Source organism: Agelaius phoeniceus, chromosome 7 (assembly GCF_051311805.1).
Source record: "Agelaius phoeniceus isolate bAgePho1 chromosome 7, bAgePho1.hap1, whole genome shotgun sequence".
Taxonomy (NCBI): Eukaryota; Metazoa; Chordata; class Aves; order Passeriformes; family Icteridae; genus Agelaius; species Agelaius phoeniceus.
The window spans coordinates 37,531,713-38,108,428 of record NC_135271.1 but is presented as its reverse complement, the minus strand read 5'-3'; the positions used below and the strand labels follow the sequence as shown (position 1 = coordinate 38,108,428).

General features: G+C 38.6%; 1 protein-coding gene and 1 long non-coding RNA gene across 2 annotated transcripts in view; one reads left to right on the top strand and one right to left on the bottom strand.

Moving 5' to 3' along the window:
* The first annotated feature begins 155,350 nt into the window (after positions 1-155,350).
* CNTNAP5 (contactin associated protein family member 5) lies at positions 155,351-567,679 on the top strand. The gene is made up of 25 exons (XM_077181609.1): positions 155,351-155,439; positions 295,004-295,524; positions 364,766-364,876; positions 371,122-371,315; positions 416,258-416,405; positions 423,288-423,491; positions 425,443-425,627; positions 429,142-429,285; positions 439,360-439,624; positions 441,953-442,102; positions 443,219-443,390; positions 457,419-457,525; positions 470,607-470,726; positions 481,649-481,849; positions 508,912-509,068; positions 517,829-517,956; positions 518,135-518,305; positions 520,379-520,597; positions 526,410-526,649; positions 527,965-528,189; positions 542,894-543,024; positions 544,502-544,586; positions 554,144-554,362; positions 558,529-558,600; positions 559,595-567,679. The coding sequence occupies exons 2-25, from the start codon at positions 295,446-295,448 to the stop codon at positions 559,789-559,791; spliced, it is 3,924 nt and encodes a 1,307-aa protein (XP_077037724.1). The 5' UTR covers positions 155,351-155,439; positions 295,004-295,445; the 3' UTR covers positions 559,792-567,679.
* An 8,582-nt stretch (positions 567,680-576,261) lies between these two features.
* LOC143694529 (uncharacterized) overlaps positions 576,262-576,716 on the bottom strand; it is a 7,183-nt gene continuing 6,728 nt past the window's right edge. The window contains exon 3 of the long non-coding RNA XR_013183088.1: positions 576,262-576,497. This is a non-coding gene — a long non-coding RNA (uncharacterized LOC143694529). The remainder of the gene's footprint in view (positions 576,498-576,716) is intronic.

Here is a 576,716-nt window from a genome sequence, read left to right as displayed (position 1 = left end):
TTTTTGTAGAATTCACAACCTTGTCTATGCACAAGTGATGTATAAGAGACTCAAACCTGAATGAATCATGTCAAAGCAGTACAAAATCTACCATTAAGTGCATTTGACCAACTTTAAATTTCCCTTCAACTGATTTAGCTGGTTGACCTCTGTAAACTTAGCCAAGCAACTACAAGAAATGAATTGGCTGAAGTCCATCATATTAAACCATCACAGCTTTTCTCGCACAGTTAACTCTTAAAAATAAAATTTCAGCCAAAAAAAAGGAACTTCTTTTTTTGCAGAGACTGCAACTCATGAATATGACAAAATCATAGAATCATATAATAGTTTAGGCTGGAAAAGACCTTTAAGATGATTGTGTCCAACTGTTAACCAGCACTGTCAAGTCCACCACTAAACCATGTCCTTAAGTGTGACAAACATCTTTCAAATACCTCCAGGGAAGGTGATACAACCACTTCTCAGTGCAGCCTTTTCCAATGCTTGACAACCCTCTCAGTAAAAAACTTTTTCCTTCTATCTAATGTCTGGGGTGTATTTCTATCCTTATATCAGTTTTTTTTTTTTTTAACAAGGAATACCCCTTAGAGGCTCAAACGGAGAATAGGTTCTTTGGATGTTCAACTCTTCTTGCCCCCATTGATTGGATCACAGAGCTTTCCAGAGTCCCTGAAAGTCCAGGTGCTTTGTGATGGGCTGTTGGAACCTTGCCAAGGGAAACTGGCTCAACTTCTGTCCTTCCTTCCTGCAGCAATTAAACACCCTGAATCAAAGCTTCTCTTGGGATGCTGCCATGGATTCACAATAGAGTCAAAATCCCAGAAGCATTGGAATAAAAAAGAGGGAAATGGCTTCTAGCTTGTGCTCAGGACACGTATGCTCAAAACATTAATGACTGGGAGATGAAACACTGACTGTGCTCTGAAGAGCAACAATTATATTACATTAGACAGTCAAAGAATAATGGAAAAATAATAATCAGAAGATCTATTGCACCAGGATGAAATGCATATGTCCCACTCTGAACTAAAACCAAACAATGCTAAAAAAACTGATTTATGTAGGTTTAAGAGGTGAACTTTGAGTTCTGTCTTTTATAGGTAAAGGATGGGGGTGCCAAAGGCCAAAGTTCTGATGAGATTTTTGGGAAAGAGGAACAGAAGTGCAGCATAGGAAGCAAAGATGATGTACCCAATTATTTGTTCCAGGTCCAACTCCAAACATTTCATATAGTTGCACTACACTGAGAACCATTGATACCTTCCTAAAGCACTTCCCAACTAAGTTTTCTGAGCCTTCAAGTAGTTGCTTGAACTAGCATCTTGGAAAACATATTTCAGTTTATTTTGATGGGGGAATGTTTTCCTTCAGTCATAAATATCCCAATAATCTTTTGTGAATGGCTGAGGTTATTGAAATCTCCAGCACTGCCGCAATATATTCCTTCCTCTAACAGACAGCCTTGTTTTCTGAAGCCGTATTGGAAAATAAAAATCTTATACAAAATATACTTGAGATCATTTAACTTTCTATCTTCTTTGATAATCCACTTTATTAATTTTAATAATCTCCTTGTAGGCTCAAAGATTGTAGGGCTGAGATTAAAATGTAGTGCATATGAATCTGGGTTCATAAAAGAAACTAAATCTCTTCTTGCTTATAAGGTTGCTGTTACTTGATTCAGCCAATGCAGCTGAAATATGGGATAAGAGTAAACTACCTGCTAACTGATTTTTATTCTTCTGTGTCTACACAAATCAAGTAGAGATGGTTTAACTTCTATCTAAATTAGGATTGATAAACCTGACACATATCTGCAAAGAGTCCTTTCTAGAGATATTAAACCTGCAGCCCATATCAGTATTTTTGTAGCACTATCAATCAATGTGATCAGTGACAAAGATTAGCAGTGAGCTGATATCCATGGCAATTTTTCCTTTCTCTGTTTCAGCAGAGGTGGGCCCAGTATTGCAAATACAGATATGACTGATTGTAAAGGTATTGGCCTTTACTGGCAGTTGCCTTTTGAAAACAGCAAAAAATGAAACCCCCCAAGTAAAGTACTTATCCTTTGATAACTGTAGCCTTGATTGAAGCCAGTTGAACTGTAGCCATAGATACTTGTAGTGAAAAACCTGTGTATTCCTTGGCTTTTATCAATAGCTGAGAGAGACAAACAAATGAGAACTGCCTTATTTCTTACTTTGCAACTTAAGAGGAAAGTTATCAAACTTAGCTTCCAATAAAGAATACATTCCTGTGAAACTGAATATGATTGGCGTCTTTTTGTAATTTTAAATAATGCCCTCTAATGCTTTATTTCAATTCTTAAAATGCTTTCATTTTAAGACTGTTATTTCTGATAGAAGGAAAAAGAAAAGGAAAAGGAAAAGGAAAAGGAAAAGGAAAAGGAAAAAAAGGAAAAGGACCAAAAAGTCAGAAATGCAGAGTAGAGTACCACTCTGCTCTAGGGCCAAAGTCACCCTCATAAGATTCTACCCTCCGACAGGCAAGGAATAAAGATGAAGGCACCTTTTGAGATCAGCTTATTTGGAAAGATCAAAGAGAAGACAAAGGTACAGCTATATCCACATCCTTATCTTTGATGTTGTGCTTTCAGAATAACTTTAAATATTCCAGTTAAAAATTGGTTTGTACGAAGACAGTTCTGCCCTGTTCCTCTCAGCAATTTTAACCACTTCTAGTTCTAATGAGGTAGATCCAAAACCCTGATGGGTGAGAGAAGTGTTCATGTACAGAGTGAAGAGTTCTTCCATCTTGCTTTGAAGATGGAAGACACAAACTGGGTGTCCAAGAGCAAATAGCTAATCCCTGATAATGCTGCAAATCCATACTCAAACTACTGACTAAATGTTGCAGTTCTGAGACATCTTGTGTTTCTAGAAATGAAAGGCCTTATAATCACTGTAGTGATTATTTATTTCAGTAGCCAAAACATAGGAATATGGTACATCCTCATGTGATATATGTACATTAAGTTACATATGCAGTAAATAAAGCTAAAGCATAGAAAAAAAATTAACTGTTGAATTTTATTCCTCTATCTCTGAAAGGCATCACTATCTGAGATGTTATAGAATTGTAAAAAAATACTATTACACATGTTCAAGTGTGTCTCCAGTTTAAAAATACCACAAAACAACAAAAAAAAACTAGAAGAAAAAAAAAAGTCTGGTTTTGCTGTTGCTCTTTTAGATTTTTTTTAGAAGGCTTGGACTTTGGTGAAGAACTTTGGGTAATTATGCCAATTTGAAGTGTCCTTACAACCCAGACAGTGGCAAGATGCAGAAGATATGATTTGTAAAGGCTCAGAGCAATGAAAAGCAGTAAAATCTGTGCATCTGCTTCATGGTTAAATAGAGCAAAAGATTTGCAGAAACATGAATAAGGACAGACACATAAATCCTAGACATATACAAGACAGGACTTATTTGAATTTATCATGAAAAATATTTGGCATGTTGTATTTTTGGCCTATTGTAAAGATACAACAGCTACAAATAAATTATACTTTTCACTTTCATAAGGTCATTAGAGACTGACTAAGATTAGTGAAGGTGTAGGATGTTACATTACTGCTAAGCAGGGACATTCTGACCCTGGTCCAAAATTGTTCCTCAAAGACCATTCTTCATATCCCATTGAATACATATTTGTTCTTGTGAATGGCTCCTACTTTTGGGGTCTTCTCAAAGTGGATGTTATGACATTTACTCCTATACATATAGGAATAAATATCTATAAAGTGTTTGAACACATTAAGTCCCATGGCCGTAAGAAAATTGGTCAAAGCTGCTACAGAGAAATACATGGAGAACTTCACAGCATTAGCTAAAGACAAACATTGTCTGGATAATCACAAATCACAGTATGACATAACCAAATAAACTGAAGGAATGCATGACCTCATACAGTGAGATTTTCCAGCTGCAGTCAAGTTTCCATGGTAATTCATATGTCTAAGCCAAAATATTCAGAATTTAATTTCTGCTTGTCTTTATGTTAAGAATTTTCCCCAAACTTTAGTTCCTTTAGGTCATAACTGAAATATTAATTAGTCTGTAATGTAGACTTGAGGGACTTCTAAAAAAATGCAGAATAGAGATAGATTCAGGATAGTATAATTACAGTTTTCCACTATACTTGGTGAGCAGAGAAAGTTCAAGATTAGTTTTTCTTGTTGTATTGAAAGTATTTGAAAGTAAATGTCAGACACATCATGCTAAAATAGGATATTTTTCCTACACAAACACAGACAGTGCACTAATGAGCTGACTCTTCCATCAAATTTGGAACATGCAGGAGTTGACCAGGGAGCATGTCAAGAAAGCTTCTGTAGTACATTATCTGACTAGTAAATAACCGGAAAAGTAGGTCAGTGGTGCTTAAGACTCCTGCAAACTGGTGAATTTTCACTGAAAAGTATTGTTTAAGTGGCATAAAAAAACCCCTGGAACTTGCAAATTAGTAGGATATCATGCAAAAACTCTTTTTAAGGAAATTAGATAAGTTGGACAAATACATTGAGGCATGCTCAATTAATGAGTGAGAAACTTTTCAGATAGGTTTAGAAAAATTAAGAGCCAAAACCAAGACTCAGAAATGTTTGTTAAGAAGTTAATTAGTACTCACTTTGCCCTCTCCCCACCAGAAAATCTGATGTGTAATGCACAACCACCGATGGCTCACTGTTCATCCTCCAATGCCTTTTTGCTGATATATTTATTAGGTGGGTGACTGTCTTCCAACAGTAGTGCTTAATGACAAAACTTGAACTCCATTTGTGACTTTAGCACAGGCTAATGACGGTCAGGCACGGAGTGGCTCACAAAGTGCTGGGAGCAGAACTCACTACATGAAATGCCCATTACATCTCCTAACTGAGCTGCAATTATTGTCCAGGTGTAAAAAAAGAGGCAAAAGGGCATTTCCATGTCTATTGTCCTCAAGGAGTATACCAGAGAGAAAACTGCTCTCCTTTGTGCACAGTGCTCAGAATTATCAGTCTCTGCAGTGCTGGCAACATCCCAACTTCCATTTGCCTTGAATCCTGGCTAGGCTCTGTGTGGCACCATAACACTCCTGAGTCAATAAATATTAATTCATATTCAAACTACATCAGTACAAGGCCATAGCAGTGTCTGTGTGTCTAGTATTTAAGTAAGGGCAGTTTTTCAGTGGTTCCAAATATGTTGATTTGAGACAGTCTGGACAAAGTTGTATCTCATTCTTCAGCATGATGTAGCTAAACCATGAGATTACATATATAAAGTGTGACGCAATAAACCTTTACAGTTACATTGCAAGAGATGATGGAAGGTTCCTCTTTTTATGGAATGAAAACCCAGAGGTAATGCAAATAAGCACAGGGAACATTTACAACACTGGACAGTGATTTATCACCTGGTTTTCATTCATTGTACAAAATGTGAATCTAAGTCTGTACAAAAAAAGGGACACAAAATGATCATAGACTATTTGCCCTGACACTGATGAAGTCTGTAACTAATTGTTAACCCCACCTTTAAACCAAATGAACTTCTGTGATGAATTAAGGTTTGAGCCACTTCAAACCAAAGATTTTTCATTCCTCATCCCACAACTAAGCCATGAAAACACCTAATTTCTGCTGCTGGTTCAGGCTCTAGGTTCAGAAAGTCTTTGCTATAGGTATTTTTCCCTTTTTATGCTGCCCAAGTCAGAGCATAACTGTAATAATGGAATTCCTTTTCAGAAAGAGAACATTTAGTAAAAACTTTCTGTATCAAATAATTGGGTTCACCAACTGTGAAGTTAGGTCAGATGAAAAAAAACATATAAAGATCTTGTATTCCCTACAATGAGAATGATTCCTGTTATTGTACGAGTACTTCTAGACTTTTATTCAGAGACAAGTCACAAATTCAGGATGCTAAATAGGATGCGGCTGAGCAACTTGGTCTTCATTTTCCTTGAGATGTGAAAAAAATAGAAGAAACCATACACATTGCAATTTATGGAGCAATAAATGGACTGAATAGCGAAATAAACATCAGTAGAGAACATAAAAATGCCATGAAACATTTCCACCAAAATGGTTGAAGTCTCGCTTCTCTGACAAATCCACCAAGAGACATTTTCATTCCTCTCTATTTCTGTAAAACTAAGGATAGTCTGAACAAAGGGAAAAGAGATCATTAAGAGATTAAAAACAAAAGAAGTTTTAACTTCACACATTACATGTCTTACAGTGATGCTATTAGGGAAATTAATGAAACCCATTTTCTTTACTCTGGGGCTCTGGAAAAGTCATTAGATTGGAATGAATATATAACACTACATCAATCTAATTTCAAGAGAGGGAATCGGCAAACCAATGAGCAGATGCAGCTTCAAAAAATTCACCTTAATGGCAGTAATGTAAGTTTCATGAGTTACAGTAGAAAACAAATTAAAAACAACACAAAGAGACAATGATGCAATGGAGCACAAACACAACAATTAGGTGCCTCTGTCGATTCAGAATCATCTTGACAATTAACAATGTCACTTTACTAATCTCAGTATTTGGCTCATCCTATTTATTTGAATGATACCCTCCCAGTGCACTCTTCCTCAGACACAGATTGAAAGCATCTTCCCTTATATAGCAATGCATTTGGTGACTTTGAAATTTCACTAAGGAGGCAATTTTACAGAATATTAATTCGGGGGAGTGGAAAAAGGATTTCTTGTAGGGTTTTAAAAATGTAATTACTTTAAAATTGTACCTGCTTTAGAACACTTGAAACCTTAGCATACACTATCCCTCTTTTTAATGATGCCTTTTTGTTCTTTTAATTAAGCTTTATTACTTGTATTTGCTTTAAGAGTCACTGTGATACCAAATGAAAAAATAAAATTGATGTATTAATACAAGAACCAGAAACAAATACTGGAGATCTCTGTGAAACCAAGCAAATAAGAGAAACTGAAGATAGAGAACATGCTCAGGCATTGCAACATAGGTAACTAAAGCTCCTGCTTGTTTCTGTAGTTTCACAAAGACCTTTGCTGATTTATAGAGGTTTTACATACCTCCTGCCTACACTGACACTTGAAAAAGCTCACATTCTTCCTATAGAGGTTGCCCTTGGACAAATATTGCATGATGAAGAAAATGTTCTAGAATTTCCATGCACACCAGTGGAACACATTACTCCCTGGTTCTAACAGTGATTTATAGTGCCATTTGCAAGCAGCTGCAAACATATACTATATGGTCTGCAAAGTAGCCTGTAGGAACCCATAAACAGGGTACTCCTACCTCAAATCTGTGCTTGAAATAGTCCTACACTTTGCACAGGCTTCTGACTTAGCCTTTGGAACTGACTTTTGACCAGGTGGCCAATTAAAGCGAAGCCAAATCCATATTCTCACTGTGCAGTCACAAGCTTTCAGACATGGGTTTCAGACCAAGGTCTAGTACAGCATCCTACCCTGCCAACTTCTACTTCCTTTGGAAGAATTAAATGAGCTAAATTCCCATCTCTTGAAGTCAAATTCTGCCCTTTCATTCAAAACCTTAAAGAGATAAATGCTCAGCTCTCTAGTTTAACTCCTTAGTCCTTGACAGGAGTCAAACAGGCAATTTGCATGGACAGCATGTTCTCAGTACTAATGTCTAATTCTTTGTGTGCATACCTGCACAGAAGCACAAACACCCTTGATTCCTTTCTTACTTTATCACAGTTCATTTTGTATTATTTCTCTTCTTTGTGGTGAAGAATGGTCCATTTTCCAATGAAAAGTCAAATACAGTCTGTCTAAAGCAGCCAAGCGCTCACTAAGAATATCAAACACAAAGTCAGTGGTTCACTGGAGTCTGCTGCATGGAAATCTTCCTTGCAGAAACAACTTTTGCTGGTAGTGAGCAGCAGTGAAAAATATCCAGTGCAAAGGATAGAGGTACACTGCTGATGTCATATCAACACTGGCAGGCACTAAGATCTGTTGGCAGCTGGTAAACCTTAAGTGTAATGCTTGGATCTTCACAATGTGTGTGAAGGAGGACAGAGCTTGCATGCTGGCCAAAATAATCACTGGTGCAGGGACTGTATCTGATGCTGTCTAACAAGTGCCCTTCTTGAAAAATAAAAGACTCTGTGACCCAGCACCTCTGTGACAAATATTATATTCCAAACAATTCTCATCCATCTGCACTTAAGATTTAGTGTGACAACTGACTGACTTGCCATAAGAAACAGGCTTGGAAGCAGTATGCATTGCATCTTTTCACAAAAATACTGTATTTTCTGAAGTGGTACTATCACTCCACTAAATTTAATGAACAGCAAAAATGACAGAGAAGATTTACAAGCTTATTGCTTTATTGCAACTGCAACAATGTTTTTGTAATCAACTAAACAACTATACTATAAAACTATTTTATGTTTTTCCTGGTAGAAAGTTATACAATATTTTATAAATGTCAAGAGAGGTAGGAAAAAACAAGTGAGGGGGAAAACCTGGAGGAAGTCAGGTCTATTTATTTATTTCTGTCTCTTGGCAGCTCTGTTCAAGAGACAGTGATGATATTTGTGAATAAATGGCATGACTTCAGAAACTAATAAGTGCCTCCAAGAGAATGAATTTAAGAGGCTTGAGCAATTTGGTGCTAAATAGGAGTTATTGTAATTGTGAAAGAAAAAAACATCTGGGCTGCACTTTAACACATAGACTAGGGAGGCAAAAAAGTTTACATTTTTAATAAAGGCTCTCAAAGCAGCTTAGGTAGGTACTTAAGCAGATTCTGACTTGCACAATGGTGCTCTCTTACTCTTTCCCCAGCAGAAGTTTGTCTGGAATGTCACTGTTGCCAGTGAAATGAAGAAAGCAGAGTTGTGGCAGTAATTATTTGCTGCACAAGGCACTGACGATTCCTTGCTAGCAGTAAGCAAGGGGGCACTGGAGGAACTGTGACTCACTGAGGTGCCTTTGCTGTTCTGAATGTTCTGAATGTCCTGAATGCGCCAGCACAGTGTTTTAAATGTGACTCAAACATAAATATTTTGTTTCCCTTCTGCTGAATTGAGGGTGTGGTTACACACCACTGTTTACTGATGCCACTTCAGACTTTTGACAGAATATGCTTTACTGCTGTGCCCCCCTGTCCTGTGCATCCCCTTTTCCATCCTTCATGGTGGAAACAGTGATCCTACACTGATGTGACACCTGGCAGTAGGAGTGAGCTGCTGACAGGAAATGGAGGAGCAGAACTATTCTTTTAACAGCCTCTTGGTACAGAGTTTGCTGTAATGTGAAACTGGATCCTCAGCCAGAGTACTTTCCTTTGGGATTATGCTCCAGCTCTAGCAATTAAAGTCAGAGTGATGCAGGCAGGTAGAATCTGATAGAGTGTGATATCTGATGCAACAGGTTCACCCCATATGAGTACTTTTAAACAAACTTGAACAATCAGTGTGAAAGGTATCAGTTTGCATAACTGTTGCGTTTTTGCAGTTACTTTTAGGGGACTGAAAACTGAATTTACTGTGTCAACAAACCATGGTGTTAGGCACTATGTCTCTTGAGACTCCTTGTCAGCTGGTGGACCTTATGCATATTCCATTGCCCAAAGCACAACCTTAGATCCTCTTGAGTGTTAGAAGAGAAAGAAATAGCATAAGCAGAAATGTCTAACATTTGGGTAGCAGAAAGCTTTTGCAACAGCCACCACTCTCAGTATTAATCTATTCTTAGCATTAGTCTTCACATAATAGCTACATATCAGACATATCCATAACAGCTACACTAATGCAGCTCTGAGGCATTACATTACTAATTAACACCTTTATTTCACCTTTTAAAATAAAGGCACTATTGTTTCAGTCTCTACAAGAGACTCATTTTTGAGAAAAGTTGGCTATTCCAGTGTACTTAAGTAATGTTTTGCTTCATCTTCTACAGTAATTGTGTTTTGTCCTTTACAGTAGACTCAGTTAATTTTTTTTTCTTCATGCAGAAAAATACCTGGTTTATTATTACTTCATTTTCCTTACAGTTTAAAGGTAGTCTTTCAACCATGATACATAGTACTTGCCCTTTCTTTAACCCTTGACCTGGTTGATTTTGGCTGTATCTTATCACAACACTGTGAATATTTCTGAAGAGTTTATCTTGAGAAGGTTTGTCATAAATTTGCTATTTACCTAAGCTCATTTATAGTGGACAAAAAGTATGCATTCACCCAGAAAGATGCAGAATTTCACTGATGCTTTTCAAGCATGTTTTATTCAGCTAGGCATGAGCTAGGCAGGACTTAGCTTAAGCACCTTTCATTGTGGACCAATTTTCTCTGGATTAGCTACTTGTAAGAAGTGCAAACACTGGCAGTTACTACAGAACAGGTGACAACTTTCTATATAGCCTTTTTTTTCCCTATGTAACTGTTTCTTAATATTTTTTTTTAATTAATCTCATCTATGTTTCCAACAGACTTCTACTTATTCATCAATTTATCCCTGCCAATGAACACAAACACATATCTTTCCAAAGCACTGGATAGAACATGCCTTACGAAGCCCTTCTATTTCTCCTCCTATTCTGTATTTTAATGGTCTGAACATGAGAGGATCTGAGAAAACACCTGTATGAAAGATTCCACTCTTCTTGCATTGCTGAAGATATACCTTGGGAGAAAGTTTCCTACAGATGAAAGTGATTCAGGACCTAATATTTTGGTCTTTACAGTCTGGCCCTTAGATTTTGCTTTCAGTAATGAAAGTTACCCCAAATTCTGAGATGGCCAGCAGAAATGGGGTGGTGAGTTGGGCCATTTCTTTGGCTACAGATTTTTCTTCACTCACCTTTACCTGCCCTGGGATTTCTGGAAAGAAGCACTAAACTACAGGCAATTAGTAATTAAAGTTACTAAATCTGAACATTTGTAAACATGACAGAAGGAAACTTGAATGCTTTCATCTTGTTAGCTTAAAATTAAGTGCTTAAGAATAGAGAGGCCTGTGTTTTCTGAAAATCAGATTTTGCAGTTCAAAAATCAAATCCTTTTTTTTCCTTTTCCCTGAAGATGGACTTGTTCAGACAAGTGGAGACACTGTGGAGAAAAGCCTTCCTAATATTCAGATGAAACCTAGCAGGGAGGTGGGACTATATCTTTCTCCTTGCTTTGCACACTTCCAGGAACCCTCTGAACTGTAAAACCTCTCTGTGCCTGCCCATCAAAGTGTGTTGCCTTGCTACAATCTCTGTCTCTTCCTTTACCTTGCAGTGAGCCCTCAGCCACAGGAAGTTTTGAAAGAGCCTGTGAGCAGCCTGTGAGAAAAAAAAAAGAGGAAAAAAAAAAGGAGTATGATTTATGAATTTCAAAGAGAATTGCAGTTATTATCTCTTTAGGCCAAAATAACAATGTTAATGTCTGAGATCCCAAGAGCAGCAGACTGACCTGAAACTGCCAGCCTCATTCTCACGTTCAATTACACACAACCTTATTTTCCTTACTTCCAGAGAAGGGACTATTCAGTATGCAGATGCATGAAGAGCATAACACAGTATGAATAGACATGGGCTTAGACTCTGCTGTTTGTACTCATGATGATTAATATTGTACTAGAGCTGCGTGAAAAATGGATTTTTTTGTTTGTCAGCCAACAAAGTAAACAAATGGAGAGAAATTGAGGACTGAATAAATATTCAGTTCCAGCCTTTTTTTCCCCTCCATTTTATTTATCTTTAAAAGAAAAATTTGTTTGAAGAAAGAATTCATAAAGAAACACATTAAAGTATTCTGTGTGGAAAAAGACAAGAAATGGAAAATACTTTCTTCTCTTGTGAACTCAGTTTTCTCAGGCAGTCTGTATGTTGAAATCAGTTGACACATGATTTAAACTGCAATTATCCTACGATTTTTGGTGCCTTTTCATTGTTCAGCAGCCTGCCTTTCCCAGAGGCTCTCCTGGGACAGCTGCTCCCCTGTTGCTGCCTGCAAAGGTCTCCCAGCCCCCCTGGTCCAAGCTCTTGGGCATCCTGGTCCAGCTGGTGAAGCACCTGCTCCAGGCAGAGCCAATCAGCCAGCAGCCCCTGCCCCAGCAGTCTTGTGCTGCAATGGGCACTGAGTGCACCAACAGCCCCTTCTGGTTTAATTCTTCCTTAAAAGTAACTCACTGTTACAGTCAGTGTGTGACATCAGCCACTGACCCTGCCAGTACCTGTCTCAGCATCCTCTCTGCTACACCATGTTCCCAAATGCTTCTGAGCTACGTAAGGTGGCAGTCTAAAGTCCTTTTTACCCAGAATCTAAGTGCTTCTAGGTGTGACAGGTGTGTGTAGAGATATACTTGCTTCAAATGTAGCATTGTTAACCTTTTGAAAAAACAAAGAAATGAGCAAAGTGCTTCTTATCTCCAATCCACAAAACTTCCAGCTTTTGGATTCCCAGAGATTGGTTCCAATTATTTTACAAGCTTGCTTAAAGAAAACTTAGCTCATTGGCAAAATATGAATTAAAAAAAAAACATAAGGAAAGATTAAAAATAGAAACAAAGTTGATAATAAAGGCTGCTCTGACAAGATTGGTAATGAATATAGGTGAATAGGTTTCTGGACCCCTGTCATCTTTCCTCCTTGCTTCATTTCACAGCTCAGTGCACTACATCTTCTCATTTCACTGGTGTGAGGTGGCCATTTAAGGGTCATTTTGAACACAGTGTGCAGTTCTGGTTATACCACAATTAACGGAACACCTGCTCTAAACAACTGTGCTAATATGCTAGACACATCCTATGAGCATTCTATACAGCTCTCATGCTTCTAGCTGCCAGTAGGTAGCCTGCTGATTGTAAATTTGTCTTTGCTGGACAATATAAGGGACAATGAGTTGCTGTTTACCTTGAGAGCAACCTGCTTACAACTCCAAACAACACTGTAGGTTGCCAGGGACTCAAGTGTCTGTTTTGGGACAGAGGGAAGGACCATCTTTAGCTCAGGAAAGAAACACTGGCAATTTGGTCAGCTGTAAAACATAATCTGTACTAATTGGCACACTACCATCACTCAAAAAGCAGTATTTTGCACTGAGGGAAAATATTGTGTCCTCAAGAATTCTGCTTAGTGAAAGACATCACAAGAACCAACAATGATATAAATAGTGAGAAATGGCTGGTGAAATCATTGCAGAAGGGCTATTATCTCATCTAGCTCACCGCTTTTTATTCTCTACAAGATTTGATCCCATTGGCACAAGCATATAGGATGTACCTTGTAACTTCTCCCGTGCTGTTTTGTGTAGCTTTCCTGAAGCAAATGGGAAAGAATGGGAGCAATGGTTTTCTATGCATGAGATGTTAAGCTTTGCACTTTTTTAATTCCTTTCTCATAATTTTTTATCTCACAGTGTTCACAGGTTTGGCCTTCTCATGTTTATATCTTCTGTTACTTTTGGGGTTGCTTTCTATGCCATCTCCCTGAACTGAATCACTGAGTTGGTGCTCCTTGTCACCGGGGATAAAATCTTCATTATTGCAAAACTAATTTTGTTCTACAATCTTAAAAATTTCATAGCTGGATACATACATAAACACATAAACACCAGGTACCACTCTTGCTGCTAATTAATAAGGTCGCATTGCAAATACAGACAAGCAAATATAGGCACAGCTGATGACACAGGATCACAGGGCTCTCTTAGGACCTCCTCCAGCCACCTGCTTCTTGACACAAAATATCCTCCCTTTATTTCTGAACACTCCAGTGAAGGAAACTATTGGCAAACAGTTCTGCTTTTGTCGCCTTCAGGATTCAGATGTTCTTATTGTTTTTTACTTGCCTGCCACCTTTCTAATCTGCTTCGCAGTGAAATATCACTTCTTCTTGATAAGCTTGATAATTCTACAGGGTGTGGAAATACAGCACATGGTTGGTGATTACTGGAGATATCAGATAATGAGAGATCTGCTGATCTGGTTTATTTCTACACATTCACCTTCATTCACGTGACAGGACACTCGCTCCAGCTTACACTAAGAAAAAGGAAAGAGGAGGTACTCCAGGTTTGCTAAAAATCAGTGGTTTATTTACTAGAGAGACAAAGGAAACTGAGAGTGTCTTTGTGGGAAGCTGGCCCTGAACATTTGCACTTCTTCCTGTTGCTGTTCCCCTGCCCAGATGTGAGATGCAATGGAAGGTCTTGAAGGATCCTCTTCATCGCCCTGGCACATGTTGAGCACCATGGTTGCTTGCCCTGTATGCTTTCCGTCTTTGCATATTTTTCTCTTTGACACAGGCAGAGGGATTTATCAAATACATTATCCCTAAAGCAGACTGCCATTTTTTTCTCTTTGAGGAGTAACCAATCCCACTCAATTTCTGCAAGCAGAAAATATTCTTCTGAAACTTTGCATCTTGCTGATGAGATAGCTGCTCTCTCCATCACAATCCTCACCAAGAGCTTGGTTCTGTCTTCACAGTCTGCTTATCCTTGCAGAACAGGTTTGACAAAAAGTTACAGCCCCTACCATCAGTTGAGGGCTTGATACAAAGTACAACAATCTCAAATGTTCAAAAGATATTGCCATTCTAAGTAAAAAAGTGCAAAATTTTAATATGGGATTACATACTGAACGTGCAACAAGCCTTCTTTATTAAAAAAATATACCACATACAACTAATGGTGGCAATAATGGCAAGTTGTCTTCTATAACAACCAGGTTTAATTGTTCATTCTGACATGCTCCAGCACTCTATTAAACACAGATTACTCAGGACTGAATAAATGAATACAAAATAAACTGGTCCACTGCTCTGCAGATATCAGTGGAAGTAATGAATTTCATCATTTCATGAAAATGCATAAAGGGCCAGGGAAGGTCAAGAGCTTGTTATAGTTTCACATTGACCATTTCTACTCCAGTTTCTTGAGTATAATATATCCTGGAAATGCCTTATTTCTTGCATTCTTGCATGAGAGGTCATTCTGGGTTTCTTTCCTAAATAAGAATTTTGTATAATTCAGCCAGCGGGTTGTTTTCTTTCAAATGTTTTAAAATTCTAGAGCCCGTATTTTTTGCTACGACACTTATCAAGTGATTTTTTGTTGTTGCTCCTTAGGGTAGTGATTGATTTTCCTAAGAACACACAGCAGGAGACATACATCCACAAGCAGAGGGAGGGGGCATGGATTGTCTAACATTTGCATTGTTTTTCTAATTTACTGTTCTTGCAGCACCTTTAGATCTCTAGTAGAAGATCCTATTTTGTTAGATAGCATGTAGTGACAGTAAGAGTGCCAGCAAGACAAAACCATTGCACTATTGCTTTCAGAATGTACATATAAAAATTGCATTGAAAAATTATCAAGGATTTCTGGTTGTGCTTTAACAGATTTAGTTAGTTTATAAGAGAATGTCTAACAAAACAAACCCACCAACAAAAAAGGATACTGTGCATGTTATTGCCTTATGTCCTAATAAACCCTGCACAGCAATTAAATGGGTAATGTTCTGTGAAAACACACAGTATACAAATGATTCACATGAATGGTGTGCGTTTTACTAAAGCCATCAACCTTCTTGCTCAGTCCAAGGGACAAACTCGCATTTCCTGTAGTAGCCCAAATCTGTGATGGAACAGATATAGTGTCCTTTTCCCTTTGCTCATGTTTTAACATTTCTGGAGGCCTATGAATTTGAAGGTGATTAAATTCCTGGAAAGTGGAAAAGTAAAACTGCTGCTAATGGCACTAATGTTACCCAATGAAATATCTGCCCTTTAATGCATTTAGGAAAGTATTAAGAACTCTAGAATACGCCATGTAAAGTTTTTGTGAAATTGGAAGCAGGTCTCTCAGATAACCATTTACAGATGTGTGTCAAATAAAATCAAGGGCTCAAACAGTTGGCTTGCCTGGGAATATGACTGTAAATTATGACTCAAAATGATTTTTCAAACTGTACATATAGGAATTGATCCAAGGCCTCTTGAAATCATCAAAGCCTGTTACTGGCTATGAAGACTCAATACCAACTCAAAACCTACTTATCTGGGAAAATCTCTGTCCTTTTCTGTTTTATTTTTACCATTTATATTTCAAGAGCATACCAAGGCCCTACACTGAAAACCTACACTCCCTAATTCAGCTTCCCAATGTGCATCCAGAGTCAGTGCCAGAGAACTGGGCACAGATTAGTTTGACTCTCTGAAGATTTGATTCATCAAATGTTCTCTGTTTCTGTGGGAGAGCACCCAGCAAGATTTGCCAGCATGAGCAGGGATGTTCACTCTGCCCTACTGCAAGAGATCATCTCTTTCTCTAAGGAAACACAAGGATAGACATTTCCATAGCACAGATACCTCCTAAAGACATAGCCAGATGCATTTCAGGGTCCATGGCTCTCCAGATGGAGAAGGCAGCATCAAAGCCCAACAAACAGAGCACAGGTTACCAAAGTTATGTCAAAATGTGTTTGGATAAAAGAGATGATCACAGAGCCACAGCAGGTAACTCTCAAGTCTCTCAGGCCTCAATCACTTCCTAGCATTAGGGTTTAGGAGAAGGACTGAAGGAAGATTATATAGCACCTGTCTAAAACAAGAGGTCTTAGAAACTTCTGAAGCATCTGGCTGCTGATGGACCACGTAATACACAGCTTTGTGTCCTGATGGCAGTTCCAGTGCTGTGACAGGGAAGACGAGTCAGATGTGAAGCTGAAATTCACTTATGGTAGGCTTCATGCCACTGGACTTAATGAAGACACCACTGACTTGTTTACTTTCCCTGCTAAATCTTTTACAATGCCTCCAGGGATGGCAGTGAGTATACAAAGCCTTTCTTCAGGAAGTTATGTTCTGGATGCAAATTTATGATAATTGTAATTGTTCATATAAGTTGCCTCTTCTGCATCTGCCACTAACCACTATAAGCACCCTAGTTACTACTGGTAACTGCTGGATCTGCAGGTTATCCCAGGACCCTGACACTGCTCCAAACTCTTTCTATAGTCCTCTCTCTTCCATAAAACTGTTTATTTCACCCTTAACTGGTGAAACAAGAGGAAACTCAAAACTGGATTTCTTCTATGAACAACATGCACAAAGCTGTACAGTGGAAAAAAAATCAGTAAGTGATTAAAAGCATTCCTATAGTTTGGCATCCTTAATCTAAGGATTCAAGTTATGTCTTTCTTCCCTCATACAGTATATAATGTAATTTTTTAATAATTATAATCTCCCATTGTGTAATTTTAAAGTGATTAATTACTTCATCCATACACAGTGGGCACACAAGCTCCAGTCATTAGCAGCACCATGTGTTCAGTTCATGCCACAAATCTTTAAATAGTATTTTGGTCTGCACATAATGTCAGTGTTGTCTGTGGTGTCTTGTACAGGTATTTGGCAGTCCTTGATGGAAGACAGGCATTCTGCTCATTAATTTTCTAGCTGTTTATCAGTCATACTGTCAAGTCCCCATTATTTCAATTGTATGACTACAATAATTAGTGTCCTTAGACCACCTTAGCCTTGCTCCAGGCTATGTGCTGACGTCTGCTGGGTTTAAAGTTTATTCCAAATGATTGTATGTTTGTCTCCCAGGTGTTGTATTTTTAATCCTTATGGGGGTTTTCTACCCACTTCAAACAAGCTCACAAAAAGTAACATGCTCAGAGGAGCAGAGCTTCCAACTGAGGAAGCTAATTAGGAATTATCTGACATTATTATATTCAGATTCAGTATCTGGGTGGCCTGGTAGCCATGAAAAAAATCACAGGGTACCTGGATGCTTAGAATGTCAATTTGCTAAAGGTGTCTCACTGACACTCAGAATATATCTCTTCATTTTTCACAATGTCACACCAGCATTCTCAAACTGAGTATGTGTGTATCACAAAACTTATTTTCCACCCCTGCAAAATACACACCAAGACACTGAAAGCAAACCGCGATTATATCAGATTAAATCAGAAAACTCCTATCTTATGTTAAAGATCAAGTTTAAGGTTGTCATAACCTGAACTCTGACTAAAAACTTCGGGCTGCATCCCTGCACAGCACCGAGAACACGAGAGCAGGCTGAATTCCCATCCATTGCAAATTCTACATTTTGGAAATTTCCAGGTAGGATCTCCTCCGTGGGAACAGCAAGATCGGGCAATTGCGTGAGGTATCTCCGGAGCTGCTCCAAACACCTCCTGCCCGAGCAGCACCTGCCCCCGCTCCCGGCTCTGCTTTGTCAGGTGCACCCCAGCGTTTCCCGCAGCCCCTGCCCGCGAGGTGCCCGCGGGGTCCCGCTCTCCTGAGCTTCAGCCGGAGCCACGGACCCGGCCTCTCATCCCGCCCCGGCGCCGGCCCCGGGAGCACAGAGCGCGGGCACCGCGCAGCGCCGCCCCACCGCAGCTCCGCCATCGAGGCTCCGGCCGGTGTGCGAAGGAGCTGTGGGTTACCGGGGCGGGGATTCGGAGGAAAGCCCCACCGACATCCCGACATTCCCGACATACCGACATTCCCGACACCCCGACATTCCCGACATCCCAGACGCCCCGCGCGCTCTGGGAAGAGTCCCAGAGGGCCCCTCACGGGGGAGGCAGCGCGCGAGAGGCCCGCGTGCGCTCGGGCCGGGCCCAGAGCCCAGAGCCCGAGAGTCCAGTGCCCAGAGATCAGATCCCAGTGCCCAGTGCCCAGTGCCCAGTATCCAGAGCTCAGTGCCCAGTGCCCAGTATCCAGTGCCCTGTATCCAGAGCCCAGTGTCCAGTGTCCAGTATCCAGTGCCCAGTATCCAGAGCCCAGTGTCCAGTGTCCAGTATCCAGTGCCCAGTATCCAGAGCCCAGTGTCCGGCACCCAGTGTCCAGTATCCAGTGCCCAGTATCCAGAGCCCAGTGTCCGGCACCCAGTGTCCAGTATCCAGTGCCCAGTATCCAGAGCCCAGTGTCCAGTGTCCAGTATCCAGTGCCCAGTATCCAGAGCCCAGTGTCCGGTGCCCAGTGTCCAGTGTCCAGTATCCAGTGCCCAGTGTCTGGTGCCCAGTGCCCAGAGCCCAGTATCTGGTGCCCAGTGTCCGGTGCCCAGTGTCTGAGGGAGCCGCCGGAGCTGGCAGGAACAGGCCGCGAGCGGCTGTGGGAGACCTGAGGAAGAAGAAAGTACCTTGGAGTCCTCAGCCGCCACATCTGACCAGTTAAACCCAGTGTGTGATCCCGTCCTCCCAGCACGGAGGCACAGGGAGGCCGGTGCTGCGGTAGGTAGGTGTGCCTGCTCTGCATGGAGCAAAAACTTGGAATTTTTCCAGGCATAGCCTTTCCAGTGACACTGAGAAGTGGGAAGGCAGGTGGCTCACCCCCAACCTGTCACGAGAGCAAGCCCATGCCTGCCTTTCCTTATCAACATTTCTCAAAAGTGTTCATAAGGAGCCCCTGGGCCGGGGCTGCACAGGCTCCCCAGGACAGCTTATTCCACATTACATTTGGTATTTTTACTTTGGAATTATTTTTAGGCCTCACTAGTTCTGAAATAAACTTTGCTGATCCACTGCTGAGCACAAGGTGATACTAATGACCTAAAGTATTTTTGCTTTCCTAGCTAGTGTTTGTTTTAAATGATCTCTTATTATCACTGGGAAAAAAAAAGCCACCAAACCAAAAAAGCACCCCCCCCCCCCCAAACCAACAACAACACAAAAGCAAAACAAACAAACAACAAAAAAACCCCCAAAAAGTAAGATTTACAAAAATCAACCTCCTGAAATTAAAGGTTATAAATTTGATTAAAAACATAGGCAGGAGTGAATTAAGGTCCTTTTGCAGAAGAGGTGGAGTACAAAATAGCAGTGGGAGGCTTAATCTCATAAAAGCTCCTATCCAGCTCAAGACTAGCACTTGAAATGTTTCTGGAAGCTGCCTGAGTGTGTGCTGTGGGTGTTTTCCATTGTCAGTGAGTGATAAACCAGAAAAACATTGATATGAAGTGGATTACTACTATAAGTATGGCCAGTGCACTCTTCAGTTTAATTTTCCTTTATAATCAAAAGGTAAAAAGCAGCCATAAAAAATAAAACACAAAAAACCCCAACCAAAAACCAACCACAAAACCAAACCAATATTAGTACCACCATTGCAGAGTTTAAAATCCTTGAGATGTCACTTGACTGTCCATTGCAAGACAGAAAACATCTAAAAGTTCTGCCAGCTGATTTAACTGGCTTGTTAAAAAGCAGAAAATACGGAGGGAGACTCCTTTCCTCAATCTCTTCACTTTCAGTTTCTTCGAGTGCCAAACAAAATAATTTCTGTATAAACAAGTTCCAAAAAAATCTATTTGATTTAGGTTTTCAACTGAACACCAGAAGTTACTGGTGTAAATGTATAGTGGTAAAAAAGCAACGAGGATGACTTTCATATAGTATCAAGGCAGATTCATGAGCATCTTCAGTGTGTCATTCTAAATATGGCACATGAGGAGGCAGGAGAGCAAAAAGAGATGAGAATCTTATTTGATTCTGGCTGGGAAATTAACACCTCAAACCTCTTTATGAGCCTACACTCTATAAACAATAAACTTGGTGATTAAAATTATCTCTGATTTTGTTTATCCTCAAATACAGGAACTCCACTTATTTACATATAGATTCATTTTGCAACCTAATTATGCTTATCTAAATTCTACCAAATAAGTGCACGAGTTGATTGCTTGTGTTTTAACCCTAGTTAACAAGGCTTTGTCTAATTGCATACTTGGATTATTTGCATAAAGCATTGAAATCTGAATGGTGTTCTCCCCCAGGTAATCATTTTGTACACAAAACTTGTCAGAGCACTGGTATTACTTTGTTCTTGAGAAAACAATTTTGAAAAAGCTTTATTATCTGCAGCAAAATTAAAATGTATTTGAAATATATGAAAAAGATTTGTAAGATCAGCTGTAATTGATCAGAAATTGAAAATAGTGTGCAATATCAATCCAACTTTTTTTCACTGTAGTTCAATAGTGCTTTGTGAGTACTATTGCTAGCAGTACTATTCAAGGGATAAAATTCTGTGTGGGACATGAGAGGTTTTCATGCTGTAATATCAAGTGGAGCTGTGAAGCTGTGTGAAGGCAGACATTATAAGCACAATCTACATAAGAAAGTATTCAAGAAAGCCTTCATAGTTAGTCCCTTTGCACAAAAGTAATGACAGTATTCATGTGTTACTGATTAACATACTGACATGGCAGGCAAAGATTTACCAGAAGAAAGGAGAGTGAAATAAGTACTGTTTTAATTCTCATTAGAACGCAGGAATCCTGCTTTACCCAGGGGGTGTCACCTTGTCCTACAGCCTGATTTTATTTCTGCTGCAATTAAAAGCAAAGCTGCCATTAATATTGATATTGTAGGGTGGTGAACTAGTGAAGTCGGTGCTCTAAACAAGTATTTAAAAAGTGTGGGTTCAAATGGAAACTGTTTCTTTATATTGTTCCTTGCTTTTGAAATACAGCAGCGTACCCAGGTGAAAGCAGCCTGAATTCTGTGAGAGCAAGGCAAGAAGTAAAATTACTTGGCAACAAAAAATGCAGGAGAAACCAGAGGTTTCAGCCCCACAAATTGTTAATGTGATTTGAGTAAAATAGATTCCAAAGCTGTGCTGAGGCTGTTAAAAACTATGCTTTGCAAAATCAAGCTCAACCAACAGTGAACTAGAGAAAACAATTTTAAGGTTTATATGGTAGTGGTTTTATTTTATGTAGCACTGGAGGGAAAAACATCTGGAATTCTGTGTCATGTATTATGACGGTTTTTACAGTGTGGAAGCACATAGAACAATCAGGAGAAACTACAAAGCATGGCTACAAAAATGGTGCACACAAAAGAAAATGAGATATGTGAGCTAACACACAGAGAACTAAACTAATATATGGCTGGGAGAAGAGGAGCCTTAGGGGGGACATGATCAATGTCTATAAATACCTTCTACAGTCTATAAACACTTCCAAGGTAACCATAAAAATAAAGGATAGAATTATAAAGCCTTAGAAGGTGGCAAGACAAGGATCAATGAAATAAAGCTAGAGAGGGAAGAAGTTAAATGTAAAGGTAAAATGTTGGGAAATAGATGAACCCCAAATAGGCCTGGTAATTAGAAGCTGTCCCTCCTCATAGTCCAGAGCAGGATTTAAGTCATTGCCATTAAAATTTTATTATAAATGCACCTCTGAATTTCAGGATGACTGAAAATAGAGTGGGCTTTTTGGAACCACTGTCTAGACAAAGAATTAAAATCACAGGTTTATTTTTAAATGTAATGATATGTTGCTTTTAAACACATAAATCCACCATAGAGTGCATGTAGTATCGTAACAGACGCACACCTGAAAATTATCTTTAAGGCCCTTTCAAGATAGCAGCATTTGCCTCCCTGCCCAAATGTATCTGAGGGGCAGCATCATACTCACTCTCACCTCTTCTTGTTTGTACTTTTCATCTCTGCTAGACAGGCTGTATCCATATTCTGTAAAGATAAAGGCTACAAAGAATTTGAGAGAAGTCCTGATCCTATTAAAGTCAGTAGCAAAACTCTGGCTACAGTAGGTCCAGGGTTTCACTTGATTGTGTTTCTCTGGATTAATTTCATTATAATATTTGCCTCTTTAGGACATGAGGTGGTAGAAACCTGGAGGAAAGCTTCTGCACTGCCTTATGGTGGAAAAGGATGAGATGTCTGGCTCAATCCTCAGCAAGAGTAAGTGAAATACAGACAAGAAACTTCTTCCCCTATCTTTCCACAAGATGAGGGTACATGAACCAAGTCTATGATAGTAAAATAGATTTATTTCATATGTAATCAAGGTCCTCCCACTTTTTATTTGCTGAGGTAACTTAATGGTGTCTTTCAGAAGCTGGCACTTGTCTATTCTTCTTTCATGAGCTGAGACTCAGGAATACATGCAAAAGCGGCTTTGCACTAGGTTGTGCTGGATTGCACAGTTTGACAGTCACATATGTTGGTTTCTGACTTGTGCTTAGAGCCTACATCAATTCACAGGTGAAAGCTGCTAATTATCTCAACAAGAAGCAAACAATGGTAAAGTGCTAAAATAATAACTGGTGGAGTTACTGAACACGTGCATTTCCCAGTGACTTCAATCGGAGATACTGCTGCACTTGCAGTGTTAAAATATTAACATTAAATATGGCATGTCTCAAATTGGTGAGACAAATTAATGCACTATTTTCAGTGAGTTGATCTTAATCTACTTCTCAAATTCTCTGAACCAGTATCTGGCAGAAGTATAAGCTCTCTCTCTGAACCAGGATCTGGCAGAAGAATAAACTCTCTAACTCCCAAGCACTACAGGCTCACCTGCTTTCTCTTGATAAGCAAATGACAGCTGCAAAACTGCTGTTACTTGAAAGTGAGTTGGAAGGAAATTTGAAAAAGAGAATTAGCAATCTCCAGTGCTATGAATAGTAGAAGTTAGAGTAAGATTAAACATGAAAGAAAAATAGGAAAGGAGGAAAACATAGAGATATATCATATATATCATTTATTGGGCAATTATTTTTTTTAATTCTGTGCTGTGATAAAAAGAATGGTTCTGCTTTGACTAAACCTTTTTGTTCTTTTCTCAAAATACATATCAGAATGCAAATACTTATTTGTTCATCGCTCTTGCAACCTTCAATATTTTCAAAACATTCCTTTTTGAAACTAAATGTTAATTATAACGCTTTGTGATTCTGACTGGAAAACTTCAGCTTAGATAGTCAAACACTGGAAACTGCTTGTACCTGCAGCTCCTTCCCAGTCAAAATCCAAGTGCTGTATTGATCACAACTGAGCAAGGTCAGTGGCCACTTACTCTCACATTTTGCATCTAGTAACTGTCAGTCACAGAGGATTACAGGAGAGAACAGATTATCAGAATGCATTCAGAGTAATTCCAAAGTTTTCTGTTTTGCTGGTTAAGTGCTAACAAAATAATGGTACAGTAAATTATGGAAGTCTGTATTTAGCAGTGAATTAGGAAAAAACTGTCTCTTCTGAGAGAGGTTCTGTCTATGCCTCGGATTTGGGACAGCTGGAAGTCACCTATTCCAGATTACTTTTTTAGGCTCCTTCATGATCAGACCAAAAAGATGTAATTCAGAAGCCAAAGACTGTAATCACAAACACCAACATAATCAGAGGAGAATTGCTTAACCCAGTCCTGCTTCTGTTTTGGATGTGTTCTTAACTGTAGGGAATTCTTAAATTATCAGGACTAGTAGTCTTAAGGTGAGAGTTTTTAAAGCATTCCATTCTTAGAAGCACAATGAAAAGGAAGGGTGATACTGGTTAAGGTAACAGCTTGATGTTTAGTGCACTCTCCCAGCATGTGCCAATATTGACATTTTTTGAAGAGTTAGCAACAAATAAAATAAAACAGTTCTATGCTAAAGAATGACAGGAACATCAGGCTTCCATGTGTGGAGGCCGGTGACTTAGTGAAACTTGGAAATACATATTAAAAACTACTCAATTAGCAAAGTGTAACCCCTAAAAAGGATTTGCTTATGGGACAAACTTGTCCCGTGTTTAGATACAGGTGTGTATTAAGGCCATAAGTTCACACAGTTTATTTCATAAAGGTATTTTGTATCTGGATGTTTTTCTGCTTGGGTTTTTGTCAAAAAATTAGTGGCACCACTGGACAACAATTGGAAAAGCATGGCAGTAACAATGTGATGGTGACTTCTTTAAATTGAGAGATCAAATGGAGCAGTACTGTTGTATCAAACCACATACTTTTGAAAGATTCAGTTGTGAAATTATTAAGTCCATCTTGAATGAAAGGTTCATGAACCTGGGTAAGATGTAACCTTGTAATGAAATCAGAAACTGGAATCAGTTGTCATGGTTTCCAGTGTTATAGCAACATTTCCATAGAGCTGCAGAGATAAAACTATTGAATATAGAAATTTAAATTACGTTCTTAAACAGTGACACTTATAAAAGGGACGCACTAAGTATAACCCTGGGGAAATGTCCTGATAAAAATTATTTCTGCCATAGGATTCAGTGACTCATGTTTTAATGTGAATGTTTAAGTTTTTTTTATGTTAGTAAATTTCAAAAACCCTATTGATATTATAAGTCAAAATTGTAAGAAAATTTTATTCTTTGTACACATGGCCATATATCAGTCTTTTTAAAAAACAAACTAATGATGTTGTGTGCACCTTGTCGAGCTATGAATTTTTTTTTTTTTTTTTGCTGCCTCTTTTCAGATTTCTTTCTTAGAAGGCTGAAGATAAGCAAGCTGACAGTCACATCAGCTTTGCTGAGCCAGGCTCTCTTCTTGATCTGGGATTAGTATTTTAAGGAAATCTTTTTGCTTTTATCAGTTTTGAGGTGTCTTCCACTTTTATCTAAATTAGTTAATGCCAAGCTAGATAACTAATGCCACCTCAAAATTATATAATGCACTCTATCAGAGAGACATGGGAAACTCACATCTTCAGAAGTAAATATTAAGGCCACCTATCCAAGTCCACAGATCTTAAGAAAGTAAATATTTATATCCATTTGACCTAAACAGCCCTTCTGCAATAAATGGGCGATCTTTTGAAGCGTTTCAATAACCTTGTCTCTTAAAGTGGTTGGATCACTTCAGAATTCCTCTGGAGATCCTTTCCATTCTATTTTTCTCTGTTTTATAGCTATGATTAGAACATAATTAGAAGTTTTGAGAATTCCTTATATTTACAAGTAAGTAGATGCTTGCAAAGATTCAGAATTTATACAATCCCAGTACTGACCAATACTTATAAAAGTATGTCCATTTACATGCTCTCTATTCCTTCATGAGGCTGATAAATTAAAATGTGCTGAAAGCTACGCAAGAGTTCTATACTTAGGGAAGAATGTGGTCTGACTTGTAATTGTTCTTTGCACTTCTGTAATCAGTACCAGGAATAAAACACAGCACTGAGAGGAAAACACAATTGCCTTGAACATGTTATGCCACTTTTACCCTCACTGTGGGAAAGCACAAGTCTAATATCTACAGATCTAATATCTCTTATTAATCCCAGAAGGATACTTTGGTTCAAAACAAATCTGAGCTTGTGACATGAAAGCAAAACTGATGCAGAAAGTAAGAGAATGGCTTTAAATGAAAATACCAAACTTGTGGTAAACCTCCCACAAAACAAAACAAAAAATAAAACTCCCAAAATGTACGTAAATCAGGGACAAATTTGAAAATTGGTGTGCAGGAGCAAAGTTTTTTCCAAATCATTTGGGGAGGCTATTCTCTGTCCTGTCTAGACCCCTAATTGCTGAGAAAGGTCAGGAACAGTCAGCTGTGAAAATCAGTAATCTGGAAATCTTGGCATCCCAGGGGCTATGGAGACTTATCTGTCTGCAGAGACATACATCTTGCATAGAGTTGGTCTAGGTTTCCTAAGAGTTGAAATCTCTCACCTCTCAAGCCCACAGCCCTTATATAAAGAATCCTTCAGGAGCCAGCAGTGGCTAAGGCCACCTATAGGTCACAGGAATCTAAAAACACAAGCAGCCTCACAACTCATAGAGGAAAATATCTGGAGACATGGGCAAGCATCCCTGAGTCTCCATGAGCTAAACAAGCATCTTAGTTTTTGACTCAGATCAGATTTTTCCAGCACAGTTATTGTTCTGTCAACCAGCTCCTGAAATTCATTTGTATGATGCAAATCTGGTAGCAAAGCAGATCATAGATCCTTGATGTTGCTCCGAGTAAGCTGAAATATCTTGAATTATACAATATCATGCAGAGACATTTTTTTGGGTTGCTGAAGCAATTGAGACATACCATGTTGGCATTGAGTGTAAGCTAAATAAGTCTGTCTCTGAAGAGCTTAATCTTAGTAGTCTACTCAGTGAGGAGGTTATTTTTGCTTTTCAAGCCTGGGTTATCTTGAAGCTGGACTTTCTCTCCACAATGGAAATGAATATTTTAAGAATTTGTTCCTCAATCTGGTTGATTCCAAATGTGGAGTTAAATCTATTTGAGCAAAGCTACTGTCGTGTTTCTCATGGTTCAGTAGCTAGCATCTAATGAAGTCACACAAGACCCAGTCTGATTCCAGAAGAGCTGAAATTGCAAAGTCTAAATTTTCTTAGGTCTTTGTGTATGACTTCTCTTTATCATCAAACTTTTATGATACCTGCAGTGTTTGTAGACTGAGATAGGTTGTGCTTTTTCCCACTTAACTGTGAAATCCCAAAGCATTTTTTCTCATATTACTGTAACAGTAGCTTGATGCTAAATGTGTTTGCTTCTAGTAAAAAAGAGTGGGACATTCACTTATAATTTTAATACTTATTTGGATTGGCACCTCCTTCTCCCAGGAAAAATTAACAAGGTCTCCCTTAGCACGAAACAAACACAGTGTCAGCATCTGCATTTGAATTTGCTGAGAAGTTCTTCTGAGTGTTAGATTTAACATTATGTCTGGTTACTGCAGAGGAGTGTGCCTAAGGATACTTTCCATAATTTCTCAACTGTGTGTCTCAGCAAGATCTCATTCCGAATACATTTTTCAATAAGTTACAAACTTCCACAAAGATTTACATTGGGCCTACTGGGTTGTGAAAAGTGTCTTTCTGGTTTTTACCTTTGATGTTCTGATTTGCCAGATGCAAGGTACAGCTGGTGCCTGAAGTTTTCAGTTAAACAGGTAACTAACCAAAGTACAGTTTGGTGTAGACTGACTGAAAGATGATTCTCACATTCAATAGCTAGGGTTATCTAAAACCCTAGGTTTTAATTTCTGAAGCATGTAGAGCTTTTCTATTTCAAAACAAATGAAAACTTATAGTTAAAAAAAAAAAACAACAACAACAAAAAACAAAACTAAAACAGCCCTCAAATAGTGAGTTGTAAATTTTCCAGCATATAATTATATTTAAATTAACAAAATGTTCTGAACATAAGACTAACGTTTTGAATCAGAAAATCACAAGGCATCTTGGAAATGTAATTAAAAAAAATATTTATATTTTTTATATTTTTGGCAGAAAATGTGTGGCTTTTTCTACATCCTGATTCAGCCTAAAATTTTTTCTAGTATTATTCCAAGCTTCCCAGGACTAGCAATAAGTTAGCCATTATCAGATCACTTTTAGTCTTCTTTTACCACGTGTATCAATGAGACTGTTGTCAGAATCTGTCTCCAGATCAATTGTGTCACTCTTAGTACTGAATGAAATAGGTTTACATTTACTTTACTCTGTACACCAATTAAGTTAGGAGATATCCAAGTGTAAAAGTGGACCTTCAAAGTTTTATCTGCCCTGACTGAGTGTTTAAAATTGATATAGATGAGAATAAATCCAGGACTAGAAATGCAAGCATGATTAACATGTTTGTTAGAACCTAGGGTAGATAACCTATGTATGAATATGGGGGGAAAATAGGTTTTATGTGATGTCACCAGCTTTGGAAGCTGAGGCTCTATTTCATAGGAGTGAAACATGGCTGCACTAGACAGAAGGAATATGTTATTGCATTTCTATGGCTCTGAGTTGCTTTTCTAATTTCTGCTGTGAATTTTGCTTATTCAGATTATTTCTTGAACTTTTCATAATGAGAGTAGAAGGGAAAAAAAGGACCATTATTTTGCTGCGCTTCCTATTACCAAAATTGCAATTAACAAGAGAGATTTTCTGCCTTTTAAGCTTTTTCATTAGTTGTTGGGGCGGGGGAGCGAAGTACAACAAATCCTTCTTCCAGTTCTGGCAATAAAGCCAGGCATTTTTTCTTTTTGTAGTTTGTCATCCAAAGAGCATGTTTCTCCTCCTAAGATCATATATACCACCATCATTCCTTCCACAAGGGGAGTTACAAGTTTTACATCTACCTATTAGGGTCCATGTTAAGATTTGAGAAGGTACCAAGGCTTCAGCAAAATTATCTTTTGCAAGCAGAAGTCATTAATGTCTTGGTAAAAGGATTTTCTCTGTCTGTGTGTACATGCACGTGTATTTATGGATATGCATTTACTATGAATAAAATATAAAGTGAAACCCCAACTGTAAAAGACTGAATTGCATCATTTAGAATATTGAAGAACTGAGAGAATAAGAAAAACCCACAAATGCAAAGACACCAAATATGTTTTAAACGTCATTTTAGCTGCAGCATATATATAACAAGAATTACTAAAATTCAGCAAAATGACAGCTGCTTATTTGCAGCAAATGGCATTTGACTCCTCCCCTGAAAACACCATCAGCCTTTTTAAGAGCTTTTAGTAAGTAGCCGTACATAATCCTAATAATATTTCACCTTTCCTTTCTTCTCTGTTCAGTCCCATCTCATTACTCTCTTATTATGTGTTACTGAACATTTGTTTGTAAGGTTATAGTAAGGAGGTGCCATGTATCTTCTGCCTATTTTGGGGGGGTAAATGAAGGCTGCTTTTACTGCCTAGGGTTAGAGTTAGGGTTCTGCCTAGGGTTAGGTTTCTGAAAACCTGCAAAGCCCAGAGCTCCAAGCACACTGCACCGGCAAAAGTCATGCCAAGGTGAACACAGAACTGCCACAACATGGCTTCCTCCACAGCTTCTTCCTTTCAACCAGCCTTAGCCCATTAGAAATTGAAAGTGGTAAAAGCTATTAGCCATGAAAATTTTTCTAACTGCCCCTGAGAAGATGAAATGTCTGAATTCTTCAGGCTGAAGTAAAGTTTTTTGAAACTATGCAATGCAGGCCTGGATTTATAGAAGCATTCCTACACAAAGATTGGACCAGCTAGATCAGAGTCTGGTTAGGGCTATCTGAAAGCTAGCCTTGTTATGCTAAAGTCTGAATTCTGTGTAAATTTGGAATAATAGAAACGCAGACCTGGAGAGACACACCTTGAGAAATTATGTTGTTTGTGCTTCCCCATTTAGTCAAGCATTTCCGCCACTGGAGATAAATGGAAGGAGACTGTTTCCTTAGATATCCTATGTTGCAATACTTTATTCCTACTTTTTCCTTTTATTATCGGAGAAAGATGCTCATGATTTAACATTTAATTTGATTATCTGACTGATATGCATGGATATATCTGAGAGTAGAATTCAGTCCCCTAAACTTCTTAACTCAAACTCCAAGTAAAAAGCAAAAGCTAAGTGTAAAAGTGAATAATAGTAACCAGTGATCTTTGGTTCTTTGTGATTTGGCAGTGTAGCTTTATACCAAAACTGAAGGTTACAGTTTGTCATGTTTCCCATTGAGTGAAATATTTCTCGATTATTTCAAGAGTGGAAGAAAGGAGTGCCACACTCAGGCCAGTTGTGTACTTCCAAATATCTCAATTTGACTTCTGGATTTAAAATAAGGTAGAAATTAATAACTTTGACTAAACAATTCAGTGACTGTCTAAACCTTTCAGCACTGAAACATTTCTGAAGGATTTTACATTTGCAAGAGGGGAAAATAGCATAGAATTAGAGAATTCTGACTACAGGACTCCTGATGGACAAATCATAAAATTGGATTGGCCATTGCATTTTGCTCAGAAAGAAACAATTTAGTTACTTCAGATATTTCTTCAAGTCTTTATTAGGCTCTTTATTATGGTTGTTGATTACTAATGATTCCCACAGCAACTTGATAGACTTGGTTTCATCAGAACAAAACCAGTACCCTTTCCCTGGGAAAGTTAATTTAAAATGTATTTTCTAACTTTTTTTTTTTATTTTATTTTTTATGCTTTGTGGTCTAGGTAGCACTTGTAGCAATTTACTATTGATTTTTATTCAGTAACATTTCAGCTTGTAGCATTACTGTAGAATCTTTTCTCATACCATTCAATTGCAATCTCTGTTCCTGTATTTCTTCAGCATCTAAAGTGAAACATTCCTTCAAAGCCATTATAATCTGTCTAGAAACATTGAAAGAAATGCCATTTCTGTGCAAGGAGTTGCAATTAAATGATCATCCCTCGTCTAGAGTTATACAATAGGAGAGAGAGAAAAGCCAAGGAATAAACCACATGTGATGCATTTTCTCGCATTTTCTCACATTTTCATGAGAAAGAGCAGAAAGAGTATGGGCTAGTAGACAGAAAAAATTTAAACCAAGGCCTCTTTTTCTGGGTAAAATTTTGGCCAACTCAGATAATCTTTGTGCCATAGAATTTTCCTCTATAACTTAGGAGTCTATGGCACACAAGTTAGTCCTCATAGATGCTTCTTGCAGGCAATTGAAACAAGTGGTTCCAAAAAGCAGTTTGGGTCAGGCTGCACCTGGGAGATGCCCCATCCCTCAGAGTTTATGAAGACAGAATGCAAGTTCCAGATTGCCTGATTTAGGTGGGTAATGCTAATTTCTTGAGTTTGGATAAATTGACTGAGCTTCTATATATCTGTGCTATATAGTCTTTCTAAAGGGCTTTATCTTGAGAAGTATCCTGAACATTGCAAGCAAGCAAGAGTTTGGGCTTTAACTCTGAATTATGGGAGTTTTGATATTCATGCCATTATCTTGTATCCTGTCTATGTGTTGTGGGAGATGGGATCTCAGATTGTGTAGTCTGTAGTATGATGTCCATGAATCTTGAGCTATTTATGTCTGGATATACGTAAAACTCTGTGTCCTGAATTATCAAACTGTGGCTTACAGTAATCTTGACAGTGTTTCATTCTCAGAAGTTCAAAAGAAGAATGAGCTTAAACAAAAATCACACTTCTGAATATATGCTTTTCCTTCATTGGTTCTAGCAGGTCTTCCCAAAATTAAGAAGTTGTCAATTTTTATGTAAACTAGAGTCAATTACAATTCAGTTTGCAGAAGTCAAAATGTCTCCATTGTCTTCAGAAGGAAGTTTAGAATTGGTGCTAAAGAGATTTGTTTTCAGCCTCAAAGAAATCAGCCTCTTAGCACTTGGTCTCGTTTCATTTACCATGGTCTAGAAAGATCTAATTCCTTCCTTCCTGGGAGAACAATGTAGTACCCTCCTCAGTGGCAGAGGGTCAAAAAGTTAACAACATGTGTAAGTGATGCAGAAACTGTTCTAAATCCTGTCAGTTTAGATGATATATGATTATAAATTTACCTTGAGGGATGTTCAGTGTAGGCATGTTCTCTGCAAACTAAGCTGGAGAGAGAACCTTTGATCTTAGACTTAAAATTATTCCTAAATTATACATCCAGGTGAAAATAAGGGAAACAGGTAGAACACAAAAGCATGACTGTTGCTCCTTTAATGAACATATTTCCAGTCCTCTGGACACACAGCCTGTTCTCAGACTACGTGTGCAGCACATGCAAAGAATGATGGCTGCTGCTTCTTGTTGCAAACCACACACAAGTAGGTGTCTGTCTTGGAAATGCAGCACAGAAAGGCAGCACTCCTCTAGGCAATGAGAGCTCTCTCTGACAGAATGGAAGAGAAAGTTAAAACAATTCCCAAGGGAACAGAGAGGTCAGCAATATAGCAGAGCAATGCTACAATTTAAAGCTCTAGCCCCTCTGGGCAAGTGAGCTGTATGAGCCATTCAGTGTTACATTAGGTAAAGATCAAGATAACCTATGTTTCATGGCATGTAAGGACTTGGGGAAAAAAAATCATGTCTATTCATGTCTATTATTCTCCCTGCTATGCACTTTTCCTTCTGTTCCATAATGAGACAAAGAAGGAGTCCTTGAAGTTTTTCATTGTTAATGCATGACATTCTAAATCAACTGTATCTTGTGCCATATCTGTCTGGAACCTGTACAAGTCCACAAAGAGTTATAAAATGCTTTGAAAAATGAGAGACAGATGACTGATTGACTGGTGGTTGTTTTGACAGTTCCTATTAGACTATATTAACACAGATCATGATTTTCCCTGTCAGATTGGTACTATCCTGTGGAAAGGGAAAGCAAATGATCAAGAAAACGCTTGCATTCTATTTGAAAAAAATCTGAGTATTAGGTGCAGCGTGAGGGAATGCAACTTAAGAATGCAACTTAAAACACTCTCTCAGGAATTTTTACTCACTTGTTGGGAACTTGGACTTTTCAGACAGGCAGGTGATTTTTCCCTCCTGACATGAGGAGGTCTGAAAACTCAGAAAGACCTTGGTGAAATGAGAATGCTTCAGACAAAGATGAGCCTTTAGAATCTTTATCCACAGCATGTGAAACAAAGCTAACAATAGAGGGAAAACAGCTGAGGATGGCAACTGCTGAAAGTAAAGAACTGAGATAGGGCAGAGGATTTGTGCTGCGTTATAAATATCTTTGATTGGGTGCTATCAGATATATGAAGTGGTGACATTATTAAGCATCAGAATTCCTGTTTTGGAGGAACATATTCTGTTACAAAAAGAACCTATTTCTCTCACAAAGGAATCATTATCAGAAAAAAACATTGAGGTTTCCTTCCTAGGGCTGTGCTTTCTTCAGGAAGCTCAACAGTTTGGTGTTTTGTACCAGAAGGGCAGAACTGCACCAGAGATGTGCTGGGCAGCTGCTTCACCCCATCGCTGTGTGATTCCTGTCTGAACATCTTTCACCAAACTGCAAAACCAAATGAAAAACATTCAGGGTCTGGAAAGATCTTTTGCACTCTTTTTTATTACACTCATCAGCATTTCCCCTCTATGTAAGAATCATCATAGATGGTAATCATTATTAATAATAGCAGTAGTACTAGTAATGAAAGACATCCATCATCATAAAACTTAAAAAAATATTATGGTTCTACAAACTAATAGTTTATTATTGTATGTACTTTGGCTTTGGAAAGGACTTTCACCTTATAGCGCTCTTTTCACTGTATATCAAATAATCAAAATGGGAACAATCAAAGACAACTCATTGAATACTGTTTTATACAAGATCCTGTTTTAATTGATGGAAAGTCCTTTGGGGGCTTACTCTTTATTTATGCACACAGTACTGAGATTTTGGTTCTGTCTCTGCCTAGAATTTTACTGCCAAAATTAGACATACACTGTAGATCAGGTTAATAATTCTAAACAGATCAGTGTCTTGTCTGGCTAGAGAGAGAGCTCAAAGTGATGAGATCAGATATAACTACATACCAGAAATATCTAATTTCTTTTGAAGTAAATGCCATCCTTATTGCCTATTTGGTAAAATTAAAAGATAGAATAACCACTATATGCAAATGAAAAAGGATGATTCACTGAGTAATTTTGCTTCATATAAACTTGGTAGCCTTAATTGACTTCACCTTTAGAATGTCTTTCATAAAGAATGGAAGACAGCACACCCATTGGTAACATAGATTAGGATGCTTTCCAAATAGCTTCAGAGTGAAAGCCAGTGAGGTGCTGCACAGTTTGGTCAAAGGAAGATGTGATGATACAGATACTGGACCTCCAATTTATTTACTGTCATCTGTGGGTATTTGCTGGGGCAAGAGATAAAGTGGGGAAGGGATTTGTTCCAAGTTAAAAAAGAAGTCCATATACATGATTATGGCAATTATATGTGTTAAATCTAAATTTCATTCCTACATAATTATGGTGTATATAGAGAGAGAAAGGATTCACTGTGAGTTTTGAGAACAACTATGTCACGAGCAATGAGAAAATATTGACAGGCAAAATGTCAGTGCTTTTTTTAAAGCAGAAGTACAATCTTATGGGATGATGGAAATTTAGCAGATGTACTATGTTAGTGACTAGAACATCTGATACTGTGACATGAGCTCCTGCTTGAAAGATTAATTTCAAATTGGCTTTGATGGGAACATTTGTGCAGACACTGTTAAAAGTTGAAATAGTGGAAAAAGAAAGTAAATTAAAATGGCAAAGTTCAAATTAGTGTCTAGGAAATAGTGAAGTTGTTAATGTGAATGGTGGTCTGATCTGGGAAGAAAAAAAGTATTAAAAAGTACATTGGTCATCTCCAGAATAATCACTCTGGAGCTAGAACACAAAGGAACTTTGCAGGATTGTGTTGTAAAAAAATCAGACTTTATTTTAAGTCAGTCCAAGCATAATTCATATGTAGAAGTAGTAAATATGTCTGAAAATTTGTTTTCCACAACAGTGCTACACATTTCCTTCTTACATAAAAGAAATCACAGTGAAGCATTATGCAGAAAAACATTTGCTCAGAGGGAGTGTGACTTTCAAGACTTGACTTGTTCCCAAGCCTTCTCTTCTTCTCTGATATAGGTAGACACCATATCTCTATTAAAGATGCAAAAACTGACGTGATCTGTAAAATATAATGTTACTAAAGGTTCATTCAGCTGTAACCCAGAACAAAACTGCAGTTTCTCCTTTACCACACTAAGGCTTTCTTACCATCTGGCCAATATTACCCATTTTTACTTTTCTACAGAAGCAGCATTTTTTTTCTCTACAGCATTCATTCTTCCTCAGTGGCTGGCAAAGCTCTACAACCACCCTTCTTTGTCATAGAAGTTCCAGGTTGCCTCAGCTGTGCAAGCTGTTGACATTTAGAACAGTCATGCTCAGTAGGCTTTATCTGAGGATTTCAAACCAACTAAACAATGAACTGAACCTGACTTTTCTTGTGTGTGTGTGTGCCTGTGTGTGTCTGTGTGTTGTAGTTTAACCCCAGTCATTAGCTGAGCCCCAGACAGCCACTTGCTCACTGCCCCTAGTGGGATGGGGGAAGAGAGTTAGAAGAGTAATATGGAAAAAAATCCTGGGTTGAGATAAAGGCAGTTTAATGGGAGCAACAGCTGCACATGCAAGCAAATCAAACCAAGGAATTAATTCATCTCTTCCCATGGGCAGGCAGGGGTTCAGCCATCGCCAGGACAGCCAGGCTCCATCACACAACAGTGACTTGGGAAGAAAAACACCATCATACTGAATGTCCCTCCTTCCTTCTCCTCCCCCAGCTTTGTATGCTGAGCATGACACTACATGGAATATCCCTGTGGTCAGCTGGGGTCAGCTCATCCCAACCTTTTATGTCCCTCAAGCCAATTTGCTGGTGGGGTGGTGTGAGGAGCAGAAAAGGCCTTGAGTCTGTGCAAGCACTACTCAGCAATAACTGGAACACCTCTGTATTATTAACACAGGTTCCAGCCCAAATCCAAAACACGCCCCATGTTGTACAGAAAATTATCTCAGCCAAAACCAGCATGCTGTGGTAAATGAAGAATGGGGAAATTCAGTAATTTGAGCAAAGCTACATAATCAATATGGGAAGCAGTATTAAGATTAATTGTTCTTGAGTTCATTGCTCTGTTCCCTAAGAAACACCCTCTCCCTTGATCTGATACTCAGAAAGCCTGCTTTAACTGTGCTTCGACTTATTCTCCTTCATTTTACCTTTTGCTGTATTTCTTTGCTTCTTTATTCTCATAACTCTGATGCAGTGTGTGCCTTGAGGAATCCTGGGAGAGAGGGAGACACACTTGTCTCTGATGGTATATGACATTGCAGCCTTCCAAACTTCAGGCTGTTATAGAAAGCATACATTTCTGCAAATGTAAACAAACAGGTTTATGGCTATCATTTTGGTTTCTGACTTGTTCACTGCCATCATCTTTGTTGACTGTGGGTATGTGCATTTCTGTCACTAAGAGTTATTTTCTCCAGATGGATGCAGATAAACTTTTTTAAAGTAACTTCTGTAACTGTTGACAGGTGTATGCTGCTGCAAACCACCTTTGCCTAACAAAAGTCCTGACAGCTAAGAGCCCAAGTGAGAAATGCTTTGCATCCATGGATTTCCACTAGTGGGTGTTTAATCATCCTTCTTTTTCTCTTGATTTTATGTTTTATGGTGATAAAAGCAGAAAAACATAGAAACAAAGATATCTGAGCTTTCAGTGAGACTAAAGAGCTTCACAGCTCCTTTCTTTATAGAAAGAGCAATCTCTGCACTTAAGTCTCAGCTGCTGAGTCTATTTTCTCAGTTTTTTCTAAATGAGGAATTCTAGTCAAGACTTCAGTGCCTGATTCTGATTAATACTCTTGTATACTGGTATCTAATTTAAAGCTGAATAGTGTAAAAAGACATTAGTATAACTATGAGTTAAGTTCAGTGGAATTATGTCAGTGTATTGATGCTTGTGATAAGAAACTCAGACCCTTAGATCTTTCAGCTGTAACTGGAAAGTGAAGGGAGTGTCAAGATATGATTCATTGGAGAGCACATTGTAAAAACTTCAGTGCATCAGGGCAGATATTCAACTAGCTCTTTATTGCTTTGCAAATACTTTGTAAGCTCACAGATGCCTACCCTTTTTAGGAGATAATGACCATTCTGGGAAGTATGTAGTCAACCTAAATTATACACTTGAGGATGAGGGCATGGGATTGAAGACTCCTGTACTTTGGAGCATCCCCAGGAACACCTCTTTTTTTTTGCTGGTAGACCCTAGAACTGTCTTTAATACACATTAGAATATTTCATGCCTCAGTGGTGTTTAGAGAGTCTGATAACTAGATGCCATTTCACAGAAAGGTACCAGAAAGGCTGGCAGAGACAGGCAAATCTGCCTTCTGATAAACATTGAATACAGCTGTTATCTATTTAGTCTTAATTCTTATTTTTATTTTACCTGAAAGAAATGTTAATGTTCTCTGCAGAAGGCCCCAACTTGTTTATGAGGTTTGTTAGATGCTAATGTACATGGACTTATTTTATTTTATGGCGTGTGTTGGGTGGGATGTCCTATAGAACACAGTTCTCTAATGTCTATAACTTGGGAAACTGCTCAAATTAAAACTTTGATTGATATTAATAAATATTTAATTGTTAAGATACAGATCCAGTCTCTTCTTTCCTTGCTCACAAATCTGACATTGCACATGTATCTCGGATGGATAGTCTGCAGCAGGGCCTGCAGTGCCCTCATTCATGCAGTGTTCAGTTGGCTGAATAGCACTAAAATTTTTACTTTTTTTGCCCATCCCTAAAGAATGTCCCTGTACTGTGTCAAGCATAAAAAAATCATCTGTGTCTCTGGCTTTTATTGCTATCCTTATCTTAAAACAGAGATAACTGTCATGAAGATTTTTAAAGAGTATAAAAATGATCAGCTATACTTTAGATATTAATAATAATGCAAAAGGGAATCTACTGGTGAGAAAAACTGTAAGCAAGGAAAGTAAATTAGATTTTAAACTGATAACAAAGGTATTTGATGAGAGTAAAAAAGAAAAATGCACTGTATTGAGCAGCAAGAACAATAATGGAATAGGATGTCAGGGAAATACGAATTGCAGCTGTGCATAGTGACAGTCAACAGGGACAAGCAGAGATTTATTTAAAAGATATTTCCTGACAAAGACAAATAGGTCTTAGTTATTTATTTAAAACATTTCTCTCTGGGATAGCCTTAGGAGATACACAATCTCATTTCCCAGTGGGCCCTGAGGAGGGTGTAGGAGGGGAGTTGATGAACATCCATGTTTCATAGAAATTCATGTTGTGTTTCTGCAGAAATTTCAGAATTTCTATGTGTGTTCTTTTGGAAAAGTTAAGTCAGTGTTACCAGACTATTGGTGTGACAATACAGATATTCCTTGGAAAAGTAACACCAGCTTTATCACAGACTGCTTTGCTGGAGAAGCTCAGTTCAATCACAGAGGGAACACTTGAAACAGGGGAGGTGAAGCACTGTCCCCATAGATAATTAATTCTGCATCATCTCTTCTCATACTATCAATATCAGACTGCTGAATTAGATCAACTTTCACAGACATTCTGACATGTGCCCAGGGTGAGTAGATGAGCACCACACCATCGTTTTATTCAGGCAAGAGCCATGAACGAAATGTTTTTAGCTGTGAATGAACCAGTTTCTGTCATGGAGATCTCATGAGGCTAGAAAGATTCACAGAGATTTTATTTGCCCTGACCACAGTTTTTCTTCAAACAAACAAACAAACAAACAAACAAAAAAGCTGTAGGATTTCTGAATGGGGATGGAACAAAAGGGTATTTTTGTCGTCTAGTGCAGTGCACCTTAGGCTAGCTTTTAAGAAATGGGGAAAATGGATGTCATGTCCTTGTTCCCAAGAATAGGGCCTCTCTGCATACCTTTTTTTCCTGCAGTTTGCTTGGAGTATTGGGCTTTTTGTTTTTCAGAACCCTAACCCTAAGTGTAACTGTCAGCTCAGGCATAACCCTAACCCCAGGTGAGGGAGTAAAATTGCATGGGGTTAAGGCTGGTGTCAAGCAGAAATTGTGGTAGGAAGCTCTGTATTTGCAGTTCTGTGTTCCCCTTGGCATGCCTTTTGTGTGTGCCGTGTTCTTGGAGCTCTTGGCTTTGTGATTTTCAAAACACTAGCCCTTAACCTAATCCTTGCCTTATACCTGATTGTATATTTCCATTAAAAAATTGTTAGTATTTTTGCTTTGTGTCCTACAGGACAGTCAGTGTATAATGCTACCCTATCCGCTACCCTAAGCCCAATGCTAACCCTATCCCTAAACCAACCTTACCCTTACCTGTTCCTAACCCTTGCCCTCAGTCTCACCTTAAACCTTACCCTAACCCAAACCCTTACCTGAACACTAATCCCAACCCATAACCATAACCCTTACCCTTACCCTTACCCTAAGCCTAACCCTAGCCATAACTTTAACCATAATACTAACCCCTAAACCTAACCCTTAACCCTAACTCTAAGCCTAACCTTAACCCTAAATCTTACTTAGAACCCTCACCCTAACCCTTACCCAAATCCTATCCCTGACCCTGGCCCTAAGCTGTTTTACCTACTGATATGCCTTACACTTACTTCAGGTAATAATTTTTTACTACTCATGGTTCTCTTTTTGAACTGGGTACTGATGCGTTCAGTTCTGTAGCATCGATACTTGTGTGGGGCATGGAAATTTCAGGAACGTGAAGGCATTTGAGGTTTAGGAATGTTCTACTAATATTTAGTGGTCTAAGTGACTGCTTTGTTCGCATGGAAAGAAGAAAAATATATGCAAAAGGCAACCACATGTATCTATTTCATGCCTTCTGATGAGAAGACTGGAAATTTGATAGTGTCTGCCAGTCTGTGCTCCTACCAGCTCCAACTGTTTCAAGATTACCAAAGCCCTCTTGAAAATATTTATTCAGGGAGTCAGATTTTGACAGTAAAGATTAGAAATGGAAGAAAGAAAAGTAAATTTGTAATTCCCAATGTGCCTGAATCATAAACTGCTTATTTTCCCGTCTTTTTGTTGTTATCCACATTCCACACTAGCAGACAGAATTGCCAGACAATCTGAATTTCTCAACTACTTCACTTGTGAAGTAGGACTGAGTGGGAAAAGAACGGAAAGGAAGAAAAATGGTGTAGCTGATTTCTATTCTATCTTTTCACTAGAAAGGACCTAGAAAACTGTTTTTCACTGTCAAACCTCTAGTCCTGCCATTGAACCCCAGAAAGTAAGATCCTCTCTGGACCCTCTACTGCAAGAATTTTGTCTTTTCTTTAGCAAGTCTGCCTATTTTGACAAAGAACAAGGGAAATGAAATTATTTGGAACACAGCAAAAAGCTTTGCAGAAGTAGTAATTTTGCAACTTATTCTTTAATTTTATATAGTAGGGACTTTTTATGTTTCCACATATTCATTTAAAAAAAACTGTCTGGGCCTTTTTAATTCTACTCGTCATTATTTCCTTTGCTATTTTTCTTGTGACCTCACAGCTTTGATATTTTATGTAGATATAATCTGCAACACAAAGTCTTATTTAAACTTCAATAGAGTTTGAAAGGCAGACTTTATTATCCACAACCTTGATTTGATCCTTAAGTACAAGAGAAGTAGTTATTTAGTTTGAAAATGTAGCTGGAGGCTTCTCATTTTCAGAGCACAATTTTCATATTTTCCTTGGGCATGAAACGTGTTACTGGGAGGGCTCTTATCCCACATAACTGAAGTAGTCCTCAACACCTGCCTGTATTGATTACCTTATCTCCAACTGGATGATCATCTTCATAGGCTCCCTTAACATGTGTCAGTGAAAATTTTTAAGGTGAGCTTCTGTGTTCTTACCAGTTATTTCCTACCTATTTTCTAAATGTCTTTTTGTTTTGACTTAGGTCAGTGTTTGCAAAGGTCATTTCCCTCTTAGTGAAGTGCAGTATATTGAATGAATTATTACTGTGTTTTGAGGGATTGAGTAATGCTTTTTTAGGCCAATTTTCATCTTGATTTTGGGTTAGTGTTGGAAGTATTTTTTTTGGTGTGTTTTGCAAGCATGTAAATGAGATGGGCATCATTGTTCATTTGCACCTAAGCCTTTACTTCATTCCTCCTTGCTTTGTGACATGGGGCAGCTTGAATTACCAATCAGCTTGTTTAAGGATTTTCAGATTCCATGGTAAAGAGATGAGACAATTGAGAATTGGCAGTTATAACCAAAGGAAGCCTGAGACTAGAGACATATTATAGTAGTCTGCTTCTTCTGGATTGCATCTTAGAATAAAAATGATTATTTTTCTATCTTCTTGTTTTAAATGAAAGAAGTAAGCTGAGTAGTGAAAACACAATTAATTTGGGTTTTTTTTTTTTTCAAAAAACCTTAAAAAAGTGGAAACCAAAAGACAGATGATTAAGGCTGTAGTCTAAGAAATAACTAAAAAAACTCATCATTGTGGTTTAGGCTAGAAAATGTGAAGAATTATCTCTATCTATTACCTGTAGCTGGATCAGCAGGTGTGGAGAACAGTGCCAATATTTGTAACTGTGCAATGTTTAACCACTGAATCAGTGTGGACAATTTAATGACTTTGGAATTATATATTTTATGTTTAGTTTTTTCCTGAATTTAAACTGGCTGCTGTGTTCTATGTAAAATGTACCAGGATATTCTTACAGAAAATTTATTCTGAAAAAAAAATCAGCTTTTATATGAGAATCCAAAAACTCGCCAACTCTTGTCTGTGCTTCAGACAGCATTCTTATCAGTCATGTTCCATCATATCTGGTTCCTGACTGGATGGTATTATGATTGTGTCACATCCTGTGTCATTTCTAAATGGATAATTCAATGATTTACATCAGAAACATGTCACTAGAGATTTTAATGTGGGGAGAAGATTTCAGGTTTTCAATAGAAAAAAAAAAGAAGTATGTTACTTATAACCATTTAGTATAATACAATTTTCTCTTTCACCTGTAAAGTAAAGAAAATATCCTCTTATTTCTCTCAGACTTGTTTATATATTGGTGACTGAAAGCTTGGCATTTTCACACCCTGTGTTTTTGTTTTCATGTTCATACATTTGGGATTTGTATAGAAGTATTTTAGAATCCTAAAAAAAAAAAAAAGGCTCGTGGAAGAGTTGCTGAAGCCTCCTCAAGGCAAAAGGAACCACTTGTGACAGACATATGTCTAATCTGCTTTTACAGCACTGATGATGAAGGTCTCTTCACCTGTCTAAAGCAATTTATTCAAGTTTTGGCTGTTCTTTTGGTTGCAGACTATTTCCTGGTATTTATCTGTCAGATATTACCACATATATGTGAAGATGACAATATTTTGAAGTAATGTTGCAAAGCACTGGCACACTGTGGGCAGGAGTGATGCACATTTACTGTACCACAAATAATGTGATCTAGCACAGGCTGTGAGGGAGTGATGCCCTGTATTTTAGTCAGTCTAGTGATTCATACAGCAATTAACCAAAAATGACTGATGACTTGAGTATGCTTGTTATGAAAAATTAAACCATGGTCCTCTCAATCAAGCTGAATTGGTTGGGAATTTAGATCCCACTTCACTTTTCAAGAAGTCTTGAACAAAAGCCTCTTCATGTCTTACCAGCAACTAAATACAGTCCTGATGGCCATGATTTCAGCTTGATGTGTACAGCAAGTCAAGTCTGTATTCTGCACGATGCATTCCAGTTACTGTTTAACTCCTGCTGAAGTGAGCCTAGGCCTGTAAGGCACTGGTGGCTGAGTGAAGTTCACTTAGAGACATGGGTCTCATTTCTCTGACAAATATTATGAATATAGGAGGAGTCGGTAGTAAGATTGAGTTTCATTCCCACCAAAGTGATGCTTACCTGTTTTTCTTATTTTGAGACCTGCTTTTCCTTATTTTGCAATGAGCCTGGGAAAACAGTTCAGTAGAAGAGCATTCTGGTTTTCTATCAGAAAATGTCAGGGTGGATTATACGGAGGGCTTTTCTGCCACTTGGTTTCAGAGATGCTCTGCTGGCATTGGTGCCTCAAAACACTCAGACTGTTTACAGTCTGCCCTTACAAGCACTGGAAGGAGTTCTCTCTTGAGACATCAGTGAACTAAGTTGGCTTAGTTGGCTGACTACCCTACGTAGTTTAGGGCTCTTGAAGTGATGATAACTTTTAGTGAAGGAAGTGATTTTTATCAGTCTGGATTCATAAGCCCTGAACAACTAGAAAGTCCATAGGTCAGGTCTGAGAGGTGTGTAAAATGATGTAGTATATTGTATTCCTGCAATCTGACTACATTTTGATTACTTCATCAAAACCTTTCCAGCACCTAGAATGACAGAAACACCTGGTTGGTTTTTTCCCCTGAACATGGACTGATCAAGCATGTTTCAAAGTCCTGGTTAGTGAAAATAAATAAGTAAATTAAAATAGTAAGAAATGTAATCGAAACATAGATATGCATCTTTGGAAGCTTTCATCTCTGAAATCCTGCAGAAAAACACTTTCTATACATATGATGTGTTATTCTATCTCTTGGTGAAAACAGAAGGAAGGCATGTGTTTCTTTCCTATACTAAAAGATCATCTCAAAGCAATAGATTTCACTGCAGAATAGAAAATGTTAAAAAGAATGAGTATGTATTTAATTACACAGATATTTGAAGTAATTAGGTATTATCTTTCCTAGAGGCTCAATGTGTTTATTTAGTGTTTTTCTGTATCTCTGATGCAATGTTATCCTCAATAATAAATATATTTACCCATCATGTTTTATCAAATAATAAATTAAACTATATTAGCAGTAAGATGTAATTGTATTACAGATTGTGCCCATGTGTGTCTCATACCAGCGTTGGAACACAAGGTACCTGTCTCACCCCGTTCTCAGCTCAAGGACTTCCTGAATGCCAACAAACTGGAGTCTCATGAGCTAATATTTTGTGGATAGACAAGAAATGAATAGTACTGAAAGAAAATTTTATTTTGTCTGTTGATTATGGTGTTCTTGCACTGAGAAAAAAGTCAAAATACAGAGAGAATGTCTTGTTGCTTATGACCTTTTTTGTAGCATGGGTAAATGACTCACACCAGAGTTGTTGTAACTCTTAGCGAATATATGTGAGCTGTCAGTATCACTAAGTAAAAAAAAAAAAATCAACAGCTATCTGGGGAAGAATGTAAGAGAATTTTATGATTTGCTCTGTAACCTAAGTGAAATTCTTTTTAAAAGGAATTTAATACTTTAAATCATTGTCTTAAATGTGGGTGAAGTTCCAAATCAATTCTTTAACAGACTGTCAGAACTATCAGCAACAACCTGATTATATATGGAGTTTTCACTCTGTTTCCTGTGACACCTGCTTCAGCTGATAAGACTGAAGGGACTTCTTCCATGCTTACATGAAGGTCAGGGGTAATGTCTGCATTTTCAATAATCCAGAATGAAAAGAGTTTTCATACTTCTGTGTTCCAGAAGTGCCCTGTTATTAAGTGAGCGGAAGAGCCTTCATAAGTGAAACAGATAAACTCTGAGCTGACTGAGAGCTTGTATTTTGTTTGAGATTCATATAGCTGAAGAAGGTCACAAGACTTTTGAATAGACTCCAGACTATCAAATTAAATTAATTTCTTCTAAATTCCTGAGAGACCTCACATGTTTTCTTGAAGAGAATTAAGAACACTCCTTTCATGGCAGCAAAAGCAAAAGTTGAGAGAACAGTCAATGTTCTTTGGAATACAATTTGTTTATTAAATCCTCTGTAATGAGAGAAAAGTAACATTTCTGAATTTGTGTTAGGACTGTATAAAGACAGAATTATCCATGGAGACTTCATTATCTTCTACCTCATATTACAATAATGACATTCACAACATTCCACTGCACAGTTGCACTCTGCTTCTCAAGTGGCGTTTGTAAAAACTAACACTGTATCTAGAGTCTTGTTTCTTTGCTTTTATCCAGTTATAAGAATGCCTAAGAAAAGCATTAACTATTCAAATCAGAGGTCTGGCTAACATTGTGTCCAGTGACAGTGGACCTTAGAAGCTGCTAGAGGCATTGGTGAGAGCAGGGGGGATGTGTGGATGTGTGTGACATCTCCCCGCAGGGGCCCCGTGTGTGTTTGGTGGTTGTGTGTTCCAAACCTGCCGTGCAGGACAGCACAACCCTGCTGTGCAGTCTGTCAGGCTTCAAGGGGGCTTCCTTTTCATGGCACTGCCTGAGCCCCAGATTGCAAATACATGTGGGAGAGTCCTTATTTCCCTAACTGGAGAACTGCTTTCTTATCTTCAGTACAAATCCTCAATTTAACCAATTACCAGAGGCAATTGCAGTCTTTTTAAGGCAGAAGATTGGAATATGATGCTGATAAAAAAGTGAGAAGACCAAAGATGGGAAAGAAGGAAGTTGAGAAGCCTGAGTAGCACAGGGCCATTTGTAAGAATTTTGCCCATATACAGGAAATGGTTATATGATCAAGTAGTAGGATTTCCATGCAGGGTCATTTTCAAAAAGAGTAGATTGCCAAATGCTCTAAATAAAACAATGAAATTATTAGATCTCCATTACTTTGGATAAGCACAATTTAAATAGAGATCTCTCAAAAAATATTATGTTTGTAATTACAGTAGAGAATTTGTTTCACATGGTCATCCTTTTCCCCAGAGTGTCACTTGCAAAATTTATGAACAACGATTTGCATGTTTGTTGCTAACGTGGTTTTGATTTTACTGCTAAAAAACAAATTAGCCTCCACCAGGCCAAAGCTGTCTGAATATTTGGATTAATTTGGTACTCCATCTTGTCTGAAATAATGGTATTTAGTAATTCTACCAGCTGGCCAGCAAAATTAGAATGAATATGGATTTTGCTATACACTGCAAATAGCAATATAATCAGCAGGACTAACTGAAAATAACATGACTCTTCTTTTTTTTTTTTTAACTTTCAAATTTCACAGAATATTTAGATTAGCAATTTTTTAAAAACCCAATATTTGCTAAAATGTGATTTCATGAGACATGAGACAAAATATAAAATCTAGAGTTTACTGCATTATAAAGTAACTGAGATTAAAATAATCAAGAGTTCTGCACAGTTAACAGCATAGATTTATTTAAATGATGGGTAATTTTCTGTTGTTTTAAGTGGATACTGGTTTTGGCCTCAAAAAGAAGGGCATTTATGGGACATCAAGAAAGCAAAATGACTGACTACAGAGCTATCAAAGAAGCAAGATCCTGTATGTGTATACCTACAATGTGTGTACTCACACGTGTATGATGTTTTGCTGAACTTCTGATTGCCTACATTGACAGTAGCCCAACCCATTCCAGTTCTGATGGTCATTTGGCCTGAGGGCCACAGCTGAGAAATCTCTTCTGCCAGCAGTAGGCAGCTGACCATCAGTGCTGACAGATGTAGCCTCAGCTGTGACAGCAGGAAATGGAGTGATTTCTGTACAGACAAGTGCCAAGGTCCTTAGGGATTTAGTGTGTGGCTCAGCAGATGCATTATTTTGTTCTTTATTTTAAGGACCTAAACACTCTTCATTTATTTAACACCATGCCTAAATTCTATGATGGAGGAAGGACTTTGAGAAGACCTGACACATGTAGTGGAAGATGGTGCTCTATTGCTTAGAAACTGTGGTACATTTGCTTAACTAGTGAGACTTTGTAAGAATGAAACCCCTGTTGGTATAAAGTCTGGACACAGTTCAGGGCTTAGCCTGTGCTAGGACTGCAGGAATGAGACCATCCTGTGGGGGCAGAGAGGAAGGTGAGTAGCCATGTAAAACCTGCCTTTGTTATCAGTTGGCCCTCATGGTTAGAGATCTGTGCCCAAGCCCACTTCATTTAGTATTCAAATGTCATCAGCAGAGCTTTTCAGTACTGTGAAGAGAGATTTTTACTTTTTTTTTCGTCCTGGGTAATCAAATCTACTTTACCTCTTGTTGACTTTCATAGTTATCATAAAAATGGGTATATGGTGAAAAGCCAGACCTTGGCCACCTTGGCCACCTTAGAGAACTGAGGCTGTGACTGTGTTGCTATGTAAGAGTGAGATGAGGATACAAACTGCATCATTCAGCTTTGGTTCCCTTCAGGCAAGAGATGGAGAAGCAGCAGAGGAGCCAAAAACTGTATCAGAAAGGGAGCTCACAGTTAAACAGATGAGGCTAAGGCTTGAAGTTGGTTAGCTGCCCTATTCTGTGGTGTAGACATTTTCTAAGAGCACTCTGCCTTAGTCAGAGTGATTTGGAGCATTGGCTTGTAAGCCATGCAGCTGAAAGTATGGAGAGTACCTGGATGACAAAGCTGAGGAAAAGGTTGTTTCCTGACTGCATTTTTTTTTCCAGAGGAGTTTCCTTAACTTAAGAGTGTTTCATTGAAATAAAGCTGTTTACTGGGAGCTTTTTAAAATGACAAAAATGTTTTGTCAGGATGTTTTCATCTAACTTGTTTGCTGACACTGACTGTGCTTGTTCAGCAGCCTGTGAAGTTACATGATGTATGAAGATGTTGGATCATAGCAGCCCCTGTCATGTTCCTTAAATAGATCCCAGAGCTGTATTCTATGAAGAGTCTTTTATTCCAGTCCATATATAATTAACCAGTGTTACTTTGTTTTGTTTTAACTAAGGGAAAACTAAATTTACAGGGGAAATTTTTACTTCTAGGTTCATGCTGGTTTTTGCTTTTCCTCAGTTGTGAGCTGGCAGATATCTCTGAGAAGTTGTGGTCCCTGTGCACTCATAAGTAATTTGGGTATTTTTCTACCTTTTCTTTCTTGTTACAGCCCAGGCATAAAATGATCTTCTTAAGCCTTCGTAAGGAATATAAAAAGGAAAAAAAAGTTTTAAAAATTTCTAGGAAATAATACTGAATCCTTCTATATTTAGCAAGCAAAGGAAACAAATCAACAAAAATTAATTGCACTTCTAAAAGAATTAAAAGTAAGTTTGGGTTTTTTTTTTTGTGAAAAAGTGAAGCTTGACCATTCAGAGTCAGAAGGAATCACATGAATTTGATCTTCCAGCACTGCTTGTTTTGCCAGCCCCTGAAACAGATAAAGAATGAGGACAAAAGAAAAGAAAAATAGGGAAAAAACCATAGAGTAAATGTAAACCCACAGTAATTAACCAACCACTTGGGATTAGTCCTAGTTTTGTTCTCATTACTAGTTTGAGCCTGTGTGATTTTTTCAAACTTCCCTTACCTGCTGGGAGAGAATACCCTCTCATGTGTCTCATATGTCTCATATATAAATACATCTAAAAGTCTTTTGGTGAGCTGGAAATCAGGAAGAAGTTAGGAAAACTATTTGAAGGTTCTTCAGAATGATGTAGAGAACTGATAGGTGTGATTTTTCTGCAAGATTATGGATTCTGTAGAAATGCTCTTGTGCTTTGAGCTTTACCTTTCTTTTTTTTTTTTTTTTTGACTCTGGAGGACAGCAAATAATTTTCCAGAAAACAGATGAGTTGAAGTGTATACAGTGGTGGTGAGTGCTCAGCTAGTAATGCAGTCCCTTTTCTATCTAAAAAGATATGTAAAATGTACTGGAAACATGGTACAGATTATATAATATATAATCCCTAAACTCCATCATAGTATCTTAAAACAAGCCAGTTGTTTCTACTGTCTTATGAGGATTCATTCATAATATAGTGATCTTTGACTGTTTTTCTACAAAAGTATAGTTGCTTTTATTTACTTATTTAATTTCTCCAGTACATGTTCCTGTCCTCAATGAAATTGGGTTGACAGGAAGTAGTTTTCTTTTTCAAGACACAAAAAAGTGGTTTTTTGCCAGAACATGCGCTGATTAATTTGTTTCGTTAATACTAATTCTATTTATTTTATTTTTAGTCAATATTTTGACAGGAAAATTGCATTGACATAGAGCTAAGTGAACTAGCAAACAGAAGACCTGGACTTCTCTCTAATTTAAGCAAGTAATGTGATTACGGTTAATTCAGTTCAGCCAGGTCTTTTCTATGCTGATACTTCCCATCATGAACAGAGTGTACCTGTTTTTATGGTTATCTGAAGCTTTCTGATTTTAATTTATTTTAATAAGAAGCCTAGGTAAGCATTTGGATTTAAACTTCTCAGGGTGATCCCATTGATTTTAAAACCTGTTAATTGCCAGTACTTAGATTTCTTAGAGCTGCATTATTGGGAGCAGTTCAGAGGTTGCTGTCAATGCCAAACAAAGTTGCTGTCCATAGCCTATAGGTTATAGATCAGATTAACCATCTTTTTATTATATTCCTCTGATAAAGTGTCTGCCTGAAGGGCAAAGGAAGATAAAACAGGGAAGGAATATATGCACTCAGATTTCAGTGAAGGATTCCTATTAATAAAAGTTTTAATTTTTAAAGTGTATCATCATGTAAATCCTTATGTAGTAATCTACAAGCTTTTGGCAATTCAGACACTGCACAAATTAAAATAGTTACCGTTGATGATTTTAACTTGAGGCAAGGGAGTTAAAGGTTAAAATAACACTGAATTCATAACTGCAATTGGATATGGAGTGAAATTTGGATTTGTCTGACTGGGAATATGGGAATTACTTTTTTTTAAAAATAATGGCTAATTTAAAAGAAAAATGGAAGCAAGTTTCAATTTCTTAAATTATATTTTCATGGAAAATTAAAAAGCAAATAAAAAAGGAGGAAATTTTGTGGAAAATATTAAGCCTGAATTTCTTCTGCCAAATGATCATTGCAAAAAGCCATTTTAGGTTTGGAAAATGTAGGAGGAATAAGGGGGTTAGTGAAAAGAGTGGGAGAAAAAAATCCCTCTATTGCTCAGTAAAAAACAGGATTTGTATTCCAGTGTGAAAATAACATACCTTTCAGTAACTGGTTGTAATTCTAAATACTGCTTAAATGACTTCTGTGGCCTTGTTCCAAGTACATTAGTTTAGCCTAAAAGTCACCAATGTTTCTGGGAATGTGGCTTCATTTTAGTATAATTGGATTATTCTAAGGAAATGTGGGAAACTACATGAGAAATTGCTTATGAATTTCCATGTAAAATTACAGCTCTCTAATAACATAACCAAGTATTCAATTTATCTGAGCAAGATTTTTAGTGTCTTTCTTTTAGAAAGAAATATTTCTGGGTGCGTGTGTATACATGCATAATCCTTAGAGCACAGGGAAGATGTGTCTCCTTGTTCTCACTGACATGTGTGCATTTCCTGACTGCCAGCCTCAGGCTCAATCAGTGTATTGTGAATTGATCAAATTAAAAAGATGGCTTTGCTTTGCTTTGTCATTTCTATTTTTCCATTTAGGAAATGAAGGAAGAGACAGTCAGTGATGGGTTTGTTGTTCAGTGAGATGTAATGAAGAAAGCAATAGAATTCAGAAAATACCTTGAAGTTCAGACCTGGTAGCCATGCTCCAGCAAACTGCTTTAAATGTCAATTTAACTCACAAACAGAGAGCAAGTTCTTTTGGTCCTTAAACTCAAAGCTTTGTAACTGTGTTATACAACTAAATGTATAACAGGGTTCCTTTAAAGAAGAGAGTGAGAAGCTTATATTGTCAAAATGTGTCCATTAACCTAATCTAGAACACCAAAATCCCTGTTCTATCAAATTGTAACAAGAGTAATTTTATAAACAAGAATCCTCTTTTAAAAAATTTAGTTATATATCTGATTCCTCTTTGGTGTATCAGGTACCTCTGTCAGAGAAAACATGTTAGTTGGATTTCTATTTACATTCATTTTGGCAATTACTGTACTTTCTTATCTATGTGTATGCATTTCATTCTCCCTTGTCTTACAAATACATATGTATATTTTAAAATATGTGGACAAAACTTAGTTTTCAAGATGTGGATTCTGTATAGAACTAAGTTCGAGAAATAGAACAGTTACACTTTTTTTCAGATTGCTTTCTTTTTATGTCTCTAATGTGCTAGTAGAACACTGGGACATTTGTGTTCCATTCTCTGTGACCATATCTTTGAAATTAAATAAATAGCTTCTTCAATTACAAGCAGATTTTATACAAGTAAATACTTAAAAGCAGTAGTAATCTCTACATGGAAGAAGCTTCCATTGGAAAAATGTTCATCTGCCAAATCCCTGAAATTCTGGCTGCCCCTATGACACAGGAAGGAAAAAAAAGGTAGAAACCCAAAGATATATATATATTACCATAATGTAGACTTTGAAAAGAGTAATTCTTTACTGTTGTATCAATTGGGTCAGTGGGAATCGGTAATGAATATGAGAACATCTGGTAAACTTAATTAATTGTTAAAACTAGTTCATTTTGGTTGCTGTTGAACTGATTGATATGACTTTTTTTTCCCACTAAAATACCCTTTCACATGGATTCCATTCCCATGGTGCATTAAGCCCGGAGCTACCTAGACATCCTGCTTTTTCTCTTGAGGGAAAATAGACTTAAAAAAGGACTCAGATGGCCATGTAAAACATAAATATCTCTAATGAACTGAATGAGACATGTTGGAAGGTCTATATTTATCTGTAGTATTTAAATTTTAATCTATTTGTTCAAAATTAAGACTTTTCTATGAAAAAAAATCTTGCTAAATCAAATGTTTACTTATGGCACAGTTTTCGTGCATAAAGTATTTTTTTGAACAAAGCTCTTGAGGATGAAGGGTTGCAGCTTTCATCAAAACAAGAAAATATCAGACAGACACAAGTAACATTCTTGAAAGCTTGAAGAATGCAGGTGCTAATTATACTCTACTTAATGCATAGGAAAGAGCCTAAAAATCCATTAACAGACAGAGAACTTCATTTTCACCTACAATCTTCTCTGAAAGGAAACTATGAGCAAAGAGAGCTGCTAAGAGGTCTCCTGGGATCAAATGTTTGATGGTTTATTGATCTCATTCAATGCTTTTAGAATCATTAAAAGTCACCTTTCCTTTGTCATTCAGTCCTACTAGGGAGTAAATTGAACATTATATTCATGTAGGTCATTGAGTACTTTTTACAGTAGTTTATTCAAGCAAATGGAAGAACGTGCTCCTCCTAACTGACTGGCAAGATTAGGATATCAGAGAAGAAAAATTGTTAAAGAGAAACAAAGCACCAATTTGCTTTGTAATAGGCTGCTCTTGAAGAGCAAAAGATTGAATTACTTAAGTGAGATGTCTAAAGGGGCTGTGGATATCATATTTGCGTCTTTGTGAAAGTCCTTGTCTAAAAGAAATAATTACAGTATATATCATAATATTTTTCCTGTGTTAGGGGCTCAGGAAGCAAAAAAAGAAAACAACCAACCCCTCATTCTTTCATCATCCCTAGGCAAATAACTTTTAAAATCATGTTCAGTGTAAGGCAGTAAACAAAGAGAGTATGTGACCGTGTTCACAGGGGTTCTCGGATGAGGGAAGAGATGAGAATGTTGACTCCATGATCAGAAGGCTTGATTTATTAGTTTATGATATATATATATATATTACATTATAACTATACTAAAAAGAAAAAGAAGGACAGGTAGCTAAGCTAAGAATAGAAAAGAAAAGAATGATAACAAAGGCAGCTCTCTTAGACTCTGTCCAAGATAGCCCGGTCCTTGATTGGCCATTAATTATAAACATCCAAGATGGGCCAGTCACAGGTGGACCTGTTGCATTCCACAGCAGCAGACAACCATTGTTTACATTCTGTCTCTGAGGCCTCTCAGCTTCTCAGAAGGAAAAATCCTAAAGAAAGGATTTTTAGTGAAAAGATGTCTGCGACAAGAGTATTCTGAGAAAATTAGAACAAATACTCTCATAAAAAGTCTTTTTCCTAGGAGGAACTCCAGTATGTGTAGTATTCAATACTGATGCTCAGTAAAGACACATGTAGTAAAAAAAGCAACACATCTGGATGCAGGATGTTGAGGCTTTTTTAATGTTTTCTCCCTCCCATGATGCAGGAAAATAAATATTTTGTTGTTTATAAGCATCTTGTAACCAGAAAGAAAAGAGCCTGTTCTAAAAGCCTACAGAAATGATTTCTCTCTTCTCTTTTTATTACCAGGCAGCAAATCAGTGACAACCACATGTCGATGAGCTCTGCTGTTGCACTGAAGTGCAGCACCCACAGCAGGAACCTCTTTTTGTTGCAATCCTAAGCACTTTGCTAAATAGTAATTCATCTGGTTGCCACCAATGGTATCTTTCTCTGTTCTTGCACTCTGATTTCAGGGCCTTTAAGGCAGTGCAGCCCAGTGACTCTCCCTTTATCCGAATGTAAGCAGGGTGCACATTCCATTGTCTGTGTTGCCTGCTGCAGACAGGGTCTTCATCTGCAGTCTTCCAAAAGCTTTTTTCTCTACTTGCCACCTTTTCCAGTGGAAAAGACTCTGGGTTATCTGTGCTGCTAGGTACCACACATGGGTTAGCAAGCTGTTTTATGACACTTCAAATCCATCCTCCCCAGCCCACCAATTAGCAGGAACCATAATTTCTCCTCACAGCTTTATGGCAGTGGATTCAAATGATGGATTCAAATAATGCTTTAGCAGTTCATTTCGTAAGTTTTGGAGACCACCTGGTGTTTTTAAACCTATTTGTCCTCACCTCTGCTTAGGTATGTTTTTAATTTCTGTGGGAATGAGTGATCAGGAAGTGTGTGTTTTGTTTGGCTTGAAAATAGTAACCATGCAAGACTATTTGAAAGGAACTTTTTCTTCTATTCAGTTTTCTGTCAAATATAAACAATTTATAGAAATTTGAAAATATATAGGTACAAATTTAACAGGCCTATATTCAACTTACTTAAAACTCAGAAGTATTTTATAAGAATATAATGTAATATAATAATTTTCATGGAATTCTGTACAGAAATGTTGCTTAGAAGGTACCTCTGCAGATCTACAGTCCAGAATCCTTCTTGAAACTGAATAATTGTGAAGATAAACTCAGCTATGGCTTTCTGTGACTGTCTTGAAAAACTCCAATGATACACAAGGTATAGCTTCTCTCTGTAACCAGTGATGCACCACCCTCCTCTTGAACAAATTAGATGAAAGATTAATTTAAATCTGCATTCCATCTCCAACTAAGGCCTGTATCAGATGTCTAAGCAAATACATTTCCTCATAATACTCTTCCAGCATTAGACAGCAGAAGTCTTATCAAAGTACTCTACAGATGGAGTTTTTTATGTTTTTCTTTATTTCTTTCTTGATTTGGGGTAGAAGGGGAATAATTTTCCCTGCACAAGTACTAAAGGCATATTTTAAATACTCACTTCATTTGACAAAGTCCCTGGCTTTCAGTCACTGTAAACAGAAGAGAAACAGAACAGAGCTATTTCAATAACATTTTAATGAAAAATATAATGTGAAATCTAGATCTATTGCCTCTGTGAAATTCAGAAAGTGGAATAGTGTAGAAAATTTTTTTTTATTGAAGTTTTTTGGTAGCTAAAGAAGGGATAGAAAAAGAAACTGCCATTCTGTCATCCAAGCCTATTGCTTTCCATTTGATATCTGAACTCATTCTACTGGATATTACTGTTCTTGCTTCCAGATTCCTTCACTGACTATACACTGCTCTGAGCCAAATCTCTTGTCAGACTTGTTTCCTCCTTCCACTTTGAAAAAGTAAAAAATATTATTCAGGCTTCCTTTCTTACCCTCTCCAGAGTGGCCTAATCTGTACTTCTACACCTGAGTCTTTCAAATAGGAGTTTAACACTGACTCAAAATCAGTTCATTTACCAGCAATTGAATATCTCATCTAAGTTTCCCAGTATAATTTGTCATATTGACTAAACTGTCCAAACTCAAACTTAGCTCTTGGAATTTACATTACCATTAATGTATTAATTTCTTCAGTTCATATAACCACTGATTTAAATATGTCACTCTGCAAAGTTTGTCATAGTGCGATGTGAAAAAGATAACCAGGCTTTTTCTAAATGTTCTTTCTTTGTACATTGAACAAGTTTCATGGCCTTTTAAACTCCAAATTTCATTATTGGTACTTCAGCAAAAACTAACAAGGTAATGGAAATTTTCTTCTTTGAAGATGGAGCTTACCATCTTCATCTTCTTGTATAGTACTGGAAGTTTTAAGTGTACTATATAGCAAGAGATTAAAACCCACACATCAACAGTGTCTTTAACTTTGCAGGAGATCTCCACTCAGAAAATTGCTTAAATAACAACAAAAAATTATGGCATGCTACTAGTTGAAATAACTCATTTTGCCCCTTTTAGTCAAAAATCCCATATAAATGAAATTTAGTTTCGAAGTTTTTCTTGTCAGCTGTCATTCTGACATCCCCTGCCCTGCAGTTTTAACTGTAGGAGCTATAAGATGACATACCACTTACTATAAGTCCCACTATTATATTGTACAAAGGCCCTGTTAGATGCTAGTGCCACTGGGAAATTGCTACTAGCTTGATGGAGATTATTTTGTTTTACTTCTTTTTATGTCCCTGGCTCTATTCACCCTACTCTCTTCTTTTCCTTGAGGGGATCATGGTGGAGAAATAGCTGGTGTGATAAATTGATCAGCAGGGTACCATAGCAGCATTAAGCTGTCCATCCATCAGGACTGCAGTGCATTTGAGTGAGTAGGTGCTGGTTGGCTGATATTTCAGAACCCTTTCCAAGTGATGGAAAGGCTTTCACCTCTGTATTCCAGCCTCCACCACATTAGAAATCTTTCTAACTTTAAATTGTTTCAGTGTATATAGAAATAGTAAATAATAGGATAAAAGACTTGTTCTCTGAGGGGCATTTCTATGAAGTACAACAAACTCTCTTTATATTGACTGTTAAAAAAATGCCATCAATTTTTATTGTAAAGAAGTCACTGAGGACTAAGAGTAGCAGATGAAAAGATCTCTTCTAGTGATATGTCAGTCCAATTTCTTTGGCTGTCAAGTGTAGAGTGGATTTAAATTCTTGAGTACTAGATTTGTTTTATGGCCTCACTATTCTGTCTACATTGTCTAATGACATGCTGCTAAGAACAGATGCTGAGTTGCAACTTTAGCCATTATAATTGTATAAATCTTAGGGGATGTCCAAAAATCTGCCAGGTGCACTCCAGACCTTTGTGTGGGCATTGGTTGTTGTTTATCTTCCCTGAGAACAGCTGTAGCTCAGGAGAGGTTTATATACATATCTTGTCTTACCAATTTCATTGCCACTCCTTAAACACTCAGAAGTGTGATTTTTGGATGTTAATTTCTGAAGGCTTCTGTGCTTTTGCTGAACACCAGTGTTTAAGAAAGGACTGAAATAAAGCTGAAATCCAAAAGACACTGTATAATAAAGATAGCACATGTCAGTAACAGAACCAGAAAATGAATGAAAAGACTTCCCCCTAAATCAAAGAACACTCTTGCCAGTGCTCACCTTCAAAGTGTCTCATACTTCCAACAAAGGAGGTGAATAGAGGCCTTTTCTGAGCTCATCAGAGAAAATTCTACCAGAAATGGTCCTACTGCTTGTGATGTGTGAAAAATTCAATGATTAAAGCACACGAATGAGGGTCTGCAACTGCTAAGCCAAAGAAGTTGTGCCTGGTTACCTTGCCTGGATAAGGAGGACACACTCTCCGGTGAGAGAAAGTGGGTTCAAAAGAGCATCGTTACTCTTCTCCCTAAACATTCACTTGGGAATTAGAAAATTCAGTCATATAACTGCTACTGGCTGCTGCAGAAACTAGTTTAAGGATTTGTGAGATATTTAACAAGTGTTCTTTGCCTGTTTTAAGTTGTTAATGTAGTTTTTCTTTTACAATCTCCTATCTATTGCTTCTCTAATACAGGCATGACTGTGCATGTGGAAACAAAATAAGTCTTTTGTAAGTCAAAAAATTCATCTTGAAAACTTCCATGGTAGGGTTCTTTGGAGGTTTTTTGTTGGTTTGGTTTTTTTCACTGAGAAATCCATCTGCAATATATGGCTTACAGAAGATGAGGCCAATCCACCCTATGTCCAAAATCAAACTTTCATACAGTAAAGCATCTAACACCTACTGAGGATATAGGTCTGATTGCACCCACTTTCTTGGTAAAAAGGAAAAAATGATATTTTGTAGTTGGAGGTCAGGCAAATGAGATTAAAATATTAATTAAGTATTGTTTTTGCCAGTGGACAATAAATCATCAGGGTGCAGCAAACTTCTTGTATCACAAATGAGCCAACTTGTAGCCATTATTTTAGAAAGAGGTTAATCTGAAATGTATGTGAGGTGAAAAAGTACATGTGTATTTTAATGAAGTCTGTTTTTCTTAAGGAAAAATATTGTCATAATTATCTAATAGTCCTAATCAAGATAAACATGTTTTTTCTCCTATTCTAATGTAATATTCTGTGTTGGATAACATTGCATCTTTGCTTTACACTTAACACAAAATATTCAATAATGACATCAAAGGATCTATCCGTACTGCACAATTTGGTATCACAAATAAGCCTTCATTCATAAATATAGGCTTAGGGCTAATATTCATTCATTTGTAAAGGATTTATTTCAAGCAAACAATGTATCCAGTGGAACAAGCTGAAAAAAGCTTAATGCTGTACAGCTGAAGTCTAATTCATTAGCAGAAAATCAGAGGCGTGTTATTAGTGAATACAAAGGACAAAAAATCAGTGAAGGCTACAGGATAAATAAAAATCTGTTAATCAGATTGTATGGCTGTGTTCTGGTTTGTTGTTAATGAGGCATAATTTTAATCCTCTACCAAATGAAACTCTCCATTTCTTAGCTTACGATGGGCCATGTTTACTTCTGGCACAAAATTCGTCATCTAGTGAGGTGAAAATAAAGGGGAAATTCATCTAAAAACGACTACAATGCTGCACATATAATTGAGGTGATGCTGAAACCCACTAAAAATGGCACAAAAGTCCAAAGCACTGGATACTGGTGAAAGGCCAGTAACTTGGATAAAAAAGGAGATGAAATGGATGTGAATGTGAACAGCAATAAATAGGAATGTCAACCCAACAAGAAACCCCAGCACCTACCTTGTAAATATCTGAGCTACAATTCAGGCTTTCTGTTATGCTCTTTCACATCACTGTGTTAGCACAAAAATGTTCTAAAGGATGACTTTCTGACAAAAGAAGTCTGTTATTACTATGGAGAATTCAAGAATTGCTGAGAATTCAGTGCTGGGTAAAGACCAACAAAAATTTCGAGAGCATCTTTGTAGTCATGTAAATCCTCTCTTGGATTAGGCAATATCAGTCCTGAAATATCCAGAAGTGGTGAAATTGCTTCTCATACCACTTGTGCCATTTGCAACTTTGTAGAACCAAAATCAGTTTTGTAAAAAAAGGTGAATTGTAAATGTCTGTCTGTTTTCTGAGGAGAAAAAAGGGTGATTAAAGATTTCATGCACAGACTGGGTTCCATGCACAGGTTAAATTAACATCTGTAACAAGAAAAAGATAGATGTATTGGATGAACACCGCAGTGAAATGGCAGTCAAATAAATTAACATTAAGCTGCTAATTGTTTCAACACAAAAAGGACATAATTCTCCAAGTAAAGCTTAAAGACAGGAAACAACATGTAAAAAAACCAAGAAAATTTTGATGAACACCATTTTAGTACTGGGTCCTTCCAGTGTGCTCCTTGTCATCCACTGTACTGCTTGCATTGAACACACCCATTAGCTGCACTTGGTCAGGTTCTGCAGCTGTTAATTCTGGAAAGCCTGTCTCCTTTCTGCAGGCCTGCCTCTTTTCCTGCAGGGCTTCAGGCCAGTCAACTTCCATAGAAGGCATCTATTGGACAGGGGGAATAACTTGCTCAAAGCATTTTGCAGACATTGACAAAAGCCAAATTCAGGGATGAATTATAAGGAAGTGTTTAAAATCTAAGTGAGTAATAACCTCTTTGACTTGAGAAAGTGTCTCAGCCATCGGCAGGACCATAGTACCAGTGACAGAGAGATGCTGAGACAGGGAGATCAATATCCACCAGAAGAACTGGAAAATGATATGCAGTTCAGTTTTAGCAAATACAGGGTTTTTGAATGTCAAGGGCTGTGTTAGAGGTAGTCATTGAGGAAGACCAGCTGTTATCTTCTCTGCATCATGGCATGCCTTTCCATGGGGAGCAGTGCAGAGGGAGGCTGCAATACACCTACTGATGTCCTATCTATTGTTTGGATGTTGCGCCTTTGATATAAACCACTTATGTGTTTAATTCATTCAAAAGTTGCAGTGGTTCTGCTTGGCTTTGGCATGCATTCAGGATAATCACTGGCAAAATATTCAGTCTGGACAATGATTCAGTCAGGAAAGTCATCTTTGGCTCTTTTGCAGCTCTTCTGTGTCCCTCACTGGCCTTCTGGTGGAACAAGAAAGGAAATGTCTGATCCAAGTTATGTTTCATATTTATCAGAGTTGAAGAGGACTGATGTCATGTGCAAGCTGTGAGCTACAATTAGAATAAAATGGACAGAGGAAAGTTAGTAGGTTTGTGTTAGTGGCTGACATCCAGAAGGTTGGAACTTTGTAGTAATTTGGGAAGGTATATTAAGGGCATAAGGTACTAAATCCTTTTGACTTTTAATGGAAAAGGTGGCCACTGTATTTCCTGAGTGTACAGCTGTAAGCCATAAAGTACTCCTTAAGGCAGTTATCAGGTTCAGAGGACAGCAAAGTCTTTTTGTCTGTCCGAGTCAAATTGTTACTTTCTCGGTTCTAAGCCTAATGAGATGTCTATGAGCCACTGTATTTCTTAAACAGCATTAATGGTTGAGTAGCCATTTAATATCAGGGTCACCCTACCACAAATAGAACAAAAGGCAAGGTGCCACAGTGCATGATATAAAAATGGCTTTGGACACCTGGACTCTTACCTGACAAAGAAAAGGCACTTAGCCAGTTCTATATATGTTTGCCTGGGAAGATTTTTAGAAAAAAGAAAATATCCACATTATTGGCCACTTTCGCTGTGCAAATTATTACTATTAGTGTTATTCATCTTATGTTTGCAACATTTATTCACAATATATGACTCTGTGTACTTTCAAGGAAAAAATACCTCATGTGGAAAAGCATAAAAAATTGTTTCCCAAGTATGGCTTGCAGCTTTTAGGTATCTATTTCAACCTTTTTTGAGTTCTTATGCAATGCAGTTTGGAGATCTTGTGGGCATTGTAGCAGTTATTGACCAATAAGGCACTAAGACCGGCTTTTCCTAATGACTTTTTGTGGCTTTTTTTTTTAATTTTTAGAGAGGAGTATATGACCCTTATATGACTGGTAGTCACTTGCTGATCAGGTTGACAATGTGTCTTCATTTTCACCTACATCAGCCAGCACAGCTGGGCCAGTCATGAGAGAAGGAAAGATGTACAAGTGTTTTATATAAGGACAAAGCAGGACAATTATATCTATCAAATGAAGGCTGTTATTTCTGGGAAACAGAAATGACAGAAATGACTGTCTGCATGACATATGCTTGCACATACTTTTCTTCGAGGTTTTGTATGCTCACTAATTATTTGCACACAGTTTCTCTGGTGTAGTTTTGAGAACTGAGCCAGATTGGTGTTGCTCACTAGAAAGTTAAAGCAAAATTACCTTGCTGCAGAGTCTTCAAGGCTGATAAACCCAAACACATAAATATGACTTCATGCTCCTCTGATCCTGTCACTTTGTGTGCTGTTTATTGCTTTACCCTTTAAAATACCAGCCACAGGCTGGCAGCAAGCAGACTTCCTCCTTATTTTGGTGACAGAGATTTTCTTTGTCAGACCATTGCTCTGACTAACCATGAGAAGTGCTTTTTCTTCCCCAGTTGTTGGATTGCTTGTGTATCCTTCTAAGGTTTTCTCATTGCTTTACCTGTTTTTATTTAGAGAAAGGTACATCCCTGGAATGTCTGTAGTCCTTGCTGATTCTTGTGTCTGACATCCAAATACACTGTAAACATGTTGCATTTCATTCGGAAAAGGCTCCCAATGTCTAAATGAGCATCCTTCAGGCTATGGGGTAAAAATTCAATCAGTTAGATATATCCATGAGCTGGCATTCCAGCAACACCTCATTTATGCTGAAACTCTAAATAGAGTCCCTCCAGCCATACCCATTCAAACATTACCTTATTTGAAACCATATTCATCACAAATATCCCCTTAAGGCTTTACTGGTCATTGCATTGGTGTACAGTGGGGCTTTTACTTGCTTTAAATTCCTTGACATGAATACCTCCAAACATGTTGTAGTTGGGACTATAATCTGAAAGGTCTGGCATTCTTCTGAGTGTTTTTAGAGTAATTTCTTCTAAGGATTGAAGATGCAATTCAAGGAAAACACAATCTTCTAAAACTCAAGTATATTTAAACCTAGCTAGTCTTACCTTAAAACAAGAACAGACTTTTTGAAGTATTTCTTCCATGGAACATGACAAGAAACTGAATTAAATAGGGTGACTTGGTTCCCCACAGGGCATAGCACAGTAGGGGTTTCTGAGGGGAAAAAATAGTGTTTCTGTGAGGCTTGTACAGTTCCCTGCTGTGTCATTTTAGAAGCACTAATGTACAATTAGAGGAATTTGCAAACTTATCTCCAGTTTCACTTGAAACACCACCTGGTCTCACTTTTCTATAGTCAGGGAGTGTTTCTCCATATTTTATTAGGAGTTGAGCCAATTGGCAGGGAGAAAAAAGGGAGTCATGAGAAGAAAAATCAAGGAGATTGAAATAATTTTGAATGATTTTGTCATGACTTTGAACATCTGATTAAAATTTCCTTCTGTGTGAAATTACATGAATATCACTTCTGTTTATATAAAACTAGGACTTTTTATAATAATTTTCTCCACTATGAACAAATAAAAAGCGGTGTAAGAACTGTTTCTAACTTTATTACCTCTTTTTTGTCCACTCTTACCAATGTTAAAAATGACACTGTGTGAAATGTGTTTGTAAGTTTTTAATTTTAACTAAAATCACAGTTTCTATCAAATGATTGCAGTTTTAAAAGTATCAGCAACCCAGCTTTGGCATAGTTTTCATCAGTTGTTAGACTTCATACAGTTCAAGTGCCTGTATGAGCTGAAAATATCAACAATTAACTGCATTTTCTTCAAAGATGCAAAATGCAGAAAAAGCATTTTTCTTCAAAGTGTTGTCATAGGAAACCTGTTGAGAATATGGGTTATGATAATTACAACCTATTGGTTACCTATTAACTCTTCATAAATCTATTTAATTTGTCATTAATACTAAAATTATGTTGTAATTTACATTGAAAAAAGTTCTGCTTATTGTTAATGGTTTCTCCCTTGCAATAGTTGCTGTTTGCTGTTCTATCCTAAAAAGAATCAATGATTTGAAGTTTGAATTACACAGTTTCTTCAATAATTCCTCCTTTCCTTTAGCCACCTGATAAGCCTGAAGTCAAGACTTAAATTTTAGCCTGACTACACAGCATAATCTTCAGTTCCCAGTACAGTTTCAGAACACTTTGCTGCTTCTATGTGTACCAGAAAGTAATCCACTGTTTTCAGCAATAATTTATCTCTTTCATGTTATCAAGAATAGCTGTGTGTATTCTATCAATAATGAAATCAGACAGAACTCAAAACACAAAAAGAACTTTTCTTGCTTTATTCTGACACTTGTAGTTGAATTTTCCAAAGGTATTCAGTTTGGTGCCTATTCTCTATTAAGAATCTGGATTCTGAATCTCATTTTGACACTCAGCAGATATTAACTATCAATTATTTGTACTTTTAAAAATAATCTTTTTTTTCCTTTTAATTCTTTATTGAGATCTTAAAAAAATCCCAGAGCATGAATAAAATCTTACCAATGACACACACCCCTAATAAATCAAAATGCTAAATCATAAAGCTCAGTGAAATTTGAAAAACTTCAGTAGAAATTGCACTAATGAAATATTTGTAGAAGTACAGACCTGATAAGTAATTGTAGTTGTATTCATATGTATAGATAATTTTTTGTCTTCTTTCACTTTTTATGTTTAAGATCTTTGAAGTTGGGATAACATTTTTGATCATTTTTCATGACATCTTTTCAGATAATTGCAGAAAGAGATAGTAATCCTTACAAGTTGCTCAGAAAAGAGGCAGTTTTAATAAAAATGCATAAATAAATGCTCTTCATTGAAGAAACACCTAACAGTTGACCACATTTGATTTGCAATAAGTATTTAATTAGAAATAAACATATTTTAACTTTCTTACATATCTATTCATGTCTATTTCTGGCATCTGTACATGCTATTTTAGGTGCTATGTTAGAAAAAAACAACCTCCAGATCATGATCTCCTTTTTTTAGTAAATGTATTGTATGCCTATATCTATGTATATGTTCAGGGGTTTTACTCAAGTTTCAGAGTTTCAAACTTGATAGTAGGTCTAGATGGACATGTTCTAGAGAATGTATAGAATGTCAAAAGTATTTTGACCTAAAAAAAGAAAATAATTATTTGTTTGGGAATAATTTTCTATGGCCTAATTCTGAAATGATGTTTTCATAAGACAGAAAATAAACATCACCTTCCTTCTCTTAGAAATATATATATATTCTAAATATTTAGAAATATTCTAAATAATTATAAATATTTGTATATATATATACACAGTTGTGCTGCAAAATAATTCATTCAAAACCAAACAAAACAAAGCAATTTTTGCAAGTTACAGTTCCAAAGCAGAAGGTTATTTATTTCCTAGGAATAAAGTACTCTGGTAACTCTAACTGAGGTGAAATAATTTGGCTACTTTCTAAACTGGTTTGTTTTCAAAATTTTCCATCTTTTTCTATCAAAGTGAAAGGATCAGCATTGCAGTGATAACCTCTGTGCTTTCGTTACCTCTGGGAGATCTTTTTTTGCATAAATAGATGTTCATAGAGGGCTGTGTACCTGGACTCTCTTTAGGGTAAAAATCAGTGTCAATGTACATATATTTTCTTGATGTGTCAAAGTAAACAACTAACAATTAAAGCTTTGGGAACTTTTTTGGTATTTTTGAGAAGTTCAGCCTACAAATGCACAATTGTAGCTGTTAGGTCAGGCCAGACGCTTAAGGGCAGTAGGACTGACCAAAGCGTTGAATGTGTCGGAGGATTTGTGCCAGAACATATCCCTGCTGCCAAGTTTCTAATTTTTATCTTGAATTAAATGCAATAGGTGGACTTGGACTCTAATTTTGCTTTAAATGACATTTTTATCCAAGCTAACATTGATTTACCCCAAATGTGGATTGGCTCATCATATAGTTTGTTTTCTTGTCATCTGCTAACAATGCAGGAAACTCTTTTTCTTTCTTCTCACTTCCTAAGGAACGTAACACATTCCGCATTGCAGTCCTCAAAACAAATGTGCTGCCTTTAGCTTAAGGGGAAACTTAACCTTGAAGAAATTTTTTTTTCTTTCTTAAAATTCAGTGTCCTGTAACATTATCTCATCTCTTTAAGTGTTCAGAAAACTTTTCATGCACCTAAAATTTTGCTTTCAATTTTTCTCCTAAACTTGTAGTTCAGATGTAAAATGCAATGAAACAATTTTTTTTCCTGTGATCTTTACTATATTTACATGACTTAGAAGTGACAAATTTGTTATTTCCCCCCTTATATCAGTAAGCTTACATGGTGATGTTGTCACATGGTGGAAAAAAAAGGAAGAAAAAGTAAAAAGAAAATAAAGGAAGGTCAGATTCTGAAGTTCTTAGCCAAATCTTTCTTTAGGCAAATATTAAGCTCACTGGGATTTGGTTCAAATTAATTACATTTACTAAATTAATTAGGAATTTATATTTAAACTATCCTTTTCGTCCCATCTCTTTATTCTGGCTCAAATTGTAAAATGCATGGGTTTGTGGTTTGTTTTATACCACACATATCAGAGTAAGTAAACATAAATACTGGTTCCAAAAGCTGACCCAACCCTACAATGCATTTCGATTACCAGTTGTTGTTTAGAGATCATAGCAGTGGCAATATAGTAGCCACGTGGTACTGGACCTTGCAGCAACTGAAAGAATGCAAATGACAAGAAGAAAAAGAATTTAGTGTCAAGAAGAAAAAAGGCCTTCTGTCTTTGGGGATTAGTATTGCTAGTCTTAGTTATTCTCATTTTGGAATTTTTTTCCTATGTTGGACCAATGTCTCAATTTAGAGGATTTGAAGACTAGGAGATAGGAGAGAAAGCACGGCAAGTATTCAAAATGCCTTAAGCTGTATGTGGTAGGAATTTGATAATTTCATTTCCACACACAAATTCTGCAGAGATCAGTCCTAGGCTATGAGTTAGACTCCCTGCTGAGCCACTTCATAGCTCTTGATTAGCAATGGATATTATAGTAATTGGGTCTGTTAATGCCTACCTTCCCTGCGAGGTGTTAGCTAACCTGTTCATTAAAATAATGACCACAGAAGAAAAAAGAGGGAGAGGGAGAGAGAGAGAATGTAAAGATATGCACAGTATTTCAAGACCTTGGAATTATAACTCCTTCCAACACTGTGTTCAGAAACTGTTCAAGAATACTATAACAGCTGCTACTTTACAATTAAGTTGCACTATTAATTTGGTTCAGAAAATATATTTTGGCAAGTGAAAGGACAGAATCGATCACCTTTGTGCAACACTGCAGATTTTTATTACCCATATTCACTCAAGCAACAGCTCTACTTAGAAAACATTAATGTTCAGATGCCAATTGACAAAAGCACAGGGACTTATTAAATCAGAAATATTGTGACAAACTGTAGAATTTTGTGATTTTTCTCTAGGGAGCTAATCCAGTAAAGCATTTAAAAGGCTGCTTAATTTTAAGCATAGAAAGACTCCCCAGAGAAGGTACAAAGCAGATGCTAAAGTGTTTTCCTGGATGGAGCACGCAGTTGGTCAAAATTTGTTCTTCTGTGTAATTTCTTTTTGTTTTGCTTTGTTTTATAGGAAGATATTAAGATTGCATCAAGCTCTTTAGAAGTCCATTATGCATGCTAAGTATTCATAGCATAATATGAAATGTTATCATGTGCAATATAAATATGAGTATTGGAGTATTACATAGAGATCTAATAAAAAGTTCCTGTGCTATGTATGGTGCTCACATAAAGAGAACTACATCACTAGCCTCAGAACACTTTAAAATATACAGCCTTAATCTGTAGTTCTGGGAAGCTGCTAAATCCATTTGATAGAAATGTGTGGATTTTTTTGTCCTGAAAAAAAAAAGTGTGGATTTTTTTGTCCTGAAGTCCTCTGAGTTCAGGGAAACTGTGTGATGTATAAAACTGTCTGAAGGCTGTGCAATACAGGAATATGTCCATGAATAAGGTTAGGGACTTCAGTTAGTATGAAAGAGGTCCCAAACCTCAGAGTTACAGGCTAGCTTCAAGTACCAAAGCTGTGCTGTATGAGATGCAGATTGAAATATTATAAGCATTTCTATTCATACACATGTTCAGAGCTTCCATTTCCATCTATAATCCTACTGTATTTGTTGTCCTATGCAATCTCCAAGTTATTAAAAAGATCAGTTAGTGAAAATGAGCCAAATTTTATTCTATTTGGGGTTTATAATTATGCCTTTTGAATGAAAAATATTATCTTTTCCAAGTCTACAGTCACTATGATACAATTGCTGCTCCTTAACTGTAAGTCTTGTACTCACATTTGTAAGCAGTTTTCCCTGTGAATGTGTGAAAAAATGGAAGCTTTACCTTGAAAGGGAAACTGATTCAAACTGGGGCCTTTCCTACCTTCTTTTGGTTGTCCTTTTTCTCCCTGACTGCAGAGATAAGATGAAAACTGCCTTTCACAAATTCTCATTGTTCCTCATGTTCAAAGGCTTCTGTACCACTTTGCTCAGTATTTTCATCACCACATCAAATAAGATCTCTGAAATATCTTATTTTCCTGCACATTTTTTGTTTAAATGAATGAGAGGATGACACAGTGGCAATATTTGGCATCTAAACATATTTGAAAGGAAAAAAGTAATAATCCATCTGGCTCTGTGTTGAATATTCTTCCTTTGCTGTTTTCAATGAATATAGACCTTTCTTTTATTGACCAATTAGTAATTGTAGAGAAGCTGTTCAAAACAGCTGCAGGAAAAATTACAGGATTTTAAAGGAATTTGATTGATTGCATGTTAGTGCTGTAACTGCTCCTATGGCAGAAACGCTCTTGGCCAACATTCAGAGAATTGAATTAGGAGAAACAGAATATGCAGTTATCACACCTGAACTAGAGAATCACCATGTACACAGTGCAGTGCAGAGCCAAGCAGTGATCCCAGTTTATCCAAACCTAATTTGTGGACACTCATATAGAATTACTATGCACAGGTACACCCTTGAAGCGGTGCAACTGTTCAGCAATGTATTTTTGATGAGAGTTTATGATTTGCGCTCCAGAATTACTGGGAATACGTGTAAGCAGCCAGCAGCTTGTCTGAACATTGCAGGTTTAGAACATTGCCTCTTTGTGAAGCAAACTGGCAGTGGATTCAGAAAGGCATGCTGACCTTGAGCCCAAAGAAATTCCTGCAGGTGGTCAACAGTGCCCGTTCCTAGTTAATTCCAGCTTGAATAATTTACTATCAAGTGAGACAAAGTGTGTCTTGGCATGAGGCAGCCCATCAAAGCCCCACTGCTGCTGTAGTGGAGGAGATCAGATCAGTTTGAATTTTCTCTTCATCTCACTGTCATGACTTTTCAAATATCATGGAGAGTGGCTTGGCAACTACAACAACCAGTTGCCTCAGGACTCTGGAATATCAGGAACCAAATATTTAGAGAAACAAAGCAGTCACATTCCTACTGTTTGCATTTCAGAGCAATGGGAAGCCTGGTACTGCTTTCTTTCACTTCTGTAAGCAGAAGTTGTTATAGATGAAGATGTGATTCTCCCTTTGTGAGTAGTGTGAGGTGTCATGATTTCCAGTAACACATCTATTCAAGTCTGGGGATTTAGTCTCTCTCACTTGTTCTGCACCTGATATTTTTTCCTATATAACTAACTCCTAAACCTAAAAATACTGTCCCAAGCACCTCTCTTCTTAAACTTCATATTTATCCTGTTCCTTGCACAGTTCTGAAGGTTCAGATCATTTGAACCTCACAGAATAAATAACAATTTCCTGATGATTTTGCTACAGTGTCAACTCTCTTTCTTCCTTTTTTCCTTCCAGTGGGTTACATATTTAATACATCACAGTATGGCCAAGGATAATCTGAAAATAAATTGGCTACATCGCAGTGATATGGAGTTGTTTAGGAGACTTCTCCAGTTTTGAGATATTCTTCTGTTAGAGAATACTGACTGTGAGAAAACTTCAGCCAACTACTTAGGCAAAAGTAGATTGCACTTAAAACTGCTAGGCAGCAGAACCCCAAGTATTCTGTCACTAGGTTCCAAATTTAGGAGTTGTTTAAAATCACCCTCCTGGGCTTTGGATTTCCAATCTAGTCCCAAGGCAAAAGATCTTAGTGTGAGAGTATGAGAGGTATGAGAAGTATTCTGGAATTGTTAACAGCACTAAACAGCCAGACCTTGGTTTCTGTTATATGGAATATGCAGAGGATGTTCAGCTGTGTGAACAGAAAAAATGAATCCACTTCATGAAAGGAATGATTTCACACTTTTAAAGCATCAAATTTTGAATGATTGCTGGCCAATACTGAAAATGCATATTTTTTGATTTTGCACATTTTGATTTTTCACATTTTTCAGTCATTACCAAAGATGGCATAAGATTAAAGAATTCTCAGATGTGTGTGCACAAACACACATGCAGGCATCCTCTTGTCCAGCACGCTGAAATATTCAACAGACTTCACTGTATTATTTATCCACTGTATTTTGTGTAGTGTAGCCTAGAATGAAGAAATAGGATCAGTAGATCTATTGATCATGCAGAGAATGACATGCTTTTATACTTCGTGTTTGTAATCCCCTGGGTTCCTTTTTCACTCAGATACTGGGATGAAGAGCAAGGTACAAATAAGATGGCAGCCTTTTAAACTCATGGGTGTTGTTGCATCCAGGGAGCTGTTAACTCCTGTAAGATTGCTTCAAACAGGCAAACAGCACCAAGCAGGGCACTTTGTTGATGCTGTAGGCTCCTCTTTAGTCCTTCTACAGAAGGGTCCCTCTAAGGAGCTGTAGCTGCCCAAGCTACGTTGTTCAAGGGGGTTCAAAGTGACCCTACTGTCACAAACCTGAGGGGCTTTCCCAGTTGTTATTAAGTGTTTCCAAGCTTATTTTAGGACTAAACTAGGTGTTTCCTTAAGATGTCGAAAGCGTTTATTAGATGTCTTTTCAAAGTGTTAAGTCAGTTTTTTTGCACTTAAGAGTTCTTTCTGATAGTTCAGCTTAATCCTTCATCAAAGCTCTATGCTTCTCCACATTTCCAAAATCAGCTCCAGTATCATGGACTATGACTATTTATCAGGCATAAAAATTGACATTATAAGCTGACCTCTATCACTATTTAGAAAGGCTCTTGAACTAGAAATACTCGATAGAAAGACATGAGACTTTGGTGGCAGGATCTAGTAGGTGGGGTTTTTTCAGTTTTAAAGAAAAGAAATACAAAGGTAAACTTTCTGTAAGCCTAAAGATCATGTGGTGAAATATTCCCATTCGAGTTAAAATGAGAGGCCTTAGATTCACAAGATAAACTAGTTTGCATATTCTGCTGCTGGAACTGCAAGCAAACTACTTGGAAAAATGATCATTCAAATAAAGTTACTGTTTCTCCTGAAACAGAGGCATGATTGTCTCTTTTGTACAAGTGGACAAAATTATGGGTTCCATGGACTTCTGCTCAGCACTTATCCGTATGCTTTATTCATCAAGAGAATTTTAGTACCAAAAAAAGGCATATAGATGGGGTATAGGTTTTAGTCCATCAGCTGTAAAATGATGGCATTTTTCAGTGCATCAACTATGAGAACCACTGCTAGGATGGATTTAAACTGGTTGCAATTGTTGAAGGAGCACTGGAATTTTCCTTCCTACAATAGCAGTATTTTGCTAAGAAATACCCTGCTTGCTGGCTGGTCACGCACAGGACAGATTGGGAGTTGGCAGCCGTTCTCCTGGGTAGGCATTGATGTGCAGAAAGCATTTAGCAGGTGTGAGGAGGAAGAGCCACATGACATACACTGCTGTTCATATTTTTCTTTCCCTTCTTTTGAAAATGAAAATTCAACCTAATGAGTATACTGATGCCTTGGTAAAAAAATAAGATCTGGGTTTTTTTTTTTGAGGATAATCTTTTCCAGGCAGTCCTGTCTTAGCAGATTTTCCCTTGTCTTTATGTTCCAGAAGTCAGACTGACATAATAGGATGTGGCTTATTTTTAAAGGCAATAGCTACCGTCTCAAGTGTAGAAAAGGCTGTGACAAGTCTTTAAATTCAGCTTTATAGGAAAGAAATTTCAAGCTTATTGGACAGTACCGAAAAGTCAAACTTCCCAGCACTGCTTTAGTAGAGCTGTTCATGAGAAGTTAGCACATCTTAGTTCTGTGCAAGGCTCAGCTTACTTCCTTTCTTCCCTTATCTCAGGCTCCTGAAATAATTTGTATTATGAGTAATACAAATTATTGCTTCAGTAAACTTTCCATAACTGCTATAATTATTCGTGGCTGCTTTGTTCCCAACTCTGTGAATTCACTGCTAAGCATTTGTAATACAAACATCCAGACTTATTTGTATTTCCATCCTAATTTTCACTGTCAAAATACCAGACCCTAATTCAACTGAATTTGTCTAGTGCTCCATTAAGCCTGTTTTTGCACTTGCTTTTAGCATAATAAGTTCACTGAACATCAGCTCCTGTAGTCACAAGACAGTAGCACTTCAGCCACTAGAGGATATTGGAAAGGAGGAATTAAGGGCTAGGTGTCCTGGAAAGAAAGATTTCCACTGTAAATCTGTAATCCAGGATTAGGCTTCCAGGTTTGAGATCCAGATAAATTTTGACCTATTAACACATAATGTAAAGGTATCTTGAATGCTAATGTACAATTTGGACAAAAATTCATTTTTACCCTTGCATTCCAGCAGTGTTACTTGTTTTGTGATACAAACACCAAACCCCAACACAGCTTTGTTTCTAAATGCTCTCTGTACAGTCTCCAGTTCTGGTATTTGCGCTTGCAGAAGACTCATGGAAAAGATCACTGAAAATAATTCAAGGAAGCAGAGAAAAATTTGTTGAGGCAGTTGAGGGGCAATTTAAATTACATGGGAGAGTTATTTAAATGATAGGAAAACATCTGGTAGCAGACAGTAAAGAAAGAATATCAGTTTTAATCAGAAAGGATAATCAGACCTAGTACTGAAAAGTGAAAACTACACAAAGTCAACATTGACAAGAAGCAGTTTTCTGGGACTAAGTGTAAATTAAATGTTTGTTGGGTAAGATTTCAGGCTTGCAATCATTCATGCTTTTAAAATAAGAAGAGATTTTTTTATATACTGTTCATTCAAGGTAATGCATTGTCACCTCTTTGAACATATTTCTGTGGTGAGTAAAAGAAGTACTGATTTTTTCAGGAATGGTATCCTTTCTGTCCTTAGAAAGCATAAATACATTTCACTTCCCCCTCAGTAATGGGAGCAGGTGGCAGGGGATTTGGAGAGGGCAGCTTGGAGAAACCCAATTGAATTGCCTGTTTTTCCCTCAGCACAATTATCAGTATTAAGAACATTTTAAGATGGCTTTGGCTTCCCTTTCTGCTTTCTCCTCTAGAAAAGACCAGAAAGCTTTTCGTCCCATATTTTTCATAAGGAAGGCATTCTGTTGTTAGTTTGTTGGTTTTTCATTTCCGTGTTCTCTGAAGCAAGGAGCATGTGTCTGATGGGAATAGTTCCATGATACTTGCAACACTAATCTGTTCTGTGTGGATAGCATGCAAATATTAATTACATTAAATAATCACAGGTCTTAAAAATTAAAGCAAGGGGGTTCAGTACTGGGGCATCTGGGTAAAATGACCTCTGAAATACTCCAATAACTTTGTGCCACTTTCTAAGTGATGGGATGAAATAGACTTTCTGGTCTTGGTGTGTGAAGAAATGAGTCATTTCTTGTTTCAATCTAAAGGTGCACTTTGTTTAATTTGCATTTTAAAGGCTTACTTGTTGATTATACCATGCTTTTGAAGCAGCATGGAAAATTGAGTTTGTAGCAAGCAACTGATTGGCAATGTGATATGATTCTGCTGTTTGCACATCACTTAAAGGGTTCAGAGCTTCAAAATCACTTTAAGATGTGAAGCTGTAAAAATTGATTTTGTCATGTTTTAAACTAAGAGAAGAATAACACTGCTTTTTAACAAGCATCTTCAATGTGCTCAAAGATGGGTTTATCTGTATTCTGTCTTATGACTTGCAAACAAGAGAGTTTTGCAGAAGAATTAGGTTGGCAGGGAAAGACAAGACAAAAAGCTTTAAGCAATTAAGGTTGGGCAGGATGAGAGCTGGATCAGATTTTTATCAACTGTGACTACAGGAATAATAAAGGAATTCATGCTCTCCTTGAAACAGGTGAAGAAACTGGAAAGCCAAAACAGTTGGGAAAATGATGGAAAGGAGTGGTTTCTATGAAAAACTGTAGACATTTCCTGTTTTGTTTTTCAGATAAATATGTCAAATTTACAGTGTGTCAACTTTGAAATAGCTTCAATTCTGTATTTTAAAGAGACTTAGGTAACAAAAAAAGATTTTTTCATTTTTATAAATAAATGTATATACCACATCTGAAGTCATAATTAGCAGCAAATTCTGTAATCATTAGTTTCTCTAAGACAACTTATTTGACCAAGATTTTCCTACTGTTTTACTTTGCTTCTCCTGAGACATATTATTCCCTTTTGTTTGTATTTCAGTAGCTCTGAGACTCAGACTGAGGTTGTCTGTGCTGTTATTTTTATGCAAATACAGTAAGAAACACATTGGATCCAAAGAAATTATATTGAAAAAGCTGAAAATATGTAGATTTAGAAAAAAGAATCCAAAAAGTGGACTTTTTTTACTACTATAATAAAAAATCAGGAGGTTTTTCAAAAATGTCTTAGTACATGAGTAAAAAAAAGATGATTTTTTTTCCTTTTGTGTACTAAAGATCATCCCTTCTTACATCCTTCCTTTCACCCAGAGCCCCAAATCAATTAAACATCAGCTAACTACCTTAGGTCAATTAAAGACCCCCAGCCTCATTTCCTGCAAATTAAGTCCTTCTAAAAGCTCAAAGATGCTGTGAAAAATATCCCATAATTTAACTATCATACACATCCATTTTCACAGACTCTGTAAGAATATGAGCATTTCATGCTTGTAAACAGCCCCTACATTTTCTCTGAAGACCTGACTGAAAAAGTGCAGACCTTCCAGTCAGTTACACACAGCTGAAACCCCACTCAAGCTTACACTTCTCCACTCAAGTTCTCTGTTAATTATGCTGATGAACAGTAACTCATCAATGCCAGGAGAGGTAGAGCAGTGTAGGAATGGACAGAGGTACACTTGTGCAGGGAGGCATGAACATCCAGGAAGCAGAGAAACATGAGAGCATTGCTATTTCTGTGAGGATAAAGATTTTATTTTCACCCAGACCTATTCTTTGAGACTTTTCCTTATTAGTAGTCTCCTTTTCCATAAGAAGTCATATCTGACAGCCCTCTCTACAATCTGAAAGATGCAGGAATCTATGTAAAATGGAAATAGCCTTCATGAAGCCTTGAATGTCTTTCCAGCAGCTTCCTGCTGGTCACAAGAGCTTGGATTATCTGGCTCCCTGAAGCCATGTCCAAAGATTACAAGTCTATCTTGCAATATTTGACAAAAGCATTCTTGCAGGAAATGTCTCAGCAGATTTCTGGGTCTGATTTATAGGATAAAGCAGCTATAGACCAGCAGGGGTGTATTCTTTATTCCTGGCAGTTGCAATAATCTGGGTCAGCATGTCTGTTTGGAACAACTCATCATCCATAGAGTTATAGAGTCAGGAGTTTTGTGTGTAAAAGAGCCATGCAATGCCCCAAGGATTATTGAAATCATGTAGCACAGTAGGAAAGGGGTATGGGAAGTTGGAACTCTTCAGTGTGGTAGAAATAAGAAGAGATGAACTATGGTGAAAGGTATCCCATGATCATTAAAAATCCTCTGCTTTTCACCACAGGTGGGAAAACTAACCTTAATATTCTGGCCAAATTCCAGCTTGAGTAACTGCAATGAATTCAGTTTTAATTCCTTTTGCAGTTTCAGAAGATTCATTATAGTTGTTTTCACTCATGTAGTAATGATGGAGAGACAGGTTATATGTATATAACAGCAAAGCTGTCCTACCTTATCCTTTTTCTGTGCTTCAGTCCTTATGAGGTGGGCACTCTCCTAGCAGTGGAGAGTCACTGCTAGGAAAGAGTGGCCTCCTGTGCCTTCTAATGTGAGCTGGATGGGATCTAATGATCACATGGGGAAAATTCTTCTTGCAAAGACAATGGCTCAGAAAAAAGATACTTTCACATGTAATTTAAGATGATTGCAATGCAATGAAATCCAGGATATTTACACAGTCAGATGTGTGATTTAGGTTCCCAGTGCCAAATGCAATGAGGAATCATATATATCTGACAAATTATGGCATAGTGCTCATGCTCTGAAAGATACATGTCTTCTTCCCTCTCCTTTTGATGAGTTTTTCTGGGATTATCTCTTTGCAATCCCTTTAGATGACTTGTCATGTCATCTAGTCCAGTTTTGAAGTTCACACACTTGTTTCTTGGGTTATGGATTCAGCCATGTGAAGAGTGAGAGATGAAAATATCCATAAGACCCTTTTCTGCATGTTCTGAATATGATACAGAATTCCCATCCAGATGGAGAAAATCTAAGCAGTAGAGACCTAGTATTTTCAACATCTAAGAAATGGGTTTATAAAACATCTCAATATTCTTTAAAGTTAATCTTAAAAGACAAAAGTTGTAGCTACTCTTCCAAACCCTACTTGCAGAAGGAGAGCCAGATAAGAGCTGATAGTATTGTCCCCAGTTCAAAAGTCCCTACTGGCTATGTCTTAGTATTTCTAAACACAAAATTATACCTCTTTAGAATCTCAAAACATTACTCATTCTGTCCTATTTTTATTCCCATCCTTCATTTTCACAATAACATGCAATGAAAAACTCGCTTTTTAATTAATGAAGCAAAAAGAGAAAAAAAATATTGCTGTGGTAAGGGAAGATTAGATTTTGCTTTTTTATTTAATTGATAATCCTGAAGGTACTGAATTGAATTAATAGTAATTCCATAACTTTACATTTTCTAGAACTATTCTAATTTAGACCAAAAGACAATCTTGAATAATTTATAACACATGTATTTAAACAACATAAAAGTATAGTAAACAGTGTATTTAAGAGGTGATATGAAAGAGTTTTTGCAGGTCCTACCCTTCAGCTTTGCAGAATGGTTTCAAGTACTTGGAGTTCTGCCTTATATGATTTTTTAAAATCTATTTTATGTATGGGAGCCTAGCAATATTTTAATAGGAGAGATATTATTGCATTTTATTCAACATAACATACACCAAACAGCAAATAACTGAAAGAAATGAAACTTTACACCCCCTTACTCCTTGTTCTGAGTCTGTTGCAATATGATCCATAATGGTTAGTGAAACGTAATACTGCATTCATGATTGGTAAACTCATAGAATACACAGTTTTCAAAATAGGTCTGAAATGCATTCAACATCACCAAGGATATTATTTAGTGATGCGCATTCTCTTTTGCTTTGTGATGATTTTAATTAACTGCTCTTATACATCTGTGTTCTTCATGTGCTCCTTAGGAGTAATGAACCCAATGTTATTATTACTTACACACATAAAAGTAATTCAGATTTTCCACAGAATTTATCATCTGGGAAATACATTCCTGTACCTGGACTTTTGGGTGTCTTTTTTAAAAAAAACCTGGGTTTGGCTGCAGTCCAGGATGCTGACTAAAGTAAGAAATCCCATTTGTCCTATTTCCCATCCCATTGCCCTATAGTTCTGCCTATTTTTGCAAGACCATTCAAGTTCCAGGATTTTGCTGCTTGGAAAGAAAACATTTGTGGACCTTTAGGTTAAAGTCTTGTGGAATACAGGGGGAGAAGGGTTACATCTATCAGAATTACCTAGGATTGCTTCTCAGGGCTTGAATTCTCAGTGGCTCTCAGTGGCATTTGTTGATTTAATCAGCAAATATACAGGTTGAAAATTTCAGCTGAGTTCCTTCAGTCACTTAGTGGAAGGAACTGCTTGCTTCCTCTCTATAGAATTTTAGAGGTTTATGAATTGATCAGGGTTTTTTACCTCTTGCCAAGATGGGAAGAGCTTGTACATCCTTGAGGTAAGAAATAACAACCAGCAGTTCTCAGGGGTATAACAATTTCTTGTCCTTCCAAAATTCATCCGTCTCTTTTTGTCTCTTTTGGCAGCATAGTACAATCTAATTTCAGCTCCCTCTACAAAACAATTTGCTGTTTCATTATTCTGTTACTTACAGTAGATATGTAGCTCCATTCATATACAGCATGTGAGAGATTTCTAAATGATATTGTCATTATCTCTGTTATTATTGACAGAATTTGGAGGCTGTCAGAAAACTGTCACATCCTATGGAATCAAACTACTCTAAATAAATAAGGAACAGAACCTGCTTAGGAATGGTTAAATACTGGTCATCAGCAACAGTAGCTAAGGAAAAGAAATAGTGTCAGATCTCCTTGCTGTCTCAGCCATTTCTGACCACATTAAAAGGTTATTTATTTCCAGAAGGAAGAGGAAGACACTTCTGCCGATTCGTAAGTCCTCTACTATCTGAAAATGCCTTGCCCACCAAATTGTACTGAGGTTTGTAAAAATTATGTAGGCAACTGTAGACAGGCTAACCAACTACAAGTGGGTACACATCAAGTTATTCTGGCATCAGAGGTCTGTATAATTACTTGACTTCCTCGAGGTTCTCATCTTTGCCAGTCAAATGCTTTCCTGGAATTTCTCTAGGTAGCAGTAGCTGCTGTCATTGACCCTCATAAATTTGCTTCTTTTCATGTCTCTCTCTAGAGAGTTTTACAAGTGGATGTGTGCATGTATGTATTTGTAAATGTCCAGAGAGCGTGGACACACCATACACATGAATTTTACATGCTACATAAAAGTGCTTCAGAAAGGGACACATTATTGTGAGAACAGATTTTTCTGTGGTAGAATTTTTATGCATTTGCTGATGCATATCATTCCAGTCTGGATAGAACCTTTTTCTTAAGTGCTTTATCATGATAGTCAGAGACCCATATCTACTGGGCTTTTCCAGAGTAGTTCAGAGTTATACAGTGAGAGGACAAATTACAACTCGTAGTTTTTTTGATTGACTGGAGGAACCTATTGCACAGGTAAACAGAACTAAGAAACTTTTGCCACCAGAGGTCCATACAGCTTTTGCTACAAAAATTGCTCTTAAATTTCTCTTCTATATAATACAATCCTAGAAACTGAAAAGAAATAGAAAAGAAATAGGCAGCATGGCCTGATGTACCATAACACAATGTAAGAAACTCATCTTTGGAAAGATCAGATTTTCATAATACAGAAATTTATCATCAATGGTGACATGGAAAAGATAGTAATACTGTCTATCAGTTCTAAATCTGGGCTAAGCCTCTGCTGGAGTTTAAATCCAATGTTCCAGGTATATCAGTGATGTGACATCACTATGTAACATGGTGTTCTAACATCAACAGAAATTGTTAAAAAGGTGTTGTTTTGCATCTGTTGTCAACTGACTCAAAGTGAAAATGTACAGCTATCTGAGACCATACACTCAAGCCCTCTGTTTTAAACCTGAAAGCCAACTATTTGTGCTGCTGAAAATCTTTCTGGAATATGAATCTGTTGATCCTGAGGTCTGCATGTCAAGAAAATGTGTATTTGCACTGAAGTAGTTTATTTCTGGGTGATTTTTAAAATTAATTGAGGTAAAGAAAATTTAAGAAATCTTACTGAATTCTAGAAGGATTCTAGCAAGAGGTAATGTTGTTTAGAGAGCAGCAATTTAATCAGAATTTAATATTCCACTCTAAAATGTCTTTATGATGATTTAATTTGCATGAATATCTCTCTGCAGACAATCTCTTAAACATATATATGGCTCATAGCACCCATGACATCTGAGCACTGTGCACTTCCTCTGTGATATGGTGAAATGCTATTGTTACAATTTTCGGAGTAACAAGGCACAGAGGATCCTATTTGCAAAGAAATTGGTACACTCAGTGAGGACAATAGGGTGTCGTTATAGCTCTTTCCAAAACAGTATTTTCTGTCCAACTATTTCAAATGTTTGTCCCATCCTTACTCACTCCAGACTCACATACTTTTCCAGGACCCTGTCTTATTTTCAGTATTATATGTGCATCCTATGCTGAGATTTCTCTACACTGCTCCTGACAAATGCAAATCTGAACCCACTGTTGAGGCCGAGATTGCCCTTCCTTGAAAATATAAAAAAGTAGAGTGTGTGTTTTATGAGGCCGTCTCAGCCCACGCTCTGGATATAACTGGAAGCTTAGAGACTTTTAGTGACATAATTTGGGTTCAAGCCACCAAAATGGTCCAACATGGTGATAACTATGCCTACTATGGTTTTATCCATCACCAAATGTCCTGACATCAGCTCTTTTAGGTCCTGATTTTAACATGCTGAGTTACCTGGGATCTTCATTAACCTTACCTATAGCCTTATTAATAGAAAGAACTAGTTATTGCCTTCTTCATGACTACCTCCAGTCTTCACCTCATTGCACTCAAATCATACAAGAAGCATGAGTTCCAGGGAGGTAGGAGAGAAATACCTTTCCACTTGAGAACGAGAATTTTCATCTACTATATAAAGATGGTTTTGACAATTAAGACAATAATAAAAGCTAAAAGCAAAGCAATGGAAGCAGACACTCAAAATTATTTTTTCCTTTTAACAAACTCCTTTTTCACAAAACTGCTCATACCTCCATGCACAGAACTATCTTTACAGAAAATTCTATAATCAGTCTATAAATTATGTTAGACTGAAAATCATACTTTTCCTGAAAACTATAAATGTGACAATTATGACATATAAATTGATGTTTGATTTCCTGCTTACCTTCTGTACTTGAAACTAATGATTGTGAATCATAATTTTCTTTAAAAAAAAAGCTGCTATTAGGTTTCAGGAACAAGCAAGTCATCCCTTATGTAAGTGTTTTGCAGCTAAAAACATAGAAACTTCATGGCATTGGAAGTTGGCATTGGAAGTTCAACGTTATTGGCTTCTATTTATTGAGTCCTTCCAAATCGTCTTTTCCACATCAGGAAACAACAGATTATGCTTTGTTTGAAGGCTTGGGTGTTTCACCTCCCCATCTCAAAGGCAGAAAGCAGAAATGCCTGTTAGCAGCCCAGTTGACAACACAGACCATTAGATAGAGCTATAAATGGTAAAAGATAATTAACAAGAGATGGTTTAGAAAAATTCATTTCAGACAAGTCTATGCAGTGACATTTTTAACTGGTAGACATTAAGATAAAATCAACTACATGTATTAGCTATAGAATTAGTCATTAACATTTAAATGTAGCCAGGAGGCAGAAAGGAGATGTCCTGCTGGCAACAGCCACAGGGCGTATGTACAATTCTCAAGAGTGAAAGCTGTTAATTGACAAGTAAGAAAGGCAGACTAAGGGACCTGGTAGGTGAAAATTATCTCTAGCAGATATTTGTATACATGCTGATATACCAGACAGTTCTTTGCAGTAACATAAGATCTGCTTTAGCTGTATGGTTAAGCTTTTTATAGACAGCGGCATCATGCCATTTGGGCTGTTGGGATCACCCAGACAGTGTGCAGGTGGGAAACTTTTCCTTTAGAAATTACACAGGGAAGCAAAAAGGAATTCCTACATACCTTCACATTCCGAGCTTTCATCTCCTGTTTTTTTCTTGTCCAGGCCTCCTTTGGGAGTATCTTCCTCATTTACTTCCCCATGATACTGCTATTGTAAAAAAGTTATGCCAGCTTCTGCATTCCTACACTTCAAGCATCCAAAGAGTTGCAAAAGGACTGCAGAACACTATATTGCATGAAAAATTCTTTTTTTAAATACGAATTTAATAAAAAAATGAGCCACTAAATCCTCTCGTCTTGACAGTACAGTTTCTAGGCTGACACTTTGCATTCCTTTGGTGTAACAAGGCTGGAATTCCATACAAAGGGGTGTTGACATCTTTGAAAGAGAAACACTATATCAGCAAATAGCATTTGTGGTAGAAACAAGGCCATGTGCCTGAAACAGTAAGGGGTCTGCTTTTGGCAAACTTCTCCAAAGCATGAGACACACATTAATTCTATCTTCTGTCAAGAGATGTTTTTTCAGATTAGCAGCTAGTGTCTGGGGCTTATTCTGATTTCAGTTAATTCAGAATGTAATTAGTTCGTTAAGTTTTTAGACAGAAGGATAATACAGCCATGAAATTAGACTGATGTGTAATTTTCTGATGAGAAATTGATCACTGAATCTGAAGCCAAAAATTACTTTTTGTGGCCTGCTAAAGCTGGTGTCTACAGTGGTTGACTCATACTAAAAGGGTGGAACAAATGGAGTAGAAAAAGTGAAATGTAAATCAAATGATTAATTTAAAACATGTTGTTAATATTTATTTTGTAGATCTACACAGAAAACTGACAGACATCTGAAATAACATTTCATTTTTACCATATAGATCTAAACACATCCATCAGTGAATTCTCTCTCTTTTGTTTTTATCACACCTTTCATACCTATTAATTCTGAGGTTTGCCAGATGAAGCCAGTGTGAACATTCAGTTGATAACTGGTTATCACAGTTAATATAGAAGCAAAGAAAGTTGGTTTGCAGATAGGCTTCTGTGAATGACAGAGTGAATATAATTGTAGAAGGGTAAATAGTATTAACTGAGCTTTTGAGCAAAATCTGTCCCTACTGAGAAGGAAAGGGCATCACCATTTGCTAATATAAAAACTAACTAGTTTGGTCTTGGAAAGTATAAGTAATCATTTATCAAGCCTTCTCAACTTCCTAGAATTAGACAGTACACTTTTTGTTTGGTGGTTTTTGTTTATTTCTCGAGGCCCTCTATGTGTGTGTACACGTATAAACCAACACATTCTTATACACAGATATATAGATACAGATATATATTGGATTTTATTTTTTCCCCTTACAATCTGGAAATCAACTTATTTGCTAAAGGTCCCAGAATATGCAGAAAAACTTGATTTTATTGGATCTCTCTTCAATTATTTTAATGGTAATATGGTGGGGGTGGCTGGATATGTCTTTCTGTTTCCCTTTCTGTTCACTCTCAAATCCAGTGCATAGCAGAAACAAAAATTTGAAATATGAGCTGTTGTTATTACTTTTTTTTTAATTGTGACAAGAATTTTTATATATTCCTTTTTTGTTTCTGAGTTGCAGCTAACAGGCCTCATTTTTAGTGCCTGCCAAGTGAGTCAGCAACACAACTCTGCATTTCCAACTAAGGTCATAAAGAATAAAACCCCTCTGTAAATCCTTTAAATATTTTGTGAAGCATTTGCTAATACATATGATTTTTTGACTGCTTTAAAATATTTTTTATGTAATCAACATAAATTCATGGCATTTATTTGAGCTTTGATTATGGAATACCTTGTTCACAATGTTTTTCCAATTCACCAGCTTACTCATTACTGATTATGTTTCCAAAGCAGTAAGAGATGTACACCGAGGTGAAATGACTTTCCCCAGGTGAGAAGAACATTGTTTGGGATGCTTGGGAGTAGAACTCAATTCTCCTTGCTTCATTTTCTATATTTTTTTTCCCCTGAAAACCATTGCTTTGTGTATGAAATAGTTTGGAAAATGAGGCTGTTTTCTTGTCAGCCTGATTTCTTGATGTATGTGTAGTAAACCCTCAGTCTGCTAGAATTACAGCAGATGATAAAAGGAAAGTGTAATTAAATGAACAATATACACAGAAAGCTAGACTAATTATTCTGTGTTCTCTGGAAATGGTTGAACAGAGGAAAAGAATACAAGATGTAGATAAGATATTTTTTCATAAGCAGGAGGCAGGTTTATTAGTTTAGAGAATAGCATGAGGTAAACACTATTCAAAACCAATTCTTTATTGCCTATTTTTTCAGTATGCCTTTAGCCACCTTCCAAGATTGTTATAATAAAGCTGAGGTTTAATTCAGTGGAGTCATAAGGATCTCTTGTGTTCAAGTGGGCTCCCACAGCAGAAATGACAGCAAATACACTCTAGAATAAGTGTGTTTATGCACATCACTGAGATGGGTGACCAGGTCTCAACTGATGCAAATCATCCCATTTCTGAGGGCATCAGTAGAGTTAGACCCACTTACAATACCTGCTGGTTTGGCGTATGGTGCACAGTCTCTGGATTATACAGGCTCTGTCCCTGCTCACAAAATGCACTGGAGGTACAAAGATCGATTTTAAATAATGAATCAGCTCTTGGATCACTAGAAAATAGATGTGTGTACTTTTCAGTCTAGACTCTAGTTTCAATCATCTACTTTACAGGACATAATCTCTGTTATCCTGACAAGGCCCACTTGTCATCTTTTTTGACATCGTTCAGAAGTTGTTGTGGTAGTTTAGAGATGTTAAGAGCAGCAAACTCTTCAGAGTGTGTCATAAGAGGTCACATATGGATTGCATTGGCTTTCAGATAAAAGTGGCTATGGTGAATTAATGATGTCTTGGTAAAAGGATGGGATTGCAGTGTATCATTCATGTGAGGAAAATCCATGTTCAGAAAAATATGAATTAAAGGTGTTTCTATTCTAAATAGGCCAATGATTTAGAACATTTTCTTCTTTACTAGGTAAAATGAAACTGGGTTTTGCCTTCATTTAAGATTATTCATTTAAGACCCCTTTGCCTACATTTAAGGCTTAGTTGTCCTATGGAGCATTTAATTAGGTCATCTTGATATAGAACTATACATCTTCAGATAGTCAAAAATAGTCAAAAACTCTGCTCATCGCCAAAATATTTAGTAGATATATCTAAGAAAAATAGTATCTCTATACTAACGCTCTGGAGGGTTAATGTTGGATTGTAGTGTATATGGTAGTAATTCTAAAATTTTTATGGCTTGTGCTGGCACTCTGCTGCCCCATCAAAATAAGAGTCCTATTGTTCCAGGTAGAGAGGAATTAATTACTTAAACTGATGAGACAAATAATTTCCTTCTCTTTGTTGCCTCTGACCAGCAAGCTGGACTTACCCTACAAAATATAAAGCAAGAAAAAACCCTCAACTTACTTGTAGAACAGTTTTTTTTCCTCATTCTGTTTCTGCAGATAAATTAATAAAGTCTTACTTCAGAGCTACAGCACAATGCAGATACTTTCAAGTTTGGAATATGTTGGTCAACAACACTTTACACCAAACTAAGTGCATGGTAAATCAAAAATAAAATGGATTTTTTTACTGGAAAATGGAAAATAGTGGAAAAAAGTTGCTCTGCCCTTTTCAAAATATCTTGTAACAAAAATTACAAAATACATGGTTCTATTCTTTATGTCTGTGGCTCTGTATGTTTAAAAGTTTTGTTCAGAAATTTCCTAGAAATTTTCTATGAACGTATTTTAAGACATTATATTATCTTAATAACATTTTCCAATGAAAACCTTCTTCATTAGGAAGTGTCCAAATACTTCTACTATTTTGTTTTACTGCTCTGTTTTCCAAATGGAGTACTTCAAATACAAGAGATATTTAATAGACAAACAAAGTAATTATACATACTATGATCTGTCTATATGAAAAAGGTCTCAGGTTCTCATTACTTTTTAGGAGTAAGTTATTTTTACATATGCTTTGCAGTTGAGCGTTTAGGCAGGACCAAACATTCTACAGCAATAAAATAGGAGAAAAATGCTATTTCTGAACTAGTATGATGTGAAACCCTTGGGTATGGGACTTTTTTACATTGCTTAAGTAGTTTCATATCCTATCCTATCCATTATTCAAAACATGACTTCCTTAATGACATGTTCATAAAATACACTAATAAATATATAGCATGGACGACATATCATGTTAAAACTCTTATTTCCCAAGAAGGTCCAAAACTACACTAAAGACTGATCAGGTTTTAGGGGATCCATATAATTAAAATAAAAACTACCAACATTCTGTCCCATGAAGATTTAATTTTTTTCTCCCCTTGGAATTTTTTTTTTTTATATATACATATATATAAAAAAAAAAAATTATATATACATATTATCAGTCACTACAATTGGGACTGTCCTTGTGTGGTTCCCTTTATTTTCTCATTATTAAGTACCTGTTGCTGATTGTGCTTTGTAAGTTGAGCAATGAAACTCTGCTCTAGAAGAGAGCCTGGATGTTCTTTGCATACCCAGTTTTCCTTAGCATGGGTGTGGAAGACTGGAAGAAAATTGCTACAGGAAGCAGCTTCAGCAGCAAAGTATTGGCTCAGTGATAGAAAAGCAAAATGTTTAAAGGTCCTTAAAAAATCCTTTGGAAGAATATTGTGATCATGGACTTCAGCACTTGACATATACTGCAGAAGGATAAGTGCCAGCATCAATTTTAGAAATGGTCCTTGGGAGCAAAAGACATTATGATTTTAGATTATGTCATTTATATTTCATAACTATTGAAAATATATTCTTCATTGCACTTTGGGACAAGTCCAGTTCAGAGATTTTTTTAAATTTATTCAGTTATTATTACCCTAACGAGACTCGGTGCATGCTTAATTTCTTTTAAATGTGTAACAGGCAGGTTTAATGTGGAGTAGAAATTCTTTTAAGACCCCTGGAATTCTGTTCAGTCCTGACTTTTGTTTTCTTTCTTTTTTAACTGTGAATGTGTACTGAAAACAGGTTTCTGCCATTGTGATGGTGTTCACAGGGGTTTTCAGGTGAGGGAAGAGACAAGAATGTTGACTCCATGTTCAGAAGGCTTGATTTATTATTTTATGATATACATTACATTAAAACTACACTAAAAAGAATAGAAGGGAAAGTTTCATCTTAGAAGGCTAGCTAAGCTAAGAATAGAAAGGAATGAATAATAAAGGTTTGTGTCTCGGACAGAGAGTCTAAGCTAACTGGGCTGTGGTTGGCCATTAATTGTAAACATCCAAGATGGGCCAATCACAGATGCCCCTGTTGCATTCCACAGCAGCAGATAACCATTGTTTACATTTTGTTGCTGAAGCCTTTCAGCTTCTCAGCAGGAAAGAATCCTAATGAAAGGATTTTCATGAAAAGATGTCTGCAACATGCCATAGTTGAGTTATATTGAAGTCAGACAGGATGGCAAATTGAGAAACTTGACTGAGGCATGTGTTAATTCAAGTTTAAAATATATATGCAGTGCCACTTGCAGTTAATTTCTACCAATTTGCAGATAAAGTATGCTTTGAGACTGAAGGTGAAACTTCTGATCTAATTCATTGAAATTCCCCAAGATTCATTCACATCTTCTGTATTTTCCCAGCTGCTTGCATGCTGCCACCATGCATACTAAGTTGTGCTGTTGCATTTCTGTTCTCAGGCAGAGGCTCAGAACTTCTATGTCTGGGCCCTGTGAGAACAAAACCAACAGAAAGAAATGAATTTTCTAGCTAGTCTTGTTCAGTGTGAGCATTTGAGTGTTCTGTCATGTTATTCTACCAGTTCCAAATCCCTATTTTATAAAAAAATCTTTGGGCAAGATCTGCTTCCCTGCGCTGCTGTTTAGTCTGGCAGCTCAGACCATGAGCTGCCTGACTTGTTATGAGCTCAGCCCAAGCCTTGATTTCCCAAAGCACTGGTCTAGTTGTGGCCTAGGCCTTTTTTTTTCCTACCATAGTGTCCATAACCATGTTTTTGGCAAATGTGGTGCCTGCTGTAACTGCTTAACTGTGCTATGCATAACACAAGAGGAATCTCTGTTCTAAAGAGAGCACTCTCTGTTTTAAAGAGAGCACAGATCCTGAAACACAAGACAGTCAAGGTACTGACACACCTAAATATCTTTCAAAACAGGGTCTTAAAATATTTCCACTGATAGTCCAAGAGAAGTTCTTAATTCCTAAGATACTTTTGTAATTTCAAGTGGACAATTTCACTACTGCTTATTAAATCTTGGCTTCGGCCAAAGGCTTCATAAAAATAAAGGTATCAAGGTAATCATGGAAATTCTGTTTCTTTGCAATTTATGAACATGGCTTTCAAACTTCTGCATCAAGTAGACACCTTGGAAAATATAATAAGCCTATTATTTAGCAAATAGGTAAGGGATTGACCACTCATGTCCCTTTACTTCTAACACAGCCCTATAATGGATTGTCTTATCACCAAAGCAGAAGAAGCTGGGGTGTTACTTTTGAACACTGTGACATGATGAGCCAGTTCACTGGATAAAGTTTCCATCTCATAACTCATGAAATAATATTTGTCCTGGGAGAAAAGAACACTACCAAAGCACAGAAACCACTTTAGTGCTAGTATGTTTGTTTCAGCTTAGAAGAATTCTTGCCTATTCTTTGCACATATTTTTCAGGAGAAGTTAGGCTTCAATGCTGTTATTTTTCCAGCTATAACTAATTTTTCATTGTTCAGATAGTTAAACCTTCAGAGCTTCAGCAGAGCTGCAACTAACAGGTATCTTGGGATGCTGTGAATCCAAATGTTGACATTTTGTAGCAAAGCTTGTTAGAGCATTTGCCAGGAAACCGAATTCTGTAGCACTTTAAACTAGCTGACTGCTCTTAAACACCTTTGGCAGTTTTATTATTCCTTGCAAACATTTTCAGAGTTGGATGGGAATCCTAGTGCAGTGGCCAGACAATCTGTCCACAAAACACCCTTGCTCTGAAGATGCTGGATGGTTGTTTTCACTCTCCATTTGCTAACAGTCAAGTGCATGGGTGGCTGGGTGGATTTCTCGGTGCCAGTGAAAGTGGTTGGGGGCCACATAGCTTGAAGTGAAGGAAATAATCTGGATCACAATATGGCAGCATTTTGTTCTTCCATGGCTTTTTTAATTTCAGAATATTAACATAATTAATAGGCTAATCTGAACTACTTTCAGAGGACAAATTCTTAGTACTTTGAACAGGCAGGAATTCATTCCTGTCATACTAATATCCATATCTACAATGGTCCCTGTCACAATGACATCTCTGCAAACCACTAACAAATTCAGAATCCCAGCGTGTTCAAAATTAATATGTTTGATAAAGACAAAAATATGCTTTTATGATAAGAAGGCATTTTAAGGAGTTTTTATCAGTTCAAAGTGATCAGAAAATAATTTGCACCTTGGGGGAGTATGTGGTATCTTGATGCATATTTTCATTTTTTCTTATATAGAAAACTTTAATTATCAAAGTGTTCAGGAATAAGCAGAAAACTGAGACACATGGGAGCTCTCATTGTTTTGGGAGCTCATTCAGCTGACATAAATTGTTTCTATTTTAAATGTGAAATTTTGACAAAGAAAATTATGCCCTTTCTTACAACCCCCCCAGAAGTGCCACCTAGTGACAAAATACTTGATTTAATTAACGTATTATAATACATTATTTCTATCAGTGAACTGTTTTATTCTGAAATTTGAGGGTCTTAATTTTGTTTTGAAAAATTCAAATTTCATCTAAGGTTTTGTATCATATACTTCCATGTTTACTAGGAAAAATCTCAGAAAGATTTCAATGGAATATTTACAAGAAATGGAAGAATCATCCTAAAAAAGAGACAGGCAAATGAGATACAGGAGAGAAGTACTAAAAACACAGACCTTCCACACTCAGAATTTATTTGTTACTTCATTGACTTCAGAAGAAATCTGCTCACAAGTGTTAACTCTTTCATTTATTCAACACTTCCATTATTTCAACAGTTAAATTCATAGAAATTAATTCAGTCCTGTTTGTTGTTTTAGCCTAACTTAGGAATGAAGGACCTTTGGAGGTCTTTTATGCCCATCTCCTCCTCAAGCAGGGCCAAATCACCTTGCTCAAGGATCAAGGTTCTTTGTTCTTTTCTCCAAACATAACCTCTGTAGTATTCACTTCTTCATAGGTAAATCTCCTTAGCATTCAGCTTCGAAGTCAGAAATGGAAGTTTACAAGAACTGCTTTTGCATCTTTAATTCTACATATTTTGGCTGATTTTCATAAAAAATATTAGAAAATAAAGAAGGCAACAACAAGAGAATGCACAAAAACAATTAAAATAAAGATTTAGAGAAAATAACAAAGGAATCAAACTTACTGAAGATGTCTTTCATGTCTTTTTGTTTGTGGTTTTTTTTGTTTTTTGGTTTTTTTTTTTTTTGTTTGTTTTTTTTGGTTTTGTTTTGTTTTTTTTTTTTTTGTTTGTTTTTTAATAAGAGTGACTTTTTATTGAATCTTGAGTGTAGAGTGTATCCAATCTAGTGATAAGAAAAATGTGTAATGAGCATACTTGGAAATGAGAAGCATGTCCTCCCAGGCTGGTAATCATCCATAGTCAGTTGGAACAGAAATATTTGCATGCTATGGTTAATGAGCCATTATTTTCTTATTTTTGAGCTAATGGGAGTCCACAGATGTTCTGAGTGTTAGAAATTAATTTATTAACATCTTGTAGTACAAATTCCCTTTCTGACTATATAGAGCACATTTACATGTTGATTATTCCTAAAACCTTTTGTCTCTGACTATAGTTTCTAATAAAAATTTGGATTATGTTGTTCATTGGTCTGAAATCCCGTGAAGACTGGAGTGGATTATTTTACTCATTGTTCTGGACTCACCTGAAGTGGATTATGCAGTTCGCTGGACTGGAAGCCTTGCACTGGGTTACTGAATCTTATTATTCTCTGAGCTCTAGGCAGATCCTTGGAATGTCTGCCAGAGGAACCTTCTTTTCTTTGTTCAATAAATTCAATCTTTAGTCATTTCTAAGCAGTTAAGAGAAGTTCTGTTTAATCTGGGCAACAATAGGTCCACCCATTTGTCAGTAAAAATCCTCTGATGAAAGTGGGAAGTGCATTAGAGCTTGCTAATAATTTTAATTGAGGTGAAAAATCCAATCAGTTATTCCGAGGCTGGAGTTCTCCAATTAAGTCTTTCTTTCATCTGACTGTGCACCTGGTTAGACTAAACATATCTCTGTGACATTTAAACACCCTAAGAATGTGGTGATTATTTGCACTCCAGTAGAACCTAAAGGACCTATTGTGCCAGACTTTGCACGGAAGAAGACTGATCTGTAATCCCTCTCTATCCCCAAGAACATACAAGAAGAATTTGATGACTGAGAAGATGTGACAGAAAGAATTGACTAAAGACTGTTTTTCCTTGAAGTAATCATTAAACTTCCAGATTACACTCTGTTAGAAGATATACTGTATTTAATTATATTTCAGCTGGGATTTTTATGCAATCCTGTAAGTAATTTGACCCACCAGTTCAACTTTAAACTAGAGTAAACAAGTTGAGGTTGTGTCATGGTTTAGTCCCAGCTGTTAACTGATCCCCACATTTTTTCACTTCCTGCCCATGGGATGGGAAAGAAATGGGAGAATAAAAGTGAGTAAATTGATCAGCTGAGATAAAGCATAATAGGTAAAGCAAAGACAAACAAACAAATCCCGAGCAAGGAATTCATCCACCACTTCCCAAGGGCAGGCAGGGGTTCAGCCACACATAACAGCGGCTTGGGAAAACAAATACTGTCTCTCCAAATGTTCCTTCTTTGTCCCCCAGCTCCATATGCTGAGATTGATGCCATATGGGATGGATATCCCTGGGGTCACTTCAGATCAGCTGTCCTGGCTCTGTCCCCTCCCAGCTCCTTGAGCACGTCCCAGCCATTTCACTGGTGGGTGGTGCAGAAAAGGCCTTGACCATGTATGTGCTGCTCAGCAATAATGGAAACACTGTGAATTATGAGCACTGCTTGCAGCACAAATCCAAACCACGGCCCCAAAGCAGCTACTATGAAGAAACTATTCCAGCCAGAACCAGAACAGGTAGAGTAGTCTCTGAGGTGAGAAGAAGAAGAAAAAACTCATCTTTCAGCAACAAAATGTAACAATAAAGGATTACAGAGATATACTGGAGAGTTGATCTTAAAGGAGTGATCATTGACATGAAAGGGATGAGGGTAATTCTGTAAGTCTCTAGGATACTGGCAGAAATAATTTTATGAAATACAGGGATTTGTGTCTAACAGACGTGATTTTTTTCTAACTGGAATGCTGCTCGGAAGACATCACTTGGTTATCATGAAGAGCTTTAGAATTAATTAAACACAGTCTGTTTTCTCTTACCACAATATTGTAGAGAAACTTCTGGAGACAGAGTTCCATTATCCATATGACAGATTTATATATTCCTTGGTAATATAGTAAAATAATGTGAACAAAAAACCCCACCTTGTACTGATATCCGTTTCTCAACATATCATTGTATCCAAAGATCCGCCGAAATGGAGGAACCTATAAGTCAGCTTAGTTTTGGTTTTGCAGAGCCTGCTATGAGTACAGGTGAACATATCTAAATTCTAATTTTTGTGTAGACTAGTAGATAGCTGGATTTATACAAGTCCTTGAGACCTGTTAAAATTACCTGTACTTCTAAGTATTTCAGGAATTAAAATCAGTCTCTGAAATCTTTAAGAGAATTCAGGAAGGATTGATGGAAGCTGAAAGGGCAAGAGTTAGGGAAATACCTGAAGAAAGAGGAAAAAGGGAGTAACAGTAGTAGAAAGACAGAGCTGAAAGAGAGAGCACCCAGCTTTCTGCAATTCCAAGCAGGCAAAGCTGGTGCAGCCATGCATGGTTTGGGAATCAGCTGCCGAGTCTCAGTGACCTGAAGGTCTGGGACCAGTTTGTAGCTTCACACCTGCTCTGAATTGATTGCAACCAATGGGATGTTGTGAGGCTTCTTTGTGATACCTTTGTCACTACTCAGTTGGCTGCAAAACCAGTACTGTGCTAGTCATACACATAGAAAGAGTTGTTGTCCACAACCACAGACAAAATAATTCACATGTTTAATAGACATCTATTTTAAAAATTCCAAGACCTACAGTTGGGGTTGACTGATAAGACCTAGGACCTAGAAGACACCAATACCCTTTCATTGTGGAAATTGGAATATTGACAGGATAACTGGCAGTGCTTTTTTTAGGTATTGACATTGCTGCCATAAATTCTTCTTATGTACCTTCCAGAGATGAAAACCTGTTCAAGAACTATATCACCCTTGCCTAAATACAGTAAAATGTGTTGCATGTGAAGTTTGCAATAGAAGTAGGAAAGAAAATAAGGAAACTGTATGTTAGGCTACAGTAGCCTGAAGGTTTGCTGAGGAGATGTGTTACAGCCTTACAAGGAGGAGCTCTGCAGGGATTATTGCTACTCTGGTTGAACACAGGAGTTTTCCTACTGCCTGTCAATGAACTTCAGGACAAAGTCCATCCAACAGAGCCTAAGTTTAACACAGAATTTCCTTGTTTTTCTCTTCCCACCTCAGCCCCCAGGTTTTCTTGCCTACAACATCAGTTACTCAAAGCTGAAGCCAAAATGTCAGCTAGGCTGGAGATTGAACAGAAAGGACTCAGGACCTTGGATATAGTTACATTACCTCAGATTTAGAATTTAAATTCTAAGGTACTTGGTTTTCCTCTCAGTTTTGAAGATGGCGAAGGGCCTGGATGAGAAGCCATATGAGGAGAGGACGAGGTCACTTGGTCTGTTCAGCCTGGAGAGGAGGAGACTGAAGGGAGACCTCACTGCAGTTACAACTTGCTCACAAATGGAGGCAGAGGGGCAGGCACTGATCTCCTCTCTCTGGTTACCAGTGACAGGAACTGAGTGAATGGCCTGACGTTTTGCCAGGGGAGGGTTACGTTGGATATTAGGAAAAGGTGCTCCACCCAGAGCGTGGCTGGGGACTGGAACAGGCTTCTCAGGGAAGTGGTCACAGCACCAAGCCTGATGGAATTTAAGAAGTGTTTGCACAATGCTCTTTGGCACATGATGTGACTTTTAGAGATGGTGCTGTGCAGGGCCAGGAGTTGGACTCGTTTATCCTTATGCCCCCCTTTCCACTAGGCATATTCTCTGATTCTGTGTTTTTGTGATTCTGTGAAAACATTCACAAAATGTTAGCATTAGCAGAAACCCTTATAAATGCGTGAGTTTGAGAAGAGTAAAACAATTTTCCCCAGGTAGCTGAGAAGTTCCTGCTGTTAGGAAGGTGATCCTGAGAGAAGCATAATTTTAAACTAGAATTTTCCATGCCTGGTGCAGTGTGTTGTCTCTCTCTCTCTGCTTTCTTGGTACTCACCCTTTTCATGACCAGCTGTTTACATGTTACTGTCAACTATTATCTGCAGCTAAACAAATGTCTTTGGATACATGTGGTGTCTGCAGTGATCATGAAGACATTTTCCATGGGCCACCAAACTCCTTGGTGAAGGAATTCCTTTTTACTTTTTAATCTTCTAAATCCTTTTTAATCTTCTAAATCCTAAATAATAGTAGTATAGGAATAGGAAAAAAGAACAATATTAATACAAAATTCAGTTTGTAAGCTTTATGTAACAAATAATAAAATGTCATTAGTTTCTATAAAATATAGATAATTTTAACTTAATAAAACAAAATGTCAAACAGCAAATCCATTTTGATGAAGATGATTTAATTACCACAATGAAAGTTAACAATGACTTTGGGAATGCTGTTGATGGGATTTCATTTAATTTAGTAAAAACAGAGCAGCACAAACTAGTATTATATTTAAATACACAGTGTTTTTGAAGGCTTGATTTCTGAAAGAATTGGAAGGATTTAGGAGGAAGAAAGTGAATGAAAACAGGAAGCGTGATAGAAACCTTGATGGGCAAAAAATGGTGATTCTGCAGTCTGTGAAGAGCTATCACTATTCAATTTGAAGGAAGAAATTATAAACAAAGCACAAGAGAGCATAAAACAAAAGAGAAGGAGAATGTATTTTTATCTTAAGGAAGAGAGCACCATTTTTAACTTAAAAAGCAGAGGAATGATTAGTGAATCTAGAAATGTTCCAGAAATATTAGTATCTAACAATGTTGAGAATAAGCAGGAAAAAATGTATCAGGGATAAAGCAAATTCCTGGTAGAGCTTTACAATTTAGGTACCATATGTCATTATGCTCAGTATACAAACTCGGGCCAAGGGCATCAGTCAGTTCACTGTGAGAGATAATTTTTCATTTGCACCACTTTTTAAATATGGGGTTTATTTCTCCCTCTTTTTGATCTTTTCCTTTTCATTGCAGTTGACTATTAGTGGTTTTAATATTTATTTTATTATTTAATTTTGTTTACTTTCAATTATTAAAATAACACAACCCAAGAGTTTTCTCACTTTTGCTTTTTAATGCTCTCCCCCATCCCACTGAGGAGGAGTGAGTGAGCTGCTCTGTGGGGCTGAATTGCCAGCTGAAGTTAAACCATGACAGCCTTGAAGGTACATAAACTCATATGTCCTCTAGAAAATCTTAAATCCTCACCTTGTATGTACCAGAAAGTGGAAAAAAAAGTGTGTCAGTATGAGGTCTTTCTGTCATGTGAAGGTGTTAATGAACCCTTTAGAAAGACTCTCTGTCTTAATTTTTCATGAACTTCATTAATACCAAATTTTCTATAGCAAGCATACTGAAACCTAATCAATAGACTTGCTCATGGAAACATCTTGTCTATGGCTATCATTCTTAAAGTAAATCAATAACAGGCAAATTCCCAACGTAAGCAAGAAAGAATTGAAGAATTTTTATTCTGAAATATGATACTGTGAGTTAGCAGCTCACAGCAAGAAACTCAGTAAAAATTATATAAAGCACACTAATACAAATTGTCAGAGCATACCTTATTGCAAAAGTTGCCATGTAAATGGAAATAAGTTCCTCTAATTAAATATAAACCCTTTACAGCTGTGAAGCTATAAATTTTTATCTATACTAGTAGCAGCTGTTAAATTTAATCTAAGTTGAAGTAGATTTTTCTCCCCCTCCTACATGAAGACTTACATGGAATTAGAAAATTCTTTTTAACTTCCACATGAGCACTACCTCTCAGAAATCAGTGTGCTCTTCCCAGCAGAAATGTTTATCAGTCTTAAGCTCATTAAATAGTCTCTTTCATCCTTCCCTTTCTTTTCTGTGCAAATGGTTTTATTTTTAGTGAGAGAGGGGAGAAGCACAACCTTTTTGCCTTCTTATATCTGATGATCTTATAAAAATAAAATCAGGTTTTTGTGTTGTGCTGACCAGCTGTGTTTGAGGCTCCAGGGAGCTGATTCATAGTTAGGGTAACTACACTTCTAGACTCAAGTTTGAACCTCATGAGAGAGGTTTTTTTAAGAGGTTAGGTATATATTTATCAATTAGAAATAAATGAAAAATAAAAACAAACTAAAAAAGGTCCAAGAAAGATTGTAAGTGGGGGAAATAATTTTCTCAACATCAAAACTCTCCATGTGATTAATCTCTTACATTAATCTACTTTGGATTTACACTGCAAAACCAAATGGGACAGAGCCCTGTGGGCTGGTCCAAGGGCAGGACAGACTCATAAAGACACTGTTGCCAAAGCTCAGGCCTTCTGTGTAAAAAGCATAAAGAAAATCTCAGTGCACAGTAGGATAACTGGCCAGCACTCCTCCACAGTTCTAGCCTACTTTACAAATCCTTGAATATCCCTTTAGCAGGCTCATAAAGCAATTTTATTCACAGTCTTGGGTAGTCTGGGTTTTGTTTTTGTTGGTTTGTTTGTCTGGTTTTAATTTCTGCCCTCTGAGAGAATCAGTTTTCTACCAGTAAGAACTGTGAGAAAGAAATAATTCACAAAGACATTCAGAATTCACACTGAGGCCTGTTTAATCCAAAATCAGATAAGTTTCATATTTATGGTGATGATGAGGAGGAACCTATCAATGCAGTTAATCCGGTTGTGATTAAGTCCTCTCAACTTCAGTATTTTATTCAAGCTTGATCTACAGTGTGTTCTGAGAGTTCATGCTATATAGATCCAGATCTGGCTGATATAAGCCTCTGAGGTGCTGGTCTACCCTGGACGTTTTTCATACAATCCTGTTACATGTTCTCTGAGAAACAGCATTTTAGCTGTTTAGACCTGGTCTTTTTGGATACTAAATATTTTGTAGCATTCTTGAAGGAATATAAAACCCAACACAGAAGTACTGGACACTTGCTCAATGAGAAAATAGCACTGTTGTGCCAATTGTAAATGCTGAGGTTTCCAGCTGGATCTTTCCTACCAAAAATGGAATTACACTGTAACACTTGAGCTACCATAGAGTAATCTAGACCTTTTTTGGGAAGTGGGAATTCCTGGAGTGGTGTGGAATCCCTTGGTACAGACAGCAGTGCAAATCTGTCAGTGTTTGTTGACATTCCAGAGTGTGAGGGCTGCTGCTGCTGACACAAATTAGCTGGATGTTTATAAACAAGCAGAAGCAAAAGGAAATATCACTGCAGTGGGAGAAGCCCACAGGGAAGATAAGGTGTGAGTGCATTAAGGTACAGGCCTTTGCTGTTAAAGAATGTCTTTATTCAGTCCTTGGTGAAGGCACAACTTGCATAACCTCATCCTTTACCTATTCCCAAACTGCAAATTAAATCCTTTTTGCTGTAAGGCTGTAAAGCAGAGCTGGAGCTGGACTTTTATTGTGCTTATGTGCAGCACTTAGAATTCTTAATAACCCAATCCTAAGTGAAGTGTCCAAGCACTATGAATAATAATCAAACCATAACAGCAGGAGGTACCTAATGAACAGAATTAATGTATCTCTTGTTCCAATTTACTGAGATTAGTAAACTTGTTATAATCCTAGTGATAAATACCTGGCACTGATATCTTCACTGTTGGCATTGTTGGAGGATCTTTTGATTACTTTTTTTCAATGCTGGTTTGTTTTTTTTTTTTCCCCAAATGTGTTGCTAGACATTATATTTATGCCAAAAATCAGGTTCTTGTGTACCATTCCTGACTTATCTGTCATGAAATTAGCTTGGCAGCTTCACAAGCATTTTCATCAGTACCAACACTTGAAAGAGTACAACAGACAAGTGTTGCTTTTGCAGTAATTCAAGGGATGTTAGCCTCCATTAGAGGCTTTTATTCAGACTGGGTATCCCTATAGGCAGGGCAAACTGATCTGTTTTGTTTGATGGTAAAGGACCTTATGATTTTTTTTTAAAATATAGCAACGCTCTGCTTAAAAGCCACAGAACATAAACTGTTCTTTTTAATAGCTCATGTTCAAGGCACTGTTTTCTGCTGTGTTGCTGGAGAACAGAAGTGAATGCAAAGAGGATATTTATCTAATCCCCAAATTTAGAACACCAGACAGTAAGATATACTCTTAAAATCCCAGTTTTCTCTGCCAGACTTATTATTTTGTGTGTGGCTTGATGTAACTTTCCAGAATTTTTCTATTCATTAATACAAATAATACAGGTGTTCTTTTCAGTGCTTCTTCTGGGTTTCAGATACTGCAGTGAGAATGTTTCCTCCAAAAGTGTAATTTTTCAGTTAAAAAGATGACAATGAACAAGTGTATTCCAGTAAACAGTATTAGACAGATGGCATAAATTATTAACTTGAAAAATTTACATCTTTTTTTCTACTTTCAAGTGCGCACCTTGACAAAGCACTTCTTTCAGAACACTGCACAATCTCAGCTACTTAGAAACATTTCATGTGTCAGATCTCCCTAGGTTTAAAAAACATGATTTTGAGTGGAGTGGGATCATAATGGCACTAAGATGCTTTAAGGGATACTTTATGGGGAGGAAAGTGGGGGAACCTACCTTCAGTTTTTCTATCAAAAGGCAGACAAGAAAGAGCGAGGCCTTTGGAGGGGCAAAATAAATGTACAAGAGGCAAAGGAAGGTAAATCCTGATTTGTTAACAGGAAAAACAAATCACTAAGAGGATTGCCAAGCATGGAAAGAAGGTCCAGAGAAGCGTGGAATTTCCATTCTTGGAAATTTCTGATAGTTCTCTAGAAAAACCTATAGATCCAGTCTTAGTTTTTGTTAGCTCTTCTTTGAACAGGGCACTGGACCAGACAAGTTACAGAGCTCCTTTCCAGCTTGCTTTATTCTGTAAGCACAAACAGGAAAGTCTAGAAACAGTTGATTTTTTTTGTTTGGCTTTTTTTGGTAATTTCTTTGGTTTTGTTTTCCTTCCTTTCCCCTGTGCCTGCAGGGAGATGCCCAAGGGCAGTGTGTGCAGGCAGGGCTTTCCAGCACGTAGGTGTTCTCTCTTCCTCCACACACACGCTCTCCTCAGGTCCTGATTCATGGTGGACAATTTAAATTGGCAGATCTACTGACATGGCTCCTACTGTTCAGCCTACACTTCTGCACTCAGGTAGGCTGCTCCTCTGCACTTTCCAGCCCTGTGCTTTAAGGCCAGCCGGTGCCTTAGACCAACAAAATGGACAGTTGTGTGATTCATCAGCTGGTTCTCAGGGTGCTCACTTGTCCTTGAGATGGGGCTGCAGGAGGATTACTTCACCTTGAAGCAGTAAGATCCATGGACTTTCAATATCACTTTGTGCACTGCAAGGCTCATTTACTGCATCATAACTTCCTATGGGGATCAAGGCTAATATTTTCTACTTTCAAAAGCAAAATTTAAAGCTGTGTGTTAGTCTTTGCTCATAGGAGATACAGTATTTTAAAGTTACACAAAGAAAAAAGAATTATCTGTATTATCAATGCAGTCACTCTGAATTCACCTATGAATAGCTATCCAATGAATCTTTACAAAACAATTTGCTCATCAGAATTTCATAGTGTAGTGCTACTTCTAAATATTTATCTCAACATAGACTGAATTTCTCAATAAATTCTATCCTGAAATCTACTAGTAAACATAACCTTCCCATGGGAATTTTCCATCTGGATTTTGTCCCAGGTCTCCAAGACAGAGATGAACAAAAAGATTTTTGCATACTTTCATCAGAAAAATACAATTTACATTAATTATGTAAGTTTTCTCAGAAAAGACAGAAACCATTTACATTTAGTAACAGGATCAGAAACCATTTCCAAAAAGTTCTACAAATATTTTGTGTTCATCACTGAACTGGAAGAAGCTTGTAGGGTTGTTAACAAAGAGACAAAGGACTACAATAAAAATATAGTTTGATGAACTTATTTTTAGTTCCAGTGGCAGGAGTCTATGCTTGGGTTAATTCAGGATCTGTTCATGGTTCCCCAGAAAGTTGTATAATTTGTGTGGCAATTGCATTTTCTCTTTGTCCCAGACTGAAGATTTTTGATAAAAAGAGGGCTTAAAACACATGTATTTGAATAGGATATGGGGAAATTTAGAAGAGGATTTTAAGGTGTTTTTAATTGTATGGAAAGGAATCACTGCATAATGAATGAGGCTTCTTATTCATAATCTAAACAATTGCTGCATTAGTTTTATAACTGTTGCACAAAGTTTTATATGCTTAGATTGGCGATTTCAAAAAGCAAAACTCCACTGCAGCTCATAAAACGGTTTCTGTACAAATGAAGAATCACGGTAGAATTCAAAATTAATTCCAATTCAAAGATCCATAAATTCCCATTAGCTAGAGCTGGTCATTATTGCTGATACCTGAGGGCAAAGCAGCCTTAAGCCAGGAATTAGTACACCTACACTGACATAAGGCAGATCCAGGAATGATGGATATTCCAGACCTACAGCTGTGCTGTTTCTGGACCAGATGCTATATATTTTGGGCCAATATCAGCAAGGTCTGCAACAAAAATAAAGATATCAACACAGTTCATTCTTTGAAAAGTCTCTGCCTCTATCAGTATCTTCATTGTTTGGGCTAGAATGTTAGGCCAGATCCACTATGTAAAATGGATTTTACCTTCAGTTGCCATTGAGTTGGCCAATTCTAGTTACTTAGCCATGAAAGGGCAAGCCTTGGTTCACTGGCAGAAATAGAACAGATGGCAGTTCTGACACAGGCTTCAGAAAAGAGAGAAAATTACCCAGAGTGTGATGGAGCTTGTGGCATGCTTGGTTACATTGGGCTTTCAGGATCAGGGCAGAGAATTTAACATGACTTCAAGGAATCAGCTTGTTCTAAGCACATACACACACACACACACACACACACACACACACACACACACACACACACACACTTTGACTGGGGTTATTTAGATTATTTAAAAACCTGTATGGTGGAATCTTGGTGATTACACTGGGGCTGGGATGATTCCTGTACCATTCACTCACGTTAGCAGAGATTTATTTCACCATCCTTGGTGCAGCAAAATATCAGTGCCTGTTGATGAAATGCTTGCTGTGGAATCTGTGGGCTTAGTTGTCGGATAGTTTTCTGATTAAAAAAAAAAATCATATTGATGAAAGATGCTAGAGAGCAAATTAATGTTTTTTACACTTGATTAACTGCTTAATATTCCTAATGTGCTCAAAGTACTGAAAACACTTGGAGGGTAAACACAGAGACAACTCAGGACCTGAAAGTAAAAGTCAGTGAGGCCAGATTTTAATTAAATTTAAATTAAAAAGAGACAGGAAATTAAAGTATCTATCACATTTAAAAAATTAAAACATGTTCAGCTGCTAAAAAAACACAGCTCCATTTAAAACTAACAGTGTAGCTTTAAAGAATCTATAGGGAATTTATTGTTACAGTGAAGGGGTTTTTGTTATCCTCTGGGGCAAAAAATCATTTGGTTCTTTTGCTGTTAAAAAAATCAGGAACCATATAAACATGTAGCTTAAAATCTAAAGTAATTAAAAAAGTTAAATTCTTATGAGATTCCATAACTTTACTCAAGTAACCTCTCTATATATGCAGGCCAGAAACTCAAAGTAAAGTTTTGCTACGTTTGAAATCTAAGCATTGCTGGTGATACTATATTGCATGTTCCTTGGGCAGAAGGGCATTATAATCCACACTTGTGTGATCTGTGGATCCATCAGCTGGATCCTGAATACTACTTTGGAAGGTGGCTAACAAGAAAAAAAGAAAAACAGGTGCATAAAAACAATCCATTTTTTTTTGTCAGTCCTGTGTAGAGAATCAATATGTTTTGTGCCATTTTATTTACAAATACTTATTACTTTGTACTTCATTTTTAAGATAGAGTATTTTCAATCTTTAGAGTTAACTGAAGTACTTTAGATATTTGCTCATGAATTTCAGGTTAAATTGAAATTGAAACATTTTTTTTAAAAGAAAAATTTGTGAGTTGTGAAGACTGAATATTACCCAATATAAAAATGCCTCCCATTAAAATCCATTTGCCTCAAATCTTTGATATGATACTTATATCAAGATTCCTGTATATTTATGTTGCAAATTTTAAAAGATAATTAATATGGACATTCTTAGTTCATTGAATTGGGTGAAAGAATAGTCCTGCAAAAAGACTGCATTCCCTATTAAGGAGAGTGAAATAAAATGATGCAACTTCCTGTGTGTATCACAAAATGTTTCTGTTCAGAGGACTGACTCTACTGAAGATTTAACTGATGTCCATACAGTTGGAGTTCCTATGCTGAGCCAGGCTGATCCCCTTGTATCACTTTGCTATTGCTCCAAGGAAAATAACAATGCCTGTTGTAGACTTATATGGGGGATATAGGTGTGGATAAAAGAATTCATTTATGTGAGGTGCTTAGGTTCATGATGGAATATAGTACAATCAACTCAACCAACTAAATTTGAAAGCAGCCTCAGTAACTTTATGAGTTGATTAATTTTGTTTCCTTGAACCCAAGGTCTACTGGATTTTATTGTTCCAGTGTTCACTTGAGTTCATATCATCTTGAAATGTATAAGGAGATGGTGCATTTGTCCTATCAAAAATATATGCTTAAATTCCAATTAATAAGCACGTAAATAAGCAAATGAGTCTTATATGTATTACAGGAAGAGTGAAAAGTGGACAGGAAGCTCAGGAGAATGGCAAATTATATATATTGCACATTGAAATTTCCACCTGTTGGGTATTTTTGTTGTTGTTTTGGTTTTTTGTTTTTGTGTTATTCTTTTTGTTTTTTCAATCCTGATTTTTGTTTTAAAACAAAACCAGTTTTGTACTGAGCCAATCAAATTAGCTATCCAGGAATTACTTTCCAACTTCATGATAAAATCATCTTCATTACAGACAGTCACTGCCTTCCTCCTGCTGGCAGTCATAACACACTGTGGCAATATCACTATTGTTATGGTTGAAGAAACACGAGGCTGCTTTCAAGGACATAAAACGAAAATAATGGCCCCCTAGGCTGAGGTTTCTCACACTTGTTTTTTACCCTAAGGTGATGTCTTTTTTTTTTTTTTTTGAAAGCTTCATAAAATCCAAGTTGGGCATTTTATTAGCTATCCAAGCTTGGAACACAGAAGAAAGTATTTTTCCCAACTTACATCAGCAAAACAAACAAAAAAAAATTAAATGCATTTTATGTGTTTGAATGTGCATATGTATGCTTTTCCTTTGAAATTCTAAAGATACACCAAAAGTGCTTTCAAGAACATCAGAACATCAGAATATTTACATAAAAATCTTCTGATTATCTCTAGCAAAGAATATTAAAAACACTTCTATTCCTCTTTCTACATATGCTATCAAAATCCAGAGAAACATCTGAATACATTTTGCAGGATAGAAAGAAAAACTAAAGGGATTTACCTCTAAAACTCACTCTTCTCATTTTTGTTACATTTCTCTTTCAAGTAGCTCTGAGCAGTTCATCTTTGTAACCCCAGACTTTCCGCTTGCTTCCAATTTGCCATATCCCATGTGTCACTGCATTTCTTGTTGCCAGATATCATCAGATTTGTAGCAGAAGCTTGAGAAGGTATTTTTATTCAGATTCCAGCTTCTGGATTCAAATGACTTTTATTACTAAGCTCGGTTTTAATTTGGACTGAATTTCTAGTCCTTATTAGTGCCTTGAAAATACAGCTTTCCATAACAAACTAAATATAAGAAAGGTTTTTATTCATCTATTGACAACTTGAAAATTCCCTCAGACTGTTCATGATTATATCTTCACCTTCAACTGCTAAATTTTTCATTTTCATGACAGGATCTTTAATCTCAGAGGTTTTGGTCATGACTTTATTGTTTAAAAACATCAGTTTGGGTGGGCTTACATAAACTGAGATATTCATTGTAAGGATGCTATTCATCCATAACACAGCCTGTAAAAACCCTGATTTGTGCTCTACTCTTTTGTCCTCTTACTGCTGCTTGACCATTTTAACATTCAGCAAAACTGAACTGTAGAATTCCAAAGCCCTCATCTTGCAGTTTACTGGAAATGAGAACCAGAACGTATCTTAAGAGAGACTGCTGGACAGAACACAACTTCCTGAGAATGTCAAATGCCAGAAGAAGCATCCAAACTTCAGTTATGCAAGACAATATGTCTTGCAAGAATACTTGGTTTTAATGAAAAAAAAAAAATTGTTTACTTTGTTTAACATTTTCTGGAGAAATATAATCCTCTCCTGCCTTGATCTAATTAAAAGCACTTTTAAAAATATAATCTGATGTTTCTGCTCTTGGTAGTCCAATACATGAAAAATAAAAACAAAACAACATTGACTTTTCACAGAACTGTAAAATGCTTTCCCTACAAGATACTCTGACATTGGCTTATATAGTGTATTCAATAAGTCTTAGCACACAGAATTCAGTGTCTGTAGAGATGTGACTTGCAAAAATACTACTCTGTAGAGCACTTAAAAGATGGCTTTGTACTTAAGGTTAACTGGGGAAATAATGTGACATTTACAAGGGTAATGCTGGGCTGTATCTCAGTTGTGTTTGTCTTACCTTTTTTTCTTTTACAACCAGGTATTTGCATGACATTTTTCTTTAAAGAGGAAAAACACAAGAAGGAAATTGTGTTTGCACTTTATGCTGATTGCCATATTATCCTTTAGGAGGAAAACAATGGCACGCAATTATGAGAGTAGTTATTCCACAGACTTCACACAAATCATGGAAGTTAAAATTTGGGTTTTTAAGGAAGGGACTCTGAGTAGATGAAATTAAAAGCATTGTAACCTTCTTAAGCTGACTGCTTTTCTTTCAATCCAGAATTAATGTAAAGAAGTCCACTTGGCAAACCAGACTGAGCCCATTACTGACTGCACGCTCACTGTAGTGTAGGCATTTAAGCAGAGGAAACATTTTTATTAATTATTCTGGGGAAGGACTTGTAAGCAGCTGGGAAAAGAGGACAGAGAAAGAATAGATTAGAGATCATAGCAAATCCCTATGAGCCAGAATTTCAGCCTGTGTAAATCAAACTCTCTTGGGGTGGGCAGGGCTCTGCTGTTTTTAAACTGAGGATCTTTCCCTCACCAGCAGTCTGAAATTCCAGTAGCATGCAAGAGGTCAAATGAAGTTACCCTTCCACTGACCTGTGCAGGGCTTAAGCCTTATAACACTTGTTACAGTGAATACTTTTCTCATGATTAAGGAAATATGGAAACAGTCTGAGAATATACAAAATTGTGTCTATTTCTTTAAAGAGAATAGTTATTGATGATGACTTTCTTGCTGAAAACTGTGGCACAGTTGTTTATGGACTGACTATCGATGTCAGTCAAGCGTTGTGTTGAATGTCACCCACTTCTCAGAGAATAAACTGATCAATTTGCTCTTGTTGGCAAAATGGAAAATCACCATGTTTGTGTTAAAGGCAGTGGAAAAACAAGAGAGTTGGAAGAAGCAAAATTCTTCTTAGCTTTTAACATGACCAAAAGACATTGATAAGATGTAGCATAGCCAAATAGTTGGAACTCCAGCTCTAGAACTGTTGTATGTCTGCTTTCTTCCTGATCAGTCCTGCAGTGTCCTTCTCACTTTCCCCCATCTGCATAAACACTGCCAGCCAGATTCTCTTCTGCATTGCTTCAGTTTTCCACCAACAGGGTTTTGAAGATAAACCTGGAGTAATGTAATGATTAATCACCCCAGAACCAGCAATGAGCCCCCAAACTGCACAGCACCAAGTGAGTGTGAGTAGCATTGCCTTTCCTTATGCCTGGTTTTGCCGTTAGTTTACAACACTTCTGTTCAGTCTTCATCTCTTTGGAGATGGTGTGCTTTGTGGGAAAACCTGTTGGGAGGCAAAGCGTCCTGCTGAAGACTAAATGAATTTTTGAACTCTTATTTCTGTGCAACTTTGCCAGTAACTTGGTTGCACAGGTTCCTACAGGGACCTAATTATTGTTTTCTCTGAGTAACTTTCTGGTTTACCTAGCAAAGTCATGACTACATTCACCTGTCAGGTATCCTCATTAGTGGGATTTTTTGAGTTCTTCTAAATCTGATCTTTAGTGCAGCTAGATATTTATGATCAAGTGGTTTTAATGGAGAGATTGTACTACATAAAAAGATGGATTTATGGCAGATTTACTATCTGTTTGCCAATGGCACCCTTACCCAGTAAGACTATAATGTTCTTATAACAGGAATTCAGCTGTCATCCATTTTTGGAGAGAAAAACTGCAAATCTTTGCAATCTTTTTAATCCTCAGTAAAGGGAAATCTGGAGAGAAAATATTGGTTAGCTGAGAGTCTTTTTCTCAAAATATCTTCTCTTCTTCCCTTAGGAAAAAGTACAGTCTAATTATCCAAGCAGTGGGTGAGAAACACTGATAGAAAATGTTAAATAGTGCCATTTCATATGTTTTTGGCAGTTCTTATTCCATAGGAGTGATATCTTTTACAAAATGCTGTGTGGCCATTTAGAAACAGCTCAGGACAATCTGAGAAGAGTTTTAGTGACACGAACTCCATCCCAAAATAATTACAAGAGAGACTGAGGTCTATTTTTGAATGTTAAATTAACAAAATGCCTCAAAGGTTGTTGTCTATTTCTGGTTACTCGTTCCTTCTGCACACAGTAAATCTAAGGAAAAAAATTAAAAAGAGATGATAACATAAAACATGAATTCTGCTAAACCATTTGGTCTATATCTCTGAGAACCTCCTATACTAAAAAGGAGAGTGGCTAGTTCTGTCATTATTACTTCAATACTATATAGTAGGATAAATAAAATGTCCCTGCTCCCCAATCCTTTGCACACTTTTTGTGCAGCTGAATGACACGTAATTGTATTTCAAAATCAACTTGCACTTCCCAGCATCATTAAACTTAAGTGAACAGAAGTTGCTGTCTTGAATACTCTTCAGAATAAGAAGGCCTGTAAAATGTATTTTTTTGCCATCTTTAGAGACTTTTCAGACTACAGTTGTTTATGTGTGTCTCTGCAAACCATGCAAGAAACATTTTCTTTGATAAAGTAATAATCTAAGCACCACTGGAGGTCAGCTAAAGGATTATTTGTGACATTATTTGGCTTGGATTCAACCTCTAATGGTCTGTGCCAGGCATTTTAATGTAACATTTATGTTGGGCAGTATAACAAATCTTACATTGCTCCCAACCCTACTCTCCATGTTGAAAGCCATAGCAGATCAAAACTTTAAGACTTAAAAGAATCCCTCTTCTGGCTTATGTTTGCAGCTCCCCATTTTGCCTGACTTACCATTATTGAAAATTTCTCTCCAGTCTCCATTCACATTGATCTGGGCAGCTGCTGAAGGAGTGACAGACAAGTTTGGAACAGCAGATCACATAAGTAAGAAAAAAGAGCAAATCAGCATGAAAGTTTCCAGAGGACAGCACTGGTGAGGAACAGGCTGGTGAAGCTGAGCACAGAGAATAGGTCAGCTGTGCAGTAGATGTTCATGATTCTGTTTCCTCTACAACATTTTTGGGTAGTGACTAATGAGGCCTTGGATCTGGAATGTAAAACTGGACTTTTATTATTTCAACAGGTGAAATAGCATACATTTGAAAAGAAAGTATGGTGTGAGACGTTTGTCAGGCCTCTCACAACCTACAGTTATTGTGAATTTGAATCCAAGGGTCCTGTCCCACCCACAGGCCCCAGTCTCTCTCAGGGCTACTCTTCCTCACAGTGCAACCTACTTGATTCAGTACAAAAGAGATACAAGAACACTGCCTAGGAACAAGATTTTTTTTTTTCAGTATTGCAATATTTCCCTTCACAAAATCATGAAGTGCCACAAAATTCCTGTGGAAAGAAGCAAACTAAAGCAGCACTCTTCTTCATATGACCCTTGGCTGGTAAAGCAATGATCTCTATCAAAAAAAAGAAGAAGGGAAAGGAAGGGACTAAGATTTGGTGTGAAAGAACTCTCATCCAAACTATGCTTCTCAATGTTGAATAAATGATGTTGGGTGATTGACAATGCTGAGTCATGATTCATTGATCCATGGAGGCATTGATCACTTTCTGAAGCAAGATATTCTCTTCCTATAACATCTTTTTTTTCTTGCAAGGTCTTTCATTTATGCACTGATCAAAAACAACTTTTGTTTCCTTGTCAGAACAGAGAAGCTGCTTCAGAGATGATCTGTTTCTTACTTTATTTCTAGTGTTCTCTCCTGCTATCTACAATAGCCATTCTCAACTACACTATCAACTCTGTAACAAAATCACAAAATCACATATGTAATCACATAACAAAAAATCACATACGTCAATCTGTGGAAGATTCAAGTTCACATTGGCACGTAGGGTGAAGCTTTCCCTTTCTCTTTTCTTTACATGACAATAACCTCAAATAAAAAGAGTGCATTGCCTACATCTACTAAGTTGTAGTAGCTACAGTATGTAGCATACAGGTGTTAGCATGTAAAAAGTTTGAGCAACATTTGATTTAATTTCTTTTCTGTGACAGCTTATAAAGTGGAACAATATTGGTCTAACAAGTTTGTTCTTTTATGGATCAAGTCAAATGATACACAGAACTTTTATTTTTTTTTTTTGCTTTTTAGCTAAATGCATCTAGTTATGTAACACCCAGAATACTGGAATGGGAATACTAATGATAATAAGCAGACAGCACTCTATCCAAATCAAATGGACTTCAAGATGACTCATTTTCCTTTAGAATAACAAATTGACTTGTCAAGAATAAACAGAAGTAACCATAACCATAAATAAAACACCTGCTGTTTCTTTTTCACAGATGTAGTTGCATATGGGCAGAGATACTTAAATATAAAGTAGTTGAAATATTATATGGAAAATTAATCATTCTGTGGTTTCAAAAAACTAAACAGAACTAATAAAAGAAATAAGGAGGCACTTAAATCTGTACCCACTAGCACAGTTCCAATGCATCTTCTACCACTAGTACCCATGTTACTGTTCTCCTAAGGATTTTTATAAAATATTTTCCTTAAGCTTCAAGTTGTCACAACAGTTCACAAATCATTAACACTGCTTGCTCAGTTTCACTACACTTTACAACAGTGTCAGATATCTGTTTAATTTCAAAGAACACATTTTCTATAATTCTAACTTAAAAGATGGCTTCTCTCATCTTTTCACATTTAGATATTAAAATTTTGGCTTCTCTTTTTAACCTAGCACGATTACAATCTGGATAAACAATGATGACATTTGTGGATTCATCAGTTCCCTACAGAAATATATGGATTCTATTTAGTTCATAATGAACCAGTAATTTATATATATATCAGCATTCTGTAGATGGAATTATGATTCATTTAAAAGCCAAAAGTTTAGACCCTCTGATTTTAGCTTTCTTTTCTGTCATCCTATGGCATGTGGCTCCTGAAACTTTTACATCTGAAGGCAAAATTCTGTTTCTCCCAAATCAAGTGGAATTTTATAACTTGAATGAAATTTCATCATGTATCCCATTTGCCACTCATAAAAAGGATGTGTAAACTTCTTCCTAGCAGTCATTTGTTTTTATTTTTTTCATAGGTAAATATACAGTACATACGATAAGATGCCCCAGTGACTTCTGTTTCTGCTAGGGTAAGTTAATGAAATAACTTCAGAATAATCCTTAGAGACTAGAAAAACATGGTGCTTTTTCATAAAACTTCTAACCTTTTGAAAAAAAGGCTTTTATAATTGCTATTATTACTAATCCTGATGGGTTGCAGAGAGTTATTATTATAAAATAAGATTTCATGTAGCATATCTTAATTAATAAATATTTAGCTATAAGGTATATTTTACACATAATTTGGCAAGTATCACTTCTATACCATATCAAAATTGTAATTTTCCCATTCTCTGCTCCTAAGGGATGTGGCTACTATAAAATACAGAGAAGAGTGAGTGATATATTCTTTCAAGGGTATAAAAACCAAAGAACCAAGTAGCAAGAGAGAGGGGGAAACTGAAAGTTATCTAAATTGTAAGGAGAGAAACTCTCAACATCAGAATTCAATGGGAATGTGACAGGTCAGTCTTGAAGTGTTTACAAATCCTTTTCAGGAATTCTTCAGTCAACTTCATAGTCCTAATCCCTTACTCACTATAGTACCTGAAAAGTGGATCTAAGAGAGAGTGGGAATCTGTGTGTATTTGCTTTCTGGGCAGCTTTTGTCTCTGTTTCCTTTCCTCAGCTCCTGTGCCTTTCCATGCCATCCCCCATGAGACTGAAGTGGCAGCAGATGCTGCTGCAAGGGTGAGAGCAGTGTGGTGAAAGAATGCTGTCCATTTATAGGAATTTGCATAGATTGACTGACATGATTCCCCTGGTGTTTGCCACCCACTGAGTCTATTGTTGGAGGCACAAGGTTATTTACTGGCAGCATTTTCTGCTGATTTCTTTTTTTGTGTGTCACAGAAAATTACCATGTTGCTTTCAGAGCTGTCTGTCAGAGATTACTCTTTTCCCTCTATGTATGTTTTTTCCCATATATTTTATTATGTAAAGGATCTCATTTGCACTTGAAAACAAGGTCTGTCTGCAAAAGTGTTTGTGATGACTGGGATGAAGAGTGTGAATGAGTGGAAAAACATAGAAGACACAGTGTTTGTGGCTTATAGTTTGTGTGTACTGACTTCCATGAGTGATTGTATGGCCCAGTGAAGTGCAGGCAGCTGAAGTCCTGCTACTGAGTGCTACATATCCCTAGTGCTTCTCTCTCTTCAAATTGTCTTCTCAAAAATCTGCTTTGGAGCAGATGATGAAGTGTGGCTAAACATGGTTATAGACATAGATATCTGGCTTTATTCAGATAAATAAGGGTCCCAGAGATTTCAGGAAGCCTTGGGGTTCTTGCACTGATTTTTATTTCTCTTGGTATTGGTCCAGAGTGTAGTTAACTCAATCAGAAGTATTATTTACTCCTCCAAATTACTTTGCAAACACTAAACCCCACTCAGGCCTGTAATAATACTGTACTAAATCATTTGCAGCATGATTCAGAGATCTTCTATGTCTGTGGAATTTGCCTCATTAACTTCAATGGACTTTGCTGATAGTGCACGCAAAGAAATTGTTATGTTAAAGAGAACAACAATAGCAAAGTAAAGCCTGGATTAACTGGATGTGTTGATATAATTCTACTTAAATATTTTACCCCTGATATTTCACCTGCAGTTTATGATGGCTGAGTGCTAACTGAAATTAGAAAAGCAAAAGTATGCCAGCGTGCTTAGCAGAAGTGTTTGGTTGTGTGTAGCAACTCTTCCCCCTTTGAATAAATTGAGAAGCAACTGGAAGGTTTAGCTGTAAATAAAGAATATTGTCATTGCAATATTAGAACAACTACCTTTTGCACATTCTGTAAGCAGAGAATGGTTCCAAAAAACTCACAGGAAAAGATACTGAATGTTAATTTGCTTTTAAGTTAAAGAGCCCAGCTTCAGCTACTGTTCCTAGACTGCTTTGAAGACAAGGAGATGGTTGGCAGCATCAGTTTTATGTTTATCAGTGTGAAGAGGCTGATCTTCACTGGAAGGTTTGTTTGGCTCCTTCCATGAGGTCCATATGCAGCACTGAAAACTGCTATTGCACTTTGTGATGGATTTAAACTCATTTAAACTATTTAAACTCATTGTACTGGTGAAGATGAGACAAACTCTTTATCTCCACAGTTAAGGCTGGAGAGGTTTGCTTAGAATATAAGTCATGGGAATTTACTCCATCCTTTTTCCATTTCAGATAAGGAATTTGGAATTATTCCTTTGTCTTTCAAGGCCTGTTCATATAAGGTAGATCAGACGCCATTTTCATTGTGAGAATAGTAAAGTTTTTTAACAGAATATATCTGAGGTATTGCCCAGCTGTAGTACCTGATGTGTATTACCTGTAGTACCTGTAGCAGCTAGAACAAATAAAACAAAATAAAAATCCACAGAAGAAAGCCTCTAAAAAGTATATCCAGATGAAGTTTCTGCTGGAGTCACAATGACAACCTTTAGGGAGGACAACACAACACTCAAACCTAATCAATTTCCCTGCTTGCATCTCAGAAGTGCTCCTTCATGGCTTTTATTCAATGGAGTACATAATTCTCCTTGTTTATGTTCTCAAAGGTCATCTGCCCTTGATAGAGTTATTTCAGCTTTATACCTGTACGAGAACAATGTCAAGCCCAGTGAACCAATGTTTGCTCAATTAGAGCCAAGAAAATCTCTATGCAGTCACAAATCAAATACCCAAGTCCTTCCCAGCTCTGCTAATGGTTATGTAGTGCTGCTCACACACAGATAAATCCTGGAGATTCCAGGCGGGAGTTACTCATTCATGATAGTATCTATACACATAAATATGCAAATCTATATCTCTGAATATATGCATAGTGAGGTACTTATATGCATGTGTGTATGTGAAAATGCATATCTGTATATGACACTTTCGTTTACAAGACATTTTTTTTAAAGTATTCTCAAATACAAGAACTGTGTAAAAGAAAACAGTCATGTAAGGCAGGTCTGGACACCACTGCACTGTTTGGTACCTGAATGCATGTGAAGATAAACATATCAATGTCTGCAATTTCACATGCAAATAGCTCTGCAAGGGTGATTACCTGGTCTACAGGTGCAGTAGGCAAACTGGTAGAGCAATACCAAAAGTTGTTCAATTAATTGGCTGTGATGCAGGCCCAGCAATCATATGTGCCAAGTGATGATGATAGAAACCAAGTCAGACCAAAAATCTGTGCACTCAAGTTTGTAATTGCACAGATATCTCTGAAGTCCTTTCACTTTAATTTCTCAAAAAGAATATCATTGTAAAAAATGAGCAACACATTGGGGTTTTGTTTATTCATTCAAATAAAAAAAGATGCCATTTTGTTTGACTTGACTTTTCTGATAAAATATCAAAAACTAGTTCCTGGGAGAAATATATCCAAGTGTGTAGTGGGTCACAGTAGAGATGTTAAACTCTGGTTTTAGTGTATAGAAGACTTAGAAAATCCAGCTATTACCATGACTGGCTGCACTAGCCTCATCTTTAGCTTCAGGGCTTCTTAAATATTTGCTAGCTAGCAGCTGCTTATTATGGCCAGGGTTTTTCTTCAAAAAATTAATAAGGATTCATACAAACCTCCCAAAACACATCTTAAAATGTCAAGTCCCAGAAGAGGATTTCATAAAACTGCAGTGTCCTGTTACAGTCAGAATGATAGCCATTAGTTCAGCTCTGAATATCAGGAGACATTTAGCCAAGTGCACTCACTGGCTGTGACTCTGGTTTGACATAGACCCATTTTTCTACAGATTGACAGTTAAAAACTATGTTCTTTACAGTCTGTAAACTGTGATTTCATACCCAGCAGAGATTTGAAAAACTACTGCTAATGCAGATTTATAATAATGAGCTCTTTGAGTGAATACCCCCATTAGCTGCCCTATTTTCAAGACTTCTAACAATATTAAAAGTTGTCTTTTTTATTATTATGTTTTATTAACACTATTTTTTTCCCTTTGCATTTTTGTCATTACTGTTTTAAACAGGAAACCTCATAATTATCTTGGCTACTCAGTCCCTTCTACTTCTGATGATTTCTTTATCCATCATTATAGTGTGATCTCACTAATGATTGTTTTTCATACCTCTGTGGTGTAATTAATGTAATATTGCAGGCTGAAAAAGATCATTTTCAAAAAGCCTCTTAACTTTTATATGTTCATTTGCAGCTATTGAATAATGTGCTTATACTTTGAAACACAGGAGCTGCCATAAGAGAGCACTGTAGTGGTCCATCTACTGTGATATCCCATCTCAGAGCACAGCCAATCACATATATTCCAAAAGAAAATATAATTTCCCCATTGGCTGAAACAGTAAAAATAACTGAATAGCACTGCCTTACCCATGGGGGAAGTTTGTTGCAATTGCATTTAACTGTTGTAGCATATCATCCACATCATTCACTCCCAGTACAAAGCCCTGCTAAATTCAGTGATGTCTGGGGCATTTTAGAGATCCAGGGAGGTGAAGGGGGAAGATTAATACATCTCATTAAAACAATTGTATGCCTCTGCAGTCAGTCAGAACATAACATCCAGAGAGCTGCCTGAACTTGCACTCTTCTGTCTTTGCTTTGAATTATTCCAATTTTACATGGTGTCATGCCTACTCTCTGACCTGCCCAAGTACTCCTCTTCCTAATAGAAATCTGGACTGTCTATATCCCATGATGTTCTGCACATCTCTCCATAAATTCCCCAGTTACGCTGAGATCTCTGCACTGTATTTTGTTTCCTGTCCTGCTCTGTCTCTGTGGGTGATGCAGGATACATAATGAAAACAATTACCTTGCTCTGACTTCCCAGGTATTTGTGGTAGGTTTTAAATGCCAGTCTGCTAATTCGAATGGGAATGGAGAAGCAGAACAGTGAAATGTGGTTGTGTCTCCAACCTTGCATCTCCATGAATATAGATGCCTTATCTACAGGTGTTAGAAAATTCTCCTTCTGGAGATGCTTCACAGTACAGAGCTCTGTATGGCATAAACTTCACTTAAGTTTGAAAAGTGTTTTTCTGACAATTCATTGAATAATATTCATCTAGAATATATACACCTTGACAGGATTCCTTCCAGGCTGTCAAGAGTAAGCTATGGACCACCTGCATTATCCGGTCAGCTCAGAGAGTAAAGCACTGAATGGATTTCAGACTCTCAAGGTTTAATATTGTTACTTAAGTGAGGACAGACTTTCACAACCCCTTCCCATTACAAATCTTCCAGATGCCTAGAAAATTTTCCTTCAAGTTCCCAGATCAATTAGCAGAACTCCTAATTTTTCTGTTGATATTAATGTGGCTCTAATTTTGTGGCAGCTGGTGGGAGAGTTAAGCCATTTCAGTATCATCTTAAACCTAAAGTGTGTCTGCAGAGTGACATTTTCCAAATAAGTGACATACGACCAGCACACAAAGAGTTTTATTAAAACCATTCCTAGCCTCACACCATCTGTTTGGAAGGAAGACAAAATTCATTGAGCAAAGTGACCCAATCAAACAAACTGATGTGCATAATGTTAGTATGAAAACAAAGCAAAGACAGAATGACAAATTCTGTGCTGTATTCTTTTCCTCTGTTTTGGTGGGAAATCCACCTTTGATTTTGGAATTCTGGGGTATGGATTCAAAGGTGGAGGCAAGGTATTCGGATCAAAATGCCAGCCCAGAGGATGCTTGTTTTCATTATTCATTTGGGGCTGATTTAGCACAGCTCTGATCTGAGAAAGAGAAGGTCCAGTGGGTCAAGTCTCAGAAGGCAGTCAGATCTCTACTGCCTTATTAGACAGGGTGCCTTTTCCATCATATGTGTCATTTTTTCTGTTTACTCAAGGCTGTAAAACAAGTTCCCAGTCAACATTAAAATCCTTGTAATTAAGATAATATTTTTGCAAATACTCTTCGTTCCCTAGTCAAATATTCAGAAATCTTTCCAACTAGCAGAGGCTTCCTGGTCTACTGCAAATGACTCACCCAGGCAGTCTATTCTTGCTGGTTTCCTAAGTAAACTTTGGAGTGTAGATTCTTTCTTAGAATTAGCTCCAGTAAATTTTCATTAGAAATTTCTGTGAGTGGAGAGAAATCCTAGAAAAGTAAAGGGTTATTCAGCTTTCTCTTTCCTCTATTAGAAAGCTTTGCAGTGATATTTTGATCACAAATTGCAGCTTTCCTCTGAGACTTGAGCCAGCTTTGGTCCCATCTAACAACCTGACTTGTAATAAACTCCAGTATTTCAGAGAAGTTGTGTAGGGACTTGCTTCCTGACATAATTTCTGGGTTAAAAGTAGCAAGATGGAAAAAACCCCGAGATTACTCATATTGAGTCCTACAGCCCAAACATCTGTCACAGTCTTTCATTCAGAAGTTGAGGAAATTATTGCTTTGGTTGCTCATTTAAACTCCATGTGCATGATGACTTACAAAATGCACCAAAATAAGATTTCAATTATAGTGGCTAGAAAACTGATCAGATGTTAACTTCATATGGAAATGCTTTAGATGTGCCTGAAAACCAAGAGTTTTTACTCTACACTGGAGATCCCTACAGTATTTAGGAAATTTAGCTCACCATCTGCACATGGGACAGGGAAACATAATCATCCCTTTAGAAATAGACAAGGCTTAGGGAAGGTAACACATTTTCATGAAGTAATTTATATTGGAGGTATCTTGCCAGAGTGCTTATTTGAAAAGCTCAAGTTGTCTACATGTAGAATTTGCCTTGGGAATTTGATCAATTCTTCTTTCATCACACTTAATTTCCATAGAAACAAAGGTAGAATTAGTTCTGGTAATCAGCTACGAGCAAGGCAGATCAGGCCTTTGGACTTATTTGATTTCAGGTTAGGGAAATCCCTTTTTGTTTAATATTTGTGACCTTCCTCAGTGAGTCTTGGAAACCAAGTGTGAAATAGGCACTCTCCTGTAAGTAAAGCCCAGTATGACCTACTCTTTGTTCCCTCCTGCAAATCCTTGCTGGAGGACAGAGCCAGAGGAAGAGGCCTGCCAAGGGTACCTAGAGATGCCCTCCTCCTGTAGCTGGAGCTAGCTTTTTCTGGATCATCTTCTTTTCTGAGAAATGATGGCTTGACAGATGGAAGGACTTCATGACTTCTGCAAACAAGGACAAAAGCAACAGCAGCAATTATCAGGAGGAGAAAGTGAAATACCTCCAAAGTGCTTTTACTTCTGCTGCTGTAAATGTGGAGCATGATATATGTGGTAATTTGTGCTTTGTTTTTCCAGCTATTTCATTATACATTTACTGTTTTCAGACATACACAGTAGCCAAGTACTCTGGAATGTTTAAAACGAGAAGTGATGCACTCTCCTTCCCCAGCTCACTCAGCTGAAAAGACCAAATTCCTTGACTGTGTAAGGGCAAAATGATAGATATGATGGATTGCACACAATTCAAGATGTGAACAGTGAAGCAAAACACCTGCTCAGAAATATATCTCTGGGATGAATTCCTGCAGAAATTAGCTATGTTTCAGGGGTGGAGAGGTATTCACATGCATTTACTGCAGTTGAAGTTGGCAAAGAAACATTTTCTATTTCTTTAACATGTGAATTGCAGAAATGGATTTTCTAAATGAAAGATTTCCACTACTAAATCCTTTTAAGTGTGTTCTAGTTTCCACAAGACAGCTTGGAAATTGCTCCAAGGCAACAGACACTTATTTCAATGTGTAATATTCAGTGAACCTTTCAAAATATCCTTAATAATAAAACCCCCAAGTGTGGACATCAGACTAATATAGGTGATTTATTGATTACATTTTCTCTGAAATATGAACTGGACTGGTTAACTCAGTACCCCTGCAAACCTGAGAAATGCAAAGTATAGAGGGGCGATTAGAGAATCTGAAGAGAAACACCTGCCTCAGCAAATTAACAGATGTTTGAATCCTCTTCTGTAAGCAAGTGGCAGAAGTAATGATTTAAATCCCTGGTCTATGTGTGCTTCTGCAGCACAAGAGGAGAATAGCCACAATTTTGGTGGTGAGAAAGAAGTCCACCTTATCAAGAGTGGTAATTCATCTATGCAATACCTCTGCCTAACACATCTGTGATCATGACTTACCTCCCCTGTTTTTAGTGGGGTTACTGGAGGTGAATATTAGCCTGTGGGATATGAGCTAGACTCATGACTTTGCCTCTTTTTTTATCCAAAAACAGGGAAAAAAATCAAGATGGTTTATTGGCTCTGAGGTTGATCTTGGAAAAGAGGTGAGGTGTAAGTTCAGTTCAATTCATACAGAACTGAAAGGGAGTCTAAATTTGTCTGAATACTGTCAAATTGTTTTTTCTGACAATTGTGAAAAACTAAAATACAGTGGACAGGACTATTGAATTTAGAGAAGAGAATGCACTTAGTGTCTATGACTTTAAAGTTGAATCATAGAGTGGGCTTTTATCTTTCTATTGATTAGAGACAGGGGAAATAGTTCTACGTTTGGAAAGGAATTGAAAATGAAATCAGTGGATCTGTGAAGAAGTTTTTAGTAACTAAAGAAAATGGGGAAAAATTTGAATTCAGTGAGTGAGAGACACAACATTAATTCGATTTTTAAATAAATATCCTGTGGCTTATCTGCCCAGCTATGATTGTAACCAAACAAAACAGAAGACTGCAATGTGCAGTTCTCCCCTTTATGCTTGCAAGAAATTAACAAAAGCCCTCCAAAACAGCCCTCTAGAAGAATGACAGAAGCCAGTGGTTGCACGTTACTATTTTGTGAGATGGTTTATTGAAGGTGATCAAGGTTCTGTGCAGAAATTGTTTTAGGACAGTTTGAACACACTGGATGTTTTACCTTTTCAGAAGCATGGAGGATCAACTACCTTGAACATGTTCCTAAGCCACGCACACTGAAGTTCTAAACTTGACCTTCATGCTCAGTTTTTGGGCACTTGATGAGTCTTTCTGGGCTCCTGTCCCTTCTTCTACACAATTTAATACATTTCAAAAGGATGCTTGTGGGATTGGGCAGGCAATGTGTTCTTGTGCAGTTTTCTATCTCAGTGCTACAATTTAATATTTTGAGCCTAAAGTACAGATACACAAGTATATTACCAAAATATCAATTTCCTTGATACATAAATGAATATTACACAGCTTCCAAAAACACAGAAAAACTAAATTTATTCCAACACCCTCTGCAATGCAAAACAGATTAAATATAACTTCATCTTCTACATATTTCTTCTATATGGAATTCTTATTTTTGCAAATACTGCTGTAGGCATGCATGTTACTATCCTGTGTGCACCCACCATTATATTTGATGGTGTAGTGATAACTGAGAGTAAACTGTATTGACAGACCTTTCTTGAATATAATGACTCCAAAATAGTAATCCTGAAGCAATTAATAGTGTAACTTTAATTTTGAGGCACTTCATCATTCAGAAAACAATCAATCTTGTGGCATGGAGCCAACTTTCATGCAGCCTACCAGAGGAGTAATAGGTTGGAATAAGGAGTCATTTATATTGCTTTAACATCAAGAGAATGGTTTCAATGGGAACAGTGGCCTCAATGTAAAGACCAAGTTTAATCATTGTACACTTAGACCAAGACAGTTCCTACAAGCAGCAGTGTCCAAGACAGAAAGTTATATCCATGTGCCTTTATTTAATCAGGTGTCACATTCACAACCATGACTACTGGGAATTAAAGTTACTGTAAAACCAACAATTAAAGTTACTGTAAAACCAGCAAGAATTTCCCACCATCCTTACTAATTGTGCTGCAGCAGGAGGAAGACAGAGCCTTTCTCAATATTCAAGTCATAAAGGACCACATTACCAGAAAGTATCCCTTATAAAAATAATGAGCAGGAGATAGCAAGGTTTCTTTTTCCCCCTCTTTAAAGACACCTTTTTCACACTCCCTTAGGACAGTAACAATCAATATATGATATAATGCGACAAAGATGACTGGGGTGACATACAGAGATTGAGTTTAAAATCTCTGCTGACAGAAGGGAAGTGCCAATAAAGCTGCAACTCTGGATATGAGGAGATCAGAATTCAGGCTCTTCAGGGATTTGGTGAGGTCCTCAGAGGAAATGTCACTTGGTCTGCTCAGTCTGGAGAAGAGGAGATTGTGGGGAGAGCTCATCTCAGTTGCAACTTCCTCACGAGGGGAAGAGAAGGGGCAGACACTGATCTCTGCTCTGTGGTGACAGTGACAGCACCCAAGGGAGCAGGCTGAAGTTGTGTCAGGGGATGTTTAGCTTGGATGTTGGAAAAAGTTTCTTCACTGAAAGGGTGGCTTGACACTGGAATAGGATCCCCAGGGAAGGGATCACAGCACCAAGCCTTGACCACAGAGGTCAAGAAGTGTTTGGAAAATGCTCTCAGGCACATGGTGTGACTCTTGGAATGTCTTGTGCGGGGCCAGGAGTGGGACTCAATGATCCCTGTGGGTCTCTTCCAACTTAGCATATTCTCTGATTCTGTGATTGTGTGATAGTGTGCAATGCTGTCTGGTTGATAAGGAGCTGTATGTCTTTTCTAGGTAAAGGATGTTGATCCCTAAGGTTGTGGCAGAGGATGTTTTTCATGATCTTATTTTTTTCCAATGCATTTCAACACTTTTTTGCTTAAAAAATCACGTTTGTCAGGTGAAATTAATGTTATCAGCTCCATAAAATAGCTTGCAGGTGCTGGTGTTTTGGAAGTAGCAGTAATATGGCAGGCTAGATCAAACCAGAAAAATGTTTTGGATTACTTTTTTTTAGGTCTGAATGATGCTTTTTCACAGATCTCCTTGTTATTCATGTTTCACTCAACCCTCAGGTCAAGACTTCTATAATTTAATTTCATTTTGAATATTTCAGCTTTAATATGTACTTAGAAAGCCTTCATGAAAGGTGCATTATGTAACTGCTCTTGGAGATAAATGCTCATTTCCCTCACTGAAGTCCTGAAAGCTTGTAAGGTGGTTGCATGTCACAGCTGTTTTTTCTAGCAGAGGGCAATATGTCTTTCTGAAAGCAGAATCTTTTGAGTAGCAGCTAATACATATTGCTAGATACTGCTGCTAATAGAATGCATAGTATTAGCTCAAAGTAGCAATAAATACATTAGAAGAAAATAATTAATGATTATTAATCATGGTTACAAGCAACCTAACAAATAGTTGTCCTCGATAATTGCTGGTTTCAGAAAATGTCTGCTAACCATTCATTATTTTTCATTTTGATGGGTGTAATCTCCCCTACCACCCCCTAATATAATGTATGACTCAGCCCAATCTTTGAAAAATTGTCTGAGGATAGCAGCATTACACTTCATTGAGCATTTTTTCCTTTGTAAAAGGGATTATGAGTATTTTACCAAAAGAAGTACTGCAAAGCTTCCTTACAGTTCAATGTGGTATTAGGCTGTTTTAGAATCAATACTATAGAACAGAGCATATACACACACAGTCTGTAAAATATTCAAATTCATGCTGGAGTTACTGTGAAGTAAATAATATTTATCATATTCTTTTATAATCCTGTCCTATAAGATATTGCTAGAGAGTAGCTTTCTTTGCCCCATTTACTAGATGAGTGTAATAGCTGAAGTCCAGTCACTTTTGGTGCTAGACTTAAATGAGATTCTTAGAGTTATTCACATGTATTAACACATCTCCTGTATCTGAAGACAGAGATTTATTCTCTAATTAAAGTAAAAATTAGTTCTTTTTTTTTTAATTGACTTCTGCAGTGGCAAGATAAAGTCCCATGATCATGTATATGTAGTAAAGTAGAAGACATTCTTACTCATAAATATTTCCAGACCCCAGCACAATCAATAGGGTGATACAGTAATTGGTAAAAATCTTTCTAAGGCAGTCATTTTTCCTGGATTTTTTTCCTCTTTCACCCACCATGAACATCAAGCTATGATACCTAATCTCTGCAAGAAAAAAGATGTTATTAAATGTAGCTAAAATTTGGCAAATTATGCAGAAAAAAAAAAGTTTTATTCTAGGTTTCAGGGTAGCTTAGTTTTTCCAGGGTTTTAAAACAATTTTTCATTTCACAAAATAGTCAATTGACTTTTATTATCAAGCTATATATTTTTATGTTTTCCTAAAAAAGGCCCCCAAAACCCCCCAGTCAACTCCCTCCCCTGTCCCCCCCAAACACTTTTTATTTGTTTTGGTTTATACATACTTTCATTATATGGCTAAATGGAAAAGCAGAACTGTGTAAGAATCAGCTTTTCTGCAAGATTCTCAGCCTATAAATGAACCAAAATCTCTACAAAAAGTCCCTTTTCAAAAATTGATTTTTCACTCTCACTCACCCTTTTACTTTTGTAGTCCTACATTAGTTTCTAATTAAACAAGTTCAGAAGGTTTTTTCTCCAAACAGTGCCCTGCAGGAATGAGAAATACATTTCAGTAGTGAGAACAGTTCTTTTCATTCTTAACTTTTGTCATATCTACTGAAATCTACTTGGCCAAAGTTTAAAGCCATGAAGAAATGCTGGCAGCACTGGAAGAAGATGATTTTGTAATAAAGGATTCATATAATAGAGCTGAACTCAGCAAGCAAAATCATCACACAAAGCATTAATACCAGAAAAACTATACTTAAACTGTGTTTCTTTATTAATATCTGCCAGAATGTAATACATGGTTAAATGTCTCCATTGCCTATTTTTTCCCTTGTAGTGATGACCAAAAAAAATAAAAAAAAGAAATATTTGCAATAATTTTAGAATGGAGAGTAATGCACATCACTCTTTCATGTACAGTTAAGAGGGAATCAGGAGCATCTCCAAGATGTTAAATTAAGCTGGGAGGGGGGATGTGCAAGTAGCAACTCCAATTCCTGATATAAAGAAAAATTTCTGGACTACTGAGATTCCAGCAGTATGAATAAGAGTCTGCAGAAAATGGGAGGTGTGTTTTCCCTCCAACTCAACTCCCCGTTCTCCAGTAATTTTCTGACATTTTGTCTGCTCTTTTGGTTTTTTGAAACAGAATCTGAAAACCAAATTGATGGAATCCTATCTTGGTTTACTCAAGTGCTCTGTGCTTAGCAGTACAGGAAGGAGAGTCTGTGTCCAGCTAAAGAAGTGTTAACTGTCCCCATCCTGTGGTGACAAGTACCTTCATTATTGAGTGAAGATATGTGCCTGTACAGTTGGTTTTCTTGTTCTTTGCATGATGAGATGGCTAATCCTGGACAAAAGTCTGAGTCCTATTTGGTCAGCACGAGTTCATTTCTTTACCTCCTGGAGTCCTACCAGCATTCTAACTAACTACTCATACAGCTTTCACAGGCTCTAACCAGTGGCAACTACTTTAACAGAATCTAAAGGAAGAAACTGTTTTTTTCCCCAATGGATGTGCACTCGTGAGAATGTTGGAAATACTGAATGGTTATTTAGGTTTTGCATTAAACATAATAAAGGTCCATGGTTCCAAAGAATATCTTCAGCTGGAAAAGATTTTTGGGTAGGGTTATTTAAAAAAAAATAGAAGAAAAAGAATAAACACAGCACATTGTGAAGTCCTAGAAAGGCTGTTAGAGTAACATTAGTTCACTGAGAACGACAGTTCAGTGGGAGGACATGAGCTCTGAGGTTCAGGAGTGGCACAGGTTTTGTCCATGAAATCCTATGGAGTCTTGGGGAAAAAACAGCTGAAAATCTCAAATATTTCTGACCTTACATATCTGAAGGGTTGACTACTTTTCTGGCTTGAAAGATCCCAACTCCTTCCTCATTGCCTTTCAAAGAGTGTGGTCCCTTTCCTCATGCTTTTGCTTGTCCCTTTCATATCCTTGACATCTCATCCCAGAATGGTCAGGATCATTCCAGAAACATTGCCAGCTGCAATGGTTTGTCATCAATTAACCTCCAAAAGGTCAGATAATTCAGATGAAGAATAGGTGACGTTTTCAGCTAGGCACTTTAAACAAAGTAATGACTTTTTCATTCTGAAACATGAGATAATTTTCTATTAATTTGCTTTTAATGCAGTTTTTTTTTTCTACAAATGAACATGAAAATTTTAAAATGAAGATTAGAGGCAAAAATAAATAAAACAAACTATAGTATTGTCCATTGATTTAGTGTTGTGCACCAGAAGGCAAAGGGAGTTTGATTTGAGAGCAAATATAAAATGAAGAGAAAATAAAGGAACAATCTCACAAATATGGCATATGATTCTGCCTCAGCAATTTTATTTTTTAATTAGGACAAGTTTTAATTACTTTTTAGCAATCTTGCAGTGTACACAAGCACAGCAATTCCTTTTAACATTCAGTATCCTAGAGACAAGCAGGTTAAGGTCTGAACCATAACAAATGATGCCTTACTCTGTACCCTGTTCCTTCACCCTCTAAAACATATTACTGGCTCAGTTCAATTCAATGCCAAATCTCAGCATGGGGCTTCTAGTAGTTTATTTTTTCTGTGACTAAGCTCTCCATCCAGGTTACATAAAGTCTCACGTCTTCTAGGATTTCCACTATCCATAAAGCTCTAGTAAAAGAAAATGACGAAATGCTTCATCCAAATGTCTCAGTACCATATCTGGAAATCTTTAATTTCCTCCTTTGAGAAGAGAAGTAAGCTGCAGAACTTTGTTTTTTCTTTACAACGAAAGCTGCTAGAAGTCCATAGATAAATGAAACCTAAATAGTCTTCATAATTTATGGGGCTTGAATTTTTACTCTATTACGTGTGTCCTTGAACATCCCTACACTTTTTAAAAGCTCCCCTGTTCTTGCTGACTTTTAAGAAGGAAAGTTCCTAAAATAAAAACACCCCAAAATCCAAGGGCTAGCTAAACAAAAATGTTCCACTCCCCTTTTCCCCCCCATGATGGTAACATGAACATCTTCTCTTTTAAGATGGAGCTTATATAAATGTCATTACAGCCATGAAAGAAATTACAAGAAAATCAAAGCAGCTGAGTATGCAGCATCTTTTTGGAATCCTAAATGGTGGGGTAATTCAAGCCTATCTCTGTGAAAAATTAAATCTTTCAGTGAAATGTAGAGAAAGGAAACCCTGATCTGGGGTTATAACAAGGAAGATGTTTGCTGTAAAAGAGAAGGAAAGCCAAACCATGCTGGCAATAAAGGCAGAAATTTGTTTGCACAGATTTCTCCTTCTGTAGGCTGACAGTCTAAGATGACAGTGGTTGCTGTAGGAAACTTTTGTAGTAATATGAGTATCTATTTAGCATGAAAGAAATAAATTCAAGGAATTTGGTTAACATGGGCAGAGAAGAACCACAATGTAACAGCAGGAAAAATGCCTTGAGATTAATGTTGGTACCCACAGGTGAATAATCAAGACAGTAGGAGGAAAGAGCTGACAGAAAAAGCAAGCCATATGGGTTGACACTTTGTCATACATTTATAGGCACGTCAATCTCATTAGTCACATGTTCTTTTGAACATGCCAAATGAAAAATGCAATTGAACATTTTGCTTTCAGTTATTTTTGAGTAAGTCCAAAGCCTGTCTCAGATATCCCATGGAATTACTGCAGATTTACTCCCAGAGAAATGGCAGCACAATTTGCTTCATTTGTTCATGAAGAGATATACAAGCACCTGTCACCTCTTGCTTTCTCTGGCAACCTCAGCAATGAGGAAAGTGCTGCCACTGGATAATGGAGAAAGCTTCAGAGTAAATCTCCTTCATTACCAACTACTGGGAAAGCGTTCTTCAATTATTCACTAAGTCTAAAGGGATAGAACAATTGTGGAAGGCTATTTTTATCCTATTGGAGAAAAGCTGTTTTCTTGGGGAAAACACAAAATGAAATAAAAGCTGAGTACTGACCGCATTTCCCCACCTATGTCCTGTAAAAGGCACTGTAAAATTGGGCAGAGGAGTGAACACTGTGTAACCCCGGGCCTGGCCTCCTTTTTAGCAGCAGACTTTTCCAACACTGATCAACAGGAAGAGAGAGTCATTTTCAGATCTGGGAACAGCAGTCACTGCTGCTGTTGGGATTCTGGAAGGGTAAAGATCACAAAATTATGGAACAGTTGAGATGGGAAGGGACACCTGTTGGTCATCGTGAGCAACCCCCCACTGCTGTTATCTAGAGCTGGTGTCCCAGGACCATGTCCAGGCATGTTTTAATATCACCAAGGACAGAGATTCCTCTGGGAAATCTGTGCCAGTGACCAGTCACTTCTACAGTAAAAATGTGTTTTCTTGTGTGACATGTGACTCAGGGACTGCACTGGTTGAGGAAATGTTACACATTGTCAAGGAGAACAATACTTTCTGGGCAGGAGTTCCAAGAGTTTGGTTTCACTCCATTGCTTTGGAACAGTTTATGGGACATTGAGGATGTCCCTTGCACTCTCTATCTTTTCTCTAATTTGGGATATTAATTCTTTTCACTTATCCTTTGTTCATTTTTACTGAGTCACTGGGCTCAGGGTAACAGGTGCCAGGATGTGGATGCACGAGCACAGCGGATCTCTCTGGTTATAGGCACCAAAGCTATAACAAGAATTAATAAACCTTCCCTTTTCATACAGCATGTAGATGTCTCCTGAGGACCCTCTAATCATTAAGACTCACACAAGCTCAGGAACACTCTTCTGTGTTCCTCTAGAAACATTTTAAATGGGAATCTGAAGAGTGTTGTTTGATGAGGTAATGTGACACGTAGAGATTAGAAGAAAAAACTTTCCAATTGGAACTTGGGTAGTAAAAACACAGAACAGATATGCAGGACTTTTTGCTAGCTAAAGCATAAGATTTATTAGGAATTGGAAGAGAGATGATATTAGCTCTGAAGCTGGGTGAGAATAGGGGAATGTAGGCCTGATCCTGTCAAGGACAAAGCTAATTTTTTCTGATGGGGATGGCCAATGAGAAAGTAGCCAGTAGAGATGGAAAAAACTGTGGGGAGTTGAAGAAAATAAGAAATTATAACTGCCTGATTTAGGGGACTCTTAGAGGTCATTTGCTTCTCCAGTGGTCTGGATGTTTAGGAGTGTATCTTGAATAGGTGTGCTCTAGGCCCTCTAATTCTCCCTTCCTCATTTGTGTAGCTATCCTCTGCCTACCTCCTTTCCTCACCTGTAGTCGTAACACCTAGCTATGACTATGTATGGGTTACATATTATCAAGATGTAAATTATTGTTTTAAGGTGGCGTGAAGGGGTTGAGAACAACATGGGTCATTTGTTTTAAAATTTCATTTTAATTAAGTTATTCTTATCTTGAATTCCCATACCATCCAATTACCTGTGCAAATTTTAATGTGGTCTGTAAATGTAAGCTTCTTCCTCCTTATTATTATTAAAAACAGTTATTAGTTTCATAAAACTTAGCACATAATTAGCAAAAAAAGTATCACAGCCCTGCTGGCTCATCAGCTTCTGCATTGGGTTTATTATAGAATTAAAAAATAAAGTTCTAAGCATTTACCAAATATCTAGTAATAGTGCTTGTCAGTGATACCCATTTTTTGGGAGAAAACATACTGCTACTTTTGAGAACACTTGTAATGAATGTTTTCCTCATTAGCAACAGGATTTGGTAAAACTTGCTACTTTTGATCTTGAGCAGTTCACAGGAGACTCTTAGCCTTGTTTCCCAGGGATGTGGAGCTCAAATGCTCGCTGTGTCTGTTTAATCTGTTGGAAGGAAAAGAGCATCTATCTGTATCCTGTATGAGTAGGAAATGGCTCCATCATCTCAAGTGGTTTTAGACACTATGGCATTCACATCTAATGTGGATTGTCTGTGCCTGAGCTGCAGAAAAAAGCTTTGGTTGGAGCCTGGACATTCAAAGGCTAAGTCCCTGCCACAGGGAAGGTGGGCCATTTGTGGGCTCAGTGGTTTGTCTGGCACTTGTCTAACTTATTTTGGATATTTTGGAGAGCTCAAGATGCTTCTTCCAGAAGTGGACAGCTGTGCATAATCTATCTTGTCCCAGCTTTGGAGAACATCTGAAAGTGTTTGGGAGACCAAGACTGCAGAAGAACAAGATTGCAAGGCAGTTCTGCCATAGTGCTAAAGCTTTTTATGTCAAAGATGGTCTACGAGACACAAATTCTAGGTCAAAACAATCTTTGGTGGCTTCAGTGTTCAAATACTACTTGTTTCCTTCCAAATTTGCTTTAGCAAAATGAACAAATGGTCACCTTTCCTACTATATTTGTGATTCCTTGTGAGCCTGCAGGCACGCCTGTACCCATTTAGTAAATCATAGAGAATTTACATTACCTTCTGCTGAGGGGCAAAACATCCACAACTAATGGAGACAAAGATCAAACAGACAATAACCAGATAGTAATAAATGTGCATGTTTCATAGCCATGCTTCCACTCAAGGAGTGCTAGTAAACCCATGGTCTTAGACTCATGAGTTTGAGTCCCAAATACCTCCAAAGAGCTAAGAGGAAAGGTTCCTGTGAGTCTGAACATGAAGATTAAAGATTCTTTTGTAACACACTCCAAGAATTTGGAATGTTAGAGTTCCAGGACTCATTGAACCCCCATTTAATTTCATGATCATTTCATATCCCAGAGTTCACTGTCTTTGGAATTGGGCCTTGTACCTTTTATGCACTTCAGGACTGAGTATCAATTGAGGCTACTATGGATCTGCACAGCCTTAGATCTACTTAACAGCCTTCCCTTTGAGAATTTAGAGTCCGTTGTATCAAGGGAATGACTAGACTTCTAAAAACATCTTGTGTGTTTCCATTTGCGAAAGAAATTAAACTTTTGAAAAGCACATCAATGGAATTTTAAATGTCTATAGGCAGGTCTAACTTACAGTTTACAATGCACAGAATATAACGTAATAGATGCTAAAATTTTCAGACACTGACTGTGTCACAGCCTGGCTCTTTCAAACAACACTATTAAGGTAGTGGGACTTTCAGTTTTTTCCAGGAAACATTCCTTTCATCTCAGTTGAAAGCCTTTTCCTATCATTTTCTCTTAATAATCTTCAATAGAGGACTATGTATCTCCTGCCATGTTTTTTTCTGGACTTCTCCCCAGCATATCTATACTACAAGCAGTCCAGGAACAATTTCAACATAAAAAGCTCACATAGCCCTGTAGAGTTTATCCAAACCCTCAGGCTTTCAGGAACCATTAGTGCCCATCTAAGCACCAGCCACTTGTCAGATGTTAGAACTATTCAGCAAAATCAGTGCCATGATTCAGCCTAGCCTGACTCTTGTCCTGGACCTTGTCACTCCCAGCTTCCTCTCTAATCATTTGGAGAGAGGGAAATGGTCTCCCTTATTAGTTGCCTCATTATTTTAATGCAGCCCAGAGTTCTTTTCACAGTGACCCAACATTCCTTTTCTTACTTCAGCATCTTTACCACAAGGCTTTATATTGATTTGCTGTCATAAGCTTTCTTTTTTGAGCATCTCAGTCTCATAGTTAGTTCTCAAGCTCACTCAGTATGGCTTTAGAGGCTCCAGGTTGTTTATTGATGTGTATGTTGAGGCTTTCTTCCCTCCTGCCTAGTATCTGATCAAAGCAATCAATAAATGAGTGCTGTTATTATATTTCCAAACTCTTTGAGGATCTGTTACAGAGAAGGCATTGCCTGCTTAATTGACGAAAGCAAAGCTAAAAAGAGCCTCTTTGGTGGCACATATAGACACCTGAGAAGTAGAAAAAGGAAGGGACATCAATTTTCCCTCATGAGACCTTGAAGTATGACTTGAAAGGCTTCTGCTCTGTCTCTCACTGGCAACCTTTTAACTTAGAGACCTCTGACTTACCTGCATCTATAGCTGTACCACTATACTCCAGGTTGGTAGGGTAAGCAAAATACAGTATCCTCCTTTTTTTTTTTTTTCAAAACTCTTTAATTGGCAAGAAAAATTTTGAGATTACTCATCTAACTATATGTTCTGTGAAAAGAGCTGAAATACTTGCAAAAATTACACAATTTAATAGCCACACATAGCTAAATTAGTGCTTAATATTACAGGAATTAGGAGTTCAAAAGACCATGATTTGCATAATTTATAATTGCAACAGCCAGCTTATAATATATTTTCTTGTGTCATGCTTGACTTCTTAGGCTTTCAGAAGACCTTGATCACTCTGAAAATAATCCCACCAAAGCTTTCTCTTTATAAACCTATGGATTTTAGATCAACTCTGAAGTGTAATTAGCTTGGGAAAAAGCCCACCCACCTGACTGACAGTTCTTAGCTGGCACAGCAGAAAGTCATTATATACAACTTTTGATTCCTTTATTGTATCTGTGACATTACTTAGGGCCTCAGAGCTGGACTCAACTCTCAGTCTTCCAGCTTTGATTTCCCATCTCAGCTTGGCAAGTGCTTTGCCAGGTATACTGTTTAGACATTTTGTAGGTACAGGGCAAGTCCCTCCTAACCTAACTTTATTGACCCCAGTGCCTTTACCTCTGGTGCGAAATTGCCTCTGAGCAGAATGGGCAGGTTGAGAGGATTTCATTAGCATGTCCCTGGGTTATGGATGTTGCCCAGACCTACCTTCTCAATATTTTATTAAAAATTGAACTTCCTGTGACAGTGATCTCTCAGGAATGCTAAACTTTAAGCCTGTGACAGTTCAAATCTATAGGGCTGCTCATGGGCATTAGTGTTTCTATGGGATCATGGCCTCTGGGGGTGCATTGGCAGGGGTACCTGATGGAGATTAATAGCAAGGGGCCCAAGAGGCCAAATAATTTTCCTCACGGTGTATGGGAAGCAATATTGTAGCTTATTTTTCTTTGTATGAAATAGTATGAAATGCTATTGAATAAAAAAACTTGTTCTGCCAAAGCTCCAAATGGCTGTCAGAAAAGTAGTGTTACATTTATTTTTAGGCTGTTTTCCTAAGGAAATATGGCTTCTTTGATCATACTGTATGCATGAGTGTGTGTGAAACAATATGTGTATAACTGCTTAAATGTCTGATTTTGTCCCTCTTCCACCATAACATTGAGCTGACGGGGCAATTTCAACCACATTCTTGACAGTAGTACGGAGGTCTCAAGGAAGTTATTTTCTACAGTGTGAAAATAGAGAGGCAGGTAAAAAACAAGAGACCCATTTACTTTCCTCCCGTGAGAGAGGCTGTAGCAAGAGCTGGTTGCTTATTAGACATCTGAGAGGGCACATTGTTCAAAGTGATGGCATAAATCCATATGAAGGCACCTTCCTTTCTTTCTGCTGGTCAAAAATCGACTGATTTTATTCACAGATATTGCTCTTTCCTGCTTCCAACACCCATATGATATTCTGGAGTCTTTTCCTGTGCTGCTTTAAAAGGTCACACTTCTTTTACAGCAACTTGTATCAAAGGGTTGAAAAGTCCCTGGAGAGGATATTAAAATGAGAAATATCAAATTTGACTTGGCCATGAAGAAAAGGACTCTATATACATCCGTTCCCCCTTCAAACTTTACTGCACTTAGAATATTTTCTCTTTAGAGAAACAGAACCTCCATCCTGTAGACAAAGTAATCTGGCTCTGCCTGATTTAGGTTCTTGACAAGCTCCAAAGTTGGAAATTTTAATGATCCAAGGACCTGTTTTTATGTGGCCAAGGGATTAATTTCTTTTTTTTTTAATTTGGGAGAGTAGTTTATAATTTACACCTCTTACCATTGTGTTTGCTACACAGCTGGAAAGATTTCCCTTTTAAATATACGAATTTGAGAGTAAGTGGATCTTCCTCTTGCACTGAAAGACACTGTTCCCCAGCCAGGTGGAACTGGTAGTGCAAAATGCTACAGTCAAAATTAAAACAGGCCTCCAGTGGGTTCCTGTAGGATATGAAATTATCAAAATATGTACTCAGAAAGGCACTAGAGCACACAGCTTAAATACCTTTGTTGGATTCTCAATGATATTTAAGCATTTTGAGATCTGTGTGCTCTTTACTACATTTTAACTGTGGAATACCCCCAAGGGTGGTCTTTACAGGGCTGAACTTATTAACTTCTACACACAATGGTGAGCCTTGCCAGCAGCAGAGTGGATATCCCATGCCTTTTAATGTAGCCAGCTAAAGCAGGATTTATGAAAAGAAACAGGCTGAACCTCTTAAATCCAAACTACTACCTGAGAACTGAGGATATAAAATGAAAGTATCAACCCCCAAATGCTTTGTTCTACCGTACACTATTTTTCTCCAGAGGCTGAATGGGAGAAGGTAAAAATAGAGATAATTCAAATAAGAAAATGAGATATCCCTCTTCATGAAAAAGCTAATATAAAATGTAATTTCTGCCCCAAAAGAGATTGTTATTTTGACACTTGGTCCTGAGTCAGGAAAAAATAAAACTGAAATATCAAAATTTTTCATAGGGATAAAAAGTTATATGAAAAAATGGAGTTTGGAAATGTCAAACTGGCTTGGTTCATGTCATGCTGATACCACACTGTGCTCTAGTCTGTAGGAGCAGTAGCTCCACATCACTGAAAGATACTTTCCTTAAGGTTTTCCTCTTATCTCAAATTCCTCTGCAAGGAACTTCAGTCTTTCATTTGGTTAAAATACAGTGCGATCTTGTGTGCCCAGCTGTGACTGATCAATGACTCAGATCCTAATATTCTCTTGATTTCCAGATTCACAGGGGAACGTATCATTTTTCTGAAATAATCTTTGCCCCAGGGAAAATGTTCATGCAGGTATCAGAGAAGGCATGGAATAAACAGAATTTTCTAAACTGATCGTATTTAGCTTGTACAAACAGTCAGAGTGATGCCAGGCTGCCTGTGTGGCCAAACAGTGGAAATATGATTCCTTTGTGATGGATCATGGGGGCATTTACACCCTCCAGCTGGGCTGTAATACCTTTCTCTTGAGATATTTCTTAATGAGGAAGATTCATCACTTCTGTGTGACCCAGAGTGTGCTGAAAAACACAACCCCTGCATGTTTGCTTGAACTTTCAGGGTGTTTTTCTTCATTTTGATTTGCAGTGCTCTGCAAACATTTCTTGTAAACACCTACATCAATGAGACTCCTTAGAAAAACCCAAACAGACAAACAAATAAATAAGGCAAATAAAGTATGTAAAAGAATGAATTTCACTCCGATCACCAGAAATGCTTAGGAAAAACAAAACTTCTGTTCAAGGCCTCCTCTATGATGCACAGGGAATTACCACATTTCTTATATTGGCAACTGACTTTTCAGAAATTCAAACTGGTTCACATCCTTTACAAATGGCCAGCACTGTACCAAGTGCCCATGATTGTTGCTTATGCACCATGCCTTCTCTGGAAACAAATGTGGGGCTTTTTTTTATGTCTGTACACTGCAAGAATTCTGACACTGGCAAGACAATCAATTTATTCAGCATTCAGAAGACAGTAATTTATTCTATCCTACACTTGCAGGTGAAAAGGGTTTTTACATTCAGGAGATTGTTGGAAAATAATGGCAATGGTTGCTCTTAAAAATAAGAAAATAAAAATTATTGTATAAAGTCAATAATAAAGAAAAAGGCTAATTTTGTATACTAAAAAGTTTTTCCAAAATAAAAAGTTTACCTGAACTGCTTCTCCTGACCTCTGTGTAAGATGCATAACTGGTGACCTTAAATTAAATTTACTTTCAGAACAGCTTAGTCAAATATGCAGAAATAAGACTTTCCATGACTTGGCTAAAAATCAACATATATGCATTTTTTATACAACACCTCTTATTTTGTGCATTGTATTGTTTGAAGGAGCTCTATCTAGACCCTAAGGAGACATGCCTAAGGATGTCTTAGCATTAAGTTCTTATTTAATATGCTATGATAGTTTATTATTAGCAGGTGCACAGAAATACAATGGCAAGATATTTTGGGCACTTCAAATAATTGAAAATAAGTTTGAGAATGCGGTCTTAATCTTTCTCACCTACCAATTAACTTAATTTGGAGTCACGATCTTTTTAATTTATTGTATTTTAAAGCATTATGGCAGTAATTATTTGTTCTGTGGACCTTCTCAGGTAATTGCAATGTAAGAATCAAAACTTATTTTCATACTGCTTGTTGAAATATCTTAGGCCAAGAGCTTGGTGTAAGTCTTGGTCTATATATTTCTCCAGAAACATCTTGAAAAACTAGCTAATGAATGAGGGCAAAATCCCAGAGGAGTCTGTGTATTTCCCACACTCTTGCAGGGCAGTTGAATGACTGCAAATGCAAAATGAGCGCTGAGTTTTAAAAGAAACATAATCTGGATGGGAGCAGGTACAAAAACAAGTCAGAAATTACTATCTAGACAGGTTTCTTAGTGATGTCAAAGTCAGCATAAGTTTCTCATGGATTTACCTTTCTGGTGTGATGGTTGTTGTTAACTTATTTATTAGGGCTTATTTCTAATTCAATATAGACTGTCTTTATCTTCCATTGAAGTAAATGCCCCATCCCAGACTGGCAAATTTTAACTTCACCTGTCCTCCTGCTTTGTATTTTCATGGTTAGGTCTGTACTCCTGCTTTTGTTTCTTTGGGGAAATAATCCTTTTAGATTTTCTTTCCAATTAACATGTTATTTTTATTTCATTCATCCAGTCATGGGTCATTTCTTTATATTGCATTATCTGATTGAGTTCACTGCTCAATTTCCTGCCTTCTCTCTCTATCTCTCTCTCTCAAAAAGAATTCTTATCTCATTGTGGTTGAAATTCTGAGGAAAAAGACAAACAAAACCCCATCACCTATTCTTAGGGAAATAGAAATATATCATTTGATTGAGGTCATTAGATCATTTGGAGATTTTTTGTTTTCTGTTGAGATGGGAAAAAATTATTTTTATTAATTTAAAAGTCTCTAAAAAACCAAGTTTTCAAGTGTCAAATTCTTCACTGCATTGCCATCTTTCCCCCAAGAAAGGGAAAAATGCTTTTCCTATACTTTGTGCTAAATATTAAACAAGGTATTACAAGCAATTGAACTCTTTTCACATTTTTAAGGGCAGCCTTCAGTGGGGCCACTCAGTGTTTTTGTGGGAGTTCGTGTGCTATCTGCCATCTTTCTGAGCCAAAAGTCATGAGTGCAAGCAGGTCAGTATTTCCTGGGATTTGTCCAGTTCCATAGAGTCCAGGAAAAGATTGAAACTGCCAGGCTCTGAGGCACTGATGCCTCTTTAAACTCCACTAGGCAGGGATCTTTTGGCCATCAGGGCGCACATTCAGCTGAACAGGACAAGTCTGTGTGGCAGATTCATAGCTGGTATAAGTACATATCATATTTCTAGTGGCAGTTAATTTCTTCTTGCCACATATAAGCAAAATCATTATTATTTCCTTCTTTCAGGATGAAGAAGATGAAAAATATATATCTATCACTGTGAATTTACAAGTCCTGATTCATAAATCGTCCCTATGCTGAAGGTACTTCTTTTTTTAGTCCTATCTCTATCTTAATTTTAGCAAGGAAGAGGAGCTAGTATTACTAAGGGTTACATTGCCAGCAGTATTTGTGCTCCTTTATAGGAAGAAAAATTTACTTTCATTTGGCTTTTTGTCTTCACAAAATTTCAGTCTTTGGCACCTTAAGTGCCAAAGTCAGTTAATTTCTTACACATAATACCTGAATATTTGGCTTGGCTTGGACATAACTGCCTTAAAAATCAGGAAGAGGGCTTCTAGTCTGAGAACAACTGGTAATTTATCTCTATTTTCAAATCTTTCTATAGAAAAAAAACCAGAAATTAAAATATTCATGCAAGGTGGATTTGCTACTCTGATCATTCCTCCAATAGCTTGATTAATCCTAATAAAAAATGCCTAAAGAGGAGATTTTGGTAGCAGAGTTAGTTAAATTAATGATTCCTGATCTGTTAACATTCAATTCTAATTTACATTTAATAATTATATTATTATCAAAAACCCCACCCAAACCCAAACGTCTCTGTGCCTTGAAAGATGATCCTGAAGCTGCATTGTTTTGCATCTTGCAATCAGACTTGCATTCCTGTTTGTCCAAGAGTGCACTGAGGTAGTGGGACATTGCAAGAGGTTTCCACTTAGCTGAGCACTGCCCAGTCACAGACTCTGCCCTGTAACTGTTTGATTAAATTCAATTATTTTGAGCCCTCTTTGAGAGATGCCGTGGCTGGTCACAGGAGCCCTTGCAGTCTGGAGCACATCTGGATTGAAATCCCCATTCTGTGTGACTCAGAACAAAAATTTACAGGTAGATATTTACTGTCAAAGCTGAGTGTTCTTGTCAGCACCTGTAAAAAGCCAAATACTCCTGGGTGTATTTTGAACATGTGTGTAACAAGAAAACTGCTTGCAGACAGGGTCAAGATATTCATCACTTCTCTAAAAACACCTATGAGGACCTGTTTCAATTAAAAAAGGGTGTTTTTTTTTAGCCAAAAATTTGCTTCTCATCTTTTCATTCAAGCCTGAGATTTTGAAATTCCTGCTGATTTGATGAGGCAACTTCAGTGACAAATGGAACGAATCCAGGTTCTGCTAATTCTGTTACCATCTTCCTATCTGACAGCCATTTATTAGAGTTTGCATTTAATTTTAGCCAGCTCATGTGCTCTGCCTGGCAATGCTCTGGTGTTGTATAATACCAGGGAGAATAAGGAAGCACTTGTGCAGTCATTCTGTTCAAGACAGCTGGAGCATAAGGCAGCTCTGCCATTTTTGTGAGGAAGGTTTAGAGGTCACCAATTCAGCCCTGGATGTCAGTGATGAAAGGGCATTTCCCTGTTGCCGTTCATTCAGACAAAGGCATTCATTCTATTTTTAATTAATTAATACTCCTTGTAATTAGTCATTGTTAATTTTTTCTGTTAATGGATTACCAATCATTATGAGTGAGAGAGTTGCTGAAATCTTAAAAATTTTAAATTATTTTTTGTGGGAAAAGGAGGCTGTATTTGAGTACAAGCTATTTTTGTCTTTTCTGGTAAAAACAATGGACTTTTCTCAGTGACAAAGTGACACCCAGAGCAGAGGGACCTACACAGGATTTCAGCAGCATTTACCTTCAAATTCCTGCTTAAACCTCTCATTTATGACAGAATTACAGTAGCTCAGCTGCTGCTCTGCTCCTTTCTGGCCAGTGCTCCTGAGACCAGCTGTATATGCTTGGTTTGGCCTCTCTTCCTTATATTTCAAACCCTCTGGAATGGGGAAAGTCTTGCAATGCGTAGGGGTTTTGTAATCTGTAACACCACAGGCTTTAATTCAAGCCTAAGAACAAAGATTATGGCTTTGTCTAAGTTACAGGACCTGGGAGTGCTTCCTGGTGCTCCTGGGACTGGGTGAATATTTTGATGCATCCAAGCTCTTTCTTTTGCCAATGTTTGAGGAATGCAATGCCCATATGGGAGGGAAAAGCAATTAGTTTGCAATGGCATGTTGTGGTCTAGATGATCAAAGAATTGGCATACTGAATATGTTGGAGGTTGTATATAATTAGAATACCTTATAGAAAGGTGATCACTATTATTAATTATAATGATACAGTTGGAAATAAGTATTATTAAGCATGCAGTGAAACATAACCTTTCAACAAAAGAACGATTTTTATATAATGATGAAAACTAAAGAAAAACAGCATTCATTTTCTGATAAATTATATTATTTGATTTCATAAAAATTGCCTATATAAGAAACATAATAATTTGAGTTTTAAAATGGAGAGCCATGTTAAAAATAATATATCTGGGTATTACACAACACCATGGCAAATAAACAGCATTTTAAAGAGACATAGCAAGAAAATAATACATTTAAAAACTGCAAGCACTGACTGCGTATGAAAGTGCAAGTTATCACTTTCAGCTGCATGGATTTCATCCAAAGCCCACTGTAATGAATGGAAAGACTTTGCTTGGTTCTGAGTTAGGTGATGTGGCTTGAAACACTAGATCATTGATTTCAATTAAAAATGTGTGTCTACTGTACTCCTCATATTCTTCAACAGGGAAAAAATAAAATCAACCAACTGGAGAGAAAAATGTATTTTTGTTTTGAACTCGTCGCTTAATTTCCCATGAGCATTACCTGATCATTTTCATGTTTGTGTCAGGCCTGATACTTTCATTAATAAAAGGCAGAAGAGTGTTAAGCAGTTTCCAGAATATACAGGATGACAAGCACATCCTTTCCATGATCCATGCCCCTCTTGTGCTATAGTTTCAAAACAAACACAGTGCAAGCATCTTCCAACTCAAAGAGGAAGCATCTAACAAGTGCCTTTTGTCCTAACATGCTGGATCACCTTGTGCAGGCTCTGAAATTGTTGTCTTAACCCTGCAGTGTTATCCTTGCAACCTCCTAACATCTGAACCTACAACCCAGAGATTGTATCTCCTCACCTTCTCTCTCTCTGCATGTCAGGGCTCTGTATCTTTTCTGCCCTGACTACTGTCCTACAGGAAATGGACACAAATCTGCTTGTAGGTACACAGTTTGTGGTAATTGGGAGTGAGGCTGAGGCAGAGCCTCATCCCTAATGGGCTACAGCTGTGAGAAGCAGGTGAGCAGCATTAAAGGTAATGAGCCATGGAGTGCCCAGGGGCACTGACCAACCACCAAAGGGAGCAGAGGGCACACAGGTGCAGTGCATCAACATGGGGGTATAAAAGGTTGGGCTAAAGAACAAGAAGGGCAAATACCTGAAGCCTTCTGAAGTGGTGTAGTGTTACTCTGCATGGGTTGAAGCCTTCTGAAATTTGTGGCAGTCTAAATTGTGATGTGTGCTGAGCGTTCTCACAATTTATTCCTGCTGTGGCAGGTCTGATGAAATGTCTGTGGGGAGTATTCCTGAGCTTTGAGCTGAGGTGAGTGGTCCTTTGATAAGGTCTTAGACTTTCCTGCTGGAAATGCTAGAGTAGGGCCTTGTTCTTTTTCCTGTATCTTGGCTAAGGAAGAAAGTGGGAAGGGGGTGGGATAGTTTCCCTGCCTAGCCAGGGAACAGCTGGTAGTTTCCCTAGCCAGCAGCAAGCTATAAAGCCCTGGCTAAACTGGAGTGCTTCTAGAAAAGGGCAGAAACAGAATTTAATCAACTGAAAGAAATGGCTGAGGTGCTCAGGATAATAAATGCTTCAGGGTAGAAAGGCACATCTTAAATTTTAGGCTAGATATTAGAAACAAAATAGGGAAGTGGGAGAAAGGATGTTTGCAATCCATCTCACTGCTTCCTGCTTGTGTATCTATAAAAACCCTATTAAAACTTTCCAGTAGCCACAAGGTGCATCTAAGAAAAACTTTTTGTGTGGACTTGTCTCAGCTTTTGAGAAACTACTAGATAGCTCTACTTTACAGTGTGAATTCACTGCTGGGGAGGAAAACTTATCACGCCTCTCTCTTTTTCCTATTGCACAAATACACTCCCTCTAAAACAGGATAGCTTCTGTTTTAATTTCTGATCAGATTTCCCATTTACACAACAGCTGTGCACTTTTTTCACATTTCCAGCAGTACTGGCAGTGAGACAGTGGCCAGTAGTCTGAGGCCCATTGACAGCAAGACTTACAAGAGCCTTACACAAAGGTCATGGCAGTTGAGCTGCAGTGGCTACAACATGGTCTCCGTGGGCTAGGGGCTGTATTTGTCCTTCCCTTCCTCCTGCAACAGCTCCTGCTGCATCACTCAAGGTGTTGAGCAAATCACAATTTTAGGAATTACTTTCCTATGTCTCCAGAACTGTTCCCTGGGCTTTGTACAGTGATGTGAACTCCTGACAGAAGTCAGAGAAGCGAAGGAAAGGAGTTAACCTTGAACCTCTCCTGAATGTCTTACTCATTCTCTAAGTATACAATTTTCTGCTTCCCTTCCCAAAGGTTCTTCGTTTACAGTTGCATAATTGATAGCTCAACCCTCTGTCCCCTCAGACCATTTTAAAATCCAATATAAATAACACCTCAGAAACAACCTCCTGTGGCCTTCTACTCTTGGCATCAGAAACCGGTGTGAGTGGCTTTTGCTTTACTTACTATATGGGAATGTTTTATGAACTCTTCTTAAAATCTCTGGCTATCCATTTAAGTGTAGCTTCCAGTTCCCCAGACATAGGATTCCTTTCAGCACTTCATGCTCTCTTTAAGAGTTTGTTTTCTGTGAGATGCATAGTGAGTAATTCTACAGGGGGAAATGGCATGAGCAATTTTGGGGATTTTTGCTTGTTTGGCTGTCTGATTATCTTTTAAAAATAGTTTGTTTGAGGGTGATGGGAATGTGCTGTTGTGTCCAAAGACAGTTAAAAATGATCCATGGGAGTTCAGTTGCTGAGACTCTTATCTGGATTTTTTTCATACTTTACAACACTTGGGGCTGTAGTGGAACACTACAAAGAAAGAACACTTTTAACAAAATATGGACAACTTATACAGACACTACAAAGTAATAAATATTTCTATTAAAAGAGGTAAGACTGTACATGGAATAGGCTTACTCAACATCTATGAAAGGGCCTGCAGATCAGAGGGGAGAGGTACTTGTCCCTGTGGGTTACTGTGAAAAGAAACAATGGTAGCTCAATAGATCTTGAGACACTGTGCAAGAAGATAGATATATTAACAGACACTTCACCTTAGGAGGCTGAGGCACTGCAAAGGTCCTCAAAAGAGAACATGATCTTCTGTAGAGCAAGCTGTTTAGCACAGTGGGACAGCTGCAGTAGCCTGTGTGCTTGTGAAGGATGACTTAAGGAAGGAGAATATCCACCTTTTTCACTTGCTTCAGTTTGCTGGAGGGTGCTGCCCCTTTCCTCCCTGACCCACAATGCTCTGCCATGCTTGTTTGTGCCATTCCGGCAGCTTCAACAAAAAAAACCAAAAAAAACACCAAACACCAAAACCCAACAAACAAATATTTTCACTGCTTGGAAGGCTTCCTGCTTTTAGTCAATTTTCCTCCCCTGCTGTTGCTGCTGCTTTCCCCCCCTCTGTGCTGTGTGGTACAGAAGTGAAACCATTGATGAATTGAAGCAGGTCAGAATGTAGGTATCAGTACTTTGCAGTGTCTTGAGCAGCATCTGATAGCTTGTCCTGGGTCTCATCAGGGAATTTGTAAAAGCTTTCTTGCAGGCCTCTTCACACCACAGTCATGGTGGTTACTTAGCTTTTTGGTGACCTCTTGAAATTAATGGCAAATGAATTCATTAGGGTCCTATGGGCAGAGGCAGAGCAGTGATTTCTGTATTCCCAATGAAGCCCTTTTAATACCACAACACAAGCTGTCTGAGCTGCTGTTAAGTTAGATACACTGCAAAGCTCTGAATCTGAGCCTCAACTTCATCTTTGTGCCATATTCTGCTGCTTTGGAAAGATGCTTTATATTTCTTCTTGTGCATTTTCTGTATTCAAATATGTTGTGACTTTCAAAGTCAGATTTTCCCCTTCTTCCCTGTTTCCATGAATCATTTGAGATACTTGGGAATCTGTGCACAACAGGATCCACATTTTCAAGAGTTATATCTAGGAGTTTAACCTTTCAAATCCATTCTACAATCTTTTCTAACTGGAAAATACTGCTTTCAAACCAGGCTGAAAACCAGCCTTATTTATCAGGATTACTTATCAGTGTACAAATAGTAATGTGTTTTCAGCTTGCATAAAATGTGGAAAGGAGAGGGTAAAACTGCCAGAGCCTTCAATACTGCACTGTCATTTTGGGAATGAAGAGAAGAGGGAAAAGATTGCTCTAACATGATATATGCTGGATCTAGGCAAAATTTACTGTTTGTTACACACCACACAAGTCATATAAGGAAATAAAAGACACTACATACAGTTTTCTTTGATCTGCCATACAGAACACACATTCTTACTGTCATGTGTGTTCCAAGGGGAAAAAAAAAATCAGTGAAGATCTGGAAAACACCAGAAAAGGAAAAGATAAAAGCTGGGACTATGTATGGTTTTTCTGTTCTTTTCAGTGAGAACTCTTCTATGTCTTCTTACAATGTATGCAGAGAAGAAATTCAAAAGTTAAATAACTGCTTTTAATGATTAAGATATTTTTTTAGGGGAAAAATTTGAGTCTTTGTGATATCCAGATTCTGAATTAGCTATAATAGGTGTCCAGATAATGAATCTTCTATGTCTGTACCTTAGACCAATGAAAGCAGTAGTCTCCATGTGGTATGGGGTTCTGACAATGTGAGCTTACAGATTCCTGTAAGTACTGGATATTGTACAGCTGACAGGCTGCCAAACTTCCCTATGAGAGCAGAGCTCCCTCAGCTTCTCAGCTCTCTGTTGTGAGAGCAGTGCACAGGCACTGGCACCAGTCAGTTCTGTATCTGGCATGAGGCTGACCACATGCAATTGTTAAAATCTGTTTATCATCCATTTAGATGCAAGACTATTGGTTGGTGGCCAAAGCCAGGAAGCAGATTAGGAAGATTATCCTTTCTTTCTCCTTCCCCCACTTCCACTTTTTTTTCCCCCTGATTGTTTTGGATTGTTTTTTTAGTTTAAATGCTAAGAGACTACCTTGTCTGTATCCTGTGGAGAAGATGTAGGAAATGGAACTGTGCTGCTCCTGAAAGTGCTAGTAGACCAAAGAATCCTTTGGAGAAATAGGGATATTTTGGGATTATTCTTTTCAAGGCAGGTAATTCTTTCCCTTAATAAAGTCTCTGATAATGTTTTCTGAAGTTATAAATAAAATCTTCAGGTGTCATGCATTCTTGAGACAGCCAGCTGTGAACTCATAATTCTTAATGACCTTTTACTCCCTTCCCTACATCTGATTCATCATAGTAGAACTTTGTGAGGCCCTTTCCTTAATACAATGGGAAATATGAAGATCTTCTCTTTTGCTTTAGCTATTGATCATTCAGATCCAAAAAAAGGAAAGTGACAAAGGCCCTTGGCCAAGCAAACATCCTGGGAAACACCTAGGAAAGTCAGCAAACCCCAGATACTATAGTGTGTACAGTATGCATCATGCTAGTGATCAACTCCCTTAGGGAGCAAAAAAAAATCTCAAAACCAAGGAGAAGAAAAAAAAGGTTAAAATCTCATTAAAATTGAATAATGCTTTATTAAAAAAAACCCAAAAAAACACCAAATACCAGTTTTTCTCTCAAAAATATTATTGGAAAATCAAAATTTTCCTCCTAGCTCTAATCCCAGAGGAGTTATCAGATGAGCTTCTATTGGTTTTGCTGAATGATCTTTGTGGTTCTTTTTGATAATCAATTTTTTACAGACTAGTCCTTATCACCATCATTTTAATGTCAAAAGAAGATGACCTCTATGAAGCGAAGACATCATTTAAGAACTGCAGCTAATTAACAAGAGGGATAGGAAAGACACCAATAACTGAAATTCGGTATAATGATTTGCATCTTTATTCCTAAGCTAATTGTGCTCATGATTAGAATGTTTCTGGACAGAAAGTGAGTACTTCAGAAGGCAGGAGTCTGACTGGGGGGATGCATTGTCATTCATTCCCAGCAATTCAGGCTATGCTTAGCAGAACAGAGTGCTTCTGAGGAAAGGAGTCAGGTGCTTGAAAAGGAAAAAATTATATGTTGTTGTCAAGACTTTTGCTTTTGGCTCTCCTTCTGCAATTCCAGTACCTTGCTTTCTACCCACTTTTCTTGTAGCTGGGAAGTGAGCTATGGCATTTTCATTAGGTGCTAATACAGCTTCCTTAAAACTTCTACCCAAAAAGTCTTTGACTGGCAAGCTCAGTTGCTTGTAAGAATTGCTTCTTCACCCATTTAAGTGAAAATGATCTGAATTTTCTGAAGCACTTTAAACAGCTGGTCCTTGCTAGCCTCAGCTCCTTTTGCCTGAGACAAGAGAATTCACGTGAGGGGTTCAGCAGGCAGAGATATGGAGAGCTAAAAAGCTGTGCAGCACATCTGGGGAGGGTTGGGTCAGTCATTTGTTCAGCTGCTAGACAGACAGTGTGAAAGGGTGTGTGAACAGACTTGCAACAGCATCCCTTGGGTGCAGCTTTCTTTGGGAATGGGCTATGGGTTTTTTTGGGAAGGGGATTGAAGAGCCCTGCTCCAGTAGTCTTGAATGGGCAGTCCTGTATTATCCTGCATGGTTCTCCAAGCGATGTGAAGCAGATGCCTCTGTTAATAGGACAAAGCCATTTTACATGCACCTTGTGAGAGCACCTTTTCTTTTAGTACTTTGGTTTCCAAGTTGTGGTCCTTCATTCCAAAGGTGCTGCTGGAAATTTAATTGTGAACTACTTCTGCTTTCTCAAGAGTTCTCTTTGGTGGTGTGATTTATTGAGGACTATGTAGTACAACCTATCAAATATATACACTGAAATTTTTAGAAATATTGCCGTTTTTTCCTTCACAATACTTTTCTGAGGACACATCAGAAGTGCTAAAAATCCATCAGATTTCATGATTTTGACTTCTAGGTATTGTAAGCAGAAGTATAACAAACACTTATTCATGTTACTTATAGTGAGAAACAAAAGTTGTAATTCTGTTTACCAACAGCATGTTAATTGCATACTGTTGATGTATTTGTAAGGTCTTGCTTAATCAGGGTTAGTTAATCCTAAATTACATACAATCAAGACATTATTAAATTGCTTAAGGTTTAGCTTCCCATCTCCTTCATTTACATAAAGTGAGCAGAATAATGTTTAGTCATTCTGCAGCATCTGATCTGAAGGAGGAGAAATTCAGCTGGTACTGTGCCTCTTAAAGTTTTACTGTCATATTCAAGTTTATTAATGTTTAGCCTTCTTAGGGAACATTAATATGGAGTCATAAGATAATTCTCTTAATTTGTGTTAACAAATTAATCACTAAATATGCTTTAATGAAGGATCTACAGAGAATGTATGTGAAAGCTTGCTAGTGGTGTGAGATTTGTATGACAGAGATACAGACTCTGAGCAAATGAGTGCCATGTTACAATTTCTCTGCATGCCTGTCTGCCTGGTATACCATGGGTGAGCATCTGCAGGTTTTCTTCAGAGATTTATCTGAATTTTAGTCAGGCTTTCAATGCTTTCACACACACCCCCCCCCACACATGTACATTATTAATTTCCCGAACAATTTGTGTGACATGGCACACAGGGCTCTGTGATTGGGTTCCATGGCAGCCAGCAGCTGAAGATGCCCCACACTCAGTTAGCTGGGTGTTGTAACAAATAAGCAGTACTTATGAGAGGGAGAGTTAAAATTTCCTATGCTATTAACTACAGCTCATTCATACATAGACTATTGTCAAAAATCAATGAAACTAGTATCACACAGAAGCTGTATATTGATAGTAATTTTCCTCTGAAATATGGCTATATTTTATAACCCTTTCATTTTAGGCAGCCAGCTCTTTGGCTGGTGTAATTCAATACAGTTTCAGTGAAACTGCAGGGTGATGGATATATATTTATACATACACACATGTAGGCACACTGGCATTTCCATATGTTTTCAACTTGGACTAGATTTTTCCTGTAAAACTTCTGTGAAGTGCAGTAGAGCAGAATTTCTGAAGGGATAATTTGTATTGTTCCTGGTCATATTGTATAATATACAGCCACTACTGTTTTTCTCAGCAGCATCTCCCAAGATTTTAATAATTTTGCTCAAAGCTGTCTTTTCTCTGAGAGGAGAATTTTGCACCCAATTGGCTCCTTAAGAATTATAGCTGACTGGCAAAAGGTTTGGTAAAATGTCAGTGTGATCTTCATAAACTTTCCATCATTCACCTTTTCCCTCTTTTATTGCTTTTTCACTTCTCACTAGTCTTTTCCCAATTCAAAGCCCCTTGTTTTTCTCTTGGTAACTGGGGTTTTCCAGCCAACACCCAATCCACTTAACAGATGGCTGGCAGTCAGAAACCAGATGTGTAGTGAGCCCTTGTCCAACATTATGACTTTGGCTTAGTTGCATTCATGGCTTTTCTAGGCAATGCCCCAGATTTCAAGAACCCTGCCTTCATCCTCTCTTGGCTTTCTGTGTGCTGTCCCAGAGGGGCTGATGAAACAGGCTCTTGGGGACTGATACAGCTTATGCAGAAAGACTTCTATTTGAGAAAAGGGCAGTATCTGACAAACTCATCTCAAGAGGAGTCAGGTTTCTTTTTAAGGAGGCAATAACAGTATTCAGGAAGCTTGAATGGTATAGCCTTCACCAAACTTTTGCTGGAACATGCCCATGACCTTGACTGCCTGCTATACGGGTTATAATAAATGATGTGCAGTCAGTTTCAGGAAATTTCTTGCTTCTCAAAGCTAACTAGATAAAGCCCTCCTCATGTTTCCCTGCTCTGTCTGATGACTGTAAATATACAGTAAAATGAAAACAGCTGTTGATGTATAAGAGCAAGTTCATGTAATATAGAACAGTTTGCACACCCTTGACCAGGGGAATTTTAAAAATATTTTTTGGCAAAAAAGTAAAAGCTCATTTTTATATTGAGTATCACAGATGCCATGATAATTTAAATAATTTATTGCAAATAGCCTAATATATATTTGCAGATATCTTTAAGAAGTCTTAGATGGTTACTTAGGAACTGTATTTGTGAGAACTGCCCAATTTTGCATCAATATACAATTTACCTGTCCTTTGTCTTTGTTACAAGGTGTCCTCTATAAAATGAAATTTAATTCATCTCTTTTCATGTCTAAATGCCTCATAGTTGTCATATAACTGTGAAGGATGATCCTGCCTTTGGTCAAAACTGAATAATGGAGTCTCTAAAAACTCAAGGATGGAAACCTTGGAAGTCTGGGTCTGAGTTTGGAACAGCAAGATCTGAAACCTGTCAACCACTATAGTGGTTATTGCAAGCTAATGAACACTCAGTATCATAGAGGACAGCAGCTAACTGTTGCACTAAATCAAATGCAAAAGGAAGCTGAAAGAAAAGTAATTTCTTTCATAGAATAAATCAGAGCAGCTCCATTCCATTACAGCAATATCACTCTAAAAGAAGTAAATCCAGCCTGGTGAATGGAAAATCTCTGTGTTCCTGGCTTCTGACCAGTCCCCATCCTGGCCAGTAACTCACTGACTCCCAGGCAGAGCTGTCATGCTTACCTAGCAGAGTGAAAGGCACTGATAAGCTGAAACTGCTGGATTTTGTAAACTGGTTCATCAATGCACAGATGGTTCACTAGAATAAAATATCTACTTTACATCTGTGGTAATGATTTGAGGAAATTCTTTTTTTCTGTGACCAGAGGAACTGGTTATGGTGTGCTGTACTTTTCTCCCTTGCCCCATCTTCCATTTCACCATGCCCTGACAGCACTCCACTGCTTTATTTTATTACCATTCCTAACAGTTCTATTCCTGTCCCACAAGCAGCATACTCACCTCAAACTTCCAAATGCTGCACTGTTAATTTATGGCATTCTGTGATATGACACATCCCCTTTAGCTGCACAGGAGAACAGGGTAGATGAGAGCAGTTGACAGCAGCCCAAGGAGCAGTCTGGGAGAGTTTAATGGATGTACAAGAGAAAACTGCATTTTTCCAGCTTTCAGGATTCAAACTCTGCTCATCAGCAGTTAAACCTTTGTGACAAAGCTGAACAAGATGCCCTCCTATGAATCTTAATGGATTGCATTTGCTCCACAGCAGTGTTTATAGTGAGCATGATTTTATACATGATTTGTTAATTAAGCAAATTAGTGTTAACAGCTTTCTCAAAACCCCATTACCTTTGTATCAATTGACTTTTTACAAATTAACATGACTCATTTAAAAAGCATGAAAAATGAGAAAAAAGACTAAGAATATAAGGATGAAGACTGAAGTCACTATTTCTGGATGTGGAAACAGTTTTTTATATGAAATTTTCATTGACATTACACAACAAAATGAAAAAAATATTGAGAGAGTGAAAAGTACAGTTGACTGTGTCAACTTTCACTCCGCTTTCAGTTGGCTTTAAAATCACAAGAAAATTCAGTGTAAAGCCAATCCTGACTGAGAGCGAAGATTGAAGAACTCCTACCAAAAACTAAAAATTAAAAAAACAAACCAAAATGACCACCAGCACCAAAAGGTCAGCACACAAACAATGATTATGAATTCTAATAAGAAAGGAAAATTGGGCTGGGTGAAACCCAGAGCAGCCTGACCTGGCTTGGAGCTTGGCCCTGCTTTGAGCAGAGCAGGTGGAGCAGATGCTTTCCATAGGTCCCTTGTAACCATATTTTATGAATCTAAGTATCTTTTTTCCCACTGGTGAGGGCTAACCTTGGGAATGTGTATATAAAGGGAAATGGGATTTTTTTTCCATCGCTTCTGTACAGTAAGGGAGGATTCAGTCCTCAGGCAGCAAAGGGGGGAGCAAGCCAACTCTCTGGTTTCAGCTGGGGGAAAGGAAGGAAAGAATTGGGATGTTTTGCCTCATGACACTGCATTTGTAGACCAGGAGCCAGAGACCCCTCTGTGTCAGCTGCTGAGCACATTCATAATGTGAGGAGAGCTCTGCCTTGAAGAGTTTACAATTTAAGTATGAACCAGAAATGACAGGAGCAATATCTGTATCATTCAGGTAACTAAAGTGAATTAACTTCAGGTTAACCAGGAAGTCAAGAGACCTGAGTTCAGTTGTCAAAATCTATGTCCATCATTCCAAACATGAGACCATTTTTCCACTTCACATTTCATCAATCACATGTGTAAGTAATACCAGAAAGAACATAGCTCTTCTGTACTTTTTCAGTACATTTCACTTTTCCATTTGACCTTGTGTTCATTCAGTTTTCCACATCATTTTCTGTAATTATTCATACAACATCCTGTTTTTAGTCTGGGTATCTCAGGAATTTATAGAGGAGGGAAGAACACGCATATAATAGAAAATATGTCCTTGTTAAAAATTTGCTTGGAGACTCTGGAGCCAGAGCACATCCCGAAACTGCTTTTAACTTTGACTTTTCACTGATAATGGGTCTCTATGCATATGTGGGAAGAAGTGTAGAATTTCAGTCTGCTCTGTGTGTTTATTTCTCATTTTATTTTTACAATATATATCAGAGACCATCTATGGTATTCAGCTGTTCTGTATGTATTTGCTGACCCACTTTTCCTTACAATAGAAATGGCTGACAGCTGAAGCTTTTCTGTATCTTTGAAAAGTCAAAGAGTTAATGTCTGATTGGATATTGTATGTGTTATAAACACCTATAGGACCTTTTACTTTCAGATTTCAGAAGCAAGTATTAACCTTTTAACAGCAGGTCAGTCCCATTTGGACATACTTTTAGCAAAGAATCTAACACAATGTTGCTACTAAGTAGCCTAGTCCTCTCTGGGTTGACTAAAGACAATTGAATATTAAACAAATGAATAAGTGAAATATAAGTGTTTCTGACTTTGCCAATCTCAGCTACAGATGGCTGTAATTCCCCTTCCTATTCCTAGATGCCATCATTATGGTAGTACTCATGATTCTGTCTTTATCTGAAATAAAAGAAGGAATAAAAGCCACCTGTCATTTTTGTTTGACAGTTTTGGTGAAACACACCACTGCACTTCCTCCTTGTGTATTCCCAACCAGAGAAGTGTTTGTTTGCTTAGCATTAATCCCTCTGTAACCTGAAGAAGTGGAGAGAATCAGCTCACACTGGGTATTGTGTTGCTGCAAGGTGATTGAGTTGAGGATCTAACCTGTCTCGTTTAAAGCAACATCCAGTGTATTCACACAACTGCAGGCTGCAGTATAGGCTTATCCTGAGTAAAGCCCTAGGAAAGATTTAAAGATTTTCTTCATATCTTGTGTCTTGGGAGTTATAAAATGAAAAGAAAAAGGTGGGGGGGGGATCCAGGGGGAAGATGTGTTTCTGGGAATTGCAGCCAGCAGTTTGTCAGTGAAGTTTTATTTTGTTATTCATATCTCTTCATTTCAAATTGTAAATCATGCTCTGAGGCAACAGGCCTTGAAAGGACTTGGTTATAGTGCTTGCTTCTTTTCCCTTCATTGATGAAGCAGCCCCTCCAGTTTAAATACTAACCCCTGATCATGCAAATCCTGGCAGATCAAAAGGACAGTAGAACTGAAATACATGCTGATGCCTCCTGCCAGATTTTAATGGCATTAGCTGTTGTGAAAAGATCTTCCAGAAAAGCCATCACCACATGTGACCACAGCAGAGTGACCCCAGGTTTTCAGCAGTGTAGCTGAAAGCATTTTGTCCTGCTATGGGTATCACCCATATGTGCTAAAATCCTAGTCATTTGCATGCCTCTTAGGTTGAATAGGTCCCAAATAGGATTTTTTGTTGTTGTTTCTAATTGCCTACTTGATTTCATGTGGAGCATGTTTCATGAATCCTTCTAGGTACTTGTGACCATTTCTAGGCATCTATATACTTTAAAAAATATTTCTTATCAGTCTTGCTAGAGTTCAAGAGCTTATTTCCCTTTCCCCCCTATTTCTCTCCCATCTCAAATACCTGAGGAATTAAGGTAGGAAGTCCTTGACAAGTTATTGCTACTTTTGTTGTTAACAACTAACACAGCTGTCTACAGGGTTTCAAGGAGAATTAGAGGAATTCAGATTTTTGTGAGCCCCAGCAAAAAAGTGTAGATGTTGTTCCAAGATTACCCTTTGGTCTTCAGTCTCATATTAAGACATGTAGTGGTCTTGGCACATAGATTTAAGATGTTGGCTGAACAGCCTTCCAAACAGAGGATGCCATAGCTTTATTGTGCTGCATAGGTAAATATAACAGGGTCCCTTGCTCTACTTTTCATAATGTTTTGACTTTTCTCTGCTGGCAGTAAGGAGATTTGGGTTCCATGCTAGAGGTTATGAAAGATATCTTATGTCACCATGGAAAGCTATTTAGGACACATTTTTAAAGTTCTAATTTTTTTAGATGCCTCCTTCCATGGCAGAAAATGAAGCCAATAAACTGAGTCTGGTAAAAGGGAACAAAGTTATAGAACTATTTTGAAGGCCTTGACCTTAAGCTCCCTGTTCTATAGGTTTTCCAAATATGATATTTCAGTTTTTCCCAGATCTGATCTGCAAATAATATAGCTGGCATTCAGAAGGAAGTTGGGCCATAGATGAAACTATAGATCTGTGTTTGGAAATGCAAGACTGGAATACATCTCACTGCTTTGCTTTTGCTGTAATATTTTTGGTCTTATTGCTAATGCATTTCTGTCTACTGAGTTCTAAATTATTTCACCAACATCCTGTGCTAGTTTTTAGGGGTCAGCAAAACTTTACAGCCACGTTAATGAGTAAATGCTCGTAACAAAACTGAACTGAATCCAATATCAGAGATAATCAGCAGGAATATTTAGTCCCAAGACTTTGCCAGGACTACAAGAGATGAAGTGTGGTCAACAACAGCTGCCTTTTGCCCCTACCCTAAATCCTGACCTTTTTTATATGTACAAAGCTTTACTATTCAGATGTATTTATCTGACTTCAGAACTTATTTTAAAAAAGGTGTTATTTTAAATTAATTGAATCGTGGTCTGAGCATTCCCTCATTGAGTATACAACTTGCTTCAGACTTCTGGGTTTCCAACTTAGTTGCCTCATTTAAGAGTTTAAAGCTGGATGAAGTTGTTTCCACCTGCACATTCTCAGGACATTTGCAATAGGGTACATATATTGAGGTTCTGTATTGAACTTCCTGTGAGACGATATGATGGACATCATGTATCATCAATTAATGGAAAAAGGTCTGAACATTACTTTTCAATGGGTATAATTATTTTTAGGCGGACTTAGGAAATGAATGAGAGGCTGACCCAGAATATGTTGGTGTTTAAAGGCAGTAATACTAGAAGCTGTATGATCATGTCAAATGCAAACATCTTATGAATATTCCATTTTTTCTCTTCTTCTACCTGATTATTTTCAGTGATTCTCTCTTCTGACAAAGAAATATTTGTTCTACACAGCATTTGAAAGAGAGCCAGGAAAGAAAAAGAAATACTGTAATTGACTTTTATTGTCAGTGGAAAAAACAGGTATCATTATAAAGACTTCAAAGAGATTTTTGGGAGAAAAAATACCAACTGCTGTCAGTGATATGTCAGTAGGAACACTGTTTTACTTCAGAGTATGCCTTAGTTGGCTGCAGGAAGGTTAATATTTTCAAATACTTTAGATTTGCAATAACCAAAACTGTGGAGTTTTCACAATACTTAGGGAGTAAAACCAAACCAGTGTAGTGGGTTTTTTTTTGTGTGTGTGTTTGTTTTGTTTTGTTTTTGGTTTTGGTTTTTTTTTACTTATGAAAGCCCTTTTTTAATTATAGTGAGAGAGGACCCCAGAAAACACACCCTGTCAGACCTATACCTGTGCTGGCTCTGTACCATCCTAGGGTAGAAGTTTCTATGAAGAGTTTTTTAAACACAATATCCTTGTGTGATAGCTTTGTATATACAGTATATATTTTTAAAAATTCAGTATTATGCTGCTAATGAGACCAGAAAGGAAGAGATCTAAAGACAACGAGTGCTAAGTGGTCACAGATATAATCTAATAGCAAATCTATAAAAACATGGATCTCCAATGCAAGCAAAATTAAACTTCAAGTTATTTTATTAACTTTTCCTATATATGGATGCCGGAAACATTTTTTCTTTATTATTGGTTTTAATAGTTTTATACACTTGATCTAAAGGGTGACTCCCCCACCAACCCCTCTCATTCCCATTCTACTTCAATGGCCCAAGTGTTAGTAGATGATCATCTCCAGGGGAAGCAGGCATGAGTAAAGGAAATGAACAATGGTGTAATTTCAGAAATAGCATTGAGGTACTAGCTGTAAACCACCAAAGATGATTGCATCTTTGCACCCTGGGATGGAATTTATTTGCATCGACATTTCCTGATCTGTAAATGGATACATTTTTAGCCTTGACTGTTTTTACACCTCTTTGTGGTCCAATTTCATATACAATCAAGATGTTAATGTAATATTTTTGTCCTAGGTAATTTTCTTATCTATTTTTGATGGGGTTACCATAGACTATGGCATATTTTACATCTGAATATCAAATTTCAACTGTGTTTTGCAATGCACTAGCAAAAGCTCAGCCAGTAGGCAGAGGTGAAAGATTGATTCCCTCTATTCAGTGCTTGCTAGACCATATCTGAAGGATAATGTCCAGTTTGGGTCTTCCCAGTATAGGAAGGATGCTGATTAACTGGAGGGACCTCAGAGGTGAATCATCAATGTGGGTGACTGCCTGGATATGCTAGAAGAGGTTTTTGTTCAGCCTGGAAAGGAAAATTAATTGGAATGTTTCCAAAAACCTAAAGAAATGAGGGTTGCACTGTATTGGTTTTCCCTCACTACACAAGAGATTAAAAAAAAAAAAGGTAACAAAACCACCAAAACATTTTCAGCAAAGAATAAAAGGGGAAAAAAGTTAAATTTTATTCTAGAATTTTCACAAGGTTTTTCCTTGTCTTTAATAAAAATCCTGGTATCTGATACATTAGCTGCAATGTGTCCTAGCACCTTTCCACCCCAAGCTTAGAGCTCTAACTTTTCATGCTACATATAGATGACACCTAGACCAAGTTTAAATCTTTTTTTCTTCCCAGAAAAGACAAGGAATAACAGATGGTTCCAATTAAAAAACTGCAGGAGAATATATTTTTTTTTAACCAAGCAATCTGGGTCATGAGCAAATACATTTTTTTTTCTTCCAGCTTCATCTTGAAATTGCAAAGAATTTTGAAAAAAGTCATAACTGGAGATCTGTAAGATAAGAAATGTAATTAAGCCTAGTAGGAGTCAAGCTGCTTTTAAATACCTTTTAGCAGATGGAATAATGGAAGGAAACCTTAGGCAATACCAGATATACTTTGGAAAACTGAGGAATTGTATGCATTCCTCAGTGATTGCTGTATTCCACTGTTATGCCCAATAGTTTGGATAATCTGATACAAAATGCAACCATTTTGAAATTTGTCCTTATAGATTGTCCCATATAAAGACCTGGGAGAAGCTACTGTTTTTCTATTCCTAGGCAGAACATGAGAATCATCAGTACACATCACAAAGTACAAGCACACCAAAATAAGTATTGCTTTCCCAGTCCCCATACTGCTCACAGAAATAGTACTAAGATTTATTTTATTACCCAGTGTAACACTCTCTCAAAGGAGCATCATCATGGTTGAGGGCTGGTTGTGCAGGCGACAGAGGATTCCTGGTGCTCTTGCTGAAGTCATCTCAGTTATGAAAGAGGCAGAAATCAGTGGCAAGAGGCCTGGGTTCAAGTCTGATTTTTTTATGCAATTCCTTGATTCAACTATTGAATAGTCGGGACACCTTGGCTAATTAGTACCTATTTCTTCAGTTAAAGGGGCGGTATTGGTTTGTACAGATGACAGAAATGGCTTTCTGCTATCACATGAGAAAACTGCTTTTTAACTCCAAAGTGCTAAGAATTATCTTGGTATCTAAAATGCCAGGCTTGCACCTGGGATCAAACCAGAATAGCAATCAATCCCATGTATAAAGCATTTACTATCGTCTACTCTTAATGAGAAACAATCCACTTGACACTGGAAAATAAATACATAGATAAAAGTAGTTATTTAAATTATGAATAGCACCAGCAATTTAAAAGTGGTGCTTTATGTAATTAATGTTTAGCAACTAATAAATTTCTTTACCAGTAATTAAACACTAATTAAATAATTTCCTCAGGAATGTGTTTACTAATGGTTTTTCTGGATATTCATTTTCCTTTTAAATGTTTCATGACTGTTGTTGAGTAATTAATGTTCACTAATTAATTTTGAAATAAGAGTCCTGACCCTTCAGCAGTCTAGGAATGGAAATCCCTTAGCTGATGTGTATTCATTTAAAGCTATTCATAGTAAGACCAAAATATAGCATAGCTTAGAGGGGACAAAATACCAGTGCCTTACAGTTCTGAAACCTCTGGATTCTTAGTGAGGTGTGAGTTCCCAGAGGCAGGGCTGCAGGGATTTATTTGGGTGTTGGATCTGTGCTTGTGCTGTGAGTGACTTGGGGATGAGCTGCTGTTCCAGTGTGGCATCCATCCAGCTGCCTTTAAGTTACTGCAGTTCACAGCTTAAATGAAGTGGCTGAAAGATTATAGTGTTTCTGAGTTGAATTTTTCCATATTGTCCAAGCTCAATGGAAGCTTTTCTCTCTCTCCTCCCTAGACTGTTGTGGACTGGGAGCTTCCCTAAGACTTGGGAGTCTGTCAGCGCAAAGGAGCGCTCCTGGCACCTGCAGCTGCAGACAGACCCTGGCGCAAGGTAGGGCTTCTCAAGCAGCCTTGGAGGATGAATGCACAGACTTTGCAGTGCCCAGCAGCAGCTGCATTTAAAAGGTACCTCTGCTTTGTAAAACACCATGAATCGAGAGTCAGTTTATGTGGTGCCACTTCCTAAAAAGCGCAGCAAGGCTCACTCACCTAGATATTGCTGTAAGGTTTGGAAAATGAAGCTACTTCCAATTAATTATTTCAGACTTAAACTATTTTTGAAAGAACAAGTATTTTGAAAAGTATTATGAAAGAACCAGCTGAAGCTCCAATTTCACAGGGTCCAATCTCATTTTCATTAACAGTGGCTTTCGAAAGGTCAAAAAGATCTGTCTGAGTCAGTCAATATTACAAGATCACAAGTAGCAAAATGAATGAGTTATAATGCTTGAATGCACATGATCTGTCTGTGCTCAGTAGTAATTGACTTCAGTGACACTTTGTGGGCATTAAGTAAGAGTATGTTCTTAGACCATGGTTGTTCTCAGGGGCAAAGCATTCTCTGTGTGTCTGGAGCAGTCAGGAACTAATGAACTACTGAAACCACCATAAATCTTGAAGAAATAGTAAGAAAATATAGAATAATGATTCCTTCCTACCATTCAATTGAAAAACATGGGTTGGCTTCATTATGGCCCCATGATATTCACAGGCAAAATAAAGGAAGAAAATAATCTGAACCTAGTTAGAAAGGTAGGCACAATTCTGCTTTTATTCATGCTGAGGTAAATCTGGAGCCACTCATGTACAGCCTGAAGGTGGCCTTTATTTTTAATTGCTGTATTTTAGTGCTATTTATTCAGCACAAAAGGGGAAGGCGTCAACCTGGGAAGCAGAGGTGGTGATATCTGCAAGCTAATACCATACTATGAAGAATGTGTCTTTGTAAGAGTGAAGAAAATACTAATGACTTAGTTGGAAAAATAATTAAAGGATATTGTTGACATTTTTGTCAATTGCAAACATATATTTTACTTGCTTTCAGTTTATGAAACAATGACTAATTTCAGCTATTAATTGCTGTGATGGAGAACTGTGTATTTGAAGTTGACATACCCCTTAATTTTACATTATGCTTCATGAACCTAGTAATTTTAAATTAGTATCATTTAATTCTGAGGACAATGAATGAAATAAAGGAGACCTGGGAAGTTATGATGCAATATAGAGGAGTTTCTTCCCCTCCAATCAAGCCTATATTATTTTTCTTCTGGTGTTTTATAATATCTTATTCCTCAAAAGTCACTGTGAGGCCATTCCTACAAAAGGCTGCAAAATGCTCAAATTGCCAGTTGGGAAGTGCAGCTCTGCTTTCTGATCCTGCCTTAGCTTTGAGTCATCAGTGGGTGACTGCAGCACGCTGTGCATGTTGGCTGTGCTGCTGCAGGGAGGGGGTGGCAGCTCTGTCACAGCAGTGCTGCTTCTCCCCCAAAGCCTCTCTGGCATTCCCAGGGCAGGATGGGCGAGTCCTCTCGGTCCTACACAGGAGGAACTCTGCAGAAATGAGGGAGTGTAGCATAAATAAGGTCCCAGCAGCACCAGGTGCCCTTTGCTGGGGGAACGGGACCAGGATGTGACTCTACCACAGCAAACGGAATAGCAAAAGCTCACCAGGTGAAACAGGCAGAGGGCAACCAGAGAAATGGAAATTAAGTGATAGATCAAGTGGCAGCAAAGGCTAGCAACACATACTGGATTAAAAACATAGGTTTCCCACGTCTGAGGTGAATCTGGTAAACCTAAGATTATCTGTTTATCTAGCCCTCCTCTAATTTGACCCCAGTGGGATTCTGTGTGGGAACAAGGAGAGAAGCAGGGAAATGAAACAGCAGCTGGTGATCAGAGAAAAATGCTTAATGTTATTTGTGCCATTTGTGGAAGCCTGTGCAACCAGCACTGAAAATCCTGTGACAGGTTTGCCCAGTAAAGTAACACAAATGACATATGTTTTTTTAACTGTGGGTATTTTTCAAGGAGCTCCTCCTTCCCAAAATCCAGAAATGACTGTAACTGTGGATATCCATGAAATTCATGTTAGAGTGACTAGTAAAAGTGAAGGAGCTTTTATGCATTCAGAAGAAGAGCTGCACAATACAGAGCTGAGATCTTGCTGCTGGAGTTAGGCTGTCTCCATAACTGAGAGCAAAGTGTGTACATTGAACAGGCTGCCCTGTGCTTTCCAGGTATGTGCATTTACTCCTTTGGGTGATTTATATGTAAATTAAACTTAAAGCCATAAAGAGAGACTGGGTGGAGAGACTGCAAAGTGTTGGGCACAGCATATTCTGGAAGATCGTGCACTTAGAAGGGGCACTTTGCGTCAAGTGTTATTTTGCCGGTGTTAGCCTGCCCTCTAGGTGCTAGATTTCTCTTTGAGATATATTGCACAGGTGGCATGTATAGACTGTTCTCTGTGTGTGTCTGTTTCTAGGACACAACATTTGTTTAAAGTCAAATTCTCTACCTAGAATTGGTCTTACAAAACCAAGCTGCTTTCTGATGTGTTTCTTGTCACAGGTGTCTTTGGGGAAGTGTCAGTGTAAGTGCTTTCTAGGCAGCCTGAGAAGTATGGGGAAATTGCAGCAAGAATAAAATCATGGTAGTAGTAATAATAATAATAGTAGTGAAACAATAATGCACAGACAAAATTAACTTCTTGTAATTCCAAAATAATATTTTTTACCATCTTTACCTTTAAAAACCATAACTTTTCATCTCCATCTGCTTCGTGGATACATAAGATAAGATCAGTCTTTAAATCTGAGAACCAACAGAAGGTCAGTTGTCAAGGGAGTTATCGAGCCAAGAGGTATGAAACTTGATGAGCCAAATATAATTTGGCACTATTATTTCAAAAAGACTTGAATTCTGTGCATCAACCAAATGCCATAAAGAGTTAGCTGAGCAGGGAGAGAAATACTTTTTGGTTCTTCCTATGTCATGATTAAATAAGACATGATATGCTTGTATGATATTCCTGTTTTTCTGTAATGGATTCAGATTCATGGCATTACAGAGGTGGCTCAAGATGATCAGTTAACCAAATTTATTCAAGTATTGCTTTGGATAAAGAAAGGATAGTCCTGGGATTAAGTGGAAGTTTATGACACCAAGAAATTTCTCTTGGATCCATTTTCTGCTATTGTACTTCTTAGCTGATGTGTCCATTTAGTTGACTTGTGTCTCAGTTTCTCCATTTGTAGTAGCACTGTCAGTTTTTTTGAATGGGTACATGAGCTCTGTTTGAAGTTCTAGTGGTACTGCTTTTTACAGCCTGATGTTCTGTAGGGCTTCTCCAGTTCATATGTGGATGTACTGCCCTGGTAGAAAAGAAGGAAAAAAAAAACCATTCTGCTGTGGCCAGGTCTGCTCTGAGCCCAACTTTCTCTGCATCCAAAATGAGTTAATCAGTTTGTTGATATTTATGTTTTGGAACAAAACTGGAAAAAAAGGATGAAGTTAATGAGGACAGATAGTAATGAGGGATGAAAACTTTGCCTCTCTTGGGTTTTACACAGAGGGCACTGTGTTGTTGATGGATGTGCATAAGGAGAGTAGCAAAGGAAAACAGAATCAAATTATTTGGGGAAGAAATGGGGTAAATTGAAATGACTTTGCTTTCACAGACTGTACTGCAACTCCTAGCCTTTAAATTTGTCCTTTGACCTTGAACTTTGAGTGCATGTTTTTCTGGTATAATAGAGAATCTTAGTTCTGCAGTAGAGGGAAAGAAAATAACTCTTAGCTGATTACTATTTGTTACCAAGCACTAGCAAAGGATTTCCAGCATTTGAGAGCTGGGCACTGCGTCCATCTGAAGTACATTTAATGACACAGCCTCTGGTTTATTAATGGATGAATACTTCTGTGCAGCCTTTCTTGCTGGAGAAATGTCATCATCATGCTTCAGCTTTGCCTGTTGCTTGGTAATTAGGCTGCTTTTCTGTCAAGGAAGACATGTGAATTTGAATCCTTGTTAGGAAGGGAGCTGATTAGCTCTAGCTCTTACTTTTACAATTCTTATTCTGCCTAAGTGGATGAGTTTAGGAGAAATCATTGAAATGGGGAAGGTACCAATGCCAGCTTATCTGGCAAAGTCTTATACAGAGCTCAACGTGTGTCCTGGGTGTATTCATCAGATGTACAGCTTTTGGCAGGGGAACCATGTGTCTAGTGTTCCTGAGGATCTGGGCTTCCAGGTCATACTCTGTTATGATGAAAACAGCCCTGTTCCAGGTCAGCAGTAGAAATCTGAATGCACAAGAGGTCTAAAATTGGTCACTGTGTAGTCCACAGATGACTGGAGGGAGCAGTAGAAGCTGAAATCAGGGATCCAGGGCTGTGGTTCTGGAGTTGGAAGCACATGCTCCAGTGTGCTGAAGTACATTCACAGATGCAGCCATCAGCCTTTTTACCATTAAAATGTATCAAAGCAGCAGCATTAGAATAATATCTTCTCAAGTCATTTAAGTATAATACGGGTTTCAGGAGAGTGGTTTTCCTATCAGCTGTCAAACTTGCTGGGAATATTCAATCTGACCTGTAATCAGAGGTTTTTTGTGTGAGTAACAGGCCCTTACAAATCAAGTGCTAATTATCTGAGGGATGAATGAGTCCTAACAGAGTGAAAAATGGATATGTCTGTCAGTGATACTCCAGTACATGTCAACTTGAAGTTCATCAGATTCCCAACTTACTGTATTCCCTGCTGCCAAATTACAGTCTCCTTAGGTGCAGGTGTTGGACTTGCATTGGGTTTGACACTGTCACTATGAGATCTTTGTATTTTAAATGTTGCTTTAGGCTTAAAAGAAGAAATATGTTAGCACAAGTCTCCACAGCTTGGCAGACAGCTCTGGATTCCCTTTGTCAGACAGATTTTCTGAAGCACCCAGCTTTGAAAAAAGGTGTCTTCTCAGAGGCACACTGAGCTGAGCCCCAGGATCCTTATTCTGTGTCAGATTTCTACATTGCAGTGTCTCATGAGTCATGCAGGTGATTGAGTGCCCCCTGACATGAAACACAATGGGCTTTGTGCAATGTCGGATTTCCATTTGCTGTGAGTAATAAACCATTAAGTGTGCTATGTAATGATAATAGAGGTAATTTTTTTTTTAAATAAACTTGTTAATTTTGCCAAGTTACCATTTATCATTAAACAACCACCAAGAGTCCCTAGGATTTCTATTCCTTGCAGCTTAAGTTTATTTTTTTCGCTCTTGGCCATTTTTAACTACAGTGAAATTTTAACAGGCTCTCTTGAGGTCCACAAGAGTATGTAAAGTTCAGCTGCTCCCTGGTGTCCAATTCGAGGATCCCTAGAATAATTCTGTTTGGTAAGCGACGCAGTAATTCTCATTCCCTAATTGCCCCTGTTCCCTCATCATGTGTCTTGAGGGAAGAGTAATCCTTGATGAATGATAAATTTCCCTTCATGGAGTTTTACTGCATGGTTTAAGGTCCCTCTCAGAGAACTTGTTGATTATAAATCACATGCAATTTCTGTCAAAGCTTGGGAATCACAAGTTAATGATAATTTCTTGAGTTTTTAAAAAAGAAGCAAGAAGTTTGTAACAGAACTCTGCAAGAAGAAATCAGCTGTGTTGTTGATGTCTCCTGTAGCTTAAGACATCATTGTTAGCTGTCCTTTTCTGAGATGAGAGAGCTTTTGGATGCTGATAATTTATGGTGTCAGAGAGACAGGATCAAGCATGCCATAATTTTCAGTCTTTAAAATAGCTTTGACAGTTCCATGGGATATATACCCTTTACAAAACAAAGAAAACAATTTCACTTTGATCAATAACAAATGCCATAGGAGGAGATTATTCCTTTCAGAAAATCAGCTTCCTCTGAGGGAAAAAAAAAAAAAAAGCTGTAAAAGACTTGTGATATTTTCATGCAGAACATGAATTTTCCTGTTCTGGTTAATTAAGAAAATGTCATTGAAGTTGAAACTGTCATAGCTATGAAAGAATGCTTGGCTTCACACCTTGAGAAAGGAAGAAATGCACTTTTAGATTCAGTGGTAACTCAATAAATAATAGGTCTTGCTTTATCAGTGCTTAGATATGGAAACAAACAGCAAGAAAATAGTAACTTAGATATTTGAAAACCAAACATATCTAAACAAAGCTATTTTTTGAAGAGAATATGCTCATGATATGGAAAACTGGGAGCTGATTGTGCAACTCTTAATGCAACAGGGCCATGATCTTTTTTATTTAAATTTGTGGAAAGATTGCTGTTTTATGTGGTGTGTACCTGCATTATGATAGCAGATATATACACAGATTCATTCTATGTAAAATATACCTTAATAAAATTGAACATTTTGCAGTCATTAAAAAATATATTCCTGGTCAGGTTGTAGCCCAACACCCAACATTCAGGAAAAATAATCAAATCAGCATAGTGTTCATTAAATATATGCAATATAATTTCTGGTTAATATCAACAATAAATTGATGTCCATTTAGGAAAAGGGGACTCACCAACCTTCTTGAAGCAATTCTATACAAATTCAGTACAGTTGAAGAAAAAATTAAAATGGCAACTCTGTATTTGCCTCTTACAGCACAAAATCTCAGAAGTCTGAAAAATTAATGAAATGCTTATCATTTTTTAGACATATTTACCAATTTTACCAAAAGTTGTGTAATGAAAAAAGGTAATTAAAAGCAAAATAAATTTAATTTCTGATGTTGCTTTTGATTATTTCATAAGTGACTGGCATGAACTTAGAGAATATAAATATGAGCTTCTGCTAGCCTGCAGATGTCCAGGTTCTCCTTGTAACTCTGATCTGCTGACTGATTTATTCCTCCCCTTCTCTCTTTGGTGAGAGTCTGGGTTCATTCAAACAGAATAATTTCAAAGTGATTAAGCTCCATTTCCAGTGATGCAGGTAGACTTTCACCATTTTCTGCTTGGTTAGATTACATTACCTTGGAGCAACTGGGTAGAGAATAAGGTTGTACAACCACTTTACTACCAGTAGTATTTTAGTGATGAAAGTAAAAACATGGCTGGAAAAAGGAATACTGCAATTATTCATCTAAGGGCAGTGTCACCAGTTTTGATGAGCTCGAGCTTTTTTACTTAATATTAATCTCTTCAGGACAGTATTAATAGCTGAGTTGCACTAATACAAGCTGGATAGGAACCAGTTGCTGAACTAGAACTCTGCTTTGTAGCATGTGAGACACTGGAAGGGAGGGTGGCAGGGGGAAATTTAGTACCTGGGGGGTCTAAATAATGCTTTTGAATATGGTCACTTTAAGAGAAAACTTTATTTAACAAAGAGAATATTTTTTCAGTAAATGTTAATATATGTGGTTTGTTGAGTGATTCTAAAAATACTAAGTTTATTAAGTTTTCCAAACATGTTTTTAGAACCTTTAGCCTCCCATCTCATGCCCAAGGAAATTATATTATTCTGCTTCAGTTGCTGCTGAATTCTTGGTTTACTTCAGGTCTGCTCACTGTTTTCCACCCCTCACCTCTCCCACATTTAAAAGCCAGACCTTTAGCAGTGGGCAGGATGACAGAATTTCATATAGGCTGGGAAATATTTTCAGCTCCACTAAAACAAGTCCCATGTAGCCACTCACCTCATCTCCTGGGATTTTGAAAAACACCTCAGCAGATGTTGCTAATCTCCAAAGGCTTCCTTTAGCTGCAAAGTTCCCCTCTCTCTCTTGTCTTGGCAAACATCTGCCTCCTGGCATATCCTGTTCCTTTTAGGAGAGATCCAGCTGCAAATTTCCCTGACACATGGGAGTTCTCTGCTCATTAGTGCAACTACAGCAATAACAGCAAAATCCACTAACTTTACACATAGGACATACCTAGATTGTATCATCATTCAAGGCAGGCAGCATCCATCTACAGACTGAAGTTCCTTCATGATGGAATTATTTTTTCCAGGAGTGCCAAAGACAGAATTTTTGGGAGTAGGAGCCTGCTAAAGCACAGCACCCATTTACAGGGCCATTTGCCTGTGCTCAACAGCATAAATCTGAGAGTATGGCTCTCATGGGAGTCAGCTGTTGGGTTTGCAGCTTGCTCAGAAAACATGGGGGTTTTTATCTATGTTGCAACACATCTTTCTGTTTACAGGGCATCTCATACTGCAGATAGTATACATTAGAAATTAATGAAGGCTGAGTTAAAATTACCAAAACAGCACTTTGTATTTATAAATACTTATGTTCATTATGAACGTGTTATTTGTACATATAATCTCCTCCAGCTGAGGGAATATGGATATTTCTGAACTTTTTTTTCCCATGGGGATTGCTGGTTTTAAGTTTTTTGCCACCTTCTTCTCTCCTACAAAAAATATTTCCTTTTTTTAAGCAAGTCCATGCTTTATGAGTGTAAGGATAATGCTCATGGACAACCTTGTATGATCCATGGGAACAAGGATCTAGAGACAGCTTGAAGGGAACAGCCAGGGCTAAAAGGTAAGAGTCAACCAGCAGGTGGATCAGCACTTGTGGGACTAAAATAGCTCAGAGCCATGGAGGTGAAGGAGGAGTTAAACTGAAAGATTTTATAAAGCCCACTTTTTCCAATCACTAATCATGACAATGGTCAGATTCCTTTCCCCAGCTGTAAGGACAGAGCACCAAATGCATAGTCATAAAATTATTTATTTTTAATAATTTGAGACTTGAGTTTAGCTAACAGGATAGAGAACTGGAGCAAGAAATAAGTATCCCAAGAGCCCAACACCAGACCTGGCACCTGCCCCTTTCTGCTGACTGTGCATTGATGCCCTCTGTGAATTGCCCCTCATCCCTAGGTTTATGACTTGGATGTAAATTTCTTGCTGTGGGTGATCTCATCCCTGGCCAGACAATGTGAATCCTTCCCAAACAATGTGGAAGAAGGTCTGTCAGAATGTAAGCAGTAGCTTGTCCTGCCACTGTTCTACCCTGCTGTAGGCCATGCCTTCTAAACAGAAGGATGTCCTGTGGATTACTGTGGGCAAGGTAACACTGGGCCTTTAGGTGGTCCCCTTGTGCCTCTCAGAAAAGGAATAAAAGTACCCCTTATGCTCAGCTGCCTAGGACCTCACTCAAAAAATGAACCTTTCTCACACTCCCCTCAAATTTTAGGCATGAGAATGATCATATATACATAGCTGAAAAGAAAATCTGCTTAAATTCCTGTTGTTGGCATCTGCGTTGTTAGCACTTCTTCTCTGTATCCTTTAAAAGTAGTTTTGTTAGAATACTGTCACACCTTTGCCCTGCTGCTAATCAATGCTTTGCATAGCACAGCTAGTAAATAATCATAGTACTTAAATTTTTTTTAAAAAGGTTTGCTCTGATTTTACTCAGTTTTCTTACTGAATGATGGATTTATTTTCTCTGTCATGCTTTTGGGAAGAGGGCTTAGATTTGTATTTTTTATTTTTCAGAAGAAAACATTAGTCCAATGATGGCTAAGGAAAATTTTTTCCCAAGATTCTGCTTCATAGACAAGTGACTGCTTTGAGATTTCCTACTTTTCAAATGAAACAAATTGTAGTTATTTCTGGATGTTTAAAGAGTCATGTTGAATGTGTCTTCAGGCTTGTGCATAACAATTTTATGGTACACATAGGTAAAAATCTGTAGTAAAAATGGAAGTTTTCTCATAGCTATGCATGTCTTTCACTATGCTGCTGAGTTCCTGAGCCCCAGCCATAGGGAGCAAACAAAGAGCTCCTTAGATGGTGTTTGATCTCCAGAATGAACTGCAGCAATCTGAGCACTGGCCTGAATTAAGCAGTTGTCAGCAACTCTGTACATGATGGCTAACACCATCCTGCTCACTGGTCCTCAGTCCCTTTTTGTAGTCAAAGACACCAGCTGTGACTCAGCTATTGAGAAAGCTGTCCTAATCCATGGACATGCAACATGGAATGAGCTTTCATTAGAAGAACAAAAACATGTTTTAGTCTTCAGTTGAGTATATTAAGTGTTGCAGGAAAAATAAAGCTAAGGTTTGACTTCCAAAGCCAGAAAAAGATATTTCCTTGTGTTCTTTTCTGTTGCCTAGAAAGGTGATCTGCTTAATTCTGATGAGCCATAAGACAAATGTCAGTCATTAAAAATAACAGTAATAAAAGAAAAGAAACCAAAGCACAAACCTGATATTCTTCTAAAATTTTCTTAGAGGTTTTCCTGTTTTGTTTTTTTTCCCCCCCCCTCCATAAACTACAAATGGAGACATGGATATTTATAGTACAAAGTACAGATACATATTTTCATATATGAAGGAATTCAAACATCTAAACCAACTTTAGGTTTTTAACTCTCATTTTGACAGTTTTGTGTTTCAGCTACATTTTACTTCTAGTGTGAAAGTGTCAGGCATGGAAGAGAAAAGGAAAGCTTATCTCAAAAAAACCTTCTGTGGTATTTATTCGTCTTCTCAAACAGCAACATCCAAAATAAGTGTTTATAATAGTCTTAAGAAAGTGCTACTTAATTCTACAGGTCAGAGCACATAACTTTCTGGGGTGAAATTCTTGAAAGGAGTGTAAGCAGTAATATCAGATCCAGTAATATATAGTTTTGAAGCATGAAAAAAGGTTTCCTGGACTGAAACTTCTTTTGTGTCAAGTGTTAGTGGGTCAGTAAACTTATCTTCCAAACAAACTGAAAGGTTTTCCCACATCCTCTGGGCACTTTGGAAAGATATTAATATTCAGAGCAGTGATTTAAGCCAAAATGTCTGAATAGGGATTAAAGGGAGTGATGTTTACCGGACTTTTTATTATCATGGTTTGACACAGTTTTCTCTTTGGTAGAAGACATGTTTAAAAGGATAATTTAGCATGACCAAAGCCAGTGATGAGCTGTAGAAAATGCAATATCAGATCTTTGCAGCTGGCTGCCTCCTGTGTTGCTGGTGTGATTCTTGGAACATGGGTTGTTCATGCTTTTGAAATCTGCCACCAACAGATCACATGTTTGGAACCCTAGAAGTGTGCAATACACAATTGTATCTCCTGAAAGAGTGGAAAAAAACCTAGAATTTGACAACTTTTTTTAAAAGTACAATGTATGAGAGAGACTGCAATAAGCTGGGATGACATAACTTGTGAGGCTCTGAATAAAAACATGGAAAGTTGTGGGTTTTTTTAATCCAATGGTTTGTATTGGAACCCATTAGACATCTGTTTTTGGTGGCTGCTCTGGATCTATAAAGATGGGCATTACTGACACGAGTATTGCTTAGGCTGCACTTTTCATCGCTGGAGCTATTAATGAAATGCTGGATGCTGATCACTCCAAACATTTGCAGCTTCAAAATTTGTTTGATAACACAAAACTAATGAAGAAGAAAAATCCACAAAACTGGAGTTGTTCCCAAATGTCTGGGGTTTCTTGTTTGGTTTTGGTTTTTGGTTTTTTTTCAGATTAAATCTGAATTTTTAACTTCAGGAAGACACGTAGGCTTGAGAGAAACTTTGATAATGCATGCATGGTTCTGTGAAAACAAAAATTAAATCCTAGTTCAAGTGATTCAAAACATCACTTTAATTCAGTCTGAGGAAAAAGTGTCATTACTTCTGAGCCTGCTTCCTCAACCAGGAGGGTTCGTGTCCTTTGGTTATTGCCAGAACATTCTGGGTCTCTCCTATTTATTCATATTTTTTGTAAACAACTGTGCAATTCATCTTCAAAGTGCCTCTGCTGACATGAAATGTCACTGGTTGGAAACTTCTCTGTCTACTTCTACTGTTATGGCTGCAGAGTCACTCGTGTCATTTTTGAGAACACCATGTAAAGGGCTTCTCACCAGCACTTGGTGTTTCCCTGGTGCCATGTCATTTCACAGCTGGAAGCTGGCAAATGTACTGTAATTTTAACAGGTGGGTAGCTGTGAGACAGACCCTTTGCATTCATGGCTACAGTGTGAATTATAAAATTAAGAGAGACACAGAACTGTCCAGCTGGCTGTCCAGAAAATTTGTCTTTAAAAGCAAAGACTGGCGATACTTTGTAGACCTGCACAATATTTGAACATTTTCTTATTTTTCATGGTGCAAATAATAGAAATTCCATTGGTTTGGTGCTTATTCAATCTCATTCAATTTTATTCAGCAAGAGCTAAAAATGCTTTCATTCATTCCTTAACTTTTACGTCTGGAGTATATGTAGCTTTTCTGCATCCTAATCTTTACACCATTTTTGGTTAGACTTCCTGAATTGCTATAAGTAAAATCTGCTTTTGGCTTAAATTTAAATAACAGGTACAGTCACTAAAGAAATAAGGATAAAGCATTGTCTTAAAGCACAGTGTCAGACCTGTTAATTGCTTGGCTTCAAGGCATATTGATTGACAATATTACTGCTCTGATTTCCAAGTCAACATGCTCCCAAGAGGAGTCTATCATGGAGAGAACAGATTAACCAACAGTACAGGCTGCAGCAAGGGCAGCCTTGTTTTTTGTTTTTTTGTTTTTTTTTTTTTTAACCTCAGGAAACCCTTTTTCAGACTGTGATGAGGTGACTTCGCAGATCTTGTGAGGGAAGAATTTAAAGGTATATCCTAGTTTCCTGCTATGTATCCACAACCCCAGAATGGGCTGATGGGTCAAGGGTTAAAAACCTCCACTGAGCTGCAGGGCAGAGGAGCTCAGACTCCCTGGGATGCAGCTTTTTGCTGCTTCTAGCTTCCCTAGAAGGAATGGAAGTTATCAATAAGAGATATCTTGGAAGAGGTCTATGCATGAGGACAGTCAAAAGGAAAAAGAAAAATTCAGGCTAGCTGTCTCATCACATATCTCAAAGTGAAGATGGAGGTCTGTCAGTGGGTGCCAGATTGAAAAGGAAAAAGAAAGGGAACAGCCCAGTTTCCTGAGCAGGCTGTGACAGGGAGGGAGGCAGGTGACATTTTCATTTAAATGGCTGTTTTCATTGCAAATACCTGTTTCCATGGCTGCTTCATACACCTTTAAAATATTTTTTGACTACTGAACAGACTGGAAATGCTGTTGTTTTCAATTGGAGAAAAATAAGAAAAAAATAATCAAAAACCCCCATATTTCACCTTTGTTATTGCTGTTTTGAATCTTACAGCAAAAGTTAATATGTTCCAAATAAATCTCATGGGTGATAATGAAGTTTGTGAACCAGAGGAAGAGAGCTGAGGTTATCATGGAGCCAATACTCTGCTGATTGTCCAGAAAGTTCTCACTGGGTATTTGAGTCTCATCACAGCCCAGTGGGTTACATCAGCTTAGGGAAATGCTGGTACATCTCTCTTGTGGGCTAGAAGCAGGGGGAAAAAAAAGTATACACAGGGTTTGAGACTGTTGAGCTTTTAAAAACAAATTAGCCCATGTTACTGTTTCAGAGCATGCACTCCATTCTGCTGGGCTGGAAATGCATCCTGATTGCCTGTGAAAAATGAAACTGCACTGCCTGACCTTCACCTAAAGAAAGCAATCTCAGAAATCCATGCCCACATCTGTGCCTTGGCTAATTTTTTTTTACATCTGCGTGTCAGGATGAGGCATCCACAAAGCAGCATTTTCACTCCAGAAATGCTAGAGAAGTTAAGCACTGGGAGAAGTGTTAAGAAAGTATGAGATTTCTGGGGATAATGCTGACATTGGCTAATTGAGAATTTGGAGTGTACTTGTCTCTTTTATAGGCTAAGACACTTCTTTGGGACTCTGCTTCTTTCAAAAAGACACAGGTAATGTGGAAGAACATGTAAATGGCTCCTTGATGAGACAGCCCTTTAATGAAGCAAAATACTCTGGCAGTCCAGTCAACGTCTTTCTACATCAGCTCCCTGTAACTACTGGGAGAAAACAGATTGTGTCAAGAAAGGAAAAGTAGAAAAGAGCACTGGCATAACCAGGGACACAGGCTGGGAAACAGAGGATGAGGCTTATGAGAAAGAGGCTATTGCTAACACCAGCAAGAAGCTTTCCTAGCATGTGAAGCTAAAGCATAATACTGATCTCTTAAGAATTAAGCAGGGGAAAAACTGCTTCTAGTGCAATCAGAATTATTTAAATGCCAGAGGATCCCCTGGTCTTATTCAGTTGCCAAATAAACTATATTTGTTATGAAAATTGCCATGCAGCTTTATGCTTTGAAAAATGACTTTTTAATGAGGTGGTTTAGCCTAGCCAGCTTAAACAGAGGCCTAAAATATATGGCTGTGGCACTATTCAGCAAGAACTCTTCTGTTTCCATATGGGTGGGTATCAGTCATGCTCTGTTTCTGTGACATAGCTGTCTAGGGACAGCAAAACAGAGGTTTGTTTTGCATTTTTTGATATATCAGTTTTATTCCGCCAGATTAATACAGAGAAAATCTAAATTTACCCTTGTAGATATCATGTGAGGCATGCACTCAAACAGAATTGGTAAGAAACTCTTAGGAGCAGAGCAGATATTTCTGTCTTGCTGTATATTTTGCTGTGACCATGGAATCAGCCAAAGCAACTGGTACTTCTTCACTGCAGTCTTCTGTATGCAAATTTATTTCCACAATATCTGCCACACATCCATCCAGTCCTGACACATTTTGTTACAAATCCAGCCTTTGTAACTGCTCTAGACATCATTCTCCTCTGTATGAAGGATAAGTATGGAATAGACTTGCATTCTTTAGTGCTCTTGATCTGACTCCACTCCACAGGACTTCACTTTGGAGACCTCACTGAGCAAATTATACCTTTGATAAATGTCTTACATGAATCTGAGCGATTCAAAAATCAAGATATTTTGCTCTCTTTTAGCAATACCAACTGCACTGCAGGAATGAGAGCTTTGCAATGCTTTGAGTGGGAGGATATACTTTAAACACAGGTCTCTCCAAATGGTATCCTCAACCCTGTGTATCTGGTTCATCACTCTTAAAGGCCTAGTCTGGAGTCTCCTTTCTCTGAGCAGCAGAGGAAGGTCAAAGAAGAAGCTGCCTGTCACAAGCTGTCTGACCAGCAATCCACAAGGTGGTCTGACAGCAGGACCATCGTGTCATTAGCACTCCCATCTCTGCTTACTGGAGAGCTCTTGTCGCTGCTCTGAACAATTCAGTGGGTCACACTGAAAAAAAGAATCAAATCCCACAGTGATGCCTCTTGAGGTGAAAAGAAGAGATGGATAAGCACATGAATTATTTATTCTTATGGCCCTGTGCAGAAGCAGAAGTGTTTTAAAACAGTTTCTTGAGGTTTATTCGCTGCTTTGTACTTCTGGAACCATTAAAAAGTTTTTGCACTGGATAAACCCTGAGTGCTCTAGACACTACCATTGTATGAAAGAATACAATAAACATTGCTGTTGCTATCTTGCATATGTGTGTATATATATATATATATACAGACGTATACATATAAGCATGCCTGTAAATAATGCAGGAATAAATAAAGATAGTGATAAATCCTGATGCATTTGTGTAACACTGTGCAGGCAAGATGAATTGGTCACTCAGATGTTGTCTCACTCCTGAAATGCAGCCACCTCCAGGAAGGATCACAAATGTTGTCACACTGCAAAAAAAAAATTGAGACAGGCAAGTTGAAAATACTAGCTACAACTGCCTCAGTCAGTGCATAAATTTATACTGTTGTAATAAATTTATCCACTAGAGTTTCTTGCTTAGAAAATTCAGAAGCATATCTGATTAAAAAAAGCAAAATCAGTGCATGATTATCCCTCTTTTCCCAATCAATACAATCACCCCAGCAGTGTAGCTTATTCAAAAGCACTCATCATATCTGCTTTGTGTGAAGAAAGACTCTTATCACCTCTTTGTGATTTTATAGCTGTGAGTATTTTTCTAATGCTGCTTCCACTGAGCTGTGGATCAGGGTCGCACATGTGGCCAGAGAAAAACAAGCATAATCTGCTAGGTGTTTGTGAAACTGCAAGCTTTGAAAGACATGCTGCTTAGGTCTTACAGCAATAAAGTGGGCCTTCCTAATAAATCACAGTGTTTGCAAGCTGTGTATAACAGATTCTTGCCTATGAACTTTCTCTTTCCCTTGGATAACTCCCGCTTTCTTGAAACCACTTCATTTACATCTCTCTGAACCTAAAGGCTGTGTTTCTGTCTCCTTTGCTGCTGTCGGGGGACTGTTCTTTCTTCTTTATCTTTCCTTCTTCCTGGGGCTCTGTATTGGTTTTTGTGTGACAGACATAGCAAGGTAAAAAGTACCAACTGGCAGAGCAGGGTAGGAATGCATACCTGCTGTTAAACATGCATCCAGTGCTACTGCCAGGACTAGATTTGCCATCTACTTACACTGTTACATTTCAATTCTTGGTAAACTACTTTTTTCTCAGCTCTTAGTCATTTTTGCATAGTCAGACATGACTGGTGCTTTAGTAAGAGCATCAGCTTTGTGTTGTGGACAGACAGCTGCCTGTAGCTTGAGCCTATTCATGCCTAATGTAAATCAAAACCAATGTTTTTCATCTGACAGCTTAACTAAGGTTCTGTAAGCATTCCCACTCTTCTCTATCATTTGTCTTGGCTGAGAGCAAGTCACTGAAGAGCAAAAATAGTGCATTCCTGCAAACCTGCAGTGAGTGCTGTGGGTGTAATCGAGGGAGCTCAGTAAAGGTGCTGAGCAGCCTGGTCTGATCTCATAGCTGATCCCACTTGGAGCAGGAGGTTGGACTGCAGACCTCCTGACTTCCTCTTTATCCCAAGAGAGCATCACATGATCTTGTCTGTGATCCTGGTCTTATGGTTGTAGGATCCTGTGTGTCTGCACCAGCCAGTGTGGTTTTATCACTGCAATATTCTTAGTCCAGGGTAGAGCAACTTTCAGAAAAATAAGCTATACGAGATATACTTTTGGTAGAGATTAGATGCACTCTAAAGCCTGCTCTGGGCTACCCAGACTGTGCTAGGAGGGCCCCTAAGTCTTGCAAGGACATAGGAGAGAGGTGAGGAATAATGAAGTAACTTGAGCTGCTAGGATTTTTTTCTTCTCGTACTTTGAGTCACCTTACTTGGTTCTCCTAGCTTGAAGGCAGAGCTGTAAGAAATCCTTAGAGAACTACTAGTATCTGAATGATGGAGCCATCATATTCACCTCAAAAGCAGCCTTAGTAAAATGGAACTGAAATTATGTCCCGACTGTCTTATGTCTCAGTTTCCTAAGTAATTTCCCTCTTATTCACTTAACCCACCAACTGTCTGAAATTTCATTAGCTCCATGTCTTACGATCCTAGGATGTCCTGAGGGACTGTTGTGTTAGGGTCACCTGATGGTGGCTTCATCATCTTTGCTAATTTCAACTCAAGAGCCAGGACTGCTCACAAATATACTGTGTGTTAATCAGCAGAGCAAGAATTTTGCTTTCTTGCTTTTTCAGCTGCACACATTTTATCATTGAATTCTGTTGATAGTTAGTTTTGTAAAGTAATGAAATAGCTCAAAAATATTCTCTGTGGTCACTTCTGAACAGCTTACTGCTGCTGAAGCTATATGAAAATAATGCTTCACCATATTTTAATATTAAATTTGTTTGTGACTGTCTCTAGTGTAAACTGAAAATTGCAGCCACCTTACATCTTGAGGATGGCTTAGCCAACCTGAAATCTCAATCCAAGCAAGTAAGTTCAGATTGCATATCATTCTAGTGATATCATTGATTGCTTTCCCTGGGAAAAACAATTCCACACCACAGGTATTGACTAAGTAATTAGGGAGAGCAAAGAGATACAAGAAGTGATTAAAAAAAGTATTTAAAAATAGTTCCATAAAGTATTTTTTATACACACTCAGCACTGAATGGGAGTTTATCCCTGGTTTTAAAAATCCTTCGTTTGTGTTAATGAACATAGGGTTAAAATTAGTTTTCAGTGGAGCAGTTGTGCAGTTCTTCCCATGCAGTCTGTGGTATAAACTGTTTCTTTCAGAGTGGCAGCCAGATACCTTAGCAATCTCATGGAATTACACCAAAAATTACTATTTGTTTTTTATTATGAATTTAATATTGTTGAAACACTTAGTTGACAAGAACATTTCTAACTCTACATGCAGAGAAATCCATTCTCATCAGCCTCTGCTTTGAGAGATCTGTGCACTGTAATACCATCTATTAGAATCTATGTGCTGTATCATTGAACATTATAGATAAACTTACAGATTTTCACCTAATGTTTGGGGGGCCGTAAAGAAGGAATAGAAATACAGAAAATGCTATAATCTCTTTAGTTCCTTTATGCACTTCATTTACTAAAAAACATAAAATGGATAGTAAAATATTTACTACTACTTTGCAGCTCTCAAATGGCAAAAACCAAATTGTCTAGTGTTTCACTTTTGCAGAAAGACAGCTTCAAGCAGGCAGCCACTGAGAGATATAGACTTTTTAACCAGTGCGCTTTGAGGACTAACATAAATTTCTTACTGGTCCATGCATCACTGGTATTGGGACTTCTGGCATTTCTGGTAAGTCCAGAAAAGTCAAAAAATGTGGGTTTTTGCTCAACTCAGGTAAGAGATTAAATGAAATTTTTGAGAGCTGCAAACGACCCAATTGAAGTGATTTAAGAAAAAGTAAACAACAGAAATTATCAGTTAAGCACTTTGATTTTCTGTTGAAGCAGACAGCTCACCTATTGAGATGAACACTGACTGCAGCTCAGATGGGAATGGTAACCTTTAATACTGTGTAACACAAAGTAAGTGTTTTACCAGGAGAGCTCTTGAACCTTACCAGAGTGACATTCTTGAGTGAGGTATGTGTGTTTCGAGTTCCAATCAGAAACATTTCCCAGCCCTGTAGTTCCACAAAAAGAAAGAATCAAATGGATTTTGGCTCATGTTATAATGTAACATAATGGAAACATAAAATTACAGTCATCCATATGAAAAACACTATTGAATAGACCTTAAATTTCATCCTTTTTCTAATTTCACCTCTACCTTGCGTGAACTAGTCAGTCCAGTTTAAGCTGTTTTCATTTCAACTGGATGAAAAGCAAGCCCTGCCTTGATTTTAACATTCACCATTGCAATGCAGGGATAATCCTCTTTCCAGTGTAAATCATAATCTGAACATAGTTAACTCGTGCAATCTGTGTGGATTCTATGGATTTTGTCATCTATTTGATGACACTTGAAAATTACTTAATACAGACTTAAGCACATCCCATTGTTCTACTATTTTGCAAATTGTTTTTGCTATCTCTAGGCAGAAAGTCTTTTCTCTGTGTTTCAGAGGACTTAAAAATTCTATACATCTCATACTATCATATTTCATCTGTATTATATTTTGCCCACCATCTTTTTGCCACTAGGTAATATATTCTTTAGGAAATGTAAATATACACATCCTGACATTTCATGTCTGGGATAATAGTCCAGTATTCTTATTCTGGAATCCAACTCCTTATTCATGGAAGTGTAGAAAAACACAAATAGAAATTAATTTGAAATACAAATATACTTGGAACTGCCTGCAGAATAAAAAAAAGAGAAAGGTTTTATTAATTTAAACATTAATAAGACAAAGAATGGCAAAGAATTTTGTTTTTTTTTCACTGAAGGAGAAAAGTCATCATAAGATGCCCCTCCATCCCATTGTGAATTTGGCTAATTGTTGTACTAATTGTTGAATTGTTGAACCTTTCCTGACCTTCTCCTGGGGAGTGTTGCAGGAGAATTGGCAAACCAAGAAAGCCAAAGCTGAGACTCTCTTGCTGAAGTTGGCTGTTGGAGATTTGTTTGGGTCTTTCAATCCCATATGTGTTCAGCAATGCCTGACATGGCAGAGACTCTGGCAAAAATGGGCATAGAAATATATCAAGATCTACTTTCTATTGATGCAAATGATATATTAAATTCAGGCAACTGCAAAAAGTGTATCATATTGGAAACAGGATCAGTGATGCTTTGTGTTATACTCCCCGTGGAAACAGGATATTTACTTTTAAATTAGTTTCCTATTATCAACCTGTTAAGATATCCAAAGCTTATGAAATAGTATAGCATGGGGCAATTGCTTGAATTGAAAAAAAAGTAAAAAGCCAAATTGCTTATTTATCATTTATCAGCCTCTCTTGGCTGTCAATCTAATTTTCCTGCCTTCACTGATCATATTTTTGCTGTCTGTTTCTTAACAGATTTTGTTTTGATTGCTTCTGTTCAGTTTCTGTCTGTCATCTCAGTGTCTAAGCAGACCATATGTTAGCTTGACCCACTACCAAAAAAACTTCAGTCTGAGTTCACTTGAGAAGTTACTCTTGCTATTATTTGAAGATTTATTAATTTTTCAATGGCATCTGGCTCTTTAACACCTGCCCCAAAATCTGTTTGTGTTTTTTTCACTGCTGGCAAAAAAAAAACAAAAACCAAAAAAACCCAAAAACCCAATAATTTCTACCTTCAAATACATTCAGAAATAACAACTCTTTCAACCTTTCATCTTGCCATAAGATGGATAATTACAAAACAGCGTCTTTGTGCTGCTAAAATGCATTCTATCTGAGATACACAATGGGGAAATAGTATTATTGCCATTTTGTTGCTTCAGAAGTTGAGCCACAAATGAGCAGCCTGATCCAACTGGCCCTAGTAAAAGAATGGTGGTTTGTAATGAAGATTTCTCCCAAGCTTATAATGGATGTTGGTAAACAATTAAACTTTCTGCTTAGTTTTGAGGCTACAGAAGTCACTCAGAGAGGAAGCACATCCAGCTTTTGAACTCTGCCCTCTCTGGCACTCTTAAGACTGGCAGTAGAACTCACTAATTCCTTTCTATCTCCTGCAAAAGCAAGAGAGGAGGTTCTGAAAGAGGTTTGGAGATCCCATTGCTGGCTATTTCTAGCACTGGCCTCGAGTGGAGGGATGAATGACTTTCCAACTGCCAGAACAATGACAGGTCTGCTCACTGCCACTGAAGGGAACGAGTCTGTGACCTGTGAGGTGCAACTTCTCTTCTGCTGCTTTGCAGTGTCCTAAGATTTGAGTTTTTAGTCATTCAGTGCTTTTTTGACAGAGCCCTCAAGGCTTGCATCTGAACCTTGTCTGTGCATGAAAACAAGACCTCTATGGTTTGTGCCCAAATCTGTTTTCTTTGTAATGAATTGTCCATCTTCTGTCTTTCATTCCCTGCTGAAACTCTTCTAAATATTATGTTGCATTGAGCTTAGCCCCTCAAATTGGAGTGATATATGGGAGTCATAAATGCTGGAAAATACCTATGGGAATGCACTGAAGAGAGCCTTGGCAGAGGAGAAAGCTGTGCTAGACACAGGTAGTTATTTTTTGAATAATGCAGAGATGTAACTTGAAAATTCATTCTCCATGTAGTGTTGATCTGGAGATTAATCAGACCATGTATCTCTTTATTGATCAGGGTTCAATAATCATTCCTATATTTTTATTTGACTTTATAATTCTTACCTGTTCCCTTCAACTAGTCAAATGATAAGGAGTGCATTTTCCAAACAGTTGTGTTGTTTGTGTTATCTCTCCACTCACTCAGAACTACAACAGGATGTTTATCTACTAAAAAAAGCCCTGTCTCATTTACTCTGCAGAGCACTCCACTGCCTTCACAGTAACTGTAGCTGCAATTATCATTGTTGGCATCCAGAGACAGTGATTTTTCTATATACACTCCACGCCCTTGTGAAGTTTAATAAATGCAGTCAGCAGTTACATTATCATTTGATAGACTCATCACCTGGTAGTTGCTGCTGAAATATGCAATAAATAAAGGTCCTAGAGGGAAGAAAAAGGATTAGAAAAAATAAGTGTTATATGTTTTTCCAAAGGAATCACATTTTTTTTACCCTATGTGAAGTAATTTAATTGCAGTTTTTCTGTCTTTTTTTTTAATATTTCCTTTCTTCTGCATTTTATGAGAAGTCACCTTCAGGAATTCATTGAAGCAAAATTTAACTCAGAATCTAGCACACAAAGAAAAAACATAATAGGAAGAATTCCCTGAGATTTTGCTGAGGTCTTCACTGGCCATAGCTGGGTAGCATTTGTGGTCTGTAGAGACACAGTAATTCTAAGCATGCATCCAGCAACCTACACTAGCAAGGCTGTAGTGATGCTCCTTTGGTGGGCCTTAAAACCAACCTCTCCACAGTGCTGGAAACAGCCCAGTCAGCTTAAGGCAAAAGTCTCAGCCTTAACAGCAAACAAAACCAGATCCTCTGGAGACAACAAATTCTTCATAGTGGACAAACCCTTTCTGTTGAGATATCAACAGAAAATAATCTTATTTCAGCACAAGGCTGAACATAGGCTGAATTTTACTAATGATGCCAAGTATTGTCCTTAATGGGTTTCTGCTTTTAGCCAGACAGCAAACACTACTAGCAATGTTAGCCTGGTAATAAGTGCTGAGCATAAATTCAAATAGTCTATTCACCACTAGGCAAAAATAAATACCCACCTACACACATGGATATTTTTCCTGGTGCTCCTTTAATTATATTTTTCAAGTAGACAAGTAACAAAGTCATTGAAAGAGTTTAGCTCACTCGTTGTGTTTTAGGTTCTCTGTGGCAGGAAAATACCAGTTCTAATCCCTCCAGAGTCTTAATGAGAAATGGACATAGGCTAGATGGAAAGTGGTGAAAAAAATGTTGATCTCTTTTATTGTGAGCAATTGTAATGGCCCCTGCAAGCAGCAAGAGCACACACATTTAGAAGAAGTATTATGTATAGACATTGCTGTTATTAAAGCCACTAATAATGAGGAAGCATGGAAAATGTTTGTGTAGTTTAATTCAAAATAGTCTTGTCATAGCTGCTTGAACTTTACCCTCTATAACAGATATTATATCTTCTGGAGATTCCTGGGTTCCTTGGCAAGATCTACACAGAATTTTCATCTCTGGAGAAACATGGATAGATGGGTGTCCTTCCTCTCAACCACCTCAACACCGAGAGTGGGGGTGGATATGAATTTGGATTTAATGTGATTTCTGCTCCTTTTGAGACTTTATATTTGTTTTACTTCTTCATGCTGTTAAGCATATCAAATCCTTTTTTCTGCATCATAGTGAGCAATTATGCAGTATTTTGCTCATTGTTTCTTCAGTCACAGGCAGCAGCAGCCTCTGCCTGAGAACAGGGTGCTTGGTTTTGGACCTGGGACGAGTTCTGCTGCAGGTCCTTCAGTTGGACAAGTTGGACTTTGCTTCTTTACTGCTCTGAGAATGAGCTACAACTCTGGCCTTAAGCCAGAAATGATTGCTATAAACTGAATGTTCATTGGCTTGGGAGGATTCAAAGGCCTTGATTAAACCATAAATCCTTGGAAAAATACTATCCCTTTTCCAAACAGCACACTCAGAGATGGCCCCAAGACCATCCTTGTATTTGAGGCTAATAATAAATGAAGCAGTGATTGCCTGGCCCTCTAGTTTGTTCTTATTCTTAAAAGCATTTAGGTACCTGCCCTGGTAATTCTCAATTACCCTTCTTTGTCCCTTCTTATTAAAACAATGCACCAGATGCCAGTAGCTACAAACATGACCCTTAATATAAATCTACCTATAATATTCATATTGATAGATAAGATGTATATGAATATATAAAGATATAAAATAAGAGTAAATATTAAAATGGTGCTGTTATCAAAGCAATTTCCAATCTGTGAACTATGTCTGCTTTCATTTTTCTCTTTAATGAAATAGAAGGTGCAAGGGCTCAGAAAATAAATAAACAATGTGCAAATTCCATGACCCATGGAAAAATAAAATCAGTCTAATTTTAGATAATCTGAACTTAAAATACACTGTAATAATAGTAATAGTAATAATAATAATAGTAATCTAAGTCAAAAATGTTTAAAGCCAGATTTTGACAAAGCAAGTTGTTTCTTCAATTAAATAGCTTTTTTTTTTGCTCCTATGTAATCATGGTACAGCATCTTGTGGTCAGTAAATAGCTGTTAAACATGTTTCTCTTTCAAATGGGGTAGATTGTGTATTTTAAAGGCAACTGGGCTGTTAAGGAGAACCAGTATAATTCTGAACAGTGGTCATACTGAATATTGTCAAAGTCATCAAAAACTCTAGAAAACCCAGTTTTTTTTCTTACACAAGTCTGTTCTTTTTTCTTTTATGAGTTTTGGGTCAAGTCCATTTTCAAACATTGTCTACTGATACCGCCCTGTTCCAGAGAGAAGTGGGCTTGCTGATGAAACAGTAATTTTCTGCCTTTGAACTGAAACTTATACATTATGGATGATCTGATTGAAGATTTTAACATGAAATCCTAGTCAGTTTTATATCAATACTAAAACTGCCATTATACTCAATAGGGTTAAAATTTCTATCTGGATCCTTGAGGGAAATTTGGATCAGATTAGAATGTTAAATCTACTCCATTCTAAAAACAGATAGGAAAAAACCTGAGAAGACACATGCCAGGAAATTCAAAGTTAAGATAACTTTAATGCTTAACTCATCTTGAGAACCTTTAATTTTAGAACTATCCAAGATAAGAAAAAGATGGTGCCTGTTGAGCCTTAACAGGTTTTGTCATTTTGCATTGCAAAGTAACTTAGATCCTCGGATTTATATTATCTGTGAATATCAGTTCCAGGTTTCAAATTCTAAATACTATAGAGCAAGAAAAGCTGCTGAAATATCACCTGTCTTTATGGTGCTGAAACATGCCAGTGATTTTCTGAGATGTCAAAAGCAACTCAAACAATACACCAAATCCTAATCAACAGAAGTCATCAGAGTTATTCTTTTATTGCTGTCTACATCAGCTTGTTTTCATAACACAGGCATTTCACTTTATGCAGGAACAGATGTATTTGTGACTATTTGCACTGAAATATCCAAACATTACAGTAAAGCAGCAATTTACAGTTGGCTGACTATGTCTCATCTTTAGTAGACAATTAGTGAACAATGAAAAACTCATTATCTTCTTATTTCATTACAGCCAGGGAAGCAAACAATTAAATTTGGTGGTTTAAAGGACATACAAACAAACAAAAAGCATCTTCACTTCCCAGAAAGAACAAAGCCCAAATAATTCCATCAAAGCACTTGAGTGAAATTCATCAAAGGAGTTTGTTCCAAAATAGAGTTCACCTTAAATTCTTTAACTTTCATTTTTAGAGAATTATAGAGAAAAAAAACTTATACATTCACCATCATCAAGATACTTATATTATATAGGGAGGTAATACATATGTAAAATACACATGTATTTGTAGCCTATCTAGGAATCTAGGCATCTTTGAACTGCTTTAACATGTAATTCTTTTCTTTTTTCCTTTCACACTTGGTTAGCGTTTGATCTTGACTATACAGGATAGGTCATAGTTTCTGTCTCAGAATCTCTAAATGTTGTTGATATATATTGACCAAATAAATGACCAAATGTTGCCTGAATTTCAAAAACTCACATATACCAAAGTTTTCATATTGCAGAATTTAATGGAGATTAATTTTAGCATGGACATTTAACCAATTTTAACAGTTCTGAAATAAGCAATTTCTCATATTTACTGGTTTTTGCACTCATGTTGCTAAAAAGAAAGAAATATAGAAGTCAGCTCAGTGAAATCTTGACATACCATACCAAGTCAACTCTGTCTTTTCTTCCTATCTCTATCTTTCCAGTAATCATTATGTCCATCTTTCCACTGATAAAAATCACATATCTTATTTTCACAGTATCTAGACATTCATATTTTGCTTGTGAAATACAGCAACTGAGATGATTCACGGCTTCAGAGGTTAATCTCCACCAGCTCTTTATCAAATCTCAGCACCCTGTTTTTCACACTTTCTTATATGTCATAACTAGTGTAACTTGAATTTAGAATCCACATGGTAGACAAGGATTCTCATGCAATTCCATCAAAACTGAATTTCACTAAGCTATCTGTTCTTGTAGTCTGATCTGCTCTTATAGTCCAATGTTCTGGAATGTCATCATTTTTTCCCTTTTCTTTTTCTGTCTCATCTGGAAAAAAAAAAGAAAGAAGAAAATATTGATTATTTTCAGGGGGTTCCTACAGCTCAGAATCTTCTGTAGTACATTGAACAAGATGTCCTGAAGTCCTGATTTGTTGAAGGTTGTTTGATGCCACTGAATCTACTTATATTGAACAGAGACAAAAAGTACAAAGTTTCTGCAGTTTATAGCACTGACCTAGAACTTGACTCTATGACTCAGGATGGTGCAGGGAAAAGGATGATCAAAAGCAGAAGGAGTTGTCAGTTCATTTACTTCATGTTGATGTTCAGAAAGAATCAAGAAGGTTGTAGGAATCCAAGTTCCTTTATTTCTCCCTTCACATCCTAAGTCATTCCTCAGTTTTTTATTTCACCACTTAATATTGACTGGTCCTGCTCCCTTATTGCCCTTCAGCTTTCATGAACATTTTCTTCTAAGATGTTAATTATATTATTTGAGGACACTTGCTTGTGGGTGGACATCTTACTGCTATCTTACTAGGCCAAAGATGATGCAAGATCTTTTAATTACATTTTATTCTTATCCCTCACTTGTCCCTTATTCTCATAAAATCAGCAGCAAAGATTGAATGTTAAATCACATTATGTCATTTGTATTTAATATTCAGCCTGACTAAAAAAAAATTAAAAATCACAACCACATAGGGGTTATAAAGCACTAAGTGCAGATACAGAAAGGTATGAGATGCTAGGGCTGAATCCCACAATAAAAGTTCTTTACTACATAAAAATGAGCATGTCTAGGTGAAGACCTAAGAAACAATCAAGGCAAGCATCTAATTTCATCTACTTTTCCCCAAAGTAATCAGAGGTGAGAACTAGCATTGGGAAGGCATGTCCTTCTGCATATTCCTCAGTATAAATCTTATATTCCACAGGATAAATTTTTCTCTTATATTCCACAGGATAAAAATTCCTAAAATTTATGTGGATATTGAGGGAAGACAATCCTTTCTCTGCCTCAGTTTTAGACACAGAATGGCTGATTAGCTTCAACCGGGTGCCCAAGTTTCTGATCACAATAGACTAGGTGAGGTGAATCCTTACTGGGTGATGAAAGAGCAAGTATAAATTTAGGACGATGCACCGTGACTCTACCCCATCTGGAAAAAAAGCAGATCATTGCACAGGGTAATTTTTTGATAACACCTGTACCAGGTTTACATGGTACTAAGGAGAAATGGGTTAGGTGAACTCCTGAGATCTCTCCCTTATCTCTGGACTCCAGGCTTTATTTTTTTTTTTTTTTCTGGGTGACAAAAAGCTAAGAGCAATTGTTTTGAAGACAGATACAAACATCAGAGCACAAGCTAATGAAAATTGCACTGATTAGAGCTGTTCAAAATCTCTGTTCCATGGGAAAAGTTGATATTCTGACATATGTTTTCTTTGCAAAACAGCATGAGAATGGTCTAAATATCAGCAATTTTTAGGATATTTCTTCAGGAATGCTGCAATGGAGAAAAAAAATTCATTTTGAAATAGCTGTATTTTTAGCATTTCAAAAGAACATTTGAAAAATTTTCTCTTAGTCTCAGGTTCTCACAGTTAACACATATTTTTGTGCACATACATATATATATATATATATATTTAATGTTGACTGTTTCCTTTTAGAAAACAATAATTTCAAAAGTTCCTACATTTTTCCAGAAAACTTCTTTGGTCACTGCATTTGGTCTTTGGTCAGTCATAGTAACAGCACACCATCCCATGTCCTAAAGGACATATGGACTGTCCAGTCCCATGATAGAAAGAGAGATTTCTCAAAACAGAAATCTACAGTAAAAATGTCACACCTTGCTTGTGAAATCCTTCTTCATAGTGACTACATATCACCATCTTTCATTTACTGACATAGGACAGGGAATAATCCAATCAATATCTCACATGAAAACTTGCTAGAAATTATCATTGACAACAAAACAATTGCAAATATCAATTCTATTCCTACTGTGTGCTTCCAGCACTTTCATGGTTCCTTATACTAAAATAAACAGCTTGTTATTTCAATATAGAGGCACAGATATTTTTATCTGCATGGTGCACTCAAAAAAAGCTTTTAAATCTTAAATAGAATCCAGTGTTTAAAAACTCCAATGCAAATAGACAGCATTATTAAGACAATAACGTTTTTTAAATAGTTTAAAACAAGTGTTTCAAGAGTCTTTTTCCTTGTGAGAGGAAGAAGTTTTATAGGTCTGTGTAGTAGCAATAGGTACAAGTTGAGGCTGAAAGATCCCAATATGCAGGTTATAAAATAGTGGCACCTTCTCAGAATTTATTTATTGGCTGTGCCCTGAGACACAAAACCTGTATCTTGTTTTACAAGTGATGTAGCTTTTTGAAATGATCAAGGATATTGTTTCTAGATTTCTATTTAAGGCTCCTCTCTGAAGCTAAATCCTGGTGTGAATATATAAGAAATTGCCAAAGTAAAACTTTGGAAAAACATTTAGGATATTAATAGAAGTTAAGGATCCACTTTCATAGTAAGTATTTTCAGGGTCTGAAATCATTGCATCACTATTATTTTTACTTGCTTGGGTTTAAAGAACACAGAAAGTACTTTTTAAGCTTCCTGGCTTTATGTCTGCCTTGTTTATTTGGAGCCTGTGTTTTTTTGTATATGCAGTTTCTGGCTGTTTTTAATACCTAGGACACCAATGACCCCCTTGGCTCAGGCCACTGGCTGCAAATGCAAAAGAATGTCATTAAAAATACAGCAGGAAATCAATTTGGTGACTTTACATTGCTTCATAATGGACATTTTTGCCTCTAACTGTGGATTATGCCAGGATGTTTCTGCACAAAAGAACATCCTGTGAAACCCAAATTGTAACTGATCCAAAGCCCATAAATGGCAATTTAAAAGTTACTGGTTTTATTGAGATTTCAACTCACACCTCCATGCTTCAACCCTCCCAACTACATTAGTTTGGGATTTCTTTAAGTTGCAAAAGGAAAATCCTATATTTCAAATATGGTCATTTGAAACAAATGGACAACAAAATTTTAGTGTCAGAAAATAGTTCTACATAGCAATAGATGCACGTTTTAAATCACTATAGTGGGTTGCCAATTTATTTAATGCAAAAAGCCATGAGAAGGCATGCTCCTATTGTCTCTCCTTGAACAAAAATATTAACCTGAATTGTGACATTTTAAAGAAAGCCCTATGAAGTAACATCATGTAAACTTTTTCAGATATTTTTATTTCAGAGGAAATACATGTATAACGTCAGAATGGATTTATTGGATACCTGTTTCCCTCATCACACCATTTCAGCCTCCAGCTCTTACTGGAGAATTAAGAGGGCATAAATAGCATAGCAGGAATCTCTGCTGTTGGACAGACCTAAAGAGTTTGCAGCGACTCTCAGTGCCTCAATCATTCAAGGCACTTATTCAAAAGAACAAAAAATTACAACAGATACAATCACAAATTGTTGTGACTTGTGCAAGTGTGTTTTGTCAGGAACCTCTGCTTAATAATGTTCAGATTCTTCACAATATTTGGATGCTAATCAAGAGCACATTGCCAAAATAAATAGGCATTTTCTTGCTTTATCACTCTGATTCTACAGAAAATAAGAATAGTCAAAGCATAAAAACTAATTTCCTGTATTCTTTCCTTGACGTTGATTTGCTAAGGGTTGAATAAGAGTACACTAGACCTCTAAGAAAAGTAATTTTGTTGAAAGAACATGAAGACAGCAAGAAAAATTCCTTCAATAATGGTAGGTAACTTAGGAGAAAACAGAGGCCTGTATATTTTAGGACTGAAAGTCCTTCTGATAGGATTGTGTAGTTGAGCTGGCAGTCACAGGTTGGGACTGTCTTATCCCACTCTACAGCAAATGGTCTGTCAGTGCCCTTCCAGCACTCACATGGATCATGTGCAATGTGAAAACTGTTTTTTTTCCTAACTACACCACTCATCCAAAGTAGCATCCTCCCTGCAGCCAAGCTTAAATAAATCAAGGACTAGATTCTTCTCCCTCATCTACACTGAAGTCATCTGTGGCATGATCTGTGCTTTCCTAAAATCAAAGGAAGTTTTGCTTCAAAGATGAATACACCTTGCCAAGGAAATCCTCTTGAAGTGGAGAACAATACCGCAATTTTATGCAAGGATAATGATTCTTTGTTTAGCTCCAAAAAAATTATTCCTTATAAGATCAATAACAAACAGGATTAATCATAAATGCTTGAAATCCAAGGATCTAGGTTGGAACTCTTTTTCTGGAGGCATTATGTGAGTATTGGAAGGTATGCCTGATGTCTGACAGAGTGTTAGGATGGAGGGCTATCTCAGGTTACTGCATTTTCACCACTGCATGAAAATAAGGTTTTTTTAGGGTTTTGTTGACACAAAGTGTCTTAGCTGTCAGCCCTGCAGACCAAAGCCTGTTCCTCAACAGAGGACATGCTTCACACAGTCTGTGTGGATGAAATATTTCCTCTGCTGCTGGGCCAGCCATGTTAGGAATAGAATTTGCCTGTGGGAGGGGACCCTCAGCCTTGCCCCAGCATCAGCCTCTGCAGAGAATCAAGGCCTTGGTGCAGGAGCTGGGCTGGGGCTTTCCTCTGAGACCAGAGTCGAAAGTCTCTGCTTAGTATTTCTACATGCAGATCTGGGGAGTGATCAATGTGAGAAAGATGGCAGAAAAATCTAAATAAAGTATCTTAGTTAACACCATAGATTGAAAAGGCTAGCCACAAAAATTAATTTCCTTCTTTTTCTGAGTGCATAGAGATAGTACCTCTGAAATACAATATGTAGAAATGCCCAGAAATAACTGTGTTCCTTTGGTTGTTTGCATATAAGCAAGAATTTCAGATTTTATTTTATGTTATTTACTATTTTTTCTCTTGTTTTAACTTTTTAAATATTCATTTTTATATCAAAATAAAAGGATAAAAGAACTGAAGAAGATAACACACAGTAGAAATAGTAATTCTATTTTCTTTATGTTGTAATACATTTTAGTTTTGTCTGTAGCCCTCTAGCTCTCATGTAAGCAGATATTTCTAATCATCTCTGCAATCTGAGTTGTGGTCTGGGAGTCAAACAAACCGAGAGAAATAATAAGAAAGCCACAATCCAGCACCAAGCAAACAAGAGCTGCAGATGTAATTCTCTTACCAATCAGAAGTGCAACCACACAAGCACATATACAGAGAAGCCCTGCCACTCTCTCTGCTGTAAATCCAGAGTTTCTGTGATACAATCCTTATTTGTGATGATAGCCATTTCCCCTTCCCTTGTCTTCTGGCAATTGCATTCCTGCCCTGGGTTGCTGATAGCAGTGGATAGACTGGTTCAGATGAAATTAGAACTGATTTAAATTTTCACCTTAGGCTTGATATGCATTGTTATCCATAGCTGGAAAAATTATGATATTTTCTTTCCTTTTCTGTATTTCCAAGTGGTTCGGAAAAACCCAAACAAACAACAAAACAACAGCAACCAAATAAACAAACAACAACACACCCAAAAAACCCTCCAAAAACCAAACAAAAAATGAAAAACAACAACAAAAAAAACCCCAAACTAACAAAAAAAACCCCAAACCCAAACAAACAAAACTTCAAACCAGCAAACCCTGATCCCTCCCCTCAGAAGGGATCAAGCAAGTAAAAAATGTTGCATTTCCAAGATTTCATGGGTTTAATCTGAAGTATTTTTTACAATAATTTTTTTCAGAATAAAACTCTCTTATTTCTGTTTGGAGGGATGAAATTATTTTTAAATGAATGAATTTGTAAATATTTTTTCTAAACAATAAAATCTTTAGCAGTAAGTTTTCTAGTACCTGATGAGTTTTGCATTAGGTGTTTCTGGAAATCCAAAGACTGTCTCTAGAAGCAAAATGATAGAGAATCCAGCTGTTCCAATATAGGATCTGAAAGCAATACTTTGCAAAACTGCTTATTGTCAGCTGTTACGTACCTATTTTTAGAATTGAACATTGCTACCAAAGGTTGTTCTCATTCCCAACATTCCTCTGCCTGAGGGTATGCTCATTCCACATTCCCAAGGTATGTTTGCAGCTCAGGTAGTTATATTAGCTTTAGATCTAATTTAGCAAGTGCAGGTAGGAAAAAAATGAAAAAAGTGCACAAAGTCTGAAAGTCAGCACTGGGATTCTGGGTACTTTCTTGGCTTGCTACCACCCCACACCCCACTGCTGCATTGTCATGGCCACTGCTGCAAAGTACATGTTGGAACCTTAAGTGTCCTGTTATTGCAACCCTGAGCTGCAGAGTAGGGAGACACACAAGTCTCCCTCCCTGGCAGAGCCTATGACTGACAGTGTTCCTCTATTTCAATCAGAACCAGAGACTTGCAATTGTGGGTAGACTGAATAGCCAAGAAACCCACCCAAAATGTATAATTTCATAATATTTTGAAGCATCAACTTGAACCATAGGGCATAAAAATATCCAAACAACAGCTGAAATGTGAAAAGCTGCAGTTTCTTCCTGAATGAGTTGCACTGATGGACAGATCACATAATGACTTTTCTCTTTAGCTGTGGTTTTAAAGAATGGTTTCTCAAAGTCAAGCAAGGAGAAGTAATCTTGCCTAAGAAGGATGTGAAAATGATATTGGATCCAAGATCCTTTCCCTAAAAATAGCTGTAGAGAGCATCAGCAAGAGAAGAGCTTGAGAGGGAAGGGGAATTTCACATTTGTTCTGCATCCTCCCATTTCCTCTCCTCTTCTGTTAAGTAGATATCCTTTCCTGAACTTGGTGCTTTGAAGCTTATTTTGGGCATTGCTCTGCTTTTGACAGGGAGAGCCAAGCGCCCAGTACTGCCAGGAAGGTTTCCTCCCACACACTATTGACAGATGTTGCTTCCTGTCTTTCCACTGCAAGGTGCACACTATGACCATGGAGCTCATGTTCTGGCTCAGCATTTTTATTATGCTATGGTGCTGGTAAAAGCTCTGTGAGGCACCACTGGAAATGCAGAGATCTCACTGTTCCATTTCTCCCTTCATGTCCCCAGGCCAAAAATGATCAAGCAGGTCAAAATTTTCCTGAAGGCCAGGAGACTTCTCTGAAAGCCACTAGATGACCCAGAGCTAACTCCTGACTCTTCTTTCTCATGCCTTATGGCTCACTATTGTTAATTTAGACCATTGCATTTCAAAAGCATTAGTTAGCTCTTGATTATGTTTCATTCCTGGGGCAGAGCCACAGTTTGTGGTTAGTTGTTAAGACCTAAAAGCTCTGCTCTAATTAGCACTCCAGCTGTGCAGAAGGGTGCTTTCCTAGGCATGGAGGGAGGCAGATGGCTTTTGTGGAAAGAGCTGTGACGTGTTCTTGCAGAGGCAAAAGCTTGTATTAAGTACCTTTTAAAAATGAAGTGTCTCCTTCTCTGCAGATTCCTCCCTCTTTTCATGCACTGCCAGGTGCTCCTCTGTGCTTCAGTGCTGAGTCACGCAGCCTCTGCCTACTCCAGAGTGCCAAGTGTCACCATCTGACAAAATGACGCATCACAGTTGCACTGAAGATGTCTCCAGTTTTTTGGAGAAACATAAGAGATGGGAATTTTATAGCCCAGACTGGTATTTATAATTCTAACTTGACTCCTAAGAAAAGGGAAATGCCTGCCTCCAAAACTCTGGCTTTCCTGTGTGTTACTGGAAATGAGAGCATAGCTGCAGTGGAAAGGAAGGAAGTTTTCTATGTTGTCACTGACTTGGGAAATCTGCATTGTATTTCTCTCTGGAATCAAGCCCCTAATGTTACCCTAGGCAAGTCATTCAGCCTCTCAGTGGGTCCGCTCCATATCTGTGAAATGGTTTCCCAAATATATCCTGTCTTTTTAGTCTGTTTTGGCTATTTGCACTGACAGCCCCTCAGTAGGAAGCCAGGCAATGGCTTATTATTAGCTCAGCACCTAGCCCAGCTGACCATTGTTTCTTGCTTCTATCCAGTCCTGCAGCATAAAGCAATAATTATGTGCCTATTCCAAAGCTGTATTAAAATGGTGTCTTAAAAAATGAGTACTTTAAGTGCTCCTTCAGGATTTAAAGCATACCATTTTGTGGAAATGCATTAAGATGCTGCCCTAAGAGTATCTTTTATTCCTAGAAGACTGCTGTTTTCTTTCACACAGAGAATGAAATGAGCTTAGAGAATGACCCAACTGATCAATAGTTTTTCCAGCCATTGAATCAGTGGATGTTGATTTTGTCTTTTATTTTCTTCTTTCCTTATCCCCCCTCCCTAAAGTCTAACCTGAGTTTGCAAAGAATGATCTCTTTGTACAATTACAACATTCTGGGGAAGTCTTCAGCAAAACATTAAATTCCTCCAAAAAATATGAATGAAATAATTTAATCATTATACTCCTTAACATCAGAGGAGGCGGAACTAATTTCCATATAAGAGAGAGAGCTTATGGCATAATGAGAGCTACAGAGCAAGTCCTTCTGCAGTGGGGCAATAAGGTATGAATAGGTGCTCTTTTATGGGATACAGGAGCATACAGAAGCTGGATGTGCAGCATTTTATGGAAATTAAATATCCTGCTTAGGAGTATGAAAACTAAGTCACTTTTGCTTTAGCTGCGGTGTGATTTCTTATAAGAATTTACATCTTTCTTTACAGGTCACCTGTACTCTTAGCATATCATAATCTGCTTCCTAGTCTCAATTTTGAGAAACACAGGAAGACCTTTTTTTATATTACACGCTTCAAATACTCATCTTATCCATGCTTTGTTGAAGGAAGGGTTAGTAGATAATATTACTGATTTCTGGAACCCTCCATTTAACTGAACAGGAATTTTTCCTTCTTTAGGGCACGTTGTCAGCCTCTGTAAACTAACATGGATTGTGATTACCCTTACTTGGCACTTTGGAGATTTTTGACCTCATAACAATTTTGATTATTTTGTTTATTTTATTTAATTTATTTAGTTTATATTTTTCATCTGATGAAGATTGAAGAGAACTATCAGTGTGAAAACTGGAGTTTTCTTTCCCTCCTCATTCATCCAAACAGTTGTCTCATCTTTTAATATTCTTAGTAAGTAAAAGTCACAAACATTTATAATCATCATCTCCTTCTTCTATATATGTTATTTTACTCCTTGCATGTGCCTTTTCTTTCCATTTGATTACTCTTTTCACTGCATAGGTCATCCATTTGCTTCTTCTCCCCTCCAAACATATTTATTGCTGGGTAGCTCACAGCCCTTTGGGTATACATTAATTTACCTAGGAACACTTTCCATTTCTCCTCTGTGTCCTTTACCTCTGTTGCCTCATTCCATTGATTTCAGTGAATACTTCTTGCATGTCTACACAAATTATCTCTGCTGAAATTCAGTGTCTTTATTTATTATTTTTTTTGTTCTTTTTATGGCCCCTATTACTTATACCATACATTCTCCTCCTTTCATCTACCATCGATTTGTGTTACAGTAAGCTAATCATGAGTTGCCTCCCTCCTACAATTCTTTTTGATCATTTACACACTGCACTTTATATAGGAAAAAAAGAAAAAACAACCTCCAAGAAGCTGCCTACCAGCTACTGGCTCTCTCTCCTTGGTAGTAGGATTGGTTTGAAAAGTTCTTATCAATTTTTAAGGGTAAGCAGTTCTTAAAAAAAAAATATTATATGTTTTCAGAATGCATTTATTTAATTTGGAAAGTTTTGGTTTTCTCCACAGAAAAATAATATTATTTTGGGATAGTTTACAAACACACACAAAATCAGTGTACTATGGGAAATGTAAACAAAGTAATCTCAACATTGTAGGAGAAATAAACCAATTTCCTGACCAATTCACTCCCCTTAGACATAAACTGGCTTCTTCTGAAGACTTCAATGCATCCTTATTTACTGACAATCTTTTTAGTGATATTTGCAGATTTTCAGGTAACATAAAAATAATTTCCAGGGGAAATCCTGAACCGGTGAGACTCTGTTCTGTTAAATAAATGGAGGTTTTTTGCTTGGGGAGCTCTGGCCTGTGGTAATCCTAGCTTTGAATCTTATAATTTTAGGTTAGACTGATTTTGATATTCTGTCTCATCTGATATAAACGTAACCTCTGGCTGTAGAGTAGAAAATAAAAGAATTATCTGTGATGTCTAAAGAGAAAACTCTTAGCTGAAGATTTCTGTATGTTTGTGAAGCTCCTCTATTACTGGAATTATTTCTTCAGATCTGTATGAACTGTCAGGTGATAAGACAAATTACTCTGTCATGGATCCTGTTGCCCATCTTGGTGTCTGGCTATTGACAGGCAGGACATAATTTATCATCAGCAAGGATTGGTGAGGTGAGATGTTTCTAAGGAACTCAATTGATTTCATGCTTGTAGGGTTTACATTATGTAGTAGTTTAGCTTTCTAGCTGTTCTTCCATCCACTAAAAAGGTGTTACTTTGTGCTATCTCTTTGGACCATACCTCTGGACTTGTGTTCCACACTTGTATTTGGTTTACCCAGAGTTATCATGACATTGCAGACCCAGAAGAAATCAAAGCCCGGCTCCTGGGGACTGTGGTGAGGGAGGTCATTCTTGATTCAGAGGGTGCGGAGAAGCACTCAGATCCAAAGAGATGGGCCTCCAGCAAACTCATACAGATAGGAATGGGCAACCCTCTCTCCTGCCTTCTTGAATAAATTAGTCACCTTGTTCATGTCTCTCTGATGCCCCTTTCCAGTTGATTGTTGTTTCTTCCCCTGCTTATCCATGAACACAGCTTGGTTGAATTTTCTCTGCATCCTAGCTGGAGACTTGATCACTTTAGTAGTATTTTCTCTTTGCCAGTTTTTGAGTAGATTCTCACTGCAGCTGTATTTTTCTTCTCTCTCGCTCTTTGCTTGTGCATGGGCTCTCCTAAGGACACTATGTATTCATTATGAGCTACCTGCACTGTAACTCTCAATTCTCTAAAGCCCAAATGTATGACTCAGGCTTCTGAAATAAGTGAGAGAGACCTAGGGCAAGGTACATAGCAGAAATAGCAGTGGGAATGATGTGAGATTATTAGATACATATATTTTTTTTAATTAGAGATGGTCCCAAACCAAATCAGTCATTCCCAATGCACTGAAGTGTTGGGCTAGTCTGATATGAGATCTGGGTATGAACTTTGCAGTTCAGACTCACCTCTAATTTTAATATTTATACAGTTTTCTATAAACTTACCTCTGAAGGTCAGAACTGAGAGCCAGTTATCTAAGCAGTGTAGGACTTTACAGCCATCTTTTGTGGAGCACCAAACAGCTATATGGCAAAAAGGATCACTTTGTTTTATCTAGCTCATTAAACCAATAAGATTTTTTAATGTGAGCCTCCTATTGTGCTACAGTAACACTCTGAGATGCCCTGATGAAGAGGCAGAACCAACTGCCTGCTGACTCCTATAAATCCATGCATTCATTTGTGACTTAATAGTCATAATGAAACTTTAATTTTCTTATTTGTCCTGCCCGTGTTAGCAAAAAAAGGGGAGTGGAAGGGGAGTGATTATAGGGGAGAAAAAGAGCTCAGTGTGAAATGTAAATAGAAAGCAGAGAAAGGTGATCTCAATTTAGACTCTTCATGCCAAAATAGATAATTGGGTGGAATATTGTGTCCCTTCACTTCCCTCAGTTACAAAGGTGGCATCCAGCATCTGGAATAGCTAGGAGTGGTGCACTGCTTGCAACTGTCTGGGCTGCAATAAAAAATTAATCAAGTAGCAGTCTCTTTTCTGCTATACTTCACAGTCCCTGGCAAGGCCGCTTGTCTTCAGTTACTCATTCCTTGAGTGCATTAGGATGTGTCTGGGCTCTGCTGCAATGTGTAGAATAAAAAGTCTTTCTAGGAACTTATTTGCAAATGTCTTGGTTGTCCTGGAGCTGTGTGCTTAGGGACAACTAGAGGAGCAAGCCTATGGTCTGGATGTCAGAAAGGTGTTACAGGATTTTTCACCCAAAATTGCTGCAGGCAGAATTCCAATGCTTGAATGACTGAGTATGACTTTCAGTTTGAAAAAGGAAGGAATGTGGTGGGAAAGCAAACTTCAAAGCCAGAAGCCCAGCTGAATTTGTTTCATTAGGAAATACTGCTTTCAGGCTTTGGTGCCTGTAGGTGACCTTAAACTTGACTCAGGTAATCAATTTAGACCTCACTGGTGGATTGTGCAGTTTCTTTTATTTGGATGTGGTGAACCTACACCCCTTTTTGTCACAAGCTATTCAAAAGATGAACGTGCTGAAGATCTTGAGTCATTATGTCTTCCTATCCATAAATGTAAGAGAAGTGCTTCCAAAAGACACTCTAACCTTCTCTATGCCCTTCTATCAAGATTTTCAAATTATTTTGCAAGTATCACTAGGAAGCAGTGGCATGAAACCGTGATATTTTTATTTAGTTAAAACACCTTTAGCAAAGTGAAGGCTTCAGAACATGGACCATTAATTTTATGTAATATCTCTGACATTTTATGACTTGGTGAGGAGGTTTCAGTTTGCTTTCCCTTTCTGAGTGCAGGTGTATTTAGATTTGTGAACTATTTGTATGTACTCCTGTGTATCTGTGCACACACCTGAAGTGTGTATGAGAGCATCCATGTGCACAAATTTTCACAACACCTGTGAAAATTTCACTACTGAACACTAGAATGTTCAGTAGATTTTAAAAAATATGGTACTTCAAGAAAAAATTCTCATCTTCATTTAATGTCAGTATTTTTCAAATCCCGTTTGTAAAACACCCTCTCTTCTTTGCTTGTACTTCTTAATTCCCCTGTCCACCTAATTCTGTCTTTATAAATTGTACACATGTTTTAATATGCCTACCTTCTGTTGTATTCCCAGGACTCCTGTCTGTGCTTTATAGCAGAGATTGCTATTTGTTCTGTGTTATCTAAGAACTCTGAGGTCTCTGCAGCAGGAGAGAATGCAGTTCTCTTAGAAAGTGCTGCTGGTGTCAGCTGAGATCATCACTGTCTTAGAGAATGAAGAGAAAAAAGTGTGGTAGAAGTGGTTAGTATAACTGAATTTTTTTTTTTTCCATAGCATGTTTAGTGTGTATGGAGGTTCCTGTTAGAGGAAGTGCTACCAGAAAAGAACTTTATTCTGAAGCTTTTTCAGCTGAGCACTGTAATGGTTCTGTTAATTGAAATCCAGTGGGACAGAGGCTATATAATATTTTACTTGACATTTAGGAATAAAATAAGTTTCAAAAGTTTGGATGCAGCGTTTAATGAATTTGTTTAGCTTGCTGCAAACAGAGATTTCCATTTTCCTCTCGTTGTGAATCTGCATGCACATCTGTTATAGATAACACATGCATACTGCTTTTGGTGTTTTATCTTTTGCATGGGTCAGCCAAACTTCTGCATGGTTCTGCAGGTCATATGTACATAAGGTCTGTCTAGGGCTGAAAACCCAGCCCTTTTACTGCAGTGCCTCAAGTCTGTAACTTACAGGGCTTCAGAGGCTTTTTCAGCCAAAGGTGTGTAAGTTCACTGCACACAATTGTAGCAGCTACACCCACAAAAGAATGGAAGGCATGTTTATGATGATTTGCTGTAAATAAACATGGTTTTATTGCTATGTTGCAGTTTTGTAGACAACACAGCAGAATACATTTGTTGCTATTATAAGACTGAAAGCAAGCCACTGTTTTTCTGCTGTATTCTTTTTTTTCCTTCTTTTTTGTGTGCAAAATAGTTGTAAAAACTTGGAAATTCTCGAGCAAGCTCTAAGATGAAGTGGGGTCTTACATACAACAACACAGCAGAAATCATTCCCTTACAATCCTTGCCTTTGTACCACTGTCACACCAGCAGAAGAAATGTATGACTCCTATAGCTGTAAAAAATACAGTTAAATCAGCCAAACTGGCAAGAAATAATTACCTTTTTAACAGTTTGAATGAGGTGAGAAAATCTTAGCATCCCTCAACTCAAACCCTGATATTATCATCCATGGCTTGCTCAATAATTTTTCACAAATGAAAACAGATTGGAGGATTAAGCATTCCAGTCACAACAATTCAATCAGAATAATTTATTTATGAGTCATTTTTCAAAGCACTCAGTATATATTTTCCCATCTCTTTCCTTGCATACCCTTTGAGCCTTCTGATACTGTAAACACTGCATGTATTATCATTTAGTGCCGAGGAATATGAAGTGACTAAATAAAGGACTTGGAAGTATCTTTCATTTTACTTCTCAACAAAAGTTGCACACTATTTGAAATGCATGTTAATTATATGTGCAGAGAATCAGAAGTTGACATGTTCATACAGTGAGAATGTGTGGCCATTTCAGGATGTTTGAATTAATGTCAACTATTGACTTGTGGTTTATTTTAAGTTTATTGCAATGAATATCCATATTAGGCCTCTCAAACCATCATCTATCTTTTTGCCTGTCAAAAACCTCTCCTGATTATCTACCAATCTTTTTGTTGATGTCCTTGGGCGACAAGAACAAATAACGGTATTAAAAAAAAACCCCTTTGATGCCTGAGCTAGTTCTACCCTCTTCAGGCCAAACTCTAGCGTCACTATAAATCCTTCAGGGTGAGATTCCTGCTCTGCCTGCTCTGTGGATCACCTGCCTCCCATGGATGATGAGTGGGTTCTCTCCATTACACTGTCAATTGATTTATTTCTGTTGTAACCACATTCACATCCTCAATTCCTGGTATGTTGTAAACTTTACAAGTCTATCCCTAATCATACAGTTCTGGATCAAACCAATCTTCAGAAACAGGGAAAGGAAGAAGGTGTCTCCCATGAATGGGTTTATGGATATGTCCCTGGAAAGTAACACTAATGGCAGTGATTTCTGTCCTCATCACTCTGTTTTCCTGTTGCCACATATCCTTTTCAGTTGTGCCACAGAAACTTTGTATGGGACTGGGCAGAGAAATTAAAAATGCAAATGATCTGACATAGAATCAAACCATAAAATTGGGATGAGTGTTTCTAATGTGGATAACAGTTTAGACTAGTTCCTTGCCAGCCTCCATAAACATCTATTTACTATGTATACAACAGCATAAAGAATGGGTGCTGCAGGGGTGAGAATAGGTGTGCATAAAGTTGGAGAGGAGGCAGCACAGGATGGGTGTCAAACACTGTCATGAAAAATGTCTTTGGAATCTTGACTGCACATAAAAAAGAAATAAACAGCCCTCTGCAAAAGCCTTTAAAAAGGTGTCACTAAACACACAAAGAAAGGAGGAAACTAGATGAGGAGAAGAAACTTGAACAAGGTGAGGGGCTATGCATCAGAAAAGATATCATAGTGCAAAAGAAACTTTTCAATTGAGGTCTTGTTTTGCTTTCCTTGTTTCTAGACTTCTAAGCTTATGAACTGACTTCTGTATTTATCCCATTTTTAAAGAATATTCAGCATCTCTTCCAAGTTATGTATTTAATTGTAATTCTGAGAACATCAAGAAAGAAGTAGGGTCAATTTCCACCTACTCGCCCATGAATGGAAGCAGTGTCCCATCGTTGCTGTACTGATATGGGGTTCTTCCTCCAGTGCCTTTCCAGAGACCCGTTAAGCATTTTGTTCCTTGTCTCAGTGCAGCATTCTCAAGATTCTGGTCAGGCCTGTCCTTTATATGCTTTGTATTTGTATTGCATATATACAAATACACATGTATGAAATTGTGTATTTAGAGAAAGAGATCTCTCTAAATGAATGGATTTCATAGGAAGTTATGAAACTGGCCCTACTTTAAGCATAGTGGAGTATGTTGATAGGACATCTAGTACTAGATTTAAAACTAAATGAGTTTACTTAGAGAATGATTTTGTTTGAAATATATGTATGTGTATGACACACATTATAAGCACACACACACCTTTATATGTGCATTAGGATTTTAGCTGTTTGAAAATTTGCAGAGTCCAAACTGAACTAGAATCTTGCAATTCAAAGCAGTACAAGGGGATGATACATTCATCTATTCACCTCACAGCTCAGGTCTTCATTAAACACACTCACACAGATTTTAACACCTAGTTATATTAGTCTGAAGAGACAGGTTGCAGTCTAGTGCTTCCTTGTTTAAAAGGTTTCCAATGACTTTTCTGTTCGATTTCTTTGAATGCTTGCTACCTGCCCTCACCCAGCTCTCTTTTAGATCTTCAGCTGATTGATATTTAGCAAGGAGAAATGAATTTTACATTGAGAGCAAGAACTGCTTAAGTTGATAATGACTGCATTGATCATAGCAGCTGAATAACATATTTACAGGTGTTCAGGCATTGATACTTCTTGCCTTTGTATGAAACCATAGTGCTTATGGACAAGTAAGTTTTGAGCTATTGGTTCTTGATTCAGATTTCATTTCCCACGAGCACCAAACTGGCATATCCCTATTCATTGTAACAGATATATTCCATGTTTACCTCTGTGTATAAGGGGCCAATCCATCCTTTGTGATTTTTATGGCTGCCATATATTAATGTATGCTGTATCTAGCTTGTCATTTTCTTTATCCTTTGCTCTCTGGGTTTATGAGTTACATCTCTGCATAAAATGTCATCATACAACATTGTGCTTTAAAAAGCCTGTTACTTATTAAGACTGTGAGCTTATGGTCCTGGAGACATTTTATTTTCCCACCAGGAAAATGAAAATGTCGTTGAGGTCTAACCAGACCCCTGAGCTTTTCAGGCAGGAGAAAATTGTTTTTAGGATTCCCTGCAGGACCCAGTAGCCTTTGTGCACATACTGTGTGTCTGAAGTACAATTTTCCCCTCATTTATCTCCCTCCTCTCTACCTAAAGAAGCAATGACACAATATTGCACCTTAAGGTTCTCAGTTCCTCTGTATTACATTGCTTGTTGAAAGATGTGACACTGGAGCTATGTAATTATCCTGGCAGGAGTCATCTCCACATTTTTAGCTGCTGCTCTAAGTTGCAACCTGAGGCACAGCCCTGAGCAAGGGATGATGCATAAAATGTTCCTTTTTCCCATCCTTAGAGTAACTCAGAGGCAGTTTGGAAACATACCAACATTTTCCCACTCTGCCCTATTTAGATAATATCTGGTTCTCTACAACCACCTGTGTTGGGGTTCAGATCCCTTACAGGACTCTACCACTGACTCTTTTCCCTCTTCATGCTGTAAAAGACTGGAATTACTTTCAAGACTGACTTCACCCACCATCCTCAAGGTTATTCTTCAAATCTCTGATCTCAGGATACCTTGCTTCAAGTTCTGCCATCCTCTGGCAGGAAGGAAACATTTGATTCTTCACTACTGAGCTTTGGACAGACTTCCATGCTCTGGAGGCAGGAAATGGCCAGAGAGGAAACTGTCCCATCCGCAAGATGCTATTCTGAATTTAAATACTACCCTTGCTCCAGCTAAAATAAAAAATATATGAGACTTTCAAAGGTTACTGTGAAAGCTGTAGAGCTTGCAATGCACAATTCTTCTTTGGAACCCTCTCTGTCTTGGGTCAGAAGATGTGACTTAGAGAGGAAAGCTCATGAATTATTTCACTTTACCTGAACCAGTGAGTCTAACCCTAACCCTAAACCCTAACCTAACCCTAACCCTAACCTAACTCTTACCCTAACCCTAATATCTGGCTTTACTTCCTAAAAATAACAGCAAAGAACAATGCTGTAACACAGAGTCAGCATTTACACTTCCCCTGCAAACACAAACAGGGACTGACCTTCTCGGGAGCACCCCCTCACCCAGGATGGGGCACTCTGCCACAGTTTTCATCTGTCTGCATCTGAAAGAATGTCAGGACAAAAGTCAGAGTGCTGCAGGATAACTTAACAGCTCCAGACACCTTGTGTCAATCTACAAATCTCATCTAGAGTCCAACTACACCCTGCATTACAAATTTCCTGCCCTGGGACTTGTTCTGTTACACCTACACCAGGCTATGCAGCAGGGCAGAGCAGCTCTGGGCCAAATACCCAGACACCTGTGACATAGGACATGACAAATGAGGGGACACAACAGGGAGAGAAAGCTCTTGGTGAAAAGAATGCCCTCAAGGACCTCAATGCATGCAGGATGAGATGACCGAGGTGAGACTGACAGTGAGCCTAAATAATGAATTATTTTGCTGTCTCTGAGAGAAGATGCTCAGTGCAGTGACAGATCTCTTGGCAACACCAGCATGCTTGGATCTGTCAGCCAGAGAGGAAGAAGTGCTGCTGTGGTCCTGCCCAATCACTTAGCAGTATTTAAAGCTTTTTCAAAAGCACTAAGAAAGGGATAACTCAGAATTGCTGTATATGCATTGGGGCTTCCTGTTTTTCATGGCTGAAAATGAAATGGAGCCACTGGACACTGGAAGTCAACTGGTCCCCTCTGTACAACTGAGTGGTTCCTCTGAGAACCTCTGCCACAAAAGCTGGCAACATTTCACTTTATCATGGGAATGGAGAAATGACTCACAGGCATCTTTCTTGCTGAGAACCTATCTCATAGTGGGTATTAATTTAAAAAGTAAAAGATGATGAAGACCACCAGAGTTAGAGCTAGTAGAAGTTCAGGGATGAACTTTTATTTTTAATTTAAAAATGAATTTTATAGTCAATTCTCCACAGAAAAGTTTGGTTCTACTTTGTATTTCCTGATTTAATTCAATGAATTATCTCTACATGAATTATATTTTCTGGTTGCTTTTTTGTGTGGGTGTGCAGAAAGATTAAAAATGGTTTAAGAAATTCTTCCTGCTGACATTTCCCACAGATTTTCATGCTATTTTTGAGTAATTCTCATCTGTGCATTTTGTACGTTGCATATATATTTATCAGTAATCGTATTTTTAAACTAAGTACTTTTTTTCCCTTAAGACTGGAATGAACCTAAATTGAAGCTTAAATTCATGTTATTAGTCTTATCCACCAGAGCAGTTAATGAGATGTTTTCTAGCAAAGGTGTGAGAATTTGTTGAGTCATCCTTGCCTTCCAGGTGTCTTTCCAAACCTGAGGCCGGTTTCTTGAGCATCTCCTTGAAATCCAAGAATGCAGAGCTTTCTCCAAGAATCCATCTTGGAGCAAACAGACAGACATAGGTTTCTGGATTATTGCACATGAATTTAGGGTTTATGAAGACCTGGAAACCTAGGTTAAATGAGAACTGCAAACCAATTTTGGATCCTCAGAAAAGCATTAATTCCACTGAACATCTGCAACTCTTGCAGTGTATATATGCTGGTTTTCTGAATAAGCATTTTCAAATTTGTTTATATTTATTCAAAATTAAGTTGAATAATAATTTTAGTAATAATAATAAAACCCTCAGAAACTGAGTGTTTCTTGCTCTCTTGGGATGAATTCGGAGTTTCACTATTGCACACATCATTTAACTGCATTGCAAAATTGGAGGAGCAACAGGAAGATTCAAGATTTTTCTTTCTAATTCATTAGTAGGCAAAATGAGCATTAATAGTTACCAAAAAATTCTCTATTTTCAACTTCTTCCAGACTGAAACAAAGTCAGACTTTAGAACAGAGCCAATTGCTCGTGAAACAGAAAAGACTGGTCAGGTCATTCATGAGAACAATGAACAGTTTAGTAGTTTATATTTTCCAAAGATGAAATTTATTTAGGAACACCTAATGTCTCCACCACATTTCTTTTCCTTTCAAGTTTACCACCTGAAGACACAGAGTTATCTAAGTTCACAAATACTTTATTTCATCTGTATTTAACATAAAATTTAGAAAGAAGTAGGTTTGTTTTGTATTTCTCTTTTGAGGGTATCTGGGTATTGTGTATTACTCTTGAGGTTATCTGTGTATCTGTGTATTACTTAAGCGTAATATCCCAAAAGGACTTTTGCAGCCTCACAACATAGTGCTGCTCCTTGGATTGTTTTCCTTTTTTCTTCATGTGGATTCAGGTGAATCTGAATCATCAGGAGCATTTTACAGATGTCCACATGATATAAACTGTAGTTCCACCCTGCAGTGACAGGGTTTCTAATGGATTTAGATAAACAGATTAGGCTTTCAGCATCAGGGAGCAAATGGATCAGAAGACATTAGCCTAAAACACAATGCAAATATCATTGCTTCATGAAATTCAAAACCTTCAAAATCTACTACAGCCGAAGACAAAATTCCCAAGAGACAAACATAAAGAGATGGATAACATGGCTCAAGAAGAATTTCTAGAATTTCTACTTTCAGACAGAAAGTAGAATTGGTAAATGCTAGTCAAGAGTTTTCTGGAAGCTTTCTTTAAGCAGTGATCCCAACTTTCAACACTGCTGAATAAATAGTGCAGAGAGATGGTGTTGGATTGTGCCCTTGCTGTTGGCTTCATTTTAAAATTCTTATGGGGGACCAGTAATGAAGAATTGGCTCTGGTAATTATGTCACCTATGAATGACAGCTTAAAGACAACACAAAAACTAATTAAAAGATCACATGAAAGCTTTTTTTGGATGCATCTCAAATCAAATGCAAAGAGTATATGTAGTCAATAACAAGGGATTAAAGCAATGTTTGGAATGTGGAAGATGAACTATGAGCAGCTGAAGGAGCATCTTGAAGCAGAAATCCATTCCAGGCAGAGAGAAATAAACTCATTTAAATTACACAGAAATTTATGGGATTGTACACAGAAACTGTTTGAAACTATCTGGCAAAACAACTAAAGCAACAAATAGTTTGGCTTCTGCAGACAACTGAAGGTTTCTTGGAACTATAAAGTAGATATCTTGCCCAATGTGATACAAGAGGAGAAGACAGGAAGATTTAAAAAAAAATCTGAGGAAGAAACTCATAAAAATTTAGAGAACGACTGTGAGCTTTACAGATTGGAAATATAACAGCAAAATTCTAGGGAATATGACATGAAAATCTGACATATGTCATACTCAGGAAGAAAATCTGATACTAATTAAAAATTATCCTCTTAATTTAGATACAGTGTTCAGGTTTTCATCCTGTTTTGAATCAGGCCTGTTTTTTTAGTAAGGAGCTGGCAGAGCTAAGGGAGCTTTTACCCATTTTCCAGCCTTATGAGTTCCAACTGGTGTCCAATGTTCTCCATACTGAGGCCTAGAGCAGCATCCACATAGTTCTAATGTCCTCTTCTTTGGCTGTTAGAACCATGGCTGATTTTACTCCTGCAAATACTGTAAAAATGTGATCATTTTAAATGGAAACATTATCTTTTAATTTCATATTAATTTTGTATCCCAAATCAAATATTAGGAAGATGAAAAATGAGGGGTGTTTCAGTGACCCATAACCTCAGAAAGGAGTCTTGACTAATGATGTAAAAGAGCACTTTAACGTGGTTCAGAGAGGGGAAAGAAGAGGAAATTATCTACTTGAACTGGCAGAGCAATCAAAGACTTTAATAAGGGAAGATAAAGATAACAGGTAAATAGTTCTGAGGTGGGTCAAGTAGACACACAGATAGAGAAATATTTTTAGCATATTGGTGGAAAAATATTAAAACGTTAGAAAGACATTTACATCTGTAGCTAACATAGTTATTATTAATACATTAAAGGAGAAGTGTTCAATAAATATTTGGTTTAGTATCTGGGAAGAAGGGCAAGGTACTTCTAGCAAGTGAAAATAATAAAACAACTCCCAATCCACTAGCAATTAAGAACTTTAAAATAAAGCAAATTTTCTCTATGAGAAAAGTATGTTTTCAAAGATAAAGCTCAGATTAATTCCCTTGGGAATTCCAGAGGGTTTTGTTAAAAATATCCTTATCTAGCCACAAACTTTGATCCCTGAAGCAAAGCTAAAATCCTGGGAGGGAATGAGTAACTGTGGAATGTTAGTCTACTAACAAACCTAAGTAAGCTAAAATAATGGAAAACTGACTCAGTATTCAATTAAAAAATAATTGAGGCCAAGAAATATAATCAACAGCAATGATATTTTATGGAAAATTAATATCAAACAATTTATTTTCTGTGATGACTCTAGAAGTTTAAGGAGTAATCAAAAAAATGAACTATCTTTAACTTTTCTGAAATATTTGATTAAGTACTGCAAAATATCCTGGAAAAAGAAAGTAGAACTGTATCATGTTAAAAGGGCAGATATTGAATTAATTAAGGATTGGCTGATTGAATTGTCTCACTGCTGGAAGTAGCAGTTCACCTGATGTTATTTTTTAATTTTGTCAGTAAGTTGCATGTAATATTATTGCTGCTAAAACTGGGAGCTGAAGTGAAGGATGGCAGATATGATGGAAAATATGAACTGTATTAAAATACATTTTAAAAATCAGAGTTTCACACCTTGTTTCCATAGCCAGAAGCCATTCTGTGGAGACTGTGGAAAGGTAAGCATTTCTGACAGTGCTGAGATAATATGTGCTTTCAGTTTTTAAGCGGGGAAGTGGTAGATATAAGAAGGTTATTTTAAAATTTAAGTATCATACCAAAAAATATCATACCATGCCTATTTCTGGTCATATTTTTAGTTGATTGTTTCAAAACTGGAGCAGATGTAGGAAGTAACGAAATTTTATAGAGATAAGGGAAAATGTCAAACAACTCTGTGGACCTCGACTTAGCATCAGGTTCAGAGTACAGCCTTTCTCCAAAGGGTGCCCAGAATCAATGGGAATGAGTGGATAAAAAGGCAGGATGGTAATTGGAAGGTGTAAAGCAAAATGTACCTTGAGTATTGTGATTGGATATAGAAACTTACTTTTCTTAACCCTGTAAAAATCTGAAGCCCAGGCTTCTGCCATTTCTGTAGGTTCTTCCCCAAAGACTATAGAAAGAAATTGCCACCTTTTGAAGACGATTTGTGAATCTGTCTGATGTTTTAAGTTAGGCTTGCATTATGTTCTTGGCATACTTCATGCTCTGTGAGTCACAGAGAGCCTGGGTAACTAGATGTTTACATTTTAGGAGGTAAAATTACATAGAAAGAATTTCACCTTAGTTCTTCTCTTGAGTATGAGAAACCAGAAGACTAAAGCCTATCGTATGTTCTGGATTTATGCCAAAACTGGCAGAGGAATAATCTGTATTAGTTCTGCATGGAGTTGTAGCCCTGCATGCAGGGCTAAAGAAAAAGATTCCTTTCCAATGAATGCAAAGCTTTTGGACAGGTTAATGTCCAGATGTTTGAGGGGAGGGAACTTGCTGTGAGCATCCAGGGAGCCAAATACGAAACAATACACCTTCCTCATTCACACTCTTCAAACCCTGCACATTCAGGCAAATCTTTGCAGAATTCTCCACTATTCCAGAAATTAAACTATGGTGCCATAAAATGCCTTTGCCATCTGTGAGTGAAAAAGTCATACTGAAGTTTACTTCCCCAATATGTGCCTGTTGCTTACTTTTGTACAGTAGCAATACACTCTGAAATTATGCCAGTTTAATTTAATTACTCCAGCTTATTATTCAGACCAATCTCTGAAGGAAGGCAATTATTTGAAGATACAAATGCAATATTGTAGTAGATGAACCGTCTGTGATGAAAACAGTAAGAACAATATTAATCATATTATGAGATATTACAGTTTCTACATTCTTGGATCAAGAGGAGAGACAAAATTAAATTTATTTCTGTATAAATATGTCATCTTTATTCAATAAGTAGATAGGAAATCTCTGATTTTTAAAATCATCATGGATTGAAATGAAATATTTTTTCCTAAAATGCAAATTTTTGTTTTAACACTGATCAGAAATTGTTTGGAGTCACCTTTTCTGGCAAGTATAAGAGCAACTTCATTGGAACTACCTCAACATTTGTTACTGTTGTATGTACATTCTCTTCAAAGAAAAGTAATATATGTGCATGGTTGTGCGGGATTTTTCTATACCTATTTAATAAAACAATGTGATCCACTGTTATTTATGAATTTATTCTGTTGAGAATGGAACAAATCCTCCCTTTGCAGAAAGAGAAACAGTAGAGATGAAAAGAAAACCAAACCAAGATTTTGAGTGTTCCCTGAGTGCTTCAGATCTGTATACTCCAAGAATATTTATTGATGACTTAGTAAGCTGGAGACAATTCCTGGAAAAGAGGAAGAGAAAATTAAAATTTGAGATCTCACAATTTCATATGTCCAAATGTGCCAATTATGCATTAAAAATTTATAGCACCAATTATTACTTCTTATGAATCAAATTAATACTTGCCTCCTCAGGCAATAAAACATATCAGGTGTTGTCCTTTCTTTTTTCAGACTGATAGGAAATCATGTCTAGATATCAAGGGGTCTTATTTTACCTCCTGATAAGTGTATCTTATATATAATGTGGTAAAGAAGTAAACATAAAATTAGATACAAAAGTCTAGAAGCAAAAAAGAAAAATAATTTCTTTATGTTATTACACTAAGCACTTCATCCACATTAGGCCATGTTAGTGTAGAAGACTGTTCCAGGAGTCCTTTTTAAAAAAACATACTGATTTGTGTCTAATGATTAAAAAAAAATGATAGCCTAGTAAAATTTGGGACTATTGTTTTCAAGTGTATCTTGTATAATACATTGCTCTGTATCTTGGCAATCTGATGCAGCATGATAAATTTGGGTTGTGCATACATTTGTGTTAGTAAAATGTAGAATAAAAAGCATATGCCCCCATCAGTAGGATTCTTTTTGTCAAATACTTGCTGAAGTTAATCAGACTGGAGGAGCAATTTAGATGAAAAACCTACATGTCAGAGTTTTTGAAGGGATAAATAAACTGTCCAAACCAATTTAATGTCTTTATCTCTTGATTGTTGTAAAGATCTGCAAGGCCTTTTTTTCAAAAGCCTTTACAGAATGAGGAATGGATGATAGGGGATTGCTGGTGGCAGGAGCAGCAGTGGGAATGGTTTTACTGCTGCTCTCTGTTGGTGCCATCCTGTGCATTGTACTGGCACACGTGAGGTCAGAACTTGACTGTTGTGGAATCAAGGAGAGGATTAAAGGAATTGTCAAACAGGATATCCCACCTGGAAAGAATAATTATGGTATCTGGTATTTGAGATCATTGTTGATGTTTTTTGTTTCATTACCATGGGTTCATGGCCTTGACATCACAGATAATGTCTGTATGTCTATTTATCTTTGCTTTCCCTCTTTTTTGATTTTTTTTTTCTTTTCTTTTCTTTTTTTCCTTTTTTTTTTTGGGTGGGTTTTTTTGTTACTTCAGTGCTGTTGAAAGTAAAGTAGCAGTTTATTCCTTTTGTTAATATCTTCAGATAATTAGGGGGTTACATTAGACTACTGTGAGTGCCTGTAGTTTTATGTGGTTATGATCAACCTTAGCAAAATGAAAATTGTGCTTGCAGGTGAAACAACATCTAAAAGAAGCCACTGAAAAGAAGAGAGAAGGCAATTTAACTGACTAATTAAGAGCCCAATCTGTGTCTGATGGGACAATACTTACCCCAGAAGCACTTAGCCTTTCTGGGTTTGTCCACTTAAGAGTACATTATGACATATTCAGCATAGAATTATATACTCCAGGGAATTTATTCAGCTGAAGTACCCACATTTCTTATATCTTCAAGGAACATGGCCCTCATTATACCCCTTGAGTATATAATTATCTTGCAACAGCTACACACCTTGGTGCATTTTATGATCTCCTTAAAATGTTATATTTACTTTTTTCTTCTAAAGCCCCAGGAAGATAAAAAGTTAGAAACAGAATGATTAAGGTATCTTGTTGCAAACCTAGGGATTTGAGTTTCAACCCACTAGAACTTATTTGAAGAGCTTTGCTGGCAATGTTTTAAATGAGAATTGGATCTCCTTTCTCAGGGAAATGGTTAACATTGCATCTAATGGGATGATCTGACTTCTTGGATAAGGTCAACCCACAAAAGAAATTGTCTTGCTTCTACCATAATAACCCAGAAAACTACTTGAGGTTCCAGGAGACTTTTAACCTCATGTTACTCAGAGTGAAATCATCAACAAATGTATTATCCAAATTTATCTGATCCCATCATGGCTCTTAAAAGCCAGTGAAGCTTTCTAAGATATTGAGGGGACAGGGGTTGATCAAGTCCTTGCAGGTTTTATTTGCTGCCTTCACATATGGAAAAGAACTTGTATGATCCTCTATTTTTTTTTTGAGAGAGCTGTATTTGTGTTCCCCTATAAAAAGATATTCTTCAGACATTCTTATCCAAAATTTTATTCTGTTTGTAGTATTGTTCACAGGCATTTTTTTCCTAACAACTAACAACTCTGAAGTTTCAGATATTTCTGTGGCTTAAATTAGTGTGTTCTTCAATGTTCTGCTGGGCAGATATGGATTGCTCTGTCAGACATTAAACAAATAAAATTTTCACATGACACAACTCCAGAAAAAAATCCAATAATTTCCATCATTCAACTTTTCTCTATGGGTAAAGCCATATGACCTTAAAACATAAGAACAGAAGAATTTGCTCAGACAAAAGACCCATCTGTGATTGGTACAAGTGAAAGCAATGAAGATACAGTACTAGAGCAAACATTTCTCAGAATATTCTCCTGCTCCCCAAGAATGTTCAGCTTAGCTGTGTTTGAGATTCCTCTATAGGTTTCAGATCCATGAAGGTGGATGTATTTAACAGAACAGATTTCTGCACAGTGCTACCAGTGGGACTTCTCCTTTCCACCCAGTGCTAGTGTTATCTTTTTCTTTTTCTTTTTTCTTCTCAGTTCAGAAGCATCAAACTAGCACAGGAACACTATCACAAGATCTCAGGTAAGTCATTATTTCCTGGCAAGGAGGGCAAAACATGACAAGAGTAAAACTGTGCTCTTGTTTTTGCTCTACATTTGGATTTTTTTTTCTGTTTTGTGTTATTTTCAAAGGAAATATTCATTTCCTCTAGCTGTAAATATATCATGACTTGCATTTAAATGAATGCATTTTTTTTCTGTGCTCATTTGAGAAACTGGAAAACTTCACTATTCACAGCAGAGTTGTACAAATTCCACACTTCTACCACATTAACTACAGAGGCTTCATGGAGTTATTTCAGATTTACAACAGGTGGGCACAGACAATGTGATTCAATCTCCCACAATTATTTTCATGCCATTTGGATTTACTAGCTGCTAAACAGAGGTATCTAGTACACATTTACTTTCTACTATTCATGTGCTACTCTTACCAGCACATTTATGGTCAGTCACAATAGGGTTTTTGTTGTTAAACTGGTTGCCAATTGTGATTTATGAAAGTGAAGTCATTCATATGTAATGGGAGAACATTAAATCGTTCAGGTTTTGTTCAGTGCTTTTAATCTTTTTAAGCAACTCTCATTCTTGTTTTTTCTTACCTTCTGTAAATATTGGGTTTGTGCTGTGTGCTGATTGACAATGAGTGAGCGAGGGGCTGTGTGGGGCTGGGCTGATGGCTGGGATTAAACCAAGACATGTCTTTTGCACTTTGCAATTAATTCCTTTTAATTGCTGTAGGATCTTGTATGCTTTTGTCCTATTTCTAAATCTACCCACGTTTTGTAGCTATTCCATCTTTGCAGTAAGAGGATGAGTTAGTGGAGTTTCTGTGATTGACATGGAGGCTGTGTGTCTATCAGATAGTAGCAGGAATTATTAATTGTCATGATAACCCAGGCAAGGTGATCCATCTCCCAAAGAGATGTGCTCTACCTGTTGCGCTCTGATGTGAGATTAAAAGTAAGCACTGACAGCTCTATGATTTAACCTCCTTTAAAAATTACATTGAGGGACTCATTTTGTATTTTCTTACAAATAATCTGCTGGTTGTTTACTCAATATATCTCTAGCATCTGAAAGCAGTATTATTCCAGGGTCAGTCTCAAGTGTACTACTTTGGTCTGTCCCGTTCACACCAAACTGTAGATCCAAGCCAGAATTTTTACTTCTGCTGGTAGCTGTGGCTAAGGCTGGATGTTTTCCTGAGTCAGGGCCTTACTGCCACATCCTCTTTCAGATTGTCCTGTTTGTTTGTTTCTTATTGTCTTGTCACTTTATATCTTTATTTGTGTTTCACTTTATCATGTCTGTATTGATATATTCTTTCTTGGAATTTCCATCCACTCTATATTTATGTGCAAATGTGCTTTCTCACATCTCATTACCTGCATTTGGTCAAGGTGAAGCCTGTGTTGATCCCTGCTCATTTTTCTAACCTGTTTCTCCCACTGTGTAATTTTCCCTTTCTCAATGGTTTTTGCAAAACATCTCAATTCAGTTGGATCCACAGACTTTAATTAATGTCCTATTTATGTCTTCTTCAAGACCATTAGTAATGCAGTTAAGTAAAAGCAGGCCTAAGACCAGTCTCTTTCTTCCTGCTGAATAGAATGTCTCATCTCAATGCATGATTATTTATTCTTACCTCCTGTTTATGATCCTTTAGCCAGTTCTCAGTCAACATGACATCGTTCCTTTCTGAGCTGTATGTATGGTTGTGATTCAAATTTTAAACAATTCCTGGAAGAAAATAAAACAAAAGCTAATAAAAATATGCATAAACGTTGTTACTGCTTGTTTTATTGCAGGCTTGTGTAAGTGTTATGAAAGAAGTTTATTATCAGTTTTTCTAAGTAGTCTTCTGTATTGGGGTCCTGTCCCTAGAGTTGTTACACTGGATTCATGCCCTTGTAATGAAAGCAGTGGTGAAGCTGGTACAAATAAATCGAACTGCTCCTGGCAAATGTAAAGCAAACCTGAGTCAAGAGCCAAAAGCACAGCTGGTATTATATGTTATAGCTCTACTGAAATTAATAATTTTAAGTCATTATTTTTACATTGGGATAATTCAGCATTGGAATGACCCAGTATGGCATTTGGAAGATTTTCATTTGTGTATCTTTTCATCAGGATGAGGTATGTTATTTGCATACATTTTCTTGACGTGTAGCTCAGCTAAAAACTATAGGTCTAGTGGAACTCATAGAATACCATGTTAAAAGGGGAACTTAAACATATTTGGTCCAATCTTCCTTGGAAAAAGCATGGCATAGACAAGATGTCCCAGCACCCTGTGCAAGCGAATCTTAAAAGTGTCCAAAAGTGACAGGGAATCTGCCGCTTCCCTAGGGAGATTATTCCAATGGCTGACTGTTCTCATAGTGAAAAATTCTCCTCTTGCATCTAATCAGAATCCTCTCAGGAATAATTTGTACCTTCTGCCCCTCACCTTTACCATGTGACTCCTTGTAAAATATTAGTCTACACATTCTTCCTAGCCACCATTTAAGCAGTGGAATATGGTGATATTGTTCTTCTTAAGCTTTTTTTCTCAAGGCTGAATAAACCCAGTTCTCTCATCTTTTTCTCACATGGCAGCTTCCCAGTCCCTTGGTCTTCTTTGTAGCCTTTCCCTGGACCTTCTCCAGCCTATCTAGCCTTACAAATGCCTAAGGGCCTTCAGCTCATACTCTGCAAGTAGTCAGCCAAGATTAACATTGATGATTTTTCTTTTTACCTTGTAAACTGATGAGTTTGATACCAAATAATGTTTTTATGTAAAATCTTCATGAATAGAATACATGCACATAATTAAAGTACGTTTTTCTTACATTCCTGTATTTCTTTTCCAAGATTATTTAGATCGATAAGCAGTACAAGCAGTATAATAAGTAAGCCCACATGGGGAATAATATGAAACAGCCTTTTCTTTGCTAGCTTCTCTCAGTTTTAGGGAATCACATTTCAAAACATTGCTTCAGCCATTGCAGGTTTATTGAAGCAGAACAAAATTTGGGTACCATTTCAGATTTGTTTACAACTGCAAGCACAACAGACTCATTCTCTGTCCCTGGGGCACAGCAATGGAGAAGATTAATACGGTTGTTCTCCCCAAGAAAACCTGACATCAAAAGGCTAAAAACTGACTTTTCTGAGAAAGGTCAAAGTGGAAGAAAATTTAGAGACTTAGCAGAGCAGAGCACCTAAGTCAGTTCATATGAAATCACCTGTTTGACTCTAAACCCAGGTTGTGAGTGCAGTGCTGCACCTGGCCTGCTAAGCCATGAGGGGTGCAGTTGTCCTGTACATGGGTTTTAATGGACTCTTCTTATACTCTTTATCCTAGGATTACAAAAGTAGAGCTTTCTTTTTATTTATACCATTTAGCAGCACAGCTCTACCAAAAATGCCCTCTCAGCTGAATAAAGTAGCCTTTGTCCTGAGATGGAGGAGAACCTGCCTAGGAAAAAGGAGTGCTTTGCTGTGCCTATCACAGCTGTGGGAATACCTCACTTCTTGGACAGTGTAAACTGCAGGTGACAGTGAGAGCCAAGAGGAGTTTGGCCTGCTCAGTTTTCCAAAATCACAGCCAGGCCCAGAAAGAACGTGGTTGTGACTGTCACCATTAATGCCTGCAGCGATTTGTTTGTCCTGAATTTTTAATATTGGGGGTTACTTGTACATTAATTAGAAGTGCAGGTCTGTGCTCAGAACATAGCAAGGGCTGTTTTGAACCCATCAAGTTTTTCCTTCACAGCTTTGCAGCACCCCAGTAATGCTGGGGGTGGGTTTCTTTTTCTCTTTTTTTTTCTTGTAATGTAGGATGAAAAATGATGAGGTAATTTGCCAGCCTTTATGCAACTGGCAGATGGGTTATATTAATATCATAAGAACATATTGTTCCCAATGCCTGCTTAAAAGGAGAAATGCTATATCAGGCCTAGATTCAGCAAAGTTCCAAGGAACGTGCCTGTATTTATTCCTCCTTAGCAAAGTAATAATATGTTACATACATATCTGATTTAATTGAAATAGACATTTTCACTGGTTTACCTCTGGGCTGACACATTAGCAACATATGAGAAAGTCGATATTCTTGTGCCAGTATTTTGGTTCTGATTGTTTAATAACATTCTCTGACCCAGAATGACCAAGTGTTACACACAGCTTTCCTAGAGTAGCTACAACACTGTGTTGATATTTGAGTACATGAAAGATTGTAAATAAGAGCCAGGACTTGTCAGGATGCAGAAGACAATTTCAGTTGCTGAACTGGGATCTAAAGTATGTCTGTAAGAAATCCAATAAGTCTGAATATTTCATATGTTGAGATCCCACCTCACTGGGGACATCATCTTGATTCTGTTGATTATACGTAGTCACTGTATAGATGCCATTTCTGCATACTGTCCCTCCACACTTCACAGTAAGGAGAGGGTTGTAAGTTGTGAAATCTTAAATCCAGAATAGACATTTTGGTATGCAGTTAATGAACAGTCTGACACATAAGTAGCTTTTGCATAACTACTGTATTATATAGGCACCTCTGGTATTTTCTACAGTTATATTCATATATATGGACTAAAAGCTCTAAGATACCCGTAACATGCCTTGGTAGTGTATTGTTACTGCAGACGCTCATTTTTACTGTTCAGAGACACTCAGAATTCTGCAGATGATGAAACTCCTTCTTATTCTCTTGACAGGGATCTGAAGAATATTCCTCCCTCTCTTCAAGCACCTTGCTCCAAACAGAGCGAGCAAGATTTCTTCTTTCATCTAAAAACCAGACTGCCAACAGGGAAAGTACAAAAGGGAATATTCCTGATTAGATTGTATCTTCCTTAGCACTCCTTCCACTTGTGCAGCAGCAACAATACTTCTAAGCTTTGAACAAACTGCATTAAAATTAAAGCCATTTCATTCAAAAACCTGTTCCATTTCAACAGCTCTGGTCAGGACATGGATAATAAAGGGCTGGGGGAAGGGAACGGCCTTTTTTATCTCCTGAGAATGTCTTGGGTAGAAAGTTTTTCTTGTATTGCAAGCTGACAATTAAACAACAAAAAATGTAACACAAACATAAGCACAGGAGTTCTCTCATTTTCTATTTTTTATCCTGAAGAGAGGGATTTAACTGAGATAACAGGCCATTTCCAGGGGATTAACAGCCTGTACCTTTGGCCAATCTGTCTGTTCACAGTCTCTCTCTGCAATCTGTCCAGCTCTGTAATTCTGGCTTGCAAAATGGATTGAAGCAAGTTAAAAAGAAAACAGCTATTGGTCTACTTGGATTCTTCAAATTTATCTGCATAGGACATGTTATTAATATTTTTATTATTATTTATGCATGGAAAGACTTTGGCTTGATTATCTCACATATATTGACATATAACCAAAAAGATGGTGCTTGAAAACTTTGGTGTCGAATCAAAGACCCATTCTGGTTATCTCATAACCATGAGGCTCAAATATACAATGAAATGCTGATTTTAGAAAATGTAGGATTCTTTCCCTCCAAATAAAACAGTTTTAGAAAGGTAGGAACCTATATGCTGTGATTTCATTATTGCTGCCTTTAGGAGACAGCTAACCTTTCAGAGGCTGGGACTGTGGAGAATATATTCATCAGGGAGGGGAAGAACACTGATGGATTTACTAGTATCTCCTTTCTATTTTATCACCAAAACAAATAGCTGTCTTTTTGATATACAATTCCATAGGTTGGCTCATAGAACATGTAGGGTGAAACACTGTCAGGATTGAAATACAATAATTTTTGACTTTAGCAAGGCCAAGATTTTGATCCAGCATAGGTTTCAGTGTTTTAGCTTTTATATTGAAAGGCTGTGTTCTCTCTTCATATGGTTTTGTTGTTTGGGATTTTTTGGTAATAAATCATGACCTCCAGTACCTTTTGAACTTACAATGAGTTTCAACCAAATAGATCAGGCAGAAAGGTCTTTCTCCTAAAACTTCCCAGAAGCTGTCACCTGACTAGAGGACAAATCTTTAAATACTGCTTCTGATTGCAGAAAGCCAGTTCTGTCCTATATCTGTTTCAAAAGAAGCCAGTAAACAAGTACATATTGGACACTGTGGACCACTGTATACAGACTTGCTTGGGTACAGAGAGCTGCACTGGTTGCACTGGAGGGCTGGGTATTGCAGCTGCCAGGAGTGTAGGTTAAAGCTGAAATTCTTTTTGTGCAGGAGCAAGTGTTAGTATATACATGTTCTCACTTTCCCAGCTTGCTCTTAGAACAACTTGTGATGTACAGGTTATTGCAGGTGCCTTGGCAGTGGCTGATGGCACAGTTTGTGTCCTTTCAGAGAGAGAGCCGAGGATGACAAAAGGGGGGCATGGACATACTGAAATACTTTGTATGCTGGTGTCCAAACTGCTAAATAGGTGAGGAAAATGTGTGCTAGCCAGGAGTTGCTGCTGAAAGGAGTGCCTCCCATAGAAAAACACAAAGAGCCCCAATACTACCAAGTTTTACACAGTTGGCCTTAGCACCTTTACTAGTATTTATTCCTCTAAAAATTCAGGATCAGTGAATGCTGTGTATGTTATAGGGTTTGAAGGCTATGGCAGTGAAATTTTGGCACATACTTCCTCTGGTAAATCTAATGTAATCTATGGCCTTCCTTCCAGATTGTTGATTGCTAGAGTGGAGCATATCCTTGTACAGCTTAAATCACTATTCACTTTCTTGGCTGTGGAAAGATGCTAAATACTCACACATACTTTGAAAAGATTAACACTTATTCAGATGTAAGGTGGCAAAAGAGCTGTTGGTTCTTAAAGATTCTGTAGCAGCTCCCACAAATCTGGAAAAGTTCCTCCAGGTAAAAGCACAACCCAATCTACTGTCTTGTTTCTGGGCTTTCTCAGTCAGCTGGGACTAATTAAGATAACTGGGCTATAAAATGGCAGTGAAAAGCATTTCCTGGATCTTCTGGGTAGCTGATTTGCTGGGGTGGATTTTGATGCATTATGAGCGGTGAGAGAAATGGAGCATGTTAATGCTACTGGCCAGGGAGAAGGGGAAGTTGTGGAATTCAGTGCTCTGCTAGAAACTTGCCCTCTTAATGAGGTGATCATAAAATGCCAATTCCCCAAAGCTAAAACATATTTTTGTATAGTATCTTTATTTTTATAAGGCATAGGCATAGCGATTTTTCCACTTTCTCTGACAGCAGGCTGACCAAATACTACTCAAAGGAGTGCTGTGGCTGCACTAGGCTTTCCCCTTTCCTTTAGCTGTACAGTTCTCAATTAGCTTTTAAGTTGCATTATAGATCTGCTAACAGTTGTGCAGTTAAATCATTAATTACCTTCGCAGTCAGCTGGGAACTCAATTTCACTTTGGTTTGCAGTTTGTGCTCCACAGTAGATTACTTAGCAAATCCATAAACATCTTCAGACAGTATAATTTAAAGAAGTTAATGATGAGGAAGTTTAGACAATTTTATCAAAAAATAATTCTTAGTTAGGCATGTGAAATAATGTTTATGAGGGAGAGGGTTTAGCTATGCAAATATCAGCCATGTAAGCAAATGGAATGAAAAATTATGTGAGGTTGTGGGTTTTTTCCCCCAATGAGTAAGAAAATTATTACTGTTTTTATTTTTTTAAATTTCTGTCTAAAAAAATTAAGGGAGAAATAAGGATTCAGTGAATAACTAGATTGGGGATCAAAACATCTGAGATTGCTTCTAGGTCTGTTTCTGACCTGTGTTCTAAGCAAGTCTCTGGGCTTCTGAGTTCTGGTTTATTTTTCACCCTTTATCTATTTAAATTAGAAAATCTTCAGCACAATCTGCTGTCAATATATTTCCACCTACTCCAGTACAGTCCTAATTTCAATTTGCATGCTAAAGAAATACTCTATTGCTACTAATAGATTCACATTCGAATGCAGCAAAGCTTTTAGGTGCATTGTGGGTTTTGTCTTGGGATGGAGACAAAGGTTTCTACTGCAAGCTTTTCAAAGTCTGTTGATTTTCTAATTAATCTAATTACTCCAGCATCTTTCAAGGCTGCCTTAGTCCAAATATGATTTGCTTTGAGTGTGGAGGCCTGGACTTGTTTCTCCAGACAGAAAAGCAAAGCTATCTGCAGAGACTGTTATCACCCTGTCTAAATTGTAAGAATAACAGCAGAGAGAAGCAGAGATATTTTTATAGTGCCTGATGGTCATTTATCCAGGAGCAGGAGTTCCAGAAGGGGTCTGGTATTAAAAGATGTGTTCTAGCATAAGAAGAAATACCCATCAGATAAACATTTTCTGAGATCTGATAAGGCACTGCTACTAGAGGTGTAAAGTATTTTAAATTAAAGTTGTCACTTTGCCATGTGTTCTGAGATTGGGGCAGTCTTACCTTTCCCTTCCAAACAGACTGAAAACCCAATTGAAGGTGCCTCCAAATTATTTTGCTGTGCTAGTGACAGGAATGTAGTTATGGAGCAATTGTTTTTCTCATAAGTTATGAAACTGGAGAGGAGATCCGAGTTCAAAAACTGATGTGGAAAAATAGGAGTTGAATTCCAGTGAATGGAAATGTTCTCCCTCATCCAAGAGAAGATAAGTGAGACTGCTGCAAACTCTGCCCCCATTATTCAAAAGGAAAATAGAAGAACCTGGGCTGAAAACAATGGGAAGAGAAAGAGAAGGACGGGCTGAGCTATATTGAATGGCTCTAGACAAGCTGATAGGGTTTCTGACCATCTCCTTTTATGGATCTGAGGTTTATTCAGATGAAGGCTGAACAGCTAACAGCATAGAGCTTCAAATAGAATGATATAGTATATAAAATTGAATGAAAACACAGAAGCTTAGTAGAGGACTTTGCTTCCTCTAATGTGATGCTATTTTGCATTTGACTCCCCACTGGTCCCTGGGAAAGGCCAGCATGCAAAATGTTCTTTATATTCCTTCATTAATAATTTGCCTCCATTATGTCAAGCTGTCTTGTTCCTCTTGTGCAGTAAGAGGGTAAAAGAGCTCTATTTTGTAATTATAATCATTTAACTAACATGATAAAGAGGAAATGTTTTGTTAGCAGCTCAGAATTTTCTCAGCCTTTTACACTACAGTTTTAGCCATGACCAGACAGTTGACTGATCTATAAACAATTGAGGTGGGTTGACTGTGGCTGGACACCAGGTTCCCCCAAATCTGCTTTATCCCTGCTCTCCTCAGCTGGACAGGGGAGAGGAAATGTAACAAATGTTTGTAAGTTGAGATCAAGGCACGGAAAGATTTACCAGTTACCACAAAACAGACCTGACGTGGGGAAAATTAATTGAATTTGTTGCTAATCAAATCAGAGTAGGATAATGAGAAAAAAATCAAATCTTTAAATACCTTTCCTCCACTCCTGCCTTCTTCCTGGGCACAGCTTCACTCACAATTTTCTCTCCCTCTCCCCCAGCAGGATGGTAGAGAGGGGATGCAGCCAGTTTATCACACCCTGTCTCTGCTGCTCCACCCTCCTCGGGGGCAGGGGTCTCACACTCCAGTGTGGGTCATCCCTGTAGCCCTCCTGCTACCAAAACTTTGCCTTGCAAACCCAATACAATGAGCTATTAGACATGTTTAGAGAGAGCAGCAATACATTTTACAGAAACACCAAGAAAATGCACATTATTTTGCACAATTTTTTCAATTTTTGTTAAATTTAAAAAGCTGACATTTCAGTACAGAATAGTACTGAAAAAAAAGTGAAAAGCTGAAATGGTTTATTAATATTTTGAGGTGTAATCCTTTATCCTCTGTAAATGTTACTTGACAAAAATTGTGTCAGTATCAGTGTTTTGGTGACATCAGTAATCTATGGGATATTATCTGATTTGTTTTTCCTCCTATTTGCAGCTATTTTTTTTCTTTTGTTCTGCTTTTAGGAAAGTTGCTGTGAATTTTAAATATTTGCAAAAATGTTTCTATCGTATCTGGCCAACTAGCTCCAGGAGCATCATTACCCCTTTTCCTAAAGGCTGAAGGGAATTGATGCATGCCAAATTGCAGCCAAAACACAGATGTGGTAGGCACCCCTCTGACTACACCTACCTGAGGATCTGCTGGGAATCCTGTCATCTGCCAAAAAGTCATGCTAAATCTGTATGATCTGTCATATTTTTGACACCACTTTTGACATTTAAGTGCTTTGTACTCAGCCTTGTGCAGTGCCATGTGCTGCATTGTGCTGGCAGAACTGGCCTGTGTGGTGCTTGTGAGATGTGTGGATTTGTGACCTGTGTGGACTCTTGATGTGTGAGGATGGGCTCTCCATGGGCATGTTTCATCTTCTCAGAGAAGAGAGGGAAGCAAACTGCACTTAAAAAAACTTCAAGGAAAGGGAATTTTACGCACCTTCCTGAAATCTTTATTAAAGGGTGTCTTAGCACAGTAGACCAAGTACAAAGGCACCTTTATGTTCCATGTGGCAAATATATCTGAGACACATTAAAGATACTGGCTTTGCCTTTTTCTTGTTGTTTGTTTTGTTTTGTGGTTAGGATTTTTTTTGTTTTGGTTTGGTTTTTGTTTCTTTTTTTTTCCTGGAGATAGGTTAGAGAAATTTAGTATTAAAAGAAAAGCTCAAGAAGGTAAATTCGTTCTGTACTGGATATCTTAAACAAACAAGTCATTCTTTCCCAAGGAGGATTTTCTATCTGAATTGTTCCCTCTTGTTGATGAAGACTATCTGTAGAATTTGGCTCTCCTACAAGTACAACCATGAATAATGCATGTTGACTAGGAAAGAATGGACAGCAAATAACAACAGGAAACAAATATCACACTTTGCAGAACAAATTTCCAGGTGCACAATAATTCCTTCTAAAATCTGTGAACCTCATGGGATTCTCATATATTTTCATGAACACCTGCAAGCAATAAATATCCTGATGCCGCATATTGCAGCTGAATTTGCTGCCTTCATTTGTGTGTGGGAGAAATCATATTCGTATATCTCATCTATCTCCTGTGTCAAGCTCCTCTGCTCTGCTTCGCTGTGCTGCAGTTCAGTGTAAATAGTGGGAGAGTTTGCAGCTACCTCACACACTGAATAGCTTCTTGTGGGGATCCTGTTTGCAGGCAGGTAAAGAATTGCCACAGGACCTGATTAAGTTTGCAGGGAGTACCTGACATATTGTTGATAAGGGCCTGCTAAGGGACCAGTCCTTTCTTCTGTCTGCCATTCAGGCATCCCAGATCAAACTGGTGGGAGGAAGGGTGATATTGGTGGGGCTTTTTCTGTGTTTACCCTGCAGTGAGGATTTATTCCACCAGCTACTGTAATTTCTCACTCTCTGACAATTCTACAAAGTCTTACTTTGAGGTAACATTGACAAGGCAGTGGCTCTAGCAGATAAGACTCAGCAGCAGATAAAAGAGGATATTGGTGCATTTGTGGACAGAACCTCAGCATTGAAAAAATATGAAGGACACCACAAAGGCCTTCACTATGAAAAACTGAAGTAATTTGTGATATATGGTTACTGCATTTGTGACAAGTGCTGTGATTTTTTTTTTCAGTTGAAAACAGTCTTGAACTAAAGAAAAAAAGAAAAAAAAAATTAAAATAGAGTAGCTCAAAATTTGGGCTTGGGAAAGCCAGAGCCGTCCAGAATGGCTGATGTTGGCAACTGAGGGAAGGGTGCCAGGATAATCAGATCAGCATTAATACAACTCAAACAATGGCATTTGACTGATAGGAAGTCACTTTTTTAGTGTTTCCTCATTTTGAACTTCTTTATTGTGTATTCAATTGGGACAATGAGAAGACAACCCTTGACCTGACTCACGTGCAGCAATAGCAATACAAGTAAATAGCAAATATAAGTAAAGCCCATTGGTTTTTTATTTCAAGAATGCTGAAATAAAGTCAAGAGAACTTCAAAGCTTGTGTACCTGCAAGCAATGGATCCATTCCTTGTGGACAGAAAAGCCATGTGAATCCCTGGAGATTTCCACCTCTCTGCAGACTGGTCTAAGAGCTAGAAACATTTTGTACCCTTCAGTGTTCATGTGTTGCAACAGAATTTGGGCACAGCAGCACTATTTCACAGTCTTGAGGAACAGGACAATATATGTTTATAATTTCTTCTGTATTCATGTTATCCTGCCCCTTCATTCCAGAAAAAAAAAGAAAGCTGTTTCACTCAATCCTGCTGGAATTCTCATTGCCCTCACCCCAAGATAGATCAATGCCTCAACTGTCAATGTAAGAAACATTTCTCAAAAGAATTTCTGGGCTTGATAATTTACCTCTGTGCCAATGGGTATTTTTATGAGAAAGTCAGTGGGTCAAAGTGTCCCTTGCGATGGATCCAAACATATTGCTCTGTTTGGGGTTTGTTTAACATACACTTCAATAAAGAATGCATGCACTTTGACAGTGCAGAGACTTTATAATTTATAAATGGAAAACCTGGAGTCCATTAATTAGGCTTCAAACAACTAGAAGGTGAGACAGCCTGTGGCTGTATGTTTTAGAACTAAAGCTTGTTGCTAAAATAAGTTGCATGTTCTGCATATTTTACAGCTAAGAAAGCACTGTGCAAATGGTATAAGGCTAAGGGAGAGAGCACAACTTTTTCTTGTTTTGCAATACTATTCCTTAGCCTGATATCCCAGATGGAGAGAGAAGTTACATATTATTGCAAGAAGAGACAACACACCCAGATGTAAGATAAGTCTTCAAAAAATTGAGCTGTGATTCTGTGATCATGCTTAGCTTTTCACCTATCTGCCTTTTTGAAGCCTAGTCTTGTTGTTTTGTGTAAAAAAGCTTACCAGTACAGACTGTCTCAAATCTGAGCCATGGGGGTGGAGAGGAGAGGGTTTTGTCTGTAGCCCATTCTCTGTGGCCATCAGTCACAGAAAAAACTGGACATGAAGATCTAGTCCTTGGAGACCTTGCTACAGCCTTTCAATATATAAAGGAGGCTTATAAGAAAAATAGAGAAAGACTTTTTAACAGGGTATGCAGTGACAGGACAAGGAGAAAAGGTTTCAAAATTAAACTGGATAGACTTAGATTGGATATAAGGAACAAATTCTTCACTATGTGGGTAGTAAGATACTGGAACATGTTACCCAGAGAAGTCGTGGAGACCCCATCACTGGAATTGTTCAGGTTGGAGGGGACTATAGGCTTCTAAAATAATACATTTAATTTCTCCACATCAGATTTGTTTTGGTAAGCAGTAAGGCTCATGGCAGGGCATTAACACAACCCTGTGTATCCATGCTTGCTGCCCTGGAAATGCACTGAGCTGCTTGGAGGCTAGTAAAACAAATTCAAAAACAAAAAAATAGACTTAGGGTCATGACTGGTCCATAATTGATGAATCCTTTCCCTCAAAGTATATATTCTTCTAATGAGCTTCCTTTAAATGCAGTGGTTGTAATTTTTGGTATTTTTCTATTGAGAAAGCAATAAAATATATGTGGTGACATAAAAAAAATACTTATTTCAGTTGCAGTGCACAATGTTTCTGACTATAAGTTAATGGTTTACATATTAATTCTCTCATCTCTCTGATGGGCAGAAAATTGCTTTAATATAAAAGCAGTTAAATTTGTCATTTCATATCTACATAACTTAGGTTTAAAAATTTATTACAAGCAGTATCAAATTGTTTTATAGCAATTTAGCAGATTTCATGGAAGAAAAATGTGTCAAGTTGGAGGCTGAGGTAAAATTTTTCTCACATCATAATTAATGTACTTTTTAGGTTTATTGTCTAATCAATTATTTTAAAGGAGACTGAAGGAATGTAATAAAAGTAATTCTTGGAAAAGTTAAGCTGGGCTTCTGAGAATGCAGCCAGATCTTGTTCTTAAAACTGAAATAAAAAGATTTAAAATTCACTCTTCTCAGGTAATGGCAACAATTTTGGATCAAAAATTCTCCTACTGTTCCAGCATGTGAGAGATTAAGAAGGGAAATAATTCAACTGTTTTATCAACTCAGATTTCCATTCGAAAACCATACTTCTGTTCCACAAATTCTGCCAGCAACTTACTCAGCAAAATAACACAGCATGGTCTTATGCTGGGGAATTATTTTGTCAACTTGACTGAGGTTGTTCAGAGCCATTCCAGTGAAGGCACGAAGTCTACTCTTAATATTAAGCATTTCTTTGAGTTCATGTCTATCCAGCAGCAGATGATGGTGAAAGGCTTTTGTAACTTAGATCATCCATACAGCATCAGCAATGCTGTCCAAAGGTACTGTAGGTGTACTTGATCTTGAGCAGTGCTTCAAGGACATGAAGCACTGATTTGATTTGGGACTTGAATTCTCTTCAAGTCATCTGGAATTAATCCCATCCAATAATTAATTAATCACTGTTTTTGTTATTATTACTATTATTATTATCATCTATTTTGCTATGCAAAAAATATTACAAATGCCCTGCATTCCTAGGCAATGCACTGGGAAGAATGATAGGTTAATCCCAAGTCTGAGAAAAGGTTTTTGCAGCAATTTCCCAGACTGGGAAAATTATCTGTAGCAGGAAAATGTGACTCTCTCTTTTTCTTCTCCCCACCCCCATTTTAGAAATTGTTCATGGATTTTTTTCTCCAGCTCTGTTCTCTGTAACATCCCCTATAACGAAGTGCACCAGTTACATTGATTTGTGTTCTGCCCGTGTGATTCATGGCATGCCATTGTGGTCATTATAATTGAGTTCCAGAATGAAGATAAGCAAGAAAAAGATAAAGCGATAACCTCCAAAAAGCGAGAGATTAATGAGGGGCCTTAGTCCTGAAGAAGGCAGTGAGTGTGTGTGCTTGGGAAAGTTAGGGCTTGCCAGAAGGGGAAGAAAGTAAATGTCTTTAACTATTACATGTCAGAAACTCCAAAAAGGCTAAAACAGTATACTTTAGGTAAGATCTGGGAAAAAAAGTAAAGTTTCTTCCCTTTTAATTCCCTACTGGCCCACTTTCTGTTTTAAAACATCACCTCCATTACTTTTCTTTTTGACTCCTTTCCTTTCTGCTGCAGGGTAGCAGCTAATCATCAGAACACAGTGAAGAGATGTAACAGAATTTTAAAAAATGTAGACTTGATTTCTAAATGCCTATATCTGTTTCATAAAATATACTCATCAACATAGTAAGTTTATCTTTTTTTAACATTGATGAGGCACCCAGATTTAACTCATATCTGTAGGAGAAGATAACTTTCAGGGGAAAAAAAAAAATCCAATCTGGACTTAAATATACTACTGATTTTTTTTTTCTTTTCATTTTTCGCTATAGGATTCCTCTTCCAGTGAGCTCATTCTTGAATATTTCAATATCCTTCCTGAGTTTCAACTCTAAGTTTTTCATGGGCAATTGCAGCACAGTATGGATACCCTATCCTTTCTCAGCTAATGTTCTGTCTTTTGCTGCAGACCTTGCCTTACCATTTGTCCATGGCACTTCATTGATACCTCATGTTCATTTCAGTGCAACACAAATCTTAAAGAAAAACTGTTCATTTCCATTAATTATTTCAACTTTCGTTAATTCTTTCTTGAGTCTTGTACCAGTATTCTAGTAACTTGCTCAGGATCAATGTGAACCTGATAGACCTGTGATTATGCAAATAATTCCACTTACATTTGTTAAATAGTGGCATCCTACCAGCTTTCTCTAAGCTCCAGGAACTTTCTGAGAAAGAAGCAAAAAGCTCCCCAAAACCCAAAAACCAAACAAATAAAAGAAAACAACAACAAAAGTCTGCAAAGTATGAATGTTTCAAAGGTTCTCAGAATTTTTTCTCTAACTTTTAAAAGATAAATGTTTCCCAAATTACTGTAGAGAATGAGATGTAAAGAGAATAAGCAAAAAATAACAAGGACATAATATGTATAATAAAAAATATTTGATTTGTATTTATTTCTCACTATAAAGATCTTGAAAGTTCTGCTTTCAACTTCCATTAATTAAAATCTGAAAAGATATTGACATTCGCAATGTGAATATAAACTATTTAATTTAAAAATTGACATTAAAATGTAAAGATTTTTCTTTTTCTTTTAATACAGACGTAGAGAACTAGACCTTTTTCTGAAAACCATTTTTGTCTGCTTGGGTGAAGAAAAGCGTAGCTCATTTAGTTGGTGAATAGGAGAATTTAGCAGTTCTGGAAAGTCTGGAAGGAATGCTCTTTCCCTCATCCAATGCCAAATGTACTCTGGGAAACGATATTTGCCTGGCAGAAGAGATGGAGAACATCTGCTACCTCAGCACCCCTAGTCCCCACATTCCTGGGACTAGCAGGTGTGGATACTGGTTGGATGCATGTATCAGAAAGGGAAAGCATCCAGCAAAATATTTGAAAGCAGGAAACTGTTTCCCCACAAAATAAAATGTAAATATTTCAGGACAACAAAATAAAAACCACACTCAGATTTCATCAAAGAGCCACAGAGACCTATTTGTGATACTTATTGACTATTAACATGAGACAATTTATAAGTTTGAGTGAGTTTTTAACTATTGTGGAAATACATTAGCTGGCAACAAGCTGTAATGCAAAGTGTATATGGGGACAGCCTGTCTCAGAGATTGCTAAATGCTTTGTTTTTTATGCCATCTGTGTGCTGCTATCTTTATCTAGCTGAGGATTTTGTTTATACATCTATATTTAGTACATTGAAAAGAAGGGGGAAAGAAAAGATAATTATTTTGTTTTCTTTTTCAAATGAACCTAGGACAACATCCAAAGCCTACCAGAGTAGAAAACCTGGGCTGGAATCAACCTTGGGATGAGATATTTTTGTAAAAACCTGATACTCCTTAAATGATAATACTGACCAAACAATCCTAAGATCCTCTTTTGAATTCCTTTCAAAGGATGGATTCAGGTTCCAGTTGCCCTCAGCATCTGCTGAAGGTTGGCAGATGCAACAAAAGGCCTGTGGGAACTGTGCCCAGGAGTAGTGAGGGCTGCACCCAAGGAGTAGCTATTTTAGGTTGTGAGCAAAGGCATTGGTTCAGATACTGTGCAAGTAAGGTGTGAGAAATGGATGGAGATGAGAAGACTGCAGGGTTGAAAGGTCCTCAGGCAGGGATGGAGATGGAGCTTGAAGCTGGAAAGAGCTGAGTGTACAAATATGGAAGAGTGAGGAAGCATGGACCCTGGCTACCAACATCTCTCTTTGTAGCTTAGTTATGGATATAACTTGACTAAAGAATCTCTAACCTCATAATGCAAATGAGAAAGCAATGACACCTGCCATCTCCTTTCTCTAGGGAAAGGGAGCTAGCACTGGTTTCCAATTAGTCATTTTGTAGCAAAGGAAAACCAAAACACTCGTGCTTTTCTGACCCAGATGTAATACTGTGAGCTATTTTCTGGATAGGCAAAGCCTTTATGTAACTTGGTGATGGACTGTGGGCGTGGGAAGACCTGAGCTCTGAGTTCCTCTGCAAACTTTCTGCTGACATGGGATAAATAATTTCACTTCTCTGTGACTAATTTGTTAGGTGGCATTTGGTAGAGGGAGGAGAAAGGCACCATAAGATTTTGCAAGATGCATAGGTTGAACCAACATAGTTCTTGAGTATGCCCTGCTAATTCTAGAAAAGTTAATATACTAATTTGTATTTACCAAGTGAATTCTTGTCCCCTGGAGTTTAAGATTTTCTTTGTTTATATACTTTAAATCTATGTTTGGTCAGGGTGTTTAATAGGATGGGTGGGCGTTTCTTCTGCTAACTAATTAAAATAAAGACACTTTTGGCTTGAACCAGACAGGAATAACGTTCAACTGGAAGTAAGAAAAAAACTTGATGAGACAAGATTTGTACTGTAAGCCACAGTCACTTGATCAGTGGTAAGCATTTGTTTCCATTGTGTGGGTAACTTGAATGCTTGACAGCACATCTGAGCAGTTAAGTTAGTTCTGCCTTGAGTTAAGCGAAATCTGGTCTGTGCTGGGATTTTCTGAGGATTTCATCAGCAATGCTTTCTTGCAGGCTGTAGTTTTCACCAGTTTTCCACTCTTACGTTTATACCTGGGGGAATATCTCCCAGAAGACCTGGTTTCTTTTTCTTAAAGTATTCTGTGTTTTTTTTCTAGCAGTACTATAAACTACAGGAGAATTTGTCGGTCCTCAATAGAAAGATAACACAGAATGTTAAACAAATGGATTTTTAAAGAGTTTTGGTTCTGATTCCTAGGAAGTTTCTCTATGAGTGTGCTGGTATTAGTAATGATGTATCATTATGATGAGATCCAGGTCTACTTGTGCTGCCAGAACAGCAGAATCCCCTTTAGAGATATTGGATTGCTCAGTTTTAACTCTGCTGATCTTACTGCCTGATACTGGATCATAAAAGACCCCGGAGTCATGGTGACAGTTGGAATAAGGATAAAGAATGTGTCCATATGGTGCTTTTCTATGTTATAGGATGCAATTGTGTAACTTGGCATGGCTTACTTTGTGAACCAAGAATGCTGGAGACAGATATATTGCTGGGAGATAACAAATTTCACATATCCGACACAAGACTGAAGCTCACATCTCTGCTAGAACTGTTTTGATTTTATCTACAAACTTACCCCCATGCCATGCCTCAGAGCTGTCAGTTATCAGTGCTGTATCTGAAAAACAGCTGGAAATTTGGATTTTAGGCCATCACAAAGTAGAATTTTGCCCCTGCTGAGCAGATTGACAGGTAACTTATTTGGTTCTTTATGCACAGATTGTGCCTGTGACCTCCAGCAGCATGGACAGCTGCCTATCTTTTAAAATTACCAGCCTCTCCAGTCTATTTTGTGTGCCTCTGTGTAAAAGAGGATTAGATGAGTAGGAAATGCAATGTATTATTTTTAAGAGATCGTTTGCAGCGTTTAACTGTTAAGCACAGCCAGTCCTATTTCTTGCTTAACAAATCATTCAGACTGATAGAGGTGAGCCAACCTCTATAGACTGAAAAAAACCCCCAAAAAGTGCTTAAAAGTCAGGATTTTCAAACAGCCCCCTTCATAATGAGAGATGAACCAGGATTCTGAACTTGAATCTATGAACTGACTTGTTCACCATATTAGTCACATGCAACAGAAAGGCATCAAAATCACTTCCTGATAAATCATTCATTCCTTATGAATGCATTCCCATCGCTTTATACTGATACATAAATGCATGAGCCCTTAATTTAGTCTGATGTCACTCTCCAGCCTCAGTCCAGGTCTCCCATGGTCCTATAGCTACTGTGAGACAGGGCAAATGCCATCGACCAGGGAAGAAAGAGTGGCACAGTGTATTTCCAGAGCAGGTATAATTACCATTTTGTGTGCCAATTAATATTAGATTAAAAAAAAGACATCCTCCTAAGAAACCTATTTATTATTTAAAAGCCCCCCAGGGTATCTTCTGACATGGATTGGTGCTATAGCAAAGCAGAGGCATGAAAGCAGCTGAAAGCAGACAAACTGTTAAGCAGCATTTAATCCTTTATGCATGTTTTATACATAAACAAATTGGAATGTGTAGATCAATGTCCTCCAGCTGTTTTTCAAACCCCATTCTGCCTTCATTAAAGATTTAGGGAGGAAGTTTCCAAACATAGATATGATGTCGGGAAAAACAGGATAGGATCTTTTTTCTTTTTTTCCCCTGAGCGGTTTTCTTAAAACCACCACTGCCTCTCGCTCAAGTAGCAGTACACTGCAAAGTGTTCCTTTGCCACTGCAGCCTGCACATTAAATCCTCTATACAGTCTTTTAGTGCTGAGTCACGTTAATTAGGCAACAGATATAACTGCCTGATAAAGTGTCCTCAGAGAGGGTCAATTTGGCCACATCAAGTCCACATGGGAGTCATAAAATGCCAGGCTCAGATCAATTCCATGTAAACTCAGCCTATTTTCAATGACGTGGTGCTCTATGGCTCCTTGAACATTTATTCTAACAGCCACAGTGAGAATTCATTGATTTAATCAGGGGAGTTTTTCAATTTACCCCTCCTTGTCATTAAATATCTTAACAAAAAGGGAAAAATTTGTTCTCAAGACTGAGGTGGAGAAGAGCAGGATGAAACGAGGGTTTTGGTGGCCTCCTCAGTGTTTCAGAGATTGGCATTGCAGGGATACTGCCTTTGCAGTTTCTGCTCTTTCCCATAGGTCTTTCCTGTGCTGAAGGCTGCACTCCTCTTCCAGCCTAGTGGTACTTCTGGGCTTCATAGCAGGAGCTGCAATGGCCAGGCCTTTATTTCAGCTAACAGAAGGAGTTTAGTAATAAATAGCTCTTCTGTATCTTTGTACTGTTGTTGTCTTTACTAGCCACATGCTGATTATAAACCCCCAAAGCTGAACCCTCTCCCATTTAATTGCACAAACGTAAAAGGACAAATGTGGTGACTTGTGGAGACCTCCGTGAGGGCATACAACCTTGTTTCCTGGATCCTATGTCCATCAGCATACAGCTCTGCCTTCACTACATCCCATTAACAGCAGCTTGAGTTTTCTGTTTTTACGTGCTAGTTTTGTGTCTGCTGGAAACATTGAGCAGACACACTGAAACCACTGTTAGGAAATGCAGAGATTTGAGCTCTATTCCATGTCATCCCTTCCCTCTGAGATAGAGAGCAGTATCTCTGCCTTACTTCAAACCTGGCATGAATTTCAGAGTCAGATTCTTTACCTGACTACTGTCTGCACTGAGTTTAATGGGCTGCCACAATGCCAGATGTTTTTTTTTTTTTCCTTGCTTTGGTATTACTTGGCTCCCTCGAACATGCAAAAAAGAAAAATACCTCTTCCATGGCAAAAGATGAGCTGGGATTTCCACTCCACGTGCCTTGAATTTAGAATCCTGGAACCTGATTCTAAACAGCACTATAAAGTCAGGGAGTCTTACAGATGTTCAAAGGCTGTAAAATTCACACATGCACACACAAGCACCTAGACCTGCCAACTTGAAGCCCTCTCAGCAGCTGCTGTTAGATGCAGCTCTCATTTACCCTTTACTCCTACACTAGGGTTATTACTATTAAGAATTAATATCCAACTGCTCTATCACAGACCTGTGGGAGCCTCAGTTTTGTAGTGGGTGGATCCTCTGCACAGAAGGCTTGCAGAGCACTGTGAGGTGAGTGGCACCATATAAAAGTAATAGATTATTAGAGCAGGCAGCCTGTATTATGAGTTTCCAGTGCATAAACACTCCAGCCTTCCTAGCTGGAGAAATTAAAATGTAAACACAAGATGCTGCTTTACTACTTTCACATCTGGTGTTGTAACTGGCTTTACTGTGAATATTTTCAAAACAGCCAGATTGTTCAGAACAAAATCACAAATACCACATCTGCTCCTGGAGGTCTCCAGGAGTCTTGCACCCGGATGAAGGCAAAAAAAGAAGAAATTTGGCAGCACTTGATAAATATCAGGAAATACAGGGAAATATAGTCAGATGCACTTGCCTCATTTACATTAGGAAGAGAGTTCCTTTCTAACAACATAGGTTGCATACCAGAAGTCTCCAAAGTAAGAGATTTCATGACCGTTACAGAATTCCATCAATGTTTGAATAGATGCATGAACTATTGCATCTCAATCCTCTAACTCCATCTGAGGTGTAGAAGTAAGGATAAATATTAGCTGAAAATTCTGGGCATGTTTTCTTTCACTACATGCTCCTTCAGAACATCTTTACGGAGGAGAGAAAAGATACTTTATGTGTATGTATATAGATAGATACAAGTAACCATCACTGAAGGGCTTTCCCTGGTCAGAGGTTCCCACTGCCTAAGACAATGTTAGTAAATGAGGAAGTAACCAGAAAAGAATAGATTTGTCAGATTTGTCATTTTTCTTGCACCATTTTCTGCTGACATGAAGCCAACAAGTTGATCTGTCTTCTAAATCATGTGCCAGGTTGGAATTCCTTCTTCCCTTATCTTCGTCTTGCTTCCTGCAAGGACACTACTGTGAGACCAGGTAATTTATAGATGCCTCTTTCCACTCTTTCCTCAGGCCTCTTTGCAATAACCTAAAGATCCAAGACTGAAAACGTAATTTCTCTCAGATCTGCTAGCAGAATTTAATAAACCCAAACCCCAAACAAACAGCTGCCTGTAATTTATTTCCTTATTGTGTGAAATCTTCCCATATTTACAAGTGACAGATCTAGACAGTGCTGCTTGTTGGCAGCACTATTAACCTCTGCCTTGGAGAGTCTTCTCTTCTCCAGGCTGAACAACCCCAATGCTCACAGCCTTTTTTCAAAGGAGAGGTGCTCCACACCTCTGATCACCTTCAAGGCCTTCCTCCAGACTTGCTCCAACACATCCACATCCATCTTGTGTTTGGGACTATGGTTTAGTTGATCCTTAGTGAGAAAAGTGATAATAGAAAAAACTTGGTGTCTTCACAGCACAGTTTGTGGCTGCAAAAAAACTTTATAAACCCTTATGTGTGGGCTGGAATTCTCAGGATCTCTCAGTGCTGGCTGGTGTTAAAATGGTCAACATGCCACCAGCTGCAATTGAATCCAATGGACAAGCACAGAAATCAGAACAATCATGTTAAGAAGGAGTCCTAAATACAAGCTGTGCAATGCAGTCAGCCCACCAGCCCTGCCCTGATGGTGATGTGGCGTCTCTAGAGGACCCCAATCCACCAAAGTGACCCTCAGGCATGATGAATTTAGGCTTTGCTCACGGCTGTGAGCCGTTGCAAATGTGGGCCTGGATGTCAACGCAAGACTACTTTGGATACAGCAAAATTGTAATACTAATTTTACTACAGACTCGGGATTTCATTTTATTTTCACAGGTAATTCCATTTTATTTTCTCTTCTCCAGCTGGACTGGCCGCAAACCTGCCCCTTGTAGTGTCTTGATTTGGCTTTTAGTAAAACTGATGTTTGGAAATGCAAATACATTTGAACTAAAATATAAAGCAAGAGAGGCCAGAACCGAGAAGCTCCATTCTTAGTAATGAGCCAATTTCCTTCTCTTAAAAAACCCTATTACTCCAGCTGTGGATTTGCAGCTTTCTGTGAGTGATAACTTTTGTTATTACATTAATTCCCAGTGTCACAAGAAATATTTTGACAAAAACATCTCTGATTCTTTGTGTGACTGGATGCCTTTTGTTGCATGCCAGAGGTAGTATATAGAAAGTGCAGTTCCCTATTTGACAGGCATTGGTTTGATTGTGCAGGCTGTAAGCTGTCAGCTTGGCATTCGAAAGAAACAGAAAATGCAGACAATGAGTACAAGATACGTTCTCGAGTGTTTGTTACCAAGGTAAATAAATACAAAATGGCCACAGTTTATATAGATATTTATAAATTCACCTGACTTTAAAGCCTAAAAATAATCAATTCCTCAGAATACTCCCCCATCTTTACCCAAAATTGAATTAGCAAGCAAAGAAAAGCTATTTCTCTACAACTGCTGCAGTACTTTACATTTCTCTTGCTTGGGAAGATGATGATTTTTCTAGTGGTATTAGAGTGTCTCTTGTGGCAATTTCAGGTAATTATGATTTAGTATGAACAAACCTGGAGACTGCATGGAGAAAAGACTGGAAAGATTATAAAGTCATTGAGAACAAATTTCTTGTTTTCTATCTTTTTCAGAGAAATAGGACATAATTGTGAGAGACCCTGCAGATAATTTACAGACCTTTTATTTGGGCATCATCTGAGGGTACAGTGTGCATTAATTTAGGAGTGGATAGATAGCTTTGCATTTCAGCCACCATATCCCTACAGGGGATTTTTGGAAGGGAACAGGAAGCTGGTGGTGACATGCAATATCCAGGTGTACATGCAGAACGAGCCATCCACAAAATAAACCTTTCCTGATTAATGATGGATCTGCTGGATTAGGAATTTTCCTAGAAAGTGATCTACTGAAGCAACAGTGACACAAAACCAAAGGGGAAAAACACAAAAAGCCAGAAGACAATTCTGGCAGACTTAAGCAAGAGGTGAGTCTACCTCTCTGTGAGTGTCCCTGTTTAGCCCAGACATTTAATTGTTCCTCTGTAAATAGCATCTGCTTAAACTTCATAGGGTAACTTTCAAGCCTAGTAACTTCAGTTATTAATCCAAAGTTGATCCTTCCCTATAGACACAAAAAAAGTCTCTTTGCAGGCCTGGGGACTGAAAGGAGTTGGAGCCATCACCTGAACTTCCTTCATACTGCAATTGGTCACAGACATCTGACCTCTTTTGGCCACAAAAAGCCTATTGTTATCTCTGATACATGTTCTGATTCTACAATTTCTTTCTGTTTTTTATCTTTTAATTCTAGTCGTTAGTACCGAGATCATTGTTGCTGCATTCTTCTAAGCGACAGCAAGGCATGAAATGAAAATAAAAGTTGTGTAAACTGGATAAAAGTGAGAAAACACCCAGTATTATCACATCCTGCTTGAGCTCTACATTCTTTGTGTACAATCCATTAAGCTGTTCATAGTCTGAAGAGCAGATTTAAGTATAAGACCCTTATAAAGTACATTGTCTGGCAAAACACACCCAAAAATCTGTATTTGATGGATTGTTGTGAGGACTACAGTTCTGCATAAGAGGAAAAACTTAAAACCCAGAACTCAAAAGTCAAGTCTTGCCAGTAGTAGATGAAGCGTCTTTATTCGTTAAGCTCAAGGACAATCTACCTTTTGAATAACTGCTTTCAGAAACAGAAATGAACTAATTTAAATTTAACTGAGTGAACTTAAGGTATTACAAGAGAATGCACAAAAGCCAAATGCAGAGAGATAAGGTCAGCTAAATAAACTAATTTCTATAACAGCTGTAAAGTAATCATTTCAACAAATCACTGTTAAGACCTACTATTTGTGACAGGATAAAAGTAAATGTTTTAAGTTCAATGTGCTATACTATAACACTATACACTTAGTAACTGATGTTTAAACAAGAAAAGCAGGAAAACCCTTTTTTGTGTGTTTTGTGAGTTTTAGAGTTTATAATTAGGGATAGGAAGAGGTGCAATAGAAGTGGTTTGCCCAAAACCAAAGGTAAAAAAAAAAAAGTCAGTGGAAGAATGAGGTCTAAACTCCAGGACTGTATGATTTCCACTTTTGTATTCCTTTTCACAGACCTCTCTGCTTATCTTTTAATAGAAAAGCTATTAAAAAATATTGAAGCAGATAGTCACTCTACCTATCCTTTCAAATCATTCAACTCTACAGACTGTAAACAGTTTAATTTGGAATGCTGGCCTCAGGGAGTACCCATAAAGGATCAGAAATTATCTGTCCCCATAGTATGGGTGCTTTATAGCTAAGGATTGGTCTCACAACATTTCTAAGCTGTAGCTTTTCTTATTCAGGATTCTAAGTGGTGTCACTTGAGTGCCTATATTGATAATCAGTATGTTATTTTGTTTACCTCCAGTACCAGCTTATTTTACTAGATGTCACCTGCTGCTAGACATAAAGTCTAGACAAGTTTTGTGATTGTATCTACCCTTACAGCTGTGGTCCTGGGGCTTCCCTGGGACTGTAGCCAGAGCAACCTTTCTTCTGCATCAGCCCTTGGGGCCATTGATCAGCTCCAACAGCGTATGAATTTCCATTCTGAAAATCATTTTGAAGCCCCAGAATGCAAGGAGGGATGAAAATATCAGAGGAAAGCTTTCAGTTATCCAGCTAGTGCATGAACACCAAATCATTGAATTGTGATGAAACCTGGACTGGCTCTTTCCTCACTCTTCATCTAAGCTTCATCTTCTCCCAGCAAGCTTTCTCTAGCAGGTGCAAGTCATAGCAAAGAGAAAGCAAAGGGAGGTCTTGGCTACTGCTGGACATGTTGAATCACATTCAGCCTGATCCAAAGGGCAGGGGGATTCATTGTGTGCCTCAAAGACTCAGTCCAAGTATGTCAAACAGGCTCCTGTCAGTGGCAAGAGAAAGGCATTACAGAAAGTGAACTGTCACATCTTAAACCAGGTGATCGGCCATCAGTGAAAAGACTCTCCCACCATGTCTCAGATCACTCTCTATCAATCAGTCAGTCAATCAATACAATCAATTAGCAGAAAGTGGCTGCCTCTTAACCAATTGCCTTTAGATGGGGTGAATTCCTACTGAAACATTTGCCACACCACAACAGACTTCAGAATTTGCAAAAGAAAAATAACCAACCAGGACTGCTTAAATGGAATCTCTCTACCCTTGGGAGATGTCAATATCATAAAGCAGGTCCACCCCACTCAGCAGCCAGAAGAAATCCTTGTCTTCAGCTTTCTCTGAAGCCTTTAAGGAGTTCAGCTTAGATCTAACTTTGTTATTTCAGTACATACATAAAGTTCATACCCCATACTCCCTCCTGCCTTGTACCTCATGCAATGACCAAGGTCCCTTCACAGCCCCCAGGCGGAAAGCAGACTGTAACCTGCTTCACTGCTTCCTCTTGAAAACACTTTGAAAAATTTTTCCTTCAAATTTCTATAAAAATGGAGCACACACATTATAGAACATAATTTAAGTGTCAGAATGTTTCTTAGACTAAAGCTCTGCACTGTCCAGCTTCAATCAATCCAGCTAGTCTCTGAAGGAAGTCTGGCACCAGCAAAAAAATATTAAAGATAAATAAATGAGCTGTGACTTGAATGATGGATGATTGCTCTTGCTTTTTATTCTACATATTTAGTGTCATTACCAAACTGGCACAAATTGTATTATGAAATCATCTTGTTCTCTCAATAGTCTCATCAGTTTAAGCTTTTTCCATAAGCCATTTTTTAAGCTAGAGATTACACTTTTTTCTTCTTCTTCTCTCCTCTTTCTTTAGCTATTCTGAAGGATAAACAGGTTTTAAAATTGAATATGTTTTGAAGGCAGAGTTAGGAATTTGCATGTTTATTGGTTTTGTTGTTCTTTGTTCCTATGGTTTTTTTCCACTTCTTCATTATAAATGAATAAGTTGCTTTTATGTAACAAACATGATTTTCTTGCCTGGATAACTTGGCTTTTGCCATGACAGAAGAAGGATTTGCAATCTCAGGGTTCCTTTCCTCTTTCTTTGGTGTTTCTTCAGTTTTCTATCCTGTTGCATATGGAGGTTTTAGTGCTGCTCAACATGGGTAAGAGACTGCTCTTTCACTAAACTACTGAGATAAAGTTAATATGCTTCCCCTTTTTAACTGGTATTCATTTATATTTGATGGGAAGAGGTGGGAGGGAAAGTATTTCATGTTCACTTAGAAATGCTGGCAATAAAAAAAAAAGAAAAAAAAGCCCCAACCAAATGCAACACAACAGGAAAAACAAAGTAACAGGGGAAAAGAACATCATGTCATTCTGTTTCTACTTATTTCCAAATTTACATATTTCTTATTAAAAGGAGAAGAGAAAGTGTCCATGGTAACAGTGCTAACTGTATTTATAAGAGGTTACAGAGAGCACTTGGCCCTGAAGGAGATGAATACTTTGGGAATGAGATTTTCTTTGTGTTGCAGATTCATGATATTTCTAATGCCTTATGACTGTGATCATTTGTTCTGACCCAGTAGCTGAGAAGGTATGGCTAGTTTAGGAATAGTTCCTTAAAACAGCGCTGTGAGGAAATACAGAAACTCAAAATCTTTACCTTCTGACCAATGCAAATTTGGCAAGTGGAATAAATAACTGGTCTCAGCCTCATTATTTCTGGTCAGTCTCCTCAGAACTGTCATCACCTGAGTTCAGTGCTCAGCTACATTTGGGATCAAGGGTCTTTGCTCATCACTGTAAGGAAGGCAGTGGTGCAAGTTATTTCCACAGGCTGCTGGCTTTTTTTTTAATGTGCAGCTGGTTTTATCTGCAGGGGCTGTCTCAAAAGGCACATGAATGGCCCTGTGAGGGAAAAAAAAGAAGAAACATGTTGAAATTAAAAAATACTGAATTCTTTGGCATACCTTGATGATAGAGTGTACCCATTTCCTCTCTTGCACTGCTGTCAGATGTCACATGGGAAGATGCAACATGGTTATCACACAAACTGGTTTGGATCTAAATGGACTTTTGTTTCCAGCTTTCTCTCTGATTTTCTATGAAAACTGAGACAAGTGACTCGGCTCTTTCTGTCATTTTCCTACTTGGACTGTAGGTTAATCAGATCCAGGAATGTCTCTCTTGATTGTATTCTCAGCTGAGATTTCACCTGAAATGTCTGATTCCACCATGACAGGAAAAGTAGGAAGGGGAAAGACACAAGAGTGTTAGAGTACTGAATTATCTTAAGACTGTTCTTGTAACTTTGTTCACAAAATTGTTGCCATGAATCTCTAATGTCAGGACCCAAAATTGAGTACTCTGAAAAGTTCTTAGGTTGTCTTTCTCAGTGCACACTGCATTCTGGGGTTTTTGAATGGCTACATTATCATTTTCTCCATTTGCAGACTTCTCTTCAATAGTCAAACAAGGCTTTTAGCTTAAAACTTCCTCTCCTTCACTGAGATGGATGAAAAATTTTTTTCCTACAAAATGCAAAAGTGTTTGAAGATGTCAGAGTGTTAAACCACACCAGTCTAGTCAGTGATGGTGGAAAGGAAATAAAGGTTTTATTGCTTGATTGTCTACACAAAAGATTTGAAAATAAAGATCCATGACCTTTTAGCTTCAATTGAAATAGCACCCATTTAAAGAATATATTCACATTACATGATTGTGTATTGACAGTGAGTGGAGAATATAAATTAAAATTTAAAATGCAGGGGAAATGGGAAGACAGAACATTATACACACATACGCACACACCCATGCATATATGGAAATATATGTGCCGCATTATGAGTTGTTTCCTTTATTTTTCAGTAACAAAATAATGCATTGTTTCCAAATTATGACCATGAAACAGCCACAAGCTTTTTTTTTTTTTTTTTGTTAATTCTCCCATTCCCTTCCAGAAAGTTTGGCTAATTCTACAAGTAAACTGTACACTGTGAAAGTATTGAAAGTTTGCTCATAGCTGCTGAGAAATTCGTAGAGGGGAAAGTAGGGAGTAGAGACTGAACAAAGAGAATAAGCACAGTTGCTGTGTTTTCAGGATATCTTAAAATGCAACAAATTCAGCCTTGACAAATGTCCAAAAACCTGAAAATACTAATGCTAAGAAAGACATTAGGGTAAAATATTTAAGAGATCATATCAGTCTCACAGTACTCCTTGTCTCAAATTGCTTTGTTTGTGTATGATGTATTTTTTAAGCTTTTGGGGTAGTTTTTTAATTCCTATTTGGGAATTTATGATACATGGGTTAGATAGTGTTATTTTGAGTTCTCTTACTTGTTATTATATAAAAGAGATCTGGAAGAGCAGTATATCTCCTGCTTAGTATTTTTTTATGCCAAAAAAGTAAATTATGACATTTATTGAATTATTAAAATCATGACATTTTTTGAAACTGAATCTTATTTTCTCCAACATTAAGAAACTTTGCCCAGGACCCTCAAAGGAATTTGGACTTCTGACTTCCAATTTCACTGGCAGAGCTGTCAGAGGGGTTTAGCCAGTTCACTTTAAATGAGTAACAGGTTCACATTCTCTTCAGGATATCTAAGATATTAATCAGAATTATTTAGTGGATATGATTTTAGTCTTTGAAATTTTTCATAATAGAAGCCGTTTCAGCTACAGTCCTTTGTCATTATGGATTATATGCATGAATTTCTGAATTTAAATGTTGCTGACCTTGAGACACTGGGGCTAGCTTACTGGTCCTGCAGCAAAAAAAAATTTAAAAAGGAAAAAAATTAGAAAAGAACAGCATTTTTTTTATCATTGTTAAAATTTCACCTTTTTTTTTTTCTAATTTACATGTTTTCTAAGTCAGATCTTTTTGTTTCTATCAAACTACATTATATTTATCAATTCCTGCAAGTGCACTTTTTAAATAATGGATGTTCAGAACAGCAAAGTTTTCCTTCAGATCAAGAACTTCACTATACCTAAAATACATATGTGGGAGGGAAAGCTGGTTGGCTGACTGTATTAATCATATTTCAGAAGTATTACTGAAAACCCTCACAAATCCCTGTTCAGTAATATTGCCTCTGCTCCCTAGGTAGAACTGGAGACAGTTTTCCACATGTTAGCACAGCAGCAGTAATAGTGAAGCTGAAATGGTGTTGCCTTCAGCCTGGGCGGCACGAGGTGCCCGAGATCCTGGGTAAGGATGCAGACTCCTAGACAATGCTGATTTCCATGGACTGTATTTTATTGCTTCTGTTTTTAAGTTCAGTTTGTCCAAGACTAAAATGTCTATTCACGCTTCTCTCTGGTTTTTACATTATAAGCTTGATTTCCACAGGTAGAAAACATCGACTTGCAAACGTGAAGTTCATATCTCATTGCAAGTAATCTTTAATGTCCCATTCCAGCTTTTGTTTTGAAGAAATTTAGTGGTTTAAAACAATAAATTGGTTCTAGAAACTGTTGAAAATTTTGATATGTTCACTTTAGGGTCAAGCAGCACAACCCTGTAGCTGAAAAAGTCAGTGCAGATCAGTTGTCTTCAATGTTCAGGTGATGTCTGCCTCAGTCTTCCCAAATATATCTCTCATGTTTGCTTATTTTTAGCTCCTTCTATCCTAACTTTCTCTTCCTCTGACTTTCATTGCAGTTAAAGAACTAGATGATTACCCAGATGGCTTCACAAGCCTGGTAAAGGTTGGTTGAAGCAGGAAAAAAAGTGCAGTGCTGTGACCTGTTTGGACCAACATAAGAAAAAGAAACATTACAAAATAACTTTTATACAGCTAAAATACAAATAGAACCTACACCATCTCCTGCTTTATCCTATGCAGTTAGGAAACATGAAGGTCACCACAGGAGTGATTCTATAAAATAGAGGCTTTCTGAATGTTATTAGCAAATACCATGATTCGTGCCTTTTCCTTGCTTCTACACTTCAAATAAGTTAACTCATTTCCTGTTTTTTCTACACATTTCATGGAGGAAAAAAGCTAAACCTCTGATTATTCCAATTACATCAAAATCATATTCATACTAGCAAACTAAAGGATTCATGTCCCTCACACAGACCTTGCACCTCACCTTCACCTACAGACTTTTAGAGGCAAAAATGTAACTCTCTCTCCACAGGTGCTCCACAGCTTAAAGTCTTGGGCTATGTCTTGAAACATGACTTCCATGATGGTAACCCTCCTAATCCCTTAATGATGATAGAACACATACAAACTAGTGAGCAAAGAAAATAAAATTCTCTTCATTTCTCATAAGAGGCCAGAAAGAATTACCAGAAAAGGAAAATAGGCTATTACACTGTACATGTGTGGTTGGCTAAGTACAAAGTGAACACGATGGGAAAATTGAGCTGCTTGTTTATCCTGACAACAATGTGTATTTCTGCATTTTGCATCATGGCAATACTGCATAACTTCACTCTGGAATTCTGGAATTTCATGGTGAATCCTGCTTTTCAGCACTTGTGAATGTTTATCATTTAAATAATTTAGAATTTGCAACAAAGGCAAGGAATACCTTGAAGGGAAGGAATTCCACAGATGTGTTCCCTGTTACAGCTTTATAGCTTCACAGGTAGATCCTATATTTGCTAAGAGGAACTGTGAATTTTTTTATGGTGCTTCTAAAAAGTCACCTATTAGAAGAATTGTCCTTGGAAGCTCCCTTTATTTATTTGCCATGCTAGTGCACTATTTGCTCTCCACATTTGGCTTGCATGGGATAACCTGAAACAAGGCAGCCCTGAAGAACTCTGAAGGTGTGAGTGTAGCTGGAAGAGCTTGTGATCTGATGAAACTGAAAGCAGAGGGAACAGAGAGGGTAGAGAAGCAGCACTTGTCATTCATATTCCAGAGCAGAAAATGTTCTCCTCTCAGAGGATGAAAGCCAGTGAACAATGGTTATAAATTAATTAATGCTTCATGGACTCTTAATTTTATATCTTTTGCATTAGGTAGTCATGGAATGAAATGCATAAACAGTACTATTAGAGTAGATAGAGAGCCATATTTCTCAGTTTCCAGGTGAGCGCCTATCACGAGAACACGGAGTCAGGCTCTGCTGCGCTCTTCCCCATTCCCTCCAGTCTTTTTGTGCAATGCAGAACAGGTTTTTACAGGAGAAATTGAAAATGCCAACTCACATTAGCCAGTTGATTAGTAGTTATTGCACTCTCCAGAATAGTGGATTTGCATCTCAAAAAGAAGAGTTAAATCCAGGTCCCCTCCTTTTCAGCTGCTTGGTGTAGCTGCAGAGTACTTAAATGGGTGAATATTGTGTATTCTGCTGTGTAGTGGGTGATCCCAAAAGCATTTGCTGAATTGGGTGTGGTATGTGGAGAAGTGCCCAAGGCATGGACTTCAAAAGGCTGAGGAATTAGATACCCCTTGTGTGAGTCAGATAAAAAACATTTTTTACCTTAGCATATGGAGAAACAGAATTTAAGGCAACCAAAGCATTTCACATCCAAATTTCGATGCCAGCTAAGTGGAAATTTTAAGATTGCTCACCCAGGTACTTTAAATACCACAAAGGTCTTATTTAAATTTCTAAAATTCTGTTGTGTTCAGAACTGTCTATGGTGACATCATAGGTATGGTCTAGAAGCATGACAGGCTGGCTGTAGGAAGGGCTTATGTTGACTGTCAGAGATGGACTATTTTCCATAAACTGCCTGCAATATACAGTAATAGCATACAGTAAAGAAAACAACAACAAGGAAAACACGGGGAAAATAAAAGCTGTAATGCCCAGCAGCCCAAATACTGTTAACAGCAACTTTTATCATAACTGTGTAATGGTCCTGATAATTGGTCCCATCATGTCAGACAGTATACAGAGAGGAGAGTAAAGGTAGTTCCTGCTTAGCAAAGCAGTAATAAATTTGATAGACCTGGAGGAAAATGTCTAAGTACAGCAGCTATGGGACAGTAAAAAGCAATGAACTGAGGTGTCCTGAATCCCAGGGTAGGGCACTGTACATCATTTATGTGTGGAAATACCTGTTGCAGATGGTGACATCAAGATATCAAATCACTATTAGCTCTTCAGAAACAACTGTCAGGAAAGCAGATTCAGTAATGTTGACCCTCCACAGCCTCTGCAGTCGCCAGCTATAGCCCTTGACAGTAGGTTGATCATTGCTTTGAGAGACATAAACTGATCTCTCTCAGGCATCTGTTGTTTTTTCCCCAAAGAAAGGGCCATTTTTGTAGAGTAACACATAATTTGTTTAGCATCACCCATAACATTTTATGATTGCTTTCATAAAACTCCCACTTTTTGGCAGCTTTTCTTACCCCAAAAAATGTGTGAAGGAAGGAAATAGAGCCAAGAGTAGTTGTCCTAGCCATCACCAGAGCACTTGGGTTGGAAGAAAGTCTTTAAATATGGGGACTAACCCAGAAGTGGGTGGAAGATAATTTGTGTAAATTTGCCTTTAACGATTTTATTTACCCTAGCTTATTTAAATCTATTTCTGTTTCTCTCTTTCTGGAGATGTGTGTCTCAACCTATTTTTTCCTCACTATTCTTTTTGTAGTTTTAAGCTATTCTGGGTGTCAAAAGTGGAAAAAACCCACAAAAACTGTCAGAGTTCTGACAGGTGTCCTCTGACAAGTCTTTCTAGGGAGTTCTAAAATGTTCCTTCTCCTAAGCTTGCCCTGTATCTCCTCCCCCACACTATGTAGGACACGATCTGGAAGGAGCCTACACATCACATTCCCTGACTGACAGCCTGAACCATCAGCTTAACCCCGTTTTTATCAGCTGTTCAACCTAGAAAGTACAGCTGGGTTCTGAAGTTGATAAACCTCCCATTTCCCTTCTGATTCTGCTCTGGAGGTGATCCTATCTGGCAGGAGAGCAGCAGCATGTTCAGTCACTCCAGGAGTCAGACAGAGAGTGCCTGTCGGAGATCTCAGATCCCTGCAGCTCTTTGCCTCACAGCAACCTTCTAGTATTTTAGAATTTTCTTTTCTTCCATGTCCCCCAGGGAGGCTAATTTTATGGCTCAGCACAATTCAACTGTCCAGATTATTGTTTTTCCCTTCTGGATACTCAGGCTGAACTTTCCTCTGACACTAACACCATTAGTTACTTGCATGATTAAACTAAGTGAGTGAGCCTGACAGAATGTGAGGTCCTGCAAAAGCCTTCAGTTTTGGAGAGTGTAGGTTTGCAATCTGCATTTGACTTGGAGAATATTTTTTCCAAATAAACACACATGCACTATGGTAATGAATCATTAAAGTTCAAAATATGTTAAAAATATATGTGTATCGAAGTATAAAAGCAACTATTAAGGCAAAAAATATCATTGTGGAAGTGATCTTGCTGCGAATTGGGGATTCCTTGAATAAATATCTTCACATTTGTAGGGTAGACTGTTTTCTGGAATTTCAGTGATGGTTCAAAGGATTTGAAACCCTTTTAGTTTATTTTCTCAAACAGAAACTGTAGTCCCTACTAAAACTGCCATGGCAAAAAGAATATAAGGACAGAAAAATATGCTTTTTTCTGTACTCCACTGTGGAAGTCCCCAACATTTTTTCTTGATAATGTTTCTCTTTTCCTCAGTTCTTCAGTGTCTTATCACCTGCTCTTTAATTGGATGCAGGGAAAACCATAGAAATCTAAAACCTTCCACTAAACCCTGCAAATTAAGGTTGAGTTCTTTTATATCTGTTATTAGGTGCTTTATGAGAATAAAAATAAGCCCAAATAAATAATTTATGCAGTCATGTCTGTGTTTCTAAAATAAAAAAATATTAGTTCTGGAATAAGGGGCTGATCAGTGAACAATCCCACTGACATCTGTCATGAGGATGATCCCCTGCAAGGGGCCATTCCTTGGGGTTCAGTGTGGTTTAGTGTCACAGTTCACTCCTGCATACTCACTCTTTGTCACAGTCTCATAAGGACTCAGTATGAGACAAATGGACCATGTGAGCAATGGAGCTAATCAAGGTTAATAAGCTCAGTTTTATAAATGAGCAAATTTTTGAGACCATGTATAATTTTTTTCTACATTTAGTCATATCATTTTTAAAAAAATGTCAGCACAATGGCTTTAAATATTGCAAATTAAATTTACTACCTAAATGAAGATCATTGATATCACAGACAAGCAGGAATAATTTAGACCTTAATTGGACCTCTAAAGGTAATTAATTTCCCAGTGATGTTTGGTATAAATATTCTCTTCTTAATTTATTGAAATAGAAATCTGAAATGTTCATGCATGCAAGTATGCTCCAGTTATAAATAGAAAAAATTAGGAATGCCCAATACCCTTTTTGTTATTTTTTTCTGCAGTGTCAGCAGACTCTGCCATGAAAGTGGTACAAATACAGCAGTTATACCTTAAAGGTTTTAATAGCTGATACCCTAATCCATAACCATCTATCAGTACATGATGGCATTTGACATAAGAAGTTATATTTGAAAGCAAAATAATTGACTATGTTTATTTAATGGGACATAGTTTATTTATCCAATGGAACCTAAGCCACTCACTGAGCTAAAACCTAAATGATTTGGAATCAAGGACATGATGGATGTGGGTCAGGTTTTTTTCCATGTAATATTTCCTAATGGTCTGAAGGTAGGAAAGGCCAAACTGTGTCCAGTAGGCTTGTATCTGTTGTACAGGAGTCTGCAATTCCACTGGAAAATATTGAGAAATCTGCAAATGAAAAAGGCTTAACACTGTGAGCTGTTAATTATGAAGTTTCCATAGAAACACCATTATTCCCTCTCCTTGAGAAATGAGCTAACATGTATTGTGAACAGGAGAACATGGTTATTGACAACTATCTGGAACTTTCTAGATTATCCTCATATAAAATGAAGTCATGAAAGAAGTTCAATGTGATGGGGCCCATAGCTTTCCCCTTTGCAGCTGTTGCATGGGATTCTTGTTCTTTTCTCTTCTTGTTCTTGTTCTATTAAAGTGGGAGCCCACTGACCTCTTTAAAGAGGTGAGATTTTCAGAAGACTTCAAGATAGCAAGGTAGGAACCACCCAGTTCATGTGTTGGATTTAAAGAAAATAAAGACTAAAATATTATTTGGAACAAAGAAATTTATGTGCTCTGGTGGAATCTAAAGCGCCCTGATGGAGTGGTCAGGATGTACATCCAGTAGCTGTGGTGAACATTTAGGTGGGGCCTCAATTTCAGCATTTCTTCATCCTCTCATATTTAAACTCTCTTCTCCAAAATAGAAATGACATACAATGCAGTCTGTAAACTGATATAATTTTCAATTTTTGGCTCTTCTGTTACACTGTGATGATCTGCTTATCTTCCCTGACTTTACACTAATAGTGGATAGACTTCCCTGGCTCCAGGGGCTGCCCAGCTCCTCACCAGACCTCACTGCTTTGCTCTGGGGAGGAGGCCAACAGCCAATTTAAATCTGAGCTGCTGCTTTTTGCCTTTCCTATTGGGGTTAGCACTGGAGAATTTTTGAGAAGCTGATCAGAATCTTTTATCAAAGATTAAAATGGTCCAAAACAGTGATTAATTTCTTCAGGAAGGATCGACATGCAGAGCAGTAGTGTGAACTCATCTGGGCAGGGGGTGGGTGGTTAGCCAGAGGTAATTCTGAATGTGGGTGCATTGAATTTTGTAAACAGTTGTAAAAATCAAAGTAGTTTTGATAATTAGTAAAAACAGATCATAATTTTTCCCCCAAATCGACATGCTCATAAATTCTGTATGAAAATATGCTAGTTCTAATTTGATTTAAATTTCCTCTGAGAAGAGGATGAGAGCAGCATTTCCCAAAAGCTCTATTCTAGCTCTTTATTTTTTCCTTTCAATTTTCCTTCAGATTTTCACTAAGTGAATAATAAATGTGTTTTCTTCAGAAATTACATGCCTACAAGTGAACTTCTTTGCTTATAAGCTATGTAGGAAACCATTTTTCATATTGTACCTGCATGAATAATATCTAACATTTCACAAAAACTCATTAAATGCTTTTTTCCAAGATAAAACCCAAGCTGTAGAATGTAAGGATTTGACTTAATAGGACAATATGAACGTCCTTAAAACCTCGTTTTTTACATGCTTAAAAAATAAATTATAGGTAAAAAGTAAAAATGCCTAGGAATGATAAAAGGATACTGAGATGACAAGGACTGATTCTTTGAAGGCAGGAAGCAGTAATGTTTTTCTCCTGACATTAGTATTTCATGTTGGCACTATTTTAAATCCTTATTTTTTCAGTGTTACATAGCAATTTGGAGTTATCTGTGAAGCATTAGATTATCAGTCACACTTCTATTAGATATTAAATTAAATCATACTATAAAATGAACTAAATGGCAGTCAAAAGTAAAAGAAAAAAAAAAACAACAACAAAAAATTTTTAAAAAGGCCCAAATCACAAAAAGGAAGTCTAGGTTAAGAATGCATGGGTCTAGAGATAAAAATATCATGTCATTTACATTTAAATAAGCAAATGAACACGGTGTTCTGATCATGTAGAAGCTGTAAAAGGATGAATTTTGGCTATTTCAGGAAAAAGAGCATAAACACCCAGATACCAGTGACTGTCTGCACTGTGTGAGATGTGTCATTCTTCATCACTGGGTCCCTGACAGCAAACCTATCAACCACACCAGCCATCAGGGGGACACAAACCATTTTCTGTCTCTGGGTAGAGCTGCACAGCCTTCACAGCAGTGCAGAGCAGGTGGAGGAGGGAAAGGGAAAGGAAAAGGGATAGGGAAAGGGAAAGGGAAAGGGAAGGGGAAAGGGAAAGGGAAAGGGAAAGGGAAAGGGAAAGGGAAAGGGAAAGGGAAAGGGAAAGGGAAAGGGAAAGGGAATGGGAAAGGGAAGGGGAAAGGGAAGGGGAAAGGGAATGGGAAAGGGAAGGGAAAGGGAAAGGGAAAGGGAAGGGGAAAGGGAAGGGGAAGGGGAAAGGGAAAGGGAAAGGGAAAGGGAAAGGGAAAGGGAAAGGGAAAGGGAAAGGGAAAGGGAAAGGGAAAGGGAAAGGGGAAAGGGAAGGCTCAATGGTAGCCTGGGCTCGTTGGGTGGGATAGCCCTTCTGCACAGCTCAGACAGCCTTGGGGTCTGTAACTCCCATTGTCCTGTCCCCAGAGAGGGGAGGGAGTTGGGTGGGTGCCTGAGAGGCCCCTGCCTCAAAATGTCCTCACTTAGTGCCATGCCCTCCCTTGTGCTCAGCCTCTGAGCACTCAGAGGCTGCACTTCAGGAAGCAGTTCTTGGCCAGGAGTGCCAAGTTTTCTCCTGTGTGAGCATCTCGGGAGCCACTTCAGAGCACGCAGGGCCACACTGGAGTTACAGCGTGAGACTGGATCACATTCTCTCTGCCTTATTTTTGCTGAGAGCCCAAGCAGCAAAGCTGAGAGCCCTCCCTCCCTCACCATCTGACAACTTAATTTAAAATCTTGGCTTGATTGCAAGTCCATGGCAAGATTCCCACTGGATACTAAGTGAAAATGTTGTCACTACTGACTGCAAAATCATTAGATGATGGAGAGAGTTGATCTCTGCCTAACGATGCAGCAATGTAGGTGATGCTCACTGGGAGTGTGAACACACTGGGGACCATTTTCTCTTTCTGGAAATCCTTGGAACATGTGAACCTTTGCAACAGAGCCTGTCACATACCAGAGAAGGCTCCAGTTCCTTATATCTCTTGTGGTGGAAAACAAGGGACCTAGGACTCTTGACTGAGGTGGAAAATTGCTAGGTAAACCCAGTGTTAAACAGCTCCCTATACACTTTGCTCAGCAAGTTTGCTGGCTTCAGGCACAACATTTGTGAGGTGTTTTGCTTATATTTTGCAACAGAGAAAATTTTCTAATCATTAAGGCCTGAAGAACAGAATAGAGAATTCAGATGTCTTTAAATGTGGATGCCAGTTAGCAGGGGCACAGCACTTTGAAGAGGGGACAGGCTGTATAATCTGTTTAACCTGCTCATGTGGCTGGAAAGATTGTCTCACTGATGATGACACAATTGATAAAATTGTTCATTTTTTGCCTATGCTAAAAAATAAACTACAGTAAACAGATATTCAAAATAAAGTGCAAACTTTTCTCAGTGCTAATCCCACTGTGCAATGCAAGATTTTTTTCCATGGCAAGGTAGTGCTCACAGGATTGGCATACAAGTTTTGTTTTCTTTGTCTCATGAACTTGTAGCTATATTTACTTGTCAGCATAGCTGAACAGTTCCTTTGTTAATCTTGTTTAATGATCACAAGGCTCAGGGTAAAAAGGATACCAAGGCAACTCCAACCCTGGCACAAACACAGCCAAGTGCATTTGATTTCAAGTATCACAAAGACTCTAAGACTGGAAACTGTTCATTTAAATTTTGCTGTTTTCTTAGGGAAAGGTCAGAATCTTTATTCAGCAGTGCTTTGGAAAACTCTTCCAATTACATTGGTAGGAAGCAAGGACTATCATTACTTCTAGCCAGCTTGTGCTGCAGAACTAGTCTTTAGAATGACACTTAACTGAAGCAGAAAATGGAACTACAGTCTACCAACTAACCTCTCTGATGCAATCTAGCTGTCTCTTGAGACTTTTTAATTTCCTTCAACAAATCCAGACACAATGATAGCAATGGCAATGAGAACTGCAGCTTGGGAAATCAATATAAATTACTGCAGCAACCAAAGCTCTTGCAGTTGTGACTTGTAGGGTGTCAGGGAACCAAAGAATTGTAACAAAAATACAATGGATAGTAGATACTATTATATTTTACAGAATGTATCATTGCTATAAAGGAATTCTCTTTCCTTCCTATCTTCTTCCACACAGGACTTTGATTTACAAAATATTAGTACAAGATATCAAGTTCAATTATCCATGTTTATATTAACACCTTTTCCAGTTTTTCTGCAGCAAACCATGCCTAACCTCTGGGCTGATGCTTTCAAAATCATACAGTATCTGATTGTATGTTAATGGAATGTGGCTTGGTGTGTTTGATTTAAAGATAAATATGCATCATTAAATACTGAACAGTAAGAACTGTAATGAAAGCACCATATCCATGTAAAATATGGTAGCCTGAGAAGAGAGACTTGTGTTTATCTCTATTAAGTGTAGGGACTAGAAGGGGTTATGCTAATTTATTTACAAGTTGGAAATGCAGAAAGAGATGAATTTAATAAGTATAAAGAGAAAGAAAACACAATTAATTGAATTATTGCAAATAATATACATTATTTGACTTTTAATAAATTTTCATATATTAAGTGTTAAATGTGAAAAGCAGTGGCATTTACAACTCTCTGTGGAGGCTGATGGTTTGCTGATAATGTTACTTTTTCTGTATTATCAAAATGAGTTAATTAAGAATTTCAAGTCTAGTGCTTGACATGACCTATGGATCAAATATATATTTAGCTTCAGGGCTCAGCCATTTGGTTCTAGAAGTGCTCACAAAGTGAAACCTACTGAGCTCAGACAGTTCTAACTGGAAATTCTAATAACACGAGCATAATTCAGATATTCACATGCTCTTCTACCTGGGAAACCATTTGTTCACCTTGTTTGAAACTTGACACAGACTTCTAGTTGATCTTCCCCTGGCATTTACCAGGCTTTGAAATTAGTAAGTTAATATGCCTTCAGTGATAGATTCTGTTTATCATTGCATAAACTGCAATATTAAAAAATTTCCTTCCAAGTTGATGTGGATGAAGTTCTGTTTGACTTCAGAAGAAATTCTGCTGGACTCCCTTTGACTGAGGGAACGTCTCCCCTCACTCAGATTGTATAAAAATGAAGTGGTAAATCCACAGGGCAGGACCTCAGCTGACACAGCCTGACCCCAGTCCTCAGATTCTCTGCAGCTAGAGACAGAGCTCTCCTCTTCTCATGGAATTACTGGGACCAGGGTTATCTATCCACAAAAGAGGCAGAGATTCCCTGCTCAATAAGCCATGTCCTAAAGACATGTGGATGACTGTGTTTAATTCCTCCTGATCTCCAGCCAATGTCAATGTCACCCCCATAACACCAGAGGAGAGAACTTATTGGTTGCTTCACCTGGGACTCTGTAGAAAATCTGTAGAAAATCCCAAGACATTCAAAAGTCCTGAGCATTGATGCCATCCCTTTGTTTCAGTATGATTTGTTTGTTGCCAGTCCACTTGAAAAGTAGGCCTTAACTGAGGGTGCTCAGTTGTGAAAATAATGATCTTTGAAATGAAACCTTTGATGCCTCATTTTATTTCTGAAACTGATTTTAACATCTTTGAACTGTGAGATTACATAAAGTATCTGCCTTTCAATTTTGTTCATAGAAGGTCAAAAATTATGGTGATAGAGGAGTCTTATATTACATTGGACTTCTTCCAATATTAGTTATTTAACTTTGAGTATGCAGAGAGTGTAAATGGATCAATTTCATTATAGTGGTTTGGTTTTCATGTGAATCAAGAAAACATTGTTTAAATTGGGGAAATATCTTAGAATTTAAATTGCCAGCATTCAGATAGCTGAGGATTTAAATGTGGACAACTTATCTTACAAAAGATTGCATAGCAAGGTCTGAATGCCACCAGTTTAGAGAATTCTGAGACCCAGATGCCACACCAGAACTCAACTGAATACTATCTTGACATCCTCTAGTGTTAGGCATCTAAATAAAGTTGTTTGATTAGGATTGAACAATTTGTATTTGAAATAGCCAAAAACCACTAGTTTTAGTAAACTGAAAGCTCTGTTGTTGGATTAGGAAGCATAAACAACTTATTTAGATATCTAAAACAATATAAATTTATAGATGCATCTGTATGAAAACATTCTGCTCCATCAGAAGCAGGCATAGGTTTCGGTTTGAGCTGTTTTGATACAAGTTTCTGTTTTTCACTTGTGAGCTAGAAATTGCCCATAACCTTTCAAAGAGCTTTACATTTCCATTTGTTTACTGAAGAAAAGATCTAGGATCTTTGAGGAGCACCTTGGAATATTTGTTTATACAAAAGTTGCTCCAAAGTGCTCATTATTAAATGCTTACAAAGGTCTCTCAGAATTAAGTAGATATGCCACTAGCAAAAAGACATATTGAATAATAAAAATGCTCAGTAATGCTCAGTATGCCTAGCATAATTTTGTGTAACTCTAAATTTGTTTATAGATTTTGACTTTATAATAGGCTTCAATGTATCTTTATGGTTTGCCAATGCACTCAATGGGAAGGTTCATTCTAATCAAATGGGGTATCAAAAAAATTAGCACGGGGACAAATCAACAAACCCCTGGCATTGTAAACATTGTAAAAAAGACAAATAATTGTGTTGCTAAGTTTCTTCTGCCTTGAAACTAATTCTCCATGGTTCAGCTGTTGGTTCCCAAGCCAGGTAGTGCTTCTAGTTTCTGCTGCAGTGCTGTCCTTCAAGGCAGACAAGGAGTGGGCAGGAAACACGGCCAGCTGAGTCGGCTCTGTGCTGTGCCCATGTCTGGAGTAACTCACCAGGAGACAGGCCACTGAAATGTCTCATGTTATGAGAAATAGCTACAAGGAAGTTCTGGAAAATAAACTCTGCCTTCATCTTTCTTTGTCAAAACCTGTTGAAGGGAAGGCTTTTATAGATAAGGATGGGACATGGCATTTGTGACTGCCTTTACTGGTATCTTTGAACTGACTATCTCTCTTTCCTGTGGGACAGACCATTTAATCCTTTGCAGGCTTTCCTAGGCTATAACAGCATTACAAATTATTTTCAGGAGTTTCTGTTGTCTCATATTTAGCAATATTGCTAAGTGATTGGGATCTGGGCACAGGTGGCTGCCTTTGCCCTTGCCATATGTCCTTGACATGGGAAGCTGTGCTGCTGACACAGTGCCCCAAAAAAGGGACAGTCACCATGCCACTGGGTTAACCATGCTCTGGTGTTGATTGAGGACTTTTGTATTTCCAGAACATGACTGTACTTGGGACATATAAGAAACAGAAATTTTTGTGGAAAAAGTATTATAACTAGCTCTAGGTTAATCATTAATTATAGAGTTATTTGTGAAGTATTTTCCATTTTATATTTATATTATAGATAAATATTTATAATATATTAATAAATACATGTGTATGTATTTTATAATATTTTAATTATATATTTCTTAGAAAAATAATTCCTCAGACTAAAAAGAAAGCCCTTTCAAGTAGTTAGCTCTCTCAAAATGCAAAGAATTGCAGAAAGTCAATATTGCTTGCAAAAATATTAGTTTTAATCAAAACCCATTATCCATTAAGTATTTTCAACAAAAAATATTTACCAGGAATCATAATTAGTTTTCAGTGTTTTCTTTGCACCCTTCCCTGTTTGTTTTATACTTTCATACCATATTCTCTCATTTGAGTGACAGACTTTATTAAATACTGAGAGTGACTATTCACTGTGCAACCAGCCAAGACAGTCAGGCCTGAGGATCTCAAGAGATCCTTCCCAATCTATCTATTCTGTGATTTGGGTACCTTTTCTGAGGGGGAGACCTCAGTCTGTTTTGACAATTTCCCCAACTATTCCATGTAAATGGTTTTGCACAAGGATGATGAAGGAGCAGGGCTTGACAGGCAAGCAGTGCTTGATTTAGGCAAATTTGTAAAGTCTTTTTCTTTTATTCCCTGCTCTAGCACCTCATTTTTCTGAGTTCTCAGCTGATCTTACACAGCTGTAGCCCAAGAGGTGCCAGGTAGCTACATTCATTTAAAATAGCTTCACACAGGATTTATACCCAAGAATTTTGCTGTACCTGATCTTTGGCTTCATGCATTACTGTGTAATTATGATCTCTTGTGCTTCATTAATTAATATTCATTTAAGCAACACAGGCAACAAAAGCACACAAATAGGTTTTAGCTGTCTACAATCCAAGATAGTCCTAAAGGAATAAAGTTATTCTTCAGGGTTCATTTATTTGTTTTTAAAAGTTGACAACTAAATCTCCAGATCAGGAAACACATGCACATTTACTGACATGAGACCAAATTGCATTCCTTGTAGCATTTCAACATCTTGTTTATTTGCAGTGGCAAATTTATCAGCTGAGAATCTGGACAGAAATACTACAAAATTTTATATACAAAAAAGGGAATCAATCTGCTAAAGAGAAAAATGAAAATGAATGTGCTTTTGGAAAGGCTCAATATTTTTCCTTCACAAAATAGAAAAACTAAACATCTAATTTCATTATTTTTTAAGTATTTTGAGGCTACTTGATGTTTATTCAATAGGAGGACTTGCATCATCTCTCCTTTGGTGCATTAAGCGAATTTAGTATTTCACTTTTTGGGGCCAAAAATATGTCACTGGTGTGAGGAATAGCACAAACCCCATAAACTATAGACAAATTGAATTGTATTCTGTCATCTTCATGACCACAATCTCTATGCCTTAAAAAGTTGTAGCTGGCTCTATTTCACCCTGTGCTCAGTATTGATGAAGCAATAAAAGGTAGGTATTAACATCAAAGAACCAATAGTCAAATAATTGTTTAGCTGTGTGGGAGACATCAAGGCTGCAGTCAAAAGTACATAAATTTGAAAACAGCATCCAAGTCCATGGCTGGAATCTGTGGAGAGTTGTCAGAAAGGGCAGGTTAGAACAAAATATCATATAGTGTAAACAATCAGAAACCATTATTCTCTCTCATGATTTATCTACTGTTAAAATTTTGTTCAGTGCTTTACAGGCAGGTCTGAAGACACAATAAGAAATCAAAGAGTGAAGAGACTTGTGCAGTACTTAATAATGCAGACATCACCATCTAAGCAAGCTCAGTGGGAATATATTTTGCTTTTCAGTTTAGGTCATGACACTCACAAACCACTGAAGGTGCACCTAAGCTTGCCAGGCAGGCTGTGAGCAGTGTGTGGTTACTGATCCATGTTAAAGCTAACAGCTTCTGTCTGCTGGGCTGAGCAAGGAAGGTGCCTCTGCTCACACGTGGCTGGGAGCCACAGCAGGTGAAATGCAGGCACATATTCTCCCTATCTGCTGCCTCTGCAGTGAACCAGGGAGCTGAACCTGCATCTTCCACATCCCAAATCATCATCCTGCCTCCAGGGAATACTTCACAGAGTGCCATTCCATAATGGATTGAAAAGCAAGTGTTTGCTCACCCCTGCCTTGCAGGCTTGTCCAAAGCAAGCAAGGACTGTGATTTAGGATAATTCTGCAAAAATGTCATTTTGCTGCATACCTGTTTCTGGGCCAGAATTACAGGCATTGAGTCCAGCAGGCTTAGCCTGGGATTATTAAAAAGAGCTTCTTGGAGGCAGCTGATTTCCCAGCAACTCAAACTTCCTGAAGAAAATCTGGCAACAGTGATTATTCCATCATTAGAAGTCAAAGCAAAGCAGATGAAGATACGTCTCAGAAATCATACTGCCAGGAAAGGGTGATAGGCTGAATGTGGAGCAGAGACTTCCTCTCTGATTCCCTGAGATAAAAGAAAGCAAAGATTTGGAGTCCTGGCATTTCAGAATTACTTCCTTGGGACTACAGTTTGTCTGGGACACTTCAGACAGATTTAACACTCTGGACTAATATGTGGCAAGGTCCACATCACAGCACATAATTTCTCTAGCTACTATGAAACATCACAGGCTGTAGAAAGATGTTAACTTGTAGGGATGTCCCATAATTCATAGAAGGATTCAGCTGTTCTGTCTAAGAGGGTCAATTCCTCTGTCTACAGCCTCATTTACAGTAGCAATTCCAGCTTAGATATGGACACTTAATCTTTTTTTCATTATTATTATTCTTTCTGAACAATAGTAATTTCCAGGTTGAGGACACACCACTCTAATCTCTTCTTTTCTCAAAGGCTGTATAAATTGTTAAGGTTGTATCTTGTTTTGTAGCAGCCTCTACAGCTGATATTTGACTGTTTAAAAACAAAACAGAAAACAAACATACAAACTCCCAAACCAATTCCCCACTTTTTTACATCAGATTTAGCCCTCTATAAAATGGTGTCAAGAGACAAAAAGGGATATATAAATAATTTCCCATTACACATTCAACTGTTCATTGGAGAATAACTAAAGGAAAAAATGCCTACTGTGGGAAAATCTGATAAAGAATATGTACAGTCATACCTTATTTTGATCTTTATAAAAATGTGATTTGTTTTCTTGATTTCTAAGGCCATGGGCAGCTGAATAGACCAGCCTTAGAAAGTCAAGCTATTCCAGTTTGAAAAACCTGCAGACATGTCTTGAATCTCTGAAAAATGAGGTAATCTTACCACAAGAGTAGAAAATTTACATTAAGATTATTTGAGATTGACTTTGACTCTCTTTGGATTCCAAATCTTCCAAGCACTCAGTTCTCTTATCAGGAGAAGTGAATTTAACCACTTCAAAAGAGGAGGTGGGGTAACCTTCCTACTGTGGGAGGGGGGAGGAAGAGGGAGAAGATTCTCATAAGGCTGAGCCTGCTTTTGAGATTGTCTCTATTTCTCCTCTTCCATCTCATTTTATATGTGTGTCTCATCCTCATCCCTGATTCAATGACTGCAATATTGTAGAAATATTGTACCACAAAGTGCAACGTGCCACAGCCTCCCCCATACCTGGCCTGATGGACCTACACTGAATGTTGCAGATGGGAAGTGGGTACAATAAATATGCTGAAAATCTTCTCTTTTTTTGCCATCTCTTTGATGAAACTTTCTGGAGGCTATGGCTACTTACCTGGAGTCAGACAGACTAAGTCTGATCCTTGTGTGTACATCAAGCTGATGGCAGCTTGGTATTCCTGCTGTGAATTTTTCTGGGGCAAAGTTATGTACAAATGAATGCATTAAAGATGCATTTGAAATGCAACAGTCTCTGCAGATTGTGTAGAAGCAATAAGGCTTTAAAGAAGAGAAATGGATCTGGAAATGCCAAGGTTCAACATTTGCAACAGTCCCAGCATGAGCACACGAGGGCTTCTTAATTAAAGGGGGATGAGGGGGGCAGGCAGGCTGCAATCACAGCGTGGGGTCTGCAACTACTCTGAAGATGGCACTTTATGATCATGAAATGTGCTCGTCTCACAATGATGCCTGCCTGCCTGCCTGCTTGGAGAGGTGATTATCAGGCTGGCAGAGGATCACACCAGCAAAACTCCTGAATCTGAATGCCACTCTCAGGTGAAGCCTGCCCTGGTCTCAGGGGGAGCACAGGAGGGTAATGCATTAAAACGTGGCAGCTCTTCTAGTTTGGGTGAAGCAGCTCCCTGACATTGCATTTTGTATCACAGCTTGCCCTGTGCATTTAACTTCAAAAACTTCTGACATGAGAAAGGAACTTAAAGAGAGTAAAACTTTGGGTATAAATAAGATCCATTGTGCCATAAGCAAGCAGCAATAGCACAGAAGCCAGGCTGCCTTTTGAGATTGCATGTGTCACAGTGTGGGACCTGGCAAATGTTTTAGACATCTGTGATGGCTTTCAACTGTTGAGAGAGCAAGACATTCAAACAGAGGCACTGGGGAGGTAACAACTTAATGAAAAAAGAACCCTGTGTGGGACAAGTTGTTGTCCCAGACTCTTGGAAGTTGTGATGATAAAGAAGAGGCTTTAAAAAGTCAGGTCATGTGGAACTTATTTGTTGCTGCTAAAATACACCTTTACAGAGCATATCAAAGCACCTCTCTCCCAAGAGCTGCTCACACCCTTTTGACCACAGAGACTTCCCATCACTGTAATTTGCACATCTGGGAAAACTGTCCTTAGTGATCAGTTCAGTAGAAATATGAGGAGACCAACAGGCAGGCAGATGTGTTGCTGGATCCACTTTCGAGAGTGAGGCTGAAAGACAAATTCCAAGGTTTTTATTTTGCAATCAGAACAGCAGTCCCAATTAGACTGGTTATTACACAAATCACATGCAGAACAACTGTCTGGACCTTTGTAGGACACACTGCAGAAGTAAGAGGTGTAGGTGTATGGAGGGGAGTGTGTTTGTGTGAGTATCTGGGTGTTTATACAGGCTACTAGTTGAAACTGAAAGCTTTGGAATAGCAGGAGGGTGGTTTCTTTTTTTTTTTCCTATTTCATAATTTTGTGTGTTATATAGGCCATTCCAGTATGAAGATATTGTTGTTGCCCAGGTGGTTTGGGGTCCTCCCTGAAACCTGTTGCTGTGGACTGAAACCTCTTTATCCATGAAAGAAGCTATTATTCCCTTCTCTGCTACTCAGGGATCTTGCTCAGAGATGCTGTTTGCAGTCTTTCTTCTCTGTGAAAACACAGTGATTCTTATTAGAAATAACATTAAATCAGTGCAGTGACTCAAATAGTAATTTAAATGGGAAATTGGAAAGTTTGTTCTAAACAATGTGGAGTGAAAAATCTTTCAAAGGAGAGCATAACATTGACTGGTGATGCAAAAGTAGACAGGTGTGGACATAGAGAAAATATTTTGTGCAACTGTTTGGATACATCAAGATATGTGCAGATTGTGTTCAATCTGTCAAAACATATTTTTCCTTTTTCTGATTATTTTTAGAAGAAATTTTTGATGAAAAATGGAATTGTTGCAGGGTCCATGTGTTAATAAAACACTAAAACAGGTGTTTAAACTCTAAGAAACTAGAATCAGTAGACAACTCACCTGTTTAATCCTGAGTACTTAAAGGTATTCATGGAGTAGGGTACCTTGTTATCCAAAGAGCAGAACTTCTAATGTCTTTGTTAATTGGTGTTATCTCATTCATTACAGTTATAATGAGTATTCACAAATAGCAAATCCTCTCTTTCTTATCTCTGTCAAAGCATATGGTCCTAGCAAAGATAACAGTAGCCTAATGCAGATGTCCTCTAAATTCAGGATACTGAGTGGTTACCTCCAAAGGAGCTGAAATGAGCCTTAACAAAACTTAACACTTTAGGTACTTGGTATGGTCATGAGGAACGAATTTTAAAGCCCATCTATTCATCCATCTGTAGATAAACTATGGGTAAGCATATTATGGTTTTAAAGCAAAAGACTTCATGTCCTGAGTAATGCATTTTATTCCAAAAGTCACAGCCTATAACAAGGGGTAGAACTTGTCAGGAATCTTCCAATAAAGTGTTTTTCATTGGAAAATGCCAGTTAGTAAGAAGCAGTATGGTTCATGAGTTTCTGTGGACCTCTTGATGAAATTAATTTTAAAGCAAATCTAAATTTTCAAATATGAGCATTTTTTTGAAACCATTTCCAGATGAAGCAACTAAATTCTTTTACATATCAGCTAAAATACATCTCAGAAAGATAAAAATTATGAGAACTGCAAAATCATAAAACAGTAATATTTCACTTTTGTTTGCTATATTTATATTTATATTTACTCTTTTTTTGTGACATAGACTAAATATGAGATAGAAAAATGTTTTAGATTCTCAAAAATTTTATATATCCAAAAAAAACTATTTTAGGATAAAAAATTTCCACTTTTGTAAGTGACATCCTGGTGTACAGACAAGTCAAAACCCAGATCCCAAAAGATCAGTAGATATGTTTCTCTTGTTGATTTCATTGACACATTAAATGTTTGTCTTTTGCTTGGTCATAGCATCTTCCTCCGTAATAGTTTTATGTGGACCTGAGAGTCTAAATTCCTAATTTAAAGTTCCCTTGATCCTTGCACTTTGAACATTGTTAGTTGTGGTGCTATTTATCAAACATACAATTTTTGAAGTTCCGGCTGAAACTGCTTCCCAAGAGAAGTCTTTTCTTCTTCAGGCCTGACAGTACCATAAATTATTTTAAGATGTTATAACCTTCTGTATTTTCTAGTGAGTTATACTGCTAGTTAAAAAAGGCTCTATGTTTCTGAGGAGCCTCCAATTTGATTGTTTGCTGGGAGCAACATTGAGAAGAGAAAATGCAGCCGTTGGTCTTGAGCTCTGATATTGTCTCATAACAAATGGTCTCAATTAAAGACAATTCAGGGAAGTCCATGGAAATATAGTCAATTATCAAACCCCGAGAAAGAAATGCTTTGAGAACACAATTTGACTTCATTTTGCAAGGTATAAAAAAAAATGCAATACAAATATGGCAGAAAAAACAGTCACACCAGGCAGAAAACAACAAAAAACAATGACTAGAAGACATTTTTTCTGCACTTGAAATTTCTTTCTGCATTTCATTAACAATTTTCAAGCTCCTTACTCAGAGTAAATGCTTGAATGAATGTTCATTTAGTTCTATCTAGTGTGTTTTGTTTCTCTAAAATCTACCCTTAATGCCAGCTGAGTAAGAACTTACAGGCAAGGCAAAGAACCTGAAAAGTTAAACAATTTTACATCATGAAGGGAAACGTCCTCCTGTCAAAACTCTGCTGGTTTTTGAGGCATGGAAATTTATCATCACTGCAATTATTATCATAGCTTCATTCAGCTCCTCCAGAATCATAAGAAAAGGGAGATGATGACATGATAAGAAGCAGTATTTGCTATAGTTATACTCATCCACAATGTAATAGCAGTTGCATAAAAGCTACCTAAAAACCAATGCATGTATTTTGAACAGAAATTAGTGTGTTACATCAGAAGCATTCTTCTAAGTTATTACTATTGTAAGCTGGTTCACTGCTTCCTTCTTATTCACAGTATTTCTGCTTTCAGAATTGCAGGTCCAAAGAGACACAAAGGCTGTGAAGTCTAAAAAATGCATTAATGGTTTGGTGGGGTCTTCTGTAAATGGATTGCAGACCAATGGTACAGCTCAGGCAGAGGAAGTTTTAACATTTCTAACTACTCAGGCTGAGAATAGAAGTAAATAAGTGTAAACACTATTTACATCAAGATACATCTGCTGGAAATGTTTCTATAGAAAAAGGCTCTATGAATCTCCATTAAATTTTACTCCCATTTTCAGTGCTAAGAGAAAAGAGCTTTGTTCAGTGAGAGGGAGGGTGCTTCTAGCCATGAGACACTGGCATAGTCCAGCAAAACTCCTCTTAGCTTCTTCCTTCCTCAGCCAATAACTCCAGCATGTGCTTAACACCCACCCTGTGGGATTGGGACACACAATGACAAGGACCTCTATTGATCAAGGCCAAAATAGCTAGCACTGTATTTAATTGCCTCACTTTAAGGCAGGCTGGTTTAAAAATGTTTTTCTAGTTGCTCCCTGGGCTGCCTGGCATATTTTTGGCTGCTACAAGCCAATAAACAACAAAAGTAACAATCATAATAAATAGTAAATATTTAATATAGTAAGAACAACACTGCTGAGTACATGTTATTTTGAGTGATAGATGTGTATTTATTAGTGATATTAACTAAATAGAGAGTGACTTGCAGTTTCTTTAATAGCCACAGAACTAATCACACAGATTAATAATGTTGCCACGCACAGCAGGAAAACGATTTCTTCTCAGCACTGACTTTCTTTTTGCTAAGAGTTTTCAGCCAAAATATGTGGTGACACAGGAACAAGTTCCCAAGCTTCTGAAAACTGATTTTCAGTTTATACATTCACTTCAGAGACTGAGTGTTCCCATTCAAGTGGGGATCTGGTCCTTCTGCTGAGAAGCCAAGAACTTTACTCAGCCCCCTGCCTGGTGCAGTGGGGATTGCTCATCTGATGCTGGAGAATAGAAGTGGGAATTTCTCCACCCAAATGCATCCTGCAGTATGTGTAAAACACCAGTTTGTGAGAAAGGATGGAATATTTTTCTCTTATTCAAGAGAAACACCTCTTGAATATGAAGGTGATTGAGATTTAGGAAGCACAGCACAGAAGTGCCTTAGCTAATTCTTGATGTAGAAGACAGAAAGGAAATTAGCACAGCAGTGTGCCAAGGCCAATAGAGCCTGTCCTTGGCAAGGAGCACTGCACACTCTCTTTCCTAGCCAGATTATAAAGGAAACAAACTTGCCTATACCAAATTCAAGGGGTGTATTTTGTTGGACAAACTTTTATTTCTGTGCAATCCCTGCAATTGCAGCCGTTTTGACATGAAGATGAGGCAGATTGAATGGATGACTTGGTATCCAGTCAGATTCTGAGCAATAATAGCTTTGGCATGAAACAGTAGTTTGGAAAGCCAGGTTATGCTTTCAAACATCTGTATTTGCTGCATCATTTGCTGGTTCATATAAAGGCCAGTTGAAACTGGACCCAGTGACAAGGTGTTATCCTGTGGGATCAAAGTATCATGTAACACCAAGTACTAACTATGGTTGGACAGCTGGGAAAGAAAGCAAGGTCATGAGCTTGCTATAAGAAAGCTTTACTTTGGAGTGAATAGTTTGCAGTAGCTTGAAATGAGGCAAGCATCCAGCTAAATTGAAGGCAGGCTTTTGTGCATACATTAGGTGCCAGGAGAGTTTTACATACACTCAGAACCTTGCACTGCCTTTTGGGATGAGGAAAACAAAGTGGACTCCCTTTGAAAATGGAAAAAAAATCCCAAACAAACAAACAAAACCCCAAAAAAGAAGCCTCTTGTGCTACAGGTACGTTATGAAGCCACTGCTTTGCAGATAAGCCTTTCTAACAACCATATTGAATAGAAAGGCACACATCAGGCAGCTTTACATTAAAGTAAAATTCCAAAAAACAGTGTAATTAAGCCAGAAAGGACCGGTATGTTTAAAGATGGGATTTCATCAATGATGAAAGATTGCATTATTTCTTTCAGGGAGTTCTATAATAAACCTTATTAAAATTTTTAAAATAAACAAACAAATAAATAAATAAAAAAGTGAGTGATGAATGAATGATAGTATTTTCTATGTATTATTCTAATAAAAAATAATTTTCACTTAAAGCTAGTTCTTATATTTTGAAACATAACAAAATTGGATTTCCATCACATGTAAAAATTCCTTTTTTAAAATTTCTTTTCCCTCACCAAAACCTGCATTTTAAAAACTCCAACAAAAAACCATACCTTTGCCAAAATTTTTATGCTTCCTAACAGAATTTAAGTATCTAAGGAGGGAAAGCAAGCAGACAATACTTGTATTGAAATGAAAAGAAAGAATTTCAGTGGATTCAATATCATTCACTTCTCAGACAAAAAGAAAATAGCCTGTTCTTCAGTTTTAAAAAGAGATTATTTGTCTGAAAGTTTGACCAACAGTAAGAGAGAAATGTAAAATTGCTTCCTGGGCTCCAGAGCATCATTTAAACTGGAGGAAGTCCTAAAGTATCCCTTGATTATCATCATCAACCTCTAATAAAGAACTTCATCAATGTTTTGTCCATCCTAGTGGCAGTGGGCAAAAAAATCAGTGATTCATTGGTAGTATAGGCCCTAATATCCCTCCAGCCCTCTTCACCATTAATTTCCCATTATCTGTTATTCTCTAAGCTCAATAAAGGGCAGCACTGAGCCCCATTAAATGATGATGTTCTGCGGTGAATAGGCAGCAGAAAAGTAGATAAACTAAGAGCCTGACCAAGGCTCATTGCAGTAAATCAGATTTCTTTTATCCCATGGACTGGCTGAAGCCTGTCTGTCCCCTCCTACACTCCCCAATCCCTGCACACCTGGGCTGCTGCCACAGTGCACCAGTGCTTTCTGCCAGAGCTCTGAACCAGCCTCGGAACCAGCGCGCTTCCAAAGGAGCTGCAGCGCCAAGTTGGTTTGCAAGTTGGTTTTTGAGTTGGATACATTTTAAGGAACATGGGAAAAATAGTTGAGAATTTGATTTCTACAGCTCTAGGAAAGTGTTTTGTTCTTTCACATAATTGTGGAAAAGTCTAAGAATAAATCAAAATGCTGTTATTGTGGTGAAGAGAACAGGCCAGTCTGCCTCTATTCACAGGAAGAATGAATTTTAAATTATGCAGGTCAGACACTTAGATTGCTCAAATGTGATATCTTAATTTTTTATTGTCTTTTGGAGGAAGGAAACCTTGTTTCATCCCATTCAAAATCTAAAAGTTGTAATAAGTGCTTTGAATGGAACCACATCATTATTTTTTCATACTCCTGAAGAAAAAGGGAAGAGTAAACAAAGAAACAGGACAGAGTCCTCATAGACCTTCAGAGGGATAGATGTGTGCTAAGTTCAGCCCTGTAAAAAGCTTTAGCATCTTGTCTCAGCTTGCCCTGAGCCAATGAAGAGCACAGATTAATCACTCAGGGAGTGATTGTTCCTAACCAGACACCAGTGCATGTGCTGATTATAAAGTAGGTACAGCAAAACCTGAATTTCTCCTTCTTCTCTCCACTGACTATAGAGGAGTACTAGAAAGCTAGATTGACCTGGGCATTGATTTAGATAGAAAATGTGAAGCTGATGGGATATTAAGTTTTTATTAAAATTATCCCTGTCACAAAAAGTGAATGGCTACCCCCAGGTTTTTAGAATCCTGTAGCAGCTGAGAGGCTGTCAGGGTCATTGCAAAACTGTGGAGGGGGTGTTCTAAGGAGATCTAAGTAATGCTGCAAATCAGCAAACTTCATCATATTTTCTGGAAGTTTATTTAGCCAGAAAAAACCCTAGTCATTCACTGCTCTGTAAGGGAGGATTTCTTTAAGTGATAACTACTGGGAGAAGAGCAAATATCCAGGACATCACTCATGGAATATGTGGGAACACAGAAAAACTCATCAGAGTCTCATATGCTATGTGGAATGAGAAACTAAAAGTCAACAAAGAAACAATAAAGCTCGAAGAACTTGCTCAAGGTTGTCTTACGGGATCTGTGGCACCCAGAGCTACCAACACAACTTTTTCATTTTGCACTGACCAAGCACTGGAACAGGTTGCCCAGAAAGGTGTGGAGTTTCCCTGACTGAAGATGTTCAAGAACTGCCTGGATGCAATCCTGTGCCACGTGCTCTGGGATAATCCTGCCTGAGCAGGGAGGTTGGACCAGATGACCACTGTGCTCCCTCCCAATCTGGCCCATTGGGCATTCCCCTCCATCACTAAATGCTCTGTTAGCAGATAGTGATAGAACTGTGGTAATGTGGGGCTCCACTGCCAGGTCTTCTGGCACTTCATTACCATTTTCTTCCTTGTCTTACTTTGTCTGCTCTTGAGAAAGTTATTATTATCATCATTAGAGTTCTTCATGGATTCATGACCTCTCCCACGAGTCCCTAAAAAAACCAGATGAAGCAGCTGCAGAATTTCCCTAGGTAAGTGAAGAGGAAAATGCCACAGACCTTTCCTGTTTCCTTGAGAACAGACAATGTTTGTTTGGCGCTTTTCTCTTTGCTTGCTTGCTTGCAAAAATAATGAGCCCTTTCCTTGTAAGGTATTTTCCCAGATTATTCAGAGTAGTAGATTCCAAGCCCTAGTTCACATTTGTCCACAGAAACTAATGGATATGTGAAAGTCTATGCAAAGAGAGCTTCTGAGTCCATGGAACTTTTTTGTCCCCATACTGCCTTAGCTCACTGGAATTAACCATGTCTTCTTTTATACAAATTTCATGCTGAGGCAACTCAATTTCAAACTTGAAATTCAAAGTGAGTCAGGACAATCTACTTCAAAGGAGAGTTTTCTGGCTCGCATACATAAGTTAAAGAAATAATAGATCTGTATGCTTTAGAAAGGGTTAAGTAAAGAGATCTTTGTGAAGCAGGATCAATTGCTCTTGGTTTTCAGAGCACAGAAGAGTTTTGAAGGGACAGGTGATAGTTGTGCATTCCACAAGTAGTTCCAGATCAGGCCACACAGATTGCACAAAGCTCCCTGCCAGAGGGGGTTCAGAATAAGCTGTATGCAATCCTCTCATCTGATACTGACCCACTTTTTTGGTTTATTCATATACCCAAGACATTGGTTTGGTTGGGATGGGTAAAGAGAATGGAACTCCTGGTATTCACTTCCTTTCCAGCTTTCCAAAATGTTGATGGGCTCCATAGAAACAAACAGGCACCAGTGATGTTATCAAGAGCTTAAACTAAAAGTTTCTTTAGAGCCTTCCTTCTTTTTTTTTTTTTTTTAATATATTCTCTTACTATTCCACTTATCTGAATGGGAGATTGAACTGCTCTTCATGAAGATGCAAACCTAGAGTAGCTGTGACATGTTAAATAAAATTACTCCATGCCTTTATTTAGGGAAATAGTCTGGCATGATTTCTAAACAGCAAAAGAAATACCTGGAACCTATCCCAGAAAAAAATTAATTTATGGTAACAAATCCATGTTGTTCTCCTGTTTTTCCTGGCATTATAGTGAGGAGGGAGGAGGCAGTTGATATATTTCAGTGCACCTTTTTTTTCCTAAGGGTAATGAGACAATTACATCACAAAACATCACTGTCCCTTGATGAGCACTGATTTAAAAATTTATATAGTAGCAACAATTACTGCAATCAGACTCTGTATGCTCAACACTGCATATATAAACCCCTTAAGAAAGAACTTAGCTGCACAGAGAGATGACTGGAGAAGAAAACAGACCAAGTTGCTGAGTCTGTATAGCAGAGGAATAAGGTAGAGAATACAGAAATTCTGTTTCATAGTCTGCTTCAGATGATAATGTAATTTCCCTGAAATTACAGAAAGATGTGATTTTTGAGAGAACTCTCCTCACAGGTTTTTAAACTGTCCTTCAAATCCGTGCAATTTTCTCTAGTTTTGATTCCAATGTGACTGGCACTGCTTTGGTGTATGTTACTTCTAACTCCATTTCTTATGATGATGTAACAATTGAAAATATACTGTTAAATGTCTGAGTGTTCCCTTGATTTTAATGGGATCTAGATTAAATGATAGTAATAAGCATCCCTTTGTGCACAGCTCTTCCAGAAGAGTTGCAAAAGTGGTACTAAAAAGCCCTCTCTCAAAAACTGTAACTTCAAAGTAAGGTAGGAGGCTCACTGTGGTTTCTTTTTCTTCCAAATGCCCTATTAACTCTATTAAGCTTGAAACTTCAAATCATTCACTGCTTCTGTGACCTGACCAGCCAAAATGCTACTTGTTCTGCTGTCTGGAGGGAGCTGGAAACTGCTTTTTGCCTTTTGCTACAGTTTTTAATTCCACTTCACTGACAAAATTCAGCATAAGGGAGCAGAAACTGAGTTTTCATCTGCTTTGTTCATTCTCAGCAAAATTTGTAGCTAGTTCCCAAAGCCTTTTTGTTTGAACTAGTTCACTAAAACAAAGAAAAAAACTACGTAGATTTTTTTCTTTGGTCTTATTTGTTGTGGAGTTTCTTCAGGGGCTCCTATGGGGAAACAGTTGTGACAGCTTTGATGCAGAAATACAATAATATAGAGATTATATAGCTGATTTTTCAGAACATCATCTTCTTCTCTAGTGATTATAAAATATACAGCTTATCAAAGCACAGAGAATTCCAGAATTCCCCAGTGTTCTTCATAGGAGACTGAAAAAATAAATAATCCAGACTCAAAAAACCAAACCAAACCAAATTAAAAAAAACCCAAAAAAACCCCAAAAACCCCCAAAAATCTTAAGACATTTAGAAGAAACCTGACAAGTTATCATAGAACAACATAGGGAATCTTCATGTTTATATTTCTCTTCCTTATGCACATCTTTGTGCCTGGTATTCATGTCTCTAATATCTTAATTGATCATTTCAGCTATTGAAAACATATGGTTTAATTTGTTCAAGAAATACAACACTCTCCAACAATATCATTAAATATTTCATCCAGTGCTGCAACCTGTGGGTGGTTCAGTTCAGCCCCCTATACCCTTATTTTACCATTGTCATGCTGTTCTTCATGCTGATCACACTCGACAGTCTTTGCTGTGCTGTTTGGGAAGTGATTTCACTTCTTCCTTTCCAATCTCTTCTACAAACTGGTTTAGTTATGGTACCCTCTCACTATTGATGTTTCCATCATAATTTCTATTCCAACATCTCTGCTAAATCAGGAAATAAGTATACAGCTGAGAGCAGTGTAAAACAAAAGTTATATGATCAGCTTTCTGTAAAAAACCCAATGATCTCTTCTCATACTTAGTCTCACCTCTCTTGGCTCTGAAAGTCCATTATGGCTAATGATAGAAAAAGATTGAAATAGCTTAATATTGTTTAGTTTAAAGAGGACCAGAGCTGGAAAAAAATCACAATATAAAGAGATGTGACCCGAGGAAGGTAAATCTGACATTCTTATTTACTTTCCCAGAACAAAGAAATTATTCTGCCCAGATGTAAAATGCATTGGATAAATTACTGCTCCACAGAGCACGCTCTGGGGCTCACTGCCTCGAGATATTGAGGGCAAGACAAAATTGCTGCTTACAGAATTGGCCAGTATAAACATACTGCCATGAAGAAGGAGAAATATGGTGGTGAGCAGAACAGCCAGCAAATGTGGGGGTTCTCCCTTTATTTATTACAAGCCACTCCAGCCCTGGCAGTTCTGTTTACCCACACCATGTTGGAATCTGTAATTATGACCAGATATATTCCCTTTGGGCAGCTCAAATTGCCTAAACCAAGGTGAAATTAAACTGCAGTTTATTGTCCTTGGGATCATTAATTTTCCAAGGAGGTGCAAACAAATATGTAGGGGACTGGTCCTACCAACTAGACCCATCTTGCATTTTACTAAGCTTCTGATGACATTTTAAGAAATGAGGATATCAAGGGACTGGAAAAGCTGAGATCTCTGGATCCATGTCACTGAAACCACCATCAATATTAGCATGCACAGGTGCCCCATTGGTAAAGATTCCTAAAAGGACACAGACCAGCTCATATATTTGCATGCCAAAGGTGCTTCACCAGTTGAGAGGCAGCAGGCAGTGACAAAGCATAGAAACCTTTATATGTCTTCCTAACAATTACAGGACACAGCTGTGAAAACTACTAAGGCCCATGTGCATTATGACCATTAAAGCAATCACAGAAGAAAAAGACTTTGAGAAGGAAATACATAATTCATATACCTCCCCTTTAGATCTGAACTGGAAGAGGAACAGGGAGCAGAGTGATGTGCCCAGAATTCAAATGGAAATATTCAGTGACCTACAACACCACTGAGACACACAAATCCAGGGGGCTGGGTGGGATTGACCCAGGGGTACACAGTGAGCTGACAGAAGTGCTCACTGAGCCACTTTCCATCATTTACCAGCAGTCCTGGATAAATGGGGAAGTTACAGCTGATTCAAAGTCAGAAAATGTGACTTGGGAAAGGCCAGAGGGAGGACACAGGGCACTCCAGGCCTGACTTTGGTGCTGGAGGAGGTCATGGAGCAGATTGTCTTGAGGGCCATCATGTGTCAGGTACGGGACAACCAGGGGATCAGAACCAGACAATGTGGATTTGTGCAAGGCAGGTCCTGCTTGACTGATCTGATCTCTTGTGACAAAGTGACCCACAGAGTGGGTGAGGGGAATGCTTTGGATGTCTGCCTGGACTTTTGCAAAGCCTTTGACACCATTTCCCACAGCATTCTCCTGGAGACGCTGGCTGCTCATGGTTTGGACAGGTGCTCTCTTTGCTGGGTTAAAACTGTCTGGATGGCCAGGCCCAGAGAGGTGGTGAAGGGAGTCAAACCCAATTGGCAGCTGGTCACCAGTGGTGTTCCTGAGAACTCAGTGTGGGGGGCACTGCTGTTTCATGTCTCTATCAGTGATCTGGAGTAGGGGATCCAGTAATCTCAGTAAGTTTGCAGACAACACCAAGCTGGTTGATCTGGTCCATGACTGTCAATCTCTTGGAGGGTAGGAAGGCTCTGCAGATGCATCTGGATAGTCTGGATCAATGGGCCGAGGTCAACAGTGTGAGGTTCAACGTGGTGAAGTTCTGGGTCCTATCCTTGGTCAGTACAGCTCCATGCAATGATACAGGCTGGGGTGGAGTTGCTGGAAAGGTGCCCAGAGGAAAGGGACCTGGGTGTGCTGATTGACAGCAGCTGAACATGAGCCAGTATGGGCCCAAGTGGCCAAGGAGGCCAGTGGCACCTGGCCTGGATCAGCAGTAATGGGGCCAGCAGGACCTGGGCAGTGATTGTCCCCCTGTACTCAGCACTGGTGAGGCTGCACTTTAATCCTGTGTTTAGTGTTGGGCCTCTCACTGGAGAAAGACACTGAGGTGTTGAAGCATGTCCAGAGAAGGGCAATGGAGCTGGGGAAGGATCTGGAGCACAAGTCTGATCAGGAGCAGCTGAGGGAACTGGAGCTGTTTTGCCTGGAGGAAAGGAGGCTCAGAAGAGACCTTATCAATCTCTACAACTACCTGAGTAAAGTAACCAGCAATAGAACAAGAGGAAATTGCCTCAAGTTGTGCCAGAGGAGGCTTAGATTGCATATTAGAAAAAATTTCTTTCCCAAAGATGTTTTCAAGTGTTGGAACAAGCTGCCCAGGGAAGTGGTTGAGTCGCCATCCCTGGAGTGTAGATGTGTAGGTGTGGCACATGGTTTAGTGTTGGGCTTGGCAGTGCTGGGTTAATGGTTGGACTTGATGATCTTAAATGCCTGTTCTAACTTAAATGCATCTGTGATTCTGTGATATTGTTGATATTGTTAATATTTAACATCAGCTTTGAAGATGAAAGAAACACGTGTCTGACACAAATAGCCTTAAATTCCCCCTCAGTCTGCACTCTGCAGAGAGATCTGTGACTTTACTGCAGTAGGTCAGCTTATAATGGGGTACAAGCAGGTGAATTGTTGAACCTTTATTTTTGTGTTAGTCCATAAAGCACTTATAAAACATCTGTGAAATTTATACCCTTGGTCTGCCTTTTCAGTATATCAATCCTAGTTTATGGTAGGATAAAATATCTCTGATCTTCAGAAATGAAAAATAATCATAATCCATGAAAAACTGAGAACTCAATTTTAAATAAACTGCACAGGTAACATCATTTACATTAGAATCTAGTGGTGTTGCTCATTAATACAAATCTCATAATTTTTAGACTATTTCTTTAAGTTTCAGTTTTTCATTTTTGTTCAGAAGCAGGAAAGTACAATATTTACAAGTTTTGATAACAAAGAAGTGAGAGCCAGCACCATTAATGTGCTGGTGAAGATTAAGATGCCCATCTAAAAGGAAGGCACTGAAATCTCATTTGATGATTTTCTTTTCTGAGAGATGTAGATGAGGCATCATATTAACATTCAAAACTTTAAAGGAACAAAAAAATTATAATCTTTTTCTCAGTTAACCTAATTTTAAAAAAAGAGACCAGCAAGATGGAACTTCATCTTACAGTGCTGCAAAGACCCCCAGAACAGATATACATTGTGTGGGCCCAGACTCTGCTCTTCCAGTGTCCCAAAATCACCTGGGTACCAGGAGAAATCTTTAGATCTGCACTGTTTACTCTTAAAGCCATAATCAGGCTATTTGATTTCAAAAATGCCAAGTCACAGGTATTGCAGAGTGCTTTTACTGCAATACCTCTGCTTTCTCACTATATTCATTCACACTGAGACTCAGACTTCCCATCTGCCACATACCAGATGACTGCTCCAATACCTAAAATATGAAATCTCTCCAGAGTTTCTGATTAAATGCAGGGATACTGAAAAAGAACAATAGTGTGGCTAACCTGTAGCTATGCAAATGAAAAGTTTGGACAATCTGCATAGTTTGAGCAAAATCTCACTTATTTCCCTCCTTTCTTCTCTTCCATCTTTCGTCATATTGACATTACCTATTTTAACTCAGGCAGTATCCATTATTGCAGTAATTATCTGAATGTTTAGAGCTCAGATCAGTGAACAGTGCTTTCTTAGTAACAGCCTTTGTCAGGTGCTTAAAAATTACTAACAACATTCAAAAAATGTTCTGTATGCCTGCAGTTTCTCCCAAGGTAGGCAGTGCAAGTTTCAGTTTCAAGTCTGACTGCAAAATGCCTGTCATTTATCTCTACGTCAGAATTCAAAGCAGAACGAACACAGAGACAGAAAAGCCTTGTACTTCAGTGCTTTATTTTTTTCCCTGTATTAGTTACACTTATTAAAGTCTAGAAACTACTGTTGAGTCAGTGGAATAATCAGAGATCAGTATCACCGTAACCAAAAGCACAAAATAATTTGTTATTTTCTATTGACATGGGAAGCACCATGAATATTTACACTGAATAAATACATTGCACTTTGGTAGTGCTACCTTGTAGTTCTAAAGTGCACTATGCATATGTAACTATGCTCAGAATAATAGTTACAAAGAATCACATTCAGTTCTAATGTAGAACATCTCATTATATCAGACTGTTTGGAAAACTGCTTGGAAAAAAAAAGAAATATTGTTGGAGAATTCTGGTTTATTAACTGATGTGCTGTACTTGTTTAAACAAATGCATGTAGGAAGGAAGATTCAAAGACAAAACCTCTCGTGAATTAGTCCAAATTTTTTAATGAGCCTGACCGTTTTATAGTTCTGAATTCTCACGGCTAAGGTTTGCATTCTTTTTTGGTTTTATTCTGAGTCTCTGGCCTCTTCCATTTTATGCAAATATGGATGATTATAAATACAGACACATACACTTGCATAAGGATCCTTAATAAAAAATGGTGAATAAAATCTTTTATGAAGGTCTGTGTGTACAATTTATAACAATACACCAAATGAGAAACAAAAAAATTGGCAGGAGTTCCTTCCTTCATCTGTTTGACAAGAACAAAGGAGATAGCTGATGATTACACACAAAGGAGATTTTAAATGCAGAGTACAATCTCTAAAAGAAATCTTAGAATAACACCTCACTTGTACAGAGGAGACAATTCAAACCCAACTCAAATAATCAGGTGCTCCTTATAAGGAGGGACATGGCAATCTGATGATCTTTTTCCCCCTGATAGATTATCCGACCTCTGCAAAGGATGATCCTTGGATTTTTCTACCAAGTTCAAAAAGTAATTTACTAATTTTGTTTCTGCATCATGTGCTGTTAAACAGTTTATCACCAATGATAATATATGCAGGTCTGACAATACCAACCATGTCACAGCTGAAACTGGGGACTTTTCATGCAAAGCTGCTTTTTTTCAAATTCCAAAATTTCTTAAATAATATGCAAAAGAATACATTGAATTTTTTTTGTGTTCTTTGCAATAGAAATAGAGTAAAGGTGATTATCTGGTGGCCCAAACCTGCCAGGACACATCCAGGTACCATCTTTGTTGACAGGATAGATCCACTATGTGACAACGCCAAAAATTATAAGCAACCCTTTTTCTGCCCAGACTGGGAGAGTGGTGGGAAGAAATGAACACTGATAAGGCAGAGGGGGATGTCTGTAAGCCACAGAGACAGGGCCAGAAGGAGGGGCAGCCAGAGGGGACCTCTGCTTTGCCATCCATTCTGCCTCAGCTCATCTGGGTTGCAGTCCCACCATTGTAGGGCTCCTTCAGTACATGAACCCTCCAAGAGGTTTGAATCTTTGAATGATGCAAAGACAGGCCAAACTTGGCTTCTGATAGACAAATAATAGGATTCTAGGCTCTAGAGCTGACAAATAATAGAATTGGGTGTCAAAGGCCATTCTTCATTCCTATTAGCCTGTCAGATCCAGAAGATGTGCAATTGTCATGGTCTTTTTCCTTTGATCTGTAGGGTGATGCAGAGGTCTCCTCACCTTGGGAATAAAGCTCTATTTTCATCTTTCTAAAGCTGGCAAAGAATGAGCCACAGGCTCAAAGATGAACTTTAGCTTGTCCCAGGACTCAGGTGAGCATTAGGAGATGCTCTTTACTGACATGTTGAGACTGGGAAGAGGAAAGTTGCTGCAGCTTATTGGCTGCTTTGCTTTACTTCAGTTCATGGGAAGAGTGTTGGAAGTGGGACTAGATGACATTTAAAGTCTCCTTCCAATCCAAACCCTTCTATAAAGAGGGTTTTTTGTGTGACTGCATTAACAGTCACAGAAAAATATTTTGTTTCCCAGTGAAATGGTGATGACAGATATTCTTATGAGAAGCTGGAAAACAAGTGTGAGTTTAACAATGTCTTTGCAGATGCTTGTGAGAGCTAGAAACAGCAAGTCTGGGGGGATGGGGGGGCAGGTAAATTTATAGTCTTATGTAAATCTGTTTCAGATAAGGGAGATTTTTCAATGCTTAGTGAAATTCTGTGGAATTCTGCCTACTGCAGGATTTGCTGCCCACATTGCTCCCAGCACTGACTGGTACAAGAACTTCCAGGATCTGCAGTCCAAGGAGGCAGAGTTGAGCTTTCTGGCCTCCTGTGTGATATTGTCCCTCCTTTTGGAGGGACCATTTGAAATTTTTTCTTGTGGAGCATGTGCCATACAAGCTATGCTGAGTACTCCAGTGCCTTGATACATCCTGTTATAAGACACGTCACAAACTCTAGGGCTGGGTAAAAGTCTAAATCACTTCTTTGATTATAGGATGTGTCCAGCCTAAGCTTTTTTTTAAATTTTAATGTGGTCATAAATAAACATGATTTTCCAGATTTTATAGTGATGTTGGAAAGCTTAATAACCTCTAATCTGCAGGGAATGGATTAGCATTCCCTAATCCTCTTCAGATGAAATGAGTGGGGTAAATTCAATCCACTTTCCTTAATGGTTTAATGAGTCTTTTTGGAGCAGATTAAGGAAAGGTCATGGAACCTCAGTGTCCAGTGCAGGGACAGTAGGAAATATTTCATAATGATTTGCAGAATGAGCATTTATTTGACTGATGTGCTGAGCAGGGCCTGAATCCTAAAGAGGATTCAGGACTGCAGTCATTTTCATATTAACGGTTTAAATGGTTTCATTCAAATATTTAAGTGTGAAGGAGTTGTCCCTCTTGTGAAGTTCTTTCCAGTTTTCTCTGCATATCATATTTTTATGAACTGCAAAGAGCTCAACTCATTGTTCCAAATGTGTCCCGATCCCCTCTTTACTTGATAGATATTCAAGCAAGCACTTAGAGTTTTTTTGTCATTCTGTCCTGCTCTCTGGGAGATGTTCCCAAGGAACACACAAAGGTGCTTCATTGTCCCCTGTCAGTTCATCTGTAGAAATATTTTTTTGCATGTCTGATACAAAAAATATCTGCAATAGATAAATTGTGAGACCGTGACTTATCCTTCTGTCAAATATTATTAGATCCTGTTTTGCTGTCCACCTGTTTTCTCTTTTTTTTTTTTTTTTTTTTTTTTTTTGTTCTCTTCTCTCATGAAATTGGAATGAACACTTTTTGGTTCCATATTCTTATACCATGCTCACAAAATCCTGCCTTAAGTCTAAAGTGCATGAAGACTGTGGTAATACCACATAATGATCACAAGTGCATGAAATGCTCCATACCATACATTCTCTGTGCACCTGGGATCTTGCCACGGGAATATCAGAATAACAGTGACACCATTTCACATGCTGCTTGTATTTGATGTTCCAGTTGTTTTTTCATGACAGCTGGACTGTTCAGAAAGCATTTCTGGCAGACAATACTTAAATATTCAATGGTCTCTTGATCCAATTCAAACTTACATTTGCAAATTGCTTTCTTCCTTCTTAATTCCGAATATCAGAGAGAAAATAGCAGGTGTATGCCACCTTAATATTTGCTATGCTACTTCTTTTAAAATATTGGCATTATGATGTATGTGCATTTTTAAATTATACTCCAATTATCTACAGTTAAATTAGGAATCTGTATAGTGCTATAATACCAGCCTGCTGACATACAAAAATTACTTCCTGCAAACATTTGATTTTCAGAGCTGTTTGATACAATTGAAGATTTTCCTAAAATATAAGAAATTGTGATTTTCCTGGTCTTAGGCCTATATATAGAATTGCTCTGTGAAAAGGATGCCAATTAGACTGCTGGGCAGGTACTGCTGAAGATGAAGCTTTGTAGCAGCTCAGAAGGATGTTCCTGCTACATGATTTCTTGTTCAATGCTTGTCTGAGATCTCAGTAAGTCTCATATGTATTTTGGTACCACTGTTTTTCAATCAATGAAACCATTTATATCAAAGGATCTCTCCAAAAGCAGACTTTATGATCTGATTGAGACTGGCATAAGCAATGAAGACAACCTATTTCATTGATGATCTCATGATTTCTGTTGTAATTATAAAAGAATAGTAATGATCAATGAAGCTGCTTTCAAGTGAACATTTCAGTTTCAGTTGCTTGGATTCCTGATTTGTTTTGTTTGGGTTCTTTTTTTTTTTTGTCTTTTCAGTATGCTGTAGGAAATAAAAGGGAAAAATGATATCTCAAAGATTGAACAGAGTTTTAGCAGAATACCTGAGAACATGCACAAATATAAGCTCATAAGTAGTCCGGTTGTGTGAAATTCCTAAAGTTCTCATGTAGTTAAGTATATATTCTTAAATTGGGGTCAAATAAAAGTTTGTAAGGCCTGAAGAACTAGACTAGGTGTCAAAAGTTCATCTAATTTGTCACATGAATAGAGGCAGTTCCTGCAAGCCTGTTCTTTTTCTTCTATACTGATCCTATTCCTACTGAAGTCAAAGTGGGATTTCTTTAGATTAATCCACCATGAGCTGAATGGGGCACTTTCACCCATATGCAGATAAACAGAGACACAGTGATGTTCTCTGTTTAGTTGTGAAGGATGGGTGTAGGAGTTGAAAAAGACATATCCAGTTAAATCCTTTCTAGGAGACTTATATTTTCAAATTCTTGTTCTTGTCTCTATTTGTCTGTTGCATAAGTCAGTGGACACATCAATAAATCAACAGATACATGAACCTCTGATATTCTTAATAAAATGTAAATTGATAAAATAGACAAATAAAGAACAAACTTCAGACATTAATCATTGAGAGACTAATGAGCGGTTTGCAGTTTCTAATTGTAAAATGGAGGAATTATTTTATTGAAAAAATCCTTAAAGACTAAAGAATTTATAGCATGTGTGGTACACACCAGAAAGCTAAGCTTTATCAATCTGATTTCCCAATGACCACCTTGCCACGGTGGTGAATTGATTGCTGACCAAATTACCAGATCAGCACTGCCTTGGCCACATCATGCTTTCAGGCTCAAGCCCAAAATGCAGATAGGTTATGCCTTAACTCCATCCCTTTTGACAGGCAGGGACACACCAGCCATGCCCTGTCAGCATCCCATTCTTGGTGCCACAGACTGTATGGAACTGTTTTGCTGTGCCTGACAGGCAGAGGTTGGACGGTGTCTTCAGACCAACGAATAATCTGCACTGCCAAATCAAGGGTGTGGTCTGTCAGCTGCGGGGTGTTAGGAACTGCATTCCCTTCCCACAACTCCAACCTCCAGGCTGCTTCCCTCTGTTAAAGCATATCGGCGTCTGCCCATTCCTGCAGGTTTTTGTGTTCACGACATAGCACAGGCAGCTGGGACACAGCAAGAGCTTTCAGCACAATGGCACTGTCGCCGGTGACTGCCTTCCCATCTGAGCGGGATAAATGGAAGTACTGGGATGCTCTTCCCAGGGAGGTGACAGAATCACCATCTCTGGATGTGCTTAAGAAAAGACTGGACATGGCACTTGGTGCTATAGTCTAGTTGAGGTGTCAGGGCATAGGTTGGACCCGATGATCTTAGAGGTCTCTTCCAACATCATTATTCTGTGATTCTGTGATCCTGTGCTGGAGCGCTCCCGAGGAGCCGCGCTCAGAAATGCGGCGGCCACCGTGTGGCCACGCTGCAGCTCTGCTGCTGCTGCTGCTGCTGCTCCTGCAGCTCCTGCTGCTTCTGCTGCTGCTGCTGCTCCTGCAGCTCCTGCTGCTTCTGCTGCTGCTGCTGCTCCTGCTGCTCCTGTTGCTGCCGCTGCTGCAGCTCCTGCAGCTCTGCTGCAGCTGCTCCTGTTGCTGCTGCAGCCGCTCCTGCAGCTCTGCTGCTCCTGCTCCTGCAGCTCCTGCTGCTTCTGCTGCTGCTGCTGCTGCTGCTGGCACAGAGGGAGCCCTGCCGAGGCCAGCGGCAGCCACAGACTGCTCATTGGAAAGGTGTACCTGGCACAAGGATGTGCTTCAACAGAATTACTCCCTCCTAACTTGTTTTAAAACAAAGTTTATCACTGGGTTCTGCTGGGACACAGAGACCCAGGTCCTTGCTTGATATAAATCAGTGTAGGAGTCTGTGAATCAATAGAGCTACATCAATATACACCAGCTGTGGGAGCCATTAAATTTGCACCAGCAGAAGATCTGCTCTGAACTGCTGCATTTTTTTTTTCTGCATATAAGCAAGATGAAACTTAACAGAGATCACAGAAGTTTTTCAAGACCTTAGAAATCCAAATTTCTTTATTGATGAGTAGTTATTCTAGAGCTACTTTAAAGTGCAATTTCCCCATGGACTTTGTTGGGATGAGTACTAACAGAACTGATAGAGAAAAGAGGGAGAAATGTGCAAAATCATAGCCACTAGTTCCATGCTTTTCTTTTTTCTGAGGAAAAACTGAAATGTCCAAAGTGCTCCAAAGCTGATCAAATGTAAGGTATAGCTTACTTTTGAGGAGTGACAAAAATAACTAGGACTCAGGCCTCAAAAAAACAAGCACTGGTTGCAGGATCATGAGAAGGTCACAGAAAGTCAGTGACAAATGATTGTTCACTGCTTTATAAAACACAAAATTTGGACAAATCTAATTAAATGCTCAAGTGATGTGCTCCAAACAAAGAGCAGATAGAATTTCACAGGATTGGTGTGCACAGCTCATGCTGCAGGAGGATGTGCATCCCACAAAATACTTTTGACAAATACAGGAACAAAAAAACTACACAAAGACTGTCAAACACTAAGATATTATCTCTGACTCAGGAAGGTTCTGGGATGCAGATTAGATGAAATCAGGAAAGAAACAGTGAGAAAACTTTGGTCTTTTCTGTAGGATACACTGTCTACTCTTCCTCAAGTATCTGTCCCAAGGCCTGCTTGGGCAGTGGGTGCTGAGCTGAATGGAGCACAGTGGGACTGGCTGTGCCTGCCCTGATGGCCCTGCTGCTTATGGTCTCTTGTGACTGATAGCACGTGCATTTGTCACTGCACTGAGTCAGGACTTCACCTGCTTTGAGCCTGACAGGATTTGCCTCTCTGTCAGAAGCACAATACCTAATGAAATGTGTCTGGAGGGTGTTCTGTGGCCCGTGAACATTGGCAAACTCAAATTTCTCTCAATCTGTAGAGAACTCTCCTTAATTCTGAAAATAGTTTTAAAAAAATTTGCTACACTTGAGGTGACAATAATGGTGTAGCTCAATAGGCAAAAAGAATCTGAATCCACAGCACCATTAAAAAAAATAGTTTCATAAAATAACTTAGATTAAGAACAAAAGCAAGCTATAAAAATAGATCATTAATGTTTCATGACTGAGGGACACTACTCACAAGTACTAAATGTAGGAAAGTCAGGAAACAAATAATAATTTCTACATCAATATTTAATCAGAAAATTTATCTTAGTTGTTGTTTCCTCCCATTATTTTTTATTATTTGGGGTCAGTGCTGCTTGTGGAATATCTATTGAATCAACCATTTCTGTGGTAGTGTGGTACTGATGGGTAATGTCATAATGAACAGTGGTTTGAAGGGCAAGTAGGGTTAATTTTCACATATACAATAATTTTTAAAGTGAAAGCAAGAAGAAAAGCCAGATTTGTAGTGTTGACAGTTGTTTAAGGGCTACTTGTTTCATAGTCTCTTATTATGTCTCATTTTGTTAAGGAACCCAGTAGCAACCATAAAACAAGAGTGAGTTGTTTGGGCTTTTTTTTTGCCTTTTGCTACTGAGATACCACAGCTATTTATCTTCTTTCTTGTGAGCATCACAATTTTTAATGGCTTTATGCTAGCAATATTATAAGGAAGAACTTTGAAGCATGTTTTGAAAATAGAAAAGGTCAAAGAGTAAACATTTCCAAAAGTACTGCAGTAATTAGGAGCCTAACTTCCTTCAGCCTTTAATTAAGTTCTTAATTTTATCTTCAGAGTTTTGCCAAGATTACATTAAAAACAATGGTTGAGCAGAGGCTTGAACCAGATCATTGAACTCCTCTATGTCTCATGGGACTCTTGCTAAGCATTTGGGCTCTCCAAAGAATTAGGATTTCCATTACTGGAAACACCAAATACCTGGGCAAAACCTCTTTTAAGTTAGATTGTGTTTTGAATTGGACTTATTTAGCAGTTTCTGTTCTATCAGGAACATCTTCCTCCATTTACCCCTTCTACTTCGGACCTATAAACAAACCATGACCACGTTCAGTTGTGTGCGTGCTTCCCACGTGGGAGAACTGGCACAGCACTGGCCTTTCAGCCTCTCAATATCAGAGCTGGCCTCAGATTTCCCAGCTCTGACTGTGCTGCCCTGGCCACAGCTTGTGGGACTGGCAGAGACCCTCAAAGGAGCAGCAGGCCAGGTCACAAGGAATGCTGCAAGGGAGTGGAGGGACAGTCACATTTTGGTCCACTTGGATTCAGCAGCAGGTTAGGAATCCCCTGAGACATATTTATTTTTGTTAGCTGATATATTGAATTGAAATGAAGGAGTCAGCTCGTTTCCCTGTAAACTTTGAAGCATTTGAAATGTGTTTGTTTTTTTCCCAATAATAAGCAGAGGAATGGACAGTCCTTGGAGTGGGATCCTGCAAGGGAGGTTTTTCTCATCAAGATCTTTTACCGTTGGTATACACATTGCTAAAAGGGAAGTGAAATGTAGTCAAGCCATACAAGTGTAGTTTTTTCACCCAATTCATAAAGTTCCTGCATCTACAGTCACTCCTATCCTATCCTGAACTCAGGCTTCCATGAGACTGAACTGCTGGTAACTACACTGGCTGGTGATATTCATAGAATGATGATGCTGATCATAAAATGAAGGAAATTACATGGTTTTTTTGCAGAAGGGTAATTTATAGGAGAATAAGTGTGTAGAATGAAAAAAAAAAAACATACACCAAAAAACTCCCTTTTCCTTTGCTTTCCTTGATGTCTTTGTTATATGCTAGTTTCAAAAGTGATGAGTTGCCTGAAATGCCAACCCAAGCAAACACTAATTTTGCTGAGTACAGCCATGTGTATTCTAATAAATTATGGCTTGTGCAACTAACAGCTGCTTCTACAGCTCCCCAATTGTGTTTATTTTTTAAACTTAAAAGTCCCTAGTTTTTTTTTCCCCCCAATTTTCTTTTCTTCTGCTTTTGCAGAATAGCAGAGAAAAATGTTCCAGAGAAATTTGACAAGAGCTAACAAAAGGGAAAGGCAGAAAATAAATAAAGGGAGTCAGAAAGATAGCTGACAGCTCACTGCTCCTGTAGGGAAACTTCACTTTTTATGTGTTCATGTACTTTATGGTCACTTGAGCTGAGTGCTGAATTAGTATCTGGACAGGGAAAAAAAAAGATATGCAGCACAAGACATTCTGTTATTCTGCTATGAATGACTACAAAATACTCTCAAGCTTTTTTCATGCATGTTTATCAGGGAAAGAGGCAACAGTTATCCCATAAGTCTTGAGTATTTCTAGTTAGGGAAATTAACACTGTAAGGTGAACCTGCTGTAGCAAGCAGTACTAATGATGCATTAAGCATTCCAACTTGAAGCCTATAGGTGAGAAAGTGCTATAAAAACACTGCTTAGTCAGCTTGGCCATTTGATTAAAAATTAAATTTCTCTAGTAAAACAAGTCCAGAAAGGTTAAAGATTTCTTTAACCAACAGGTGCATGTTTGGACATTATAACTGACACAACATGCACCAGAGTATGCTGAAAAGCCTGTAGTCCTGAAGTACCAGAGAATGAGTGCTCAAAAATGAGAACTGAAATGGAACAATAAAAAATAAGAAGTTTGCACTATAATTCTCAAGACCCTGATCAGCTTTCTGGAACTTTCTGCCTGCATTGACTGCTATCAGATATCACACAGGCACAAAACTTCCTTCCTAAGAGCAAACAGAGCTGACCACCTGGGGTTCCTGATCAGAGCTGTTCTGCCTGATTATTTAAAACCTGAAAAATGCTGCAAGGCACAAAGCTAGCTGGAAACTGGCGGGTGATGACAGAGCCTGTGGTTCCTGCCTCTTCCCATCTCCCCTGCACGTGCCTGAACGCTGTCTGCAGACACCTCCCAGCAAATCTGGGAGCTGAGGGCTCCGCGGAGGGTGCTCAGGAGAGCAGAGGAGCAGCAGCTGCTCTTGGCAGGGAGCGAGGATCCGGAGCGAGGATCCAGCCTGCCTGGCCTTGGAGCGGAGACTGCTCGCCGTGCCCCAGCACTCCAGCCCCTGAGGCTGCTGGGGGCCCCAGGGAGCGGCAGTAGAGCGATCCCAGCCTTTTCCAAGTCAAGCAGCTGTGCTGGTGGCCAGTGAGGAGGGAAAGGGGAGCGGGGATGAGTCCTCTCAAGCGGTGCTGAGGCACATCTCTGCAGCATTAGTCAGCGACAGGCACTCAAGGCAGCCACGGCCCTGCCTGAGTAATGGGATGGTGGCGAAGGCAATTGCAGTGTCCACTGCAGGCAGGCAGTGCTAATGCAGGAGCTTTAGTGCTCTTGGCCACCCCGGGAAAATCTGCATTAGAAAACACACAGAGCACCAGCAGCAGCTGCAGATAGGAACGGAGCCCCATCACAGCAGAGCAGCAATATCCACAGCAGTGGCCAATTGCGGGGTGCAAGGAAAGAGCAAGCATGAAGCAGTAAAATCTATATAGTGCTACCTCCAGGTGATAACACAACCAGACAAGAATGAGAATAGGAGAGGATACCTTAGAAAAATGTCAGAAAAAGGGCTTCATAACAATGTGGGAAGATTATTACCATCCTGCAAATAACAGAAACTATTCACATCAAATTATGGGGGATGGCAAAGAAGATAATAGCAGTTAACTCAACAACTATCTGATAAGTGATCCGTAATAGGATGTTATTAGATGTCCCTGACACACTGTAAATTATGCAATGATAAAGGAGGCTGCTCCAAATCTTTAATTGTGCAATTTACATTTTGTTTTTACAATAGCTATGAACAAAAAATGCAACCAACTCAAATAATCAGCATAAAAAAGGAGAGGATGTCTTCTTTTTCCCCAACTGGCTTTGCAGTATTAAAATAGATTTCCTCCTTTTAAATCAGTATTTCCAGTTAAAGTTACCTTTCAAAAAACTGTTTAAAAAGGTAGTAAAACAGTATTTTCCCACTACTGGAATAACTTTCAGCAAAGAAAAACAAAATCTTTCAAAATTATTTGCATCTCCCATCTACTACTTGTCTCTGTTCAACATAATTAGTTATGTTGTACAAATGTGCAAAGGTACAAATAAACTTCTAATCAGAAAAGGTTTGAGACTGGCCCCAAACAAAGCAAAGCAATTTCTCCAAGTTTCTGAATATCTGCAGTTATAGCAACTAGAAGTGGCATGAGAAGTGCTCATTTTTTGGAAAATTGTGCCTGTCAGGAGTCAAGGGCAGAAACTACAGTGAGCTGCTCTGACCTGTGGGTTCTTGCCTGCTGCTGACTCCTCCCATGGGCACCATCAGGCCCATGACCCCAAAAAGGATTAGCTTGTGCCACCCTCTCCTCTCCAGATGCTGGTTGCACTTACATTACTTCTTCAGTATCTTCTGTAGATATTAAGAGGCTTTTATTGACTTGTCAGAGCATTTCCTGTTAGAAAATCTCACATTACTTCCTTTACACTCACTTTTAAAGAACATTCAGAAATTTCATAAAATTAGTTTGAGGGAAAGAAAATTGTTTTGAAGTGGCAAACTCCTCTGTGCAAAAGCATCCTCAAAAGTTTCCATATTACCATCGTCAATTCAAAACTTTCCAATTTCTGTGTTGATACAAAAAATTAATTTTTAATTTTCCATTTTCCTGCAAATGGAAAGCAATAAAATTCATTACATTTTGTGCAGAAGGAATATTCTGGTTTGATTATTTTTAGAGCAACTCCTGTGTATATTTTAAATAGAAATCTAGAACAGCAAAGATTGTTTTGAATCCTGAATGCAAAAGGAATAGACCTGACACTACAGCTTATTTAGGAGCCCCAGGACAACTCTGTGTTCACAGTGAAGGTGCTCTGTGCCTTGCTCTGGCAGACTTACACCTTCTGTACAATTACTCATAGAACTGTTTTGTTTGTTTGCCTTTTTTTTTTTTTTTTAGTGTTTCATAAAGCACTTCTTTGAGAATAAAGCCTCTTTCTGTGAAGAAGTAGCTTCTCTAGAAGTGCTTAGGTTTTAAACAGGAGAAAGCCAGGGGGTGCTCTGTGTGTGCTCTGAAGAAAGGGCTCCATCAGACATTGCCACCCTCCCTGAGGACAAAGCTTGTACCTATGTATATGCATACACACATCACACGTGGAAAAATACGTTATTTAGGTTTGCAAGAACTGTGATTCTTAATGGAAGTCAATGGAGGACAAGAAGTGCTTGTGAAGTAGCTGTTCACGTTTTTATGCTTGGTCAAAACTGGAGCATCTGAAGCACTCACATGCTGTTTTGAATGGTTGGTTTCCACTCTTCATAGAATCTTTCTGCTTCTTAAAAAAATATCACATCTCTCTATCCTGACTTCCATCACTTTTGTACACTGAATCCCATCATTTGATGGTGAATGAACTGATTATTCCATGCCTACCCCACCAAAATTGCAGCACAAGCTTCCAGAAGTAGAAAAGACCCAGACCAGTTTCCAGCTCTGCCATGCAAACAGGTGAATGCTGATGCCAAAGTGTGATTTTCTATAAAGAAATCAATGGACATAAATATTTAAGCCGAAACATATGAGGTTCTAGGACCCTTTCCATTATACAAGCCATAGATTTTGTGAAGTGACTTTTGGCAAACGAATAACTTCTGTTGGCAGTAAATCCCTTCTGTTATAAAGGCACCAAATACAATCAGAAGACCACAAGTACAGTTCTGTAGGAAGGTTGTTCCAGTGGCTTATTCTAAAGTAGAAGGAAATGTTCTCCCTTCTATTTCCAAGAAATGCTTTTGTTTTAGATTTAAAAAAAAAAAAAGCACTCAGGAAGGCATGAATTTGCCTTACTTTATGACTGTGCAAGCCTTGAAAGGTGTCCATCTAGACTCATTAAAAAGCTTAAATGGTCAGATTGAACACGAGTTCTTCAGTCCTTTTGTGTTTCAAAAATGCTTCTGGTATTTCAAAAGTTTGTTATAAGTCCTATGAGGAGCAGCTGAGGGAAGTGGGATTATTTAGCCTGAAGAAAATGAGGCTCAGGGAGATCTTATCTCTCTCTACAACCACCTGAAAGGAAACTGCACTGAGGTGGATGTTGGTCTCTTCTCTCAAGTAACAAATGATAGAACAAGAGGAAATGGTCTTAAGTTGCACCAGGGGAGGTTTAGATTGGATGCCAGGAAAAATTGCTTCACTGAAACTGTTCTTAAGCATTGGAATAGAGTGCCCAGGGAAGTGGTTGAGTCACCATCCCTGGAGGTATTTAGAAGAGGTGGAGATGTGGCACTTGGTGATATATGGTTTAGTGGTGGGCTTGGTGTACTGGGTTAACAGCTGGACTCAGTGACCTTAAAGGTCTTTTCCAGCCTTAACAATTCTATAAGTCAAAAAAAAAAAAAAAAACAACAAACCAAACAAACCAAGAATTCCTCAGTTTTTTTTCCTTAATAAGAGAAGAATACATTATTTTAAAAAAGGCTGCTGACTCCTCCCTCTTATCCATTCTTTCACTTAGGCTTTGCTTTATGTAGTTATTTTCACCTTTGTTCACACTTATTTTCAACACTGTGACAAATGGCAACATGACATGGAGACAGAGAATTACAATAATTAAAGCTCCATACACAGAAGGTTTGAGCAAGGTGAGATCTGGTACATAAAATGCTGCTGCTTTGTGCTTTTCTCTAATGCCCTGCTGTATCCAGATCACATGAAGGAGAACTTTTGGAATCACTGAGTATCCTCAGGCTCCTCTCTGCCAAGAGCTGTCTTGAGCCCATCCCTGAGGAGTTGTGAGCCTAGAGAGAGGCAGGAGACTTCTCATCCTCACAGCCAGGCTAGGAAATAACCTCCACAAGTGCTGTCCAGTAGCCAAGAAAAGCAGTAGATGATTTTTTTGCTTTTGTTGTGTTAGGGTAGTTTGTGCTATCTGAACTGCTACACAGCCAGGGATCTGCCTCTGCATCTTCAAAGCACTGTGCCAGCATTATATAATTAATTCTCACAAAACTCTTACGAGGATGATGGACTATAAATGAATTGTTCCCTACTAATCATAGAAGAGAGGAGGCTTTAAAGAACTTATGCCTCATCCCTATTGATCTTTCTGTGTGAAACCTGTATTGTCAGTGCAGTATCAGGATCACTGCCTTGCCAAAAAGCTCCAGCCAAGATCTGTGTCCTGTTGTGCCAAGCACAGCCTTGTGCCTTTTGGCCAGCTCCTCCCAAAAGACCTTTCAGCTTACAAAGAACAGAGAGTGTGAGGAGACAATTAGAGACAGAGACAGAGAGTGAAGAAGTGGATACAGCCTTCACCAAGCTGGCTACCAGGAGAGCTGTGGCTCTCCACAGGTACTGCTTTGTAATGAGCCTCTTCCAGGGGTAGTTTCTGTCTAATGTTGCTGATTAAATGCAACAAGGACATCACCAGCAACCCCAGCCTGCACCCTAAGAAAAATAGACTCCCCTGCAGTATTAACATGATAGCCTGAGATAAATCCTGAAGCCTGTAAGTAGTAGTAGAATTGAGTTGTGTATCATCCTTGATAACAGAAAAAAAACCAATAAAGTGTGAAAAGACATTTTAAATATTAAAAAGCAAAATGTTTTTAAAAGACAGAAAAAGATATGAGGAGAAAATGCCTTTGGGCTTTTTTAGTTTTTTTCCCCCCAGATTGCAAATAATTGTTTTATGCAAAATCATAAATCTTATTTCCATGGCTAACAGACTATTGTTATAATCTTAACTAGTCCATTAGAGAATCCCTGCTCAAGCTCCATTTAGGGTTTTTGGTTTTGCATATGGGTTCATCCTATGTACTATCACAGTATCATGCCTACGATTTCAAGCCTTATTAAAATAATCATTTTTATCCAGGATGGAGAGCATTGCTTTCCACTGGAAATGCATGATTATCTCATCCTAACTAAATTGCTCATTCCTCACCAGTAGAAGTTAGACACCTGTCAATGTTTCAGTATTACCTCTAACATTTAGAGACCCCCTGTAATTAGAGAGAATTTTGTTGGTGGTTTATTTTTAAGAAATAATGGGTGGAAATTTCTGTCTTGACTTTTCCATGTGGGATATGAAGTCCATAAAGGAAGGAGGAAATTTATGGTAAAAATGAGATGTATTTCACATTCTAATTTATCCAGCAATAATGTTTAAGGTTTTCTTGTATGACATAAATATGGGTAAACACCTCATACTAATGAGTTTAATTCAGTAGAATTACAGTGGGTCTCAGATCTTTGAAAGAGGTGCTGTGAAAATAATTTTGCCCCTGTAGTAATAAACAAATGTATGCCAGTCTCAATGCACACACCAATGCTGCTCCAAAACAGACTATAAACAGATCCAGGAAAAACATTTAAGAGAAAAGGGGGGTAAAAAAGTTTCCAGTAGAAAATTATGCAGAAGACCTGCAGAGCACAGAATTCTCAAGGTGAGGGTTAAGCTAACAAAAGCCATAGAGAGGGATTTGGTAGTCCAGTCTGACCTCTATAAATGCTATGTTTAACAGGGCTTTCTGATAAGGCTACATGTAATGTTTTACTTTATTTTACTTCTATTTTACCTTTTTCTGTTTTTCTCTTTCATTACTATGCCTGACTCTGCATTTTCACTCAGAGGTATTAGCACTAGGAAAATATTGCTCTGTAGTGTGGGTTTGTCTCTCATTTGCTACAATTTGTCTGTCCCTTTGGATTCCACACAAGTGTGACTCCTCTGACTTCCTGAGAAGCTGCCAGAGGAAGCTTAAGATAGCAAGATAAGATGAGAGGTGCTGTGTTGTCAGTGACAGCCATTTAATACTCAGTTGCAGAAGGGTAAAGCATCCTGCAGCAGTATGAGCCATCTGCATGGAGCACACACCCTGGGACAGCCTCACCCCCTTCTGGAGAGATTTTCCTGGTGGCCAAACAGGAAACCCCACAATGGTTAAAATCACACTTTATGCCTGTACTGACACTGCTGAGTCCCACCCAAAGAGCCTCTGCAAGATGGCAAAAACACTTCATCAAATACAAAGGAGCGATAGCAAATATGCACAGCAAATAGCAAATACATTTCAACACATACAGAGATGAAAGATGGAAGCACTAGGCCAGATGAATCTAATCTGTGGTTGCTTCACTGTCATAAAACAGCCATAAATCAAGAAGACGAGGTTGTAGGAAAATTTTGCATAGAAAAGTTTGAGCATTTTAGCCATTGGCTTCAGCCCTCCAGCTTTATATCAGCAACATTTCCTCCATACAGCAAGATATGTATGCCCTCCATTTTTTAAATCAAGGGCAGACAGTGACAGGTGCAGATAGGTTTGTAAAGATAGAAATAACAGAGCAACATGCAAAGCAATGAAAAAGAGTGAATAGGGAAATTGCTGCTAGTGGGATAAAAGTGTTTCTCCCAAACTGGAGAACAGGAAGCAAAGCTAAAGATAGCAGAGCTCTCACTGGAGCTCTCTAAGCCTTGAGGAGCACTAATGGAAGAGTCAGCAAGCAGAGATAGAAACAATGCAGACAGTACAATGGACTTTCAGGGAAGAAGAAGCAATTAAAGGCAACATCAATTTCAAATGTGAAGAAAACCCAACAAAACCAACAAACCAAAACAAAGCAAAACCAAACCACACCATTGATGGTTTTGAGATCCAAAAAGGTCATAAGGAAGAGTATAATTTGATGGCACATGGCCTGACTAGTCCATGAACTACCTTTGAAAAGAAAAAGGATGTGGATGGAGTGGTGAAAAGAAAGAGAATGAGAAAGAAAGCAGAGAAAACTATCCACACAGGAAGGAACCAGAAGGAATGGAGTAACTCAAGAGAGTTGTTCAGCCATTTCTGTCTAGACAAAGGGACAGCAATAACTTTCAGAAAGACATGACCCCTCCCTGGGATGCAATTTCTGTGACTGCATACCTTCACAACTGCAATTTCAGTCATAATTTCTTTACAAGTGGGAAAATGGCATGGAAGGGAGGCTCTTTACTGCTCCAGGCTTCCTGTGCACCTCAGAAAAAAAAAGCACCATGCTGAAAGCAGAAAAGTAACATTCAAAGTACATAACAAACATGACTGTAACCTACCACTGAGATGCCTTCCTACCTCACCACCCACATGAAAAATGTACTTGCCATTTGAAATTAAATTCCCCTGATAATTGCAGCTTCTCTTCCAACAGACAAAGAATATATCTGTTTGTTCATTAAAAGACTTCTTTAAAAAGTCTCAACAAAGACTTTGTTTTAAATATTGGCACAGTGGGGTGTTTGGACCAAATGTATTCCCTCCCCCCTGAAAAAAGAACTATCCCAGCATGACACAATGACAGAAATGACAGAACAGCAAAGCGTAATGTCAGGGAGATGGAAGGTTTCAAAAGGCAAAATATAAAGGTGCCTCCAGGTTTATCCAAGTCTATTTTTTTCCTTGAGAATTGTAATTACTCAAGAGTACAAGATTTCTTCTTGATTGTCTGCAGGGGGTTTTAAGGGTTTTTTTTCCTTACCCTTCTTGACAGCACCTCCCGCTGACACCAGAGCGACAGTCATTACACCTTCCTGGTAATGTCAATGAAAAACTTACCAAATGCATTTTTACATTGTATAACTCATCTGGACTTGAACAGAGAAATCTGCAGCCAGCAGAAAGCTCAAGGACTTCACAATGATTATGCAATCTCCTGTTCCATTAAAACAACTGTTTATCTTCAGAAAAGTATTTGATAGAGAAAGAAAGCATGTAGCTTAGTCTTTCAGCAGACTGAAAACCAAACAGTAGAGAGCTTAATGAGAATGTTGTATGATGCCCTCTCACCCTAAATCTCTTGCTATCAAAAAGACAAAACTTTGATTTTTCTAAGCGTCTTTCTCACCTCTGCTTTACAGTTTATGCTTCATGATTTGACATCACACATACAGATTATGGAATGCAATACATTGGAGTTCTCTTTAGGGCTAGATAGCGAGATATCACTCTTTGATTTCAAATGTTGGTGTCCCTGCAGCAAGTGATCTATGGAGAGATGGATGCATACAACACTATCCTCCTAACAGGATTATTCCCAGTAAATAACATATCATCTACACTTTAGGAAGAGCTTATGAAAGAGAAAAAAAACAAAACAAAAAAACTCAAAGCAAACAAACAAAAAACCCCCCTGTGAAGATTAGCACAGACTTAAAAATAAATCCATTTGCTCCATGTCCTCTTCATTTTGCTCCATGTCCCCTTCATTTGATGTTATCTTCCCTTGTATCAGTGTAAGACAAGGTAACACAAAGTTCCCGGAGCTAAACACTCCCAATTTCTCCAGGTAGCTTAAAATTATATAAAACCTTATATAAAGCCTATAGAATTTGGGTACTGCATTTCATTTTAGCACTATATGACATCCAGCTGATGTAAGTGAGCATTAAAATTAGGTGGAGCTACATACGGTTCCATTAGGGGATGCTCAACCCAGAAAGTTTAAGCAGTAGTTTTCAAAATAGAAATTCCCAAGGGCAATAGGGCATATTCAGCAGATTTGGGAATTAAACAATTCTCAGAAAAAAAAGAAATCTTAGGTACCAGAAGCATAAATTAGTCATGGGATATCATGTAACAGCCTCAAAATCACAGATTTAACTTCGACCTCGACCTTTCATTTCAATCATCTTTGAGGTGATAAAGAACAAGAAAGATTTCACCTAGGTATAGCCAGGTATCTGATCATTCTTTAAGCATCCCTTTTTCTTCTGAAACTAACCAATAATACAATTATTAAAAAACACATTTTCTAATTCAGAACCAAAATGATTGTTACAAGGTCCATTCTTTAATTTCAAAATACTCAAAATCTTAAAAGCTGTGTTGTAGTTTTGCTAAAATTCCTAATGGGAATTGGTATCAGTTTTTGTGAGATACCTCAATAATACAATGATCTCAAGTGAAGCAGTGTCAGCAGACAACTGTATCCACTTAACAAAATGGATGTATCAGTAATGTTAATCCACAGAATGCATCTCCAGTGACATAGGTTTGTGGTAAATGAATTAACCCTTCATCCTTCTAAGCTCTTGGTGATTATTTCCTTTTTTGATATTGTGACTTTTGCTCACTGCTGTGCTGGCAGTGCTAATTGTTTGTGTAATTCTTGACCTATGGTAATACTGTGATTCTGCAACCTTCACAGTGGGGTCAGAACTACAGCATGTGTTGACATGGATAGGGAGGAAGGTGGCTGTTCCTCAAAGGCTCATGATGTAAATGGACAGAAAAGTGGATTAAAAAAGAATTAAAGTGGAGGATAATGATTATAGCTGGTTGTAGTCACTGCTCAGCCTTTGTCAAGGAGAACCTGGTGGACAGAATAGATCATGTTCATCCCTGATACGACTTCCCTAGATTTTATACTAGGGAGTAATTTCACTCATATCACACATTCATATATCTTTGTCTGACAGCCTTTCAAAGCTTTATTAATCAGTGTTTCATGCAAATAGTAAAAGCATTGAAGATGGAATTATGTGATCATTGTCATAAAGTGAACAATATATCGCATCTTGTTTATCCATCTGTTATAATTGCCCTCTGGGAATTAAGTTGCTTATAATAAATTCAATTACATAAGTGCTACTAACACACGTAGATGTCAATACATACTCCTCATTTCCACGTTTGATTCTTCATATTAGACAATGCTGAAGGTTTTTACAGAGCACAGCTGCATGCTTGTGACCTTCCTGTCACTGTTGAGATTCTCTGCTGCCTGGATCTGCCTGCAATGATCATCTTAACCCCTAAGATGGAGAAACAAAGTCAAATGTCTCTGCTGCATTTTGCTGCCTATTCAGATAGGATTAGAGTTGTATGCTGTTGCCACTGATGGTTATAATTCTCTTGAGTTGTTACAGTTATGAAACTGATTTTCACTCTGGAGAGATAATATGGGATGAATGAATGAATTTGATTCATCGGCAATGAATCCAATTAAGAAAACAAAGAGAACCTGGGATAGCTTTGCCACACTCTTTCTGTGGCTTCATCCTGCCTTTTGACCCTGGATACATCTCTGCAACCCTTGGAAGTGAGTCTGAATCCAGTCTCAAACTTGGCTCATATTCACACTGTGTGGGTGACAGGTTAAAGTCAGGGGTTTAGCTGAACTCCAGGGCACAGTTTACTGCACTTCACCCCTTGGTCTTCAGCCCTGCACACAACCAAGAAAGTTCCCTTCATGCAGGCTCAGTGAAATCTGAAATCTTGCACATTTTCTGGCTGAACCTCAACTAATTCAACACACAACTCGTAAGTGCACAGAAGTTTGGCCTCCTGGGATTCCTCCTCCTTAATGGGAACATGGTGGGACTTGTTTGCTCTAGTTTAAATCCCTAGCATAAAAAAATCTCAGTGGTGAGTTTGATTTTCTTCCTTACCCTGGAATTTATAACACCATCCAATATAACTGCCCTTATAACAAGCAAAAAACAGACCCTGAGAGTCAGAAAAAAATTAAGTAGGACTTCTAATTATGGCTTAGTTTTGATAGTGGTTGCTCAAATCACTTATTCTTTTTGTGATAACTAAAACAAAATACAATGATTACTAGAAAACCCCTGAATATCCACCCTTGCAGTTAGTTACAATATGTTAATATTCTCATGTTGTCAGCAGATCTTTAGCGAGTAGGAGGGATTCATTATCTCCAGTGCAATCTGCAATCCAGACTGGCAGAAAGCAGAGGCTGCTTATACCTCAAGCTGGCTGCAGTCAGAAGTAAGATGAGCGTGTCTGACTCAGGCCTACACATTACTGTATAATCATCTCTCTCTCACAGTGAGTTAAAATCACTTTGCTTGGAAAAGACAGTGGTAGGTCTACATGGAACTGTTTAGTTTTGATGCAAATGCATTCACTTCCTAGAGGAAATAAACATTTTTAGTCAGTAGGTAGGAAATAAATGGATCTCCTAGGGAGGGGTGAGTTTGCCTTGTTTGATTTCGTGTCTTACACAGATTTCCGTGTGTCTGTACATACTTGTACAAATATATGTGTACATATGCATGTGTATATACAGATATACAAGCACACATACACAACATTAATAAATGGGAATTTTCATAGTTTAGGCCAAATTAGCTTTCAGCTCAGCCCTCGGCAAGTAGTTTGTCTAGAAGCAGGTCAGTGATACTGTGACTAAAGAACCTCTATTAATTTCGTTTTCTGTTCCATGTCCTTTAATGTCTGCATCAAAGAAATTACAGCATCAGCCTTTAGAAAGACAGGTATCTGCAAAAACATGGGCCCAAGATTCTGAATATGCTGTGCCTATGCTGAGAAGGAAGCAACACAGGAGTGCTCAGGAGCTGCTCATTCCCACAGGATTGAATTTAGAAATCCTGATGGCTTTTGAGACAAGGTGTATTCATTTCTTCCTCTTTTTCAAGGGAGTCTAAATTACCATCTTGTCTTTCATTATTCTCAGTTGACTCCTTCTGTATGATAATTGCAGCAAGGTTAAAAATGACCTAATGATTGCATTAGCTTCCACACAACTTTCCTCTTTTCACTCCTCTCTGACCTCCATCCACAATGAGAGATTAGTGAAGGACAGGCAGAAAAGTAAAGAGAATGTCTGAATATAGGTTGTCATACCCAGCCCAGCTGTTGCTAATAATAATTTTCTGAGTGCAAGCACTGGATGAGCCATTTGTCACAAGTGATTTATTTGATGAAATTAGCTCTCTTTTTCATTCCTTGCAAACTTTGTCAGTAAAATCATGGAGACATTCAAAGTTGTTTGTTATGTATATAGGCCCAGGTGACTGTTTCTCTCCTAGAGCATGAGGCTATGGATTAGTGGTAGACTGAGGTGCAAATGTTCAATGGAGGCTAATGATTTTGGATGCCTCTCCTTTTAGCTGTCTTTTTTTGAACAGGCAGATCATAGCACCGAGCAGGTAAAGGCCCAAATCATTCTGAAAAAAAATTCCCCTTAAGGGATACCTTGGTTGTTCATGCAGAATTGCTAATTGCTTCTGAAAATCTTTCCCAGTGTCTATTCATTATATGTCATTACTCACATTGGTGACATGGCAGACACTGTAATTCCATGACTGAATGACTGAATCTCTGCAAAATGGAGATTTGATAGCCACCAATGAGTGACAAGCTGTCTTCTTTATGTATGGAAAAAGGCATTCATACAGAAAACATTCCTCCCTTCCAACTCTGTAGTCTGAACTGGGGTGCCTATCAAACACAGATTTTTGCTAAATGCTTCCTCAGCTTCTGTAATTTCTTTTGGTCTTGTTTGCCTTGAAGTTTATAAGTATTGTGAGACAGATGCTGGGCTTTGACCTCAGCTAGGAGACTTATACACCTTATTCCTTAACTGTGTTCCCATTAGCTAGCCAGCTGTACTCCAAGGACTACATCCATCCTGTGACACCTAACTGTCCAGGGACTTTTTAGGGGTTTTTTCATTCTAATTTGTATGGCTTCAGAACAAGGGGGAAAAATTGTGTTAGTTTGTGTAGGAGTTCTCTCATCAGGGCTGATTGGTGGTTGATGAGACCACAGGAATGGGGTTTGCAGTTATGCCAACACCTCATGAAGTCCAACTCTTCACTGGACACTGGTGGAAAGCTGACTCTGGGACAATAACTGCGCCAGGATTTTGCTGCATTTCAGTAAAAAAGCAGTATTGCTCAGGGAGACAATGGTGACTGGCCCGGCTAGAGCTGACCACTGTGTTTAGCAGGGAACCAGCACAGACAGCAGACCATGGCTGTGCCCTCTGTGACTCCTTCCAGCACTGCAAAGCACAATGTCACTGGAATCACACCAGGGAGGAGTGTGTCCCAAATAAGGCCTATTTCAGTCCCTAGGTAATTTGTAGCCATAGTCATTTGTACTATTATTTACTCAGGTTATTGATCTTTTAAGACCGGTAGCTGTATCTGGCCATGATTGACACAAGTGTCTTCATAGGCAGACAAGATAATGTAATGAAAGCAATAATACCAGCAGACAGTGGTAAAATAATGGGGGGGAAGGTGAGGGGGAGGAAGTGGTGATTTCAGTTCTTTGTCTTCCAATAATCGCTGCACAGCTTGGCATCTGATTTCTTTTACCTAATCTCAGCATGCATTTCAAAAATGCTACTGGCCATCAGATTATCCCAGCAGATCATTACATTTTCCTATCCTCCAGACTTAGGTATGCTGTGGATCTATCCAAGGATAATGAGCAGCCTGCTGTTGCACTCACCTGGTCAGGGTCGGTGTGTTTTATGAAAGCTTCCCACATATTCTCTTTAATGAATGAGTCCTTTCTATTTATAGGAGAATACTCAAAGGGAAAAAGAAATAAATGACCTTCAGGGGTTTTTTTTATGTGACCTTTAGGTTTTTTGATGGGAAACATATTCTTCAGATAAATTCTTATTATCAACAGGAAACTGCAATATGTGATCCCAAAGCCATGTACAAATAAGTTTTCATATATGTAATGCTATTCTTTCATTCTGTACAGTCTGGGGTCAGAGATAAAGCTTCCAGCTGCAATTATCCAAACAGCTGGATTGTTTGTATTCATGGGCTAAACTGCTATTGCTTCTAGTGGCAAACTCAACATGGGTTGTAGCAGTACTAATGCTGTTTACTGACTCTAGGAAAGAAAACAAGTTTATCTGATCACAGATAAACTTACCTCCTCAGATAAACATTTAAATAAAAAAGCTTTTTCCTTCAAAACTCAAAAATACATTCCCTAACTTCCCTAGTGGTAGCCAGCTTTTCCTGCTCTTCCTTATGTGTCCATGTCCTTCCTTTGCTTTCCTATTCATTAATTCCCACAAATAGTTCCTTCAGCTCAAATAACAAGGCTCCAGACTGGCAGAATAGACTTGGGGACACTGAGGCTAAAAAACTTAAATGCTCAATTTCAGCAATTTGTGGCTTGCCTTGTAAAGCCAGTGAGGCCCTGATGGGACCAGCTATTGGTGCAATGCTGCTGGTCTTGCTCTTCCCATCACGCAGGGCATGCACTGCCTGTGTCCTGGGCAGCATTAACAGGGGCACCCAGCTGCCTTTGGGGGGCACAGAGTAAGGACCTGATTTCTTTTCCCATGTTAGGTTTTCTCACCAAGAACTCACACAGCTATTCCAGTACAGCCCCAGATGACTAATGATGATTGGCATTGTCCCCAAAATTATGATCACCGTGACTGCAGATTCTGAACACATGCCAGACATTTGGATATTTCTCCTCCTGCCACGTGAACAAGAGGAGGTATTGGTGTGTTCCACTTGTTTAACAAACAGGGAGTGAACATCAAGGGACTGGCAAAAGGGTATAAATGAATTTTATCAAAGAAGAGGCAGACACAGAAAGGAAAGAAATCAGGGTCTTCACTGTTAAGGTCAGTTTTGTTTTCATTGAGGAGAAGAAGATGTGCCACAGTGAATGCAAGTGTTATAAAGGAGTTAAAAACTGGTGAGTTAGAGAGGACTAATAACTATAGGTGTAATAGAGCCTCCACTCATAGCCACATTTGAAACACCTTCAGTGGCAGCCATCACTGTGATTTTGAATAACGTCCAGGTACTCTAAAACTAAATAAACAACTGAGTTTTCCCAAAATCCAGGGTACTCAGATCTGTAATTGATGATGAGCCACAGTTTTTGTCTGAACATCTTTAATAGCAATTAATAAATTTACTCTAATAAAAATCTTGCTGGCAAAAAGCCCTTAAACATGACATTATTTACATAATTTCCTGCAACAAACAGCTGCATAGCCCTCCACTCTGGTCATAACTTCTCAGTTGTAGTGCTCCTGCACCCAAACATTCACAAATCTTAAGGCAATGTCTGGCATTTATGATACAAAGGAGATTATGGAAGAGGTGTGTCTCACAAGGGTGATATGAAAACCAATATTATAACTGGGGTCCAGATTCTGCAGTCAGATCCATATTGGTGACCACTGGGATGCATTGTAGGATGGGGCTCATATTTACTGATAGCTTATAATTAGCCTGCATAATTCATTTCCACATCTGTTTTCCTATAAACAAGCCACTAATTAGTTCTGTGAGTCAGTTAAAAAGTGTACCAATGTGCCAGAGAGCTTAAAGAGACACTGAAAATATTTTAAACTCAGTCAATTTAATTCTTAATTATTTTTTAAAAGGAAAGCATGAAACACCCCTCCCCATTTTTAATTTCCTTCTTTGAATGCCGCTAATTTCAGAATACATAGCTGCAAGGTTGTGAGTGTGTCAAAGACTTGTGTCTCCAGAGAAAACCCCACTTTGGCTTAGGATTTGTGATGTATTCTACTGCTCAGCTTTACTCAAGTGGTAGCTCTGGAAGCACTGATAGCACTTCTAAAATTTGATCACTCACCTGAAAAAGTCAAGTTAATAGCATAATTTTCTTAGTACTCCAACCTCCTGGCCTTTCCAGCAATACTTACTTCCTGGGCCAGTCACCAATTATGATTGGTATGGAGAAGATGAGATGTTTCTGACTAGGATCAGAAAACAGGAATAGGTGTGAGACCCTCTCTCACCCCATCCACTAAGGGAAATGAGCAGAGCTCGCTGCCTTCAAAATTGGGCCAGCTCAGACACCAGGGTGTCTGTGCCCTTGCACAGAGCTCTCCTGGGTGATCAGTTCAGTACCTCCACCAGGACCTGGGTAAGGGAAAGCCTACACTTCATGTGATGACTAGGCCTTGTTCTGACTGCCACCCCTAATTTCCAAAATCTCATTCTGCTCAGACACAAGGGCAGAGCAACTGGGTCAGGTCTTTGCATGAGCAAAGATGAAACCTTGGTGTGTTCAGATGTGTTTGAAGTCAAAAATTAAAGACTTGTAGAGCTCATTAAGCTTTTAAGTTCTTCCTAAGTCTTAGTTTTGTCTGACTAGATCCTTTGTTGACTTTGACTGAAAGCCTTGGTGCTAGGCAAGCTATCCTTCCTGTTTAACCTTGTGTCACTTGTAACAACAGAAACTAAAATAATTAAGTCAATTTTTAAATGGGGACTTCTGCTTTCCAAGCTGGCTACCCCTTTAAAGATAAGAAAGATGTCCTCCTGACACCTCTCTGGTATAGTTAGTGCCTAATAGCTGAGCACAATGTCTTTTCTCCACCCTCCTTGCTTTTTAAAATGAGGTTTACAGCACGCCAGCAATTTAAACTTCTTCTCTCCGTTGGCAGGTCGGGATGGCTTTGGAGAACAGTCTATTTCTTCTGATTATTCCTTGCCACTGTGAGGGATTATAGCTGAGCACCAGCGGCTTTCGAGCACTAGCGGCTTCCCCCTCCCCACCCCCAAAGACGACCCAAACACACTCTCCTTGCAGATTACAGCGGAATCGCTAATGCAATTTTGGCCTGACTTTGATGCAGCACTCTATTGATGCGGGGTGACGCCGCAGCAAAGCAGCAAGGTTAGAGCTCGGCAGTGATTAAGCCGAGGCCCTGGGCTCAGGTGCGCCTTCCCCTCCGTGCGGCTGCGGGCGGAGCGGGCCCGGCTCCGAGCGCTTCTGGCGCACCCTGCCAGGGGAGGGCAGGATGCATGTTCTGCTCTAGTTTCCTGTACACCCCTCGGGAAGATAATCCCGGCCCGTTCAGCTGCTGAGCAGTCGGGTAATCAATCAGTCAGGAAATCTGATTTTTGCAAGCATCACCCTCGCCAGCCGGGAGGGGGGCACAGACCATGGGTGCAGGTCCGGGTCCGCTGTCCCGGGGGCCGCGTTCCTCTTGAGGCCGGGGGCGCTAACGAGAGCTCCTCGTGTCTCTTCTGGAAGCCCTGGGTCCCCCTCTGATCGCCTTCGGGGAGGGCCAGGCAGGGAAGCTCTGGACCAGGCTTGACAGAAGAGCGGATAGAGCATCAGTCCCGCCCGAGGCTCATCCCCCTCCCTGGACGTGAGGCTGAGCCTCGGCAGCGGGGCTGGGGCTCGTCGGGCTCTGTCGGCTCTGTACATGCCAGGATATAATGTATATTTTATGTATGTGTATATAGCAGATGTATTCATAAGCAAACAAACATCTGAGCCGGGGATCTTTAAAATGTTCCAGCTACAGTGCTACCTAAAGGGGAAAAAAAAAAGAGAAAAGGAAGACTTTAATTTATTTTTTTTTCTCTAGGCATCTGATTTACTCCGTGACTCTGATGCTTATCAACAACGCGTAAAGATTGCAGTAAGGATCCTCCCTGGAAGGCGAGGAGGAGCAACTTCCAGGGGGCTGGGAGGAGGTGGAGTGCAGCGCGGCTCTCGCCTATAAGGAGGTGCCCAGCGAGCGGCTGGTGCTTCCCACCCAGCCGCTGCTCGCAAGGTGAATCGCCGCGGCGGCAGTCGGGGCAGCGGGCTCGGCTCGGCTCGGGCACTGCCGCCGGCGTCCGGAGCGGCTCCTCCAAGGGCTGCGAAGAGTCCCCCGGCCGGCCCCGGCTTCCCTTCACCCGGAGTGCTTGGATGCTGTATGGAGTAAATGAGCGGAGGCAGAGCGAGCGCACAGAGGCTGAGAGGCGCTCGGAGACCGGGACCAGGGGAGACAGGCGGGCGGCTGGCTTCCCCCTCCGGGGCTGAAGATGGATTCCCGAGCCCTCGGGGGCTTCACTCTGCTGCTCTTCTTCACTTTATGGCATCTGGGATTAACTGCAACAAATTGTGAGTAACGGGAGTGCAAGGAGTTGCCTGGGCTTGGGTCGGGGGCGGGAGGAAGAGATGGGGAGTAACTCCCGGAAAAACGGGGTTATTGCGCCATGACCTCTGAGAAACTTAGCTCGGCTCCGCTTTGCTAATGGAGCTCAGAAATGCAAAGTTGAGGCCAGGTGGAGGAACTGCTCTCTACCGTCCTGCCGGTGTGGATGTGGGAGTGAGCGGGAGACGCTGGAGCCTGCGAGGAGCCTCTCGGGGTTTTCCGCACGGTTTGTTTTCTTTCCGCTGGCTGCATCTTTTTGCGGGCAGTGACCGCTGTCGCCCTGCCTCGGCTGTGGGCCACCGGCCGGGACGGGGCCGGGGTGGCCCCTCTGCCTGCTAGGGACGGTCGGTCCTTCCCGCAAGGGCCGGGGGATGCCACGATTTTGCGGGCGCAGCCTGGCGGAGCAGCGCCGGTGGCATTGAGCGTCTTCTCCTGGCTCGGCGGTACCGTCGGTTCCCTGGGCGCTTCCCACGGGCGCGGCTGTGTCCCGGGGCGTGGTACTCGCCCTCCCTGCTGCCCCAGCATTTCCCAGCTGGGAAATCGCCGTTCGCTCTTTTTTTTTTCCCCCGGGAGATCCACTCGTAAGTTCGCCACGTATCTCCGCCGGCCCTGCGGGGTCGGTCCCCGCAGGCAGGAGCATCCCTGGCCGGCGGGCTGGCAGCGGCGGCGGCTCCACGGGCGCGCTTGGGCGAACCCGGTGCAGCTGGGTGCCGGCGGTGCGGGAGTCCCGGAGCCCAGAGCAGGCGGCGATGCTCCCCGGGCTGCTCCCCGGGCTGCTCCCCGGGCTGCCGGCGGGGCTGGGGCGGGCTCGGTGCGGCCTCTCCCGCGGCCCGTCGGGCGGAGCGCGGTGGCCGCGAGAGGGCGCTGTTGCCCCGCCGGCGGCGCTGCCCCGGCCGAGCCCCGCGGGCAGCGCTGTCCGTCCGTCCGTCCGTCCGTCCGTCCCCTCCCAACAGCCCGGCCCGGCCTCTTTCTTCTCTTTTCCTATATATGTATTTTCCTCCTCTATCTTCTTTAATTTCCGGCCAATTAAATCACGGTTAATATGTTTTAATATCGCTCGCGAATACTAAATGGCAGGCGATTTAAGGCTGAGGCTTGCCATTACGGATGCGGCCATAAAGTTAATTCCTAACACTTAAAAAGAAACTCCATGTTAATGAGTTTTACTATTTCACGGGTGACAGTTTAATTTCACAGTGCCAATAAACATTTCCATTGAATACGCGCTGCTTCCTAAATATTTAGGAGTCAATCTTAAAGCATGATGATCAATGGTTTTATTATACTGTACAGATTTTACTTATTCATTGAGCAATGAATTAGCATGGAATCAGCTGTAAGTGCTTTCCCAGGAGCTGAGGGAAGGAGCCTGTGAATCTGTAATAGCTGCAAGTTCCCTAGAAACCTCGTTAGATTCACATGTGAAGATCTATGTGTGCTCGCACAGACCTCAATAATTGCACCCAGTATGAAAATTCATCACCTGCTTAAATAAATCATCTCCTTATGTTGGAGCTCAGGGAGGCTGTGCATTCTTCCTCAGTTTTGGGCCAAGAAAGCTCATATGTGGGCTAAAATATTGAAGTTGTAGCCTGAAATATATTCAAGTAGCTGTATGAAAGTGCTATAGCTTTAAAGGGTTACTGAGCTTCCAGGTACCCAGTAACCAAAGGAAATAACAGAATTCCCCATGTGAGAAGCCTCAGTGCAGGCGACTGTCAGAAGCTTCTACTTGAAAGCCCATGTGCAAATGGGAAAGGATGGGCTCTGCACCCTCCTCAATTTGAATACTTTGGCCAAAGGAGTTGCATTCAGATGCCAGTACTGGTATAGTCACAATGACTTCAGCAGGTTTATTTCTGACAGATTTTGTGAACAAGAACAAAACTGGGGACAGTATTTATAGTTGAAAAGGACTATGCTTGGGGCTGGGCGGGAGAGTGCAGCTCATTTAATTTTCTTCATAATATCTAATATGTCTTTAATCTAATTTGTTTTTCCCCTTACTTCTAAATTATAAAACTCTTAAAAATTATTCTTTTCTCACTTATTAATTTGCTGTAAAATTAAAGTCCTGAGTAAGTAAAAATCTTCTCTGCCACTGAGATATTTGATTCTAATTTTCTCTTTGGTAATAGTTTTTAATTAAAGAAAGAATTGGTGAAGAAACTGCTTTGAAACACAGCTACAGGCTAGGGGTCAGTAGACATCATTAGAAGGATCAGAATTGCCAAATGCTAATAAAACATTAGAAATTCCTCCCACTTTGCATTCTGCAATATTTTATTAAATTAGGTAAATAGAGTGGCAATCGGATTTCTCCCCAGGATACTAATTACTAGAAAATGAATAAATGGCCATGTACGTAACACTGAAAATGTGTTGCATATGATGTCTGGGAGAACTGAAACTTCAACATTTATCAGATAGACAAGGAGACACAAAGCCTTGCCTGCTGTATAACAAATTAGTTGCCCTTTAGCAGCATATTCTGTGATCTGAAAACATTAGTAGCTTTGGTAAGTCGAGACTTGTTGAGCCCCATTTTTTCCCCCCCTTTTTCATTTTAAAGTTGGAAGGAGGGAGCAGTAGTAAAAAAATGAAAGGAACTATGAAGTCATGTTTTTCTTAAGCACTTTTCTATATCAGTTCAGGGCTAGTCTGCAGCTGCAGAAAAGATTTGCAGGAGCCATAAGTGATCTTCCACCCAGTTTAGTGTTGTGTATCTTAAAAAATGTCCTCTATTGCTATTTTACACCTTATGCTTCCCTCTGCCTTACTTGTATCTTTCTTGACTGACTTTTCACACATGGCCTGAAAAGATGTAGCAGATTAAAGCACCTCCTGGTCAAGTAGCACCTTTTAACTCCCATTGCGAAAGTTATTCTCAATTATTGCATGTTTCTGTTCCAGAACACAGCTGCCTCTGCCACCTAAAGTATCTCTAACATTTATTATCCCTTTTCACCAGCACTTCTAGCTGATCAGGAGACTTTCAAACCTTTCACTTAAACCCAGTCATAAGTGTCAGTCAAAGCTGCAGAAATTCAGTGTGTAGTAGAATGAGATCTTCAAATTCAATGTGTAGTAGAATGAGATCTTCTACTCTTGCAGAAATGTATGGTCAATATACAGTCCATTATTCTGCAGTAGATTTCCTTGTGGCCTTACAGAACACATCTGGCTTTAATAATTCTGTTCTATTAAAAATAGGCAATGTGTTTGTTTTTTTTATTTTGAAAAAAATACTGAAGTAAATGTAAATTTTTTTTTACATGCAAGTTATATATTCATTTATTTATTTTTGGCAACGAGTGTTCACTCTGGTTCACTCTGATTTCAGCCTTCCTTTCTCTGCAGTGGTGATAGTTGCACAGGAGTCAGCCAAGTGTAAGTGAAAACTTACAGGAGCAAATCTGACTCTGGATATTTGAGGCCATCAGGAGGGTGTGTTTGGGATTTGTGTAACAGCACAAATGAGACCTGTTGGGTCAACTGTGGCAAAGGCAAGAGGTCTCTTGAGCAGTGACCTTTCCATCCGTGTGGTCAGAAATGCTAAGTTTGAAAGCTGTGCTGAATAAGGTAGAGTACTGATGGTTGGTTTGTGCCTCGTGTGCTTGCAGGCTGACTAAAGAGCATCAGACAAATCTCAGGCTTTCCCTCTGCCTCCAGTGCTTAAATGTTCTTAACAAGAGAATGATATTCAGACATGCCTCCCTCCTCTTAGCTTCATAAGGGGGAGGGGGAGAACACAAATGTTAGCTTTTTCATGCCTTCAGATGTATCAATGGAGAAATAGTCCAAAGCAATGAGATTTCCTGAGAGAAGAGCTGTGAATGACCCACAGCTGGTGGGTGCCTCCTTTGCATAGCTGTCAGTATCTAGCTTTCAATCCCTTTGAGTCAATCAGCTCTCACTGGCTGGGAATCAGTCTCAAGATGGTCATTCCATGGACTACAAAGGTCTTTGGATTCTGCATCCACCAGGCAGATGGCTTTACCAGCTACAGGAATCCATCCAGGATTATTATCTCAGCACCCAATACATCATCTGCTTGGACATTTTCTTTTTCTTTTTTTGTTTCCCCCTCTTAATGTCATGCAAGTGCAGCAGGTTTTTCCTTATAAATTAACAGCAAGAACAATTTGTTTTCAAATGTGCTTGGTACATTTGTACAAAGTATAGACTTCAAGTGTAAAATATGGTGGGTAGAACAACCTACTTGTGAAGCTCTCCCTGCACATGGCATGTACAGGCTTCTGCCAGCACTCCAGTCCATGTAGGACTGGTGAAGTGGTTTTTTTAAGTACTGTAATCATTCTTTTACCAATGGGAAACTGAAGTTGTGTATATAAACAAGAGATGAATGTACAATCAATGTGAGAATCTAAGTAGCTAAAATAAAGCCTTAGGGGTCAATTGAGTTGATCCCATCTGGCGTGGTTGTGTCCCATTCTCTGTTAATTCATATTCATATTTGCTATATGTAGTAGTTTCTAAATCCATAACTACTCCTCATTTCCTCTTCCCCTCCTTCTCCTTTCTCTGCTGCTATTTGAAGCAAGTGGAGTTTGGATATCTGAATACTGAAATGAATAGAAAACCAAAGGCAGTGGGAGTATGAGGTAGCATTTATTTATTTTTAGCTCCCAAAATGGATTTTCTGTAGATGTGACAGGTTTCAGTTCTATTGGCAAACTTGAATTACAGTCCTACCTACCCCCTCCTCTGCCTCCTCTGAAAGCAGCACAAGAAGGGGAGAAAGAGAGGACTGAAGGGTGTATGTGCCAGCTCACACGTGCCAGGCTCTCTGCCTGTCTCCTTCCCCTTTGGCTTCCAGCCTCCAGAATCCTACCAAGTGTTCCAGGGCTGTCTGTACAGGGCACCAGGTAACTTGCTGTGCTTCTCCTTTTTTCTTTTTTTTTTACATAATAATAAAAATAAAGAACTCTGCTGTGTTTTTCCACTCTCAGAATTAGGGGAATGATATTCTGGTTCTGTAGCATCTACTTTTTCAGCCTTCTGTGGCCTTACTGATACTAGGAATGTCTCTGTAGGATGTGGTTCCTGGTGGTTCCTGCTGGACTCATCTCTTCTGGGTCTGTGCAAAAGAGAAAAGAACTGGTAGATCTGTATGAACATTTTCCTTCTGTCTTTAAGTGACATGAACTGTTGAGGTTTTTTTTTCTTTTTGCTTTTAACTAAGTTTCCTCTACTCAATCTAAGAGAAAGGGGAAGAGAATAATATAATAATGATATAATAAAGGTTTAAAATCACAGGCAATTTTTGAAGGCTTTGAAAGCATCACTTGGTAAGGCAGGAAGCATAAGCAGACATTTTGTCATGTCTGCAGAGTTAGAGAAAAACAATATTTTAAATTTTCTTGGTACACAGTTCTGGGCTGATATAATTGATTATTAATTTCCTTGTATTAATGTTGTCACTGGTTTTTTAAATTGCCCTGTGCAGGTTCTCTTGGGCTAGTAATGCCATTTGTTCACTAGATGAGTGCAACTGATGTTTTAAATGATGAAAATAATTCAATAGAGAACTTAGAGGGGAAAAAAAGATGGCAAAGCACAGGTTTTCTTATTTTTAATTATCTGCTCCATTAAGCAGTTAAAAAAAATTTGGTAGTTCATAGTGTAGTGATCTAACTGCCCTTCTACACATATATATTTTGATATATGCAGAAAATATTTAATACTTTAGCTGGTATTTTCTCCAAAAATAAAGGAAGATGGCTTAGTAAAAGAGAGGGCATAAAGCCATTTGTAAATGTCATGAAGGATCTTGCTTGGTGTATATTCTAGAGGAGGAATCCCAGTTCTCTAGCTGTGTTTTTCCTTTGCATGATGCTAGCTCTTTCTCTACGTTCTTTCAAACATATGCTGCAACTTGGATAACTTGGTTTATCTCCTGCTGAACTTTGTGCCCAGAGATTATCAGTGCAAGGTCAGAATAAAGCAGTGGAAGTCTGTATGAGTCTGTCAATCTATAATACTGAATGGGCATTAGAGTCCTGGTGCATTCTCTTATGTTGTATTTTGTAACCTGTCAATTAGAGGCCTGCAGAGTTGATCTTTTGGTTTTTTTGAATGTACAGTTGTAGTACTTAAACTGAAAATAAGGTACAGAGCACAAAGTGGCAATGGCAGGTTTTATTTTATCCAGTGTTTCTCTACCATATTAAAGACCTCTCTAACTTTGCATTCTCTAATGCAACACCAGGGATCTCAACCTGTGTAGTCCTTGAATAATCCAATTACCAGGAGTGTGCTGCAGCTATAACAACAGGATGTGATGAATGGACATCTATGTTAAAAAAATTTTTCTTCTGTGGCAGCAGTTGTCTGTGGAAATAATTTTTGTCTACTCTTTTTCAAACACTGTATATGGAGTTTGAGACATTTTTGTGGTTGAGAAGGTTTTAGTGTTAGAAAGAAATGTCAAGAAATTGTTCACATCACAAAAGCAGAACTAGGCCCTTGGTCTCTTCTCTATCAGTGCCAGCCCACCCTTTGCCCTCATTTTGCACATGCCAGATCAGAGAGGAGTCAGGCTTGGGATCAGAGCCCTGTGCTGGTGTGCAGCAGGTAGGAGGAAGCTTCCAGTGAATCCTGAGTTTGAGCCTGCTTGAAACAGGCTTTGGATAAGAGAGCAGCTCAACAATTTGTTGTGTTATAAATGGAGATTATTCAATAACTAAATTTAAAGTAGCATCCAGCACTGCTGTGACTCATGGTCTGGACGGTGTTTCAGCTCTGGGATTGTGCTGGTGTGCTTGTATTGGAACAGGGTAGCCCAGATTCCTGATAGAGACTGGCTTATCCATGAGTAGGATGTAGGTGCTGGAGGTTTGCTGGGAACTCTCTGTGACTCCCTCCTGTCTTAGTCATCATCAAACATGTTACACCAGTGATAAGCTTGTGAAATGCCTTCACTGTTCCCATGCTGGAGAATACAACTCTGAATTTGAGGTTAAGGGGTATTTTTAATGTGCATCACTGTTAGGTGGATTCCTAAGAGCAGTAACAAGAAAAAGCTAACTTAGTAATTGCTCAGTGAATACCATTCAAGACTATAAAAGGCTTTTAGTAGCTGGTGTTAATGTACTCTTTTCCAAACTGTTAATTGCCTGGGATCTGTGATATCTTTATGGCATAAAGAGCATTGAGTTGCAGTGGGACACACGGCATTCCATTCAGCTTGATACTTGAAAATACTCAAAAGATATTCAGCAGCAACCACAGCAGTGGAAGCTGCAAAGAATAACTGGTATCATTCTGAGGAATGTTTCTCTTTTGGCATTGGTAATTGGGGTTCAGCACAGAGCCCCAGCACATGAAACAGAATGGTGTTCAATGCTAACCACCGTGGCACTGCAGCAATTGGACTGGGAAGGAAACAAATGTGTTTTCCTTCTCTCTTTTATTGTGTCTATTGAGAAAGATTGAGTGTTGACCCTTAGGAATTCTGGGGCATAAATTTTTCTTCTAAAACTATTCAGTGCACAGTGTTGCCAATAAAGTAGTAAATAATAATAATAATTTTCAAATGGGTAGAATCCTCTCTTTGTTCCCAGCTGAGCAATAAGGAGCTGATAAATGCTGCCCTGCCTGGATAAGAATTGGCTTGTTCCATTTGCTGCTCTAAATGAATGGTGAAGCGTTGTTCCTCGATGACAATGGTTCTTCACTGATGACAGCTTGTCAGCACTTCAGGAACAGAGACAAATGCCTTGTGATCTATGCCACCAGTGACACACTGTAGTCATTCCCATAACAATTCAGTGTTGTCTTTGTTTGGGCATCACTTGCCCCCATTGAGGATGTAGATACTGGCTGATTGCTCTCTATCCTCCTCCTAGGTCATAAAAGCAACCTGCTGGGCATTAATATATAATTTTCTTCTTTCCCTTCATGCAAATTTGTCAATGGAACAAGAAGGGAAATGACGTGCTCTAACTGGAGAATATGTGTTGTGTCTATAAAATTATACACAAGGAATGGAGCAGGAGAAGGAGTCTGGGGTGTGCAGGCAAAGAGAGGAGGTCACAAAGAATATTCTTCCAGTTTCCTATTACCAGTGGCAGCATCTTAATGCACTTAGTGAAGAGGTCTAAATTAATGGTCCAAGTGAGTCATCAGTGAACCCTTAGTGGGAACACGTTCATTTGTAGTAATCAGGATTGATTTATGAGTAGGACAAAAGGGACCAAATAAGCTATGAAAATGCGTGTTGTAGATGTTTTTTTCCTTGATGAATAATTCATCCTTTTCTAGTATCCATGAAAACAAAAACACTGTGCACATAAAAACCCATTAAAAAGTTAATCCCACAAATGGCTGAACATGTAGAAAATCAGCTTTTGTTTTAAAAGGTAGATTTTCTCAAATCTTCTCTAATTTGATTTGCCAGTGGGGTATAATTTAAGTCAAACAAGTTAGCAGCATTACTTGCTATATAAAGGTCTAAATATTTAATAGATTTTGATAAACGCCTGCCCCCCAGGATAAAGAGCTAAGGAACACTTATTTTCCACAGTGCAGAGGGTAAGCTAAACCAAATAGAAATGGCAAACACAATGGAGAGGGAGCTTCTGTTCTCAGGATATGGTTCTCCTGACCTGGCCTTGGGAGAATTTGCACAAATGCACCTACATAATCCTATAAATAATCCTAAATCTAAGTAATCCTGTACAACTGACCTCAAATGAAAATGGAGGCTTTTTAGTGACTCTAAAGTCTCATGGTCTCCACATGCCAGTGAAAATGCCTACACTGAGCCTCTCTTGGGCAGAGCACATGCTCTGGAACATGCAGGATGCTGTGTATTCACATAATCCTGGTGCCCATCTGCCCATCTCCTCCTGGGTGGGAAGGAGAGATCAGTGCCCTACAGGGACTGGCGCTCCAGAGGAGCTCAGGTGCTCTGTGTGAAGCTACATAGGAAATCTCTGGAAAAACAGAATATGAACTTGCGTGTGTTGGATTCTAAGTGGACTCTTCACCCCTAGGCTGCCCAACCCTTGGTGCACCTCCTATGTCAAGACTAAGCAGAGGATCAGAAAGCTGGGAGAAACCTTACACAGAAAGAACAGTGCCACTGGGTCGCTTCCTAACTGCCCCCAAAAGTTCAGTGGGGTTGGTTTGTGTTGTTTTACTATTTTTTAATTTTGTAGAAAAATAGTTTGCATTTTAATTTTAGAGGAAGAACCTCCTTCAGCAACCCCGAAGAAGATTAAACAGCTATGGCATTTTTCACAGAGACTGTTTGTTTGGAAAAGAAAATGAAAATTTGATGAATTTCAGTCAGATGTAGCTTGCAGCATTCAAATATTTATGGATTATCAAATTCCCTTTTCCCAGCTCTGCTTCTTAAGTACAGAGCTCATCTTATATGTAATATTAATTCTCATTATTCTTAGACAGTTATTCATTGAATTCTTGTGCAGACTCAGTTCATCTAGGACCTGGTCTAAATTTCAAGAAAATTAAGGCAATGACTTGTACTTGAATTTCAGATCATCTTTTTCCTCAGAAGCCTGTTCATCCAGCATGCAGATCCCTTTTATTGTTCTCCTGCAAAGTTTATTTTCCTTAAAATCTGTCTGGCAATGTATGGAATACAAGTTGTGTTTGTACCTGTCAGCAGTGGGAAGAACTATCCTTTTTCCTAATGGTTCCTTTTGAGCTCCTCATCTGAGAGTGAGTTGACCTGTTCTATTGTCATATTCTCTGCTGCCCTTGAATACAACTTACTGAAAATACAGTTGACTAAAGTTGCACATCCTTTTGCACACTTCTTTGCATTTTTTTTATCAGCAATTGTTGTGTTTTCAGAACCCTCCTGTTCTGTTGAGTTGAATACACTCCACTGTAATACATAGGATTATGCTGTGATAACAGCATTTTACAAGCATTACAGAAAACATTGTAGGTGTTCAGAAAAGCTGATAGTCCAAGGGTATTTCTTCCAGGCAAATATGATCTCACAGTGCTAATGTTCCTGGGTCCACAGATGAGAACTTGTTCCTAGAGAACATATAGCTAGCTTTTTCTTGGTAACACTAGGTACATGTGCTTGCTAAATTACTAAAGTTAAACATTTTAACTATAAAATAAGATTTTTTTTTTTTTTGCAAATTATAAACTCTTCCTTTTGAAACCTAAGCTTCATAGCTGGTTCTGTTTCCTGAGGCCTCCTCCAGGGAGACTGCACATGAGTCAAAGCAGTCTACTGCTCCACTAGAAGTTGGGATTACAAACTCCTTCACACGCCCACATTCATAACCAAGTGTTTGCAAAAGCCCAGACTGTTTTTCAGACAAGCAGTGGAGATGTACTTTTCATCTCTGCTTTTACTTAGGAGCTGTGGCTGGCTTTGTCAGACAAGGCCAACCTGTATGAAGGAAGTTGCTTCTTTTCTTGAGACCTCAGCAGAAGAGATAGAGAAAAGACCTGCTCACTAAACACAAATCATTTTTCCACTTAAACTTGTAAGGAGGTGGTGTCAACTGCCATGACTCATCCCATTTCACCACAAATATGTGTTATTTCACTTGCCTTGACAGCCTTGATCCAGACATCCCCAGTTTTGCCATGGGGTCCAGGCATTAATGGCTTCTGTGAATTAAATAAGGAAGTCCTCATTTGAAAACCTTTCTCTGATAGCAAGCAGACAATGAGTCAGAGCTATAAGAGAACAGATTTTCCTCCTACCCTCTCCATCTTGCACTCATCCTAACCTTAGTAGAATCTGATTTATAGAGCCTGGGCATTTTTTCAATTTCATCTAATTAGCAGAGGCGCTGAGGTCAGTATTCTAACACCTGACAGACTTTACCAGGGTACACCACAATTACAAGTGAAATTATCTGTTTTTCTGCTGCACTGAAAAATGTAGCATGTGAAAATTAACATCAGCCTCCTAACTGTTAGGATGAAAGTGTGGGTGTTAGGGAAGAGGCACCTTCTTCAAATTGGAAAGGCCTGGGCTTGATGCTTGACTTTTTGAAAGCTTTCCCAGGCATCATTAGGTGATGCGCTTAATTGATTTGAGCTTGAGTTTACCTGTTCTGTTTCATTAGGGCTAAATGGTCGTGTGTATGCAGACTTTCACCTGCCAACAGGGGTTGGAGAAAGAGGTTCTTATGCTAAGCAGTAAGTTAATATAAGCAATAATGCTTCTTTTAAAATTATCAACTACATCCATAAATAATGGAGTCTCTGAACCGTCATGATTGTGCTGGCCCTCTATAGTGGGGTCAGTACACAGCAACTTTTACAGGGTCAGGGTATAAATCTGCAATTATGAAGTCTTCAGTGGGAGAGCTGTGGGCTCATTGACTGACAACCAGGAAAACAAAACATCTTTTTTGAGCAGTGTGTCCTTCCAGTCATTTCTACATGGCATGCAGGTAGAGCTGACTTGCATCTCCCTACAAGAGCATGTAAGTTTGCACCAAGTTGCTTACCTGGGTACTAAACTAAAATTATGTAATTAAAATGATACATTCATATTAAATTGAAGAATAGTATCAGTTAAATATAATCATAAACTACTGTCCTAAGATAGGCAGAAGACCTGCATAAGAGATGGGCTATCCTTATTATTTCTTACATTAAGGGAAACGATAATCTTAGCTTAGAGGAAATTCAGAGCAAATCTATATAAAGTCATGTTCTAGCTAAGCTTTGTAAATTCAAAGACAGGCACTTTTTTCAGTGCTCAGGCAGGGAGAAAAACAGCTCACAGCTGGAAATGCCTGTTCTTCTCTTCCACGAGATGCACAGAGAAGGGTAATTGATTTAGACTCCTTCAGGACAGGAATGGGTTTTCTGTGTTAGGAAGTGTGAAGCACAAGGTCTTTATCCTAGTGGGGGGATCTCTTTATGCCAGTGGTAACAGCAAAGTCTCTGCTCTGAAGGCTCTGTATGAATGCAAATGTATTTTCTGCTTTTTCGGCAAATTTGTACGTCACTGACTGGTGGCAGTTTTTAATAGCTAGTTTGATGAGAAAATCAAGCCTTTGTACCTTTGTAGTCTGGGACTAGTAAACTAAACCTTCAGCTCTTAAGGAATGAGAAGTTATTTGGAATAATCCTTAACTAAGAAACAGAAAATGCACTAAGCTGATATGGAAGGTAAGAGTTTAGTAGTTCTTAGATATCCATCATCCATATATTTGTATTTTCCATATTTAAAAAATAATGGTGATGGAAAAGCCCTCCCCCTTTCCATGTCTGTAACCTACATTTGAGGTTCTTTCATAAACGTATGAAAGAAGGCAGGGGTAATTCATGATACTCCAAAGCATTACATTAATCAATAAGTCCATATATTTCATCAAGGCCATTCTTGTACGAAGCACAGTACCAAAAAGGGTCTGAGGCTACCAGCTGTATGTTTAAAGCCAAATGCAGCCATGTGATTACCCCACTCCAGTTTTGTCAGAATTATTAAAAACTGCTTCCTTTAGTATTCTTACATGTATGAACAAATAAATCTTGTGCTTGTACTTTGTGTTATGACTAAATAGCACATAACACATTGCCTCCCTTCATCCACTGAAGAGACCAAGAAGATCAGAACAAAGTGAAACAGTCCTGAGTTATGCAAATAAACCAGGCTTAGGGTGAATCTGCCTATATTAAGTCAGAAATCCGATTTTTTTTAATATATTTCAGCTTCCCTGGGGGAAGGAAAAGTTTAATTAAAAAGAGATTCAATGAGAATTCAGAATAATAAGTCATGTCTACTTTTCCTCTGCCAGAGACTTGGAAAAGTGGTAGTTTCTGAAGGAATGTATTGAGGTGTAAATAGGAAAGAAATTGGAGAAATAGGACCACCTCCTACATGAGTTTGGACCTTCCCATCTGCACAAGTACTGTTTTCAATATTCTCCCTCCTGATAGCAAGAGAGTCAAGGGGAGGCTTCTCTTCCCCTGCTTTGTCCTATATTTCTTTTTTCTGGGTAAAGCAATTTCAATTACACTGTCTTGTCAAAGACCCCAGATCTGGCAACATCTGGCTGCTTGGGCATTGTGGTATCACTTCAGGTAGATTAAAAGCTGAGTCCCTCAAATATTGAAATTCTGGCAGAATCAAGTGTGTCAAATCAGCAAGGTAATAGAAAAGACCTCCCTGTAAGCAGACAAGCATTGGTATTTTTGAGGTCAATAAAGGATTTGTCTCAGATGGATGTCTTCTAGAAATGGCTGAATGGTTTTCTAAGGTTGTTGGTCAGTTTTGATGGAATAACAAGTGAAAAAGCACTTCAAGAGCTATTTCCAAGAATCTTTGGGGAAATTATCTTCATTTTTCAGGTCACATTTTCTGTGGCTGATGCTTTTTTTTTTAACATTTAAATACCTACCTTTGTAGTTTGAAAAGTAAATGGCTACAGAATCTCATTAGGACTGCTGAGGTTGTATTTTATAATATAAACATGTTTCAGTTCAGTCCAGAGGATTTCATTCTTAGCTTAACATTTAGAAAAGCAATAACACAGTTAAGCAATGGTAAACTGAACTGAGTACTCTGTGTACTAACTGAAGTCCAGCGTTCCAGTAAACAGGATCAGAAGCCAGAATGGTTCAAATGTAAGAAAAGTATTTATACATCTTAATTGACACTGGATATTAAAAAGTATGTAGAGCTGATAGATGTAAGTTCTCTCTCTTTCCCTTCTTTTAAAGGAATTTAACTTATTTTTATTTATTTTATTGTATCATCTAAATGTTAGTTCCTCCATCTTGAACTCAAATAATGAATGCTCAGCCCTGACAATGAGATATCAAATCCTCAAAAGATGCTGTTCCTAAATTCTGCTGACTGTTTAGTTCACTGAAAATTTGATCCTGAATAATACCTGCAGATCCTTCTACTGACTTCTGTGTGTGCAGTTACCTGTATATGACATTTTAACAGAAAAACTGTAGGTGTGCATGCTGTTAGCTGTTCATATAGAGCAGGATAGTATCTTAGATGTTGCTGCTTTTATACAAACCCATTTTTTTACAATTATTAAAATAAAACAAAAAATGAAGTGTTGTATTGAAGGATTTTCCTGATTAAATCCATTAATTTCATTTTTTTGTGTTTTATTATTGCCTTTTTTGCACTCTTTCTCTTTTGAAACGAGAATAATTTTCTAAGACTGAGTAGCTTCAATATCCTGGTTAATTAGACATTTACAGTTTTTTTGAAGATGAGTCATTTGGAATTTGACTTGTATCCAATCCTTTCCAAGAATTACTCTAATTTGTGACTTGCTATCATTTCTCATTTAATGATGGCTAGTGAGGTTGTGGCTCTGCATTACCAAGAAAAAGACATTGTGATGAGCTAAAGGAATCTCTATGATTGCACTTCTCCTGTTTCACTGTACAGTTCATGCACTGAAATATTTCTGTGGTGTCAGAGGTGGACTCTTTGTACTGATTACATCTGATTTTAAGAATACCAAAGAAGTTGCCTAGAAAGGGACATCATTAGTTACCTTTATACCTTCAAGCTCTCTGCTCAAGAGCCTGCTGCTGTTTCTGATAAGAAGAAAGAGTACATCCAGAAGGACCTTTATGCAGGCAACGTGCTCTGATTTCTGTCTCTGCGTTTAGTCAGTTCTCTCACTAGCTTTCAACTTGTCTTCAGTCACGCTGCAAGTGCTTGACCTCTTCTTTTTCCTTCCTTTTTCTTTTCCTCTTGCTTATTCTGCTCAGCCCTGTGATTCAATGACTAATCTGTGTCTCAAAGTCAAATAAACCAAAGGGTGAGTTGCTTTTACTCCTGTGATCGCTCTAATTCTCACCACTTTTAAGTTCAGGACCCCTGTCCTCCCTGTCCTTCAGCCTTACCACTGCAGACTCCCCTGGCCTTCTGCAGTCCAGCCTGTGTCCAGAGCTTGGTAATTCTTCCTCAAGACTGAATGCATTTTTCTACAACTCTGTGTCATGCTGATAGATACAATCCTGCCTGTCTTCTATTAGAAGTGGTAAATAATGTGGAAAGTGTTGTTTTATGGTGAAAGTGTACATAAAGTAAAAAGAGCAGGGAAACCAAGGGTCCTTTAGTACAATAGTGATAATAATAATATTGAAAAAATGCTAGGAATACTCCTGATTTCTGGAAAATCACCTTCCAAGCAAAGAGACACAACCCTTGCTAGAAGCAGGAAAACAATTTTATCTAAAGCTGCAGATGGGGTTTGCAAATGTTCAGGCTGAATGGCGAGCTCAGAGACAGCAGTCAGCTTTGTCTGCTCCAGCCTAGCACCTCCTCTCTTTATTGCTTGTTAGGCTCTGGAAAGTCCTTTCTTCCAAGCCATAAGGTCTAAACTTTTTTGGAACTTGGCATTCAAACTTCATTCCCATTTCCTTTTCATGCTGTTCTATTTGCACCCAAGTATAAGCGTGTTTATGTATATAAACATTCAGAGGTAATTATCTGTTATGTATAAATATGTATAAGAATATATACAAATATGAACCCAAAAGTAAATAAACACATACATATAGGTTTTATAGCATTTTTCAAATGTTCATGCTCAAAAATGATCAAAAGCCTGTGCAGAGCTATAGAGAGTAATATAATGTGGTTCTTTGGAGATAGGAGAGTTTCTTTACATCTTATCTGCTGCCTCTATATGAAGCAGAGCTTGAGCATTTCTGTAGGATGCATTTAGCATCTCATCTGAAAAATAAATCAGATACTAAATTTTGAATTAATGGGATTAGAATGGTTTAAAAGGTTTTTGCAGTTTAGAGCATAAATATCTATATATATCAAGTCTAGATAAGTCTACAGACTTGTCCTCTCTAAAAACTATATGGTTTTTTAATGCAGAAATAAGAGTTGTAAATTACTGCAGCTAGTTAGCCAGCTGGACAACATCATTAAGAAGAAAGATTTCTTGTGTGGGCTTGAGCAAACTACAGCTTTATACCCCACATTTTGCTGGATCTTCTTGCATCCTCTACAGAAGCAGGGAGAGTGGATTGGTAGTGCTTTAATTTTATTGTTCTCTTCTCAAAAATGCTGAGTCAGTTAAGCCACAGAATACTTATCAGGGGATGTTCTGACATATTAAAGATACTCCATTTATTTAATTGGTATTTTTATTGTTCAATTTATCTTCCAATGAGCTGAAACAAATCCTACCTTTTTTGCATGTAGTTTTTATTATTTCAATTTATGTTCTGTTTTAGAGTGAAGTGGGAGGAGAATAGAATGACCACAACTAACCACCGAAGTTTAAAATTTTCCCAAGATAGGAGGACATGCTTTTTGGTTCTCTGATGTAGCTACCCTGTTTTATAAAACATGCTAGTTTTCTTGGTTTTAAGGTGCAATTGTTTCAGGATAAAAATATTAGATATATTTTATCATATTTATAAAGACAAATGTAAGAATAATTTTTCTGATAATGAAACATAGTTACAAATAGGAATTGCCTAGAATATAATTAAGGTTACCTATTAAGGAAGATAAACAGATAAAAAGTTTGAACAACCACGTTCAAAAATCCACATAACTTTCCTCTTGCATGATGGAAAGCAGAATAGTGTAAATGCAATATGAAGTAAGCAGATTTCCATGAATATTCATAAGCAAATGTGTGCCTACAGCAACACATTGATCCACTCTGTGTCAAAGAACAAGCAGGTGCCCCCAAACAGCCCCGTGGATGCCCAGTGCCAAGGCCCTTCCTGTGCTGTATCCACAGGGATGTTGGTTGTAAATATCCCGTGGCTTGCTGGGCTCATTCTTGTTGGCAAACACGAGGATTAAGGGCAATGATCCACAGTGAACCTCCGGTGTCTCTCGTGCTTGCTTTACTGGCTTTCTACAGTGTCTTATTTTTCATCACTAATCTTATTGACTTGCATTCTCCATAGGGAGCTGCAGCAGACTCCTCTCTGCCAATAAGACAAACCCACTTGTGCTGTTTTGATTTTGGTTGTAGCATCTCTCTCCAGTGGTTTGTGTACATATGTGTCATCCAGAAAAAATACTGGTGCAGGATCAACTGGGGCATACTTCTCAACTGGTACTGCCATAAATCTTTTTGTATGACAGTCATCTTTTACACATGCTTTTTTTAGCATTTTTAATGTGGCCTTGGTCTGATTTTCAGTCCTACATCATGTGTCTTGGTAGATTGACCATGTCAGGGATGACATACAGGTATGATATTTGGGCAGTGATGGCAGCTTTTTTGTTTTATTTTTAAATGTCTGGGAAGTAGAAAATGGCATTGTGGCAGGATTTCCAAAACTTTTTCTCTGTGAAGTCAAGCAGTCCTCACAGAGCAACTGAACTGTTTGCCTTCTGAATTAGAGAAAACAATCAATATTGAAGATGGAATATTTTTTCCCTGTACAATATTTAACTTCTGTTTTCAGCACAGAACTCAGACTTAGACTTTAATATCTCTTTGAGACTTGAGGGATGGGAGTTAACAAATGTTAAAGTGTGTGGAGCTTTAGGAATGGGAGCTATTACTCCATGGTTCTAGTTTGAGTCCGTGACTGTAGCTGATGATACCCAGAGAAGGGTGGGTCTCAAAGCACTATTTATCATGGTAGGAAACTGAGGAGAACGATGAAGTTTACAGTGAAAGTTAAATTTTATTTAAAAAGGAAGTGTGGATTTTTGTAACTCTGAGTCAAGAATTCTCAGAGGCAATCTGAGACACGAAGAAGAAAGAGTTTTAAATCCCCTTTTACCCTTTCATAGGGACATGGACTCCAAAAGCCATTAACAGAGGGAAAGTATGCAGAGAAAAAAACTGCAGGGAAATAATGACCTATGCAGTGTAGAGAATCCCACTGGAGAAATGGGCTAAGAATATTCCAAGTGTTTCTGTATGCAAAGGCTTGACAGTTGGAATTAAAAGTTTTGTTACTCAGAAATGAGTTTGATACATTAATAAAAAGGGGGCATCTCATTTAGTTTTTTTATTAGTTCAAAGAGAAAAACAGTTAGACTTCCTCTTCTACTCTCTTCTATTTCCTTGATTTTTCTCCCTTCCCCTATATAATTTCTTATCTTTGTATTTTTTTTCAGAGCTGGAGTAGTTTAGAAAGAAAATGATTCCTTCCATTTGGAGGGAGAGAAATAAATAAGCAGGAAGGAGAAACTTGATAATTGTTTTTCTCTTCAAAACCTGTTTCCATTTTTTTAACATAAAAATGAAATTTCAATGCAAGTGGGAATGTATGAGTCAAAAAATTGGGGACATGTGTCAGACTTTGTTCTTGCTCTTTTCTTTAACAGTTCTTTCATAGTCTCTGTAATGCATCCCACTAGGAATCCCTGCCATTTAGCCTGCAGTGGACTCAACCCCTTTTTATCAGATGGTGAGTTCAATCCTGTATCACCAAAGGGACTGGAGACTTGTCAGCATCATTTTAGCAGGCTGACTTGATCAGGTGATGCTGTGAAGATTCCTATTGATGCTCTACATTATCTTTCATGTCTTGCAATTTGTGCTATTTGTACAAATTGCTCCCAATGATGGTACTCAAAGCCAAATTTAAACATACTCCTAAACCATGGGAACATAGCACAGAACAAGCCACAAGGAAATCCAAGAAGTATTGGATGTTATTATCATCTCTGGCTCAGAAATACCTCATGAATGGTAAATGCAGTTCAGTTCAGCTAATGTTGAATAATTAGCTCAGAAACAATGATGAAAGAGAGCTGGTCTGATGAAAGAGTTGGTAGCACAGTAAGTGAGTAATAAGTGTGGGAGTGATTAAAGGCACGTCTCCTAAAACTTTGAAGCAACAATTTAGGCTTATAGGAAAGGAGCAGAGTAGGGAAAAGAAATGTGTAGTTGAAGAAAAAGAAGCTGCTGGATAGAAGATGTTTACTTGGACTTCTGCATGGTGAACTGAGGTGATTTCCCTTTACAGATTGGGGAAAAAGACTCAAGTGTGAGCCATAGGTTAATCTCATATTTTACCTCACAAATTTTATTTAAATCAGCCGGGAGAAGGAGACCTGTCAGTCTGATTAATGAAGAGCTAGAAAACCTGCCTTGGTAAGGAGAGTATCATCATCATTAATTGCAGGCTAAGTGGGTATCAAGGTAGCACATAACCCCTCTATTTTAGCATCACCTCTGTCGATCATTTGGTTTGGAAGAGAGTGAGTTCCGGCTCAGTCCTTCCACCTGTGCTCCCAGCCCAATTCATGTACAGCTCCAGTTGTGTCCTTTCTATGACTAAGTGGTGTGGGCAGTCAAATGTTTCCCATTTTCAGTGCCAGCCCTCTCCCACTTCCCAGAGAAGGGAAGCTTCCTTCTCTGTCACACAGAGCCTTTCAGTCTCTTCCCAACACCAAAAACCAGAGACATTCCCAGGTGGGGAATCCTTCCAAAATTCTGCATCCAAAAGCTGAAGCACAGCTTGTTCCATCATACAAAACACCTCCCTCAGGATGGGGATTGGTCTCTCACTGCTTGTACAGCAGGTTGGAAAAGCTGTGGGGAAAGGGGAATAGGCTTCCCACCGGATGGAAAGAAAAAAAAAAGTATTTTTCACGTATATTCACAATAAGATGGCTTCATTCATGCATCCGAATGAAATGGACCCAATACACCCATGACACTTTGTTCTCTGGATACAAGAACAGGTCACAGTTTCATTCTTTCATTCTTTCATTCCCAGAAGGGAGAAAGAAGCAGCTTTTAATCCATAGAAATTCTTGGTAATTTCGTTTGGGGTGAGATGTAGCACCCATTTTAAAAAATAATTTGTTGTTTCTTAGGCAGGCCTAAAAAATATTTGGTCAAAATGAATATTTTTATGAAAGGCCTTTGAGCAGTAAAGAATGTTTGCTATGTTTCTTTCCTTCCTTATACTCTGAACCTGCAGTGTCTTTATGAGAGAATCATTTATGTAAAACCACATTTGCTATATGGTCCGATTACTGCTGCTTCAGCCTTGCTTTCCCTGAGAAATCAGCATTTCCATTTAGTCTTCAGGAAGTCTTTGAGGCTGCAACCTGTCTCAAGTAACATGCTCTTGGCAAGGGTTAATTAGACACAAGCAGAGTAGCACTCAGTTTGTCAGCCCCAGCATGCTCCATAAGGGCAGTTTCTTTAGAAGTTTTAAATTGAGAAGAACACAGCTTTGTGGTAGTGGTGCTCTCCTTCTCCTTCTTTCACTGCAGTCCTTTGTCTTGTAGGTGGATGAACTGCAAACAAAATTCTGTCCACCTAAAATATAATTTGCTCTGCATGGTGCTGAAGGAATAATTTATTGAGCTAACTGAGTATAGCATGTCTTGGCAATTGATCAGATATCCTTGACTGCTTGGATGGGTGTTGGAAAAAAGTTCATTCAGCTTTTGTTGTGGTATAAACCTAAAAATAGTGAATCTCTTAGGTCTTCTCTCTCTGCACAGTCTCTTGTGTAAGCCAAGACACAGAGAAAATGACAATGTTTGGCAAAGAATTTATGCAATCAGTCTTCTGATAAATTTAAGTTTCTTTTTTTTTGACTGATACACTTAACGCTGCTTGCTGCACATGGGATTGCAGGTAGTTATTGAATATTTTTAAAATGTTTTGTGGAAACTTGTGACATTCTTTGATGTGTTATATTTATCAGTGCAATGACAGCGCTTGTGTCAGCGATGCGATGTATTCTAAAATGCACGGCACACAAAAATTATTGATCCTTTCAAGAAGCCCAAATGATTTTTAGCTTTGCCTCAGGCTCCATTAGCAATGTGGAAAATTGAAAAGGGCTCTCAGGAAAACTAGCACAAGATTGAAACTGCAACTGAAGAGCTGTCAAGTGGAGAAGTGCTTATGAATTATAATGAGCATGATCTAAAGATGACATTATCCTTTAGGAGTTTGGTTAAATCTTCCCTCCTGTCATATGACTCACAAATGTCCCTTAGAGCAAACAAAAAAACAAAGTAGGAGTGGTTTTAGGAAATGTATTTAGGGGTGGTGCCCATGAAATACAAAGGAGTTACAGAATGATGGGTGGCAGGGACAGGGTTTGAAGAGCTACAAAGGAAGCTCCAAACTGGCTGTCCCAGGGGTCCAGGGTACTTTCAGAAGGAATTCTCTTATATGCTTACAAAAAAGATTCCTATATATTTTCCCCCCACACTTTATGTATTTTGGAACTTGTCTCCAGAACATCACAAGACTTTTCACATTACACATTTCCATCTATTTATACCCATGTTTACATTTATTTTTAATTCACATTTTTGGTGGAAGGAGAGGCCATTTCTGTCACTATCTGGCACTGGTTGTACTGTGAGCTCTGGGTTGCACCAGCTCTGGGTTGCACCATTCTCAAACAGATTTCACAGGACACATTAAGAGATATGTTAGCATTCCTTGGCAATAATATGATGGAAAATAATCTTTCTGTGAACTGCATGGCTGGAATAAAGGGCCACAGTTGCTCCACAGGCCACTGCTCCCAGGAACTGCCCATAAATACCAGTCAGCAGTATTTCAGGTGAAGGGAAGTATTTTTTTTTTCCTCCAGACTGCAGATAGTTTTTCCATTTATTCAGTACTTTGTCATATAACTTTTACTTCCAAAAGAAAAAAAAAAAAATAATCACAACCCTAAACTCTGGCAAAAGATTTAGGATACAAACTTTAATTTACCTTTATACTTAGAAGGCATGTTCTCACCTTTGACAAAACAAGCAGATTTTTTTCAATTGCTCCCTTGTTAATGGAAGAAATGAGAAATGCAGTGAACAGCAGGTTCAAAAGCATTTCTAGGATCAGAAGAATGATTCCATCAGAGGTGTACTTTGGTGCTACTAATATCACTTTCCTGGAAATCTTCCAGGTTATATCTGTTAAGATTTGCTGCCAAGGAGAGTATTTGGTTTTACTGTTGTCAGCACTGTGCAGACAGTGTGGATGCAGAAAGGTACCTGGGGTTTTTCTCAGCTTCCATGCATTTCAGAGTGTATATATACATGGGAAAATTGCTAGCAGTGGGCTGTGTGGAACAAGAGGGGTCTAGCCTTTTCCAGATTCCAAATCACTATGTAAGCAGCCATTTAGAAAAACCTTAACTTGATAGTTACCATGCAAGCCACTGAGGAAAAATAAATGCAGAAAATGGGGCAGCCTTTACAGCCACTTCTGAATGCATCTCAAGTGCTGATACATCCTTCTAACAAAGTTTATAATGATGTTTCCTCCCCCCATGTAAATGTACACTTCATTCATAGCTAGTACATGAACTCATGAAGGACCTGTGTTTAGACAGCTACAAACTGAATTACGAAGCACAAAATTGACAAAAGCTTGCCCAGAGAGATGATAGTACTAATTAAACTGTGGTGCATTAGAAATACTGCAAATTGGTTTAATTTTACATCATGAAGTATCTCAGTCAAAACAGTGATTAGTGACTGATTAGAGCTGGGGTTCCTGAGAGTTTCTGACTTTGCTTTTATGTGGAAGAGGGCTGGGATCTGACCACAGGTGTTTGCCTGGAAGGGAGACTTGGGAGGAGGGATTTGGTGCTTTTCCCCATGCCATGTTAAGTCATTTGACATTGTTTGCCATATGGAGAGCAAGAAGTGCCCTAAGGAGGGGTCAGGCAGCCTGGAGCAGTTGATGTCAGGTGCCTTTCCCTTCTCTGGAGGACACTGAATGTTATGTCTCTCTCTGCATGTATGGACAGAGCAGCCTTAGGGTGCTCTCTGCACACACAAATATGTGTCATTATCAAAATAAATATTTGTCTGAATTTTACAGTCAATGTCCTAGTAGATATGAATATGAATTGCTTCCTCTTCAGCTTTCTTTGAAGAGTATCTTCAAAGAGAAGACCTTGTGTTTCCATCTCTCTTGTTAGATGTGTGGCTAGCACTATTTGATGTGTTATAATACTGAAGAAATGTGGTTGAGAGCTGGCATTTATCTAACCAAAACTTGGCTACTTTATTTAAGAGATTTTTTTTAGATGGCTGAGATCATATGAATTCAGCTTTTTTTTAAATTTATTTATCATAACTATGTTTAAATTACATGTTCCCACAGACTTGATTACAAGGTATTTGAGATAAAGCCTTTAACTTTGTTGAGAAACTTTCTTAACAGTGCCTGCCTGCACAAAACAGTGTTTTCCCCATCATGTGATTCTTCATCCCCTGATACAGAGTGTATGCCTTCATTCTAAAATGTACCATCTCCTATCCAGAGGGCCACAGGACACCAACTTTCTATTCTAAAAGCTCACCTTTTTACACATGAAATTCCACACAGAATGGTTTGGGTTGGAAGATCATCTAGTTCTAATTTCCCTACCATTGGTAGGGTTACCTTGCACTAGACTTGGTTACTCAAAGCCCCATCCAATCTGGCCTTCAACACTTGCAGGGATGGGGCATCCACAACTCCTCTGGTCAGCCAATTCCAGTGCCTCACCACCCTTCTGGTGAGAAACTGCTTTGTTGTATATAACCTAAAGCCTTTTTCAGTCTGAAGCCATTACCCCTTGTTCTGTCACTCCATGCCCTTGTAAAAAGTCTCTCTCCAGCTCTATTGTAATTCTTTTCAGGTACTGGAAAGTGCTCTAAGGTCTCCCCAGAGCCTTCTCTTCTCCAGGTTGAACAAACTGAGCTTTCTCAGTTTATAGCAGAGGGATTCCAGTCCTCTGATCATCTTTGTGGCCCTCTGGATGCTCTCCAACAGGCCTATGTTATGAAATAATCTGAAGTTCAGGGAAAAAAATGAGGTTGTCTTGCCAGGTTGTATCTTATTGCTTGGGAAGCCTTTATTGGGGTAAATGGATAGTGTGGTGATTATGATTCTGAAACCTTTCCCCAGCAGAAAATTATTTTTTCCTGATTAAAAACTGGTTCTTCTGATACAGGCTTGCTGCTTGGAAAACAATTTTAACCAGCTGTCAGCTGTTACATCATTTAATCTTTCATTTTCAAAGCCATTTTAAAACATGGTCATTGTTAGAACTTTTTCAAACCCCATTCTGCCTGAAAACAATGAACTTTCAAATCTTGTAGAAGGACTATGCATGATTTTCTGATGGTCTGTGAAGTGTGATTTGATAGTGGTATTGAAGGCTGCTTGTTGTCCTGACTCTGCACTTTAGAAGAGGAAAGAGAGGGGGGATGGAACTTCCCTGCAGCACATCTGGGCCAGCTGGAGGAAAAGAAAGAGATGAGCAGCTAGACAACTTGAGAGGGAAGCAGAGTCACACACCTGCAAACATCCCAGGCCACTGGAAGAGCACTTACCAGATACACAGCCATGCCCTAGTGGAATTTAGGATAGTTTGTCTAGGGACCTGAGGCAGACAGTGAAGAAATGTTTGTAACATAAAGACTGCTAATCTTTTAAGTATGTGCTGGACTGACAACAGGCCTAGGGAAATAACCTGCCATTCAGGACACTGGAAACCTGGGGAGACTTGTTAGTCACTATCTCAAGTTTTCTTTACCTTAAAATGTTCTTTAATTTATCTGCTAGGAAAAGGCTTTTTTGTGGTTAGAAGCACATTTAGAATTGTGGAATTACTTTAGTGAGAAGAGGCAGGCACTCCACCAGGTCCACCTCTGGTTCTCATCCTGGTGGGATCCTCTGAGTAGCTTTACTACAGCCATGGAAGAAGACTTTGACCTTGTGTGGGTTTAAAAGTCTCATGGGGCCTACCTATGTCTTTTTACAATGAATTCCTGTGTGTTTCATCCTTGTGTTGAACCTTTTGAATAATCAGGACTGAGCTTCTGGAGATGGGCCCTGCCCTTTTCTATAGGGACTGGCACAGAGGGGACAGAAATGCAAAAGAAGGGCTGGAGGCAGGGGTCTGGCATCTGTTGCACTGATCCCTGGTAATTTCCTTGTGGAAAAGTCCATACTTCATGAAAATCAACTTCACTGGTACCCCAGGGAAACCCTTGTTGTCTTGTCTTCTCTGCCAAGGTGAAGCTTGCTCTTTCTCACTGCAGAAACTACTTCAGGATAAAAACTTTCTTTTAAGCAGCTCTGCCGCTAATGGGTGTTGAACACACATACCCCAGGAATGGTTGGAGAAGTCTAAAGGGGTTTCTCCTGTCAGAATAAATGTTCTTGTATTTTCAAGTACATTCCCCATATCTTTACCTCTGTTCATACCTATTTTTCACACATCTACTTTAGTATTAATGTAAATAATGCAGTATGAATATTCATAATATGAACAGGTGTAGTCAGAGGTACTAGGGATTGTTTCCCTCAGCATTAGAGAAAAGCTGAAGCATTATTAAAATTTAAAGGAGTTTTTAGGTCAGATTTTGGGCTTTATCTAGGAGATGGAGTCATTGCATGTGTTGTGATTCAGTGGAATTCACCCAGCAAACTGTATGGGCAAAAAACCGGGTGGTTCAGATTTCGTGGGTCACTCTGTAAGACAGACTCCTACTTCAAGGTCACTAGACCATGACTGACCTTTCCAGTGGCTTGATTTTCAGATCAAGAAAGCAGAATTTTTTTTGTTTTGACAGGTACTGAATCACACATATTTATGTAGATTTCCAATGCAAATTAAAGGTTCTTGTCACCTTTCTTATTTTCTGGAAAAATCCCTTTGCTCAGGGATCTTCTCCCGGGAAGCTGAGAAGCCTCAGAGAAAAAGGAAAGCAATAATTATCTGATTTTCTTCTCCTATGTTTTGATGCTTTGGAATGTGTTTGGAGATTGTTTACCAACAGGTGATTGTTTCATTGGTTTCATGTGAATTGTTTTGACTTATTGGTCAATCAGGGTCAAGCTGTGTTGAGGCTCTGGAAAGAGTCACTAGTTTTCATTAGTATCTTTTTAGCCTTCTGTAAGTATCCTTTCTGTATTCTTTAGTATAGTTTAATTTAGTATTCTTTATTATAATATAGTATCATAAAATAATAAATTAGCCTTCTAAGAATATGGACTGAAATTCATCATTCCTTCCTTCATCTGGGCACCCTGCAAATACAATAGGTTCTGCCCCAATGTTAACTACTAACAAGGGCTCAAGTTCCACTACTATAGGAACCATCACATTCATAGCCCTGCTCTTAGCCTCTGGTTATGTGGGTGTATGAGAAAAACTATCCTTCAGAATAAATAGAGAAAATGGAATGGCATGAAGATAATGCATAATATTAGTTTATTGAAGTTTAAAATATTTGCTTGAATGATCTTAAAACATGAAGGGAAAAAAGGACCCTTTTTAGTGGACAACAGATACCAGGCTTTGATACAGTTGCTCATGAGACTCTTTTATTCTCCATGTCCTGCATTTCAAAATGTGGTGGGAAAATGAAGGGGGGAAATTTTCATGTTGAATTTTTGCTAATTTGTAAAGGCCAAAGCCTAACTAATGTACATTTCTCACTACAATGCCTTAGCAAGTTCACAGGGCTGTTCCTTCGAAGGCTCATTAGGGACCTAATCCATCTCATACTGCTGTTGTAATGAAAGTAAGAATTACAAGGACAATGAGATTTTCTTCATTTAGGGGAAAGAGGTGCAGAGCTACTAAAAATCTCACCATCCCAATTAAGTTGTGGGGAAAAAATGAGTAGAATCTTCATGGCATTTACATTTATTGAACTTAGGCTGTGGTTAGTAATAATGTTTTCATTAATGCAGAAGTAGTTTGAGAACAATATATAGGAAGCTTTCATTACATGGAAAACTATTGTATTGAATGTATTTATTTGTTAGTTGGCTAGCCATGAAATGAATCTTATAATGATAGCACAGAGACAAAAGCTGACTTTAGACAAGTTCAGCAACATTTTATACAATACATAATTAAAGTCTTCTGTTTGTGTGTGCGTGTAAAAAAAAACACTCCCAAACACTTACCGAGTGAAATATATGAGACATACAGAATGAAAAAAAACCTATCTCCAGTTGGAGAAGTTTAGTGGGTTTAGCCCAAAAAAATGAAATGTTTTCATGCTTTTCTCTCAGTATTATGACATACCAGCAAAGTCCATTGGAATCTAAAATTCCTGCATGAATGTATCAAGCATCTGTGCCTGTATTTGGGTGCTTTGCATGTCTGCTAGTAAGGGCTTTTCAAGAATCCATCTGTGTTCCTCTGGACAAATGGGAGTGATTTATGAAAGAAGCTTTAAAATGTTAAATACATAATTCACACATTACAGGTGGGTGTGAGCTGCCTCTTGATGGAGGTGGGAAGCATACTTAATCTTTATTGCCCATTTGACATATTCATATTACCCTACAGATATTAACTAATCTTTTCTGTAACTCTAAGGTAAATTAATAAATGTTACTAATCCAAATTTTATACAGGGGGAAATGGATGGATTGCCTTGACCCTTGTGAAAAAGAAAGGGGCAGAGCCAGGAATAGAATCTCAGTTATTACTCACAATAACCTTCTATCAGTTTGTTGAGTTTGTCATTGCCATTTTTAAGGTAAACATCTTTGCCAGCTGGTGACATCATCACCTTTCTTTTTTTTATAAGTCCCTATGCTGGATGCTCCCAGTTCAGTTGTGCTACTGGAGGGATTTGAGGGAGTTTTTCCTTTACCACACTGGGAGAACCTGTCTGGAAAGATATATTAAAAATACATAAAGGTTGTATACAAGAAAAAAAAAATACCATAATTACCACACTGGCTAAATGTCATAGGATTGCTTGTCTCTGAGAAGTAGACGTTCACAGATTGTCCTGAGGGAGCTGCTATGAAGCACTGCCCTGGTACTCCTGCACAGGGGAGTCCCATTTGTAAATGGGTCTTTTACATGTGCTCTGCTACAGCCAAGCAATAAAGCCTTTTTCCATGAATATTTAACTTCAGCTTATATTTGAGTACACATTGAACAGATTCACGTTGTTGGGTCATGAGTGCAATTCTTTTCTAGTGAGTTCTTAACAACTTCACGAGTAAATAACAAACCTATTGAGAAATACTATTTTTTCAGTGCTCATCTATCAGGTGTGAAAAGTAGCAATGCACTAAGCATCTGTTTTATTTCCCCTTCCTAGTTTTGTATTTGACACAACATCCCCCATTTGCTTCAGCAGGAACTTGTTTGGTTTTAACTACGTCACAGTGAGTTACTATTAAAGTTCCTAGGGGGAACAGATGGCATTATTTTAAGACTCACAACAGTTCAGTAGAGGTGAGTTTTGTGAAGACAGATTAACTTCTGCTCCATTTATGTCCATCTTTAGGTTCAGAGCAAGCTCACTTATTTGGAAAGTTGTGATGATTTACAAAGTTTAGTGTAAAAAAATTAGTGCAAATGAGACATTCAGTCTGGAGTCAGTATAAGGCAGCCACACCTGGCACCATGAGACTTCTGAGTGGCTTTCAGGATAAGCTGTGTAAGGCTGTTTGATTGAGAAAATCACTGTGTAAATTCCCAATAAATTAACTCCAATCTCAGTGAACAGTGGGATAGGATCTATTCTGCCAGCCCCTAGAGAAGTCCCTCCTTAGAGTGGTTCTGTATTTACTGATATGGAGGCCTTTGAGGGATCTTGCTACCTGTTATTAATAATCTCACATGTTCTGCTTTTGTAATGCCACCAAAGGCAAGGAGAGATCAAACAATGCCAAACATCTCTTTTCTGTTATTCAAGTCTTTTATACCTGTAATTACCTCTCTTCAGTTGTTTCAATGTTTTACAGTAGATGTCTGAAGCAGCTAGAGTGATGTCTGGAATTGACTACAAAATGTTCACTTGAAGTACATTTGTGCGAGGTGTCTCGAATCCCTTCTCATTCTACTCTAGCTGTAAATAGACAAGTGCATTCTAGGCCTTCTGTATTTGCTTTTGGATTTCTACTGTAGATGTGGATCTGCAAACCTGCTTTAACAGGGCACAGAACTATTTGCTTTCTGCTGCCTTTGTTCCCTTCTTATTTTTCTTAGCTCCCTCTTGGTATTCCTCTTCAGCTTATATAATTTTCTGACTTAAATATACTAAAAGGCAGCAAGTTTATTTTACCAACTATCAGTAAGGACATAAACCAGTAGAAAAATGGAAGTACTTAAGAAATACATATCTCCTCATCAGTTGGATAATTATCTATTAGGTGTTTGTGTTTTTAAGACCCCAGAACTCCTGCTGCCTTGTTCAGGGCTGGTTCAGATCAGGGGATCAGCTGTGCTGTTGGAGTGTTCAAAGACACTGAGGGCTTGATCAAACGGGGGGAGATTATCCTTAAGAGTCAGTCTCAGTTTTTTCTCTGTGTTTCCTCCTACACTTGAATCTCACAATGACTACATCCTATGCTTCATTTCAGGGTTTTTTGGGTCACACACATTTCAGGCAAGTGATTTTGAGATAGACAAAGAACTGGCAACAAGTGCATGTGGGTGTGTGCATGTGTGTGGGCGTTGCTTTTCTTCCCTAATCTTATTTCCTCTTTCCTCAGTGCAGTTATTCGAGCTGCATGGCAAGGATTAAATTTATCTTTTTGATATTTTCATGTCCTACAGCAACATAATTAAGATGGTATTGCTATATTCATGGTTTCTTCAGTGGAAAACTCACCATGATCTTGAACAGTATATGTGGGTTGACTTCATTCAGAGAATTGAAATTGGATCCATTTCACGTAACTGCATATGGCAAATAATTCAATGTAAAAATAAACATCTTGTCCATGTAAATACTACTCATTTTAACTGACTCTTTTTTTCCATATTTCTTTAGAGCAATTACTGCCTGTCAGATTGTTGTACATAGATTTCCTGCTGTCTTGGGAAAAAAAAAAAAAAAACCAAAGCACAACATATATTTCTTAGCCTTAGTTTCCACTGCACTTTTAGCAGGGAAGAGTCTCTATGCATTGCAGTAGCAGAGAAGGAGTAGCAATCAAGGGAAAATAAATTCTATAGTTCAGATTCATTAATAAAGTCAGACTGGCAGTACACAGTGCTCATTTGAAAAACGAAAAGTTTTGGAATTTAATAGCGAGTTATTAACGAGTATTTTTCCTTCTTTAAAACAGCAGAGAAATGCACACCAATGAAAATAATTGCAGAGTCCTGTACACTATGAAAATAACTAGTATGAAACAGACACCCAGTGCTTGTCAGTAGGAAATATTGCTGAAAATTCAGAAGTAGGTGCTAAACCAAACAAAGAACCACAACCTTCTGAAATTGTTATGTTGTTCTCTTTTATAGAAGTTTTGCCACTGCCTAACTACTAATGATCTTCCTGGGTTATAAATATAGAAACTATCTTTTGACTCTGCAAGTATCCTGATTCATGGAACAAAGAGAGCCACAGGTGGTCCAGCAGGGCCTGATTTGTGGTTTTAGCTGTGCTCTTGCCATGTCCAATAGGGTAGTCCCTTTTTCCTCCCCTGGTTATTTTTTTTTTTTAGTGATAATCACAACTGAGAATTAATTCAGCATGTCTACATTTTGTCTGTATTTTGATGGAAAAGACCATTTGTGCACTCTTCTTTGAATGCACTGCCTAATAGTTTTGAAAAAATGGATACTTCTTCCTTATTCTGTGTTACATCTCCCAGCAGTGATTTCCTGAGTGAGTGTAAAATAGATTTATTCCACTTGCAATCAGACTTGTCAGTTTAGCTCCAAAACCAGAGAGTTGTTGATAAATTTCAGTGTTGTTCATATTCTATGTATAGTTTTAATAAATATGAATCTGTAGAATCCTGTGTCAGATCAAAGATGGATCTTCTGAAAGAGGCTGATAATCACAAAGTAGGCACAACTTTGTAGCTCTAGGAACATATGGACAAATCTGAGTAGAGACATCTTTGTCCTACTTAGTTATCACTTATAAAATGTCTGAGACACTGTAATTAAAGCCCAGAGGAGAGGAAACAGATCTGGCATAGCAAGGTCTGCAAAATTCAGAGTCCCATAGTGAGTGAGAAACGACCAGGAAGATTATTTTCTGGTTATAAAGAAAGTAATTTACAGGAGTTAAAGGCCATATGATAATTTCCATTATGTCTAGATGATTAGGTACACATTCCAACACATCATGAAATCATCTATCAGTGTCACCAAGAAAGTACATAACATATTTTTGCAGTGAAATTTATAAATTTATAGCTAGTCAGGCAGTGACTTCAATGGAGCTGAAGGAACAAACTCATGTTTGGAATGTGATCATTTTGCTCTGTAAATAAACAAATACCATATTTCACAACTGAAACAGATCACTGCAGGAGTATGAAAATTTCTTCCCCCATGTATATTAATGCATGTGTATTTCAGGAGCATTACTCAGACAATTAGGACACATTCTGGAACTACAACAATCAGCAGCTCTACCTAACAAAGCACATCTGAACAATATTTTGCTAAGAAGTACATGTATGTGTCATGGGGGTAATTACCATAACTAATATATGTAAATCAGGTAAAACCAAAATTCTTACAGCACACATATAGAACCAGCTGGGTGCAGCCAAACTTACTGCAAATAAAATGCATTCAGCCTTTTGCTGCAGCCTTTTGACAGCATCACTACATTTCCTGGCTTTTGTGCTTCTTTGAAATGATTTTTTTTTCCCCTGTTTAATTCTCTTAAAGATTGACTGGTTGTGCTGGGGTTTATATATACATATATATATATATATATATATATATATATATATATAGATATAGATATATATAGTATGTTTACACTATTTTCAGACTGAAACATCCTTGTCTGAGACTTTTTCCAGAGTAAAATAAGATTGCCCAGAAGCTCATCATTATAATTATCTTTCTGCAGGAATACTTAGTGAACCATTTCATTCCAAATGTTTTAGATCTATTAAATACTTATATAGGAGATGCTTTGATGCTTCAAAAATCTGGATTTTTCATAGTTTTAGTGTGCTGGCTCTCTTGCCAAAATCAGGCTTTCTGGCTCAGGTATGTCACACATGATGTATTACTGTCTGCATCCTTTCTCATCCCACCACAGAGCATCACAGAAGAGGAACTTTGAACAGGGACTATGGCTCTGAGAAGAAAAGGGGCAAAAGAAAGAATCTTACAACAACTCAAGTGGTACAGCTTGATTTAGAGAAGAGAAAATAAGGCAGATTTTCTGCTTTCCTCTAAGTTAGATATTGTGTCAGAAAGCTTTGTCTTGTGTCATGTTTATTTGGAAAGGAATAACAACATTTTAGAATTTCAAGAAGGTCCAAAGTTTTCATTTTGCTTTAAAATTTAATAAAGTAAATGGGAAAAAGATGGGACTTTGCTGGACAGCTGGCGTTATGAAAATTAGGTGTATGCTCTGTTTCACTGACTACAATTGAACCACTTGTGTCCTTCACGTTTCAAGTATGCCTAAGTGTGTTTTTGGATTGAATCCAGGGATAAATGTCCTTTCTCAAATCTTGTAAGAGGTAATGCAGAAATAAGAAAAGTCTAGTAAATTTTATTATGACTGCATGGGGAAAAAGGAAGGCAGGAGAGCTATTGTAAAATCTCAATGAGTATCCAGAGACATGGAGACCAAGCAGAAACATTCCTCTGGAATAGGTTTCACACTATTTCATGACCCAGATTTCTGTGCTCTCTTCTTCTGGCACAGGAGCCTCTTGAGGTGTTTGATTCTGTATTAAAGGTTTAAATTTGCTGTTGAGATGTTGGCTTGCAGATAGGACACTGCAAAATAAAGACTGCTTCTCTCTAGTGCTGCATTGTAGTCCAGAGCATGGTATTTTATTTTCAGACACATGCTGGAATCATTTGGAGCACTGTACCTGGTTAGTACTGCCCAGTGCTTGGAGAAGATAGTTTGCTAATAAGTTTACTTCACCTGTACTTTTTCACTTGATTCTTCAAGTGTCTAGGTGTCCAGGACTCCCCATACTGTCCCTAGGAGCTCCTATTTGCATTCCACCCATTTCTGCAGTAGTGGTGCAGTTGGTAATGGAGTACTTAGCTCACAGCCTGAAGGCTGGGAGAAGCCTTAGAGAGAAAGCTGCTGAGATGCAGCAGTGAGACACAGGCTGAGAAACCAGTTAGAACGTGGAGTAATCTGTCCATGTACAGAACAAGAAGAGGCTTGAACCTGTACAAGATCAGGGATATGCTGCTTCTCTTCTGGGTGGGGCACCTGGTGGGAAAGGTGGTGGTTTTAAGAAGCAAGGAGCCCCAGGTTCCAGCAGTCACTGTTTGGAAAGTGTTTCATGTCTCAGTGCAGTCTTGTGGCATCTTGGAAATGCTCCCTTATCCTGGGATGATTTAGACCTGAAGTTTGATATGATGACACAAATAACAGGCATTTTGGTTAAACTATTGTGGTGGGTTTTGGGCTGTTCTTCAGTAGTTGGTTATTTAGTCAGTCTCTGAAGCTTTGAGCTGCTTAGATCTTGCTTCTTTGTGGAGTCACATTATGAAGTTTGTGGAGCTTGTGCAGCTGCTGGGAAGTGTTGGTCTCTGACTAATAACATACAGTAACTGTGGGTCTGGAGGGGATCTGTCAGGGAAATAAAGCTCATCTAACTACAGGTATCTTATTAAGCACATCTTGCATGAATGCTTAGTGCTGTAACTTTTAATGGGATCTGTGTGAAACCCAATCAAGATAGGTGTGTAATAGCTACAGATAAAGACACTGTGGTGCTCAGAAAGCAATGAGGGAGGCTGTTAACTTCTATGTTCTTGTCTTCAGCTTCAAATAGGGTACCAGCCTTAATTTACGAAAGAATAGAAGGTCAAAAGAACTCTAGAATTTTAAAAGCCTTTTTCAGGAGGAGGGAAGGAGAACTGACACTTCTTCTATGGTGTGTAAAGGACAGTATATTTGAAATGAAGTAGTTTGGAAACTGTGGCCCTTATCAAATAGTAGGAAAGATTTTTGACTAAGATTAATCTGTGAAGAGGCCAGGTAACAGAGACAGTTTCACTTGGGTTGGGGAAGCCAAAGCAGGACTGAAGTCACTGTGGGGCTCGACCAAGATGTGCATGAGCAATCCTCTTTATCTCTGCCCTCTTGTTGCTTTTGCTGCTCTTAAGGAAGGCAGCAGCATTTTGAGAGCAGTGCCACCATAGCAGCTCTCAAGGAATGAGGCACAGCTTCAGTAATGTACGTTTCAAGAAACAAATGCATCTGTCCTGCTGCTGTAGCTTTGTCCCATCATTAAAAGATGGTGTTCTTTAATAGTAAATTGGCAGTTGGTGTTTGTGTGCATGTGAATCTCTGGGGGAATCAAGGAGGCTGGATGCTCATCTGGGTCTGTTTTACTCTCAATTCTTTCTTCTTATCTCTCATCTCAAAAAAAAAACCCAGTACAAGCAAAAACCCCTAAACCAAACTCCTGCTTTTCATCCCGAGCTACTGTGTTAGTGACACAGTTACTCAAGGCAATACACACCAAAGCTTAGCTGAGGTGGGGAAGATACACTTGCTTGTTTTGCAAAATAATTCAAAATTCCTAGCTGATCTGAGTTTGAACAGAATGGTACCTCAGTAGACACTGGCAGTGAATTTATGATGGCTACAAAGCAGGGAGTTCACAAGCTGTGACCAAAGCTTTGTTATAGAGCTCTGAGCTTAAGGTTAACATGAGGCAATTTCCCTCTTTGTGCTGCAGGGTTTGTAAATTTATATTGTACCAAATACAGGAAAGTTCTATTTCTTTTTGACGTCGTACTATGCACTTGGAATTCTGACTGTACCTTGATTTTGTCTGCTGCAGTGATTCCATGCTCTTCTTATGAAATGCTTAAATAATAAAATACATTTTTAATATTTAAATTGTCAAGCTGTCTTCATAATTACTTGGGAGCTAGGGGCTTTTTGAATGTTTGCAACAAGTTGGACAAGCAGCAGATACTTCTTTGCCTATGTTATACTTTTCTTTTTTTTTTTTTAATGAATTTTTCAGAGATTGCAGTGCACGTACCAGAGCCCAAAGAGGCTTCAAATGTATAGTGCTGCAAACAAAAACAGCAGGAGCGTGGACTTGCAGAGTATGTGTCACTGGAAAAGATGGGTGTCAAAAATAATGAGGCAAGCTAAGAAGATACTCTGTTTTCTGCCCCAAGAAAAAGGGGAAATTATGCCTATTAGCTAAAGGAATGGGGAGTAGAAATAAAGTGAATTATGGAAGTCTCAGCTGTAATAAAAGTTAGTTAGGCAGTAAGTGAGCTGCATCAGTGGAGAGAGAAGTTTTGCAGTATTTATTAGTAAAAGAGAAGTCACAAAGATTAAAAGATAAATGACTAGTTTAGGGAGGAAGAACATCTGAATTTGTTTGTTACAGTATAATGTCATTAAGCAATGAAAAAAAAGTATTGTCTATAAAACAAGTTGTTTATGACATGAGTTTTTTCCCTTTTTTTTTCTTCCTGTTATTTCAGCTGAAATGTCACAGTGTAATTAGGTTAGTTTTGTTCTGAGAAGTTGAAGCAAGGACTGATTTATGTAGTTGTTGCTGCACTTGGAACCTAAAGTGAGTGCCTGTTAGACCAGTCCTTGCTAGTTAATTTGTGAGTTGAAGGTAGTCCCATCATGGTGGAAATGTAGAAAAATATCTGCCTGGCTGCTATAGCTGTTGAGCTGGGTAAGAGGAAAACCAGGTAGCTGCTAATAACACTTCCTTCCTTAAATTTTCACTCAAATTGTTCTTATGTTAGCAGTGACTTCTTTAGCTTTGGTAGGATTGTTCATTGCTTAATGTTTTTTATTGGTGCCCCAAGGGAAGATACTTCTGAAGGGCCATGTGTGGTGTTCAGGGGAGGAGTTCTGTAGAACCTCAGTGACACAGATCTGTGCCTGGTCATAGAGGTGCCATGACCAGCCCTCATTCTGATTTACATGTGTCTTCAACCTGCTGCAGCTGTGCTTTGATCCCAAAGCATCCACGCAAGGTAACTGGTGGGGAGCTGTGTCTGAGGGTATTGGACCATGGTTGTTGAAGCAGTGGTTGAAAGGAATCCAGACCACAGAGTGAGCAGGTGGACACAGAAATATAGGGAATATATTGAAAGGGATAGAACAGTGGTGTTTCCTGCCTCCAATACAGCTACTCACAAAAGTATTTATTGCTTTTGAATCTGTTGCTTTAAACAGCAAGCAGCCCTTTTAATGCTTGCTTGTCAAGAGAAGCTGTTGGTTATTGTGTGTATTGAGTGCTTGTCCAAAGCAAAAAGTCTGTTTCTTCACCCAAATTAATCCAGGGCACACTGGGAAAGAAAGCCACCAGCTAATCTTCCAAAGTAAAATATAGATGTTATGTGGAGCAGCATCTTTTTTCCTGTTACAGCTGAAGGTGTGTGCTTCTTCTCCCCCTTCTGATCTGGTTGAGGTATAACTTACATTTAATACTTCCAGATTGGGTTACTACAGCAAGCCAGGCCCTCAGCTCAGTGAATTGTTGTGTACATGCTGTTACTGTTTCATATATTTCAAATACTTCAGTCTCAAAGTGCGTTGATGGGACAAGGGATATACAGTAAAGCCTTGCTTCATTTGTGCCTGACAATATCCTATTCCAAGCAAGCTTAAGGACAATCATCAAAAGATCTACAGAGAACACAATCTTTGTGTGACAAAAGGTAAGATGGGATCAAACCCCATCACACTGATACGGAATTATCAGCTTGCAAAATGAAAGGAGATGCAAAGGGGAAAATCACTTGTGAAATCCTCAAAGCACAATAGTCTATAATTCTGAACAGCTGTAGTTAGGGTTTAGATGCTATAGTGTGAGCTGCTCTGAAATACTGAGGATGCAACATAGGACTTGCAAAAAGTATTAAGTGAATTTTGGTATACTCCATGTTTAAACATTTAAAATTAGAGTAACTGACTCTTAACAGTGGGTCTTTATTCCAAAGCATTTAAACATGTCTCACTTCTGTAATGCTTTTCTTCCTTGATGAAGCATGGCTGTCAGTCTTCCTTTGTATTATGCAGGGCAATGCCTCAAGAGCAAACGCAAAATTTTAATATACATAAAAACTGCATTCGCCCTCTACTACAAAGAATAACCCACTCCTTTTTAGTGTGTTGAAGTCTGTCTGGGCTGTCTCAGAAGCTGGTACAAGTGTTACCTTATTGTGTGTGCCTTAAACTTATTTTTAAAGTGCTTTTGAACCAGTTTCAAACTGGAGGCAGTCTCCACAGTGAAGTTATGAGGTTTTGTTTTATGTTTCTTTCATTGAATCTAGAGAAAGGCAAAGTTCTTTTTCTGTTTGATTGATAAATGATTTGCATTATAATTACTAGGGAATTGGCAGTGAGGAGAAAATGTTTCGTTTCCTATGTTGATAAGTTCTGTGAGTGTTGTACCAGTGGCTTGCATATCTTACAAAATTAAATGAAACCTTTTGGAAAACAGTTTTCTTGGTCATATAGCATCATTGAGAAAACAACTTCTGCCCAACATAAAATATTCCAGTATCATGTTTATCATGTATGTTGTTGTTTATGTTCTTCATCTGGAAATAAGCTCCTCTTAAAAAAGGTCTTTTATTGTGGAACTGCCTGTGCATCTTTCCCACCTTCCAGTCCTGGATGATGTCTTTTTGCAGTTTCTTTCCCAAAGGCTGATACTTGTGAAGAGGATACAATATTCAGTCAGGCTGGTGCCTTGGGTCTGTAAGGAAAAAGCTCAGATGATTTTCCTATTTTACTTGCTCCTTATTGCCCTGCCCTTGTCAAAGGAAGTTTAGATGCTCCAAAAGGTGGGAATCACGTAGTGAAGGAAAGCTCAGATTATTTTTGTTGCCAGTTACTTGTGGTGGAGTTGAGTGCCTGCAAGCCTCGAAGGTGGAAACTGTGTTTGAGAGGGAACCAAAAGGACTGGTTCCCTTGAGTTCTATTTTCTGCACAGAGATTTTTAACAGAAAACACTTCTCTCTGAATCATGCTGAAGAAAATCTGCTGTGCTGGACACTCACGTTCTTACATTGACTGTATCAGTACCATTTGTGTTTATGTAATGCAATTGCTCAGTACTTGCAAAAGAAGTCAAGCACGTTTCAAAGGAGCTTAACTTCTCCCTTCTAAAGTAATCAGCTGCTGAAACAAATAATAAACATTCACACAGCCCCTCTTTTTAAAGCCTGTAGGAACCCACATTCTGACACATTCATTCCTGGCACATTTAACTACAGTGTGACCTGTTCATATAATCCTAAATAATTCAAAACAGCCATTATGTTCATTCAGAGCTGGGCCTGGGCACATTACAGTGTGTCTGGGGGAGCTGAGGGTCTCTCAGGAACACAGCTCCTGCTGTCTCTGAATGCCAGCCAGAGCCTTCAGTGGAAGTAGGAGTGGCAGTGGAGGAAAGCCATCTTGTACTGTGTCCACCATGTGCAACCCAGGTGTATTTGGGGTGGTTTTAGGAGTCTTTGGTGGGAGGTTGTCTAGCTGTGCTAAGAGCTCAGCAGCTTTGTGGCTCTGAGGTGGGTAAGTTGGTAGCTTTCTACCTCCTCCTCCTGTAGAAATGTCTCTTCAGTCTGACTCATTGTGTGGAGCCTGCAGCATGGAGAAGAAAGTTGCACATCCCTGTATCAATTTAATGACCTCTTAGCATAACAGAGAAAGGAAGCAATTTTGGGGAGGGAAGGCAAAACAGAGGTGGGTACCATAGGTTTTACTGTAACAGTTTGGAAGCAGTTGACTGCATATGGAAACAATCAGTTACAGGGTTTTTGTTTCTCTTTTTGAGTTAGACCTTTTAATGAAACCTTTGCATGGGTTTGTTTTTTTTTTTTTTTTTTTTGTTTGTTTGCTTAACGTTTTTTGGTTTGGTTTTTTTTTTTTTTCAATTAAAGAGCACCAAAAATTGATATATCAAAATTAAGTCTCTGAAAGATAATGGTATTTTTTTATGCCAGATTTATTATTGCTAATTCAAAATTATTCATGTAAATGAATTTTATATTTTAAATTCTACTTCTCCTGCAAATTCAACTTTCTTTGCCTTAAACTTTGGGCTGAAGTCTTTTTCAGCTTCAGGTTTCCTTTCCAATTAAAACAATTTAGACTGGCATGGGAAAAAAAAAACCAACATAATGAACCTGCTGGGTGTGGGTGCTATATCTGTGGGTGCTATCTTGGAAAGGTGTGTATTTCTGGGAAGGAAGGGCAGAAACATTGAAAACCTGTCCTGAATTTCAGCCTTGGTGGACTGTAATTATTTTTTTCCCCCCCTCTTACTGTTTCTAGTTTTTAGACATGTTAGAACTTAAAATTGAAGGGATATAAGAAAGCATTTAGTCATGTAAAAATGTTTCATTCTTTTTGAAAAATATTTCGATCCTGAAAAACAATAAAAACCTCTTAGATTTTCATATTATATCTGACAGTTAAGTTAGGACAGAAATGCCCATCATTCCTCTTATGTATTTGTGGGGATAGGCTTTTTTTTTTTCCTTTTTTTGGGGTGGGTGTGTGCTGCTAATGATATTTTTGGTATTTTTTTTCAGATGAAACAGGATATGTCATAAGCCCTACTAAAATATCCTCCTAGCATGAAAAGAGGTTTTGTTTTACATTAGTCTGCTGCTTCTCATGTAATCATCTGAAAATGCAGAGGAGAGGGAAGGATTTTTGAAAACTCAGCTACTTAGCCTTCCTGTGATGAAAGAGATCTTAATTTACCACTAAATGACAGAGAGGGGTGTATGGTTGAACATTAAATAAATAAATTTTAAAAAAATTAAAAAAACCTTGTTGATGCCATTTTGCATCTGTGGGCTTGCTGAAAGGGAGGGGCTGAAACATCTGGATTACAGATAAGCAAAATATCAACACTGGCAAGGTTTGCTGCTCCTTTTGTTTTTTCCCAAAGGCCAGGGCCTTGCAGAGCAAGGTTCAGTTCTGGCTGAAAGCACTTTGGTGACACCATGCTGCAAGGGAAAGACTCTTTCTGCATGGCTTTCCTGGGAGATCCTAGCAGAGTTTGGGGTGTTTTGTTTGTTTGGTTTTGTATTGCTTGTTTTGTATTGTTTTAGGTTTTGTTTGGGTTTTTTTTTTCCCATAAACAAAAAGTCATCTTATGCATACAACTACTTCTTTACCTGAACCTTCAGCTTCCAGGTTTTTCAAGAAAGCATGGCTGTTTTGGCCTGTAATTCAGGATAACCTTTCTTGTGTGTGGTTTTTTTCACTCATTCAAAGTCCCTGGAATCTGTAGGAATCATTGAACTGATTGTGCCAGTTTGGTGCCACAGTGCTTTAGTGAGAACCTTCAACACCTGCTCACTTAGGAGCAGCATTTCATTGTATTTCATGCTTTAGGCTTTCCACTGTAGACCCCTGTACTTTGTGGGAACTGTTTGCTGTGGATGGTATTAGCAGTGGAAACAAAAACTGTACTTGGATCATATGAAATGATTGCCTGCCTTTATATCTTTGAACCATCACCTATTAAATGACTGAGGAGAACTGGTTTCAGACCTGTGCAGTAGTATAGAAGAATAACAAATTTGCTGAAAATTTTTATGTGGAATGAAAAGAAAACTTTTATTCAGACCAGTCAATATGGCCCATATTGGGCAGTTGACTTATGCACTCCCAAGTAAAAATACATAAATGGAAGAACACTGGTGCTGTAAATGTTGTCCTTGTGGTAGAAGCACAAAAGATCAAGAAAATGGTAGAATGGGGCCCTCAGAATTTTATTTCAGTGCTCTGAAAAGTAGTTGCCATCATAAATATTTGTACCAAGCAGCTCTGTAATTGGGTCATTATTTACCTATGCCAGGCACAAGTACGAATGAGTGCAACACGTTAGCAGCTGCTGAACTGCACACAGGGCATGGATTACATTGCACGCCCTATTGTTCAGTTTAAAATTAACATGCCATAATCCTCATTAAAACATCATATATGATATTTCATTGTGGTTATTATACAGTTATCATTAAGGCAAATTGTATTACTGAGTTACATTTAATAATGCAGTGCACAGTAACAGTTGCATATATTTCAATTAGAAAGTAGATTATGCCTGTAGGACAATTTAGCATTTTCTTTCAGCTTGCAAGAAATTAAAGAAAAATATTTTTGTTTGTTTCTTTATTTTTAAAAGTTGTGGATTAGCTGATATTTTTATTCTCTTTCATGCATCTTTCCCTTTTTATTCACGGTCTTTTAGCTTTGAGTCTGAATGTCAGGGTGAAGGGGGAAATAATGTCAGCAGGACAATCTCTGCAAGGGAAAAATTAGTCCTGCTCTGACTACCTTTTACCTTTTTCTCTAAGTATAGAGAAAAATTAATTTTCACTGCAGCCAATCACTCTCCTTCTACCAGCTTAAAATTTACCATAGCTCTAAAAATTTAAATTTAATGTGTCATATTCTTATCTTAGTCAGAGGAACCTTGAGCTTCTTTTTGCTGAGGAATTGGCTTGATAACGTCGTCATTCTCCCCTCCTGTGTATCACCTGGGATTTGATTAAGAAAAATTTTCCTCAGTGCTGCTATTCTCAAATGTTGCTGATCTAAAATGTCAGACAGGTTTAATTCTGGTCTGCTGCTGTTTTCAGCATTTTAGCATTCAGAGTCAGCCTGGCACTGTTGTGCCCTTCAATATGAATCTGCCCCCAAACCCCATATGTGAATTGTCTGTAGAATTTGTACATCAGCATGTTACACATGAACAACAGCCACATAAAATAGAATGCATGTACATGCTTATGGGTTCAGGTGCTTCCATTTTCCCCCTGCTATTATGGAAATGCTTTTGTTTTACAGAATAGCTGTAATAAAAGCTGAATTTAATTCCAGTTATGAAGGCTGGAGCAAAGAGTTTGTGGACTTGCAATACATTGAGATGTAAGTGAATGGTAGCTACTTCTAAATATGTTTCTTTGCTGGAAATAGTTTGCTAGCATTGGAATTACAGACCTGTGAGATAGGGGTTCAGTTGTGTAAGTGAGCTGAAGCTGTATTCATACATCTAGTGGGTCACAAATAGCATTTGGTGATAAATACAAGAATGAAAATGTGGAACTATTGCTTCACCCCCATATGCTTTGTGCAGTTGTTCCTGCATAATGAATATATTCACACCCAGGAACTGGTTGAGGTGGGGTCAAGTTAACCTTATTTGCCTGGTGTTGGCTACGTTGCAGTTTAAGGAAAGTTGCAGTATAAGGAAAATTTAGTTTACCTGGGCATCTTCTCTCCTTTTCACAACTGGACCCTTACTTGACTGAGGCATACCTAATAGTTTCACTGAATGTTTTCTACCTCTAATGTGTTGAGAATATGTTCTTTAGGATGATTTGTATCTCTCAGAGAGCCATAAAGGTCTAATGGACAGTGTCAGCATCTCAATATAGAAAGGGATGTTTATGCTCAGTCACACAAAACCCCAGGGGCAGTTTTGAAAAATGCCAGCTGAAGAATCTGACCAGGTACTTCTGCTGTGTTTAACAAGAAGGGTATTTATGTGGAAAAACTAGCCAGCTTAGGTGAAAAGAAAAGGGCTCTTGATAAAACCTCAAATTCTGTAATTGCACACTAAATGTCACATCCTTTAGTTCTTACTCTCTTAATTTATACCGGAGTAACCTAAGTGCAAACTAGGCAGAAAGGAAGGGCCAGTTTGGGTCTCAAAGTTTTGAATTTAGTTGCTGAACAAGAAAATGTACACAAAAGAATTAGTGAGTTTAAAGGATGCAGTCAGTTTTCACTTTGGTATTCAATCAGAGAAAACATATTCCATGGAAGACTAAGAGTCTGTAGAAACTGGCTTTGATAAGCAGGAAATCATGACAGAAAATTTCCAGACAGCTCTAGAAATGTAGAAAGGGGATATTATCTTCCATTTAATAATATTATACCTTAAGGGAATTAGATACAAAGAAGAAAAAAGTGATAATTTCAGTATTATTGTCTTGAAGTGAAAAAATTGTGAAAAAATTAATATTGTGAAAAAACTAATATTTTTGCAGTATCCTCTACTATCTCATTCATTGTTCAGTACTTGTCCTTGTTTGCTTGCTGAACATTAAATAAAAATAAATCCTTCCTAAACATGTCAAGTAAGCCTTTCGGCTGAAGTAATTGGCATGAGGATAAAAATATGCTAGTCTGGGTTCCCAGCAACACAGCTTGGCTTTGAAGGAGATGTGGAAATATATTGATATTTTGCATGGGATTCACACTGTTATTAGGAAGAACAGCATTATCATTTAAAATGAAATAAAAAACACATTCAAAAGAATTAAATATATACTTTACTGTATACTCTTGGTATTTCTATCTTCATTCAGCTTGGATGCTTCAAGGTCCTGGTGGAAACTGGAAATACAATACAGTGCAAGTATTGTACAATGCCATGACATAATGTCATCTTTCTACAGTGTGAGCTGAGACTAGAAACTGCAGACATCTAATTTGTTTACCTCTGCATAACTTATTGTTAAACAGAAGAAATTAAAAGCCTCAAGTCATATTTCTCACTGCAGAAGTGAATTACAATCTGGAAGAAAGTGCAGCCATGTTTCTGTTGATGAATGTCATACATATTTATTAGTCCTCACTTAAAAGATTACTGTAAATCAGTATCATGCATGTAAGTTAGCAGAGAATTTTACTAATATTAAAATATAATATCTCTTGACTTTCAGGTGTGCTTGTGCTTATAATACTTGAAAAATGATAAAGCTTTTTGAAATACCATCCTCTGCAGACCTTGATGGTGAATGACAATAGAAGTTGAGATACCATTTTGAATCTGATAATCTAAGACCAGCTAAGCATAGGAGAAGATTTTCTGTCCTAATTTGTCTGAAGGCAGGAGTGCTTCAATTTCCTTTCACTAAAACCCTCCTAAAACCTGCATGGCTTTTGGAGGATTAACAGAACTTTGATGCATCTATGATGAATTTGATTTTTAGATTTCAACAGCTGGTACCTTACCTCAGAGTGACTTCGTTCATCTTTCCTCCCTGCAGACATGCATATTATAGAATAATCATTTTAAGATCTTCATCCAGGTTAGGTAGATCTTGGCAGAGAAATAAAAATGTAATCTTTTTGTCATTATTGTTCCTGCTTTGATTTTTAAAGAACGCGTGCTTTCAGCTGTTTGGATGAAAATGTTTTCTGCAGCAATTAAGTAGGAAAAAAGGTGATGTAAAAACAAAATTAAATTTCTTGTATCCAAAACTGTCTTTAAAACTAATGTAATCAATTATTATAACTAATAATAGCCTTATTTCTTTTATCCAAACTATGCCTTTAAACCAATTCATAACTTAATGACTTGTACAAAGGAGACTGAAAACAGGGATAATTCAGAGCTGACACTAGTCTGTATCCCATCTTCATGCTGGGAAGCCCCTAAGGAGTTAATTAAGATATCTCTGCAGTTCCTTTACTCAAAAGCTGGATAAAAAGCTACTACTACAGGGTAGTGAAGACACTAAAGTGTTTTCAGGACTAAGTCCTTAAAGCTTGGATCTTAACTGTAGCTGGTGTTGACATGCACAAGCAAAAGCTAATATAATGTGATTTTACTTCAGATTTTTTTTGGAGAAGTGGTGATGGTTTCAGAGGCTGATCAGTGGTGAATGTGGAGGTGAGAATAGAAAATACTTCTACACACTCTAAGGTGAGGAAAGCCCTTGCTGACTGGCAGATACAGAGAGGCCACCCCTCTCAAAACCCCTGTGCTTGCTCATCTTGATGCTAAGCCTCTCTCTGCACATAGCATGTGAATTTCTTTGAGCTTTAACCCTTCTGCAAAGCAATCCCTGTTAGAAACTGTCTTCCTTCTTCTTCAGACAGCTGCACCATCTCCTCAGTGAGGGTTGAAACTGCCTTTCTCTTCTATTCTCTACTGTATTCACTTCATGTTTTCCAACATGAGTGATCCTGTAGAAAAATTCTTGAGGATGATGACCCTTTGTGTCATTCACCCTACAGACTTCATTGCCCAGACTTTCATTTTTCTCTGCTGGAGCCCCTCTGTAGCTAAGGATCCTGGGGCTGTGCCATGAAAGATTTTAGATCCAGGAGGGTTCAACTGGCATTTCACAAATATTTATCCTGGCACTTCTGGGACATTGCCCCTTTTGTTTGTTTAAAAAAGACCAGTAGCTGGTTGGTTATAGCACCTTTAATAGCTCTAAATGTGTTTCTGAATTTACTTACTTGTGTCTAGCAAGGAACCGCCTGGAAGTGCTCTCCAGTGAGCTCGCTCCCTGCCTGCAGCCCCGTGATTGCTCTCATTAGCTGTGGGAAGCTCTACTTCGCCACTCAGTGTTCACTAGGAAAATATTCACTGCTGCTGTGCTGACAGTGATGTGCTGCATCTAGCCTCCTGCTCAGACCTAAAGAGCTGTACAAATCTAAATCAACTGCTTCCTTTTTAAAATTTTTTTGGCTCCTTAACTCTGTGTTCAGTTTTGTCTTAAGCTAAAATAAGCTTTAAAATAATTGAGATCTGTGTTGCTTTTTACCAGAAATATCTGTGGAAGCAAATACATTTTAAGCTGGAGTGAGTTAGAGAGAGGGCACAGTTTCCTACACATGCAAGAACTTTCAATACTGTCGAGAGGCAGCTTCTTTTCTTCTTTTATAAATATAGGTAATACCTGGTGCACAGAGGTAAATCAGCAAAGGCAGCCTGCATTATGACAAGCTGATTTGCCAGGGTACATAGGTGAGTTTGATGGAGATAAACAGTTCTAACTGTTGCTTCAGTGAAGTTTTTTCAGTGAGGAAATTGTTCTCCTATTCAATGCCAGAATAAATTAAAGCTGTGACCAAACAAAAAGCATACTGCAGTTTTCCCCACAGGTATTTTAGGACCAATAGGTCTTGCTCTTTCCTGAAAGAAGAACTATTACAAAAAGATATGGTGCACAGCACTGTAGAAGAATTTTCAGACATAAATGTGGTCTCTTCAGTATAGGACCACAGTAAAAGTGCTGCTTCTGATGAGGTTATCACCCAGTCATGTGATTTGGAGAATAAAATCTTTCAGAAAAATATTAGCTGGGGTAACTGCCCTTTGAAACACCTCTGTTTCTAAAAGTGGGTAGAAAGTAGTAATGAAAGGAGGTTGCAAAGCAAAAGAAAAATATTGTTTCATATATTCTAAGAGTGTTTTTTCCTCTTCCCTCACCCTCTCACATTTAGGGCTGCACAGGAATTTTTTCTATCATATTTCAGTTTAAAATTAAATAGTTTTAAATATTTAAATATTCCCAAAATTATGAACTGACCTTCAAATGAAAGAAAGCTTAGTAAGGATGTAGATTTTCACAGGCTTAGTTGTAGGGAAATGAAGGACAAATTCCCACCTTTGGAGGCTTCTCTTACGGGAGGAGGTCAGATAGGTATGGACAGGATACCTGGGCCTGGTTGTAGGCAGTAAAACTTGCAGTGAGAGCTCAGCTTGTCCTGGGAGCTCCCCAGTAAGAGGGAAAGTAACAGGAAACGTTTGCTGAGTGCATTGGCATGCACTGGTTACTGATGCATGGCTTTTCCTTGGAGTTCATCTCCTGAGCTTGTCCTTGCACGTGAGTCACGTCCTTCAGGGTACAGCCCTCAGCCTCAAGGACCTGACAAAGTTTCACAGGTGAAAAAAGAGGTGTATTTTCCCCTCAAGAGTGATATTCATTGGCACTTCAACACCTTCATGGTTTCCTAATAGTAGCAGATGTAGAGCTTCTATTTCCAGCATTGCTTGAAACACTCTTGGGATGAACCTGAATGATCTGCATTTTGTTCACATTCCCTGAGGCATTGCTCTCCCTGTGCCTACCCAAATGTAAATAGAAAAACTGGGCCTGACATCTCCTCTACAATTATTACCAGTTTTTCCTATCATACTGTAAGTATGATGTACTCTGTGTAGGCAGGACTGTGTTGTGTTTTACTGTGTACAATGCATCATCCCTGCATGAATTGATAATCACAATGGAGTAGCAATAATATGCCTGGTTTTGAGCCACTGATACAAAACAAATGAAAATGAGTCTTATTTGCCTTCAGTTGAGGCTTATTCAAAGAAAATAACTGGTTTCTGCATGGGGGAAAGCTCTTCTTTACTCAGCTGGTATTTGTTCTTAATATACAAGCTAACCATATGCCTGTGCTTCAGGAAGATACAAGATCTTAAAACTCTCCTGCCTTTTACCCTAAGAACTAATTGTTCTCCCTAGCACTTAGAGGGCCTCCAGTAGGTGTTTTAAAGTCCTAAACATGTAGGGAAAATAGTGTATTAAAAATCAAAGTAAGATCTTATGAAAGGGGAAGGTGATGCTTATGAAATGTTTAAGCAAGTCGATTTTTAAAGTGTCTGTACTGTTCAATCATAGATTTCATTCTCTCACATCTGTGAATTTGCAAGCATCCAGTTTAGCACATCCAAGTGGACTCGTTGCAGAGACTAAAGGACACAAGTTGTCAACACCTCATCATGTCCAAGAGGGTACCTATTGATAATGGTGATAAACTGGTTTATGGAGAGGTACTTCATGGTGTTCTGTAGTCTTCAACTCTTACAGTGTGGCCCTTTGTCTCCAAATTTTGTTGACTACAGCTTCCATAAATTATCATCTGGCTTGTTGCCTATTTTCTGTTTTTTGACTAATTTTGACTATGGAGGAGTTCTGCCCTCACTTTGTTTAGTGGGTATATATGATATGCTGCAACCTTCTTCCCATTGTGGCTTTGTCCTTGTGACAGAAGAAGATGATTGTATTCTCCTAGAACTGTTGTCCTGGGAATGGGGTCCTGCACTACCAGTGTAGGCTTTTTTCTTCTGCTTTGTGCTGTTTTGTAGTGCTTCACTCATACACCAACCTCTAGATAATATTTCTGTTACAAAACTGTGTGATCATTTGGCAAAGGACTTGGTACTGCTATGCCCTTTGCTTAGGTTGTATATAGGTAACCTCTTGCTGCAAAGTACCTTTTGAAAACTTGATCCTTCTTTTCATTCAAGCACCCAAAATGCTTATTCCTATCAGAAAAAGAAGAGAAGCCCTTCAAATGAATACAAACCCAGAGGCATTTTTGGCTGAGCATGCAGTGAGTTGTTGCTTCTGAATGTTCTTTTGGGATTGTTATAGCTTCCTATTTGGTAGCATTAAAAAAATCCTTAAATTCAATGTGCAGCATTAAAATGCAAACTGATACAGCAAAATCAGTTACTTTCTTCTCAGTGCTAAGCTATGTTGAACTATATTGGCTGAAAGAGAAGACATTCCAAGAAAATTACCCCAAGAGTTTATTGCTAGTAGTAATGTACAGAATTTCGACTGTAGCTCTGCAGGCAGGAACCTTGTAGGATGGGGGACATCTTCTGTTTTAATTTAGCCCTCATAACATCTTGACCACTGTACTGGTTTCTGTTTGTTTTCACCAGGAGAAATTTTTTGCAATATTCCTTGTTTAAGCCTGTCCATGGCATTTGTCTTAAAAGCCCAGCAGCTGAAATAGCAGAGCAGTTAAAAATAACTGAAGGATTCTTGGTGGGGGAGGGCGGTGGTGGAAATAGGTGCCATGATGTCGGTCAACCCCTTTAAATTGTTTTCATTTAAAATTGGAGGTAGAAATGTGTGGGTTCTATAGGCATTTTGCAGGGCTTGTATAACTCTTGGGGCTATGTGCAATTTTCTGGGAGTGACAGATGATTGATTTTGTGCTAAGAGAAAGTGGATGGTTGCATTTGTGAGTGTTTGAGTTCAAAAGTCCAGAAGTTAGGTGTGTGAAAAAAACTTTATGATGAGGAGTTGCATTTTGGCTGATACAAAGTTAAGCAGAGGATGTATCTAATTATTAATGAGTTCCTGGGCTGTGCTTTTTTTGACTACTTTTTTTAAGTACTTTCTGTTCTCTGTGAAAGGTACTAAAATTTAAAAAAAATACCTTCTGCTACATCTTGCTATTTCTATGTGAAGAAGCATCATATTTCTATTGGATACAGGCAAAAAGAAAGAAATAGGAAAGATTAATGACCTAGAGTATTTGTTGGTTATATTTGTCATCTTTTGCTTTGATGGGTGAATAGGTGTTTGCATCTTGATGATACTGGATCAAAGAGAAAACTAGACTTCTCAGTTGTTTTAAATATTCTAAAATATGTGTGTTTCTTGTTTCTGTTGGTGGGCAATTTATTTTTCCTTCTCATTTTAATGATCTTTTGTTCTCAAAATAGTCAGGTGCTGCTTTTCCTAATTTGCATATTTAATTTACTTTATCAGCCATATTTCTGAGAAAAGTGAGATGAGAGTTGAAGAAAAAATACTGCTTAAGAGAAGCAGGTGATTTATGCATTTCACACGTGAAGAAAATGGGGGGGTTTTGTTTGGTTGGTTGTTTTAATTTTTTTTTTTTTCAAGTAAAATATGGTGGATGTTTCCTTATTTTTATGACTTCTTTGGAAGTCGGGCAATAATCTAGATCTTGTGGCACTTGTGCAGTTATCTGACCTTTTTATTGATCATAAAATTCTCTAAAGTTCAGTCTGATCCATGGAGTGCTGAAAGAAAACTTTCCCTTGTCTCTGGTCTCCACATCTGCAGTTTTCTGATCATTTTTCTGGGCCTCATGGAAGAGTTTCTGAAGGAAGCAGGCTGCTTTGTTGACAGCTCTTGCTCTACCCAAGTCACTCTTCTATTGCTTGCTGTCTGCTCTGTGAGGCTTGCAGAGAACCAGTGGGTTCTCTGGGTTAATAATGTGATAATACTCTGAAAAAATTCTATCCTGTTGTGCTGCAGTCAGAGCAGAGTGTCCAGGTCTCAGGTCATTCATCTTTTAAAAAACACATCCTTCAACTGAAGCTCATTTCTCACTGTTTCCCTCTTTACTTGCCTTTCTAGTGATGCTGGCAAATAGCAGCACTCTCCATGCTTGGTTCCAGACCTCCTCCTTCCAGATTTGCAAGATATTTAAGGGTAAACATTGCTGGCTTTGCTAGGGGAGAACTGACATGGCTCATGGGTGGTTTCAGCTTTGTGTGGCAGCAGCAGCACGGTGGTATTTTGTCTGCATTTTTTTCCCTCCCTAAAGTAGCAACCAAATATGATAGCTTATTTTAATATTGAAAATAATTAGCTTAGCCCATGTCTTTATGTCGCCTTTTCCTGGTTGTTTATGAGCAGTAGTGCAGAGTCTGCAGCGCAGCACAGGTGTATCAGTGTTTGGAGATCTTGACTGATATGGATTGAATGGAAGAGGTGGAATGAGGTTCATAGGGATGTGCCTTTTCTCTTTAATTCAAGGGGCTGAATCATGAACACAAGCCCTTTTTCAATTTTTTTTTTTCCCCCTATTTTATCAGCAAAGCTTTACTTTTGTGCATTTATGTAGCACTGCCGTTCAGAGGCTTGGGGGCATCTTTAAATAACACCTTTGTTAGGGTTCTTATGCAGGAAAAGTGCAGGAAGGAACATTTTCAGAATTGCCTTTAGGGGAGCTAGATATAGTCAGTGCTCACCCTGCAAATGTGCAGAGATGAAAATAATGGTTGGATTATAGTAATTCACAGTTCAGGAAGGAAGCACAAGATTGCACATAAAAAAAAAAAGTAGTTCTGCATGCATTTAAAAAAAATACTACAAATTCTTTGTTGTATCTTTTATTTTTTTGTTACTTGCTCTTCTCTTAAAGAAACCCACCTATACTGATTAAAAAAAAAAGGGCAAATAAAAAATGACAAATTATCAATTTAAAAAAACCTCCAAACCTAAAAACAAAACAACACAAATCTCAAATGACTTTTCCAGTACTTTATACAAAACAGTCTGTTGTGTTTGGTGTAAGAATAACTATGCAGAGTTGTAGAGCTTGAGTTATTCTGGAGTTTAAACAAGGTAACAGACCCTTCAATCCTCAGAAATCCATAGATCTAGATACCGAGCTAGATTGCATAAAGATGCATCAGTAGGAGTTTCTTTCCATACCATGCACAATTAATAGCTAGTTGTGAATAATCCCAAGTATAAATGAATCCTCTGGGATTTCGGTTTGTGTCTTTTTTACTTGGTAATGAAATGAAACCTGCAGTAAAATGCCTGGATTGAAAAAGTTGGTGACAGTATTTGGTGCATCTAGTTCAGCAAATAAGAACTTTCCCTTTGCTGCTGATGAAATCACCTAAAAACCATGAAGAAATGGCTTAAAGGCAAACTTTCTTTGAGTGTTATGTGATGGTTCAGTTTTTAGCAATTCTAGCACAAATGAAGGCATAATGCAGTGGAGGACTAAAAGATGAAGCAGATGAGCTGTGGCTCGGAGCACGTTGTCATGGAGAGAGGTCTCTCTCTGCACTGCAGTGCCTCGTTGCAAAGGCACAGCTGGAGGTCCTGGAAGGGCTTTATGGCAGGGGCTTCTCCAGCCCAGGGGCAGCAAAGGTGGGAAACAAAGAACTTTGCAGCAGTGCACTGTGCAAGGGCTTCCACTGCTGCTTTCCAAGGATGGGGGAGAGTATGAACCAGAAGTAGCAGTGGTGGGACTTTCTTCTCTGAGGAGGCTTGGTGTTGTCTCATAAGCTTCTACGGTGAAACCAGCTGTTCCCAGATCCTTTGGGAAGAAGGGGAGGAAGGAGCTGTTGGGTAAGACACTGAGAGTGTCATCTCTCAGCAGAGAGCATGCTGAGGTGTGGCTGGGCTGCAGAGTGCTTCAGAATAACAGGATGTAAAAGACCTTTGGGTTCCAGTGATTTGGAGGGACCTGTGCTTTAATGCAAAACAACAGGTGAAGACAGTTGACTATAAATTTTAATAGTCATCTAGAACAGAAACAATCACTTTCAAGTGTAAAAGATAAGAAATAATAAGAATGTAGTAATAGTAAAACATAGTCCTGGAGAACCTTTAAGACCAGTTTAAATAATATTGCTTGGAAAGTTGCACAAAAAAAAAAAAACAAACCCACAACTTCACAACTTGTCATGTTTAAAAATCAAAATTAACTTTTAGAATACCAAGTTTTTCCAGATCTGAACTGAAAATAGGTTCCAGTTTGTAGTTTGTTTGAGCTTCAACAGATGATGAAATGAGAAAAATAACATTTCCTTACGTAAACATGTAAATAGCAGGTCCATCACATAGCTGGGTGAAAAGAATAATTCAGACTTCCAGTATAAGGTCTTAAAATGAGAAATAAAGAAAAAATAATAAAAAAATCAATTAATATATTTGTTTAAAATAAGTTATTCAAGTGAAAATTCCTTCTAGAATATCTGTGGGATTTAATGATGCATTATTCAGGTCTCTTCCCCCAAGAGGGGAATGCAGATATGTATATTGACGTTTGTTCAAACAAGAGTTGGATACTTCTAGTTTACTGCAATACTTTTCTATCTTAGTTGTTGGTTGAAGTTTTTTAAATACCCAGTCTGTTAAATTATAGAGAGATATAGGTATACCTTATTTCACATGCCAAGTTAATATAAAAGTATAACAATATATGAGTTTGTTTAAAATAAACATTACTGATACTGCATGTACAAAAAAATTGTGGAATGTATTGAGGAAGAATGGTTAACAGGATTGGAAATGAACTCGTTTTCAAAATAAAACAAGTTCTAAAATTATAAAACTTTTCCTCTTGTACAAATGGCCTATATTTTTACAGGGTATTTGTTGAGCTATGCAATGCCTACTTGGTTAATGGAAAAAATTAAAACCAAAGCTGTTTACTAGGAGTTTAAGAATAATACAAAATATGAAAGCAGGACTTGGAGACCTAGTCGTGTTCGTGTGATCAAAAGGCACTTTTTCTTAGTAGGGTCTCTGCTATTAAGCAAAGTATTATGATAGTAAAAGTTGCCAGAAATCCATTTCAACTACATAAGGTGTGAAAAGCTTGATTATGAATGAGTAAACACACTCTGGTTGGCATGGAAATACAGAAACTAATTTTGGATCAGTCATATTTTCATGCTGCAGTGGCTTGACTTATTAGCTGTTGCTTTCCCATTAGCTCCAAATCCAACCTTCTCCTGCAGTGCTTCCAAAAATACTAAGTTGTACTTGCAGTAAGAATGCAGTAAAAATGTATCTTGTTTGAACACAGGCGACTCACCTTCTGATTTGTATCCATAGCCCATTGAAATGTAAGGTTTTCAGATTACATAACTCAGAGGGCTGGAAAGTAAACAGAACTCCCAAAATACTCTAGATTGTTTTTGTATGCCAAGTTTTCTGAAAAGCTGCTTTTCCTCCAGCTCTGGCTGTGAGTAGTCCTGATCTGTATGATTTTCATGGAGAAGTTTTTTCTGAGAGCAGACTCAAGTGGCACTGATCTGGCTGGTCCTGTGTAGAATCAGAGGCTTGGGCATATGGAGGACACAGTGGAATCTGAGATATGAATTCATCTGGCCACAACTGTGGCTGTACTTTTCCATTGAGGCTGTAAGGCAGGGTTGGGTACAAGCTTGCAGAGGAAAGCAAGCTTTGATGTCTCTACTAATTGGAAAGAAAATTAAATATTTTGGCTTCATAGTGTACTAAAAGATAATTTCTCCTTTACAAGAAATATAAATAGTTGGACATACACTCTCAAGTAGTTATGTCTCAAGAATGCCCAGCTGACCACTTGACAGGTGGAACTAATTCAGCTAATGTTTGAGATGCTGTTAAAGCCTACAAAAGATTTTATTTTCAGGGCATAATTACATGTCTGCCTCGTTTTACTGCATTAACAGTGTAAGTTTCTAAAGGTTGCCAATGACATAAATTACTATGAAGCTGAGAGTCTGCAGTGACAGTGAGTATTTTAAAAAAATGCAGTTTCCAAGAAATGAAAGCCTTTGACCATGTGGAAATGTCATGAGTTTATGGATCTCTTAAACTTAAGTGGTTTTGTTTTTTTTTTAAAAAATTAAATTATTCAAAATATAGAAGTTGTCCACTAAAGGGCATGTGTATCATGCAGTGATGAAGCTTTCCTGATGAAGTTTTATTCTCTTGTACTTCTCAGACCAGAATTGTGAGAACATGCTTTCCTCTAACACTTACTCAATTTGATACCTGGTGGGGAGGCACCGGGCCAGAGGTAGGGGACTTGAAACCAAATAACATGATTCTGTTGAATGACTTGCATATGGCTTAGTGCATCTCTACACAAGGTCTTACTGGAGTCAGTAGAGCTATGTGATAGCACAAGTTGGCTGTTGTGATTATTCTTACAGGATTAATGCTGTAGCTCTGCATGCAAAGTGCTTTGCAGCTACCCACATGTGCCTTGTGCATACCACTTGGTAAGCAGGTCTAGTGATGGGGAAAGGCAATGCTATTTAATACATTTTCCCCCGGTGAATTTCCTTGATTCTACAATCTGTTAATAAAATTAAAAAGAGTATTTTCGTACTAATTGTCATTAAATCTTTCAAATTTCAGAGAAGGGGCTTGGAGTCTTTAGCAGATGGTTGAAAATGAAATGCACTTTGGGGGAAACATAAGCTCTGCCAAATCTGGACCTTGAACAGAACTAGTCAAATAAACGGAAGTGAGACACAGCAGGGATGGTTTGGAATAGGCTTTATTATGGCCAGAGAGCTTCAGGCTGTGAATGACCTAATCAACCTAAGCTCCAGACATACACCTAAATTAGCTTCTACTCTACCAATCCTCACAGTACTCCATTTTTCTTTACTCAAACACCATCCTAACTGATCTGAGCTCTTTTAACTGCACATGATTGTCTTCTTTTCATTGTATTTGTCCTTTTCTACTCTCCTAATGCCTGTATTTTAATTTTCTCCTTTAGTTTTCTCATCCTTTTCCCTGACTCAATTCTGGCAATTTTCATGCAGTTGTTGAGTTTCAAATGACTTGTTGTTCTATGAGAACAAGCAAAAAGAGTAATGGGAGCAAAGCTCCTCAGTGTTGAGGGACTATGGAAGGCTGTTCAGTTCCCACTTAACTGAGAGGATTTCTGTGTGACCTTGTCTCCTGCCTCATTTCCATCTCTGCAGCATGGGGACAAAGTGACATGCCCTGCCAGAGGAAGGGAAGCCATGCCTTATGTCATATCAAGCACCATTCCAAAGGGGTCCCTTGCTGTCTGCATTTGCTACCCTGTGTAGTCCCTACTGCACTTAGGACTGTTGTTTACAGCTGAAATAGCAACCAAGCTTGGTCTTGCTTCTGTTCATTTAACCAGACTTGGCTTGATGTGCTGCGTGCAGCCCACAGCCATTGCCCCGCTCAGGCAGCGGCCGCAGAGCGTGGCCGTGAATGTCGCACGGACGTGGCCTTGTTCTGGAGACACTGGTGCAGGCAGGAAACTGAAATGGAATAACACAACTCTGATCATGCTTCAGTATTAGCCAGGGCAATGACAAAATGCTATAAACATCCTCCAGTTAATAGGTAAATAAAGGCTGCATAGCATCGTGCTGGTCTCCAGTATTTAAAGAATGGTTCAGCGTGAAATTTGAATGGCAACAGCTTGTGTGTCACTGTGGTGTGAACTTAATTAAAAAAATTAGCTTTATTTAAAAAATAATATGCTGTGTATATATATGTTATATACTAGTATATATTATATGTAATAATATACTAAATGTATCTCTTTATAAATCTTTCGCAATTCACACTTTATTCATAAATCATATAGTCTCATGGCCTTTGAATATGGCCTCTGCTTTGTACCAATAGACATGACTTTTCAAAATCTTTTTGTGAAAAGTACCTTTGAGAGTAGGAGAGGCTCTTTAGGGGGTTTGATGTGGGCACATAAATAGTCACTTGAATTTATGAGGCATTATTGCTCTGGAATTAAAGAGAACAGGAATTAACCTAGTGTAGGATGTATTGGTTTCAATCACCTGAGGTGATACTCCTAAATTCTGCTACATTATCATGGTTTTAACATGAATTTAGTGGATCACACAGAGGTATGCAGGGGATCATGTAATTTCCCTTTGTCATTCTGGTTTCAAGTCGCCATAGTTGTAATGATTTACTGGAATTCTAATTCCCTTAACAATTAGTAGGCACACTGGAGCCCACTGGGTTTTATTCAGAGCTCATTGAAGCTAATGGAGGAGAAAAAAATCCCTTTGACCTCATTTGGCATTGGCTCAAGCTCTTTGCAGTTGAAGCTGATGGCTTCATCAAAATCCACTTAACCTTCCAGGGATGAGTGTGTGACAGGGACTGGCCATCAGGTCATTCTGGAGCTTCATGGGTCTGCTGGGAGGGGCTTCTATACTTTTCTTTCATTATTCCCTTTATTTCCAGGTAGGTGAAAGGAGCAATTTCAACAGTAGCAGAAGCCAGTGTGATGTTTTATGTGGTCTGTAATAATATGGTCCAACCTCAGTGCTGTTTGAGTTACCCAGGATTCATACAGTTAATAATAAGTGTAGCAGAGGATATGCCTTAGAATTAGCATTCTGACATGTTTGTTTTCCTTGTTTTTACACTTTGAAACATCCTGAGGTTAAAAAACAAATTATATGTCTCCCTCCTACTCCATTATTTAATCATATCCCTGAATCTTTCCTTGTTTTAGATGTGCCTTTCCAATGAACAAACCTACACAGATAAACACCTAAATATAAGCAACTGTTAGCATGTTGGTTTGGAACTAGTTTCTATTTCAAGAAAAAAGAAAACAAATAGAAATAATACAGTGGAAAAGAAGAAAATCAGTCTTCCTTAATTCTTCCTCAAAAATGTGGTGAATTCCACAAAATCATCTCTTTAATGCTCTGCATTATCGTATAAATACAAATTTATACATGTCATTATCATACTAAAGTTTTTCTTGTGTCCTGAAAAAATAATTTATCTGAAGTTCACCTTATTCCATTCAGTTTAGTAAGATGCAGAAGGAAGGTTTTCATAGAGTTTCTCCAAGTTAAAGCCATTGGGACACCACAAGAACTTTGTTATTCCTGAATACCATGTTTTATTGGATGAAAGGATAGACATTGAATCTACAAACTCAAGCTAGTTTCACTGCCCCTAAGAATTAGGGAGGAGCCTTGCTAAAACAAATGTGAGTCTGAGCCTGGTGTTGGGCAAGCTGTGGTAGGGAACCCTGTGTGATTTCCCTCCCAACCTCAGCCACTCTTTGATTCTGAATTTCATGAGTGATGCTCTTCAGTGGCAAGGAAAGCAGTAAGATCTACTCGTTGACTCCTCTGGGGCAAATCCTCTGTCACCTTTTCATTGGGCTGATGTACTGGGTTATGATGCTGCAAATAACTGCTTGTGAGATAACCATGCTTTGCATTTCTTGTGTTGGAGGCATTGGCCATGGATCTTCTGAAAGTATATTCCTGTCCCTTTGATTAGTGCTAGCAGCAGGGAAAGCTGTTTCCAGAACTGAGGGATATGTTTAAAGCTATGTGTAGGGCTTTGGAATGTGACACCATTAAATGTTAATGTGCATTTTCAAATAAGGAGCCTCAAGGCTAGAGGTAACTCTTTGATCTTTAAAAAGCTTGCCACATAGAAGGGGGAGTTTGAATGTATACTTACATCTGCAAACACTTGCAGGTAATTAGATTTTAGTTTCAGGGCTGCAGGACTTTGCAGAAATTATTTGGATTTCAAAAGGCTCAAAATAAACATCAATTTCTATTTATCTCAAGGGATTGAGAGGGGTATAAAACAAACCTTTAATGGCCTGAGCCACGCTTTATTAATTGCTTTGTTGAAGAGATAAAACCTGTGGGAGTTTGTGTATTAAAATGGGATGTGAACCAGCAGAAATCCAAGCAGGATCTGAATTTGATTTAAAGTGAGTAAGAAAATACACAGCTGAGCTTTCTTCTGTTGTTTAAAAGATTATTACCCTAATATATACAGTGCTTTGTTTTTAAAAAGTGTGTCTGGATTGAGCCATAATTATATGTGAAAGCATTTGAGCTAGTCATTCAGTATTGAAGGAATTGGATCTGTCTAAACAAAATGACGTGCAATTAGGGAGCATGGGGGAGTTGTCTGTTTGCCATATCTGAAAATAAAGTTATCAAATTATTACCCAAATTGTTCTACATCTGACAACTGTATCTAGAAAGGCTTCTTATGGTAACTTTGCAAAGATGGCTCAGGTTTGTATACTGTTTGTGACAGGGGACAGTAAAACATAGGAGTTTGGCTGTTTTGATTTTTTTTCTTTAATTGAGGTGTCTATATTTTTTTTGTTTGCAAAGTTCCGCGCAAGGAGGACTACTGATAGAAAGTGAACATTTTCCTTGTTGGATAAAAAATGGCCTCTTTAGACAAAACAAAAGGTAGCTGACTGCTAGAGTTCTGCTGGTGTTCAAACTGATACATTTATCAATACTTTAAATAAAAACTGCCATCTTGTTGAATTTCATTGTTTTGGTTTTTTAGTTGCTTGATTTTTCACTGTTTTTTAAAGAATTTTCAAGAATTCTGGTTTTGTTTACTCTCATGTGAAAGAAATACTGCACTGCAATCCTTAGTATATTTTATAGCTGTTATTTATTAATTCTGTTATTAATGTATATGAACTTGCTGCAGAACAAGTTCTACATAATCCTCGAGTGGACAGTCCTACTTGTTCTGGGTATGTCCTTTTCCCTTCTTTTTCTCTTACTGTGTATTCACATAGTTTATGAGAGTTTTCTCCTCCACCTTCAGTGTTTTGTGTTAAATCTAGGAGTTACTGTCTGTTTCTGAAAAAATAATGCAGAAAACACTGTATGGGTTCAAATTATCATGACAATTAGCAGATACATTTTGCAGAGGGTTAGGAAATAGCTTCTACTTCAAAGAAAATACAATGACAGAGATGCTGAAGTGGGTTTGAGTTATGGACCAGAATTACAGACATGTAAAGGCTGAGGACTGTGGTCATACAGTGCCAGGAGTCTTGTTCAGAGCATGGGATTAGAGCCTAAGATTGCATAAATTTGTAATGAAGACTGTAGCATTGATATAGTCTCAAATAATGATTCTCAAAATAATCACAGGTAGTTAGAAAAGTTTGTGTATAAACTGTTTTGCTTGTTTGTTATCATGTTAAATCTAAGAGATCTCTATGTTTCTTTTCTCCTGTGGCACTAAAAACGCCACTGTGACTGATAAAGAGAGAACACAGTGCCCTGAGAAATGCCTGGAAGAAAATTTTCATCTTTAAACTGACATCAAAGCTGCATTCACCTTGCTTTAGAAGGGGAATTTTGAACTTTTTTCAATCCTGTCTCTTATCTAAACCATTAACTTGCATAGAGGAGTCTTAAAAATTGGTGTTTCGGGGCTAAATAAGACATTTTTGTTGGAGGTTATTGAGACATGAAATGATTACTTATCATCCCTTGAAATGACATTACATTTAAATGCAATGGTACATGGGCACTTACCGCTACCTTCATCTCTGTTAATCCTTGCTCACAGCCTGCAAATTGAACATTCTCTCAGCCTTATGGGATGCACTGAAATTCTCACAGTTATAATTGGTTTTCAGTGTGCCATCCTGCATGTTGCACAATTTGAAGAGACTCTCTTCCAAACTGAAAACATTTAGTGAACCCCTCCAAACAGAACACATCTAGTGAATTCCATGCTGTGTATTCTTTCCCCTTTAATCAGTTTTATCCATGAGTTCACCAAAGATTCAAAGGGAAAATAAAAATTGAATTCATTTTATCATGATTGATTTGAAAATTCAGGGGACAACCTCTTGGTTATTGATGGCTTTTAAATTGCTCTGCATTGTTAGCTGGGGCATGCCTGTGAAATTCATCAGCATTCCACAATCTGCCTCTGTTGTTTGCTTACAGATAGCAGCTCTAAATTTAGATGTGCACAATATAACCTTACCAGACAAAGTTATAGCATTAAGTTATGGCAGTCTGAAAGTCTTTGCAAGGTCTGCCTGTATAAATGAGCCCTTTCCCATAGAGGTCCATGGGAACCAGAGCAGAAACATCATCTTTAGAAAGGCGAAAGCTGCAGCCTGATTGAGTTTCTCACATGATGGATATTGTCCAACCTCATTGCTCTTCTGAAGCAGTGGTTGGGCTAAAAAGAGAGAGAATGGGAATGAGGCATCACACTCATGCAGATACTCCTGGGTCTTCCTCAAAGGTGGGGGTAAACTGTGTGATTTCAAAGAAACTGGGAGTATGTGAACTGTGGTACTGTGCTGGGGAAGAGAACAAGACAAGAACTTACAAAGAGCCAATTCTTCCTTCTTGCACTAATCTGTGAATTAGTGAAAATTGTGTCACTCCCCAAAAGGAAGTCTATCATGGTAGTTGGACTCTTGTTTTTCTTCTCTAAGGTACCCCAGCTACACTGTGCATCTCTACAAAGGCAGCAGAGTCTCCCCTTCCAGGTCTGATCTTAGGTGTCCATGGTCACAGGTGTGATGGTGATAAACAGTTGGTGTTGGGCTGCTCCACTGAAGTTTGCAGCAGTGCTGCCACAAGCACACTAAATTTTAAGGTGACTCAAAATGTGAGGAATAGCATAAATGTCCATCTGTATGAAAGATTCCTCAGCTTGGAGAGGTGGGAGAAAAGCCTGGAGAAAAGAAGATTCAGGGGAGCCCTCATCACTAACTACAGCTACCTGAAAGGGGGTCACAGCCAGGTGTGGGTCGGTCTCTCTCCCAGGAAACCAGTGACAAGACAAGAGGAAACAGCTTCAGGCTGTGCCAGGGGAAGTTCAGGTTCGACATTAGAAAGAGTTTCTTTACTGACAGGGTGGTTAAGCATTGGAATGTGCTGTCCAAGGAAGTGGTGGAGTCACCATCCCTGGAAGTGTTCAAGAAATGACTGGACATGGCACAGCTCTGGCTTAGTTGATGTGGTGATGTTCAGTCAAAGGTTTGACTCAATGCTCTTGGAGGTCTTTTTCAACCTTAATGATTCTGTGATTCTGTTCTGTGATTCTAAGCAGTCAGGACTATGTTTCTGCCTCATTTGGCTGAACATTAAGTGGTAGAAGATATAATGGCTCTACTTAAATAATTGATACAATTATTTTTCCAAATTTTACTATAAAATGGATATTTTTTTTATTAGTGGTGTTAGTTATCTGAAATGGTCATTTTCTCCCACCTGCAAATAAAGCACTTTTGTTTCCCAAACTGGTTTTCATGTTCTAGTCAGGATAACCTATGTGCTGCTTCTTTTGTGCAGAAGTTTTTCTTATTTCTCTCCTGCTCGTTTGTTTGGGTTTTTCATCAATAAACCTTATTCTCAGTGAAACAGGTATTTACATTCCATTTAAAAAATTGTATTTGCAAAACTTAGAAAAACTGCTTCACCAATGAATTCCTGAACAATTTTAACACTGAGTAACATCAGCAGAAAATCTGCTGTACCCCCTCTGCATTTTAATTTTCTGTAGGTGACTGTCTACAGAACTCAGCCCAGCTGGCTCTGATCATTCTTGTGTTTTTTCTTCTAATAACGATCCTGGCAGCCTTAGGTGCACATACATTAACATTTTTTCCTGCAAATGTAGTGTTGTTTTAACTGTATTGTGGGATCTTCAAGCATATACTATTCTGGTTTTAGAATCCATGGCATAATGGGTGGTGCCCTGAACTCCTTCAGTGATGGCCTCTGGTGAACAGAGCATGCTTGTAGCAGAGTCTGATGCTTTTGAAGGGCATCAAGTTTCTCTTTTTGTGAGTGCTGCTGAAAATCTTGAAATATTAAAAGACAGTCTTGATCTTTGGTGTAAATAAAATTTCAAACTTTGTTTGAAATGCATGAGTAGTAAGTCTCATCCAGGCCAAGGTAAAAAGAATGCTTGTGATAATGTGATGCTGTGTGGCCGGAGAAAAGGGCCTCCATGTTCTTAGATTTTTTTTTTTCTTTTATAATGTAGTAAAAACTGCTCTGTGCTGACAAAGTCACTTGCCTGTGTTTTCCTGTACAGAAAGGTAATCTCAGGATACATTTCCCTACCATGGTGTGAGGGGATTTATACTGTCTCTTCTCTAAAGTGTGTTGAATGTCAAAAGGGCAGACTTCAGGTATAAAAGTCACTTCATCTGTTGTGCCAGCTTTCTGGGTTTCTGCTCTCAGGTCAAAGATCAAAGCACTCTTACATTAACAGGATGTCAGAAATGTGGAAAGGAGAGGCAAATGGGCACAAGAAGCATTTTATTCTGAGGAGAAAGTAGTAAGAATCTCTGGCAACTGCTGCTACACCTGCTGAGAGTAAATCACAGCTTTAGACAATAATGTGCTTTTGCAGGTTGTTCATAGAAATATAAATGTTGGAAGTCTGAGTCAGCAAATCCTTTTGTTGCGGTCCTTTTTTGTTTTCCATATAGAGCAGTTTCAATAATTTTTGAGTGTCAAAACTGATTTCTGTGGTGGATTTGCTGTTCATTGGCAACAGCTTATTCCTGACAATGAGCCTCTGATGTAATGAAACGCATGTGGTATAAGATAAAGTGATGGTACCTTCATTTTTTAGCTGCAGACATGACTCACCTAAATGTCATGGACTATGACAGAGCTGAAATTGGAGAACACTTCTTCCTTTAACTTCAGATCATTCTTCTTTAACTATATTTTGTTAGTAATTGGCTTAGTCTGATGTTCTTTCACCCTCTCAAAACAAGAATTGCTTCTGCATATTAGTTTACTGGAACTGCATTGATGGCTATTTGAAATTCATAGTTTGAGCCCTGTCACTCTGTTACTCAAATGCAATTCTACTTCATTATTGTGAGTGGGAGTTACATGGAGGACATGGTTGTTTCAGTAAAAAAATAAGACCCAGTATTGAATCAGTTATATGAGAGCCCCTTAGTCATTCAAAATTAGACTTGACCACTTTTTGTGAGACAAGGTTATACGTGCACACTGTATCATAAAAGATACTCTATAAATGCACTGATTGAGTAATACTTTTATGTCTTTACAGGCATATGAAGGAACACTTATGTAATTTACAGTTGCTTAGGAAAAGCTCATGATTAGCTTAACTATTGGCATTTATTTGCAGTATAGCATGAAAAGAAAAAGGAACATTGTGTTGTTAAGTACTTTCTCTAGTGTCTTATATCTTGAAAAATATGCCATGCATTTCAGCTAACAGATGGAGTTCACAGCTGTGCATGTACGTGTAGCCAGTCTCTAGGAAAAAAAAAAAGGAAAAAAGAAGGAATTTCTTTTGACAGAAAAACAGGTTGTTTGGGGTTTATTTTATTTTTCTCATGTTTTCAAGCATCATTTACTTAGGTCTTTAAATTGGTAGTAGAACCTAGTTGTACGTGTTAGTTCCTGTGAGAGGCTTTTTGTAGGGACTGTTGATATAGAAATAATCTCCCAATCTTTTCCAAATCTGTAGCCATACTCCATTTTACTGCACTTTTGTGTATGTAATTTTTTTTACCCCTCACAGAATCTCGTCCTTCTCCCATGCACATATATCTCATTGGACTATACCAGTGAAGGTTAATTTCCACAGTAAGTCCAAGCATGTATTTTTTGCCTTTTCAAAGGAGAATTGTACCTACAGAAGGCAGGAGAAAACAGATGAAGTGAAAGGCATCAGTGGTCACTCCTGAGGACTGTTAAGAGGCATGGTACAAAACGCATGGTTTATATCTTTAAAACAAAGTATGCCATTAAGTGGGTAATGCTAAGAGGAATTTTATCTAGCCTATAAATACCAGTGAATCTTTTCAACTTCAAATCCCAGTACGGAGACAATTTACAATTGCAATCAAAATGATGCACACAATTTAACTTCAGTACCATCTGTAAATCTGCTGGTATTTTAATAATGAATAAAATTATATCTTGGCAACAAAAGTCTCACTGAAATAATATACCTTTAATTCCAAGTGAGACCTCTTAAGACTAAGCTACAAGGCCTCTGGTTTACCCTGAAATCTCCTTCATATTTATTAAAAAAATTGACATATCTATATTTAAATAGATATCAGTATGCTAAAGGCCTGTGATTCTGTGAAGCTTTTGTTAAACTCCTTTGAAATTTGGGGATTGTGGTTCAAGCAGGGGTTGGCACAGCTGCCCACAAGCACTCCTGCCCTCACTGCACCTCTTGCATCTGCTTCAGCAGAGATGTAGGAGCAAGGTCTGTTGCAGGAGCTGTTTGGTGATGTGCCCCAGGTTCTTGAAGTAGAGCACCTACAGGAGGCACCTTCCCTTAAAATGCTTTTATTACCATGTGGTAGAGCAGGAGGCATGACAGTTACCCTCTTCTGAATTTGTCTTTTTGCCTCCATCATGGCACTTAACCACACCATTCTCTGGGTTGTAATTCTCTCCTTTTTCATCTTCAATTTCTGTATTTTGCAGAGAGGAGGCAATTTTGGCTCTGTTAATAGTTTGCATGCTCTGTCCTGTCCCCCACCCTTCCCTCAGTTTCATTATTGGGTGACACCAGTCCCATGTTCCTACTCTGAGTGCTGCTTTCATGGTATTTATAATTATTTTGGGATGCTTGTGGTTGCTAATAGAGTAGCTGCAGCATAGATCTGACTCTTACTGTGGCTTGTCAGATACTTTGCATTGATAGTGATATGAGATTGCTGGTGTAAGTACCAGTGTAAGTAATTACTTATTATAATGATAGGAGATTTTGACAAACAATGTATTAGCACACTAAAAAAAAAAACCCTGCAAGCTTTGCAGTAAAGGATTTTCTGCATGTTTGTCCTGGTGAAGGTACAGCAGTAATAAAAGCAGTTAGAGGCTGATGTTTGGAAAATCTGTGGAGCCCAGTGACTGGAGATGTTTGACTGATGGTGTCCTTTTTATCAAAGCTTTTGTTCAGGAAATGTTAGTGACCTTTCTGGATGGCCTTCACAAGTGGAAATCAATGTGTTTTGCCCCACTTGCTCTTCAGGTGAACCAAGGAAACTGGAGCAGGACAGGTTTGTTAACACTTCTCAGTTTGGGCCTGCAATGACCCTGCCTGTTCAGGGATTGATCCTTTTCAGAGGACCTGCTCTAAGAAGCAGTAGTGTGACCATGATGGGTTCCTGGGGTTTATGATTTTCTAAATGTCTTCAGTGCCCACTAATCAGAAGTTTTCTAAATTTGTACCACCTGCTGCTGCTGCTGCTGAAGGCTGTCTCAGCCTTGAAGAAGGTTATAAACTGGATCATGCCAAGCCTACCAACACCAGCGTGAAATGTGTCCTGGAAGAACTAGGAAAGTTAGTCTGAGTCTGATTTCTGTGCAAAGTCTGTTTTGATAATATGTTAACTGTATTTGAGAAACCTGCCGTTCTTCAGGAGCAGTTGAAATACTGCCTCTCTAGGCCTTGGATACATATTTTTTTCAGTTATTTTTTTCATATATGTCACAGATGTTGAAGGCCTTCACAACATACAAAGTTTAATCAGGTATTTGGACAAAAGGCCTTCTCTGAAATTCCAATTTATGTACTATTACCTAAAGTTGGTATTATCTGTCATGTTTCAAAGAAGCCTAAGATTTAGTATCTAAATGTCACTTGAATGATTTTGAACTGATAACATTTATATTTGTGGGATTGTTCAAAGCATTCTGTAAAAAAAATAAAATACATGGGCAAAGAGGGAGAAGATATTTCCTTGTTTTTATTTGGAGGGTAATTAAAGCTACAAGAAAAGAATCAAAACCAATCAATAAAACAACTTCATAGTATGAAAATAAAAAAAAAGATAATAGATTAATTTCTCCTTTTTTTTGTTAATTTTATAATTTTTTCTAAAAATCTTTAGTGAATAAAACCCAGAAAATTCAGGTTGATATATGTAACTCTTTTTCTTAATTCCAGAAGCAAGATTGCTTATGAAAGTTCTAGTAACACTCATAACACTGGAAATGCTGCCAGTAACTATTTGTTTTTCAGAAGTTGGCATGTTCAAGGTCAGCACCCTTTCCTCAAATGCAAATCAACATCTGTATTGTTATGTGGTTTGCATAAAACAGTTGGCTTATAGGTACAATTAGACCCTCTTTTTCATGATTTCTTGGCTAATTATCTTGTCAAGGAAAACATAGGAGAAAACATAGGAGAAAACAACTGAACAACTGGCTAGTAAATGCACTTTTGTGAGTGTCCGGATGTTTTAAATGGTTCTTCAGTGTAGAATTATTCATTGTTAAAACCAATGTTTTTTATATGTGTATAATGCAGTTAACTCCAAGAAGCAAAGTTTCTGTTCTGACAGGCAAACTTCCAAAGCAAATGGATTAATAGATCAGGAACTATAGGTAAGGAGCTGTAAATGTGGGAGCACCTGAAATAATGTTTTTTTTCCTGCCACATCAAGGTGGGGTTATGAAGCCTCTTGAAATGTGTGTGTTGGGATTGTATGGTGGGAATCAGGATACGCTGGTTTTGCTTTTGGTTTTACCATGGGTCTTCTCTGATCTTGCATAAGCACAACATTTTTCATCTCTCTCTTGTCTGCATCCGTCACAAAAAGAAACATGATAATAACCTTCTTTCTTGGAGAGGTTTTTAATCTTGAGAGGTGTGTCTTTGGTGGTTGGTTTGTTGGCTTTTCAGTATTGCCTTCTCATGGAACCAGGGCCAATGGAATGCCCTTGCTGTACATGCACATCCCACCTTTTTGAACTCTGTACCCTATTTCAGCTAAGTTTTACAAAGAAATATCAGTCTCAAATGTGTACACGTTGGGTCTCTGACAAGAGATGTATCAGAGCTGTTCTGCAAATGGTCTGGATTGTTGTGCATGTGCAAGTTGACTGGTGCACCCCTCAAAGCACTTTGCTGTACTCTGGAATTTCATTTAGCGAGTAGAAACTGTGCCATATTCTGCATTGAAGGTGTGTGCATGTAGAGCTCTTGGTTCAGTGCAGAGTTAGTTTTGACTGAGTGAAGGGCAGAAGAGTGACCTTGCATCTTTTCAGAGTATCCATTCAAAAATAATCTTCACTTGGAGGAAATTCCTGCATGTACTCTGAGTCAATCATTACTCTATAATCGTGTATGCTATAATCAATCGTGACTCTCTTATCTGTTGAAAGTTGGGCTGTATTAGTCCTGGTGCTCTCAGAACTATCATCAATTTTTTAATGCTATCCTAAATCCTGAAGCCTTAAACTTACATGTTTTTTATAGTTAGATATTAATTCAGGGAAGGTTTCCTAGCTGTATTTTAGCTGTTTGTTCTTTCTTTTTTTTTTTTTTTTCCATTTATTTTTTAGAACAAAGCAAAATAAGGATCCCGGAATTTAGTGTGGAAATGATGTTGCAGTTCTGTAGCAGTAGATATACAGATGAACATGCATTGGGACAGAAACAGAGGATTTGGAAATTTAGATGAAGCATCTCCTAGTTATAGGAGCTAATTGTCACCTCTCAGCCTGGAGCTTCTAGAGGTCCCAGGGAAAACCTTAAAGGTGTTGCTCTGCAATGGTTTCCTCTTGCTGTGATGCTGAGATACTTGGTGTCCCATAGGTATCCAGTCCTACCTTTGGGGAGCAGTGGTGGACAAATGGGATCACAGGCTGATTGATGTGCTGGGTTCTCTTGTGGCCCAGGAGCAACCGCAGGGAGCTGAAGAGAGCCAGCAATCTACACAGTGTTTAAAGTGAAATCTCTGCATTTGGTTATTTCCAGCCTCATGTTTTAAGTGTTGCTGAATAGTCCTGTAGATCTGTCCACCAGGATTTTAGACTTTCTTTTGAGGGGTTCCCAACCCCTCTGCTGGTTTTATAGAATGAAGAAGTTTGGGTGAATTCAGTGTCCTCATGAACTCACCATTTCCAATCTTTATTTAAATCTCTGTTCAGGTCATGAGTGACAGTGAATTTAAGACCCTCAATTTACAGGTGTTTTGTTTGGGTTTTTTTAAGTCTGAATAGAACAGTTATGGCCTGATCTCATGGTGTACCAGGAGACCTCAAGCCCTCCACTCTTTGAGATTCGAAGGCTGTAAGTCATAGGGAATCTGCTCAGGACCCCGATACTTGTTTTGTTAGCTAATTATCCTCGCGGTTACAACATCAGTGCAGACTTGTCCCTAATTTATCTATCTTGCAGATCTTGCTAGGCCTTTTTGCTCTTGGGAATCAAAGAGATAGAAGGGGTTTTGGATAGAAGTTTGGTTTTTGAGATCCATCATTCAATGCCCTGATATAAATTATATTGATTGCATTGATTTTCCTTCATATAGAGCTGGATTTTGATTGCAAAAGTATCTGGGTTGTTCTAGAGAGTCATTGTAGAAAGGGATGAGAAATATTTTAATGTAATCTGTCTCAATATGAAAAAAGTATTACTCAGGTTTAGAATAATCTAAATTCATTTTCATAACTATCAAGCAAGTTTTGCTTTTATTGTCTTTTGTAGCCTTTCCTTCTCCCCCTCCTCCCAATCCTTGTAAACTGCATATTTACTCTCTGAGTGCAAGAACACTGTGGTGGCCCGAGATCCTGGTGACCTGCAGGCCTTTTCCAGTAATTAGGTCCATGTTTGCTCCATGGGAGATTCAATTAAAAATGAGAGGGGGTTTTTTATTACTATTATTCCCTACTGAAACCCCACATTATGTTTTTGAGTGTTTATGTGACAGCACTGTAATGAGAAAATTTACTTTATTTAATTCTGTCCCTGTTCAAACATTATGGGCTCAAAAATTCCATTTGAGTATTAGCATAGCCCATCTGTCCTGAGAAGCAGTTGTGAAAGAAAGAGGGGAGAAACGTAGAGGCTGCTCACATGGGTGAACAAAACTAATTTGGCCCCGCATGTTTGTGTGAGCTTAGGGAAGAAATGATGGAGGTGTTCAGGTTTTGAGATTTTAGTGCACCCTGAGACACCTGTGAAGCATGGGACACATTTTTACATGTTGAAAAAGCCCCCATGGCATGTTCCTGTGTGTCACTTCCACACAGAAATATGAAGTTGTAATTCCTACATTACATACCTGTTCTGTGGAAAAACTCTACTGAACACACAGCAGAGTGTGTTCTCTAGGGGTGTTCTCTATGGGCTGCCAGGGCATTACTGCACTCTTCCAGTGCCTTTTGCAACAAGAGTCAATGCCCTCTTTTAACTGCAGTGTAGACAATCAAATCTCATTCACTGAAAGCACAACATTTTCCAGTTTTTCAAGCCTTCGATGTCTTAACAGCAGCTCCCATGTGGTTGTTGTCCCACCAGACTGGGACATTCTGGAGGGTTAATTTCAGTTCTCACATGTGAATTCAAGCACAAGTGTGCTGCTGTGTGTCCACTCTCTGTTTACTAAGTAGAAAAAACACCACCTGGAGATAGCACAAGTGGGCATATGTGTTGCTCATATGATGACCTCTGTATGTTTTGTTTTTTTGATTTTCTTTTCAGATAATTGTGATGATGCATTGGTATCTCCCTTACCTTCAGCTGCCCTTACCAGTTCCTCTGAGCTCTTCAGTACTCACAGTCCCAGCTTTGCAAAACTCAACAGACGAGATGGTAAGGTTGAAATATGAAATGCCTAAACTATTTGTTTTAATCACTTTTACAAAGAATATCTTTCTATGCTGTTTGTATGCAGTGCATTCAGAGCCAAGCTGAATGGAGCTGTTTATTTATGCTCCTGAGAGTGTGCTATGTAGGAGCTATTTCCTCCTTTATTATAGAAAGCTTCTATTAATTGTAAAGAACTCCACTTCTCTTGTAGAGATATCAAGGAAGTTCAGACAGTCTTTTTGCTTTGGGTGAGTTCCCATATTTTAAGAGTTTAAAGGTTGCTAGGTTTGAGACCCTATTCTAAAATGTGTTGAAGACAATAGCAACGAGGTATAAAATTCAAGTGGAATTTAATGATTACACAACCCTGCAGAAATAGTGAATGTGAAAAACAACTTTTCTGACATTTGCCGTCAAGAATGTTTGAGGTCCAGGTAATGAGTTCACACACCAGGTGGAACTGGGAATATGAAGCATAGTACCAGAAAGGAGAAGCTGGCAGTATTTAGGGCATCATTTGACATCCTGTTGTAAATTCAGGTTGTCAGCTCTCATCTTCCAAGGTAGAGCTTCTAAAAGTGGAAAGCCCTGTATTATCATATTACATATGAATTTCATTTTAGGAAACACTAGAAAGAATACTACTACAAAAAAGGTTTTAATTGAAAATAAATCAGAATTTTCATTCTTAAACATCCCTGAAGTGTGTTTTAATTAAACACCATTTGATAAATCTATAGAAAGACAGTAAAGGGCTCTCTCTTATATGTTTTGCACCAATGATAAGGAGTTGCTTGGCCATTAAAGAAGTGTCAGGAGCATGGGACTGCTGTTATCAGAATGTTGCCAGGCCCAGCAGTCAGATGATAAGCAGTACAGCAAGCAGCAAAAGCAAAAAGTAGCTGCTAATGAGCAGTAGACTCTAACAAGCAGTAAGGGAAGCAAGCCTCATGGCAAACACAGAAGCTGCTGATTAATAGCTAACCAGCAGTAACAGCTGTAAATGCAATCTAGTACATTCCAATCAAATCTGCAATTATCTTGAACCCTTTGAGGCCCATGTTGGGCACATGTCCTGGACAAACCCCAGCAACTCAGCCCTGCCCGGCCACTCGCTGCCCCTGGTGGGATGGGGCAGAGAATCACAAGAGTAAAAGCGAAGCCATCACTCTGAACATCCCTTTTCCTCCTCCTGCATCCCCCAGCTGTAAGTGATGCATGATGTCCTATGGAATGGGATCTCCCTGTGGTCAGTTGGGGTCAGCTGTCCTTGTTGTGTTCAATCCCAAATTTTGCTTACCCCACCCTCCTCACTAGTGATGGTCTGTGAGGAGCAAAAAAGACCTTGGCCTGTGCGTAAGCGATTCTCTGCAAAAACAGAAACATCTCTGAATTATCAACACTGTTTCCAGCACAATTAGCCCTGTACAGATACTGTGAAGAGAACTGAGTCTACTCTTACCAGAGCAGTGCCTAAGCTTGGGTTGGAGGATCAAGCAGTGGTAGATGGTGGCTGTAGAAACTTTCTTGGACTGATACTTGAATGCAAATAGGAGATATCTTTACAGGAAATAATATTTCTTAACAAGGACTGGTCTGTGGCTTTCTGATAGTGTTGAATGTTTTGATGAGTTGGCTTAGCTTTGCTTGTAATTGATAAGACAGTACTGCAAGGAACAGAGCCTCTGGGTAGAAAGCCAGATGAATATATTTATAAATATAAATGTGAATGCAACAAGTGAAGATGAATTTATAAAGCACAACCCAGTCCTTTATTGACAGAAAGTTCTAATTCATCAAGCTTATTCAGTAATAGATAACAATAAGTAAAAGGCTGTTTAAAAAAAAAAAAGGCCTGCAGTAGTGGAATATGCCATTTAGAAAAACAAACACACAAAGTACCCATGAATAAAGCTTTGTGTGAACAGCTGAAAATACTTAATTAAGATGCTGATAAATCTGTACTGGTAATGCTAAAGAGCTAGTATAATTCTGATAAATAAGATTCTGAGGTATGAAATATATTATTTTCCCACAAGAGGGATTTATCAGCTTCTTTGTATACAGTAAATAAATAATGAAAAATAATAAGAAAATTGCTACAGTATGACTGTATCACCTACGATTTTTCAGTTCCTATTAGCTCTCAGCCTGAGTAGTCAGTATATGCAATTATGTATGAGAAAATAAAGCATATATAGTATAGAAAAGAATTTATTTTATGGCCAGAAAGTGTTTGATCTGGGCATTAAAGTAAAATTCTGCAGCAGGGAAGCACTTAGTTGCAGTGGGAAGTCCAGGAGTTTTTAGTAATATATACTGTATATAAAGCCATTTGAGCTGTTTTTAAGGCAGGTAGGGTGGAAATAATAATTCCCTTTGCTTTGTAATAATGAACTACAAATAAGTATGGGCATCCTGAGCAGCTGTGGGGAACATCAAAAAGCATTGACTGTGTAACACTGGGCTTAAATGCAATTTTTGAAACAACTATGGCAAAATGTACAAACAGTCTGAAAAAGAAACAAAAGTATTTGATCATATTTCTTGGAGTCATATGGGTCTCCAACTGAGAAACCATCAGATCCTTGGTCTCCACATATTTCTAACATTATGATTTGTTGCCATGGAGAATATGAATAATATGTCAGATTCCTGTGGTATTGTTTCTCTGCTGGGGTATTTTCCCCATACCATACCATGTTGAATGCCTCCTTTGAAATGATCCCCAGAAGATGTGAAATGTGTGAGCTGTGAGGAATGATGGTGTAGCACAATATGCAGAATCCTGTTAATGCCAGTGGGAACTGGTGTGCAGAAAGGGGAAATATTGAGGTTCCTGTCTCTCGTTTTCAATGTAACATCTTAACACACCTAAAACATGTGTGCAGACCTGATGGGCATAATCAAAGCCAAATTTTTGTCTGGTTTGTGTTTATGCCACAATTAAAAAAATTGATATAGTCCTCTTCAATATGTTTGTGCCCAATTGCAGGAAAAAGACGTTGGGTTATGCTTGAATCTGTTCAGAGGACTTGATGTCCTGTAAGTTGTGTCTTCAGTAGCCTGTGTTGTTGTCCATTAGAGCCTTCTTGTCCTTTGTCTTGGACCTGTGCTGGCAAACAGTCCACAGGGCAAGCATCAAGGTGGGTAGAGGAGCAAAGGGCTCTAAATAGTTGCTCTGCTTTCGTTGTGCTTTTTTGGTACTTACTAAAAAAAGTACAGGATGGGTTGTTGACACACGATTGGGAACGATGTGCATAAAAGAAGTGTGCAGACACAGACTGTGCTGGACAAAGTGCCAGTATCCCTTGTGCCACCTGCTCTGTATGACAGAGTAAATGTGGAGGAAAAAGAACATTTATTGATTTTTGGCACTCACAGCAGTATTTGGTGAGGATTTGGGATAACCACAGAAGCAAGCAGAAGCTACATGATGCCTTATTAGCAGAATTGAGAGAGGCCCAGTGGGAAAAGCTTCAGTTCAGCCCTCAGTCATGCAGCCAATGCAGCTTTGCTGTTGCTGGGATTTTAGCTGCCATTCTTACCAGCAGCAGTATTACTGTCCACCTGTGGAAATGGTAATGGTGGAGGGTTTGGGAGAGGGGAAACACAGTGGGCTTGCTTCTCCACAGGAAAAAAAAATATATGAAGCAGCTTCTGTTCTGTGAAGGCATGGCCTGTAACTGATCTTTCTTGGAGGACCAGCTTTGGAGAGGTGATGCTACGAGCAGGTGGCAGTGCTGTGTCTGCAGTGCTTGCATCTAAAGAGTGACATTCCCAGCAGATAAATGTGCTTGTCATGTAAAGAGAGATGCAGTTCAGAGATACCATGCAATCTATGATTTTAGGGCTCAAGCTCAGCACAGATCTCCCAAATTTCTGTTCAGTCTGTATCATTTATTTGACTTCGAAATTAGAAGCCTGTGGTGTTGTGCTCAAGCTGGAAAATAGCAGTGCACAGTAAAGCCAAACACTTTTGTTGAAAGCATATCACATTCCTGCCACTTCTAGCAGCAGAAGGGAGAAAGCATAAAGTAGATATTTAGTTATGATGTTTGACATACTGCTGGGAAGCATCTGTGCTAACAGGCTTGGCTTAAGAATTTTTGTATAAACTAGAACATAGAAAGCAAAGTTTTTGTGTTTTTAATGGAAAACTCACCAAATATTTTTGTTATATGTTATTTTCTTTCATCTAGTTGTCATTCTCTATGTTGAATGAAGGAAAGATGAAAATGCCAACTTTCTTTTAATATCTGCTGAAAACATCTAGAGTAGGCTCTTTTGAGTCATGAATGGAACAACTTTGCCAGAACTTCTGAAGCAGATTTTTATATCAGTTCCTGGAATAAAACTGGGAAAAAAAAAAAAAAAAAGGCAGCAACTACTGTGTTCAGTCTATTTTAGATACTGGATATTACAATCCAAAGGAAGCTTGCCCTTGGTTCCTGTGTGCAATAGTCACAATTGTGTGTAGGAGAAATCTGTAGTTTTTTGTCTTTGAATACAGCTCTGTAGTTTGTACCTTAAAGGTAGACAACAAACTTTCTATATGGCACATAAAAAATCAAAATAAAAATTGGTGGTGTGGGAATTAAGCTTGTTAGGACTTTTAAGAGGAAGTATTATATAAGCTATATATAGGTATGGAGTTAGCTATAAAGTAGTTGAAGAAGAAATCAGTGATGAAATTCCTAGTATTCTCATTAAGTGTTTCGTGGTGTACTCATAGGACACAGTATTCTATTTAAGGCAGGTAAAATAATCAGTGATGATGAAGACTTCTGTTGTGATTGAAGAGGGTAAATCATGGCACTAAGAAGCAGTATATGTTGGTTTGGTTGCAAACTTTTCCCTGGAGAGTTCTTGTAGAAGAATGGAGGCTGAGTCATCCAGGGGAGCAGGAACAATACCGGTGAGGAATAGATATGGTTCTGTTTCAGGAGTTCAGATAAATCCTATATTAATAAATTGTCAATAATGACAGTTCTAACACCTACTCTTAGACAAAGGGATTTCAGTTGTGGGTTGGAAAGTACAATACCATCCAGAAAAAAAAAATGTTTGTAGAAGTGCAGAGTTATTGAAATTGAGTTCATTGACAGAAACCACATTTATTAATCTTTCAACTCTATTCACTTCAATAAACTTTTCATGCAGCAACTTTGAGGCAGGTATGTTCAGTTTTATTCCCAATGTGATTGTATTCACTGTAGTCATACTGGAGTGCTTTTCCATACTTCATTAATAATGACAAAACAAAAGAGTGTTGGGTGGCAGAAGCAGTGGCAGCCTCAAAATTTGCTGTCTTGGCTACTTGGTTGATGGCTTGTCTTCTTCATAGCTGCATTGGTTGCTTATTGGTGAGGCTGAATGAAACACCCAGTGTGTGCAGAGAATAAATGTGTGCAAGGAGAAACAAGTTAAAGGAAAATAAACATAGCCTGTAATTTTAGGGTGTAAAAGAAAGCAGGAGACCATAAAATAATATATTCCAGTCTGGAATGGTTTTCTTTTTAATCATAATATTCCATTTATTGTAGTGAGCAAAGTGGTAAAATGCAAGCAGTGGTTGCAGTTCTGTTTCATTGGCTTGGTGTTACCACAAGCCTGTTTAACCAATGAAGGAATTCAAGGGATGGTGCAAATCTTTACTTTTAAAGGACAAGTGTGAATTAGAAGCTCATGTCAGAGACAGACTGCTTTCCAGTGTGAAGGCAGTCCTTTTAGTTGTTCAATCAAATAGTTTCTAGCTTTACAACAAATTATCTGAAATGCATTTATAAGCTGTAATTAAACAATTTTTTCAAATACTTAATAGGGCTCAAATAAAAATAACTAACACTTTGCATTTCTTTCAGAACTCAGCAAAAAGGAAAATATCAAAGCAAACTGCAAGTTACAAATTCACATTCCAGAACTGCAAGGAGGGAATAGATACGATATTTCAGGGGTTTTTTTTTGTGTGTGCCAACCTCACTGATGTTTGTACAGCTGAAAAATAATAAATTTCTTCTAAATGTCTTAGAAATTCAAAGTTCCTTATGAGCTTTAGGTTAATGGAGATAACCTGATGGAAGCATGTCTCGTGTAATGTATTTCCTAATACTAAAGTATGAAAAAACAGCCGCATGCTCAAGTAGACTCCTCTGTGACGACCTGAAATAATTTAACGGTTCTTTATCAAGCATAATTTTTTTTCGTGCTGTTATTGTCATCTAAATTCTCCTCATCCAATCTTTCAGGAGCTGGTGGCTGGTCCCCGCTGCAGTCCAATGAGCAGCAGTGGCTGCAGGTGGATCTGGGAGACAGAGTGGAGATCGTGGCGGTGGCCACGCAGGGCAGGTACGGCAGCTCGGACTGGGTGACCGCCTACGCGCTCATGTTCAGCGACACCGGCCGCAACTGGAAGCAGTACAGACAGGACGACGCCGTCTGGGTAGGTCTGAACTGGCAGTGCCTTTGGGCCCAGAGCTTTCTGGTTCAGGCTCATTTGGGTGTTTGGAGAAGCAGCTCTGGTTTCACATCCGAGGAGTGCTGCAGTGGTGAGAGCAGACCTGAGCGACTCCACGGGGTGTTTGATCTAAATGGGTCATGTCACCGACTGTCTGTGTAATACAAGTTTAGGCCCTCAGGAGTACATTGCTTTTCAGACTATGAGGATGATCAGGACACTTAAAATGACCTGTGTGCTTTTGTGCCTGGTTGGCTCTGATTCAGGCACACCAAGGTAAATGGGGCTAATCACCTCCGTGCTTTCTCCAGGAAAGATGAAAATTAATTCAATGCCTTATACGTGTTTGGCCAGAACAAGAGAGATCATGCTGAGGAAGATGGGTGGTAAATTGCTCCTCAGCTGGAGAAGGCTGGAGATGCAGCATGGGTTGTGGGATGATTTAGGAGACACACTAAAAGTGATCAAGGCTTTTTCTAATACTTTAATGCAGACTTGACCATTGCTGTGTCACAGGTTCAGTGTGTGGCTGTGCCAGGTGCTGTTGGAGGGCTTGGGGGGCAGCAGTGGCACCACAGGTGTGGATGGAAAAGTTTACAAGCTTTTTTTGTTTTTGTACAGAAAATGTCAGTTGCTAGTGAATGGGGAAAAATGGTGGGATTCTCCCCATGCTATGTGGTGTAATTCTGTGCATCAATAGTCCTGGTAGCATGAAAATATGTGGTGTTAAAAGAAACAGATTCTTCATGAAAATAAAGGGGAGTGTGTTACGGGTAACCATGTACACTTATGTTTTGTCTTTGGTTAATAATATGCTTAAAGGCTGTGTCACAAAAGCAGATTTTGCTTCCAGAACATAATGACTGTGAGTGGTGGGAGCTGGGGTACAGCAGGAAGAGGGGAGAAAGGCTGCTTAATTTTTCCCCAAGTGTGTGGTGGCAGTGGAGATGCATATACAGGGAGGTGAACTTCTGTGCATCTTAAATCTGTTGTATCATCACTTTGCTTTATCATGGCTTGATTCAGGGAAAGCTAATGAAATCCTTCTTCCCTTAGAAAAGCAACTTTGGTCCTAAGATGGTCATAAAAGTTGTCAAGTGCTTCACCTGTCACTTAAAATGTTATGTTAGGCTGTCTTTGCTCTGATACTTACATATATGTGTAAAAATATATAAAAAATGTATATGTATTATATATATGTGCGTGTATATATAGGTATATACTGTATGTATATATATTTTATATAGATATATTTAAAAGCTGTGGAATTTGGACTGAATATAGCGTTCATTTAATCTGTCTCTTGACTTCCACCCCTGGGAATCTGAAATACTAAGAAATTTTTACATACTTGGTGTCAGTTAAGTGTTTCTTTGCCTGAAAATATTATGTGGCTTGTTAAAATTTTGTATTAGGACAAATTAATTTTTTTACTACATGTCAAACTTTGCAGTCCTTTTCTTTCTGGAAACACCTTTTCTTTTCTAAATTTTTCTTCTTAAAGGGAAACTTGAAAAGACAACAAATAGAATTTACCACAACAGATCTTAACGCCCTAGGGATTCAATTTATGAGTTTCTTACCTGGCACCTAATATTGCACATGAGAATAAGAACAAGCCTAGCAGGCATTTAACAGTGAATTAGGATTTATGAGCAACTTGGGCTCTCTTGTTTTACTAGAGTGATCAGGCACGAAGTTGATTCAGGGCAGAAACTGACACAACTTCCAAAGCCTCCGCAGACCTGAATCCTTATTTTCTGGAGAGATAATTTTTGTACGTGTTTCTAACAGAAACCACCATAGACTACAGAGCATAAATTTCTATATAATTGAGGAAAAATGAAATAGACTTTGGGTGTGGAAAAGGAAACAAAGGATTTGGATAATTTTCCCATTACCTTAGGTTCTAGGAGTCACACTGACCAAGTGAGCCAGTAATGTAATTCCAGTCCAGAAGAACCATTTGCTCTGTGTTCCCAGAGGGCTTGAAGGGTTTGTTAGGATGCTTCACCAAACTTTCCTGGAGGAAATATCTGATAATGTAACTCCAAAGTGGGCTCATTTGACATTTCATTAGACACTTTAGTCCACCTGAACTGGCAAGTCTCATTAACACTTAGGAGCTTGTATGCCTACCCATGGAATTAATGAAGATCAAGAATTCCTTCTGTACAATTTTTATTCTAACTAAAGAAAAAGTTGAATTTTTTTTCCTGGCACTTTCGGATTTTCTTCACTGAATTAAATTAGGTCTAGAGAGCCATTCAGAGCACAAAGAGGAAAGCCAAAGAGGCTTTCAGAAGCATGTATAGAATTATAATTTAAAATTATGCAGTGTTCCTCTTTTATTGGCAGCTATCCTTTCCTTAGGGTTTTTTCTAACTAAGAAGAAACATAGAAGTGTGCTGTCCAGCTGAATGTTAAAGGTTTTTTCAGACCCTTGGATGAAATGAGGACAAGCACAACATGGTGCTTGTCCTGAGCATCTGGCTCTTGAATAGCTGTAAGGGAAGTTCTGCATTGCACACCCCTAGGAAAGAACCCTTGCCCTTGACTTAAGGTAGTGGACAATTTCACAGGGCTGGGAAAGCTGCCCCCAGGGTAGCCTCCACTGTCACAATCTGTGGCAGTGTACACTGTACCAATCTGTCACAAGCGTGGGAATTCCAGACTTGGGAATCTCTATCTGTGCTGGCTTTGGTTCAGTGGTGTTTTTTGCTCAACAGGAATAAAAACATCCCTCAGTTATCAAGACTGTTTCCAGCATAAACCCAAACCAGATCCCCATACCAATTACACTGGTATGAAGAAAATTAACAGCTAAACACAGCATTTTCCTTTTTTTTTTTTCGGGGTGGGTGGGATGGTCTGTCAAAGAGGGATTTAAGGCAGTAGTTTCCTCTGTCAGGAAGAGGAAACACAGGTGAGGTGGCAAGTTACCAATCCTTAACTTCTACTCAAGCCAAGTCAGATTTGATCTGCATTTTCTCCCAGCCTATGTGCATGATTCAGAGAGAAAGCCATGGTGTGTTCCCAGTTGGTGACACTGCAGGGCTCTCTTGGAGGAGCATGCACTGGCCCAGCCTTTCCCTGCTGCGTATCACGGGGCCATTGACCACAGGTGGTGGGAACAGCAGGAAGGCAGCAGGGCCTTCAATTATCCCTAAGTAAATCTGTCCAGATGAAACTTTTCTTAATGATCCCAAGAATGTCTAATGGTCCCTACTGCAAGTGCTCTGATGCTCTGAGGAGTTGTTGTGGGTATAAGTTTGGTCCACCCATATGGCAGAGATGTTCTGCAGTGCACTGGAGACCTGGGCACATAAATTCTTTATTGGGCTGCCAATAAGACAGATGTTTGCACACCAGCATATATGACATATCACCAGTAAAAGTCCCCCTCTCTTTATAGAGATTACAAGGCTTATTATCCTCCTCTCCCAGCTTGCATACAGCTCCCATCAACTTCCCTGTTAATGAGGACTGCATACACAGATCGCGGGGAGAATCAGAAAACCTTTTAAGTTTTCACTCAGCCTGTGTTTATGATGTTAGTAAATTCTGCAGCTGGAGTTGAAGACAAGACAGATTAGCCATTTAAAACTAATTTTCCAACCCCATTTGTATTTAAATAATCTTGTTACAAAAGGACTCTCTGGTTCAGAGCAAACTAGACTTATAATTATATTTTCAACATGGATAAATCAGCTATGTGTGGACACACTAGCTATTGATTGGGAGACATAAAACATAAATCTTATTGCTTGCAACAAGTAAATGATTTTTCAGTGTTTTTAAGTGTTGAATAATTCAGCATTCGCTTTACCTGCATACACATCGCAGCTTGAGTCAGTCCAAATTGTGTATTTTACTGGGAAAAAAAGTGTGGGTTGTGATATAATGCTATTTCATTTTAGATTGCAATTTTTATGCTATCTATATTGAAAAATACTTTACAAAGCTGAAAAACACAATTATGCAGGAAGGCACAAAGGAAGAGATGAAACAGGCATAGATGCATGCAACAAAAGGAGAAAAGAGATGTTCTTTATACAGAGTTTTGAAAGGAGAAGGAGAGCTTGTGGAATTGGAGATAAAGGCAGACTCCTCTGACAGTGGCAGAGAAGGCTTTTATATTAGAACAATGAATCTGTGCAGAAAGGCAATGAAGAGGGAAAATGGCAGAGATGGCACAGAGATAGTTCACCCTCCATGCAGTCCCATGCACATTGAGCAGGAGTGAGCTGGTTAGCAATGGCCAGCTGGTATCAACTCACTTGGCTGGTGAACGTTCTGATAAAGCTGCTGTCCACTGCGCATGGAAGGCAGAAGGTGGCTCTGGGTGGGACAGGGGCTGTGAGCCCCAACCCCAGAGCTGCATCAGAAGATCTGAAGTGCTCCTCTAGTGTTGGCCCATGACCCCTTGGTCATGCAGGGAATAAAGCAGAGCTCCCCTCCCACAGCAGTGCCCCGGTGGTGTCGTGCTTCTTGCAGGTGTGAGGATGCTGTGTGAGGCCTGGAGGGTTGGCAGGAGGCTGAGGATGCATTAGGAATGTGTAATTTCCAGGGGAGCAGGAAAAGTGTTTTAATAGAGGTGATAAAGATCCCTTGCATTCCCTTTCACTGGGAAACTTCTTACTTGCACGTGTGAGCTTTTGCTGAACCAGAGGCTTTTCTAATGAAGTCTAGAGGAGGGTCACCCTTAATTGGCTTATAAATCTACAGGGGTGCTGTAAACTTTCCCATTCCACCCTAGCTGGATAATGACTCTGGAACTGTTTTGGTGAGTTAATTATTGTGAACATAGTTAGAATATTAATCTTCTTGTCAGATTTATAATTGTGCTAATTTATTCTAAAGCATCTTTTAGCTCCTAGTCCTAACACCCTCCAAGCAAGGCCAGAGCAAATTTCCACATGTAGCAATGAGAAGTCCCACATTGTTTGCTTGGGTTAGAGAATGAGTTTTTGCATGTCTTGTTATAATGCTTCCTCCTATACTAGTATTAAGATATATTTAAACTCCTTTATGCACTGTAATTATTGCCAGTCAAATAAGTGTTAAGCGGTAAGTATCTATGGATTATTTCCTTTTCCACCTTTGCTCTAAGAAAAGAAAAAGAAGAAACAAAAAGCCAATTGCTACTTTCAAGTAGGAATGAAGAAAGCAATTCATTCTTGCTGCAGGGAAGCAAGGTTTTCCAGAAGTTTTCATTGCTATGTTATTACAGATTTTGAAGAGGCTACCATTATCCCTTTGTTGTAATTAGGACTGTTCAGATTTAAGACTGCTTGATTCTGAGATGGTGTTTGGATGTTACTAATTTGCTTCTAATTCTGGTTTTACACACTGAGCTGACGCAAATGTGGCCTCCTGAGTACATTCTCAGGAAATCTGTCTTTCTTGGTATTGCCAGGGCAGTTCTTCTGTTGGGAGGATAATTCAAACTGTCAGTATATCTGTTTTTGTCAAGTGCACTCTGTATGGATTTATGTCTGAATAAAATGGATATACTTAGATTTCAAATAACTCTTTACTGTTGAGATGCTGGAGTTAGCCTTAAGCTAACTGAATTTTGTATGAATTCCATGACCTTACAATGTGCTTTTATTGTTGGTTAACTGTAAAGGAATATTAAGGTGGAGTCTGGATAATTTCATGCTGATATTAACATGTTATCCATCAGCAGTGTCCTCAGGAATTCTCTGTGCATGGCGTTTGGCAGTAATTCACTCTGACCCAGAAAAAATTGCAAGAAACGTGGTTATTGACAGTTTGTGCTGTTGTTACTGACTTCCCAGTCTTATGCCTTTGCAAATTGCCTGAAATGCATCTTTTCTGTAACCATTTCACACAGGAAGGCTGAGAAATGTTCTCTAATTCTTCATTCCTAGATCCTGGATATTCTCAGTTGTCTTGTCTCTGCTAATTTTGTGCTAGCAGCCATAGGGTGTGACTCCATAAGGTTGGCCCTAATGGATTGGAATGGGAAGAGTGGTAGGCATGGCTCTGGTTGGTGATGTCTGGTCCCAAAACATAAGTGTCTTCCAATCATCTCCAGCAGTTTTGTCTGCCACAGCCAGAAAGCTGTTGTTTCCCCTCCAGGCATCTGCTAAGACAGAAAATCTTGTTTGTGGCATGCTAGGATGGTGAATGTGGAAAATAGGGGAAATTTCCTCTTAGATGGTGGAGTTTGGCCAGCAACTCTCGTATATCAGTAGACAAAGTTTCATTATTTTTGTTTGCAAATTATGTTCCATGGCATTTGAAGGCTTAAATAGACACCTTTAAAAATTCTGAATAAATATGGAACAAATAGTTATGTAATCCATATGCCTGCAGAGCTCAGTGAGTTTCTTTGCAGTTTGGTGCATTTTTGGAACAAATGAGTGGCTCTAGCTGTCTGAAAAACCATTTCTTTTGTGGGGAACCAACTAACAAGAGTACTCTTATTTTACTGTTATGTACTGTAAAATAAGACAAATTTCCTGCTGCTAAAAAGTGTGTCACTTCACTTCTACTGATTCACTCTTAGATTAGATTAATCCAAATAAATAAACTGGTTTGAGTTGTAGTGTTCAGGTCTTCAGTGGCTGTTACAAGGTTGTACTGATTTTGCTCTGAGCCCTTTCTAAATGTTGGATTAATCCTGTAGTGAGGAGCTCATGAGCAGAGAAATAGAAACCTATTGCTTGTGGCTAGTGAAAATGGTACATGAGAGAGAGAGGCAAGCAATGAACAAACAATTTCTAACCCCTCCAGGACTGGCAGAGGGGTGTGATCTTATGTAGACACCAGGTTTAGTGATGAGAGACACTTGCAAACTGATTGGGAAGAGGAGAAAGGAGAGGAATGGAGATGAGGGGAGACAGAGACAGATGGAGAGGTAGAGAGCTGTAGTCAGTGACCAGAGCTTCAGTATCTAAGATGGAATAAAGAACAGTTTCATTACATCTGCAGTCAGCAGCAGCAGAAACCAAGAGTCTTTCATTTCTGCTCATCCTCTTCTTTTCTCCTTGGTTAGCAGATTTGTATTCCACCTTGGGTCAATGTACCCAGTGTTTCCTGCTGTTAGACACCCATCAGCTGCAGAGAGGCCCCTACAAATTGTTTCTGAGGTACTTTCTTGAAAAAGTGCTGTTTTCACAGAAACCTTTTTTCAGCTCTAAGATTGGATCTTTGCATAGTAGCGGTGTAGGAATGGGAAGATGGAAAAAACAGATAGGTCCAGATGATTTATGGGGAGGACCCTGATTTATTAAAACTTTAATTTTCTTAGGCTATTTGGTCGTGTGGAAATTCTGCTGCATTGCTCCTTTATGGTCTGATTGGGAGCCTGCTTCTGTCCCTGGGGCCCTTTCCCATCAGGAATCCCCAAACTGTAAGGATAATGAAATGTTCTTCCTTGAATGAACTCAGGTGCCAATGCCTTTTTTTTGCTTTTTTTTTTTCTTAACTGTTGTGTAAGCCAAGGTGACCTTGTTATATATTAAAAAAAAAAGGTCTAGTCACACAATTAGAATTGTCTGATAAGTAATATTTTCTTGCTTTTATGTAAACCAAGAAATTCTGTAGTGACATCATCTTTACAATGCTGGAAAGAGGATTTGCAGAATTCCTTCCTCCCAAACTGCTAGTCATTTCAGCTAATATGGATTTACTTTTTTAGGGTGAGGGGACTGGGACTTTTTATCTTCCATAAAGAACTTTAAAATTATTTGTTTTCGTTTTCATTAAGAAATTAGTTTTATGAGATTTATTATTTTTTAACTGTCCATGCCTGTACTGGGGTATTCCAAGTATGGAAACAGTGTTTCTCTAATGATTATTATAGAAAAAATATAAATATTTAATATATATTTTATTAGATATTTTCCCTAGTTATAAAACAAAGAACAATTAGTGAAAATACTGCTATTTAAAAAAATACTCCATTATTGTTCTTGTTATGAAGGACCTCTTTTAATATATTGCCTTTCCAGATGTGTAGTGCATATTTTACATCTTTCAGTGACTCCCAAATATTAGTGCATGAGAACTTTCAAAACACTTTATAATCATTAATCTTGAAGGTTATTATACCAATTGTATTTTTTACTCTCTAAGCTGTTTCTCAGGGAATAGGGAAAGATAGAAGTCCTTAGAAGATCCCTTGAGGTGCAAATAAGTAAGAACAAAATTTATCTGTGGAATGAATAGAACTGTCCACATTCCTTTGAAATTTAATGTAACTGATTTTTATGTATTTCTGACACTTTTGGGAGCTGCCTACACCTACTCTACAGGAGTTAGTTAACATTTGTGGGGTTAGTAATCAAACATGAAAATAAACTTCAGCAAACCAAAGTAAAGAGTAAATCCTGACATAGCAGTACTTGAAGGACTTTTACCCTTCAGGGAATAAATATTCTTCTATATTGAGAGTTGAGAGTACAAATGGAGTTCTGGAAAATGATGAGAGGTTCCATATATAGACACCTTAACAGCTTGAAGGAGAGATGAGATTTGACTCAAATAAAAACTAGTCAGCTGTTGTGCTCAGAGAAACTAAATGTGAGCCACATTTTAATTTTAAATATGGAGACTCCCATATGAGTGATAACAGTGGACAAATCTTCTCTAGCTGTCTCGAGATGAGGTTTGTTAGACTTTGTGGAAAATTATTAGGGAAAGATTTTGCCTTGGAGTATTTCAAGTTTAGGTTCAGCTTGCAAAAGTTATGATTTCATTTACAATAACTTCCATTTGGAAATTAGACTTACTATTTTAAAATCCATGTCATGGTTGCCTCAGGACAGTCTTTGTCTTGATAGAAAGTCAAGAAAGCATCCAAACTTGTTTTAGTTAATTTAGGATTAAATTCAAAAGATCCAAATCCAAAAGAGATTTACACCTTTTGCTTGGGAACTGTTTAAAGACTAAAGTAATTATGGCAATGACTAGCAATTCTATTCACTCTCCTTCCATAAATCCCCATGGATCCAAGAGGTTCAGGTCCTTTTGGCACTGGCATGATAGCCAATTTTGGCTGATGCTTTCAAATCTTTTCTCTGGGTGCTTTGGGGGAAAACTGAGATTCTTAAGATTACAGGGCAGGAGTTTACTTGTAGTATCAAAAGAAAACTGCAGTCTGCGTTCTGGATCCAGATTTTGTATTTCTATTATACAGTTTGCTGACACGGGGACTTTTTAAACATCTAGAGCGTGTTTTACATCCTCTGTGTCAGACCTGAACCTCTTTTTTCCCCTGGGCACAAATGCTCATGCTGCGCTACAGAGCTGTCCACAGTTACTCATCTCTCCTTGCCGAGTCCTTCAGAGCAAGAGTGTTTGTAGGCCAGTTAGAATTTGTGTGTGCCTGGTGGAAAAATCTTAATGTTAGCAGTATATACATTAATGGTAATACTTGTAAATTCCATATGCTCAGCAGATGCTTTCTCATTTAGGCTTCAGTTAAAAAAAAGTAAATAGGATAAGGAAAGGAAAAATACTGAAAATATGTCTCCTGAGAAGCCTTCTGTAATCTGTTACTCAGTAAATTAATAGAGATTTTAGTCTGGAGATCAGATACTAAGGATCATACTCTTGAAGGATACCTTGCAAATACTGCCTTGCATCACACAGTACTTCAGGGAAAAGACTTTGTCTCCAAGGAAGAGGGCACACATCGGTATTGTTCCCATAAAGCAGTCTCTGGAAAAAAACTATTCTGTAGAGATTTAGGAGAGATTTCCACATCATGGCTTCTACATTGTTTTGCAGTGGAATCATTGTTCAAGCATCTGTCACTTTGTTCATTATGTGTCTTCACAATGGGTAGTTTTCCTTGCTTTTAATTTGTGTTCCAGATGTATGTATTCAGGCTTTTATGTACATCCAATATGTGATCCTTCATAAGCATTCTAATATCTACACTTTCTAACTTCTGCTTATTTCTTGTTACAAATTCACAAGCAGACTACCAAATCCATGACTGATTTATGCTTAAGAAGGTTTGAGATTATTAGACTGAAATGTGCAGCCTTTTCTTGGCTTTCTTTCCTCTGAAAGGGACGTCAAAACTCTTGGTTTTAGTGTTGGGAACGGTTTTGTAATGTCTCAAGCAGAGTTAGATCCCAGAGTTAAAACCCAAGTTTCTTATTACGTCAGTGCAGACAGCTGAAGTGTGCAGCTGAATTTTGTAGAGGGCACTTAGTGTTGACAAATTACACCCAACAAACCATTACAAAGTTCAGTCAGCCAAAGCCAGGGCTATCCCTACAGAAAGATTTCAAAAATTTCAAGTAGTTGTGATTTGTATCGCAGTCACGTAGCTCATGATTGACACATTTGCAGGTAGCAACTCCTTGTTGGCAGCAAATCTCAAGTGTAGGTACTATAGCAAGGAGAAAACATTCTGATGTGCTTTGCTATCTCACTATCTGCAGAACCTGTGGGACTCATGAAAATATGCACAAAAAAAGGGAAAGACAGTCACTCTCTAAGAAACTGACTCTTTGAAATCTGATGGCCATGGAGGTCATGTCTAGTAGCTTCTGGATGTGTTGGCTGAATTCCCTCACAGGAGAAAGGGAGTTTTGAGTACTGCAGGAATGAAAAAAACATCTTCATGCCTTATCCTTAATGTTATTTCCCTTCTTTTTTCTTTTTTTCTTCTCTCATTTTACTTTTTCCCTTAACTACTCTTCTCTCCCACTAGACTGGGCCACAATAGATTGCTTTTGTTTTGGTTGCTTCTCCAGCTGGAGTATGTATTATAGTGAAGAGGATAGCAGAGATTAACCTAGATAGCCTTTATTTATAGAATTCAGACGTATGTTTAATTTCTCAGTGGAAATTATCAAGGGGAAAAGGATCTAAAGACAATTATAGAGATTCTGGAAGTTCTTAATACCTCCTTTTTAGTGGGACATTTCCTGTTGCCTCTACTTAAAGCAAATAGTAGCTGACTTTGAACAGTGCTTTCTAAAATTGTGAGGTTATTCAGGTACAAGTAACTACTCATCTGAATGAAGGTTTTAGCCCATGATCTGGCAAACATATGGGCACTTAACTCATGCATTTACATTTACAGAATGAGCCATGAAGCATAGCAATTTAGAAATGAGGAAATCTGAAATGTTGATTCTACATAACTCTGTAATAAAACTTCCAGTGGTGCCAGGATTTCATCCCACACCTGTAATTAGGTGCTCAGCATAAGATATTGTAGAGCAGGGGCTTTGGAATTACATACTTGCTGAACTTGAAAGTTATTACTTAGTTGTCTTATTTGCTCTGAGGCTTGTTTTTTCTCCTTTTTTTTTTTTTTTCCTCCCTGGAAAACTGTTTCTCTGTCAATTTGTTCATCTTGAGGGGCTTTCTTCTTGACTACCTTTTTGTGTATGGCCAGAGCCATTAGAAGCAAATGCATATCTGCAGTCTGATTTTTAAAGCAGCACATTGCCATGAAATAAGGCCTTTATTTCACTCTGTCCTTCACCTAACTTTGCTTTTTTCTTTCTTTCCTTCTGCCAAGCTGGAGGTCAGCATTTAGTGCTTAGCCTTAGTATTTGAAGGCTTATAATGGTATCAATGTTTATGCACACTGGGTTATGTCCATGGACATTATTTGGATATAGCCCTGTAAAATATGTGGGCTATTCCAGCCTGAGAAATATGTGCATGTGGTTATGCATACATCACTATAAAGGTTAACAGAGATGGTGATCTGCAAGGATTATTCTTATGAAATTAAAGATTCAAAGATATTTAAGGCAGGTTTGAAGAGTTATTGTCAAACATGCAGAGTGGTTGTGTGTATATGTGCAAAAATAAATTCATAGGACAGTGGAGAAGCAAATCTGAGGCACAGAGGGAAGGCAGAGTTTCAGGTGGCATTCATCCAGCCATATCTGCAAGAATGCAACGATGATGATTTATAATTACTGTGACGAAAATAACGATGATTCTGCTGCCACATTTTTACCATAGCCTTGGGAGTATAAGTAATTATGCAATGATCAGTTGATTCTACATATTCACAAATTTAGCTATTTATCATAATTGGTTTAGTCCCTTGGAATTACTCCAGACTTTTACTTCATACAGTTGGTTGTAAAAGGGAAGTGGAAGGAAGCAAATTTCCTTTAGCTGCATACACCAAATCAAAGTCTGATCTACACTAACAGTATCCTCATTATTGATTGCAATACTTGTTTGTTCTTCCAGGTTTAAAAAAAAAAGCAACCAAAAAAAAAAAAGAAAAGGCAAAAAACTAACAATAATTAAACCCTCACACAGAAGCCATCTATATCATCTATATCTCCTTTTTGGAGATACTTCCAGTGGGTATCAAAAATTAGCTGATTCGCACTTCAAAACACACCTTTTCTACATTTTATCTTCATTTTATCTGCTGAATGTTCAGTGGTCAAATTAGATGGAATTAGGGGGATTCAGGCTTTTTGTTTGCTTTCATGCCCACCAAAGCCTTTACCTGGTTGTCTCCATTCTAATATTGTCATTCAAGGAAATAATCTCATTTCATGGCTTTCAAAACCCTTGTTACTTAAGAAACCATTTTATTCTTGACTGTGTTTTTGACAGCTCTGTAGCCAGAAAATATTTTGTCCCAAGCCCTCTACCCTTCACAAAAAAAAAAAAAAACAACCAAAAAACAAAAAAAAAAACAAACCCAAAAAACCCTACCAAAACTACAAATGCCATTGACTTTGAAGTGAAAAGAAAGAGGCATGCTAATGAGTAACTCAGGGTTGTCCAGGTAAACAGCTAAATTCCTGGATATTATCCCAGAATTCCATGTTAAGCTGAGTATCAATTTTGATGCTGTTTGTCTGTAAGATAACAAAGTAACTAGAATCCTCTTGCTGCCTTCTAGGGACCCTTATGCATTCAAGCACAAAGCCTAACACAGCATCAAATGGTCCCAGAGGGTTTATTTGTCTGGGTAGCAGCAGGCAGAGTGATAAACAAAATGTCACAGATGAAGGAGCAGTGCAGGCAGTCCTACATGTCTAGCAGCCATAGACAGTGAGCTGTGGCCTGTCTGTTATCAATTTGTCTTAAATCATGCAATTAGATATCTTTCTTTGTCACATGCTAATCACTGCCTTCCCGGCCCAATTATACCTGCTAGCTTTCAAGCACATGTCTATATAAATGGGGTCACTGTAGTTCAGATTTGGCAAATAGACTGAACTTTTTCCACGTTCTTATAGCCGGTTACAAGCTGAAATTGCAGCATTTATCTCTGTGCAGCCATATACTTCTTGCTACCTTGAATCATTCTTCTAGGTCTTGACATGCCTTGGACCTCCCTCGGGGACAAAAGCACAACTGATCAATACCAAATGCTTCATTTCCTGAGGTATTCCCATGATAAGGTGAGTGGTTGTGGCCCAGAGACACATTCAGGTTCCCTGTGGTTTTCTGATCTTCTGGCCCAGTGAGCCAGAATGAAATGACTCTTCTCTTAGTGGCAAATAATGAGAGAAATGATGGCTCCATGGTGAGCCTTCCTTCGGATGAGATGCAGAGCTGAACCCGAGTCCTTCGCTTCCAAATGAGCACAGGTGTTTCCTTCCCAAGGTGTCTGTTTCTTGTTATCTTGTATTCTTTCCCAGCTATTTCCATTTGTAATGACATCAAGGACACTGCTGGCATTAGGGACCACTGCCTGTTTAGTAGGTCCACCTTCAGGAGGTAGAACATTAGCAGAAGCAGCAGCAAAATATCTGACTTTTGTATACAGAGAAATAGGGCTGCAGGAAACTGGGGAACCTTTGTGTCCAATGGTCAATCTCCTTGGTTAACCAGATGTTTTCCTGAGAGGTTTAGTAGGATCCCAGCGTTAAATTTCAAAGGTTTAAATCTGCTCAAATCCTTTTGTGAGTCTTTAGGTGAATCTAGTTTTATGGTTACATAAATTTTTCGGCAGTGGTAGAGGGGACTCTGTTCCACTGCAAAAGAACTGAAATAATATGGCAGTAGACTTAGGCAGATCAATATCACTCTTCTGTGCAATTTTTAAAAACCAAAGTTGCAGCAGAAAAACCAGTTATTGCAATGCTACTTAATTCATTTAGCAATAGAGTGCATTGATTGATATTGTCATAAATAACAAGCCACTTCATCTGTGCCCCCTCACTGCCCTATCATATTACACGTACAGGCTAAGATGAAAAAACAGCTGCAGCCCTTCTGAGCCTCAGGCTAACAAGCCTTATTGATTGCACTTGTCGTGAGTAATCTAAAGCTAAAAGATAGCAGCCCATAGGATTTGTATCTAAGCATCATAGGCCAGGTTTGAACCCACACCATTTTCTAGGTGGGCAGTGCCCGTGGAAGCTATGCTGATTTCTAGGCAGCTGACATGTTTTACTGGAAACAAATGCAAGCAGAAGAGTCACGTTCTGAGCAGTGATTGGCAAAATCAATCCTAATTAGGCTGCAGATATTCAAGGCCACTTCTAAACCTGAGCCTTTTCTTGATCCCCTTTAATTATGTATTCAGATCAAAATGACACCCTGAGCTATTATCCTGCTTGTTAAACCCACTCGGTCGCTTGCTGTCTGAGCAAACGCATCCACGTTTCGCTAAGCGGCACAAATGGTTGCCTCTGTCAGTCTCTACACTGAGGGAGCTGCAGCTGTGTCCTTCAGCATCTTGGATTTCAGGGCTCACTGCAAAACTTTGGAGTAACTTTGTGCAAGTTGACTTCACACTCAATCAAACTTGAGCTGTCACTTGTTCTTTTTCTCTCTGGGGCTTCAGAGGTACTGCCTTTATAGATGTTAACTCAGAGCATTTAGAAGAATTTGTAGGGGAACAAAAGTCATTTCTTTTGTTTGCTTGTTGTTTTTTATCTCACATGTGAGCTGTCACTCCTTGCCTTGCCCTTCCCAGAAAAAGGAAGAGAAGAACATATTAGGTGTGGTAGCTTAGAGGCTTGATTTTACTAATTAGCAGGGCTGACAGTCAGGGGCAAGAGAGGAGCAAAGGTTGCTTAATCAGTGTGCATTTGGGGGCTAATTCAGTATTGTAGACATGACCTTTCCTGTAAAAATCTGCTGCAGACACAGATTTCTTGGGCCATTGTGGCATGCCGAGGTGTGAGATGGTCAGTGACACTGGGCAAAACACCTGAGCTAGCAAAAAATTCCCTGACCTTGCATATGAGTGAAATAGCTGGTAGAACAGGAAGGTAATAATAAATGTATTAAAACCATATTTATAAAATATTGATTTTCTTTTTTGAGAGGGATGAGCAGAATACTTTGAGGCAAAGTACTGTACTTCTGCAGTTGCTCATTCAGTAAAAAGCTAAACTATGTATGAAAAAGAAAGCTAGAAAATTTGCAAGTGTTAAAATAGGTGCTGTTGTGGGGCACAGTGAAGGTTATCCCAATGAAGGTGTTTGCTTTGCATGGAGATCAGCAGATTTCAGTGTTTATTTAGATCAGTGAGTCATCTTCCCTGCCTTCAGAGACTGGTAGAGTTCCTTCTATAGAACCTCTCTCTCTTTTTTTTTTAATCTTTATTTTCCAATTTTTTTTCTTCAGTGTAGTTTTGCTGCTTATATTATTTAATCCTTCTACCAGCTTTGCTGGATGTAATTTTCTTACATTCTATTTGTTTTAGTGTTTTTATTAACTTTTATAGCACAGGTTTTGTTGCCACTTAGCTACTAAACATTAATGTAGTGCATACAAAAAATATAGTTCACTACTTACTCTGAGAAGTAGCAAAGGGAATACCTTGGTACCATTCCTATAAGAAACACCATGAACTCAAGATTGCAGGAATAAAAACCAAAGGAAAAAAGTCTTGGTTTCATCAACCTTAATTCTCATTGTATACAAATTTTTCTAGAGAACATAATCACATAGCTAGAGAGGAGTTTTTTCATTTTCTCTTGACTTTAGGATCCAGCTGAAAATTCTGGTCCACTACTGTTCTCAAAACAAAAGCTGTAAGTAGGGCTTTCATTTGTGTCTATTATATGTGACCTTGGACTTCATTCTTTGATCCCAAGGGTCATTTCCAGGGTTCATTAGTCCTTGTGTGCTGCAATTTTCTGGTAATGTTGGAGGCAGTTCTGGACCTGCTACCCAGTGGCCAAAACATTAAAGGCCTCTTTGGAAATACATACTGAATAATGCTATTCACATTTTAATATGCTGTAGGTTAGTCAGAATTTGCTTTCTTCAGCTTGAGGTTTAATTGCCCCAGTATCAGTTGGGACACCTAGTGACTTTGTCACCAGTGCTGTCCAGTTTTTTAAGCTGTTCTCATCATGGAAACCAATTTTACTGGAGTGAGGCATCCCCTGGATTGCCTTTAGCTAGGCACTGACAAGTGCTCTCACTGAGCAGCACGTCCAGTGCAGGGGTCTCAGTGAGCAGCTGCAGTGGGAGCTGCAGGTAGAGCTTTGGGGCCAGGAGCCGACAGCCCCCAGACTTTGCTGCCTTAGAGTGTGAGGGTACAAAAACCCAGAGGTTCCTTTGTTCAGAGTCTGCCCTCAGAGACACCAGCTCAAGCTATTTTGTTATTTTGTAATTAGATCAAGATGAAATTATCTCAAGATCTGTTAGGGAAACCTGGTCTGGCTGTGAGTGTTGGGTGCGCAGCTGCGAACGCGGCACGGTCCCAGCCCAGGTGTGAGAGTGGGACTGCCAGAGTGGCTTCTTGGACAGGGAAGGGAATTCCTTAACATCCTGGCCAATGAGGTAGGACTTGCAGGAAGGAGGGAACTGTACACTGGACAGTGCAGTGTTGGCTGGTAAAAGCACCAGGCCTCAAAGGATCCTATTGTCTGCATGGATACCAACAAAATCTTTAAAAGTATGTTGTATCTTGGTATTACTATATTTAATTCTTGGAACTGAGAAAAAAGCTTTATTCAAATTTTTAAATAGATAATATGGTTCTTTAATGAGATTTATGGTTTTGGGCTGCAAACACTGTAGATGAGGCTTTTTGTCTTTTTTTTTTTAAATTGAAAATTAAGGGGAGAAGAAAAAGATTTGTTTGGCTGACAAAATATTAGGGATACCCAGTTGAGAGGATCTGAAGTTATGTGCTGCCACTTAAATTCATTACTGTATTGATTAATATACTTTATCAATTTTCAACATGTAGTCCTGCAGTGCTATGAATAAATTATGAATCCAGAATTACCAATAATTCTTTATTACTCACTTTAGAAAATGAACATGGCAAGATTTACTACTAGTACAAAAATCTCTCTGTCCTATCTTTTTTTGAGCCTTTATATTTTTTTGATTTTTTTTTCTATTCTTTTTCGCCAAAATCATGACCTTCAACTTTCCTGCATCACTGCTGGCTAATCACCAAGTTTCAAATTAATATTCTTCTGTATAAGTGACCACTGCAGCATGACTTCACAAAGTTTGCTTGAATTTTAGCCTGGATTCACGTAAGTCTAGATTTATAATGTATTCTTGCCAGGTGTCCAAGAGGGATGTTTCCTCTTCCCGAGGCTATCAAATACCCTCACAATTAATATTCACATTAGCTGCAATTTTTTTCTTAGTTTTCATGATTCAAGTGGCCTGGAAGCATTAAGAGATATATAATGATGCTCACGATCAGAGCTGGATCTGACCTTTTAATATCCATGACAAAACAGAGGGTAAATAAATCCCTTCAGAAAGAACTTGACATTAATTCCACCTTATCTGCCCAAACCTGTCAAAGGTTACTACTCATCTGGGCTATTAAAATGCTAGTGTTTGCAGACTCAAGAAAATTGCTGTCTCTTGGCAGAACAAGAGCCAGCAAGCCAGAACAACAGTCAGAAAGTATTTTTTTTTTTTCACTCTGTATTAGAAACTTGTTTTTAAGGTCTTTCCTACCAGCTTTCTCCAGATAACATTTATGAAAGTCATGTTTTGCAGTGGTAATTTGATGGTGCACCAAAACTTTATTCAATATAATTAGCTACTTTATCTTTGATGTGCACTTTACAGTGTATCATTAGTTTTTTTCAAAAGTATTGTGTGGCATTTTCAGGAATACTGTCTTTCCCTCCAATTATTTCAAGTAACACAAATTCTTTTGTTTTAAACTGATGTGTAAGAGTTATTACTGTAAAGCTCAGTACACTCTTACTGTCCTTACCCAGTAACAAAGGAACAGGAACCAAACTTGGAGAAATTGGAGCACAAACAGAAACAAGACTTACATGAAGACTTACAGAAAGCTGAAGTCAAATACAGAAACACAATTCAATGTTTATTTGTGGAATAATTTACTCTTGGGTACCACTCCAGTACCAGTCCATGTCTAATCACAGTTTGGCTGGATGGTTGCACAAAGCTTAATTTTCTTTTCTCTTGGCTTTTTGTTAAGGGAATGGAGGGAAACTCTTCTTAAAAATAGGTTAGGCCTTCATGGTTAAAGAAACTGATGTATTTGGTTCTTTTTTAAGAGAGATATGGACTAAGAGATTTCCCAGGGTTTTTCAGCCACCCTAAATGCAGGACTTTGGAGAGATGGTAGAGCACATTTCCCTGTGCACCCTGACCTTTCCCAGCCCAAATATCAGGATGAACCACACCATCTTCCTCCCTGACACCTTCCACGTTGTGCTTGTAGCCACTGGAAATCTGGATGCATTGGCCTGGAGGGGCACAGGCACTTCAAAAAGGACTGGGCATAAATGGAGGGCCAGGGCAGTGGGGCTGCCTCTGAGGCTCATTTGTTCTGCAGTACAGGCAGAGCATCTGGATTTGCATTTTCAGACTCCAGTGGGGATTTCTGTGGAAAGAGTCTATTAGCAGTCATGACTGGTAACTTCAAAGATGCCCTTTCCTTATTGCAGGCTGATGTGTGTGTGGCAAACTATAAAGTCATGCATAACATTTACGATGGTGAAATATACTGCTGGCATGCTACAAGATTTTGATTTGCTCCAGGAACCAGCTCTTGTCTCGCATCAGCATTTTATGTAAATAGGATGATTTTGTTTTTTCCCACAGACAGTAAAAATAAGAATGTAGTTAATGTCCTTGACAAAATATATTAGAAAAGAATTCCACAAATGTATTTTATTTTCCCTGAGGAGAGCAGGTAAAGATGGCAGAACAAGAAGGCTTTGTAAGAAAATTGTCTCATGAACATCAAGTTTTCTTCCTCTTGATACTTTAAGTTAATGCCACACAGGACAAACTGTAATGCTGACCTCATATTCCTGAGCTACATGTGTAATTCAAACACATAAAAGTGCTGAGAAAAATCAGTGATATCATTTGATATCATTCTAAGCACAGCCTAGTGTGTACCGCCTTTATGCTTTCCCTTCTGGTAGTAGCTACTCCAGAGAAATGTGCAACTTTGGTGTTTTCTCTCTCCCACAAAACTCTCCACTCAGCAGATACTTTCTTTTTTTTTTCCGTCATGAAGCAATTGAAGGTTTGCATTGCTTGGGATATGAACATAAAATTTCCATCTATATTTAATCAACCTGGAGGAATGTCCTTGACCAGGACTGGGGTGTCTTCTCAGAGTATGTGTATACTGGCATCTCCTTCATGGAAGTGGCAGTGGGAACATTGCTGGTGTTGTCACCACACTGCATCAAGCAATTCTGTGGTTTGATTATTGTGATACACCTTCTCTGTTTTCAGCTGGTGTTCTCTCTTTGTCTGTAACTCAGGTTAAAATGGAAACTTTATGCCATTTGGAAAAATGGCAGGCAACTCAGGAGGACTACAAGGATGTTGTGAGGTCATGGATGGGAGGTAATTAGAGGGGCCAAATCCCAGATCACAAATCCCTGGACTGGTAATTCTGTTATTCACAGTAGGGAACACTCAGCTGTACATATCAAACTCACAAATCTATTAATAATTGCATTCATCTACACAACTGTATACAAATAGCAAGGCTACAAAGCAAGCAGAAAGTTAAGAAATAGTAGAACTATTTGCCTGGGTCACATGAGTCTGCTTAGTATTTGCATTTTGATCTAGGACTTCAGGGGCTGTGTTTATTTGCTTTTTTCCCCTTCACGGGAATGCCTAGAAGGGAAAAAATGGCTACAATTTTACTAACTCTCATATTAAGTGTGAGATAATTATAATAAGGGGATCTTGCAGAACTCCTGTAATAACCTTTATCTTTATTGCATAGATGGAAGGAAAGGTCAAGATCTGTTCAACTAGTATCTTTGTGTGGCAGACTTAGTGTTAGCTCCATGCTTTATATACATAATATGTCCTCAGAGACTGCAAGGAAAGCAAACAGACCTCATCAATTTCTCTAATGATTCCTCTGAAAGATACTTTTTTTTTTTTTTTATCTTGGTTTGTATTTTTAGCTCACTTTAACAACACCTCTATTACCAGGCTGTCAGAGACCTCGTACATAGAATTTATGTTGGCTTTCATAAAGAAAAATTAGATGCTATCTCAAGGACAGTCTCTACTTTTAATGTCATTAAAGCTAAATGAGTTATTGTTGATATTCACTGAGGAACAGCAAATAGAATTAGATGGAGAAAAATCTTAGTGATAAGATGATGTGCTGGCTGTAACTGTCCACTGCAGAGAAGAGGTAATTTATAAGCATTGCTCTCTTTAATGTATAAGTAACCTGCACTTTATACTGTGTGGTTGGTTCTATTATTCCCAGGGGAGGGATGTAGGCTCTGGAGAAGGGGTGTGGATATTAGTTATAATACTCTATTTCTCAAGCAGCACTAAGTCTAGGGCTGGGCAGTTCAGCCCCCAGGCATCCTCAGCACCCCCAGATGCTGCAGAGGAAAAGGCGCCTGGTCTGGGGCCATTGGCTGCTGGAGCAAAGCACAGCTCATGAAAAGAGGGAAAGATTTTAAGTATATTGCTGGAAGGTGATGTTCATCAGCACAACACTAGGTGATACCTCTGTGTTGGGCTCTGTGTCCTGTTTCACAGGATGGGTCAGGCTGCAAGGGACCACAGTGCTCACCTGGTCCAACCTCCCTGCTCAGGCAGGGCCATCCCAGAGCACGTGGCACAGGACTGTGTCCCAACAGCTCCTGAGTACATCCAGGGAGGGAAACTCCCAGCCTCTCTGATCAGCCTCTCCAGTGCTTGGTCACTGCACAATAGAGAAATTCTTCCTCATTTTCAGGTGGAACTTCATCTGCATCAGTTTCTGCCCAGGAAGTTCCACCTGATTGTTTCTTAGGATGCAACTGGTTATAGTTGAATGCTTTTAAAGTTTAGAATTAAAAGTTTCCTTCCCTATTAGGATAAAGAAGCAAAGGAAGGCCAGTGGTATTTCACACACTGGAAATTTCCTATATCAGCATACTTTGCTCTCGAACAATACAACATTTGCTTTAAATTGGTTCTGTAAGAGTGAGGAAAGAAGCAAAACAGGGTTGAATATTTTCCTGTTTTTACCCAGCTTGCCCAGGCTCATAGGGAAAAGCAGAGAACTCTGTAGATGACAGAGAATTTTGTAAAAGGCTGTTTTCTGTGGTAATCCCACCTTATCTATAGATCTGTGGTACAGATGTCATCAACTTTGTTTCTTGTGCAACTGAGAGCTCTTTATCTGTTAACTCCAAAGCTGGAGTGGAATGAATATGGAGATCCCACAGCATATTCTATGGGCTCAAAGTGTCTGTGGGGAAAAAAAAAAGAGAGATATTGAATTTCCTGGTAGGGAAGAAAGTGCTACATATTTCATTTTATGTCTGTGGTATAAAGACTGAGAAATTCTTTTAAGAAAGATCAAAAGCAGATACATTTATATGTAACATCTTAATGCATAACTGGTTTGTTGGGGTATTGCAGAGAGCTATTGCAAATGAAAAATAAATGTTAAAAGAACATTATTAAGCTATGAAGTTAGAAACCTGAAGGATAGAAAATGTCATTGCAAACTTAATTAGACCCCCTAATGTGTGTGCAGTATGAAGGGCTTTAATTACCTGATCACAAACTATTTTTTGCACAGCATCCTCCATTCCTTTCAGCCTAGAAACCGGATAGTCTTTAATTAATGAGCAACTATTCAATATTTTGTTTTCTCCTCAATATGCCATCTTAAGTTTTACTCACTGTATGCTCTTCAAACCCAGCTCCAGACCCATAATTATTCGTTTCTTGATGGGAAATTCTTGTGAAGTGTACTTCACAAGAAAGTCTATTTTACAAATATTTGTTATTTTAACATGAGATGATGGGTTGTTATGATTTTTTGGAAGTTAATTGTGTCACAAGGAAAATTAATAAATTAATTTGGAATCTTAAAGCAAATAAAACTATTTCATGAGTTTATATGTATTTGAGGAAAAATTTCAATTTACCTAAGCTGGTGAAAAAAATCAGATCCCAGCATTTTAAATAGTTTTTTATCCTCCTTCTCACCCCCACCACAGCATAGGCTGAGAACAAGAATTTGACCTGTTAAAAGACAAAAACAAGTGAGAGCAAGATCATGCCTGGTGCCCAGGAGAGAGAGCTGTTGCCTCCCTTGCTGTGTCATTAAGGCACTGAGCCACTCGCTTTGCACTGGTAGCAAGCTGCATTTAAAATTGTTGCTGTGAATCAGGAAGACCAACCCTGGTGATAGTGAGAGGTAGCTATTGGAATAAAATACCTCCTCTATTCCCAGGAATGGGTACTTGCTCTGCATTTTAAAGTCACTGGGTGTTGTACAGGTGTACTCCTGGCAGCTGGAGCCTGAGCCTTTTGCTGATGAGCAAAGTCGTCCTTGCTCCTTCTTCTTGTCATGTCCATCTGTGTGGTTTTCCTCATACCCTGTCCACAAGGTGGCCTCTCCAAATAATTTAAGGCAAAGCAGTATAAGTAGTTGCCTGAGAGGCAGGAGTGACCTGTCACTGAGACCACTCTCTCACGTCCTGATCAATCTCTTGATAAGAGGATTAGTGGTTTTAAGCAAGTGGAGAGAGGTACCAGCACTAAATGAAGTGAGCCAGCACTTTATCCCTTCAGGCATAGTTCAAAACAAGTTTACAGATTTCTATTTAAATGACCACATTACAGATGTGCATAAGGGTCAATAAGGATTTGAGCTTAAAATTTCTAAAATGTGGTTGAAAGCCTTGCAATCAGTTACTCTGCTTGCTGTCATAGACTATAGTGACTCTTCCTATGAATCAGCATTTTTTGATTAAATGTAAACAGTATTATAGAAAAACTCTCTTCATTGTCATTTTAATTTATCTCCATAAAACTGTTATCTAATAATTGGTAGCTCCATCTCTAGTGCAGGTGAGCTTGAAGTAAATTCTCACAGGCCTTATGAATGGAACTGCTTTTTTTTTCTGGCTTCCTCTCCTCTTCCTCATTTACTGTGACCCCCCCCACCCCTTTCAATTTATGTAAGGATGAAATTATTAGTGGGAACACCTGCTTTATTGAAGAACTGCATCTGAGCAGTGGAGATTTCCAGAAACATTCTCCACTGCTGGCTGAAGCCTGGGTCCTGCAGAAATCATAAATGACCATATAACAGAGAGGAGGGGAGGAGTTCATGGTAGAACCTGCAGAAATGAATGCTGATGTTTTCAAGATTTTTAACACCTGCCTGGCAGCCTTAATATTTTGGCACAGAATGATGTATGAATGGATGTGTAAGTGTAGGTGTGCAAGCATGCTGGTCTCTTAAAGAAACCAATTAAGAGTGGAATAAGCAAAACTGATTGTGTGATTTTCATTGAGTCTTGCATGGCTCAGAGCTGGGATGAGAGGTCCATATTTGCTGCTATTGAATGTCTGTAGCAGGCAGAAGCACCTCGTTTTTCCATGTCTGATCACTTGTAAAAGGCCCTGAAAAACTAAATCTGAGTTTTTTTCAGAAAGACCACTAAAGCAAGGTGAAAATTTTGAATATGAACAGCCACAGTAAAATTAATATTGTCCCTCCTGGTCAGCTCCATGAACTTTGCAATCTTTTGGGTTGGATAAACTATTTGAATAATGGGCAAAGTCTAAAAGGACAGATCCCAACGGGAATATCCTGGAGGTGCCCTTATCCTCCCTAGGATGCCTCCTTACAAACAAATTCTGTTTGCTGGGGAAGGAAATGTTGCGTCTGTGATAAAGAATTTAACATGCAAATTGTTATCAATTCTGCTTCAATCAAAGGAGCACAGAGCAGCTACAAGGAAGAATAATAACAGAATAATTTAACTTAGATCCCCTAAAATGTGACACTCCAGCGTGTGTCAGTAATTTTAACATCTAGTAGGGAGGCAGCATGTCAAAGAGATAAAAGTTTCTCCAGGTTTAAACATGCATATATCCTTTGAAACCAGTAAATTTATTTTATTTAACCCTATGGAAAATTGCTGAAGTCTCTCTTTTCAAGTAAGTAAAGATTCTGTACCTTTTAGTTGAGATGCTGGACTCTGAATTTGTTTGTTTAATTTTTCTAACTGTAAATGTGATGGGATACTGGGATCTCTCATTCTGTATTTATTTAATTTATAGGTGAGAGGCTCCCCCTAAAATGGGCTCCATAAAAATATTATGCAACATCCAAGAGGGTTCTTAGAGGTCTTTCCATCTTCCTCTTTCTCTCTCTCTCTTTCTCTCTCTCTTTCTTTCTGCCTGCATTCTTCTCTTTCCTTTATCAAAATCCATTAATTTCCTTTCACAAGCTGCTTATATTCTACAAGTTTAGTAACTTCACAACTCTATCCATTTTTACCATCAACTGTTTAGCCATTGCAGTTTCTGTATATCTTGAAAACCATTTGTAAATTGAATTATAGAACTTCCTTTCAGCTTTTAGCTCTTTTAAGTGATGTCAAGTTTCTTGACACCTGCAGTTAGTGGTAATAGCTTGGTGGACTCTGGATAATGGTTCTCTAGCAAGAGAGAAAGATAATATGTTTCTACACTTCTATTACTTCATAGGATTTTTTAAAAAGTGTAGAACAAGTTCTTTGCTAACATCAGAGAACTTGTAGAGCAGGTTCTTTGCTAAGATGTGTGCTGCCATGCACCAGGAACATCCATCAAGTGAGATGATTTGTCCTGAAGAGAAGCAGTACGTAGGTGAAAAAGACTGACAAGGTATTATTTACCCCTATTTGACAGATGAGAAGTCAGGACCCAGAGACTGTCTGGATTAAGTGGCAAAAAAATAAATGCCTTGTGAGTCCTGGTGTCCTGTTACTGTTCAGTCCAGGGAGTTGGACCTGGAGAATGTTAAAAATTCCTCGTGGTTTCTGCAGTTAATTTCTGTTGGCATGGGAGTGGGTTGTAGAACCAGGGGAAAAATGGGTCAGCAGTCAGTGTAGCATCTTGAGACAAGGCCAAGGTATCCTCTTAAACAGTGAGCTAAGTAGATGCACTTCAGATATCACCAGAGAGACTGGTTCCACCCTGAGAGCAGCCCAGGTATGTTAAACTACAGACTGGTGAACTTTCTTCCTAGTATTTAACCTAGTATTTAAATAGCTGTAATGGCTAATTCTGAAATACTTCTGTCTGGCTGTGTAATGCATCTTAACCGACAAATGCCAAAGTTAACAGAATCTATTATAAAATGCTTTTTCTCAGTGTCACTGAAAATCATGCTGGGTTTTTTTTTTTTTTTTTTCTTTAAGAAAAAAGAGAAAACGATGTTATATGATAGGAGAATAACATGATGCTTTTGCAAGAAAGACAGGATTTTTTTCAGTTCAGTCAACACTGGGGGTTCATGTGCTTTTCCTCACCTTAGTGGGATCACAGGGAATTGAAATTGTCTGGGGATGCAGCAGCTAAGCTGTCACTTTGTGGCGTTCATTTGGAAGTGCACTACACAGGAATGCTGAATTAGCCCTCCTGCTGTGCAGCCCGGGAGGAGCTGGAGCTGTGATTGCAGTGTCAGAATGAGGAGCAGTTCAATGGCATAGAAGGAATATAATTTCTGTGGGCACCTCAGGATGTGTACAGAACAGGCTGGGCTGTTAGTGGAGATCACTTCTGAGAGGAAATATGATTTCCTGACTGTCTCTAATAATGCTAAATCTAGTTCATATTTTCATATTCATTGCTGAGCATTATACAGACTTGGCAAGTTGTATAATGGACAAAACAGAGTCACTGTACACGAGAACTGAAGCACAAGCAATTGTAAAATCATGTATACCAGGAAGCAGGAAGTTTGTGGGATAGGTGGAATGAGCACACTGCTATCTTGAAAATTTTGGTGCCAGGCTGTAGCCTGAAAGAGTTTTAGGTGCTGTTCAGTGTAAGGTGTTATATTACTGCAATAAATTAGATACATTTTCTTGTACAGTATTTCAAGAGACAGTGGAGGGTGAAAGAGTTGTGGAAAAACTCATACTATATGTCTGCATTTCTGCCCATTGAAGAATTCAAGCTGTCCCATTTTTTAAAAATGTTTGCTGTCCATCCCCTCAACCTACCCTGAGTGCCTTTTAATACAACTATTCACCACTAAAAGCAGTTTCAGCAGTATTGCTTCTTTTCTAAAAATAGACTGCAAGAACATCTTTGTTATCTGCAGTGTGAATTGTTTTAGTAGGAAACTGCTTTGCAACAGTATCATTTCTTAAATTGCATATTGCTTTAACAACCACATCCACCCAAAACATAATGATTGTGACTGAAGAAATACAATTCTGAATCACAAAGTGGAATGCACATGGGGTTTAGATGCAAGTGACACGAGTTTTCATTCTGCATATATATACACAGGAGTTGTGATTACAGCAATATGCATTGTCTTCTGTTTGCAGCAATGCCAAACCAAGACCAGGCTGGATGAGGCTCTGAGTAACCTGGTTTAGTGGAAGCTGTTCCTGCCCATGGCTGTGGGGTTGGAACTAGATAATCTTTAAAATGGACAATCCATTCCAACCCAAACCATTCTATCGTTCCATGAAACCAAAATTCAAGTGTAGATTAAAGTATGTCCCAGTGGAATGAACAGAACTTCAGTGATAAAAGAATGTATTGCTGAAAACCATTTTAGTGGCATTTCTTAATCATGTTCTCAGAAGGTGGAACATATTTCAGCAGCTGTAGTGTGGGTTTGTGAGATCAGATCTGTTTGTCCAGATCAGCATAAACCTTGAGAAGTGAGCTGACTTTGTGCATTCCCAGCAGTGTGCTAGCCACTGTTTGTTGCTGAACAGTGTCCTTCACACCTTCTCAACCCATCTTGCCTTGCAAATCCAAGATTTGGATTGAAAATGGTTGCAAAAGCCTCCTGTGGCAAACAGGCAGAAAGCCAAGGACACAGAGTCTCTGTGAAGGGCTGGTGGAGAATGTTGGGTTAACATGACTGGGACAAGTCAGTGGTGCAGTGGATGCATCAAAAGCCTTGGCAGTGGTTGCTGCAGGCACATCTGAAATGGCTTTTCTAGCCCTGGGTAATACTAGAGTCAGTCATCAGAGGGAGTCTGATGGGCAGAGTTTTCAGTGACCTAAACTAGCATTGCACATAGGAGGATCTCAGTAGGGCAGACTTTTACTCCTCAGCAAAGGTTTTCAACTCCTCAGTGTAGGTTAGGTAAAGTTTTCACAGCTAGGAATTGAGGGGCTTTGATGACAGCTGTACACCACTTCCCACACATGCCCACTCTCCCCCATAAAAGGGGGAAAAAAAGCTCATATTTCCAAGTTGACATTAATTATGTTCTGATGAGTTCATAGTGGGGCAGTTAGTAATGCATTTAAGAAACAAGATACAGTAGCATTATTGCTTACCTATTTCATTTTTTTCTTGTTTTAGTCCATTTCATGCATTTAATATTTAAAACAAAAAGCACAAGAAAACACAGAAAAAACTTGGAAGGCTAACAATCAAAAAAAGAAAAAATCACAGAACCTTTCCACTTACATAATTCAATTAAGCGCATTCTTCCCATGATGCATTGAGGAAATATATTATTACAGACACAAAGCACTTTGTAATGTTGTATTATTAACTCCTTCTGGGGCCAGATGATTTTTTCTGCCAGATTAGAAGGAAGGAGCAATAGGATGTAATGTCAATTAACCTAATTGCTATGGGTCTTTCAACACTAGGGCTTATGTGCATTCCCAGAATGGGGATACAAAAATGTGTGCATTTAGGATTTCCAGATCTTTGGAGAGAGTTTAAAATGCCCTGGATATTACCCTGGTGAGAGCTGTGTGCTCATCTGCCTGAGCAGTAAAAATAGGCTATTTTTATTTAATTGGATGGTGGAAAGCTAGAGATTTCTCACATCAGTCCGATGGCAGATTCAAGATTTTACATATGTCAAAACAAAGCCATCTGGATTTGTTTATATTGCAGTTAGTCTTTTGCAGGAGTCCAAGTGGCTATTTGAGAGCCACTGTAGCATCAGCATAACAAATAAACACAGGTCATGTTACAGCCTTTTCCAGTTTCTTGGATCAGCATGGAGAACCCTTTGCTTACACATCTGCAGGATGAGTGTCTGTTAGCCAAAGTTGCAGAAATGAAGATAGGGTCATAAAAAGTCACATCTAGACATGTGAGTTAAAAAACAAATCATATGAGTTAAAAGACTGAGTCCCAGTTTTAAACATTCTCATTGCCTTGTCTTTTTCTTTAATTCATTCACCTCTCAATCCTGTTGCATTATATGGGCATAAATTTTATTTTTCTGTTTACAAATGCAGGATTTATTCAACAGAAGATTGAGTTTTTTAGGGTGTTTTACATAAATAAAACATTTTACTTCTGAGTTAAAAAAAAACCAAACAAAACCAAGCATTCCTGCTTGAAATAACAGAAATCTGTTTTAATTGATTGAAGGCAATTAACAAGATTGATTGTTCAACCCCCCTTCAATCCAGTTAGGAATGGTTGATTGTGCAAGAGATAAATAAAGATGGTTTGTGAAGTTCCTGGTAGAGCCTTGATAGGAGGCTATGATTTAGCCTCAAATAAATCATGACGGAGCAAAGCTGTCAAATGGTTCTCTCCCTCCTTTAAAGAGACCTCCAGGTCAGCTGGCAAAGCCTTTTCTGTTTGTCATGGGGAACTGCAGTCTCTCAGCTTTATGGTGGTTCAGGCTGGGAATGGTTTAATCAAGCTCACTGAAAGAGAAATTAATACATAAATAATACATAATTAATAGGATCATCAGCACAAGTCAGGTTAGTTTGTAACATTTGTTAGCCAGTGGGTCCAAAACCTTTCAAGTCCATTTCAATTTAATTTTCTTTAATTGTCAGAGCTCACAGGTAGGTTTTCCTGGCCCTGTGTCATTATTTCCTTTGTCTAGAGTGGGGCACAGATCAACTCACACATTGTCCTAAGCACCAGGCATGGAACTTGCTATATGGAGCACATGAAAAGGCTTGAAGCAGTTTGTATTTGGGGTGATCTGATTATGCCTAGGGTTGTTATGGTAAGGAGGGGCAGAGTTTGTGATTTTGGCCCATCTGTGATGAAAACTAATACTAAGGGTCTTTTCTACCTACCTTTATGGTACAAAAGGAAAGAAAGAGGAGTTCATCTCCTTCAAACATTCAGTTCTGTTTTCTTTATAGATCATGGGAGCTCCCATGAACATGAGGAGTGTGTCCTGGCCCTCCTGATTTCTGCCAGCTGCTCTCCCCTGGGCAGAGGAGGCTGGTAGTGTAGCTGTAATGCCTGCAAGCTGGAGTGTTTCCCAGTTTGTCCCTCCCCATCTGTTTGGATTTGGAACTGGAAATAGTGTTTGGATTGAGAACCTTTGGATTTGCTTTGAGGAGCAAATCCCCAAGAGCTGCCAAGAGATGTTCTTCCTGGTGGCTGAGATAAACTCTACATCTTGGAGACCCTGAGAATGAATAAGTGATCGTCCTTGCTGGGGTGCAGCTGAACTTGTGTAAGCCTTGGCAGAACAATGGCATAAAATTAGATGTATTAAAGAAAGGTGCTGCTTTTGTAGCATCAGTTTAGTCAAAATGCAATGATGATGATGATGATGATGATGGATGAATCCTAGCCACCCCACACACCCCCTCTCCCCTTCTGCTCTCTCCAATGGGCAGTGTTTTGGTTTGTCCCAACATAAGAACATGGGGCTGGTATTGCAGGAAGAGTTGTCTGGGTGCTTGCATAATTAAAGTATTCCAGAAATGGGAGAGCTGAGATGATCACAATTGACCTTGTGCACATTGGCTGGCATAAAGGCCTAAAATGCTGCTGGAAACTGGGCCACCTGGGCAAATTGGTTTCCTGAGGTTGCTGACAGCTTTTTGGGGAACCCCCCCTGCCCTCACCCCAGCAGAGACGCCTGCAGGATACATACAGCCCAGAGATAAAGATTTTTCTTTTTTTTTAGTAAGAGCTGTCTGGAAATGCTCAAGTAATAATGTTCAGATCTTTAATTCTGGATGAATTTGAGGCAGAAATATCTGTTTAAAGTAATAAATATATTCTGAGAAGTTAGGATGTCGTTAAAATGAGCACTAACATTTTTTTTTTTTCAGTAGTGTGGATGATACTGAATCAGATGATACTGAATTCAGGTACTGAATCTTCCTAAGTGAGATAGAGCTGGGTGGCTAAGAGGGAGGGGAGGGAAACTGATGGACCAAAATACCAGGTCTGTTTGATTTCCAGATAACTTCACAGTTACAATCCCTGGTTCTGACTAGTCAAATTAAGGATAAACTTTCTCTTTGAAAAATTACCTGTGTCAGTACTGGGTTTTTTTGTTCAAGGAAAAGGATCATTTTTGGTGACATTTTTCAAAGAGAAACTTTGAAATTAAATTAGATTTTTATTGTTTTTCAGAGTTCTCGCGTTCAGTATAGTTATTGGAAAATAAGCCAATGAATAAATAGTTCACAAATAAAATTAGTTAGGTTTTTTGCAGGTTTTTTTTTTCATTTATTCATAGTTTCCTACAAAATGTCACCAGCTTCAAATAAGAAATTTCCCTAATATGTTTCACTGGGGGAAAAGAAATAGATGTTTTTCAACTCTTCTGTCAGCATATGCTTTGAGACACTGAATAATTATGAATCTCAATATACCCCTTTATCTAACAGCTTATATGTTTTATTAGTTTTATGGTTTCTGAGGTTTTGTTTTTTCTTTAGAGGTTTGATGAAGAGATCAGTAAAATTTAGCAATAGATTTGACAATTCATATAGACAGACCTAGAAATTTGACAAGAAAACACATCTAGAAATCCCTAGTAAAACAAAAGCTACTGGGTCCACAGGTTTTCTGAAAATTATGTTGGGTGTTTGGCTTTCATGTTCTAGTAAACATGAATAATAATTCCCCAATCTCCTGCTATGTCTGTTATTCATGATTTTATAGCTCTGTGTTGTATTCTGCTTCAGACATAATTTTTCCGGGCTAAAAAATCCCAGTCTGTTTAATCTTTCAACATTCTGAAGATATTTTATATCATTGGCCTACTTTATGGCTGTTTTCTATATTTTTTTTCCAATTCAACTACATATTTGTCAAATGGAGAGACAAAAGCATCACAATTTTCAAGTTGGGGGTCACATAGCTGTTAATATATAAAGCAATTTCAGTGCTTTCTGGATGGCTGGTTCTCTTCTTTTTCTTGCAATTCCTAAAAACCTCTTTGGGCTTTTGGCCATTTTTGAGTCCAGAACTGATGTTTGCATCCAGCAATTTACAAGGCTTCAGGATTCCTGAATGACAGTAGCAGATTTCCAAGCTATTTCAGATGGGTTGTGTGGTGAGGATGATTTTGTCTGTGTGGTGTGATGCTTTACATTTTCTGATCCTCTTTATTTTCCATTTTACTGCCTGGTCATTCCATATCAATCAGATCCTTTTGCAGCTTTTCAGTCAGTCTTTATTTTCACAAGCCAACAACTTCTGTGTTATCACTGAGTTGTGCTACTTCTCTGTACTCTGTGTTCTCTTGATATGACATTTAGGAAGCCAGAAATAACATATCAGAATAGATCCCCAAAAATGCACATTTTATTTTGTCATATATGAGCTTGGTTTGGTTGATTTTCTTCTTTCAGTGTTTTCAACAAAAGTTGATGGACATGCACGTGCATGGTATCAATTATAGCATCATTATCAATCCATAAACTGATTCCTTTGAAGGGTTATAATAAATTTGTAAGGTCTGTATTTCCTCTTACAAAACAAGATGTCTTTTAGTCATTATATAATGATCTGCTTGCTTGTTTATTCTGATTTTTAAAATAATTTCTCCTAATTTATGGATTTATTTGTAAGGGGATACCACAGTCTGTCTTAAAGCCTCTTTAAACATGCTCCTACACTTGCAACCTTCTGTTTCTCTGCTAATGAAGTACATTTCCTTGATAGGATAGGCATCACAGCCAATAGTTGAGCAATTTTATACTGAATTTCTAAATTGTGGAAGAATATTAACTGATCTTAGTGGATTTTCTCTGTTTATTTTATTTACTAATTAGGTACGTCAATTTAAAATAATTTTCTCACCCATAATTGAAAAAGAACCTAGAGTCAGAAATACCCTAAGCTGTATCCTGTACTCTGCTCTTATGAAAATGTCTTGCAGCATTTTTACCATTTTTTTTCTTACTACATGTTCAGAAAGGTGTTTATTACTGGTTCTTATACATTTTATCAAATTACTTAGAAATTTTAAAGTTCTGTATTATGCTGGTATTCTGTACTTACAGAGCTGATGCTAATTTCCATTTTTATCCTTTAATTGTGACCCCTTTAGAGAAAAGGCTTCCTACTTCAAATAGTTTCTCAGCCTCTGATTTTACCAGATGGTTTTTACTTCTTTCCTTTTAAAGAAATTTGTTTTCAGCCTAAGTGGTTTTGATTTATTTTAAATCTCCAATATGATGACTTTAAAATACTTATATGGTTCTCAAAAGAATTTATCCTGTTGTTACTTTTAATTTCTAACTAGCAAACCCTAGGTTTTATGGTTTTTGTTTCTTGAAGTTAATCTCTGCTTTAAAATAATACTTTAGGTTTGTGTGAAGTTCTGCATTTGTGTGTTGAATTACAATTTTGTATGGACAGTGTTGCAGAGAAGCTCCTCAGTAGCAGTGTATTTATCCTGAGTGCTGGTTAAGTTTGAAGAGCCCATTGTGTCTGTGTGTTGGGTACCTTGCCTGCCAACTCCAGCAATTATGCATTTCTGTTTTCTAAATTTGGAGTTTAAAATGACAGGACAATTACGCTCCCTATTCAGAGGTGACAAAGGCTTCTCTCTGTTTCCTGTAGTCTTGGATCTTTTCATAATGCCTTATCTACCACTGAGTGAAATAACATCACCTGGTCATGTTTTTGGTAACCCAGACCTTCCACTGATGTGGAAGAATTTCAATCCATATGGATCTTGGAGTGGTCAATAGTAACTCATTGTCCCTATTGGTTTCTACGCTTTCTTTAAAACATAGTACCTTTCTTTTTACCAGTGTTTCCCACTGCATCCTTACAAGCTCTGTACCATCCTTACAGGTTCTGTACTGCCTCCTTGGTGTGGCTGCTTTCCACTCATATGTCTGCTGGGTTGTGTTTTCATAACCCAGGTTAGTTACACTTCCAGAGTTAGCACACGTGCCTTTGACACAACCATAGACACCTGTATTGACAGGCTCAGCCTAAAATTCCTGAGGCTGTGCTTTCCTGGTTAGAATGAGTGCATTCTGTCCATTTCTCTCCTGTAATCAAGAGTAATTAACGGACCTTAGCACAGTCCATTCCTCAGGAAATCACATGAACACCAGTATGGGGAGAAACTGGACTCTTGGAAAATGCTAATCTGACACTCTCCAAGGATACCATAAAATAAATTATCAGGGAGCCTGTGGAATTGCTGCATTTTACTTTATTAATAATGTGTTGATTTAGTGGTGTTTTAAGAAACTGCTGTCAAAGCTGTGTGTTCTCCACATGGGTACTGGTTCAGGTGTTCATTAATGCTGTACTGCAGAAACTTGGTGAGTTCAAATGTGCATGAGACTGTAGCATTGATGCAGAAGCACTTGAGGGTATATCAGTGTCTTTCTTTACTAGAAGTTAAATGTCTTTCTTTACTAGAAGTTAAGTTTGTATATTTGCACAGTTCTCTTCTGTTTGCCAGAGAACAAGCTCATCTTTGAAGACTGAACTGTGAATGTACATCCTAGCCCAGCTTATTATTCAGGCCTTACTGTGTGCAAAAGGTTTGAAAGGAAATCATGTAATAGGTTAATTTTCCTCTCTGTGGGTTGCATTGTCTAAAAACACTTGCTTCTTTCTTCCCTTCTTTGCTACTTTTCAAGGTGTAGCTACTCATACTGCTTTCAGGATAAAAAGAAAAATACCCTTAAGCACAATGCCTTCATCTTAATATTTGCAAAAGATGTTAGATGTTCTTATTTCTTATTTCTTGTTCTAAAGACAAGCTCTTTCATGGATCCTATTCATAGAGCCTTTCTTTCACCTATGATCAGGAGATAAAAAGAATAAAAGAGCCCTGTGTGCTGGATTTCACACCTCAGGAGAAGGGCTTGTTAAGGAGCTATTGATTTCCTCTCTCCTCAACTCCCTCCTCTTTTCCCATACTTCCCCCTCACCTCCAACTCCCACCACTTTTGCCATACTTAAATGGGAAATATTGATACCATTGGAGAGGCATCAAAGATTTCTAGTTTTTAAGTGTTCGCCTAGCTATGATTTACGGAAAAACTGTATGGAAGTGAAAGGAAAAAGGGCAGTTTACAAAGAGCAGCATCACATACCTTCCTGTTAGAGAGTGCTGTTAGAGAGAAACAGGTTCTCTAGGATGATCCTCCTTGGGGAAAGGACAAGACTGAAACTGTTACTGAAGGTCCTAGGGATAGTCCAGTGTGATGCATCCCAGTTTGCACATTTACAGGAACATTTATTGCATAGAAACTCCTCTTGTTGAAAGAAATTATTTCCACCTTCCTTCTCTTGTGTTCATCCTCATGGGGGTAATGCATAAACTCATAATCTGTTTTTACAAGCATTGAAACTTCAAACTCACTGAAAAATTCCCATAATCTTCTAATTTTTAAAATAAAATAGTAGAACAGTTTTTATTGATGGTCTGATGTGATCTTGGGCCTGCCAAGTGTATCACAACTCCATATGTCCTACCATAACAACAGTAACAGGTGTTATTTGTATGCCAGAAAAAATTACACTTCAGAGTCACAATTTCAGGCCTCCTCTTTGGATCACTAACAGAAAGTTAATTTTTATTTTTTGTGTTATAGTTTAGAGAACATCATGATCTTCAGAGCCTACTGCTGAGGATTGTTTGGTGTGGTTGGCATAATGAAATGTGTGGTCGAAACTTAATGGGTAGATATGCATTTGGAAGACATTGCACATTTGCCTGCCAAGATGCTGCAAAAGCTCATCTTACTTTATTGCAGGAGGAAGAGATGTGGTTTCTTTAAGTTGCTTTAGTGTCCTCAAGATTAATTTAATGTGGTTCAGTGATGGACCTCAATGTGAAAGTGCAATGACAAGACTCAAATGTAGGATGCTGCAAGCATTACAGTAACAGTTTTGTAGGAGGAAAGTATGTCAATTAAATTCAGCCCTCCTGTGGTAGAGACAAGTCTGTGTAATTCACTGGGCCAAGACTATGGCTGATGTACTTGAGCACAGTTGCACTGCTCTGAGGGGTGGGATTGTGGCTTCATTGCCACCCACAAGGAAGAGCAGTAATGGGTAATAGTCTGAGGGCCGTGCAAGGCTGGAAATTTTCCTGTGATGTCCTTAACCCAGGCCCCAGGAAGGGTGCAGACTTCATAAGAGAAGGATCTGTCCAGTGCATTGGACCCTCTGTTCCCCTGAGAAGGGAGTTGCCTACTACTATAACCTGTCTTTTCTTCCTTATTGCTATGGGGCAGGGGGGAGGAGGATATAACAAGAAATATGTGTGTAGGCACCTGCATTTCAGTGCTTTATTGAACACTGGACAAAATCGAGCCTACCTATTTTTCTTCTTTCACAGGATATTACTTTACTGATTCAAATGCAAACGCTATGAAACTTTATAACAGCGAAATAATGTAAGATAATGAAGCACAGTATTCATCTGAGGTCACTGTTGCATGGAATAACTCAGACCTCTCTGGTGTCATCTTGCTGGATCCGTCTGGCAAATTGCAACCAGAGAGATACTGAGTGTACAGCACCAGCTATTTAAATGTACTTTGATGAAGCTAAACACAGGGAAGGTTCCCAGAGTTCCCCCAACACTGCCAGACATAAATACATTCACTGCATTGTTAATCCCACTAATTTAATGTAAAGCATGAAGGTCTCCCTGAGATTTATGCAGAACAGCTGAAATCTGTGATTAGTGTTGGCAGCAGAAGAGTAGTTTCAGTCTGTTGGCTAAGGTTAATGTAGTCAAGGTACTGGGGAAATATTTATCCTTGTTGTGATTTAGTTTAAAATACTATCTTTATGTAGGATTGCCTTTAAGATAAAGTGCAGGAGGCTGAACAGAAGCAGGAATTAGCTGCCGACTTTTAGCTTAGACTTGTAATTTACAGGTTTAATTTTGCTGCTTGCTTCTTGCTTCTATTATTATTTATTTATGTAGCAGGGATGATATTAACAGCGATAACAGCTTCACCTCCAGGTGCTCCAAAGACAAAACTGATTCTAAAATCTAAAGTAGGGATCCATTCTCCATGAATGCAATGCAGTTTTGTGAGATGCAACTTCACATATGTATGCAAAGGGTGTCTCAGCACAGTAAGGAAATTGCACTTGGTTCATTGCTGGGAAGAAGAAGGGCAACCTGCCCAACTACAGATTGGATCAGGCATTTGGGCTACATCTGTATGAGGAAATGGAAGAAGACAGAGACCATTTTCTCATCCTGAGGTCAAGTGATGTAGCTTGTGTATTATCCATTTGGTAAATTTGCTTTTCTTCAAAAGAAATTACTGTACCCAAGTTGCCTATTGGGAAAGGTCTCTGGCAGATGCAGAATCTCAGACTTTGCCAAGGTACAGTTTGGCAGATTCTGGAAACAGATTGACACTAATTCAAACTGTTTAAAGATCAAACTGTCCTTTTCAGTATAGAAATGTGATGCTGAACAAAGCAAGAAAATAAATTAGAATTTTTGGGGGTAAATCAGTACTGGGGAAAAAATGTGCAAAGGGTTAAAAAGTTCTCCAATATTTTGTTTCATTTTCTTTGGTCTGAATAGAAGTGTTTCACTGCCCTTAAGGGACCCAAGAAACTTCATGTTTCTAATGTCACAATTGTACACGTTTTTTATTTTGATACAGCCCTATTTAGAAAAGAATATTATATAGATTGTCTCAATGGCTATTCTTTATTTTTTTTTAATGTTTCTGCTTGCAAAATATTTTGATGATGCAAAAATGAGGGGTTTTATTAGAAACACTGTGATTAGTTTCTACCAGCTGTCAGGAGAAAGATAATAAGCAGCATCCTTTATATAAATGTAGTTTACTTTGGGCAGTCATCTATCTGATGTTAATGATGTTGTTAACAGCATTTGTTCCTGTGTTTGGAAAGCAGCTAACCAGACAGAAAGGTATGAACACAGTGTAATGGGGTGGATTAGCAGCAAATAACCTTCTCACTTGAGCAGATCATTTAGGGAAGTGATGAATTAGTATGGACCCTGACACACTACTGCATCTCCTCTCCCCTACTTGTGCAGAAACTGCCAGTAGCTCAGAGGTGTCCAAATAATGCTCAGGAGCCCAGGTGGACTCTGCATTTCTGGAGCACAGCAGTCAGCCCCTCAGTAAGTAACAAGTGTAATGCAGTCCCAGTAGGACTCCTGCTTGATCAGGAGTCATTTTAATCCTTGCTGTGTAGGGAAGTTTAACTACCTCTTTGTAGATGAATTTTTTTTTAATTTTCTGTTGGGGGTAGAGGGATGAGATGGAAAGCTGTCACTTCCTCAGATAATATGTGATGGGAGGATAATTTTGACAGGTGCCTCTTCTATTCTTTCCCCCCCTGCTCCTCCCTAATAGCAGCTCTGACAGTGTGCCAGGGGATATTGTTTCTGAGGTTATTGTCTGACAGCGTGCCAGGGGATATTATTTCTGAAGTTCTTGTCAAGAATGGGTGTTTCACAAAGAAAAATGTAGCTGCTGTTGGGAACGAAGAAACATAAGCAGAAAGGAGGTTTCTCTTTATGAAGGTAGGATAGGGTTGAGACTGGCTTGAGTCATAGTATTGGAGCTTCCAGCTCCAAAGCATGAGTCTGGATACAGGCTAATCAGCTCAGAAGGCTGTTAACCAGAAATAACTGTTTACCTTTTGTCTTGAAGACCATGGTGCATTTATAGGAAAAAGACATGAAGTGGAAAGAGATGCTCAGAGGTGACTGATGTGCTAAGTGGACACAACCTGCCCTCCAGCTTTTGGTCCCTGGACCAGGCTGACAGCTGTTTTCTCTTGGGCTCAGGCTGAAACCTGCTGAAATCAGTGGAAAAATCTCCCATTCACTCTCCTAAACAGACGAATTCCTCCCAAGTAAATTTACTTTGTTTCTGCTGAAGGTTTGTAAGAATACTGAAAGAAAATTTAACTTGCCTTTTGAGAAAGAGAGGTGGGAAAAGAAAGTACTTAGGTTTGCCATCCATGTACCAAATGTAGCTCTGTGGTATTGAAAACAGAGCTATGAACTTCAGAGGAGCTGAGCAGTCCTCCTTGTCATCCTTTCCTTCTCCCTATGGTCTGCCCCCCTCTAACAGTAAAATATTTTTTTTAAGGCCAGATGCTGAAAGAGAACAACTCCCAGGGGCCAGATCCTGTTGTGAACTCCTGGCAGCTGCACTGGCCTCACCCTCCAAACGAGGAGGAGCTTTTAGCAGCTCCCGGTCTGGGCACAGGGCGAGGGAGATGACAGCAAAGCAATTTCACTGTGTTGCTTTGTGACAAGATATTAACAGTTCTGGCTTGATGTGTTAGGCAGGACTTTTTCCATTACATAAGCAAAGCAACATTTTTCACCACTGGCATTCACAGGATGCAGAAATGGTGAAATGTGAAAAAATCCCCAAACATTTAGACTTTGAAATTATATTTTAGTTTTTATATCTTTTTGTGTTTTAGGGCTGAGCTGAGGGGAAAGAGGCAAGTTTCTACAATTGCCTGAACTGACAGTTACTTTTTGTTTTGGAGCAGAAACTAAATGTATTTTTTTAATTTTCATTGTTGGATAAATTTGTAGCCACAAACCTGCCTAAGGTGCAGGTAACAAACCCTGATGCAGTATAATTTTTCTGTGAAAAGAAACCCTGTAGCATCCCATTCAAATCAGAGGGTGCTGAGTTTCCATATGGGGTGTTTATTGTGTCCTTGTCATGGTAGCCCTTGGTCTCTTTCCACACATACAAGCAGAGACCTAGGACCCCTGCCATAACTTGGTTTTAGTCACCGGCTTCCTCCAAACCTGAATTTAGTACCCACACCCAATAGCCCCACTGAGTTGCATTCCAGGTAACATAAACTTCAGCAGAACAGAAATCCCATTGCCTTTGGAGAAGATAAAAGTCAGAGTTTGTTTCAGCCTGAAAAATGTGAAAAGTTAGGCAATGCTTTCTCCTTCCTCTTTCAGATTTTCATGTTGTTTCTTCATTGAAAATTATTTCTTTCCTTGAAGTGCATGTACACTCAAGTACTTGGGAGTCATTTCCAGGAAGTTCTGTATCACTCCTAGCCCGTGATCTTTCTCATCTGGCTACGGAAGTTTAAAAGGGAGAATGACATTGTTTTGCTCATAAGTACTGCAGTTCTGGGATTTATGACCATCTTAGCTGCTTTTTGTCTCCCTTTGGTTCCCTCACTAAGCTCTGGATAGCTTGAATCAAGTGCCCCCTTGTCCTTTTTCTTCAGGCACTGGAGACAGCACACTCTGATGTCACAGGTGAAATTTGAAGTGGAGAGCTCTTTTCCGTGCTTGTATTTCTTTTACTGAAGGTAGAAATGTTGGAAATTGCTAACATCTGTGTTGTATGCCCTCTGCACATTTATAATCTGATTATTTCTTTCCCCTCAATTCAGCTCATCAGAGTTACTTGGGCAGAAATGAGAGTTTTCAATATGTCTTAAAATACCTCCTCTAGAAGGCAGTTAACCTCAGGTCTGCCTGCTCACCATACAGGGCTGAGGTTTGTGCAGATGTTGCTGCTTGCATACTCATTTTGAACCCATCCCATTACCTGTCTAATGGAGTGGGAGAGCAGAATGTATTCAGCAGAGCCATGATGGGAAGCACCCTCTGCAAGTATTTAAATAAGTTGCCATTTGGTGTGCAGAGAGTTTGTTCTGGGGGAGGCTGAGATAAAGTCCTGCAGCTGATCTTATCTTTTGGATTAACTGGGCTTTCATGAGCAGACACTTGCACCCAATTTCCACTTGTCTGTTGGGAGGTGGAGACCAGTCTAAGAGGCTGGCCAAAGGATGATCTGAAGCTCATCAGGTTTCACTGGTATGATCTGGCATAGCTCTGAATTAGTACATGAGGTAAAGAAACCAATATGTGTCTTCAGATTTATCAAACAACTGCTGTATTTCACCACAGTTGTGTGACATTCTCCTGAACTGCCCTTGAAAAGCTTTGGGGATCCCTCTGAATGGGAGAGATGTGAAAATAGCCCATTTAGTTGAATCATTGTTTTTCCTGAAGGACTCATCCATGCAAATTCCAGACAACAAGAGCAGTTTTGAGATTTATGCTTCTTTTCAAAGTTTTCTTTTCATTTAAACTGGAATGCCATTTTGTCCTTTTCACTATAATCCATGAACTAGGTAAGCTGAGCTTTGGGAGGAGCACTGTGTCTGCTTGTCTCTGCTATTCCTCCCTACATGCTGACAGCTGCTGCCCAAGAGGCAGCACTGAGCCGGTCGGACCCTGCTCCAAACCACTGCAGCTGCTCTGCCCTCACCTTTTCATGCTGTGGGACCTGCCTTTGCTGGCTTGTAAAAAAAGCCTCATAAAATATTACTGTGGTGCCATGGTCTGTGTCACAGCAGAGCCCCGTGCAGCCAGGCATTGTGGAACAAGCTTGGTCCGAGGGGCAGCCCTGGCCAGCTGTTAACCTGGCAGCCACTGGCACTGGGGAAAAGCTTTTGCCTTCAAGAAGCTGGTGGCAAAACCTGGCACTAATGGAGCTCTTTGATTTATAAGCCCCATAGAATGCCAGAGGCAGAATTTCCCATGTAAATCATCCGTCTGTTGTGTTTAAAGGGCTTGTTAAAAGACACAGATTGAAGGGCTGTGCTCCCTCCCAGAGCAACTGTGTTGCATGGGAAATGCAAGTGCTTTGTTTTCTGCACTTGTTTGTCATTTTGGTCCTGGGAATTAATCCTTATCAACAACAAGTTGTAATAGAGGCCATTTCTCAAGAGGACTTCTGCCATTCTCACCGATAGGTTTACTGTTAATCAATATTTGAACCTCCGGGGCTGTGAAATCTGGGTACTGCATCCTACTTTTATCTCCTTTAATGGATGGATTTTTTTCTGTGTCAGCTGTGGCTCTTAAGTTTTCCAGTGACCGTCCGTGGCAATTGGTATTATTCAATCAATGGTCTACAGCCCACAGGTGGTCCATAAAGCATCAAAAGGTGATGTGTATAGCAGTGGGAGTTGGAAGGGAAAATCAAAGCAATCCTGAAGGCACACACACAGTGATGCCCCGTCAGTAGCAGCAAGCAGGGATGTGCCAGCAGCTCACAGAACCATCTCGTAGGCACAGATCAATGGGTACAGCACTGCCTGTGGATTTTCTTTCTCTAAAAGGGTCATTAGCTCTTTGCTTATTAGAGGAGCTTGAGAAAAAAAGTGCTCTAAGGGCAGTATTGGACCTCTGAATAATTTATTTTTACCAGTGTGGCTCTTTTGTTTTGGGAAGGATGTTTTTACATAGTTGCCCATCAAGTTTGGAGTGAACTAACGGATCTGGAGGCTGGATGTGAATAATTCTGGCTCTTGCTTGAGGTGTTGAGGGAAGATCCCTAGCAGAGATGCCAGTGGGCAGGCAGCGAGATCGACTCGCAGTGGGTGTGGTACAGCTGTGAATCTTTTCCCTGGCAAAACCACAACCTCCTTGATGGCACAGACAGTCTCTAAAGTTTGCTGGACCCCCCCATCTTGTTTCACAGTATTAAGGTGTACTTTTTCTTTTGTCTCTTACTTTTCACCTTCACTTTCACTCTAGTAACAGCTCTTTAAGCTTTTCTTCACAATTTGGAGGACTGGAAACCCTCTGTTCCTTTGTTGTTTATCTTCTTTCTTTTTTATCTTATTAAAGGTGAGACATTTACATAATCACAGGGCTCCAAGAACATGACCCTTTGGAGCAAACAAACAGAAAACAACAATCTCCTTTATGCATCTTATATATCCATGTGTCTTACTAAAAATGTGAGGACTGCCACAGCTATGACTGTGAGGCTTAGTCTCTACAGACAGTTTCATTAGTTTCTTGTTCTGAAAAGAACAAGATTTTTCACTTGAAATATAAGGAAAAAAATCTAGGAAAAACTCTCTGCTGGAATTTGAAATTGGCTCCTATGTGAAAAGCAGTATGAGTAAGATCAGAACATATAGAACTACTGTTTGTTCCACTCCTCAAAACATATCTGCTGTATTTGGTTAACTTTGAATTAACATCAACAAGAATCTCCATTAAAAAAAAAAAAGCTTATTTTATGAGAGGTTAGTTAACTGTCATATCATACTTGTAGAAAACAACATCTTGTGCATAAAAAGTTCAGAGCTAGAGGTATAGGAAAAGCAAAGCTTTGAGGACAACTGGGATAACCAGATTTTTTCCCCTTTTCAGCCTGATAAGCTCCTAATAGAAATAACTTTACAGATCTGTAATGGATTAACCCCAACCATAACCTGAGCCCCACAGAGCTGCTCACTCTCCCTCTGTGGGATGGGGGAGAGAATTGGAAGATTAAACATGAGAAAAGTCATGGGTTGAGATAAAGACAATTTAATGGGTAAAGCAAAAGCCAACCACACTTTTGCAAGCAGAACAATTCTCCACTTCCCATGGGTGGGGAGGTGTTCAGCCATTCTCAGGATAGCCAGGCTCCATCACATGTAACGATGACTTGGGAATACAAACTCCATCACTCTGAACATCCCTCTGTCCTTCCCCAGCTCTGTGTGCTGAGCACAGTGCTGCCAATGGGATGGGATATCCCTGTGGCCAGCCAGGGTTACCCCACCCATGTTCCCGTGCCCCCCAGTCTCCTCGCTGGTGGGATGAGGAGCAGAAGGGTCCTTGACTCTGTGCAAGCACTGCTTGGCAATAACTAAATCATCTCTGTATTATCAATGCTGTCTCCAGCACAAATCCAAAACACAGCCCCATACAAACTACTGTGAAGAAAATTAACTACACTTCAGCCAAAACCAGCATGTGATCACGTGTTTTGAAGGGTGGTTTTTCAAGGAGGTAACTGGGATTGTGAGAGATCATTTCAGTAACGTTGTTCATCTTCAGATGCAGGCAATAACAGCAATGAAATGCTAAGAATGTTTTAGGAAGGGAGATTTATGTGGTCTTTTGCGTTCATGACTGGGTGGAAAATAAGGCGTATTGTATATAGAAGAGAATTTCCCCAAGTTACAGTTTTTAAGGTGAAATGAAATGAAAAGGTATAGTTTCAAAGGATTGTGCCTTAGAGATGTTCCAGAATATTGTTTAATTAATATAGTTCTAATAAAACAAATGAATGCTGAGTTTAGTAAAACAGGAATACACTGAATTTGAGGTTTTACACCATTTATAATAACATTTGGGAAAATGTTGGAATGCTTGCATTTGAGGAAAAAAATTGAGTGGAGATGAACCCCTAATCTCTTTAACACATCCTTCAACCATCAAAATGAATTGTAGGTCTGCTTTAATGGGCTTATTCCAATTTTGCTCACAACTACATTGTGTAGGTGAATGGTGCCAATTTTTGAATGGCAGAAGCAGTTTAAACGGGTACAACTTTTTGTGATGAAATTTTATGCTTACAAAATGCAGGACCTCTTTTACAAATATGGCTCTCCTGTGAGATTATGTTTTTGTGTGTTCTCTCTTTGCTTTTCATGTTTTACAAAACTGTTAGCTTCAAATTTCAATCCTAGCTGAATTACTGAAATGTTCTGAGGATTGCAGGAAGTCTGTGATATTCCTGGGCCAATATTACAGATAAGGGTGTAAAGATGAATTGAAAATGCTTCAGGCAGGAATACAGCCTTGAAGTTTTTCTGAAGGTTTGTCTTTGAAATCCCTCGGTCATTCTTCATCCATGAGAGAATTTCCTCTTGCTAAGTTATAATTCTGACTTGGGCCATTAATTTTGGCTTGCTGTTGCAGGCAATTAATTAAATAGGTAAGGAAAGAAATTAAATTATTATGTTTGCATGCTTTAGCTCTCTTGGGTGCAAACACAGTCAAAATGCTGATTCTCCTGTGTACTTACTCAGGCTTTTATCTCCTCCTGTTCCTTGCTTGAGCTTTCTGTTGGGTATCTGGAAGTCCTGTTCTTCTTCCCAGACTCTCAAGAACTAAAAGTGGCTTGTGTCTATCATTTAGTGCTTCCATGAGTGCACCAAAGGCTAAATCAAGCCCCATCTTTCACTGTGCTGACAGGACTCTGACTGTTTTAGGGGTTGATGGAGTATTACAGTGCACAGGAATAGCCTGGCTTAGGAGAAATTGTGCAGCATCTTCAGCATCATCCCCCACCTGATTTTGTTACTCTGTGTATACATCCCCACTCTGCTGAGGTGACTGAAGTTTCCCTTCATAAAAGATGCAGCACTTAGCAGAAAACTTGGCAATCAATTAAAATAATTTTAATTAATTTTTGAGACTAAGAATCGTGAAGAGGGGTGACAGTTCACAGCCTTTGTTCAGAGCGCTGCGTTCACCTCTTGTTGCTTAATGTCTCACCAAGGTTTTTTGTCTTTCCAGGTTTTCACAGGGAACAGCAATGCTGACAGTGTGGTTCACCACAAACTGCTGCACTCCGTGAAGGCTCGATTCTTGCGCTTCATCCCCCTCAAGTGGAACGTTGGTGGGCGGATAGGACTGAGAGTTGAGGTCTTCGGCTGCTCTTACAGTAAGTGGCTGCATCTTAACCCACATTTTGTCAAAGAGCTTTTACTTGGTGCTGGTGGTGCTGTGGGAAGAGTGCAGTAAAAGTTTTATGAGTTAAAATGTAACATGAAACACATTTCCATTGTTTATTTTTTCTAGTAGTTGTTCTTGCCTTTCTGCCCAGGGATGTGGTGCCCGTCTCACTCAGCTGGTGAGGCCTCCTCAGGGCTGAGCCCACCACAGAGCAATTTGATGCTTCTGGGAGAGCCAGGCAGTCACATGCTGCAAAACCTCCTGCCCACAGAAGGTCACAAGGCTAATTGGGAGCTGTTTAAGGCTATATTTGCCTAAACAGTTCATTTGTGAGTTTAAGGCCAGTTGTGTTTGTGAGTTTAAGGCCTAGTTGTGAAAATAAGGTGCTGTGGATTCTGCAGCTCTGGTTGTGTTTGGAGTTGATGACTTCATAGCTTCAGAGGGCAGAGAACCTGTCTGCTGATTTAATTGCCTTTACACAACAGCTTTCTTTGGCCACTCTTAACACGAGATGGTCTTTGATGATACGGTCTGTAGTGTTTTGGGTTTTGGAGCAGCTGGTAAATATTGCTGGCTTAGGGTGTTTTGGTGACAAATCTTGTCATAGTGCTGCAGATGTATGACCTATGACTGTAGCAGACTGAATGTAAGGCAAAAGGGCTGATGGTGATCCATTGCAGAAAATGGAAGTCCACTCATGAGGAAATACAAGTCCAATATTTGTTTCTCAGGTGACTTTGTGTTCATTTCTGTTACTTGAGATGATGCTGAAAATGGGGGAGATTTTGTTGTGGAGAGTTCAGGGGATTAACAGCATTTCACTGATAAATTTGGGGCGGTGTGGCCCAAGTGACCATTATGTGACACCACTGGACTGGTACATTTCCCCTTTTAGGTAAGGTCCTTATCTGTTCCTCTGTTCCTCCCAAGCACAGATAATGGGCTGTAGCAGAATAAGCATGAAAACTATTTGGGAGACAGCCTAAATTCATCTAAGCTAAATGAAAGAGAAGTTTATTAAACTTTTTGAGTCACATGTTCCCACTGAACAAAGACACAACTCCAGGACTTTCTGAAGCCTTGTCACTGCCCATGGATCTTAGGACTGCTTCCCATGGTTTCACAGGAAGATTCTTATGGTCTCTATGTAGGTCTATTACATCCGTTCAGCTTCTTCTAGATGCTGTTTGTCCACTTGTACAGGCACTGTTGACTGACCTACAACCACCTGGTCTGGATGCACAGACATTAGGGCAAGAGACCTTTTCCAGGTATATTAGGGAACACATAAACTGAAAGCTGAAATTCAGAATCAACTGCCTTTGGTGACATAATTCTGAAACAGCCAGCTAATCTGTTTTCAAGAGCTTTCTTCTTCCAGACCTCTGCAGTGAAGAGTATAGTCCAAACAGTTGTGTAACAAATGGAACTTGAACTTTGGGAAGATTGAAACTTTTGTGGATGTTTTTTCTTTTTTTAATAGTAGTCCATGTGATCTACTACATGAGCACTACTTTCATGTCAGACAGTGGTTGTGTTTTCTGTGATACAAAGAAGATTTCAGAATCACTTGCAGGCTGAGTTGCCTTGTCTTATCATCTAAGTCTTCATCTTTGTCCTGTACCCTGTAGTTGCAGGAAATAAAAGTGCTTGTGCAGAATTAAAGTATGAGATTAAAGCAAGCCAGAAAAGAAATAAAGGGATTCATAAAACTTTTACAGGGTGTTGAAATATTCATTCCGTTTATATAAATGTGCCATTCACATTTCTCTCTGGCAAATTGCATATGCCAAGCAATACCTGTCTACAAGTTATGCTTATATAGTTTTACTTACTTGGCTACTCCTAACCCAGACACAGCAGCACTGTACAAAAGATGTTTGATCATTTTTAAAATGTCATCTTTAGTGGTATACTGACAGAATATCTGCTGCAGATCCTGAGCTGGTGTACAACTACATAAATGCATTTTGTAAAGTTGATAGCAGACAGACTCATCCACTGTGTTCAGCTGTAGTATAAGAAATATTAATAATCTGGAAAAAAATTTTAAAATTGCAAAGCTTAAGTTTCTAGAAACAGGCTGTTGAACAAGCCAGAAAGGAAACTGAAACAGAAGAACAGGTGTATTGAATGTGCACCATCTTCATGCATGTATCTGTATGTACATGAAAGAAGGGATGAGATGCTGAGAGAAGAAACAGCATCAGCTGATATAAATTCATCTGTAAGAGCCATGTAGGGCCTCCCTGCTGCCTTTTTAGGTGAATGTGACAGTCTTGTGGCAGCAGAAGGCTCTATTATCTCATTTTTGGTGTATAACCCTCCTATGAAGTATTCTCTGCTCGAGAGGCCCCAGGAACACAAGCCTGTGCTAACTTTTCCAAGTGCAGCTTTCACTGATGTCTGTTTAGTAGGGGGCACATGGCAGGCATCAGGTCTTGTAGGTCACCTGCCAGGTGACACTCTGCCAGGACACAGCAACAAAACATACTGAGGAATCCTGCTGAGTGCCCTGGATGCCAAAGTGGGTAACAGCCTGTGATGGTGCTGTGCTGCTGCTGAATGGCACTTGCTGTTGTTTATTGCTTCTGCTAGAAATAATTTACTATGAATTTACTCCTCAAGTCTCCCTGTCAAACAAAAGAGCTTTCTTTTTTTTTTTTTTCCTACTTCCCTTTTTCTTTTCACCATCTATTTGGCTGCCAGTTGACATTGTTTCTTTGGAAAAATAAAAACATGTTTTGAACAGAAAAGCTATTTCAGATTATGAGTGTACCTGATCCTATCCCGTACTTATTGAATTTCCTATGAATAAAGGACTCCAAGGCCATCATTCACAGATAGCTTGCTAAATGTTCACTTTCTTTAGAAAGTATTTATTTAAATGAAATTGATTACATTTTTTAAATCCCTGTAAATATCTCATCTGGTATCCTCAAAATAGGATCTTGAAGATAGGAAGGAGATGATGATCTGAAAACATACATTAATGTTTCCTGTTCAGAAAAGGGCTGATGATGAGTTCTGTGGAAAGTTCCATGCAGAAATACGTGTAAGCCCTTGCTATCCCTTTGCAGCAGTGGCTCCAGCAGTGTATTTGTAACAGATAAGCAGAACTGCAGCAGAGGACATGCTCAGACAAATGGCAAACCAATTGCTTTTGATGTTGGAGGTGGCAAGGGGCGACAAGTGTATCTTTATACTTGGGAAAAGTCTTGTTAGCTTAGCACAAGAAAAAAGAAAATTGCTGGCACAATTGCTTTTATAGGATAAGATTGATAGGTGCATTGAAGATGCTGATCATATTCTATAACTGGTTAACAGCCCAAGGTGCATCAGCAGTATTGGGTGTATGTGCAGTTAACAGGCTGGGATACCACAGGAGAAAGATAGGGTGTGATACAGGGTGTCTTGTGAGAGCAGAATTCTTCATTTGCAGTTCAGGGCTCTGATTTCTCATATTTTGCTGTCATTGCTTTGGGGAATATGATCTGATATTGTGCCTTTTTATTAAATTATTTTTTACTGGATTATTTTTCTCTCTGTTTTTTCTCTCTTTTTTTTTCTTTTCTCCCACCTTCCTTCACCTTCTCCTTTGTCTTCCTATGAGATAGAAAATAAGTCATTGCAGAGAACTGCTTAATGTCTGATGGTCCTTGACCAATCGTGTTTGTTATCAAATGCCCAAGGTAAATACCCAAATTCTTGCTTACCAAAATGAAGCTGAGATTTTTGACAGGGATAAACCTTCATGGCAGAACAGTCACCTCTGAAGTAGTCATCCACATGCATCCCTTGGTTTGCATGTCTGAGAGAGAGGTGGGCATGGCTTTAGGGGCATTCAGGCCAGAAAGCTGTGAGTGGCCAGGGCACACATCTGTTCAGACCAGGAGTTGTCCTCTTCCCTTCTGCCAGGAGCTAAAGATTCTGTTCATTGGTGCAAGCTCAAGACTGAAAGTTCCTGTCTCACATGGCAACTGTTCCTAGAGTTATTCTTGGTTTAGAATAACTTTGTTAAGTAAATGTTCACTTTTCCCAAAGTCTCTAGGAGGAAGGGCTTTCTTCTTGAGTATGGCTGTGTATCCTCTCTGCTGCTGGGAGCAGATTGCTGCACGAGCAGGCTCTGTGCTCTCACTGCTGCCAGCCTGTCAACAGCCTTGTTGATGAGGACAGTATAGAGAAGAGCCCAGAATGAATAAAGTCTGTCTTCAGGGAGCATAAGAACACCAGCAGGCAGTGCAGGATGAAATCACATGTTGTGTTTTAGTCTGTTATTGCTACAGATTTTCTGAGACTTGAAACATTTTGGATCCTCATTCTCTTGCTGGAAGAGGGGTATGGACATACATGGACTACAGAAGCACTAAGCAAACACCAAGCAGGTTTTCTGGAGTGGCTGTTTTTAACAGGAACCAACGATTTGTTGTCATGCAAACTGCCACTAATGACTTTTGGCTGCCAGTGTTAGCATTTATTTGACATATTCTCGTTTCATTCAGGGCTATTTATTGGCCAATGTGCTCACAACTGATAATTAGTGGAGCAGAGCTTTTCAGAAACAAGTTTTCCTTTGTGATATGCTCTGTAAATGTCAGCAGTAGAGCTCTTCAAGAAATCACGTTATGCTGTGGCTTAATGGAGGGTTGAGAACAAGAACTGAAGTGTGAATTTAGACTGGCTGGAGCCTTGGATCTTAGGAATAAGATTTAAAAGGGCCACTTTTTGAGCAGCATTGAATCAGAGCGTCCTTGCTCCTGCAGTACCTTTGGTTTTAAGAGCTAGGAGAAAAATCAACTTTAGTTGCAAAATGCTCTGGAAATCAAAGACTGTAAATTCTTTATAAGCTATTTCCTAATTGCTGCCTGTGTTGAAATGAAACCATTTTTATAAGACACTTGTGATTTACTTTAACCAAATTGTAGTATTTAATGTAGTTAGGGGAAATTCACAAGAACTAAACTACCAATTTAATTCCCTTTATAGAAACTGGCAGTCAAGGTGTCAATAGAGAGAAGTCAGCAATTCTGAAGAAGCTGTTTCATAACACCTAATTCAGAAGTTAAAAGCAGATGGCAGGAATACTTTCGTATTTGTGATAATTCCTAAACTAGCAACTGTTCCACAAATGAAGGGAAACAGCCTATTATAATTCTGACATCACAGATAAGAAGCTGGTCTTAGTTTGTTCAAGAGTGAATTTTCCCCAGGACTGAGTTTCTTTGTAGTTTTAGTCTCATAAAAAAATCAGTTGCTTTCTGATTTGGCATTAAGTTGGCTATGGAGTTACAGAATTTTGCATCAAATTGAAATGTTGTGCTCCCTGCAAGTTTGTAAGTGTGCCATCAAACTCCTGTACAAACTGTCATACTGATAGGCAGAAATTTTCATGATAGTTTCCATGGTAACAAATTGTTAACAGCAGTTTTATTTTCTGAGCTCTTAATAGTTGTTAATTGCAGACCTCTTTGATTTTTTCACTAAAAAAAAAAAAAAAGAGAGGAAAAAAAAAGGTTAAAACCCTCTCCCCCAGCTCTTATTATTTTTGGTTTGTAAAAAGGATCAGATGAAACTAGTGTTAATGCTTAAAAGGATAAAAGAGCTCTCAATGGAGTTTAGGTGACTTAAATGACTGACTTGAATCATGATACAGTTGCTGACAGGAAGTCTTGATCATATGAACCTCTCAGAAGCAAATAGAAAACTGATAGCTTTGGTTGATCCTTGAAATGTATGGTTTGCAAAGAGAGTCTACATTCTATCTTCTTGGGCACTAGGAGGGTGTTACTTGTCTTTGTGCCTGTGCCTCAGTAGTTATGTAGTTTAGTAAACCTTTCTTCAAATTCTTCATTTTCTGGTGTTCTTCATTTTTTAATATTTTTCTTAACAACAGAAAATACCAATTGACAAAATTGATACTTTATGAATAAATTGTGTCAAATTGCAGTTGGATAGAAATTGGAATTGAAGTAATGTATGTCAGTCAGATGTTTGTGTACAACATATTAGTTAAAAGTATTTAAAGCTACCTGAAATATTCTGGTTAGAGATACATTTAAAATTTTGTTTAAAAATAAGTTTTGCTTAAAAGACTACTTTATAAAGCAGAGAGAGTACTTCAGGCTGCTGCTGCCAAAGAAAATATTAATTGCAAGTGAGCAACAGAAAGCTTGTTTCCTACCAGAGTGATTGGGATTTTAGAGGCTGGCTGAAGGGGAAAATATGTTTCTAATAGGATTTTCAAAGGTGTATAATCAGTTTAGATGCCCAGTTCCCATGAAATCTCTTCAAAAGCTTTTTGAATTGATATTTGACTATCCCTGCCAGCCTAGTCGATTTGCATGCAGAAACATGGCTGATAAATGCCCATCACAAGCAAACAGCCAGCCCTCGGTGGCTGAGGGGATCCTTATCAGAATGCAGAGGTGCATGCAGGCATGGCTGACATGCAGGAGCAGCTCAACAGACTCTTGTGAAGCTACAAAAGTGGAGTGAGTACTGAAGTGTTCAAAGTAATGAATAACATCCTGAATGCATTTGAGAGGAACAGCAAATGTGGCAAGGGATGTTCTGGAGATCTGAATATGATGGGAGGCACCTGTTCTGTTCTCAAAATTTAAATGAGAGAGAAGTGTTGTGTGAGGAAGGCAAGTGCAGAGGGGTTCTGGTTTTATCCTCGTGTTCCCTTTCTCCAGCAGAGGGAGAGGATGGAAATGGATGAAATGTAGTTGCCCAAATGACCTGTACATCCTGTGGATGTACACTCAGAACAACACCTGACTCCAAACTGTATTTGAAAAGATCCTGAAAAAAATACAATCCCTCTTCTGATGGTGCCCTCCTTGCCATTTTGCCATTTTCTTTCTTCCAGAGTCAGATATTGCAGACTTTGATGGCAGAAGTTCACTTCTCTACAGGTTCAATCAGAAGCTTATGAGCACATTCAAAGATGTAGTTTCCTTGAAGTTCAAGAGCATGCAGGGAGATGGAGTCTTATTCCATGGAGAAGGACAGCGTGGAGACTACATAACCTTGGAACTGCAGAAAGGGAAGCTCTCCTTGCACCTCAACCTGGGTAAGGGTAATTAGGATTATGGTTTTGCATAGAAATCTATTCTTTTTATTAGACAGTATCTGCAGACTCTAGCTGATATCAACAGAATGTTCTGTGTGCCGATGTCATGCAGGACATGGTAGCTGAGCTAAGAGACTTTGGCTTCTCTAACTAGTGTTGAGCAAGGCAGAACTAGAACTGCTCAATATGGCTACTTCTGATTCTTCACATAGCTCCTTTTTCTTTTTTTTTTTTAATTTTGCATGTGTGCGGGATTTTTATATTAATTTTAAGAACAGCATTCTCAGGAAGTGGCCTTTGGACTGCAGGAAAGGCTTATTTTTGGTTTGTGTCTAATTTTTTTCCATTCACTCACTGATTCAGAGCTGAGCTGAGAATAGAGAATTTCAATGATAACATTCTGGTCAAAACATTGTTCACGCTGCTGTATGTTTCCTTCCTGAAAACTCTGAATATTCCTTCTTCAATATCTGTAAGGCCATCACTGTGCAATCATGTTGGATGAGAGCATCAGAGGAAAGGCTGGCTTAATTTTTTCCTGTAGAAGGATGCTTGTTTTTTTCCCTGATGGATACACTGAAGCACTTTGATAATGGTAGAGACTACTCCAGTAGGAATGATCATACCCCCCTCTTCCAGCCTTACTGCAAAATCTTCACTGGCTTCATCTGTGGGTGTCCCATGGTACTGGCCTCAGCAGTCTCTGCTGGCTCATGTTTCTCATATTGAGGGGTTTAAGTTGGGCATTTTTCCCCTTGTGCTTAATTATGTTTGTTTTAAAAATCAGTAACTATTTTCCACAGCTGTTGGACTTCATTTTTACATAAGCTCATTAATTGTTGGAGTCCCCAGGTTGTGCTTTCTTCCTTTCCTTCTTTATTTTTCAGCCAAGTTTGGAAATAATAATGCATCATTTTCTGATTTGGAATTTGGATGTTACTTGAACCAAAATCTGTCCCAAAGCTCTGAATGGGGGAATCTACCCCACTGAATTGTCCTCTTACAAATTTTTTGTGCTAGGATAAGAATATACTACAGTTAATTATATTCTGTAACTTCCAGAGGAGATACTGTTGTGAATGTGTATTTTGAGACGAGTTGGGTTTTTTCTTCAGCTGTAGCCCCAAGTGTACGAAATTTTAGCCATTTCAGGCCCTCTTTTTTGCATTCATATGTCATGACAAGGTTTTTGATGACTTCTCTTGAATCTGCTTGCATCTTGCCTGGTAGTTTTGGAGCATGTGTTCTCTCCATTCCGTGGGAATGTAAAGGAGGATACACATGTAAAGGAGGATACACACTCCATTTCAGTGAGAGGCTCTGAAGTGTTCAGACATGTAGCCGGCTGGAAAACAGAAGAGTGCTTGAAATTACTGGGTTAAAATTGCCAGCCTAAATATTTTTATGATTTGTGATCTATACTTTTGGAGAGCTAGGCCACATTTAAGAATTTTTATGAGCTGAACAAAACACTCTTATTGCTTCACTGACTAGTGCCTTCTTTTTAAACAATTTTCTTGTTAAAATGCAGAAAGCACAGAGTTGACAGTGAAGTGTCAGGATTGGTCTGTTAATGTGATTAGACAGAAGATTTTGGTGTTACCCAAAGGAAGCTCTTAAGCCACCAGGACCAAAAAGGCCTGGCAGAATCAAGGATACAAACAAAGTACTAATGTCCAGCCTGCTGCAATGTGTGAGTGCAGCATCTGTAACACCTCCTGGTTCATCACAAGGATTTCACAGGGAAAAATGTGTGTGTGGTGGGGGGATATACACACATGTGTGTGAATAAGAGACCCAAGGAATCTAAGGCAGTCTTTGAAAAGGATCTGTTTCCAAGAGCCCTGGCTTGCATCCTGGAACTCTGCTCCTTGCTTTCCTCGAGTCCCCATGCTCCAGTTAAGAGTCAGGAGGTAACTCTGGTGTCTTCTGCCTCTCTGTGCCACTCCAGGGGACTCCAACCTGCACTTCAGTAACAGCCACACCTCTGTCACCTTGGGCAGCCTCCTCGATGACCAGCACTGGCACTCAGTTCTCATAGAACGCTTCAACAAGCAAGTGAACTTCACAGTGGACAAGCACACGCAGCACTTCCGAACAAAGGGGGATTCAGATCACTTGGATATTGATTATGAGGTGTGTGAAGCCCTTTAGGTTATAACCTGTGAGTTGAGGTATGAATTGCTATAAAATGAATATGATGATCTTTCCAGCCAAGATCATTATTTAATATTTCCTTCCTAGAGAGCTCCTTTCATACTTTAACAGCATAAACTATGTCAGTATAATTCCATATATGGCAGAAAGTGGCAAATCTCTGTGCAAATAGGCATTGCATTATGTTTGCACTTCAAAGTATGGCAGACTTTGAATAAATGAGAAGTCATAGCCTGGGTTCTAGTCAAATGTTCAGGGAGCAGCTGTGTTATCATCTCCAATATGATTTTAATGGCATCACTGTGCACCATCCCTGCATTGAATTGAGCATGACTGTGGGGATTCCAGCTCTGAGTTGTCCCTCTATCCAGACACCACTTGCTTGAATTACAGCTCTCCACATAGAGATGAACAGGTGAAAATTATTGTATTCCCACCAGGAATGAAAGACCTCCAGTATGCAAGGAAGTTTTAGCGAGGTGGGTATCTATCTCTTCTCCCAGATAGCAAATGACAGGATGAGAGGAAATGGCCTCAAGTTGTGGCAGAGGAGGTTTAGATTGGATAGCAGGAAAATATTCCTTACTGAAAGGGTGGTCACACATCGAAATAGTCTGCCCTGAGAAGTGGTGGAATCATCATCCCTGGGAGAGTTCCAAAGATATATGGAAGTGATACCTGGGGATATGGTCTAGTCATGAACATGAGGGTGCTGGTTGGACTCAGTCTCAGAGGTTTTTTCAATCTTAGTAATTCTGTGATTCTGTGACTCTCACAACCAGCAGCTTGACCCAGTTCCCTTCACATCTGAGCATGTTGCAGAGCATGCTGATCTAGGGAGCCAGAGCAGCTCAGCAAAGGAAACGTCCTGCCTTCCCATAAACCTGAGCCTGGTGTGCTCCCCTGTGATGAGACCAAGGTGTGGCAGAGTGCAGTTTATATCACCCCAGCAGTTCAGTGCCTATGGATGATAGTTGTTTAAAAAGTACCTTAAACCCCTAAATATCATCATATCTCTATGCAAGGCAGCTCCTCATTTGTTGGCCATTGACGCAAATGCGTGCGAATTCCCCTTGTTCCTTTTTATCCCCTTGTGCTTGTCTGCCAAGTCTTCCTTGCCCACAAGGCTCAGGGTCATGCTTGCACAGAGCCATCACCCTGTCTGGGTGTGTTGAGCTGGCATGGTTCACTGCTTCAGAGACCACAAGTTCCCCCTTTGCACTTTGAATTCATTTCTCTGGAAAGGATCATTTTCCGACACACCCAAGGGAAAAAAGCAGACAGCTCAGCAGTGGCAGGTGCCTGCTCTCTCCTCTCATCTTCCAGATGAAATTCCTTTCTTTGCATTTCACAAAGCAGGGTGGAGAGAGTGGTACCTGTCCCCTGCACTGCTCTACCAAATCATAAGCACATTTAGTAGGGTCAGCACTTGGAACAGTGGGATTCTGCAACAGCTTTAGGGTGAACTATTAGGGGACAAAACTGTAACTGCTTTTAAGATGGAGTTGAGAAAACCAAATAACTGAGTCATCAGCTTTTCTAATTTTAAAATAATAAAATTTCTTACCTCTTGCTTGGTGCCAACTAGGGGAAACTCAGGCTCCAATCTAATTTACAGAACATTTTTCCAGATGTTCAAAAATAGGGAACATGATAGAAAAGATCTCCAGGTGTTGTAAATCAGCATCACTACCAACTACTTTGGCACTCAGACCTTGTCCCCTGAGCTTAGTTTTTCAGTGTGTTTTTTCTCCATTTGCACTGAGAGAGTCCTTCAGTCAAATGTAACAGCAATGAAGTCTACTGAAAGTTTATCTCAGCACACTTTAGGGATTAAAGGCCTTATGAGGGCAATAAAATCATTACTTTCATAATTAAAATTATTACCAATCACAAAGGAAACTGTTTTCTCTTAATAATGCTTTGGTGTAATTGATATTGATTTTTCTTCTGGTTTTGAAACCCCAGTACAGAGTCCCTAAGCAGGAGACTTGAAGAATAGAACATGAAAGAAGGAAAGTCTGGCCTCTTAGAAAGAACTAATGATTCTCACTGGAAAAAAACCAAACATTTCTACCAGATAAGCCCTCATGCCAATAACAAACCTGCAAGTGATGTAAAGTAGCAGTCTGTTCACTCTTTATTTCTCTGAAGTGATCAATTAAAACAACTGAGGTGCAAGTTCATTAAGAACTTGTTTTCAAGTAAATGTTTTCAAGGTTACCCAGGGAGGTTTCACTTGCTTATGTATCCCAGCTTGTAAGGTGGAGTGGGAGGAAAATAACCCCCAAATTGCCCTTTATTTTTGTAATAATGAGCTGAGGTAAGGCTTTGGGAATTGTGACAGGGGAATAGGGCTGACCAGGTTCCAGGAGCTGTCAGCCTGTAAGCAGTGCCACACAGCAGTGCATGCTCTTGCTGCAGTGGATGCAGCAGGATTGCAGCACAGGTCCTGATCAAGTGTGGCTGCAGGATCCCCATCTGCATTATATCACTCACCATGCTGCTGGCTGTGATGGGAAAAATGAGTAAAACTTCAGTGGTACTACCAGTAATGCTTTGCCAGAAAGGTCAGTAAAGTTAATTAGAAATGAGCTGTGACATTTGGAAAATGAAGGCAGGATTATCAGAATTTTTTGGGGTTGTGGAGTCTGGTTTTCTTTCTTTTCTTCAGAATCTAAACAATTATGCTGTGTTTGGGCAGCTTAATTTTCGTAGGCTCTTTGTCCTCCCAGGACTTTCAGCCCTCCAGTTGAGTGAGGAGCTGTAACCTGCACAGTGTTAACATCTGCCAGGACTGAGACAACAGCACAGCAGAACTTCTGAGCAAATGTGTAGCCTGCAAAACTCCATTACAAAGCTCAGTCCCAAATGCCACATGGGACAGTTGTAAAGACCAAAGGACAGTGAAACTGCAAGGTGCAAATGGGGTACTTGTGTATGTGATAGTGCCCTTCTCTGGCTGAAACCAGAACTGCTCAACACGTGCCTGGGGGAAAGGAGTGACCGCAGCTCCCAGGCAAACCCAGAGCTCTGAGGGCAGGGAGAGTTTATTCCCCCATCACCCAGAGGTTCCTGAGCACTGTGGGTTGCAATCTGGTGTTACCCTCTGGGCCAGTGGGGCTGTGGGTTGCACACTGTGGGAAGGTTTCCTTGTGTGTGGGTGTTCCTGGGAGGGGAGCTGGTGGCACTAGGATGCTGTGCCAAGGCACTTCAGAGCTGCTCCCAAAGCAGTGAGCTCTCTGTGCCAGAAGTGTTTCTCCAGCAGCAGAAATGCAATGGGAGCTGTGATTTCCCCTAAGAGGTGGTCAGGGCCTGCCTCATGCTCCCAGTGATGTTGTTGGTAGGAATTATTTCTTAAATAATACCCCAAGTGGATGAATGGAGTGGGGCTCTGCTCTCCTGCTTTTGGGGTGATAACACAATGTAATATGATATATATGTACACATACATATATAATCTAAATAACGCTGTTCTTATTCTTTCCAAAAGCTCAGTTTTGGAGGGATTCCTGTCCCAGGGAAGCCAGGAACCTTTCAGAGGAAAAATTTCCATGGGTGCATTGAGAACCTGTACTACAACGGAGTCAATATAATTGACCTGGCCAAAAGACGCAAACCTCAGATCTATACTGTGGTAAGAGGCAGTGCCATGTGCTTTCCTTCTTTGCTTCCATGCTTTCTGTGCTCTCGTGGTGCTGCTGGCTGCATTGAATGAGCAGAGTTCAGATTTGGATGGCTGTGGGCATAATTAGCTTGTTAAAATGATATTGCTGAGGTTAACACCAGCCAGCACTGGCTCCTGTGGAGAGAGTTATTGAGAGACATGTGGAAACCAATGCAATTCTCTGATTTTCCTGGTGTATTAGAATTTGCTTGGGGAAACATTTTAAATTTTTTTTCCAAGATAAAAATGTGTATATTTAATGGCATGATAGAAGTCATAGAGATTTTTTTTCCTGGTTAATTCAGATAAAATCTTACTTTTTGAACTATTCTCTGTCACTGTTGGGAAGTACAGCACTAGCAGAATTCTACTTTGATACTTCAGTTCATATTATAGAGGAGAAAAAATACTCGTGTTATCACTGGAAATAGTTTTCTTTGTGCTGCTCCTTATATTCAATGTATTGGCAGTTCTGAGAGCCATTGACTTTGCACTACTGTCTCTAAATGTGGAATGGTAGGGGTAAAGCAAGAGGAACTACAGTTTTATCCAGCTTGATAGCATAAACCACAAATATAACTTAACACATAGTAATGTCCAAAATTACAGATACATTTAAATATATCACAAAAATAACAAACATTTCATTTTGTAAGAAGAGTGAACTACACTCCCACAGCCTTGACAAACTATATTTAATTCAACTCTGTTCAGCTTTTGTCTTACTCCTACACTGTGCTTTGAGAAATGCCTTTTGGCTAACACTGTGTCTTTGGAGAACATGGAGATGAAACTCCTTCTGGCTCCCATGGCATCTTCTAGTTTGTAGCAATGTGTATGAAAACACAGAACCTAAAACAAAGCAAGCCAGAAGACCAAGGAAGTTCTTTCTGTGCTTTCCCTGCCTAGGGCAAGGCTGAATAGGCAGGGAGCTGGAAAATGGAACGGTGATGGGTGAGAAGTTCCTCACTGTGTTGTTGGCAGTCAAGACTGCCTCCAGGATCCTCCCCTGGGACTGAGAAACTGCTTTAATAATCTTGAGTTTGATTGTTCTGACTGAGGACTCAAAGGCAGAAATCCTATGAGCTGTGTTAAATTGCTCTTCCCCTCAGCTTACTTTCTAATGGGGGAGCAAAGAGCCTTTGTCCGCTTCTTAGGTCATTAAACAGCTGGTTGTTTTGCTGGTTGGGTAATGGGAAGGCCTTACTAAAGGGGAAGAGCAAAATTTTGCAATGCACTTTTTCTCAGAAGGGCATTGTCTGGGTGTAAGTGGCTCCAAGCAGTGAAACTCTGTTATCACTACACTTGGCTCAGACAATGCTAGATGAAAGGTCTAGGAATCCAGCTCCTTCTCTCAGTTTAAGGTAGTGGTGATGTGCCTCCACCCTTCAATCTCTTTCACATAAGTGATGATTTAAATGCCATGGTTTCCAGAGGCAGGCTGCTTACTGCATTTGCCAAGGTTTATGAGCTGCTCTGTGCTGTGTCTGTGACGCTTGGCTATGCAAAGTGTGTTGCCACGCTCAGAGTGCCTCATACTCTTAGATGAACATCCCTCTATTGGAAATGGGCCCTGTAAATATCTTTTCCAACATTCTTTGCATCCCAGCTGTTTCTAGCAACTCTCAGGTACTTCTAGGTTGTTCAGGCTGATCCTGTTTCCCTTTTCTACTCTTCCTCACTCATTAGCAATTAACTTCCTCAAATTAAAATAACTTGTTCTTGTTAAATCTAGTGTTTTGCCTGCCAGAGTTACTCTGCACTAAATGCTTTTACTCAAAGTGCATTGAGGTTTTCAAGCAACAAGCTCCATCCACAGGGAGCTGCAAGCTTCTCTGCTTCATGTCTTTGTAGTCACTAAGGTCATCTGAAGTGGAAATGCAATGAAAGGATCAGCACAGAAGAATGATTAAATGTAACAGGGACTTGGAACTACTCCTTCCAAAAATATGTTACCTATTTATGTCCTCTGTCCACAAGTTGGAGATCACCTGAGATGGTTCTGTGTTGTTAATCTCCAAAATACCTTTGTCTTTTAGCAAAAGATATTTGATGACAAACTGGTTGGTTTGGGATTAGAAAGCCATTAATGCTTAGAGATATCATTTTTTGCCTCCAAAGGCAGGCAGACTTCAACAGTCACTCTCTGTGCCTTTGTGAATGTTGCCACAGTCAGTGAGCCAAACTTAGGGATTTTCATACATAGCAGCTTTGGTTTTTTTCTATTTGTGACATCCTGCACACAAGCAGGAGAATGATACCCCAGCTTTGGAGGTATAGGTTTCCTCTCATGATGTAGTTCCTCACCCATATAAATAATGGTCCCAAATCAGCTGCATTTAAAGTCAGAGGAAGAAACTACAGGTTGTCAATAGCAGAGTGCTGTAGTTTGTACTGTACTCTTGGGTGGTGGCTGTGATTATCATTCTGCCTGTTCTTTTCTGTAACTCATTTGCAGTTTTCAGGCTTGCAATAAATCCCCTTGAGAAGGCATCTCAAGATAATGAGGCAGCCTGTCTCTTTGAACTGGAACTTGCCTTCAGAATTCCATTTTTGTATTGCCTGATACCTAACCTCCCTACATAGCACTGTCTGTTTGGACAGGCAATCTTTCTTCTCTCTGGGGTTTCTTCTGTCCCTGATGGCATGTTTTAGGCTTTGTGGCTTTTTGGGTTTAGGGGTGTTTTTTTGTTTTTTTTGGTTTGGTATTTTTTGGTTTGGCAGGTTTGATTTTTTGTTGGGTTTCTTTTGAGGTTTTCTGTTGGATTGGGGTTTTTTTTTGGGGGGGGGGGGGATGGGGGAAGGTTTGTTGTTTTGTTTGTTTGGGGTTTTCTGTTCATTTTGTTTTCCCTTCCCTTGATCATTGAATGTGGAGCAATGATACGGAATCTTTTATGTGCTTTTCAAGTGATTACTGCAAAAGGTTATGAGAAGTCAAATTTCAGTAATTAACCACTGTCATGGTCCTAGGGTAGACCCTGGGGAAACCTCATAAAATGCTTTAAAATAGTAATATAAAGGCTTGCCCTATTTACAAAATGTCTTCTCAGCACAAGAGAAGTGCAGACTGCTCATTATGAGAAATCATACAGCAGTTACACTTCTTGGGCAATTAAGTAGGGGCAAGAAAATATGCAAGTAAGAGCCACATTTACAAGAAGCAGAAGGGAAAGTTTTCTTCACAGAAGGAAATTTTATCTCTTGATATCTGGATGGAGAAGTCTTCATTGAGGGATTTTGTGCTTGTTAAGAGTATACATAGATGCAAGAAGAGATGGGACAAGTTTTAGGAAAACAAATCCATTGAGAATTGCTAAATGCATCTGGTTGAGGGGGGACATAAGAGAAAACAATAACTATAGCCTCCTGAAAATATAGAATCCATTCCACCATGGATGGGTGGAATCTAGCACCATTAATGCTAGACTCTGGTTGCACCTTTAGCAACTGCTCGAATGTGACCTGTGGCCAGTATCTTAACTTCTTTTTGTGCTTCACTGATTTGTGATGCCAAAATGGAAGTTGTCTAGCTCATGAAAAGAAATGAGGAGATCATGAAAAGATGCTGTGTTTGGTCTTCTCAGTGTTCCACCCTACTTACTCACTGAAATTGAGTAAAACACAATCTCCCTTTCTCTCCCATTACCTCTGGCTAATAGAAATTGGAGTTGCATTTTTGTTTAGCAGAGCAAAGCCTGTGCTGGCTCCAGAGGAGTGCAGGGTACTACTGTAAGGCAGAAGTTGTCAGCTCTCAGGTATGCTTGAATTTCTACGCTGGCCTGCCATGCTGAATGTGAGAGTGACAGCTCAGCACAGCGAGGGATGTGGTGACATGTAAATGTATCACTGTAGTGCCTTGGGGAAATAACCAATTGCCAGCATCAAAGAGCAAGGAAAGATACCTAGTGACAGGAGAATGTAAACTAATAATTCATTCTCTTTATAGAGAATCCAAACATGCTATTTTATTAAGCTGATTTGAGATACCTTCATCCTGAGAAGAATTTACTTGTCTGTGAATGTCTCGTTCTACCAAAGTGCTCTGGCAAGTGTTGATCTATCTGTGAACATCAGGCTGGTGATTTGTGAAGGCCCCTCCTAAGGTTTGGAGAATCACAAGTTAGATTTTTTTCCTATTATTGGTGCTCCAATAAGACTATAGGAATCCTATATAAAAATGTTGGAAGTTTTCAGTGACATTTTTCACAACTTTCTGTGGACCAAGATGAATTTCTAAAAAAATAAATTTTGTTCAATTATTTAATGAAAGTGTTGGGTCACACAATTAAAGAGAGAATGGAATTTGTTATTTTTTAGATAAGGCAGGTGAACTCAGATTCTAGAAATATTTGGTTCTTTTAAAAACAGGTTTTTATATTTTCTTCTATCTTTCTTTGTGGTATCTGGGTCTTCAGAGGAGTCTCCTTTGCATTCTACCTGCAATGTGGAATAGCAAGGAAGTCTATATAAATAGCATTCATTCTAAGGTCCTATTTTATTGTTCCTGAAGGGTATAACAGGATTATTTTGAAAGAAATTAAGTGTGTCACCTCAATTGAGGTCGTGAAATAAAGTCTATTTAAATAACATCTTTCCCATTGATTTCAGTTGGCTTTGTCCACAATTCTAAAGAGTTTCAGCTTGCAAATGTATAATCCAGCACATAGCTGCATTAATAAACTCTCCTTGATATAAAAGTTTCTTTGTGTTAGGATTTTGATAGTTGTGATGGCAACAAATGAAGCAAGTATTTCGGGGAGAGAGACCATATTTTTTAATAATTCTGGATGACATGCAGAAAAAAATGACATGTTTCTGAGCAAACAAGGCTTTTTTGAGAGTCATCAGACTTCAGCAAATTACAGGTTAGAAACAATTGTTCAGGGTTTCATTTATTACATTATCTGGCTAGTCAAATTGAATGAATAGGGCAGTTAGTGCCTGCTGAGCAGAGGAGGATGTTTCAAGGTGGGAGGTGATAAGGCTGTTAGTCCCTGTAGGAGAGGAAGAGAGATGGCTAATTATTGTCATAGGAGCTAGCAGGGGATAAGGAAAATGGGAGAAAATGTAATTTTCTGCAAAGCCAAGGCTTTAGTATATTTTTTAAGGTCTTATTCCTATTGGTAAGGCCTTAGGAACTCTTTGGCACTTGGCATAACAGAAGCTGAGCCCATCACAGTCAGGAGCCTGGATTGTGTGCAGTTCACACCAACCATTTAAGCTGGTGTTGTGCTATGATACACAGATAATTGGAATTTAAAAGAGGAAAATCTATTAAAGGAAACTAATACATAAAAAAAAAGAAAAATGCTGATAGGAATTGCCTTCCATACACCTTTCTTTTTTAAGTTAGATGTGATTCTGTTTTCATAATAATAATGAAGGAAAAAAATCTCATTGCTGCTGCATTTTGTTCTAGGCAATAAAAACTAATAAGCTGTAGATCACTTTACCTTGAAGTGGAGCAAAATTGGACTTGGACTGTAATAATTTGCCAGTTTGATCTAACACATCTATCTTATTCACTTCTAGCAAGGTGAATTTGAGAGGCTGGCTTCATTCCTACTTGTTGCTTAAAGTGAATATTCTCCCTCACCAGGAGGTTGGGTGTGGGTGAGATCTTGGGAGGAGACGTAGCCAGGACAGCTGATCCAAACTGACCAAAGGGATATTCCACACCAAATGAGTCTGCTCAGCAATAAAAGCCAAGAGAAAAAGGAAGGCATTCATTATTGCAGAGCAACTCCTACACATGCTGAAGCCCTGCTTCCTAGGAAGTATCTGGGCATCATCTGCTCATGGAAAGTAAAAATTAAGTCTTTTGTTTTCCTTTGCTTCTGTGTGCAGCCTTTGCTTTATTGAACTGCCTTTCTCTTGACACAAGAGGGTTTTCTTCCTAGCATCCAGACAAAGTCAATACACCACAGAGAGAAAATATTAAGTGGTCGCTATTTTCTGTGTATGTGTGTTTCCTCCTGTGGTCTTTTTTCCCCCTTTTCCTGTCTGAGAAAAACAATGTAGAATGTTTCCAAAATATTTCTGTATTTGCTCTCATCTTTTGTCAGCATCTCTTAACTATTGCACCATGAAATGAAACAGTAATGTACAGTTACTATGGGCATAAAAATGCTAAAATCCTTTGTTCTGCTTCTGACCAGTGACACAGTCAGTTTAGGAGTCTGAGATAAAGAACATTCAGAAAGGTCCAGCCAAGCATCTAATCCCTTTTTCTCTCATGTTGTCACAATGTTTCAGTTTCTTCTAAGTCTTCTCTATTTTTTGTAAAATGTTACTTTCCCTCCATTGGGAATATTATTTTAATGTAAGCAACTTAAATCAATGTGACAAACAATTAACATTTTGTTGGAATTCATGGTACCTGCAGTAAGTGGAGATAGGCCAGTTCTCTATCACGAGATTGATTATCACAGGGCCATATTAGTTTCAATGTAACTTGGACCAGGAAAGCTTTCAGATTTCCATATTGAAATTTTTTTCAGAGAAACAGAAACCCATCTCAGTACAGGAACTTTTGGTCCCCTGCCCTTGGGATGGACTGGTTGCTCACTCAGTGGACCCATCCTAACTGAAGGAACACTGTGCACCTTGGTGCTCCCATATCCTGTTTGAAGACAGTTTGCAGCAGTATTTCAGAAGGCTGGAGCTGGTATCTCACTTTGATTTGCTTTTCATGTAGTGTTCAGCATGGTCTTGAGAAGTACATGAAATATGTGGGTCTCCTGACATTTGTTCTGCTAGAGAGAATTAATTTAAAAACAGGGCTTGAAGGAACCTCCCTCATTCTCAAAATCCAGTTTCTCAGAGTTGAAGTCCAATTTTTCATCTTAGCCTTTTAAAACTGCATCAAAGGTCACCTTTTTCTTCTGTTACTTTCCTTGTAAATTCATCTGCAAACTCAGTCCCTTCACAGCTAGAAGTAGTCCTCCAATTTCCCAGCTGGAGATATTCTTGCCAGGTTACCACATTTGTATCTCAGCCAGGCCTGGGATCTTAGTCCCTTTACCTGTCATATGAAATCATCCTTTCTAATCCTCTGCAGAAAGCAAGATACCCTTTTTATTGGACAGTATCCACAGAGTGATTAATGAGGAAAGTTTAAGTGCCCATTTGATGCTCTAACCTGCAGGTAGAATGAGAGCTCAGAAATACTCATTTATTGTTCTTTCTTTTCAAGCTGTGATCTTGGCCTGGATCCTCTGGTAGGCTAAGTGCTGAGAATTGCAGTGCAGCTGTCAGTTTGAATAATTTCCCAAGTGCATATTATTTTTGATTAGTATTCTCTGAGAGCAAGGAGGATGTATAAGGAACTTGTTACCAATTGCCCTGACTGTGGTGTTGTCTTCTCTTTTCATTGAACAGTACATAATACTACGTGAAGAAGGGCCAGAAATGACTGAAATTGTTCATTAAAGTTATACAGGTTTTATTGAAGTCCCACAGAAGTCACTGGAAAGTTTCCAGTCAGTTTTGGATGAAGTTTATGGCTCAGAGGATCTTCTATGTAATCCACTTTTGTCCTCATCACTTAGCAACTGTGTTCTTCCATTCTCTTTTAATAGGAGAGGCTCTGGTTCTTCTTTAAAATGCTGTAACATGCTGCTGCCTGTTCATTCCGCATCTCACTTGAACAAGAACCACCTCTAAAGCTGTACCCTGCCTGCAGAAATCTGGGCTGCTTCTACTCTTTTCTTAAGACAGCTGTCATGGCAGCCAGTGAAAAAATTGCAAGTATCTTGATTGCATTTTTAGGCTCAGAAGTTTTCTCTTGTAAGAACAATAAGAACTATTTTGTTAAGATTTCAGTGCTTGTTAGAGGAGTTGTTAATCAGTCTGGAGATGGACTCAATGGAATTCTCAAATGCCACGATAGCTAGAGTTTCCAGCAGCTGGGTAGAGCTGAACGTCCCCTTTATTTGCTCTAGGGATTAGACCATTCTTATCCCATTTCCTAGCCAATGAGCTCTTACTTTTCAGTTAAATCGGGTTCAATTATAAAATCAAGTGTCTTCCAGATATCTGGCATATACTCTGGAGAGTTCCAGAACTGCTGCCAATTAATGCAAAATGCTCATGATCAGATGAAGGCTTAGAGGCAGCTGTTTACTTTTCTGACTTAGACCTGCTGGAAAATTTTGATTGAAAATCACACTCACAGAAAATTTAATAATTTTTTTAAAGGGAACCCATCCTACTTCAAAGTAACAGTTGTGTGTCTTTTTTCAGGTTTTCATGTTACTGTCTCTAGGGAGGTAGACAGGTTGGTCAGTGTAAGGGTGTCAACAACTGTTGTTGGTGTGTATTAACTACATAATCTGGCTCTGCTCTGGAATGCTGGTTTAAGTTGTTTCCCTCCTAAATTAATCAGTTGAATTGATTTAAGTTCTTGGGGCATCAGTTGTTTTACTCAACTTTTCTTTTTTTTTTTTCCTTTTATTTTTCACAAATCCTTGCTAGTTTTTAGTCCTGACTGCAATTGCTTATGGCCCTTATGTCATGGAGGTCTCAATTTTTGAATAAGAGTAACAAAAATACCTCCTGAAAAGAACCCCCCCAAAAGGCAGGCACACCTCTTGTCTGTCTTACACAAGCACCTTTAATCCCATTTACACAGAATATTGCAGCACCAGCTTTGTGCATTTCCAGCTCTCTGTTCTTATGGTGTGTAGAACGACACCTGCTCTGCTTCAGTTTAGACAATGGAGAGGCTAAAGTTGAGGTCAGACTTCAGAGCTTGAAGGCTGACCAGGTTAAGCAAGGGAAGAGATGTGTAGCTCCTGTCCATATGTCCCAGCATTGGCATTGCAGTCAGAACTCTTTGCTGATCATGTCTCAGGACAAGACTTCTGGCCTGAATTTTGATTAAAACTGAGGTAGAAATGTAACAATAGCAAAAAAAAAGTTTGTGCCGTCTCTTCGTGCAGCAAATCCCAGCTGGTAGAAGAAACCTTTTAAAGGCTGAGACCAAATTTTCATCCTACTTCCCACCTGAGTAATGTTCAGTGGCGTTCAGATAGGCTTTGGATTATATCTCAAAACACATTGTATTATGATATACCCATGGGTTCCTTTTGCCAAATGTGGTTGGTAGCATTCTGAATCTAACAGGTACTATGCAGATAGCTCCATACAGATAAGTATCTATCAAGGATTGCTTCATCCAGTGATAACTTTGTCTATTTCTGGCACCTTATTTCCTGTTAAAAAAATAAAGACTGGAAAGACGTTTGAAAGTGATAGGGAACAGTTTCATCATCTGTCTGAGATTGCAGGCAGGAATTCCCCAAGCACTGTGCAACTTCCCGCACATCCATCAAGTGCTGTTCATTATAATTATCCAGTTAGAGTGAGGTACAGGCTCTGATGAGAAGTGTTATCATGGAGAAAGCCTTACACTCCAATGCTTTTATCAGATTACAGCTGGTATTTTACAAAGCAGAAAGCAGCCATGTTCAAAGCAGCTGGCTACAACAATTCTCTCCTGGAGTGGCTTTGAAAGACGTGGCTCCTTAAGTGCATCCTGGCTTTATATATTGTTAAGGTTTTATACCATGGCCTGATTAACCTGGTGGGGTAATCTACAGTGGCTGAGTAAACTGATGGAGTAATTTCTTCCATCAGCTACAGTGATAAAAGCTAGTGCAGATTCTGCAGACTGCTTTGAGTAAATGTGCTTCTCTTCTGGACAAATTGCAAATTGATTTGAGGGCTGGGTGACTGAGATATTCAACTAAGGTGTGGCATTGATAAGGACGTTTGGTTACATTTAGATTCTTCTAAATAGTAAGGTTTTGATTTTTGATCCCCAGCATTTGGGATAAAAGTAAAATTTTGAAGTTAGGTATGTTTTCCCAACATGGACAGATACATTTCCTATTGATTTCCAAAGATATGTGTCTGAATAATAATACCTATTTCAGCCTTGAGGGCGATTAGAAATCCAACGAGCTTATTTAACTGAAGATATTTTGAGATGACTGAATAAAAGTCATACTGATTATGTTTTATTTTTTATTTTTTTTGCAGGGAAATGTGACCTTTTCTTGCTCAGAACCACAAATTGTTCCTATCACCTTTGTGAGTGCCAGTAGAAGCTACTTGCTGCTGCCCGGCACTGCTCAAATTGACGGTTTGTCAGTCAGCTTCCAGTTCCGAACGTGGAATAAAGATGGCTTGCTTCTGTTCACCGAGCTGTCTGAAAACTCAGGACATCTCTTGGTTTACCTCCATGGTGGGAGATTGATGCTACTAATTCAAAAGGAGACTGAGAACCCAGTGGAAATCTCTGAAGGTGTTTATTTCTTGTTTACTTTCCCTTGTCTGCTTCTAAAACACAAAGGTTCAGCTCCATGGGATGAAAGGATCAAGCAATAAGGAAACACACAATCTTTCTTTCTCTTTTAAATTTTCTCTTGCTTTCTGGTGGTAAAGCCACTCTGTACAGCTTGATCTAAGCTTGGAAAATTGGCATCCTGAAATCTCCAGACTCAATCTCACTGACAGTTAGCTGAGCCTCTATGTTCTTAAGCAGTCACACTCAATTTTCTTCAGTCAGGTCTCATGAAGCCCTTCCTGTTCCCATCTTCAGACTGTGCTGAAATCAGCTGGGAGCCAGCTCAGCCACGTCATCTTTCCCCAGCAGAAATTAAGGGAGGCTCAGAGCTGATTTTCTTTCTCTGACTGTAGCTTTGGACTCCCCCTTTATGCTAAACTCAGAAGAGTGGCTGACCATTGGCTTCCTCTCCTTATGCTCCCTATTAGGCTTTCTTAGCCACTTGACAAGTTGCTTTGTGTAGTGAAGCTGGTGGGATGCAAGAGGGTAAAATAGGGCTGCCTCTCTGATGTAAAATTTGAGAGAATAATAATAATAATAATTATGATGATAATAACAACAATAATAATATATTTTCTAAAAGAGCAGATGTTTAAAAACATGTAATATTAAAATATTCCCTGTACAGACTAAAAGAGGGCAGATGTATCTATTAAAAGAAGCAGAGATAAAAAACTGACAGAGTTGTCAAAGCAGAGCTGTTCTGTATGCATGTTTCATTCCCCTTTATGATTGAAAATGAGGCAGCTCTGCATCTATCCTTACTCATGTAGATTGCTACAGCCATAGCTTGCTGCAATTGAGCACTGAAAACAGATTCCAGCCTTTATTGCAGTCCTAATGAAATTTTTGACAAAGCTGAGACAATGTCAATATTTGGTTGGGTGCATTTGTTTTTATGTAGTTCTGAAATAATGAACCTGAGTCCAGCCTATCCAAACATGCTAAACTGCCTACTCGTACATGGGAAATGTGCAGGAGGTGTTTGTGCCATGTTCTGCAGATGTCAGGTACTCACAATAAACTTATGCTTGGTCAATAATGGACCTGTTTTCCCCCCAAATGGGATCTATTTCCTCTTGTAATTATTTCAAACCTTAACAACATATTCCACTTCAAACTGCACTTCTAGTTGAAAATCCATTTTTTTGCTGGAAAACCAACCGCTAATTCTATGGTAATTGTGCATGTGTTAACAGCCATTACTGAGTAAATTTCATTTTGAAATTTGTGATGAAATGGTTTTACACACACCTAACACCCACTTTTTTTTTATTTTGTTTTGAACTGTTCTTGCACCTCTTTGTGTTCCTAAGTGCTTGTTTGTTTTCTATGAAAGCAACATTAACAAAAATATTCTGTTAGGGTGGGGAGTAAATACTAGTTGTCTGTGCCTGATCTCAGTGACTTCAGCCTGATGGTAGCATATTTTGAACTGTAATGAGGTTGCTTTTGATCTGCACCTCTGTGTGTGGGTTCAGAAGCTTCCCCACTGATTCCCACGGCTGTCAGAATAGAGGATGTGGAGTTTCTTTGTAGCTCTGTGGTGATATTTCAAGAGCCACACAATGCAGCACTGATTTTCAGAATAAGGAAACAAGACAGGTAATTTCCCACTTCACATGAGTGTCTGGAAGAGAAGGAGACTGCCCAGTATCCCTCAAACTTTAGAGGTTCCTGGCCAGAGCAACAATGCCAGTTCTCAGAACATCCATGTAGAAATCCAACTTCTGTACATCCATTAATAGTACCATGTGCTGCATTGGTGGTGGAGGGTTTTAAGAAACACAAATCCTGATACCTGTTGAAGTCATTCAGGTTTCAGGTTGGAGCCTGAGAGCAGGCTATGAATGTCTCACTGAATCTAATCTTCTGCAACCTCACACATGTGCTTAGTACCAGAAGCTCAGTAGAGATCTCTGCACATTTTTAGACTTTTAGGCATTTACCAACACACTGAAGATAGACATAAAGATTCCCAAAATGGTAACAGTGTGTTACCAGCAAGGTGAAGGATTGGGCTAGTTTGATGAGTGCCTGCAGTAGTACAAGATTAGACTAAAACGTGAGATGACCTACTTAAATACTCTCAAAACTTCCCTTTTCCTGGGCCCTTTCTCTTATGCCAGCTTGTTTCCAGAAGTAATGAGTTCTTTTCAGCTCCAGTTCTCCCCTTTTATAGCTCAGCTGCGTATTTGCGGCCACAGGTTGGAAGCAAGAGGAGATTTGAAGAGCGCAGTTGTCTCCTGCACGTCTTTTCTTCACTTTGTCCACGTTTTTTGCCAGGCACTAATCTCCACGACGGGCTTTGGCATTCTGTTAACATCAATGCCAGAAGGCATCGCATTACCCTGACGCTGGATAGCGACGCTGCCACCGCCAGCCATGCAACCACTGTCTCCAGGATCTACTCTGGGAACAGCTATTATTTTGGAGGTAGGTTGTTGCAGGGAAGTTTTCGTAATGTAGATCCTCAGGTGCTCACCACAGAGCTCTCCCTGGGTGCACCGCTTGCAGCTAAGAGCAAAAGGTAAGGAGTGATTAAATTGCAGTGCATTCAGCACCATGGACAGGTTGAAGGGTGTTGGTCAAGCCTGGCAGAGAGAGCACAAGCAGAACTGCAAGCTGAGCTGTAAAAGTGGACTACTGGTAGTGGTAGTCAATGGGTACCTACATCTATCTGACAATATATGCAAAATCTACAAACTCTATTAACCATGAGTGGTTTTGGTTTTGTGTTTTTTTTTTTTTGTTTCTTTTTTTTTTCCTGGTTAAAAGGCCTTAGAATTATTAATGTTATCAGCATTCCTGTAGAAACCACTGTCCTGATCAGGCTCAGTGACTTTTTGGAGCTTAGGTGGCATGCAGCTCAAATCTTCAAAGGTATTTATGTACAAAGCTCTTGTGGAAAATGAAGATAGGTTTAGCTCAATTTAGAAAAGGGAAAAAAAGTCTTGGAAAATACGATATTCTGCTTTTTGGAGCGGAGTGCAAACATTAATGTCATTAACTGTCTTTTAATCTAATATATTTCTTTGTAGTGCTTACTGTAGTATGGTTCTGATCTTGATGAACCCTGTGGATGCAGCACTAAGTGAGGATGTACGGGAGGTTTGGATCTCAGAGCTGTCTAAATACTGGGGAGGCTCAGATACAAATGGCTTTCTTGCTGCCCACAAGATTTCATCTGCACATTGCTTCAGCAGCAGAATTTAACACATAATGATTTTACATTTTGTACAACTCTTTTGACAACTCATGTTTTAGTTGCTGTGGAGTTTAAAGAGATGAAAAAAAAATCACATTTTGATTTTGCTCAACACAAGTATGTTTCACAAGGTGAAAATCTCATATTGTGATACTTTCAGTGGCTGGCTTCTCTCTTTTTTTCTTTTTTCCCCTAACTAGAGGATTTATAACACAGGAGGTTGCATAGCAAAAGGAATAAAAACATTTGGAATAATAAGCCTCTGAGTTCTTGCATCAGGAAATCCCAGCAGAAATAGTTGAACATTCCAATATTCTTCTCTGCCTCTTCTCTTTTTCCCACAGGGTGCCCTGACAATTTCACCGATTCCCAGTGTTTAAATCCCATTACTGCTTTTCAAGGCTGTATGAGGCTCATCTTTATTGATAACCAGCCCAAGGACCTCATTTTAGTTCAGCAAGGCTCCCTGGGGAATTTCAGTGATTTACACATTGATCTGTGTGGCATCAAAGACAGGTAATTATTATTTCCTCTTTCTTGTATTTGTTCTTTTTTCATCCTAGTGGTTTATAAATACAGGTTGCATTAAGTGAAAATTCTGATTGCCAACATTACAGATATTAGGCATAATAGAGCTACTAATAGAAAATACTGCAACAAAGATAGGAGGACTGGAGGGGAAATGGTTTCAATTACATGAGGCTCTCTTCACATTGACTTATAGGAAATAGAGTATGCAAATTCAATCAAACTATAGATTGGTGAAAGGATTAAGTTTTATGCATAAACAACATTTGATTGCTTTGAAGTTCTAGAGGAAATGAAAGAGAAGGAAAAATTAGTTGATTCATCAGAACATGTCATACCCTTAATATATAAGTTGGTTCTGCTTAAATAAATCATCTACAATTTTTCTTGTTAGCCATTACAGCACGTTCATGATGAGGATATGGTACATCTCGTGTGCAATACTGCCCATTTAGTGGGACAATATAATGATGGAATGTCTGCATCTGCCAGAGAAACATTTCAGTTTAAATAGTGATCCACATCCCTCCTGAGATGAAACCTGACAAGAACCCCAGATTTTCCCATAAACAGCAGAGAGGAAATAAGAAACCAATTTTTTTTAAAGCATTTTATAATCTCTTTTGCTTCTTATGGATTTTTAGTGTCTAAATATTTCTGAATCATTTATGCAAATGTGTACTTTGAAGTTAGTATGTGGAGTAGGAAGTTCTGTGGGGTTTTTTTTGTTTCTGTTTTTGGTGGTTTTTGGGTTGTTTTGTTCTGAAAAGTAGAAATGAAAGTGCTGGAAATTTCATGTGCTTCAAATAGTTAGGGGAGTAATAAAGATATTTTGGAAATGCATTAGGACTGTAAGCATTTAATGTTTTTTCAGACATGTTACTTAGATGAAGTTGCTGGCTGATTTCCATTATTCCTTCCTATAGGAGGGATCAGTCTGCTGGAGATGCAGTCTTTTGATAAGTGGGCAAAACGTTTGTGATGCAAGACCTCTGTGCTCATCTTTGTATGTTCATTTTTGTTCATTTTTTTGGAGAAATTACTGACTTGGCTGATCTTGGCTCTTTCCACATTTAATGATGGCTGAATTCAGGGGAATGTGAATTTCATACTTGGTGTGCCTGAAAAGGTAGATGGAATTCTGTCACTCCAAGATAGAATGGAAAAAGATGCAGCTAATTTTACAAAAGGAAGCAAAATGTCATCTTTTCTTGGAGGAACGGATTATTTGAATGAAGCATTTAAAAGCACTTTGTGTGACTGTATGTAGAAACAAAAGAGAACTCTTCTGGTATGGTGCAGAGGTGCTGTGGGACATCTCCAGTGCCTTCACTGTCACCAAGTCAAGGCTAAGTGCAACTTGGTGGTGCTACTGAAAATATCTTCCTTATCTTTGTTGTCCCAAGGATGACAGGCATTAGTCTGTGCTCATACCATAAAATTATTTAGGGCAATGATCCAAACATAATAAGAGTGGGATTGTTTTACATAATGCCACCTTTCTTGTTAAATATATCAATCACACAGACAAAAAAAAGTTATGTGTGATGTAATGAAGGACCTGAGGGTGCTGACTGACAGAGGCTGGACCAGCCAGAGAGTGCCCAGGTGGCCAGGAAATCCAGTGGCATCCTGGCCCTGTGCTCTTCAACATCTTCATCAATTATTTGGACATAGGACTGGAAGGGATACTGAGCAAGCTCACACATGGTACAAAACTGGGAGGAGCTGTTGACCCCCTGAAAGGCAGAGAGGCCCTGCAGAGAGCCTTGACAAATGAGAGGGCTGGGCAATCACCAACTGTCTGAAGTTCAACAAGGGGAAATGCTTGATTCTGCACCTGGGATGGGGCAGCCCTGGATGTATGGACAGACTGGGGAATGAGATGCTGGAGACCAGAAAGGGAGTCCTGGGGGGATCCTGGCTGATGGCAAATTAAATATGAGTCAGCAGTGCCCTGGCAGCCAGGAGGGACAACCCTGTCCTGGGGGCATCAGGCACAGCATCCCCAGCTGGGCAAGGGAGGGGATTGTCCTGCTCTGCTCTGGGTACACCTGTGGCCACTGCAATGTGAGAAAGATATTAAACTGATAGAGAGCATCCAAAGGGGGCAATGAAGATGGTGAAGGGCCTTGAAGGGAAGCTGTGTGAGGAGCAGCTGAGGGCACTTGGCCTGTTCAGCATGGAGAAAAAGAGACTGTTGGGAGACCTCCCTCAGTTACAACTTCTAGTGAGGGGAAGAGGGAAGCCAGCACTGATCTCTTCTCTGTGGTGACCTGAGGGAATGGCCTGCAGTTACATCAGAGGAGGTTTAGGTTGGAAGTTAGAAAAAAAGTTCTTCACCCAGAGGGTTTTTGGGCACTGGAACAGGCTCCCCAGGGAAGTGGTCACAGCACCAAGGCTGACAGAGCTCAGATTGACTGAGTTCTTTAACCAGAAGAGATTGCTGAGGGGAGGCAGCATAATGGTCTTAGGTGCTCAAAGGCTGCTGCAGCACTGAAGGGAACAATCATCCTTTCTGCCCAGGATGTATAGGAGAGCTGTGTGGCACAGACTGCCTGAGGTGACTGTCAACTCTCTGTCACTGGGAGGCTTTAGGAAAAGATAGATGAGTCTGTGAAAAATAATGAACATGGATGTGGGTGTTCCTGCCTTGGGGTGTGAGCATGGACTGAGTGATCTTCCAGGTTCCTTCCAGCTCTGTTGCATTTGCTGAGGCTGGAACAGCTGTGCCTTGTTCTTGCTTTGGGAGTTCTGAAATGTCAACAATAACAGTGCATAAATGAAAAGAAAAAAAACCAAAAAACAAAACACCAAAAAATCCATGAAAATCATGGGAAAACTCTTTCAGGAATTCAGGTCATGAAGTCTCAGACCTGTGAGAAAGCTTATTTTAGTAGATGTATCTCTTAGACAATCTAAGCCAGTGCTGCAGCTGTGAGTAGGGACTGTGTAGCCCAAAGTTATGTTGGTTTTTTTTTTAATAACCTGATATATATAGATAGGTACAGTTATATATGAAATGGCAGAGAAGGAGCAGCAGATCCTATTCATATATCATGATTTGCTCTTTTTGCTTCTAGAAAACACATGATTCATTTTTACAACTCAGAAGAAAGTTATGTGATTGCAGAATTTATTGCTCTGGGTTTTTTAGGGATATCTTCTTTGCAAATTTCATGATGTCTAGAATAGTGGTTGAACTCCATTATGGTTAGTGATATTATTTTCTTTGACGAAAAATAACCTGATTCCCTTCTACTTGTCCCTCTGTTTTCTTGAGGTTCTCTGACTTCTTGGAGGTGCCTGTCTCCCTTTCAGATGTGGTGTAAATGGTGAGGGTGAGAAGTTTAGAGAAGGCAGGGACTGAGGCACTGGAGAACTACAGAAGCATCTTCCCCCTTATAAATCGAGATACCAGCTCTGTATGGATCCCTTCAGAACCCTCTATTTTAGTTTCCAAAAGATGAAATGCAAATCCAGTTGGATGTATTCATTGACCACCTTCTTGGCCTGACCAGCCCTTTGCAGGAAGTGTGTTCTCTCTGGGCCACTCAGAGCAGGTGCTGTGTGCAGCTCTGACTGCACAGTCTGTAAGTCTGTCATTCAGCCCTCATGGCTGTTTCTAAAACTGACACTCTGTTTCTTGGTGTGCTACAAACTCTTCTCTACAAGGAGAGATGAAATAGGACTCTTCAGCCTGGAGAAGAGAGAGCTGGGCAGGGTTGTGTGATGAGGAGCAGCATGAAGGGGTGAATAATAAACAAGAATGTGCAGTTTCTCACAAGTTCAAATCTTACACCACATCAAATTGGATGTTGTTAGATGCTGTAGAGGTCAAATGTAAAGGGAAAAGGTAGTAAGGCGTTCATGAATTCATAAGCCACAGATGGCTGGAAGCTGGTAAAGGGTTCAGTGGGATGCTTTTGAACTTATTTCATCAGCATTTTTGCTGTGGCACTGTCAGAGTAAGGAAATTGAAGGAGAGGCACTGTTGATCTGAAGCAAGTCTGGAGGGAGGTGATAAACTTAGGACTAGGAAGTCCAAGTCCCTCACTGTTTCTAAAACATTGTTTTCATTGTATGCAGCACTCTATACCTCTGTTGTTCAAAAACAAAATATATAGCATCATAGCTATGCTGATCTCAAAATACATCTGAATCTCAGTGTGCATTTTGCTAAGTACTAATACGTTCTGCACTGTGTTTTCTCTTCCTTTGTGTCAGTGGAAATAGTGGGCGTGTGGGTCTGTCTGTGTGTGGGCCAACAATGGAAGGCATAGCCTGGGGAAAATTCAGTCAGCCTCTCATTTAAAAATAAATGAAATGGGTAGGAAAACAAATATGCAGATGCTGAGAATTTGGCCACAGAGTTGAGAAGCTCTGGGATTTCCCATTCAGCAATTGGCTCGAATGCCAGATTTTGTGACTAGAAATACTAGCTCCAGTCCTGAAGCTGAGTTGGTTTTGCTGTGGTTGGCATCCTGTTCAGAGAATAGATGCAGGAATGTGGGCTCAAGAGATATTGCAGCTCAAGAGTTACCATGGTTATTAGGAAAATGTGCCAGAAAATCATTAAACCTCAGTCCAGAAATGCAGTGGATTCCCAGCCCTTCATCACACGGCACAGATGCTCCCTTTGGGCTGAGCAGGGCTGGCTGCTCTTACCACAGATGGACCCCTTGGAATACAGCAGCATGGGCTGCAGTGTTCCCTGGAGCCTGAAGGCATGGCTTGATTAATCTCATGCACTTCTTGAATGCAGTGGGACAGACTGCTTTGCAGTTTTATAGTGTCAAGAAGAAAATTCCATTTGCAGGAGTTCTTGCACTCTGTGTGTACACAAACAGGTGAGATGTGGTGCGGTTTCCCCTACCACCTCCTGCAAAGTCTATAAGGAAAAGTGCTTAGGAGGCATTGCTATTGGGGTAACTTGTGCTGAAGAGCTGTTGTGAGTAGAGAAGTGGTCTCTTTTTCCTTTGAATTGGCTCTTCATATGGGAGTAGTCTCTTTTGCCCCTGAAGGTGGTGCTGGTCAAATGTTTGCATTCACCAGGCTTTTGAAGGGAGTCCTCTTGGAACACACCCATAATGATGACATTGTTTCCATTCATGTTTTTGACTCCTCATCCCCCATCACAAAGGATGAGGTATTTTTGTTGCCTGGTGACAGAGAAAACTCTCTTAAGAAGTCTGAAATTTCATGATTCTGTCAATCCTGCCAGAACGGAAATCCCTTGAAGTGATGGACTTTATGGTGAGAGTTTCCCTGGACAGAGGTGAGGCTGAAGCAGATGGAGAAGCACGGAGTTGTATGCCCATTATTTTTTTGTCATAAATTCTATACATGATTTGCACTTGAATACATTAGACTGGGTTGTCTTCGGATTAGGAAAGCCTGTTATGTGTTAAGCCTGTCATTATCCATAAAGGAGCTATGAGGGTAGCCAGATCCTGCTTTTCTTTAGGCTCAGGTTCACAAGTTTGCATAGATAATGGATGTGTTGCTCTCCCTGCCTACAGCTGCTGAGGTACTTTAATCTGATTGCTGTAGCTCATGTTGATTTTGCGCTGATGAAGCTCTGCCTGGGTTGTCCTATTTTTACTTGGCTGGCACCTTGCCCTTGCTGTAGCAAACACTGACAGTACTTGTCAAGGACAACACCAGGGACTTCACTTCCCTTAAGTGACCTGGGGGAGAGGGGGAGGGAAAAAATATTCCCGTTGAATTCCCCACCTTAGCAGATGGACGGATGGCACATCTTGCAGGACATCCTGGGAATTCCAGTGATGTGCCACGAGGAGCACAAACCTGACTTCAGATATTTTCTTCTGAATCCTGGCAGGGTCCCATCTCGGTAGCATCAGCAAGCAGACACGGGCACACTGATGCTACTGTCCTCATTAAACCAAGATTCATCTGCATATTCCAATTCTCCCAGCAAATCCAAATGGAGAGAGGGGCATGTGGTATCCATAATAATCACTGTGATGAGATTGGCGTTTACAGTTTTACCTCCTTAGGGAGAAATACATGAGTTGATTCATGAGTTGGCTTCCCTCAACTGCTTCAGTTGTGGAGCACAAATAGTGTGCTTAGTCCCTATTCTTTTAACCATACGCATGTTTTATCTGTGAAAATTCTTCATAGTATTTTCAAAATAAATTAGCTTAAAGTGTTCTTTTTCCTTGCTAAACAGACCTGACCTTTTAAAATCTTCTTTATGCCTATTTCCTTTGTAGATTCTATTATATTTTATTATCAATTTTTACTTCTAAGAAAGGATATTTTTTTTTACTTTTTCTTCCTTTACTTTTAGTGCTGAATTTAACATTGCTTCTTGTGTTGTACTGTCAAAATGGGCCTTTGGGAAATTAATTACTGTTGCAGGTGAAGGGTGTTAGGATAAATCCGATAAAAGCACAGTGGTTTTTTATATTTCTTAACTCTCCTCTTAGATTTAGTTTATGCCTTGCAGCAGAAGCCAAATTTCATATGATCCTTTCACCCCCTAGCTTGGCCATGCAAGTGAAAAAATACTCTGGCTAATTATGGACAATGAATTTTAATTTTTTGGGTTAGAGTCCCAGGCTGGGATTAAGAAAATCAAGCATTTGGTATTGCATTTAACCCCACATAAATATCTGCAGTGCATTGCGAAAGAATAATTAAGAAAACCTCAACCCCCAATTTGGCATCCATCCTTTTCATCCTCTGTAATTTTTCCTATTTTCAGTATTTAGTGCCTTCTCTGCAGAAAGGACAATTATTTTATAGTGCATATTATTTTCTCTTTGCAGGAAATCCTCTTATGTTTTCCCTTCTTGCTTTTATAGCAATGAGTGGGATGTTTTTACATCACATTTCTTGAATATGGATGATGATCAAAGCTGGAATGAGCTGAAGACATAAGAGGGGACGTTGTGTCCTTTTTCAAAATGTTTCTGATTTTGCATAAATCCGAAGTTTGGTTTGAGAATTGCCCAACTATGTCTCCATCCTCAGCCAAACCAAAGTGTTTGGACTGCACACCTTCAGATGCTGGAATACCCAGATCTAGATTTTTTTTCCTTCAAATGCTGCAGGAGAGACTGTCCCGGCTAGCTATAGGGATCTGATGGTCCAGATAAGTAGTTCTTCTGATGTTTTGTCTCACCTTAAATAGGTGACTTCAGTCCTGTGAGTGAAAATTTTCCCCCTATCTTTTATCTCTTTTGCCTGTTTTAGGATTCAGTGAACAAATAGCTCAGGGCTACTGAAGCTTCATGTCTTCTTCTAATTTCTATATTAATTAAGGAAAATGGGAAAAATTTTTCAAAAAGTTTCCCTTTCTTGTACTAGATACTTTGTAAAACACTTTGCTTTGTGCTTGTTCAGCAAACATTAGGATGTTCTTAGAAATGTGTCTTTCTTTTTCATTATATTGCCCTTAGAGAAATTCTAAGTTTTTTTTTTTTAATTCCTCTTTACAACCCAAAGCAGAATGGGGTTTGGGGAATGTAAAATGGATGTGGAAATGGAATGGAGAAGATATCTTAAATCCAAGCTATATTACATGGTGGGAAACGAAAAAGGGAAAAATGTTTCTTAATGACTTAATGCCTTGTAATGATCACTATACAGTGAAGAAAATAGTATTAGAAATAGAGAAGGACATGATGTTCTGGGAGAGTTGAACAGTCTCCTGGGTGGTTCCCTAAAGTATGCACCTATATCACAAATTAGACATGCTAAGTAATGGAACTAAATTACTGGAATTACACCCTTGTAGGCAGCATTTTGAAGTGTGATCTTGGAAATCCTTTCAATACCACACAGGTTTTAAAATGGAAGGACAGGATGCAGAAAAGCAGAGCAAGATTTAAAAAATCCAAACCCACAGGCATCTAAAGCCTGGGTGTTGGAATTAAAATCCCTGTAATTCTGAGGAACATTCCCTCATCTCCTCATATCTATTTTAGTGTTTAAAGCAGCTGAATAATACAGGTAATGGCAGAGCTTCTCTCCAATAGCTCAAGGGCTGATTGACAATGAAGTGTAAAAAACCATGTATCACAGTTTCCTGCTTTTGGACTGGAATATGATCTTCACACTGTCAGATGCTCTTGCTCTGTGATAAACAAGAAAATATTTGTACAAAGGAAATTCCAGAACAAAATAGGCAGTTACAGTGGAAAATGCTATCTCTGAGGAGGGGGCAGTTTTCTAGGCTTTGTGTTTCTTTAATGAGAATGAAGAAGAAAGCTCAGGTTATTTGGATAATGCCATCAATTGGTTTTGCTTGCCCTTCCTTAGTTGTGTTTTCCCTGTCCTTGTTTCATACACGCAATACCAGCTGCAGAAAATGACAATCCAGGCCCATGAAGTGTTCACTAGTCTGTAAAAGTGCTGTGTTTCAGAGCAAAATAAAGACAGATGCTTCAGATTCATCAGTATCATTCAGTAAATCCTGCTGAAGGTAGGTTAAACATTGGTTTGAGCAGGGTGAACACCTTCCTGTAACTGCAGTGCCTTCTACATGGGGAAAGGTGCTGAAATTGGAGAAAGTTAACTTTGTCCCTATGAGTGTAGGGACTTCTTACTAGGGTGAGAGAGGGGATTTGTCCTGAATGAGGCCCCTGTGGAGAAAGAATGCAGTTTGAAAGTAGGTAAGGGGCTAATTTATTAGCTTTTGAAATCCTGCTTGAGTGTGGAATTGAGTTTGGGAGGAACCTGAATAGAGTTCTCTCCCATTGCTCTTCCTTTAGAGTAAAAATCCATGGGATGTGCAATGCCACGGTAAATTAAAGGCCAGATATGGGGATGCAAGCATAATATAATATCGTATCTTTCTTTGTTTGTTTGATTTCTGCAGATGGCTTTTCTGCTTTTGCTTTGTAAAATGATGAATTCTAAATGGAACAGCTGTCTGTACAGGATGGTTTATTTGTTTCCCTTTTTTCTTTTTCAAATTTATTTATATAAAGTCTTTTCTGCTGATGCTAAGCCAAACTGTCAGCACATTTACCTATATTAAAAATGTAGGTGTTCTAACAACAAAGCAATCAAACCTTAAAAAAATGCCTTTTATCTAAGGCACAGATAACAGGCTTTTCCTTCACTAGTGCCAGTCCCAGCACAACCTCTTCCACAGTTCTGGGCTACTCACATGCCTGAGGGCTGTTGGCATCAGTGTTCACATCTTTTAAATGCTGGTCTCACAGTGGTATGCAGGTGCAGGGTCTGAGAACCAAGGTGAACAACAGTGCAAATAATAATATACTTTAAAAGTTCTTTCATCAAGTTTTGCAAATCTCACAATGAAGATAAACCTACCTTTGTTATAAACTATTGAGGGTTTTTGATTTTTGTTTGTTTGTTTGTTTTTGGTTTTTTGCATCAATTCAGTAGGATAGACTAGCTGATTTCCATCATGGAAAAGAGGAATTGTCTGTTCACATTATTCTTGTTCTCTTTGTACTCCAAGTGTTCTCACAACAAAATAAATTTAGGAAAGAAAACATAGATGACTTAAAAAAAAATAAAGAATGTCACAAGACTTTTTGGTCTTGTGTAAGTTTTTGGTCAATTTTCTAGAGTTGAAAGAGGAAAAGAGAATTTGGAATGTGTGGTGATGGGGAAGAAATGTCTGCTGATGAAAACCACAGGTCTGTACTGCTGATTCTTTTGCAGCCCATTGTAATATTGCTTTTGCACACTTTTTCTCTTTTCCTCTGGTTCTGGTAGCTCTTTTTCTTTCTTTAGTTAAGGACACCTAGCCCACTATTTTACCACCAAAAAAACGTCCAGGGCAAAAAAAGAGTGGGATGTGCTTTTGCGATATTTTTGCTGATGCTCTCAGTTCTTCATTAGTTTTCCCCTTGGTAAAGCTCTGAGGTTGTTACATATTGTCTGTCTGGTTGCATTGCTAAATTTCTCTTGGAAACGATTGTCTGGTCTCCCCTTGAAGCCATTTCTTGTATCAAAAATAACCTTTGGCAAGGAGTTTCCCAGATTTACAGCTCAGCACAGCAGGGCTGAAATCCATGTTGTTGCAATTGGCGTCGATCTATTGAGTTTAGTGGAAAGCCACCATTTTACTAAAGCAAAATATAGTCTTATTACAGCAACACCATGAGTTTCATCAGACTTGTATACCCATTATATGAAGTCATCTGTTTTAATGTTAAATTTTGTTAATTATAAATTAAATAGCTGCTGACTGCAAATAGGAAAACATGCTGAAATAAAATGAATTTGATACAATATTTAAGACAATGCTTTATTGAAAGATAGTCTTCCAAAATTTCATGTGTTTTTTTTGTTACAGCATTACTGAGTTTTGGGGACTGAGTGCTTGTCTGAAAATTATGTGTATATACAGTCTTGATATTTAGGGGGTGTGCTCCTTTTTTCTTTCTCTCTGTGATGGTTCCCTTTCCTTCCTCTTTACTTGGGAAGAATCGAGGGTAGTGCTGAATGTACTGTGCTGACTATAACAAAATCTCAGAGGTGCTTATTGAAAGTACACTGGGTTTATTTCCAGTCAAGTGTAACATCAAATGTATAGAGCTCCTTCAGCCTTCCCACTCAAGTAATTTTGCCATTGTTATTTCTTCATCATTCCCATCAAAGGCCCGAATTTCTCCCCCATAATGTCTGTGCAGTTTGTCCTTTGATTTCAAAGGAAGCACACTCACGGTTTTGGAGGTGAATGTTTCATCCAAGGACAGGGAAGGCTTTTGTGCAGGCTCTGCATATTGCTCACTTAGATGGCTAAGGTGTGCATTTTCCAGCTTGGCTCAATGAGGGAAAAATTTATTTGCTTCAGTTATTTTTTTTAATAATAATTTTTCACTGTGATATATAATATATAAATAAATGGGGAAGATCAGAGTACCTGGTCTGTCACAAGCATTCTTAGGCAAATCCATAAATTTTCAAGTGTCTCATTTACATTGCTTGCAAAAATTGAGTTGAGCTGTTTGTTCGCTTCAATTGCAAATAGGTCAGGGGCTGCCTGATGCAAATTTTTGTCTATGAAATGTTCTGTGATACCACTGCATTTTTTGCTGAAAGTGTTTGTTTCTAGTAGAATGCAAACATTAATTTATATTTTAAACTGCATGTGTTTAAATCCTTCAACATGAGGATCTAGGACAGTTCACAAATGCAACAATCTGTGACTTATCCATGCCTTGATTAATTTTAATTGTAGCTATTTCTTAATTTTGAGTTCTCTCACAATTAGGAAAAATTTTGCTTCTAATGAAGACACAACTGCTCAGCTAAAATAGGATTATGGTAATTATTAGAGTTGCAAAGAAATTTGTTTCATAAGCTCTTAGAAGGGTTAGTTATCTGACCAAAAACAAGATCAATGCAGTTGCTGTTAATTAAAGCAAATAGACTAAGGAATAAAAAGATTTAATTCTGAATTTATGAATATCATTAAAAGCTGACATGGTTTGTTTGACTTGCATTTTGTGCATTGTTGGGAGAAGAAAAAGTGTTTGCATTCATAAGACAAGTAGATATAAGAAGTGACCTTCAACTTTGTAAAATCTTTAAAAGGAAACAGTTTCAAGGGAATAAATGTGGCTAAGCCTCTAATACAGGCCTTTGGCAAACCAGAAATGGTTAGTAATTAGCTCTACTGCATTGGGTTAATTAACAAAAGGTAGTTTAAAGTAGGGAAAGATCATATTTGTCCATTACACTGATGATGTAAGTTATGCTAATATGAGCACTATTCTTTTTATCTCTCCAAAGAGCTCTATTAACATCCTATGTTTCTTCTCACCAGCCTCCCTGTGATGTGAATAGAACTGCTGCTGTACAGGTGACATAAAGGAATGTTTATCACTAAATAAGTGCAATTAACGGCTGTGTGCTGAGGGCAAGGGCAGGCACCACCAAAGTACAAATATGACTAAATGTGTTCCCACAGGTGAAATTCACATTTCACATCCCAACCCTCCACAGGGCTGTTGTACTCCTGTGCTTTGCCTCTGGGATGGAGCTGCTGGGGCGCTGCTGGTTCAGGTGGCTGGCAGGGTCCTGCAGGGCACAGAGGGTGCAGGGCACACAACACAGTCCTGTTTGCACCATCCCAGAAGGCTGCTCCTGCACTCTTCAGCATCAACCCAAAGCTTTAAATCTCATTTCAGTGATGGCAGAGAGGCTGGCTGGGCTCTCATTGTACCAGCAGGCTGTTGGACTGATAGATGATTGCCCAGTATACCATTAAAAGACAAAATCTCATCCCCTCTCAGAATTCCTGCCTTATAAAGGTAGGGCAAACCCAGAGGTTTTGTTTCTTTCTTGTTTTAGAAACAAGATGTTCTGCCACAGCAGTGGTAATAGGTTCTTGGAGAGCTGGAAAACTAGGAATGTAATTCTCATCCTCTGTCCTCTTTTTTTATTTGAGCTCAATGATTAATAGAAACCATCACAATGATTTTTATAAGACCAATATATCTTAGAAATGTTTTAAAAGATGTTGCAGATATAAATAACATACTTTCTTCTTGAATTCCTTATTTCTCTCATATTTGAATAATAAGTAATGACTGCAGTAATTGAGCAAGCATTAATAATCTTTCATGTTAATATTTTTATATGACCTTTATAATCTTATGTATAATAGTATAAATAGTGATCAACTGAACCTGTGTTCTGGACTGAATCTTAGACTCACTGATAGAGATGAATAGATGTAAGTTTGTATGAATGAGAACAGAGCATATTGAGGACAAGAGGTTGTTCTGACAGGCCTCTGGGCACATGAACGGGTTCCTTTGGCTTGTCAAGCTTTGGCAGCTCCAAACAGCCTTGGACTCAAGTAAATTGATGAAAACTTGGCTGATGAGGCTCAGAAGGCTGGTGAAGATGGCTGTTAGTGACATGCAGGTTTTCTGCTTCCTTGTGTGGAATGGGTTTTAATTGTAAGTAATTAGAAGAAACAGATTGAAAGCCACTGCTAAGGGCAATATACCTACTTGAATGCAAAAAAGCTTCCTAAGGATAAGATGAACTGCAATAAAACCACATCTTCAGCTAGAAAAAAATCAAGGTAGCATCAGTGATTTCACACTAATACCCTGGAAAGATCTGGGCACTGAAAGAGTTTTGAAGCTCAAATTACAGCAAAGCAAATCCTAATGGAGTTCTGTAGTGTAAAGGATAAATTGATTGCCTGTTTCCTCTCCACCCACCCATCACAATTGAATCAGCAGTACAAACAAGTTACTTATTTTTTAAAAGTCAGACATACTGTGTAAAAGAGATTAATATACTGTAAGAGGGGGAAAAAATGAAAAAAAGACAAATAATAGAACAATCTGTTCCCATTTAAGCTGGTGTAACTCCAATGCACTGCCTACGTTTATACCAGGGGAGTTCAGATCAGAATTCACTCTTTGTCCTGGAGATTGAATTTATCTCCCACAGCTTTTATTTCTGTTCATTTCCTGAGCTGCATGCTGTTGTGCCTCTTTCTTCTTTTAATAATTTGTTTCACAATAATACTTCAGAGGCACACCAACTAAAATGAGGAAGAGAATACAGAACTCATAATTGAAGCATATTTTTCTCTCACTTTAGAGATTTGCATGCTGTTAGTGTTTCCACAAATGTAACTTAGCCTAATTTTGATAACAGTGGTGCCTCTTCAATCAGAGAATGGGGATTCTCCTTCGGAACAAGATTTCAATACCATTTTCACCTGCTGCTTGTCTTGCTCTGGGGTCAGAAAGTTCATGACACTTTAATTGCTAATAATCAGTATGTTTTTATTTACAGTGATCTTTACCTATCTTCTGGATAGCTGAAAATGTTCTTTTCTTTAGTGCTTGGATGTGAATCACAGATTAATAAATAATTCTTTCATTACACAGCGATTTCAGCCCTAGGAAACTCTTGCCTGAATGAGGAGTTGAGACAGTTCTGTTGGTTTTGGTTTTTTTTTTCCCCGCAGCACATTATTTTTTGCAGAAATATTTATCATTAATTACATTTTTTAATGTCTCAATTTAGATGTTTACCCAACTACTGTGAACATGGAGGAAAATGCTCCCAGTCCTGGAGCACCTTTTACTGTGACTGTAACAATACAGGCTACATGGGAGCCACCTGTCACAACTGTAAGTAAACCCACTTAGAAATTTTCATTTGTATTACATCCTTTTGTAATATAAAAATACAAATGCACTTTTCATTTGTATTACATCCTCATTACAATCATAGTGGCCATCAGACGTTTAATAGAATTTAGCTGGGCTGAGCTGGCTGATTTTAATCTGTGTTTGCAGCTTTAAGTCAATTTTAACACCCTGGACTTTGTTTTTAGATCATATGAAAGTCCTTGTAGCAAGAACCCAGTTTCTGGCATTTTATGGTTTTGAAATTTTGCTGAACTATTTTTTTGGCTGCTACTATTAACAAGAATACAGAAACATTCAGTTCCTGAAATCCACAGTAAAAGGAATATTAAGAGGTTTTAAAGGTTAAAAAAACCCCATCAAACAGTAGAGGCACAAAATGCTGCAAATTCTGGTAAAAAATAGAGAAAAGAAAAGCCACAATGAAGCCTCTTAATACAACTGACTAAAAGGAAAAACAGAAAATGAAGGTAAATTTCCAGTTCTAACAAAGGAAATAAAGAGACAAAAATGTGAGTAAGAATAACAATTCCAGGAATACAACTGTAACCACTCTGGAGGCTTGATGAGCACTTGGACCGCAGATAGGACGACATTGGTGAGGTGGATTTTTTTTTTCCCCTGTTTAACTAAAAAGCCAAAGAGAAGAAAAGGTACTTAGTGGTTTGGAGCTGAGAATATTGGCAACCATACTGTCATTTTGGAGACTTTAATGGTTTGGTAGTTAACAGTGAAAGCATTTGTGGGGTATGCAGCTGACAAGAGATTCTGCTGAGAGATCTGTTCATAGATTTGTCACCTGAGCTCTACATTGTGAACACAAAGGAAGCCAAGGGTTTTGTGTGGAAATCACACCAAGCCAGATGAAGAGAGGGAAGAAAAAGGCTGACTTTATAGTTTTAAAAACAGGGTTTACTTTCTGTCCATTGCTTTAGTTGTTCTGAAAGGCATCAGAACTCTTCAAAGCTCATAAGGCCATAGCAGAGTATTTACACCAGCTGATGACTGGTGCAGAGCTAGGTGGTCAAGTCAGGTGGTGAGAAGGGAGGGGCTCCTTGGGGAAGGAAGAGAACTGTCACTGTTGACTGTCAGAGGTGATTAGGGACACTCAGCTCCAGGCTACATCTGTGCTGTCATATTAGCTTGGGGCCTGAGGCTCACCATGTCTGTGCCTGCTCAGTGTGGCTTCTGTCCAGAGGAGACCATCTCATACCACAGAGAGCTGGTTCATGACTAGTTTTCCCCACAGAGACTTCCATGAAGCTAGTGAAGCCTCCTGCTTCTGTCAACTCGTGTCTGCCCTTCAAACACACATACATAGCTGCAGTTCTTTAATGTTCACTGATGTGAAACTACTCTGAAAAGTTTCTCAAGAAGCTCTTGTGTTAAGCTGTGCACACCTGTGAAGTACAGCTCTTCAGCTGCTCAGCTTATTTACAACTGATTTATCAACAGCTAATTTGATTCTAGCTAGATTGTGGAGCCAGCTACCCTGTGAGCCAAGCAGTGCTGATAAACAGCAACATTAGTCTGGAGAAATGCATTCATTTATTTGAAATATGCAATGAAACCAACTCAAAGCCGGTGGGCAAACACAGACTGGTGATACAAAACTTACAGAACAAGAGATATTATCACTTTCAGCTGATAGTGGGTGATGTGCAGGAGTACCTTTTAACAGGTGAATGAAAGGCACAGATTTGATCACAGTAAACTCCAGAAAATCCTCAATGTATAGGAAACTCTCCAATCATATAATTCAGTGTAGTTCTATCAAAGTAAAACATCTAATTTCATATGGTTTGAAATATTACCTCAAGAGATTTTTATTTTTCTAGAACACTGATGCTGACAAGCCTGAAATTGAACCTATACCACTCTGGAGAGGCTATTTCCTTTATTAAACTGCCCTTCAGACCCAAATCCATGCAGGAACATGGGAAAGATTTAGCTGGCAATCTGCTGCAAGCAAAACAGTGAGAATTGTTTCAGTGTTGTCTGGATTTCTTTTTGGTCTGAGTTACATCACCATAGGTTTTACCTCATTTTGGTATGGTGAAATGTGGGTGCCACTGGTCGAAAAGAATAAAAAGACCCATTCTTTGTTGTGCTTTTAGGAAGAACTGCATGGCATGCATCTGCAAGCCAGATTTAATTGGTTTGTGTCTTACCACTTCAGACTGGGAGATCTTACCATTTTAAGAATGAGATCTTGAGAGAAATTGTCCCTAACTCACTGTCAGCAAATATGAAGTATTGAAATACATTTTATGGTTAGTATACAAGCAGTCTTATTTTTAGTTCCGAATATTCACAGACCACACTGGATCCTGCTGTGAACAACTAACAGCTAACAATACAATCTCTTCTCCAAAGAGTTTGCAGTTAAGTTTCTGAGGGTATAGAAACATGCTGGCACAGGTGATGGAATGCTAGAAAGGCTTCATCAGCATTACAGGTAGCAGTTTCAGTCTACCAGGTGCATAATTATTTCTAGGCTTTCTTATACCAAAATAGTCATAAAGTAGAGATTAAAAAGAGGAAGAAATGGAGTGCTTAGTGACATGGGAGAAAGCAATAATGTGCTTGTGTGAAAAATATAAGGCCATGGCCAGAGGAGTTTGACGTTTTTGACAAGGCAAATGTCAGAGTCATGACAGGTAAAGAGGTTGGAAATGTGCCATGAAAAGCAAAGATAAATAGTTTGCATTTGATGCAACATAAGGGAATTAGAGAGTGTCAGAAAAGAACAGTAAGTTGATAGAAGACACAGCTGGGACAGTGTTTGCAAGACTGTGTCAGATATGTGGGACAAAATTGTGTCTGGCATGTCTGAAAATGTGTAGTTGAAATTCAGGAAGTGTGTATGAAGCAAAAGCATCCATCTGAAGATACATGGAAAGATCTACCTGGCTCTAGACATGGCTTTAATATAATCTTACTAGAGGCAGCTACTTGCCTGCAAACCTCAGGTATCCTCCTAAATCCCTTCTGATCCTGAAAGCTTCTAAACTGTCACAGGATGTTTGGCAATCTGCCTGGTCCAGATAAGGGTCCACTACTGAAAAGGGTGTGGTCCTGTCACATTAAAGCCTTATTTTGTGGCAGACAAGTTTCACACTGAAGTGTCATCTGGTCCTGCTTCCATTCTCCTCTTCTCTGAACTTAAATGTAAATGCAAGTAAAATCTTGCTAAAACCTGTATATGTTTTCTGGGTTTCACTAGTATCAGTGTTTTCTAACAGGTAGTTTCCTGCAAAGCTTATTGCCTGATGCATGAGCACATTTCTTTGTGTTAGCCCTCCTTTGCTAGCTGCCACATGGAATGTTATCGATGCCTTCCAAGTCTATTGTTGTGTGGCTTGTTTTGGCCTTGGGGTTTTTTCCCCTTTTTGGATTTACCTCTCCTCATTACATCTTCCAGTGCAATTCACATCTTCTCCCTGGCTAGTCACAGCACTGACAAGCACTTGTGTTTCCATCTCTGTGCTCTCTGTAGCTGTGAAACCCCAATGCATGTTCTCTGCCTTGCTCTCACAAATGCACATGGATGTGCAATTTGATGGTGAATATATAACTGGTGCTACCTCCAGATGCCCATTTCACTGCCCATAGTTTGGGGAAACCAGGAGTCATGGAATAACCCTATTGGTTAAAAGCCAACTGTTGGTGATTTACATTTCATTGTGTGAGACTTTTGCTGCACCTTAGTTTCTCCATCTCTGTTGGAAATAGGATCCAATTTGCAGATGTATTAAAAGGTGTGTGATCTATATCGTCTGCTGAAATTGTGTGGGCTCTTTCTTTTGAAACTTATTGCTACTTGAGCTTATCTGTAGCTGAGACAGTGCTTTGAGGATACAATCGTATTTCAATCTCTAAAATGTATGGTTTTGCTTTTTGCTTTATCTTTTGAACGGGCTTCACATAGCTTGCATTTAGATAGGCTGGAATTGGAGCTCAGCTGAAGCCTTTTAGGGATAGATACCTTCCCAATTTCTCCAGTGTGGTGGGTAGCCTGCTGATCTGTCAGGTATTGGAGTAATCTGATAAAATCCAGATTGAGAGGATCCATTACATGTGTGAACCATAGCAAAACAGATAATAATGTAATGGTTTCCTCCTCTAGATACAAACACTGATGTTAGTACACAGCTTGGGGAAAAGGCCTGGGTGGGATTCAGCTAATCTATCTTTTGCTGTCTTGGTACTGTGACATCCAAGCTAAGATAGTGGTCTGGTCTCTCTCTATATGTAAAAAAGGAGTGTGAGCTGATTTCAGAGCTAAACTACTCTCACTGTGAGCTAGGGTGTCCATGGGAAGTTTATGGACCACCTCTGAAGTCTGTCATCTGTAGAGGGAGGCTGTCCTAGCTTAGACACAGAGTAGGCAACTGAAGGTAGGTCAGAATTATAGGTGGGAAGAGAGGGGGAAGCCTAGGTAAGTGAATTACAGATTTAATTTTTATATATTAATATACATATATAAAAATGAATACAGGTATTAATTGAAAGTGCATAGTTTAAAAGCTGCCTAGTCATTCCTCTGATATTATTAATTCTTGTAATTATCATGTGATAGTAAGAGCAGTAGACCAGTGTAAAATGGCCCTGAGATACAGAATGGTGTAGCTTTATTGCAAGATAATGATTAGTAATCTTATCTTTTAGTGAATTATCCTAGTCCCTTAGAAAGCCTCATCTTGCCCTTATGTATTTCTATTTTTTTTATTGATGATAGTTTTCAGGTAGTTTTTAGTCTTGCACGAATTTTTTAATTCCAAAGAGCGCTGAACATTGATATAAAAGATGTTGAGAAATATAATTGATTAATTCCTCATATTTTGGGGTTGTCACCGGGTCCCAAAGCTTTGCAAGGTGATAATTAACAGAATGGAATTTAAATCTGGGTATTTGCTTTGGTGTGTGATCTATCTCACACATACAGGTATATGTCTTATTGGCCTAGATAATTGCTGGAGGAAAGAGTCATCCAATAATGGAAATGTCATCTAGGCATTGATCTGCCATAAACCTAACATAACTTCAGGCTTTGAAAGTGTATTTTTTAATATTAATATGCTTACTGCATATATCATTTTTTTAATCTGAAAAGCTTAATATAGCTTCAGCCAGATTGTTAGCAGTACTGGAGCTGCATCTTAAAATGCCAGCTGGAGGTTTGGTAATTCTCCTGTGTTCCAAGGTAGGGAGATGTGTACTTTGCTGGATGGGAAAATGAGGTTTTGAGAGTTTCAGTCTGATAGATGCCTACTAGTGAGTTTGGTAGTGCAATTTGCATGTCCTGAGTAGCCAGTTTTCCTGTCTGAAGTTCTTGAGCAGCTTTTTTCCGTGTGTGCTTAAACACACTGGTTTTCTTTGACTAAAGAAAACACATTTAATATTCATATCAAACCTTCAGTACTGCACTTGGTGTTCCTGCATATTTTTGTTCACAATATGCTTTTGGAATATGAATTTTTTTCTTTAATTTGTAATAAGTTACTGTGATATTAATGCTTTCCCTTCAGTGGTGTTCATTTAAAAAAACTTCTTCGTTTTGCCTGACTGAGATTTGCTTATAAATAACACATTGAATGTGGCACTTTGCTCAGGACTTTCCAGCAGAAGGGAGCATGTGGGAAACTCACTCAGTCCTGTGTGAAGCCAGCCATCCTCAGGTGTGACCATCCCCTGAGGGACATGGGGACGTTCCAGCAAGACGGAAATTCCGAGCTTTGCGCAGCATCCTTCGCCTCTTTGGTCACTGCTGGCCTCCCTTGCAAGGGTCTGGGTGTCCCTGGCTGCTCTCCTGCAGCAGCAGCAGGGCTTGGCTGGGCTCCCTGATTGTCACAGCTGCCTGCCAGCCACAGCAGGGCAGTGATAGGGGAGGATGGCCTGACATGGCCTTGGCCAGGGGGAGCCCGAGCTTGGATGGTAGGAGATTGTCTAACAGCCAGGTGAAATGGGAGTATCTCTCCTGAATATCCGTTTAGGAGACCCTGTGCTAAAAGGCATTTAATTCCATTTATGGAAATAACATATTTCCAGATCAGCAAGTACATATTCTAAAAAGGAAGAAATAAGCTGTTTGTCATCCAGGCATGTCACAGCAGAGACTGCATTATTCTGTCAAGAGCAGAGCTGTCACAATCCAGGTTTTGAGAGTACATTTTTCTGGCATTTAACGAGACAATTGTATTTTAGGGGTGAGAATGATGATCATTCCCTGAGTTCATTGCTGCACTAATCCCTCTGTTGTCGAAATAAGAAACCTGCCATTACATATTGCTTTCTTTTTTATTTAGAAAAATCTTTTACTTATTGCTCATTACTCCAAGTTTGTAAGAGCAGATCTGTCAGGCCTAAGGTACATGAGCAGAGATTGAAATAGTCATCTCTGATCTGCCTCCAAGAGCCCTGAGCATTTTGTTGAGAATACTTAATTTGGCCTGCTCAGCATTTGTGTATATCTGTTTTCCCAAGGTCAGTCTGTGGCTGGCTAAATATCCTGGCAGAATCCCCAGCTCTTATTGGCCTCTCCAGTCTAACCAGTACATAAGTTCTCACCTCTGAATGCAATAACAATTGCCATTATAGGGGTTATTATTACTCTTCTTGTCTAATGTGCAAAGAATTACACAATGATTAAATGAGTCTGAAATGATGTTGCTGCAAGTATTCTGTCTACATTTTTTCATGACTTTACAATTTTTAGAGATGATAAAAGCAACTCACTGCTGCTACGTTTTAGCTGAGAAGTGGACAGTGTCAGGACCTCCCAATGAAATAAAGAATTAAAGTTCTTTAGGTCCCTTTAATATATTTTATGTATTATATCACTATAAAATGCTCTCTCCCTCTGAGAAATTGAAAATTATCAGCTACTTTTATTAGATTATGAGAATCTAATCTTGAGGCAGGAATACTACAAGATTCATTTTGGTAATCATAACTAGTACAGCTCAAATTCTGAATCCCTAGCTCACATTTCATGCAATGAAATCAATTTCCAAAGTAATTGGAAATGCAGTCAGAACAAAATATGGGGAATTTTAGGGTTTACTTCTATTTTTTGAGAAAAGTCGTCTTGGTGTCCATTAAATCTGAAAAGGACAGTGTCGTCTGAGGAAAAAAAAAACGAAACAAACAAATTGTTTTTTGTTTGGAAGTTTACATTCTTGGTGGTATCTACATAAATAATGTGCTGCTGGGTGCAGCAGAGAGAGGTTTGCCTTGCCTGGTCCTCCCAACAGCAGAACTGAGCAGTGTCATTGAACCTTTACATTGAGTGCAACAGCAAGCAGGATTTTTAAATATGGGGTAAGAGGTGCATCTTACTGGGTGAATAGCAGGTTCATTTACCCATTAAAGAGAGGGGGCTTTAAATATGTTGCTCCTTGAGAACAGAAGTTCTCAAACAGTTATTTGCAGAAGTTCAAGGCTTTGTACAAAGAATGGCCTTTCCTTTTTTAGTCAAAGTAGGACTGGAGGTGAAAAAACCAAAAAAGTGGCCTGAAAGGGAGCGGAGGTTTCATAAGAACATCAGGGCAAAGGAAACAGAGCTAAGAACTTCGGAACTGAGAGCATCTAAAGGCTCATGTGCTGAGCAGCTCCACAGTGGAACAGGAAGCCTGCGCTTAGCAAAGGCTGCCATGGAGACTGCAAGTGAACTGCTTAGGGCAAAAGTAAGATTGGAAGCCAGATATCAATGTAGCAAGGGACAGTCTGTGAAAAAGTGGACAGAAAAGATTTTATGTCAGAAAAAATGGAAGTTTGACCTTGGAAATGTTTGTGCTTAGCCATGTACTGTTATAGATTTCAGCTATGGCAGGGATAAAATCACCTCTGGTTAAGGAGTGTAATTAGAACAGTTGGATTATCAGGTTCAAGATACTTCAAAGAACTGAACAGTGAAACAATTGCTCATATTTAAAACGTTTCAGGCTTGTGAAACATATTGAATAAAGGCTGAATTTTCAACTGCAGACCCAAACCAAGAGTGACCTCAGTCCTTTCAGACCTGCCTGTGGAGTAACTGAGAGCTCCTGCATGTGCTGTGGCTGACCAGCCATAAGGGTCTTGATGCAGAAATTAGGAAATGAAATTCTGAATGGTTTTTATACAAAAGGTCAAAAAAAGGTTTTATTATAATGATATTCAAATCTGATAATGCTTTTCTGACACTGAAGTCTGAATCATGCATCTATAGCTTGAACCATGACCAATCAAAGTGAATATTTATAGTTTGCTATAATATATATTTTTTTTCTAGGATATTTCTGTGGAGGGTGTAGTGTATGGCTTGAAAAAACATGGGGTGTATACATTTCAGAGCCATAGTTTTGATTTTTAAGCTTGTGAATATTTATATTGCAGAAAATATGAGAAAGCATGTAGAATTAGGTGATGTTGCTCTGACTGGGGATAAAGTGTTTATTATTTGAATGCTGATCAAAATTTGACAAATTATTTCCTAAGCACCTGGGAAGATGAAAAGTGAGAGCTAAAGGAAAAAATAGGCATTATCATCAGTGAGTAAAGCAGTGCTATAAATGAATGTTCTGATGTGATGAGCTGTTGATCTGAAAAGCTAGTTCAGCTTGAGATACCTGAGACTGAAAGAGATACCTGAGGGAGAAATTCGGTGTATTTGTTTTACAGAGAATTATAGGGGGCTGGGAGATGGATATCTTGAACTCTGTCAATGCAGTGCATGCCTGCACACCACCAGCACAGCCCATCCTGGCAGGGAGGCAAGAGCACAGATAGCACTTACTTAGGGAAGCAGCTCTTGCTCTAAAGAATGGGGCTGTCAGGCTGCATCACTTTCTGCAGCCAGCTCTGGGTGGATTTTAAATTTCTTCCTGAAACACAGCAGCAGCCTTTAAAAAAAAATCCTTATAGAGCAAAAATGTCAGCATAGGATCTATCCAATGTTATAACTTACAAGTTATTCTGGAAAAAAAAAAAAAAGCTGTGAAAGACATCCTTTGTGACCAAGTAAAACAGATATTTCTGATATCACGTCCCTTGCTAAATCTGGGACCTTGGAGTCAGGTTGTTTCTTGTTTGGTCTTCGTGGTGTAGCCAGTTACCAGCAACAGCCCTGTGACACCTTTTTCACTGTTTTCTTGCCTTGTGCTGTGCTTCACCCTAATGCTTTTACCAGCCATACCTGCCTGAGAGGTCCAGGCTGGGCTTGAAGCTCAGGGTGTGTGGTGGTGTGGGCTCCTGGGGCTGCTGCCATCACTTTGTGTGCAGCCCTGCCAGGATGCAGCTCTGTGAACCTGCTCCACCCTCTGCCTGCGGGGGCTCAGTGCCGCTGCTGCGGGGCACAGCAGCTCACCCAGAAGGGCCTGAGGAAACACAGCACAGGCTCAAAGCCCTAAACTGTGATGTTCAGTGTTTCTGGCTCTCTGAAACAAATGGTGCTGGAAAGCATGATTTTATCTTCAGCGGCTGGTGTTAATCAAAATTAGCCAAGGAAAGAAACAGACAAAAAATAAACAGCTGGGACGGTTAGAGAAGGAAAGCTGATCTTGTTTCTATGAGACGAAAGACAAGATAAAGGTTTCATTTTTGAAATTATACTTTTTAAAAAGTATTTGAATGTGAAAACAACCTTTGCATGAACAGCCTATCAAGAATGCTATTTTTGTTGTTTCAGTCCCGTTTGGGTGAACATTTTACAGTAGGAAAGCCCATTTGAAGGAAGAAAAGTATAAAGACTATTGAAATACTTAATGGAAAGGAATAAAATCACTAATTTTTATTCTGATTTTTATTTACTTTAAATTTTTAAAATATTGGTAAAAATAATGTTTGAAAATTCATGGTGGGTTCTACTCTGAATTAACTGATAAATACCTCTCCTTTATTAAAAAGGTGCAAATTCTTTTTGCCATTAAAATGTGTGTACCTGTCAACAGTTCCATCGTTACCTTTGGTGCTTGCTTTATGAAAGTGGGGCCTTTTATGCTTAAATGGTTGGTGACTCTTTAATGACAATTACAATAATGGTTTCCCTAATATTCCCAAAATGAATACAACTCCATCTACACCAGAGAAGCCTGACACAAAACAGAGCATAAATGCGAAGGCAGTTTTCAAAGTTGAGGTTCTGGGGTCTTAACAGTGAGAGCTGACTGTTTGTCTGTTTTTTTTTACTTTCATATGATATTTTTGATTGCAAAAAGAGACTAATGACTGCAAAGAGATCTTGTCTTTCATGGATCCGTAAAGATGGCTTCAAGTTGTTGTTACTGTCATAATAGAGCCTTTTTCAGCAAATGGAATTGCATAACTTTGTTCTGAAGCAAGCAAACATCTCAGGCCACAAAGGAGTTGAGCAGAGCTTGGAATGGTTGGTGCGCTCAAAATGTCTGTAGGGGCATCTGCCAGTTACTGAAAAACAAACATAATTTTCTTCTTGATGCATTTTATATAGAAAAAAAACAGCAAAAAAGAGAATTAAAATCAATGGCCCATCTGCTTGCAGTCTAGAAGTGTGCAGTACCAAGTGCTACAGATACAGGCATGTGGAACTTTGTGTGCAGGTACGAAATAAACTGCCCACCAAAACTGCTTTTCACTAATCATGATGGAATATGTTTTATGTGCTAGAGCTCAAGGTTTATGGCCTTTTCCCATTTCTTCTGCTACTTCCCAGTATGTAGTGCTGGATTTCTCATATAACTGAAAGGCAAACATACCAGGATGGATTTCCTTCTGGCAGACATAACTGTAGTTTTATGGAAGCCTGTGTATTCTTTCAGATTTATACCAGTTGAGCACCCTTAGCCTGATTTCTAGCTCTGTATAGCCTTTTTTTCCCCTAAAGTTACAGTGACAAAGGGGCTATCTAAAGGTGAGTAGATCATCTCTGTTTGAATCTACCCACATTATTAAGGGCAGAATCTTCACATCTTTCCTTACTAATTTGAAAAAAATTAGATATGGGCTCCAGCCAAAATGACAGTCAAGAAGGAGAACACTTAGAAAGAACAAGTTGTGATGAAGACTGAGATTTGCTGTGCCAGTTCACTGACAACATACTTGTTTTATGTCTCTACCCCTCGCACCATCCTTTGTCTTCAAAAACACTCAGCAAACAATTCAGAGGAAGCAATTGGCATATTCCCTAATGAGACAAGATGAAGTGTCCTGTAACGATGATGACAGCAAATTTAGAGTGAACTGCAGTTTCAGAACTTTGCAAATTGATCAAACCATGATTCCTTGGTTGCTTACTTAATTGCCTGTTACCATCTCTCTCCTGACCTCCATATGCCCACTGCTTCTGTCAGCACTTCTGCAACTCAGGGACTCTGTCAGCCCCTCAGGTTCTGAACACTGGAAGAATAGGTTCTGGTTTGGGGATTTTATTTAACTTGCATTTAATATGTGTTCTTGGCCAGCTATCACAGTGGGAATTTAGAGATATTCAGGCCTCCTACCATGCTTGAATACATCAGGCTGTGAGGAAAAATCTTTCCTAATTATATTTATTATAGGATGGATGCTAATTAAGGCAGGGTCTCATCAGGTGCTGAGTACCTTAAGCAGCTTCTTAACCCTGGGAAGGATAGTGCTGTGCTTGTTTAGCACTCAGTGATGTTCTGTCTGCTAAAGATGTCTGGTCAGGCAAGAAGTGTGCAAGGGAAAAACGTATTTTGGTGAGTGTACAAAGGATTGAACAATGAGACTTAATCCATAGCCAGTTTGGACCAGAGTCCCCTAGAACTGGGGTTCTTTTTTGTTGGCAGAAGTGAAGAAATGTCCAATATATAAGTGCTGAACTATCTTACAGCATTCTTCAGACAAGGCTACTTCAGGGCTCACCATATATGCCTTTTTGAAAGTTTCATTTGAGAAGTTTCTTTAAGGGAATGAGGGAAAAGGAGGGATGTGAATCCATGTGTGCACACGAGTGAGAGTGAGGAGCTATTCCTGCTGCTGTGAAGCAGTTGCTGTCTTCTGCAGGGATTGTGTTTAGGAGTGGTGAGGAAGTGCTGGCCCTGCCATCAATCTGCAAAGCTCCCTGAGTTCCTTTCACATGAAAAACCCTGGGAACTTTGCAATTGTATTTACAGCCTCAACACAGCAGTCATAAACTGCTACGGAGAATAATTGTGTCAGTATAATCAGATAAGTGTTTAAGCAGGTGGGGAGGAAGAAAATCAACTCTCCTGAAATGAGATTTAGGGTTGTTGTTCAAGGTCCAGGATCATACATGTGACTTTCTGATATTCTGGACTGCTTCTCTGCAGGAGTTTTTTCTTTGCTTCATATGAAGTGACAGTCGTAGCTTTCCTGAAAATACACCTCAAATACAAAGATTGTATTCTTACACTGACCTGTGGGTTTTTCTTCCTTTTCTTGCTCTTGGTGACCTGCTGTACTTGTTTTATTAACCATTTTCATGGGCACTGGTACTCTTAAGAGAAGTATATTGATAAGCAGAGAGAAAGAGTTGGTTGTATAAAATTAGGTCTAAAGCATAAAAATGTAACCTGGGATGGAGACCATGTCTGAGCTTGAACTTTTCTGCTGGGGGACACTGGATTTCATTTGGATAGTAGACTATGGTAGGGTTTTAATGCTTTCTGTTAACCTTATCATGCAGGAAAGGCAAGGACTGGCAAAAATATCTATCATCTGTGTTGACAAGACTTAAGTGCATGCCTAGGTAGTAAATCATGTGTACCTGTGTGTATGTAGATGTGCCTTTGAAATATACATGGTGAATACATGTATCACTCCACAACTAGATAAGTCACATTTGAAAGTTCATATCCCTTCATTTAAGTATTTACATCCTTTAATCCAAAATAAAGCAAGTACCTGTATCTTTAAAGCCAGCATGCATTGATTTAAAGGAATTAGTTAAAGAAATGTGTGATTTAGAGCATGGGTTCCGACCCAGATGCGGTAAAATTTCACATGCTAATCAGCTGTGTGCTAACAGGGTATGTAATGGCAACAATTAATGCAGTACTCATGTATAAAACATGTCTGACTGTTCTGTCTGTGATGCAGTCCCCCTCTCTTTCTTTCAAAGCTGTCTACGAACAGTCCTGCGAGGCTTACCGACACCAAGGGAGGACATCAGGTTTCTTCTACATCGATTCTGATGGAAGTGGACCCCTGGGACCGCTCCGTGTTTTTTGCAATATAACAGGTAATGACCTAACCTTGACTTGGCTGCTTGATCTTGGGTCTAAATTGATTTGAGGTGGTCTTAATAAAATGATAGAGATGTCAATAATTCAGCTCAGTATTATTTAGTCAGTATTGTTAGACATCGATAATGTTACAGCTCAGTGTGGAAGAAGCAGCAAATTTGTAACTGAGGTTTCACTTTGAAATGTTTCCTTAAATAAGATCCATGTAAAAGTGATTTTTACAATAACTTTGAAGGACTTGCCTTGCTAACTGGTATACAACAGTGTCTGCACCTTATAAAGGGCACTTCATAATATCCTAACTTTTGATGAGATGTTTGTTTTTTACAAATGAGGTAGAAACTTAGAATCCAAACTATTCTTTTGTAATTGAATGGTTTCTCTGCTTTATTAGAATACTAGATCTGGGAATTATTATTAAATTCCTCTCACTGAGCTATCTATAAACCCTTCTAGTCTGATGTAGGCAGCAATACATCCCCTCATACAAGTGTGCTGCCTAAGGCATTCCAAGGAGTGGAAACCTTGATTGTCCCTGGTATTTGTACGGAGGAGAATGCATGATGATCTTAGGAGAGGGGACACCAAAGAGATGGCTAGCAGAGCAAGAGCCTGGCAAGATGACCTGTTGGTTGAAGCTTTTTAACCTTACAGTTCCATAGGTTTAAAATAAGAATTGTTTCAAATGAACAGATCTGTCTGGTAAATTCTTTCCTTAAGTGGGTCCTATTTTGTATATAGGATTGTCAAGCCAAGAGTATGAGAAAAGATTACATCGCCCTTGTTGTGGATGGGGATGGATCCCCAAATATAAAAGCAGCTCCCTTTCTGCTTTTTATATTTGAAATGGAGGTGAAATTTCCCACACTGTCTCCTGTTTGGCATTTTTTGCTTCCTGTGGCCAGGTGCAGATGAAGGAATGTTTTATTACCCTTTCTAAATTGCTAATTCTGGCTGAACTACTTTGCCACATATCACTTCCACACTCAGTGCTGAAAACTGAGGACTCGGGATATTCATATTTTATCCTTAATCTCCTTGTACTTAAAGTGGCTCAAATTAAATTTTCATTTTTATTTAATTGGGTAGTGATTATGTTAATTAAATGCACAACAGTTAATTATTAACTATGTTTTTTATTCAAGTGTAACAAATATTTAATAAGATGTGTCTCCTTTGCTGTTGAATCTCCTAAGAATTGAAACAGAGTTTCACCTTTCTGTCTGAATATCCTTCCTTGATCTTCAATATGGGAAATGTGCTCATTTTTATTATTTATCATATAAATATGTGTGATCAAAACATTGTCAGTGCTTTTTATCTCTGCTGAAGAAGTAGGATTTTTGACAAACACCTTGCATTTGCTTTCCTCAAAAAAACCTTATCTGGCAGAAATCCAGAAGGCATATACCTGATTTTCTCTCTATCTGTAATGAACTTGCTGACATTCTCATAACATTGGTTATGAGCAAGGTGGAGGTGGGGAAAACTGGCAGAACCTCCTAGCCTGGAAAACTTATGCTTCTGGGTCAACTGAATGTGGTTTGGGTGCCTTAATCAAAAGAACTTCTTTTCTCTCTGGGAACTTCTCTTATTTTTATTCTCATAAAAATTGTTTACAGTAATCGATTAAGTGCAAAGTAGGAAAAAAAACTACTTTGTGTACACAGAGATGGATTCTCAATTTGTTTCTTTTTTCAGATTATGCTTCTGCTTAGTTTTCTGAAAATGCTCCATACTCAGGGAAAGGTGAAATACAAAATTCTGTGTTGTTACACTAGGTACATAGAAGGAACAGAAAAAATATTATTGTTCTGTGGCATAAATCTGTAACACACCTCCTGTGAATGGAGAAACGTGGATGGCTTCCATGTGTGGGGAGACTAAACAAATTAAGAAGATGGTTGAGGGGAACTGTCACAGGAGAGAGTGGAGATCATGTGTGGCATAGAGAAAACACACAGGAATTTTTTCTTTTCCATCACATATGATCTAAGGGGCACCTAAAAAATTACATGGCAGGATTTGGGAGTTTTTTGTTTGCTTGCTTTTTCCTGATGCAATGAATTCAACTTGAAACCACCACAGGACAGCAAGGAGGCTACAGACAAGAGAGGGAGTACAATCTATCTGGAAAAAGCCCCAGTTTTGTCTGATAGATTCAGAAAGTGCAAGTAAACATGGAGGTTTAGTTGTAGGTTCCCACTCAGGTGGCTGTGAGGCAAAGACCATTGGGAAATGGGAATGAGCTTCAGGAAAACCTTTTGGCTTCCCTGGGTTTCTCTTTACCCTCAGAGGCAGAGGTAGGCTCCTGGGCTAAATAAAGCTTTTATTTTACTCAGGCTGGCAGTTCTTTCTGTATACAGTTCAAGAAGCAGTAACCTCTGTATGCCCAAAATGTGTTCAAGCTGAAGAATTTGGAGGTGGAATGGAAAATTCAGGGCAATGACTCATTTAGTGTTTTTAAAAGTGGAGGTGCAGAGAGCTCATGCCTTCTGGGAATTACAGTGCCTTTAATCTGTGAAGGATGAATTCAAGGAAGAAATCAGACCATCAGAAATAGCCAGCATCATTGCATTTAAAGAAAAGTCGTTTTTTTAATTTTTTAAAAGTTCTTTCTAATTCTAATTTAAGTTCCTTTCTATTTTTTTTTAAAGTTCTTCCTAACAGCATTTTTGCCTGTTTAATTGAAGAGATTCAGATAGGGGTCTGAAATATTGTAGCCATTTATTAACTGGGGCAGATAAACACCAGATTTCTTGTACATTGGTGTCTGGTCATAGGTATCCAGTGTCTGGTGTGGATATGGAAATATCAACATTACAAGTTAGTTTACTGTGTTTATGTTTGCAGTGGTTTCTCTAAAGCCTGTCAAACTTAGAGCCCACTGCTGAATAGAAATTCTGTATAAAGCAGAAAATTGTGATTGTGTGTGTTGAGAGGGAATTTGACAGTTATACAAAGAGGGAGAGAGATAAGGGAAAGGAAATGTTGCAGGGAGAAAAAAAAAAGGAAAAAAGTATTAAAAAATATAAAGTCAGTTTTCAGCATGGCAAGGAATAGTGTCACAGAATATCTGATGAATAGCTGATACTAGAGTGGGTAAATGTACTTATCCACTGTCTGAAGAAGTGGCTGAAAAAGCAAGGTGACAAAAAACTGTTGACGACGTGCTACTATTTAATAGTATGGTATACTATAAGTATAGCATACTTATTGGCCAAGAAGTGAGAAGAGCCTATGAAGCACTTTAAAAGGATCTTACCTTGGGGACTGTTTATTTCTACCAGAGGTAGAATATGTTGTTGAAATAGGAGGTTGTCAGGAACACTAACACGCCTAATCAAAGGCTTAGAAAGATATCTGTACAAAGAGAGGTTAACAGAAAATAATCCAGGACTGTTTAGAATGGGAATACTCAAAGTGGATGGGGCTCACTGACAGAAGCAATGCTCATTTTCATTTTCTTACAATAGGAGAAGAAGGAAGAAGGTTCAATGACAGTGGAAGACAAAACCCTCAAAACGAGATCTAAAAGGAAAATACACCACCTTATTAATATAATGTTGTTTTCACCTTATATACCTGTTGTACACAAAATCACTTCACAGGGAAATTCGTCAGTTGTAAGAAACACTGAGGAATCCACACCAAACATGCATCTGTGTGTGGGGAAATGAACCAAATGTATGTGCCCAAGCCATGATTGGATGCAGTTGGGTGCCATGAAGGGCACCATGAGGATGTGAATGGGTCCATGCAGAGATCATTAAATTGGGGTGGTTGCATTGAGTGCTTTGGGAACACATCTGGCATGTTTCCAGGGCCATCCACATGGGAATGTAAGCTAGCTATGCTCACGCTTCCTGGGTCTCCAGTCATCCATGGGGGTCTATGGCCACACCTTTTTGACATGAAGTGCAGAAAGATTATGTTGTGTCATACTTTGGGATAATGAACAGCCACCAGGGCTGGGAAAGATTTTCCTCGTAGGCTGGTTGTTTGATAATCAGCCCACTTGAATTAATCTTAATTGAAGATTGATAACAGTCAACAGAAAAGATGACTGATAGACCCTCTGAACCTCAGGTCTGTCAGTCTTTCTGTCATTGTGAGGCTTATTTTTTTATGCTGCTTAGAAATCTATTGGTCTGTCTGGAGTACTACTTAAATGCTAATAACCATGTTCTCCAGGACAAAGCCCATAGACATGCAACCTACTTCCATGTGCTGGTTTTGCTGTCCTGGTTGAAAAGTGGAATGAACTTTTCTCATCTCCTTCTGAGTAAATTTTACTGTTGAAATCTGAAAGATTTACTTGCAGTACACTTGATTCATCCTGTACTTCTCTACTGATGCTGTTTTACAGTATTCAGACCCTGGGCTATCAAATCAATAATGCTTAGAAATTGCCATGACTAGATCAGTGGTTCAGTTTATCTTTGCCAGATATTTTTCCTGTCCTCAAATAGTTTTTCTTTCTTTTCTTCCCTTTTTTTCCTCACAGGATTGCAGTTTGGGGAAAGATGCAACCTTATCTCAGGTCTTGCTGCTGGTCCAAGATCTGTTTTTGAAACTGCCCCAGCGAAAAATTCATTAATTAACAAAAATGCATCTCTACTTGTTGCAGATCATTTCTGTTTTGGAGTCTCATCTCAAAGTGAAAATACTGCTAATTTCTCTGGTGTGGGAAAAAGAAAGTTTTATTTTCTCTGTTTAAATCTCAGAAAAAGTAAGGGATTCTAATAAGATGTGAAGTAGATAATCGAAATTATACTTGCAGTTTTTTACAAATTGCGTCCTTTTTTTTTCATTCAGCTAACAATGATTAAGATTTTTATTCTTCCATATAGTACATATCCCCATTGATGTTCCTAAAACAATCAGTTGTATTATTGTCCATGGAATCCATCTTTCCCTTTGTGAATCTCAGCTCATCTGCTTATAGAATTCCTTAATCTATTTTCCATAAGAAAGCATTTCCGTTTTGCTTTGTATAGCAATTACATGGGTGCAGGAGGCACCATGTACTCAGCCCTTTTTGCATTTCTTGTGGGCTTGGGAAATTCTCATGTGAAGAGGAGGGCTGCCCCTGGGCAGGCTGAAGCAAGAACAGATAGGAGGGCATGCCCTTAATTCTGCTTTTAATACCTGCAGCTACAGAATTTTGCAACAACAATTTAAATGGCCAAACTCCCTTTACCCTGTAGCTTACTGTCTGTAGTTATGACTGACTTTTTCACAAGAGAAAACAAAAAATAGAAATTCCTTACAAATTATTTACTACTGTTTAGATTAAAGGCATCCCTCAAACACTAAGGGTCTTTTGGCACATTGTAGTTCTGACAATTGATATGTTTCTCTTTTGAATTTTCATTAAATATTCTTCCAGAACCTGGGGGGAGGAGGGTGCAAGATGTCCCAAAAGAGGTGTCTTGTTGTCATCCATCAGAGACATCTGGCACGGTCATTCTGCTGAGAATTGCTTTGAATGCATTGCAGTGCCCTGGATGGATGTGGCTGAATCAGAACTCAGGAGGAAGCTGATGAGCAGAAAAGAAGCTGCAGAAGCATATATTGCTAGGTCAGCCAGCAGAAAAAAAAAAATAGGTACAAAAATAGTAATGGGATGCTTTCAGAGAAGACTCAGGAAACATTTCTTTGGAGTCAGTGAATTAAACTGCCTGTGATAAGAAATTGCTCTTTTAATATCCTTTGAGGGGAATTTATATTAGAGTAGCTGGGTTGACCTGCCACTGCAGCTTAGAACAGTACAGTGTTTAAGAAGGAAAGTCTTTTCTTTTTTGTGTACTTTTAGTTATAGGTACAGCATTCAGGATAAAATTTGGCATTCATTGTGGAGCACCACGAAACAAATGCATTGTATGAGCTCTGAGAGTTATTTTTTTCTCTCATGTAGCATTTACCGTATGTTTTGCTTGTTGGCAATTTAATCAGTCTGAATAATCTTGTTTTGTGAAAAACCTCCTAAATCACAGAGGAATGATGCCATTTGTATGGGTGGAATATGCTCTACAGGGATATTTCAAGTTGAAGAATAAAAATGAGAATTAGACAATACAGAATTCATTGAAAGCCAGTTTTCCAGCTGCTCTAATTTCCCACAATTTAATTTGTGTGCCGTCAAAAGCAACTTGGAGGTTTCCAGCAAGATGATAGAACTATGGGCTAGGCTAAACAGAGAGTCTAAAATGTGCTTAATGCATTGCAGTCCCATGCTGTAAAAACATCTCCTAGGGCCAAATGCAGACAGCATAATATCCTAGTGAATTGGACCATTAAATAAAACTGTGAAGTCATAAAGCTGTAGCATTACCCTGAAATTAAAGCATTGTCACCTTTGAATTATGGAAATAATTTAACAAGCATTTAGGAAATCTGCTTTTCAGGGCTGCATTAAACTATTCCACATTATACAATAGAAGATGTGGCTGCAGTCTCCTACTTGGTTTTGAATGACTTCCAGCTTGTATTTAGTTTGAAATTTTACCAAGCTGAGAATGCAATAAAAGAGTAGAATGGAGTAATAGAAGATAAAAATTAACAGTAACCTATGCCTGGACAACAGCTTTTTAATTCCCATTACAGATTTGTAAGTGCAAGGAGTGCTCATTAAACGGAGTAAACAGGAAAAAAATGTAGTATGGACAGATGTAAAAACGTAATGATAACTTAGTTTAAATCCATGAGAAGAGAGCTTTATCTGTGTAGTTTAATGGTTTCCAGGTATGGAAATGACTAGAAGGAGGTAGTGGCACTCAGCTTGGTTTGCACCTGTGGTTACAGCGTCGTTGCGTGAAAAAATAATGTAAACAAAACAGAGCAAAGATTAAATAAAAATCCTTGCATTATGAAACAGGAATAAATATCTGAAGCCCCATTTTCAAAAGCTGTGGGCATTACTGGTGTAGAGGTGTGCCTCTAAAGGCAAATGCCAAGGCTGGAGCTCAGGTGCAGACTGCTGTGCCCTGTTTGCTGGAGGGATCTGTGGGCACGTTCAGGTGGCAGCTACGTGTCTCACACAGGCCCTGAACCTGCCTGAAGTGCCAGACCACAGATCATTGTCAGGAGGCTTCAGAGGACCTGCCAGTCAAGTAGGGAGGGTAGGATGCCTTGACCTCACACTGAGGCAGGCAGTGATATTTTGGGAGCAGCCCTAGCTAAACTTGTGCAAGGGAATTTGAGAAAATAGTGTGATTTTCTCCTTGTTGTTGCCAAGTTTGAGGTGGAGAAACTGGGATTTGAATAAACCCCAAGGGCTGATCTGAATGGGGATGGTCTTCAGAAGAAATGTTGAGATTATTTCTGAGTGGTTTTCTGATCTATGGAAGCAGATGCAATGGTCTTGATATTGTCTTGGAATGGTTCAAGGATTTACTGCCCTCTAGCTCTTAGTAACTTCTCTCTCAACCAGTGCAGATGCAGGAGGGAGCACTGTTGGCTCTTCTGCTCTGTCCAAAGCAACCTAAACTTTAAATAATTTTTAGTCTCACTCGCTGCATTTAAACAAAAGAGTGTCCTTTTGAAAGAAGGAAGTTTGTTTTTTGAGGTTTTTTTACTGTGATGTGAATGAAATTCTTGTAGCAGGTTGTGTTTGACTTCATATGCATTTCCTTGCCCCTCTACACCTCACGTGCTGCTTTCTAAAATGGAAGAATACTTACTCTTTCCCTGGGAAGTGGGAAGAAGTGTGACTGAGATGGTGGAAGATTTCTCTTCCTTTTCCACCTCTCACCTTGTTGCCACCAGCTCTATCTGTGTGGTGTTGAGCTGCCCTTGTGATCTCAGGTTTGCTTGCTGGTGGCTCTCGTGTCACTAGATCAACAAGAAAAACAAATTCTTTTTTTTGAGAAGCTGAACTGATGAGCACCTTTACTTCAAAGGTGAAGCACAGAGGGAAACTTTGAAGTGACCACTAAAGCATAGATCTGATCTGTAGAAGTATTAAGCCTAAAAGACTAGGCATGTGCAGATTAAGAAATCTCTGAAATGTAACTTCAACATTCTTCACTTCTGTGTAACTTTTTAAACTCCATTATGATGTACTTGCTAAATCACATTTACTTTGAATACAGAAAGAAACTTGATTTGTTTTTCCTTTCCCTTTGTAAACTAGAGGATGGAAAATAGGTCAACTTACTTCTAAATGATCTTGTGGAGAAAAGCAGGTCTAGGATGTCAAAGTTCAGATCTCGGGACAGCTGTGTGCAGCTATAATGATAACAAGACTGCAGAAAATTAATGAAAAATCATAGAGGACGATAAGAGGAAGACCTGTCACATTTCCTGTCCAGCACTCCTGTTAATGAGTGCTGGCTGCTTACAGTATATTTGCTGATACCTTGTCCAACCTCATTTCAAACATGTCAATTAATTATATTTCCAACAATTTTTTTTTGGGAAGACAGTTTTGTGCTATGCTATTTTTAATCAGCTTTTCCTAATATTCCTTCTTTGGTTCTAAATTGCTAGCTCTTGGTGCTTCTGACTTTTCAGGTACCCACATGGCACCTTTCTTGATGCACAGCCTGGAAAGTACAGCAGTGTCAACCACTGTACAACAAGAGCATTAGGCTGTTCTACTTCCTGAGCAGCACTGTAGCCACTAGTGTGAGCATTGATTTTATTGCATTTTCTTAAAATTATGTTCAGAACTCTCAGTGGGGAGGTGCTTTTTACAGCCCACCTGGAATTTCAGCAGCCAGTATATTTCATCATCTCCTGGTTTTATGTCTCACATTATCAGCAACTCGGTGTTTGTCTTTTTAGTAGATATTTCAGTTAAGGCAGAAGTTCTGTCAGCTTTTGTGATAGGAAAGTTAACTCACCCTCGACTGCTTCTGAAAAATCCACTCTGTTCTTGTCAATATTGCCTTGAGAAAGCAAAAGAAAACAGAGGGACTGGCTGATAAGGATCGCTATTTTAAGATGTACAAGATGTCTGTTACAAAGTCATTGAAGTATATTGTGTTCAAAGCAATATATGTGCAGGACTGTGCAGGGTATTGTGCTGCAGTGTTCACTGTGATTACAACCACTGGGACAAGTATTACAAGCAATAAATTTGTAGTATTTCTTATCATTTTAATCTGACTTTTGTATCACACATTGCAGCAATGTTTCTTTGAGCTCCAACTCCAGAGGTCCACAAGCAGCTCCCTAAAAAGCAGCTCTCCACAGAATTGCAGACCTATGAGCAAACTTTCTGCCTACATCACAGAAATGATGAGAGGGTTGGGAGTGAATGTGTGGTTTGCTCTGTGTAAACTATCCTTACAGTTAATGCAAGTTAATTTCTCTGTCCCTTGCAGCCAGGTCTTGGAACAGACCTCTTTAGATAGTCTCCAGATGGTTGTTGTAACTTGCCTGTCATTTGAATGCCTCCATAATGACAATCCATCAAATCATCTGTGTCTTTGCACAGATAGTCCATTTATACACCTATTAGAATTTTTATACACCTATTAGCATCCTGTTGAAGTAATCTGGGGCATATATGTAGCTCAATGAAAAATATTTTGACTGCAGTGCATTGTAGCGTCCACAGAGCTGCTGGGCTCATCATGCCAGTGTATTGGAAAGATCAGGCTCTGCAAGAACTCAGGCCAGGTAATGTGGTAAAACTATCTGAATCCTAAAATGCACAGTTTTTAAGATCAGCTTAGAAAACATATGATTCATTGTTATCTAGAGTTTCCTTGATGGAGCATAAATAACAAAATAGAAATCTATTGCCTAGATCTCACTTCTTCCTCTATAACTGTCTGCATGTTTCTGCAGGTGAGATTGAAATCTCCTTCTCATCAAATGATTGAAAATTGCTGCCTTAAATTTTTGCCCTGTCAGTATTTTGTATCCTCCCTAGGCAAGCAGGGTCTTTGATAAAGAGGAAATTTGCTGGTTGTGACTTTTACTAATAGTGTTGGGCATGTGCAGGGCTTAGTCCTGTGAATCCTTGTTGAAGAGTTCGTCTTTAACTCTGTATCAGCTCAGCAGATTGGCCTTTTTGCCTTGCCCATTGCTATACCAGAACCAACTGGGAAAAAGCCTTCCTGGAAGCTAATTGCTTCTGAGTGTTGTGCTCTCATTATGCCAACCCCAATGCTGATGGTGAGCTGGGTTGTAGGGTGCAGGTTGTGCTTAAGCCTAGATTCTTCTTTCTGTCACCTACACAATCCCTTGGTCTGCCAGTAAATGCAATGAAGGAAAGGAGAATGGGCTCCCCAGCATGGAAAAGCATCAATATTTAGAGTTAACTACAGATGCCAAGTCATATGGCATTCTGTAGCATCATCCAAGTAGGGCATCACTCAACTTATATGCAGAAAAATCTGAGAACTGAGTGAAATGAGTGATCTGACTTCCAGCTGGGTGGTAAGAACATACTCTCAGTTTAACTTTCTGGCAGGAGATTGTGCTTTCTGCTCATGGTGAGTTTGTGCAAGCTCATCAGCTGCAGTTCTGTGCTTCCATTTGTTGTTACAACAGCATGGCCTGTGCTCTCAGGAAAAAGGTGAATGTTACCCCTATGAACCATATTACTATGTTTTCTCTCTCAGGGACAAAGCCAGTTGAAAGATATCTAATTTTATACAGATATCTGGTATTAGAAGAAGCTGAAGATCTCCTATGCTTCCCAGGAAGCTTGTAGTTTCTGTCTTGCTCAGCAGGCAGTGTAGTGTTTGTTTCAGCTGGTTCAGGGAGAAACATTGTGGGCCACACTGACCTTTCATGAAGACAGATCTGTTGGTGTTCATCACAAAGTGCCCATTTTGGAGCCCAGGGTCCTGCTGATGATCTGTCCAGTAAAATATTACATTTCAGTTGTTTTTTTGTTCCCTGCTTGTTGGAAGTGTTTTGCTGTTAACCTCCCATTCAATCGTTTTTCATTTAACAGAAGATAAGATCTGGACTGAAGTGCAGCACAACATCACGGGGCTGACCAGAGTGCAGGGAGCTGGTCCAGAGAAGCCCTACACCATGTCCCTCAACTACAGCAGCAGTGCAGAGCAGCTGGAGGCTGTGATCAGCAGTGCTGAGAACTGTGAGCAGGAGGTCACCTACCACTGCAGGAAGTCACGGCTCCTCAACACCCCCAGTAAGTGCCACCAGCCCAAACCTTTCCTTCTTTACTCCTATTGGTTGTACAGCAGGTAGAGGCCACGCTGCAGCTAAGGAGGAAAAAAACCCAAACCAATAATAACCCCCAAATAATAGTAGCAATATGGAATAGAGTGAAAAACCTTTTAGTGTTTTGGATTCTACTGTGCAGTGCCTGTGCTCTGGTGCGAGAGGGTCTGAGCTCCACAGAGGATTTTTCACTCTACAAGTTCATGCATGCCCAGACTCTGAAAACTACAATGGGAAGTGCTACCTAGAAATCACAAAAAGTATATTTAGCTGATGGCAAATGGATGTGTTTTTTCATTTACAGTTTTAACCTGTATATTAAAGATAAAAAGCATCCAGATTGCTCCAGACTCATAATGTTATGCAAGGAAGGGGTGAAACCTCTTCTGAGACCACAGCCCTGAATATGATGTTCAAAGTGCTTGGTAATACAGCTCCTGGGGCAAAAACTAACTTTCCTTTTGCAATAGAAGGAATATATTTTTCACTTGTCTTAATGTAACAGAAAAAAGGAAGCATCAGTTTGTGTTTCTCTGCAGCACCAAATTTCCAGTGGCTACTCAGGATGTCTGGCTTCCAGTCAGCTCTGTCTTGATGTTAGGATTTTATGTTTGCTTATCTGGAGAGATGAATGACAATAAGGGCAGACTTCTGAATGACTTCAAAGTCTCCTCTGTTACTTGTAATGACTGTGTTGTCCTGGTGATTATTTGATTATTAGCAGCTCTTAATTTTGTTTGTAGTTTAGAGGAAAGACCATGGAAAGCCTGAAGGGGAGTTTGCAGTAGGAGTTCCTATTGTCTTAAAAACATATTGCCTAATGAGATGTGTCAGAACCCTCCTGGTTCCAGCAAAGTTACTCAAACACTGAATTTTTATGGATCCAGTAATCAGATGCCTTACAGTCAGTTTATTTTTAAAAGCTGTGAATTATGTCTTTTGTTATCATCAGATTTACCAGCCAAGAATTACTTGTATTGCTAATCTTTTTTAAAAGAATGAAATGTTAATATCAGCATCCAGGGTAGAGCACAAAGAAAAAACAAATTGTGGGCATAACTGGGCATAACATAAAGAAGTGGATTTGATGTCTTACAAGTACTTTCAGTGTTGCTGGCTTCTGTATCCCACAACACACTTGATATGGCTAAAAGATAAAACCTCACAGAGGCTATTTTCAGAATGTTGTTTCAAGGATGAATGCCACAATATTAGAGCAGGTCTGCATGTGTTTATTTTTTGCACATTTCTGTGAGGCACTTGGTCATGTGTATGCAGGAATGTACACCATGTGTGGGTTTTGAGATGCCTCCTGTATGTGGGACCTCTCTAAAGCTGGGGGCACTTCCTGAGAACCAAAACTTTTGCTGAAAAAAAAACTAAAGGTAATCTTGTGTAAATTGACAGTGTGTAAAGTGTGCGTCTTCAGGGCTAAAGCTATCAGACAACAGGCTGACAGGCTAAGAGGGCTCCTGACAGGCAGCTCATCCTCTGCTTGGCCAGGAGCAAAGCTGTGGCTGATTCCTCAAGGGAGAGGATGTAGGGATGGTGTCCAGCAGTCTGGCTTGTGCTCTCGCAGCTGGTGCAGTGCCACTGTGGTCCTGACAGCTGACCACACAACTCATTTAGTCTTTTCTGCAGCTCCAGCTGAAAAATAAAAAAAATAAATTGCAATCTAGTGCTGTGCATGTGATAGATGCCATCATTTTTTCCCTCATTTTTTCTTCTTTTAGTATGCTTTTTAATTGCACTTTCAAATTTTCCTTTTTTCATCCTGAGCTTTCTCCATAGTTTAAGGCTTTAAATTTGGCAAGATGTGAAACATGCTCAAAAACAACATTTCAGTTCTTGAAATAACAAGATAAGCGTAATTTTTTCTCAACTGAGTATTAAGTATTTTTGTAGAAAAACATTGTTTTCCCCAAGCTCTGTTAATTGATATTAATTTTGTAGTGAAATGCTGTTCTATTACTAGAGACCAAGTAGTGCTGAACACTATAGGTGTCTCGAAGAGGTCTAAAACTTAAGGAATTTCCACTCCTAAACTTGAAGATGAGCTATAAGTGTGAGTGACCTCAGGGTATTTTGCTGGACTTGTTGCAGAAGGTTCTCACCTGTGTTGTGTTTGCCAGATTTGGGGCCAGAGCAACAGAACAAGGATCAAAAATCTTGGGTTTTGTTTCTTTGTTTGACCTAGCCTGAAGCACTGTGTTCCCTCTGTGTTGTCAGGGTATCTTACTGTGTAATTGCTGTTAGTGTGCAGCACTTCAGATCTGACTGCAGAATTCAATATGCAATGCCCATGCATTAATGACAATACTGCATCTGTAGGCCAGCAGGAAATCTTACCTGACCTAATGCAGCTTGCTGAATGCCTCCACTCAGTATTACCTTTGGACTGAGCCCAGTGGTGAATGCCTGATGGAAGGGCATCTCCCAGAGGTATATCTAATCTTGACAAAGTTATAGAAGTTCTTCTTCCAAAGGGGTAATCCAATCCAAAGAATTTCCAAAGAAATCCAATCCATTGCTGAGCTACCACTCATTCTGGGCTTTGTTTTTTTTGTTTTGTTTTTTTTTTTTTTCTCTTCCCACAAGGGCATGGAACACAAGATTAGGATATGACAGCTGGTAGGACCAACACACCAAATTCTTGTCTTCAGGATCTAAATACTATCATGTTTCACAGAGAAGCAATAATAACATTTCCCTTCCCTTTTGCATCACAGTGCAATGATGTATGTTGTTACATAGCAATTTTGGCTTTCACAGCTTTCACGTGGGGCAAATGGGACAGGCAAGGCATTCTGGGCTGCCTCAGAGAGAAGCCCTGGGAGGCCCCTGGCTTGCTTAAAATTGCTCCAGTTTATATCAAGGAATTTCTGTTTCTTCTTTTGCTGATCCCTCCTGCCCTGAAGACACAGGCTCATCCTCAGCGGGTGTGACTGAGCGTGGTATCCCCCTCGAGTTTCTTGGATTTACATCTGCAATGTGTCAGACATGCAATCTGGTAGTTGGCAGAGGAGTTTACTCATCTCCACCTCCTGCTGTCTGGAACAGCCTTATTGGTTCTCCCTGTCATACTACAGCTTAGCTGCAAGCGTGTCTTTGAAAGCAAAAATTAAATTGCCCTAAACTGTAGTTTTGTACATCTCTGCCATCAGACAGATTTTGAGGAGGTTTGTGAATGTTGCAATAGATGTCTGTTCCTCAAGGCATAGCTGGCTTTCTTAAGAAGGTGGCAAAGGAAACTTGTATGACCAGAAATCACAAGACTCCTGTGACTTTCCCATGCCTAACTAACATAACCAGAGCAAATCTGATAGTGGGCATTTATTAGGAAAGTAATCCACACTCTTAGAAAAAGATTGCAGACTTACCCTTACAAGTAGAGGCCAAGTCAGGATAGCAGAAGAGTAGTGGGGTGGGCAGGAAGCTTGAGCTGCCTCTAAATGTGTTTTCTTGTATTCTGAGAATATGAAAAGAAATGTAGCCCCCCCCAGGGCTTTGATATCCTTTCATCATGGAGCATCTCAGGCAATACCTAAGGAAAGAGCATGTGTACAAGGATAGCCACGTGTGCAGATGCATGTTTAATTAAGCTGGTAACACACAAGATGTTTGAAGGTATGAAAACATTAACTGCACAGTCCCCCAGCTCTTGACTGAATTTGCTCAGTTTTCTAGAAGCAGTGGGTGGACTCAAATGCTTGTCACTTGGGAAGCTTCCTCACATCCACCTTATCAAGGACTTAGCACAGGGATGGCTCTATCAGTGGCAGCATAGCTTGCTTTACAATACTTGGCTGACAGTCTGTCAAGTTCATAGCACATTTGTGTAGGCAGGGACTGAGAAAAGATCAGTCCAAAAAAAAATCAAAGAAATAGAAATGTCTGTAAGTGGTGGGGTTTTCCTGACTGCTTCCTTATTTTTCTCTTTCCAGTAGAATTCCTATACTATGTCACCTTAAGCTTTGATTTCAAGCATTGATCCTAAACGACATCCTTCCTAAACTACACAGCTCTTCCCTGAACCTATGCTCTGTCAAGTCTCACTACTATATGACTTGCACCCAGGTTTCCACCTCCTCTCCTCCTCTTTGGTTCCCAGCCAGTCCCATATTTCAGTGCCAAGCTGCACCAGGTGTGTCCCACAGTGTGACCCCTTATGCCAGGCAGCTGGTTGCCCTCCCTGGTGAATCACTGCATTTGCATTTTGTAACTCTCTATTGGAGGGAAATATGTAGTTCTACCTCACAGCAGGGAACACATCATAATTTCTTAGTTTAGACTTAGATCTGTAGCTGAGACAGGTTGACTTATCTTTATCTATGCCCTGTATGTTGCTAGAGCTTTGTCAGTGCAGGCTCCCTCCTTAGCTCCAGGTGAGGCCAGTGATGTGAGAGCAAATGGTGCTTGGAAATGTCCTGCAGGGCCCTGCCTTCAGCAGTGGCTGCTGGAAAGATGCAGCTTAAGGTGAGCACACAAGTTGATGTCTTTAGCACATCCCTCAATATGTCCCCATCACCCACAGCTGCTCAGATAAGGGCATTAGTATTTATGCTATTGCCAATCCCTTTTAGTATCCACTATGGATCTGTTGTTCATAAACTTGTCTCATCTCTTTTTGAACTTCATTAGGCTGCCTGCCCTGTGGCCTTCTAGGAAAGCAAGTTCCAGGAGTTCCCCACTTGCTATTTTACAGAACTCCATTTTTTTAATGTGTTTTTACCTACTGTTTTTCTCAGTGCACTGAGTTCTTGTATTGCAGGATGCAGTGGAACACAGTTTTGTGCTCATCCAGAGCTTTTATAGTGCTTTTAGTTACTTATCTAGGACTTTCACTAACTCTAGTATTTTTCACCTGAAGTGCCCACAGTTTTTTGAGATATGGTTTGCACCAAGATTTCACCACTTCAGAGTAAATCTTTTTGAAGAAAAGAGTCTGAAGCCTAGGTTCTGTTGGAGTATTTTACATAGATGTATCAGGAGGTGATATAAAATGACCTATAACAAGCAATCATTTACCAATGGGGTTTTGCTCACTAGTGTTTTATGCCTTTTAAAATGTAATTTCCAGTTTATCATTCCAGTGCTTTCAATTGTTAATGCACTACCAGGGGACTATTTGTTCTTGTACAAAATAACTTTAAATTGTTATTGCATTACCAGGAGACTACTTTTCATTGCACAAAATAACATAGAACAGGGCAGTCTGCCCTCAAAAAGTGGCTTATATTGAAGGAGTGGTGGATAGGTGGCAGGTGTGGGTCGTGTGCTGCAATTATTCTTGGGTAAATAGGATCCCTTTTTTGAGAATGATTGACTTTCCATCTGTGTTTCCATCACCATACCTTGTCTCTCCCCCCAAAGTGCCAGTGACAGCTTCTCACAAGCACAATTTTAGACAACTTGTGCTGTATTTGGAGACTTTGGAACAGAGTTCACCATAGTAATGCAATGCAACCCCCTTAATTGTAGGGAGAGATTTAGAGGCCATTTTTAAAGATGCTATGTTGGTTTTTGTGTGCAGCTGATTAAAATGCAGGGGGTCTAAGCAGAATACAAAAACTGTGGCATTGCAGAGGTAACTTGGCATGGAACCTGCACACACCTGTGAGTAGTGGAAATATCATTATCCCAGTTTCTGACCCTTTACTCCCCTTTCCCTCCACTATCCTCCCTAGCTGGCAGGGAGGTTCAGTGTGCTATAGCTGCCAAGCAAGGAATGGCAGCTACTTGCTGCTATTACTTCTCATCCACTCTTGTTGTGTTTCTCTGAGATTGAAATGCAGCCAAGAGGCTAAATAATGGGAAAAACACGGGAATAAATCCTTGCTCAGCCATACACCGGATGGCTTCTAACACAGTGGAAGGAAAGCATGCTCCCTCCTGGAAACCCACTGCAGGAGAGGGCAGGCTTCTGGTGCTGCCTGACATAATTCCAGCAGGGCAGGAGTCTCCTGGGATGGCTCCAGTGAACACTGGAGCACCATTATCTGCATTTGCTTTAGACACAACGTGTCAGTTGAATTTAAAAAAACACTTCTTCAAGGGAGGACTGATGGAGTAGTGAGGAGAGAACTTCTGTGGTTACACTTCTGTTTGCTTCAATCAAATACATCCTTCATATTGCTGCTGTCACTGGATATTTCTGTTGCTTTTTTGTTGTGTGTTTGTTTCAGGTTTTTTCCCTTCCTTGAATGAATTTATTTTTGTAAGTCTGAGGAGCAATTTTGGAATTATACTTTTATTTTATTTTATCAAATTTCATTTCATTTGAGACCTTTTAAAGTTTACATAGAAAATATATTTGCACTCCAAATAGATCTACTGTCTTTTACTGATGGGGAAATTATCTTTTCCAGTATACAGGAAGCTTGACCAGGGATATTAATGAAGGTACATAGGACATTTAAATGAAATGTAAATCTAGACAACAGATTTTGAGCCTGAATTCTGGAATTAATTGCATACACGATTATTGGTGGTTCTATGAGGAAGTTGATGGTGTGAGCTAATGCTGCAAGATGTTTGCTTGACCTCTACAATCTGTTGGTTTGGGACTTTTGATCCCAAAGAACTTCTGGTTTGGAGTAAAGTCAATGATATCTTTTGTTCAAACTGTGAAACCTGTGGGATTGTGTAAGTGGTTATAGCTCAGCAATGCTGAAACATTGAGTTCAGGGAATTCTGCAGTCCAAATAAAAGTTTGGAAATGGATAGTTTTGTGAGGCACACGTGTGCCAGAACCAAATACATCTTAATGATACCTCTGGCTTGAGAGACCCACTTGTATAAACTATTCATACACGCAGTTTGAAGAAGGGAAGAAGGACAGAATTCTTTCAAGCTATTTCAGCCAACATTCCCTTAATCATGAGCAGTAATAGTCTCTTTTTTTTTTTTAATTTGCAGGACTCAGCATATTGTCAACAATAAATAAATAATGGTGATTAGAAACAAACAGCTAATCCGTGGTTTTTTATATTAGTGGGTCACTAGCTATGACAGCAACCTGTCCTCCATTCAAGGAAGAAAGCAGGACTGCTGCCTGAGCAGAAAAGTGTGCCTTCTCCCTCATTAGAGCCACAGCAGGGAGCGTGTTCTCATCACACTTCCATTTGTCTGCTTCTTTCAGCTGTCCTACTTTAAACATCTTGGGCTCCATTAGACTCAGATTGTCTTACTGACATTAAACTAATTTGTCTGTCAAATTGGGGCCAGTGCAGAGAGTAATGTTTTCTGATTTTGCAGAGCAGAAGATGTAAATTACAGCAGTGGAAGAGTTCTCATCTAACCTCTTCCACCAAGATGCCACATGAGTGGCAATAGTAAATGGCAGTAGTAATTTTCATTGGTATTTACATTATTTTTGAGGCTAAAAAAGCATTTGTGGCTGTAATTTCCTAGTTTTATGTTGTTCTTGGTTCATTTGACTCCTGCTTTAGACCTGGGGAAGAAAGTAGGTGCCCAATAAGGCACTTTCAGAAAATCAGATGGGATGGAACCCCTATGCTTAGATTTTGTTGGAATTCATTTGACCTGTCCAGGAAAACAGAGGTATTAGGTACTATACACCAAAAGATCAATAGTGTAACTTAATCATATAAGTAACTAGGAGGAAAGAAAATGCAACTCTATGGTAAAAAAAGAAAGGTTTTTGCTCTGAAAAATTAGGTTACTGCTCAGATTCAGTGTTTGTAAATCTGAACTCCAGGAATTTTACCTCCATTGCAGTTGGAAGGTAACCAGTGGAAAATTTATTTTCATGTTTGAAAGTGTGAACACAGAGACAGGAGAAAAGAATCTACGAGAATCAGGTGAAGGTGGCATTTTGACATTACTTGGTGTTCAAACAAAAAGGGAGCAAAAATCTTCCCTAAGCAAAACACTGAACTAAATACTCTTACATGAGTTATCTGGTGTTAAAAGGGGCATAAAAGTAGCTCTTCTGAGTGTCTCTTACTTCCATTTATAAAAAGAACTCCCCAAAATGTAGAGGATAAGAAAGCATACTTTGAGAAAATGTTTCCAGACACTGGGAAAAAAAGCTATGTACTTCTTCCACTCACAAGAAGCACCTAAAAGCAATTTAGAATAGTTTGCATCCTCCCAACCTGGACTGATCTGGAGAAGAGCAGATCTGCAAGAGACTTGACAAGTAGTTAGAAAGATGTGGTGACCTGAAAGAAAATAACCCCTTTAAAACCTTCTTTAGAGAAGCTTTTTCGTTATCTGCTTGGCCCAAAAGATTGAGAAAAAAAAAAAGAAAAGGCTTTTTGAGCCTGAATCTTTTCCAAGTCCTTTTGACAAGAGAGAGTCTCAGACTGGTTTAGCCAAGGCGTGTATTTCCACTTGATCTGTCTAGGACTCAAAACAACATCAAGAGCCTTCTTCCTTTGCTCTCAAGAGCAGAATTCAGAAGCCCCAGAAGAAAAATTTTTTGGTTTTGTTTTGTTTGGGTTTTTTTTCAATGTTAGCATTTAGAAAGGTTGACCAATTAATCTATGCAGTTCTCCTCTAAAGGTAGCTTTCTTGTTTAGCAGAGAAGAAAATTGAGGCATCAGGCTGCAACTGACTCCAATTTTGCCTGAAACTGGAATGGGCCATTAGGTGGATTTAAATGTACCCATCTAAAACCAATGGCCAAGTTCTTGTAGCCACAAAAAGAACCATACAAGTGTTTCCTTTTAGCTGAACACCTTTGATGTCCTTCACTCCAAGTGTGAGCTTTTGTGCCTTGCCCTTGTGCTACTAGTGGAAGAATGAGCATGTCATTCCTTAGAGACACATTTGCTTTTGTGTCACCATAGTTATAGTGATTTAGCAGGAAGATGTGATCCCATGAATTTATATGGACCTACCAAACTGCAAAGAAGGTAATGGTATATTCAGGTGGGGTATAATGGGATTTTTGTTGTATTCAGCTAGATAAGGGGAGAAAGCTGTGATTTTGCACTGTGACTGGTAAGTAAAAAATGTTGCTATTTCCCCTTTGGTTTTGTGGTTTAGTGTTGAGATTCTGTATGATTTTTTTTTTTTTTTAATATGCACAGAGGAATGAAAATGCATTGCAAACTTCACTTAGGCTAAGTACTAGGAGGATCTTTCCTAGCAGTAATGTCTGTTTTCTGCTTAGGCAGTACATGGAACCTGTAGGAACATATTTCTCAGTCAAATGTTCTTGAAATTTGCCAGTGGGTTGCTGAGTTATTTGAGCAATAGACACAGGTGTGCACAAAAACCCATGAAGAATGTTTCAATATGTCTCATTTCTCTAGAAAACCAGGTAGTGATTAATATCTAAAGCCTACTAGAATCAATAGAGACCCATTCCATGGGTCCTAGTGCTAAAAGGAAATCTTAATTTGAGCTAAAATTAGATGCAGATGTAATTATTTTCTCACCATGCCAGGTACAGAAATGTCTCTCTCCTTCCAGGATAGGAACAAAAGCTCAAACCAAACCAAACATTCATCCTAAACTCAATTGAACATCACTACCCACTGTTCTTTCATAGATCTTTGGACCATTGCTGTTGTGCTAGATTCAGTCCCTGTCCTTCTGTGCCTTTTGTTTATCCAGGATGCTTAGTTCCACATCCAAATCTTCCATTTCCCCAAAAAGTTTAAAGTGACAAGTGTAATTTACAACATGTAATGATTTCAGTATATTAACACAAATAGCACATGAAAAGTGCTCCCAGTATAGACTGCAATCAGTTTTGTTCAGGCTGTCTCATTCAATGGGATCAAAATGATCATAGTAACATTTGTTGGTGGGAAGGAAAAGATAACAGTTCTTGGCTGTTCTTTTTCTCAGTTCTGTGTTACTGTACCTAGTTCAGGTCTGACAGGTTTGTTTTACTGATGACTTCAACCCTATGATGGGCTGTTTTAATAAATGACCAGAGATCTGAAAAATGGTTTTGAAAAAAGAGTAACATCAATTTCATTATATGTTTGTTTTAAATACTGATTTTTCCTTCATCTGATGTTTCAAATGGTCACTAGAGTCCATAAAGTTATGTATTCATACAGATAGAGTTCTCTCTTTTTGGGAAAGTATGTGTTTGTATATTTATGTAGACATGTGTAAATCTCCTTTCCTCCTTTTAGGAGGAAAAAAGAAGAGTGGAATTTGGCTGTAATTAATTTTTTAGGCCACATGGATATTGTCAGGCCTGGTACAAGACAAAGTAATGTTGGTTACTCTTTTCTCCTTTGAGGTAAAGGCTTTCTGTACATTAGCACTTGTTTGCTTCCCATTTGTCACTGTGATTTCAAAATCTCAGATTTTATCTACATGAAACCACATGAAATTTGATCAAAGACTAACACTTTGGGGTGTGGCAGAAGTTTAGGGGCTGTTTCTCAGAGAGAAATCTGTATGACTGAATGTCAAGGTAATAGCAGAGGATGGGATTCTAGGACAAGTTATCTTCTTAAGTAGGCTCTATGTCAGGTCCCTTTGGCTTTTTCTCTGGCAATGCAAAGTCAATTTGATCCATTTGTTTTGCAGCTCTAATATCTGCCATTGAACTGGGAAAGGTTCTCCTGCAATGAGCATTTTTTTAGGCCCTGCTTTGGGGTCGTTTCCCAGAGCCTCCATGTTCAAAGCAGTGGAAGCTTTCTAGGTCACTTCCTTCCCAGTGCACACTTATGGTCTGGATTCATGAAAAGAGATTGTGTTGCATTTTGTTTACTACCTCTGTGAGACATTCTAGGGCCACTAGTCAATCTGTAGAACATTAGAAGTACCTACTTAATAGAGGCAGAATTTTACTGAGTGAATAATTGCATCCTGTTAGTGCTGAAGTAATCACCTTACATACAAGCAATGCCTCCAGAGGGAGGTATGTCCTTTCCAAAATGCCACCCTGGACAGTTCATTTTACGCCCATACAAAGCTCCAGAATCTGTCTGACCATATTGCACTACAGGTTGTCATGTTTTCAGAGGATGAAATTTATGTTCCATGAAATATGCCATTGCCAAAATTAATAGGTAAATGAACAAAGTGAAACAGACCATTAGAACAATTGTAATATCACAGTTGCTGGGTTGTGGCACAAAAGCAGAAACTAATGGGTAAACATAACCATATTATAGCGACAGGAGCCATCAGTGTGCACAACTGTGGTTACACAATGGAAGGCACTCGACCGATGTGAAATATGATCTAGCAGTCAGGCCAGTTGCAGGTAATTTTGCTTGGAACAACACTTCCCTTGGCTGTTTTGTTTTAGCTGATGGAAAATTATAAATATCACCTATTTCACTCCTGTTCTACTGGAATTTCAGTTTCACTTTTATAATTTTCATGATTCTTTTTTTTTATATTGTTCTGGACAGTGGTACTGAGATTTTTGTCTTTGCAGAAATTTTCCAAGGCATGAACAGATTGTTCCTGAATGTTCATGCAAATGGGAATTCAGCCAATGACCTTCAGAGTGAATGTTCACTCTAACACCTTGAAATCTTTGATGCCCTTGCCTTTATTTCTGCTCTAAAGCAGTGCTTTGTAATTTTAAGTGAACACTCAAACAATATCTAATCAGGATAAACAATTCAGAAACTGAACTGTGTTTATATAACATGATTAAAAAGCTTTGAATAGCTAACAGAATCATAACATTCTATTAATGTGCAGCTTGAGAGAAGCTACAGTAACGAATGATTCAACTGAAAAATTACAAAGCTCAAAGATATGCAGGACCAGATCCATTGGATTCAGTATATTTGTACTGATTTAGGCAGGTAAGATGGTGGATTAACTCCTTAATTTTTACATCTTTCATTAAATTCCACTTTAGTATAAAACAAACTAAAAAACAAAGAAGCATTTTAAAAATTGAGATATTTAGAGCAGCTAACAAGTTCATCCATAGCTTGTTAATGCAGTATTTACAATCAGCACCTAAACAGTTCAGCACTGATAGTTTGAAAAAGCTAGCACTCTGTTCTTACAGAGGTTTACCCTGCAATACTGAAGTAGAGAGGGGTGGAGAGGCATCTGTAAGCCTGGTTACTGGAGTGGTGCAATATAAATTAGAATACCATCTCTGGCCATTTGCTGGAGCCAGGAGTGGGATTGATGCAGGAGCTCCTCCAGATCACTGTGCCACTCAAGAGTTTACTCATGCAGGAGGATGGTGTTAGTGACTTGACTAAAACAGATTCAGAGCTGCTTTATTCTGCTAAAGTGGTTCAAAGTAGTTGGAGCACAAGAGAGAGAGTTGGGTGCTCAAGTGTTTAGCTTTCTCTCTCAGAGATTTCACTCCATACATAGGCAAAAAATAATCAGTTACTTTGGTTTTCAATGAGCATCTTTCAAGGGAATATGTAGCAGAGAATTGGGTCCTAATAATGGTCTGCTACAGAGAAGGTTGCAATGGTTCAGAGCCAGCCTGAGCTACAGCCACCATTGCTAATTGCTTCTTCACATGGCAGGCCAACCAGGGGTTTCTCTACACAGCAAAATAAAACTGTGCAAGTGTTATATATGTGTCATACATGTGATTTATAATATGTTTCATCAGCACATAAGTGTTTCCACTGAGCAGCATGTGAACTTACATAACTGCTGTTACCTGGTGCATTACTTGTACTTGTGTTTTGACCTTACACTAGTTCTTACTGAATAGACACCCTTTGCTGCTTTCACCCATGGAAAACACAAAGCCAGCTGAGGTTTAAAATGCACAAGTAAATCTTGAAATTAGAGTCCTCAAAGTCCTGCTTCCATTTATCAAGAGAATGCTGTCTTACTGTTACACCATGCTGCTTAAATGTGAGATATTGCTATGATGAGTGTAACCTATGACAAAAAAAGTGAAAACTTGAATACTCTAAATGCAGAATTAGGTGACTAGTTGAGTGATAATATATTGCCTAACCTAATGAAAAGACATTACCTTTGAATAATGGACCACATCGTAGATTAAATTATCCCAAGGCAAGGTAGTAGGTGCTTCATGCAGACAAGGTCAATTACCTTATCCGGAAGAGCCTGTTTGAAGTGTATTATGAATAATTCACAGACATAGAAATTAGCTTTGAAAAAGTGTCCCAGCTATAATGTGGTGAAAGCATTCAATTTCTTTTTTAATGTATTTAAGATAACACCCAAAGGACAATTATGGCTACTTAACTGTAAGACTACTTAAATGACAAGGAATGACAATTGTGTGGTCAAATTCACATTGATGCATTATGCAAAGGGAAGCATCTCTACCATGGTGCGATGCTGTCGGGATACAAGTAACAGATTTCAAACCTCATACTTTATTTTTAAATGCTGAATGAAATTTGATCAAAGACTGATTAATTTATTAACCTTTCTCAATGGAGAAGGTGCAGTTGTGCTGTACTAGCTTTGTTTACTCTTGTTGTTCAGGCCTTTAAGTTCTTTGACTTTCTGATATGGAAACAAAGGTTCAGAGTGGTTAAATCACTTGTGTGATTTTGGAGAGTCTGACAAATGCAGGGGTAGAACCAGAACATTTTATTTTTCATCATTAATGAGAAGACCAGTCTTCTGCTGTGAGCACTAAATTAGGCTGTTCCCAAGTCAGTATTGTTCCAATCTAGAACTATTTAGCATTAGAGCTAAAATGATGGCAGTAGCCATGGTAGCAGAATGCATACTCACTTGACATATGGTGACCTTAGGTGTGAATTAGAAATGCAATATACCTCTAAGTCTGGGGATTAACATGCCCTCTCAGCATATTTTGATTCCACAGGCTAAACAATAACCTTAGCTTTCTCTCTTTGACTTTGCAATAAGTGGTAACGGCCAGGGGAAATCCCTCAGGGGCTGCAGTTTTCTAAGATGCCTGGCAAGAAGATGGCTAATTCATCAGGTATGTATTTAAGTGCTGAAATGTAATAGTGACATTTCATGGCCTCTGAGTTTACCAGCTTTATTTGCTTGAAAGGGAGTGTTCAGCAGAATTTTAGAGGGTGCTGTGGAATCGTGTATCTAATGAGGCGTACAGCCTTCCCAGTCCTGTTTCCATTCACCTCAATGTCAAGAATCCCATTTAGCTCAGCAGGAGCAGGTCTGGGACCCTGGAACTTTCAATGGATGTTTTGAACAAAGAGGGATAAAAATTTGACACAGAGTCCAATTATAAAACAAGCTGTTAAAATATATGATGAAGTAGGAAACCACCATGAAGAGATAGGAATGGAAACTTCCATTAAGCCAAACAACTGAAAAATGTTGGGTTTCTTTTTTTTGCTTGTAGTTAGGTTTTTTGTATTCTCCATCATCCATCTTTTCTTCAAGGATCAAATCTCTAAAAAAGCTCAAGAATTTCCTTTCCTCTCACTTCACACAGTCATTGGCCTCTATCGCTGTGTTTTCTGTGAGGACTTGATAAAGACTAATCTGAGTCTAAGAGACTTGCAAGCTGATGTTCTTGTTTGCATGCAGGAATGTGAACAGATGTTTACATGGTAGTGTTAAGTAGGACAGCTGTTTGGTCGTCATGCATTCCATTTAAAAGCAAAGCTTTACGGTTAAAATTTTTACTCACAATGTGGAAGAGAAAAGAAATCTAAATTCAGACAAATGCATTTCTTCCTGTGCTAGGGGTAGCTTCCTTTAAACTCATCAGTTTTCTGTATCTCTGAATTCACAGCATCATCCAGATACCTCTTACCTAAACCTCTGGGCAAATGCACCTTACCTTGGCCAGTTGCCTGTGGGTGGAAGAAAATATATGGCACAACATCAACATTGCTAAATGCTCTTTGACAGAGGGAAGAAAAATAGCACTGAGATTAGGGGAGGGAAGTTGTCCCTTTCCTTTGCAGGAGATGGCTTATTGCTGATTGTTTCTGCAGTCTGTTTGTAATGAAGTGTGCATCAGGGTAATATTTGCCTTCGCATTTGTTCTGCTCTTCAGATGGGCGAAAATCATTAAAGTGCGTTACAGCCATAAACAGGTAACTTGTATTTATTAATTTCCTAACATAAATCTGCATAGAAAAACTTCCATTTTGGAGGTGTACATATGCATGAAGCATATCTGTAGAGAGAAGAGGTTGGAGGGAAGGAGCTCTCATATATTTTTAAAAGAAGATTTATATTTTAAATATGAGGCTTGGATCTGATTTGTTCATGACTTCATTTCCCCTGATGCCTGTCCCCCTGGGGCTCCATATTTGAAAAGAAAGCAGGCAAATGATGTAGACACTTAATGGAACTGATTGATCCCTGTTACTTGCATAGTGTTAATACCTGGTCAAAATCCTACACCAGTCTGAGAGAAAAACTTACCTGTCTCAGTTGTGGTGTTTCCACACAAGCCCCACTACCTGACAGAGATGCTTGCATCTTTTCAAGCCAGTAGTTGACAGGATTTGTAGTAAGTTGTACTTGGCTAGAGGAAATTCACTCAACTAAGGATCCTTACTGCTGAAGGAAGCTGGTGATGGATGTGATGGTCTTATGGACTTTTGATTCACAGCATTGATGCAGCCCACAGAAGGCTTTGTCTCATCAGCTGTGATGAAAGGCCTATGGTAGAGAGTCATTTCATATGTAAAGTTCTTGATTCTCACTTCGTGATGCTTGTAGGTAAACTGGCTCCCATGCTGGTTCTTCCTCTCACCATTAAATGCAGAAGACATGTAGGCCTGTTCAGCTTTGGGAAAGAGAGGAAGGACTAGGGCTTCTTGAGGCTGCATGGTTGTCATTCTTCTGCAGCCTCTGCCCATTCCAGTATTCACTGCAGTGCTAAAGTGCAGCTCAGTTCTTCCTTCAGCTCGAGGAGCAGAAAACTGTCTTCAGCCGCATAATAATCTCTGTTAGTAACAGTAGAGCTGCAGAGCAGAGCTGAACAGTTCATATTCTATCCACTACAGTCTGTGCAGGAATGTAAATACACACCCATGTTTGTTATAGCTGTACAGAGAGATACTCAGGAACCTGAGACCAATTAAGCAGCAAAAATAGAAGATCTATTTGAAAGATGTGAACCTGTTGCTAACAGGGTGAAGAAGAAAGAGCTGCAAATTGATAAAGCAGTCCCACAGAGAAGACAGATTGTTGTCATCCTGACCTTTAAGGCTGGTCAGGATATATCAATAGAAGCATCTTCTGAGTACAGTGTTCTATGATTTTTTTTCATTTACAGTCTCTTGTTTTTGCCTTTACGTGCTGGCTTGGAGCCAGTTCATTTCATGGTCTTGCCTATACATATGTTCTGCTACAGCTGCATTTTTCCAAAGTGCCCAATTTCACAGCACTCCAGCCTTCCTTAGGATGACAAATGGTACCCCTGCTGCTCTGACCAACAGAACTGTAATTGCAGCCTGAGACAGGGACAGCTGAGCTGAGGCCATGCTGCAGTTTGGGTATATCCTTAAGTTGAAATCTGACTGCATGTGTTTATCGTAGCTGAGTTTCCGATTCCACCACTTAAGGCATTAACTGCTGACATTAATTGTAACATTGAGGAAAGCACAATTGCTCTGCAGTTGAAAGCAGTGTCAAATCAGCAGTTATTTATTTACAATTGCTCTGTAATAGGTTGTAACACATCAGACTATAAAGAAGTTTAATGAGTTGCAGTAATGCCTCTCAGAGATATTGGAACACAGTTCAACAAGTTACTGGAAGGCTTTTTGTTCACTTTTTTTGGTTTGTTGGTTGGTTTTTTGTTGGTGGTTTTTTTTAATAAAGTTTAAAACCAGACTTTCTGCACTGCTCTTCAGGACTTTCTGATCATAAGAAGTACAACTCAGAGTTGTCTTTTGACAACTAACATGCTTTGAGAACAAAAAATATGCAGTCCAGTTCAACTGGCCCTGTGAGATTTCTGTTCACTAGGGATGTGACAAAAGGGTAGGAGGAGAGGCTCAGAGTGCGGTTTCTACACTGTCCAAGCTGCCTTGCTGGCTCATAATTGGTGTAAGGCTCAGAAATGTGCCTATATTATTCTCTGAACTCTCTTTTGGGTGTTGGTGTCATTTTGTAGTTGTTTACAATGCATTGTCTTGTAGAAGACAATGGATATATTGCATGCTCTTCCCAGGGAATTTTGAGATAAAGAACTTGAGATGTAATATCATTTTCCAAAGGTGTCTTTTCAAAACAGAAATGTCATCCTAATAATATCTGAGAGTACTACTATCAGTTTTAAGAAAATCCTCTAATTTATTTAATTAGGGATTCCAGCTTTAAAGTGATTAGCAATATGTTATTATCTCTTCTAATTTATGTTCTATTAAGACTGTTTTTCTATTTTTACTCCAGTTCAGATATTCAGCATATTTACTGATGATATTTTCTGATTTCTTTAAGATAAATCTGAGCCATGAAATTCAAAAAGGCACACTGTGGAAATGACATTGTCTTAATGACTTTCTGGTCAGACTCACCCCATGTAAATAGATGTTATTCTCTAACTGTCAGCTGTGCTGTATTAACCTGAGAGCTGAAGGACAAGGTGTGTTCTCGTTGCTTCATGAATCAATAGTGCTAATAAAGATTCTCTATACCTGAATCTAGATTTTATTATTCCTAGAAGCTGCCATTGCAAGTGCAATCAGAACAAAATTAATCTGTCTTTTGTGAAGGGTTGTCAAATCTGAAGGCAGTCCATTTGAACCACTAGTGACTGTATTGGTGCAATGTGAGCAGGGGTAAAAAAAGTAATAATAAGGATCCTTTTCTCATTATTAATGCGGGTCGTTAAAACTGCATATACAGGAAACAGTTCTGTCGAGTAAGGTAATTCCATTTTTACTCAGACACTTTTCAAAATAAAGGAGTGGGGAAGAACTGTTATTAGTGCGTGTAGTTTCTCCCAAAGGACCAAGCAAAGATTGCTTTCCACAGCATGTTTTTCTGTAACTCATCCAGTCTCCAAATGTCCCAAATGTCCCCATTTTATCTACTTTCTTTTTCTAGCTGATCTAGTTGCATCTCATTGTGGGCGTAATCCAGCCAACTGTCCATGATTTCTAGCAAGAATTGAATTAATCTTTGATTAATTCAACTCAACTTTACTCCAGCTGGCTTGTGTTCATAAACAAGCTACCTGCTCTGAGTTATACACAGACTGTCAGACCACTGTTAGGCCAGGCTGTTGCCCTGGGGTTTTTTGGGCTCTCTTGGTGAAAGGCTCGGGCTGGTAGGCAGGTGAGAGCACCTGAGCCTGGGAGCTGTGCAGAGCTGGGGACACCATGGTTGCACCAGGTGGAGAACAGGAGGTGCAAAGTTCTACAGTTGAGGTCATTACTCTTCATCCATGCCCAGTCCCAAGGGTTTGAACTGTCATGATGGATAATTCAAGAGTAAATAGAATAAATACAACTTTTTTTTTTTTTAACCCCCTTTAAAAATAGGTTCTTCAGGCCTGTATACCACTTGCTCCATACTTGCTTGACTCAACAGCAACCACAGCGTTTTTCTAAGGAATTCTTACATCCTGAATCTGTTTCAGAACAGCAGGAGGCTGGACTAAACTTCTCCAGAGGTCCTGTCCAGCCTCAGCTGTTCAGTCTTCCTGTGAAGAGCCTGATGCTCAGTGAGTGCAAATCTGCACTGCTACCCTGATTTCACTGGAGCTGGATGCTTCTATGCTGGTTGCTGGATCTCTCCATTATTATTCCTGGAAAATAATAGGAAATTATTAAGCTATGAAGTGTTTCTTCCTGGAAGTCTTTCCTGGGACAGTTGCTTATAATGTAGTTTTACTGTTCTGTAAAAGTTTTCTCACTTCAACATTTCCATGAATAATAGTTGAATATGAAGTTTTCTTGTGGTGAAATGATTGGTTTATGGTTTCATGCACGATTCATAGTCATTGATGCTTCAACTATTCCCCTCTGTCCTCTGCAATCTTATTTCTAGCCTCTGAAAGTGCTTTCATCTATGAAAACTTAAATAGCATTTAAGAACAAAAACTGCTGTGATAAACTACTACTCTCACCTTGCAGTATTTTATAAGGTGCATTAGTTCAATGCTCTCTTTCCTGTGGCCTTTCCCTGTGGCCCTTTCACATCCATTATAAAATGCTTTAAAAAGGAAGCTCTGAAGAGCATATGATGTGTCTAAACATATAAACTCACTCATCTCTTCCATGCTTTCCCCCATTCCATGTGGGCACCTCATCCAGTTAGCTCATAAGATAATGTGGATAAGACTTCAGCAGGACACAGAGGGAGTGGGCTGTGTTACTGTCTGACTATAGAGTGGCTGCAAATGTCACTCCTGTTGTCTTCCTCCGGCCCTAGAGAACCACTGAGGAGTGTTGGTCTGCTGCAGAGAGCCCCAAAATCAAACATGATCATTCAGTGTCCCATTGCACTTTCACAAGACCTGGAATTACATAATCTGGTTTATTTTCTCTTTATTATTAATCTGTTAATTCAGCACTCGCTACTATTTATTCTCACTAACCATTTTTATACTTCTGCAGAAGAACTGATTAGGAATGAAAGATCATTTCCTGGGCACTGTATTGAGCCACCTCACGAGGTGGCATTCCAGTGGAAATGTGTGCAAGGATGCTGGTAATGAGGATGAAAATGAACACAGAAGAGCTGGTTGAGCAGTGTGAGGGCAAGAAATGATGGGCTCATCTTGCTGCCATTATTCCCACTGGGAATAACAGGGAAAAAAATCCAGACATCTGCTGAGCAGGAGCTGCTTCTCTGGCCCAGACAGGGTTACATTGGAGCCCACTGTGGCTTATCCATGGTCATTATTCACTTGCAATTGAATCCAGAGCATTGATGGGTTTCTGGTCCCAGTGCAGAGTAAGGATGTGGCAGGACATGCATCAATGTCATAGGCTTATCTGTTAAGGCAGTGTCAGGCTTGTTTATCTGAATTTACCTGGAGGATTTAGGCTAAACAGAGAAAATGGGAAAAGGGGAATGAGGAAGAGGAAAAGGAATTGAAAGCAAGTGGGACAATTTTGAAGTGAAGGTGAGCTGGACTGCAGAAAATAAAGGAAATGAGATAATTTTTTTGTTTCAGCAGAGTAGAATATCCAGTTCATCTTCAGCAAAACTGCTGAGGATTCAAAGCTGCCATTTCCTGTTTTGTCATTTGTCCCTAAAAGCTATAATCTTCTTTGGATTGTTTATTCGCTGTTGCTTGCCCTTCCCAACCTGCATGCCTTCAGCTGTGCACATAGTTTCTGTTGTTGGCTGGAGTCCCATTTGCATCTTTCAGGAAACTTGTCACTTGGCCAGAAATTTATTGAAAAAACCCAGACTGGGCTGGCACAGGAGAATGCAAGTACTCATAATATTTTCAGCCTTCTTAGGCCTTCAGCTGGGACATTCATGAGGCACAAAATTTTAGTTTGGATGTAGATTTAATGTTCCTCAGCATCTAAAAGCATTTGGGTTTGGAATCCTTATGCTCAGCCTCCAATCTCTCCTTTAAAAGCTTGATGATGATTTTGCTTTTGCTGAGGCACTCTAAGTGTGCAGTGGCATTAGCTCTGTCATTGCAGCCCAGCAGTTCGGCTCATTAGGCTCCTGTTAAATGTAGAAGAAGCAAAGGTCCATGTTTATTTACCTTCTTTCTGCCCATTCTCATCTATGAGAATATCATAACAACTCCAGAAGAACAGAGCACACTGTGGTAACAGCTGCTCTAGAGGGAGAGCAGTTTCTCTACTGAAGAGAAGCAGACAAATGCTGTATGCTATGTGGTTTTTCCTTTTTTTTTTTTAAGCAATTACTTCAGCCTGGGACTCTGTGAAAGCAATGCACCTTGGCAGCAAAGCTGTATAACAAGAAACAAAATGTCAGCAAAGTACTGCCTTTTCCCCCCTTTTCCTAACCACACTTAACAAAATAATTTTAGAATGAGAAGGAAATTTTGTGGTCTTGCCCATTGGGTAGTTCCACTGGCATTAGCAGGACTATTTCCCTTTTGGATAGCTGAGTTGAATAATGACAGAACCTGACCAGAAATTTTAAGCAAATTCAGTGAGATTCTTAGTAATGTTGACTGGCACAGTTGGTACCCAATACAAAGAGTGATTGTCATGGTGCAGTGTTTGACCACCTCTGATTTCCCAAAACAGCCATGTTTGTCATCTCTGAAAACTAGGGCAGTAGTATGTGGGTTATAGTTTTAGGAGAGAAAAAGGACTCTGAAACAGGTATGATTGCCGTGGGGAAGGTTTAAATAAAGAAGGGAAGTATTAGATAGTCATTATGTCTGTACTGAAAAAAGATGAGACAGGCATAAAACAGATGTGTGTCCCCTTGGAAGCAGAGTAGTGTGGTACAAAACCAGCACTGTGACTAGGTGGCTCACCGAGTAAATAATGTTCAAAGGAACCATGTCATTGGGGATTCTCATTTTGTCCTGGTCCAAATTACATATTTTTTCCCAAGGTAACCTGATCTTGACTTAAAGGCAGGGTTGTTTGTGAGGTGCCTGACATCTCGGGGGGTGGGTGTTGCTTCCACATGGCAGGGGCAGGGCCATGAGACCCTTGCTGAGGGCTGTGAACCAAAGAGCAGCATTTTCACTGTTAAATCTCAGCATCCCCTTCAGAGAATGAGCAGCACATTGTGGTTAATGCAGCACAGCCTGAGCTCACCCTGCTTTATCAGTTTATTTTCCCAGTGGTGGGAGTTGTTTAAACTAATACAGATCCTGAGTCATTAATACTGATTAGTGACTTCGCCGAACAAACAACCTCTAAGAAGGTATTAATTATGTGCTTTCAACTAAGTGTGGAATATTTCTCCAATTTTTCCTTTTTTTTGTTCAGAATTATTTTTAATACTTTTTATTTGATTTATCAAAACTGTATTTTTTCCCTATTGAAAGGCCAAATGGGAGGAATTTGATTTTATGTCAATTGAATATTAAAAATTCCAATATAAAAAAGCTGTAAAAATGTTATGATGGGAAAAAAAAATTGATGTGGGCAAACAAAGTCTTGGTAAACTGTTTCAAAAATATTGAGTCAGTTTTCCCTTCTCACTGCCTTGTCCATTTATTCAAGAGCCTTTAAAAAATTATTCTCTAAGATGATAATTTGTACTCTGACTTGGCCTCTGAATTCAGAGGTTGAAATGAGGTTGAAATTGCCTCATAGGTGTGTGTTTATATACAGACATATGAATGAAAAAAATCTGTTAACTGCTTGTTTCACATATTGTTCAATGTATCAGGTGAGCCATTTGCAGGATTTGATATTGTTGAGGTGGTTAGTGTGAACAGATATTTAATAGTTTTGAGTGAGATTTCAAAGAATTGGCTTTGATTGCTCTCTTTAATTCTACAATCAGCATTTTTCTAATTTTTACTACCTCTTGACATGTGAATCTTTCCTTTTAAGAGAAAACAGCATCGATATAAATTAATTTACTTTTTCATCAGTAAAAATTATAGATGTAAAATTTTAAAAATTCAGTTCTGCTTAACTTGGTTTGAATTTTGAGGGCAAAATGAACATGAAAATGGCCAAGACAATGTTGTTTGAGTACAATATGCTTTCAGTGTTTCAAAAGACAAATGCAAATAAATTGACTTGAAGTGGTGGTGAGAAAGACCTTCAACTGAGCTGTTTCAATAACTTGGGTACCCCAAAAACCTTGACTGTCTTAGGGGTAAGTGCTGTGTCAGACTTTAGGTTTATACAGCACAGGAGTTTAACACAGGATCCAATTTATCTTGCTATGTTTCCATAATTAGACTTTTGTTTGTTGCCATAGCAAGAACAAACTGACAAATCATACAGACAAATCCAACAAATATTTTAAATATAATACCTCTAAAAATGCATGGCTTTGTTTTAGCTCAAGCTATATAAACATAAAAGACAGTACTAAGACTTTCTGACTGTATAAAGGCAAGCTGAGTCCACAGAAGTTGCTTGGAGTTTTTACACACAGTGATATGCATATGATGTGTATAAATGCTGTTGGAATATGCTGTTTCTGCCACTCCTTCAGCTTCTGAGTGCCTTTGCAAATAATTTTTGAAAAAATGCCATTTGAGACACAAGCAAACCTAAACCTTTGAAAATAAATTGTATTGCAACAAATGTCAGTGCCTCCTAATACGAAAATGAGAGAACTGTCAGTATGAGGGAGATTTAAGAAGAGAGTTTCTTTTAAGCTGGTAGAAGGACACCAGCTACATATTCAGCCATTCTTGTCCCTGGAAGAGGCAGGTACGCAATGCAGGTGAATTTGATCCCAAGCTGCATCTCCTAAGGATCACTGGAAACCAGTGGCATGTGTCTGTTACGCTCTCCATCGTCCTCAGCCTCTGTGCTGGTGAAGAATGTGGTCAGTGCCAGCCTCTGTGCTGGTGAAGAATGTGGTCAGTGCCAGCCTTGCTGCTGCTGAGGCAGATTCCAGACAAGGAGCTAGCAATGAGCAGCTGAGTTAAGCACACTGCTGGAGCAGATATGGGAAATCTGCTGGAGAACTGACAGCTGAGAGGAGCCTGACCCTCCCTGCCGTGCTGGATGGACACAAACTGAGTTCTTGTCCATGTACTGCACTATTGTATATGTCAGGGTTCCCAGAGTCTTACTTGGCTCTTTGGATGCACACACCCAGCTGTTGAATAGAGAATCCACAGAAGGATATACCCCTTATTCTTTCCTTTCACAAGATCTGTGCCAGTTGTACCTTGTACTGTCTGTGCCTGACAGCACAAAGGAGTACTTGATTTGATACAAAATTTGGTCTGCCTCCTCAGTTATTTAATATTATTCTTTAATTCATTATAATAATATATATTATCATTAAATTATTCATATTGTTACATTATGCTTATGTTATATTTATTGTAATAGTATATTAAATTATGGTAAAAAACAGTGGTGTAAATATCACAGCTGTTTCTAGAGGCTTCCAGACAATGACATTACTGTCATCCTGTCCACTGCAGGAAATACAACCCAAAAATTGCCTTTTGTGAAGATTTTGTTATCAAAATTGAAATCTTCCTAAGGCAGTTTAAGCAGTGCAGAAGGAAATCATTGTAAAGAAACTCATCACTGTTCTACCATTGGTAAATTCATTCACTTGGCACTTGCTTGTTTTGCTTGGTTTGGGTTATTTTTTCACACATATTCCCCTTCAAAACCATAGCATGGAGTTCAAGGACAACATCAAAATTTTTTTCTTACAGAGGATTTTTTTCCATTAATAATAGAAAGAAAAAAAAAAACATTGAAAAGAATACTTTTAATTGTGCAGTAGGCTTTTGACAACATTTTTAACTAAATGATGCGTTGCTAGAAGCAGGGTAAGTGCATAATGAAGAATTAGTAGCACTTCTTATTAATGGACTTTTTGGCATAGAAATATTAAAGTAGAACTCTACTGACTTATGTTACCATAAGGTGATGGGGTCATTTTAAATCCTTGCATAATGTCATTGAATTGGTCTGTGGCTTCACCAGAGAAGGGAAATTAATTCATTTTGAGGTGGTGGAGAATTGATAATGCTTTGAAAAAATTGTAGTAGCATGATTACAGAAGTGAAGATTCTGCAACAAATCTACAGACTTAGAAGAAAGAATTTTAATCAGCACAAGGTGGCCAAGCTCAGCCTCAGTGCAAGACATCCTCCAGCTCTGCCAAGGTATTATGGAAAATACAAGGTATATGGAAAAACTTTCTGGAAAGAACTCAGATTGATTGGCATTGTTTGTGAAGTATTGTTTTACTTCAACATAACAGGTATATGACATACAATATAAGTTTCAGAATTCCTAAACTCTGCAGGTGTTGATGAAGTACCATAGATTTGGAAGAGCTCTGCTGAAAAGCTCTGATTTCTCATGTGTTAAAAACTAAACAGGTGGAAAACAGTTTTGAAGAATCAGGACATAATTTTATTTAATACTAAAATTGATTTCTAGGGGACTCGTTAGTGAAAAAAATTAACTTGTCTTGGGTAAAGGTGGCAGAACTCTGCCTAATAAATAGAATTTTGGAAAATACACTGGTTTTTTATAGCCTGTTCCCTTGACAATCTGAGATTGTTTCTTACAATGTTGACTGCTCGATTTTTTAGCACTGTATTTAATTTAGTTGTACATGACTCAAACTGTGGTGCTTCTACCACTTCCCCAGTCTATAACATAAGTCTGAATATGCATGTGTTTGCTTGGTATTGCTCAATGAAACAAATAACAACAGATCTGAAAAAGATGTCAGGAAATTATTTTTTCTTAATACATGCAAAGGATTGCTTATTTCTCTGTTATGTTTAAGTACATAATGGCTTCCACCAAAGGAAACTGACACAGATTATATTTGATTAATGAACACCATTATTTGCTGTTGACTTGAAGAATTTATCTTTATCTAAATATTTTTTTTCCCAGAATAGGCACTTTTAAAATTAGATTAAGCACTTCTGTATATCTATTTCTACTCCTAGACAAATCACCCTTTTATTCAATTAACATTACTATTCCAAGCTTTACTGAGCAATTTCCCAGTAATATAGTATAGAAGTGTTTCAGTGGCTGCAGCAATCAACTTCTGCAAAAAAATCAGCTGAATAGAAAAGAAAGAAAATATAAATGTGTTGACAATAATATGAGGCCTAAAATGAATGTGTACATTTTTGTAAGATGAATCCTTAGATGTACTTGGCTTGTGTTTTTCTAATGAGTACCTCTGGGTATTGGTCAAATTCGTCATGTCTTAATTGTTGGTATCATGAGAATGTAGTTGCTCTTCCTATTTTTATTTTCCTTTTTTTATGAATTTACAGTTCAGTAGTCTAAGCTTAGAAGAAAAATAAATATGAATTAATTTTGCCAAGTGATTCTAAAACTCATTTTAATTAGTCTCCTACGTTCTACAGTTAACCTTGATTGCATTTCATAATTTAGATTTTCTTGCCTTGTATAATGAGAAATACTCCCCACTAGTAATGTTAGAAAAACAGAAGAATAAATTGATGCATCTTTCTTCATTAGCCATACAGTTTATTTTTCCAAGCTCCTTTGATCAAAAAATCTTGATATGTCAGTTTTGTTAAATTTTGCCATCTACCTGTATGTGTAACTGATTACATTTCTTGATTTAAGGATTAAGGAGTCAATGAAAAAGTTAGCTGAGCTGGAAGACAAAGTCAGTCTTAGAAAATGTTCATCTGTGAATTTCATTATATCAGATTCTGCTTACTCTATCTGACTATTAATACTTAATGCTTGATGCATAATGGATTCTGAAATGTGAACAAAAAAACTGTCTCGCTTTATATAAATACATAAATCTTAAAACTCCTGTAGGCAGAAAATAGCTTCTCAGAGATAAATTGATTCCCAAGCAGGGAAATATTTTTTCCCACTTATGTCCTACCTTTTTTAATATCTTATCTAATTTTACATTTGCAAATTTCATCCATGAACAGCACATTAAAATTTCTAATCTTGCTCCCTAAGAAATCAATAGAAATTTTAGTCTTACTTTTGAGAGGAACTGTGCTAAGTTCATAGTAATATATCAGTCAGTGTGTTATTTTTGTATATTTTTGTTCTTTATATCTGACTCCTAAGGTAAGAAATCCTGATCAAGGGCTAGAGGCTCCTGCAAAAGCAGTTGACACTACAAGAGGTCCTTGTCCAATACTGTGTGGTACAGTTCAATCTGTGTGATGTGAGTTGTGGCAGGAGAATTGTTTTCAGTCTCCTTCAGTGATCACACAAAAACCACTGGACACAGCTGATGCAAACACTGGTGTTGGCTTCCACATTCCAAAGTCTTGGCAGCTGAAAGGTGCTAAGGCTCTCGTGAGGAACTGGCAGGTGAGCCCTAATGGGATTACAACAGAACCGTTGCTTTCTCAACATGTATTCCATAAAATGGAACTTGGTGCAAAGTTTATGGTTTGTTACTTTGCAGGTTGCACTTTTTCTTTGAGTGTTGTCTAACATGTCCACCTCCATTCTCTTTTGCATTCTCGGGAGAATCCAGTTTGCTTATCAAGTTCTCTTTCTCTCTCTTTCTCTTTTCTCTTTCCCGCCCTCTTTTTTCCCTTTCATCCAGATGGAATGCCATTTGCTTGGTGGGTTGGCCGTGCCAGTGAAAAGCACCTTTACTGGGGAGGATCTCTTCCGGGCATTCAGCAGTGTGCCTGTGGATTGGAAGAAAGTTGTCTGGATATGAGATATTTTTGCAACTGTGATGCAGATAGAGAAGAATGGTAATAATTTTAACATGTGTATAGCAGTGTCTGTGTGAAGAGTTAGGGATAGGAGGTAGGGCAAGAAGGCCTAAATCTTTCCTGATTCACAGCTCAGGAAGTTTGAGTGTAATCTGATAAGAATGAAAATGAAACTAGAATTTGGACTTCTGATTTTACCTTAAATTCCTATGTTGAACAAAGATATATGGCTGAAGCAGGTTGCTGGGATGCATGGTCTTCAAAAAAAAAATCTTTTTTGTTGAATGCCAAATTGGGTAATTTTATTTGCTTAAAAGTTTGGTTCTCCTGGAGCATTGCACAAATAAAGGCCCTATGAGCTTGTTTCATAAGTGTACACAGAGCAGAAAATTGAGGCCTAGACAGCAAAATTCAGATACAGCTAAACAAGAAATATGTACTACTAAACAATCTCATATTTTTCTTATGAAACAGTACAATGCACTTTAACCTTCTTTCACCTTGGATATCAAGCTTTTTAAGGTCCACAGGGAGAGCTGTTTGGCTTCTGTAGATTTTGGTTCAGTCTCCATAGGAAGTTTTAGAGTCACAGCATGAAAATTCAAAGCTTTCTTTGGGTTCTGACCTTTGTTGTGTTCTGATGCTGCATGGATCTGGGAAGGCCACCTCACAATCTTCTGTCATTCTCTGCACTTTCAGAGACATTCCAGTCACCAAGAGCTAGTTGGTGAACTTTCCAAATGTGTTTGAGGGAACTGAAATGCTAGATGAGTGTTATTGGAAGTACAGTTTGAAACATTGAATATACATGTGAAAATTCTGCTCACTCAGTCTCCTTTCTAGGCCACTCACTGATAGGATCTGCTGTCCTGTGTCTGAAAAAAAAGATATTTTAACCTTGAGTAGTTCAGAAATTATGAATAATGGAAGTAGACAAGAAATGTCTTGCTGTCATAGGCTGCTGTGTTTGAAACACTGTCTGAATTAGCCCTGTGAAACCTTCACTTAAAATGAGTAGAAAGGAATGGTAAAGGGTCTTAAAACATAAAAAAAAAAAAAAATCAGAAATTACTTGTCACTGTATGTGTTGGGCTTTTTTGGTTGATTGATTTCTAGACAGTGTGATTATTTGCTTGGACCCTTGAAATCCCTGAGGTCACTACTCACTTTCAAAAATTATAGCTTTAAGGAGATTTCTTCAGGAAGATGTTTATGTAAATATTGGCCTATGAATGTCATTTGTATTGAATAACATGGCTGTGCATGTTAATCTGTCTTTTCTTTAATGTTTGGTTATCAGATGGGCTTTTGATGAGGTTTTCACATGAGCATCACGAGCTCTGTTTTTGCTGGTGCTTGGCTCTTTTCATAATTCACGTTCCATTTTTCACTGCTCAAGCAGAGCAGGGTGTTATGCTGGCAGACACTGGGGTTGCATTCTTAGACTGCAGGGCACTGCACCATTAGGTCTTACAAACCAATGCAAGGTGAAAGCTAAATGCAGTTTTATACTATTTCAGCTTAGTCTCCTCAGGAAATGAGACCTAAACAAGTTATGCTGTGAGTGTTTATCTCCATTTCCCCCCACACACCCCCAATGATTTTGAACAAGCAGACGTGTTTCAAACATCTTGGACAGAGAAGGAGAAGTCTCAAAAGTATTACAAATTACACATTCTATGAAAATTTATGCCAGTCTGAGGGGAAAAAATCAATTAATGCCCACAAGAAGGAAGTTAAGGAAGCGTACACTTTTATTAGATTTTGGAAAACCCTCATGGGAGAAAGATGTTGGAAATCATGCATCGTTAACTTGGCAGCTCAGAGAGCTACTTGTTTCTCCTAATTTCATGATAATAACAGAATATGCTTACAAGTTACCTCCAATAAACTGCCTACTGTTTGTTGGTTTGGGGATTCAGTTGCTTAGGTTTTTAATCCATGAGAAAATTTTACTTTGGCAGTATTCTAAGTTGAAGGTTGGCTTTATAAAAGCTAAAAAACCCTGACCTTTATGGAGGGTTTCTAAACATAAGAAATTTCATGCCTCTTGAAGATTGCTTTTGTGTTTCCCTGCTAGAACACTGACCTCCTGATATATAACGAGCATTCGAATCTGAAACCTGCTGAGATCTGAACTGTGACTTTAACCTGCTATACATTATAGTGGAAGGAACAAGACAGCAGTAGATGCATTTATTTGTCTCAGCATGAAATAAAATGGGTGCTGCAGAGTGGAAAACCAGAAAATCATTTTTGCTCCTTTTAGATAAATCATGCTGCTCCAAGGTAGGAACTCTCCAGAATAGCTGAAGCATCCTCCTGAAGAGGAGACAGTCCTAGGATTCTGCTTTGATTTGTTTTCCCTAGACTAAATCTTGAGTGCAGAAGAAGCTACTAATTTCTCAGAGCAGCAAAAGAAATTATAAACAATGGAAAGCAGACCTGCCAAATCCTGTGCCAGATACAGCAATATGGCAGCACACAATATGCACTTCCAGGCATGCTGCCTTTTAAATTATTTCTGAGCAGACACCTGAGCCAGCTGCTATTTTTGGGCTCTTACTTGACATCAAGTTAGCCTCCCTGGCCAGATGAATAGGAATCTATAATTAAGCATTCTAGTTTGGGAAGGCTTTTATATTTTTCATCTTTGTTTTTATTAAACCATTGTACTGATAATTATCTTTTTCCATATGGCTCATCATGCTTCCAAACTCCACAGTAGGATGACAGTGAAATCTGCCACTTCAGAATAGTGGAGCATCTTCATGGTGTTTTCTGGAGAATGGGAGATCTCTGATGAGGAAGCAGAAGCACCTGCAACTGCATCCTTTTTGTTGACCCAAGAAGGGATCTGAAAAAGTGTAAGACATGCCTTGGCTGCCTGCTGCCAAAAAAAGGAAAGATTTCTGACTGCTGTAAGCACTTGCTAGTGGGTGAAAATATTCATAAAAATCCAGTGGCCTTAAAGCTGAAGCTAAACCTAGTTCAGAAAATGTTCTTTCTTTCTGTCTGTTTTTCTGTCTGTCTGTCTTTCTTTCTGTCTTCCTCTGTCTTACTCTGTCTTTCTCTTCCCCCACACTGACAAAAGTTAAAGGTTGGGACAAGCTCTGTACAGATGAGACATATTAGTGATTGTCTTTCAAAATATACACCCTGTTTCAAACAAAAATGCATTCTTGATTGGGGAAGTGTGATAAACTGACCTAAAGAATAAAGCATTACTGAAATACTGACAGGATAGTGTTATCATGAGATCTTTTGGATCTTCAAATACCTTTCCCAGGTTATCTTTCATCTCAAGCAAAATTCTCTTGCCTTGGCAGTTAAGGTCTTACTGCTCACCAAACCTTGGATTTGAGTGGGAGGAAACTCTTTCATTCTGAGGTGAAGCACATGACTGTCCTGAAGTCCTTTTGCTACTTTGGTCTCTCTCTCTGGAATCCGTTTTCCACTTCAAATGCAGACCTAGAGTGAAGCCAGTCATCAAACCAAACCTTGCTGACTGTATTCACCTGGAAACTTTGTGAATTTGGAGAACTATGCTGCTTTTTATTTTGTACAGAAAGAGAGGCATCTCTGGAACTCATTTTGTACAAGAAGCTCAGGCATCTCAGCAAAGTGTGATGGATGGTGTTCCTTCAAACAATTAGCTGATCGGCCATCTTTTATTTCTATTCTGCAGTCTTATTATTCAAACTGGAGGAGTATCCTTCTCTTTTATCTTCCAGAACAATCTTCATTGGGCAACTAAATCTTTGAGTCTTGCCATTTCCAAAGTAAGATGCCTTCACATCTGTATCATGGCTTTGGGGCACTAGAAGAATAAGAAAAACCACAGGATGTGATAAGAAGGGGAACAAAATAGAGGGTGGATATTACAACTGTCAGACCCGCTTTGTCTCCCAGAGGTATAATGAGTACATTGAGCTTTGTTTGAGGAGGAACAAAGCCAAATGGAAGTGAATGAAGCCCTGCTTGGATGAGCTATATTTGTGCTAAGCTATGCCAGAGCCAGGGTGATAAAACTGGAAGGGCAGAGAAACCCTGATGAGCCCAGATTTGACAGGTTTTGTTTGCTCAACCACTATCCCACACTGAATCCTTTCCCTGAGAAGCAGTGCAGGCAACTCCAGAGAACCTGTGAGCTCATAAATAACCCCTGCCAGAGGTGACCTGGCCTGTACAGGGTTGTCTTGGATATCTGCCTCATGACTACATGTGTCAACAACCAGGAAGAGCTGCCTGCAGAGAGCTGACTGTAGCAGGTCCCTGAGATGTCGAAAATCAGTTCATTACACTAATTGCCAAACTCTGTATCTCTAATTCAGCCAAATACAGCCAGTGCATCTTTGCCTTCAACTGTTAGGTATGTCCCCTTGTGCTGGTGTTTTTTTAGTTTATCATGAATGTACATTATTTTACCCAGTAAAGCATTTTTGGTTATATGGCTCATGGGTAAGATAGCAATTAAAATATATTCCTTTGGATTATTAATGATATATCCTGCACAGGCCTCAAAAATTTTCCTGATGGAAGCCTATATCACAGGCCCATTCCTTATGAGTTTCCTGGCCATCTGCTGATGGTAGTATTCTTTTCCCCATATGTATGGTATTCCTGAAAATCTGTGCTGAATATCTGAGCTACTGTGGCTCAGATCCCACCAGAGTTTCCATTAATGTGCAAGAGAAAAATATACCAATAGGGGATCATATGAGAATAAATTATATTTAATAGCACCACTGTTCTACCATCTGTTACAAAAAATATGGAAATGGCTACCTAGAGATTAGCAATTTATGATGGCTCACACTGTTGGAACACCATCGAGCAAGGGTTTGTTGAGCACACTTTTAGTAGTAGCCAGGAAGAAGAAAAATAGTTTCATAAAGTTACCATCCAAATAGTTATTTGTCGTTTACGTGTGAGTCTGCCTTTACTACATCTTGAAAGACCCAGCTGCTGTACTATCACCTTTAGTAGCAAATTATTTTTGTCTTTTTTGAATTGGTCCATACATAGAGCATTTGATTTGATGTGACTTGCTCACAGCTTGTTGAGGAAGACCTTTGGGTAGATGTAGGCATTAATCTTCAGATGTGGATAAACAAATGACGTCCAACTGTATTTAATACCCATAAACAACAAATTTTCAGTGATTTAATTTAAAGGGCATTATTGGATTTGTTTGGTTTGGGTTTTGCTTGTGGAAAGACAAATTGACACTATCCTTTATGCAAAGAGCTCAGAAAAACATCTGTTTGTTGAGTGTTGTTTCCACCCTCAAAACATTCAGATTTTCATCTGGTTTTGTGCCAAATCGAGTGCCAAGTCCAGTAAGCACGAGCTTGACTTCCAAAGTTATTAATTTATTCATGCCATTTCTGGTGAGCAGAGGACTCCTTTCAGGAAAGTGATAAAACCAGCCTTGATTTTTGTGAAATCAGGACTTAACTTACAAGGGGTGTGCTTGGTGGAAGCAGCGACAGAGTGCAATGTGAAATCCACTTAGGAGAAAAAAAGTAGTGGCTAACCTGAGAAGCAGCTGTGGAAAAGGAAATATAATCAGGTTTCAAGTGTGTGAAGGGCTAAATTAAAATACATAAAAGTAAAAAGGAGCTCTGGGAAAAAATACAAAAATATTAACATAACAAGGTTTTACTTTTGTTTAAAAGAGAAAATCATGTATTTGCACATCAGAGTGCAGATGCTTTTTATCAGAAAATAGAAATTTTATTTGAAAAGTGTAGTAGATGAAAAATGATCCCCAAGCCCCCTTCAGGCAAAATTTCAAATGTTTTGTCCAAACCCTGGTATATTTGTATTTTGTAGTGCCACAGCAGTGCCTCCAGGAAGTTATTGTACAGGTACACGAAGCTGTTTTGCTCCTCTCTCAGGAATAATACATTGTATTTGAGAGGCTGCCGTGGTGTAGCACATAGAGAAGAGGAATTGTGGTGCTTTGTGAGAAATGGAGTCTGAAATCAGTTCAATTTAAGGAATACCAGGAATTTGAAACACTCACAATGTCTTCCACTCTCTTTTCTGCTTTTCTTAGCTGAAATCACTTAGGTGTTGATCTTTCACCAAAAACTTGATTTCCTACTATGAAATAATAATAATTAGCTGCAACAATAGGTATGTTGTTCCTCGCACTGACATGTTCTCTGAAGGACAGAATGCTTTTCTGATAGGTTTTATTTCAGTGTCTGCTTGTGTGAAAATACATATCATGATATGAGGGTTTTTTTCCATGTGTGAGAGAACAAAATGCATAAAATGTGCTTTTTGAGTTTGAAGAGAAGCTTGATTGAGTTTTCAAGGCATTAACAAAGAAGTGAGGATTTTTATTAATTCTAGAATATATTTCTCTCTCACACTTGAGCTATGCTACTAAAGTTCACTGTGACACTGGCATATAAGCAGTAAAAATTCAGTAATAAAATTTGATATAAAAGAACTTCATGCAGTACAGCAGAATATCTAATAAGCAATGCAGTTTTCAGAGATGTGGAATAGATATCTTTAAAATGTCACCATTTCATGGTTTTTTGTAGATATTTTGAGTGCTAGCTGTAGAAAGATACTGATTTTTATTTTAATGCTGATCATAGCTAGTAAAAAGACTGCACCATTTTTAAAATTTAAATAAATTTGCAGGAAACCTCCCTAAATATTTTTTCAATTTTTTAAAAAAATTATTTTAAGAAGGAAAACATGACCTTAGTTACTCACATGTATAGTGAATATTTCATGTCCCATTACTATGCATCTTTCTGCCTTTTTTTCATTCATTTTGCCTACTTTTCTTCCCCCATCACTGGAATGCCTTATTTAATTATCTTCCTAAGAAATACTCAAATAATTTCGCTTTTGTCACAGTAGTTTCATAGTCTGTTAAGAGTATTTACCCTAAATTTCAAATATTGATACAATAAGCTATGAGTGTGATACTGAGGAGATTTAGAGACCATGTACCTTTGATTCATACATGATAGTTTTCCTTCTGAGTCTGTACTGAAGGCCTCACTCTGCCTTGTGCCTGGGAATTTCATCTTGCTGCACTTTGTCTGTAATTATTTGCATGTCAGACACCCACTGGAGCAAGAAGAAAATGTTAGCATTGAAGAGGGTACCTCTCCTTTTCCCCTTGGCATTATGAGACAATTAACTATGCTGCATGCAATTATAAGCAATGAAAAATAAATGCAATGTGTGCAGCCTTTATGAAAAAGATCAAAATGCTCCTATTTTTGTCTAACATTAATCAGAGTAGAGCACTTAGCCAAGCAAACATTTGAGGTTGTGTGTCAGAGCACAGCTGCAGTGTTTGTCCTGATTATTGTTTCTTTGCTAGAAGTCTGTGTCTGTTCCTGTATCTGGAACTACACTGAGAAGTTGACATTACAAGGAGGATATGGGCAGGTCTGGTATCCTGCCTGGGGTGTCAGGCTCTGGCAGTGTCAGCACTCAAAACAGTGATACCTGTTTCCTGAGGCATTGTGTCCCACCTGCCTGGAGGAGCAGTGGGTATAAATTTGGGGTTCCTGGCATTTTGGATGGGTTGCCATCCCCATGTGCAGGATGTGGTCTTTCAGCTATGAGCAGACAGGTGAGTTGAGTCCAGACCCTGCTGGGCTGTGCAGAGGTAGAGATCCTTTCTCCAAAACTATTGAGATTTGGTTCCATGAAGGATGCTCTGCCACACTTATGTGCCCAGATGTACAGCAAACCTTGACCTTGAGAAAATCACTGTGGAGATTCATTAGCACACACCTCTCTATTATCAATCAATAGAGAGAGACCTCAGAAGGGCAGTTCTGCTCTGGTAAGATGAGGGTTGGTGTCTGGGGGACTCAGCTGGGCTCATGAAGTGCAGTGGGATGAATGCACATCTGTGTACCCTGCCAGAGCCAAAGCCACTCAGTCGGCTTAAGGACCTACCACGAAACATCGCACTGCATTTTGGGGACAACTTTTTGTCCAGCTGACTCAGAATAAAAACAAAGAAATGATCCTTTAAGAATCAAACTTCCTTTTCCTTTCTAGCAGCCATGTGTAAGTTAGTCACAGCTAAGAACAAGCCCAGCTAACCAAACATGAGAAGTTCGACAATGCAGTAAATCTGCCTTGAGTATTTCAGTTGCTGAACCAAAATATCCCCGGCGTGCAGTGCAAAGGATCGATTCAGTCCAAACTCACTCTGCCAATTCAGCTGGTTTTGCAGTGTGCAGGGTCAGCCTGTCCCAGCCATCTTGAAGCTGGATCAGTAATTGTCTGGCATCCCCTCACTAACAGTGGGCTGGATCAGGCATCACCTGTCCTCTTCCTGCTCCAGTAAAGCAAAAAGCCAGCATAAAACACCCTTATCTGTCTCCAGATGACTTTACAGAAATGCAGACTTGGACTTAGACCTGATCCACAGCAAATATATCCTGCTGAGGAAGCCCTGTAGAGCCTAGTTTACATTAATGCCCATTAGTCAGCATGGTAGTGCTCTTCCTCAGCTTCACAGTAGTTCTGCATAGCTGAAGCAGGTTTACAGCCCATCCCAGCCAGTATCATGTTTCCAAATGGTGTCTTCAGTGGTCAGTATTGCATGTGAACACAGAGCCTACATGGAAGCATTTATCCTACATTTATCTCAAACAGTGTGTACTTGTCATAATTCTTGCAGGTAATTTTGCAGAAGTTCTTTAAGTAAGCATCTTTTAAATATTCTCTTGCATGAGGAATGCTGGGGGGTTTGTCTGTGGTTAATCTGTCTCTTTCTGTTTGTGTATTAAAATCCAGGACAAATGATACTGGCCTCCTTGTTTTCAAAGACCATTTGCCTGTAACTCAGATTGTGATCACTGACACAAACAGATCAAATTCTGAGGCTGCTTGGAAAATCGGCCCTTTGCGTTGCTATGGAGACAGTGAGTACTAGCTCTTCTCAATTTCCATAGGTACAGAATGTTCCTTTTTTGTTGTTGTTGCTGTTGTTGTATTTTTTTACAAAAAGACTGTTTCTCTGATAAAAGGTGGCTTTCCACATGCAGCTTGCAGCTGCTGTCCTGTGCCAATTAACTATAGAGAAGGGGGTTGTGTTTGCAGGGCAGTTCTGGAATGCTGCTTCCTTCAACACAGAGGCCTCCTACCTGCACTTCCCCACGCTCCACGCCGAGGTCAGCGCGGACATCTCCTTCTTCTTCAAAACCACTGCCCTGTCCGGGGTGTTCTTGGAAAACCTTGGCATTAAAGACTTCATACGAATTGAAATAAGCTGTAAGTTTCACTGCTCCGAAATCTCGGTGCCTTTGCCCAATTTGACAGATGCAGAGAACTGGGAAGGACATATTTTCTGCAATTTTTAGATGGCTGGAAGTGCCTGGAGATGATAAGATGGAGACATAAAGACTCTTTTATCAAGACTTACCTACTCCTCCTGTCAGAGTTTCCCTTTATAGACTTGATCATTACACTTAATCTTGCTGTGGCTAGATTTATCTTTCTTAAACAAGAGTATGAATTTATTTTTTCAACACTGATATTTATTTTTAAATATCTTTAGGAAAAAAAAACTACTGGTGCCTATAGGCTGTTTCTAGTTGAAAGTTGAAAAATTTAATTCAACCATTCTGATGGTTATTTTTATTTCCATATCAGTAACATACCCAGTCTGATGTAGCCCTAGTGTTTCAAAGGAACTCAGGGTGTATGGTACAGCTACTAGGTGTGAGTTTATGAAGGACAGGACACTAATTCAATACAAGTTAGTCACAGTTGTAATGGATCTTGAATACTTCAAAATCTATTAAGTGAGTTCAGTGTAACTGCTACTCAGTGTATTAGGAAAATAGCAGGGAATTTAATCAGTGAGATTTTGCCTCACTCCTCTTGTGATGACTTCAAATATTTATTAGTGACAAAAGAGTACAGTGGCTTTGACATTAAATATGACATGTGTATTCCAAATTCTGTCAAGCTGAGGGAAAACAAACTGAGTGCTATGCGTCTGATAATATGCTTATAATAACCCCAAAATAAAATTTAATAAAACAGGGCCCCAAGGCCCTTTGATTCATTAAACCAGTGGTAAATGTCATGGTGGATTATCACAAGGTAATGAGGTGTGATTTACTGTTAATTGCACATCAAGGTCCAATTTGGTTGCACTTCAGGGTGTAGTGCATTTTATTCTCAGGGATACAGAAGTAAAAATGGCATCAAATATAACAAATACTGTAAACTAAGAGGATTGTTCAGTGAAAGCTTCTGGATGTGTTTACATCTGTACTCCTAGAGAAATGAGTTATTTAAAAGTTTGGGAAAAAATCTTTTAGACTTAGGCTTCTCATCAGTAGTTTGTTGTTGTGCTTCTTGCTACCAGATGGAATTTGCAGCCTAAAGGCCTTGTATCAAGGAAGCTCCATGGAGCAGGTGCTTCAAAAGGAAACAACTTCTTAGCAGATGCAGGGGTTCAGAATAGATCTTTGTCTATCCCTATGAGCATTTCCCATCTTAGCTATCTAAGAAGCAGCTTCCAAAACCAGACCTATCCAATTTTTTGGGCTTGAAATAACAAGGTTTTTAGGAATTTTCAGTCCACAACCTTCTGGTTGTGTGATCTGTGGACCTGGTTCTTGGCCATGGTGGTGCATTTAGAATTTTAGGAAGAGGAAAATAATCAGTCGCAAGAATGTTAAAAAGTACTAACCCCTTTCAGGCTTCCAGTAGAGGAAGGTGGACTCCTTTATGTGGCTTTGTTTTTCAACTGTTGTCTTGTTTCTAGGAGCCTTATTATTTCTAGATGTGTGTTACATATACAGCTTTAGTTTAGGATCACCCATTGAGTAGTTTCGCCCATCAATTTTTTTGTGCATCTTGGGTCAGAATTAGGCAAACAAATGCTTCTAGTATTCTCTTGTACCACATGCAGCCAAGTTATGTAATGGTTAATTACCTGCATTTTCAAAGATCTAGTTGGAAAGATCTTCATCCTTGCTCCCATCTTAGCATTATTTGTAGAAAATCTTCTGGGAATATTGTGTGACTTTTGTGCAGCATTTAGCACTTTTACTTCAAAAAGAAAAGTGCCATTTCTAGATCACTGAGATTTTTATTGCAAAAAAGATGGGTACCCACAACCAAGCCTAATCACAGCAGAGATCAAACAGTGAGGCTGCAGGCTGAAATTTATTTATAAGCTGCTGTGTAGGAGATGGGAGGTAAATGATCCTCTACTATTTGCTGACATAAAAGTTAATGGACCCTATATTTATGTAAGATTTCTTGATGTCAAAACCACTATTTAGTTCAGACCTTCACTTCCTCTTAACATCTGTTTATCTCTTGCAGCCCCCAAGGAGATCACCTTCTCCATAGACGTGGGAAATGGCCCCACAGAAGCCACTGTGCAGTCTCCCACAGCCCTCAATGACAACCAGTGGCACTACGTGCGGGCAGAGAGGAACCTCAAGCAAACCTCTCTGCAGGTGGACAACCTCCCCAAGAAGGTCCTGGAGGCCCCTGCTGAGGGACACTTCCGCCTGCAGCTCAACAGCCAGTTATTTGTAGGTAGGGACAATCCAAGGGTTCCTGTAGATAACACTGTTTCATATAGTTTGGTGATGAATGCTCTTATCTCACCATTGAGCGTGCATGTGGTGGCTTGATTTTGCTGCTTCTTCTACTCCTGCACAGGCAACATGAATAACATGAACAACACTCAAAGCACAAACCATAGTTTAGTCTAAGAATACCGTCAAGCTATACTTGATGGTATTCTTGGGGTCAAACTCCTAAAATGTACTTATTGCCAAAGAGTTAACAACCTTTCTTGTTATGCAGCGCTGGCTGTGTAAAATGCTGTAAAAAATGTGACCTCTCTCTTGAGGCACATTGTAAAAGTCAGAAATTTTTCGTATAAGTTTCTGGGGCAAAGCCTGATGACAGTATGGTCTTTAAATTCTATTCCTTCAAGCATGTCCACCAAAACCCTTATTTGGTGAGAGAGTCCATGAGTGAGAGAACTATGAACATAGTCAAAGCAAATAGAGGTGTTTTATCTGAAAGTGATTTTTCAAAGAAGAAAAAAGAAAATTAAAGAGGGAAGAAAAATCTCTGCCTATATTTTGTTTACTTATCACACTTGCAGAAGAAACCTGGATTGGGACTACTTTGTATTTGATAATATGATAATGGGTTACAGAGGGAATTATCTCTTTTCTGTACTCAAATGCTGTCTTTCTGAGTAATCTGCTCAAGTGATGGGGTGGGATGTAACTGTTCTTATGCAGGGCCATTCAGGTAACTCCTGATTCCTTCCTTCAAATGGATTTTTTTACTTAGCTGAAATGCTGTAGCGAACCTCAATCTGTCAATGCATTTTAATAAAGTTTACTTCTGTATTCATACCCTTATACTTAAGTAGCTTTCACGTTATTCATTTGAGCTTTTTATTGTGTATGTGTGCAGTAATTACTGGGCTCTGAACATAAAGAATTAATCTGTTAATAAATAGATGTGACTGCATCAATGTCAGGAGTCCTTCCAACGCAGCTGTTGATTTATACCTAAAATGATCTCTGTTAGACTCAGCTGGAGAGGAGAATACACAGAAAGGAGGCTTAAGACTGTCACAGTGCAAGGTTTCTGTTTTCTGGTATGAAGCATGCTGCTAATCACTTGTTTTTCAAATACTACATTGATCCTAAGAACATGTTCTGTGGGAGGCCAGGCCTGGAGGCAGCAGGCTTGGGCTGCCAGGCACCTTAGAAACATCAGAGAAATTTAGCCAACATATTGTTTGCAGTTAGGAAAATTAGAGATTTTGTGACTGAATAGACTTTGTGATTTTTTGGTTGTTTCTTTCTCAAGGACTAAATATGATGGGTTTATCATGGGTCATCTATTAGATATTTCATATATATATATATATCAACTGTTTACCATCTCTCATCTGAAAAGCAGTATCTGCCTGTAAGCTTGCTCCTCATCCTCAGCAAAATAAACAGGTTACCTGTGTGAATTTCTTGGTGGTTTTCAAGTGACATAACTGATGGATTGTGTAATGAAAATCTATGGTAGTTAAGGGCCTCACCAGAGCAATGTGCCAACAGGAGCCCTTGTGAGCAAAGACAAACACAAAGCCCTGCACCTGCCCAGAACAGCATCAGCATCCCCACAGGCTGGGGATTGAGTGGATGGGGAGCAGATCTGCCAAAAAGGTCCCGTTGGTTTTGGTGGAGAAATGAATTTGTACCCCATCTGAATGTAGCTATGCTTTAAGGAATAAGTTGGAACCTAGTCCCTGATACCAGCAGGGACTTCTGACTGATTGTACTCTGATTGTAGTGTTTACAGAAAACTCTAGGATATGGGTATTTATTTCAGCCAAGAGGTGAAAAGTACTCACTGTGCAATAAATATGTTGCATTCTGTCGTTCATCCATGCTTTTACTGAACCATGAACAAAAGGGACAGAAAAAAAATGAGTTTGGGAGTGCTTTTTCAGGCCTTAACTCTGCCAGATTGAAGGCCAAAATTATCTGTGACTTGCTAAGTTTTCCTGAGAGCTGTCAGAAGTGTTGGAAACCTGGGTTGCCTCCTGATTCTGGCACTATTTCTCCCCGGGTGCTCCAGGGAAAGGTGGCAGAAGTCCAGCAATACACAGATGTGATATAGTTTGTCTCTACTGAAAGTCTCATTTGAATCTTGTAATAAAAAGCTACTGATTTAATACCTCAGCCATGCAGAGAGAGCTTTAACCCATCTGAAAAATAAATGTATAAACACCATTGTAAAAAGGAAAGAAGCAGAAGCGCATAATATTGCTCCCTACTCCCCCTATAATCCACAACATATTTGTCTCTGCAGTATTCTGCATACTGACAGTGATTAAGGGGTTTCCAGCCTTAATGACTGTGTGTGGCAGGCTTTTGAGATAGCTCTGTGTGTCCGTGAAGTGGAAGAGAAAAATGACTTTGGATTGCCACTACACTCAAACAAGCTTGGGTTTTAATGTAGTTAGAAAGGAGTTAGAAAACCATTTCTCACTTTCTTTTAGTGGATCTTGGGTGCTAACTGCTTCCAGCTGCATTATAATCTTGTCAGAGCATGGATATCCTTGCACCTGGCCAGATTTCTTCTGTAAATTTGGAAAAAAAGTACAGTAGAAGGAGCAGACAGACCCCAAACAAATATGCATGCTAAGTAACATCAACTTCACCAAACTGTCCAGTAACAAGCCAATTCAGCAAATGACTTGGTCAGAAGGGGCAGACAAAAACCATTCCTTTCAATGGACAGTCATATTCAGCCCCCATATGTGTGACATGGTTTTGGATAGTGCAGCTCTCCCTATGGTCCTGGAGCAGTTTTGTCATTGTGGTGTGGTCTGAGATGAAGCCCTGTCTTACCTACTGGTGAAGGCATGAGCATAAGACTCCATCATGGGATGGGAAAGACTGTCCTCCCAGACCACTTTGAGGATGGGGTTTGAACTCAGACTGGTAACATCAGAGAAGCAAAATAAAAATCCTGAGAAATTAATCTGATGCACAAAGCTTTAGTCAGAAGTTTTTGTGGTATTTGTTTGGTACATTTAGGAAATTAGCAAAGCTAAGTGTTTGTGTTCCTGGTTTTGTCTTGGGAGGAAGTGAGCAAGGAATGAATCCTTGGGTGAATCTCCTCTCTCTGTTGTAGAGAGTCCAAAGGCAACATAACCCAGAGAAAGTCATCTGAGAAACTTTCTCTGGAGACAGAGAGAAGGAATGATAGGAAAAAAGGAGCTTATTTACTGCTGTTGGTTTTAAAAACATTTGTAGACACCTTGGAATATTTTGGAGGCCGAGAGGAGGAATTAATGCCTAACTCTTTGTGTATCCTGTATGCTTTGTAAGTATTTCAGCTTGAGACCAAAAAATGAGATTTCAAGGTCTTCTGAGGAGCACCATACCAAGTTCTCCTGCTCCTCATTATGATTCCTATACTTCTCTGCCCTTTCCTTTTCTTTGTGTCAGTTACACAAATGCTCCTAACACTTATTTTCAGCCTCCCTAATCCAGCTTCTACTGACAAAAAGTCCATTGTTTTTTTCTAAAACAAATCCTCAACTCATTGCTAGAATGTTAATTATTTAGCCAATTGTGTCACCAAGCTATGCTGTGAGTGTTCAGTTGTGAGCTTCTTGTCCCCTTCTCTCAGACTCTCCCTTCCTTTCCCAAGGGCTCCTCACAAAAATTCAGCTGCATAAACACCTTGCTGGAAACAGTTTGGCTCACTTGACTGTCACCTCTACTGTGAAAAGTACACCCTTAACCTTGATGTTTGTGGTCCTTAGGTTTATCCTAAAATATGTTTTCCTGAATAAAACATTTAGGTCTCATCCATTAAAATCTCTAGTCCATCAGGCTCCTATTAGAGTTGGAAGAATTTACAAAGCCTAATTTGGGGAAGAGTTTTGTGTGTTTGTTTCCAGTTTTTCCTTTGCTTTGCAGGAATATATATGAAGATTAAGTCTAGTTAATTGAAGAAAACTGTCCAAATTAAGCAATAGATTTGCTTAATCAATGCTGTGTGGGTCTAGGTTCATATAGCTGGTCTGAGTTAAGCTCTATAATCTCCAGAAAATATAAGACAAGGAGAGTGAGAAATTTTACATGGCTTTCCAGAGTGCTTTAGAGAGCAATAAGAATATGAGTAGTGCAATAAACATGACATTCATAGAACAGTTAGCAATAGTTTTAATTCATTTTTGGTGTGTTACAGCTGGGATTGGTGTGTGTGCAGAGAGGAGGCAAGGAAACTGTCATTCATCCTTGTAATATTTGTGGTGGCCTCCAATGCAAAAGAAAACAGAGTAACCAGTAGCCTTAAAGGGAGAAATCTCATTTCTACTTACATTGCCTTTACTGAAAAATCTGTATTGTATGTTTTGTTTGGGTCAAAATCTCCAAACAAAAGGACTGTGTGTGCAGTTCAGCAAATGCAGAAAGCCTGATTCTTGTCCTCAGAGGGCATTTAAAATAAGTGAGCTAACATTTGCTCACCTGAAAACAATAGCTGGCTAAAGAGGAACTTGAAAATATTTCTTTCTCTGAGAAAGACATCATAAAATGTGTGTGAAAGAGATGTGTCTCATGCATACTATCTAAAGTTCAATTACTTTACTTCACATCCAGTGAATTTCTGCTATTAGTGTTCCAGAAAGAAAAGTCTGACAGAATGTTGTAGTAGAACACCAGACCTTTTCAGACTGTTACTGCATTCTCTTTAGTTTGCAGAAGTCTTGTTTTAATTAATTTATAGAATAAAAACAAATGCTCTTCTGCTGGGGCTTATCAAGTGATGTAATCTGTTAAATCATACATTATGAAAGAGAGCCAATTTCTACAGAAGAATAATAACTTCTTTCATACTACTTTTTGCAGGAGAATCACCAATAAAGCTAGCTTTTAAGAATCTGCAAATGCTGATAACTCCTGAACCAGAATTAGATTTCCTAGCAGCAATCAAAACTGCAGTATCTTCAAAAGCAAAACATTGGCAACTGCCAAAAATAAAAGGTGTATGATAAGAAAAACGGTCATATTTTCATAGAGAACTTCAACAATCATCATTATTATCATTCTCAGAAATTACCTCTTATGGAAAAGTGCCTTCACTGTAACACTTTTAGCAGTTTCCTTTGACAGATATGATGCTGGTTAGCTCGTGGAGACTGAACTGCCCTCTTGCATACAGCTCTGGTCTCCAGGAAGAAATGCAATTATGTCTAACCATTGTACTAAATAACACATCTGTGAACTGAACTCATGTTTCAGGCCTGCAAGAACCATTGACATGCAACACATCAGGCTGGGCAGTCATGCATAAATTCAGACTCCAGTCATTTCCCTCCAGCCAGCGGGCCTGGTGCTGAGCTTGACTCATCCCTGCTATCTGGGCTCATCAGCATGTGCAACTCTCCTCCTGGTGGGATTAGGGGGTTGTTTGTACTAAGGCAGCAAATAACACCAAAAACCCCAACATTTTCAGTTTGGTTTTCCCACATATTTGGTGATATGCAGACATAAGATAAAGAAGCTAATCTTTCTCCTAAATGAATTGGGATTTCAATGCCAGACAACGCAGTAGATAAGCCAAAAAAGAGAAGAATGACAAAAAGAAAGTGTCATGTACAGCTTTCTAGTTCTTTCATAAAAATAGAGAGACACCTTTAGTTTCCAGGGCTGTCCATCTGTCATCTTTTACCATTGTATGCATTGATATATAGTATTTTTTAAAAATTTGTGGATCTGTATTTGTACCTCAGAATGGGATTGAACTTCATGGCTTTGATTACTGTTCAGACTCATCAATGAATGCATTTTTCTCTCTTTCTCAGGGGGAACAGCTTCCAGACAGAAGGGCTTTTTGGGATGTATTCGATCTCTGCATCTAAATGGACAGAAACTTGACCTCGAGGAGAGAGCTAAAATGACACCTGGTGTAAGACCTGGATGCCCAGGACATTGCAGCAGTTATGGGAACCTGTGCCATAATGGGGGAAGATGTGTGGAAAAGTATAATGGTTACTTCTGTGACTGTACCAACTCGGCCTATGAAGGACCTTTCTGCAAGGAGGGTAGGCAGCAAGCTTTGATCCCAGCTATTTGTGCAATAACTCTGAATTACTGCACCATTTCGCTCACATCAGCTTGGTGTCCCCACATCTCAAGATGTTCTATTATCAGTTGTTCCTTCAGTGTTCTTAAATGGCTGTAACAGGCTCTAACACCTCCTTTTGGTGACTTCTGTGTTGGCCTCAGAAATTAAAATGGTGTTAGTTGTACTAATAGTTTACCACTATATCCCACCATGATTCCTGTATTCCACTGCATGTAATGATCCCCAGACATTAGGAAATAGGGCTGAAATGTTTTATAGCAGGTGTTTGACCATGTCTGAATATTTAGGTTGCTTGTTTTTTAAACCTCATCTTCTTTTGTTCACCTTAAAAAATCCTTGAGGTTTTTCTTCACAAAGTTTTAGAGCATTGATGTGACAAAAAAGAGGTAGTCTTTTTATGTTGGTTTTGTTCTTCCATTCCTGCGACAGCCCATCCAAACGTTAAGAAATTTTTAAAATAAGCATGAAGCATTCACGAGAAAAGTGATTTGCATGGTTCAGTCTTTGGTGAATGTGTCCTCCCTGAACCTTTTTGGTGGCTTATAGAAGATGCTGTCAACACCAGAAAAAGCAGGGCAAATATGGAGCATCTAATTTAGAAAACATGCTTTTTGGAACTAACAAAATCACTACTTAGTAACAGCAAGATGCAGGGTGAATTTTTAATTTCCATGGCTGTCCCCCACCTTACAAATGCAACAGGTTTGCTAAGTGGGCTGCATCATCTGCTGGTGTAAATTGGCTTAGTTGTTTAATGAAAACAGAAGCATGTGTTCTAAGGATCTGAGGGTGCACAGGTAGATGTTTCTCTTTATTTGATGCTCCCAGAGACAGCTTCCCTTACTGGCTGTCTTTGGTCAAAGTATTGCTTTCATAATTAATTTCTTTAAAAAAGGGACTGGAAAGAACAAATTATTTTGGGGGCAAGACAGAGACTATTGCCTTACATGTGACTGTCAGAAGATGGTGGACAAAGCATTTATTTGGCTGACAGACATTTGGGCTCTTGTGGAATTCCATCTTGTGGAATTCTGATTTCAGCACTGAAATAGTTGAGTTTATGTCTCCATACACTGTTTCTCTCTGTGCCAGACAAACAATCTGCAAGGAAAGACATACTGTTACACAAGTGAAGGAAGGGTGATGTCAGCTGGATCAAGGGTGTTTTGCAGTGTTCTCATTCTGAGGCAGCTAGTTCTGGTCCATTCCTGCCTGGGAGATCTGAAAATGCAGTAACTGAAATAATTCCTTTGGTTTATATCTGCTTTCAGAGGTGTCTGCATTGTTTGAAGCTGGCACTTCTGTTACCTATACTTTCCAAGAACCTTACCCTGTCACAAAGAATGCAAGCACCTCAAGCTCTGCCATTTATGTGGATGCTGTTGTGTCCAAGGAGAATATTGCATTCAGCTTTCTCACAGCACACACTCCAAGCCTTCTGCTGTACATCAACACCTACTTCCATGAATATTTGGCTGTGATTCTCTCCAAGAATGGTGAGTAGTCTTGATTTGCTACCCAAGGGAGACCAGTGCAACTCTGTGGAGTTTTTGGGCTGTTGGTTTGTTCGTTTGTTGGTTCATGGCAGTTTTTTTTTTTTTTTGTGGAGGAATAGTATAGAATTCTGCACTGATTTAAGTTCATTTCTGTGTCTTTAACTTTATCAACTTCATGGTGTTCAGTTTGTGAAATGGCCATCACTCTTGTTTATGTCTCTTTATTTGGCATTCAGTGCTACACTTGCCTATTCAGTCTTTGAGTAATCATGTTGTTGGGGCTTAAAATGTGCTTTGACTTCCATTTGGCAGGGTTTTACAATAGTATTTCTTTGTTATTTATTCCATAGTGAGATCCATTAGGCCACCAAGATAAGGGCATTAGAAATACCACGTACAAGAGCACTTGGTGCAGAAATACACTATAATTTTATCCTTTGCATTCTGTTTTGGGCCATGTATTGCTCCTCACTAGATTGTTTCAATGGAATAAAGCCATTTTGTCTAAATATTAAGGCCAGAATATGTCAACGTTTTCTAGGTTAATTGACCAAAACATGAGGTGTAAACCCATTTCCTGTTTAAAGATACTTAATGTGGGTACTTTTTGAAAATGTGTAAAGATTTTAGGGGCATACACCTTTGTCTTCTCAGTAAAACTCGGGCTCCTGAGTCCTTGCAGTGCTTTCAGAAAACTCAATCCAGACAATATCATCCTAGACAAATGGGGAAATCTGAATTTTCCAAGAGTTACCAGGCAGTGGAGCACTGGAAGTGATGAGTAAGCATATTTGTGAGTCAGTATCCTGTGGCAGAACAATAAAGTTAATGTAATGTGGCTGAATATGTAGATTTAACTGAATGACCCAGACCACTCTGAAGCCTTAAAAATTCCAAAATAAGTAAGCTTTCAAGTACTGTCAAATAAAAACACAGAAGATTAAAAAAATAAAAGTTTTATTCTCAACATAGAGTTTGCAATAGTTTCTCTCTTGTTTATGTCATGTGGCCAATATTGAAGCTGGCATGGAATAGTGGATTGGCACCCTAGTCCCTGGGAGAGGCAACTGGAATAGTAACTGCCTGAACAGATCTACTCCAAGGGAAGCTTTGGCAGGGAGGTGGGACTGCTGAGGTGACCCTAACCCTCTCCTGTCCAGTCCCAGATTTCCATCTCTAATTTGCTCCTGTAGACAAGTGTTTATGATTTTCAGATGTATGAATATTCTAGTGTGTAGCTCCAGGGTGATGGAGGTTAGCCCCTGCTGAGGTGAAACCTTGGAATCTGCTTCTCAGTTACACTCAGGTCTCTTGATGTCACTCAGGCAATTGGAAATAGCCCTAAAGTTAATCACAATGTAATATCCATTTAAATCACCTTTATTGCTGCCAGAGTAGTCTGAAATGACCTTAAAAACATGAGTCAATTGACTTCTATTGATGGAATACCCTATAGGCAACCTATAATTGTGGAACTCTAGGAGGGGGTCTCTAATAGTGCTTGGGCTTGGGATCAAGACATGAGGGTGTCCTGTAGCAGCTCAGCAGGAAGAGAGCTTGAGACAATGAAAATGACCTTTCATTTTGTCAGCTGCAAATGTCCCATCAGTTCCCTTTGACTTAGGTGGAAAGAGGCACTCAGCACAGTCAGGCAGTGCAAACCATGGTGCTTTTCTCAGATCTGCACCTCTTTTTATTCACTTGTAATATGGTGGTAACAGTTGTTTAGAGAGTTGTTGAGACACCAGGCTCCAAAATTCTGGACTGTAATATGTAGCAATATATGCAAAGAATGATTAAGATAACTAGCTGACCTTTGTTAACTCCTGAAAGCCTCCTTCAGGATTACTCAGTGCATGCTCCTGTGACATTTTTACAAGACAGTCATTGCAGTCATGTATATTCTCTGCCTTTTGTCCCAAATGGAATAATTCGTTAAATTTCATGTCCTTTTACTTTTTAGTCTTGTTGGAATTGAAATTATTCCAATGAAAATAGTGTTCAGATATGTTACTCTTTCTTCCTCCAAGAGCTTTATGCTTGCCATAAAGTTACTGGACTATGAATATCAATGTCCTTTGTAGCATTAAAAGTGAGTGTGATTCCTTCTCTCTTACTGGCTCCCTTTCAAGGAATCTTGCTGAGTCTGACAGTGTACAGTAGGACATAAGCAGGTCCCTGCTGGATAGCTGGTTGGTTAAATAAAGGTTAGGCTCCTGGAGAAATGGGAATGGGCATTCTCACTTAGGAGGTGAGCAAACTATGGAGCAATACTCCTTACCATAATCACAAGTCACTTTCCACTTGTTAAAAAAAAATGTAGGAACAGTCTACGTATAATTTAATACTTCACCTTTTGTAACTATTTTTGAAGCTACTACTCATGTTATTCTGTTATTCTCTTTTCTATTATCCACAAAATAACTAGGCAAAGTATTAGCTAATAAAAGTGACTATGAGAAGAATGTTTTTCCTACTTCTTATTTCTCACATTAAATATTAGATATTAAAGAAGTGAAACTGTTTTCAAGGATTATTCATAATTAGAGTATAATAAAAGGGCTTATATGAAAGTGAACTTGTATAGGCAGCTATGGTCTAATTCAGTCAGGTGTGAAATACTTCCTAAAACCTATTGATTTCAGTAAATTTTTATATATATAATACTTCTAGAAGCAGTTTCCACCTATAGAACATATTCCATACTACAGAGTTTGTTCTTAGCTCTGATCAATGGGCTTGTGTCCTAGAAGTTTACAGGTAAGGTTTCAAAAGCTGATGGTTTTAAAGATGACTTAGGGATTGTTTCCTCCATTAGTTAATACTGATGCCTTGAAATCATACATGTGATTTGAAAAATTGTGTACATATAAGAGCATCTTCCTTTCCTCTCCAGTCTTTCATGGATTTTTAAATTACAGCTACATGTATATGTGTATATATTGTATATGGGTGGGTATGCATATAAAGCTCATGTAGTCCCATTGGCCCCACATGCAAGCAATTAGCAGTACTGGCATGATTGGCATTTTTAATATCTCTTTCTGTAGAAATTTCAAGTTATAGTGCCTGTTACTAAGCTACAGAAAATGGGTAAATATCTCTAATTAGTCTTCTCAGTGTGTCAATCCACAGAAATTATCCATATCATGGGAAGGTGCTACCAAGAAAAGAGTATTTTTTTTCTTTCCCAAGCTAGCTTTTCAGTGTGCATTTTTGCAGTTATATGATTTCACAATGTAACCAGTACCTTCGAAATATTATCTTTGCCTTGCTCCCTAAAGGTAATAAATGATGGGAGAGGAAAGTGTTAAAAGAAAGAATGGTGAAATACACTTTATTTCTCCTTTCTTCATTTTTTTCCTATCACCCTGCAAATAATCAATGCAATATGAATATGATGAAATATATTGTCTAGAAAATGTTTTTACAAGTCTTTGATTCTCAGTTTTGTTGTCTTTCTCCATGGAAACAATATGATTCAACTAGAAAAAAGAAGATAGCTAGCACCAAAGAAGAGAGATAGAATCTTAAACTATGCTAGAATGATTGAAAAATTATCTGTATTTATTATCTAATCTCATAAGAAATTAAACAATTTGAGTACTTTATTTTTCTTTTTCCACCTTTTCAGCATCTATTGCCATCACACTGAGCTGTGTTCTCCATTTCTTTTGGAAAGCAAGACTCTGATTTTGCATAGGAAAGATAAAAGAGAAGGAAAAAGGCTCAGTTAAAAACAGCAGTACAAATGAAAATATCTCAAATAATTCTTAAGTCTCTGATACTCAGCAAACAGTAGCAGGACTTATATCAGCTCCACTTCTCTGACCTAGAATGTACTGAAATCAGCTGATATTTGAAGTGAATAGGAAAAGAAATCACAATGTGTAACAGAGGTAAGCTGAGTTAACACTCTATAAAAGAAAAGAAAGAAATATTGTCAGTGAGAAGCTACTGATTCATTTTTTCTTATAAACTCCTAATCTCCTGTAATCTCTTCCTCTCTCTGAGTCAGAAACAGCTTTTCTAATGAAAGCATGTAAATTCTCCTTATTGTTTTTGCCTTCAAGTATGTTGAGCTGCATCTCCAACAAGCAAAGCTTTTCTCACTCAGTGGAAAAGAGATGCCAAAAATCCAGTTCAGTCTTTGAGGCAAGGAATCTTTTGATCCTGTTCACTCTGTACCCTCTGAAGTTTAATGGGTCAAAACTAAAACGGGAAATAGGACTTGGGTGGATTTCAGAGGTGATTCTTCTGGTTCCTTTTCCTTACTTGCTTTCCTTCCTGTCTCGGTTTTGGGATATTAACTTCAGAAAGTTATTGCTTCAGAAAGACCCTCTCAACTACTCTATTGCTTGTGCAGTTGTCTTCTCTTTTGAGAACACCTTGTGCCTTACAGACTTGCAGCAGGCATTGAACAACCTGCACAGTTTATGTGACTGAAGTGGGAAATGGTGACAAGGTTCAGATATAGTTGCTTTTAACAGATCAGGAGCAGGAAAGAAAGTCCTGTTGGGAAGTGTGGGAGACAGCTTTGTGGAGGAGACAAGTAACTGTGAGTGACTGAGGATTGTTCCCAGTCTAGCTCTGGTTCACAGCCATTATGTGGCAGATAGCATGTATGTCTTCTAAATATTATTGCAAGGAACTGTTGCAGTTGGCCCCTGAAATCTTACTTTCTTTACTGGGTGAGGGACCAGAGACAGTTTGATCAGTGATGATGAATATAAATAAATTTTTCCCAGTTGCCTTAAATGGGAAGCTGGTTTTGGTACCATGAGTAGGCAGGGTTGGGGTGGCAGGGGATCTATCAGCTTATTTATCTAGAGAAAGAGACTTCTGTTGTTAGAAATCACTCTGGTCACTTAGATGTTTCCTTGCTGTAAGCAACTTCACAGAAAATAGGAGTGCTGATTAGAGTTCTCACTTCAAATCCAGTACTAAAAAGTCTTTGAAGAAAGAGGTGGACTTGGCACCCAAACCCAATTCTGTCTTATGTTTGTGTTAGCATATGGCACTTTAAATTTCTAAGTGTGCAAAACTAACTTGAAAGAAGAAGCTGACATAAAATTCAGCCAAGGACTCTGGCAGATCTCTATCTCTGCTTTCCAAGAGAAGAGAACTGAAAGATCTGTCTCATTAGCTGAATTCATGGACATGTTTGTACTCATGAAGATTATTTTGCCATACTGAAGGGCCAATAGATGTTCTGGCGACCCACCAGGGAAAACAAGAGAACTGTAATTAGATTACATAGAACAGGAAAGGTTGAACAGGCTGAGTAATTGATCTGTGCTCTAGCTATATACAGTCTGACTTTGAACTTACTATCTGGCATAAAACTCCAGACCATTGGCTGCAGATAATCAGCTGGGAAGAAAAGCTGTGTCCCCATTGCTCATAGGAGGTATTTATCTCCCAGGAGACTTGAGTTCCTAGTTCACAGTTTCCAGCTGATAAGTCATTTTTATTGTTGGATTTCCCTGGAAAAGTCCAGAAAGGAATGAGAGGGAGGGCAGAAGGTCCTGTCTCATAGATGCTCCATATATTGTGTGTATGTATATGTATATATATATATATATAAATATGCTCATCAGTATTTCTGAAAGAAGGGTATTTCAGAACTCCTTTTATTGAAAGATTTAGCCTAGAAAATTCATAGGTGTGGATTTTCAGTTACTTTTAGTTTAATTTATCTGTTTTGTGGACAGACTGAGCTGTGTACTAAGCACTGTAGTCCAGCAGAACCATTGATTTAAATGCTGCCTTGGAGCACTGTAGCTTTTTGTACACAACAGAGAGCCCAATACTTGGAAGACTGAGTCTTGGTCCAAACAAATCTCCTCTTTCTTGTATATGGTATCCCTATTAACATGTTAATTTTTCCATATAGTATCAACATATCAGTTATCCTGTCTGCATCATGAAAAGGTGTTTCCTTCCTTCTTGCCTTTCTTGGTGGAATTGGGTGTTTATGTCCTAGTTTTTATAAATGAGAGTGGCCTTCAGGAGCTGCAGGGCAAAGGTCTGGAGCAAGGTAGATGCACACTTGGTAAAAGAGGATCAGATCTGGGAATGGGCAGACTGGGCACACATAAATCCATGGGCCCTGGTGCACCCACAAGTGCTGAGAGAACTGGAAGATGTCATTGCAAGGCCACTCAAAAGGCACAAACCAAAACATGAGACTTTCAGCATGAGAGTGACTGAGTACTGGCACCCCATGCCTAGAGAATTGTGCAGTCCCCATCCTTGGAGGTATTCAAAAGCTATCTGGACATGGCCATGGAGAGCTGACCTGCTCATGAAGAGTCTTTTTAGTGGGACAGAGATGGACATCATGTCCTCCAGAGATCCCTTACAGACTTATCCATTCCATGGTTTTGTGAAAAATCACAAAAATATGCATTTGAAGGTAGATTACTGGAAGTTAATATGTGTCAGCATATATTTTACTAGAGAAAAGTCATTACAATGCTACCATTATATGGTTCTTGCAAAAGGATTTTTACTAAGTAAATTATTCATTCTTCCTCTAATTTTTCCTGTTAGATGACTTAAGAACATGACTCAATTCCTTGTATCCAAGTGGTTGCAGCTAGTTTTTGCTATAATCAGGATCCAACATCTCCATTCACAGAGACTGGCATAACCCATGAAATAGGCAATCCTTAGATCGACTTGCTGGTCAGAGGAGCAGAAAATTTCCCAGAGATTCCTGATCAGCCAGGCAGTTCCTCTAGAGCTCAACACAAACAGGCATCATTAACCTCAGAAAGCCATTAATCCACAAAGTTCTGTGCTGCCTGTATTATGAGTTAAGAATGAAAAGGACATTTTAGAAGAAGCATTTGATTACTTTTCAGTAGTTTTGTCTAAAAGATTATTGCTCGCTCTTCTGCTCAGGCATCATGCAGTGCTGAAATTGCTTCTTTTTTCCCTGTTCATACCATCTTTTTACTGTGTTCTCATTGCTGAACATAATGGCTATTTGTTAGGTCGGCATGACACGAGTCCTTGCTTGAACAGGCATCTGTACTGCCAAAATGGAAAGAAGAATGGTTAAAAGATATTAGGAAAAAAAGAAACTGTGAGCCAGAATCACTGTGAGGGCAGGCTGGGATGACTTTCTCGGGGTATCACAACAACAGGTCTGGGTTTTTTTCCCAAGAGCTGTTCACACAGCATTAATGATGTTGCATAATTTGCAAAGAAAGGTTGAACTTTTGGAATAAAATTCATAGGATGATACTTTGTGTTCCAATCACTGGGTAAAGAATAAAAATTCTTCCTGCCATCCTGGCTGCTCTGTGAGTCTTAAATAAAATGTATAGAGGGAGATGGAAGCCTGGCAAGATTCTTCTTCATACAAAGGCAAATAAACCATGGGGCCTCCTGAATGTCTGTGTGAGACAATTAGCATCCAGTGTGTGTTTAAAGACAGAAAGGGAGATTTGAGCAGAGATATGAGTATAGGGTCCAAAAGTATGACACAGATGCATATCGTGAAGTTCAACAAGGCTAAATGCAAGGTCCTGAACATGATTGGGCAATTCCAAACACACATATAGGATGGGTTGAGGCCAGTCCTGGGGAAATAAACTTGGGAGCTTTGGTTAATGAGAAGCTCAACATGACCTGGCCGCGTGATATCACAAGCTAGAAACCCAACCAGACCCTGCATGGTCCCTGCATCCAAAGCAGTGTGGCCAGCAAGTCACACCTGGGGATTCTCCCCCTCTACTCCACTGCAGTGAGATCCCACCTGGAGCACTCAAACAGCTCTGGGGTCCCAGCATAAGAAGGACTTGGTCCTGTTGGAATGAGTCCAGAGGAGGGCTACAAAGTGGTCAGATGGCTGAAGCACCTTTCCTGTGAAGACAGACTGAGAGAGTTGGGGTTCAGCCTGGAGAGGAGAAGGCTCTGAGCAGACTTAGAGCCCTTCCAGTACTTAGAGGGGGGCTACAAGAAAGCTGGAGAGGGTATGAAGTGATGGGGCAAGGGGGATATGGCTTCAAATAGAAAGAGGGTGTGCTTAGATTTGATTTTAGGAAGAAATTCACTGTGAGGGTGCTGAGGCCATGGAATGGGTTGCCCAGAGAATTTTTGGATACCCATCCCTGGAAGTGTACAGGACCACATTGGATACAACTTTGAGCAGCCTGGTCTAATGAAAGGTGTCCCTTCCTATGTGCCTCTCCATGGCAGGGAAGTTGGAACCAGGTAATCTTTAAGTCCTTTTAACTCAAACCATTCTATGATTCTGTGATAGCCTTTGTTAATGAAGGGTCTTAAAGTAAAAGTGTTATAAAATTTCAAAGAGTCTTTAGAAAAGGTATGATTTAAAATTTACTAGAATAAACCTTTCCATCAGAAAGCAGGTGCTTTCAGAGAGATTTAACTGCAACTGAAACCCTCAGTTCTCTTCTTTGTATTTATATTCAATCACCTTCAGGGAAATAAAGATAGTTAATGTTGCATCACTTTGTAAAAGAAACAGTAAACACTTCCTTCACCAAAAAGAAATACCTGGAAAAGTAGAGGTAATGATAATGACTAATAGTGGGTTTTTTAAATTGCTCCTGCCTTGGAGGTTTCATGTCATTTTCCAACAGATGAACATTCATGTATTTTACCAGTGGATAAACTGTGGCATAAAGAAGGAGGATGTTTGTCAGCAGCCATCAAGCTGGTAGATCCCAAATTGTGGCAGTGCTCTGTCTGTTGCCTCCAGGGTACATAAAAGCACCACTGTGCATGCTTACCTATGAGCTGTACTGGATGGACAGTGTTTATTATTTTCCTACATCCATGGGTTAGTGCTGTTCCCATTTTAGACCCAGCCACATCACCATGTACATGAGCTGTTTTGTTCAGAGAAGAGATCCCCTTAAAATCACTGCAATAAGCTCTGTGTTAAGGCCACCCAGTGTGTGCATCACAAGCTCTCTGGCTGTGGTCCTCTGGGTCATTTTTTAGATTTTGCGATATTTTCTACCTTTGAAACAAGAAGCATCTGCCCATTCCTTGTTAATTGCTGGTCAGTCTGTGTTCAGCCAACTGGCAGCTGGTGGGAATGAGATGTCTGTGAAGGTTAAACACATTTCTCAGTCACGTAAGGGAACCAGCTACATTTATTGATGTTTAAGTGACAATCTCAATCTGGGTCCAGCTGTCTAGCAGGAATGTAGAGTGAACTGAGGTCATGGGCCTCCAGATAGTCTCCTTTTGCTGTGTGTGTTTTTTTCTAAGCTGAAGAAATGCAATGTGAAGAGCAAGTGTTGTTTGTTTGGTTTTTTTTTCTTAAATAGAGGATGGCCTGAATATGATCCTTGAGTCCTGAATGTCTCAAGCATTGCGTGAGAGGCATTCAAATAATCTCCTATTTTTTTTAATTACAGGAAGAGACTGCAAAAAATTGAGTGGTGGATTTTTCTTTTAAACCCTATGAAACAGTAATGTCTAAGCAAGTGTAATAGCTGAGTAGTGAAATCAGCAAACATGTTCAACAGTTTTTTTTCTTTGTTTTTTCTATGAAAAACAAATAGCAAGAGCCACCTCCTAAATAAACGCAAGTACTTTCTTAGTTAAATGCCACTGGACACTGAAGAGATGGGCTCTGTTCTTAAAATCACCAGCAGCACTTCCAGTGGAGAGTAAATTTACTGAGTAAATATCCCTGGGGAGAAGCTGCTAATTAAGGAACATGTTTCTAAGCCAGCTGCTCCTAACTGAGAAAACAGTGGTTCATTTTTAAATATCTAGGCTATGAAGAGGGACACTGCCACACTTAAATGTTGCAAATTCCCAGAGATATATTTTGTGGTAGAGATGATTGAAAAGTGTCATGTATTGTTCTGCAATCAGGAGTGAACAAACATTTATACCTCATTTGCTGCAAATGGCTTTTGAGGCAATACTTCTTTTTTTTAATTTTTTTTTTTTCATAATTGCAACATCAGTAGCCTCACTAATATATTCCACCCTTTGTTTAATTTATGCTTTCCTTAATTATTTTCTCTTTCAGCTACAGCTTGGGTGAGTCTGGAGAATGCATGTGGTGGTGTAGTTAAAGTCTAGCAGTCCAGCAAGGGTGACTGCCAATTTGAGACAGCTGTAAGAAGTTTTGTTACTCCCAAACACTTTCCTGGGTGGCTCTGAGGCAGCAAGACATGCAGGGGTTGTCCAGTGCCCTTTTATCTAATGCAGTGTTTCACTGTTTCATACATGCACATTTACCCCAAGCCAGAGTTGTCAGCTGCACTGGTTTAAATGTGTAAGTGATGTTACACTATGGTGATAAATTTGTACATTTTACATGTGCCACCCACATGTGCTCCCTGAATTAACCTCAGCTTCTCTGAGCAGAGCAAGATGTCTCACCAGCTGCTCCAGCCAGTTTAAGTCATTAAAAAGTGCTGTTGAAGTTGGCGAGAGTCGTTGGGTTCAATTTGGGCTCGTTTAAAACCGGTTTCCATAAATAAAAGTCCTGCAGAGAAGTCTCAGACTCACACAGATGCCATTCCTTTCCTTGCTGTTTGGTCCTTCAAGATGAAATGACACAAGACCTGTGGTCCTGGTGACATGTCTGACAAGAATTTGACTTAAGAATGATGGATTTACAGACCAAATTCCTGATAATTGATTTCTCTTTTAGCGAAGCTGCTTTAATCTTGTTGCCAAATACCTAGCACTGGCTGAGGTCTTTCAAACAAGGGAGTCTTTTCCTGAGCTGGAACACTGTATAACATTTTCCCTTTTCTGGGTGATGTTTTAAAAATTACTGTTTGATTTTCACCACAAGCTTTGGCAGTCCAGAATGAATGTAAAATTGGTGGGCATAGGCCCCAAAGCCAACAGATTATTTCTGACATTCCACTCAGATGCTGCTGTAGACACAGAGAGAAGAAAGGCAGTTCTCCTGTTGACATGTTCAATCAGCACGGCTTTGGGACATAGAATATGTAACACCATGGCCACACTATTTCTTCACACTGTGCAGTCTGGGAATATTTTTTTTTTGTTCTTCAGACTGAACACTTTGAAATCTCTGACCAGTTTTGTATCCTTATTACCACTAGACATAAGAGCTGCTACAGCAGCTCATCCTCAGAGAAAAAGAAGCCGTTTGAAGGCACCATGCTGTTCCTGTAGCTGCCTGGAGGTTGGTTATGCTGGCACTGATCATTAGTGTTCTAGCAAGTACAAGTGCTGGCCTCCATCATCATTGAAAGAGTGTCCTGGGAGTGTTTTGTTTCAGAAAAGCCACGTCAGACTTAGTCACCAGCATGGGATGGCATAAATCATGCCCTTTGGTCTCTGTTTGCCAGGACTTCCCTCTGCAGAAGGGAGCCCCCAGGAATCCTGTTAAAATGGCTCTTAGTTGTTTGATATCTTCAGGGGGATGTCAATCAGCCCCACAACCATAGATTTTAGTGCTGCAGGTTGCAGACTGAGGCCCACAGTGATGTGCAGAGAGCCAGCTTTGACACTGGCAGTGGTCTCATCCCAGCAGCACGGCAGCCCACGTGGAGTCATTTCCTCAGGAAGTGCTGAAAAGAAGCCATGCTGTGCTCAGTAACTCTGTGACCAAGCCAAGCCTGCCCGCCTCTCAGGCTGCTCTAGGGGCAGCATTCCAACATGAAGGGGATGGATAACTACAATCATCATGTGTGAATCTACTCTTACCTAATACTGCTGGGTAATGAGCCCACTAAAATTTTCCAGCCCAAGGCCAAAAGAAGGATCTCTGTCTTTTCCTTTCTCTCTCTCCCTTATTGACTTAACAATTGCTCCAGCAATTCAACGTACATTAGAGAAGGAGTGCAACTGGTTGTGCATTGCTTGAGCATTATGACACTCCAGGTGTGCATGCTCAGCCATGGAGAGCTGAAAAGAGGATGACAGACATGACTACAACAAGACTGACAGAAATTACACTGCTCATGATTAGTGTGAACCCCTGTTGCGAGGCAAAAATGATGCAAAATAGAGAACAGGGAGAATAGAGCTGGTTTATACACTGATTTCCATTTGCAGTTTCTGACACTGGGCTGATGTGATGGAGAAAGTCAGTGGACCAGATAATCAAAATTCAGAGGACAAAATAAAATTCTTAATAATAATCCTAATTACCAATCCATTTATTTTGCTTGTCAAGTAATGAAATGGCAATTTAATCTGCCAGGAAAATTATTCTGTAATCTGAACACAGAAGTTTTAGTAAGTTTTAGTATTGAATGCAAAGCAAAATTAGCTCTCATCTACAATGGTGAAAATTCAAAAGCACAACGGTAGATAAGGTCATGTAGTTCTGGATTATATTAATACATATTTGACCCCAGGCAAAGTGCCAACTTGAATTCAATAGTTTTGAAGGGCAGCTGTCCATAAAAAGAGTTGCCACTGGAACTCAAAGCAATTTGACAAAATAAAATTCCATTCACCAATCTCTTTACATGATTTAATGTGAAATTGCACCACTTTAGAAAGTAAGATCTGTTCTCAATGGATGCCAAGAGCCTCCTCCATTGTCTCCCAAAAAATGGAACAGATGGTTTCTGGTTTAAAATCACTGCTTCCGTGACAAAGTCAATGGGTAAATCCCTGTTTGCTGCAGCTGAGTGCCTGGATAGACTGCATGTCATGCTGGCTCCCTTTGAACACAGATGTGCTGGTTGTTGTTGTTGTTGATCACCTGCATACACCTGCATACATCACTATAATTCTATACACATGTGTGTTCATAGCCTTCAAAAAGAGCAGAGACTTTTTTTCGCATTTACAAACTTAAGGTCACAGACCACACCCAGGCCCTGTTCCATTTTCTGCTTTACATCCCTTTCAAAGGCTCCAGGTAAGAGACAGCCTATAAACAGCTTCTGCTGAAACATGAGTTTAGTTTGGACCAGTCTGTTAGATTACCATATTTTAGTTCCAGCTTACTCTGTGTGGTGATCTTGGCTGTGGTGTCAGGGTCAGTCAGCCTTTCTACTTCTATCAGCTCTCCCACTACCCAGAGCAAATCTGAAGAACTTCCTTGCACTTGGGCTTCTTTTCTCATGTTTCTCATGTATTTCTAAAGTGTTTCTAAGATGTTTACACTGTTAATCCCTGTTGATGCATCTTCTGCTCAGTACCAGATAATGTGATGGGGATTTAGTTTGGACCTTTGAGTGTGGCAGTCATGGTGATAGACAGCACCTCCTTGCCCTCACTATGCAATGAGGGCTGGGAGCTGTTCACTCTGATTTGGGGCAGCTGAATTGGGACCTATAATATCACGCTGAATAATTTAGCAGCTTTTACTGACCTTGATGTCTTCACAAATTCCCCTCTAATGTCCATAGCTATGTGTGAGAATTTAAATGCTTTTCATCGCTTTTTTTTTCATTTTCACTTTAAAATTTCTCCTGGTCCAGCAGACTTCTCAATCAGCTAAAAAACCTTCATCCTAGTAGTTCATTCCCATTTTCCCTCTTGATTTTGAAAGCTGTTTTTCTATCCTACGAATCCCAGAGAGTGTCAGTGCTCATCTGGGACATATTGAATTTTGTAAAACATTTTTTTTTAAGTACAGCTCTTAGGAGGAAAACATCCTGGCAAGGGAAAAGGAGGGGGAATGATCTTAACTGGACTAGGGGTCCCATCTTGAATGACTACCAACTTCACTGTGAGGTGTGTAGAGGTAGAAAAATTCCTGACAATTTTCAGAACAGGGAATAAATGCAGGACCGTTTATCAGGGTTGGGGTGCTGTCAGCATTTATTTTCTCTTTGGGGACAGTTTAAAATAGCACCAGAAAAGCTTTTGAACTCTATGGTACTACCGTTCCATGAATTTTAGTTGCTGTACTTAATTCCCAGAAAAGTATGCTTGAAAGGATTTTACCAGAATAGATCCTTTTTCTTTTAGATTATGCCATATGTAGCTCCATGTGTGTATATATCAATATCATCTATATCCATCTATATCTATCATCTATACACATTTCCTGTAGCCATTTGTTGAAGGATTGAAATTCCTACTGGATTCCTCATTTCCTTGTGCATTTTGTTTTGTTACAGTACTGTTATTTATCAAAAGTCACAATGCTTATTTTGATAGCAAGACTGAATGAGATGTTTAGCATTCATTTTTATATGAATTACATTAATTCCTTGAAATATGTTAGAAGTAAAGGTACTTCTTTATTTCATCTAAATGATAACATAAGTACAGGCCTTTACTTGTTTGGAATTAAGTTATAATTCTTACAGTTGTCACTGTCTTCTGTGTTGTCTGTTACATCTGGATGAAAAGAAATTATAAAAACCCAGCATTATTAGTTTAGCAGAGCAGTGCAAGCCCTGCATGCCCTCTGCTGGAAGTGATCCCTTGCAGGATGATGTAGATCAGCTGTGGCATTGCTCAATGTCTGACCTGCAGACAGACACACTTGCCTTTGATATACTTAGTTACTCATTAAGTTATATGTTTCCATAGCAGTTTGTTAACCCAGTAGGAAGGAAAGCTCCTCCAGTGCATTATTTTCTTCACACTTTTCATTACAGCTTGAACTCTTTCAACCTTCTTCTTGACTTATTAACCTTGTTACTCCATAGCAATAAAAAGAAAATTAGTTATTTGTTGTAGAAAGTTATTGAATGATATCACATTGCTGACACAGGTTTTATATATACAATTTTTCTCTGCTTTTAAGGAAGTTTACAGGTCCGATACAAGCTGAGCAAGGATGGGCTCCTCATTTTCACCATTGACTCTGGAAATTTTGCCAACCAAGAGCTGCACCGTGTGAAGATTACCAGGGAAGGCAGAGAGCTCGTCATTCAGGTATGGCATGGCTTATGCTGGGTGTTAAACAGCACTTCAGGCCACAGACACTGGCACAGGTTGCCCGGAGAAGTTGTGGATTCCCATCTCTGGAAGTGTTCAAGGCCAGGTTGCTCTGAGCACCTATCAGTGGGTGCTGTCCCTGTGCACAGCAAGAGGCCTGGAATGAGATGATCTTTAAGGTCCCTTCTTTCCCGAGCCATTGTATGATTTATGAATTCTGGGAATCAGACTCCCTGATCTCAATGCCTGATCACTGGCAGGAGGCAAAGGTTTCACACTGATCCAGCAGCAGAACAGCCCTGTACCTTCAAGCAGAGCTCCATCTGGACCCTATTCAAAGAGTGCCCAACAGTGGTGTTTTCCATTGAAAGGTCTTCCCTTGCTTCTGACAAACTGTGAATTAGGAAACACCTTTGGCCAGAAGTTCATCTGGATCACTGGAGTGGTTCTGGGGCTTAGGAATGTCTGTGTGATCTGTAGTCTCCATTGAAACACACAGTAGGAATCATGGAAAAGCTGCAAAAGGGAGAAAAAAGCTGAGGAATTCAATTTTGGTTAGGGTAAGTTTCCCAAGGGAGAATGTGACCCCATCTGCCTTATCCTCTCACAGAAAAGGAAAAGCTGAGGGAATGCAGGGTGCAGTCACCATGTACATGGCAGTGCCCCATCCTAGAAACTGGAAGCAAGCCATGCTGAGTGTGACAACCTCATGAGGGACAAAGCCCCTCCTCTGCCTTGTTCCCATGCATCACCTGTTTTTCGAAGGCAGGGCGAAGAGCACCATCTTGCTGCTCCTTCTGCTTTTCTTCTAAGGCTAATTATAGCCATCCATATTGCAAAACAGGTTGGCTAGATCTGGGCAAAAATCATTTAACAAGGAAGGGTGGCAGAGTCTACAGAGTCTATAGAGAGGTTGTATCTTAAGGAATAGAATGAAAAGATAGAAACACACAGCGCTGCATTTTTTCTCTCTACAGTTTCCATCTCTGGGTGGTAAAATCACACATCACACAACTACAGTGGGTAAGCCTCATTATCTAAGAAGAAGAGTTATGCTAAAAGCCAGGGTTTTCCTCAAGTACCAGTCTTCTATTGTCTGCTGCTCTGTGGTTTTCTTCTGTGCAGAACTAATTCTTCACAATACATTTCTAGAGTGGCCTCCTTTGAGTGTATTTTGAAGTGACTAGACATGGATTTTGGGAAGCAGGGGGATTTCAGGGTCAAACATTTTAAGCTTTTCTGCAGGGGAAGGTTCTTCAAAGTCCTTTATATGACTATTCTGGTATACCTTTCAGCTTCTCATGCTAAAATCAAAGTACATCCACTTTGCTATCTTTAGAAACTGAATCACGCTTGGGGGCAGAATTAACAGATTGGCAACTGAGAACATTCCCAGAAGTTTGCAATGAGTACAATGAGATCTAGAGGTGTCCATGTGGTGTTGTACTGAAGTAATTTTATTGACCTTTTCCAGGTTGATCAAGTTCTCAAACTCAAACACAACTTTTCTGAGATTGATTTCAAGGCCATTAAGTCACTCACCTTGGGCAAGGTCACAGGTAGGTTCTACTAAATATACTCCTGATTCATGAGACACTGCAGTGCTGGAATTAGTCTGTGCTGGATGTTGGGTTTTTGATAGAATTGGGAGTTTGTTTGCGTGGTTTTTGCTGGAAGAGTTGGCCTGAGCATTCCAGTACTCTATTTATATATCTCATCAATGCAAAACTTTGGCAGCTTTACTTGTTTGCATCGATAGCAATATTAAGTGCTCCGACTGCTCCCTCCAGTGAAGTGATTCATACAGCCTGTGTGGCTGCACAGGGCAGCATCTTAGCCTAATGATACCATTTTGCTGACTGCAGCTTCCTCCTCTCCAGCCATTTCTGTTTCCTAATGATAAGAACAGCACAATGGAGCCTTCATCCTCTCTGCCCTTTTTTTCACTGCCAGTCTTTTTTCCATTTGAATTCTGCAAGGACTATTGCATATGGCACTTAGGCCACAATTCTGCATGTTCTGTACATGTTTCTTTGATCTTTACTCCTCCACACTAGAAAGCCATTACAAGCCCTGGAAAACCCTGCCTGAAATTTAGAAAATAGAACTTCTCTTTTTTATTGGCAAGTATGTCATATTCCTTTATGTTAGAGTCTTGTTCTTTCCCAGTAAGATTCTAAATACAACCTTCTTTACAGATATTTCAGTCCTTTGTTCAAATTGGACCTCCATATCAAGCCTGACATCTGAGTCACCATTGCAATTTTATATGTTTCATTATTAGCACACGAGGCCTGTGGGACTGGCAGCTAGACAGGCACTACAGACATGCCCTGGTGCCTGCTTGTGCAGTGTAACTCTGGAGAGTGACAATAGTGCATTCTGCATCGTGTTTAATCAAGTAGATTAAGAGCAGGACATGATTATCCCCTTAGTTATCTATAATGGTTTTTTTTCAGAATGCAGCCGCCTTCCAAGCCTTTGTGGACAAGTTTAGGAACCTGACAGTTTTCAGCCCATTCCAGAGCTAAGCTAAAATTCCAACTTCGTCAATGTTTAGCTGTAGTGCTAAAAATCTAAAAGAACATTACTCATCCTGACCTCTACCTAGAACTCGAGCTATAGACACCAAGTCAATAAAGCAAGGATTTTTTTTTTACCAGAAAGATGGAAGGAAGCAAAAAGACCTTCAAAAATGTAGCCAGCAAGCTGACATGGTGCAGCTCAGCATTATGGAGAGAAACTAGGTTGAGTCACAAAAATATAATAAACTTCAAAATTACAAATTGTTGCAAAGCCAAAAAGCCCAGGTGTATCTCCAAAGGTCAGGCATTCAGTTCCACTGAACACCATTGACTTTTATCCTTCTTTTATTTCTGTATTGCCCCAAAGTTTATTGGGGTTTTGTTTTAGTATAGCAATAGCTCATATTCTGTACTGGCACTAAAGCCTTAAATTTAGCCATCCAGGTGGTGAAATACTATTACCATACTGGAATTGACACAATGCATCCCAGCAAGTCACTTTAATTCCAGCCTAATTCTAATTCCAGTTTCTTTTTCATATGTTAAGTGCATTTCCACAAACTGTTTCTTCTATATTAGGATTTAATTTTCCAGGTTTTATCCCACAGCTGTAGCTATTCTGAGTCCTTGTGCCCTCAGAAAATCACAGACCTTCCTCAGGCTTCTCCCTCCAGGATAAACACTCCCAGCTCTATCAATCCTCTCTTTACAGGAGAGATGCTCTGGTCCCTAAATTGTCTTTGCAGCCTTCAGTGAACTCACTCCAGTAAGTCCATGCTTTCCTCCCAATGGGAAGCTGTCTCTCTCTGCAAAGCTTCTTACCAGCTGCTCAGCCCCAAACCAGTGCTGCTGAATGGGGTTCTTTCTAACCCAAGTGCAGATCTTCACATTTCCCTTGCTGAAATGCAGTGCTCTTGTTTTCTCATTCCACCAGCTTGTCAACATCCCTCTGAATGGTGACACAACCATCTGGTCTACCAACTGCTCTCCACCATTTTATATCTTCTCCAAACTTAGGTTACACACTGTTCCATGATGGAAAGAAGCAAAACCAAACCAGAAATTCCTACTGCTACAACGTTAAGAGTATTGCTTTGTTGTACAAAGAGGAGAGCTAGACATTGTCATTTTGGGACTATGGAACTTACATAAGGATGTTAAATCATTATTTATCCTGTTCTATGGATAAAATGTTGACTATAGCTTCTTTTAGTGATGGCTCACCAGGTGAATATGGGTGACTTAATCCAGTATCTGCCAAGTTTTTCCTTCTCATTGCTCATGCCCTCAGCAAAGCATAAAACTTCCAGAGGCATGTGATGCTTTGAACTAGACCAAGACTTCCTGTAATGTTTATTTTGGATGCCACTGGGGTTGCACACCTAAAGGTATTCATTAGGAAATTTAAGTGTCTACTGAAAGAGAACCCTGTAAAAGATTTTCTGTTCTACATGTCCTACATATCCATGCTATAATCTTCTAAAAATATGTCTCTCTTCTTTCCTGTCACATTCATCCTCATTTGTCTGCTCTAAAAGCCTCATCCTGGCTGCCTAATCAGATGATTATACCACCTTCTTCTTTGATTCCACCATTAATTTTCCACTGACTGGGAAATCTCAAAGAGTTCTTCCAGCAGGACATCATGAAAGCCTGAAACTCCTTCCTCACCAGATTTTCTTATGATAGCCATTTGAGCACAGCTGGAACTTTTGAAAAGTGCACTTTTATAAAATGACCAGTTTTTTAAATAATAGTGTTTCCCCTGCTTCTACCCCTCCCCACCCCAGCCCCATTACACTTTCTTTAGGTACTTACACTCTAGTATTTTTTTCTCCTTTTCAAACCAGCTATGTTTTTTTCCAATGGCTGCCTTATTCACAGCTGCAGCTGTGAATTCTGGGGGAAAAAACCCCTCTGTTTTAGGCAGAGGAGTCTCACCTGGAATTCAAAACATAGGGACAGTCACTCTGCCACAGACTACTTGAATGACCTTGGGTAAGCCATTTATGTGCAGATATAAAGGTAAGCAGGCATTTTATTCCCACTGGAACCAGTCTGAGCTTTACTATCTCCCTTCTCTATCAGTAAAGCATAGATAATAGAAGAGCACTGTATCAGAGGGGTGCTGGGAGGATAAAAGCATTAAAGGCTGTGAGCTCTTCAGATACACAGTAATGGGGCCATATAGCTGCCTTGGAAAGATCAATCTAAATATAAGTGTGGCTTTGAAGACAAGGGAGTAAAAGGAAGCATCATTCAAGTAGCCAGTAGATGTCTGTTGAATTCATCCTCACTGTACCCAACAGCAATAGAAAAATATTATTATCTTGTAGTTTGTTGTCATTTTTACTTCACAAATATAGAGTCAGGACACAAAAGGACCTATCCAAAGCTCATTGGTATCAATGGGAGTTTTTCCATGGATTTTAGTGAGTACTGGATTCAGGCCCCAAATGGGTCATACACTTTATGGCAAAGCCTCAGTGAAATTTTAACCCAAGTCCCAGTTCATTTACTTTAAGTGCTCCTTGCAGAGATCATCCTGCTGTATTTAACCACATGAACATTCTGACCTAACTGTGAGGCTGGCTCTGCTTTGAACAAGGGATTGAACTGCATGACCTTCAGAGGTGCCTTTGAACTTAAATCATTTTGTAATTCTCTGATCTCAGAGACACATTTGCATGTATTAAGGTGTTGTCTACAAAAAGCTGCTATCCCAGTGGAAAATACAATCCATTTGTTTGCAGGTTTACTTTAATGAATCCTTGAAAACTTTTTACTGTGCCCTAACATGTCTAAATTTTTCACTATTGTCCCTGGGAAAAATTATCTCTGATGCAGAGAAGTGAACTTGTCTGTGTATTTGTGTCTGAGCAATTTAATATTGTAGTTGTGTAGGAATACCAGAGTAAAAGGGTAGCAGTGAAAGGATTCAAGAGGATTTTGAAGAAAAAGGTTGCAAGTATTTCTTTAGAACCTATTATTGTTGAGCTAATTTATTTGTGTCTTCAAAGTGATCAATTAGCAGACCTTCCCACACTGGTAGCATAAATGATTGTGTATTCTAGCACAGGAACATGATATTTTTTATCTCTAAAAGCCTGAGCTAAAACACACTCAAGTTTCCACTGAGTCATTCAGCTTTGATATAAAGTGTACATAAAAGAAAGTTTATCTGGAAAGTAATTTTATTAAAATAATTATGTAGGTGCAGTACAATTCTTATGATTTCTACAATAGCTTTTCTTATTAAAAGTTCATGAGGAGAAAATGGAATCTGTACACTGAAGAGATCACAGAGCAGTTCATCCAAGAATATTATATAGGGGTAGATGATAATGGGATAATTAAATCACAAGGGGTAAATTGTCATTAACTCTGAAATATAAAAGTTGCCTTAAAGAAGTACCTCCTTTTAGAGAGTTTCTATGGAAAATGCTTAAGTCCATTTTTTCTTCTATTTTTTTTTTTTTTTAACGGAAAGACATTCCTGTTTTTAAGGTCACCAGATCACAAGTTACAGTTTAAACAATACAACAGTGTCTGCAAGAGATATTGGCTGGACTCTTCTGGTGACTGCAAAGTTCATTTCTTTGCTTCAGACTTTTCTTGCCCTAAATACCTATTTCTTAGACCATATTGTGAACAAGTTCTCTTAGGTGAATTTTAGGGTGCCTTTAAAAGACGTTGGTTTTCCTCCTAGTAGTACAGTAAAGCATTAAGGAAATGGAAATTACTACATAAGATAAAAGACCAAGGTGGCAAGCACCTAAATTAAGCAAATTTTGGCTACCCCAGGTAGTCCAAGCAATCCAAGGTCTAAGCTAATGCCATGAAGTCTCTATTGAAAAGAGGCCAGATCTATTCCAACTTTTTCCCCAGCAATATCATTTACCCTATGATCATAACACCATGCTTAATATTTAGGCAGACAGTGCTGCCTAAATAGAGTCCAAGGTCATCTGCTTCTACCCAGAAATTTTAGTTTTAGACTGAATTCTTGCTACTTGAGTTGATTTTAGCTGTCTGCTTCTGGGACAAGCATATATTGTACATCAGTATATGCTTATTGTACATCAGTATATGCTTTTGTACATCATCTCTCCATCTTCTTGCATATTTTCTTCTTTTTATAGATTTTGTTTTCAGCCCGTGCAGAATCACATAGGACTGGTTGTGTTGTGACAGATTAGGATTCACATGTCAAATATGACATGTTAACAAATTTCATATTGCAACTCCAAGGGCCTCATTTTCAAGGATAAGCTGTCTTGAGAGAACATAATAAATGCATGCCTTAAATTATCTATGCAAAGCCTAATGAAACAAAAATCCTTAAATGTTACACTTGGCACAAAATGTTCAATTGCAACAAAACAAATCCAGGCTCATTGAGCTTGTTTGGGCATTCTGTTCATTCCTGGGGAGCCTCATGAGAAGGAAGTGCCTTCACTTTGCTCTTGCTGCTCCTTGCTTTTTCAGAAGTACTTGGGAAGGGCATTGAATGTCTGAAGCCTGTCCCCTGTTCAAATTCATACTTTCATTAAGCAAGATTCAAACTGGTTGACCTCACTTGTAACCAGGAAAAACTTCAGTAGTTTTCACTCCACTGTCTTTGTGGCAGACTCACACCAGGAAATGAGATTATTCCAAAGTTATATTTTTGGGTTCCATGCTAACCCGAGATACACTTTCTGCCCTTTCTAACTGGATGATTAATGTCAGCAGTGTTTACTGAGCTTGTTGATGGACACAGCAGCACATTTCTCAAGGTACCTGCACAGTGCCTTGTAGTCAGCTCTTCTGAGACAGGTGCAGTGTGTGGAGACTACAAGTGTCTTTTACCTCAAGGTCATGGCTTCAAACCTGGTGGCAATGTCAAAGAAATAATCTTGCCAGTCCTGTTCAGCATTTTGGCAAAATGAGGTCTAAGTTTCTGAGTGACATGAAAATAATGTTGATAAGAAAATAACAAAAATATATTGAAAAATGTTTATGTTCCTGTTTTACACAAAGATATCTTTAGAAAGAGGGTATTTTACCCACTCTCCCTGCACAAAAACAACACTTTTGATTTGTGTTTGATTCCAGTTACCTTGTCCTACTTGTTATCATTTACTATGTCAATTTGCTGTTTCATTACTGAGCAGATTGATTCTTGGTTCTAAAGAATTCTCATGGAATTCTATTCATGATGAAAATTAATTTCCCATTACTGAGATATGAAGACTTAAAATTGCTTTATCTAAAATCTTAAAACAAGTGTGTTGTTTGTGGCAGAGGTGTATAATGAACAGGATGTCTGATTTTCTGAATAAGAATAAATCAGCACATAAGTTATGTGGATACCTATAATATAGATACAATCTATAAAGTTTAAAAAATACAACCACATGTTAGACTGAATCCTTGTTATTATGGAAAGCCATTGTAAATACATGGAAAACCAACATAAAGCTTGCTGAGCTGTGACATTGCAGACAGCTTCCAGGGATCAGCTACAGGACCCAACAAGAAGCCAGGCCAACTTATGGACAATTCAGCAGATAAAGCTCAAAAATTACTTCCTAAATGTAGGGGTAAACTTAATTTGTGGAGAATGAGCAGTTAAATTACTAAAAGCTGAAAAAGATTGCCTTCCTATTCTCCATGTTGAAATTAGCCAAAATAACTTATTCTCCAGTGCTGGGAACAGAAATGAAATGCTAAAATGTCAGAAGATCAAACCAAGCCATCAGCAGCAATTCAGTGTGATTTTCCAGACCAGTGAAATGCATGGAAAGATTCCCAGCACTGCCAGGTCAGAGGAAGGCCACTGAAGTTTCTTATGACCTTGGCTGCAGCACAGAGAATAGAACTTCACCGAGCTGCTTTTCTCACCGAGCACTGTGTCATATAGTGAAAACACCTTTTGGAAAAACATTTTATTGTGATGCAAAACCTCCAAAGGACAGAGTGTCCTAACCGTGTCATTATCACAGATTTAAATTATCCTCTCAAAAATTCAGAGGGCAGCACAAGTAGTTCACAACCAAGTTGTGCAGCTTTCTTGTTGAGAACAGTGGAAGCCCTCCTATCTGACAAGACATTAGGCACACACCCAAAGCTCTGTGATAAAGAAAACTGTATCTGTACATGTGGAATTGTTACCAGAGGACTCTGGGGTTGTTTTTCATTTGTTCTTTCGATTTCGTTTTTTTGGGTTTTTTTTCAAAATTCAGTCTTTCAACAACAAATCTCCGAGTTCTCATTCATGCAAAGCTTACTTTGACAAAAGGCTCGTGGAACTGGCCCTTGATGTAACTCTTAAAAATGCCCACAAAAGTACTGACTCTTAGACTTTTCAGACTAGTGTACCATGAGAGAGGAACACATTATTTCTTTAGGCTATACTTTTTGTACATTGGGGTTGAACAGGGCAGCTTAGATTGCCTGGTTATAAAAGATAGCAACCAATTCACCTTTTGTGTCAGAGCTAAGAAAACAATAAAGGCTGAGGGTAGGAATGTTTACAAAAGGTTTTATAAATTCAACAAAGATGGCAAATACTTCAAATCAGTCTTTTAGTATATACAAACCTTCTTGCAGGAACTTGGAAGCAATTCTTTGTCTGTTTTATAACATCTCAGCCAAAATCTTATTAAAAATCTGAATGCAGTCAATTCCTACATACTTTCAGAAGAACAAAAGTGAACTTCTGCAAGATTGCAGGTTTTCCAGTGGCAAAGCCTTACTGTTTCCCTTCCCATCTTGCAGCTCAGAGGCTGTGCCCCTGACAGCTCTGCAAACTGAGCATTTCTCCTGCAAGGCCTCTGGGAGAGCAAGCGGGTACTTTACCTTGCTTTGCTGAGGAACAGCCACACTCTTCTGTGTTATACTTCCACAAAGACACTCAAACATAATTAGAAATCTTTCCCAGCTAATTCCCTCTGGGTCCATGGAATAACAGCCACAGATCTTGAGCACAAGAATAATGTGTGATTTGGGCTGGCTTTGTGATTTCTCTGTATTTTCTTATATAAAAAAAGAAGTTTATATAATTCAAATAGCAATTTCAGTTTTGAGAGAAGGTGCTTTTTTTTCCCTAAATCCTGACCATGTGTAGAACATTGTATTTGAATAATAATGGAAAAATTCTACCTTATTTTAAAATTTAGTATCTTATTCTTTGAAGATTTGAAAACAAACTTGAGAAACAAGGAACCCTTATTTCCCAATGCCATTGGAATTATTCCCAACACTTCCAATGCTAGAAGGTTGGGGTTTTTTCCATTATCAGGTATTTTTAAGACTTTGAATAAGTTTTGATACTGTATCTGTGTGCATTTGTAGGCATTTTTCTTGTTTGATTGACCTAGATATAAAGCGCATCAGGTTTGAGACCTCTGAGCAGCATGAATTTCAATTTCTGGAAAGTAAATAATGTGAGTTTGGAGAAAATAGAAAATGGCTCCACTGTCCTTCCCTGGCTTTCCCAAACAATCTTTGATATTAAAACTTTGATATAAAAAACTTTTGGAACTAAATTTTTTACTGTGAAGGTGGAACATTGGAACAGGCTGCCCAAAGAAGTTTCGGATTCTCATCCCTGGAAGTGTTCAAGGCCAGCTTGGATGGGGCCCTGAGCAGCCAGGTCTAATAAGAGGTGTGCCTGCCCATGGCAGGGGCTTGGAATGAGATGATCTTTAAGGTTGCTTCCAAACCAAACCATTCTATGATTATATAAACAAACCCTTGCCTTTGATTTGCTTTCTCTATGTGAAATTTAACTGAATATGTACTGAATATGTACCAACAGATAAGTTATTTATGTTATTTTATCTATAGGCTGGAAAATTACACAGTGATATTTGTTTTAATTTTGATTTAGATAAGCAACTGTATCATTTTACCCTTTATTTTATTAGTGAAATAGGACTAGTAGAGTGAGAGCCTGTCTAATAACTAGGAAGATTCTTAGGAATTCTGATAGTAAAAAAGAAGTAACATGAATAGATGCTTCAGAAAACTTGAATAATAAATTCTTGAAGAAGGATAGGAAGCTGAGGTAAAAAGCCATTCAGTGACAGGCCACATAAAGTATTTTATGACAGAAAACACAAAGCAGGGTCTTTCATCCAAAGAGTGGAGGAGGCAGAATGCCTGGAAGGTATGTTCCATATATGCGCAACTGATGCTGTTAGCAGATGCCAAAAAAAAAATTTAGAGTATCAGCCCCAGAATTCTATGGTATTTGGTGTTGCTATTTTATTTAGTATTATTATTATTGTTGTTGGTTTTGTTGCTATTGCTATTGTTGTGGTTAGTAGATATGATGTGCTAGATATTGTCCATTAGTAGAGAAAATGGGTGAGGTAAAAATTGCAGTGCAGGCTTTTATGTGCAAGACAATTCAAGGTAACTAGCGTAATAGAGAAAGGACTTTGGGAACCTCATGGGAGCGTCCAGGGAGGACTTGTAGGCTGCTGAAGGAGAACCTGAACAGTTGAAATTGAATAGTAGACATAAGGCAAATGAGGATTCATTTTTTTTTAATGCCTTCCTAAAACAGTCAGTTGCCAGAGTGTTTTTCTGTTGCACTGCAGATAGCTTGTCCCTGGACCCTGACGTCTCCAAGGCAAATGCCTATGGTTTCACTGGCTGCCTGTCCTCTGTTCAGTACAACCACATCTCTCCCCTGAAGGCTGCCTTGCGCCATCCCAGCGTTGCTCCCGTCACTGTCCAAGGTTCCCTGACAGAATCCAGCTGTGCATCCATGATGGAAGCTGACGTGAACACAGCAACCACAATATATTCCTCATCAGGTATGTCCTGCTGGGAGGGCATTGTGGAGGTTAAAGGATACTGTAGAGTGAGGTTTCCTTCCTTTTTACTGTAATGCAATTGTGACAGTACGAATAGTGGAACTGGGAAGTTCCCTTTTGTCTCTAGAATCAGGAGTGTTGAGGATGGGCATCAGGATTAGCCAAGGCCCCTTTAAAAGTCATTGTTCTGAAACAATGTTTTCAGACTAAGTTCCTGGATTGCCTAAAACAAAGAAGTCCCTAAGCTGTAGTGGAAAAGCTTTGAAAGTTTCGTTATGCACCTGATTTGTCATTCCTACCACTCCAGATGATTCTGGTCTCAAAGGACAACCTAAATGTTGAGATCTGGCTGCAGATCTCAAAGGACAACCGAAATGTTACACAGATTCTGTATTCTAGTGGTGATAAAGCAATAGAAGTCATATAAAAAACAATTCAAATTTGTTCCTGCCCTAACAGAAATGAGCAAAAACTCTTGTACAAACCCCTTGGCATGTGTGACTTCCACTGAATGCTTGTACTTCATTCTCTTAGACTAAAGAGAGGGAGCACTACTTGAGCAGTACCAGCAAGATGATCCCAATTGTTTGTGTCTCTTTTGCAATCCTGAAGCTGTCCTCTGGGAATCTGAAGTGTTTTGCATATGTGAATTTGTATGCAGAGAAGGAAGCTAAGAGCAGCTGGAAGTGTTGTCACCATGAACAGGGACTATCAACTTGCTGCTTTAGTCACCAGTGGATGTGGCAGAATTCTTAATGACCAGAAAAGGGTACAAATTAAAGGCTGTTTTTTGCCCCTTGACCTATAAAGCTACTTTCTCCTTTCTGATAACAAATAAAACTCTGGTTTAGATCATAATACAATTCCTTTCACATTCATACTTGCATCAAATCGCCATTTCCTGCAGTTTTTGCCTCGGATGTTCAGCAGAAAACAAATGATGCTATTATCATTCTGCATAGGAAAAAGGCTGCTGATTACTCTGGAGAGTGGCTGCCAGTGTGCATGTGCTCCTCCCCAGCCCCCCACTTCCTTCTCACTGCCTTGAGTTGTCTGAGGTGTCTGTTCTGATGTACAGACAAATGTGAGTCCTGAATGGGCAATGATACTGAAAATATGAACTCTTTGCCCTGTCATCTGTCACCTCAATGATCTAATTTTTCTAAGGAGTTTAGAAAGCACTAAAACCTGAGGCTCCGAACTTCAGGGCAGAACACAGAGCAGAGTGTAGCATTTGAACTTAAATATTTAAAGCATACAATCAGTTGCACTCTATTGTTAAGGTTAAGCACTGTTGCATCAAAAATGCAGAATTATTATAAAAACTTATGCCTTTCTCGGCACTCTGTGCTCTAAAATATGATTTCCTCTCAATGTGATGAATTATCTGACATTCCAGTCTCACTATTCACACTGGATTTGATTAAAGCCTGAATAAGAGCTTTAGAACAAGTGAGCTCTGAAGACTTCATGTCTTTATATGCTAAAGTAAAAGCAATGGGTGGTTGATTCTTGTTTAAAAAAAATTCCAATTTGTAGCAAATTATAATTTCTATAGATGTACTTGAGCATCACATTTTCACATGCAAAGGACACATTTTAAGAAATAAAAAGAAAACAGAGTCAAGGATTAACTTTCAAATTTTGTGCTCATATCTCAATTCATCATTTCCAATTTCTCATTATTGAATGTCTGAGAAGAAAAATAGAACTTCAAAGGAGGCTGTACATGTCTATGTCGATATTCTAATGTGCAGATACAACAAAAAAGCCCACTAGGAAAACTCCTAAAAGTGTGTGAAAAAAGCCTTCTATATTTGTAACTTGAAACAATTGAAGCTGTTTCCTCCAGAAAGGAATACTTGTGTTCAAAAAAGTTTCCTCGCAGACAGATATGGAATAAAATCCATTCACACAGTTATCTGAACACACTTCTGATGAGGAAGCACAAAATGAGAGGGTGCTTACTGTGGTTTTTGATCTTTAACAAAGATCTGCAGATCACCTTCTTCCTCACTGAGGCACATGTAAAGATCTTGTTATTTTGAACTCTGTATTGATGGTATAGAGATAATAGACTTTTCCTATGGTATTTTTTCTTAATATTAAACTGCTGTAAAAATTACAGAGGAGATTCAGGTGTGTGAATGGTGGAGTCTTGAGCTGCCTGTCCCATGAGAGCAGCTCTTCAAGAATTTAAAGTTAAAAAAATGTCAGATACTTTCATGAAGTCTGGAACGACACAGAAAAGATTTGCTTCTGAAAGGCACCTTAAACAGTGAAGCTCTGTCTCACTGTGCTAATTGTGCTGAACCTGATATTTCCAAACAAGCTCTGACTGGCTAGGGATATGCCAGGACAGCCTTGGCTGTAGCAACTATGAGATGGTGAAGCTGAGGATCCTCAGAGGAAGGAAAAAAAGGCAGAAATGCATGACTGCAAGCTTTGACCTTCTCATGGATCTGCTTGGAGAATCCCTCAGGATACAGACTTGGTAAGAAGAGTGGTGTGAGCCCAGAGAGGTTGTAAAACCTTCATCCTTGGATATATTAAAAACCCAAATGGATACAGCTCTGAAAATCTTGGCCTAATAGACATGGACATGAGTAGGGGTTTGGAATAGATGGTTTCTAGGGAGCCTTGTGACCTCAGCAGGGCTTCCAACCTCAGTGGATCAAGTTGTAATGCCATCAGTTTTATCTAAAAGGAGGAGGATGTCCTGTTAAGGTCTTAGATGAGACCCAGTGTTGCTATTCCTTGGCTCCAGAGTGTATTGTGTTCCCAGTGGAGATGGCTCTGCTGTTACAGGCCATCTGCTGCACTGAAACAAGCCATCCCCTCTCTGTATCCTGATTTTATTTCTCAGGCAAAATGTAATTCCTGGGGCTTGTGGCTGTTGTCCTCCATTCTGAAACTGCTCTTCAACATTTGTTCTGTTTTCTTCTCAGTGCTTAAATTCCAGTAACCAAAAATAGTGGAGTACTGATTGCATTAGGTGTCATATCTTAAATAATATTTTAGGCACAAATAACATCTTATATAATTTTTAATAAAATATTTTCATACTTTTTCATACATAGTTAATAATTTTTTATTATTTTTTTACTAGTGCCATGCACTGGCAGCAGTTGTGATTTTTTTCTCAAAGGTACAGGAGAACTGTTGTAGAACAGATGTAAATTTTTAATTGTCACTGAATTCACTGGCTTCAGCTGTGGGATGAGGTAAAAAATATCTCACCAAACTTCCATTATCCAGAAACTTAACTTATCTTCAATCTGAAATAATGAATGCCCTCCTCTTCTAGTTTGTGAAAAGAAGTGAGTTATACTATCAATTTTTGACACCCATCTTAGGGTATAAAATAATTGTAGGTTGTTCTCATCTTTGACTAAATTTTAAAAAAAGCCCTAAATTTCTAGTTTTGATTTATATAACTCATGTATACTGAAAAATAAAATGAGATTAATCTACTGATGATGTACAAAATTATTACCAACTGTGATCTAATTTTGAATTTAGCCCAGTTTGAGCTTATGATCAGAGGCCTGAGATGAGGCTAAATAACCCCAGAGTTCCTTCCCAGTCTAACCTTTTCTATGATTAATTCTATATTTGTGTGTAAAAGTATATTTTTATTCCCATTCCAGTCCAACAAATGTAGTAGATGAGATGTCCCAAGCAGAGACTGCTTCTCTTTGTGGCATTGAATTCAAGTTGTATATCTCATCTACAAGATAGGTCAGCTCTACACCTGCCCAGCATCCCTTTCTTTTGGCTTCTTTCTGGTATCATTCCTTAGGTAACAATAAAAAAGATAATAATACATCCCTGACTGAGAAAAGCTCCCAATAGGCTGTTGAGTTAAAATGTCTCTCTGATTCTTCTGATGAACTGAAACAACACTTTCAGCTGTTAGTGTGAAACTTTCTGTTTCCTTTTACATATACCCTTAATAGACTTTGCTCCTGAAGGTGTAGAAGAAAATTGTTCTGCAAACTCACTTTATTTTTCAGACCCTTCTGGTTCAGTTCCCCAATCCCCCAAATTACATCTTCTGAAAACAGGTAGAATTCATGAGAGTAAGAGGACACTTCTGTCTAAGCCACAGGGAAAATGAACAGTTGATACAGAAAATAAGTTCTCTTTTGTTTAACCAACTGCAGATCCTTTTGGGAAGACAGATGAAAGAGAACCTCTGACCAATGCAGTCAGAAGTGATTCAGCTGTGATTGGAGGTAAGTTCATTTTTAAAGACTACAGTCAAAACATAATTCTGTCAAGGCCAAAATCTAGGAGACTTTAAACCTGGGCTCCATGAAAAATAGTCCAAGGCGTTTTTTGTAATCTAAAGCAGGTCTAGTATCTGCTCTGTTTATTAGCATGTATCTGTGTCAAGCTACCTAAGTAGGCAGCTGCATTATGGATTATTGTGGTCACACATGGATCATCAGGAACCTGAGTCTTCTAAAATACAACTGAACTCTGTCTGCCTGGCTGCTTGAGCAGGGGATCTGGACATGATGACCTCCAGAGGCTCCAGGTGTTCTCTGACTCCATGTGAGTCTGTGTTCTAAGACCCAGCTGTCACCATTTTTTTACACACCACCCTGGTGAATACTTGGCAGAGTATTCACATATCTCATATTTTCTGAGCTCTCTCTTTGTAATCTGGTGGTGTAGTGGAACTCACCAGGTCATATGGAAGTATTTATATGCTGGGGAACATTGTCCTCATAATTTCATGTGTGGTTTTAATTTTCCTATAATGGTCTAGAAGACAATTTATCTCTGTTTATTTTGTAGTATGCCCTGTAGTGAGCTGCCTTTGATAATATCTAGAAGCTATAAACCAAAATGTACAAGGCTTGTGCAAGGTTCCTAGAGATAGCACAGAAGAAAATACGACCGAGCAGAAATTTGTATGAGCAGCTCTAGTGCTTTAAAAGCAAACACACTGAACTAACTTTATTTCCAGTGAAAGCATAATTTTACAGAAATTAGGTCAATTATATCAATACATGCTCTATTTATAGAGTTCTTCAGGTGACAAAATAGAAAGAAAAACTACCAGGGAAGATTTGATAGAGGCATATGGTTGTGTATGGACTGAGATGAGCTGATCTATCACACCAACTAGCTGCTGTGCATGGGTAAACCTATTTTGGAGGTAACTGATCCTGTTGTTTTGGTTTTCACTCTTTCTATCCTTCCTTTTTTACCCCTTCACAGGTGTAATAGCAGTTGTGATATTCATCATCTTTTGCATCATTGCCATCATGAGCAGATTCCTCTATCAACACAAACAAGCACATCGAAATAGCCAGAAAAAGGAGAAGGAATACCCAGAAAACCTTGAGAGCTCCTTTAAAGCTGACATTGACTTGCAAAACACAGTGAGCGAGTGCAAACGGGAATATTTTATCTGATGGACAATGCAACTTCTTCTTACTCTTCCTCCCCTATCCTCCCTTTCTTTATTCCTTTCTCCCTTCCTTTTTGCTTTTTGAATTTTTTTTTCTTTTTTAATACGCATTTTTTTGCTAGCTTCTTTTTCATTTGGAAAAGACCGCCCTGCACAGGAAACACTGAGAACAATCACAGTGCCTCATTCTCTGCACAAGAGCCTGGCAATCACAGTTTACTTCTGCAGCTCAAGAGACCTGTTACCCCATCCTACACAAAATAAGATCCACATGCACACCTGGTTTCTGCTGTCAGTTCTTGGATGTTTCAAAGCCCCTGCATTTATTTGTTGGTTTTTTTTTTCTCTGGGGCCATTTAAGTCATTGTTTTTACACTAGAGCTGGACTATGTAAAGTACAGGTAAAGTAGTTGAACACATAGCTCTGCAGATACTGGGACAGGATAGAGGGAAAGAATGAGATCAAAACAGCTGATTTATTTCATGGGCTCATTTACAACAATCATAAAGAACCAGCCAAATTCTCAAATGTTATTAATTGATATATTGTCTATTGATTTAAATGGTGTTAAATTAATTTGTACCAGTTGGAAAGCTGGTATGACATAAAGGAAAATAAAACTGTCCTCATTAAGCTCCTTCCCCCAACCTCCTGTCCTTTTACTGTAACTCTTAGGCTTCTCAATACTTTTCCAACAATATATGTATCAACAATAAATATCATTCCCATGCACCTCTTTCACCTCCATCTCATAAGGCTGGCTACGTAGACCCAGCATACACTAGTATAACCCTAGCTGAAGCATGGAAAATAGTAGCTTGAATCTCCAAGGGGTTTAGGAAGCTGCTAGGATTTAGGTGCTCTATATTTGTCTGAAATTTTAGAAATGCAGCATATGCCTGTTCATGCCACATGGAGGATTATCACACACTGAGGTTAAACGCTGTTGCCCCTGTGGAAAAAAAAAAAAGAACATAGATGAGAAAAAAAACCAAAATAGTTTAATCTTAAACATGACTCACACCTTCTGCCAGCTCTTCTAAAAAAAGAAAAAAAAATCCTACTAGTTAAAAAAACCTCCCAAAACTGCATGAAAGATTGAGTGGTATTTTTTGTTTGTAGAAATTGGAATAACTTCTCCAAAACTAAATAGAGAGAGGTCTGAGGTTATGTCTAAAAAGATGAATATTTGATAAACCTTCTTTACAAGGAAGAACATTAGGGAAACAAAAAGATCACAAATGCTCTACTTCAAATTAATCTTCACGCTTTTTTAAAAAGTCTTTTGTCCTTTCCTGATTGGGAGCACTACTGAAGAATCAAGTTCTGCCCATTTTACTTGTGCTGCATGGTTGCAGTGTGAGGATGAAAAACCTCCTTTTCAATCACAAATATCCTAAGGGTAAGAAATGAAGGAGTCCCAGCCAGTGAGGTTTTGAGCACTCTGTTGTGTCTGTGTGACATCTGCCTTTGCAGGGCTTCTAAAGAGGATGTAGAATTTGCTGGTGGTAGAATTAAGCCTAAAGTTAAGGGGAAGAAAAATCTTATTCATTGCAATACTCTTGATTTGATTCTAGTGACAATTGATTGTGCAGCTAAATCTCTTCTTTGCCCTACACCCTGTGCGGTCATCCTGGGGTTTTCACACAGTGGTCCTTTTTACATAGATTAAAAATTAAGGAATCTCAGTATGAGGTGGGTAGCCCACAGCAAACTAGAGATGAGCTTACACTTGCAACAGGTGCTGTTTTTCTAGGCAGTCCATTGGAAAGGTACATAGGTGTTTATTGAAGTTTTTTGTTTGAGTTTTTTTTTTATGAGAGGAGAGAGCAGACATTTATTTATTTATAAATAAATAAATGACTGTTTGGATATGGTGATTCTTTACCACTTCTTTTGGAGCATTCAGGGAAGAGAAAGCAGTCTAGGAGTAACAATCATTCTTATGTGAAGAGGAATATGAGGCCAGCCCTATAACCAAAACTCTTCCCTGAGCAATTTTATAAAGCTGTCTCTATTGAAAACAGTCTGGTGCCATTCTTCCTCAGCCATGGTCAGCTGCAGACATTTTGCCACACACTGGCTGACACAATTATTTGACAGTGTTTCTGTGTGATGAGTATTGGAATGATGGATTGAGTAGCTGGGTTCTCTTTATGTTGCTTTGTCTTTGGCGGTAAAATCCTGGCAAAGCCATTCTCTTTTCCTTTGCTTCCTGCAGATCAAGCTGCTTTGTTTGGCATGGCAGAAGGGAAGAATAGGAGAGTTCATGGGCGCCTCTGCCTGTGTTTGAGTCATCTTTTCTGAAATGGCCTCTGTATGAGACATCTCTGATGTGCTAATGTGCTTAATTGGCTACATGAAGAATGGAATAGGAAGATAAAACTATGAAAATTTAGCTAGGTTGGGGTGCATCTGTAAAAAAAAAAGAACTTCATATGAATGTATGCATTAGTGTACAAAGATATTAATTTATACCTGTGGATGTACTGAGATGAGAAGATTTTTATGCTACAAGGCTGAACAAATGAACGCATTTGTATGGACTTCTAAATCAGGATGTAAAATTATTCTTATTAAAGATAGCTAAAATATACTAAATTAAGTACTTAAAATATATACTCCTTTTTGTTTTTTGGTTTGTTCTAACGCTTTCTTTAGTGAGGGCAGCATTGAATTTCCTTCAATATCAGTTAAAAACAATTATTTTTTTTTAATAAAAGAAATACAGTTTTTAAAAAATTTACTAGAACTAAAATTAATTTTCCTTAGTTCAAATTAGAACTTTTTTCTCATCTATTTAAAGCCATTTCTGCTATTTTTGTTAATGTTTCTTTTTAAATGGGGTGTATTCCCTTTTCCTTTTATCAGTTGTTCTAGATAATATTTTTAAGTAAAGCCAGAGGATAATACTTTTTATACATAAATTTTCAGATTTTATTTCAGTGGAAAACCTGAGACTGTCAAAGAGTTGTTTGGAGGCAGTTTGGGTTTTGTTCCTTCCCCAAGACAAGTTTCATAATTAAAGTAAGGGACTGGTTGAAGGATAGTGTCTGTTGTTTTTTTTTTTTTTTCTCTTGGTGATATGAGACATAACCTATGAAAATTATTATTGTTAGGCAAGCTGTGAAATTACGAAGTATTTTAGATATGGATTTCAGCAGTGCAAATTATTGTTTTCCAGAAAAGACTTGACCAATTATAGCCATGCTTATAAAGATATTTAGTCATGCAGAAGGACTCTCAGTGAATGCCAGTGCCTGGGAATAGAAAACAGAGGAAGGCTGGATGTCAGAAAGCTAACTCCAACTAGCTTGGCAGCCACCTGGGGGAAGGATAGGCTTTACAAGGAATTTAGTCTCTTGAGGATGTGGATCAATGCTTAAGTGACTAAACAAAATGAACATTTAACTCAAATTAATTTCTGTGTCTGCCTTGCTGTGGAATGTTCTAATATACTACAAGACATTTAAATACCTTTGAAAATTGAGTCCCATTTCTCTTTCGGAAATAAAACTTTGGTTCTAAGTAAGTTACCTATGTACTTGGCAGTTAGTATTTCATCTGTCCATATTCACTAACTGGAGACAAGACAGTGTGAGTGTTTTGGGTCAATTTTTAAAATGTACACTGTTTTTATTTCTTCTTGCTCTTGCCATGGTTCCACACTTAGATTATGTCTGCAGTGAAAAAGCCAAATAAAAGACATACTTTTAACTCGTATGGGCTATGCCAGAATTCCCACCTGGGACTGTAAAAATGACACATATAGAGCTGTGTGGTTATCAGAGTGTGTTCAGTCATGAGATGCCCCTGATATTTAAGTTAAAACTACAACCAGATTACAAAAATAAGATGGTTTCTCTCAGCTTTATTTTAACCTGATCTAGCTAGACTTTACTCATCCTATTTATCAATTGCTCAATTTTTACAGTGTAATCCAAACCCTTATTTTAATGAGATCTTTGTCTATATTAGCATTTAGCTGATCACATATTTCACATTTTGAGTGAGGAGCAATCAATATATCATATTGTTTCACTATGGTGAGGGGTTATGAATCTTTTCCTAATGAAGTCAGTATTGATTTAGCTGACGATAAGATTGAGTCCAAGACCTATGAAGCACTTGGATATTGCTCTTGTCTTTTGGGTTTGTTTCATTTTGCATTTGATTTTACCAACTGCCTGTTCCACAATTGTCATCCAGTCTTGTCTAGCCCTGTGGTTGGTGAGGACAGGGCAAATGTCTCAAACATCCTGCAAGATTAAATGAATCACTAGAGATGCCTTTTTCTCTCCATTCATTATAGAGACAGGGTGGTCTCCTGGCAATAGAGAAGTTACAATAGTTTTGAAGATCAAGTAGGCACATCTCCACAGGTATTATAAGTGACTTTTTTTTTTCTTTACTGAGGTGACAGCTGGGGTCAAGGAAGGACACCTTGCATCTAAATTACTCTAAAAATTGCTCTAAACGTCTCTGTCTAGTAAATGTATACATCTCCTTGTAGGCAAATACATGAAAATTGAGTTTCAAAATGCCGCTTTGAGCTGGTGACAATCTGATCAGTAATCTGTGGGGAGGTGGATAATTCTCCTTTCAGTCTGTTCTAGGTCCAACATCCATTTTTTGCCTCACATGGGAGCTTTGGCAGATAGCATGCATGAAGCCAGATCCACACATTTCTGAATCTAAAGCTAACTCAGCCCTCTCAGATGCCTTTCTACATGTCTGGTGCCATTTGAGATGATACCTGGTATCTCTGCAGCCCCAGGAAGGATCCAAGTCTCCTGTCTGTCATATCCTGGCATCTGTTAACCCCAAGTAGCTATGTCTGATACTTGCTGGCTTTTCCAATTATAATAAGTTCTCATCCAGGAACCCTAAGTTCTCAATGAGATGAATCCCTGAAAAAATAAACCCCATCAGAACAGAATCAGCCTTCCTTCTGTAAGGAAGCCAGGCAGTTGACATGCATGCTTCACTTCAAATTAACAAGTGTAGAGGAGGCAGAACTTGACCTCTTTGTGGTCCATCTCATGCCACTGTTGTCACTCTCACCTACACAAAGTTTACCCTTAACAAGACTAGTTTTAAATATTCTTCTGCACTGCTGTTTTTTCCACAGACACGAAGGACATTTTTTCTATTTTATTTTTCAGAAAGCAACCCTTCATAAGGGACTTGAGCAAAGTCTGAGACCTTGTGAGTGCTATTTCAAAACTTTCATGCAGTTTTTTAATGCCTACTTGCCAAACAAGCCAAGTGATATAGTTTCACCCCTGCCAAACCAAGGGCCTTATCCAGCATTTTTAGAGGTTGGTGGGAGGCCTCTTGCTTGACTACAGTTAGAGTTGCACCATGCCCTTGAAGTTTTTGGGGGTTTTCTTCACAGGCTGCCATCACAGCTTCAGAGCATGATTTGTTCCCTTGGGTTTTGCAGTTTGCTGCACTTTCTTTCCCAGTGGAAAGTTCTTCATGTCCTCTTTCAGTGTGGGCGGCCCCTTCTCCCTGCTACTTTTGTACATGGAACTTCTAAACACATTCTTCTTTTGGGTCTGAAGTAGCTTTTTTCTTTGACTGATTATTTCAAGACATGCATATAGAGAGTTTGAATATTTCAGTGTATTGGTGCTTATTTTCGTGATCTTTTGCACTAAGTTACTACAATAACAAAAATTGGGAAAAAAAGCACACTTTCTGGTGAACTCTTGTAATTTGTAAGCTCGTTGTTTGTTGTTTGTAATGTGCTGAGTCTACAAGCCGAGCTAATGAAGGATTAAGGCAACAGTTTGTGTTGACAGTGTCACTCCATATCTACTTCACCTCTGTTTTCTTCATCCCTCCTTTTTCTTTAACATGTGGAGCTATCAAATTGTTGCCAGGACTCAGAGGAGCTTGTTTCAAAATTCAAATTAGATTATGATTTTTTTTCCTGGCAGTCACAGAAACCAAAAGTTCAGCTGGGTGGTCAACCAGAAGGGAGACTCCATCGAGGAAATGTAGTCACCTAGAGGTGGTGACTTCTAAGGGGAAAAGAGGACATTAACATTTCAAACTACCATTGTGATGGGGCAGTGAAGGAGGCAGAAGCTCTAGGAAAACATGCACTGGTTGAAGCCACACATGGTAACCATCAGGTGGATATGAGGCTTTTGGGTATTTTTCAGTGGTAGGTAGGTTTTCTTGCCATTGAATGAATTGCTGCTACTTAGTCTGCCAGAACATAGTCTTAGTTGTCCTGATGATCTGTAAAGTATCATAGACGTGCTTCAAACATAGGAGAGAATTTCAAAGCTCTGGCTGATACCAGATCTGAATTTCCCCAGTTAGATTGCTGGAACTCTCCCAGGTAGCCCAAAGGAGAATTTGGGATGGTTTCCCTCAAACAATCAAAACATTTGATCAAATGTTAGGCACAGCAGGTGATCCAAAGAATGGTGTTTCCTTAGAGACTTTCCATTCCCTCGTTTAGGATGCTTGTGGCAGCTTTTTTCTAAGCTGCTGACTGCTGTTCACATTGCAACACTGCTTACTTTTTGACATGCTAGTCATAACTCTCTTCACAAATTTCAATCCCACAGCCCTAAATAGAGTCCATTTGGAACTAGTTCAGCATGGGAAATTATTTACTCATTTTTGCATGCCCTTTACAGCTCCTTCTTGTGTCCTTTAGGCACATCCTTTCCTGATGGTTTTTGTCATTGCTGCCAATGCAGCACCCATATTGTCAAGAAAGAAGAAGAGTTGTTTCTTAGGTAAAGCTTAGATACAGCCAGTCACAGCCTCACTTTCCATTCACAGTACAGTGGAATTGAAGTTTCAGGAGCTAAGGAGAGCAAACAGGTACATTTTTTTATTCAGGCATCATAAATATCTCTACTCTGTGATTTTTGCAAATGAAATCTGTAACACAAACCAGTATATCTAAATGATAGTGAGAACCTTGGCATTGTCGTACCTGACCTGCTTTGAAACCCCCTTTGTGAAATAAACAAGAGACAGCTTCAGACCTGGTTGTAGGCCTGTTTAGGTCAATGTAGAACATCACAGATGAATTTAGCCTCATATTGCTCTTGCTTTGATGATCTCCTGCAAACTGGGGCTGACTGACATACATGAAACCAAGTCAGGACCTTATGTTTGTCATCCCTTACTGCTGTCAACAAGAGTTGCATTCACTGAAATTGTGTTGTTTTCTAGCAAAACTATGGATAAAATTTGGATAAGGCAATGAACTTCAGCTCCATAAAGCCCATGATATGGTTTTAGTCACCTCCAGGAGTTTCTAAAAATTTGTGGTTTGGGAAGGTTGGTCTGTGGGTGGTGTCTTGTCAACCAATTCAGGAGCCAGCACACTAACACTGGAAGGATTTTATGGATTTTATGGATAAAGGCACCCTTAAAAAAAATAAAGAGCAAAATGGCAGCTGAGATTAAGTATTTGTAATAATAAAAAATTGGTTCTTTCTACAGATGAGCCCTTCATCATTCATTTTATTTTGTTCTACTCAAATTTTATTAAATAAATCTCTCAGTGCTCTGTTCATTTTATTAACAAAGCAAAAAAAAAGGACTTTTTTTTAATGGTTTGTCCAAGGGTAAAGCAAGAGTCTCTCAGTTACAGTAAAAAGTAAAATGGACATTTAGATTATTCCCCTTTCACTATCTGGTTTTCTAAAGAGAATTCCACAGGACGTTGCCTCAGTCTAAGTCAGTTTTGTAGACAATGTAACATGTCTTAATACCCTATTAAGGGATTGAAAAAATTTAGCCTTAGCTTCTTTTGTTTTCTATGGTTACTGTTGTACAGAAGAAAGACTTAAACTGTAAGTAATGTATATTTAATAAAAAAAGACTTTTTGTATGATTTTGTGTCGAAGACAAATGCCTCCTCTTGTGTTTTTATTTTATCTTCCAGCTGAATGAACATTAAAAAGTGCTGATTATGGGAAAATGAATTTTCAGGTGTTTACATGTTAACTCCAAGCCAACGCACCTCACTGGATGATACTATTGATTTATTGATTTCAGCTATGGCTAAAAGTTAATGTCAAAGGAAATCTGGTCCTCACCCACATTCCTGACATAACTCATTCGTGCTGGTGGGCTGACTAAAGTCATGTGTGCAGATATTGCAGACAGTCTGGTTAGAAAACCTGCCTGGTCACAGCTCTGCAGCTCTGTGCCTGCACTCACAGGTGTGTGCACACACCTCCTCCTCCCAGCCTGCCATGCAGGAGCATCCAGAGCTTCTGCTCCTTCCATGGGTCCCCTCACACAGCAGTGCACTGCTGGCTGGCACAGGGATCACACTCCCAGCCTGCTGCCCTCACTCGTGTCCCTGGCAGGATAAATGGGACGTGGCTCAGGCTCAAGGATTCTGTCTTGGCTTTAGGTGTTTGGTCTGATTATTTTTTCCCCTTCCTTGGAAGCTGAACACATAAATCTCTTAGTCTCCTTTGAAAATCACAGTGTTTGATACTATCAACCAAGAACCAGTAAACACTGACTTAGAAAATAGCACATCTTAGGAATTACAGAGAGGAGCACTTTTCAAGAATTTCACATGCTTGGATCTGCTGCATTTTCCACCATCAACTTGTGGTACTTACATACTCTATGTTTCAGTCAGCCAAAGATTTTCATATTATCAGAGGAGATGTGGGTCCCCTTATCTTAGGAATTTCTCTGTGAGTTTTGTTTTTCCCTTTCATTTCTGGAGAGCCTGTGACCCAGAAGGCAGGGCTAACACAGGTTTGTAGTCCTGCCTGGAGATGGGCTGGTGCTGCAGGAGGTGGGGCTAGGTATCCCTTCTCTTAGACAAAGCTTCAAGCAGCAATTAATTCTACATTGAGTTGCTTTACTCAGAGAAAAAAAAAAAAAGCAAGACAGAACTACATAAATCTTTCAGACTTTCTTCATAGCTAATATAGTGGGAGCAGTAACCTTACAAAGGTTTGTAAGGACAGTATAGTCTTTACAGATTTATTTTTAATCCAGACCTTGAAAATTAAGTTTCCATGGCTTACAGGCTGGAAATGTCAATGTTAATTGACTTCCATTTTTCTGAGTGGAGAGAGAAAAACTGCTTTCTTTTTCTTTAACACTTTAAGTGGCTGCTTTAGTCTTCCCCATGATTTTAGGGTGGTTTAGGCTTTTTTGGTATTTTTTCCAATGCATTATGCTTCTTTCTTCCTGAGTAGGAGCACAATGAATTAAAGATATTATTCAGAGGTTACACTAAATAATTGCACTTGTGTAATGGGAATGCATATATCTATTTGGCAGGCTGACAAAACTTCATTTATTGCAGTTTATGGCTAGTTAGCAATGTCTGGAAGAGGGGACAAGATATCATTGTCGATTTTGGTCATTTCTCCTTCTTCCTCAGCACCTGCTCTCCTTTTCTATCATCAGGCAGAATTAAGGAGAAAAAAAAAAGCCTCTTTTGCAACTTCCACATGACTAGCAGGTGTTTTATGTTAAAGCTTTATTCCTTCAACCAAAGGCCCATGGGCAAATGTTTCCAGGCAAATACCATTAAGTGAATGCTGCTGTGAAAGAAAGGCTGGAGCCCTGCTGAAGTCAACTGTGGCACTTTTTTGCTTTTTGCCCACAGTGTAAGTACTAGGCAGCCACAGTCAATGCTTATTTTTCTGTACCTGTTGGCCTCCAAGTAATCATAAAAAGCAGCCATACAATGTCATTTTTTTTTCCAAACCCCATACCAGCAATGTCTGTATTTACCTCTTTTTAGCTTGAGATAATTTCTCTTCCTTTCTCAAAGCCTAAATTAAATAGCCTTTGCCTCAGTTTAAGCCTATTACAGCTTGTCCTATTGCCAAAGCAATGGAAAGAGCAGCTCAGTCCCTTCCTGCCATGCAGCAGCCCTTTTCCTGTTGACTATTTTGACTGTCTGTTTAGGCACTCTTCTCTAACAAAATGTTCTTAGACCTCTGCAGTGATGGGGGCCAAACCACCCTGCAAACCAAAACACTGATGGGGCATCCACAGTATGGTTCAAGAGGCTGCTACAAATGCTCATGCATCAGAAAGGAGCTGCCTGGCATAGACATCAGCTCTGTTTCCTGTTACTGCTGGTGCCCAGGATGGAGAGGCACCTCAGCCCCCAATGGTTAAGCAAAAATCTTCCTTTATAAGTTTACCTCATGCTCCTAAAAGACTTCAAGCTGTTGTGAAGAAAGAAATCTGCTTTCAACTGGGAGGAGACCATTTAAAAAGTGACAGGGAAGAGATTATTTTGGGGTTCCAGTTCCCCCACCAACACTGCCAAGGGTTCACTGAATACTGCAATAAGAAAGCTACTGCAGGAAGAAAGGATTTTTTTCTCCAGAGCAGACTGTTGTACAGAATCCCTACAGTGTGATCCAGAGGCTCCTCAGCACCATCAAGTTAAAGAAACTGCAGACTAAAAGGAGAGTCCAAATGGACTTCATGTATCTGTTAGGGCAGGTGATAGTCCTGGGGTATGAAACAAAACATCACTTTGAGACTCTACTGTGGAAAAAAAAAGACAATTAATCATTCTTCAAGGCCAATATTGGTTTATATGTGCACATACAAATATATATATATATATATATATATATATATACACTGACCCACTCACCCAATATATATACACACATCAGATAAAATACTTATACCTACATGTACCTATATATATGATCTATCTATATATATTTATATATATATATTTACATGTGTAAGCCCTCCCTGGCATACATTTCCACTTCTCAGCTATTGAAAAAATCCCTTGATCACTATTTCCTTGGAATAAATCCCTTCCTTTAAAGCAGGAGGACTTGAGTTTGCTAAGGCAAAAGAAGTTTGCACTGCTTTTTGCCTCTTGTCCCATGTGGTATTCAACATCTGAAATCCCACTTGTTGACTGGCACAAAATACCCACAAGGCTGATGCATTTGGGAGCACAGCTCAAGTGCTGAGCTGCTGGCTGCATGCACAAGGAGGTGGAGGGAAATGCTGGCTCTGCTTTGAATCTCAGTGACACCTGGGGTTAGTGTAATGTGTGCCTGATGAAACTGAAACCTGGGGATACTGAGGACAGGTGGATGTATTATGATCCACTAAAAGCTACAGGAGATAATAGGCCACAAATTGGCCAAGACATAACAATCATGGTGTTTTCAAAAAAGTCATCTCTTTATTTGCTTCAGCCCCTCATGACCCTGGTATGGCTGCTGCCTACTGGTGAGGATACATTTTGATGGTATTAAAATAAATAATAAAATACAACAATCAATCTATCTTTCCCTTATGAGAGATTGCTGTTAAACAAAAAATTATGATCTTAGGGGAAAAGACCAGACATCTCAAGGCAAAGAAGAACCAAATTGTAACTTCATTACAAAACTGTCTCTAACAAATCTTTTTTAGAGCTTTGTGAAAATTTTTCTTCAAGTGGGAACTCCATGAAAAAGATCATAGAAAGGTTCCTGCTGCCATTGGGGCTGGCAGGTCCAGCAGCAAGACATCTTTTGTAGACAGGGGAACTGTGTTTGAAAGGGAGCCCAGCTGGAGGAGAGCTGCAGAGGCTCAGGGGCTCCTGAGCTCAGCATTTTTGGGATTTTGAAGGTCAGTGGGTCTCCCCAGCCCTGTGGGCACTGCTGTTCCACCCCAGCAAATGGCAGACCTGGGTCTGGGGAGTGCCTGCAGAAACTCCTTCCCAGGATGGGAAATTGGAAACATTCACAGCAGCACCACATGAATGCACCAAGGAAGTGGTTTCTGGATCTGAAGCCATCTCCTAAGTGTATTTTCTAGCTAAGGATTATGTTTCAGGCCCAGTCTAGCAATGTTTTCATGTAAACTAACAGCAGAGGGGTTTGCTATCCTTGTAGGGAATTAATTAGATTTAAATTTGCATTTGATTTGACAGTGCTCTCATAATATACTAAAATCTTTGTAAATGACTTGTGAATCTTTTTAAGGCTTTTATGCTTCTGGAGTCCAAATCTCCATGATGTTTTCTTATGTATTGGTACTCACCATCTTATGCAAAAAACTGACAACATCTGCTAGTTTCAGACTAGAGCTTTCATTATTGAATGTCTCTTTGTTTCTTTCTTAGTCTAGTAAAGGAAAAGGTATCTAGAGAAATACTATGAAGAGCTAACTTGTCATCAGCAAAATACAAAAGATGCAAGAAGCTTGTCCTTGCCTTCAAACATAAACAACATTGCATACACTATGGAAAGAGATCCAGAACCAAGAATAAAAGTATTATTCATCAGCCACGAGAATTTGGAGCAGGGGAACTTTCAACTATGTTCAGAAGATCTTAAATTTAAAGTTCCAGTATTGCACTAATTCAATTCATTTGGGCAGGATCAGTGGGAAGAAACCACACAAACATATAATTCACTTCCACAGGCTTTTGGATGCTTAGCACCACCAAAGAGCCTGAGGCAGAATTTGCAAAAATGGTAATGTCATTATCAGTGTTACTTTACAGGTTTAACACCATGCATAATTGGAAAAGAAAAAAAAAAAGCTTTCACAGCTAGAAAATCCCATCACATATATTCTGAGTCTCGTTCTCATGCACTTTGTCTGCTGCTTTCTCACTCAGAATACCCCAGAGTACAAACAGAAACCTGCAGCATGTGTAGACCCATAAAGATGGGCAGCCTGGGCAGGACTAGAAAGGACTTCTGTCTATTGAGAAGGTAATAGACAGTGTGCTAATGCTTTCTGAGCATTAATAAAAAAGACAGGAACAGAATCCTTCTAATGATTAGGTAGAAATTGATGCCTTTCTAAAGTGAGACACTGTCCTCTACTTGAAAAGTTATGTGAATGTGAGGCTGAAATCTATCATGATTGATTGGCAAGGATGGGATTCAGCCTCATGGTGAGTAACCTAACTTAGGGGCTCAATTTTCTTCCTTAAAATACAGTTCTAATGGCATTTTCACTATGCAAGAAAAATGTATCGTTGGCAGAGACCATGGAGGACTTCATGTGAAATACCAGAATAGTAGATAAGGAAGAAGCAGTGTTACCAAAAATGTCTCTAATAGCACAAGATGCCATCATTTAGGCAACCAGACTTCACCCTTAACTCCCCTGTCAATACAGAGGTGCTGACATCCTGCTTTGCAAGCTGTGTGCCCCACACACAATGTGAACAAGTGTCTCCATGTGTGGTGTGAACACAGACACACACACAGAGCACACAGACTGCCAACTGAAATACAGCACACCTTAGCACCCCTTCAAAATATGGTCAGCGTGCAGAGCTTTGCAGCACAAGTTCCCATTTTAATCAAATCTTTTGTTTTTCCCACACATGGGCACAAAATCCAGTGAAGTCACGAGTCTACCACATAACCCTCTGATTTCATGGACAGCGTGAAATCAGGATAAAGTTTCCTTTTGTATTTTCAGGGGAAGAGGTCGCAAAGGAAGGAAACTGTATCTCATAGGCAAAAATGCAAATGTCAAAAGGTTTCTGGCAGATTTCTCAGAGGTATGGTGATAAGTAGGTGATAAATTCAGGTTTAAAGAGGAATTGAACTAAAAATAATCAGCATATTTAAAAAAATATTGAATAGTTGTTTTTCCCAGCTAATGTTCATCATATACAAGCTGCAGCTTTTGACATTCAGGTGAAATGGTGAAACTGACTGCTTTCCACAAATCTTACATCTGGCATGTCAGGACACTGATATTTCAGCTCAAAACTGTCCCCTGCCTTCCTGCTCCACCCCATCGCTGCTCAGGAGCCTTTAAACAGTTCATCAGTACCTGAATCAAAGCCCCTCAATCCCTGGCAGATCAGCAGGAATTTCTTGAGTTACGTCAATAGGTCAAAACTGTGTTCTGAGTGAGTCAGAAGGGACCTTGCTTTTCCCATTTCTATTGTTCCAGCAGCTTTCCTATCATTACCCAGAACTGTCAAACAGTCCATGTCCTCTCTTTCAGAATCCTTACATTTTTACAGCTTGCCTCCATTAAAAGTACTTTACAACTGCTTTTCAAGAAACCCTATATTCAAAATATTATTTTTACTTGGCTTATGTTCAGGTTTGTGTTTATATTTTGATGGTTTTTATTTCTTTATCTATTAATAGCCTCTATTGCTAAATATGTATCTTAACTTTCTCCACCCACCCAAAAGTTCTTTTTGCTATTTTGCTCCACAGACTATGCTACTCAGAAGAAACAAGGTACAGCAGAATAAATTCCTTCAGAGTTCATTGGAATTATGCTAGCAAAGAATTACTGACTTACCCTTCCCCTCATTAGCATCCTTATGGTACAGTTAGCTAATGCAATGTCTGGGCCAAATTCACCAGTAACTATTAAGGACTAGATCACCTTGAGCACTCTGCATTTATGTGATTATAAACCCAGTGAAATTTAACGCTACTCAGAAATGAATCAAGCTCAAAATTTACGCTGATTAAAGCTGAGTTACACTTCGTAGCCCTCTGACAAAGTTCTGGCTGAAATAAAATAGCAGAAAATAATAAATTATTTTCTACCTCCTGCATTTCCTTATTCCTGGGGAAGGAGAACTGTGGTTTGGGTTTTTTCATTGTTGTTTTTTCTTCCTCCTAAGTCCCCAAAGCATTAATTAGCTGCTTATATTTTCCTCTACCAAGTAATAGATAGTGACGCAGTTTGTTAACCCAACTAGGACATTTCTCCCAGAACTAAATTCCCTTGTTATTAATATACACTTTCATTGGGATTACAGCTACTGCATTATCTTCTAAACCATTACCACAATATCTCAGCAGGAATTTCCCCAGATAACTTCCTATCTTTACCCACAGATTTGTTTTTTGAAAGATTATCACTTTCGCAGTTTTGTACAGTCCTCTGGTTTTGTTGAATGGTAGCCAGCTTTGCTCTGAATTCTGAGAATTGTCAAGCATCCTAACATGCATGCATTCTCACCCTCATCTTCCAGAGAGATATCAAATTCTCTGTTTTCTTATTTTTGCAGTTGTTCATTTTTCTTCTTCATCCATTTAATCTGTGCTCAAGGGTCAACTAGACCTAAATGAGGTATTCCCTCCCTTTCTCACCCACACTCTTTTCTCTCTATTTACCTTTTTCACCTCTCTGCATGTAGAAGGCTCTAAATTTCATAAAATATTTTAGGGCTAATTGTGGGAGGTTAATGAATGATTTGATCTCTCTTCAGGATTTAAATTATATAAATGCAGAAGAATTCACAGTGCAGTAAAATCCTTTGAAATCTGTTCCACTAAAACTGACCCACTGTGCAACTTGGCCAAAATGTTTAGTACCTGCTCCCATATGAACTGAAAACAGTAGGAATATTGCCTCTTTCAAGGAATAGAAAACAAACATGTACACTTGCACAGTAAGTGTCTCTGTGTGATTTTGATTCATGGAAAAATTCTCACTGATATACTTGTATTTGAACCAATATTCTAAGCCATTATAAAATGGAAACTCAGATTTGGGTCATCAAGATTGGCTGCAAGGTTTTATGGATTAGTGTTTCTGAAGCCACTTGGAAGGGAAAGGTTTATAGAAAACAAATTTAAATCTGGGTAATAATAAGAATCCTGGATGCAGTTTTAGTGGAAAAGCAGTGATTTATTTGCATATATAAAATTTGCAGAAATGTGAAGATTTTGTCAACATTTCCATGAGTAAGTTATTCAAAATCTTCTACATGATATGAAACACACCATATTAATAAGGCTGGAAAGGGGTGCTCAGATGTATGGTATGCATCAATGGAGAAAAGGGGAGATTGTTTGCAAATATGTGAAAGGGAAGCAAACCCCTTCTCAAAAACACTGTGCATTTTCTTCACAATAAGTTGTCAAAAATACTATTAAGCTGCTCCTTTGGGAAAAAAGGCCCATTGCAATGCCAGCCTTTTCAGGGGACAAAGCTGCATAATTTTGCCCCTTACTCTGGCAAAGTGCTGGCAGAATTTCTTTCTCACCTTAAAGCAAAGCTGCTTGCCTCCATCCACAGCTCTGAGGTCCTTGTGGTGAAGTTGCTAGGAAAATGCTAAGTCGTATCTATGAAAACTTGCATAAATTCCACACATGCCCTACACCTGACATTTTTCTCCTTTTCTGCTATTTTTTCAGTCACAACAAATGCCTAGCCTTTGTTGTGTAATGGAGTCGCTGGCTATGGGACATTTAATTTACTAGGCCTCTGCAGTGCAGAAATGGAATGAAAAAAAATCCAAGCTAACTTAAAATCCTTTCAGCTCTACAGCATTGGTGGCAGAGCTTTGGACAAAGTGTGGGGACCAGGTCATCAAAGGCAGCAGACTTTTACTACCCTTCCCTTAAAGCAGGCAACACTGAGAGGTAGAAAACACTTCCTGTGGTTTTTAGTGCCAGGCCAGCATTTCCCTGGCACTCAGCACAGCATCATCCCACGTGTCTTGTTGCAGGATAGCTGTGATCCCTTCAAAGCACAAGGAGGAGGCACAGCTGCTTCAGTGTTGATTCCCACCACCACCACCCGTCCTAATTTAATGTCCTTTTGCTGTTGCCACTCTCCAAAGACCATCTCCATCTTCTGCTCATGCTGCCTGTCCTGTGCAGAGCTCTCCTGCAGGAGCTGGAGGGGATGCCTTGACCAGAAGGGGAGGAAACACCACTGTGAGAGGGGATGAACATTGCCAGTCTTCCAAGAGCCATCGGGGATCTCTGTATTGAGAGAAATAAAATGAGTCAAATATTTCCAGGTTGTATTGAAAAAAAAAAAAATAAAAAGGTTATCTTTCTCTCCGTTGTAAGAAATTACGGGTCATCGCGTTACCATGGTTTTTCTTTAGGACAGTCATGTCTCAGCTGTTATCCTTTATCAACGGGAGGCAGAAATAATTCGCTTTTCCCCCGAGCGTGCAGATTGCGCATTCCCAAGCG

What these genes read in the sequence shown, in the direction of transcription:
- CNTNAP5 (XM_077181609.1), top strand. Translation starts at nt 295,446, where the DNA reads ATGGATTCCCGAGCCCTCGGGGGCTTCACTCTGCTGCTCTTCTTCACT. An exon ending in AACCTCAGATCTATACTGTG is followed by an intron (nt 429,286 to 439,359) that starts GTAAGAGGCAGT and finishes TTTTTTTTGCAG; the next exon opens with GGAAATGTGACCTTTTCTTG. An exon ending in GGGAGCCACCTGTCACAACT is followed by an intron (nt 457,526 to 470,606) that starts GTAAGTAAACCC and finishes TTTCTTTCAAAG; the next exon opens with CTGTCTACGAACAGTCCTGC.